Here is a 510,032-nt window from a genome sequence, read left to right as displayed (position 1 = left end):
TTAAAATGTAAATGTGTTTGCCCATCAAGAAGCATATGTTTCTAAAAGTTATGGGATGTGTTTGCCAATCTAGGGAATGCTAAGTGCCTACTTTTAGCTGTCTCATACAGTTAAAGTTTGGTTCTTTTTCACTCTGTTAAAGGGACAAGTTTTCTCCTTACCTGATTCTTTTTCACTCTGTTAAAGGGACAAGTTTTCTCCTTACCTGATCCCTCTAGAATTTGGCAGTTCTTAATGAGTGAGTCATAGTAATACATTCCTTCACACAAATTCAATAAATCCAGTCTTCACTTGTGGTCTTATTAACTAAGACTTTTACTGGAATGCCATGTCTAAGAGAGACATGCCTGGACTCTGGATGTCACCAGAAAGCCTTAAGGAACTGAGATTGACTTTCAAAGCCAATAAAAGCCTGATACCTTACTTGGTCACGTGGTTCATGGTAGTCTTTCCAGGTAAGGAACAAGAATTGCTTTCCTAAAAGATGGCAAGGAAGGAACCTCAAGACATTTTGGGGGACATCAAGGACTTGGGGAATTTACCCAAACCTACAGGTATTGTAGGCAAAGCCTGATGGCAACTGTGGCTTGACTTCCTTGCTCTGAGGGGCTGACTAGAACTCAGTCTAAAGATTCCTTGTGAATATTCCATCAAAGCAAATTTGAAAGAACCTGTGTGATCAATTTGACCAATTTCCATTCTTGTGTTTATGCAACTAATCAGGGAAAATTAAAACTGGACTTAATACAGTCTCTTTGAAAAATGAGGGTAATTTTAGGGAGAAAAATTGTGTTTCAGTGGAAATCACCGTGCCAAACTGTGGATATTGGACTCCAGTGCAGTTAACTGTCTTCAAAGTTTTGTTTTCTAACACTGTGTCTGTGTATGCCATACAGACCTCAGCACCTAATGACATCACCAGAGATGTTCAAACTACAAAGAAAACCTGTTAAGACTGTCAGTTCAGAGGATCTATCAATCAGATACTGCTGACTTTCATTCCAGCGAAAGCCTGGCACCTGAAAGCCTTCTTCACTGGTTTATGATTTGCTGTGTTCATGAACCTTTGTGTTTTGTGTTCTTCCTTCTGTTTTCATAGAATGTATACCTATGACCTTATTTACCTGGTTGCTTATTTACACAATATAGTCCTCACTGTAGAAGCCATCTGCATCACCATCTCCTGAAATAAGACTCAACAGTTTAGCTGAACTGACTTGTCAGGACTAGATGATTGAGTCAGTGAAGTATGAAATGGTATATCAGTTTCATATGAAATTGCTTTCCCTTTTCTCCCCAAACAGTAAAGGTCGAAAAGGCTCACAGTTCTTTATACAGGAATCTTAGAATATTCCTCTTAGTCTAATTTGAGTTATGCATGGTGGCAGAAGGGCTTCAAACAGGTGTGCCACATTCCTCCAGGGAAGCCACTCCTCCAATACTGTAAAGTTAGTCCTTCCCTTTAACACATAGGTTTTTACCTCTCACCAGACCTTTAGTTACTATAAGTTTCCTCATTTGAATTGTGCCTTTTAACTTTCTTGTCAAATTTGTCACGTCTAGAATACAACAAGAATGCCAGCTTGTCCAATGCATCATCCTTTGGACATCATCTGTGCCACCTTCCACGGACAGCAGACTGACCTGGACTTTGCAAAATCCCTCTTCCCTGCATGAAGACTCTCCTTCCCCTTTTTGCTCCTTTCTTCCTTGGACAGATAGGGAGAACCTCTGAGCTTTGGGATAGGCAGGACTATGCCCCTCTGACAGCACGAAGCAGTTCCAGAAGATGGAGACCTTCACCCATTTACCTTTGTAAGATTACAAAAGGCTCATGTTCTCTGAGGTGGGGTTGTTAACGTTTTAACTAGCTAGTTAATATTAATAGGAAGGAGCAAAGGGAAGGTCAGACATTGTAAGCCTGGTCATCTTGGCACCTTCACCAGGAAGCTGCAATTTCACACTCCCCAGGGAACCACCCGTCCATTCCCTGCAGATCACTGGAGGGAGGGGAAAGATAGGCACATCTGCATGAAGTCAGGGTGTCATAGGGAAGACGCTTACTGTCAATCAAGCCTGAGGAACAAAGATCACTGGCTAGGGGCTGGAGCCAATGCAAGCCTGCAAAATCCTGAAGAACTGCTGCTAGTTATAACCCCAAGACAAAGAGTTACTGCTCTCATTCCTCTTGTGTCCTCGCACGCGCTTGCTCTGTGACCCACACTAGCCCTAGAACGGCACCCTATGTGCAGTGGACTGCAGCTAGAAACACAAGCTAAGCTAGCCAGACGCTGGACTAGAACTGAATATGGAGCAAAGACTTGGGGCAGTGGCTTTGATCTTAGCCCTGCTGAAGACAAAATGGGACTTCTTCCATGGTGAAGTGAAGGGAGATAAGACCTTGAAAGGGAACTCCCTTAATGTTACATCATCAGTAAAGCTTTCCACAATACTTCATCCTCCTGCAGGGGGCTTCAGGAAATTCTTATTCCCGTGGCACCCCAAGAGCTCCACATCCACCAGTAGCAGGTAGGGACACTGAGAGCACCCCACCGATAACAGGACCTCTGACTTCTTTATCTAAAATAGCAACACTCAATTTTTTAGAATCTAGCTATACTTACAAAGTATAAGTCTCTTCACATGTGAGATTGCTTTTGAAATGCACAGTAGAATACAAAATAAAGCTAATCTGAGAACAGCTTTAAAAAACCTAGTTCTCCTTTTGTGGAAAAGACAGGGAGGTAAAGCTGCCGTTGAGTATGAGAAGCCCTTGGGTAAAGAAAGGTGGGTCGTGTTAAACATCAAGAAATATTACAAAGACATTTCTTTTCAAGCTGGGCTCCAAAAATATAGCAATAAAACGCAGTTCTCATTCTTTTTCAGTAAAAAGCTCATTTTCCCATTTTTAGGTAATGTGGTTAATTTTAACATAGTTGGATTGCCAAAAATACTATACCTGGTTAAGTTAAAAGTGTTCACTAAATAAGTTTAAATGGTATTGAACAGGAAAACAATCGATACAATATTACATATCAATTACGTACCATATCCTTTCCCTTTTTTGTTAACCAAACCAGTTTTTCTGGATTCGGACTGGCATGTGGAGAAGGGATACCAATTAGGAACCGGACTTTCATTGCTAGTTCTAGCACTTTCCAATTCAACCAGAAGTGGACCACAAAGGGCTGACCGGGGCTGAGGGGCTTCCAGGCTCCTCAGAGGGCAGGCCCCTGGCGCTCACCAAACAGACCGGCTCTCTCCCTGGATGCTGTGGCAGGACTCCATCTAGAAGAATCCAAAAACCCGGCCGCGGCAGGAGCGCGCGCCAACCTCCCAGCGCCCAAGAGCAGCTCTGGGGAACAACGAGTTCACGGGCCAGGGTCCGGAACGGTGCCTGATCTCTGGGGAAGTGGTACAAAGCCTTGGCAGCAAAGCCGCAGGTGTTCCAGAGCTTTGCCTTCCCGAGGCACGGCGCACGAGCCTGCGCATGCGCACTCCTTCCAGGTGCCACCACCCTGGAAAAGGGGTAGCGACTGGTTACTAGGAGACCGGACGCTCCGGTGGGATGCCTGGGCCTTGCGCGAGCGTGCGCCTGCGCGGCGCGGATGGACCAGGAAGAAGCCTTTTCTAGGCGTCTGCTGAGGCCGGCAGGTGGACGTACGCGTCGCTACGTGCCTGGGTGCGCGCGCAGGGCTTGTAGTCCCCGCGAGAGTGAGGGTCGAGCCAGGTATGTGTGCTCACAGGGACTGTGGGCTTGCGGGAAGGATGCGGAGCGAAGGCACCGGGAAGATGGAGGCTAAGCCTCCCCACAGGTACAGAGTGTGAGGGCGGGGCCGGCGGCTGCGCGGGGCGGGGCTAACCTTCCCGCTGGGTCCCGTCTTCTTCCATCTCCAACGGGGCGGGGCCAGGTCGATGTGGGGGTGGGAAGGGAGGGAAAAGGGCGGAGAATGGAGATGGGGTGGGACCTGGATCCGTAGCTGAGGCAGAGGGCTGGCAGTCGCAGGAATGAGCTCCGAGGAGGTCGCGGGCCTGACTAGCCCAGGGAGGGACCCAGAGCTCCAGGTAGAAGCAGCGGAGATGGGCCGGTTGGGGTAAAGCAGCTTCTGGGCCGTAAGGCCTCTGAGGAGGCAGCTGCAGGAGGGAGTGTGTGGCGGGGGTCGGGGCTGTGAGTGACCCCACGGTAGGTATTTGCTGCTCGAGCTGCTATGAGGGGCGGTAGCGGGCAGAGTTGTGGTCCTGGGATGCCCTCCAGGAGCAAACTTCGCCTCCATTGCTATTTCTTAGGAGCTTAGGTTGAGCCCAGTTCCTATGGTGACCGCTTCGCTTCCTGCCGCAGCTCCACCGTTCGGTTTAGAAACGCTCTGGACCGGGGCTGAGGAATTTGGAAGTCAGAGACCTGGGAGTTCAACCCGGCTCATCCTCCCTCCCAGCCTCTCGCTTCTAAGCCTGTGCAGACTCTGGGAGGTTAAGGGCCGAGGTTACATGGCATTCGCATTAAAGTCTCATAATTTCAATACCCAGGAAAGGCGGGGAAGCTGGCTTTTGTTTGAAAAACTAGTTGAGACAAATTGAACAACTGAGGCAGTCATAGACCTGATACCTAAATACGTATAGGAATACATATATTTTAAAAAAACAACTCAAGGATCGCGGCTTCAGGAAAAGTTTGCAAAGGTGTCCCGGAGTTTTCCTTCTTCCACTACATGCCCTTATATCTCAGGATATTCGGTGTTTTAAATTTCCTGTACTGACGTTTCAAGTACACTTTTTGTTTTCTTTTACCTGAAAGTAAATGAGTAGAATAACAGTCGTTTTTTAAGTAGAGGAAAACAGGTTAGTTATAAATATAAAAGGAAAGTGTCACACCATTCAAATCTGCCTCCAGGACAAAACTGGTTTTTTTGTTTGTATTTTAATTAATCAATGAACTAAATCAATCTCTTTTTTTTAATCCTCACCAGGTGATATATATATGTGTATATACATTTATATGTGTATATATTTATACATATATATATCAAATCCACACGAGGATATGTTTTATTGATTTCTAGAGAGAGAGCAAGGGAGAGAGGGAAACATAGATGTGGAGGGAGGAACATGATCAGGACCACCGGAATCTAACAGGCAACTTAGGTATGTGCACTGACTGGGAACCAGCCTAAAACGGAGGTCACCCCAACAAACTGAGCCACCTGGCCAGGGCTAAACCAGTCATAATTAGTGGGAAATAATTAGGAAGGTACACTAATGAAATATTAATTTTAAATAATAAACTTTGGGGTTATTTAATAGCAACTTTACATATATATTATTTAGTTTTCTGAAAAGAAAAAAAAAAGATCACTACTTTAGCCCAGCATATAATCAGTTGTAGAGATTTTCTGGGCTCTTTCTGTCTTCTTTTTCTGTAGCTTAGTACAGTTTTTTTTAGGATAATCTGTTTTTAAAGTACTCAAGATACAGAGGCAGTTAGAACAGGTGCTATTACTTACTCCCTTTTCCCATCAGACACCCTACTCCACAAGTAGCCACTATGGTAGCCACGCCCTTGCTTTTCCTTATAGTTCCTCCATCTTTGTTTGTGAACATGCACATTCTAATTTGACTTTTGAACTTTATATAAATGAAATTTTACTAAGTATTTCTTTGCATTTTGCTTCTTTACTCGCCATTGTTCTAAGGTTTATCCTTGTTGTTGCTTCTAGTTTGTTGTTTAGTGTCCTAATGTAAGAATATACCACAGTTTATCTCCTCTTTTCTTCTCTTGATGGACACTAAGGATTTTAGTTTTTGGTAAATGTGAACAACACTGTTGTGAAGTTGCTTATACATTACCCCATGATAATCCTTTTATTTTCCCAGGGTAATCTTTTGAAGTGAGCTAGTTAGTAAGGCAGTTCCATGTCTTAGTTATACTACTAATACCAATTTATATATTATTAAATATTTAAGTTCAGAAAAGGCTCTTGAAAACAACTATTTAACCCCTTGTGTTTCCAAGAGGTCTTAATAAGTGGTACCTCTCCTAAGGCCATTTATTTATTCACTTTTAAAACACAAGCTGTTTCTTTACAGTATAATCTGATTTGAAGAGAAGTGAGGGAGGGCTTTGGGTTTGAATGGAATCACTAGGAAAGGTTATTTCTTTTTCATAAGAAAGGTTATACATTGTGGCTTTACTATTCTGATTGAAGTGAATTCCCAAAACATTTATTCACTGATTTTATTATAAATACAAAATACCTATCTCAAAATTATTCATAAAATTTTGTCTGGTTCTCTGTATCTTTCTGTTAGTGAGGCTACTCTTCCTTCCTACTTCAAAATGTCTATCAGTCTAAACATTTGGGGACAGTTTTATAAAAAGAAAACAAGTTGACCTTTTGCGGAACTAGAATTCAGAATCCCATATAAAATATTCCAGTATTCTGTAAAAATATTCAGTGGACATTTGTTGAGGACATATTATATACCTGATACTTTGCTCAACACTGATGATACTTTTTAGCACAAGATCTTACCTCATCTTTCACTGAAAAGGCAAAGGTCTACCAGGCAGGAGCTTCTTCAGATTTCTACCCCTTATGTTAATCTTCGCCTGACCTTGCTTTTCTCTTTCTTGCCTCCTAGGACAATGCACAGCTTGTACCTGGATTTCCTCTTGTTAGCCCAGTGGCCTTTCTCCATTAGTTAGCATTAACCCATGTCTTAGAATCTTTATTGTGTTTACCCTGTAGGGCTTTTTAACCTGGAGCACAAGAACTTAGGGAGTTCTTGAACCCCTGAAATTGTAAAGTTTTGTATGTGTTTGCATTTAGGACGGACCCAGGGCTTTTGTTTAATTCTGAAAGCTTTCCTTGATGTAAAGAGAATTAAGAAACAAGTTTTTCTTCTTTTGTAACGACCCTTCAACAACCTTGGTTGTCTTCTAACTTTCACTCTACCTGTCTTCTCACAATCGTGCTTCCTAAAAGAAATGTACATTTTCTATTTCCTTTTCCTTACTACTAGTTCATTTATTAGGCCTCATCAAACTTACTTCAACCCCTTTTCTACCATTAAAACTGCTTTGCTCCAGTCATCAAAGTTGATTATATTGAAAATATTTTATTGAGTACCAGTTTTGTGCTGTGCACCTTTCTAGGCATTAGAAATATAGCAGTGACCCGATAGAGTCTAGATCTCTTGGAGCTTACCTTCCAGTAGGGGGAATAAACTAGTGAAGAAATAAATGATGTAATTTCAAATAGTGTAAGTGTAAATAACCTAGTAAGAGAGTGACTGAGAGAAAGGCTGCTTTAGGTAAGAGGTCAGGGAAGACCCTCTGACATTTCAGCCAAAGAGCTGAGTGGAGGGTCAGATGGAGCCAGCCATGGGCTGGGCCTTAAAATGGAATGATGTTGGTACAGTAGAGGAACAGGAGGATAACCAAGCTGGTGGGGGAACAAAGAAGAGAGTGCTGGGTCTTTAGGGAAGCAAAAGCAGGGGCCAAATTACATAGAACTTTAAAATGTATGGATTTTATTCTGATTGCAGTGGGAAACCATTGGAGTCTTTTTGAGCAGGATCTCATTGTTTTAAAGTGACTGTTTTGATTTCAGTTTGGAAAATAGTTGTAGGGAGCGACAGTAGAAGCAGAAAGACCAGTTAGGAAACTGTTGCAGTAACCCATGTGGGAGATGATGGTGACTTGAACCATGGAGGTGGTAATAAAAATGGAGACAAGTGGGTAGATCCGGAGTTAGAACCAGCAGGCCTTGTTGATGGATTTGATGGGGGTCAGGGAAAGAGGAAACAAAGAGGACTCCTCAGTTGTTTGACCTTGGGCACTGCCTGAATGATAGTGCCATTTGACATGGGAAAGACTGGGAAGGAACATAGAGGAGGTGGGGTTGAGAGCAGACTGCAGGTGGGAGAATTAGAGGTCTTTGCACGTGTTAAAGTTGCAGTGGCTGTGACATCCAATAAACAACATAATGTGTTATGTGCTCCAATAGGGTATGTTCATTGCTTTTTGGGGACATGGAAAATACATTCTGAGTCCTTTGGAGGGAAGTAGAACTCAGAAATACTCATTTGTAGTCCTTGTCTCTCTATCCCCTTAGCATCCATGTGCATTCATTCCTCTGATGTGCACTAATCCTGCTGTACTCTAATTTCTGATTTATTTGTTCTGGACTTCCCTAGATTCATTAAGGTTGAAATTATAGCTTTTTATTTGTTTTCCATCTTTCTATCCCCAGAATCTAATATTGGTTCATCATTATTCTAGCTATTTATAAATTTGAGAATTGAGTAAATGTGACCGTTACAGTCTGATAGTATGAACTGGAACTGTGGTAGGGATGAAAGAAATGTATTTGAGAGAGATTTAAGTGAAAAGACCAGTAGGACTTGATGGCCAATTAGATAAGTTGAGTCAGTGAGAGGAATTAGTAATAATAGTAATTGTTAATAGTAATGTATATAGCAGTTTTTTTAGCCAGGCACTTTTCTGAGTGCTTTATGTGTATGAATCCTCACAACAGCTCTTTGAAGCATGTACTGTTATCATTCCTATTTTATGGGTGAAACCTTGGCCACAGAAGTAACTTGCCTATAGTCATGCAGCTGAGAATCGGCAGAACTAGCATGGTGAACATGAGCAGTCTGACGCTAAGGAGGGTTCCCTTAACTGCTGTGTTGTGTTACTTCCCAGTTGAGAATGATTGTGATTCTAGCTTGGACGTTCATGGTAACAGTTTGCTGCTCACACAGTACTTTTACTTGCATTCTCTGGGATCTGTACAGGAGCACACGTTCCATTCCTAGTTCCACTTAGAGATCATGGGAATATGGAAGATATTCAGGTGGCAGGCTAGGCATGAGCATTTCAGATACATTGATTTCTCTCCCTCTTTACTGCCTCCAAAACTAGTGCAAGGAAAGTAGCAGCTCTAATATGATTGCTCACAATTGTCAGGTCATCTCTGGGCCGCTTCCTCCTCCTAATTCTAGATTATTCTCTGAGGTAATTTTATAGAATCCCTACTTGATTGAGTTTACCAAAGAGAAGAAGGAAAATTCAGTTTTATTTATTTTAGTGTATACTGCTTCTTTATCACCTCCACAAATTTTTATGACACCTTCCTATTATACAGACAACTCTGCCGTTTGGGGCAGTACAGAGAGCTCTAGGACATAGCTTGTTCTTAACATTTTAATGACTGTGTGTGGAAGATATATGTCCAGGAAAACCAAATAGCTACATAATCTGTTCTGTTACTAATATATACAAAAGTCTCAAAGAAGTAGTGATCACTATTCAATGGAGAAGATGGAGAGAACCTCCTAGAGAATATGTAATTCAAGCCGAACCTTAGAAGTGTCTTTAGTTAAATGGAGAAGAGGGTGAGGGGAAGGCTTATGTATAAAAGATAACATGTTTCTGAATGTATAAAGAATGGTTGGGCCCGGCCGGGCTTGGCTCAGCGGTTGAGCGTCAATCTAGGATCCAGGCAATCGAGGTTCGATTCCTGGTCAGGGCACATGCCCGGGTTGTGGGCTAGGCAGCCGATCAATGACTCTCTCATCTTTGGTGTTTCTATCTCTCTCTCATTCTCCTTTCCTCTCTCTGAAATCAATAAAGATATATTTTTTTAAAAAAAAAAAAAGAATGGGTGGAATAGTTTGTCTTTAATGGAGGGATACTTGGAAGGGTCAAGTAGGAGATACATTTGGAGACTGGGAAGGGGCCAGATTATGAAGAACTCTGAATGCTAGGCAGGTTTAGACTTTAATTTCCCTGAATTAATTTTGGCTGGGGCCCATTTAAAATAAGAAGATGAGGAATAAATAATAATTCAGTGCTCATTTCATGGGACTCTCTATGGGTCTAGTTTCTCTACTAGACAAATAAAGATCACTGAGCAGCTTTTAGGAAATGCAGTATTTCAGGCCTGTTGTGAATTAAAATCTGCATTTTCACAAGATTCCCAAGTGATTCATATATTCACTAAAAATTGAAAAATAGCATGGTGAGGAGTCATTTGATTCTCTTATTCTAAGTCAAATGTTTATATTGAGGAACATATTTTTCCACAGAAGCTGTGAAGGAGTAGTAGTTAGGATTTCAGCCCACCCCATAAGGGCCTAAATGATTCATCATTAGAAATACTCTGTGGGATCTAATGCTAAGTTCCAAGAGGGGCAGCAAGTAGTGGAATGAAGAGCAGAAACCCAGACTTGGGTCTTGTTTAGGGAAAGGGAAAAGAGATAAGTCTATCACACTGCTCAGTGCATGATCAGACAGGGTGTGACTCAGAGTCAGCGACTGGGGGATCCTGATCCTGTACTTTCCCGAGCACTAGATTTTGGAGAACAGCAGTGTTACCAGGAGAAACCTATGGTGCTTGTAGCAGTTCTCTCTTCTTAACATAAAGGCAGCCTGGAGTCAGGGAAAGAACCAATTATTTTCCTCAATTACACAATTTCTAAGAAGAATTGTCACATGAAAAAGCACAATATGGATTAGTATGTGTAGTATGTTAAAGTGAAATATCTTATTTTTGCACATGTACAAACGGGAAGAAATCCTAGAAAGAAATCCTGGAAATGGAATTCTTTGTACAGAAGCCATGTACATTTGTAATGTTGCTGGATTTAATTGTTCTCCATAAACATTGTGTCAGTTTACAGCGCCACAGTGATGTATAACAATCTATGTCATATATCCAACTATTTTATCTTTGCCATTGTGACAAAGATAAAAAGTGGTATCCACTGCTGCTTCACTCTGTATCCCTATAACTGAAGAGATTGAATATCTTTAAATCTATTTATAAGCCATGTATGTGAAATATCCATATTCTTTGCCAGTTTTTCTACTAGGGTATTTCTTTTCCTTTTTTATTTATAGAAATTATTTATATATTAGGGAAGTCAGCCCTTGGTGATATGGGTAGCAAAACTTTTTGGAAAACACAGGCCTAGAGGGAGACTACTTAATTATCTGCCACCCAATATTTCCTTACTACAGTGATTACCAAGGGGATAAGATGGGGCGTGTATTTTTTGAAAAGCATGTTCAATATTGTAGTTATATTTGGAAAACACAGAAAAAGTTTTATAATATAAAATGTTTAGAAATTAAAGCTTGGTGAAATCCTCTTTGCTGGTATAACAAGGTTAAAACCAACTGAAAATGTATCTAAGAAGGTTGTTAATTTCCAAAATTTATTGACTGTTGTGAAAAATCACAAAACTGTTTTAAATGGAATGTTCTGGTATTATTCCCATTCTTTCCACTAGGTTACCACCAAAGAAGATAATTTTGGTCTAGGGGCTCCAGTTTCTGAAGCTGGAAAATATCAGAATACTCTCCAGCTAGAACAAGAAGTGAGAACTCAAGATAAATTCATCTCTGCACTGAAATTACAGGTTACATTTAATTTACATACATATTTACTTCTCTCAATTAGTTTTGGCTGGGGCCTATTTTAAAATGAGATGAAGAATAAAATTAATTCAGTGCTGGTTTTATGGTTTTTATTTTATGGGTCTACAATAATTTCATTTTTATCTTAACCATTTTGATACACATAGATTCAGAGTCAGTGAGTGCAAACTAAGTGTTGTATTAGGTACTTTCAAGTACATAATCTTACTTCATCCCAACCTTGCGAAACTGTTGCTACTTCTGTTTTACAGACATGGAAACTGAAGTTCCAAGAGGTTAAAGAATTGTGATACTGGCCTAATGAGTGACAGAGCTAGGATTTCTCTGAACTCCCAAGTTAGCTAGGATTTGAACCCGTTCTCTGACCTCCAAGTTCAGTATTGCTTCTCTTCTGGTGCCTGATCTGTGGTGTAGCTATTAATAGAAATCGCCTCTTCTAGGAAGAAGTAGACTGATTTCCCCTATTCCCCCTACTAAGTACAGCTAAACCCCCCGAACATTATGTATAAAACAAATGGAACACTGAAAGGTGGGAAGAAAAAAAACTGACTAGGGACCCTATCATACAATGAGTGACACATTAGTGAGTTCCTAGATTTTCTTTTTGCTCCATATATTTCAGACAGGTACTGGAAAAACTTGCCCTCAGAAACAACAATGGGTGCAGACCAAATAAAAGGTCTCAGAAAAGCCATCTATCTCTAGCCAATGGACTAGGAAAGGACAGCCTAGCAAGGCAGACTACTTTTAGACAACAGAGTGGAAAAAACTATAGCCCTGTTCCTGCCAGCAAAGGCTAAGTAAAGAGCCTAGACTTCTACCCTTGCCAGGCTATAACAAGAAGCCCCATGTGCACCTCGTACTCTCTCCGTGATCCCCCACCAAGTTCTCCATCCTGACAAGGTGGTATCAGAGAGGATGGCTGAGTTGGGAACCAAGACTTTTCTGCCCACAAAGCAGTCAGTAAGGGAAGTTCCCAACCCCGTAGTGTGTGTGTAAACCACATGGGGAGCCTGTACATCTACCCCCACCTGGTAGTATGAGGTGCCCCCTTTCCTCCTTGCTGGAGTTGTCAGAGGAGACAGTGCAGAGTTAGGGCTTTTACCATGACCCAGCATTAACAAGTCCACTCACCTACAGAGGCTGTGGAGGACAGGAGAGAGCAGTAATGAGGCACCTTTGTTTTTCGTAGCTGTTGTGTTATCAGCAGTCCTAGTGAGGAGCTTGAACTTCCATCCCTGCCTAGCAGCAACAAGGAGCATCACCTTCTCCAGGTGTCCATGGAAGCCTTAGGTAGAAACTGGACTTCCATCCCACCTAGCAGGAAAAAGGCAGTGTCCCTCTTTTCTAGCTGGAGCAGTGTCACAGGAAACCCACTAAAACACCAGGTTTCAATAATAATAAAAAAAGACTCCTCAGCCCCCAAATCAGGAAGATCTAAATTTTAATGAGAAAAGACAAGATATACCAACACAGAGATGAATTAGATACTATAATTATCTGACAAGGATTTTAAATCAGCCATCTTAGAAGTGCTTCAGCAAGCAATTTTGTGAATTCCTGAGACATACAAAAGAAAATAGAGAACCTCAGCCAAAAAAAAAAAAAAAAAAGACATAAAGAGATACAAAGAAGAACCAAATGGAAATTTTGGAAGCAACCAAATTGTTCTTCAATAAGTAAATGGATAAATGAACTGTGGTGCATCTGAAGAATGGAATTGTAAAAGGAAATGAGTTATCCAGCCACAAAAAGACATAAAGGAACCTTGAAAGCATATTGCTAGGTGCAAAAAAAGCAATCTGAAAAGGTTATATACTCTCATTTCAGCTATATCACCTTCTGGAAAAGACAAAACATAGAGACCTTAGAAAGATCACTGCTTGCCAGTGATTTGGAAGGAGGGAGTGGTGAATGGAGCACAGGTGATATTTAGGGCAGTGAAACTTTTCTGTATGATACAATAATGATGGTTACAGGTCATTATACATTTGTCAGAACCCATAGAATCTACAGCCCAAAGAATGAACCCTAATGTAAACTATCGACTTTAGTTAATAATAATGTATCAGTGTTGGTTCATCAATTATAACAAATGTACTACACCATTACAAGATGTAAGAGGGTAAAATGAAGGGGTTTTGGGGGTGGCAAAACAAAAGGATGTCAGAAATCTCTCTAATTCCTGACCAATTTTTCTATAAACCTAAAACTGCTCTAAGAAATAAAGATTATTAAAAATGCACAGAAGGAAATGTTTCTAAATTTTGTATCAGATAAGGCATTAATATCCAGAATATAGAGAACTACTACAACTTAACAACAATCACAAACCCAGTTCAAAAATGGGTGAAGGACTTGAATAGACATTTCTCCAAAGAAGATACAGATGGCTAATAGGACATGAAAAGATCACCAACCATTAAAGTAATGGAAATTAAAACCCCAATGAGATATCACTTTACACCCATTAGGATGGATATTATAAAAAAAACCCAACAGAATATAACCAGTATTGGTGAGCATGTGGAGAAACTGGAGCCCAGTATGTTGCTAGTGGGAAAGTAAAAATGGTGCAGCCATGTTGAAAAAAGTTTAGCAGCTCCTCAAAAAGCTAAATACAGAATTACAGTATGTTCCCAGATATTCCACTCCTAAGTATATCCCCAAAATATTAAAAGCTGGCCCTCAAAGAGATATTCGTACACCAGTGTTCATAGCAGCATTATTTCCAATAGCAAAAAGTTAGAAACCCAGATGTTCATCAACACATGGATGGGTAAACTGTGGTATGTACATGCAATGGAATATTACTCAGCCTTAAAGAATAAAATTCTGATACAATGATACAACATGGATGAGCCTTGAAAACATTATGCTAAGTGAAATAAGGCATGCACAGAAGGACAAATATTGTATGTACCTAGAATAGGAAAATTCATAGGTTTTGTTTAATGGGTACAGAGTTTCTGTTTGGCATAATGGAAAAGTTCTGAAAATGGATATGGAAAGGTTGCACAACATTATGAGTATTTTTAATGCCACTGAATTGTACACAAAATAGTTATAATGGTAAATTTTATGGTATATTTTACCACAAAAATTGTTAAATAACAGTAGCTGAAGTGAAAAACTCAGTGTTCTCAAACAACAAAATACACAGGAGAGAGGAATGAATCAGTGAACGTGAGAACAGATAAATAGAAATTACCTAAAGAGAGAAAAAATAGATTGGAAAAAAATCAATGGAGGTTTAGAACAGGAGGAACTGTAACAAAAGATACAATATTTGGATAATTGTAGTCCCAGTTAAAGAGGAAGGAAAGAGTGAGGCTGAAAAAGTATTTGAAGGAATAATGGCTAAATATTCCCCAAATTTGGTAAAAGACAAGACATTAAAGGAGTCTCCCAAAGAAATCCATGCCTAGGCACTTTATATTTAAACTTGTGAAAACTAAAGACAAAAAAAATTCCTCAGATTAAAGATGGCAGCGGACTGAGTAGAAGGTCTACTGATGGTCTCCCAGGACTAAACTGGAATTACAACTAAAACCATCCTGAATAATAAACTGCAACTGAAGACTTGCTAGAGAGCACCCTTAAAACCAAAGACCTAAAGCAGAGACAGCATAGAGACTGGTAGGAAGTGCAGAGGCACAAGAGGGCTCAGCTGAGGGATGATATATCAGCTGTGGGGCTTTCCCACTGAGGACTCTGAGGTCTAAACCACAAGCTGGGCTTCCCAGCCAAGAGCACCAGAGCTGAGAAGGGTGCCCACATAACAACTGGCTGTGAAAAGCAGCAGGGATTCTGTCTGCCAGGGACAGAGACTAGAACTACAAGCACCCTCTTAAAGAGTCAAAGTACAAAGTTGTGTGTAGCCACTCACCTTGGGCTCCAGTAGAGGAAGGGCAGATTGGACTGGAGCTGGGTGAGGAGAATCTAGGGTTGTGGGCTCTGGAGGCAGATCAGAAGGCACCCGTCTGAATTCCTGTGCCAAGTCATTCCCCCATACTGCAGACTACCTCTTTCTCAGGCAGACATTTTGCAGCTTTTGCCTGGGAGGGGGGAGGAAGCAATTGCCCCACCCTGCTAGGAAACCTTTTGCCCTACCCAGAGGAGTTTCTACAGCCTTAGGCTCCTTAAGAGACTGATAACCAGCTACCCCACCCTGTGGAATTTCTACAGCCTGAGGCTCATTAAGAGAATCAGATTAATCAGCCTGCAGGCAGAGGCAGAGCTCAGAGTGCTCTGAGTCTTTGCCTGATCTGCTTCTGGACCTGGGCCTTGGAAAGCAGACTGTGGTGTGCACCTTGGTCCTGTCCAAACACACCCAGCCCCAGCAGAGGAGACCTCAAGCCGAGGGTTGTTGATAGCTTCAAACAGGATACTCAGGGCCAGTCACAAACTGCATCTGACAATTGGCCTGTACCAGAGACCCTCCAAAAAGTGAGAGTCCTAGCAGATCTAATACATAGCAAGAAACCCAGACAGTCAAAATGGGGAGACCAAAAAACATGCCCCAAATGAAAGAACAAGACAAGTCTCCAGAAAAAGAGCTAAATGAAATGGAGATAAGCAATCTCTCAGATATAGAATTCAGAATACTGATTGTAAAGATGCCCAACAGCATGAAAAAGGATATGGAAACTATGAAGAAAATTAAGAATGGCATAACAGAAATAAAGAATACATTGGAAGGAATAAAAAGCAGATTAGAGGAAGCTGAGGCTCAGATCAGCAAATTAGAAGACAGCAGAAAAAATCAGATTCAAAAAGAAAAAAACATTTAAAAACAGGATGACAATTTAAGGGAGCTGTGGGACAACATGAAACAATATTTGCATTATGGGTGTGCCAGAAGAGGTGGAAAGTAAGCAGGGATAGAGGCTTTGAAGAAATAATGGCAGAAAACTTCCCTAACCTGGTCAAGGAAAAAGTCACACAAGTTCAGGAGGCACAGAGAGTCCCAAGCAAGAATCCAAAGAGGCCCACACCCAGACACATCATAATGAAAATGCCAAAAATTCAAGACAAAGAATCTTAAAGGCAGCAAGAGAAAAGCAATTTCTTACCTACAAAGGAGCTCCCATAAGACTGTCAGCTGACTTCTCATCAGAAACTTTACAGGCCAGAAGGGAATGGCATGAAGTATTCAAGGTAATGCAAAGCAAGGATCTGAAACCAAGACTATGCTATCAGCAAGACTATCATTCAAGATAGATGGCAAAATAAAGAGCTTTCCAGGCAAAAAAAAAAGCTAAAGGAGTTTATCACCACCAAACCAGCATTGCAGGAAATGTTAAAGGGACTGCTGTAATAATAAGAAGAAACAGAGAGAGAAACATAGGCATAAAGAATTAAAATGGCAATAAATAAGGACCTATCAGTAATAACCTTAAATGTAAATGGATTAAATAAAAAGACATTGCATGGCTGAATGGATAAGAAAACATGACCCAAATATATGCTGTCTTCAAGAGACATACCTCAAAAGACTCACACAGGATGAGAGTGAAGGGATGGAAAAAAATTTTCAATGCAAATGGGAATGAAAAAAAAAGCTGGGGTAGCAATACTCATATTAGACAAAATAAACTTCAAAATGAAGACCATAATGAGAGACAATAAAGGTCACTATGTAATTCTAAAGGGATGGATCCAACAAGAGCATATAACCCTGATAAACATGTACACCCAATATAGGAGCACCTAAATTTACAAAAAAAATTCTAGAGGAATGAGTGGATAAAACTGCTACATTTACACCGTGGAATACTATGCAGCTGTAAAAAAGAAGGATCACTTATCCTTTGGGACAGCATGGAGGGACCTGGAGAGTATTATGCTAAGCGAAATAAGCCAGTCAGAGAAAGACAAGTACCACATGATCTCACTTATATGTGGAACATAATAAACAAAATAAACTGACGAAAAAAATAGATCCAGAGACATAGAAACATGGAATAGGCTGAGGTATCTCAGATGGAGGGTGGGGATGGGTTGGTGGGTGAGTGGGGAGAGATTAATCAAAGAACTTACATGTTTATAAGCATAACTCATGGACACAGACGTTGGTATGGGGAAGGCCTGAGAGTGGGGTGGATGTGGAGTGGAAGGGATCAATGGGGGAAAAAAGGGACATATGTAATACTTTCAACAATAAAGATAATTTTTTTAAAATCCTGAAATATACCAGAGAATTCATTACCTAGAGGGGAACATCAACTAAAATTACAGCAGTTCTGGAAAAATGGGGGTCAGAAGGAAGTGGCACATTTTTCAAGTGCTGGAGAAAAGAACAGTCAACCCAGGATGCTGTATGAAGGGAAAATCCAGACATTCTCAGATGAAGAAAACTAAAAGAATTGGTTGCCAGCAAAGGATAGCAAAAGGAATTCCTCTAACTAGGAAGAAAGTGATAAAAGAAGGAATCTTGAAAGAATAGAAAGAAAGGAAGAACATCATTTAGAGCATAAATATGAGTAAATGCAATAGATTTTCTTTTTTCCTTCTTGTTTTCTTGATGCATGTAGAGGATATGTTTAAGACAGTTATTAATAGAGGAGGAAAATGGTACATAACGGACAGTAAGGTTTCTGCCGTTCACTTGAACTGGTAAAATGTAGGCTGTGATAAGTTGTTAGTTTATAACGTAACATCTAGGGCAGGCATGGGGAACAGCCAGCCAGCCTGCTTTGTATGGCCGATGCAATCGTTTGGTCTGGCCCCGCCAAGGCAACCACAGGTGGCACTCGAGATTCAATAAATCGAGGAGCTTTTTTCATAGCTAATTCTTAAGGTAATATTTTGTATAACCTGTGAATGATGTTATGAATATCCAAATGGTCTTTGGCAGAAAAAAGTTTCCCCACCCCTAATCTAGACCAACCATTAAAATGCTATACAGCTTTGGCTGGTGTGGCTCAGTTGGTTGGGTATCATCCTGTGCATCAAAAGGTTGTTGGTTTGATTCCCCATCAGGGCTCATACCCCTCTTGTGGACTCCATCCCCAGTAGGGGGTGTGCAGAGGCAGTTGATCAATGTTCTGCTCTCACATCGATGTTTCTCTCTCTCTCTCCTCTCCCCCCCCTCTAAAAATCTTTTTTAAATGCCATACAAAAAGATATACTCAAAAATACCACAGGTAATTCAAAATGGAATTAAAATTTAAAAATGTTCAAGTAATCCACAGAAAGGCAAGAAAAACAAAACAGTGAACAAAAAAAGGTCACACTTGAGTTATAACAAAAGTAATTACATTAAATACATATAGTCTATACCCAATTAAAAGATGCAAACTGATAGAGTGGAGTAAAAATCATGACCTAACTTTATGCAGTCTACAAGAAATCCCCTTTCTGCATGTAGCCAAGTTGAAAGTTCGAAAGGCACACAGACCTGAAATGAAGTAAAACTGTCCCCGTTTGTAGATAACATGATCTTCTACTTAGAAAGTCTCATAAAATATACAATACAAAAACCAGAACTAATTAGTGACTTCAGCAAAAATACATATGTTCATGGATTGGAAGCCTCAACATAGGAAAGTTGTCAATTCTGCCCAAATCAAAATGCAACAGGTTTAATGCAACGTCCATCAAAATTCAGGCAAAAACTATTTGAAAAAGGATCAATAGTGCAGCGAAAGCCTGGGGGTGGGATGGATGCAGGGTGGAGGGGACCAAAGGGGGGGGGGAAGGGACATCTGTAATACTTTCAACAATAACGATAAATTTTAAAATTAAAATTTAAAAATTTAAAAAAGAATAGTCATTCTACTTGATTCCAAAACTTGATATGTAGCTGTACTGATAAAGACTATGGTATTGCTAGAGTATAGGCACATACATCAATAATACAGCATAGAGAATCCAGAAATAGCCTACACAAGTACAGCCAAATCATTTTTGATAGAGGTACAAATGCAGTTTGGTGAGGAAAGACAGTCTTTTCAACAAATGCTACTGGAGCAATTGGATATCTTTTAGGGGAAGAAAATAAGCCTAGTTCTAAACCTCATACCATATATCAAAATCAACTCAAAATGGATTATAGAGTTAAATGTAAAATATAAAAGTAAGTAGAGGTAACAGGAGAAAATATTCAGGACCTTGGACTTGGTGAAGAGTTCTTAGAAATGGCACCAAAAGCATCATTCATAAAAGAAAAAAAATAATTTCAATTTTATAAAATTTAAGTCTTTTGCTCTATGAAAGAGCATATTAATAAAATTAAAAGATGTTACAACTCATATTTAGAACACATGAAAAATTCATCAAAACTCAGCAGTAAGAAGCAAATAATCCAATTAGAGCATAAGCAAAGGACATGAAGAGATATTTCACAGAAGTATATATGGTTGACAAACACATAAAAAGATGTTTATCCATTGTAAACATCAGGGAAATGCAAATTAAGACCATGCTGAAATAATGTACACCTATAAGAACAGCTAAAATTAAAAATAGTGACAATACCAAATGCTGGTAAAGATGAGGAGAAACTGAATCATTCATACATTTCCAGTGGGAATGAGAAATGGTACAGCGACTCTGGAAAAATAATTTAGTTCTTATTAAAGTAAACATACATTTACCATATAATCCAGCATGGAAATATATGTCCATTCAAGAATCTGTATACAGTTGTTCATAGCAGCTTTATTTGTTATAGCCCAAAGCTAGAAATAACTAAAATTTCCCTTAATCTGTAAATGAGTAAGCAAACTGTGATAATACATATTATGAAATATTAATCAGCAATAAAAAGGAATGAACTGTTGATCCAAGTTGTCAACTTGGATAGACCTCAAGAGCATTGAGCTGAGGGAAAAAGCCAATATCAAAATATCACATAGTGTGATCTGTATCACATGATTTATCTATATAATGTTATCAAAATGACAAAATTATAGAGATTAGTGGTTGCTAAGAGTTAAGGATGGCCTACAATTAAGACCCTGCTCTTTTCCCCCTGGGAGCACAGTGTGCAGTGGCTGCAAACAGCAGCACCCTCAGTACTCTATGCAGCCTGTTGCTTGTATGGGTTGTCCCAAGGGACCTTGAGACAGCCCTTTCCAGTGGACACTCACGTCTGACCTCATGCTGTTCCCAACCTATATGGGTGCTTTTGGAAAGCTCCAGGGCACAGTGGCCAGGGTCCATGTTGGCCAAGTCATCATGTCCATCCGCACCAAGCTGCAGAACAAGGAGCATGTGAATGAGGCCCTACACAGGGCCAGGTTCAAGTTCCCTGGCCGCCAGAAGAGCCACATCTCCAAGAAGTGGGGCTTTTACTAAGTTTAATGCAGATGCATTTGAAGGTATGGGGGCTGAAAAGTGGCTCGTCCCAGATGACTGTGGGATCAAATACATCCATAATCATGGCCCCCTGGACAACTAGTGGCCCTTCACTCATGAGAGCCTCAGGCTGACCCCTCCTTACGCACACCCACTAATAAATCCTATTTCATGCCCCCCACAAAAAAAGACAGTTAAAGATGGGGAGAGAGAGGATGTAACTATAAAGGGCAATCTTTGTGGTGATGGAATTGTTCTGATCTTGTTGAGGTAGTAGTTAAAACACTATACACGAGATAAAATCATATAGAACAATACACTATATAGCAATGTGAAGTCTCTGGGTTTGCTATAGTCCTGTGATTAAGATGTAACCATTGAGGGAAATGGAGTCAAGGGCAATGAGACCTCTCTGTACTATGTTTGCAACGTCCTGTGACTCTTCTGTTATTTTAAAATAAAAGGGCTTTTTTGTTTGAGTTTTTTTGAAAAGCTGCTTTTTGGGTACCTCTTACCTGCCAGAAATTTTACTTGAACTTTAATACCTCTTTACATGCAACCCTGCGAGTTGTAGATACTCTCTTCACTTAACAAATGAGACTCAAGAGTCTTCTCTTTATTTTTTCTGAAGTCAATATGCACCTCTTAGGATCAAGAACATATGGTAAATTGCCTGAGTTAAGTCACTGGTAAAGGACTGCAGCCAGATTTACATCTACCTGCCTTAGTCCAAAGCCCACATCCTTTCTACTACTCTAAACTGCCTCTTCCAAAGTGTTTATACCTTGGAAATGTATGAGTGTAGAGCTTGGTGTCAGAGGTTAGGGGAGTATTCATGCATTTATTTATAATTTATTTTTTTATTTAACAATAACTTGTTATGTGCTAAATATATAATGATACAAAAATGAGTTATGTTGAAAAATTAGAGATACAATCCATTTAAAGTTGCTTGTAATTTAGTGGAAGGGACAGGAAAGTAAAAAATGATTATAATATATCTTATAAAATTCTAAGATAAAACTAAATTAAATGCTTTAGAAGCACTTAATCTTTCCTGGTGCAGTGAAAGGTCAGCAAGCATTTTTAGTGTGCTCTAGTTGCTCAGAAATGTGGCGCTCTAGAAGTCATGAACAAAGAAGAATAGACATAAGAACAGATAAATAGAAGTTTATCTGTTTGTTTACCCCACATCCTATAGTTTAAAAAATTCTGGTAATGAAAATAGCTTAGATAATAAGAATAGGGGAAAATAAACTTGGTGAAAGCATAGGATGAGAATAGCAGACAGTTACTGCACAGACTTCTGTAGCAGTGGACAAAAGTGGGCTGCAGATTGGCCTTAAAAGTCCTAGAGGCAAAGGCAAAAAGGAAATTTTACGTAAATAATTCACAGTCCATGGGGTAGGAACAAGCTTGGTATCTATCTAGAAGAACTACATGTTTTCCTGAAATATCCAAAGAACAAAAAGATTTCCTTGAGGATTCTCATAAAAAGGGGTTCAGTGACAGCATGTAACATTTTCAATAACTTCCCCAATTCAGGTTTTTAAATGACTTTAGTGAGACTGTGTTCTGCAGTGTGTCCGAACCTTAGGTCTGTGTTGGGGATGGTGGCTAGTTAGGCCAGACAGGTCAGAAGGGCTGGGATCACAAATGGCATTCTTTCATTTTATTCATTCTCAGTGAGACGAAACACCCCAGATTATAGGCGTTACCTCAAATTTTCATTTTCAATGAATTTTTAGCTGTATGTGGGAAAAGGCCAAAAGAGAGGAGAGTAGGAGGTATTGCTAAAATTTCAGGCCCATGTGATAAAGGACTCAGCTAAGAAAATACATGCATTTGCAGTTTCCCTTTTTTTATTTATTCTTCAAATTTTTCTTGTTTCCTGGATTTGATAATTTAAACTCTTTACCTCTAAATCTGACAAGTTAGTGTGTGCCTTACAAAATGCCAAAGGGAGAGTTGAATTAAAATAATGGCTTTTATGGTGCTTCTGGGTATGTATTGGGTACAATCAGTGTCATTGTAGTATAAATATAACTCATAGCCTTTAGGATATTTTTTATATAGTGACAAGTTATAGATAAAGTTTATGTTTTTAAAGAAAACTGTTGATTCTGATGGATTGGAAAGAACTATATAGTTATTTGAAAAGGGCAAGGTCAGGGCAAGAATACTGTTAGAACTAAGAAAACAATTAAATGAGGTATTTAGCAATTTTAGATGCTCCTTGAAGACTGAGACTTTTTTCTTTTGTCTTTTTACATATCCCAGAGGGTACTGAAACTGTGTCTTGACTATAATAGGTGCTCAATAAATGTTTGTTAAATACGCAATGAGAGTCAAATACTATGGGAAAGGATCTTTGTGCCACTATATCTCATAGCTATGTCCTTTATGGCACTTAACATATTGTATTTGTATTTTCTCAAGTAAACAATAAATCCTCTGAGGGCAGGTACCTCACCTGGCTTTGAATCTTTAGAATTTAACATAGTTCCTGACATATAATCATTGTTCAATGTGTCAAATATATATATTTTCCCCTTTAAAGGCATTTGGATACCTTTGTGATTGAAAAGCCCTTTTCTTGGTCCCTTGATAGTTTGATAGTGGGCTGGGAAGGAAAGCTCGACATTAGTCAGAAAATGCTTGATGATTTGGTATTTAGCTTAGTCAAGCAGTTATTGATGTGTTTGTTCAAAAGGGCTTTTCTAAAGAGCTAACATACTTTGATAACAATAAAAGGAACTTTAGTTATAGAATGCCTAATTGATGATACTGATTATTAAAATTAAATAATTTTAAGATTGTTGTTTCTTTCTGCAGATAGAAATATTTGGCAATTTTTCTAATAGTATGGTTAAAAATCAATAGTAATTAAATTCTTTTTTTATTAAACTGTAAATTGTCTTGAAAGATATAACTCTAAACCTTTAGATTTTTATTTGGTATAATTTTTCAGATAGGGAAACTATTCACATGGCACAAAATTCAGAAAGTCAAAAAGGACACATAGTTAAGTCTCCTTGCCATGGAAGCAAACCCACCTTTCTGATTCCAGCCACCTCATTGTTCCTGGAGGGAAGCTAAGGAAATATTTTAATGTGATTATTTTCTTTCTAATTGTAACAGATTGAAGACCTCAAACAGACAAATCATGCCTTGGAAGAATATGTTAGGAAACTCTTGAACAATAAGGAAGTGGTAAGCGGTCAAATAGACAGTTTAACCAGCCACAATGAGCATCTTTGTAAGGAACTGATTAAAATTGACCAACTAGCAGAGCAACTGGAAAAACAGAAAAATTTTGTGGTGGATACCGCCGACAAGGAACTTGAAGAAGCAAAGGTATTAGATTTACTCATGATAGGATTTTTTTTTAAATGATGTATAATTGACATATTAGTTTCAGGTGTGCAACATAATGATTTTATATACATATGTGTGTGTGTGTGTGTATATATATATAAAATAGTGTGTGAAATGACCACAATAATACTAGTTGACATCTGACTACTGATCAAAACTTTAATTCTACTTTAAACATCATGTAATTATTAAATGCAATGGAAAAAATGACATTCTTATTTATATCATTTGAAAGTTTTTTAGATTTGACATTATATTTAAATGTTCGTTCTATGGATAAAATTATATTGTATCTTACATTTTATTTCTTTTAAAAACTTTTGTTAAGAAAATTTCCCAAGTGAGATGTAGTAATGGTGAAAGCTTCAAGCAATGATAATGTTCTGTGCCAAACACTTCTCCTCCTCCCTAATTCTCCTCTCTGCACAGGTAACTGCCAGTAAGATACATGTACCCCATTCCTTTCTCCTGTCTGTATTCACACCCACAGTATACTTCACACTTTAGAAAAAGTTTTTTAACCAAAGTTTCTTTGTAGTCATAGTTGTCAATATTTTGATTGTTTTATTTTTTGAGGTTCCCTCCCCCCTTTTAAAATTTGAGTAGACTTTACTTTTTAGAGCAGTTTTAAATTCATAGCAAAACTAAGCAGAAGGTACAGAGATTTCCCATATACTCCCTGCCCCCACACCTGCATAGCCTTCCCCATCATCAACATCCCCCACCAGAGTGGTACAAAGCCGGGTGGGGCTTGGGGCCACCAGTCGCTGAATCCAATTCAATGGAGGCAGGGTTGAATCATCTAAGGCGTTTATTGAGAAGGCGGGCCAACCAAGAAGACAGGGAGCCTACAAGCTTCCAAAACCTGTCTTAAGGAGTGGCCTGAGGGATAGGGCTAATGAGGCAAACTGGGGCTGGGAATGCAATGCAGCTATGTGCAGTCCTGGCACCTGGGGGTATCTCCATAAGGTGAGATCTGCACTCCTTTGATCTGGGTGGCCTGGCGATGTCTTGATGATAAGGTGATATCTTAACCCATTGTTCACAGCTGCGCCACCTCCTTAATTGCTTCAGTCCAGGATCAAGGAGAGTGTAGGGTGCAAAGGCCTAGGAGAAAGAAGTCTAAGAAAAAAGAACTTAAATTCCTGCTTACATAAGTATATATGTTTACAAGTAATATAATTATATTTCAGATTAATTCAGGTGTTCAGTCTTTGGACATTATAAGTGCCCCTATCAAACCTATGTTGACACATGATTTTTACCCAGAGTCCATATTTTACATTAGGTTCACTCTTGGTGTTGCCCATTCTGTGGGTTTGGACAGATGTAAAATGACATTTATCCACAATTATACTATCAAAAAGAATAGTTTCACTGCCCTGAAAATTCTCTGTACTTTGCCTCATTTTGATTCTTGTTTAAGAAGGCCTTCTCACCTCAAGAACTACAAGAACATTTTCTACTTTTCTTTTAATACTTTTAAATAATTTTTTTTTAAAGTTAAAATCCTTTGGAATTTTTTTTGTTCTAGTATGAGGTAGGGTCGACTAGTCCTTTCTTTAGTCACTGATTTGAAGAGCCATTTTAGCAGCTACTGCGTGGACAACAGTTCTGGACTGTTTGGGTTCATTGATTCATTTGCTTTTTTCTGTGCCACTACCACATTATTTTAATTGCCGTAGCTTTTGACATTTTGATAACATCTTTCTTGATTGAGTTTTAGTACTCTGCCATGAAATTTAGAAACTGGGAATTTCAACACTATTATAAAATGAAGACAGTTTTGTTTCTCATTGCTGCCTGATAGTTTATAAGCAAATCACAGAGTAGATTTGAAAGCCAAAAAGCAACCTCTTGAATTTTTAAATATCATGTGAATGTGCTTACTTGACTTGATTTTGTTAGTCACCCAATTAGTAAACAGTGTCTGTGATGTAGTTTCCAAAGCTTATTGTTGTTACATGTTACTTCGTAAACACCCTTTTAATGTACTTTGGTAGCATAATATATGCTACTCTAGGTAGCCGATGATAAAGCAATTAAATGATTAGGCTGAGAACATGGGAGATATAGAAGGTATTATTTGTTACAGTAACTTGAAATATAAGAGCCCAGTTAATGAACTCTAGGATGGTGTTTGTTTACATGCAGTAACCTCAGTTATTTAGAAAGGATAATTAAGTGAAAAGTCTGAATAAAAAAGTATTTAAGTTGTAAGGACACAATCTTCTTAAATGCTGCCTTGAGGGGCTCTTAGGAGAGCTACTCAGTAGATAAGAATGATAGGCTTTTAATTTGTGAATTCTTTATCTTGTCATGGGTGCTCCTAAAGTATTTGAAGGTCATTGAAAAGCAGCTTGAATATTTTAAACATTTTTCAATAAACTCTTGTTTGCATTGCTGCTTTCTTTAGGAATAGTTATTCTTTATTCACATTTTAATGCTAAGTTGAGTTTAGACTAATTATACAAGCTATAAAATTAAAGAATACTGGATTCATGTTTTATTATATCTTCTCTGTTTTTTCTTAAAATTAAGAATTTACTGCAGTCTTTCTCAGACTCAGGAAAGTCTAGTTGGCCAAATCCCCCTGAAGAGTGCCCAGTACAGAAGTCACAGTTTGAAAGGTTGTCAGGATCTGTATTCTAGAGAGTGCGTGAGGACTGTGTCAGGGTGAATCCTCTACTGTCAAAGGGGGAGTTTCAGGAATGGAAAATATCTAAAATAAAAGACCTAGGATTTACCTAAAACTGAAAATATTAAATTCACAGGTGGTAACTCTGCCTGGCTCAAAAAATAGTGTTTCTAGAAAATAGATATCCACTGATAAGGTGAAACCTTTGGTATATCTGAGAATTGGAGAGCTATTCGGGGGAAAAGGTGAGTAGCAGCCTTAGAGTAGAGATAGCATTGCTGGTGCAGGGCAAACAGTGGAAAGTTAAAAAAAGAGCAGACAGAATGGAAATAGGTCCTGCAGGCTGATAGAAGGCCCTGACCTGAAGTCGCCGACCTCGGTAAGCGAAGCTCACAGGTAAATGGGGACTAGAAAGATGCATGTCCAGCATTGGGGTAGGGGCGCCGGTGCGTGTCCTGCTTGCGTCACTGGGTGTGCTGTTAGGTTTCCAGTTACCAGGACAGATTCCTCTCCGACTTGTGGGAGGAGGTTTGAAACGAGAATTTCTAACTTAAGAGCTGAGAAAGGGTGTTTGGGTTCTATACTCTTTGACGTTATGCTCTGGATATATGGAGGTAGAGTCTGAGTCTAAAGCTGCTGCTAGTTTACCTGGAATTAAGAAAGACAGTATTAAATTTATTAACTCAAAGGAGATTAATTACTTGTAGTCATTTTTTAAAGGTGAGCTTTTTAAAGAGTAACTTCTTCCATTTTATTTCATAAAAATGTTTTGAGTATTTAGTATTATATTATCTACTGCTGTGTAACAACTTACCTGAACCTTAATGGCCTTAAATGACAAACATTTATATCTTGCAGTTTCAACTGCTACTTAGCTGAGTAGCTCTGGTTCATAGTCATTGCTTGAGTGGTACTGGAAGATTTGCTTTTAAGATGATTTACTCAAATGCCTGTTGGCTATTGGCAGGAAGCCTCAGCTCCTTGCCTGGTGGACCTTTCCCTGGTGTTCTTCAATATATTCTTTATGGCAGCTGGCTTGTCTGCAAGCCAGTGATCCAAGAGAGACAGCAAGGAGGACTCTGTAATGCCTATTATGATCCAGCCTCACACGTTATACACCACCACATCCTTTCATTAGATGTGAGTCGCTAAGTGCAGCCCATACTTAAGAGGAGGGCAGTCAGGCTCCATCTTTGGTGGAAGAGGTGTCAGAATTTGTGGACATTTAAAAGCACAACTGTATGCCTCTTTTTGTCTTCTCATTTTGGGTCGTTTATCATTCATGTCTTAAAACAGTGTTTCCCAGATGATTGAACACAACCTTTTGAAAGATGAAGAAGCAGAATTGCAATTTCACCAGTACTAGTTTCTTGATAGAATTTATGTTTTTAATTCACATAGAGGCCATTATTAGACTGGCTCTCTGGTAGCTCCTGTCACTATTGTTACCTTTGTATGTGGTTCAGTCAATGAAAATATTTCAGAACCTACCATGTAGAAGGCAAAGGTAAAGCTTATTTAAGTTTTAACCCCCCTCCTAAACACACACGCGCGCGCGCACACCCACACACACACACTGCTTTATTTTTCTCTGTAGCCCTTTCCTACTACTTACCCCTCCCTCCCTCTGCTCCAGCCTCACTAGCCTCCTTACTATTCCTTGGAATTTAGCAAACATCTTTGGCCTTAGGACCTTTGCTATAAGCTGTATCTTCTGCCTGAAATGTTCTCCCAGATTTTTACCTGGTTGCCTCCCTCCCTCCTTTAAGTCTTTGCTCAAACGGCTCCTTTCATGGACTTCCCTGGTCACCCTATTTCAAATTCCAACCTCTTCCTCAAAACACCCCTAATATCCTTAACTCTGCTCTTTTTTTCTATTGTACTATATAACTTATTTGTTAGGTATTTTTTATTGTCTATCAGCTGGAATATCAGATCCCCAAAGGCAGGAATCTTGATGTATTTTGTCCACTTCTTTTGTATGTCAAGTGCCTACAACAGATGTGAGTGCTCATTATATATTTTTTGAATGACACAATCTCTATCTGGCATATATTTTGCCTAATATATTTCGTTTTTCTCTTTTGAACTAGAATGTCAGCTCCATAAAGACAGTTTTTTTGTCTGTTTTATTCACCCCTAGACCTAGCATTTAATACGATGTCAGGCACATAGTAAGTCCTCATTAAACAACTGTCAAATAAATGAACACACTAGGTTAGCATCTTTTCACCTGGGCCAGTTATAATTTGTTTTTCAGAGTGGAATCAGCATTATGTTTTTTTGTATGTAAAGTAATACATATCTATTATTAGAAATTTCAGCCTATAGAAAATAACATCTGCTGTAATCATACCTTGCTATAACTGACATAATCCATCTTCCTCAGTTTATATATTTTTAGTTTTCTTTCATCTGCACCTAGGATATGTGCATATAAATTTATTTTTTACAAGAATGTATTATACTAAATACAATTTTTGGCTTTGTGGAGTTTTTGTATTAATTTAATATGGACATCTTTACACACAATTCAATATATATCCATTTTTTTTAGTGTCTACATAGTAGTATAAATTGAAGCATTGAAGACTGTCTACCCAAATAACATATATAAGCTTACTCAAACTGTACATAAGTTATGTCTCATACCATAATACCCATCCCCTTAATATTTCATAAAAATATTGACTGCCAGAGAAATCTTAGAAAAGTACTTTGATCAAAAGAACAAATGAGGTGCAATAATTCCAGAATATATTTAAAATATAGTACATTTTAGTTTAGAATAATGAAGGAGAAGTTTATGAATTGAGAAATAAAATTATCAAACTAACTTGCCAACTGTTAGCAAAGAGCTTTTCAGCTTTGCATAAAAACATAGTCACTGGCCTCTAGGAACATACAATTTAGTCATACCCTAAATATATAACTATGGGTAACTATACTATGAGACTGGGTGTGTTTGATGTCATAAATATGATACAAAAAGTTTTTGTGGGTTGGATTGAACTAAACTGTTAAAAGAGTTCAGAGGGAAAGACAATCCCTTCTGACTATGGTGATTTGGGAAAGCTTTTAAAATCCTAATCATTCTTTTATTTCTTCCCTATTATCATCTTCAGGATTATAATTAGTATTAACATTTTTTCTAATTTGTGGGGAATCATTTGGTAAAATATAATCAATATCTTATACAAAACATTAGATAATTTAAAGAAACTGTTATATTTCATCCTAGGTTCTTTTACCATCAAAGGTAGGGAAATATAAAAAGGTAGAGTATCATTTCTTTTATAAAAAATTCACTGTCTGCATGTGTTTATTTTTAAGTGGCTTACTTTTTTGATTCTCTTTTTCCAGTTAAATCAGTTTTAGCATTTAAAATCCAAATAATTTTTTTCTGGCTTGATTTTCAGATTGAACTCGTTTGCCAGCAAAATAACATAATAGTATTGGAAGATACAATAAAAAGACTTAGATCTGTAAGTACATTTTTCTTAAATATTTGTGAAGGAATCATTTAAATTTTTGTTAGTATAGTAAAACAATGAAAAATTGTACCTATGTTTTGATTCTCATGATTTTGTGAAAAATAAAACATGTTTGTTTTCTACACTCAGCCCTCTCTGCTTGGTGCACAAGGGTACTCCCATGTGTAAGATCAATGTGGTTCTTGCTGTTTCATTGTTACTCCTTTCTCTCATGGAGGGGGAGAGAACTTTTGGTTAAAATTTATTTTTAAAACACCACAGTTATTATTTTTAAGGGTCCTGTTTGTGTTCAACTTTGTGTAGAAAATGATGGTGTAGTTTAGCTTGAAATAATGGCCTAATTTTTTTCTCCCTGGCAAGATAATTTTAGAGGCTGAAAAAACACAAAATACATCTCCTTCCAGACTTGATTCCTTTATCAAGACTTTAGAAGCAGACAGAGATCACTACAAGAGTGAAGCTCAAAACTTGAGAAAGATGATCAGAAGTAGATCCAAAAGTCCAAGACGCCCACCCCCATCTTCCCGGGTAGGTTTTGGAAAGTTATACATATTTTAAGTTTGTTGGTCAAACACTGACTTTTATTCTTTGATTTACCTCATCTGGAAATAATTCAGGTTGATTGACATGAATTGGTGTATCAGAGAGGTTGGGAGGCATACATAGGTCTATTTGATGGACAGTGGATCATTGAAATTGGTTCTTTATCCCAGCATTAGTAGTGGTTGGGAGCTAATCAGACAAATATGGAGCAATTTGGGATGAAGCTGTTTAAAAGAGAGGTGACTTTTAAACTTGTTTATCATTTCCGTTTACTATATCATCATGTTTGCTTAAGTACTTAGAGACTGTGTACTGCCATCATGTCGAAGAAGAACTTCACATTTCTTATATAATAATTGTAGGGTACAACCTGTGATGTAGACCTTTTGAGGACAACGCGAGACCGCGAAGAGCTTAAGTGCATGCTGGAAAAATATGAGCGACATTTGGCAGAAATTCAGGGTAATGTCAAGGTTCTTACATCGGAGAGAGACAAGACCTTTGTCCTTTATGAACAGGTAAACTTGGTTTTAAGGAAACAAAATATGTAAGTAGTAATAGTTAATTCTAGATACACAATTTGTTAGGTATGCTTAAACCTGCCAATCAAATTCATTTAACTACCAGTTAGGAATTACCTTTGTTCTTAAGATATTTTTAATGAAATATATTTCCAATACAGTATATGTGTACACACACATATCTTATCCCCATAGCCATGAAAGATCATATACATAGAAATAGTCTGATGTTTGGAATAAGATATGGAGAAAAATGTTAAATGGAAGGGTATGTTAAGTTCAAGGTAAAAAGATTTGAGTTTGGAGAGTACAAAATAGTAACATATCATTTTGATGTACTATCAGTCACTTTAGAAACTGCCTTATAATTTAATTTCAGAGAGTAACATCAGTTTGTAGTTTATCTCTATTTTTAGCTTAAAATTAATAGCTCTATTAACCAAATAGTTTCTTTAATCCACAAATATTAGACCCCATACATTACCAACATAATTTCTTTTAAAAATATCAAATTTTATTAAGAACGACAGCAAGTTTGTGCAGGATGATGGGCTAAGGTGGAGATACTAGTGGAGTTTTTTTTTTATTTTTTGTTTCAAAGTTTTTTAAAGTTCACTTCAGTGGATTTTATTTTAGTTTGAAGTCAAGCTTAATCATCTGTTTTTAAATAACTAAAGTGACTTTGGAGACCATGATTATAAGGCCTGTTTGCTTCATTTTATATGTGAGAAGGCAAAGCTAATGAGGTTAACTGATTTGCCCAAGAACATCAGGATTCAATCCAGATTTTCTGACTCCCATTTGGTTCTGCATTTTGCCATTTAATTAAGCTTCTTATAGGTGAATTTGCCCATGTGGAAATGGATCAATCTGGGCATATATCTTAGTATATAAAAGAATTGGTCAGTGTCTACTATATCATAGCGTGCAATCCTTTTGGTTAAATCTGTTTTCTTTCACACTCTATTCTCAGTCTTGTTAATTTCTTTTCCTTCTCAGCAGTGTTTTAATGAGATTTTATTGTACTTAAAAATTGAAACATTATGTTAGCTATTTAATGGATGATACATGACATTCTCTTCTATAATTAGTTTTATTGTTTTTAGTTTGAGCAGTTGAAATATCAGTTTAAATAGAAAGATGGGTAGTAAGGAACAGGCCATGGTACAGACGTTTAAAAGAGAGAGAGAGGCATAGGATGGTAAATGGGCACAACAGGTTTAAGTGACAGTTTTTCAAGATATGGGAGCCCTGTGCATGGTTGAAGTCAGGGGAGAAAGAGCCAGTGGACAGAGTGCTATTCAAAGTGAGAGGAAATAATTATAGTTGACTCGGGAATATTTTAGAAGACACTTCAGGAGATGAGGTCCAGGATTCTGGTGAAGGCTTAGCTCTGGAAATTGAGTTTTCATTTCCTTGAGACTTGGAGACTAGCTGAATAGATAGTGATTATAATAGAGAGGAAGGAAGGTATGGGACTTAGCCACAAAGTAAAATATGAAATCATCTGCAGGTATAGATTAGGTTTGGAACTGAGGATGGTTGAAGATTATGTAGAGAGTATGTCGGGTCGTCAGTAGGATTGGTGGGCCTTTCTAGGCCCAAGGTAACTAGTTCTTGACTATGGCTTATACATTTATGTGGAGAAAGACTAGAGCACTGTGATAATATCTATTAAACCAGTATTCTATCAGCATTGTGCTGAATTCATGTTTATATCACAAAATGAATGGAGTATGCCATATATACTTCTTAGTAAATAATGCCTCTTGCATTGACTGCCTCCACATTCAGTTTTTAAAAATTTGGCAAAGATATTATAAAACAAACTTCTGTTTGTTTACATCTCTTTGCATTTGGGGAGCATCATTTGCATTTATTTGTATAAAGTCCAAATTATACCATTATCCCACTCCCTGCCTGTTGATAATAGGTTTGGGTTTTAATTGGCTGGATATAAATAGCTATATTTATGTCTGTTCTAAAGCTTGTTCAACAGGAGTCTATCTGTGTATTTAAATAATAGGCGCAGGAAGAAATTGCCCGACTTCGACGAGAAATGATGAAAAGCTGTAAGTCTCCTAAATCAACAACAGCACATGCCATCCTCCGGAGGGTGGAGACTGAAAGAGATGTAGCCTTCACTGATTTACGAAGAATGACCACAGAACGAGATAGTCTGAGGGAAAGGCTAAAGGTTTGGAAGAATTGTATCTGTGTGAACATTTGTGAAACACAATGCAGTGACATTGAAAGCACTTTGTTTTGTTTCTGTTTTTTCACCAGATTGCCCAAGAGACAGCATTTAATGAGAAGGCTCACTTGGAACAAAGGATAGAGGAGCTGGAGTGTACAGTTCATAACGTAAAGAAAAGTCACTTTTGCACTTTGGGCTATAACCTGTCAATGGCTTTCCCTTTTCCTTTTCTTTTTATGTTCAGAGAAGTTCTATTATTTTTCTAAGATAGGGCTTCTAATCCTAAAGTACTTAAGGTGGTGTGTATATGGTGTAAATTGTCAACTCTTCATTGTTTATTCCCTTCTAAAAATGGGAGTAAAATCCTTTTTATGTTAGGTTGCAAAGTGTGCTCTTTTAAAAAAGAAAAACCATTAGGGATGCATTCTCAGGAAATTTAGCAAAACTTTCATCTCTATGTCATTAAAGAAAACATTGCCAGATACAGGGAAACTGAGGTAGTCTACCTAAAGAGTAGGTAGGGGAGAGAAAATTATGTTGAAATGAAAATTAATGAGAAAAATATATGTAAATGAACTTAATTGGGAAGCATCACCTATTTTACTAACCAAGGATTTGAGGTGCTTTATTTGAGATATTATGACTATATAAACAGAATTAAGGGAATGTGACTTTCTGTTACCATATTTAATTGAATATTTATAAGTTTATCTGCATTGTGTTTTTATAATGAGTAGAAAATTGCAGTAGATGGGGAAACAATTTTTTTCATAATTCCACTTTATAGCTATAATTTGTTAATGCTGAACAACAAATAAGAAATTTTTTTGCAAATAGGATATGTATGCTAAAGTCAAATTGAACCAGATGGAAAATGTAGATGGATATACTATTCTTGTCCCCTGTCCATGCAGCCTTCCACAGCGTTCAAGCCTAACCTGATCATCTCGTGGTATAAATCTTGTCCTATACAAGTTTTACAAAGGGAAGATGTCTCCTTAGGAAGATCACTAAGACTTTCTTAGTGATGGTAGTAACCTTGTCATTCTACTTGTATAGCTTGATGATGAACGTATGGAGCAAATGTCAAATATGACTCTGATGAAGGAAACCATAACCACTGTGGAAAAAGAAATGAAATCACTAGCAAGAAAAGCAATGGATACAGAAAGTGAACTTGGCAGACAAAAAGCAGAGAATAATTCTTTGAGGTAAACTAAATTGCCTTTGAACAACTAATAGTTTATTATAAATAACTCTGCTTTTTGTAGTGTATTTTATAACAGTAATTAAATTATTTGTTGACTTTAATTTTGGGGAGGGTTATTACCAAGCAGCTGTAGAAACCTCAGCACACATTAAGTGATTTCCCCAAGATCAATCACAGATTGGCAGTGCCACACTTCACCAGAACTCGAACTTTAGTCATCTCAATCTCACCTCTGGAGAAAGCCTCAGTGCTTAACTAGAATAGCTTTTACAAAGCCATTCTGGGTACAGCACGTTGGGCTTTGGTATTTGATTGTTAATTTAACTTTATAACTTAAATTATGTTGTGGAGTTGAACACACAAAGCACAGGCTTTACACAAAGCTTAGAAGAAGTGTGGTTTAGAATATAATAAAAAGGCATAGCAGAGAAACAGGAACATGTAATGGAACTTTTCAACTGGCCGCCGGCTGCTGTGCTTAGCCCTTCTTGCATGCTGGTGCTGTAGCAGAAGAAAGTCCAGGAAGGTGGCCTACAGGCACTAAGTGGAAGGGAATGAGCTTCTGATGACCCCCGTGTTCATGGTTTTGTTTCCCTTTTAGTTTCTGTTGATGTGGAAACTAGAGGTTCTGCAGATGCAGTGAGGTTGCTTTTCAGTGTGTCTGTGAGCGTCTGAAAAATAGTAGCTCACGTGTGTGTGAAACAAATTACTAAGTTATGGATAATACTTGGTTCACATATATGAGTTCCCGGAGTCTTCTCTGTGATCTTTCAAGGGTCTGTGGTGTGTACATTGGAGTCACTTGTCAGGGTAGATCATCACTCAAATTCTTCCCTTCATCTTTGTGTTAATTTCTGGCTTAAAAGGACATTGAGGTTTCAGGTAAAATAAAAATAATAATGAAATAAAACAACATCAACAAAGAAAGCCTTGGAAAATCAAGTGTAAAGAAAATCACCCATGATTCCATAACCCAGGGAAGACTATCATTGATGTAGATCTGTTTCTAACCAGAAGTATTTTTATCTGTGTGTATAAACTTTCTATGTAATTGACTTCATCCTATATTCAGTTATATATTTAAGCAGTTTCACTTAATTGTGTACCATGGATTTTCTCATGTTCTCAGAAGTTCTTTGAAAGCATTTTAGCAGTTTATTAAAATATTCTAACAGGTAGAATTGGAGACTTTTTTGGTGTACATTTGTTTTAATAGTATTATTGAAGTTTGGTCTATTTTGACATATGTATGTACCTGTATAACTGTCACCCCAATCAGGATAGTATCCCTAACCATTGCTCCCAAAAGTTTCCTCTTGCCCACTGTCCCCTGTCCCCTACCTTGCTAATCCCTAGGCAACCACTGATTTGCTGTCTGTCATAGATATTTGTTTGTATTTTTTTAATGTTATATAAATGAAATCATACAGTATATATTCTTTTGTCAGGCTACTTTCACTCACCATCATTATTCTGAGATTTATCCATGTCATCACATATAATCAAGAATTTATTTCTGTTTATCACTGAGTAGTATCCATTGTATGGATATAGGTCATAGACGTTTTGGTTGTTTGCTGTTTGGGGCTAAACAAATAAAACTTATGAATGTTCTTCTATGAGTCTTTGTATGGACATATGCTTTTCTTTCTCTTGGATAAATCCTGAAGAGTAGATAGAGTGACTGAGTCATGTGATGGATATATGTTTAACTTTTGAAGAAACCATTAAACCGTTTTCCAAAGTGGTTGTCCTATTTTATTTTACATTAACACCACCAGTGTATGAATGTTCTGGTTGTTCCATATCCTCACCAACACTTGGTGTGTGGTACCTTAATTTTAGCTATTTTAATAGGTATATTATGGTTTTAATTTGCTTTTCCCAACGACTAACGATTTCAAGCATATGTTCATGTGCTTATGAGGCATACATGTATCTTCCTTAGTGTCTGTTCAAATCTTTTGCACACCTCTATTGAATTGTTATATCATTATTAAGTTGTACATGTTTTTTCAGTGTTTTAGATATAAGTCCTTTGTCAGGTATATGTTTTGCAATTATTTTCTCCCTGTCTGTGGCTTGCCTTTTCATTTTCTTAACAGTGTCTTTTAAGGAGCATATGTTCTTCATTTTGTTAAATGAAATTTACTGATTTTCAGAAATTCATATCCTGCTTTTTATGGTCTTTTAACGAGATCATTAAGCCTAAAGTAACTGAGATTTTCTCATATGTTTTCTTCTATCAGTTTTATAGTTTTAACTCCTAAATTTAAATCTGTGATCCATTTCAAGTTACTCTTTGTATATAATACTAGACATAGATACTTTTTTGCATATGGATATCCAGTTGTTCCAGCACCACTTGTTGAAAAACTATCCTTTCTACACTGAATTGTTTTCTACCCTTGTAGAAAGTCAGTTGTCCATGTATGTGTAGGTTTGTTTCTTGGTTATGTATTTTGTTCAGTGGATCTATTTATATATCTTTTTAAAAAATATATGTATATATCTTTATTGATTTCAGAGAGAGGGAAGGAGAGGGAGAGAGAGAGAGATAGAAACATCAATGATGAGAGAGCCATTGATCGAGCCCACAACCCGGGCTGCCTGTTTGGGTTTGTTTCTATGTGTTAGGTAGATCTGCTTGGACTCCCAGTCTTTTTGAAGGGTCTCTGGTGCAGGCCAATGTTAGATGCTGTTTGTGACTGGCTCCCTGTGCTGGGGCTGGGTGCATTTGGAAAGGACCAGGATACACACCAACATCTGCTTTTCTAAGCCCTGGTTCCAGAAGATCAGGCAAAGACTCAAAGCATCGAGAGGTCTGCCTCTACCTGCAGGCTGATTGTTATTCTCTGTCTCTTAATGATCCTCAGACTGTAGACCACAGCAAGGTGTAATCTCCACAGGTTGGGGTGAGAGGTTTTCCAGTGGGTTGGGCAATTGCTTCCTACCACCCAGGCAAAAGCTGCCTGTATGGCATAGGTCTACCTGAGAAATATGTCCTCTGCGGTATAAGGGAACGACTCAGCACAGGAATCCAGATGGCCTCCCTCCAAGTTCTATCCTCAGAGCCAGCACCTCTGGATTTTCTTCACACAGCTCTAGTCCAATCTTCTCTCTCTCCACCAGAACCCAAGGTGAGTGGCTATACATGAAATTTTATGCATTGGCCCTTTAAGTGGGTACCCGCATTCCCAGCTCTCTCTCACCAGCAGACATAAACCCTGCTGCTTTTCACAGCTGAGGTACCCTCTAGAACTTCAGCTGCTACCTGTGGAAGCCCAGCCAGCCCTCACGTGCCTCCGCACTTCTGACCAGTCTCTATTCAATCTCCACTTTACAACCTTGGTTATAAGGGTTCGGTCCATCTTGTCATCAGCTGATTATTCAGGATGGTTTTTCTATATTTTAGTTGTAATTTCAGTTTGGTCCTGGGAGAGTGTCAGTGTTGCTTCCACTTAATCTGCCGCCATCTTGGAATCTTTTCCTGTTTCTTTATTTTTTAGGTCTTGATTTCTTTCATCAGTGTTTTGCAGTTCTCTGCACATAAACAGTGTACATTAATTTTGGAGAATTTTAAGCCATTACTTCAAATATTTCTTATGCTCTTGTTTTCTTTTTTCTCCTTCTGGTATTTTAGTTATACCCACAGTTCTTGTATATTTTGTTCTATATGTTTTTCACTCTTTTTTTTTTTCCCATTGTATTTCAGTTTGGGAAGTTTTTACTGACCTGTCTTCAAGCATGATGATTTATCCCTGATTGCATGCAGGCCACTTTTTATTTTTCTCACAGTATTTTTCCCCCAGCATTTTTGTTATTCTCTCAGAATTTCTGTCTCTCTGCTTACATTAAACACCTGTTACTGCATGTTGTCTACTTTTTCAATTAGTGCCCTTAACCGTTAATCATACTTATTTAAAGTTTTCTGTTGGATAATTCCCATTTTGTGCAATATCATAGTCTGATTCTGACCATGCGGGTTCTGTTTTTGCTTGATTTTTGGCATGTCTTGTAATTTTTTGTTGAGAGTGAGACATATTGTATAGGGTATTAGTTAATTCAGATAAATAGGCCTTTAATGTGAATATTTATGTTGCTCTGGTTATAGGAGTTGAGCTGTGTTCAATGTTTGTTATAGCTGTAGAGGCTTCAAATTTCTTGATTGTCCTGGTTTTTGTATCTCCTCTTGACCTTAGTTAGACTTCCTATGTACTCCTCCTCAGTGAGAGTCTGCAACCTGCAGCTCTTTCTGTTGTAATTCAGTGTGATTATTCTGGAATCCTATTAGTGTGCTGGTTAGGAGAGCAGGAGGGAACATGTTCCATAGTAATGCACTTAAATCTCAGTCTTTTAGTGCATCTGTATCTCTGGGCTATGATGTTTACCTGTGTTTTCCAGTGGTATAACTTTGATTTTTTTCTATCTACTATGTGAAACAGGAAGGGTAGAGGGGGTAAAGTGGAGGTAATGCCCTTTGCCAGCTAGGATAAGGCTCTAGTAAAGTCTTTTCATTTGAAGAGTAACCTTATTAGGGAGAATGCTCTAGGCATATTTTACAATAATTATTCTTTCCCTGTCAGAGGCACAAGGGAACCTTTCTCAGATCTTCACAATGAGAACTAAGTGGGGTTCCTGGAGGTAAACACACTGAAGCATGAGGTTCCCTCTAAGACTGTGGCCTCTAGGAGCTTCTCACTCTCATGTTAATGCACACTTGGCCTCCAGCAATGCATCAGGATTTTCATTTAAATGTTCTTAATCATTTATGATTTCAATGGCTTCTGCTCCAGATGAACATACTTCAGTTGTGACTTTCTGGATTGCCTTTCTTCTCATAGTTTAGGGTGCCAACGTACTCTGCACCTCACTATCTTGATGTTTTGACAAAAAGTCTTTGATTTTCAGTTTTGTCATCTTTTTTCTTGTAACAATGGGACTGGTGTCTTCTAAGGTTTACGTGTCAGGGCTAAAACCAAAAGCTTTACAATTACATTCCAACTACATTCAGTATAGTTAAAATACTGTTTTCCCTGTTCTCCATTTTGTCAGTTCAGAGAGAAGCATCAATTGATTGCCTCCTATATGGCAATCATATAGGCAATCATATAGAGATCTAACCTGCAACCTAAGTATGTGTCCTCACCAGAATCAAACCTGCAACCTTTTGGTGTACACGATGCTCCAGCCAACTGGGCCACCTGGTCAGGGAAAATTTTTCTTACTGTTGACTTATTATGCCATCCTGCAGGTAGTGATTTTCCCCCCAGATGCATGCTGGATGAGGGTTACTAGGTAGGATCTTGTAACGGTCCATTGTGGTGCACAGGATATTGGTCTCCACTGTCCAGGGCAGCTCCACCAAAAGCCAAATAAGCTTCTGTGGTAGCACCAATATGACTCCTGTTGCCTTGCCTCCATGACCCAGGGACAGTGTTATTGGCTCTGCTAATAGCTTCCTGGTCAGCCAGAGGGCTGCCTACTTAGCTCTCTGCTGCCACTGGAAAATTGGTTATATTTTATTTCTTTCAGTATTTCAATCTTCCCAATTTTATATCTATTATTTGGGAATATATATTTTCTAGATGTTAGCATAGCATTTTGTGTATTTTTTTACAATTTTATTAAGGTATAATTGATGTACAATATGTGACTTTCCTGCATATGTTTAAAAGGTACAATTAAATAAACTTTGACATATGTATACACCCATTAAATTATCCTCATAGTCAATATAATATATATACATATATATATATATATGTATATATATATATGTATGTATAAAATTTCCAAATGTTTCCTTTGTAATCCTCCCCTTATGTTGCCTCCCACATGCCACCCCAAACTCAGGCAGCCACTAACCACTGATCTGCTTTCTGTCATTTTTTAAAAATATTTTTTAATTGATTTTTTTTAGAGAGAGAGGAAGGGAAAGGAATGGAGAGAAAGAAACATCAATGATAGAGAAATATCATCTTTTGTGTGCCTCCTGCACGACCCCCACTGGGGATTGAGCCCAAAAACTTGACATGTGCCCTGAATGGGAATCAAACCATGATCTCTTGGTTCTTGGGTCGATGATCAATCCCTGAGCAACACTGGCTGGGCCTTTCTGTCATTTTTTATTATTTTGAGTTTTCTAGAATTTTATCTAAATGGAATTGTACACCATTTACTCTTCTGTTGATCCAATTTCATTGAGCATAATTGCGTTGAGATTGATTAATCCATGTTGTTGGGTGTACCAGCAGTTGATTCATTTTTTGAGTCATATTGCATTATATTGATACACCAAATGAACATTTGATTTGTTTTCAGTTTTGGGCTATAACAAATAGAGCTGCAAATGCAAGTCTGTGTGTATATATATGCTTTCATTTCTTCTGGGTAAATACCCAGGATTAGAACCCCTGAGTCATATGCTGGATCTATGTTTAACTTCTGAAGAAACTGTAAAACTGTTTTCCAAAATGGTTTTGCCATTTTACATTTCCACCAGCAGTGCATGAGAGTTCCAGTTTCTTTATATCCTTGCCAACACTTGGTATTGCCCTTATAATTTTAGTAATACTAGAATCAGAGTAGGTGTGTAGTATCATATTGTGGTTTTAATTTGATTTTACCTAATGATCAGTGACGTCGATCATGCGTTCATTTACTTGTTTGCCATCTATATATCTACTTTGCCATCTATATAGCAGTGTCTGTTCAAATATTGCCCATTTTTATTGGGTTGTTTATTTTTTTATCATTAACTTGTAAAAGCCCCTTATATGTTCTACAAATTCTTTGTCAGATATATGTTTTGAAAATATATTCTTCAAGTGTATGCTTTTGATGAACAAAAGTTTTTAATTTTTATGAGGTACAAAGTATTGAAATTATTTTATTTATAAAAATATTATGAAATTATTTTTATTCATGTTCTATTTAAGACCTCTTTGCCAAACCTAAGGTCTTTTTGCTGTTTGTTCTAACAGTTTTATAGTTTCAGCTTTTGCATTTAGGTCTATGATCCTTTTCTGAAGTCATTTACATGTAAGATATGAGATTAAAAGTAGAGTATTTTGTTTTTGTATATGGGTATCCATTGCTTCTTATTTGTTAAGATTATCCATTCATCCATTGAATTGCCTTCGCATCTTAGTGATAAATTAATTGACCATATACGTGTGAATCTGTTTCTGAACTCTATTCTGTTCCATCTGCTGGGGATCGAGCCCGCAACCCAGGCATGTGCCCTGACCGGGACTTGAACCACAATCTCCTGGATCATAGGTCATTGTTCAACCACTGAGCCAGGCTGGCTGGGCTATTTTTCCATCTTCATGCTGGTATAACTTTGTCTTGATAATTGAAGCTTTATAATAAGTCTTGAATTCAGGTACTGTAAATCCTCCAACTTTATTCCATTTTAAAGTTGTTTTGGCTGTCCTAGGTCTTTCACATTTTTATATAAATTTTAGAATCATCGTTATTAGAATCATTTATCTACAAAATGTTTATTGGGATTTTGATTAGAATTATGTTGAATCTATAGATCAGTTTTGGAAGAAATGTTGATGAACATATTGAGCCTTTTGATCCATCAGAAGAATATCTCTCCATTTATTTTGATCTTTAAAAATTTCTCTCAGCAGCGTTTTATAAGTTTGCAGTGTAAAAATATTGAATACACTTTGTTATATTTATACCTAACTATTTCATATTTTAATGCTATTATAAATGTTTTTTAATTTCAATTTCCTATTGCTTTTTGCTAGTATATAGAAGCAAAACTTACTGTTGTGTATAGCTCTTATATTTTTCAATCTTGCTAAACTCACATATTATTTAAGATAATTTTGTTGTAGACACAGTAGTATTTTCTATATAGATTATCATGTTGTCTGTGAATAAAGAGAATTTCACTTCTTCATTTCCAATCTAAATGTCTGTTGTTTCTTTTTCTTGCCTTATTGCAGTGGCTAGGATTTCTGGCATAATGTTGAATAGAAGGATGCAAACACTCATTCTTGATTTATTCTTGATCTTAGGAGGAAAGCATTCAACCTATCAATATTGTGATTTTATTTTCTAGATGCCTATTACCAGGTTGAAAACGTTCTCTTCTATTCCTAATTTGCTGAGATTTCTTATGAAGAGTGGATATTGGATTTTGACAAATGCCTGTTCTGAATCTATTGATCTGATGATATTTTTTTACGCTTTTTTTAGTTGTTTAAAATGGTGAATTACATTAATTTTAGATTATAAACCAACCTTGCATTCTTAAGTTAACTCTACATGGTTATTATGCATTATAATTTTTATATATTCTTGGATTAGATTTGCTAAAACTGGTTAAAACTTTTTACATGTGTGTTTATGATTTCTCCCCAGAGCATTATCATTTTAGCTTTTATGTTAGGTCTTTTATATATGGTGTGCTGTAGTGGTCAAGATTCACTTTTTCTCCACATGGAAATCTAGTTGAGTCAGTACCAGTTTCCTTTCCTTATTGCATTGCTTTGACATATTTGCTGAACATTAATTGACAATATATATATGTAACTATATAGTGTTCTAAAAAATGTATATACACACTTTGAATAATTATAAAGGCAGTGTTTATTAAAATACATTTCATTTTTAAATTTGAGCTATCAGCTGTTAAAGTGTGTATACATTTTTTGGGACACCCTGTTTGTATATATATTCTGCTATTTTACATCATGCATTTTTTATTTCAACTAATAGATTTCTCATACTTTTTATATATTTTTTCCTTGGTTCTTTTTTCATATTACTAATATCTTCCTCTTTTAATATGTTTACTAGTCTAATTTTATTTATTTATTTATTCTAATATATCTGCTACTGTTGGATTCTGTAATCAGTGTGTGGGGTCTTTTTGGCTTGAGTTTTTTTTTAAGTGGCTGGACCTTTCAAATAACTTATGATTTTGGCCCCGGAACACATTTTTTTTTATGGTATTACATTTTATCAGTTTAAATGTAAAAATAGTTCCTTCCTTTGAATCTTTCTACCCTCCCCCATTTATAATTGCCACAATAGATTCAGATTTGTTATTTGTTCTGCCCAGGACGTAAGTTCCCTTAATGTTGTATTCAGGTTTTTAGTTTTTGTTTTTAAATATGTTTTTATTGATTTGAGAAACAGAAAAGAAGGGAGAGAGAAAGAAATATCTATGTGAGAGACAAACTTCAATCGGTTGTCTCCCGCAAACACCCCATTCAGGGATCGAACCCACAACCGGTCATGTGCCCTGATCAGGAATCAAAAAGGGGGCCTTTCAGTGCACAAGACAACATTTAACCAACTGAGACACACCAGCCAGGGCTAGTGTTCAGCTTTTCATTGGTGTTTGTTTAGTCTAAGATATTGTATATTATGTTAGCTATTATTTTTTTGAATATTGCGTTTATTCTCTCCTTCTGGAATTTTGATTAGGTGAATATTGGACCTTCCCATTCTGTTTTTATGTCTCTTAACCTCTCTCTCTCTTGTTTTTCTGTGCTCTATTACAAATAATTTCTGCTGATCTGCTTTTTTTTCAACTTACTAATTTTCTCTTCTGCTGTGTCTGTTATGTTCTTAAACTTGTCTATTAATGTTTTTTAAAATTATTTCAATTATTTTAGTTTCATCTTCTGCAGTTCTCTTTGGTTCTTTTTTCTTCTTATTATGTATTTTATTACTTTATGTTTCAGTATTTAAACATAACTATTCTTAAGTTTCTATATGAAAATACTACAATGTGAAGGTCTTGGGGATCTAATTTAGTTTGACTCCCACTAACTTTGGGTTATTAAAGTGTTTTTAAAATTTGAATCCAAGCTAATTTTCAACATGCTTTTATCTGAGGTATAATTCTTTGCTGGATTGAGGGTATGTCCCTCCAGAGAAGTTTTGTGTTTATTTCTGCTAAGTGTTCTAGATTATATGACCATCCCAGAACCAGATTTTATTTCGATTTCTCAGCTTGAGATTAAGAATTGCCAAGGAAGACTTTTAGTTGTTGTTATTACCCTGAGCCTAGCTGTGGTTGGTTGACAAGCTGATTTTGTCTAGTCTGACCTTTTCACTTATGTTATGGTCCTCAGTGGCTTTATGTAGGGGACCTTAGTTCTAATACTTCTCTTTCAGGCATCTCTATGGCCTCATCTTTTGTTTCTGAGTTAAGACACAAGACCCTAGACAACTGAGACAGGCAAACCCCAACCACATCTAACATAACATCAGTTCAAAGTCTTACTGCTCTAATTTGGCTCCAGGAGACTTCCCTTACAAATTCTTACAAGTTTTGCTACACATTTAAAACGATGCTTCTTTATATTATAGGATGCTTCTTTATATTACAGGACTTTCAGATTATCTAGTTTCTATAATGTCATAAATTATATATTCGATTTATTTATTGACTGTGAACTCAGTGAGGGCAGGGCCAGTGCCCACCTAGTTCACTAGAGATTCCTCAACACCTACTGCCTGGTACATATTAGACACTTAATAAATGTGGAATGAATGAAATGCTGTTCATTACAGATTTATTTGTAATAAAGAAAAACTGAAGTTAACCTAAATGCCTAATAATAGGAGAATACTGAAGCAACTGTTTATATTTACTTAAAAGTGAATGGCTATTGCTCATATAATATTTTTCACTAAGAAAATGATGATTTTGAGGACTGTATTATAGACTGAAAATTATTAAAGATTAAGTGTAGGTGGAAAAAATCAATTCAATTTTAAATTTATAGTATGGTAACTTCAAAATATTCATAACGGTATGAAAAATATGGAAAACACTGGATAGTGCTCACTCAGATGCTACTAGTGGCTTATGTTGGAGTGAGGATCGAGGAACCCTTTTACCCTTTGTTCTTTAAACTTCCTATAACGTGGCTTTAGGAAAATACTAAAAAGAAAAATGTTTGTCAGTGTTCTTAAAAGTTTTTAGATTTAAATGCACTAAGAGATTGATAAAACATAAAAATTTCAGGATTAGTTTTATTAAAATGTTTACAGAATTTTATATGAAAATACAGAAAAAGATCTTTCTGATACTCAGCGACACCTTGCTAAGAAAAAATATGAGCTACAGCTTACTCAGGAGAAAATTATGTGCTTGGATGAAAAAATTGGTGAGTTATTTTTTACTGATATTACTTTTTCTTTAAGTCTGGTGGAAAAATGTTTTCTTCTCTCAGTTATAACATAGATAAACCTGGAGATAGGCCCTTAAGTTAAAAGTTTAAGATGCAATCATGGAAAAAAATGTTTTTCATTGATAGTAAACTTTTTAACTTAGCTTTAAAACCATAAGTATTTAGACATGGCTTCACATTTTTCAGCGAAGAAATAGCTAAACAAAGCAGCAACACCTCCTAATTTATAATGGTCACTTTTAAACTTAAAAGTTTTTGTGTAAAATTGTGGCTTGCTCTTGGCTTCATAATGAAATATAGTACACATGTATATTACTCTAGGTGGAAAGTGTACATATATTTGGCTATGTCTGTGATATTACCTAGGATTATAAAGAAAATTATTTTTATAAAGTTTCCTATTTATGTTTCTTGCCAGTGATCTCTATGAAAATATGGTCATAATTTAATCTTTTTTTAACTGTAAAGTCAAATTTTGATAAGGACTATAAAGGGCCATTTTAAAACAGAGGGAATATTTTTAACATTTGCTATAATGTAGTTCAAAACTGTCTGGCGTAAACAATTTGGTGGGTGGAGGTGCTTTTTATTGAGATGGAACATACTAAAAAAGACAAATATAAGAGGGGAATATTGAAGAACTCATTTTTGGATATTTTAAGTCTAAGCAAAAATGTAAGGTAAGCAGTTAAATAGATAAGTTTTTATCTCAGAAGGAAAACCTAAGCTAAAGATACACATTTGGGACACATCAGCATATAAATGACATTTTAAAACCATGAAATCGCCTGGAGAAAATACAGAGGCGAAGAGGGTCCAGGACTGAGTGTGCAGAAGCCAAGGAGGTAGGAAGAAACCCGTGAGTGAGTGTTACTGGGGAGGCAAGAGAGCAAAATGTTTTCAAAAGGAGCTGAGCTTCAGATGCACTCGGGAAGCTAAGTAAGATGAGTTTGAAGAAATGTGGATTGGCTTTGGAACTTTGGAGGTTTTGGTAACATGGACAAAGTCTGGATAGTGTTGCATGTGGACCAGGGAACAGGTGGAGGAAGGACTGGGCATGAGGAGGTAGAGACAGGAGACAATAGAAGAGTCTTAAGGAGCTTGGCTGCTAAGAGTAGCAGAAAAATGGGCTAAGTAGCTTAAATGGGATGTGAGGGAATTTTTTTCAAAGGAGCTCCTAGAGCTGTTTCAGAGCTTTCATGTCCTTACTTTATGCCAATGGGAATGAACTCAGATATCAGAACACCCAAAACGTGGTTTGCCTGAAAGACAGTCCTGCCTGGAAAAGGGAATTGATGTATTCCCAAGCACTATATAGATCATCGCCTTGGCAGATGACACTGCCTCTCAGTGCTGTGCTGGATGGCCGTTGGCAGGGATTAACCTAGGGGTCTAGTCTAGCAGAGCTTCCCTAGTAGAGCTGTAGACCAGTGGTTGTCAAACTTCGGTGTGTGTCAGAATTGGCTGGAGAGCCAATAAGACCACTGGAGCCAGGCTTCTTGGTGTAGAATATGGCCAAAGCTTTTGTATCTTTACCAGTTTGCTCAAGTGGCTCTCAAGCTGTGTTGTGCATTAGAATCACGTGGGCGGGATGCTTGCTACAACATAATTGCTCTGGCCACTCAGAATTTCTAACTCAGGAGGGCTGGGCTTCCCAGGTGATGCTGATGGTGCTGGTTGAGGAAGCACAGTTTGAAAACCACTATTGTGTACCTATCATTTAGGCCACAGCATCAATACTGACTTGCCAGTGTTTTCACAATCAAGTCAGGTGTCTTGGGATGATTATTTTCTGGGAATTTTTAGGGAAATTTTTGGAAGATCAAAATATTAGAAGACATTAGATTCTGAACGTGACAATTGAATATTTTATTAAGATCTGATAACATCTTATATACAACAGTAATTCTAATCTAGAGACAGGGGCAATTAAGGGGGAAATGATGGCTATAGTATTCCACCCAATTTACCCACCTACACTCTCCTCTCCAACAGGAATGTAAATGTACTTTGAGGACTTGTATATAGAACTTTTCTTTGCTATTCTTATTCAAATATGTTAATTCTCCTTTACATTTATGGGTCATTTAGAATTTCATGATTCATCTTAGTTTTTAATCACTAACCACAGAAGCCATGTTTTATTTGGGACACGTTACTTATTTTTAGTCATTGAATAAAATATAGGAGAATTTCCTTTGAAAAGTATTCCAGTCTGCTTGAGCTGGAAAAAAATTATCTTGATTAAAAAATGCCTTTGTGATTACATATTTAGATAATTTTACAAGGCAAAGTATTGCCCAGCGAGAAGAAATCAGCATTCTTGGTGCAACCCTCAACGATATGGCTAAAGAAAAGGAATGCCTGCAAGCATGCTTGGATAAAAAGTCGGAGAATATTGCATCCCTTGGAGAGAGTTTGGCAATGAAAGTATGTTCTGAAAACTGTGGTTTAAAAGAAAAGTTTGAGCTTGAATCTGAATAAAATAATAGGACTCTCTCAAATATTTTCTAGAGAGCTGAAACTTTAAAATCTAATTTTGAAATATATTAGTCTTAAGAAATATGTACTTTCTGTCATTAATTTGTGATTAACATGTATTGACAATAACTAATTGAAATATCAAATATTCAAATTAAAAAGGAAGCAGTGAGATTGATTTCTTTATAAAAGCTCACCAGAACTTATATCTTCAGGTAGCCACCTTGGGAGGCAATATGTTTGTTCCATTAAAACTGCCTTTGTAATTGTGTTTAGAACTAGATGCTCGTTTTTACGTCGTCTTTAGCCATTGAGACTAGACCATATGGAGCTGATAAATAAAGCTAGATGATCATCTCCATCCCTCAGTTTTTGTTGTTCGAATTACATAAAAGGCGTTGCCAAAAAGGCAGGGAAATATTCATACCCCTTTCTAGCTCATAAAGTGATTCTGAAGGCAGTTCTAAAACTGTTTTCCACAAATGCCTTAAGCAAAGGCATCCTCATTGGAATAAGGCCTTGCCCCTCACTAAGGGAACTAATTCATTCATTTATCTATTCACCCATAAAAGAAGCATTTCTTGGCCCATTCCAGGTGTATTCTGTTAGAAACTGAGGAGGAGTGGGCATGCCTTCCAAAGCCTGTAGTGTAAATGGGAGAAAGAAATAAAGGTGCTTTTGTGATAGAATGTGCTAAGTGCCATAATGACGTATGCACATTGTGCGGTAGGAGCTTTGCAGAAACACACTTGATTTAACCTGGGGGTTGGACTAGGTGTGGAAGAAGATCTAGAAAACTTTCCAGGAGGTGATGGTGCCTGGGCTGCCCTGAAAACTGACAGGAATTAGCGAGGAAAAGATTGGGAGGAAGGGTACAGTGAGAGAAAGGGTGACCAGACAGGCAGAACGCCTTTAGAGAAGGGAGTCGAGACAGGCAGAGCAACTCATAGGAGAGCCCAGTGGCTTTCATAAGAGAATGTCGTGGGATTTCTTGATAGTTTAGTACGTCCAGAGAATAGATTGCAAAGAGGCAAGCATGGGGTGGAGGAAGGGGGTAATAGATGAGATGGGAGAGGTAAGCAACAAATTATAAAAATCTAATAAATGTTGAGTTTAAACTGTCATCATCAGTATAGGGAATCAATGAAATAATGTAAACAAAATATTACAGTTAGATCTTTATTTTAAAAGAAACATTCTGGCACTTGTTAATCCACATAAAAGATGGGTTATAGGGAAATGAGAATGGTGACAAGGACATTAGTTAGGAGTAAAATGAGAAGAACTGTTTTAGGATAGTGGCAGTGTCTGTGGGGGAAACATCTATTCTGGGAGTAAGACTGACAAGATGTGCTTTCTGACCGAGGCGCCACGTGAATCGTTGTCAGGCATGAAGTAGGAAACACAGAACAGAACGGGCTCAGAGAGGAAGGTTACCAACAACTTTGGGACATGTGGTTGAAATACTCATAGGCTCTTGGGCTTTTAGGTTTGGAGAGAACTTTGAATTGAATTTAATAGATTTGGGAATCGTGAGCCTAACTGAAGCCATCAAAGTGCACGAGATGGTAAATTTTGGTTCAGTTGTTTCAAAGGCTGACTCATTGCTTTATAAGTTATACCTTAATATTTTTGAAAATTCTATGGCTTTTGGGGGTAGAGTTTTTTCCTCATACTTAAAAACTACTTTTTGGATAGTGAACCATGGTTTTCTGTAAAAACATTAGCACTTAGAAACAAATTATGCCGATCCTTCTGATTCTCGTTTCCCTCTGCTGTATCTGTACCTCACGTTTCTTCCCCTCTGCTCATCGTACCAACATATCTTTTCCTTCACAAGGCAATTGAGTTGCAAGTCCATTTGAAATCAGGAACTGCATGTAATGTAAGATCATGAACATGAACACGTCTGTCCTCTGAGGGGGGGAAAGCTTTTTAAAGCAGTGTTAGACATTGAAAGGAAATGTTTTCTACAGTGATATTCTAGAGCTCAATTTACAAGGACCTTATAGTGAAAAGCAGTAATTACACAGACTAATCTGGAGATTCCAGAAATTCCTATGGAAAAGTCTATACTCTAATGAATAAGGTGAAGTTTTTTTATTTTATTGGTAATTTAAAAAGATGCCCCACAACTTACTACCAGTTAAAGTTAAAAAACTCATTAGCAAGTGCACAGATTTTTGAGTAATAAAAGCCAGAATTATTTGTGTAATATTTTAGTTTGTTTCTTTTCTGTAAGTGGCTTTATGACCATCTTGTCCAGTTTGAATTTTTAACAATTAACTTGACTGCATGTCTCTGGCTGGACAAACATATTGAAATTGTACAGAAATATTAAATTGATAATGATGGCATAGCTTTCAACAGTTGGAAATGGTGGTATTAGGGCAATATGAAGAGGAAACGGGGCTGGTAGGATGTATTACTGGATTCTACCCAATAATTTTGTTGCCCTGGATATTTTACAATTTTCTGAGACTATCTTACTTTCAAGATGAATGTGTATTGATAAAAGAAAGTCCTTTTACGGTTTATAAACCATATTTAAGTTTAACCAAGTAATCACTTTCAGAAACACTAGAAGTCCAGTTAGTGTTTTTCAGAATTTCCTTAGAAGCATATTAAATTGTATTTCAAAAGCATGTGTAAATATTCCATTTTAAGCAGTGTTTTCTCTCTGGAGTGTTTCCTTTGTTGGCTTCTGCTTAGAGGGGTTGAACTGCTTTGCCAATGGGTATGTTCACCATATTCCAGTATCCATGACTGCCAGGTGTGGGACCTGTACCACGCTACTGGGAAGCAGAATGGGAAGCCAGAGCTAATTCTCCCCTGGTGAGGAGCCCCATGAACAAAGGAAGCCAACACATACACATGTGCGCAGGCACATGCACACACACAGCTAAGCTGTCTAATGAACAGGAGCAGAACTGGCTGGAAATACAGGTTTCCGTTTTCATCTTGTTTCCTTGCTTCCTAAGGGTTTCAAAATTCAAAGGGCAAAGTGAAATCTAGTTACTTAGGGAAAGAACATTTTTCCTACTTTTTCAGGGCTAATGTTAGCCTGAGTGTGAACAGCGCCTGTAATTAGTTCACCATCAAGGAGAATTTTCAAAGGAATTGTGGGAATAGTATTGACGCATGAAGATGATCACACCCGTTTCAGTCTTGACTGGCTCCCCTCATCTGCCTCTCTCCACACCCTTGAAAAGGGACAGTATCGGTAGTTTATTTTATTTATTTTTTGCCCTAGATCTAATGCTTACCTCCTCAAATATTTAACTCACACCTAAACTTCAGAGTATAAGTAGCTCCATTCTAGCAGCTTTTTGAAGAGGCTCTTGATGACTAATATAAATAATATCCCTGATCAAAGATATTGTTCTTAACAACTAAATTTAGTTTCACATGATTCACGTTCCTGGGTTTCAGAAGGTGGGGTGAGGAAGGGAATCAGCCCTGCCCCCCATGGAGATCACCCTAATGCAAACCAGTGGTTCGCCTCCTAGTACAGAGTGTGCCCGGGTTCCTGTGTTGCTGGGTGGCTGCCCAGAGCTTTAACACAGTGTTTCATATATTGATCTCATATCAGTCACCCAAGTGTAGTGTAGTCTTTGCTTTAATGAGCACAACCTATTGTTTTATGTAGTGCAAATATTCACATTGATATATTAGGCTTCAATTTTAAAGTGTAGGAAAGGTGAATAGAGCATAAATGTTGAAACCCAAATGGAAATCAAAAGGGGGAGGGAATTTCTTTTTGTTCATTCAGTTTTAGCAGAAATAAGTTTAAGATAATTTTTATGTCATGCTTATATTACTTTTCAAGGAAAAGACCATTTCAGGCATGAAGAACATCATTGCTGAGATGGAGCAGGCATCAAGGTAAACCATTCATCCCACAAGAATTTGAGTATTTACTAGGGGCAAAGTACTATGTTAGGCACAAGGATAGGAAGAAACGGGGCTTAGTGTTATGTACAGAGTTATAACTCTAATATTGGAAGGAGGCCTAAGTCTGAGAAGGGAAGTAAAAGAAGGGTTGGCGTTTGCCAGGGAAAGAGGAAAGGAAAGAGGAAAGGGGAGGGGGTGAGGGGAGGGGAAGAAGAGGGGAGGGAAGGGAAAGGAGGGGAAGGGGCATTTAAAGGAGAAAGGAAAGCAAAGAACCACAAGACCACAGATAATGTTCAGGAGCCTCTTGAATGACTAGTAGGTGAGTGTTGGAACCCGAAGGGTGAGAGATGTGGAGGGAGGAAAGGCTGGACCCAGAGGCCTGTGCTGTAGACAAATGAGTCCTGCTTTTACCCTTTGGGATATAAATCGTTAAGGAATTTTGAGGAGATTGTTGCGTTAGAAAGATTACCAGCGCTGAAGAATGGTGATAGACTGAGGCTGGGGAGTGGGGACCGTGGTGGGGGCTTGTGAGGAAGAAAAGCTAGGAAAATGCCAGGTTTAGGCTGGGGATGAATACTGGGCACGTAGAAAATATGGAAAAAGATGATTTTCCTTTGAATTGGAAGAGCCTTGAGCCCTTCTTGTAGATGCATCTCATAAGCAGTTAAATATAAGCGTCGGGAGTGTAAGGCAGAGGCCGAGGCTGAAGGTAATGATTTCAGAGTCATCTGGGGAGAGATGGGGCTGGGAGCCATGGATGTGAATAGTGTTTGTCTGAGTGAAGGCGCAGAGTAAGAATCAGGAGGCTAAGAGTTAAGCCCTCAGATTCCTTATGTTTGCAGAGGGCAGAGGGCAGAGGGCAGAGGGCAGAGGAAGAGGAACCTGCCTGCGAGGCAGTCAGGCAGCTAGAGGCGGGATGAAAGCTCTCCTAGTTGAATGTCAGGGCTTTGAAATGCTTGGCTGGTCGTTGGCCGTTAGGTACAGGTAGCAGCCCTCTCTCGCAGTGAGACGCGGGCCACGTGGAGAAGCGCCGATGCACTGTTTTCACAGGATTTGTTCCTATAAATTTAAATGTGTTTAAAACTCTTCAGATGCTTCCGTGCTGCCTGCCCCTCTTCTGTCCTGTGACAATTTGTTATTCTGTTTTGGTACAATGTCTCTTCTTATGTACTGTTTGATTTGTGCAATAGACAGTCTACCGAAGCGCTAATCATGTGTGAACAAGACATTTCCAGGATGCGTCGGCAGTTGGATGAAACAAATGATGAACTGGCTCAAATTGCCAGGGAAAGAGATATCTTGGCTCATGAGAATGACAGTCTCCAAGAACAGTTTTCCAAAGCCAAACAAGAGAACCAGGTACATTTGTTCTTAGTATCTTTTTCTCCAAGAAAATGTATATTTCTTCTGAGGCTCAGTTGTTCTTTCATTTTGAAGAAAAGCTCAGGCTTTGGAACCAGCCATTTTTTACCTTCATTACATAATATCCCTCATAATTTCTAAATGAAATTCTTAGACATAACATGTTATATATCAAGGAACAGGGGATATAATAGATTTGTATTCAACCTTAGAATACATTTGTACTCAACAAATGATGATAAAACCTTCAGAAATGTGAAGAAAATGGTCGATCTATTTGACGGACAACCATTCTAAGTATGAGTGTATGAACTATGTCACAGTTTTGGGTTGTCCTTAGCACTGTAATTCTTTTCAGGACAATTTCTTTTATAATTACTTCCTCTCTAAGCCAACATACTTTATCCACAGTTCTTATTTCCAACATCATTATTTTAATTTGACCATTAAAAAATTCTCTTTGGAAGCTTCCCTTTCCACTGAAAATTCTTCAGTCCAAATGATCTCACTTTACTGTCACTCTCAATGTTTAGTTTGCATCTTAAAACTCTGCGTTTTTAACTGTTAATTTTTTTTTTTTAAGAGAGACGTGACTTTTTTTTTTAACATATTTTTATTGATTTCACAGAGAGGAAGGGAGAGGGGGAGAGAGAGAGAGAAACATCAATGATGAGAGAGTCATTGATCAGCTGCCTCCTGCATGCCCCTGACTGGGGATCGAGCCCGCAACTCAGGCATGTGCCCTGACAGGGAATCAAACGGTGATCTCCTGGATCCTAGGTCGATGCTCAACTGCTGAGCCATGCCTGGTCAGGCTGTTAAATATTTTTAATTTATAAAAATAGATGTAAAGATGCAACATTTTGTAAATTATAAATATTGCCTGAGGTGTTAAAATACTGTGTTGAAAAGTTAATGAACAATGGGATCCTGGAACAGGAAAGGGACAGAACATAAAAATGAAAGAAATCTGGGCCCTGGCTGGTAGCTCAGTCGGCTAGAGCATCTTCCGATGCTCTACATCAATGTTGCAGTTTCGATCTCTGGTCAGGGCACATACAAGAATCAACCAGTGAGTGCATAAAGAAGTGGAACAACAAATTGGTGTTTCCTTCTCTCTCCCCTTCCTCTCTCTTTCTAAAAGTCAGAAAATAAAAAAATGAAAGGAATCTGAAAACAAATGGACTTTAGTTAATAATGTTTCAATATTGGTTCACTAATTGTGGTAAGTGTGCCATACTAATGTAAGATGTTAATAAAAGAGGAAACTGATTATAGATTATATGTGGACTTTCTGTCCTATTTTCACTACTTTTCTGTATATCTAAAACTATTTTAAAATAAAGTCTAGTTTTAAAAATTATTGAATAGCAATGAAAACAAAAGATATGAATTTATAATTTTGTGTACTCTGTACCTAGAGCAAATAGGATATAGGTAAACATAACCTATATTTATTAAAAACTAGTTAAAAACTCATTTTTACTACCCATAGTTAACTACTGTTAACATAGTTTTTACTAATTTTCAATGTATTTTTTTATTTTTTATTTTTACATGAACTTTTTATGTAGCTGAGATAAAACCACATACCCTTTTATATCATGGTTTTCTACATAAGAAGGCAGTAGAGTGGAGTGTTTAAGTCTCATGTGAGTTTGAATCGCCCTGCCTGGCAGTGTGATAATACCACCAAACTTCTTCAAATTGCTGTTCATCATCTGAGAAATGGAGAGTAAACCACAACATACCTAGCAAGCACTTACCAGAGAGTCCAGCATAATCACTTGATAAATATTTTGTAGGGACATTATAAGCATTTACCTGTTTTGTTAAAATTTTATAAACATTGCTTATAATCATAAGAAAATTGGTATCATAACAATTTTCATATGTTCAAGAGTAGTTTTTTCTTCCCTTTGGGTCATGGGCCCAAAGGTAGAAGATGGATTCCTTTGTGGACCACAGATTAAGAACGCATATCACAGAAGATGTGGAAAACAGAAACCTTAAAAGAATTTTACCCTCAGTACCACAATTTTTAACAAATTGAGATGAGATATTTTTAGTGTTTTACCCTAATTTTTTTTAACTAACTATAAATGGACATTTTCGCTTGTTTTTAAAAATTATTCCAAACATTTCTCATAGAGGTCTAATGTTCTGTGGGGTTATAACATTATGTAGATGCTATTATTTGCTGCATCCTTCACTTAATGTGAGTAAGTATTGTTACTATAACAAATAAATGCCTTAATGAACATTCCTTTTGATTACATTTTGTTCGACTTAATTTCAAGTTGAATCAAAGCTTATGAAGTTTTTTTAATTAGTATTTAAAAATGCCTCTTCATACATCACCAAATAGCGGGTCACAGATTTGCTTTTTGCAAATTTCTGTTTACTCCAATGATACATGGAAATGCCCATTTCTTTCCACAACAGAATAGCTTTAAATCTTTGATAATTTATGGACAAAATAGTATTTCATTGTCTTAATTAGCATTTATTTAATATCTAGTAAATTTTTAATTTTTAAAGTATTATCTGCTTCTGCTTCCTTTTTGTGAATCATCTTTTGGGTTCTTTGCCCGTTTACTGTTTGGACTCATATTTTCTCAATGTTTTTATATGAGCTTTGTATATTAGGTATATTAACTTTTTTCATAATAAGTATTTTAAAATTTGTTCATGGTGGTTTTGACACAGCAATTGTTTATTTTTTGTAGTAAAATCTAGCTATCTTTTTCTCATAGGCGCTGTCTAAACAATTGAATAATACTCATAATGAACTTAATGATATAAAACAGAAGGTCCAAGATACTAATTTGGAAGTTAACAAGCTGAAGAATATATTAAAGTCTGAAGTACGTATATATTTTTTTCCTCCTTGTTCATGATACCCGAGTTTTCACTAAAGTTGATCAGTTACACTCATGGGGAAAGCTGAATCAAGTCTTCCTTGAATGCGTAGCATGTTTCAGTGTTGACACTGATGGGTTAACTGTATATTTAGAACATCACCAATGTCCAGAAAGGTAACTCAAGAATATGCCCCATTTAGTTTGCTACTCAGCCCTTCCAGATATGTAGAATCCTCCTACCTGGGTAAAGGAGAAGGGGCCAGAATCCACCTGGGCTCATTCATATTTGAAAATGGTCAAGATTTCAAGTACAAACTTTGCCAAAGGAGGCTCCACGTGATTGTGTAGCAGGTCAGAATTGATCACTCCGGGGCCATGTATTTCTTAGGACCAGAAGGCAGATGGCTCTCCTCTGCACTTCTCTGTTAGTGACCATTTGACCAGGTGCATGGGTGAGACAGCAGATGACTGAAGTAAATTTGGGTGCACGTGTGACAGTCCTGGAATAAACAGAGACCTTGACCAAGGATGTTAGATCTGCCCATTTAGTAAATTATCTAAAATAGTGTAATTGGGTTGGTTAAAAAGTATAGTTGGATGATAGCAGGTATAGTGTCACCTACATACCACTGAAACCATTAATAAAAACTCCCCTTTCCCCAGAAAATCCTGTTTTCCTCATTTTATTTAACATATTATTTAATATCAGTCCACAAACATCTTGAGCATTTATTTGTGGTGTTCATTAGACTGTTTAGGACTTTGTGAGGTAGAGAGTTTAAGGACTCCTAAATTGCAATCCTTGCTTTCAGGCAATAAAGCAGCGGGTTTATGTTGACAAAGCAGGCATTTTCCTACACTTCTTGATTTTAAGATGCTAGCAAGGTAATATCATGAATAGACAAAAGCTCTGGAGTCAGATAAGTCTGATCCTTTCCTCCCTAATGACATGGACTTGGGTAGGCTATTCAGCCTCTCTGAGTCTCAGTGTCCCCTCTGTAATTAGTTAGAACACCCAAGTAAGTCAGATAGATATAGCACAGGGATCCATTTAAGTCTATTCTGGAATGGGGAAGAATATAACTAAGTGAATATCTGAGCAACATTGCGCATAGTGAACTTTGAATTAGTGGCAGACAGTTTCCCTTTTCTCCCTAGCCTGTCACGTTACCTGAAATGTCACCATTGAGGAATGGGGCTTTTAGATTCTGGAGTTGTGTTTTCAGACATCACACATCAAGCTTCTCTTAGCTTTTAGCATCCTAGCATGAGTTCTTTCATGAGATTTCATTTCACAGCATAGCTGGATGGATCCAGGCTCCCCTTCCCCCAGAGAGAACAAACCACAGGTAGTCCAGTAAGAACTGTCGGGTGCGTTCTCCAGTCACTCATTCATTCAGCAGGCAGTATGCTAGGTGCAGCGGTGCCAGACATGAAAAACTGAGAGGAAACAGAATGGCAGTCGAGACAGTGGGGACAACACAGGCAAAGGTGTTCAGGGGAAACAGTAGGTCACGTAGCTGGAGAGGTAAGAAGGACTTGTTTGAACCCCATTTTCAGGAAGTTTTTGTTGCAAAATAAGCACAGCAGTTATTTGAAGAATTGCCTTTTAGAAAGATTATTCTGGAGATGTTGGGAACAATAAATCAGAAGGGTGAGAAAATCAAAAGGAAAGAGAGCAATAGGAAGCTGTACTCAAAATTCAGTCAGGAAGGGCAAAGGATTCCAGCTGAGGCGGTGAGCTTTGTGGTGGTGGAGTGTTGTAATGAGCCCAGGGGACCACCAGAGGGAGGGGGGTCCAGGGGTGGAGGTAGCGCCAGAAAGGGCTAAAGACATCTTGAAAGAGAGCATTGGAGAAAACCAAGAAGCAGTTTCTCTTTCTTTAAGTTGTTGCCTATCTTGGGCCCCACACTGCTCTGGCTCCTTTGGACAGATACAAAAAAGGGTAAAATATGGCCTCTTGGTTGCCACAAGGAAGGGTCCCTAGATGGTTGGCGGGCAGGAGAGACGTTTTATGGCAATTCTTTTTTACCACTTGAACTTTGAACCTGTATTACCAATCATAAAACTAAATTTAATATAGAAATGGTTCCTGTCTTTGAGGAATCCAAGGTGTTACGGGGGAGACTGTACCCCACACCTGGTTACATAAAGCTGAGAATGACAGACAGTGAGTGCTACAGAAAGTTAAAGGGGAAAGACTGATGTAGGTAAAATTTAGTTCATGTGTATTGTACCATGTACCTCCCAAGTACATACTCTGTACATACTGTTACTTTTAGTACAATAATGGAAAACACACATCATCCCTCCTGGCACATGTAGAATATATGAATCTTGAAAGCCAAAACTGTAGTTTTGGTTTGTGAACTTGTTAACTAACACTCTGCAAAGATCTTTCACATTAGTCAAAGTACCATGAAGCCCCGGCGGTGTTGCTCAGTGGTTATAGTGGTGGCCCATGCACAGAAGAAGGGTCCAGGGTTTGATTCCAGGTCAAGGGCATGTTTCTGGGTTGCAGGTTCGTTCCCCAGCCCAGGTTGTTGTGAGTGTGGGAGGCAACCAATCGATGTGTCTCTTTTATATCAATGTTCTTCTCTCTCTCTCTCTCTCTCTCTCTCTCTCTCCTCTCCCTCTTTCCCCTCACCCCTCCCTTCCACTTTCTGAAAATCAATGGAACAATATCCTCAGGTGAGGATTAAAAAAATTTTTTAAGAAATACCATCAGGCCACAAGGTGGCGATATTAATCTAATTTCAACCAGACTTATGCTTAATTATACTTGTGAGAATTTATATCTGATTTGAAAGCCTTACAGGGTAAGACATTGTTTATTGCCTTTTGGTCATTTTGTTTAGTCCAATGTTTCTGATAGGGAAAAGCATTGTTTATTCACAGGTAGCAGAGAAAGAGAAGCAGTGCCTTTTTAATTAATTAAGAAAATTATAAATTATGTTTCAGAATGAGTTAGCCAAACCATACTACTAAAATATGTTTTTAAATATAGTTTGGAAATGATTGCTAAGTATAGTATATTACTTATAGAGCTGACTGTTTTCCTCTACAAATAAGACCCTACTTTAGTCAATCTAAATAAGACCCTACTTTAGTCAATCTGTCATGATGGACCTTTTAAGGGTTTAAACATGTGGTTCTATATTATATGCCCAATATATACCTGGATGTATATTTATGAATAGTGTTTATCGACATAGGTTTAATATGTTGCTTCTGAGCCATTTCAGGCAATTTATTAGAACAGTGAGCAAACGTGGATCATAGCACAGTCCATGATGGAGAAAACTAAGGCTGGGCTTCTGAATGAAAAGCAGGAATCACACAGGAAATGTGCCAAGACAAGAGAAGTATCAGAAGTTGATGCTTAAGACAGGCCAGCACTGAGAAGCTCTGTCACCAGTACAGCTCAGAAAAGAGGTCAGGGAGAAGGCAATAGGCAGACACACAGGGTCAGGCCAAGGCAGGAGGTCCAAAAACGGGCCAGCAACTAGTCAGGAAGCAGATACATGGGAAACTGAAGCAATGAAGGATTTTGTATGAACAAAAGTAAATATAAAAACATACTCACCTGGGTCCTGAAGATAAGAGTAAGCTACTTCACTTGACTAGATGGGTGAGTGTGACTCAGGAGCCAGGGCAGATCCTGGTCCCACCTCCTTTTGTTAGTTCCAGGACAAGCAATTTTCCAGGACAAGCAATTCCTCAAGGTTATGTTACTAATGATCCTTGTAGCAAGTCAATTCCCAGTGATCTGACAAATGTTTAATTATATGCTGAACATTTTACATCTTTTCAGCTACTACCTAAGATTTGCTTTTCAGGAATCTGAGAACCAGCAAATGATGGACCAACTCCAAAAAGCCAATGAGGATGCTGAGAACTGGGAAAATAAGGCCCGGCAAGCTGAAGCGGACAACAATACCCTCAAACTGGAACTTATCACCGCTGAGGCAGAGGGTAACAGACTGAAAGAAAAGGTAGATGCCCTCAGCAGAGAGGTAGAGCAGGTGAGTTTGGGAAAATGTGCTTGTAATAAACCTGCATCAGGTTTCAGAGTTTTGTTTGGCTTTCCATAAATTAAATATATAAGTAAAGACTTAAATTATTTAAATATACTGTGAATTGCAGCCTGATAACTGTTCTTATACCCACTCTGGTTCTTCTCTAATCTATTACCTGCCCTACAGCTAGAACAATCTTTAGCATTTTAAAAAATTAGGAACTATTTCAAACATACCAAAGAAAAGTGTAAAAAACTAATATAAAAGACATGCTTATACCCTCCCTCCCAGATTTAAGGATGCTAACGTTTTGCCATATCTGCTTCGTCTCTGTTTGAAGAAGCAAACATTACAATATCCGGCTCCTTGTCCTTTTCCCTTCTCCCTCCCAAGTGGCTGGTGTGTGTAAGGTTCCTGGTTGTTTAACTATTTTTCATATATTTAGACTTTTCTGTATCTCACCCTCAGATGATGCATAAAGCTGTTTTGTGTGCTTTAAGTTTTATTGGAAGTAATGTGTTAAGATCCTCCTTTATAATTGTGGGTTTGTCTGTTTTTCTCTGAATGATTTTCTCAGTTTTTGCCCTTTTTTTGAGACTATCATTAGTGTCATAACAGTCTAATACTTTATATATCTCTAATAAAAATGTTCTCTGTGTAAGGACTCACTTGAATAACACTTTTACTTAGTAATGTGTTTTATATATTAATATAGCTATCTAGTTTGTTTATTGTTTATGAAGTACTAGTATATTGAATTTTTAATCAATTGTATTGAAGTATAATTTACATGAAATAAAAAGCACTCATTCTAAGTGATTTGATGAGTTTTGACAAATGAACACACTTGCACAGTCGTCACTACAGTCAAGTTATAGGACATTCTCTCTCCTCCCTAATTCCCTCAAGCCCTTTTGCAATCAGTCCATGCCCACCCCTAGGCAAGTGTGGATTTGCTTTCGGTCCCTCTGGATTAGATCTGCCTTCCTAGAATTTTATATAAATGGAATCACACAGTCGGCACTCACTGTACTTGGCTTCTTTGGCTCAGCAGAATGACTGTGAAGTGCATGCATTGGTCCGTACTGTCACAATATTCCGAGTCTGGCTGTATCACAGTTTGTTTATTCGCCTGTTGACAGATGGTTAGTTTGTGTAGAGCAGCCGTAACAAAATACCACAGATTGAGGGACGTAAGCAATAGAGATTTACTTTCTCACAGTTCTAGAGGCTGGAAGTCCAAGATTCAAGGTGCCGCAGGTTTGGTTTCTTCCGAGGCCTTGCATCTTGGTCCGCAGCTGGATGCCTTACTTCTGTGTCCTCACACATTCCTGTGTGTGTGCATCCCCGCTGTCTCTCTCCCTCTTACAAGGACACAGTTATATTGGATTAGGACCCCCTCCTTATGACCTCACTTAACCCCAATTACCTATTTACAGGTCCTATCTCTAAATGCAGTCACATTTGGGGTTAGCCTTCAACATATGAATTTTGAGGGGACACAATTCAGTATATAACAGGTTCTTTCTATTTTGGGTGATTATGAATAAAATTGCTGTGAACATTGCATGTAAGTCTTTGTGTGCACAAAAGTTTTTATTTTTCTTGAATAAATAACTAATAGTGGAATTGCTGGATCATATGGCAATTGTTCTCAGCTTTGTAAGAAACGCACAAACTGTTTTCCACACTGGCCGTACCACTTTTGCATTGTATGAGAATTCCAGCTGCTCTGCGTCTTTCCCAGCACATGGTATTGTTAATAGATGTGTACAATTATCACATGTATGTTTAGTTCAAATTTCCTTCATGACTGATGAGGTTGAGCAGCCTTCCACATTCTGTGATTGTATATATAATCACTGGTACATCTTTTGTGAAGTACCCAAATCTATTGCCCATATTTTTATTACGGTTCTTGTTATTAAGTTGTAAGAATTATTTTGATTACTTTAGATGTTCCTTTGTGTATTTTTTTTTTTTTTACTTTTTAAATTTATCTTTATTGTTGAGAGTATTACAGGTATACCATTTTCCCCCGCAAATGACCCCCTCCACTTCGTTCCCACCCCCTCCCCAGGCCTTCACCCTGTTATTGACTGTGTCCATAGGTTATGCATATATGCATATAACTTCTTTGGTTAATCTCTTCCCACCCTCCACCCCCCTTCCCTCTTTCCTCTGAAATATGATCGTCTGTTGCATGTGTCAATGTCTCTGGATCTATTTAGTTCATCAGATTCTTTTGTTCATTAGCTTCTTCTTAAAGAAGACCCTTCAACATTTCCTGTAGTGCTGGTCTGGTGGTGATGAACTCCTTCAGCTTTTTCTTATCTGTGAAGCTCTTTATTTGACCTTCAATTCTAAATGATAGCTTTGCTGGGTAGAGCAATCTTGGTTGTAGTTCCATGTTTTTGATCACTTTGAATATTTCTTGCCACTCCCTTCTGGCCTGCAAGGTTTCTGTTGAGAAATCAGCTGACATTCGTATGGGTGCTCCCTTGTAGGTAACTAATTGCTTTTCTCTTGCTGCTTTTAAGATTCTCTCTTTGTCTTTAACCTTTGGCATTTTAATTATGATGTGTCTTGCTGTGGGCCTCTTTGGGTTCCTCTTCTTTGGGACCCTCTGTGCTTCCTGGACTTGAAAGTCGATTCCTTTCCCCATGTAGGGGAAGTTTTCTGTAATTATTTTTTCAAATAGGTTTTTAATTCCTTGGTTTCTTTCTGCCTCTTCTGGCACCCCAATAATATGAATGTTGGGCCTCTTGAAGTTGTCCCAGAGGCTCCTTATACTATTTTCATATTTCTGGATTCTTTTTTCTTTTTGCTCTTCTGGTTGGGTGTTTTTTGTTTCCTCATGTTCCAAATTGCTCATTTGATTCTCAGTGTCCTCTACTCTACTGTTGATTCCCTGTAAATTATTCTTCATTTCAGTTCCTGTAGCCTTCATTTCAAATTGGTACTTTATTATGTTATCGATTTTCTCAGTTATTTCCCTAACCATCTGCTTAAACATCCTTATAACCAAAATTCTGAACTCTCTATCTGTTAGCTTGCTTGGATCTATTTCATTTAGTTCCTCTTCTAGAGATTTCTTCTGTTCTTTCCTTTGTGACATGTTTCTTTGCCTATGCATTTTGGCTGCTTCCAGGTGTTTGTTTCTATGTGTTAGGTAGAGCTGCTATGTCTCCTGGAATTTGTAGAGTGGTTTTGTGTAGTAGGTGTTCTGTAGGGTCCAGTGGCTCAGCCTCCCCAGTCACCTGAGCTGGGCCTTCTAGGTGCTCCCCTGTGTGGGCTGTGTGCACTGTCCTGTTGTAGTTGAGCCTTGGTTGCTGTTGGTGTCCCTGGGAGGAACTGACCCCCAGGCCAATCAGCTGTGAGGACCAGCTGCAACTACAGTCAGAGAGCTGCTGTGCTGGAGACACCCCTATGGAGCAGGATTTACTTCAGTGGAGCTTTGGTTCACCAAGTGCTCCCCTTGAGTGTGTCACTCGTGGCTGTGGTAGGGTTGTAATCCAGCGTGGTCGAGTCTGAGCACCAGGTGCACTGTCTCTGGGGCCTCCCGGGAGGTGCAAAGTCAGCCTCTGCCAGTGCCTTGCCCATGTTGCCATGTTGCCAATGACATAAGTTTCTCTTCCTGCTTTATGGCCTCCCTCTCTGCCTAGGCATGAGCTATATCCAGCATGAGCTACACAGCAAACTGTAGATGGCTGCTCCTTGTGCTGGGCTTGGAGGTGTCCAGGAGAGGCCAAGCTATGAGCCAATGCAGGCTGCTGCTAGTGTCAGGCCTGGGGCCGCTTATCAAGCTGTATGGGGCCCGCTGCTGCTTGTTTGAGAGATTTTAGGAAAGTCCTAAGCATGAGGCTCAAGAGGCCACTTGCATAGAAAAGCCCCTGGAAATGGCCCGGATGAGCTGCAGGTGGGGAGGGGCACCCCGCCCCCCAGGATCACGGGGCGGGGCCAGAGGGGTGAGTCAGGTGCTGCCAATTCAAAGATGGCGCCTGCCTGCCGGCTGTGTGCGGGGAGGACTCGCCACAGGAGCCATGGCCTCTGCCAGCCCTTCTGCCTGGGAGGAAGCCGCCCCCCACCTCTCTCCCGGATCTCAGGCAGGTTAGTCCCTCCCCGAGTGTCCTGGGTCCTTTCAGGCTGCTGCCCGGCGCTGGGCTCAGAGGGAGCGTCTGAGGGAGTCTGTGCCGGGCCCTTTAGGAGGAGCTGCTGGGGCTCCCGCAGCCTCCGCGACCCTCAGCCACAGTCCCTGCTGGTTTCACAGCCTGGAGTTGTGGGGACGTGTCTTCCCTGCCTGGAGCCCTGGACTGGGCGCCTGCTGTGGGGCTGGGACCCCCTCCCTCCTCTGGGAAAACTCTGCCGCTGAGATTCCCTCCTGGGTTTTAACCTCGGCACTGGGTGTGGCCCGAGGCCGCATCTCTGTGATTCAGCCCAGATCCGCCCCTCCTACCGGTCTCGGTGCTTCTTCAGATCCCTGGTTGTGGGGCTTCTGTTCAGCCAGATCTCAGGAGGCTCTGAGTGCTGGTGGTTCTGTATTTTAGTTGTAATTTTGATGTGGTTGCGGAAGGAGGCGGATGCAGCTATTACCTATGCTGCCGTCTTGTTTTTCCTCTCCTTTGTGTATTTTTAAATATTTTCTTCCAGTCATTGGCTTGTCTTTTTATTTTCTTAATGAAGACTTTAAGCAGAAGTTTGAAATTTTTTATAAAGTCCAATTTATCAGTTATCTTTTATACTTTCCACTTCTTTGTCCTATCTAATAAATCTTTGCCTACAACAAGGTGCATAGATTTTCTTCTGTTTCTTCCATAAATATTATGCATTTTATATTTAGATCAACGATATGTTTTAAATTAATAGTTGTATGTGATATAAGATGGTCAAAGTTCATTTTTTAAAATTCATTTTTCAGTTACTCTTGACATGCAATATTATATTAGTTTCAGGTGTGCAACACAGTGATTAGACATTTATATACCTTATGAAGTGATCACCACATGTCTAGTAATCACCTGACATCATACATAGTTGTTATGCGATTATTGACTGTATTTTCTATATTTGACTATGCTGCACTTTACATCCCTGTGACTATTTTTATAACTGTCAGTTTGTACTTCTTAATCACTTCACTTTTTTCACCCATCTCCCGCAAAGCTCCTCTCATCTGGCAAACATTAATTTGTTCTCTGTATCTATAAGTTTGCTTCTGTTCTGTTTATTTTATTTTATTTTTTTAGATTTCACATATAAGTGAAATCATATGGTATTTGTCTTTCTCTGTCTGACTTATTTCATTTACCATAATACTCTCTAGGTTCATCCATGTTCCAAATGGCAAGATTCCATTTCTCTTTTATGTCTGAATAATATCCCATTGTATATATGTACCACATCTTTATTCATTCATCTATTGATGGACAGTTTGGCTGCTTCCATAACTTTGTTATTATAAATATTGCTGCAGTGAACATAGGAGTACACAAATCTTTTCAAATTAATGTTTTGGATTTCTTCAGATAAATACCCACAAGTGGGTTTTCTGGGTCATATGGTAGTTCTATTTTTAATTTTCTGAGGAACATCCACACTGTGGTTGCACCAATTTACAATCCCACCAATAGTGCACGAAGGTTCCCTTTTCTCCGAATCCTTGCCAATACTCGTTTGTTGACTTATTGGCCATAGTCATTCTGACAGGTGTGGTATAAATTTGCATTTTTATGATGATTGAGCATCTTTTCCTATGTCTATTGGCATCTGTATGACCTCTTCAGAGTAATGCCTATTTAGGCCCTCTGTCCATTTTTTAAATTGGGTTGTTTGTTTTTCTGTGTTAAGTTGTGTGAGTTCCTTGTCCAATGTGTCATTAGCTAATGTCTTCTCCCATTCATTGGGTTGTCTTTTCATTTTGTTGACGGTTTCCTTAGGTATGTTCACAGTTGCCCAGGGATGACAGGGCCTTTTTGACTCTCTTCCTGACCTCACTCAGCTGTTAAGCTCCACTAATTTCTGGCTGTTTGCTTTATTGTTTTCAACAATGCCCTCCAGCAGAAATTGCTTCACCAAGGGATTCAGTTCAATTTGGGTTCCTTTACAGGATCATTTTAGGGGTCAATATTTCAGTGTTTTTAAACCTGAGAACGTTCTTCTTAGCAGTCTCTTTCCCTGATATTCTTTAGTAAACTAGCTGACCTATGGTTAGCTTATATCTCTGAAGATTTTACCAGTCTCTTTTTAATTTATTTTTTACCCTACCCTCCAAGTCTTTTCACCATACCCTTCACTGATCTTGAGAATACCTTAGGCTTGAACTTTATCCCACAGTCTGTTGCCAATGACATAAGTTTCTCGTCCTGCTTTATGGCCTCCCTCTCTGCCTAGGCAAAATCTCTGAGCCAGGGCTCGAGCTGGTGTGGGGACAGTGGTGCACTTCTCTTTGAGTGGCATGCCTATTTTAGGATCTGGGTACTTGGTAGAGATGGTGGGTGTATGATTGTAATCTCTGTTTCCCTCTGCTGGTATGGAACCTTTTCTTTATGAACAACCTGTGTCAAGGAGAATCAGGGTCATTGTGTTCCCAGTGTACTACAAACAAAAGAGAACCTCTATGCCATGTGTAGATTCTGCGCAGAAGGAAGCCCCCATCTTCCAGCCACACTTGCCAGGAACTTAGCCTGTGATACAAGTAGCATGGGGTGGGATGAGAAATGCTGATAATCTGCCCCTCATGGGAAGATACTGTAGTTCTTGACTGGGTACTCAGGGGAGAGAGGGCACTGGAGTGGAGTTTTCATTGTGCTGATCTGGGAGTGGGGGGAGAGGGAACAGGCCATATTTCAGGTGCCACAGACTTTCACTATTCCTACCCAGTTTTAGTTGGTTTTGAAATATTTCTTCATTAACTGTATGTCCTTAGGACCATTTCCAGAGACTATTTAAAGACCATTTAAGGTTGCTTTTTTATAATTTTCACCACTTTCACTAGGGAGTGCTTCTGTGGAGCTCCTCACATTGCCATGCCAGAAGTACAAACTTTACCCTACACAATTATGTTATGTTTTCTTTTTTTTAAATGCCAAAATAATTTTCAAATTGCCCTTATGTTATTTTGTACTATTGTTTAATTTTCAGTATTTGGAGATTAAAAGATATCTTTCTAGGTAGTGATTTTCCAGATTTTTACATATATTGAGACTGTGTTGTGGCCCATAAGGTCATCTTGCTGGGTGTTTCATATGTACTTGAAAAGAATGTGCAGTCTTTTGCTGTTGAGTGAAATGTTCTATAGATGTCTCTTGGGTCAAGTTCATCAACAGTGTTTTTCAGTTCCTGTTTCTACTAATCTTATGTTCAGTTGTTCTGTCAGTTATTGAGAGAAGAGTGTTGAAAGCTCCAACTATATTTGGCATTCGTGCATTTTTCTTGTATTTATGTCATGTTATTTCATGTACTTGAAGCTGTGCTTTAGACACATATAGACTTAGGTTTTTCATTACTTCTTGATTAATTCATCTCTTCATGCGTTGTAATGTTTCCTATTCTGTAGCATATAGTTTGTGAGATATTAATATAACTGCTTCACCCTTCTTGTGATTATTATGTGTATGGAATATCTTTTTCCAAGCTTTTGTTTTTAATCTATACATCTTTATGTTTAAAATGGTATTCTGTTATGTTTTTTCAAATTTATCTTTATTGTTGCAAATACTACAGATGTCCCCCTTTTTCCCCCCATTGACCCCCTGCACCCTGCATCCACCCCACCCCCAGGCCTTCCCCATACCAATGTTTGGGTTGTGCATATGAGCTTATAAGTTCCTTCATTAATCTCTCTCCACCTTCTCGCCTACCCCTGCCTTCCCTCTGAGATCCCTTAGTCTGTTCCATGCTTCTATGTCCCTGGGTTTATTTTGTTAATCAATTTATTTTGTTCATTAGATTCCACATATAAGTGAGATCATGTGATACTTGTCTTTCTCTGACTGGCTTATTTCGCTTAGCATAATACTCTCCAGGTCCCTCCATGATGTCCCAAAGGGTAAGAGATCCTTTTTTTTCATAGCTGCATAGTATTCCATGGTGTAAATGCACCACAGTTTTTTTATCATTCATCTACTGATGGGCACTTGGGCTGTCTCCAGATCTTAGCTATTGTAAATTGCTCTGCTGTGAACAAAGGGGTGCATATATTCTTTCTGATTGGTGTTTTGGGATTCTTAGGATATATTCCTAGAAGTGGGATCACTGCCTCAAATGGCAGTTCCATAAATCCACCTGATCTAGTGTGTCATTTAGAGTCACTGTTTCCTTGTTGATTTTTTGTCTGGAAAATCTATTCAGTGAAGTCAGTGGGATATTAAAGACCCCCTAATATGACTGTATTGCTGTCTGTCTCTCCCTTAAAGACCTGCAGAATTTTTAAAAAATATATATTTAGGTGCTCCTATATTGGGTACATATATGTTATGTAGTGACCTTTCTTATCTCTTGTTATGGCTTTCATTTTGAAGTCTATTTTGTCAGATATGAGTATTACTACCCCAGCTTTTTTTTTTTTTTTTTCATTTGCATGGAAAATTGTTTTCCATGCCTTCACTCTCATCCGGTGTGAGTCTTTTGTTCTGAGGTGGGTCTCTTGCAGACAGCATATATCTGGGTCATGTTTTCTAATCCATTCAGCTATCCTATGTCTTTTGATTGGAACATTTAATCCATTTATATTTAAGGTTATTGATAGGAACTTATTTATTGCCTCTTTAATTCTTTGTGCCAATGCTTCTCTCTCTCTATTTCTTCTTATTACAGCAGTCCCTTTAACATTTCTTGCAATGCTGGTTTGGTGGTGATAAACTCCTTTAGCCTTGTGTGTGTGTGTGTGTGTGTGTGTGTGTGTGTGTGAAGCTCTTTATTTCACCATCTATTTTGAATGATAGCCTTGCTGGATAGAGTAGTCTTGGTTTCAGATCTTTGTTTTGCATTACCTTACATACTTCATGCGATTTCCTTCTGGCCTGTAGAGCTTATGATGAGAAATCAGCTGACAGCCTTATGGGAGCTCCTTTGTAGGTAACAAATTGCTTTTCTCTTGCTGCCTTTAAGATTCTCTCTTTGTCTTGAATTTTTGGCATTTTAGTTATGATGTGTCTGGGTGTGGGCCTCTTTGGGTTCTTCTTGCTTGGCATTCTCTGTGCCTCCTGAACTTGTGTGGCTTTTTCCTTGACCAGGTTAGGGAAATTTTCTGCCATTATTTCTTCAAACAAGTTCTCTATTCCTTGCTCCTTCTATTCTCCTTCTGGTACTCCCATGATGCAAATATTGTTACATATCATATTGTCCCACAGCTTCCTTAAACTGTCCTCCAGTTTTTAAATTATTTTTCCTTTTGGTTCTCTGATTGAGTGATTTTTTTCTACCCTGTCTTTTAATTTTCTGATCCACTCCTCAGCCTTCTCTAATCTGCTGTTTACCCCTTCCAATGTATTCTTTATTTCTGCTAAGTCATTCTTCATTTCTGACTGGTCATTTTTCATAGCTTCTATATCTTTTACCATGCTGTTGAGCATCCTTACAATCAATATTCTGAACTCTATGTCTGATAGATTGCTTATCTCCATTTCATTTATCTCTTCTGTAGAATTCTCTTGTTCTTTCATGTGGGTCTTTTTTTCCCCTCCCCATTTTGGCAGCCTGTTTGCATTTGTTTCTGTGTATTAGGTAGATCTACTAGGACTCCCAGTCTTTCTGGATGGTCTCTCATGCAGGCCAATGTCAGATGATGTTTGTGGATGGCCTTGAGTACCCCAAGACATTTTTTTTTTTTCTGAATAAAAGGGGGATTATTTTGAATGTTTGCAGTCGTATAACTTGAATTTCATATTACCATTTTTTTGTTAATCCTCACCTGAGGATATTTTTTTTTCATTGATTTTTAGAGAGTGGAATGGAAGGAAGGGTAGGGAAAGAGAGAGAGAGAAACATTGATGTGAGAGAGACACATCAATTGGTTGTCTCCTGCACATGCCCTGACTGGGGCTTGAATCGAATCTGACACAGAGGTACCTAGTCTTGCCTGGGAATTGAAACCATGACTCTTTGGTGCACAGATGTGTGGGCCATCACTCTAACCACTGAACCACACTGGCCAGGGCTCATAATACCATTTTTAAAACATGCTTTTATTTCTCAAAATGTGGATGTATTCTTAATTTGTACTTGCCCAGTCTTTTTCCCTCAGGTATTAGTAAGTGCTAGAGAGTTATCAGTCCTCATTTTACAATATTATGGTCAATATCAACATGCCTTTTCAGAATTGGAAAATGGGTATTGTGAGTGAAATAGTGGCTAATGTTTTATTTGTCACCTTGTTGTTAAAGACAGCAATAATATTTATATTATAGAATAATAGGAATTGTGGCAAATATAGAAAGAACTATTGACCAAACATGTATATATCTCAACCAGCTTTCAGAAAAGTTTAAATGGGAAACATTGGTTTTCAAATATGACCAGTTGACCACCTTACTCAAGGACTTTGTGTATAGAAATTTGAAACCTGAATTTATGTTTCAGAGTGTTTTGTACATATATTACTACCTATAGTATCTAAGGTTCCTTATAATGTAAATGTACTATCATTAAAAGATTTGCCCCATTTTGTGCTCCATCTCATAGTTTTTTTCCAATTTAAAAAAATAATAATTTTGTTTTTGCAGCACTTAAATGCAGAAAGGTCTTACAAGTCCCAGATTTGTACCTTACATAAATCTCTTGTGAAGTTGGAAGAGGAGCTTCAGAAGGTTCAGTTTGAAAAGGTGTCTGCCCTTGCAGACTTGTCTTCCACAAGAGAACTTTGTATTAAACTTGACTCAAGCAAAGAACTTCTTAATCAGCAGCTGGTTGCTAAAGATCAAGAAATTGAAATGGTACGTAACACACTTAAAAATGTTTATTTTCATGTTTCCATTATAAAAAATTACTACATTAGAAAAACAAGTTCTTTTTTAAAAAATATTACATCAAGCCCCATCTTTCATCTTTAGATTTTATTTTTTAAGTCTAAGAGATTAATTTGACAGCTGTATTCCAACAATTCAAGTAAGTAACAGAAATCTTCCTTTGAGTATTTAATTTATATTTACTTTTGGCCACATGAATTATAAAATACATTTACATACCAATCAGCAAAGAACCACAAGGTTGAGGTTTATCCAGCTAAATTATAACTTTAATGATGTTCTTTTAAGTTAAATTTATTTACTAATTGTGTTCTTTTAAACTGTAATTCAGTTTGTTATATCTACTATTTGCCTGGCATTGTGCTTGCTGCTGTGAATATAATGTTCAAAAGATACAGGCCCCTGCCCTCAGGGACCTTTCACTATTGACATATAAATAATTTGGGATGAATGTGTGAAATCATATGGTACTTATCTTTCTCTGACTGGCTTATTTCACTTAGCATAATGCTCTCAAGTCCATACCTGATGTTGCAAAGTGTAAGATTTCCTTCTGTTTTACAGCCAAGTAGTATTCCATTGTATAAATGTACTACAGCTTTTATATCCACTCATTTACTAATGGAACCTTGGGCTGCTTCTAAATCTTGGCTATTGTAAATAATGTTGCAATGAACATAGGTGAGCATATATTCTTTCAAATTGTTTTTCAGGTTTCTTTGGATAAATTCCCAGAAGTGAAATTGCTGGGTCATAATACAGTTCCATTTTTAATTTTTTGACATAACTACTTTCCACAGTGGCTGCACCAAACTGCATTCCACCCACAGTTCATGAGGGTTTTCTTTTCTCCACATCCCCATTTGTTGCTTCATTGATGATAGCCATTCTGACAGGTGTGAGGTGATTTCTCATTGTGGTTTTAATTTCCATTTCTCAGATGATTAGTAATGTTGAGCATTTTTTACATGTCTATTTGCCATGTGTACGTTCCCATTAGAGAACTGTCTATTCAGGTAGTTTGCCCATTTTTGAATTGGACTGTTTGTTTTTTTGGTGTTGAGTTTTATAAGTTCTTTATAAGTTTTGGATATTAATCCCTTATCAGATGTATTGGCAAATATGTTCTCCCATTCAGTGTTAATGGTTTCCTTTGCTGTGCAAAACATTTTCAGTTTTATGTAATCCCATTTGTTTATTATTATTTTTGTTTCCCTTGTACAAGGAGATATATCAGAAAAAATATTGCTATGAAAAATGTCAGAGATTTTACTGCTTCGGTTTTTTCTAACACTTTTATTGTTTTGAGTGTAACATTTAAGTCTTTAATCCATTTTGAGTTTATTCATGTGTATGGTACTCTAATTTTTTGCATGTATATGTCTGATACTTCCCACATTATTTATTGAATACACTATCTTTACTCTATTGAATATTAATTAACTACAAAGGTGTGGGTTTATTGCTGGCTTCTCTAGTCTGTTCCATTGATCTATATGTCTGTACTTATGCTCATACCATGCTCTTTTGATTACTATGACCTTGTAGTATAGTTTGATATCAGGTAGCATGATTCCTCTAACTTTGTTTTTCTTTCTCAAGATTGCTGCTGTTATTCAAGGTCTTTTGTGGTTCCATATACATTTTTGGAATATTTTTTCTAGTTCTGTGAAATATGTCATTGATACCTTGATAGGAATTGTGTTGAATCTATAGATTGCTTTGTGTAGTGTGGACATTTTAATGATATTAATTCTTTTCATCCATGAACATGGTATATGCTTCCACTTATTTGTATTTTCTTCCATTTCTTTCTTCAGTGCTTATAATTTTCTGAGTATAGGTCTTTTACCTCCTTGGATAAATTTATTCTTAGGCATTTTATTTTTTGTAGCAATTGTAAATGGGAATGTTTTCTTAGTTTTCCTTTCTGATAGTTCATTATTTGTGTGTAAAAATTCATCTGATTTCAGGGTATTTTGTATTCTGCTACTTTATTGAATTCATTTATCAGTTCTAGTGGTTTTTTGTTGTTGTTGGAATCTTTAGTGTTCTCTATGTACAGTATCATATCAACTGTAAAGAGTAACAATTTTCCTTTTTCCTTTTCAATTTGGATGCCTTTTATTTCTTTTTCTTGTCTGATTGCTGTGGCTAGGACTTCCAGCACTTTGTGAATAAAAGTGTTGAAAGTGGACACCCCTGTCTTGTTCCTGATCTTAAGGGAAACCCTTGTAGTTTTGCCCATTGAGTCTCATGTTTGCTGAGAATTTGTTATATATGCCCTTTATTATGTTGAAGTATGATCCCTGTATTTCCACTTTGCTGAGAGTTTTTGTCATAAATGGGTGCTGGATTTTATTGAATGCTTTTTCTACAATCTATTGATATGATCATGTGGCTTTTATCTTTCATTTGTTTATGTGCTGTATCACGCTTATTGATTTGCAGATATAGAACCAACCTGGCATCCCCAGGATAAACTCCACTTGATCATGGTGTCTGATCTTTTTAATGTATTGCTGCATCTGTTGTGCTAATATTTTGTTGAACATTTTAACATCTATATTCACCAGGGATGTTGGTCTATAATTTTCTTTCTTTGTAGTGTCCATATCTGGTTTTAGAATAAGATAATGCTGGCCTTGTAAAAAGAGCTTGGAAGTTTTCCTCCTCTTGAATTTTTTGGAATAGTTTGAGAAGGATGGGTATTAATTCTTCTTTGAATGTTTGATAAAATTTACCTGTGAAGTCATACAGTCCAGGACTTTTTTTTGTTGGCAGTTTCTTGTTTTTTTATTGTTACTGCTTCAATTTCACTAGCTATAACCTGTCTTTCCAGATTCTCTTATTCTTCCTGATTCCGTTTTGGAAAATTGTATGATTTTAGGTATTTATCCACTTTGTCCAGATTGTCCAAATTATTGGCATATCGTTTTTTGTAATATTTCTTACAATTTTTTTGCATTTCTTTGGTGTCAGTTGTTACTTCTCTTTCATTTCTGATTTTATTTATTTGAGTCCCCTTTTTTTCTGGATGAGTCTGGTTAAATGTTTGTTAATCTTGCTTATCTTTTTAAAGAACAAGTTCTTTCTTTCATTGAACTTTTGTATTGTTTTTCAGACACTATTTCATTTATTTCTGCTCTGATCATTATTAATTCCTTCCTTCCTCTGACTTTGAGCTTTGTTTGTTTGTTTTTTCAAGTTCCTTTAAGTGTAAATGTTAAATGTTTATTTGAGATTTTTTGTTTCTTAAGATAGGCCTGGAATGCTATAAATTTCCTACTTAGGTATGCTTTTGCTCTGTCCTCTAGATTTGGGTTGTGTTCTCATTTTTATTGTTGCAAGGTATCTTTTGATTTCTTCTTCATCTTTGTTAACCCATTCATTGTTTAGTAACATGGTATTTAGCCTCCATGTCTTTGTGTATTTTTCAAGTTTCTTTTGTGATTGATATCTAGTTTCATACCACTGTGGTCAGAGAAGATGCTTGCTATGATTTCAATCTTTTTAAATTTATTGAGATTTGTTTTGTGTCCTAACATGTGGTCTGTCCTAGAAAATGTTCCGTGTACACTTGAAAACAATGTGTATTCTGCTGCGTTGGGCTGGAATGCTCTGAGGTATCAACTAAATCCATCTGATCTAGTGTGTCATTTAAGGCCGGTTTCCTTGTTGATTTTTTTCTCTGGAAGATCTATTTAGTGATGTCAATGGGGTGTAAAATCCCCTACTATGACTGTATTAGTGTCAATAGCTCCCTTTATGTTCATCAAGATTTGCTTTACATATTTTGGTGCTCCAATGTTGGGTACATAAATGTTTATGAGGGTTATATCCTCTGTTGGATTACTCTCTTTATCATCATGTAGTGTTCTTCTTTGTCTCTTACTATAGCCTTTGTTTTAAAGTCTTTTCCTTCAAATATAAGTATTGCTATCCCAGCTTTTTTATCCTTGCCATTTGCATGGTGTATCTTTTTCCATCCCTTTACTTTTAGTTTCTGTGTATCTTTTGTTCAGAGCTCAGTCTCTTGTAGATATGACATATATGGATCATCTTTATCTTATCCATTCAGCTACCCTATGTCTTTTGATTGGAGCATTTAAGCCATTTACATTTTAAATGATTATTGATAGGTACCTATTTATTCCCATTTTATTTTTTAACTATGTTCCTCTGTTGTTGTTGTTCTTCTTCTCCTCCTCCTTCTCCTTCCTTCTCCCCCTCCTCCCCCTCCTCCCCCTCCTCCTCCTCCTCCTCCTCCTCCTCCTCCTCCTCCTCCTCCTCCTCCTCCTCCTCCTCCTTCTTCTTCTTCTTCTTCTTCTTCTTCTTCTTCTTCTTCTTCTTCTTCTTCTTCTTCTTCTTCTTCTCCTCTTCTTTCTCCTCCTTCCCCTTCCCCTTGTCTTTCCCCTTCTTCTTCTTAAAGTAGTATCAGAGGGAAGCGGACATATATGCATGACCCACAGACACAGACAATAGTGTGGTGAACATCTGGGGAGGGGATGCAAGTGGGGCAGAGGGGGTGAATGAGGGAAAAATGGGGACTTCTGTAATACTTTCAACAATAAAGAAAAATTTAAAGAATTTTAAAATTTAAAAAAATAGCAGTCCTACTAACATTTCTTATGTGTTTAGTGGTAACAACCTCCTCTAGATTTTTCTTGTCTAGGAAGCTCTTTATTTCTTTTTCAATGTTAAGTGATAGACTTGCTAGGTAATGTAGTCTTTGTTGTAGCTCCTTGCTTTTTATCACTTTGAATATTTGATGCCAATCCCTTCTGGCCTGAAATGTTTCTATTGAGATATCAGCTGACAGTCTTATGGGAGCTTCTGTGTAGGAAACAATTATAAATGTCTTTCTCTTGAAGTTTTTAAGATTCTTTGTCTTTCACCTTTGCCATTTTAATTATGATGTGTCCTAGTGTGAGTTTCTTTAGGTCCATCTTGTTTGGGACTCTCAATAAAGTAAAGAGGCATTGCACAGAATGGGAAAAAACATTTTCAAATCATATATCCTATAAGAGAATTGTACCCAGGATATGTATAAAAATTCTTATAACTTAATAATAATCCAACTGAAAGAAGGGCAAAAGACCTTGAGACAGTTCTCTATAGAAGATACATAAATGGCCAATAAGCACGTGAAAAGATGTTCAACATTATTAACAATCAGAGAAATGTAAATAATAATTATATCATTTCACAAGCACTAAGATGGCTACAATAAAAATTAAAAAACAAAACACAGACTGTGACAAGTGTTGGCAAAGATGTAGAGAATTGGAACCCTCATGCCTAGCTGATGAGAATGTAAGATAGTGAGGCCACTTTGGAGAACATTTTGCAGTTCTTCAAAATGTTAAAAATAGAATTACCATAAAGCCCAGAAATTCCACTCCTATCTATTGAAGAGGAATGAAAGCATAGGTCTACTAAAAAACGTGTACACAGATGGTCTTAGCAACATTATTTAAAGAGTGAATAGCTCAAATGTCCAGATATCTACTGAAGGGAATATTATTTGGCCTTAAAAATAATGAAGTACTCCTAGAAGTGGGATCACTGTTTTAAATAGTAGTTCCTTTGTTTTTTTGTTTCTTTGTTTTTGTTCGTCCTCAGCCGAGATATTTTTTCCACTGATTTTTAGAGAGAGTGGAAGGAAACGGGTAAGGGGAGAGAAAGAGAACCATCAATGTGAGAGAGACACACTGACTGGTTACCTTCCACATGTGCCAGACCAAGGCTGGGGATCAAACCTGCAATCCAAGTACCTCCCCTTGACCTGGAATCAAACCCCAAACCCTCCCATGCGCAGGCTGATGCTCCAAGCACTGAGCCAGGCCAGCAAGGGCCGGTAGTTCCAATTTTAATTTTTTTGAGTAAATTCCATACTGTTTTCCATAGTGGCTGCACCAGTCTGCGTTCCCACCAGCAGTGTACTAGGGTTCCCTTTTCTCTATAACCTCACCAGCACTTGTTATTTGTTGATTCTTAAGAAGCCTGAAACACCAATCAGAAAGAATATCACAGCAGCACTATTTACAATAGCTAAGATCTGGAAGCAGCCCAGGTGCCCATTAGTAGGCGAGTGGATAAAAAAGCCATGGGACATTTACACCATGGAATACTATGCAGCTGTAAAAAAGATCTATTATCCTTTGGGACAGCATGGATGGAGAGTATTATGCTGAGTGAAATAAGCCAGTCAGAGAAAGACAAATATTGCATGATCTCACTTATAAGTGGAATCTAACTGACGAACAAAATAGGTCCAGAGGCCTTGAAGCATGGAACATACTGACATATCTCTGAGGGGAGAGGGGAGACAGGAAGAGATTAACCAAAGAACTTATATACATGTATGTATAACCAATAGACACAGACAATAGTGTGGTGAAGGCCTGGAGTGGGGCAGGGGCTGGGAGTAAAGGAGTAAAGGGGGCAGGAAATTGGGAGACATCTGTAATACTGTCAAAAATTTTAAAGTTTTTAAAAATTAAAAAGTAATGAAGTACTGATGGCTGCTAAAACACGGATGACTCTTGAAAACATTAGGCTAAATGAAGGAAGCCAGTCACAATAGACCACACAGACATTGTTTGATGGAATTTACATGAAATGTCCAGAATAAGGCAGATCATAGAAACAGAAGGTAGGTTAGGGATTGCTTCAGGCTGGTGCTTGGCAGAGGGCAGAGGGCAGAGGCGGTGTGGGGAGACTGCTAATAGGTACTGAATTTTATTTTGGAATGATGAAAAATTCTAACACTAGATTGTGAGATTGTGGTATGATTGCACAACTCTTTTAATATACTAAAAATATTGAATTGTACCTTTTGAATGGGTGAGTTGTATGATATGTGAATTATATTCCAATACAGCTTTTACCAAAAAAGGGGATGCTCTGTTTTGTATTCCTGCCAGCAGAGTGTATGAAACTACCATTGCCCATTTTAATATTAACCAACACACACTAAGAAATCTTCCAATCTGTTAAACTGGAACAGTGGTTCAACCGAAAGAGATTTTTGCTCCCCAGTGGATATTCAGCAATGTCTGGGGACGTTTTTGATTGTCACTACTGGGGTTAGGGGGTGCTATTGGCCTTGAATGCGTAGAGGCCAGGGATGCTGCTAAGCATATTATAAGGCATAGGGCAGCTCCCTATGCCAAATAATTATCCAACCCAAAAGGTCAGTATAGTCAAGGTTAAGAGACCCTGGACTAGAAATAGCATCTTGTTTTAATTTCTAATTCTTTGATTATTCATAAGAGTAATTTTCTTCCACGTGTTTACTGATTAGTTATATTTTATAAATTTCCTGTTCACATTTTTTACCAATTTGTATGAGTTCCTTATATTGGTAAGATATTCACTCTCTATTTTATTTTCTGAGTTTACTTTCTTCCAGTTGTTTGTTTTCTTGTAAATTTTAAGTTTATATTGACTATCAATATGTTCTTGTATGGCCAGACATCATTTTTTAATTGTATCTAATCTAGAAAGTTCTTTCCCTAGCTGCCTACCCCTCCCCCAACAATTTCATCTTTATTAAATTCTTTTTTCTTAGCATTTTATCTTTTCACGTTTACCTTTATAAAATGCATATATAATTTATTATAATGTGTATTATGAGATAGTTTTAGAAATAATTTTTTTCTATATAGTAATATCTATTTTTCTACCTTTTGGAGAAACATTTGGCTTACATGGTGTATTCCAGGTTCAAGATAACCTTCAATAAATGAAGCTTTCCCAGGGTTTATGCAAGAGAGGGAACATGTAAAGTCTCCTTATCTTCCTTAACAATGGATTGCAGTGACATTCCATTAGGTAGTTAGGTGTTTGTAACTCACCTAACTCAGTGTGAAAGCAGTAGTCACAGTATGACCATGTCAGTCTTGCTGAAATACAAAATAAATATCAAAGCTGGAAATGGAAATGGTTTGCCATTTGGGATTCATAACTCATTACTTATTAATGAAATTTCTGATATGATCAAAGAGTTAGGCAAAGTGATACTGTGTGTGTGTGTGTATTTGGTAAGAAGGACAATATTTCTAATCAAGAAATTAAAAGGGGTTTTAGTTTATAACTTAATTCAGAAGTTTTGTGAGTATCGTACTCTATCAGTTAAGTGAATGAGTAGGAATAAGCATGGATATCTTCCTGTTGTACAGATGGAGAGTGAGTTTGAGTCTGCTCGTTCTGAAATAGAACTCCTCAGGAGTCAGATGACAAATGAGAGAATCTCCATGCAGAATCTAGAAGCTTTGCTGGTGGCCAATCGGGACAAAGAATATCAGTCTCAGATAGCACTTCAAGAAAAAGAATCTGAAATTCAGCTTCTTAAAGAACACCTATGTCTGGCAGAAAATAAAATGTGAGTTTCTTAGCAATATAATAACAAAGTTCTATTCCTTAAATTTCTGATACTTTATAGGTTAGTAGAATTTTAAAGCTGTAATTCATATAATTTAAGTGTCTATAATTGGTCATCAATTAAATTGACGACCAGAAATACTGTGATTACAATTTAGTATTTATTTCTATTATATTCAGCTAAATTGATCTAAATGTAAGTTTAACCATCTCTGTTGTTTGTTTCCAATATAGCTTTGGGTATAATAGGATGTCTAATCTAAAATATTACCTTTAGGAATATTATAACCAGAGTAGGAAGAAAAAAAATACACTTCTGAAACCAGAATTTTTCTATTTATGGACCACCTGGTATTGCTCCCTAATCTTTCCATTTGTCACACAGTATTTTCTCATGTACCTATAATTGTACATCCTAGGTACCTGGAAGAACTCCTGCATTCGCAGACTACTGGAAACTTCCCTTAGAGCACTGACTGTGGCTGCTTCTTTTAGAATCCCCAGCAGCGCATTCCATGACCCTGGCTTGGAGGGTGGGGAGAAATACCTGCCTGGATAGTGACTGTTCTATTGTTAAACTTGGTCGCTTCTCACAAAAACACATGGGGACCCCTAACTTCTGTTCTTACCTGTCTCATCTGTAACAGTTTTTCATCCAGCCTCTACTCTGCCCTCCTGTCTGAGCTTGGCACCTGGGGAAGGATGGGAATCATGATCTCAAGAATCAGCCACTCACAGGAGCCCCTGACTAAGCAAAGTCTGCAAAGCCAAAGCCAGTTCCTTCAGCAACTGTTTTCAGGTTATGGAGCTGTCACTGAGTCATTCTTTTTAGTCACTGCAGCTGGGCTGTTGTGATAACTTCAGCTGGTTTTGCAAGATCACTTTCTCAATCTGGCAGGTGGAAATCTGTCTTAGTGAAGTAAGGTGGGGGCCAAAACCCCCACCTTAAAGGCACCATTCTGTTTTAGACTGGCTGATAAGTACTATCCCTTAAACTCGTCAACAGGATCGACTTTTGTGTTCCTAGCCTCTAAGGTTAGGTTTCAGCAGTCTATAATGCGTCCTGGAAGCCAGCAAAGAGGGTAGAGTGTTCTGGACAATCAGCATTCACCTCATTACCTTCCCTGTGACAGTGTGCCTTGCTGCAGGGGTTCTGTGGCATGATTTAGCCCTAAACAAGGTCCTGTTAAATTGAAGAGAGTGTGCAGTATATCAAATTCAATTATGAGTATACATAAAGGACTTGGCTGATGTCATATGTAACAGACCATATTAATCCCGGTGCTAGTGAATTCCAGTTTTGATTATTTGGTTATACCATTATTAGTGGATAATACTTCAAAGTACTTGTATAAAAATAATTTGCAGTAGATACGGAATACAGGTAGATAATAGATCATATTACTCCATGTAAACCCAGGGAAACTGACATGGAGAAGGTATAACTAGTTGAATTTGGCTGGCACACCTTAAGCTTTTCAAGTAGGCTACATTGTACATTTACTACATCTAAAACTGGCATATACATCCATAAAGCTCACAATTTGGCTTGGCTCCAGAGGAGAAAACCTTGTCAACATGGTTTAGTGTACCCTAGGAGTCCTAGACTTTTTAAAGTTTTCAGCTGTCATTCTTACATTCTTTGACACAGGGCCATCCAGAGTAGAGATGTGGCCCAGTTCAGGAACGTCGTAACGCAACTGGAAGCTGATTTAGACATTACCAAAAGACAGCTAGGGACCGAGCGCTTTGAAAGGTAGGTTGGTCTCTCTGCAGCATTTAGCCTGGGAAGCGTTGTTTCTTAGGTAACAACAGGTTTGGGTTATTGCATGATGCCTAGGTTTTCGAGTTTGCATGGAACTTCAGTTTTACCACAGTATTAATAAGGCCACTGGATATAAAGTTTAAAACTTATATTTTAAACTTTTTGCTTTAGGGAGAGAGCTGTGCAAGAGCTTCGCCGCCAGAATTACTCAAGTAATACTTATCATTTGAGTTCTACAACAAAGCCAAATACAAAATGTCATTCACCAGAACGAGCTCACCATCGATCACCTGACCGAGGCCTGGATCGATCACTAGAAGAGTGAGTGGTTTAAGGATCCATTCTGTGGGGACCATATAGCAATATATAGAGTGACTATTTGAGGGTGGAAGGAGGCTCAATAACAGACTATCATTAATAATCCTATTTAAACATGATTAGTTATGTTCACATAAAATAAAGTATTTTGATAATTAGCTTTATATAAATATTCTAAAGTGAAAGATCTGTTTTATTTGTTTACATAAATTTTCTTTTTAAAATATGATTTTTATTTTATTTCTACATCAATTTTTATTAATTTTTTATTGATCTTGTTTTGAGAGAGAAACATCGATTTGTTGTTCCACTTATTGATGCATCATTGGTTGATTCTTGTATGTACACTGACCAGGGATCAAAATCACAACCTTGGTATATCAGGACAACACTCTAACCAACTGAGCATTATTAAAGTTAATAAATTAATTAGATTAATTTGTTAATTTTAATTAATGAAATATTGTTTAATTTTTATAGCACCAAAAAATACATATGCTCTAGAAAAGTAACATGCTAATTTTTAGAGGCAATATTTTATTTTTATTTACTTATTTTATTTTTTTAAATTTTTTATATATCTTTATTGATTTCAGAGAGAGGGCAGCAGAGGGAGAGAGAGATAGAAACACCAATGATGAGAGAGTCATTGGGGATCGAGCCCGCACCCCGGGCAAGTGCCCTGACTGGGAATCGAACCCCAATCGCCTGGATCCTAGGTCAACGCTCAACCGCTGAGCCATGCCCGGCTGGGCAAGAGGCAATATTTTAGATATATTTCTATATGTCACAAATTTTATAAAAATCTTTTTATTTGGAAATAATTTCAAACTTACAGGAAGTCACAAAAATAATAAAATAATACAGGGGACATCTGTGTACCTTTCACCCATACTCACTGTTAAAATTTTACCCCATTTGCATGTTACATGTTTGAGATAATACATGTGCTGTGTCATACACTCACACTCTTGCACATGCTCCCTTTTTTTTCTCTCTACACACATTTTTACAAAATAACCAATAATTCCAGTTCCAACCTGTCCTCACGGATTTCTCCCTTGCCTTCTTCCATTCTGTATTAGTGTGTCCTTCTACAGTGAGAACCCTGGCTCAACATCAACACATTGCAGTTACTCATTTGCTCAATCCCAGAATTCATCAAAAAATGTTTCAAAATTTCTCACTTATATCAATATAATAAGCAGGCCAACTTTTTAAAAAAAGTTCAGGATCTGTTTCCAACTCTTCCTTCTTGTCCCCATGTGCCTTAAGGCCCAAGTCTTGTGGGCATATAAATACTGTCTTCATAAATCACTTGGATTAGTTTTTTCTTTTTCTGTGGTTATATATGTACACACTTGAAATAACATTAAATTTATTAGTTTTCATTTACTTTCATTTTTTCTCTTTCTAGTTTGATTTAACTTAATTTTTGAGTATATAGATAATACTTTCAAAATCAAAACTCTGCAAAAGTAATACTCGAAGTGTCACTTTCTCCTATATGCTTTCTATCCCACCCCTCCACTGAGAAGGGCTTTTTTTGTGTTTTGGTTTCATTTTCAATTTCTAGTGTTAATTGCATTGTGATTAGAGAATATTGTTTATAATTTTTCTAATTTATAGAAACTACTGTGTTCTTTGTACTTTATTACATGATCAATTTTTGTGTTCATGTGTACTTAAGAAAATATATTGTTTTTTCTCAGGGTATAGTGTATATATACCCAAAAGACTTACATTTGAATTTTTATTTAGCTCTTTTATATTGTTGCTTAATTTTTATCCACTTGACCTGTTTTACTAAGAATGGTGTTTTAAAATCTATTATTAGTATATTTTTGTTGCTTGTGTCTCTTACAAAGGAGATAGGTGATTTCTGGTTTTATTTGTTGCATAGATATTCTGAACTATCATATCTTCATTGTGTAATGTGGTTCTTTTATGAGGTGTCCTTTTCTGACACATTTAGTTTTTTGGAGGGACAGGGGCTTGGCATCTACTTTGTCTGTTTTTAGAGTTACAACTCCTGTTTCCTTATTGCCTTCATTTGCTTGGTAAATCTTTGTCCAACTCTTTATTTTTAGCTTTTTACAATCAATGCATTTTAAGTATCTCTCATATATAATATAGTATGGATCTGAGTTTTGCATTATGGGCCATTTTGAAATTCTGTTTTAAAAAAATAGGTGAGTTAAGCTCCGTCATGTTATTGAGATAACTGTTAAAATTGGTCTCAACTCTGTCATGTCATCTTCTGATAATTGTGTTTAATAAGTGACATTTACTGTATTTCTCAATTTGTTCATTCTTCTTTGCTTTTGAACATTTCTTTTGAAATTCAGGAAAGAATGTGTTTTATTATAGTGGCTACCTTTTATTTTTCAAGTTTTATTATTTAATTTTTATCTTTGTTTTGTTTTGTTTTCATTGAATTTATTTGGTAACATTGGTTCACAAAACCCTACAGGTTTTAAGTGTACAACTCAATAAAACATCTGCACACTGCATCGTGCACCAGACGCCCCAAGCAAAGTCTTTTTCCATCCCCATTTTCTACCCTTTGCCCACCTCCACCTACCCTTCAGCCCCCTTTCCCTCTGACTGTCAGCACACTGTGGTCTGTGTCTTTGTGATATATATCTACATACATATATGTATATATATCTATATGTGTAGATATATAGATATATATATATTGTTTGCTTAATCCCTTTACCTTCTTTAATCCAGTCCCACAACAACAGTCCCCTCTGAAAGCTGTCAGTCTGTTTCCTGTGTCCATGCCCTTTCTATTTCATTCGTCAGTATATTTTGTTTATTAGATTCCACATATAAGTGAGATCATATGGCATTTGTCTTTCTCTCACTGGCTTATTTCACTTTCCAAAGTAATCTTGAGGTACACCCATGCTGTCGTAAAAAGTAAGATTTTCTTTTTTTTTTTTTTTTAACAGCTGCATAGTGTTCCATGGTGTAAATTTACTACAGCCTTTTTTATCCACTCATCTACTGATGGGCCCTTGGGCTGTTTTCAGATCTTGGCTATTGTAAATAACACTGCAGTGAACATAGGGGAGCATATATTCTTTAGTGTTTCAGGTTTATTAAGGTATATTCTCAAAAGTGGGATTGCTAGCTCAAAAGGCCATTCCAGTTTTAATTTTTTGAGGAAACTCCATACTGTTTTTCAGAGTGGCTACACTCATCTGCATTCCCACCAACTGTGCATGCAGGTTCCCTTTGTCACTATCCTCACCAACACAGGTTGTTTATTGATGTATTGAAGGTAGCAATTCTGGATGGTGTGAGGTGATTTAGCTTTAGTTTTAATTTGCATCTCTCTGATGATTAATAATGTTGAGCACTTTTTAATGTGTCTATTGGTCATCTCTATGTTGTCTTTAGAAAACTGTCTATTTAGGTTCTTTGCCCATTTTATAATTGGGTTGTTTGTCTTGGTGTTGAGTTGTATGAGTTCTTTATATATGTTGGAAATTAATCCCTAATCAGACATATCATTGGCAAATATATCCTCCCATAGAGATGGTTCCCTTTTCATTTTGTTGATGGTTGCTTTTGCTGTGCAGAAGCTATTTAATTTGATGTAATTTCATTTGTTTATTTTTTCTGTTGTTTCCCTTGCCCTAGGAGATATATCGGCAAAAATGTTGCTATGAGAGATGTCTGAGATTTTACTGCTTATGTTTTCTTCTAGGATTTTTATGGTTTCATGACTTATATTTAAGTCTTTTATCCATTTTGAGTTTATTTTTGTCTATGGTGTAAGTTGGTGGTCTAGTTTCATTTTTTGCATGTACCTGTCTAATTTTCCCAGCACCATTTATTGAAGAGACTGACTTTACTCCATTGTAAGCTCTTACCTCCATTGTCAAATATTAATTGACCATAGAGATGTGGGTTGATTTCTGGGCCTTCTGTTCTGATCTATTGATCTATATGCCTGTTCTTATGCCAGTACAAAGCTTTTTTTTTTATTATAATGGCATTGTAGTGTAGTTTAATATCAGGTATTGTGATATCTCCAACTTTGTTCTTCTTTCTCAAGATTGCTGAGGCTATTTGGGGTTTATTTTGTTACATATAAAGTTTTGGAATATTTGTTCTAGATTTATAAAATATGCCTTTGGTATTTTAATGGGAATTTAGTTGAATCTATAGATTGCTTTGTGTACTATGGACATTTTAATGATGTTGGTTTTTCCAGTCCATGAACATAGTATATGCTTCCACTTATTTGTATCTTCCTCAATTTTTTTCTTCCATGTCCTATAGTTTTCAAAGCACAGGTCTTTTATTTAGTTTGCTAAATTTATACGTATGTACATTATGTTTTTTGTTGCAATAGTAAATGGGATTATTTCTTAATTTCTCTTTCTGAGAATTCACTATTGATGTATAAGAATGCCACTGATTTCTGAATATTAATTTTGTATTTGCTACTTTGCCAAATTCATTTATTAGATCTAGTAACTTTTTGGTGAAGTCTTTAGGGTTATCTTTGTACAATACCATGTTATCTGTGGAAAATGACTGTTTTACTTCCTCCTTTTCTGTTTGAATGCCTTTTATTTCTGGTCTTATCTGATCCCTATGGCTAGAACTTACACTGAATATGAGTGGTGAAAGCAGAATCCCTGTCTTGTTCCTGATCTTAAGAAAAATGCTTTTAGTTTTTGCCCATTGAATATATATTGGCTGCAATTTTGTCATATATGGCCTTATTATGTTGAGGTATGATCCCTCTAATGCCACTTTGTGGAGAGCTTTTATCATAAATGGGTGCTGAATTTTGTCGAATGCTTTTTCTGCATCTATTAATATAATCATGTGATTTTTATCCTTCATTTTGTTTATGTGATGTATCACATTTATAGATTTGCAAATATTGTACCAACCTTCATCCTGGAATAAATCTCATAGTGTATTATCTCTTTAATGTATTGCTAGATCCAGTTTGCTAATATTTTGTTGAAGTTTTTAGCATCTATGTTCATCAGAGATATTGGCCTATACTTTTCTCTTTTTTGTAGTGTCTTTATTTGGCTTTAGAATTAGTGTAATGCTGGCCTTGTAAAAAGAGCTTGGAAGTCTTACCTTCTCTTGAATTTTTGGATAGTCTGAAGAACTATCCTTCTCTTCAATAGTTTGAAGAAAGATAGGTGTTAGTTCTCTGAATGTTTGGTAAAATTCACCTGTGAAGCTATCTAGTTCCAGACTTTTGTTTGTTGGGAATTTTTTTCATTACTACTCCAATTTTATTAATTGTAATCCGTCTATTCAGGTTTTCTAATTCTTCCTGATTTAGTTCTGGAAGATTGTATGTTCCTAGGAATTTATCCATTTCACCTAGGCTGTCCAATTTGTTGGCATATAGTTGTTAATAGTATTTGCCTATAACCCTTTGTAATTGTTGCTTTGCCTCTTTCATTTTTTATTTTATTTATTTGAGTCCTCTTTTTTTGTGTGTCACTCTGGTTAAAGGTCTGTCGATCTTGTTTATCTTTTCAAAGAAGCAGCTCTTGGTTTCATTTATCTTTTGTAAATTTTTTTAGTCTCAATGTCATTTATTTCCACTCTGATCTTTTTTATTTCCTTCCTTCAGCTTACTCTGGGCTTTGTTTGTTGTCCTTTTCCTAGTTCCTTTAGATGTAGTGTTAGATCATTTGTTAGAGATTTTTCTTGTTTCTTGATTTAAGCCTGGATGCTATGAACTTTCTTCTCAGGACTGCTTTCTCTGTGCCCCATAGATTTTGTGTTGTTTTGTGTTTATTTTCATTTGTTTCCGGGTAACATGTTATTTCTTCATTCGTCTCATGTTAACCCTTTGTTGTTTAATAACATCCTATTTAGTCTCCATGTGTTTGAATGTTTTTCAGTATTTTTATTGTAGTTGATTTCTAATTTCATACCACTGTGGTCAGAGAAGATGCTTGACATGATTTCAATCTTCTTGAATTTATTAAGACTTATTTTGTGTCCTAACATGTGGTCTATCTTTGAGAATGTTCCATGTGCACTTGAGAAGAATATATATTCTGCTGCTTTGGGATGAAATATTCTGTAAATATCAAGGTAGTTTTCAACTACCCTTTGTCTTTTGGTTGGAGCATTTAAGCCATTTATATTTAAAGTGATTATTAATAGCTTCAAATCTATTGTCATTTTATTCTCTGTATTCTTCTCCTCCTTCTTCCTCCTCTTCTTCCTCTCCTCTTTCCTCCTCCTCCTTCCTCCCTCCTCCTCCACCTTCTCCTCTCTTTCTCCTCTCCTTCTCCTCCTTCTTAAGAAGACCCTTTAACATTTCTTATAATATTGGTTTATTGGAAATCAACTCTTCTAGCTTTATCCTCAGTGAGTCACCAGGTAGGGGCGAGTGGTATTCACCAGACTAATACAGGTTCAAACTCATGCCAGTGCCAGGTCAGAGGGCACTCAGCAAAAGTTCACGCATATCAAGTCTAGCTATCACCTCCTGGGTTCCTGCAGACCTTTGTGGTGGGGTGGGGGCCTCCGAGAGTCATCAGGGTGAGGCCAGCAGAGTTTCTCAGGCTCAAACAGACCAAGATTTGGCCATTTGAAGGGAGAGCTCTCCACCAGTTCCATATGCAAGAGAAAAATGGACCAAATCCTAGAAACAACTCAGTCTTTCCCAGATTCAGTCCAGAGCTCCTTGGCAGGGAGGGACCACCAAAAGTGAGGATGGGGGGCTACCAGGAGCCTAGAGGTTGGATGTAGTGTATCTCCCATGAAGGGGAGGCACCAGTAAGGTTCATGGGAATGTGGGGGGAATGGTCCCACCTCAAATCCATACAACTCAGTAAAGGACACCCCTGAGGCTGCTTGGACCTCAGTACCCCAGCCCAGACAACTGAATCCTCAGCATGAGCTCTGCAAGCTGGGGCAACAGGAAGTCCAGAGGTTTGAGCTATTGCATCCCCCAGGCTGGTTCCATAAGGAGGGGAGTGCTCCACCCAAAAAAGATGCTGTCTGCACAGGGGTCCTGGTGGCTGGTGGCTGTCCCTTTAGTTCTCTCCCAAGAGCCACAAATCCCAGTCTCTCCTCACAGGACTCTAGTTGGCCCCACCCTCCCTCCACTGGAGCACAGGGTGAGTGGCTGTGAACAAGAGTTTGTGCATTAGCACTTTAAGAGGGTGCTGGTTCTCTAACAGACTCCTGCCTCTCCATACAGGACAGAATCCCTGCTGGTTTTCACAGCCAGATGTTATGTGGGCTCCTCTTCCCAGCTCATGTGCTCTGGGCTAGGGAGCCTGGTGTGGGCTTGAGACCCCATACTTTTCATGGGGAACCCCTTGCGGCTGAGATATCCCTCTGGAACCTTAGCTGCTCCTGTGGGAATGGGGCCAGCCCTTTCATGCCTCTGCCCTTCCTACCTATCTCGATGAGGCTTGCTCTGTAAATCTTTGTTTATAAGACTTCTGTTCAGCTATTCTTCAGTTGGTTATTCAGGTTGATTGTCCTATATTTAATTGTAATTCAAGTTCTGTCCTCAGAGGAGGTGAGTGTTAACTTCCACCTATTCGGCTACCATCTTGGATCTCCTTACTTAACTTTTGCTGTTAGTTTTAAATGGTATCCTTTGATGGCCACCTATTATCTAGAATACAGTAAGTGTACTTAATCTGCTTTCCTCCAACATTGGTCTGTTTCTTATCCCTACAGTTTTGCCTTTTCCAGGATGTCATACAAATGGAGTCATATGTAGCCTCTAGTGGCTGACTTTCAGTCAGCAGCATATTTTTGAGATTTTCCCAGGTTGTTGTATGCATCAGATGTTGCTACATATTCCTTTTAACCACTGAAAAGTATTCCATCATATGGATGTACCAGTTTTGTTTTATTTTCCTTTTTATTTGAAAAGAATCACCATGTTACTGGTAGATGCAAAAATAGAGTTCCTCATCTCTTTCCCCCAGTTTACCAATGACAACATTTTACAATCCAGGAAATAGACATTGGTACAATGCTAACATAGACCTTATTCAGTTTTCATGAGTTTTTGCATGCTCTCATTTGTGTGTGTGTGCAGCTTTTTTTACACACCACCCGTAATTCACCACCACAATCAAGACACTGAATTGGTCCGTCACCACCAAGGAACTCACTCCCTCATGATACCCCTTTATTGTCAAAGCACTCCCCCAGCAAACACTAATTTCTTCTCCATCTCTGTAATTCTGTCATTTTTAGAATGCTATATAAATGGAACCACAAACACTGTTACTTTTTGAGATTGATTTTTTTCACTTAGCACAATGTCCTTGAGATCCATTCAAGTTATATGTAATAATAGTCCATTCCTTTTTATTGCTGAACATAATTCCAAGATATTGATGTATCACAGTTTGTAAAAACTGAGCAAAAAATATATACATTGTATCTGTTTTTCTTCATAGAAGCTGGGAAAAAATCTTAAGTATTGCCGAAGTATTGTTAGAATATGTTTTTATACATGGTGAAATCATTGAATTAAAAATATTAATCTGCACATTTTTTTTCTCTCTCATAGGAATCTTTGCTATAGAGATTTCTGACTTGGGAAAAGATTCTTCACATCTTTGGGAAAGGTCAAAATGTCAAACTTATTTTTTTTCGTTATATGATTGCATTTATTTTTTTAATGCTTGACAATGTTAAATGTATATGTTAACTTTGTGCCTTTGAATCTCTGTTCTCATGTGCCATATTGCAGTGACCGGAGATGACTTATAAAAACAAAAGTGCATGTGGCTTTTTCTATCCATACAGTAATAGTGAGTGTAAAATCTGCTTACTTCACTATTGAACGCTGTCATGTTACCTATCCAGAGTAAATAAAGAAGCTTATAAAAAGGGGAAAGTGTTTTTTACAAAACTGATTTCCTTTCCTTTCTTGGTATCTCAAATAATTGGTTGGTTAAAATTTTTTGTGTGATTTATGCTTTCTTGGCTGGAGAAGTTGTCCCAAAATAGGCACAGTTTAGTGATACTGGTCTGGGTCCCATTATGCCATTTTGGAACCAACCTGACATAAATTCCAGGCCATAATCTGACTTCAAAGCAAGAGATAGTAGGAGTGTGTCATGATTTTTAAACCCATAGCATTGTACCACTGATTAACATACATTTTCTACAATTGTGTTTACCGCTACTGTTTTTAGAAAGGCAGGTGATGCTATGTCTGTCAAGAATGTAAGATTTTTAAAAATTTGTATTTTTAATAAGTTTTCTTTAAAACATTAAAGTACTGCAATCAACTTAATTGCTATTTTATTTTTTATTTCTTTGCCTGTGGCTACTGTTTGTTATATAGAGCAAGAAGTCCAGTGACATTTCCTTTTTCCCCTAAAATCTCCTATATCTCTTACCTTTTCTGTCCATTGGCTTTGACTTAAGAGCCTGAACACTACTGCATTTTACTGATATTAGCTATTTGTATTCTTGTCATTTTAATAAAAAAACAAGTCTATCATTAATAGTGTTCATAGGATGTAGACAGTTTCTCATTTTATACAGTTACTATTCAGTATGACTACAGTAATGTAGGATAGCGCCCTCATTTGGGTCTTGTTTAATCATTAGCACTCTGATATTTTACCATAAGGCCATGCTACATACTCACTTGAGTTTGATTTTTTAAAACCTTGAGCTTTATTCATCTAGTTCAAGACACTCGTTACAAAATGGTTTAAAAATTGAATAATTTTTAAAATATGATGTCTTTTTATAAACATTTTAGGCAATAATATACAAAAAGTTCATGCTAATATTAAATAATGTATTAATAAATGTGCAAAATTAACCTTTGGTAGGTGATGCAGTGACCTAAGCACTAGGTCATCACAACATTAATTCTAACCTACCCACCTCCTAGATGAGCTGACAAGGTGAGTGTCACCTGTCACATGCACTTCACATATGTTGTATGTGGAGGGCAGCATGTCAGGAGAGGGGCATGCAATGAATAAGAATGAAGAATGTAAGCAAATGTCTCCATACTGGATTAAAGGTATATTGTACTTGACTTGCTCCATTAATTACAGAATATTTCAAAGGAAAATTATTAGGTAAGTATAAAGGGGCCGACATTATCCAAAGATAAGGAAACCTCAGCTGTATTCTATGTTAAAACTCAAAGAAAATATTTTTTCTTATAGTAATATTTAAGAACATTCATAGTTTTAAATCAGACTCTAATCACTTGATGTAAATATATATATTAGCCTATTGATATGGTAGAGGTTACCTAATGCAATAAAATGCACACTACAAAAACTGTACCAAACATTTTTTTTCTTTGATGACAGAGAAATCTAAAAAGGAGCGCTCAGCTTTGAAATGTCACGTTTAATCCAAAACATCTACTCTTGCTGAAGTAAGGGTGTTTTAAAAAATTATTTTTAACCCTCTGAGTTAAATATCTCATAGGCATAAGTCTCAACACATCTAAACTAAATTCAACAATGTCTCCTCTTGCGTTCTCTGTCCTTGTTTCCCACATAGAGTGCCACCAGCCACTATGCCAGATGCCTGAACCCTTGGCCCAGATGCCATCTCAGGTCACTCCCTTCCCTTCTCACAGCATAATTTCGTCAACCTAAATGTCATTTCCTACTACATATGGAAGAAATTTAATACCTAAATAAGTGGAATGACATCCTATGTTCATGGATTGGAAGACAAATATTATAAAGATGGCAATATTCCCCCAAGCCATCTTCAATTCTTATTGAAATCCCAATGGAGTCTTTTTGTTGTTGTTGCAAAAATGGAAAAGCCAATCCTAACATTCATATGGAATTGCAATAGACCCAGGCTAGCTCAAACAATCATGAAACAGAAGAACAAAGTTGGAAGATCCATATTTTCCAATTTCAAAAACTTACTACTAAGCTGCAGTAATGAAAATAGTGTAGTACTAGCATAAGGATAAACAGGGACTAATGGAGCAGAATTGAGAGTCCATAAATAAACCCATGCTTCTATGGTCAATTGATTTCAACAAGGGTGCCCAGACCAATAGGAGAAAAGAACAGTGTCTCCTTTTTTAAAAATGTTTTTATTGATTTTTTTTATTTTTAGAGAAAGGGAGGAGGGGAGAGAGAAAAGCATCAATGAGAGAGAAACATTGATTGGCTGCCTCCCACACACCCCCTACTGGGGATCAAGCCAGCAACCCAGGCATGTGCCCTGACTGGGAATGGAACCAGCGACCTCTCGGTGCACAAAGGATGTCCAACTAACAAAGCCACACTGGCCAAGGCAAGAACAATCTGTTTAACAAGTGGTGCTGGAACAACTAGAAAACCACATGCAAAAGAATGATGCTGGATCCTTACCACACACCACATTAAAAAAAACACCTCAAAATGGAGTATATACCTAAATTTAAGTGCTAAAACTATAAAACTATCCAAAGAAAACATAGAGACAAATCTTCATGACCTTGGGTTTCACAATTGTTTCTTAAATATGACTTAAATGACAAGCAACAACAAAAATAGATAAGTTGGCCTTCATCAGAATTAAAAACCTGTGCATCAAAGGACACTACAAAGAAAGTGAAGGACAACCCAAATAATGGAAAAACTATTTGCAAATCAATATATCTGGTAATGGTGTAGCACCCAGAATATATAATTTTTACAACCCAACCATAAAAAACAAACAGAAATGGACAAAGAACTTGGATAGACATGCTTCAAAGAAGAGATACTAATGGTCAATAAGCACATGAAAATATACTGAATGTCATTAGTCATTAGGGCAATGGAGATCAAAGCTATAACATACCACCTCACACATAGTAAGATGGCTATAATGGGAAAGATGGCAGTAATAAGTATCAATGAAGATGTGGAGAAATCGGAGCCCTCATACGTTGCTGTTGGAAATATAAAATGGTTCAGCCACTATGGAAAACATTTTGGCTGTCCCTCAATAAGTTAAACATGGAGTTAGCATATGACCCAACAATTCAGCTTCTAGGTATATACCCAAAAGAACTGAAAAGGTGTTCAAACAATAACCTGTACATGAATGTCCATATTAGCTCTAATTGGAAACATCCCAGATGTCCAACAACTGATGAATGGATCAACAAAATATGTTACATCCCTACAATGGAATATTACTCAGCTCTAACTATGAATGAAGTACTGATACATGGTACAACATGGATGGCCCTTGAACACATTGTGCTAAGTGAAAGACTCCAGACACAAAACCCACATATTTTGTGATTCCATTCATGTGAAATCTTCAAATAGGCAAATCCATAGAGACAATGCAGATTAGTGGGTGCCAGGGGGCAATGGGGAGGGACTGCTTAGTGGGCACAGGGTTTCCCTTTAGGGTGATGAATAAGTCCTAGAACTAGATAGTGGTAATGGTGGTTCCACATTGTAAACATCCTGAATGCTACTGAACAGTACAATTTCAAATGGCTAAAATGGTAAATTTTATGAGTAATTTATGACAATTTAAGAAAAAAAAACACTTTCTTAAGGTTTCTTTTACTCCTAGTATTGGTCTGACTGGGTCAGGTTCTCCTGTAGAAGCATCTGGTATTTCTTCTTTGAAGGACTTATCACAGTTGTAATTGATTATTTGTGTGATTATTTGTGTGATTATTTGTCTAATATCTGTTTTTCCTTCTGTACTACAAAATCCATCAGGGCCAGGGATCATATCTGTCTTCACCATTGTATCTCCCGGGGTGTAGCACAAGGTGATACACACTAGGTATTCTATAAATATTTATGGAACAAAGAAAGGAATGAATTACTCCTGATTCCTGACAATTGTATCTCCTAATAATCCACTTTCCTCTATTCTCACTTTAATTCAGACCATAGTCACCTCTTAGTCTAGTATAATGTGACAGCCTCCTATTTGTTCTCTTTCCATCATATTTCTAATTCATTCTCCACACTGTAATCAAAGATGTCGTTTTAAAACACTAATATGCCCACACCTCTCTCTACACATGTACGCTGTGAGTGCCAAATTTACCATTGGACTGAAGTCCAAACTCTTCAGCATTGCCTTCACCTCTCTGATTTGGTTCTTTGTTTTTCTTTTTAATCTTTTCAGCTTCATCCCTCTCCCCTCCCCCTTTACAATTATGTATTATAGTTCCTCTGAATTGCTTTCAGTACCTGGAACAGTTTATACTCTTGCATTTCTTGACCTTTGTACATGCTCTTTGCTCCGCCTGGATCACTCATCTTCCCCTCTCCCAGTCTCCCTCTCAGCCTGGGTAGTTTTTGTTTGGCTTAACATTGAGTCATCAGCACCTCGCACAGTGCCTGGCACATAGTATGTGCTCAATAAATATTTATTTCTTGTCTAATTTCTATGTCTCCTTCTATTTGTTATAACTGCCCTTATCCTATGTGCTTCGTTGCATTCTTACTGTATGGTCTTGTTTGTGAGTCATATCTGCTAGACTGTGAGCTCCAAGAAAGCAAGAATAGTCTGATTATTTATCATGGTAGAGACCATGCTAGGCTCATGGTGGCTTCCAGCTGACATATATTCATTGAAAGAGTGTAGAGTTTAGGTGGTTATGACCATAGGCCCTAGAATCCCACTGCTTGACTTTACATCATGTCTGCTATACTTACTAGCTGTGTACGTGGGCAAGTTAGCACTTAAGCTTTCTGAACATTATTTTCCTCATCTGTTAAAGGTATATCTATAATGGTATCCATAATATATGATACTATTTAAAATAGTATCCTGTGGATTAACGGAGATAATATATCTATAGTACTTAGTCTCAGTACAATGCCAGATACACAGTAGTCAGTAGATGTTTTTCAATTATTTGTGGAACTGATACAGAAACCTATAGGTTTGAGACTCAAGAGAGAACACTTGGCTGGAGAAAAGGTTTTGGTAGTCCTCGGCGGGTACGGGTTAGGAGGTCACACATGGGAAACGAGAGGGAGGGAAAGCAGGTCAGGAGGGGAAAGATTAACCATGGTTTACCAGGTGGCTCAATTATAAATAGTGCTTCAGAGTTTTAATAATGTAAGCACTGAATATACATCTCAGCAAAATTACAAAATTGATTAACAAGAGGATGAAGGAATGGGAAAAAAGCAATGTGTCATAAAGGCCTGGGAAGGAAATACAGCTATTCTCTTCTTTCAGAGTGGGAAGTCAGTTGATAGTGCCTAAACTTGAAAAAATAAGACATAGTGACATAAATAAGTTATTTAGAGAAAGGGGTACCAAAGCAATCAGGTAAAATCAGGGGGGAAATGCACAGGTGCGACCGAGGCCAACTGGAAACACTTGTTTTAATCAACTATAGATCTATTTGAAACTTTTGTAATTTTGAGAAAAATTAAAACAAAATACATAACTATCAAGTTTCTGTCTTAGGAGAGAAAGTGAGAGACAGATCAAAATAGCTAGGAAGTTTATGCGCCTTCTCTACTCCCATCAGCCCTTCTCTGGCTTTCCATTAAAATCTTTACCTTTTAGGCCTTTATCACATAATCCCTTGTATCACACCTACTTGTGACATAATTTCATTTTCTAATAGAGTTGGAATGTTTTTGAGGTGAAGGAACATAGTTTTAGGCATTTTTATCTTTACACCCAGCCTTCTCCTACTCAAATCAGTGCTTTGTACATGACAGGTTGTCTTTAAATACATGTGCATGGGTGACAGTGAATTTAACTAGGTCCCCACTTTGTGTGTTTTTGCTGTTTTATCAGATAAAATACAGGGACCCGGTTTTTAAGTTTTTCCGTCTCTCGCCATGCCAAAAATGTAAGTAGGTGCTTAGGAAATGCTAGGATGATTCAGAGGTGCAATATCAGATCTCAGTTTTGAACAACATAACCAGGCACATCAGTACACCAGACTCATTCTCCAAAACAGCCTACAGCGTTCTAACGTCCTAGAGCTGTAAAGTGGAGCACTTATGCTTTTATACTCTATTTAATTATCCACGTTTATTTATTTATTTATTTTTTAAATATATCTTTATTGATTTCAGAGAGAAGAAAGGAGAGGGAGAGAGAGAGATAGAAACATCAGTGATGAGAGTCATTGATTGGCTGCCTCCTTCCCACCCTAACTGGGGATCAAGCCCACAACCCGGGCATGTGCCCTGACCGGGAATCGAACCCTGATCGCCTGGATCCTAGGTGGACGCTCAACCGCTGAGCCACGCCCGGCCGGGCTATCCGCGTTTACTTAATAAATGTCCTTTCCTTTATTTGTACACATGCTTTGTCACTGTCCCTCAAATAATTTCCTTTAAGTCAAATCTCTCCCTCCCTCCTTTCCTTTTAATGGATTTATTAAGATATAATACACATGGCATAAAATTCACCTATATAAAGAATATAAATTCAGTGGGTGTTAGTATACTCGCAGAGTTGTGCAACCATCACCCACCTAATTTTAGAACATTTTGTCACCCAAAATGAAGCAAGCACCTTGCCCGTTAGCAGTCACTCCCCCCCATTCTCCTCTGCCCTAGGAACCGCTAATCAGCTTTCCGCCTCTATGATTTGCCTACTCTGGGCATTGCACAGAAAAGCAACCGTACAATCTGTGGTCTTTTGTGACTGGCTTCTTTCATGTGGCATAAGGTTTTGAGGGCTCTGTATTTTACAGCAGGTACTGGTACTTCGTTTTTATTGCTAAATTATATGCCATTGTGTGGACATTACGTGTCCTTTTTACCTATCCATGAGTCGATAAGCATTTGGTTTGTTTCTACCTTTTGCTATTGATAATATGTTGAGCATTCATGCATGAGTCTTCATGTGGGCATGTTTTCTGTTCTCGTGGGTATGTACCTAGGATTATATAGTCATATTTATTTCCAGGGTTATATAGTCATATTTTCAGGAATCCCAGTCAGCATCCCAAGCAGCTGTCCTGTTTTACGTCAGCAATGCATGGGGCTTCCTATTTCTCCACATCCTCGACAACACTTGTTATCTTTTTTAAATACCAATCTCGTGAGTGTGAGGTGGTATTGTTTCAGTTTGCGTTTTCCTAGTGGCTGTTGATCTTGAATATCTTCTCATGTGCTTACTTGCCACTTGTATATCTTCTTTGAAGAACTCTCTATTGAGATCACTGCCCGTTATTTAATTGGGCTAATTTTTTTGTTGAGTTGTAAGTTTTCTTCATATATTCTGAATACTAGACCCTTGTCAGGTATACTGTTTGCACAATTTTCTCCCATTCTGTATGCTGTCTCTTTCCTTTCTTGGTGGCATCACTTACAGAAGAGAGTTTTTAATTGGCCAAGTCCAATTTGTGTACGGCTTCCTTTCATTACTTGTACTTTTGGTGTTGCATCTAAGAAATCATCGCCTAACTCAGGGTCCTACATATGGATTCCTAAGTTTCCTTCTAAGAGTTTTCTAGCTTTAGCTCTTAAGTTTAGGTCTGTGACCCAGTGTGAGTTATCTTTATGTACAATGTGGGGACAGAGTTCAGATTCATTCTTTTGCATGCGGATATCCAGTTGCCCGAGCACCATCTGTTGTAAAGACTTTTCCCCCATCAAGCTGCGTTGGCATCCTTGTTGAAAATAAATTGGCCATAAATGTGAGGGTTTACTTTGGACTCTCCATTCTGTTCTGTTGACCTATATGCCTCTCTCTATGCCAGTCCCACCCTGACTTGATTACTGTAACTTGGTAGTAAATTTTGAAAGCAGGAAATCTGAGTTTTCCAACTTTGTTCTTCTTTTTCAAGATTGTTTTATCTACTCTGAGCTGCTTGCATTTTTATATGAATTTTAGGATCAGCTTGTCAACATCCACAGTAAAAGGGGGCAGCTGGTTTTGATAGAAAGTACATTGAATCTATGGATTGATTTGGGGAGTGTTTCCATCTAAACTATATTAAGTCTTCTGACCTGTGAATATGTGCTATGGAGTACCTTTCTATTTATTTACACCTTCTTTTGTTTCTTTTGACAATATTTTGCAGTTTTCAGTGCACCTCTTTTGATAAAATTATCCAAAGTGTTTTATTCTTTTTGATACTATTGTACAATTATTTCCTTTTTTCTTTGTTGAGAGTATTACAGATGTCCCTTCTTTTTTCCCCCTTGCCCCCCACCACCTGGTTCCCGCCCCTCCCCCAGGCCTTCACCACCCTATTGTCTATGTCCATGGGCAACACATAGATGCATATAAGTTATTTGGTTCATCTCTTTCTGCCCCACCCCTTCCCTCTGAAATCTGTCAGTCTGTTCCATGTTTCCATGCCTCTGGTTCTATTTCATTCATCACTTTATTGTGTTCATTAGATTCCACATATAAGTGACATCATGTGATGTTTGTCTTTCTCTGCTTGGCTTATTTCACTTAGTGTAATACTCTCCAGGTCCCTCCTTGCTGTTTCAAAGAGTGCGAGATCCTTCTTTTTTTTATAGCTGTGTAGTATTCCCTGGTGTAAATGTGCCACAGCTTTTTATCCACTCATCTGCTGATGGGCACCTGGGTTGTTTCCAGATCTTAGCTATTGTAAATAATGCTGCTATGAACATAGGGGTGCATGTATTCTTTCTGATTGGTGTTTTGGGATCCTTAGGATATATTCCCAGAAGTGGGATCACCTCACACCTGTCAGAATGGCTGCCATCAATAAATCATCAAACAGTAAGTGCTGGGAGGATGTGGAGAAAAAGGAAACCCAGTGCACTGCTGGTGGGAACGCAGACTGGTGCAGCCACTATGGAAAACACTATGGCGTTTTCTCAAAAAATTAAAAATGGAACTGCTATCATACAATTATTTCTTAACTTCATTTTCAGATTATTCATTCCTATTATAATGAAACAAAATTGATATTTTAATAATAATTTTAAATTCTTCAATATCACTGAACTTTTGTTCTAATAGATTTTTAGTAGACTTCTTAGGATTTTCTGGATACAATATCATGTCCTCTGCAAATAGAGTTTTACTTCTTCCTTTCTAATATGGATGACTTATATTTATTTTTCTTTCCTATTTCCATGGTTTGAAGCTCCAGTGATACATTGACTAGAAGTGGTGAGAACAGACACAGTGACTTTGATATAATAGGTGTTCAATAAATATTTGTTGAAGAAACGCATGCAACCTATTTTTTACATTCATGGGGGTGAAAGTTTTGCCTCAGTACTTTCCTGTAACCCCAAGAGCTCGCTGAACCTGCCTTCCAGGCAGCGGGCCTCACGTGGCTTCTTCGCCCGCAGCGGGACTGGTGACATGAAGCGCATCCGTCGGTACAGCTGCTCTGCTGAGGGATTGACTCCCCTTGGTTACATTTACATTTTTGAAACATGGCTCACTTCTCTCCAGCTTCTAAAAATGGCTAACTAAATAAAACATAGCTTTACTAATTCTATGTAATGTCTTATATAATCATTTCTTCAGAAAAAAGTAAGACGGGGTCTTTGCAAAAAACTGACTTAGAGGCAGATCTGAAGATGGTCACAGGCGGAAACAATTCAAGAACTCAGACTTAGCGGCCCAGGGTTGGAAAGTTCAATGGTCAAGTTAATCCATGATGAAACAAGTCCCTTAGGTCATTTTTCAGGACTTCTATTTGGACTAGGACAATTAGTCCCGGGTTTTGTAGACAGTAATATGAGGACTTGATTGCCTCTATTAAAGGAAACCCATGTTGAATACTTTTTTAAAAAAACTCTTAATAACAACTACATAGACTGATGAAAACTTTTTATAATAGGAAATTAACAGTTCTGACCTTATATATAAACAAACATAAATGTATATTTTATATATCCTCATAAACCCAAAACTTTCGATTTCTTATTTCAAAAAATGTCCATGTGTTGACAAATTTCTGAATATTTATACATTTTAAAAAATTAAATTTATTGGGGTGACTGATTAATATGAACATACAGGTTTCAGGTGTGGGTTTCTATGTTACAAGATCTGTATGTTGCTCTGTGTGCCCAACTGTATTTGTGACCACAGCTTTCTATTTGCTCCAGAAAAAGATTTTTTTCTTCCCAATGTACCTTCATTGAATTATGGCTATTGCTATAACTAGTGGACGTTTGACAGCCCCCGTTGTAACATTTTTCAAATCCCTCTGCTTATCTACCAGCCTCTGTTATTTGTGAGGTGTGAATTGTTCAGTGACAAGGATTTTCAGTAAGTAGATCAAATATAAGTGACCAGGTTGTCCGCAATCCCCCACCTGGCATTGGGTCAGCCTTCGGAGGTTTTGAAATAAGCACCGCGGCTGCGGAAAGTGGGTAATTCATACATGAGGCTGTAGAATAGTGTCTCCCTTATAGCAATGAATGGCAGGTTTATACAGGTTAGCTCCTGATGAGGGAGAGTGAATAGAAATAGTCTGTTTGAGGAGTTGCCACACATCAGCAAAGCCAGACAGGGCAGACTGTTGTCCCCCTGGACGCCTGTGTGCCATTCTCTTCGGGTACTGTTGGCCCTTGTTTTGGAGCTCCCTGGAGTAAAGTAGAGCAGACATCTCTGGATTCCACAGTGGGAAGCAGGAGTTTTTCTTTTTTCTGGCCAACAATGTCTTTGTGCCCATGATCTCATAGGATCGCAGACCTGATATCTGATACGCCAGATATGCTGAGGAGGGCGAGAAAGAAGTCCCCTTCAGGGGTGCAGGAGGAACTCTGTGATCCCAATGTTCTATATTTGATTTTTAGAAAAACCTAATCATAATAAATAATAAAATCTTAGCAATACCTCATAGAATGCAGTTTTTGTTGTAAAGAATTATAACCGTACAAAGAAAGTGCACAATAGACACGTTTATTAAACTTAGTGAATTATCACAAACACCCATAAACCCACTACCTGGGTCAAGGCATGGAGCCCATAAAGTATCTCAGCAGTTCCCTTGGTGCCCCCATGTCAGTCCCTATCCCTCCCCCACTCCGCCCCCAAATGACCAGTGTCCTGATTCCTAAGACTTACAACTTAGTTTAGCCTATTGGGAGAGTTTTATAAAAGGAATCATAGTGGATGTATTCTTATTTCTTTCTCCCACTCAATATTTTGGTTTTGAAATGTATCCATGTTGCTAAAGGTGCCTATAATTTCATTCTGTACATTTTCATTGATGTGTATTATTTTATTGGACAAATATGACGCAACTTATTTATTCTTCCGGTAGCGGACGTTTGGGTTGTTTCCTGATTTGGGCTCTTAGGACGGATGCTACTGTGAACATGTGGGCCCTTGGAGCGCGTGATGTATCGTCTGGAGGTGGAATTACTGGGTGAAAGGGCATCGCATTCGCCTTAGTAAACCCACCAAACTGGTTCCCAAAGCAACTGCCCGATTCACAGCCCGTCAGCGTCTAGGGGAGTTCACCGTGCGCCCTCCGCAAGCTTGCGGTGTCCCTCTGCTTTGTGCCTTGAGGGTGGCTGTGGCCTGCATCTCCCTGATGACTGGCGTGGCCGAGCCCCGTCTCGGACGCCGATGTCCCAGCCGCTACACATATTTGTGAAGTTCTGGGTCAAGGATTTTACTTGACCTTCTGTTGGTTTTCCTGCCTTACTAATTTACAGTTCTTCGCGGATTCTGGACTCAGGCCCGACAACCTTGCGCCAAGGCTTGCTTTTCACTAATTTAATGATGTCCTTTCATAGACAGGCTTTCATTTTAATAATGTCCAATTTATCAATTCCTTTATGAATATGTATTTTTTCTGTCCTGAATAAGAACTTTTTTCCTACCTTAAGGTCATAATGGTGTCTCATCTCATCTTCTATAAACCTTTTTGTTTTTCTAGGTAACTTTAGAACTACAGTCCACATGGGTTTGATTTTTGTGTGTGGTCGAGGCAGGCACTGAGAATTTTTTAAATTCCATATAGATGCCCAGTTAACTCAGCACATTTATTGAAGACTGTCGTTTCCCCATTGGTAGGCATTACTACCTTGTCCTATCAGGTGTCCAAATATGTGTGGCTTTCTCTTGGGCTATTTCATGGTGTTGCTTTTCTATCTAACGAATAAATAAATACCTCATTGTTGTAGTTGCTGTAGCTTTACAATGAAGCCTCGCTACCCACTAGAGCAGGTCTTTTCATGCTATTGTAGTTCAAACATCTCATGGCTATTTTTGCTTTTGTTTTCCCATGGAACTTATATCATTTAGTGAAATTCCACATAAAACCTGTTATGACTTTTATGTATTGGATCAAATTTACAGATACATTTGGGAAGAATTGACATCTTTATAATATTGAGTCTTCCAGCCCACGAACAAATATTCTTTCATTTATTTGGTTTTTCTCAGTAATATTTCATAGTTTTCTGCATGAGGGTATTGATCCACGAATTTTAAAATATTTGTTACTAGGTATTAATTTTTTGATGCTGTCATAAATGGCTACGTATCATTTAAAATTTTTTAATTTTGTTTGTTGCTGACATAGAAAATTCATTTGAATTTTTAATTTTGACCTTGTACTATATTTAGCAACTTTGGTAAAAGTCACATATTCATTCTAATAACTTAGTGGTAAATTCTTTTGGACTTTTTACGTGTTCAGTTATATCCCCTGTGGCAAATAACATTTTTGTTCTGCCACAGCTCTTTTTTTTTGTTTTTTTAATATATCTTTATTGATTTCCGAGAGAGGAAAGGAGAGGGAGAGAGAGAGATAGAAACATCAATGATGAGAGAGTCTTTGATCGAGCCCACAACCCGGGCATGTGCCCTGACCGGGAATCGAACCCCAATCGCCTGGATCCTAGGTCGACGCTCAACCGCTGAGCCACGCCCGGCCAGGCAGCCACAGCTCTTATACTTTCCATTGCTTCTTGGCTCAGTGCACTGGCTAGGTCTGCCCGCATGAAGCTGGGCGACGACCATGGATATTTTTGTCATTATTACAGAGGGAAAGTGTTCAACATGTCATCACTAAGTAGGACACTTGCTATCGGTTCATGTTCTTTTTCTAAAAAATAGCATTTATCAGGTTAACAAAGTTAACTTCAATTCCTAATTTAATAGATTTAATCATGAAATGGATGTTTTTCTGCATCTATTTTGATGATCCTATTACTTTCTCTTTTATTATGTTGCTGTAGTTAATTTACGTTGATTGATTTTCAAGTGTCTACTTAACTTTGAACTCCTGGAATAAAGACAACTTGGTTTTTACATGTTAAGTTTTTATATATTGCTGCATTTGATTTACTAATATTTCATTTGATATTTTTGCTCATGAATGAAATTAAGTTGTGTAAATTTTCATTCTCATAATGACCTTATCAGGTTTCGGTTTTAAGGTAAAGCCAGCCTCAAAAAATGAATTAGAAACTGTCTGTTTTGTAGAAGAGTCCTTCTTAAGTCAGTTTTAGTATTTTGAATTTTTTTTAGGAATTTGTTCATCTAATTTAAATTGAAAATTTTAGACATGTATTCCCTGTGTTGCTAATTATGTCATACCTTATATTCATTCATATAGATCTATTAAAGGATATCTGCTACATTGATTTCTGTAAAATATGGTACAAATAACAAAAAATGTATTTTTTAAAAAGCCAAAGTTGTAACATTCACCACTCTTTTTACTTTTTTGAATGCATACTTTGAAACATAAAAGTTTACGATTTTGATGAATTCCAACTTATCTTCCTTTTTTGTCACTTGCGTCTCAGGTGTCACATAAAAGAAGTCAATGCCTAACTCAAGTTCACAAAGATCTCCTGAGATTTATAGTTTTAGCTCTAACATAAAATTTATGCCTGTGATCCCAATTTGGGAAGTATTGACATATTGACTATATTAAGTCGTCTGATCCATGATCATGGGGTATCTTTCCGTTTACTTAGATTTCCTTTAATTTCTTTCAACAATGTTCTGTACTTTTCAGTGTACAAGTCTTATGCTTCCTTTGATAAAATTTATTTCATGTATTTTATTATTTCTGATGTTATTATAAGGGGGATTGTTTTCTTATCACTTCAGATTCCTTATTGTTAGGGTATGGAAATGCAATTGAATTTTGTATATTGATCTTTATATCTCAACTTTTCCTAAACGTCTTTATTAGTTCCAATAATTTTTTTGTTTGTTTGTTTGTTTGTTTTTTATCGTCATTCAAGGATATTTTTTCCATTGCTTTTCAGAGAGAGTGGTAGGGTGAGAGAGAGAGAGAAACATCGACTGGTTGCCTCCTGCTCTTGCGCTGACCGACTGGGGCCAGGGATGGAGCCTGCAGCTGGGGCTTGTGCCCTTGGCCAGGGCTATTAATTCCAATAGCTTCTAAACGCATCCCTTAGGATTTTCTATCTACAGGATCATTTGCAAATAGAGATTTTTTTACTCTTCTTTTCAAATCTGTTGTCTTTATTTTCTTTTACTTGACAATTACTTGGGCTGGCACTTCCAGTACAATGTTGAATGGAAGTGGTGAGAGTAGATATTTTTCTGTTCCTGATCTTAGGGGGAAAGCATTTAGCCTTTCATCACTTGGTGTAATGTTAGCTGTAGGTTTGCAATAAATGCCCTTTATGAGGTTGAGGAACTTCCATTCCATTCCCAGTTTTCAGAGTGTTTTTATCATGAAAGGTGTTGGGTTTTGTGAAATGGACTTTTCCCCATCTATTAAAATGTTCATGTATTTGTCCTTTGTTTTATTAATATGATTTATTGCCTTGATTGACTTTCAGATGTTAAATCGGCCTTGCATTTCTGGATAAATCTCACTCATGGTGTATAATCCTTTTTATATGTGGCTAGATTAATTTTGTTAGTATTTCATTAATAATTTTTGCATTTTTATTTGTATCGATATTGGTTTTTAGTGTTCCTTTCTTTTGATGTCCTATTTTTGGTATCAAGATATTACTCACCTCATAGATAGAGCAGGGAAGTGTCTCTCCAGGAACTTTCCATTTCATTAGACGTTTAGTTTGTTGGCTTACAGTTATTCATAGTGTTCACTTATAATCCTTTTTATTTCCATAAGGTTGGTTGTGAAACCCCCTCTTTTTCCTTACTGATTTTAATTACTTGAATCTTCTATATTTTTTCCTGGTCAGTGTACCTAAAGATTCGTCAGTCGTGTTGGTATTTTCAAAGAATCAACTTTTGGTTTAGAGATTTCACCAAACTTGGCAATTTTGTAGCAATTATTCATTCAAATATATTTAAAAAAAAATTTTCTCTCTACTCTCCATCCAAGACTCTAATAACATGTGTGTTAGAACATTTGCTCTGGTCCTACAGGTCACTAAGCTTCTGTTCAATTTTCTTTTCTGCCTAATTTCCCTGAGTTTTATTTTGGATAAATTCTATAGGTATATCTTAAAATTCACCCATTTATTTATCCCACGATATTTAATCTGCCGTTAAGCCCACCTAGTGAATTTTTAATTTCAGATATTATATTTTCTGCTTCTAGAAGTTCCACGCCCATACCCACAACGAGCAAGGCACAGCTGAGACAGAAAGAAGACAAGGAGCAAAATGCTAAGTCAGTTCTCACCTGCCCAGAAGGAACGAAGCCAGCCTGTTAGTCTTCTGTCAGAACTATTGAATGTCTTCATTTGAAATCAAATATATTCTAAATGATTCCGTTTTCTCATTTTACTGGTAAAAAAGTTAAACTTCAGGAAGGTTTTGAAATTTGCCCGCAGGCAGCTGCTTCAGGGCCCCGCCACGCCCCGGACAAGGCTCCCTCCGCTCATTCCCGCCGCTCGGCTCCCAGACCTCGCTTCCTGTCCTGCACGCTTGTCCTGCGAAGGTGACATTTCCCCCCACTTTTCACTGGGGGGGAATCTTGGGAGATTTTTGAATATTTATTTCTCAGAACCCCAGAGTTCCTGCAGCTGATTGTCCACCAGCCCTAAGTTTATAAAAATTATAGGAAAAGAACTCGAAGCATGTCTTCTCTTGGCCCACTGGCGGCCAACCGCTGGTGATCAGCAGTGAGGTTTGAGAAGTCCCCTGCTCCTTGTCACTTCAACACCGAAGGGCGCACAGAGGGTCTCCTCTCGCAGGGCCTGGAACCGCCCTGGCAGTTGACCTTCCAGGAGTCTCACTTTGAGAAGGAGCAGCAAGGTTGGTGGCCAGCAGCGAGGCCTGCGGAGCCTGAAGGATTACAGCAATTCGTTTTGCTCCCAGGACTCTCCTTCTTAGTTTCCTACTTTGTGAGTTTGTCGTCTTAAAGTGTGTATTTGTAGATGTTAAAATGCGAAGAGAGCACGTGAGGAAGGAAGTCAAACCAAATATACCGAACAACTCATTTGACATAAATAATTCACTCTCAGGGATGGCTGGGAAGCGATAGGTTCTCCTCATGCAGCTGTTACATACAAGGCAGCTGTCTGCAAAAATGAGGATGGAAGAGGCAAGATACCAATTCAACTGCAGAGCAAAGCTTGGATTTCCAGCTTTTAAAGTACTTGCAAATGGCTGGTCATCAAACGCTTTTCCTGAATAGGCCACGGGGGAAAAGTCTGATTTGGTTTTTAGCTCATTAAACTGCTCTCTGGCCAGCAGTTCATGGAGAGACACCCCGTCGTGGGAGTACGACCAGTTGTTTTCCAGTCCGGTAATAGCATTTGAGCCCACTGGATGGAGAAGACAACCGGATTTGCTTGTTTGGGGTCTGCCTGTTAATCACAGAGGTTCCTAGATGAACCATTGGGTGAATGTCTGGTTTACAATCACCCCAAATAAGACGTGGTCTTCAGACACCTAGAGTTTGCCTGCAAGGTTATTAAAGAACTCTTTTAACAAGCCTCGCATCTCTTCTGCCAGTCCTTCATAGAGGGCTCATCTAGAGACACCTGCCCTCCTAAAGTTTCTGCTTTCCTCAGATTTGTCAAATGGACATTTGGCTTTTTGATGTTTAGAACCGGTTAAGGCGAAGCAGGTACAAACTGGACTGGCCTAGGCACAGCTGCGGAGGCTAGCGGGGTGCAGCACCCCCCCCCCCCCGACCGTGCCCTGTCTCCACCTGCCTTCAGGTTTGCTGTATTGCTGGTTGGTATATTACTGGTTTACCAGGGCTCCTGGAACAAAGTACCACAGACTGGGGACTTCAGCAGCAGAAATGGATTGTCTCACAGTTTTGGAGGCTGGAAGTCTGAGATCAAGGAGCTAGAGAGTGTGAGGGAGAAACTGTCCGTGCCCCTTGCTTAGCTTCCAGGCGTTCACTGACAGCTTGACATCCCTTGGATTGTAGAGGCATCACCCTGTTCTCTGCCTCTGTGTTCACATGGTGTGCTCCCTGTGTGTGTGTGCCTGTATCCAAATGTCCTCTTTTTACGGGGTCACCCAGAAATGCTGGACTGGGTCCACCCTCCTCCAGTATGGCCTCATCTTAATTACATCTGCGACGAGTCTTTTACAAGTAAGGTCATCTTCTCAGATATTGGGGGTGAGGTCTTCAACCTATGAATTTAGGCGGGGACATAATCACCCCTTAGCTGTTTGTTAGGGGAGGTTTAGGGGATAATTCATCCAGGGAAAGTGTAGTTTCATTACTAAGGTGTGACCTTTCTGGGGTCTCCACTGGATGAGCTGTGTGGTCCCCACGGACTCCCTCTGGCTGGCTGAAGCTTGCCTGTGCCGCGGTCTGTGTGAGCACCGGGCATTGCACGGCTTTCACCACCAGGCTGGGCCTTTCCCCGGCCTTACGGGGCTTCACCCTGCGCGTGTGCAAGCTGTAGGCACGAGAGCCTGGACTCCTGAGCTCCGTCCCCCATGGCTGCCTCCTCTCCAGCCTCTGCCCTGCAAATCCCAGCTCCCTCAGCCTCCCTGAAGGCTGATCGCCTTTTCCTTGACTCAGCAAGGCTGCCGCCTGCCTGGACTCTCTCTCTGCCCACGCAGTCTAGAAGTCACCTCGGGCAGGAGGCCCAGGTCATCAAGGATCACAGTCCTGTGCTGCCTGCATTTAAACGCCTGAGCGTAATTGTTTTCTATCTTTGTTCCAGTTTTCTAGTTGTTAAGTCTGGTCCTTCTTACACCATGGTACTAAGGGGCAGAAGTTCAGAATGAACTTTTTGAAACTGAGCTATAAAGTCATCTGTGCTGATGTAAAATGGACGACTTTTAAATGCCTTTGGGGCTCTGAGGACAGGGATGTTCTCCTTGCGCGTCACGGCTTAGCTAAAAGGAAGGCACCGCCATCCTCTGCGAGGCTCGCAAAGGTCACTGCGACATTCATCGCAGGTCTTCCAGCAGTGGCCCATGGGCACGAGGGAGCAGGAATGTGTTCGTTTAGTTAAGTCTGTCCTCAGGCCACAGATGGGAGACAAGGGGTGCATCCCTTGGCTTCGGGCAATCCAGAGCAGCTTGGGAGTCAACTTTGCCACGTGGGGCTCACTCACTCACTGGTCTTAATGTTATGCCCTGGAGTCTGAAGAGAAACATTTACATTTCTACTAAACATTGGAGTTCAGAAGCACCAAGTTACCTTAACCCAACGGTCAGAACTTCTCCAAATTCTTTACAATAACAACGACAAAAGATAAGTTCTATTTCAGGGCCTGTGTGTTAGGCCCCATGCTAAGTGCTTTGGGGTCAAACCAAGTTGGGTCTGAATTCTGGCTTCTCACTCACAAGCTGTGTGAACTTCGGCAAGTCCTCCCGAGTTTTCTAATTCCTGAAATGGAGATACTTTTTCATAGCTGTACTGCCAGTAGCAAGGAGGAGCATGTGTCTGCCACCAAACCTGCCATGCGACTGGCTCACGGACAGCAGATGAGGTTTGGTGTTGCAACGGGAGGTCACCAGAAACCTATACCCCGGCTGCTCCCACAATGCCGTCCTGTGCTTTTTACCAACAAACATGCTTTTTCTGAGACTTTTTCTTCATGGTTTTAAAAAATTACACCTATCCCTATTAAATGGTTACAGAGGCAGGGAAAGAGCAAGTCAATACGTGTCACCTGCAGTGTATTGTTTTACTAGCATGTTGGTTTATTAGCTGAGGTTTATATAATGGGTACATGTGAGAGGGTGGATGTGGGGGTATAAAAGGGGGCCTTGCCCGGAGAAGGCAGGCCTAGGGCATCAGCAGAACAGGTTTTGAGCTGCAATAGGACTCAGTGCACCAAAAACAAGCTTTGCCTACACCCCAGCTTCACACAGGGTCAGCAACCCCTATGCAACTTTGCACAGAGTCAAGTACAGTCAATAAAAACTTTCATGTACGCATGAACTAAATCGGACTCATGAATATTTAGAATGGGGGGCCACATAGAAATGGCAATAAAATGATTAATAGTTGTTTAGGGCGTGACTGTGTCTGCATTGCCATCCCATTTCTTTTAAGAAAGTCTCCAAATCTACCTAAGGCCTCCTAGGCACAGTCAATGGGTACAGCATTCCCACTTTCCTATTTTTCCATGGAAACAGAGAGGAAATTATTCCTCATTCTGCTTGCACTCCAAACTCTATTTTTAGTGTTAGCGTTTGCTATAGAAACATTCACTTAGTTCCGTCCCCTCAATGTCACTCCATTCTGCTGACAGACGTGGGAGAGCAGCTCCAGCAGTTTTCAGAAGAGAGTTCTGTGTCTTGGATACCAAACATATTTTTGTTCATAATTCAGTCAAAAATAAGGAACTTCCCCAAAATGACAATTGCAAAATCTTTCTGTGATTAAAAAAAAACCTGTTTCTTTTTTACATTTGTTTATTTATCTTTTATTTATAGTACCAAATGAGTATGACACTCTGTTCCTATCAAGGGAATAAAAATGCTGCTAATTTGTTCTACTAAGAATATAAATTGTTCCTCAAAATCTTGCTGGTGATCATCTGAGTCTCAGGAAGCCACAGAATCAGAGAGAGAGGTGGGCAGGTGCTATCGCCCACCCGCCTTCAGAGGCAGGGGCGAGGTGTAGCTCAGCCGCCAGCGTGTACCGATGGGCTAATGCCTCCCTGGTCCCCCATAAAATGAGGCTGGAGAGCGTGATCTCTCAGACCCTGGACAGATCTGAATTCCAGTCACGTAGCACATGGTGCTGGGGAGGCGAGACAAGCTCCAGGAGGCTGCGGCTAAGCGCAATCGGGAGCAGCCCTGGGTACTGAGAAGCGCAGAGTGTTCATTGGCGGAGATTGTCGCTCACTCAGAGCCTTGCATTTGCACTCCCACATTTGTTCTCCTTGCTTCTAAATTCGTCAGTGTAAAGACTTTTAAAAGATTAGCTGATTTAAAGCCACATTTGCAAAAGGAGCTATGTGGGCCAGCATGTAAATCAGATGCGCGCTCCTTTCATCTCTTTGCCCAAAGAAAAGTAGTGGTTTAGACTTATGCTTTATAAATGTAATTAAAGCTCTCAATCTCCTATTGAAAATATTATCCTATGTAAACACAAACGGACATTGTTGTGGGCACGCTTCCAAAAGAACCTTTCCTGCCCCCCCCCAACCCCTCCCCCCCCCCCCCCCCCCCCCCCCCCCCCCGCCATCCAGGAGCATGAAAGGGCAGAGTTTTGTGGAAAATAATGTTGCTTGCTAAAAACCAACAAATTATGATTTTTTTAGTTGGTATAACAAGAGAACACACTTTTTAAAAGAGGGAATAATTAAAGATAAATATTATAAAATGTGGGCAGGGTAAAACTGACAGCATTTTTTGAGTTGCCAGAAGACACTGTTATGGACATTGCTGAGAAAGATCTCCAAATTTCTGAAGGGGATTTAAGTGGCTGCCCAAGGGTCCAAAATTTCAGACTGTCAGTACTTGGCATTTGTCAAAAAAAAGAGAAAAAAAGCAGTGCCTAGAAGAGTCTTAGCTAACAGTCTGAATCCTATTAGAGCAGTTTGATTGATAACTCCTAAGCTATTCAGCTAGGACTGAGACGAGACAGGTCTAAAGGGCCCTACTACAGACTGTCAGTGGGTGGGGGTGGAGTAACCAGGTTTCCAGCAACAAGACCAGGGAATTCTAAAATAAATTCTGTATTAGTTTCCTATTGTTGCAGTAACAAACTTGGTGGCTTAAAAGAACACAAATTATTCCTTCACTTCTGGAGGTCAGAAGTCTGATATGTGCCTCATTGAGCTAAAATCAAGGTGTTGGCAGGACTGGGTTCCCTCTGGAGCCCGGAGGGGAGAATACACCTCCTTGCCTTTTTGAGCTTCTAGAGGCTTCCCCTTCTCTGGCTTGTGGCCCCTCTCTCCAGCTTCCAAGTCAGCAATACTGGGCTGAGTCCTCGCACTGCCAGCTCTCTGGTCTTCATCTGCCTCCCTCTTCTCTTCCTAAGCCCTTGTAATAACACTGGACCCACCAGGATAACGCGGGAAAACCCCCCTATTTTAAGGTCAGCTGCTTAGCAAACTTACTTCTATGCCTGATAACATTAATTTTCTCTGAAAAAAGAAACAAAACCATCTGTTCACAAAAGTATGATGGGGAACCAGAATATAAGGCGCGTGAGGGCTAGTTGCTGGAGGAAACGGGAGAAGCAGCTGCCCGGGGACAAAGGGAAGTACTGTCCACGTGTGTCATTCGGGCCACAGAACCTGAGAAGCCTCCATAGCCTCTGTCTCGTCCAGAGCCTTAGACCCGTTCACAGCCATGGGCTCGGGAACTCCTCTCCCGATCTCTCCTAAGGATACAGCTGCAAATGCAGACACATTATGTACACAGACATTTGTCTAAGAAACTCATGCAATACCTTCAAATCGGAAACAACACAAGAGAGAACTGGTAAAGTACATTATGATCTATCCACAGAGTGGACTATTAGCCAGTTACTAAAATTTACATTTATGGAGACCTGGTCATCACATGGGAAGATACTTATGTTATAATGTAGCTGAAAAAATCAGGACCCAAAATGTGTATTTGGCTTCATCTCAACTATGTGGAATACATTCGAGTTTGCAGGCTAACTCCAGTGCCTTCTCCTAAAAGTGAAAGGGAAAAAACAATAAAATGGCAACAGCGATTCCTCTAGGATCGGAATTATTGGTGATCTTTCCTTCTTTCTTATTTTATGTATTGTTCCATTAGTTTTTCAGAGACTGTCTAAAGGTATTAAGGCCCGAATGAAGCTGGAGACACTAAATCTTTGTGGTTTTAGTCTGCACGGGTCTGTGATTTTCCTTGGCAGCGTGGAAAGGCCTGGCTGTAGGAACAGAGGAGCTAGTGTAGGGTTGGGCCTTCAACCAGGAAGACATGGCAGGAAGACCAGGGGAGGTGCCAGTAAGACAGTAGTTGGGGCGATGACCATGAGGATCAGGGCTGGGGAGGGATGATTTGAGTGAGATAAGACAACAAAGAGCAGAACCTCCCTGGAAGGGGAAAGAGCAGAAATTTGGAAAACAGGGAGGAAGACCAGGGTGGGAAAGGGGCAAAGAGAGAGTGAGTACTGTGGATTAATACACCTGAGGGAGGTGGAGCAATGCAGGGTCAGAGATCATGGTGGAAGTTCACTACCTAATATTTTTTCAAGCAGCTGCTATGTACCAGCACTGTGCTGGGTGCTGGATATGCAACACTAATGCTCAAAACTGGTACAGCCTTGCCCTCTTGGAGTTGTCTTCTGCTGGGGGGAATTCAGAAACCAAAAATAAACCACTACAAAGGGTGAGATGTACTCAAAAGAAGAGAACAGGGGCAAGTGAGGAATACAGGCCAGGAAAAATGACCAAAGCAGTGACATTTAAGCTAAAACCTGAAGGATCGGAGGGAATTTGCCAGGTGAAGGGTGGGGTAAGGTAAGGGCAATGAGGAAGCACTCCAGGGGAGTGGGCTGCTCAGGAACAGGCCCCAAGGCAGGAAAGAGGTGGGGTGTTCAGGGGCTGGAAGAAGGCCGGTTTGGCTGGAGCGGAGTGAGCTGATGGATTGAAAGGAGGCCCAAAGAGATGGGCAGGGGACAGATCTGACCCTGCTAAGGGGCTTGGGCTTTATCCCAACTGCATGGATGACAGGGGAAGGTTTTGAAAGAGGGACATGACATGGTCATTCATGTTAGCGGGGGAGGAAGGAAGGAACACTGGCTGGAACCTGGATTCTGTGGGACAGCCAGCCTATGGGGAATTTCTCAGGAGTGGGCTTAGGGTAGCCTCTGAGAGTGAGGCAGCTCAAGTCCACCTCTGTCACCAAGGCTCACGTGGGCAATGGGCCTGTTGTCACGAGCAGGGTGACTTTTTTTCTTAAGTTGGTTCCTTGCTGGTCCTTGGCACAATCCTCTACCCATGTAGAGATGTCTGTGCCTATGGGGTCTGTATTTCCTGAGCCCAACAGAAGACCGCAGCGTGAGTGTCTCATGAAGGGGGACCAAGAGCAGAATCCCGGGGGTGAAGCACCGTCCTGAAGGACAGTTTCCCAGGAACCTGGTTAGGGAGCCTGGCGCCTTTGGCGAAACCCTCTTCACCCTATTAATGGCAGGCCTTTGACTCGATGAAACGAAGAGTCAGGAGGGTGGAGACCAGACTTCAACACCCTTGCTTTCTGATATCCCAAAGGATACCTCATCCTGAGTGCGGGAAGGGCAATGATTCTCATTTCTTTTCTAAAATAAAGGCTCGTTTCCGTTCGCAGAATTAAGTGCCGTTTTTAGAAAGGCAGCCTGTTCAGCGCTGGGAGTGCAGTTTATGGGTTCAAATCCTGGCTCTGCCACTTACTTCGGGCATGACTGTGGGCACACTACTTGCCCTTTTTTGTGCCTGAGTCCTCTCATCCACTACATGGCGATAAAGCAGGTCGCCCCCTCCAGGTAATTTCCCGTTCCTAACCTAGTCCCCACCACTTGCTATTTCGGATGCTGACACCAGGTTCTTTCTCAGCCTCAGCTAACCACGGAGAGTTCAGGGGCTTGTCCCCTCCAAGCCCCTGGGAATTTCAAAAGCCTCCCACAGCGCAGGCAGATACAGCCACCGGCTTTCCATAGTCCCCGAGACAAATGAAATTCTCAGATAGAAAGCTGATATATGGCCCGGCCGGGCGTGGCTCAGCGGTTGAGGGTGACCTGGGATCCAGGCGATCAGGGTTCGATTCCCGGTCAGGGCACATGCCCGGGTTGCGGGCTCGGGGGGTGTGCAGGGGGCAACCGATCAATGACTCTCTCATCATTGATGTTTCTCTCTCTCTCTCTCCTTTTCTCTCTCTGATATCAATGAAGATATATTTAAAAAAAAGAAAGCTGATGTATGGAGTCAATAAACATTTAGTTGTTACAACAAAAATAAATGTGATTTTGAAAAGCCAGGAGCAGAAGATGAAGGTGGGACAGGAGAGAAGGGTGTGCAGACTTGCCGAGGTGGTTGGGTCTCCTTGAGGATTCTTCTGTAAAGAGCACACACACTACCGTCACTGGTTCTGCCCAGAGTCCCCTGCCCATTGCCAATGCAGGTTAACTTGGGGGGCTGCAGACCGATTCACAATATACTTTTGTTCATTACACACCGAGAATTTAAAGCACCTAACTGTCAAAGGTGCTTTTAAGTGAATAGCTTGTGCCAAAGGGATTTTATATATATATATAAAATGTAAAAGGAAGCTTCTCTATGTGCGTGTTAAATGACATCTTCTTTTGCCTCTTCTCCCTGCCTCCGATTCCTCTACTTGGGATTTGGGCCCCGGTTTTGATTTTGATTCCGTGTACAGCCAGAGGAGGACCGAGCCCCTTTCCAGGGCTGCCGTGGCTCCGATGCTCCTCCGGGCCTCAGTGTCCCCGCGGACAGCTCATCAGACCCGACACCCCGGGTGTGGCGCAGATTCCGGGGTGGGGGGGACCCCACCGCCCAGAGCCGGCAGGTCAGACTTCGGGGAACAACGTGACCCGGGCATCCTCTCTTCCTGCAGGGCGTGAAGATTTCTCGCGTGTCAGCTTCTGCGGCCCTGGTTCCTGCGGACACAGTTCGCCTTCATCTGCCCTCCCTGCTCTTGGGGCGCCGGCGTCGGGGTGGGGGCGACCGAGGCCTCAGCGCGCGTCTCCCGTGGGTCGGCTGAGCGCGCCCCCGCCGGGCCAGGCGTCTCCAGGGGACCGTGTGCCCGTGCGCCCGGAGCGGCGCGGCGCAGGCCCTCGGCAGGCTTCCCTCCCACACTTGCGGTGTCACAACAATGAATCACCTCAAGACAGGGCGGCAGCTTCCTAATTAACCTGGAGACGCTCGGGCCCCACACGGTTATAAAAAGCCAACTTTTACTTTTATTCGAACGCGCACTGCCCTCGCTGGCGCCTGCTCCCTCCGGCCCGGCCCGCGGGCCGCCGGCTTTGCGAGGCGGATCCGGAGCCCCCGGCCCAGGCGACCCGCGAAGGCCCAGGTGACCGGGAACGGGGCGGCTGAGGCGGGGCGCGCGGGGCGCGGGGCCCTGGCCTCGCCCTCCAGACCCGTCGGCGTCTCAGGGGGACCCCGGCCCGGAGCCCGACAGCGCCGCCGCGCGGGCGGGTGGGGCAGGGCCCCGGGGCGCGGGGTAGGGGCCCCCTGCGGGCCTCCGCTCGCCCTGGGCCCACTCGGCCGACGCTCCCGGGAGCGGCGGGCGGGGGCGGTGCGCGGCGGCCGAGCGAGCGGAACGCGGCCGCCCCCGCGGAGCCGAGCGCGCCGAGCGAGCGGCGCCGGCTGGGAGCGCGCAGGGGCGCGAGCGCTGCCGCCCGCGGGGGACGTGCCCGCGCGGGTCCCGGGCTCCGGCCGTCGCGAGGCGGGCGGCCACCTGCTGCGTCGCGCCCCGGCCGCAGGGGGGGGCCGCCGGGAGCACCCGAGGGGAGCAGCCCCCCGCCGCCTGTGCAGGTACCGGGCGCCGGGACGTGGGCTGGCCGCGGCGCGCGGGGGCCGGAGCCGGAGCCGGCGGCGCGGGGGTGCGGGCGGGGGCGGCGCGGGCTGGAGCCACGTCCTGACGTGGGGCCGGTGCGGAGACGCCGCGGGCAGGGCCGCGCCGCCAGGTGCCCGTCGGCCGGCTGTGGGCGCCGTCCGCCCGCCGGCCGCGCGGGGCCGCCGCGGGGTGAGCCCCCTGCGCTCCCAAAGTTTCCCGTGGCTCACTTTGCTGGACTTGACTTGGCTCTGGAAGGAGAGCCTGGCAGGTAACGCGCTGAGAAAGTAAAAGGGGAGGGGAGCCGGTCTTGGCGGTGGAGACTGCTGCTAGCGCAGGAAAGATCTGTGCCTCCTGTCGCTGAAGGCCACTTTCGGGAGAAAACGTGGACAGATTTATTCACCGTCTTCCTAGCGCTTAAGTCATGGTTTATTTGTTAAACAAGTTTTAGGCTTTGAGTGCCAACCAGCGGTAAGGGGCTCTGGGTGTGATCTAAGAAATGCTTAAATTTTTAATCAACAAATATTTGTTGAACGGAGGCTTCCCAGCAGACAAGGCTTTACCGTGAGGCGAGCAAGTGTAACGAAGGAGTTACTCAGAGGAGCGAACGTGGGGCTTTTGAAATGCCAGGAGAAGGGAATGCCCGCGTTGGCATTGGGCTTGCGTGGGTACGGGCCGACAGCTGGCGTCGTGTCACTGCTGGACGCTTCGTTTTGAGCCAGGAAGCCCTTCAAGCGGGAGACAAGCAGCCGTGATCCTCTTAGAGCCCACCCCACACCTCCTCAAGCGGATGTCATAAAGTCCCCTTCTCCCCTATCCAAGCCCGGGAGCTTCCTTGTTTTACAGATGCCCTGGTGGACCACGAGCGGATTAGACCCCGGGTTCCCCTTGGAGCTCTGCCACCCCGCTCACACTTGAGATGGTCGGGCATCGTGGTCACGCCCATGAGCCCTTCAAGGTCCTAGAATTGTGAGGAGAAACATCTGGAGACAGTGCCGTGCAGGGACATCTGGGCTCCCTGCCTTTGGGGGCTGGAGGAGAAGGGTTGAGCGGGGCTGGCTTGGTGGCTCTGTCCCAGCGCTGTGCTCGGCCGTGCTGGAGCTTGAGATCAGTAAGTGATGCTGATCCTGTCTTTACTTTGTGTGAATTTTGGTGTTTGAAAACACTGCATTAAAACATCGATCTTCCTGTTCCGGTACTTCTTAGATTTTGTGCCTGGGGTGAGTGCCTTACTTGCCTCTCACCCTAGTTCTAGACTTGCCTGCAAGTCGAGTTTCTTAACCTCTCTAAGCATGTTTTCCTCACTCATAAAATAAAGACAGAGGACCCTCCATGGATGTTGCACAACTGATGCAGAGCATTTGGCTGCTGCGAGGGGCCAGGCATATGGGCCGTGCTAAAGGGCGGCTGTCCTAGGGTATTGAGCGTGGTCATCGTGAGCTTGTCGCTGAATCTTGCTGAGCCTCAGTTGGCCACTTGGCAGAATGGGAGTAATGATAGCCAGCTCGCAGGGATGCGATCAGGGATAAATGAGACTGCGTGTGAAAGTGCCTGGCCCTCCTGGTGGGTAGGCTTTCCGTGATGGTGTGGTGGGCCTGGATTTGCCTTGGCAAGCTTGCAGCCACCTGCTTTTCCTCTGGAGGTTAGCCTTGTGCCTTGTCATGCACGGACACTCATGAATTCTGCATGGGGACCCCCGAAGCATTTGAATCAGAGTAGAGATGTTTCTTGCCCAGGTTTATCATGGAAGGGGTAGAGCTTACCAGCTGTGAGTTGTGGTGTGCAACCTTTGTTATAAGAGAACTTGATTTTGGTACCCCAAACCAACCACACTGCCTCCTTTGATTATATTTGGTCGTAGCTCACAATTGTGATTTTTCCTGAACCTAATTCAAGTGATAATATCTCTGTCACTGTCTAGTTTAAAGCAGCTTAGTTCCTTGAGAGTCAACCTCTCAGTCTCTGCAGGTCACCTTAGCCTTAGGGTTTCTTCTTGCCACAGGTGGTCTCTGAGCACCGGGAGCAGGTTGTGGTCACATCAGGGCGTGGGGGAGAGTGTCCTCTTGATGGTTATCTGATATTCTGATGAGTTTCCCACCACCACTATTGAGCCTCCTCCTGTTTCCACTGAGTGTTTTCCAGCTGGTGTCACTGGGGTGAGCTGCAGCTGGGGACCTGCCTCCTGCATCCTGGCCCTGAGGTACTCACACTCTGGGTCTCTTCCAGGTCCCTACTGGGCACCTGCGCACCTGCCCAGGTTGTCGGAGCCATGCTGGGATGTCATTTATGCTGTACTGAGTGGTCTCCACTGTTCCCAGAAGGACACAGGACAAAAACTCCCCATGCTTTGCACGCGCCTCTCTGCCTCACAGAGGTTTCTCTTTCCTCACTTCCTCTCCTCTTCCAGGCCAGGAGCAACCCTCCAGGACACACACACACACACACACACACACCCGTTAGAAGAGTTTTTTTCTACCTGGGCGGGGGGGGGGGGGGCAGGAATCTTTCTCAGGCCGCATCTTCTGTCCTCTGTATATTGTGGCTTAGAGTAAAGCTCAGGGCTGAAACTTCCAAGCTTTGCTTGTAATATGTAAAGGGAATTTAAATATCTTTTCCTATTAACTCCCCATCCCTGGAGAAACCAGATGCAGCCTGGTGCAGGCAGGAATAAGCTGGGAAAATAGAGGAAGCTTCCTTCTTCCCCCCGTTCTCTGTCTCTCTGGGCTCCAACCTGGGTTATGTGCACTGGACTTACTACCTGAAAAAGACTGGAAAAGCTGGGGTGGGGGGAGCGGCTGGAGAAACCAGTCAGGGGCTGGGTGGAAGCAGGAGAAAGAGCAGCTGTGAAGGATTGGGGGGGGGGGGGAGAAATGCTTTCTGCTTGCACAGTACTGAGCCCAGCCCAGTAAGTCAATTTCCCGTGGGGTAATGTCTTCCAAACCATCAAGCCTGTTCGTGCTGTGGCGTCTTCATCATCAGAATGGTCTACTGGGTGCTTGGCATCTCCCCAAAGCAGTGGAGAAGTACAGAAAAGTCCCAGACATAATCGCTTCTTCAGGGAGCTTAGGAATTACTTGGAGAACATGATTAGCCTTTTTCGAAGCCTAAAGCTGATCACTCAAGCCCTGGGTTTTATTGACGGTGGAAGGTGAAGTGGTCAGGGAAGGGTTCTTGGAGGAGGAGGGACTTAAGTAACATTAAGTTTTGTCCCATGGACATGAGACGCAAGAGAACTTCCCATGAGAAGGAGCTCTTGAACCCCTGGAGACAGAAGGACCTGCCCAGGGTGGCCTTTCGGGACCCAGCTGTGGCCTGACTGCTTTCGTTGTCTAGGTGCCTGTAAACCCTGGTACAGTGAGTGTCACCTGTAGGTAGGACATCATTCTAAATTCCTGTCCTTTTTCCAGACTGAATGGAAATCAGATGAATTTTCATTTAACCCTATTATTCTTAAAATATATGCATCTGGAAAATCATTTCAAACTTTTCGGTCAGGTAATCAGTCCTTCAACACATTTGTGATTCTGAGGAATTACCTTAGAATTCTGTGTATTGCTTTAATGCGCTTTAACCCTTAATCCTGAGCTCAGTGGTTCACGTACCAGAAGATGTCACATGAGCGCTCAGCACACTGATAAGACACAATGAGACGGGTTTGGCCAGGCCACCGTGGACACCCCCTCACCAGAGTTGGCCACTAACTCTGTGCAGACACATGCACTGTTCCTGCATAGATTCCTGGTAGGCAGGGCTCTCAAATATTTTCTTATGATTAAGGTATCTGTGAAAAGAAATTACGAAAGATCACTTGGAAGGTGAGGAGTAGAAAGTTATTTGTTTGCTCCAGCCTCCTCCTGGCCCCGGTGTGTGGGACTGGTTTTTAAATATCTGAGGTTTGAGAACTTCCAGAAGACTTACCTCCCCTCTGAGGTCCATACACCAAGCTCCTGTGGTTTCTGCCCCCGGATTCTCACGTCTGTGGGAGGCAGCAGAAGCATTAGCTGTGGTGTGCACGTTTCCTAAGAAACTGCTCTCAGCATGGCCACCATAGTGTGGGATGGGAAAATGTCAGAGATATTTTGCTTTCTTAAAGCAGGTGGTCCAGCCGAGGGGGGCAGGTGGACAGTCCAGTGTCAGTTCTGCCCCTTAGAGGCCTTGTGACCTTGAACACCCCATGGAGTGGGGCTGGTGACACACACACACACCCCACTTGAGATACTGTATCAGCAGAGAAAGTGCTTCATAAATTATTTGTAGCTATTATTCTTGCATTGTCTTCTTAGAAGGTGAGAGAGCATTTATTATAATTCCCAATGAGGATGCCCTAGTAAAGCACCTAAAGCAGTCGAGGGTCCTTCTGCACAGGGATCTGAGGCATTTATGGAAAATGAGCGAGTCTGCTGTACAGGGTGCTCCCGAGCAGAGCTATTGGGAGGTATCAGGAGGGCGATGACCTCAGTGCAATTTATTTATATTAATTTATTTGTTATTTATTTATAAAATATTTGTATTGATTTTTAGAGAGAGAGAGAGGAAGGGACAGGGAGAGAGGGAAACACTGATGTGAGAGCGGAACATGGATCGGCTGCCTCCTGCATGCCCCCTACTGGGGATTGAGCCAGCAACCCAGGCATCGAGCCCACAATGCAACCTGGGCATGTGCCCTGCCGAGGAATTGAACCGGCAACCTTTCAGGGCCCGGGACGATGCCCAGCCAACTGAGTCACATCAGCTAGGGCCCTTTGGTGCAATTTAAAACACTCAGTGAGAAAAGGAAGGAGGTGGGGAGGAAACAGGTAGGAGAGGGTGCAGGCTGGTGGGAGACCCTCAGCACCTAGTCCCGGGGTCCACAGCATTCACATGCTCCATTTCACTCTGCGACATCAGTTTTTCTGGCTAATATGTGGTCTCAGGGACCAGAGTTAAAGTACTAGCAGTGGAGCCATGGACAGGAGATGTCAGGCCAGTGACACACACAGGTGTCCTACTGGCAAGTGTAGGGATAGTTCTGCCCTACTACATCTGTGGCTTGCTGGAGACTTGATGAGCAGCCATGGACGAGAGGACCTGAATGGGTGTCACCAGTGGGTAACTGAATTAAGACCTAAATTAGGTTCCTCAGAATACTTGGTCTCATGTGCATGACCATATGAATATTTAGTTCCATTTCAGATACCAGCTAGTGCCATCATGAACATTACTATGCCCAGCTGTCTGGGTATATGTGTCCTCATACACATTCGGTGTCCCTTCGTTCTTCCACAGCTTTCTGTCTCTAATACATACATGCTCTATTTCCTGAGTATTTATATTTAACATAGCTTACAAGAGTCATCATTCCCTTTGCTGTGTTTTCCTCAGAAGTGACTATTTCCAAACAAGGTTACAAAGGTACATTACAGAAGAACACTATATTAGTGTCATAAACCAGCTTCCAGCTTGGGGATATTTCTGTGTAGCCAGTGTCCCATTGACATGGGTGAGCTTACTGTGCTTGGGGACCTCTGGGACCGGGATAGGTCTGTACAGGCTTATGTGGCTTGTCCACACGCACTCCAGGTTCACAGATGGACCTGAAGTGTGCGTTCAGGGCTGGGTTCTCCTCAGCTCCTCAGGAAACAAATGACCCTAGGAGATTGGCCATTAGTCTCGCTAGATATGCTGCTGTGGGCTTTGCGCAAGGCAGTCTCAGCTCTCAACTCTTTTTGGTCTGGTTGCAGGTCTGTGGCCAGGCACAGTGTCTGCACCTGACAGTTGCAAGACAGGTGCTGTGGGTATGGAAGCCACACTTTGTCGTAGGGCAGAGAGGCTCAGACCTGGGTCTCTCTTTTTCTATTGAGTTTCTTGGGGTGACATTGGTTAACAGAACCATACAGGATTCAGTGGTATAACTCAACAAAACATCATCTGCACACTGCATCCTGTGCCCATCACCCCAAGCAAAGTCTCTTTCTGTCCCCTTTTATCCCCACTTTGCCCTTTTCCCGCTCCTGAACCCCTTTTCCCTCCGGCAATCACTGTATTGTTGTCTGTGTTTATGTGTTGTTTGTGTGTGTGTATATATATATTTTTTGCTTAATACCGTCACCTTTTTTTCACTCAGGCCCCAAACCTCCCTCCCCTGTGACAGCTCTCAGTCCGTTCTATGTATTTTTGCTTCTGTTTGTATTGTTTGTTCAGTTATTTTGTTCATTAGAGTATTCCACATATAAGTGAGATCACATGGTGTTTGTCTTTCCCTGACTGGCTCATTTCACTTAGCGTAATACTCTCCACAGACCTGGGACTCTTGAGTTTGCTGCCCTGCACCCGACAAGGGACATGCCGGGAGCCGCTCTGAGGCCCATCTCCACGCTGCACCTGCTACTCTCACCCGGGCTTAATTCCTAACTCCCAGTCCTGAGGGGCCATCTTGGTTCATTATCTGAATGATTCGTGTTTTCTCTCGCCCGCTCCTCCCAAAGAACTTCTCATGGGTCCTTCCTGCAAGGAGCCGGTGTGACTTAGAGGCTGCAGGGCGAGCCTCTGCAGTCCTCACGGGAGCAAGGAGGAGACAGAGCTGGTGGGTAAGACTCGCCCACTCGGCATCTGAACCACGCGGCCTCACCACTCCACCTGGTGATTCATCGTCTGTGAGCTGGGATCGTTTCCACAGGAATAGAATTGGTCACGTATTTTTGGATGGTTGTTGGGTGTCAGCTGCATGCTCCATCGGAAGTCAGATATTTAAATCATCACAGATTAGCATTTCCAGTATACTCTGTGGGTGAAATGGGCTCTTGACATACGAACGCATGCACTTTGGAGATCTGAGTCATCCATTTTCCAAGGCTTGGCCAGTGTCATCTTGTCTCCGTGGCTTTCATGAGCAAATATGGGTCTTGGAATTGAGTAGGCAGGGCTTATCTGGTACCACATTTAGAAGTGAAATTATTGGGTGTGTTTCATGGGCCCTGGGGCACCCAGGGGGATCTCTAGGTGGTGGAGGAACCACTGTGGAGCGGACTTGGCCAGGCCAGCACGCAGGGAGGACCAGAAAGATAGTGAACTTGGTGCAGAGCAGGCCTGCCTACCATCTGGGGCTTGGCTCATACTTGTGATTTGGCTCATTCTAGCCAGCCTGCTCTTTGGTTGGTTCCTTGTGTGGCTCAAGACCAGGTGCCACTGTAATAGATAGTCTCTACGTCCACACATTGGGGGTAGAACATGAGTAGGTGCCTTGGTAACATTTGGGGACATATCCTTCCAAATGTTTGTCTGTGCTATACCGAATATTCATATATGCATGTATGCACAAAAGTATATATTCAATTAAAAAGAAGTCATGTCTGCCCTAGCCAGTTTTGCTCAGTGGTTAGAGCATCGGCCCATAGACTGAAGGGTCCTGGGTTCAGTTCTGGCTAAGGGTAAGTACCTCGTTGCAGGCTCATGCAGGAGGCAACCAATCTATCTGTCTCTCTCACATCGACATTTCTCTCTCCCCTCTCTCTCTCTCCCACTCCCCCTTCTCCCCCTTCCACTGTCTCTGAGAAACAATGGGGGGAACAAAAGAGGTCGTGTCTTGCCCTGGCTGCGTGACTCAGTGGTTGGAGCATTGTCCTGTGCACCAGAAGGTTGCAGGTTCCATTCCAGGTCAGGGCACATATTTAGGTTTCGGGTTTGATCCCATCATGGTGCATATGGGAGATGGCTGATGGATGTTTCTCTTTCACATGGATCTCTTTCTCTCTCTCTCCCCCCAGACATGCACACACACACACAAAATCAGTAAAAACCTATCCTCGGGTGACAATTAACAAATAAGTTAAAAATTAAAAAAGAAAAGAGATCATGTCTAGATTGTTTCGTGGGCTGCCTTTCAAAATTGTAGTATATGTTGCGTCTCGTTTCCACATTATTAGATAACCTGCCGCAGCAGCAGTCCTTGTGGCTGGGGGGAGTTCCATCATGTGGGTTGGCCTCAGTTTACTCACCCCAGCCCTCTTTGGATGGACATTTAGGTAGGATATTTTCAACCTTTTACCATTTAGTAACAGCAGTTTTTCTTTCAGTTCTTCTAACCATATAAATGAGGTTCTGAATTTTGTCCGCACGTGGCATATAAACTTTGGATAACCCAGGCTGCCTGTGGCATAACCCCCCTCCATCTTGTGCTTTAAAATAATTAATAAAATGTGAGTCTCTGTGTGATTAGAAGTCTCTTTCCAGCCCAGAGAGCTGATGATGTCAGAGCCAATCACTATACTCGCCACCTGGTGAGCACTACCCATCATTTTAGCTATTTCACCTTCATCATCTCCTTTAATCCTTATAATCACCCTGTGCATTTTATCCGTAAGAAGGCTGATGGCCAGAGAAGTAAATTTGCCTGGCCAGGATCCCTCAGCTGGTGAGCAACAGAGCTGTGAACCCAGCCTTATCCCTGTTTCTCTCAGGAGATGATTTCCGCTTGAAAAAGCCTCTGTTTCTCTAAGTGTGCAACTCAGAGGCTTTGCTGGCACAGCGCTGTTGTTGGTTTACCCCTGTTCCTAGTTAGCTAGCGCCCCAGGGCCATCATGATTGTTTTATTTCTCACTGCCAGTATCCCCATTTGACAGAGGAGCAGACTGAGGCCTGGAGAGGTTATGGGACTTACCTAAGCCACCAGTACACAGTGAAGCAGAGGTATAAACCCAGTGTACTCTCCTTGTCACTTGCTTTTAACTGTTAACTACTCTTGAACTGTTAACTTTGAAATGCTGGGAAGTGTCCTCATAACTTGATGGGAGTGAACACTCTGAAACATTTTCCTCCGGGGTATCCACAGGGCCTGGGGGGCAGGAAGGGCTCCTTACGCCGGGTCAGCTCCCCCCAGAGCCCTCCTCCCTGACTTCCACCCAGGGAGTCTCTGCCGGGACCCTCCCCCCTCCCTCCTGCCTCTTCTGCAGGAAAGGAGGGAGGGAAAGGTCACAGGTGGCCGTGGCAGGGGGACGACACAAGCAGGGGCATGGTCTGACCTGGATCCACACCCTGGTGGCCCTGGCAGTTGGGTGACCTTGGTCACAGCCTTGGGTTCACTTTCCTCTTCTGCACATTGGGCTATTGAGATACCTGCCTCCCAGGAGCTAAGGTAATGATTTCAGTAGAAATGGCTGATATGCTGCAACTGGCGTATAAGCGTGAGTTCAGAACACTTCATTAGAATTAAGCCTTACTTACCTCTCCCTTATTTTTTTGTTCAGACTTTCCTAGTTAAAATAGAATAAGGCCTGTGACTGGGAGCTCTGGAGGCCTGGCCCTCCTGTTCTCCAGCCGTGTGGCCTCTTGGTGCCTCCGTTGCCCATCTGCGAAATGGGGATGGGACGTGCAGCCACCTAGGGTGTTGTTGTGAGTGAATGAAAGGACTTGTGCCTGAAAAGTGCTTGGCCCAGAGTAAGCACTCAGTCAGCCTTTCCTCGCCTTCTGAAGGAGTCAAGGTTAAATGGCTGCTGTCTGTGAGAATAAAAACCAAGTGGGACTTGGAGGAAGGTTTGGAACCGATGGGCTAAGCTTGTGTGTATCCCTGCCACTATTAGGTACTGAAGGAATACATGATCCCACTAATTCTTGGAATGACCTTTAAAGGTGAAATGATTATCACTGTTTGGAGGTGAGGAAACTGAAGCTCAGGGACCTGAAAGTGACTTGCCTGTCCCCATCCAAGGAGACTTAGCTGGGGCGAAGAGAGAGGTAGTTACTTAAAGTCCCTGAGGGGCTCGGATGGGGTCCAGAGCTACTGGCCTCCACCCAGAGTCTGCCATAGGGTCCTGACTTGGCATCGGATCGGTGGTTGGATGGCACAAGGGCTTGTGTGTCCTGAGTGTGATCCTAAGTGAACTGCTCACGTGTCAGCATGATAAACTGAAGGAGCAGATATTTCCCAAACATCATCTGTTCTTGTTTCTTCCCAATTCCCAAATAAACACGACTGTTGGAATATCACCACGGTACTACAGGGCTTTGCTCTTCTGACGGATGGACATACAGTCTTTTATACAAAGTGAAATGGAAGCTCCTCTCTGTCAGCCAAACTAAAATTCCATCTGAATTCACCTTAAAGAGCAATACCCAGGATGGCCTGGGTGTTTGGTTTCTTCAAGGCTGTCAGTTCTCCCCTAAAGCCGGAGTCCCTGGTCTTTCTGAGTATGAGGGTCCCTTGGTAACATCCAGCAATTTGGGAAACCTTTCACAAGAAAATAATTATATTTTCATGATCTATTACGGAGGAAAATATATATGTAAACAGGAAGACACTATGAATTTTGAGGCTCTTCTAGATGACGTTGTATTTTATTAATCACATCTACACATATTGAAAAATAATAACCTGTACATATTTGAGACGTATTGATTCCAATTTCAGATAATGATTGTGCATCAGAGATTCACATGTAAAAAACTAAGGATCTCTGTTTGCAGATTTACTATTTGTAGCCTTTCAGAAAAATGGGTATGCCCTTTTGCAGTTTGCTGTTTCCTCCACGGCACTTTGCCTGCAATTTAAGCAGGTTCTACCAGGGAGTGCCTGGGATTATAATGCTTCTGCAGTGTGAGGCTTCATCCCGTAAAGAGACCAAGTGTAGTTTTCTGCTCCCAGATGTTTTCTTTCTAGGACAGAAACACTTCAGCAACGAAACCTGTATGAATGAAGAGAATGTGGTCTAAAGGAGGTAACCAAACATGAAGACAAATTTAAAAGATGTAGCAGGGGCAGGAACACCAACATTCCAATGATTAATGACTACCTGGTTTTCTCTAATTCTGCATTTTTTCTAAGCTTTCAGGCATTACAAGCAACCCCAGGCATCTGCTTCCAAAGCATGTAAAGTGCCATAGCCCAGTGGCACTATAGCATTAGAAACACACAGGTCCTTTTAGCTGCTTGGGGACTGAGGCACACCGCACCCCTCTCTTCTCCCTGGACCCTTAGAGAGGCTCTGAGACTCTTGCAGGCATGTCCTTGCCGTAGTAGCCCAGTCTCGCAGGGCACCTTGGCTTCCTATGCACCTGTGAGAGGAAACTGGTGTTGAGTGATTTAAATATGAAATATGTGGCCACAAGAAAATCAGACAAAAGCCCTCAGACAGACCTATCAAATCATCCAGTAATTTCACTGCAAAAGTTCGCTTCCTTTCACTCTGTTCAGTTTTCCTCGGTGCACATTTATCGAGGTCCCTGTGGAACTCACAGCCTGAACAGGAGCTATAGATATGTCATCGTGAGTGCGGTGAGTGTGATGACAGATAAGGGCAGCAGGTTCCACTGGGGCAGGGTTGGGGGGCCTGGGTCACAGGGGTACTGGCCATACTTGAGCTGAGCCTTCCATGGGGAGTGTTCTGAGGATCCTGAGGGGCTCATGGCAGGGCCAATTGCCCACCGGCAAGTGAGGCACAGTGCCAAGGGTTCATAATAGTTTCAGGGATCCACAAAATTGTTTTAGTTTACTTTAAAATGAGAAGGGAGACATGAACTTCAGGTCAAAGAAACTGTTTTAATGTACAATGATATATTCATCTTTATACTGATACAATTGTAAAATATATATATATTTTTAATAGAGGGAGGGGCCCATGAAGGCAAAAGTGCCTAGAGCCTCAGAAAGGCATACTGTGGCCTTGGCTGGGAGTGTGACAGAGGGTCCTCCTAACCTGTGGAACTGCCTGAGCAGAGTCACAGAGGCAAATGACCCAGGGCAAGGGGGGACCACTCACTGGCTTGGCTTAGCAATGCTCGGGCACAGAGTAGGGCTAAAGGAAAAGCAGGGATCCTGAAAAGACTCCAGCTTGCACAGCGCCACTCAGTGAAGGCAAACGGCCTGTTTCTGCGGGCTCGGACCAGGCCCTGGGGTGCCTCGGGTTTATGCACCAATGAGAGGCAGACGCTTGGAAATTTTAGGATCTCCAGAGTCTTCGCTAAACCAGCGAAGGTTGGATTTCTCAAATATGGGTGTTGGTTTTTTGGTTTTTTTAATTTTGGCCCTAGTCCCAGCCTGGTCACTTGGGGATGAGACTTATACCTGTGAATGTGTTTCTGCTTCTCTGAGTTGGGACAATAATTCATCCAGGTTTGCTGAGGGGATTAGATTATACGTGTCAAGCGCCTTCCTAGCCCAGCGCCTGGCTTCCAGGCGCTGTCAAATGTTGGTTTCCTTGTCCTGTGCCTGTTCTCACTACCCCATTCAGGGAAGACCTAGAAGATGGAGGTGCGCTTGCCTGGGCCCTTCCTTGGCCTGGTGTCAGCACCTCTGTGGCTGCCCTGGCCTCACCTGCCAGGCTGACTCAGGAGGTTGGGTGGGACTCTATGCGTTTAACAAGCTTTGCAGGTGAACCTGCCCTGTGGCCGGGGTGACAGCCTTGGCCTTCACCTGAGCCTGCCTGGGCCGTGGGCAGTTTTGATTTCTAAAACTGGGGCTCTCACCTTCCTGTGGGAGGGAGGAGCCCAAGACCTTGTCTGGGGAGATTCCAAGAGGGCAGGGCTGGGCTGGCCTGCACCCATCAGCTCTGAAGACAACGAACAGTCGCTCCTTTGTCCTCAGCGCTGTGGGCCTCGCTGTCTTCCTGGAGTACTTCTCATGGCTCGGGCAGTGAGCAGGGACAAGCGGCCTGCACACCGTGGTGCACATTTCCAGTTCCCTTCATCCGGGCTGTCAAAGCGCATTGTTGCAGCCATGTGACAGACTGTGATTTGAGGCAGGGTGGCTTAGATGTGGGCTGGGCCTTCACAGAGTCACTGCCAGGGCACAGACGTGAGTAACTCTTATCATAAAGTGGACTAAGATAAGGGCCACTCCACAAAATGCAGACTCGGGATAAGAGTTTGGATTATGAAGGTAGCATTTGAATGGATCTAGAAGAGGGTGTGTCATTTCTACAGGCAGGAGGCACAGGGAGAGCATCTCCTTTGGAGGAGGGTCTGCCCTGCATAGGATAAGCCATGTCTGATGGGACAGGATGTGGACCGCATGGAGGGCTTTCAAGGGCAGAGGACTTTCAGAATAGTAGGCTACAGCTGACCTGGGGAGGGCCTGCGTCCTGGGGGAAAGTACTGGCATCTCTCAGTGGTCATGGCCCTGGGTACCTGCAGGGGCGACAACCCATAAAGGCTTTGGAACCAGCTGTACTCAGTTGGGGGAGGGTTGCAGGGACAGTGCCCACATGCAGACGTGTGCACAGTGCAGCCTCTCTGCCCATAGGAAATTCAGGAAGTGTGATGGGGAAGCTGCTCGTTTGTGGTAGAACCGACGCTGCAGCACCCAGGAAGGGTACTTGTAGGAAATGTGTAGAACCTGTGTGAGGAGTGCGGTAAAGTTGTGTCTTACACAAAAGGCCGTCAGATGTTTGGGCGTGTTGTCTTTGTGAATGATGGTATGAATGGAGAGATTTTACATGTTCCTGGAAGGGAGGAGTCAATATTTTAAATATTTAAGTCGTTCCCAGATTAATTTATGGATTTAATGCCATTGCCAGCCAGAATCTGGGTGGATAACCTACCAGCTATGAAAACATATTATGACTTTATTATAATATAAACATTTTGGTGTTGTGATGGGAGTAGAAAGCCTATCCAAGGAACTGACTAAAAAGCCTGAAAAACAGAAGTGACTAGATTTAGTTAATATTTAACCACTTGGGAAGTCATCAGGTTTCTCAGTCACAGCAAACCCCAAAATATGTTCCATGTGCATTGAAATTTAAAATGTAAGATGAAATCCTTAAATTCACTTTAGGTAGGTATTTGAGAAATTATGAGATGAGAAACACGATACCAGAAGCAGAAGCCACAAGGCCAAAAATGTTTTGTTAGTTCATCGGGGGAATAATATCTTTAGTGTGCCAAAAGAAACCCCAAACAAAATCAACGGTCAGGTGACCCACTAGGAAAAATGCCTGCAACCCTTACGACAAATTCCCTCTCGCCTAAACAACTCTGATAATCGATATGAAAAACTTGTATTATCAATGAGCTTCCCAGTGGGAGAGTGAGTGAAGGCTACGCGCATTAGGTCACCTAGGAGGAAGAGTGGCAGTGAGTGTCAGAAAGTCCATCTAACAGCGGTGAAATAGGTGCCCATTCAGAGAAGATACTGTTTTTTGCTGTCAGATGTTTGGGCGTGTTGCCTTTGTGAATGATGGTCCTCAGTGCAAGTGGGGGGTGGGCAGCAAGGGCACTCACATGCCTTCTGGAGGGGAAGACACAAGCTTTCTGCCAAGCAGCTTGGCACTGTGTCCCAAACCCTTAAAAGGACTCCTCTCTTTTTTCATGGTGCTTCCACTTTTAGGAATTTTTCCCAAGGAAACAATGAAATCTGCAGTCCAAAGATTTCTTTGCAAGGATGTTCATCACACTGTTATTTATAAAGGTGAAAACTTGGAAGCGGTTTGAACGTACAGTGATGGGGAGTGGTGAGTGCGTCACTCCCGGCTGGGATTGGAGCGAGGCCGTGGGAGCATTTGTGAAGGGGGCTGCGTCACAAGGGAACGTCAAGATCAAGGCTAAATGAGGAAGCAGGAAGGATGGTAGCCGGAGCTGGAGGCGGAGCGGGAGCCGAGAGAAAGGGCCGGGGCCAAAGTGAAGACGGAGACATGTTGGGAGAACAGGCTGGTCTTCATTTTTTTGGTGAATTTTGATTGATCAGCTAATATGTACGAGACTCTGTCATTTAGACTCGATTTAGAGAAGGAAAAGGTTTGGGTGGACAGAACCAAAGGAAGGGTGCTGACACCGGGCAGGCTTTCCCTCTGGGTGATAGACTCCCTGCTGCCTGTTCCAGGGTCCGCCCAGCCCCCCCAGACCTGCTTCACCCACGGGGACTCATCCCCTCTCCTGGCCACTGACCCCTTCCCTGAGAGCTGCTGTCCCCACCCTTTATTCTCCGTGTGTATGAAGGATTGGCATTCAAAACCAAACAAAAAACTCAGGATATACAACTTAAAAAAAAAAAGTTCATATAAAACTTTTTAAAAGAGGAGTTTCATTTATGTGTGCGTATAGGGAAAAGACTGGAAGGAAACAGAAAAATGTTATTTCTGGTTAGCTCTGATAGAATTATGGGAGATTTAATATTTTTCTGTATTTTTCATCTAATCAGCATGGATTACTTTTTTTAAAAACAGCTTTGTTGAGGTTTAATTGACATATAATCTGCGTACATTTAAAGTGAACAGTTAGATAAGTTTTGATATATGTATACTCCTGTAAAAACACCACCACAATCGAGATGCTGAACATATCTCACCCCCAGAAGTATCTCCTGCTCTGTATAATCTCTTCCCTGCATCCCTCCCCTCACCTGTCCCCTGCAAGACAACCACTGGTCCCCTCTCTGTCACTATTACTCAGTTTGCATTCCCTAGAATTTTATATAAACGGAATCCTGCAGTGCATATTCTGGCTGGCTGGCTTCTTTCAGCCTGTAATTATTTTTTGATTTGTCCATGTAGTTGTGTATATCAGTGCTTTATTTCTTCTTATTGCTGAGTAGTATTCCATTGTGTGGATATAGCACAGACTTTTTTTTACAATCCAATGAACTAATTAGGAATCTCCCCAGTTTTTTTAGTGTACCCTGAGATCAGATACTGTCGTGGGAGTTTGGGTGCCGCTGTTGGTCCCTCTCTGAAAGTTTGGGACTATTTTCCAGGCATGACAATGACATTGAGGGCAGCCGTCTGGCCAGCCCAGAGGGGCCATGTGCTATCATTCGCCAAACAGAAGGCTTGGCCACGCCCTTGGGTGCTTGAGCTGTGCTCAGAGTTTTGATCTTGGTTCCAGGAGGCTGAGTGCTGGCTAACGGACATTATGAAGAAATGCCCTTGTGCTTCACCTCAGTCTGAGAGTTGGAAAAAGCTTTGTGGAGGGAGCTTGACCTCTTGTCAAAGATTGGCATTCAGTGTGTGACTTACATGCATCACATGAGCCCTGGCAGCACTGCTGCCCATCGATGGCTGGCCTGCCTGCCCAGTCACAGGCCTAGCCAACAGCTCTCTCCCTGCCCAGCAGCCCCTCTGTGCAGAGCAGTCCTCCCCTTCACCTGCGCAGTGCAGCCCCCACCTCGTCACCCTGCAGCTCTTGTCTGTCACCTAGAGAAAGCTGAAGGCCTCCTCCCTCTTCTCGCAGGTGATTTTCACAGGATCTTCCCTGTCTCCCGGGTTGGCACACACCTAGGCAGTCCTCCAAGACCCCAGACCCCCAGGGCTCAGGATAGTCATATGCTCAAGGGTCCCTGGCCCTGAGGCCACAGCCACAGGCTTTGGCATGCCCCTGGCCCCTTATTGCCCCACTTATCTCTGGGGGTCTCAGGAAGTGCCTCGTGTGCTCAGGAGTCAGTCCACCATGATAGGCTGCTCTGGCCTCCTCCCAGGTACTCCTGGGCCCAAGGGAAGGACTTGGCCACCCATGGAAGAAAGGGGTGGCAGGGGGCAGCCCCTCTCCCGCACTTTGTACCCTCTTGACCCTGGGCCCCAGTGTCCTAAGGTCTGTCCTTTTCTGTCTTTTCTTATCGCTCCAAGTCGGGGTCAGATCCAGTCCCCAGGGCAGGCCGAGAAATGGACCCTCCTATGCTGCTGACCTCCCTCCCCTGTTATTGTTCTATCTGGAGCCCCCTAGGCTGACTCCACCAGAACCACCCACGTGGCAGAGACCCTGGGTGCCCGACTGTACTGCACCCTTTGTCCCTTGGGCACCTGCTACTGCCAGACCACCCACCGAGGAGCTGGGGACCTGTGCTGGGAGCAGTCCCAGGGCTGAGATTCATCCTGCCCTTTCTTCTCAGGGCTCTTAGTTTCCAGGGATGAGACTCAAAAATCAGACTCAGGAGGAAGGGAAGCTGTCGTTGTAGGGCCTACCAGGGAGGGGCACTGACCAACAGGCACCTGCCCCAGGGCCACACTGGCCTCCCCTGTGGTAACATACGGGGCAGCACCTTTGCAAACTCAGGAATCACCTCTCCCCAGTGGGCTGGGGAGTGGATGAACAGGGCTCCTCTCTCCCCAGCAGGGACTCCTATATTTAAAGTCTCTTTCGAAGAAGATGGGAACAAATAGTAGGTCCTTCTGGACCTTGTCCAGCCCGTGAGATCTCAGAGCTACGGTGACCATCTGCGACAGGTCCAGCGTCTATATCCAGGGCAACGGCAGGGGCGGAAGAGCAGAGGCTCATGTGGAAGCCCTGTGGACTCAGCCCAGGGATGTCTGCCCCGCTCCACATTAAGGTGCTTCCTGCTGGCCTTGCACTGGGAGCTTGATCCTGCCAGAGATCCAGGGAACCTGGGGATTTGGGGAGCCTGGGGATTTGGTCTGGTGTGAGGGAGGAACCCAGGAATCGAGCCCTGAAGGGTGGTGACTGTCTTTAGCATAGGGTAGGCAGGACCCTGCTGGGTTGCACAGGGGGCCCTTCTTTGTGACCAGGTGTGCCTTTTGTGCATGTCTATACCAGTGGCATCCACGTGCAGGTGGGTGCGATGCCCACATAGAGAGGGGATCCTTCCCCTGGAACCCCAGCTCTGTGATGCTGCCTGCTGGGGGGAGGTCCAGAGGCTGCCTGGAGTCAGTTTCCACGCTTCTGTTGAACTGGCTGGGTGGCTGGGTGCTGGGTGGCACTGGAGGAGTTGGGAGGAGGAGACTGGCTGCTGAAGGGGAAGGGCCCTTAGAGGAACTCCAGGAATGGTTGCTTGGGCGCCTCAGCTCAGCCTCTCCGCCCTCGCAGGCTTCCTGACTTGTCTCCTGGCTCCCGGCTGGGCTGGCCTGTGGCCCGCTCTCCAGCCCCTCATTGGTCCGTGTGTCGCGGGGAATGACAGGAAGGTATAAAAGCCTGCAGTAAGTGATTTCCGAGCCCGTTAACAGCACATGTTCATCCTTTTGTGGAGGAGGCCAGAGCTGAGGGTTGAGTAACTTCCCCCAGGTGGCACTGCTTCTAAACCTTGAGCCGCCCCCCCCCGCGGTCTGGCTCTAAGCCGAGCATTCCCCGCAGGATGCCCGTCCTCCGGGTCACTGCAGGATCACCTGTCACAGGCTTCTGCACAGCTTAGCTTATGTAATCCTCAGATTGGCCAGCAAGGTGGATTTGTTCTGATTGTTTAGTCTTGGTATTGTGAGGCTCAGAGCGTGGCAGGAACTCGCCCAACCACGTATGCGGGTTAGGGCCTCAGCTCCTGAAGGCCACTCTCCGTGGCTCCCTGGATCCCCAGTGCTGCCCTGTGGTGGGAGGCGTGTGTTCAGTTACGAAGGGGCCTGGTGGCAGGTCCTGCAAGTCTGACCTGTGTCCCTGTGTCCAGCCACTTCCGGCACTTGCCCTTCCCCCCACTGCCCACAGGTTCTGGCCTTGATCCTGTTCCAGAAACATCCCAAAGGCCAAGGCCCCAGACCTCAGCCCTGTGCCCTCACTGCCCACCTGGTCCCCCAGCACACTGCCCATGGGTCACTCTTTCCGCTTCCTCACCCCTTGGGCAGACGTGCTCTTCCTTGTCACTTCCTCTCCAGCACTTTACGCACCTCCACAGGTAGATGACAGCAGTGTCTGCCCCCTGCCCCCTGTCCCGGGCCCAGGCTGAGATTTCTGGAAGATGCAGAAGGATAACACATAGTAGGTGTTCAGGAAATGGTTAATGAATTTGATTGAATTGAGCTTTTAGATATAAATATTCTCCTTTCTTTTCTGATCTAATGCTTTTTACGTGTGAGAACTTTGGAAATAGGGTGAGAATTTTCCACATGCCAGAGTGGGTCTTAGTGGTAAAGAGTAATACAGATTTCATTTTTAACTCGAGATTTTAACTCCCTGATTGTGTGCTCTGAGTATATGCTTGGATGTCTCAAGAAATTCATGGAGTTTAAAATTTGGGCTCATCTACCAGTGCAATTTGGTTGAGGTGATGAGAGGCCTCAGATCTGCCTCCAGGCTTCACTGAGGCCCGAGGACCTCTGGCCCTGGACTCATCCACAGGGTGCCCGGTGGGTGCCTTGCAGCTTCCCCCCGGGCCCTGCTCCTGGGCTCCTCAGAAATGAGTCAGAACATGTGTAGCGTGGGCTTGTGCGGGTGGCAGGGAGCCCAGAATTAGCTCAGCTGTGTTTTCTGCAGCGGAGGGGGTGGCTGTGCCAGGTGGGGAGAGAGTGGGTGGGCTCTCAGGAGCCATCACAGGCCTCAGGGCTTGGGGGTGGGGGCTGCTTTGTGCCTGGCACACACCCGATTGTACATGAGCAGTGGGGTGAAGGAGCAGACATGTGCAAGCGGACCCCAGCACGCCTGAGACAAATGTGCGAGACAGATGGGTAAGGCCATGTCACCCCCCAGGAGCAGGTGACAGACAGGTGTGGGCACCACCATGCTCACCGTTCACATTCTGCAGCTCAGCGCTGTCACCTGCCACAGCACACCCAGGTGGGCGGAGCTGAGCCACCCCTAGGCTGATCTGCCACCTCCCCTCCTGGCATGCTCTCACTCTTCACAAACTGCCTTTTTGTACAAAGGCAGGGAGTGGTTAGCTTGGGTATTTTAATAAATTGCAAAATGCTTTGTCCTTCTTTGCCTCTCTTTCTGCTCTCCCCAACCTCTGGCACAGGTACACTGCCCAGGATGCCAACGGCTGTCACCAGAGAAAACAGGGCAGCACCACTCACCACTCCAGCTGCTCACAAGGGCAGAGCACAGGGCAGGCTCCTGCCTCCCAGAGGTGGGGAGGGCCTGCACTCCTGCCGCCACCATGAGTCAGCTAGGTGGGACAGTAAGACATTTCATCATATGTGTGTCAGCATTGTTCTAGATAAAACATTTTTCAAGGCTTTGGCATGTGGTGTGGGCATGTTCCCTCTGCGGTTTCCCTGTTGCCATGTGCAACACACGCAAGCAGAGGGTTGGTGCGCTTGGGGTTTCGGTGGGTTTAATCCTGTGCAGAGAGCACTGAGGAAGAAAACAGAGCATCGGAAGTTTTCCAAGTGGCCCAGCTTTGAGGCTCAGCAGGTAATTTCTGCCTTAGAGTGCGGGCCTGGCCTTGGTCACTAGCATTTGGGTTCAGGAGGCCACGGCAGGCTGGCTCCCAAGTGTAGCCGGCAGCTTCCATTCCAGCAGGTGCCTCCCTTCTTGCCCCGTTTAGAAGTGGCCGGCCTCATCCATGTCTCTCATAGGATCTCAGGAGAGCTGTGTCTGTATCGGACCACACGTGGACGGAGCACACGAAGGGGGAAATTCAAGAGAAACTTGCGTCAGCTTTGTCCCTGCAGTGCCTGACCCAGTGCTCTGCACACCGAGAACCAGGACCCTCCGTAAGTGCCTGTGTGCTCACACCCTTTTCATGCCCCTTGCTGGCTCCTGGGGTCAGGACCTGGGGCATTTGTGCAAAGGGTCTCACAGTCTGGAAAATCTTTCCCATTGATATAGCCATCTGTTCTTTTAAAAGCACAGTGTGCACCCTCCAGTCTTGTTTGGGCCCCACATTAACTGTGAGGTGGGCAGGACAAAAATTAATGTGCCCCTTTGAAGGACAAGGTACCTGAGGCCCAGAGAGCAGACAGGAGGTGACTACATTGCGACCAGAATCATGGGCATAGTGGGTCTCCCCACTTTGTTCAGGTGCCTGGCATCGTCCCATCAGGACATCCTTCCAGGTCCCCACCTGGAACGCTGGGCATAATGATCCCTTGGTGAGCCTCAGACTGGAGAATCTTAGAGCAGAAATAGATCCGGAGATTGGACAGCTTCTGGAGGGTGGGTGTGTGACACACTTGGCTCTGAGGCTGCTCCTTGTTTAGGTGGAAATGGTCAGCATTGTGAGCCAGAGCCGACTCTGGTTCGGGGGTGGGAGGGCGTCCTCGGAGCAGTGGTTTGAGAAACAACGAACTTGTCCGAATCCACTTTCAGCGAAGATGTTGCTGTCCACTGTTCTCAAAAGGCATGTGGGTGTCCTGCTTGAGAGCAGTGAGAAATGGCAGAATTCCCCCAAATGTGATATAGGAGAGAAGGGGCACAGTAAGAAAGCTGGTATCTAACTACTCGATGTCTTCTTCAGCTGGAGGGTTGAGAATATGCACAAAATGCAGCAGTTTCCTCCTTCGGGATTAGATTACCCCTTTCAAAAGCTGCCAGAGCCCTGCTAACCATTCCTTTTATTGTCATCGTCTCTCAGCCAAGTTGCTGGCCCTTTGCCACCTCCCCCCGTCCCCCCATGGGCTCTGGACCTGGGGACAGGCTCTGTGAGACTACAGGTGGCTCAGGAGCAGGATTCTTCTGGCCGAAAGGGAACCAGGGAAAAAGAGCAGCTGGCCAGGTGGCTTGGGGTGTGCCCAGATGGAGCATTCAGTGCCAGGCCCCTGTTCCCTGGGAGGGAGGCCTGGGCATCAGGTTTCAGTGGGCCTTGGCAGGTCAGCTGCAGGAATGCTAAGGGGGAGGAAATTCCATTTTGCATGTCCCGTGTTTGCCAGTGTCCTGCAGCCTGACAGCTCAGCTTGCATTCGCAGGTTTCATGAACCGAAGGCTGATGACGGTTGCTTGGGTCCAAATTACATGGAAACATTCTCAGCTTCCTGGGGGATCCTTCATCTAATAATCATGACTGCTTTCGCAGACACTTAATAGGGATTTTTCCATACTTGCCCACTTCTTCTTGAAAGTTACAGCAGTTACATTACACAGCTGTTATATGTAAATCAGAAGAAAATTGAACCAAATAAAATAATTTTACAAATAAATAGGTACCCCTTGAGCAGCACAGGAAATCTGATGCAAATATCATAAGGGAAATTTAAGAATTTGCTGCTACTATCTAGGGCTCTGGAAAAGATGAATTTCATGGTACTCTCAGAAACTGCCAATCTCCTGAATTTTTAGTGGAGAGTTATCACGGGAGTCTCTGAGGAGCACAGCTTCTGAAGTGCTGATTCACTGTGTGAAGCTTTAAATCAGGACATATTTATACAGCTTCTTAGCATTTGCATTAAGCTTTTAAATGTAGGGTTGGGGAAAACAAGTTTCAGGCAGTGGGCTTTTTCTATGTAGTCTTCCAAACCTTGAGGATAATTCTGGCTAGTTATACAGGGACTCAGTCCAGGCTGAGAGAAAGCAAGTGAGGTACAAATGAATTAAATTCCTGTACACTTGGAGTTTTCATGGAAATTGTGAGGCTAAGTCTACTTCTCAAGTGCAGACCATGGCCTTCTGTGGATTCTGAATGTAGTTGTAGGAGGAGGTCATTGGATCCGTAAGCCACCTTGGAAACCTGAGCTGCAGTCTGTTGTCCAGGGCAAGTGGCAGCTTGTACCAGGGAAGGGAGGGGCCGGCTCTTCAGGTATTTATCTTCCTGATAGACATTCATAGCGATAGGGTGAGTTTGAATTTGGGTTTTTATTTGGGCTGATAAAATCTTTCTGTTCACTTACAAGCTGTTAGGTTGACAAGCTAGCCACAGGCTGTGTGTGGGAGAAGCTGTGGAGTCATCTAGCTGGGTGGTCAGGAAGGACTGCTGGCCCTTCCCCCAGCCCAGACCCCTATGTGCAGTGCCAGAGGCAGGTGTTTGCTAGGAAAATAACTTTTGTTGGAGGGTTAACTTGGTCCTGCATTTGCAGGAAGGACAGTGTGTGATCCATTCTTGCCTCAAGCTGAGGATTTGGAATTGTCTAGAAGAGACCCTATACTTGAGGAGACGTCAGCGCTCTCTAGGTCACATATTTGGATTTCTTTTCTTCTGTGACTGGTTTCCCAGAGGAGATTGCCAGTCAGTCCACTAGCTATGGCTTTGAACAGGGGGCTGCCAGCTCCTGCTATAGCTGTAGCTGGGCCTCGCCAGGAAAACCATGGGAGGAGATCCTCTTACTCCAGCCTTCAAAACTTCATGTTTCTACCTGGTGTCAGAGATGAGAACTGGCCTCATGTTCCTATGGGTTTATCTGCAGGTACACATTTTATTCCTGTTTTCTTGCCAGATTTGCACAAGTGTTTAACAGGTCAGAGCATTAGCATTTTCTGCTTCAAGAAAAACATCGTCATTCTCTTTTATGTGGTCTTAAAGTATGTAGTTCATTTTGCAATCTCTTCCACACAGCAGCCAGTCATCTTTTGGAATGTAATCAGTCTTCTGATCCCAGCCGTGATGGGGTAATAAATTTTGGATTTATTCTGCTTTCCTAAACAATTATGCTATTGGACAGAATATATGAAACAACTATTTTCAAGAATGGAATAAAACTCAGGGCGGCTTTGTGATCCAAACTGAAGTATGTAAGGCAAGCTCTACATTCATCCTGGCTTTCCGTAGGGGTTGCCTTCAAAACCAAGGCAAAAGGAAGCAAACACCAACAGAGAACTGAGCAAAAGAAAAAGAGATCAGAATTTGATGGTGCCGAGGCAGCTGGAATTTGTGGGGCAGGGTACAGAATAGAAGGGTTCTGATCAGAGAAGGGACTTCAGAAATCAGTATTCCCCTAGAATCTTGCCTAAAACACAGGACAATACTCTTTGAGGCCTGGCAGAAAACAAAAACTAGGGGTTCAGGGTGGGGGGTGGCTAGTGAGCTGGACAGAGATTCTGGAGGTCACACAGCTCTGTGAGATTTAGTTTTAACCTGCCAGAGTGAAGAGACCTTGCTGAACACCTTGAGCATTTACCTGAGGCCACAGAAAGGCCACATCTTAGGAGTTCAGTTATATTAGTCAAGAGTAAGTACCCTGCTAAATCCACTATAACAAAAACCTAAAAACAAGCCTTGTTAGGATAAAGATGATATGCCAGTCAATTAACAGTCTGCCAGGATAAAACTCAACACTCTTTAAACAAAGTACTATGTGCAGTATCCAGCATACCATAAAAAAATCACTAAGCATGCAGGACAAGGTGACCAATAACAAAGAGAAAAAGATCAGTAGATACAAACCATACAAACATAGTAAACATATAGGAATTTCAGCAGAGAAATGGAAATTTAATAAGCAACCAAATGAAAATTCTAGAATTGAAAAATACAGTTATCTGAAATGAAAAATCTACTGACTGGCTCTAACAGTGGTTTGGCCACTGTGGAAGACAAATCAGTGAACTCAAAGACATCAATACAAATCATTCAAACTGATGCACAGAGTGGAAAAAAAAAAACTGGGGAAGAAAGGAACAGGACCTCAGTGACAAATAGTCTGAAATATGTGTAATTGAAGTTCTAGAAGAAGAGAGATTGGGGCAGAAAAATATTTGAGGAAATTTCCCCAATTTGATGAAAAGACACCTCAGTCTATAGATTCCAGAATTTCAATGAGCCCTAAGCATGGTAAGCCCAAAGAAAAGCATACCTAGGCACACCAGAATTAAATTACTGAAAACAAAAGATAAAAATAAAATATTAAAGCAGCCAGAGGAAAGAAGGTATATTACATATGGGGGAACAAAAATAAGAATACAGCTGATTTATAAAAAAAATGCATGCCATAAGACAATGGGACATCATTTTTAAAGTTCTGAAGAAAATATCTTTCAAAAATAATTATGAGATAGAGACATTTTCAGATTAATAAAAGTTGAGAGAAATTGTTTTCTATAGATCTACAATATGAGAATCATTAGAGGAAAGCCTATATCCTGAAGGTAAATGACACTGGATAGCATATAGATCCATATGAAGGAATGAAAAGTGCCAGAATTGGGAAATATGTGGTAAATATAAAAATTTATTTTCTCATTTTAAAATTTCTTTAAAAGACAATTGATAGCTTAAAAGAAAATAATAGCAATTTACTGTGGAGTTTCTAATATTACATAACAGTAAAATGTTTGACAAAGAACAAACATTCATCTGTAAATGAAAGAATACAGATGACCAATAGAGAAATATCAGTGAAAAAAAAAAAACGGTTCTTTAAAAAGATGAATAAAGTTGATAAAACCCTAGGAAGATTAATCAGGAAAAAAGAGAGGAAACCAAATTGCCAATATCAGGAATGAAAGAGGGCATATTACTGTACATTTTATAGACAAGGATAATATGGGTACTAAGAACTATTTCATGTCAAAAAGTTTAATACATTAGGTGAATTGAATAAATTCCTTGAAAGAGAAATTATCACAATTGACACAAAGAAATCTGAATAGCCCTAAATTTTATTTTTTAAAAATAAAGTTCACAATCAGAAACATTCCCACAAAGAAAACGCCAGGCCCAAATGGCTGCACTGGTGAATTTTAGGAGAAAATTTAAGGAAGAGATGGCACTAACCTTACACAAACTGTTTCATAGAAGAGGAGGAGGGGGGGAGGAGGGGAGAGGAAACGCTTCCCAAATAATTTTATGAGGCCAGCATAACCCTGATTTAAAAAAAGGAAATGAAGTTGCGGACCAATATTTCTCATGAACATAGCGATACTAAAAAACTGTGAAATACTAGCACATGGAATACAGCAATATATACAAAGTACCTCATGACCAAGTGGGGTTTATCCCAGGAATGCAAGGTTGGTTTAACATGTGGAACTCAATGAATGTAATGTGCCGCATTAACCAAATAAAAAGAAAGACTATATGATCTGTTGATCAGATGCAGGAAAAAGCATTCGACAAAGCTCACAGCCTATTTGTGATTAAAAACTCTCAGCAAGCTCAGACTGAAAGGAAAATTCCACAATCTGTTAAAGGACATCTCCCAGAAATACACAGCTAAAGTGATTCTAAACTGTGAAGCAGCGAATGTTCTCCCCCTTGGTAAGGAATAAGGCAAGAAAGGCTGCTGTCACTATCCTGTACAGCACAGTACTGGAAGTCCCAGTCAGTGCAGCAAGGCAGCCACAGCAATAAACAGACAGAAGGCATAAGGGTTGGAAAGGAGCAAGTGAAATTACCTTTATTTGCAGAAGGCATAATTTTGCAATAAATGCTAATAAGACTAATAAGGTGTACTTAGCAAGGTCAGGATATAGGGTCAACATGCAAAAATTAATCGTATTTCTATATACTAGCAAGAGTAATTGGAAAACAAAATTAAAAATATGTGCCAGCCCTCTGCTTGGAGCCCTGATGGCACCTTCACTCAAAATTCCGAGTCTTGCCCATGCGCTATGGGCGCTCTTGCTGTGTACACTCCTCCCCACAGCACCCAGCATGTCTCTGATCTCTCCGCAGTCTCCCTGGCTCCCTCTGCTGCGTTCACGGCTTGGCATTTGCTCTTCCCTGTCCCTGCACACTCTTTCCCCACATACCCCACTGCTCACTCCCTCACTCATTCAGGTGCATGCTCAACTGTCACCTCCTCATGGAAGGTCTTCCCTGATCACTTTGTATAACATAGCACCTCCCTCACCTCACTCTGGTTTCTAAAGCCCTCACCACCACCCGGCGTGTTGGATATCTGTGTATTTATTGGCTCTCTTCCCCGTTAGAACATGAGAACAAAGATGTTGTCTGTTGTGGTTGTTCAGGGCTGAATCTGCAGTGCCTCGCACAGACCCCAAGACTGAGCAGCAGTCGGTCATACTGTTTGTTTCATGAATGACAGAGCAGATTGTAGTGCCAATAGGGACGAGAGTTGAGGGTAAACACGCTGAAATGGAAGTACTTGGTGTAGAAGCCTCTTGGGTTTGCTTTAATCTTTTTTGAAAACCTATGTAATTTTACCAGGAGAAAATTTTCGTTGAAAAATTGTGATGTCTTGCCAAGTCCTGCAGCAGGACAGGGCGCATCTGTAGGGCACCTGTTGTTTGCATGGCTCTCCATCCTTTGCAGAGGGCTTTCCTGGACATTGCCACATTGGATCTCACTGGGCCCAGTGACACAGTAGATAGGACGGTGAGGCAGAGATTCAGTTACCTGCCTACAGCTCTGCAGGCAAGCCGAGGTCCTGAGTGCTGGATTTCAGTCCCATGCTTCTTTCCACTGCACCCGTGCTGGGAAATAGGCCTCATCGTGGAGATTTTGCACAGTCATTCATGGGCAAGACAGCCCCTCAGGTCGTATCTCATGAAGTTAAATGCTCTAGTGTCTCTGTTTTGTGCACCTGTGCCAGCGGATACAGGTGGAGCAAAAGAATTTTCCAGATTTTCAAGATCTGTTTGCAAGGAAGATCTGTGGGAAGGCATCAATCAGGATCGTGCTTTTGCTGGGTAAAGAGGCCCTGCTAGTTTCGGGTGGAGTGAGGGCCACACGAACTCAGGCCCTGAGGGGCTCCAGCCTAGGGACTGTGGAGGGGCCTGTGGATGTGGCCCAGCTCTTGTCACATATGCCACCCTGAGCTGTATGGGGATCAATGGGGAGAAATAAAGGTGACCTTTTTCTACTCTGAGTGAAATGCGTGTCAGTAAACACTCATGGGTTCATTGCCATAAGCTGGGTGTGCTGTGCTGTATCTCATTAGGTCACCAGAGTAGACAAGAAAAACACCGCCTCCGTCTTCTCAGATGAAGAAAACAGGCCAAGATGGTCATGTGAGTTTCCCAAGGTTATTCCCACCTGAGGAGGCACGCCTGGGACAAGCACCCAGGTCTTCAAACTCCGAGTCAAGTAGTGTTGGGGTGGGGCTTCAACCCTGAAGCCTTGTGCGTTGAACAAACCACTAAAGGGAGTGCCTGGGACAAAGAGCCTTGTACTGTGCTGATGAGGCTGTAATACTGCAAGGGGAGGGTCCAAGCATGTTTTCTAGGAAAGGGTGAATGAGGGTGGACCTAAAGCAAGGCCGTGGATGAAAGTGAGCTCCTGTGAGGGTGTGTGCAAAGAAGTGGGCACCTCGAGTCACACCCTTTGCATTCAGTGTCTGCTTTCTCTGTGGCCCCTCACCCATTACAGTGCTCTCTCTCTTCCTCTGGGGATCATTTTACCTGTCCTTACTCGGCTAGAGGTTCTCCGCCACCTGGAGCTCAAAGTATCGCTGACAGCTGCGATGACAGTGCCTCGGGCTCTCTTACACGAAGCCGAGGTTCTGTTTTGCAGATGTCATTCTGGGCATCTGAGATCAGACCAGGGAGCGTCACCTGGACTGAGGTCAAGAAAGTAGGACTCCGAGCGCAGCAACCTTGCTCATCACAGACCACACTTCTTTGTGTGTGTGTGTGTGTGTGTGTGTGTGTGTGTGTGTGTGTGTGTAGGGATAATGCTGGAAAAGTGGTTTTTTTCCTCATCGGAAATAAAATTACTGCTAAGATCAACTTGCAGAAGGGTTACAGGGTGAGGCAGGTTCAGGATGTGGAGCCCATTCTCAGAGTTTGGATTAATCAGAACACATGCTTTTCATCGTTGGTGTATTGTTGCTTTACATAAAAACATCTATTCCTTGATTCGAGTGTTGGCAGTAGTTCAGACCTCTCTCCGGTCCACGTGCCTGCTGAGACGTGGCTCTTTCCCACAAGTGGGATTATTCAGCAGTGAAGTGTGACATCCTCTCTTAGGCTTTGGCCCCTTTTATTTTTTTTTTCTAGATAGTTTTAAAAATCGGGGGGCAAACAAAATGGGTTTTAGAATCAGGGAATTCTCTTGGAGAGATGACCTATAGACCAGGATGAATCCCCTGGACAAAGAGGTGACTATTGGGCCAGGAATACTGACCTCATGGTTCGGGGGGTGACTTAGGGTCCCAGAATTCAGGGAGGCAGGCATGGTGGGCCCCTAGTTCCGGCCTTCTCCTGGGCATCTCCTGTCTAGTGCAGGACCCTTGGCCCTATAGACCTTTCCCTCCAGCTCCAGGGATGATCAGGCCCTGGTAATAACCAGGGTCCCCCCACCCCACAGCTCACTCAGAACAGCTTTGAAAGCCTGAAGCCTGGTTTGCAAATTTAGGACAGTGGACACATCTGCTCCATACATCAGATGCCTGTGCCTGCTTCTTGCACCCCCCACACTCAGGGAGCCCATATTCATCAGGTAGCTGGGCAAGGAGTCCTCAGTGAGAGGATTCCACTGTCTCAGGGAAGGACTTTTTCTGGCTGTGGGGCAGGGACTGTCACTTGCCTTCTCCCTGGGCCTGACCCTGGACCTTGCAGGCCAGAGCAGGTGTGAAGGCTTCTGGGAACCCCCTCACCATACCATAGAGCTGGCCACACTCTTGAGAGGTGAGCCCACTCCCGTGTCCATGACCACATCTGTCCTGGCTCCTTTCACCAATGATGTTGCTTTCTTTGTCCCATCTGAACTGACGTCTAAATCACATTTGCATGTGTTTCCAAGTCATATGTTAGATCTGGTGAGCCTCACATGGCCCACTCCCTCATTCCATTTGTGACTTTGTACGTCAGAGAACAGCCTTTTCTGACCATCTGAGTGTAGGGTCTCTCCTGCCTCCAAAGCCCCACTTTCTCACTTGGCGTCCAGCCATGTAATATTTTGCCTGATTTATTTCTCAGCTTCTTTCGTGTTCACATCTTACTGCTTGAACTAGCTCTCAAGTTCCTTGCGGGGATGAGCTGTATTTGATCCTGATTTGCACTGCTGGGTGCAGCATGTTCTCAGCAAACTGTCATTACTGCTCAGTGATGTCGTTACTGCTGGGTCATCACAGTCGCTGATGCATACCCAGGCAGGGCTTCCCTGATTTTGCCCATTCTGGCCCCAGATTCTGGACTCTGATAAAGAGGATTTACCCCTGACTCTAACCAGAGTCTCTAGACTGTGTCTTTAAGAAGAGATGGAGGATTGCTTGTGAACTGCAGGCCCTGTGGTCTAATGAAGTGACTTCCCATCATACACACAGAAGCATTCCAGATAAGATACCTGGTGATATGACCTCAACCTACGGACCCCTGCACAGAGGCACTGGTACTGGGTCACGACCCCCAGGCCACATGCACTGGCCACCTGGGATGTCCACTCTGCCTCCAGGGCTCTGAGCTCCAGACAGAAGGTGCCCTGGACTGTGCTGTTCCCCATTCCCTGGGAGCTGTATAGGTAGGATTGGGGTTTCCCTGACAGGCAGACCTTTAGTGGGAAGACAGCTTCTTCCTCTCCCATGTGGGGACTCAAACCAGAAACCGGTTTGTGCAGTGCTGCCGACTTTCCCGCTGCAGCCGAGATGTTACTGAACTCAAGGGATCCGCAGCTTGGGGAGCTCTAATCAAGAACCAGACATGGTTGTCGTTAAATAGTTTTATTTACTTGCAGCAAGTAAAGGAGATGGGATTTGGGATTTGTATCCAAAGCCCTGTCTCCCCAGAGGAGGCTTAGCTATGGTTCGTATACACTAGTTGGTTAATTACACATTGATTTTTTCTTTGCAGTTGACTAAACTTACCCTGAAGGGTTCCAGTCAAGCTCATCTGGTTACAGCTATATCTGCAAAATACTGTGCTACATTTTAACACTGAGCAAGAATAGCATTTAGTATGAACTGTCCAGACCTTGAGACCCTTGTCCTAACAGAGGCTCCAGGGTTTCATAATGTCAAAACAATCACTGTTTATTGAACCCTTCCTATGGCGAGGCCCTGTGACAACACATCTCCATTTATTTCTCTGCAGTCCTGCAAAGGTGTGGTCCCATTTCACAGATGAGAGCCACAGAGGCCCTGGGGGCTCATGGAACTCGCCCAAGTTCACACTGCTTCTAAGCTTCAGAGCCAAGATCTAAACTCAGGGCCTGCAAAGCCCTCTGTGTTTAAAGCCCACCACCTGCACTCCCCCCCCGCACCCCTTGACTTGAATCACTTCCTGTCCTGAGTGAGGAGAGGGGCATGGTCCTTCTTTCCATGGAACTTAATTCTGTCACCCTCAGACTGCCACCGTGATAGACGATACTCTGCCCTGTTAGCCACCACCAGAAGCAGACTCTGACCAGTTCTGATTTTTTTCCCGAGGTGATTTGCTCTGCCCAGCAAGGCTTTGGAAGGAGACTTGAATCTCTCCCTGGCGGGTCTTGGGCCCTTGCATCTAGGGTGACAATCAATGGGACAAGTGTGCATGGTTCCCGTGGGAGGCTGCCCTCCTCTCTAGTTTATTGAACAGGCCACCTTCCCCCACCCCCTGCACCCACCCCACACAGCAGACAGTCAGACCCTCCATCCCACCTCTGCTCTTTCTCTCTCCTGGCTACTCAGACCCCCTTGGAAAGTCAGGGGGAGACAGGCACTGGGAGAGTCATTGCTGAGCAGGTTTTGTGGCCTGGCTCTGGCTGCAGAGGAGACCAGGGCAACCCTCGCCCTAAACCTCCAGCCCACCCCTTGCATTCCTGTTGTGCCAAGATTTGCCCGCCACACACCCAGGAGTCTCACCCTCATCAAACTTGACCCGGCTTTCCAGCCTTTCCTCCCATCTCCTCCTCCGCCACATCGTCGTCTCTGGCCTGACCGGGCCAGTCCACCCGCTGACCACATCTTGCCTTCTTGCTGCCACCTCACATGCTCAGGTGCTTCGCCCACCTGCAGTGCCACCCAACCCCCATTTCTTCACCTGGACATACCCTACCTGTCCTTCAGAGCTTGGCTGTGGTCCCGGCTTCAGAATGTCCCCCAGGTGTTCCATTCCCAGCATGATCTTAGCCCCTGGCCCATCCGTTGGGCACCTGCTCATGGTCTGTCTTCAGGACATTTTTCCTCTCTCCTGTAGACTGGTCTAATTTACTGTCTCTCCCATGAAGCTACAAGGTTGTAGGAGAACTTTTGTATATTTTTCTCAATCTTGGGTGCTTATTCAGCATTAACTTTGGAAGGACTAATGCCTTGAGGTTAAGAGACCTTGTCTCACCCCATTGAGTTGCCCAGTGGCCAGCATCGTGCTGGGCCCTGGGCCACTTCTTGGACATCTGTGTGAGGAAGAGAGGCTGTGTGGAATTTTGCTCGGATTTGGGATCCGGGCTGAATGGACTGGCTCACATGGTGGTATGTAGATTTAATATTGTCTGCCACCCTTTTGCCAGGAGGACATGTCACCTCTGCGCATGTCCGTCTTTGGGTGACCAGACGGAAGATGTGTTTCTGGTGAATTGGCTTTGTGGGGGTCTAACAGCGATGAACTAGTGCAGGGTTCGTCAGGTCACCACGAAGCACTGGGCTGTGCCTCCTTCAGATTTCAGCCTCTGCCTTCCTCCTTCAGAGAGGAGCATCCTTTCTGGCAGAAACCAGTGCAGCTTCCTTCTGCTTAAGGAAAACAGTATGAAATAGCCTTTTGCCATCCCAGGCAGCAGAGCAGTCAGGCCTCATGCTCTTTGAGTACAGTGGTGGAATTTCTGTAGCATTTGACCTTTACAGTCCACATGATGGGACACAGGCCTCCGTTTCCTGCCAAGCTCTGGACAGTGCAGAAGCCTTAGGCAGGTGCTGCAGGTCTGGGCAGATGAGGCCCAGACCCAGGAGGTCAGCTCTCAGCTCCAGCAAGCCCATCTGAGCCAGGTGACTGGGCCCTGGGCCCAGAGCACGCTCACCATGGCCAGGTAAGAGGACTGTTGGTGTGCTGGATGGTCATTCTGGCCTGTCTCTTCTAATCTTCGTGACATTTACCATCTGAGCCTCTGATTGACACTCATTATGTGACATCGTGCTTTGGTGTTTCTGTCATGGATACATCTTCTCTCTCCCACTATCTTGGGAAGTAAGGATTTCGTTTTGAGATCAAGACCCCCCACATCGCCTACCAGGTTGATGTGCACATCGCCCTTTAAATGAGTATCAATTGTTGACTTTTTTTTTAATGAAAAAATAAGCAGTAAAACTCCACATTCTAGCCAAGTGACCGGTAGAGTTTCTTTTGGCTGATCCCATAGCCTTTGTATCTTGATCTTTACAGTAGCTAAACCCTGACACCATCAACAACTCTCAATGAGTTATTTGTGAATTTACTGTTTGGGAGTTATATGTGACAAACTGTAAATCTCGCATCAGTTTCCCCAGCTGCTCAGCAGGCTTTGAGGCTCCCTGACCCGTCTCATCAATGGGGAAAGCTTGGGGAGTACCGTGATTTAATGGACCTGACGGCACCAAGGGAAATAAGCGGTCTAAGGAAGCCTCCCCATGGGCTCCATAGTTTGGGGGTAGTCTGGAACCATGTCCCTGAAGGCAGGGAGGCAGCCTCCTGTCTCTGTTCCCAGCACTGTGCTGTGCAGCATCTGCTGAATTAATGATCAGAGGAGCCTGCCCGCCGGAGTGGCATGTAGCCCAGACTCTGTGGGAGCTGAGTACGTGACTGCTCTGCTTGTCTTCTCCTCTCTTATTCCTGTGAGAACAGGGAAAAACAGCCACCAGGGCTTAACTGTGCCTCCCAAGCCAGGTTTCTAAAGAATTAAAGGTTACTTTTTCTTTTTTCACTGGGTTACATGGAGCATCCCTACTTTAGGAGTTAAAAGTGACCCAAAAGTTATACTCAACAGCACCTTCTGGGCTGTTGTTTTGCTACTCTGTTTCGGTAGCAGTCACTGATCCTCCCACGAGATCCACATTGTGAACCCCGTGTGCTGCTCTCAGGGCGCCTGTGAAAGAGACGATTTCGCTGGCATCCATGAAGGAGAAAATGCAGGTGGTAAAATGCAGGAGAGAAAGCACATGTATGTTTGCAGTGCCGTCAGCGCTGTGTGTGAGCGTCAGAGGGTAACAGCAGCACACATGTGCACGCAGCAGATCGGATGACTCTCAGAAGCCTCATGCTCAGCCAAAGGAGCTAGTCGCAAAATGTTACACACTGTACGGTCCCATTTTTGTGACATTCTCAAAAAGAAAGGACTTTGGTGACGGAGAATAGATCAGTGGTTGCCAGGGGAGCGGGTTGGGTGGGGGGAGTGGAGCTATAAAGGAGCAGCAGGAGGTGTTTGGGAGGTGATGGAACTGTTCTGTATCCTGGCTGTGATATCAATACATGTGTCAGGACTCATGGGACTGTGCAGAAAAAGCAAGTCAGATTTACTGTATGATAATTTTAAAATAATACTGGAAGACTGAGCAGTGCCTGAATTGTGTAGTCAATTGTGTGCTGAGAGGTTTAGGAAGATCCCCAACCCTGGGCCCACTTCACTTTTGTGAATGTCATTTGGTTGACAGGATGCCCCCAAGACTGTGATCTGGTTTTCTCTGTTGCATAAAAGATCGCGAGGTTTGCCCCTCTGCTCTAGACTTGCCCCTTAGGATGTATGTCGGGTGCAGGTTTGGGTGAATTTTTTTGGGCCACTCTCAGGATTCCCTTTTGTAAGTGTTTATAGGATTTATATGTAGGTGTTTTTATGAATGTAGTACATGTTAATATAAAATTAATAAATTTAGAATAGTTATTCCTCCTTAGCTAAGTTATTCCTCTGAAATAGTTTTGTCCCGAGCTGTGAATACATCTTCGTTTCTCTCTATCAAAACCAAGTCTCTAGCTCAGGGAGTGACTCCACCACCTGCTCACTTGCCCAAATTTGAAACCTGGGGTCCATTCTTGTTATCTTTTCCCAGCCCAACTTTACGTACCATGTCATGTATGTTGCGCCTCTTAAAGAGTCCTCGAACTGGTCCATTCCTCTCCATCCCAGCCCCCCACCCTCCGGCACTTCCCCCAGTCAAGGAGAGCTTTCTGACACTCATATTTGATTGTATTCTCTGGCTGAAAATCTTCTCATGCTCTCACTGTCTTTAGAATAGAGTCCGGACACCTTAGCATGGCTCAGTGTTCTTGCATCTTTTAGCTTTCCTCTGCTTATTTATCTAGCTTAGTCTCCTTACTCACCCCATCCCGGCACTCACTCCTCACGGCCTCGGGCAGGTTCCGTTCACCCCTGCCTTGGCCTTTGCAGAACAATTTTCCCTGCACTTGGTGTCGTTCCCCTCCCCCTGCTCGCACACAGTGTCTGTGCAAGTTTTCTGTTCATCTGTCCGTCCTCAGCGTAGGTCTCACCTTCTCCTGGGCTGGGCATCCTTCCTTCCTAGCTGTGGAGTACCCTGTTCTTTGGCCCTGCCACACGTGTCCCAATTGCCCCCAGACCTTTGTGGGCAGGGTCCGCCCTGTGTAGTCACTGTTGTGTCCTAGGCACCTAGCACAGTGCCTAAAGTTAGAAGGTGCTGAGGGAAAATTTTATGATGAATGGAGAGTCACCCGAAAAATCTCAGAGCAACCAACAGGAATATAATGATCTCGAGGCGCCAGCCCCTGCCTTCTGAACTGCTTACAGCCTGGCCAGGGAAATGTTAGCTGTTGTAATACTGTGACGGACTGTGCCTGGGAGCTGAAGGCGTTGAGGGTGTTGGGGAAGGTCCCATAGAAACTCCTTTCCCCAAACCATTTCCCCGCATGTTTTCTCACATCATACAGGTTCTCCTCCCTTCTCACACTATAGACTCCTGAGGTGTGGCTGTGTTGCTGCTTCTGGCTCTGATTAGTGTGGAAACGTGGAAAGGCACCCGACTTGGCCTCTGCTCTTCCTCTCCTGCAGTGCCCTGCAGCCGAATCATGTACAGAGACGTGGGGGAGCGGGGCCTTCTCCCTTCTCCCTCTTCCCACTCCTCTTTCCTTCCTTACATCTAGAAAGCTGGCTTTCGACTTGGAAAACCCAGTGTCTTGAATCGGAGTTTGAGCACACATGCTGATTGGGCCCTGTGGCGGGTCTCAAAGCCATAGCTGTCTGTCTCGCCCCAGAGCTGCTGCTGGAAGTGGCTGTGTGCAGGGGGTTCTGCTCTGGAACTGGGTCTCCAGCTCATCTGCTTGGGCCCTAGACTCAGGTGATTGGAGGCAGCTAGGCTGGGTGAGCACCTTGCTCAAGCAGGTCCCTGGGGTCCCCCAGGCAGGGAATGCTGTGCCTCATTGCCTTGTGCACAGGCCTGGCTCAGCCATCCCTGAGGTTGTATCCAGTGCAGAGCTGAGCCAGCCTGCCTGTCTGGTCTTAGGGTTCCCTCAGGGAAGTTCTGCCTTGTACCTCACAGCCATCAAGGCTGCCAAGGGGAAGGGCCACAGAGAGCTGACCAGCTCTGCGTCATCACAGTTGTGTCAAGGTCAAGGGCACCTACCTGTTCTTGTTTGAAGCCTTGTCTGATTTCCTGATTACAAACAAACCTCCCGGAACTGGGACGTCTTACCATCTTGGCCTCGAGCACTGCCAGTGTGGCAGGGCCCTTGTTTTGTCCTAGCTTCCCACTGAGCAGCCAGTGTGGCACAGGGACAAGTCCCTGGCTTTTTTTCAAATGAGCGGTTTGGATGTGGTGACAACTGTGATGCTCTCTGGAAATTAGATTTAATAAAGTTATTGTTTTGGGAGTTAAAGAGTTTGGGATGGTGGACTACGCACATATACTCACTTGCCTCCTTCTCTGGGTCCCAATGAAATAAACAACTAGGTAAAAAAAGAAGTTAAGCCACAACACCCTCAGCAAACCAGAAATGCAGAGGAGTCCCGAGAAGGTAAGAACAGATGGGGTTGCCAAGGAAACCAGAGCAGAGGACGTTATAGCCTGAGACCCTAGAGAGAGTCTTTTGTGGGCTCCTTGGAGAAAGTCCAAGCTCCATGTGGTTAAACACAGGAATTAGAACTGTGTGTGCAGCACCTACACACCCCACCCCGCAGAAACCCCTCCCCGACACACTGCAGAGTGGAAGCAGCTCAGAGCAGGTCTTACCTCCAGGGGAAACCCTGAGAGCCTTCTTGAAGCCTGGGCAGGCTCGGTGGTGGTGCTGGGCCTGAGAATCATTACACAGCCTGAGGTAGTGACTTCAGACCTCTGAATAGAATTGGAGGCAAACAAAACAAGGAAAGCTGAGGCTGTCCAAGAGTCTAACACATCCCCTGCTTTCAGGATAAGGCTGTCTTGATTTTGGCTGGTGACAGAGTCCCAGGCTGCTGGCCTGTCTGCATGTCCCCTTACCCAGCCAGAGCCACGACCAGCCTCCCATTCAGAGGAGAGGCCAGGGGAAATACCTTCTAGCAAAACTTCGGAATTCTAAGGGTAAGGAAAATATTGTTAAAACTTCTGCCAGAAACAACAGAATCACACTGGCAGCAGACTTCTCATTAGTACGACTTGATGAGACAGCGGGGCCACGCCTGGGGAGAGGATCTCCACCCTGGAATGTGCTCCCGCTAAATTATTCATCAGGTGTGAGGACCAGTAAAGATATGTTCATGCCTGGAGGACCTCAGAATGTTGCCTTTACATGCTAAGTGGGGGGTGGGGAAGGGGGGATAAATCAGTCAAAGAGGCCCTCTAGATAAAGAAAAAACCCAAAAACAAGGATTGCATGGTGTACAAGAAACAGTGGCAGCTGAGGACTCTGAAGTGAAGAAAGCTGGAGAAACATGGAAATGCTTTAATGGACCCTGATTCCTGAAGGTTCTTGGGTCCACAGGATGTGTCTAAAATTTTAATACAAATCTGCAGGGAACATATTTGCTCACTTATCTGTATGTGCCTTTGAATATTTCTGTGAAATAAATTTCCAGAAGAAGAATTGCTATGTCATAGAATGAATACATTTAAGATTTTGATGGAAACTGCCAAATGGCTGTGTAAAAAGTGTGTATCCATTGTAACTCCTACGGCAGCATGTGGGAGTGCCCAGATCGAAGAGTATCTACCTTTGACATTTTCCAGCATTTCTTACATGTGGTTCATTAGGGGGGTTGACCATTTTTTATATGCTTACTGGCTAGTCCCTATCGGGTGAGTGAATTGTTTTTACATATCCTTTGCCCACCTGAATTATTTGCACTTTCCATAATGCTCTATATAAATCAAAGATGTATATTTCGTTCCGTATATATATGGATAAATTTTAGATATGGATATATATATATATATATATATATATATATATATATATATATAAAAAACACATTTCCTCCTAGCCTGACTCATGTCTTTTAACTTCATTGAAAGCTTTCACAGTGTAGAAAAGGCTTGGAAGATGAAATAGGAAGTCACCTACTTTTAGGATTAAAAAAAATCAGAGGACTTATGATTCACATACCACCTCTCAAATAATGCTCAACTTTACCAAACGAGAAAGAAGAGCCAGGAATTGCAGTTATAACTGTTACTAGATGACTTTTGTTTTGTTTTCCCCCATACTTTTTATATATTTGACATATAATTCTCATCTCTCAAAATGAGGTTGTGAACTATCACCACAATCTAATTTCAGAGTATTTCATCACCCCCAAAAGGACCTACATGTCATGAGTAGTCTTCTTTAAATGCTCGGTAGAACTGGGCAGTGAAGCCAACCCAGGCCTGAGCTCTTCTTAATTCCTAATTCAGTGTCCCTACTTGTAATAGGTCAGTCAAGTCATAATCTTTTCTTGAGTTGGTGTTGGTAGTTTGTGTCTTTCTAGGAACATGTTCATTTCATCTAGGTTACCTAGTTGGTGGCGGACAGTTGTTCATAGTGTCCCCTATAATCGTTCTCATTTCTGTAAGGTCATTAGTGATGGCCCCTGTTTCATTCTTCATTTTAGTCTTCTCTCTTTTTTCTTGGTCACTTTTGTTGATCTCTTCAAAGAACCAACTTTTGGGTTTTGTTGACTTATTGTTTCTCTGTTCTTGGCTTCATTAATTTTTTCTATAATCTTTATTTTTCTGCTTGCTCTCAATTTAGTTTGCTCTTTTTAAAATTTCTTATGGTGGAATGTTAGACTATTGATTTGAAATCTTTTAAAATATAGCTATCAATTTCCTTATAAACACTGCTGTAGCTGTATGATTTTAATATTTTTAAGTGCATTGAGACTTATTTTATGACCTAACAAATGGCCTTTCCTGGAGAATGTTTCACGTGCCCTTGAGAAGACTGTTTTCTATGGTTAGTGGGTGAGTGTTCTGTAGATGCCTGTTGGGTCTAGATGATTTATCATGTTATTCAAGCCTTCTCTTTCCTTGTTGATCTTATGTCTAGTTGAAATGGGGCAGTAAGACTTCAGCTGTTACTGCCTAATTGTCTACTTCTTCCTTCAGTTCTGTCACTATTGCTTCATATATTTGGGGCTCTGTTATTAGGTGAATATGTGTGTGTAATTGTTAAATCTTGGTTGATTGACCCTATTATCATTATATAACTTCTCACTTCATTTCTAGTCATTTTTGTCTTGAACTCTGTTTTGTCTGGTATTAGTACAGCCACTTCATCTCTATTTTGGTTACTGTTTGCATGGTACATATTTTTTCCATCCTTTCAAGCTATTTGTGTTTTTCAGTTTAAATTGTGTATCTTATAGATAGCATATAGTTGGAGCATTTTAAAAACCCATTCTGTCAGTCTCTGTCTTTTATTTGAAGTATAATTATTAATGTAATTATTAATATGGTAGGATTTACCCTTGGGAATTATAATTTTCATTTTAATTTATAACAGTCTAGTTCAGATTAATTCCAACTTAATTTCAGTAGGATATAAAAATTTTGCCTTTATATCACTCCATTCCCTCTCCCCTTTGCTATGATGTTATTATCACACAAATTGTATCTTTATATACTATGTGCTCATCAACACAGATTTGTAGTTATTGCTTTATGCAACTATTTTTAAATTAGATGGAAAAGAATTACAAAAAATAATATATTTATACTCTCTTGTATAATTACCTATGTAATTACCTTAAGTGGTACTCTTTTCATGTGGATTTTAGATACTATTTTCTATAGTATATCTTGTAGGGCATGTTGGTTAGTGACAATTTCTTTCAGCATTAGTTTATCTGGGAATGTCTTAATTTGTCTTATTTTTTCCCTAATTAAAAAAAATAAGGTGAAAATTATATACATAAAATTAACCGTTTTAAAGTCAACAATTCAGTGGCATTTAGTACTTTCACAGTGTTGTACAACCACCATTTCTGTCTAGGTCCAAAACATTATTTTCACCCCAGAAGGAAACTCTGTACCTGTTAAGCAGTGGTTTTCCATTCTTTCATTGTTAAAGGATAGTTTTGATGGATCTAGTGTCCTTAGTCACAGTCTTTTTTCTTTCATATTTGAACAGTTTATTCCACTACCTCTGGTCTCCATGGCTTCTGATGAGAAGTCAGCTGTTAATCTTATTAAGGATCCCTTGTAGATGATGTGTCGCTTCCCTCTTGCTGCTTTCAAGATTTTCTCTGTTTTTGATGGTTTGATTATGATGTGACTAGGTGTGAATCTCTGAATTTATCCTACTTGGAGTTTGTTGAACTTTTTTGATTTATAGGCTCATGTTTTCCTCAGTTGGAAAGTATTCAGCTGTTAGTTCTTCAAATATTCTTTCTGCACAATTCTCTCCTATCCTTTTGAGACTCCAAATATGGATATGTATGCTCAGTGGGTATCCCACAGGTATTTGAGGCTCTGCTCATGTTTCTTCACTATATTTCGTTTTATTTCTCAGACTGGTTAATCTCAATTGACCTGTCTTCAAGGTTATTGAATTTTTGTTGTCACTTCAGGTCTGCTACTGAGCCCCTCTAGTGATTTTTTAAAAATTAATTTCAGTTATTATACTGTGGAGGACGGTGGGGTTCAGGTCCAACCTCACCATCTCACTCCTCTTTCACCTACTTCCAGCACTGCATTTTCTATACTGAAGGCCTGCACTCAAGGTTGTGATCAGTCACTGGCTCTTTCTTTCATTGCCATGCCCTATCCCTTTGCCTTGAGCTCCACTCCTGGCTCTCTGAGCTGTGCAGACCTCTGCATCATTTGGCTGGTGCAGATAATTTTCTGGAGATCCAGGCTCCCTCAGACTCACTGCTTATTCTGCAGGAAGGGGCAGGTGCTCCCAGCAGGAACAGGCAGGGTTGCAGTGCACTTCCATTGCCTCCTTAGCACCAGGTTCTAACCCACAGGTCCCCTTGCGCCCTGTGCTGGCCACGTGAATCAGACACCTGTATGTTAGCTGCCTTTACTTCCCAGCACAGGCTGCCAAAGATCATCTCCTGTGGGTCACTGTTTCCAAATCTCAGTAAGTTAGGGACAGGTAAAGGATGAAGGGTGAGGCCTGAGAGTGAGACAGCCCAGGTGGAGCCAGGTGGCGGCACAAGGGGTGCTTAGGAAAGCCACCCTCAGATGTCTCAGGTGGCGTCATGCGCCCAGTGTGAGTAGAGAGGCAGAGGTGGCCGAGGGTAGGGCAATTCATAAGCTCAAAGGGACCACAACAAGGGTGGACTCAATGCCAGAGCAGTAAGCCAGAGCAGACCTTGCATGGAGGTGGTGTGGCAGTGTATCCAAGTGCTGCATTCTGAGAGAAGCCAAAAATAACAGTGAGCAATGACTCTCCTGTTAGCTCTCTCCTTCCTTTATACATTATGTCATCTCACTTGGTCCTTCACAGCAGCCTGTTCGACAGGTCCTGTAATAGCTGAGAAACCGAGGCCAGCTGGGAAGTGACAACCAGGACTCCAATGCAGACAGCAACTTGGAGCTCCTTCTATTCTGCTCAGGCCCAGGGTTAGCCACCTATTAGGATTTAGGTCAAATGTTACCACTTCTGGTCAGTTGCACAAGTTGTACTTCGTGTTAGTGTTGTACAGATGCATTCTTCCCAAGGTGGCACGGAACCAGTGGGAACAGGGTCCTACCCCCTCTCATCCAGTACGTTCTGTGAGCTGAGCTGCGGGTGCATGTCTCAGGCCACTGGTGTAGGAGCCTAAAAACAACTTGGTTTTTCTCTGACTCAGCTCCATTCCTGCTTGGACCTGCCAATGGTCACTGACACCCGTCTTCCTCTGAGCCCATGTGGTGTTACTTCCACCCCTCAACACCCAGTGGGTAGCATCTCAGCTCTGGGAGGGGCGCTGTGGCCCTGAGATGGGAGAAATGCTGCCAGCCCACAGTGCCATCTCTCAGAGCCATCGAGACTTCCATCTTCTCCCACCTCTGCACCACTCGCTCTGGGTTGAGTCCTCCCTTGTTGTGGTCCCTTTGGGTTTGTGAACTGACCCACCCTAGGCCACCCCTGAAGCACAGCCTCTCTGCTCACCCTGAGCCATCTGGCTTTCCGAAGCACCCCTCCCAGCTCTTTCTACACTACCTGGCTCCACCTGGGCTGTCTCACTCTCGGGCCTCTCCCTTCACCCTTTACCAGATTGTTTCCCTCCTCTCGGAAGAAGTGAGGCCATCAGTGCACACCAGGCATGTGCAGGGGGTGGTTCACAGCTTGGAGTTTGCTCCTTCTGCTGGTGGCTGAGCTCTTCCGTGGGGGGTGCTCTTCAAAGGAATCAGGCTTCTGCACGTGTGAATCTACAGTGAACACATTCTCCCCCCCATCCCTGCCTGACTGTTTGCCCTTTTCATCTGTATGTCGTGTCAGCTGTCGTGACCAAACTCCTTTGTTCTATAGATCTAAAAATAGAAACAAAGCATGTCCCGGCAGGTTCAAATGGTTTGATGTCACCGGTCCAGCCCCTGTTTGCTCAGTGAATTAGTTGGGGACCCTTTCCTTTGCTAACAATGCTCACAAAGACTTGTTTGGCTTTTAAAACACCAGAAAGACAGACTTTGTGGCTCAAGAAACTGGAGAGTCATGGATAGCGGACTTCAGGAACAGCTGGATCCAGGACTCTAAACAAGAGTCCCCAGGTGCATTCACTTTTTCCTCTTCATCTCATGGTCCTTCTGTCCTCTCTAGACTCACATCCTCTCAGACCTAACAGAAAAGAGATACTCTCAACAACTGCATACAGGCCTGAGATGAGTCACATGCCTGTCCCTAAAACAACCAGTCTTGGCAGGGGTGGGACCGCAGTGGCCATCTTAGGCCTGGGCCATGTCCGTAGCTCCTGTCTTGGCCACATTGTGTATAGAGACTCAGGCCTTGGCAGGTTCTGAGCTGGGTGAACACAGTTTCCATCTTGCTGGAAGAATAGCTCCCTCTGACCTCAGCGTTGCTGGGAATGGAGTTGCTGCCTCTGCCACCGATTTCAAACACTGCAGCCTAAGTGGCATTTAACCTCCAGGATGGGTTCCCATCCCTAGGAGGCGGCATCTCTCAGTTCTCCTTCCCTTGGCCTCCAGTGACTCAAAGGAAAACCTTTTGTTACATAGACTATAGCATTGGATGCTGTACTTTAGATCCCGCACTCCAGCTGAAGGCTCACCTGACGACACGAGAGCCACTCTCAGAGGTATTGACTTGCCTCCAAAACACTGGTTCTCTGCCCGGGAGGCATTCTGACATCACCTGGGGCACTTTAAAACCTATTAACACATGGGTCCCCACTGCCAGCAAATGGCTGAGGCATGGTCTGAGTATCAGGGGTTTTGAAAGCTCCCCAGGTGATTCTGACATGCAACCAGGGTCAAGAACTGCTGATCTAAAGCACGGTTCTCAAACTTGACTGTGCAAGCTTGTTCCGCTGCAGATGAGTCCACAGGTAGAGCCGAGGACCTGCACCTATGACCAGCTCCAAGGTGGTGCCGAGGCTCTGGCCCCCAGGCCGCACTTTGACCTGGACTCAGTCCATGAGGCCTCTGAACATCCCAGGGCAGGGGACCCAGCAGCCTGGGCCAGTGCTCATCTTGCCATCTCGGGCTCCATCCCACTGGGCGGCCTCGGGTAGAAAGCAGGGCCACAGCCTCCCAGGCAGCTGCCCACTCGGTTTCAGGCAGGTTCCCAGGCTGCCCCTTCTGACGTGGCCACAAAGCCAGTAGGATCCCTGAAGTGGCACTTGCAGCCACCCTGAGGGTGAGGCACAGGTCTTCCAGAGCTCTCTATTATACAGCGCGCTCAGTGAGTTTTCCTCTCCCGGGGCAGTCAGTGGGGCAGTCAGCGGGGCAGGCGGTGTCCTCCCTTGCACAAGGGTGGGTGTGTCAGACTGTGCCACAGTTGCTGAGAGAGAGGGGCTAGGGGGCTCTCCAGCACCTTTGTCTTCCCTCAGAGCCCAGTGTGACTGACTGTCAGGCACTTGACACTGCCATTCTGAGTGGCTTCTGACTGCAGCACCCTTACCCTTGGAGAAAAATTTGACTGGAAGGAGAGGGAACCTCCCAGCTGTGCGCCCAGCTGACTTTGCTGTCAGAGAACTGGAAATCCTGGTAGTACCTCAAGAGTAGGCACCCAGCAAACACACTCAGAGATAAGAGTTCCTCCCTGGTCCCCAGACTTCCAGATGCCAGGAGATTTCGGAGCTCCACCTGCACCCTACCCTGTGCTGACTGCCACCTGGTGACTGTGTCTCTGTAAACAACTCAGGAGTTGCCTGGCTTGGATGAAACAGTTGTAATAATCAGTACAGCTAACATTCAAAGAGTAAAATGCATGTGAAATATTTACAGCATTTCCTGGCAGGTGGTCAGCTGCCGTCAATGTCAGGCTCATGAGAAGGTAAAGCTGGAAAATCTTCAGTGTCCTCCTTTGTTCACAGCATCTGGCCTGGTCAACACAGCTTCCTCCCCTGGCCGCTTTCCTGCACGTTAGCCAACGAAGGAATTCGTGCGGCGCTCCCTTAGTGACTCCAGAACCGTGCCCAGTGCTGGGTCCACAAATGACCCCGGCCAGCAGGAGAAGTATGTGGGTTATATGTTGCACTGTGTTAATCACAGTGCATTTATTAAACACCTACTGCACACTGGGCACCCCAGGACACACAGAAATAATCACACTCATTGGTATTGCTCTCAGACTTCAGAGTGTAATGAGGAGGGCAGCTAAGACCCATGTGACAATGCAGAAGTCATTAGGTGTTAATGGTGTGGGGCATCTGTATGCAATGCCCACCCCCATGGAACTATTTAAGAAAATGGGGACTTTGCTGTGTTTTTTTTTTTTACATCTTTAAAATACAGAGAGGCTGGAATAATTTGGATTTTAGATGTCTTCACATAGACAACCAAATGCATGTTCGTATTACTCCATGTCCTCACACTCCAAATGTGATGTCTTCAAGTTACAAAATGGGAAGATATTTGTGTGAAACCCGGCCAGCCCCCGCATCTGAATCACGCAGGAGCACTTTGTGTGAGAATCTTACCAAACGGCTCAAATTGAATCAAGCAATGCAAAACATTTCTTTTTTTTTTCACTTTCTAAAGAAAGTTAATAAAGGAAAAGACCTCAGTAAACATGATTTGTTATCTAACGAGTATTGCCCTTGCATTTCTAAGCATGGGTGACAAGGCTCGCTCACTTAGAAAGTATTTACCAAGCACCTAGTACTTGTAGGTATTAGGGCTACGGAGATGAAAAGAACTCGCCTCTGCCTCCAGGAAGCTCAAAGTCCAGGAGAGAGATGTGTCAGAATAATGTGGCGGGTGGGCAGGGGCTCAGGGCGGGGGTGCAGGGTGCCCAGCAAGTGCGAAGACTTCTCGGGGCCAGGGTGCTGGCAGAGGTGGGTGTGTGTGGATGGGGTGAAAGGCAGGCATCCCCGCGGGAAGCAGGCGTGTGGGGTGAGGCTGCCTCTGGTGGGGCTGCCGGGAGGTGGGTTTCTGTGGTATTAGTGCCATTTAGTGCTTCATTTTTCTGGATCACAAACAAGCAGTACATTGAGAGCTAGAGTTTGAAAATATATTTTCAAAATGTGTTCTCAGCTCAAAGATAGTTTTTCACATGTTGACTAAAGTGTCTTCCCAGAAAAAAAAGTTTGTGCCAGTTCAGCAGACCTTTATTTTTCTAAAGTAATCTAATAGACTGTTAGACATCAGAGTCTAAACCACTCACATCAAAATGGAGATTGAGGCCCGCCCCCGGAGAAGGAAATGACTTGTCCCAAGTCCCTCAGCTGGTTAGTAGCTAGGTAGTGGTAGAGCCCAGGCTAAAGGCCAGTTCTATAGGTTTATTGCCATTTCCACGAATGATGTCAGCAGGCTTCTAGCCGAGTGCTGCTCCAAGCAAATGGCAGAACTGCCTGGAGTACAGTGTGGTGAGCAATTTGAGATTGATGCTATGGCTGATTATCGATGTCTGCTGGGGGCATGTGATGGGAACCTGGCCACAGTGTGCCATTCGGCCTTATCTTTCCTTGTGGTGATAAAAATGAAGCAGCAGAAACAGCAGTTAATGATGGTTTTAAAAATTAGACTTCTGATACATTCAGTTGAGTCAGCATCCATTTATGGGGTCTAATGCATGCTCTCAGTGCTGTTAACACAAAGCTGCGCCCCACACAGCCTGTAACGGGAGAATGTGGAAAGTAACCTAACAGTAGACTTGCGCTCTGCAGTGCATATGTACTGGTTGTCTAAATAAACTGTTTTTAAGAGAACTTAAAATGAAAACTAATACCATTTTAGTTACTGAACTAGCAAGGTGATGTCAGACCTGTAAAGGAATTAAAATAATACCTGTTTTTTTACTCAGTTAAAAAAAAAACAAGGCAAACAAGTACAAACAGAATTTGTTTTCAGTATTTCATAATTTCCTCATATTTTTACATCCAGCTCCAAACCTGAATATTCTCCTAAGTCAGGCACATCACTGGAGCACCTGGCTTTTGCTTTCAAGTACAGGAAGGCAGTGTGCGGGCTTGTGCTTCACAGGGTCAAGCTGGCTGACGGAGAAGCTGAGAAGTGACCAAAGCAGGCAGGCTACATTTGTGTAATGACAGATGGAGTTGTGCGTGCCCACGGAGGCAAATCCTGGGTAACTGCATCCTCTCTGTAACCAGGTCTCCAAAGTGCCAACCTACCAGGGGTGAATGTTTAATTGCGTTAGTTGCCTGGTTCCTGTCGTGTTTATTTTTTTCATAAATGCAGATACTTGATCTGTGTGACGCCTGTTTGTTTCTGTCCTCAATGCCACAGTCCAGTCTCCTGCAGCGTGTCATTTCCCAGTGATTCTCGATGCTCCATGTTGAATAATTTATATCTGTGTTAGGCTGCACCGTCCTGGAGGGCAGTTCTGCCCAGTGCCAGCCAGCTCAGAGAATGTTGGGATTGCAGCCCACTCTCCCAGACATGCTGTGTTCACTCGTGCTTTCTCCCTGTTCACTGAGACCCTCTCTTCTTTCTGTCCGAGGTTATAGGGACCATGTGTGTAGCAGTTGACACACATCGCTGTATCATCTGAGGAGCACAGTGTCTGAGATGGGAAAGCCAGTAGTGATTACATTGATGGGCTGCATGGTGGAATCAGGTCTTATGTGAGGAAGAGCAAAGAACTAGGAGTTTGAAGGCCAGGTGTCTAGTTGTGCCTTTGCCACTAACTAGCAGCTGAGTCTATCTGTGCCTCTGTCCACATCTGCTGAGTAAGGGACTGGACCACTCTCTCTCCTGTGACTTGTGCTGTAAGTGCACTGGGGACCATGCCCACTCCTGACAGTGAGATACATAACTTAGGCAGCTGTGCAGAGGGAAAAGCATTCTGGGGAACGAGGTTGCTAGTGTTCATGCCTATGTGATTTGATTGTGCAAACCATGTTTGCCCCGTAGTATGTGGGCCCCTGGTGGGATTGAGATGAAGAACAAAGCATCTAGCCAGTCCTGGGGAGCCAGAGTGGAGCTATTATGGGGAAGATACTTTGACATCCTCCCAGATGGGCTGAGGGCCAGTTGCCTTAATAAGCAGAGGGTATGAGTCAGTGACCCCCATTGTAAGCCGCACTAAAGAGTAGACAAGATGAGTCTTTGTAGAAAACACCAGCATCTCTACCACCTCTAAAGGTGGGGTGATGGCTATAACCAAGACTGCTCTACACAGTAAAGCTATCATTTAAAATTGAAGGAAAAATAGAGAGCTTCCTAGACAAGACAAAGCTAAAGGAGTTCATAAAGGACCTTCTAGAGAAGAAAAAGGAGGAGAAGAAGAAACAGAGGAACATAGTTAAAAAAGTAAAATGGCAATAAATATGTACCTATCAATAATCACTTTAAATGTAAATGGCTTAAATGCTACAACCAAAAGACAAAGGGTAACTACGTGTGGATATGAATGGATAAGAAAACAGGATCCATATATATGCTTTCTACAAGAGACCCACCTCAGGACAAAAGATACACACAGACTAAAAGTAAAGGGAAGGGAAAAGATATTTCATGCAAATGGAAAAAGGGAAAAAAGCTGGGGTAGCAATACTTACATCTGACAAAATAGACTTTAAAACAAAGGCTATAGTAAGAGACAAAGATGGACAATATAATGGTAAAGGGAACAATCCAACAAGAGGATATAACCCTTGTAAACATTTATGCACCCAGCATAGGAGCACCAAAATATGTAAAGTAAATCTTGATGGACATAAAGGGAGAGATTGACAGTAATACAGTCATAGTAGAGGACTTTCACACCCCATTGACATCAATAGATAGACCTTTCAGACAGAAAATAAATAAGGAAACAGCTACCATAAATGACACACTAGATCAGATGGATTTAATTGATATCTTTGGAGCTTTCCACCCCAAAGCAGCAGAATAAGCATTCTTTCCAAGTGCACATGGAACATTTTCTAGAATAGATGACGTTAGGACACAAAACAAGTCCCAATAAATTTAATAAGATTGAAATCATATCAAGCATCTTCTCTGACCATAATGATACAAAACTAGAAATCAATCACAGGAAAAAAATGGAAAAACACAAAAAGATATGGAGGCTAAATAACATATTACTAAACAATGAATGGGGTAGCAATGAAATCAGAGAAGAAATCAAAACATACCTTGAAACAAATGAAAAGGAGAACACAACAACCCAAAAACTATGGGACACAGCTGAAGCAGTCCTAAGAGGAAAATTCATAGCATTACAGGTCTATCTCAAGAAACAAGAAAAAATCTCTAATAAATCTAATTTTACACATAAAGTAACTTGGAAAAGAACAACAAAGTCCAAAGTGAGCAGAAGGAAGGAAATAATGAATATGAGAGCAGAAATAAATGAAACAGAGTTTAAAATAACAATACAAAAGATCAGTGAAACCAAAAGCTGGATCTTTGAAAAGATAAACAAGACTGACAAACATTTAACCAGACTTATCAAGAAAAAAAGAGAGAGGATCCAAGTAAATTAAATCGGAAATGAAACAGGAGAAGTAACAACTGACTCCACAGAAATACAAAGGATGGTAAGGAAATATTATGAACAACTATATGCCAACAAATTGGAAAATTTGGGCAAAATGGATAAATTCCTAGAAATAATCTTCCAAAACTGAATCAGGAAGAATCAGAAAATTTGAATGGACAGATTACAACTGATGTAATTGAAGCAGTAATTTTAAAAAACCAAAATCTCCCAGCAAATAGAAGTCGTGGACCAGAGGGCTTCACAGGTGAATTTTACCAAACATTCAAAGAACTAACACCTATTCTCAAACTATTCCAAAACATTCAAGAGGAGGGAAGACTCCCAAGCTCATTTTATGCGGCCAGCATTATCCTAATCCCCAAAACAGAAAAGGCACTATAGAGAAAGAAAATTATATGCCTATATCCCTGATGAACACAGATGCTAAAATCCTCAACAAAATTTTAGCAAACCAGATCGAGCAATATATGATCATACAGCACGATCAAGTGGAATTTATTCCGGGGATGCAAGGTTGGTACAATATTTGTAAATCAATAAACTGACACATCACATAAACAACATGAAGGATTAAAAACCACAGTCATATCAATAGATACAGAAAAAGCCATTTGATAAAATCCAGCACCCATTTATGACAAATCAGCCAAGTGGGACTAGAGGGAACATACCTCGACATAAAGGCCATATATAACAAACCCACAGACAACATCATACTCAATGGGCAAAAACTACAAGCATTTCACTTAAGATCGGGAACAAGACAGGGGTGTCCACTTTCACCACTGTTATTCAACATACTACTGGAAGTCCTTGCCATGGAGATCAGACAAAAAGAAGAAATAAAAGACATCCAAATTGGAAAGGAGGAAGTAAAAGTATAAAAATCCTGGAAGAAAACATTGGCAGTAAAATCTCAGACATTTCTCATAGCAGTACTTTTTCTTTTTTTTTTTTTTAAAGTATATCTTTATTGATTTCAGAGAAAGGAAAGGAGAGGGAGAGAGAGAGAGAAACATCAATGAGAGAGTCATTGATCAAGCCCGCAACCCTGGCATGTGCCCTGACCGGGAATGAAACCCCGATCGCCTGGATCCTAGGTCGACTCTCAACCGCTGAGCCACTCCCGGCCGGGCATCATAGCAATATTTTTTCTGATATATCTTCTTAGGCAAGGGAATCAAAAGACAAAATAAATAAATGGGACTACATCAAACTAAAGAGTTTTTGCACAGCAAAGGATACCATTAGCAAATGAAAAGACAACCCACTGAATGGGAGAATGTATTCGCCAATGTTACATCTGATAAGGGGTTAATATCTAAAATTTATAAAGAACTCATAAAACTCAACACCAAAACAAAAATCCAATTGAAAAATGGGTAAAGGACCTGAATAGACACTTCTCCGAAGAAGACATACAGATGCCAATAGACATATGAAAAGATGCTCAACATCACTAATCATCAGAGAAATGCAAATTAAAACCATAATGAGATATCGCCTCACACCTGTCAGAATGTCTACCATGAATAAATCAACAAACAAGTATTGGCGAGGGTGTGGAGAAAAGGAAGCCCTCGTGCACTGCTGGTGGGGATGCAGACTGGTACAGCCACTCTGCAGAACAGTATGGAGTTACCTCAAAAAATTAAAAGTAGAACTGCCTTATGACCCAGCAGTTCCACTTCTGTGAATTTATCCAAGGAAACCTGAAACACTAATTCAAAAGAATATATGCACATCTATGTTCATTGCTGCATTATTTACAATAGCCAAGATTTAGAAGCAGCCCAAGTCCCCATCAGTGGATGAGCGGATAAAAAGCTGTGGAGCATTTATACAATGGAATGCTACATGGCCATGAAAAAAAAAAAAAAAGGAAATCTTACCATCTGCGACAGCAAGGATGGATCTGGAGAGTATTATGCTAAGTGAAATAAGCCAGTCAGAGAGATAAGTACCATATGATTTCACATTTATGTGGAATCCAATGAACAAAATAAAGTAACCAACAAAATAGTAACAGACTCATAGATACAGAGAACAGACTGACAGCTGTCAGAGGGGAGGAGATTCGGGAGGGGACTGGATGAAAAATGTGAAGGGATTAAGCAAATAACTCCTAGACACAGACAAAAGTATGGTTTTATAGCATGATGCTCATCAAAGGAGAGTCCGTGGGCAACATCATTGGCATCACTCAAAAACTTGTTAGAAATGCAGGAACCCAGGCCCCACCACAGACCCTGGAGCAGTGTTGTTGTCTAGCAAATTCTTGAGGTGAGGGGTGTGCACATGCACTCCTAGAAGCCCTGCTGCAGCCAGCTTCCCCTTTGCAGTATGTGGGCATCCTCTGTGTCAGGATTTTTAGTGACTACATAACTTTCCCTTGCGTGGCTGTGTCCCAACACCATAGCCACTCTCCTGTTTGTCTCCTGTTCATGCGCCAAGTGTCCAGGTGCTGTTAGAGGGATCCTGGATGCTCTCCTGAGAACAAATTCCCAAAAATACGGTTACTGGGCCAGCAAGGGTTTTGAAAGCTTTGGGTACTTGCTGCCCTTTTGCCAGCCCTAAGAGGATGTAACTTGACCCGGTCACTCGAACTTTTGGCTTCTTAGGAGGCAGCTGCCCCTGAGGGGAGGAGTGCACACTTGGGTAAGGCACAGGCCCTGATTGAGTGTCAGATTTTCCACTTGCTGGCTCAGAGATCTTGGACTGGTTGCTTAACTGCTCTGATTCTGCTTTTCCCACCTGCAAAATCGAGCTGAAACATTTAATTCAGAGGTGGTGGTGAGTGTCAAAGGAGAGAATATAAACCCCTGGGACCTGAGACCTGCTTCATTCTCTTTCCTCGGTATAAAATGAGCATAGGGCGCTGAGAAGGTCCTGTTTCAAAGGGCTTTGATTTTCTTGCATAGAAGATTTTCTGTTGCAGTTTACAAGTTGTATTAGGATAGGAATGCGCCCAGATGATATTGGCCCTTTAGTTTGGTTCTCCCATGTCCCAAGGGCAAAGAAAGCATCAAAGAAAAGAAATTCCTGGTCATTTTTCTTAAAATTGAGCAGAAATGTGAGCAGTACTTGCTGTCTGTGAGAGCATGCTGGGAGGTGGCAGAGGGGCAGGGAGCAGGCAGGCATGCGTGATGAGCGGCTGGGCCAAGCCTGGAGCCGTCCTGCTGTCCCTGCTCCTCCTGCCTCCCCTGCTCCTTGGTGTGTACCTCTGTGCCCCGGGGCACTCAGCAGTGCAACCCTAAGATGCACTGCAGCACTTGCGGTGCTTGTGTCCACCTGAAGAGTGCTGTCTTGTTGGGTCATGGGGTCTCCAGTGCTGGGCACCATTCTGGATGCCAGGCTGGCTTGAACACTGCCCAGGCTCCTGCGGGGGCATGTCAAAGGCCTGGAGCAGGGCAGGCCATAGCAAGTGGCAGAGCAGGCTCCAAGCTCAGTGCAGCCAACTGAGGTGGCTTCCAGCAGGGGGCACTGCGGGTCTTGTTGGCTTTGGCGGGCTCAAGACTCTGGGGAAAGAGTGCTGCTGGCTGGTACCACTCCTTACACTCAGCTCTAAGGCCTTTCTCTGCCCCTTGCATCGTTTATTCTGCCATGTGGGCCCCTGAACTGTCCAACAAGAGATAGGGGAGGTCACCCACCAGAGACAAGGGAAGTCACCCCACCAAGGGGTGGCCCCTCTCCTGGGAGAAGGCTGAGGGGTTAGCAGCCTGCTCCTGTGTGCAGAGAGGCAGGCCTTGAGACTCATCAGCATCAACTATATTGGCTCTGCTTTGTTATTTAAATTACAAACCATTTGACTAGAACTTTGTCTAGATGCATTTTGGAAAACAGAAGAACAACTGGGCCTTTTGTAGAGCCATCCTCAGAATTCCCCCTTTTCGCCTGCCCGGTCCTCGGTTTCAATAATGCAGACTCACACCTGCCATCTAGAGCCCTCTGTCAGCCCTCGGGGCGAGGCCTGGAAGCTGCCCACAGTCCTGGTTCTCAGCCTTTAGACTTGGGCCCAACTCCTGTCAGGTCCCTGGAGCCTCTTCTTTTGAAGGCGCAGCTGCAGGTAATCAGAGAGGGTGTCACCAGAGAGAGGCTGGGAGCCTGGGCAAGCCAGGTGTTGGTTTCCATCCAGGAGGTAGGGTCTGTGCACCTGCCGGTGGTCTCAGGCAGGGAGTGCTGGAGACCCAGGCACTGCACAGGGAGGGGGTAAGCAGGTGCTAAAAAGAGCAGTTGGGAGGTCCCAGGAAAGCAGTTCACAGAACATGGAAGCCCCGAGGTAACATGATGGGCCTTTAACAACAAATAATAAGAAAGCTGGAGCTAAGGTGCAAATGTGCACGGCAGACACCTGTCCCCATAGCACTGTGCACTCTCCAGGTCACAGGTGCACACACCAGGGAGGGCAGGACAGACATGCATGTGTTCTTGGTCAGGGACTGAGAGGGCCCACAGGACCTGGCTATTTTGGCTCAGAATCTGGAACATTCTCAGCACTAATCTTCTTTCTTCCTGGGATCAGCCCAACTCAGATGGGGTTGCAGCCCACCTGACCATCTCCCTTTGCCAGCTTGGGGTAAAGGAAGTGCATGTGCTTCTTAGGCAGCTTTGCCCACATGCTGCACACCTGCTGGGGGCTCATGTGGATCCTGGCAGGCCCAGGGGAGCTGCTTGATGGGGAGATGGGGACCAGGGCCCCTGATCAGCACCCCCTCATGTCCCAAGCACCCTAAGCCACTTTGGGGAGGACAGGGAAGGCCCTCTCTTCTCCCTGCAGTAAGTTCCCTGAGATTGAAAGTGCCAGAGGCTTGCCCCACTTTCAGGAAGGTGGTGGGAGGATGAGAGGGGGCCATGCCACCCCCGCCACCCCCTGGGGCACAGAGGAGACTCAGCATCTATTGTCCTGTGTTCCACTATGTTTATGGCCTCCTTCCTTACAGTCATTATTTTATTTCCTTGAATTGTGTGAATTCTGGAATAAAATAATGATTTTCTTTGTTTTCTTTGTGACACATGCATATATTGAAGGGGGGGTGAGCAGAGTGGGGGTGGGGGTGGGAGGGGAGGAAATGAAGGGAAGGGAGAAGAGGGGAAGAGAATTGGGGAAGAGAGCATTTTACTCAGTATCTCATGCCTGTAGCTTGGGTCCACAGGCACAGTCTATATACTTGGGTGGAGGGGAGACAGCAGAGGTCAGAGTTAAAGGCCATTGGAATGATTTCTGTTGCTGAAGATCAGCACCAAAGGACTTGTTCTGAACTGACAGCCTGGGTTGTGGGAGAGGACCTGCCGAGCTCCTGCAGGAGAAGCCAGTGATCCTGCACAGAGCCATCTCTCCATGCTGCAGGGGACTTCATCCCTTGGAGGGGTTTGGCTCTCAGTGCATTTTGTTTCTGTGACGATAGTACAGAGGGAAGTAGAGCTATGGTGTGACTTAAATCCATTTGCTCAGTATAAACAGATTGCATGTCTCATACACCAGAAGGAAAATTCCCAGTGTGGCGGCCTCTGTTGATCCACGTGATTGTCACATCTGCACATCATTTGGCTCCTGGGTGGACGGTCTTGGGAAACTGATGTTGCATCTGCGGCAATACACGTCCTGGCAGTGTGGGGGATGCTTGAGGACGTGGGGCAGACATCCCCAGATGCCATCCTCACTTTCTTTTGTTACATAGGGACAGTAACCCAACAACTTAGGGATCCCTGTGCACACAGGCCTTTGTACTGTGGGAAGCCCTGTGCATGGACATCCTTCTCATTGATACTGTTTCATAAAAAATGTTTCTGGTAATTATTCAACCTCATTTTCTGATCCTGCCTATTTCTAATGGGTCAGAATAGAGTGGTGGTGTCATGTCATCTTATGAATAGGCTTGCAACATGACTTCCTACTAAAGAAACCTCAACTCTGCATCTGCCGTGCTGCAGAGCTGCCAATCATGTATGGAGCATCGCAGATAAACGAAGCCTTAAGAACTTTCTGTATGGTTTTGTTTTCAGTATACATGCATAAAAAAAAGGTGTTTATTACCTCACCAAACTGATGATGTTCACAATAAACCCACCCTAGTGGGCTTCCCTCTGCCCCACTCAGTTGTCCCCTGTGTCACGTGCATGTGCAGCCATCTGCACAGGGCACAGCTCTCATGCCGAGACTGAAAGTCTCCAAGTTAGATCACATTTTGGCATGACACCCCCAGCATTAGAATGAATTTATATTTTCCCAAGAATTATGCAAATACAATTTCTAAATTAAGATCACGAAGTTTGACGTTCTTATGCTTACCTATCTTGAAATGATGGTTTTGTAAGTCTCTCATAGATTTTTTTTTAATTTTAATAACCTGTAAATGTCTAAACTGATGCTTTTCAAATCTCGCATGAACACATTCACTCCTGGATGAATGAGAACAGGTTGCTCCTGAGCGAGCCGGCATGCATTACAGCCTGACACGTGCGTTTTATTGAGCAGTATCCATGTAAACTTAGGTTACCTGTTGGAACACAAGTCCTCATGTGCATGTGTGTGTGTTTATATGCTGCATCTGGCAGCTGTCTGCATTCCTGGCTCAGTAACTTACCAATGTGCCCATTCACAAAGAAGAAAATCAACTGTTTATCTCACATAAGGTACTATTATGTGCTTATAAGCCCTGCCATTTATCTTGCTGATGACTGAGTTTGTTTGAATGAGGCTCTGTTTCTTTGCAGGGAAACATCCGAGCGAGTCGGGCCCACTGACTTGCTCTCTCTGGCTGTCCTCACTGTCCCGTGGCCACAGGGTAGCGTAAGGACAAGAACAAGGCATCTGGTGCAGGGACCTCCCCTGCTTCCATACGCCTTTGCTCCCAAAGGCCATTGAACTTTAGCTCTGCGGGGTTATAGAGAGGTGACATCTATAGGAGAGCAATGGATAAGAGAAACTAAGGCTAGAGAAATGTGACATAGTTTAGCTAAGTATGGATTTGAGAGGAAGTCTGTCCTCAAGACAGTGGAGTGCTAGGTGGCCTTGGGAACTATGATTGGGTCGTTGTGCTGTGTCATTTTATTACAAGGTGATTCTTTTGTCTAGCAAGTGTTATAAGTGCCTTTGGTTCATTCGTTAGTTCATTCATTCATTCACTCAACAGTATTTATTGAGCACCTCTTGTGTGGCAGGACCGTGCTGGTCCATGTTCCCTGTCCTTAAGCACTTAGTTTTAAGTTTTATATACTTAGCAAGATAGGGAATGACTCACTCTCCAATAAATATTACAGGACTTTAGGAAATGTCCCAACTGACCACCCACTGGGTTCCTTTACTCTCCCTTCTTGCTCAGAGCCCTAGGACTCAGCATCTGAGTTCTCTGATTTCAGCCCTTTGCTTATGACGTTTCTTTGCTTTCTTTCCTCCCATATGTCCCTTTCTGTCCCTTTCTCTTCCCTGTCTTTTCTGAAAGGTAGACAGAGGTGCGCACACATCTAGGTTTCTGTGTCAAGGGGCAGGAGGTCCTCTGGCACCTTTGAAGAGAAGTGGTTGGCCATGGGGAGGTCCAGTCTTAACACACCCTGTTAGGGTCAGTTGTAGTAGTCAGGTCCTCTGCTCTCGAGGAAAATAATGCCTACCATGAGGCAATATGCGGGCACAACTTTTGAGCAGGGGACTCATTCTCACAGGAATTTTGCAAACATTATACATTCCATTTGCCTCAGTAATGGAGAAGTTATTTCTCTAAAAAAGGTACCGGCAGATCCTGGTGTGACTAACTATGGAACAATAGTTAAGTCACCATTTATTTTCTTCTTTTTTTCCTAAAAAGGAAAAATTGATTAAATGCATAGGGAATGTAAGCAGCCTTAAATCTAAAATGGGGAACTGGACCAAAATCATGCAAACACTGAGATGATTAAAACTGGTAAGTGCTGTGAACAAAAGGAGCAGGGGTTCTCACAGTGCATTGTGGGAGGGCATATCCATCTTCTTTGTGAAGTGGAATTGAAGCTGCTACCTAAAGGATGAAAGTGGAGCGTGAGGGCAGGGAAGAGTATGTTCAAGCGGAGGGAACAGCATCTGCACAGGCCCTGGCTAGAAGGCAGTGGAATGCTGTGGGGAAGGGAGAGCAGGGCCAAGGCACATGTTTATGCCAGTTGTGCACAGGGCCTCTGGCTGGAGCCCAGATGCCTACTTGCTCATCCATATTTATATTTACCTGCATGTATACTGCTCTCCATTCCTACCTGTGTCTCCAAAATTCCATCTGAGATCATACCCGCCCTCCTCTAGTGTGTGTGCTAGTGTGGGATTGCTGGAGACGCACTGTATCATGTCTTCTTTTCCAAAAATGTCTTTATTTCGCCTTTTTTCTTTTAACACGTTTTTTTCCAGTAGCTTATTGACGTTGACGTATAATTTCATACCTTAAAGTTCATCTGTTTCAAGTGTATAGTCAGTAAGTTTTACTATATTTACAGAGTTGTGCAACTATGAACGTAATCTAATTTTAGGACACATTCATCTACCCCGAAGAAACACTGTGGCCATTAGCAGCCACTGCCTATTCCACCTCCCTTCCCCTAGCAGCCCACTCCCCAACCCTAGGGAAAACACTGACCTACTTTCTGTCTCTTGGAGTTTGCCAATTCTGGCTATTTGCATATATGTTAATAATTACAGTTTCCTAATGGATTAGCAGCCACCTCTGGCAGGATAATAACCTTGCCATCACTGACCTGAAAGTTGGTGAGTGCAGAGACCCTGGAGAAGGTGACACAGGATAGATGCAGGACCCTGCCAGGACAGAAGACGGACAGAGGAGTATTGGCAAGGGAAGTGGAAGGACACCAGATGAAAAGATTTTTACTTCATCTTTCCTAACTAGGTCACGTCCTCAGGTTGGCCAGGGAAAGGTGAGCTAAAAGTGACTGTTGGTCTTTCCACAGCTCTCTGAGGTTAGATGAGCTTGTATTCAAAAACCATAGTCAGGATACTAATACTTATTGACTTGGTTATTATAGATTTAACAAGTATTTCTATCAGCAAGTGTATTTTAAATATTCTGCCCCACAAAGCTGCCTTCCTATGATGTCCTGGATCTGGCATATCCTGCTGTGATTTTTGACATGCGTATTTACTTCTCTGCGGCATCGCATCCTCATGTTTGGGGCGTTGGGGTTACACTCTAGGCCACCGCGGCCTCGGCCCTGCTCTCCTGGGTTGACTGTGCTCTGCAGCGTGTTTTGTTTTCTCTGCCATGGCCCCTCCTTCTACCTCTTATTTTGTGTTCTGGAGAATAGTTTTGCCCCAGGAGCTTAGTGACAGGCTTTTTGTAAAGACAGAAAGACAGGCTATTGGGCTGGATGCTAATATTCAGGTAGCCTTCAGGGACATAGGCGGGAGACGCAGACATTGTTCAGCCGGCAGCTGGGGAGTGGACATGCGTTTCTGGAGTGGGGCCAGTGTGTGAATTTAGAGGCAGATTATGTCTTCAGGGGGGTTGAAGAGAACAAAAGAGCAGTTGCCGAAGTTAGGATGCCAGGAATGGTCTGCAGTCCTAAAGGATATGAGTTTAGTTATTGTCCCATTTTCGGGAAGGTGACATCTCCCTTTCCCACCTGCCACCCACCCAAATACACACACCACCATGCACGCTCGAACACATGCATTAAACGGAGTCTGAATGGTTGTAGAGGTCAAAGAATAGTCATTAGGCTCATCACTTTTGAAGCTCAAGGACAAGTGTGTTACGTGGCAAACCTGTTTGTTCATTCATTCTGTAAATGTGTGCTAGGCACCTTTTATGGCCAGACACTGAGCCCCATGCACAGTCGGACAAGGTAGAGCCCTTGCCCCCAAAGAGCTCCCTCTAGGAAGAAGAGCTGGTCCTGAGACCCTGGAGGCTCTCTCAGTTACCTCGTTTTTAGAAACATTGAAAAGTGAGACTCCAGTGATTAAATGATAGTTTAAGTTAGGTGTCTGGAATGGATGCCAGGCTCTTCAGGTGATTTGGCACACAAACACTGGTATTTAGATTTGTTTTGATTTGCTTTTAAACAAACAAAAAACCCCTGCATTTGTGGATCTGTGATCATTTGCTATTAATCTTGAAAGTTACTTCATTTTAATTTTATCACACCTTCGGAATCGCAGGTACAGCCACACAGGTGGGTGACATCAGCATTCTCCAGGGCATGGGCACTCGACATCCAGCAGCCTTAGGCACTGGAAAACGCGGGTTGAAATGCCGTCACTCCTGTGCCCCAGTAAAGAAAATAGAGGTGTGTTTTTTTCAGTTCCCACATAACTGAAAAGGGTCACAGTAAGGATTATTTACTTCTTACAAGTCAGATATCACTAATATCCTAGAGGACTTCCTCAGTCTTAAATTGGGTTGCAAAACTAGATCCATTTCTAGAACCCACTCGATGACTTTACTGCTGTTCTTTCTTCTATTTGTACCTGTATCCATCATCTCCATCATCTGCAGAAGCTCCTGGAGTTCTGTCAGCTGTCTTGTGCTCAGTACTGTGCTTCAGGCACTGTCCTTGGTGCTGATATGAGAGCAATGGATGTGACAGGCATATAGCTCGCCCCACCAAGCACACAGTCAGAAGGGAGGGGGTGGTTAGCCAGACACCTCGCAAACAAGCCCTTGCTGGCAGCTTGGGTGAGCATTGTGAAGAAAGGTACAGGGGCCGAGGAAAAGCCCCACAGGGATGTGAGCCTGCCTGCAGGGGGGTGTGGAGTTAGCTGGTCCAAAGGGGTGAACACCAAGGCTTTCATGCATTAGCACATGCTCAAAGGTATAATCAGGTTGCGGATGTTTTTTGCATTGTGTAGATAAACATAGATTGAAACCTTCAAAATACCATATTAAAACCTATTCTTGTTCCTCACATGAATAAACTTTTGTAGAATTTTTCAATATGGGCTGCAGTTAATGATGGCATTCTGCCGTAGGCTTGGAAGAAGCCTGTGGTTACAGTGAGGGTCTGGGGAGAGGGAGTGGGACAGCCCCCACGGAGAGCCTCCTTTGGAGGAAGGTCTCTCCTGGGTTCTGTAGGCGTCAGATACACACTGATGAGTGCTGTGAACTACGCAGGGCGCTGCAGGCTCAGCACCCTTTCGAGTTAATTAGAACCCCTGAAGAGGCACCTCAGGTCCAGATTTAAAGACTACGTTTTTCTGTACCTGAACTTGAGCTGTCAGAACTACAGGGGTGGGAGGGTGGGGGCAGCAGCTAGTGGAGGGGGCGACGGGGCGGCCTGACTTGAACTTTGAGTTCCAGTGAGAAGGAAAGGGTTGCTGGGAGATAGTGGGCATTTGCCACATGGCTTTCTGATTGTGGTTTTTCTTCTGGCTTTTCCTTGAAGGTTATTGGGGTGGGGGAATGTGTGTTCAGGAGGGCAGGTTATTGGGCCCCACAGAGAAGACATCCACTGTAACAGCAGCAGAGAGTTTCCACCTGGAGTGTCCAAATGAAGGGGACGGGCCTCCATCTGCTCACTCCAGTCTTAGAGGACCCACTGCCCCTCTCCCCCGTGGCCTGGGATGTTTTCATTCATTACTTGGCTGCAGTTTCACTCGCTGCCGTTAGACTGCAGGGCCTGGGGGAGCTCAGGGCTCATCTGCAGATCCAGGCGTCTTGATCTTTGGCGGATCATGGTGGCTCTAAAGTGAGTCATTTGCATAGGACACTGTGTCTTCATGAAACAGACGGACACTCATCTGCTGCCAGGCATGACAGGTGCGTGTTCCCATCTGCACCTATGCAGATATGTGAGCACATGATGAGGAAAAAGCTGCGGAAGCCACCCACTGTCCTTGTCTGTGCTGTGTCTCCGTTTCAGGTAGGTTAAGGGTTATTTTCCCTATTTTGTTGTTGAGGAAACTGAGGCTCAACGATAGGCTGAGGATTCAACCTCAGTGCAGCCTGACTTCCAAGTCTTGGTCCCTTGCCTCTGCACCCAGTTGCACTCTTGCTAGTGTGAAGATGTTTGGAACATAAAACACAAGCAGGTTTTAAACCCTCCCAGGTTTGTCGTCCCTTCATCTACGGAGTGGCTTTGTCTCCGTGTATGAATCTTTAGCCCCTGGGCATCTGACTGTGCTCTCTGCATCCAGGCCCCAGCAGGACATGCCTACAGCAAGTTGAAGGCTGGGCCACCTCAAGGGCCTTCCATCCTCCCACCAACTCCTCAGCCCTCTGCGGGAGGAGGCTGTATCCCCACACCATCCAGCCCAGGAGGAGTAAGTGCCAGCTTCTGTTTCACTCCACACTCGGCGGGTGGGGCGCCCTTCACACCCACCCACAGGGCTATTACACACACGCTCACATATACCTCCACGTTCTCAGCACTTCCCAGCAAGGAGCATTGGATTAAAATGGCCAGAGGTGACTGGACATGTTGAAAGTAATGCCATGATGTCTCAGGAGTGTTAGGTGCCATATTAAGGCATCCGTAAACCCCTTCCCTCAGACCCAGATGCTCTGTCAGACCCAGTGTCTGGTCTCCTGGGACTGTCAGGCTTTGGGCCCTGGGCTCACCCTGGACAGGGTCTGCTAGACAGACAAAGCCATTTCAGTGGGAGATTTGTGTCCTTTGGATGTCCTAGCTTCCTTTAGGCCTCTCTGGGGACAGCTCAGGACTGTCCCTTCACTGGGTCACTACCTGCAAGTGGCAGGGACTACGTTGGTCTCATCCATCACTATATCCCAGGCCTTGAAGGTGCCTGCCCATGCTGAGTGTGCAGTCAACATAGTACCTATACCAACCTGTGTACAGCATGAGGGCATGCAGTCAACATAGTGCAGGTACCAGCCTGTGTACAGCATGAGGACATAGGGTAGTGTCTCTACTTCACTACTTTGGGCCAGTTAGTAAACCTACCTGCTATAATGTAAGGAATCAATTCCAAAATGGGAAAACTGAAAGTTCTTGGGGATTGAGATACTTCAGATGCTGTATACGTGCTGGGTAAGTCATTGCAGGTATGACTAACTTCAAGTTCAAGCAGCAGAAAGCTCTGGCACTCCTACTTCTCAGCTCAGAGGCAACTGTAAAGGGTGCTACTCAGGCTCATGGCTGGTGACTCTTAACCAGTCCTGACCATTTCACTCTCTTATTTGGTCCTTATAATTTTCTGCTTTCCCTTCTCTAGCCTCTTCCTTCAAATGTCCTGGTAGCTTCTCCCTTCCCCCATAATGTCACTGGGCAGCAGGATACTATGGATCAGGGATTTTTGATAGGATTGCCCTAACTCTGTAGATTGCTGTGAGCAGTATGGACATCATAACAATATTAAGTCTTTCAATCCATGAACATGGGATGTCTTTCTATTTCCTTGTGTCATTTTTATTTCTTTCAGCAGCATTTTATAGTTTTCATGGTTAAGTTTATTACTAAGTATTTTATTCTGTTTTGATGCCATTGTAAATGGAATTGTTAAGTACCTTTTCAGATTGTTCATTGTTAGTATATAGAAATACAACCCATTTTTGTATGTTCATTTTGTGTCCTGCAACTTGGCTGAATTCATTTTTTGTTCTAATAGTTTTTTGTCCAGAGTGGGGGGAATCTTTAGGATTTTCTATGTATAAAATCATGTCACCTGTGAACAGAGATCGTTTTGCTTCTTTCCTTTCATGTGGATGCCTTTCGTTCCCTTTTCTGGACTGACTGCTCTGACTGGGAGTTCCAGCACTCTGTTGAGTAACAGTGGTGAGAGTGAGCTCCCTTGTCGTGTTCCTCATCTTAGGGGAAAACCTTTTAGTTTTTCACTGTTGAGTATGATAATAACTGTGGGCTTTTAGTATATGGCCTTTATTATGTTGAGGTACTTTCCTTCTCTGCCTAGTTTTATCTTAGTGTTTTTATCATGAAAGGGTGTTGAATGTTGTCAGATGGTTTTCTGCATCAATTGAGGTGATTATGTGGGGTTTTCCCCCTTTATTCTGTTTACCAGACATTTTTATGAAGCCAAGTTGCATGAAAGTTGAGAAGTGAAGCTGATGAAGCTTTGTTCACTATTAAGGAAGTGGCTGGTGGGGAGATGGACGTTTTGACATAAATATTAAAGGGAACCTAAATATGAGACCCAGCCCTGGCACAGACCTGGGACTCCTTTCCCCTGTTTAATAGTTTCTTTGTTTTTCTCCTGTTGTTTCCCATTACGTGTTGTGCACAAGTGGTATATGTTAATCGGCTAATTAAACATTTGGGCCCCCTGTTTAAGTGTGAGGAGTCATAGTAACTGCCAATAAGAACTAGCTTTCCAAATAAATGGTGAGTTAGTATGCGTGGACCACTTAAAAGTCAGCGGTGGGAGGCAGGGCCCCAGTGAGCTCAGTGTTCTGCAGCAGGAGTACCGACCCGTGATCATTCATGTGATTGCCATGAAGAGTCAGAGACGTTTTATTTAGGAAGAAGTCAAGGACATGTGGATGACCTGATGATAATATCTGGGATGCTTTGCTTTGAAATAACCTAGTGGCAGTTGGAGGGGAAGAAGGCGTAAAGATGAAACTACAGCGACCATATGTTAAGTTCATTATATATTCTTTGTACTTTTGTATCTGTTTGAAATTTTTCTTAGTGAAAAGTTCAGAGAAGAAATCGGATATAAAGCAGGGATGGTGTGGCTTTCTATCAACTTACTATGTAGCCATCACAGTAACACTTAGGAAGAATTAGCAAGAAAATCCGAAAGTCAGCCTTCCTAATGTGGCGTGTTTGCAGATGCACACAAAAGTTTGCACAGAGAAAATATGGGAAGGAAATACGTGAGAGCATCCACTGTGGCTCTCCTTGGTTGGTAGGACTGTGGGTGGCTTTCATTCTCTGTATCCTCCAGACTTTCTCCAGTGAACAAGAGAAAAACATAATTTCTGAAAAACTTTTTTTCAGAGAAAGGAACCAAGCCTGCATTGCGTAAATTGGTAAAGGACATCTTTTTTATTTTTCAGTTTCAGTTTCCATTCAACACCACTCTGTACAGCAGAGTGTCCAGAAAATCACGTGCGCTACAAAGTGCCCCCCCCCCCCCACTGCCAGCTCTGGCCTGGCCCTTCCCCATCTGTCGCCGTATTACTGATTGTGTTCCCCATGCCATGCACCAGTCCCCATCCCTGCAACTGTTCTGCAACTAAATTGGTGAAGCATTTGTTCCCAGTTACCTGTTTTCTGTTAAATTGCTCTGGCCAGCGATTGGATAAATGCCTTTGTGGTTTCTAAGTTTGCGCTGTGGACATGGTTTGGGACTGTCCTGCCCCATATTCTGCCTGGAGTCTGTCTTTGCTGGAGTGTGGGCAGGCGAGGTCGCAGATAAAAAGCAGTCACCTCCGCCACCATCTTTCTCACTGTTAACTTCTGTTAAACATGTTCCTTTAACGGGAATCTCCTTCTGGTTTTAGTGAGCTGGACATGATTTCCACAAGGGTGATGGACTTGAAGCTGCGGGAGGCCGCAGAGGGCCTTGGAGAGGACAGCGCAGGTAAGGCACTTGCTTCCCCCGCTCTGGGAAGAGCCCTCATTGGGCTGTGGGGCAGGGAGGGGGGCTGACGGAACCAAAGGTAAGTCCCCTGCTGTGTGGATTTGTAGCTTGAGTTTGCATGAGTTGGGTAATTCAGAGACTCTCAAGCCTTGAACTTGGCTAGCAGTATTTCTACACTGAATGTGGCACCAGGTACCTTGCAAAAGGAAACAGTCTTCTCTAAAGGTAGGTGCCTTCTATCTAGACTTCCAGTTACTATATTAGTAATAATTAGTACTTTCTGTAGTGTGACAAACATGTGTCAGTGATAACCAGGCATGTAAGGCAATAGGGCACCATGAATGAGAACCCAAATTCAACATGTTATGGGTTGAATTTGTGCCTTCAAAATTCATATATTGAAGTCCTAACCCCCAACCCCTCAGAATGTGACCCTATTTGGAAATTGGGTCTTTGCAGATGTAGTTGGTCTAGATAAGGCCATACCGCAGTAGGGCGGCCCCTGATCTACTGTGACTAATGTCCTTATAGAAAGGGGAAATTGGAACATAAACACACACCCAGGGAGAACACCACATGAAGACGAAGTCAGAGACCAGGGTGATGGTATCTACGAGCCAAAGATCACCAAAGATTGCCAGGAAACCACCAACAGTCAGGGGAGAGATGTGGAACAGGTTTCTCCATCACAGCCCTTTGAAGGAACTAAGCATGCCAACGACACCTTGATTTCAGACTTGCAGCCTCCAGAGCTGAGAGAATAACAGTTCTGTTGTTTAAGCCCCCAGTTTGCGGTACTTCATTATGGCAACGGTGCTGAACTAATACACAGCAGCAAGAGGAGAAACAGACACACAGAGGCATCAAGTGTCAGAATTATCAAATGCGTGCTGTAAAGTAATCATATGTGCTATGTTTGGAGATAATAAATAAAAGTTTGAAACTATCTGGAAGTAACAGGGAGCTATAAAAAGTATTATAGCACCCAGCCAGTGGTATAAGGCATGAGAAAGAAATAAAAGGGAGCCAGATAGAAAGAAGAAGAAAAACTATCTCTAATTGCAGATGACATGATTATAGGAAAGATCAAAAAATTTCCTAGAATTCTCAAGCAAGTTTAGTAATTGGTTCTATGCAAGGTCAATATATATTAAAAAAAAAAAAAAAATCAGTTGTATTTTTATATACTAGCAATAAACAATTAAAAATTGCAGTTTTAAAAAGTACCATTTACAGTCATACCAATAAAAGGAATACTTAGGTATGTGTCTAACAAAATATACGTAGGATCTATGTACTGAAAAATATAAAATATAATTTGAAGAAATCAACAAAGACCTACAAACATGGAGAGATGTACTCTGTGTTATGGACTGAATGTTTGTGTCCCTCCAAAATTCATAGGTTAAAATCCTAACCCCCGAACTGTGGTGGTATTTGGAGGTGGGGACTTTGGGAGGTAATTAAGTCTGGAAGGTAAAGCCCTCATGAATGGAATTAGTGCTCTTGTAAGGCGAGGCCAGAGAGCTACTCACTCCCTTCCCCCAATGTGAGGACATAAGAAGTGGACAGTCTGCAACCCATAGGAGAACACTCAGCAGAACCCACTGTGCTGGTGCACTTGTTTTTATTAACATATCAGCCATTACAGTGAGCATAGTAGACTAATTGAATTAATTGTTCCACTTAGAAGTCAAAGATCATCAGATTGGATTTCTAAAACTAATTCTCTTAAACAGAAAAGTTGAAGGTAAAAGGATAGAAAAACATGTACTTTGCAAACAGGGCAAAAGGGAAGCTGGTGTTTTAATAGCAGTCAAAATAAAATTTAAGGCAAAAAGCATTACTAAAATTAAAGAGGGCATCTCACAGAAGGTTCAGTTCTGGAGCAAGATACTAATCCTGCCTTTCTATACACCAACATAAGGTCAAAGGTTAGAGAGTAAAAATTGACAGTTAAATAAAATAAATGAAATCTATAATCAAAGTGGTTTATTTTTAGTACACCTGTATCAGTAATTCATAGAACAAATGTATTAAAAGTTAAAGATATAGAGTATTTAGATAACACAATTAAAAAGGCCTTGTCCTATTCGACACACATAAAACATTGAACGTGCATTTCTTCTGCACAGGAAAGAAAAAGTCCAAATTCAAAACGTTTAAGAAGTTCTTCGGGAAGAAGAAGAGAAAGGAGTCGCCTTCCTCCACAGGAAGTAGCGCCTGGAAACCAAGTGAGAAGAGTGAGGTCATTGCCATCGAGGCGGGGCCAGTGGGCTATGACTCAGAGGATGAGTTGGAGTAAGTCGTTGTCCACATCCTGCTCTGTGTCACTGTCATGGTAACTTGCTGGATTTCCGAGCCTGCTTTCTTCCTATGTAATTCCATGGCTCACTCTCCCACAGAAGTTGTGCTTCCTGTCTTTTCATACCTGGAGAATGTTGGGGGGAAATCATTAGATACCTAATTAGTGCATGTGTTAAAACTCTACAATAACTGGGGCAGGAGGTAGGATATACCGTTTCATAAATAAGCAAACAAAGCTTTAGTGAAATTTGGGAGAACTTGCCCAGTATGCCACAGCTGAAAGTGGCAAGATTGGGACATGAGCTGATTTAATTTTACCTACAATTTTTTTGAGGACCTGGATGCTATACCAGGAAATGCAGCTCTTTAAGCTTGAACTTTGAGTAATCTAATAAGAAAATTTTGAGAGAAACAGAGACAAGAAAGAAGAGGAGGGGGAAGGCTTTTTGCTGTTCCTTCTGAGAAAAATCATCCAAAAGTTTGTTAGGAAGAACAGACTCAATAGGTAGGAAAATTTTGGGAAGACTTCTTGTTTTTGTAACTTGTGTTTCACCAAAATATACAATATATATGTTCTGTTATTCCTGCAGTTATATCTTTGAGTAAAAAGAAAAACAGGTTTGTTCCGTGCCAACTTTTATGTTTTCTTTTAAACAACATTAGCCCTTAATTTGAGGATAAAACTCTTTAGAGGCATAATGACCCTCGGGATCAGGAAACAGACCACGCTGAGGTGGGGTCACTGTCAGCATCCCCGTGATGACGGTGTCCTGCCCTCCTTCCTTCCTTCTCACCAGTCTCCTCGCCAGTGTTTAATGGAGTAGAAATTACACTGACCACTTGGTGGCACCAAATGACTGGAGAGGAAAGATGCAAGGTTTTGGGGATTTGTTTTTTCTGGTGGTGGCAGTGAGCACGTTGCCCACACTCAGCTTGTGGAGCATGGAGAGGACAGCTGAACGCAGGTGTTTTAGAGGGCATGCTCCAAAGTCTTGAGGGGAAGACTTTGTCACGATAATATTGCTAATTATTAAACATCTTCACCGGGCCAGCCCCGGGGAAACTGTAACCCTCACCCCACCCACGGCTCTTGACTAGAACACACAGTCCTGGCGTCGGGAAGACGGGCCTGGGAGTGGCCCTCCAGCCACGGAACAGGAGCATAGCAGGAAGGGCGAGCGGAGGTGAAATGACCTGTCCACGTGTCCATCTCCTCTATCACCGAGCCCATGGGAAGGTGGGGACTGTGCCCTCATCTAGCAAGGGCCTGGCCCTCACTTATTAGTAATAGTTTGCTGGCTTGATGCTAGGAAAAGGAGCTTGAGGGTGGCATGAGATGAGGCTCAGGAAGTGCAGGTGACAGTTGGAAAGAGCAGCGTGGAGGACAGGCAAGGTCTTTTTAAAGGCGCTCTCAGCCAGTGCAAGTGTGTGTCTCCTAGACCCTGCAGCAACTTCTCACCCATCACCGTGGCCAGAAGAATACCATCTGCCAAGACATTAATGCTGACAAAGCTGTGGGACCCTGTGGGCTTGAACCGTTAACACCCATTTATTGTGTGCAGTTTTGCCTCTTAAATCTCTTAATCTGTAACAACCCCTCCCCTTCTTTGTTTCATGTCATTGACCGACTGGAAGAGCAGGGTTAATTGCTCTGCAGAATATCCCACATTCTGGCTTTGCTTTCTCTTGGCATGACTGAACTCATTCCTATATTCTCTGAATTTCGTGTAAAGTGTTAGATGGATCTAGATATTTAATTAGATTGGGGTTCAAGATAGTACCGGAGACTTATTGTCACTTCACATCACAGGGCACATACTCTCTGGTTGTCCCACTTCTGGTGTCTCTGAGACTGAGCAGTGGGTTCAGGGGGTTCTCAGCGTGATCCCCCCACCATTCTTCACCTAATGGTTTTGACACCTGCTGATGGTCATTGCCTAGATTCATCATTTCGTTGCAAAATGGTGGTTTTTCTAATTGTGCCACTTACTCTGCATGAGCCTCCTGGAATTCTGTAAAGACCCTCCCTTCATCAGCTCCTTGGTGACCCTCAAATGCGGGCTGTACAGGAAGGGCAGGAAATGCTTAGATTAGATAATGGTCCTTTTATTGATCCACCCTCAACAAAGGGTGATGACCTCTCACCCTAGCAACTTCCAGCACTGACCAATTGAATTCTGTTTTTTCTTGATTATTAAGGCAGGGGCTTTTCTCTGATTTGCTTTAGCCCACGACAACCTTTATTCATCTTTATGTTCACATCATCCCACGTTATGTCGTTGGAAGTCACTTCAGTTAGCTCCTGGGTTCTTTTAACATGACCCCACTTGTCTCTGAAAGCTTCTTTGCTTTCCTGCACAAGGAGAAATCTCGGGTTATTTTGCGCATTTCCTGCCCTAGACCTGTAATCAGCCATTTCTTCACGGGGCCCTAGTTCCTTTCAGGGTGAAATGGCCTGAGGAGACCCCAGCTGGCTGCCAGGGTGATGATAGCTAGGTCATTCCTGTCACTGCTTCTAGACCTTTCCAGTACATATAACTAGGCAAGATGCTTTGTATCTTTATTGTTGAAAGTATTGCATATGTCCCCTTTCGTTTCCCCCATTGTCTCCCTCCACCCTGCTCCCGCCCCCTTCCCAGGCAGATGCTTTATTTTTTAAGAGAAAAAATAAATCATTAATTCACTGATATTTCCAGCTTAAATTTAATAAGATAAAATTTTTACTTTTTTGATTCTTTATTTGAATTGATTTTTCTCTTATACTGGATATCTTGCTAATGATATTAACAAAATTACTTATCTTCATCGAACAATGTACTTATAATAGTGCTCTTAGCCTCCTTTCCCACACAGAGGTTACATGTTGTGAAGTTTGCTCTGCACTGGATTTTTTAGAATCAGCGTTGTTACTACTCAGACTACCAAGTACAACTTGATATCTTTGTGGTTTTTGTTCTTAGAATTTGCCTATTACAGATGTAAAGGCAAAAGTCACTTGGAAGTGGAGTTAAAGTCACTTAAAATCACTCTTCTCTGTGTGGTTATGTCAACAACCTGATATAAAACTCGGCTTGTTTCGGGTTGTTTTCTCATTTTAGAGATTGTTCTATTTCCTTTTTTCTTTGATTTTGTCTTTTAACTGCATGAAAAGTTTACATAGTTTCAAAGGCAAAAGTGTAACCCTCGGTCCCTTGGCACCCAGTCTCCCATCTTGTTCTGTCCTTTCCCCCAAAGGAAATCATTCTTATCAACTTGTTATCCTTTTATGTTTAAAAATATAAGCAACTGCACATATAGGTTCATATACATTTATACCCCCTTGCCTGTACCGAGCTAACACACCGTAAGTGTTCTGTGCTCTGTTTTTTATGTATTCTTAAATAAAGCCTGGCACCGCCCACACGCAGCTCACAGAGACCCCCCTCCCCTGCTGGTCCGCTGCAGAGCCTCCACTAGATGGTGTTTCCCTCCTGAAGGACATTTGAGTTGCTTCGGTCTTTTGCTTCCATAAATGTTCCTGTGGTGAATGGCCTTGTGTTTCTGCCAGTGTACTTTGCGGAGGCCTTTTCATGCCGTCTCAGTTCCCAGTTCCACCCAGAGTGGAGGTGGTTGTAGTGATCGTGGTTTCCAAAGGGTGAGGCCACGGGCTGGCCACTGCAGGAAGGAAACCAGGTTGTGCCTGTGATCTCTGTGACAAGAGCTGCCGTTGGTGGGAGGGCCTGCCTGGTGCTTATACTTGGCCTGAGTCCCTCCCAGAAATCTAAGGACACACCCTTCTGAAGCCACGGGTTCCCCACTTGCAATCCACTGTTGCAGGCTAGAAAGAAGTTAGAGAGCACCTTAACCCACACAGTCAGGTCTGCAGGAGAGCAGAGCCACACCTAAGAGTCCCTAATGCCGCAGAGGACAGGATGCCCGCGCAGGGTAGCCTGGGGGGTTGTGGCGTACAAGATGGCCAGTGTCTGCCGGGGCAGCCTTTCCTTCCTTCATCGTTGGGTCTCAATCACCTCCTTCCACCTATTGTTCAGGCAGCCACTGCTGCTAGGAAAACCCGACAGCTAACTCACATCCTCCTAGAACATTTTGTGAATGCCCTGTGGGTTGAGTTCCAAGCTGGAGCCTTGAGCTGGGGAAAGGGCTGCACTGGTGATGACAGGAGGGGCTGCCATCTACTCCAGGACCTAGGCACACAGGTTGCGTTGCACAGATCACGTCAGGTAATGAAAAGCGAGCATGTCAGGCAGGCCCTGGACCTGCTGTGCAGACACAGCCCCCAGCCCACCCAGGGGCTGCACGTTGGCCCACAGGAATGAGCTCACCCTCAGACAACCCAGCCAGCCAGCCGAGGCCTCCTGTCTTGGACCTCACACCTCGTCAGACCCAAGTTTTTCTATTAATAAAAAGAATCCACACAGACTTCAGACCTGTTAGGAAAATTTCTATCTCTGCAATGCTCCTAGTAGTAGACTGTGGGATTTGACAGGGTGAGGATAGACCAAAGTCAGGAGCAGCCATGGGCTGGTTGTATGCAGGGCCCCTGACCCACATGCCCCGGCTGTTCATCCGGAGGACCCCAGCTGAGGGGGCAGCGAGCAGAGTTTCACGGGGTCTCTTTCATCCTAGGGAGTCGAGGGGCGCGCTGGGCAGCCGGGCCCTCTCACATGACAGCATTTTCATCCCTGAGTCGGGACAGGACCCTACGCGGCCTGTGCGGGTGTTTTCCCAAGAAAACGTGTGTGACCGAATTAAGGCTCTGCAGGTAAACTTTTCCGTGGCACCGTCCCTTGGTATGTATGTGGAATATAAATCGAGATGTTTTTAAATTGCTCCTGCTTGGTTTATTTGATCATATTGTAAAGTAAAATCACGTGCATGTCACAGCTTTCCCACACCAAGTTAGTTACGACTGGATCTCGACACGTCTGAGTTATAACTACTCATTTTCAAGGTGACAGCCAGAGCTGGTGGCAGACGTTCTTGTCTGTGGCTCAGTCCTCTGCACCTCGGCAATGGCATTGAAAATATCTCCCAAATGAATGAATTGGGGCAGGAGGGTTTGTTGATAAAGCCGCTGATGAAAACAAGAGCAAATGTTCTTTATTCCAATCCAGTTAAAAATACAGTGTAATGTGAAAATGGGGCCACCCCCTCCTCCAGGGCGCCCTCCTGCCAAGCGGGGAGATGATGCCGGCATGAGTTCTGAGGACGATGGACTGCCCAGAAGCCCCCCAGAGATGTCCCTGCTGCACGACCTGGGTCTCGGCACAACCATAAAGGCAAGTGCAGCCTGCACCCTATGTGTCCACCCTCACTCACCACAGAGGACAGCCAGGGCCTTGGGTGGCCCCCTGTGCAACCCCCCACAGCTGGTGGCCGGCTCAGTGCAGCAGGAGGCATTCCAGACCAGGCCCCTGGGGCCCACAGCCAGTGTTTATTTTCATTCTTTGAGCAGAAGTTCAGGTCTTGTTGGGAGACAGGGTTTGGGTGCATTCTTTATGAAGGTTAGAGGTCTGGTACAGGGAATGCCATACCTCGTTTTTCCTGCCTGAGCAGATGGCCAGACCAGAAGGAAACGCCTTTGTGCCTGTTCTCTTTGTCCGGACTGGCTGGAAGGAGGAGGGAGTGGTGGACATGATGACTCAATCTCGGCTGTCACATCTCAGTGGAGGACCTTGAGAACTTGTTAGGTCAGGGGCGGGAATGTGAGGCATGGTTCTGGTAAACAGGGCGGCAGGGGAGGTTTGAGAGGCAGGAGAGGTACGCATGACCCCCACAGGGTGGGGGAACTCATCCTGGGTGCCCCCTCCCCTCCGCTGAGAACCCGGGAAGAGGAGCTGAGCTCTTACTGATGTGTGAACAACAAAGCTCATGGTGCCGCCACTTTAGGCCCTACATGTGCTTGTACATGACATTTTCCCTCATAGACAGGCTTGCTGAGGGTTGGACAGAGTTGGAGTTACTCGTGTTATGCTGACAGGTGGAAAACAAGGTCCAGGGTCCATTTTTATAGCCACACCCCCGCCCAGTGCATCCTTGGGGCAGCCACTTCTGCCTGGTCAAGGGCATTCATGATGAGGTCTCGGGGGTTCATTATGAATGAGTCTTGCCAATTCTGTGCTGAAATCCAAAGGCCAGGGGATGACTATCTGCTCACTTTGTGTGTGCTTGTGGGTGCCCAGTGGATCACTGACACTAGGCCCAGGGAGGCTGCGGTGTGGTCGAGTGTGAACAAGCCCAGCACTCCCTTCAGAACTCTGCTCGAGGGCACACCTGTCCCTGCTGGCTCCACGCACAGGTCTGAGGACAGTGGGCTACCCACCGCCGCTCTCCCACCTTGTGGAGAAGGAAGAGAGGACAGGGGGGCGGTTTGCCCTGTTTCTTGGACTTCAAGCCAACCTTACACCCTGTAACACCTTAAAATACTGGAGAAGTTGACATGCTTGTGGCTGCTTACGTCATAATTACCACGTGACAAGCACATCGTTGCACCCTCAGGGGTGCAGCCTCAGTGTCCCCTGGCCTCAGGACCCTATGTGATTGTGTGTCTCAGGGCCACGTGGGGGACATGTCCCTTGTGAGCCGTTGCTGACCCTCTCGCCCCATTCCATCCCACGGCATTGCCCGATGCTCGTGTGCCATAGTTCCCTGTGTTTAGCGTGGAGAGACAGTACAAGACCCGGTTGTTTCCAGTCCGTTCACTAAGGAGTAAACCCAGCTCCAGATCCACCAAGCGCCATAATGTGCAGATTCTTCCACGGTTAGCTGAGTGGGAACCACTCGTGCTGGGCGGGGCTGACCTCGTCCCGCTCAACAACCCTCCCATGGTTGTCAGGGTCCTTCAAAAAACATTCTTGGATTTTATCAATTATTGGATTATACGAACAATCCACTAGCTTCATAGAAAACCAAAATCTGAGTCTTTAAGCCTTAAAAAAAAGAATCTTTATCATCGTGGTTTTGAAGACACAATGATCCTATTTTGTGCCCTGAAAGTTTTCCTGGGGCCCAGTGGCCAGCTGAGGGGAGCAGTGCGCACTTTAAGACGTGTTTATATAATACGTGGCATTTGATATAATGGGGCCTGAATCCCAAAGGATGGCATTGTGGGCTGTTTATTTTTTCCTGCTGTGATGCTTCACACAGGCTTGCATGCTGGACAGAGAAACTTAATGAAGATTACTGTGAAAAAGGTCTTTAGTATCAATATTTGATGCCACTGCCAAGGTGATATTTCTTGGCAGAATGAGTTTTTTGGGAAATACCCAGAGTCACTTTTTAAAGTTTCATTGGCATGTGAGCTGGCAACTGATGAAACTTAATTTGGTGATTTCAAGGTAAAATTCCATCTAACTAGTCATGTTCCAGGTTTCCTACCACTAAGTATGGGACACTGGATAGAGCGTGGCAAACTGGCAAGCCTGTTTGCTGCAGGAGAGGAGGGCGCGTCAGTGAAGGGGACACAGCTCTGGTGACAAAGGGGGAAATGCACCCAGTGCTGTGGAGCTGGAGCCCTGGGCAGGTTCCCTCACTTCTAGGAATCAGAGGGTTTGGGAGAGAATCAGAAGAGATCAGGTAGGGCAGTGCCAGCCTTTTCCTCATGAGCTCACACCAGCTGGCTTCTTGTCCCAGACCAGCCAGCCCCACCACGGCTGCCCCGAATCTGCTGGCCGCTCCTGGACTCACCACCCTCTGCCTTCTGCCCATGGCTGAGCCCCTCTTTTTGAGAACAAACATTTTAAAGCAACTGTCACCCATGGTCACCCCCAAAAAAGCCTCTGAACCCCAGGCCATTTCCTTAGAGCCCTGTGAGCCACATCCCCCAACAAAGGGCCACAGTTAGACTTTTAAATCATCCACTTCCAGAATCATCCAGAAGCACAGATTTCAGGGAAAACGGGTGACTGGGAACAAGCAGTGCCAGTGTGCATGCTCAGATGCTGCGGACCCACAGGTCAGCATTCCTGCCCCTTCGCCCCGTGGGCCCTACCCCACCTCTTGCAGGTGCTTCAGTGACCAAGAACGGGGTTCATGGTTCTCCCTGGCCCAAAGAGGTTGGTCTTTCCAGACCTAAGACCTCAAGCCACAGCGAGAGTTCAGCTGCCCAGCAGGGAGACTCACTGTGGCAGCCAGCACGGGGCGTGTGCGAGGACATAGGTTGTTGTCAGGGAAGGGAAGCTCCTGGCCAGGGCCCCCCAGCACAGGGGACAGAGTGGGGTGCACCAGGGCCATCTGCTCAGAAAGAGTAAATGTAGGGTGCCCTGGTGCAGGGAATGCCTGTCCTTTGGGCTTATAGAGGGATGACCAGAGGCCCTTTGTCATAAAAGAAATCATTCTCATTCCTACATGCACTGTATTACAAAGCAGCTCATCTTTCTATTTTCTGGAGTCCCAGACAATCAGCAAAACAAAAGAGCCGAAGTTTTACCAGGTGTTTATATACAGTGTTCCCCTGACAAGATGGGTAATGAAGGATTCTGTATGATTTTGAAATGCACCCTTTCTGCTGGTGACGGTTAAGGAGGACCACCTGGGGAAGCCATCGCCCATTCAACCTAAGGCGACTTCCTGAGCCATCGATTACAACAGGGGAAGGAAGCTGAAGCCACAGGTACAGAGAACATTGTGGCCAGGAGTCCTGTGGTTTGTTTGAAAAACATTTTTTTTGTGCTTTTATTCCTATAGGAAACCAAGTAGCTAAAACAAGAGAACTAAAATAGCGTATGTCCACTTATAGCCCCTTTCCCTCATTTTTATAATTGTCTTCTCCCAACTGACAGAAATAAACTTTATACTTGCCTGACAAAATGTAAGGGACCTTTCTGCGAACAGGGAAGAGGCAGTGCCCTTGCGGGGCGTCCCTGCGTCAGAGCCTGTCTGTCCTGCAGTGACCTCCTCCTGCGCCCCATCCCCTGGTTCAGAGGAGGCTGCTGGCCACCTACTCTGTGTGGGGCTCCAGGGCCCTGGAAAAGCAGCTGAGCGGGGTGTACACCTGCCCCTCGGAGCCTGCTGTCTGCCTGCCTCCCGAGAAGACTGTTTCCACAAGGCCTTACTAAGTCATCCTGAGATGCACAAAATTACGGTCTTAAGTTAAAATGGGAGTTTGACACCACCTCGCCTATTAGGATGGCTACTGTAAGAAAACAAACAAACAAAAACATATTTTGGCAAGAATGGAGAAATTGGAACCCCAGTGCGCTGGTATTCACAAGGTAAAACAGGGCGGCCACCGTGGAAAGCAGCATGGAGGGTCCTCAGAAAACTAAAATAGAACTAGTGTATGACCCAGCAGTTCTGTCTGTGGGTACCCAGCCACAGGAATTGAAAGCAAGCTCTCAACAAGATATTTGTACAGTCATGTTCGTAGCCCTGTTCGCAACAGCTGAAATGTGGAAGCAACACAAGTGTCCCTAACGGATGAATGGTTAAGCAGACGCAGCCTGTATGCACAAAGGAAGGAAACTGGCACCTACTGCAGTGAGGGTGAACCTCAAAGACACTGTGCTCACAAAACAGCAAGTAATGTAACATTCCGCTTACATGAGGCACTCCAAGTCAAATCGTAGAAACAGAAAGTAGAATTGTGGGTGCCAAGGGCTGGGGGAGAGGGAACCGGGGAAATGTTTGATGGGCACAGAGTTTCAGTTTTACAAGAGGAAAAGTTCTGGAGACGGATGGTGGCGATGGCTGCGCAGTAATATGAATTTAATCCCACTGTACTGCACACTTAAAAATGGTTGAGATGTTAAATTTTATATGTATTTTACTACAGTAAAAAAAATGGAAAATAGTCCCGGAGAAACCACATAAGCTCGACACTCATATTGAGCGCCACCCTGGAATAGAGTGTGAGTGGATGCAGGTGGCAAGGTTGTAACTCGAGCCAGCACCTCCCAGCTCCCCTCTGTACCTCGCTCGTGTCCTGGGCTGCATTTGCCATGCTGTTCAGTGGGCACCCCTCTCTTACTGCATGCTGACAAATGTCTTTGTAAGAGACCCACTTAGACCTCACTTGGTGGGGGGAGTTTGCCAAGTTCAGTGGGCAGGGAGCTTAGGGTGTTGCCATCGCTCTTGCATGTGACAGCCAGACTCCCTGGCAACGCTTTTGTCTTTGGCTGTCGGTCACTCCCTTCTGAGGTTTAAACTAGTGAAATATTATTACTTAACAGATGGTAACTTAAACCAGATTTCTCCAAGACGTTGCGTAAAGACACAGAAACCTTCTAGGATGAGCAGACCACAGCTCCAGTGGCAGACTGCTAAGCAACGGGCGTGGCACATCCTGTGCCCCTGCCTGGGAGTCACACTGTTGGGCCACCCTTCAGTTTCCGAAGGCAGGACCAAGCCTGGCTCTGCCCCTGGAGGAATCGAGCTGGTCTGTGTCATCAGAGAGATGCTCTCGCCTGAGCACCCGTGCCCACAGCTGTGGGAGGGTGATGGCCGTTGTCCTGCTGAGGGGCCAGGGGCACAGGTTCTCTGTGTGGCTGTGGAAGCGAGTGGCAGGTTTTCAGGCACTGGCCCTACACTTAACGCTCCCAGCCCTGTATCCTGGGGCCCTCCCTGTGGAGACTCAGTGTGAAACGTCCTCTCCTGGGAAGACAGGGCACAGTGAAAGGACAAGTCAAAGGGTTGCTGGCTGCACCCATTCATGTCGAGAATTAACATTGCCATCCGCTCCTTCTCTCGTGAAGGTCTCTCTGGTTTCTGCATCTCGGCCGCCCTCTCCAGACCAGCTCTCCTCCAGGCACACGAGCGATGCCCCCGTCTTCTCCAGGGCCTTGGACAGCAGTGTGGCGCCGGTGGCTGATTTCAGTTACCCCCCAGAATTCTCCTCCTGCCTGGACAACTCTGCAGCTAAGCACAAGCTCCTGGTTAAGCCCCGCAACCAGCGGTCAAGCAAAATGAGGCGTCTGTCTTCGGTAATTGGGCTTCTCTCCCACCCCCCCACCCTGCCTCTCTCCCCACAGGGTCAAGTGCCCCCTCTGAGCAATTTCTGTGGCCCCAATTGACCTGCTCCATGAGGTGGAATTGCTTGACGTTTCACCATGTTAGATATGTCTCTCCCCTGCGTGAACACTTTATTTGTTCGTTCATTCATTCATTCATTCATTCTGTAGCCCTTATCAAGAATCTGCCGTGTGCTGCTTCTCAGTGCCTTCCCTCTGCATTCATTGACATCCACACTCTGGGCCTGGCACGCCCAGGCCTGCCTGCCTCCCAGACTTCCTCTTGCTCTCTCAACACTGGCCTCCTTTCTACTGCTTGAGCTCTCCAAGCTGTTCTGACCTCAGGCTTTCTACCTGCTCTACCTCCTGCTTGGGACACGGTTCTCCTGGCAGCTCCTCCTCAGCCTCGGGGTCTCAGCTTAGAGCCCTCCCCCCAGAGGCTCACCTGAGCATCCTGTGGAAGCAGCCCCCCCTCCCACCACCGCGCTCACTTCCTTTATAGCACTGGCCACACGCAGACACGACCTTTGGAAATGTATGTGCTCACTTGTTTACCGCCAGTCTTCTCTGAGACCTTGTCCCAGCTGCACTCCCAGCCCCTGGAGCACAGCTAGCCACAGAGCTGACATCCAGCAAACACTTGTAGAATACATGAATGAATGAACAATGAATGAGTGACTGGCAGGAGAAGAAGCTGAGCCACTAGAATGGACACCACCCTTGGGTGAGGACCTGCTTAGTAGCAGAGGGATCGTGCCCGTGTGAGGACAGACCTCTCTCTGAGCATGCTGCCCCGGGCAGTTGTCAGCTCATAGTTGTGGGAGCCGAGAACTTGCTTGTGCAGTACTTTGGCCTCATGGTACCAGGGAGTTACCACATAGGATTGGTGCCTTCTCCCCTGCCTGGCAGTGCCTGCACTGCCTCACCCCTAGAGGAGCTGAGGAACCGGGTGCGGGCCAGCCTGGCTAAGCAGCCGACAGTGCTGAGAAAGATTCTCAAAGACCAACATTCTCTCCCTTCGTCCCTTGAGACAAGACGGGGGTGATGAAGGAGCCGGGTCAAGCTAGGTGCTTCAGCTGGAGACGGTGGCACAGGGCCGCTCAGGATATCAGGGACTCCCTGAGACAGTGTGTCCCTTTGGGCATATGGAATGTGCTTTTGAAACTCATGCTAGAAGGTTTGGCATGAATTTTTAAAGTTTGGCTTTTGAGGGGACTAATAATGGGGAAAGAAGTGAGCTATGGTTACCTCCAGGGCGCTGTGCCCTCAGCAAGCTGGGGACTAGAGGATGTGTACAAGTGCTCACATATCCAGGTCATTTACAGTTAGAGGCTCTGAGCTGTGGGGACTTGGCAGGGTCAGTAGCTCTGACCTGCCTGTCCTCGTGCTGAGTGGAGCCGCAGGGCAGGGAAGGAGCCAGCTCCCTCTGGCCCTCGAACGTGGGCTTTATTCCCACGGGGATGTCTGCTGCCCTGGCAGGGGCATGTGTAACCAGCCACAGCCCGGCCAGGACTCGGGGCAGAGGGAAGCCTGGCTCCCACTTGAGGGGGAAGTGCAGTGTCCCTTCTTCCTGCACCGGGGAAAGAAGAGCTGTACCTCTCTTTCTTAGCTCTTGAACTTGTCTTCGCTCTTAAACCACATTTTTTCAAATAACAAAAAGTCTTTCCTTGATTTAGAGTCATTTCCATTTCTTCTCCTTCTTTCCTTCCCTCCTCGGTGGGGGCTGCATGGACATGCCACGTGTTTGGAGGTGTTCATATTTTTCCGACTGGGCAGAGGTAGCTGGCCTGTGGTCACCAGTATCACTGTTTGGTCCTCGGGTGGAGGCTCCTGTTCTTCAGTGTCACCGCCCCCTTGGCCCTTTGGTGATGAGGCCTCTCTTCCCCACCACAAGAGCCTTCCTGATAATGCGGCACCCTGGGGACTAAGGTGCTTCCTGTGCTCCCATCTGCTCTGTGGGCGGGAAGAGCCACCACACTGCCCCTCTGCTGCCCCTTTGGGCTCCACTAGACAGGGGGGTCCAAGTTCCTCCTGCTTCTCTGACCCTCCACAATATCTGGGATCTCTTTCTCACCCACCCACCCCCACCCCAGGCTCAGGTCCCTGCAGAGCCTCCACTTTAGTCTCCTCCTCTGGCTGCCCAAGTGCCTTCCTCCATTTGGGCAGAACCGCAGTCCATGCCCAGCTGGGCATCCCCGGCTCTGTCATCAGTGAAGCAAACTGTCCCCCACGCATCTAGGCTTTGAGTCTATTGCTCCAGAAGAAAGCAGAGGGCTTTTCTTACCTTAAAAACCCAATCTGGCATAGTTATTAAAAAAACAAAACAAACAAACAAAAAAATCTTGGCTCTCAAGACTAATATTTATTTCAAGTTTGAAAACCACATTTAGGTGTGCAACTGGCTGAACCTGTCTGCCCCTTCGAAGCAGAGGTCAGGGAAGACTGGCGTGGGTGGTTAGCTCAGCATTTTACCAGCTGCATGGAACTGTGCCCTTTGGAGCTCCAGCACAGAAATGGCGCACCCATAAGTGTTGACATGAGCATCTCCCCACACCAGTCCTCATCCCAGCCCGGCAGTGCCAGGAGCAAGGAACATCACAAACTCTACCAGGAGCAGCATCGTGAGATGCCTAGGTCAAGGTTGCATGGCTGGCAGAGCCGCCAGCTACAGGCCTCAGGTCTCAGAGACTGGTGCCTCCCCTCACCCAGCACTGCTCACCAGCAGTGTCTTCTGCCTGGAGAGTATGTGGATGCTGCCCCAAGACTCGTGCTGGTGAGAGGAGGTAGTGAGTAGGCAGTCAGGATGGTCTCCATCCTGGTGCAGGCTGAGCAGTGGCTCCTCTACTTCTGCTTTCCAAGGAGGGCCCAGAGGAGGAGGTGAGGGGGAGCGGTGGAGATGGAGTGGGCATACGCATCCTTGCTGCTGTGCCCTGACCCCCTGCTCAGCATCCAAGCCCATCCTCTAGAATCCATGTTCCACACCCACCTTTGTCCTGCCCACCCCTCCACTGGAGCTTCCCCGGAGCTGCCGCTGGCTCAAGCTGGGATGGGCCCGTGTGGGGCCTGCTCCCCCTCTACAGGCTTAGTGTGGGCTCTGAGCATTTTATAACATGACCCTCATCCTAAAGAGATTTCAACATCAGAGATTTCTTGTAACAGCAAAAGGCCAGTAATGCCTTTGTACCTGTAGCTTTTGACATTTCTGTAGGTTTCCTCACGCATGTTCCTCTTTTCATACCCAGAGGGATAGGAGTGTGAGTCTTGGCAAGAGTTAGCTTTGGTTATTGTTCAAACATCCCAGTTATCCTGTGTTCTTTAGCAAGGAGACGCTGGCTGGAAAATGTTAAAAATAACATCAACAAACAACAGAAACCTGTCGCAAACACCCAAGTGTTGCCTAAGGGGGGAGGAGAGAGCTGTGCGTCTGCAGCGGCCTGGGGACTATCCGGGTCCAGTGTCATGAATTTTTTACAAAGATCAGTCTCAAAACCCTCAACCTTTGGGTCATTTTCACGTATGACTTTTGAATGATTCACAACTTCCCTGATCTCCTTTCCTTCCTAAAAGAGCAGGAATGGCTCTGTGTACAGTAAGGAGGGCCAAGTCTAAATTTCAGGGACCTTGCAGAAGAAAAATGCCCCAAGACAGGGTAAGGTTTCAGGAGAGAAGGGAAGAGGCAAGGCTTTCTGTCGGAGTGAAATGTGGGAGTCCTGGGGGTGCTTGTAGAGTACTCCGGAGGTGTGAGGGAGTCGCTCAGGTTCACAGTCTGGTACCTACAGTAATGGGGGCTCCGCTGGACCTGAGGAGGGAGCTGGAGAAACAAGAGCAGAGACTGTAGACTAAGTTTAGCTGAAAACTTTGGACTTTATCTTATAAGCTGTGGTTCACTATTGATCCTGTTTGACACAATATTATCGCATTTCAGGCAAACCAGTCTGCCCTCGCTATGAGGGTGCAAACCTGGGTGAGAGTGTTGAGGTGGGAGGCTGGCTCCGAGTTGGGGTTACAGAGCCCCAGCTTCCTCTGGGCTCATGAGCTCAGCCTCTACCAGGGTGTGGACCTGGCTGAGGCCGATCTCTAGGTGCGCAGGGGTAACAGTCCTTCCCACCCTGGGGTGAAGCGAGGCGTAAAGACATAACGCACGTAGAGTGCACAGGGTGGCAGACCTGCCTCCACCTGGCGCCTGTCCCCTTTCCATTGCTTCGCTCTGTGGAGCACCATCCTGTGACTGGGCCACAGAGCCTTAGGCAACGTTTATTTTGAGGGCATGGCTGCCATTGTTCTGCTGAAAGCTGAGTTTGTGAGGGAAGAATCCAAAATAGACCAGTGAGGGAGGGAGTAGGAAGAGATGGCTGGATGTGAATGTTCCCTCAGGTGCCAGCTTCTGAGATGGGGAGCCTGGAGCAAAGCAGGCGGGTCGCAGGCCCGATACTCGGTGCACTCATGCTGTCTGTTCTTGTCACCTCTCCTAGCGGGCACAGTCCGAATCCCTGAGCGACCTGACGTGCACCCTCGAGGAGGAGGAATCCCACGAGAAGCCATTACCCATGGTCAGCTCAGAGGAGAAGCCCAGTGCTGGACAGCAGGATGGGGTGCTGGACAGAGGCCCCGAGCCTGGGGAACCGGCCACCGTGCTGCCACCTGTGGGACCCCGTGCAAGACGGGCACGCCTGCAGCACTGCCCGGCGCTCAGTGCCAGTGCCGAGGAGGAGAGCTCCCCTGGGGACAATCCCTCAAGCCGTCCAGCCACCCCAGAGGTCGCAGAGTCCGTGTCAGGCCCAGCCCCCTGCTTGGAGTCCCCACATCTGCCGGAGGATTCCCCGCACCCCGAGCCTGACAGCAAAAATCAGAGGGAGGAGCCATCTCTTGAAAGCATGTGTCTGCCATCCGAGGACACAGCTGACGAGGCGGTTTGTACTTCTGGAGACACTGAGAGCTTGTTATCTCCCTGTGTCCCTGAGGAAGACACAACACCTCCTGGGGCCGGCCCTGCCATCCCCATTGAGATTCCCCCTGGTACAGATGGGCCAGACCCCAGTGTACAGAAGGAGGCAGAGCTGACACTGGCAGTGCCCAGTCCCCAGGGAGCAGAGACTCAGTGTTCTGAGGACCATGCCCCCAGCCCCCCAGCCCCCAAGAGCTGCTTGAAACACAAGGCCCCAGCGGCAATCCGGAGCCTCAGCGTGTCCCCCACCCCACCCACTTCAGAGTCACCTCCAGAGGAGCTCACTCCCTGTGCCCTGGACAAAGATGTCACCCCCATGGAGTCCCCCAGGGCTGAACAGGCTGAGTCCCCACACAGGGAGCCCAAAAGGGAGGCACCGGAGCAGAAAATCGGGAGAGGAGGTGGCAAGCCACGGGGCGTGAAGAAGTTCTCCGTGTCCTCAGGCCGGGCGTGGCCACACACAGCCCACAGAGAAAGGCTGGGGCGCCCTAGCCCCATGGGCCCCACTGCTGTCCCCTCCACTGTCCGGCTGCCCCTGTTGAGGAGCAGCCTGGCCTGGAAGAGCGAGGCCGCCCTCGATGACCTCCAGACGCCTCTGGAGCATCAGAACCAAAAACTGGACCCTCAGGAGCCACCTTCACCAGCTGAGTGTGGTTCTCAGGACTCAGGGAACAAGGTGGCCAGCCAGGCTGGGCTGGAGTGGAACCCCCAGGATGCGGCGACCACACCAGCCACAAGAGAGCCCTGCCCCACTACCCAGGAGCCTCTCCCGAGTGGGGACAGAGGCCCCTTCCCCGTCAAGCTCCGGTCCACGTCTCTCTCCTTCAAACACAGAGATGTGTCCTCACCAGAAGTGAAAGGAATCAAGAGGTACAGTGCTGAGGTCAGGCTAGAAAAAGGAGGACTGGCTCTGCTCTCAAAAGATGACAAGTGTCACATAGGGACGGCCCCCACTATTCGAGGGGCCAGGTCCCCCAACAGCCAGGGGAAGGGGAAGGCCCGGTCGTCGGAGCAGCCAGGCTCTAAGCCACCCCTGCCCAGGAAGCCGCTTCTGCAAGCCCTCACCCTCCCGTACCCACCGGCGTCCCTGGATGTCAGCCCCGGAGAGCTGGACAAGGCCGCGCCACCCCCGGGCCCCAGAAAGGAGAGCCGGGCGATGGAGAAAAGATTGCCCCACCGGGGAGCTGGTAAGAGCTCCGGCCCTGTGCGGCCTGGCCTGAGCATGCCTGGGAGGGCGGGACAGTGGGCAGGCCCATTAGTGGGAATAGCTTGCTGGACACCCACCAAGTACATAAACACTTGGGTAAAAACCTTGCTGCAGGAGAGCACTGCATTGTGGGAGAAAAAGTCAGAATTCCACCTGGGACCCCTCACATTTGATTGTTAGGAATGGTGCCCGGCCGGGCGTGGTTCAGCGGTTGAGCATCAACCTAGGATCCAGGAGATCGGGGTTCGATTCCCTGTCAGGGCACATGCCTGGGTTACAGGCTCGATCCCCAGTCAGGGGCGTGCAGGAGGCAGCCGATCAATGACTCTCTCATCATTGATATTTCTACCTCTCTCTCTCTCCCTCTCCTTTTCTCTTTCTGAAATCAACAAAGATACATTTTAAAAAGTTAGGAATGGAGACTAGAGAAGGGACAACAAATGCCAGGATTTTGTGTAAGTTCAGAGAAGTCAGGAACTGCCCACGCACGTTTTGCAGGGTATAATTCCCTAAGAGGAGGTGGGCCCCTCAGTGGACCACTCACGCCACTGCTTCTGTTTAACTCGAGAGCTCAGGGAGGACAGAATCTGGGGACACGTGCTCTGGTTGATAGAGGCTCTGCCAGGCCCTGCGTTCTTCTTGATTTTAAAGGACGCATCTAGTTCCTCTATCACTTAGTGTTCTGACCTTTACCCTCATGGAAGTGGTTTGTCTGTTTAATAAATAGGCTCATGGGGCCCGGGGTCATGCAGGAAGCACCCTATATATTGGAGTCACAGCCTTTGTCAAGTGTGAGCCCCTCAGAGGGTGGGCATTAGATCCCTGTCCCAAACGGGAGACGATGTTAAGATGGGGGCAGAATGCAAGAATCTCCTAAAGCAAGTGTCTTTCTAAAATGAGCAGAGATAAAGTCAGTGACTCCCCTGCCTGTGACATTTGTCACTTTTTATTCATAGTGTTTCAGGTGAAACGGACAGTCTGTTGGAAATGGGTCTCTGCCCTGGAGCAGGAGAGCTTGTCACTGGTGGTTTCTCTCCTTAATAGAAGTCACGGTGCCCAAAAACGAAGCTCCGCAAACGAGTCCTGCACACGTGTGACCAGGAGCTGGGGGAGAAATTTTAACGGCAAATTTTCTTTTTAAAAAAACTTTCAGAATATTTTAAGTGGCTCCACTAAGTCCAGGACTCCACTTAAGCACTGCATTGTGGGACAAAAGAAATAGAACCCAGTTCTAAGGGCCTTGCACCGGGAAAGCAGGAAGAGGGCACACACAAGGGGAAGAAATAAGCTCACGCAAAACAGCCCGAAGACAGGTTCAAAGAAGTTCTCGTCTTTTCTGTCTCCCTCTTCAGCGGTTAGTGAAATGCAGTGTGCAGAGTGCTGTCAGGTCCTAAGGTGACACCCAAGGATGCAGGCAGTTCCAGGGAGATGTGGCAGGAAAAGGCCCCCAAAGAGCACATGTGCCCCCCCGATCCTGGCCCCTGGCTCCACCATGATTTTTCGCTACTGCTGCTGCCGCCACTGTGTTAGGACAGTCGGTGAGGGAGCTTTGGGGGAGGTTCCGGCCGTAGCCAGGGACCCACTCTGCCCATTCCCAGTGAGGTCATTGAAGCTGTGGAGCAATTCAGACACCTTTGGTTGAAACGGAGGAAGAAGGGGGCTTGTCCTGAGCAGATAAAACCCTGACATCAGCACTGTCCACCTGCATGACCTGGAGTTGAGAATGCTTAAAGGCCTTATTTTTTTTCTTTGATTTATAAGATACAACATAGTAATTATTTATTAACAGCTTTGCTTAAGTAGCAGAAGAGAGTTGTCTTGACGACCTGTGTGTATTAACTCTCTGAGCCACAGAAGCAATCAGTTTGGGTGATTCCAGAGTGAAAGCACCTGGGTTACCGTCTGTCATGGGCAGTGATTTTCATTTCAGTGCAAAGAGAGGAAGGAAAGAATTGCCCACAACCTTTCGGTAACCAACCCTCCCACGGGGGTGGTATTTGAGGGACAAGTGCTAGGACAGGGTGTGGCTGCTGCCTGGTACCCCCAGGACCTTGGGGTGCGGGGCTGCCTCTTGCAGAGCAGAGCAGGAGCTCCGGGTCCATGCTGTGGGGCCCATCAGTGAGGCAGCCTCTGCACCGTCCCAGACACTGATTCTGCTTGTGGTTTAATTCATTATTATTACTTCTACTGCCATCCTCATCGCTCCCAAGTGATGGCAGCTGAAGTCAGTTCAATTTATATAAAACATACAGATCATGAAAGTTTTAATAACATGTTACTCAGTTTTCCAGAAAGTCCTAATTACCGCTGGTTATTATCCTGTAGTGGCAGGCACTTTACCCAGAGGCCTAATGGGTTGCCATCTTCCCAGCCCCCCCTTCTTGGGTATGAATCATAAAGTCAGGTATTGAGGTGTCCCAGAAGGGGGAACAGTTCTGCCTCAGGGACTGAAACTGCTTCATCCCCAGGGCTCCTGCTAACCCTCCCTCCTCTCCTCCACACTCAGTCTTCCTTCCTCAAGGGCATGGAGAAGCTCTTCAGCAAGGGAAGCCGGGAGAGTTCAGTTGTTGTTGCAATAAACAGAGGAGCCCAGCCCAGCTGGCGTGGCTCAGCAGTTGAGCAGCATCAACCTAGGATCCAGGAGATCGTGGTTCAATTCCTGGTCAGGGCACATGCCTGGGCTGCACGCTTGACCCCCAGTAGAGGCCATGCAGGAGGTGGCCAATCAGTGACTCTCTCATCATTGATGTTTCTCTCTCTCTCCCTCTCCCTTCCTCTCTCTAAAATCAGTAAAGACCTATTTTAAATAAATAAACAGAGGAGCCCAGCTTGCCCAGTAGGCTGTGCCTCACAGGAACACCTCGGGGAGGTCACAGGAAACCTAGTGCCATGTTTGTGCTCCTCTGCCACAGGACACCTGTCAGTGTGCTGACATGCCACAGCAGGTGAACGGCCCGGGATCACCAGACTCGTCCAGGCGTGCTGGACATTACTTTCCTCCTATTGGGACGTTACTTTCCTCCTGTTGGGCTAGTCACGCCAGAGCCTAAGTCACAGCTTCCTACGCACAAGATTACAATTAGAACAAAGCAGTTGGAGGTTCTCTTGTAGAAAATGGTAAAATACAGAAAGTCTATAGAAGAAAATCAGCACCTATAAGCCAGCCCTCTAGGTGTTATCTCTGTTGGACTTTCCATCTACCCTTTCTCTTGTGTGTATGTGTGCATGTGCATGTGCATAATTTATTTTCTATATAGTTGTGGTGACATGGTAGATATTTTGGACAGTAGCTGAACCGATTGCCACCCTCACCTGGGCCTCATTTGATAACCAGCCTCAGCCTCCCATCCAGCTCATCCATCCAGACCGGACTGGTGACACAGCGACACAATCAGGTTTCTGACCCTCTTTTTCTAGACTCTCGGACTCACTCATTCTTGCATTCATTCTTTCAACAGTATTTCACATGCTCCTGCCACATGCATAGCACTGCACTGGCCCAGAGGCAGCCAGGGAAAGCACAAGGACATGGCGCTCAAGGAGGAGGCGGGTAGCCCTGTGTCACAGGGGAGTGTAGGTAGATGTCCATCTTGTCTTTGGATGTCAGGGACATTTTCTGGAGGAAATAAACTCCAAAGAGACTGTCACTTAATGAGTTATTTCAGTGTATTCAGGTTCATTTGAGTAGAATGCAAGGGGGAAGGACGTTTTGGGTATCATCCTAAAAATACATCCATATGTCTTGAATTCGTAAAGAAAACCAACTTTGTTCACACTTACCCTTCTTTTTAGCCTTGTTCTTTCCTTCAGTCCCTTCCTGAGCGAGTGTGGTCAACACTGTGGCCTCCATTCCCCACCTCCTCAGTCCACGCATGTCTCCTCGGCTCCCCCGCACAGGACACGTGTGTCTGTTTCCCACATCAGCTTCCCACAGTTAAGGTCTGCAGTGGATTTACCCACGGCTTACACGAGCAGTACCTGGGTAGCTAATGACGGCAGCAGCTAACGTATATGTAGCACTTACTGAGTACCAAGTGTCATATCAAATGCTTATAGTTTACTTCCCAACAACAGTCCAGTTTCGTAAATGGGAGAGCTGAAGGACTTGCCCAAACGCACGTAGTGAGTGAGCCGTGGGAGGCTGGCTCCCTCTGCAGCCTGCCCTTCATCGCTGAGCTGTACCTCAGTGGCTCTCAGCTGGGGCGAGGGAGATGCTGCCAGCATCCAGTAGTAGAAGTTAAATATACTAGAGTGCGCAGGACAGCCCCCTCAAAGGAGAATTACACAGCCCAAAATCTCAATAGTGCCGAGGTTGACTGACTTGTTCCGCTCAGAGGTGGTGATAATGGGGACGGAATGGTGTAGAGGAAAGTTGTGGGGTTGTACCCCTTACTATGAGATGGTATGTGACGTGGTAGGTGAAGCCTGGAAATCAAAAAGCCTGTGTTTCCATCCCCCTTGGTTACGTGTTGGCCGTGTAACCCCGAACAGGTCCTGTACTTTATGGGACCTTGTTCCTGGCCCTGAAATGGGGATTGAAAATATCCTCATATTACAAAGAGAGTAGGAGGCTCATTGTGAACAGGACACTGCTCTGAAAATCAAGACTGAATAAATCTTGCTGTTAGCATTTCTTCGGTCGGGGGAAATTTCCCTGTCCATCCGGGAGCGGGGGAGGGACCCAGGTGTAACGAATGAAGGGAAACCCGTCTGTGGGTGAGGGCCTTGAACTCCTGACTTACTCTTCGATGGCAAGTCAGCTCCTGTAGGATTCCCGCTATTCCTGGAGACCCACCCAGAGTCCAAGGCAGGGTGTTTGTGTACATTTCAAATTGTAAGAAGGCACCATGTAATATAATAGTTTCGCTACTTCTCCTTCCTCTGCTGTAGCTCAAAATTATTTCAAATAACAGTGCCTTTCCATCCCCAGATGCTTATAAGGTCCAGGGTATCACCTGACAGGTAATGGAGACCAACAGTCTGTACTCAGAGGACTTTGGTCATTGCTGTCTGCTCAGAGGCTGTGTTTGTTGCAGACAGTAGTGGTTGAGCAAGTGCACTTTCAATCCGAGCTCCTCTGTCACCGCTCTGTGCCCTTGAGCCTGCCGAGCTCCCGGGTCTCCACTGTGAGATGTGGGGGTTGGGCTGGACAACCCTGGGATACCTGCCAAGCCTTGAGGAGCTGAGGGCTGGGCTCAGTACCTGTAGTCAAGCAACAGGTCAAAGCATCTGACCCTGGCGCACCCCAGTAATGTGACTGACCCCACACATCCACATCCAGACGTGACTCACTGTGATTTTTCTTTATAAATGCTTTTTTACAAATTCTGCCCACGAGCAACAGAGCCCTGAAACAGTTAAAGTTGGTGCTGTAACAGCAAACAGACAAAGGAGAGACCCCAGGTCCCCATTTGGGGAAAGACTCACATAATTCCCACAATGGAGGCCTGCACAAGGCCCCACCATGGGATAAGCACTGCCCACTGTCCCCTGGATGAATTGGACAAGCACTGTCTGCTCTTCCCTACAGACCCTTGTGAACACTGACTCTGGGTAAGTTCTGACTCCACGAGCCTCTTCACCAGGACAGGACCACTTATAAAACCATGACGTGCTGATAGTTATCCGTGTCCTTTGACTGAATGTACTCTGTATGGGTGAGCGAGTGAGATGCTTCATAGAGAGTGTCCATGATATGGGGAGGAGGGCACCGTCTGGGCTCTCACTAGCCCTCACCTATTACGACATAAACACTCTTTCAGGAACGTTTAAAGCAACAGTGGCGTTTTTTCCTGACAGTGGGTTTGAAGATTGTGAGAGGAGAAGTGTAGGTCAGGGAAGGCGGTTTAGGAGCCAGTGAGGAAGAGATCCCAGCGGTGCCTTCTGACTTTGGAGTAGGGAAAGGGGGTAGGGACACTTTGGCCCTGGTGGCCTCATGCTGGTGGCTGAGAAAAGCTCTGAGTCAATCACTCTCTTCCCCGAGAGCCCCATGTTGCATGAGGCTGTGCAATGAGTCTGTGTTTAGAGAAATGGCCTCTCTACCCCTGCTGATTTGGGGGCCTTATATGAGGGAGAAAATGGATCCAGGGGAAGCCTTCAGAGAATGGAGGGGAGGCAAAATGGGGGGGGGGCAGCAATAGGAAAGGCAAGTGGGCCCAGAACTCCAGGGTGCATTTGAGGGCCAGGGGAGTGAAGAGAATGTGAAGGGTCTGCCAGTGAGAGAGACAGAGGATGTCCTTAGTGTTCTCACATCCTCTGGCAGCAGCCTTACCTAAGCATAGTATTGAAACAGCTCCATGGTGCAAATTTGCCTCATTTCTCTATGTGGGCAGGGACCTAGACTCCTCCTGGTCACTGTCCATGCACCAAGTGAGTCCTGACTATCTTAGAGAAGTTTTGAAACTTTTTATTGAAGAATAATACGTGTGCAGCTCAATGGATGTTCACACACTGAACACACCAACCAAAAAATAAGGAGACCAGTACCCAGAGGCCCCTCCCACGCCCCTTTCTGGTGGGCTCTGGAACTCATTCCTGGACCATGGACCATGGACCCCTCTATTCGTGATCACTCTTGGAGGAGAGCATGTGTGTGGTGCATTAGAGGGATGTGCTCTATTAGAAAGGTCCTTCCTCTCTGTGGTCCCAGCGTCCGCCACGGGGCCTAGTGGGCACACACCAGGTACAGTCAGTTCTCATAGTTACGCTCTATAGCATTGTCGCAAACACTGAATTAGCAGATACTGAACCACTGCTCCCTGGGAAATGCAGAGTGAGGTTCCTGCGAGCCTCTGCTCACATTCCACCAGCTGATCAGTACATAACCTACTGCTCTGCACATGTCTGCAGGTGATCATGGCGAGTCACAAGTATCAATTTGGGGTTTTGCAATACACTTTAGCAAGTAGGAAATTCTCAAATATGGAATTCACAAACAATGAGAACCGACTGTTTGTTGAATTGGTAAAGGAAGGAATGGTGCTAAGTTTAGTCGAGGTGGAACTAGGGCACAGCCCCACCGCCTGTCATTACAGACAGGAGCTGGCTGTGTGACCAGCCTCCCTCCGTCTCAGAACGCGCGGCCTGGTGCTGAGATGAATGCTCGCCCGAGCGCTGTTCCGCGGTGGAGCGCACAGCCTGGCTCTGGACGGGACCCACGGGAACAGCGGGGGCTGCCAGCATGGATTGATCAGGAGCTGTCTTTGTAAGCTGAGACTGACAACAGATCAATAAATGCTTTTAAAAAAACAACCTCAACTTTCATACAGGAAGTCAGACGTACATGCTTGGTGTGGTAAGGCCCCCCCATTCCCACCCCAGTGATCCCCTTAGTGCCTGTGTACAAACTGCGTTGGCTCCATGTAGACCAGGGCCCTGGCAGAGGACCTGGAAGCCAGACAGAACCAGGAAGATGCTGTTACAGAAGCCAAGCCACTGTTCTGGCTGCAGCTGATTGCAACGAGTGTGGATGGTACACCCACTTTAGACCAGGAATCTTAGCAAACTCAGCCCTCTCCTTCCTCAGAGGCTATCTGGAGGGCTGGGGATGAGCTGTTACAGTGTGATTTTAAGATGACAGCATAAGAAAAATAGACTGGAAGGAGTGTGCCCAAGTGTTAACACAGCTCTGCTGGCCATCGGCTTAGGGGGACTTCGCCTCTACACATTTCTCTGCTCCCTAAGTTTGTACAGTGTGCATGAGCTCTTCAATAAATAAGGGAGATATTTCATGAAAGGAAAAAGTTCTTAAAAATTGCTGCTTCAAAACTGGCAGCATAGGGCACACGCTCACCCAGTGGCTGCCTCCGCTCGTGGTGAAACTGCCAGCACACTCCTGGTGCAGGAAAGAAAACAGCCACCTCTTCCAGGCTGAATGCAGTCGCCCTGTTGCCAAGAACGCAGTTCCCAGGAGCAAACTGGAAGGGACGAGAATAGGATTGTTGCAGGTGTGAGTGATGGGTCTTGAGCACAGTCCCAGCCGTGGTCTACCCTTGGGTCCCTAGCCTCGTCGGAGGGCCTCCTCTCACCGCAGTCCCCAGGAGCACTGCGTGTGCCCTGTTCCATAGAACTTTCTCCAGCAAGTTTTAAGTACTCTTTTGGGCTCAATGAGGGTGACCCAATTGCATGGCATAGGACATCGCTGAAGCTATATTCTGTGTCCTCGCTGTGAGTGACATGAGTGCCAGCACCCCACACTGAGCTGCATGGGGCTGGGGAGGCAGCCAGAGCCCCTGAGATGCTGGGGCTGCCTTGGCATTTCACAGCTGCCATTCTGCCTGTGGAGTAAAACCCGTATGGACATTTTCTCCCCACTTAACACTTTGTCTTGACCGAATTACTCAGAATATTCTGTTGACTGAGATAGTGAATTTCAACCTGTAGTCAAATCCTTCTGTCCAGTCTGCCTGTGGTGAGGCCCAGGTGCCCGGCCAGCACTCGCTGGGCACTGCTGAGAGGATGGCATGGCCCGACACCCTGGGCCAGGGGGAGCAGAGGACACAACCAGTGACTTCCCTGAGAGAGGAGAGATCAGGGAGGTGAATTAAGCCTTTTAAGGAAAGTCCAGGGAGACAGCATGAGGACTTTGTGAACCAGGGATTGATAATGAAGCATGAGAAGTGAGACTTTCTGTAGAACATGCAACACCCAACTTTCCTTTTTTGTGCCAGGGTCTCTGGACAAGAAATAAAATGTAAAATTATGTTGTAAATGGGCTATTAGAACAGAACTTGGTGTGTAGTTTGTGTCATGTGTTTGCTAAATAAGTTCTGATGACTGAAACCATGTGTCAGTGGGGTAGACAGTGAGCTAGCAGACATGTCTAGTGCCAACCACTGGGGCAGATGTCTCAGAGAGTTACAGAAGAATTAGGAGAGGGAGAGATTGTCCAGCGAGGGGGACCAGAGGAGGCTGCATGGAGGAGGTGGCACCTGGGCGGGGCCTTGGTGGACAAGAAGGGGTGATTCTGGAACAGGGCATGCAATCCGTTGTCACCTCTCTGGGCCATGACCACAGCCTCCAGATGTGCCCCTGGATTGACCCCTCGAGAAGGCCAGAGTGGTCCTTCTCAGTCGCCCCTCCTGCCCTGCACCTTTCCGGGCCACGCTGCAGACAGCTCTGCCTCTGCCCCCTCCTCCTGGGAGGCCTTCCCCGCCCCTCTTCTTGACCTAGAAGGTTTGCTGTCCTCCAGGTCCCAGCCCCTCAAATCCTCAAATCCTTCCCACTAGCTTAGGCCCTGTGCTGTGGGAAGGAGGGGGGGAGGAAAGAAGGGAAGTGGGAATGTTGGGCTGTGCCTAAGAATAGAAAATAGGGCTGGATTATACATTTGAAAGTAATCTGAGCACATCTCAGTGTTGAAATCAGGAGCAGAACAGAGACATTTGGGTGAAGGAGAGAAAGGCCGGGGATCGGGAACAGGAAGAATCTCCAGGTTCAGGAGCGAGCCTGGCAAGGACCTAGAGAGGGAGCTCCCAAGGAGGACAGGCTACCTAGAGCGATTATGTGGTCACATGGGAGCTGCAGGGGGCGAGCAAGCTGAGGATGGGGAAGGATCAGTATTTATGGTTCCGTGGTGGGCAGGTAGCAGTGTCCTCGGCTGGCTGGGTGTAGGGATTAGCTGGAGAGACGTAGGCGGAGGCCACAGCATGAGGGTGGAGGGGACTGGAGAGCTGGGGCTTCAGGGGGGTGGCTTGCCTCAGTGGAGACATTTCCTTTGAGCTGTAGGAGACCCAAGCACGATGCAAAGCAGCAGGAAGATGGCAGTGGCCAGGAAGAGCCTCGGGAGGCAGGAAGGGACAAGGGATGAGTAAGAGAAATGGAGCAGGGTACCCAGGGGACAGTGGGGTGAAGGCCTCAGGGAGCAGCCAGGAGAAGAGCAGGAGCCATCCCCAGCTGCCAGGCCAAGGAGAGGCCCTTCTCAACTGGTGGGAGACAGGTTCTTGGGCCAGTGGCTTCCGTCCCTCGTCCCTCCTTGGTGACCAGGCGGCTGAGAGAAAAAGGACTCCAGGTTGAGCTGTAGGCAAAAACAAAAAACAAACAGAGTAATATCCCATACACACCAGAACAAGGGATGGCATATTTTAAACCACAGAGAGCGATGATGCTGACTCTCTGGGACATCTGCTGTGACAGACACCCCCTCGCCTGGTGACCCAGGTGCTCAGTGTGGGGGGAGAGCCAGAGGGCCAGGGGCCGGCCGTGTGGACATGAAGTCGGTCTTTGTTCCGTGTGCTGGAGGCCGACATTCAGCGGGGCGGGCTGGGGCACCATTTGGATCTTGTGTACTTTTGAGAGAAAGTACTTTTGAATCTGTGAAAAGCCATTTATTTCATCCATACGTTTCCTTGAAAAAAATAATATTGCTTCTTTTTTCTGTTGGTGAAGGTAATAAATTCTCATGGTAGAAAATAAGAGAACACAGAGGGTTAAGAAGTAAGGGGCGGGCTGATGCACAGTCTCACTGCCCAAAGATGAGCACTGTGAACGTGGGGGAAAATCCAGGCAAACGTTATGGTTTTAAAGGCAATATTTCTCCTCTCTAGCATATTAAGGAAGACGCTGTGGCTATTTTGGGTGTCATTCTTTACAAATGGAAGGCCATGGCCACAGTTTTTAGAAGAAAAACGATATGTGTCTACAACTTCCAAACAAATCAGGAAGCACCTACTGGCCCATAGTGACAGGCGTATATTACAGAAATCTTATCTATGTACTTTTATGTCATTTTGGAAAATATCCCACAGGAGGAAGTTGGCTCTGTATAGGAGCAGTTACATTTAAGCTCTTGTGGCTCAGACTAGAGGAGCATAATCTCTTAAATGAGAACACAAAGTCCCCTAAAGAAAAGTAACAGTCTCCCCAGAGAGGCTCCCAGACATCTTTTCCCTCCCACCACCCCCTGCTCCCCTCGTCCCCACACAGTGTCCTCTGAGTGGGAGCAGCAAAAATGAGACTGACAAGGGAACAGGCCTGTTTTGACAACCTTGTGTCTCTACCCACAGAGAAGGGTCTGCCTCCCGCAGCAAAGGGGCCTGGAGCCGAGGGCCAGCCTGGGCTGCCCTGGATCACCATCACTCCACAGAAGCGGCAAGGGGCCCCTGAGCAGCCACCCAACCAGGAGGACAAGCCTGGGGCCCAGACCCTGAAGTCTGAAATCGGGAAGCCAGCCAAGGCCCCCGAGAGAATGCAGGTGGGTGCTGGAAGCAAACCCTTCCTGTCCCTATAGATGTGGGAAAGAGCAGCTGTGGGGGCTGGGGGCCAAGACCCCGCAAGGACCACGCATCCTGCAGGTCGTTACACAGCCCAAGGCCTGTGATGACGGCTGCTGTCCACCCCTGGCCTGTGCTGGGCTGTTAGGCAGAGAAGCAGGTGGATCACAGGCGGTAGAAACAGCTCCCTGCTCCCTGCCTCCTAGGCAACGCAGCATCTGGAGAAATGGAGCAGGGCTAAAATAACTTCTCCATTAGACTCAGCGACCATGTCAAAAGCTCCATCTCGACTCATTAGATGGTGATGGACCAGCCCTGCTTTTGCCACTGCACTGGGTGCCTGCCAGTTATGCCAGTGCAGATCAGGGCTCCTTACTCCCCACCCAGGGCTGCAGGGCTGAACCCCAGGGTTCCGTTTTGCAGTCTGGATTGGAAATAGCTTTTTCAAACCTGAACAACTGCTTAGAAGCAGGCTGAGAATCATGGCATTTGTGTTCCCCCTAAGAGCCACCATGGTGAATCCATAGTGTGTTTCGGCCATATGGGGAGGTGAGCCAGAGCCCACAGTAGGACCTGCTTCCCTCCATTTTAATCCAGATCTCAATCGTCCCCATGCCTGAACCCCTGCATGCAAACAGAGAATTTATAAAACAGATGCTAACCAGGGATCTGGTTTGGAACATCTGTGAGCATAGCAAGTGTCATAAAAACCTCAAGCTATTTCCAAACACTTTTCATTTTGACTTTCAAAAGGGATCCCTGCTGTCCAGTATCCAGGGCTGAGGCCAGGGGTGGGGACAGGGCAGAAACCAGGACGCCTGTGTACCCAGGAGAAGTCCACACTAGTCTGAGCTCCTGGTTCTGAAGGCTGGATGCCAGCGAGGGCACAAAGCAGAGCTCCCCAGAAAGCGCCAGCCGCACGTTTCCTGTTGACAGACCTCATGGCTTATTGCCTTGGGTTCTGCTTCTACCCACCTGAACCTGTACAGCATGTGTCTTTCTTTTGTCCTAATAGGAGCCCATGAAGCAAGCCGACTTTGTCCGCAGCAAGTCTTTCCTGATCACCCCGGCTAAGCCCTCTGTGGACCGAAAGCCGGGAGCAAAGTTCTGCCTCCAGGAGGGGCTGCAAAGAGGGATCTCTCTGTCCCACCAGAACTTGGGTAAGAAACCTACAAATAGCCCCAGACGTTCCCAAGTATGTTTCCGGGATGAGGTTCCACAGGTTTTGTTTTTTGGTTTGGTTTGGGTTTTTTCTGAATTACTTGACACACTGATTTGCTAAAATAGCTTTTATTGGTATATCATTTCCATGCCATAAAACTTACCTGTTTAAGGGTACAGTACATCGAGTAATAATTGACAAAGAGTCTGTATTTACTGAGTTATACGAACATCACAATCCAATTATAGGCCCTCACCCTGAAAAGCAACCTTGTGCCCATTTACAGTCGTTCACCATCCCCCACCCCTGCTCTAGGCAACCAGGAATCTGCTTTCGGTCTCTTTGTAGTTACCCTCCCTAGGCATTTCTTATCCATGGAATCATAAAACGTGCTCCTTTGTATCTGGCTTCTTTCACTGAGCACTCCTCTCTGTCATTCCATGTATCAGTATTTTTTAAGTTTCTTTTTAATTATGGTAAAGTACACGTAACAGAACTTACCATCTTAGCCGTTTTTAAGTGTGCAGTTCAGTAGAGTTAATATTGTACAACCAGCCCCCCCAGTTCTGCAGTTTTACTCTAGAACTTTCTCTCTCCTCACTTTATTTGAGCCTGCCTGTCAGTCTTTGTATCACATAAGTTATTCTGTGCCTAAATCTTCTTTACGTCTTTACACATTAAGGGCTTCATGTTTGAGACCACAGTTAAGACCTTGATACGTATTTTAAAGAAACGCAAGAGGCTTAAGTGAAAATTGAAACGCGTTGCTCGTGTTCCTGTTTGTTTTGTCTGCTTCCCAGCAGCTCAGTCTGCAGCAGTGACGGAGAAGGAACTGCATCAGCTGAAGAGAGCCAGTTACGCCAGTGCAGACCAGCCGTCCTGGATGGAACTTGCCAGAAAGAAATCTCAAGCCTGGAGTGACATGCCCCAAATTATAAAATAGCATGCTGCTAAAAACCTGTCCACCGCCTTGACGGATCCCTTAGTGAAAGCTGCTGCTACGGGCGGGCAGGGTGGAATTTAAAGAGTGGTCTTCATCATCAGGTTAGGGGCGGGCGAGCTTGGGGAAGAAGGAACCAGGCTACCCAGGAAGGCAGACACACGGCCACGGCCCGGGCCAGCAGCGCCCGAAAACAAGAGCGCCATTGAGGAGCCAGAGCAAGGCCCGGTGCCCGAAGGTATGAATGCGAGCCTTTCAGGGCTCCCTCCGTCACAGGGGCTCCGCGAGGAAGAGGGAAATGAAACGTGGGCGCAGAGCCGGGGCGTGGGGAGCGCGTGTCTGCCTCCACTGGGGATCGGCCCGTGTCTGTGGTCGCCGCCTTGCCTGTGGATCCTGTCTCCTCTCACGTTTACTACTGGGCGTGACATTTATGGTCAACAGCGATGCCACTTCCAAGGGCAGCTACAAAGCAGTCAGTCTTCCTGAAGACAGTCACTCCATGCAGGGGCGGCAAGGACGCGGCAGGGCGCATCGACTCACACACTGTTTCCAACAACAATTTTTAAACTTTTCCACTAGGCGTTCTGTGTCCTTAACCGTTGCACAATGCATTGCCTGTTCAATAAAAGGTCTCAAACGTGCTTCTGTCCCATGTGTGAATGTTATTTCTACTCACATTTAGGGGACGTCCTCCAGCCCTGAGTTAAATGCAAAGTACAGAGTTTCATTTAATGTATATCTCATTTAAAAATCTCGATTGGCTTGACTTTAGAGTTGGTTTTTTCTTCGACCTTTTTTCCTAATAAAATTTTAGTGTTTATTTTTGGGAATCAGAAGTTAATGTAGGTTGGGGTTGGTGTTTTTTTTTTCCCCCTCTTATCTATTTGGTATAACATAAAAAATACGAAAATTCCCAAAATGTTACAATTCTTTATCATCAAATTAATTCAGCCTGCATATTTCTATTAAAAACTAGGTTTTCAATGCATTGGCCAGGATGACCCATGAATGCAGAATGTGGAGAAGCCGGCAGAGAAAGAGCATATATTTTGGGATCTCAGAATCGTGTCCCAGTTATATAATACCTCTATTTTAAAAAACATTTCCAATTTGTTCTTTTGAACAAGCTGATCTCCATGGGAATATGTATATAGCTGGGAACATTTAGCCATCAGAATCAGTAAGACCTCATATATAGTATAATTTGATTTTATATACACTAAGTTCTGGTACTTTTATTGTATTTGCCATCTTCATGAATAATTCTTTTTCTAGCTGTTAGAACTACACAAATTTAATCAAGTCTACCTTTATTGAAGATGTCATGGGATAGTTTTTCCCCCCCAATTAAATTGATATATTAATTGCACTGTCTTAGTATCAATACTGAATGTCACAGTGAATGTGCTCTGAGCAAGAGCTCCATCCATCTAACCTTTCTCTAAAAGCTCAGACAAGAATAGATTTAACTAGAAAAAAATTCATGTTGGCTATTATTACCCCAAACCATCATTTCTCCCCAAGACTGCAAGGACTGTCTCCAGCTCAAGCAGGGCTGCCAACTTGAGGATAACAAGGCTTTCTCATCCACATTGAGGAGACGATACTCATCTCCTTCACAGGAGAGAAATCATCAAGAAGAAATACATGGAGCTAAGACGCATGCCCCTGCAATTTTAAGAAAAATGCACTCGGTGAGATGGGCCCTGGATTTGCATCAGTTTTAAGTGGAAGACTGAGGAAGAAAAAAATGGAAAGGCAGTAAGCTTTATATTGGATCTTAAGAGAAACAGGGAAATATAGGGTGCCCCCAAAAATGTTTACATACACTTTGAATCAAATCATAAAGGCAGTGTTTATTAGAATACATTTCATTTTCAAAATTGAGCTATTAGCTGTTAGAAAGTGTGTATGTCTTTTGGGGGGACACCCTGTATTTCTATGGCAGCTGCATTGGGTTTAAAATGTGCTGCAAATTCTTGGACAGTCCTCCCTTCAAAAAGTGGAACTTAATTTGCCTTCCCTGATTGTGAGACAGACTTAATGCTCACTTCCAACTCAGCATATAGCTGAGGTGACTATGTGTGATTTCTGAAGTGAGGAAAGACACTGCTGCCCTTTGTCTGCACTCTTCGGGACTGTCCTCTCTGAGAGGAGTCAGTCACCAGGTCTTGAGGATGCTATAGCCTCTATAGCCCAGGTGGAAAGAACTGAGACCTCCTGTAATGAGCTAAATTGTACCCCCAACACACACACACACACAAACACAAATTATATGTTGAAGTCCTAACTCTTAATATTTCCAAATGTGACTATATCTGGAGACAGGATCTTTAAAGAGGTACTTAAGTTAAACAAGATCATTACGGCGGACCCTAACCCAGTATGACTGGTGTTCTTATGAGAAAGAATTTGATACAGATACACACAGAGGGAAGACCATGTGACGACAGGAGAAGACAGCCATATGCCAGCCTAGGAGAGAGGCTTCAGAAGAAATCAGCTTCCAGCCTACAGAACTGTGAGATGATCCGTTTCTGTTGGTTAAGCCACAGTGTGTGGTACTTTGTTATGGCCGCAGGAGCACGCTGATACACCTCCTGCCAAGCACCAGCACCAGCACCAGCTTGCCAGCCATGGGAACGAGCCCCTTAGATCGGCTCCTCCAGCCCTAGCCAGGCCTTCAGGTAAGTGCATCCCAGGTGACATGCTGACTGTGAACTCATGAGAGACCCCAGGCCAGACAGGCCAGCCGGGCTGCTCCTAAATCCTGACGCGCTGAAATGGTTAGGTAACAAATGCTTGTTTTGTTTTAGCCCAGTAAGTTTTGGAGCAATTTGCTACTTAGCAACAGGTACCTAATACAGCAGGTTCATGTTCTTTTTCTGGTCCGAAAGTGAGAATGCCTTACTTGTTTTTACGTTAATATTTTACTTGGCGGATTCTGTAGAAACAAGATGGCGGCCCAGGTAGCAGCGGCACTCGCCGCCTCCCGCAACCACATCAAAGTTACAGCTAAAATACAGAACCACCGTCACTCAGAGCCTCCTGAGATCTGGCTGAACAGAAGCCCCACAACCAGGGACCTGAAGAAGCATTGAGACTGGTAGGAGGGGCGGAGATGTGGGCAGATTGGGGCAGAATTGAGAGACAGTCGCAGGCCCGCACCCGGTGCCGCGGGTTAAACCCGGGAGGGAATCTTGGTGGTGGAGGTTTCCCAGAGGAGTGAGGGGTCACAGCCTCACATAAGGCCCCCAGCCCAGGGCTCCAGGGCCAGGAAAAGATGTCCCTACAACTTCGGGCCATGACACTAGCGGGGACTGTCGCTGAGGGACGCGGAGGGTGCAGGAGCCCCAGGCTTTCCTCTCAAAGGGCCCGCGCAGGACTCAGACGCGCTCCCTCTGAGCCCAGCGCCGGGCAGCGGCTTGGAAGGACCTGGGACACTTGGGGAGGAACTAACCTGCCTGAAATTGGGGTGAGAGGTGGAGGGGCGGCTTCCTCCCAGGCAGAAGAGCTGGCGGAGGCCATTGCTCCTTTGGCCAGCCCTCCCCGCACACAGCCGGCAGGCAGGCGCCATATTTGAATCGCCAGCACCTGACTCTCACCTTTGGCCCCGCCCCGTGATTCCCAGAGGCCCCGCCCCTCCCACCTACAGGCTCATCCAGGCCTTTGCCAGTGGCTTTTCTATGCAAGTGGCCTCTCGAGCCTCATGCTTAGGACTTTACTAAAGTCTCTCAAACAAGCAGCAGCGGGCCCCATACCTCTCGATAAGTGGCCTCAGGCCTGGCACGAGCGGCAGCCTGCATTGGCTCATAGCTTGGCCTCTCCTGGACACCTCCAAGCCCAGCACAAGTAGCAGCCAACTACGGTTTGCTGTGTAGCTCATGCTGGGTGGCCCTGGGCAAGGCACTGGCAGAGGCTGACTTTGCACCTCCCGGGAGGCCCCAGAGACAGTGCACCTGGTGGTCAGACTTGACCACGCTGGATTACAGCCCTACCACATCCACAAGTGACACACTCAAGGGGCGCACTTGGTGAACCAAAGCGTCACTGAAGTAAATCCTGCTCCATAGGGGTGTCTCCAGCACAGCAGCTCTTTGGCTGTAGTTGCAGGTGGTCCTCAAAGCCAACTGGCATGGGGATCAATTCCTACACAAACAGCAACCAAGGCTCAACTACAACAGGACAGTGCACACAGCCCACACAAGGGAGCACCTAGAAGGCCCAGCTCAGGTGACTGGGGATACTGAGCCACTGGACCCTACAGACACCTACTACACAAAGCCGCTCTACAAATTCCAGGAGACATAGCAGCTCTACCTAATACATAGAAACAAACACTGGAAGCAGCCAAAATGTGGAGGCAAAGAAACATGTCACAAAGGAAAACAAAAGAAATCTCTAGAAGAGGAACTAAATGAAATAGATCCAAGCAAGCTAAAAGATACAGAGTTCAGAATTTTGTTTATAAGGATTTTTAAGCATACTATTAGGGAAATAACTGAGAAAATCAATAACATAATAAAGTACCAATTTGAAATGAAGCCTACACAAACTGAAATGAATAATTTACAGGGAATCAACAGTAGAGTACAGGACACTGAGAATCAAATCAGCAATTTGGAAAATGAGGAAACAAAAAACACTCAACCAGAAGAGCAAAAAGAAAAAAGAATCCAGAAATATGAAGCTAGTATGAGGAGCCTCTGGGACAACTTCAAGAGGCCCAACATTTGTATTATTGGGGTGCCAGGAGGGGAAGAAAGAGAGCAAGAAATTGAAAACCTATTTGAAAAAATAATTATAAAAAGCTTCCCCTACCTGGGGAAAAAATAGACTTACAAGTGCAGGAAGCACAGAGGGTTCCAATCAAGAGGAACCCAAAGAGGCCCACACCAAGACACATCATAATTAAAATGCCAAAGGTTAAAGACAAAGAGAGAATCTTAAAAGCAGCAAGAGAAAAGCAATTAGTTACCTACAAGGGAGCACCCATATGACTGTCAGCTGATTTCTCAACAGAAACCTTGCAAGCTAGAAGGGAGTGGCAAGAAATATTCAAAGTGATGAAAAAGATGGAACTACAACCGAGAGTGCTCTACCCAGCAAAGCTATCATTTAGAACTGAAGGTCAGATAAAGAGCTTCACAGATAAGAAAAAGCTAAAGGAGTTCATCTCCACCAGACCAGCACTACAGGAAATGTTGTAGGGTCTTCTTTAAGAAGAAGCTAATGAACAAAAGAATCTAACGAACTAAATAGATCCAGAGACATTGACACATGCAACAGACGATCATATATTTCAGAGGGAAGGGTGGTGGAGGGTGGGAAGAGATTAACCAAAGAAGTTATGTGCATATATGCATAACCCATGGACACAGTCAATAACGGGGTAAAGGCCTGGGGTGGGGGTGGGAGCGAAGTGGAGGGGGTCAGTTGGGGGGAAAAATGGGAACCAGTAATAATCTCAACAATAAAGATAAATAAATAAATAAATAAATAAATTTTTAAATATTTTACTTAGGGTTAAGAACATAACCATATGCACAGTATGAAAGAAATTTATTTAACACCTCCAAAACTACAATCTATCTTAGGTTGTGTGGCAGAGATAGCTAGGGGCGTCCACCAAAGACTTGTCATCACCTTGCATTGTGTGGAGTTGTTTCTAGAAGCAGATGTCCAACCAGAGACTACATCTCCAGCTGCACCCACTCCCACCCAATCCACACACCTGCCGATACGTGAGACCCTGTCACTGAGTTCTGACTGATGGACTGAGAATGGAAGTGATGGGCATCCCACATAACAAAGTTCTGACTTTCTAGAGAGAGTCCAGGAAGGCAGCCAAGGGGACAAGGAAGTGTCCTGTGGAAGAGATTTCATAAAAAGGAGATGTTCAGCTCTGAGAGGCCAAGGGGAGGCAGGTGTTGGGAGAAAGAGAAAATTGACTTGCTCTCTGTAAAACTCCACAGGGAACAAAACCAGGACCAGAAACGAAAGTTCCAGGGAAGGACAGAGACATGTTTTACCTATTAGAGTTTTCCAGCACGGGACAGGATGCTGGTCAGGAGTGAGCCCCCTGACACTCAAGGTGAGCGATCTGCAGAGAATGGGTGGCCATCCCTCTGGGATGCTGCACAGATCTTGGCCCTGGAAAGGAGTTTGGGCTGGGTGGCCCTCCCAGACCGAAGCTACTCTGGATCTACAAGGCAGGGCCTTTCACGTTCATTTTGTAATGTAATTACCTTACATAGCTCTTAATACTAATTATAACCGAGAAGTAACCATCCAGAAAATGATCCAAATGGGCTTTTATGCAGAATGTGGTTGTTCAGAGTGCTTTAAAAGCTTTTTATGACCAGGAGAAGGAAGCCAGGCAGAAGCAGCCAGTCAGCAGATGGGCCTTCCCAGCCCCCCCATCGGTGTACGTGATGGGGGAAGGGGACAGATCTGCTTCCCAGCCCCACCCCTGAATCTGCTGGTCGGTTCTACTGAATTCTCTCTCAGAGGGAAATACCTATGTATTCCCTGGTGGAATAAAATAATCTCTGATGAATAGGCTTATTAGGACCAAATAGCATAAATAACGCAGGCTGCACGTGTGCGTTTTGGGAACCCGCACAGGTGCTGGGGCAGCCGCTGACGTTCGCTCTGCATGCGCTGTCTAGCTTCCTTCCTGCCGTCTCCATAGGGAAATTATTGTTCGCGTGGGAGTGGAGGAGAGCTGTGTTTGTGATGCCCAGAAGATTATTAACGACAACAACAGTTGGGCTGGGTGTGGGGCGTGCTCCAGTTTGCTTGTTAGCCTCCATAAGAGTGCCAGAAGCTCTTGTAGAGAGGCCAGAGGCCCCAGACCTGCACCTCTGCTCTTACATTTGCAGAAAAACAGAAATTCCACATTTAGCCCACTCTCCAATAAAGAACAAGTTGCCCCTGAAAGGTTTTCCCCCTGGAATAAGAATTCTGGTGTTAAACGTGGGAAAATGCAAAATTGTTACCGAGACAGAGGAGGTGAGGGGCAGATCACTGGGGAGTCCTTTAGACTAAACGAACTCAATCTTTCAGAAGCCGAAGCCTTTGCGCTCAGGTGCTCCATCTCCCCTCCCACGGAGGGCGAGGAGGGAAGTGATCAGATGGCTTTCACCATTGCCCACCCCGCCACCGCATCTGTCACGTCCTCTAAGGATCACGTCCCCGGGGGCGCTGCCCAGCTCCACGTGGCCAGAGCAGGAGGCCCAGTTGGACGCCCACTCGCGCTGAGTGGAGGGCAGCCCTCCAGAGCCCAGGCCTCTAGCTACCCTGCCCTCTGGGGGCATTGCCCTCTGGTGCAGCTGAAATGCTTCAGGCACAGGAAACGTTTATAACGGATCTGGGGCTAGGCACGAAATTAATTGTGGCCAAGTTGGAGCCAGCTTTCCTGACAGTGACTGGAGCCAGACATGTCCTGGGTCACCTGGGGACCTTGGAAGTTCAAAAGCTCCTGCTCTTACAGGCTGTGGTCCTGTGCATCCGCTGGACACCCCTGCACTGCCATAGCAGGTTTCCCGAGCTCCCTTCTGCTGAGGATCTCCTCCCACTGGGTGCTGGGTTTCCAAGTGCTTACAGGCTGTGTTCCCTCAAATTCATGTTTTGAAATCCTAACCCCCAGCACCTCACACTGTGACGATATTTGGAGAGAGGGCCTTTAAAGGGGTGATTAAATTAAATGAGGTCTCTGGGGTGGGTCCTAATCTTATGACTGGTGTCCTAATAAGAGATTAGGGCCCAGACATACACAAGGGAAGACCACGTGGTGACAAAAGGAGAAGATGACCATCTATAAGCCAAGGAGAGCGGCCTCAGAAGAAACCAACTGTGCTGGTACCTTGATCTTGAGCGTCTATCCTTCAGAGTTAGGAGAAAATAGATTTCTGTTGTTTAAGCCCCCCAGTCTGTGCTGCTTTGTTATGACAGCCTGAGCAAACTAACGCACAAGTCTGGTGTGGTCCACCCTTAGGGTCGAGGCTCCCTCTCTGACTCTGGCCTGGGAGAGGTGGCCTCTTGGGCCCCACTAATGCTGAGCCCGTGTGGTGAGCCTCAGGAAAGGGCAGCTTATTTTCCTAAGCTAAAGCTTTGCTACTCCTGGCAGGTTATTGTTTATTAAGGAAAAGAGAACGACCCCCAGTTTTTAATGCACTCTCCCTACTTTCCAATGACTTCAGCCTCTGTACCCCTCACGAGTAGTCAGGACCTTCCTTTGGTTCAGTGTGAGGAAGGCTGCAGGCTCCATTTGCAAGATGCCCATCAGCCCTGGCAGCACCGTCTCCTACCGGTGCCTCTAGGCCCTCACCAGTCGTCAGCACAGAGGTGTACGTGGTACACAGTAGATGCTCAGTTAATATCTACTGAATGGATACATGCATAAGGTATTTAGCAGCATGGATGTTTCCACACAGGTCCAGTCTAAGAAAACATCATTTCCATCACATACACCGCACCCTCCCTCTTCCCTGCTTGTCCAAGTCTAGCTAAAAGGTTCTTTGTGGGAGCGGAAGGGCAGGGGCAGGTGGGAAGGAGGAAGGAGGAGAAAGAATCAGAAATACCTGCGGAGCCTTTTTTCAAATTACCCAACCCTGCTCTTCTCTGGTGAGTCTCAGACCAAAACTACGTGGCACCTGGAACGCAGCCTTGACATTGGCAGTCAGTGGCCAGAAACATGGTAAATGTCCTTGGTCGATGTTCCCTGTGCACTCGGGAAGTGCCACTGAGAGCAAGTGGGCTGACAGCGTCGTTCGAGCGTTTGTGTCCTTACAGTTCTGTGCCTTCTTGTTCCGTCACTTACTGAAAGAGGAATTTGAACTCTCCACTTCTGATGCTGGATTGTCGGTGTCTCCTTTCAGGCCTATTCGTTTTCGCCTTGTATACTTTGCAGCTCTTTTGTTAAGCACCAGCCTGTAAAATCATGTCTTCTTGGAGATTTGGCCCCGTATGGAATGTCTCTGAAGCTCATCCTCTGCCTTGCCGTGGAGTTTACTTGAAAGTTAATGCAGCTACTCCACCTTTCCCTTGGTTGACGTTTGCATGGTACACCTTTCTCCATCCTCTTCCCCTAGACCCACGTACGTCTTTATAGTCGAAGCGGGTTTACTGCAGCTAGCATATAGTGGAGGCATGCTTTTTGTTCAAATGAGGGTGATTGTGTTCCAGTAAAACTTTATTTACAAAAACAGGCGGCCAGCCTGAGGGCCATAATTTGCTGACTTCTGAGCTATAGAATAATATGGAAATGAGAAATCAAAGCCTCGCACTCCCAGAGTCAGTCCCACTCTCTGGAGTAACCACATTTAACAGCTTTCTATATTTTGGGGTACTTATGCCCATAATTCTACATAATATGCTTATTTGGTTTTATTAGTTTTCTACTTGGCATCGACTGAGTCCCCCCCCTGTGAAATATGAAAATACTGCCTGACTCACATTACCTCTTTTCCCCACTCCTCCCCAAGACTTGTCTTTTATAAACATCATATTTACAGTTTTTCTATGGTTTTCCTTTCTAACTTTGCTGGTTCCTTTTCCATTAACAGGACACCATTCCTCTAGATCCTCTCCACCATGATGTGAGGATCTTATTATTCCTGATCACCCTACACTTGTCCCTGTCCTTGCCCGACTACTGTCGGTTCCACTGTTGCTTTTCCAGTACCCACGTTATAATGTTTACGTTCCATTTTGTAAATGAACTAGGTCTTTGGTACTCTGCCGGAAGTTGATCCTAAAAATTGCAAACTAAGACATGGTATTTACAATGTTTTAATTATGTAAATATTAATCACTACAGAACCAAGTTGTTTAATTGGAGAAACAAATACAATCCTCTGGTGCTAAATGCATCTCTCCACAGAGAACGTCCTAAGCATCAAAGCCACATGGAATTTTTTTTCTTTGTATTCCAGCAAATACTCAAAATCATATTGCATTTTATTTTGCGGTCTTATCCTGAAAATCCTGTCATTAACCTTCAAGGATTCTTTTTCTCTGGTGCCTTTTCAGGTTAACCTGTTTGTATTTCATGGAAGCGGACCCTCACAGAGCTCTGAGACGCCCCTTTCTGGAATTCTCTCTCCTTCCCCTGGGAACCATCCTTAGGTTCCTTGTCTCATTTCTTCTCTTTGAAGCTGTTGGTTTTCCTCAAAGCTATCTTGTTGTCCATGTGTATTTATGGACAGAAGCCAGACTGGTTGGCTTGGGGAGTATGTTGTGGGTTCCTCTGCATCTGTGTAGCCCTTTTCTCCCAAAACCCCATTCCAGAATAGGAAGGCCAAGTCCGTGGATGGGAAGATCATCCGATAGGCTCAATTTTAGGGTGCATAGGCAGGAAACAGGTAGCTAGCTACTCCCTCCCATCCCCCAAAGCCCGCATAAGGAGGGCTTTCCTTTGGGATGGGGCACAACATCCACACTGGGGCCTAACCCCACCCCCACCATGCCATTTCATTAGAGGGCAGCCATCCTGGGTTAGCTGGGGTAAATCCCGAGCTGGCACTGTGAGGTAACTGCCCAGTGGGACACAGTTCTTCAGATACCTTTGCTGAACCAGCCTAATTTCAGACTCTCTTTCCACTGGTATGCTTTGTGCCTGCGAATTCTGAGCTTAGAGCTTGTGGGAAGCCGAGACGAGGCCTCTGTTTCCAGGCAGGTTTCTCTTTTGCATCTTCTGAGCTGCGGTTTACTTTGCTATGGAAACAGCGATGTCATCACGTCCACTTTCCACCTTCCAGAATTATCACTACCTGATCTGCTGCTGGTTTCCCCTTCTGTTCTCAGCTCTCTTGTGGTAATTACTGTATTTTATACTCTTACAGAGTATGGGCAGGAGGCAAGGACAGTGTGTGTGTCCTTCTCTCTTATCCTCCTGTGGTTTTTAAACCACCCACTGGCAGCCTCGAAAACACGAAGCTGTGGGGACATTTTCCCACCAGTTGAAATACACAAGGTAGATTTACCTTTGTCAAAAATCTAAACCGAATAATTCAGACAATACGGACCATTTTAGTTTCATATCAGACAACAATTGCTTATGTTTTTCCATTGTTTGAGTATAAGGAACAGTAATTTTATAAAAGATATTTACTAGTTGTAAAAGTCTCCAAAACAGAATTTAAACCTGAATTTACCCTTCTCCAAAGAGGTTATTGGCCCCAGTTCTTCATATTCTAGGGGTGTTTGAAAGAATATTATTAACCTATTAAGCAGAACTGTTTTCTCCTTCCTCCCTGTATATTGATATTACTGATCACTTTATCAGCCTGGAAAGCTAAAAGTGAGGCCAACAGCCTAAGCTGCACTAAGTAAGGAATGAGTTGCATCACGCCTGTGGGCGCTTGAGCTCACACACTGGCTCACAGGGTCCCAGGCTTGGTGTTCCCAGCAGAGGCTCCGGAGATGCTCATTAAGCCTCGGGTAGCATTTGGTGATTGGTGGGTATTTTCTGAACCAGGCCTGTCAGCTTGAAGGATCCTCCCTTGGGAGAAAAGTCCTTTTAGCACCTCAACCCCTGTAGAGTCCCTTGGACATGCTGAAGGGGTTAATCCCTTGAGCTTCTGAGATGGAAAAAGCTTGGTTCAAGGGGCTGAACATGGTACACAGAAATGTAAGATGTGAGTCATTGGTTCCAGGAACATAACGTTCTCAACGAAGAACCATCTAGAGCAGTCAGCACCAGTGAAAGCATCTTTAAATTAATTGGCTCCCTTCTAAATCCAAAGAATAAATTAAATAAGTGAATTGTCTGAGGCCCGTTGATTTGTAGTTCACATTTCTTCTGGAAAGCCTCGACTACAGATTTATTGCTGCATCTCTGAGCCACATGATTCAGTGCTGAGGCTTTTGGGGGCCTTTGATAACTGCCATGATGACCGAGACCTTGGGAGGTCACAAATGTGATTTCCACAATATTTACTTCTGTCCTCTGCGCAGGAAGCATAAACGTGTTGCCGAGAATGTTACTTAAAATAGGAAAGAAACAAAAGGCTTTTTTCTTTTTTTTTCTGTAATGCACCACTTAAATATCATCTGCGAACTGTAACCACTCAGCTTGTGCTTTTGTGACAGTGTTGGGCCTGTGGACTGAGAAGCAGCTCCTGGGGCTATTCAGGGACACCCCAGGCTGGACTTCTTTTTGAAAACGCCAGAGCATGTAGGGGCTCCTTCCTTTGCATTTTGCGATGGTGTAAAGTGGACACCGCCTAACCTTGTTTCAGACACTTTGAGAGGAAAACCACCATGACCAACTGTGATAGCAGATTTTATGTGTCAACTTGACTGGGCCACCTGACGCCTGGATAGCTGGATAAACGGTGTCTCTGGGTGTGCCTGAGGGTGCTTTGAGAAGGGCTTAGCATTTGAACCAGTAGACTAAGCGAAGCAGATGGCCTCCCCATGTGGGCATCGTCCAGTCTGTTAAAGGCCCACATAGCACCAGAAGGCAGAGGAGGGGCCGAGTTTGCTCGCCCTCTCTGCGGAGTCCCAGCTGGGCCCGGGGTCTTCTCCGGCCGGGTGCCAAACTCCTGGTTCGCAGGCCTTTGGACTCAGGCTGGAATCCACACCATCGCTCTCCAGTGCTCAAGCCTTCAAACATCACCAGCCTCCCTGGGTCTCCAGCTGGTACACAGCAGCCATTGGACGTTCAGCCTCATTACCCTGATCCAATATCTTGCAATAAATCTCTATAAAGTCTCCAGTGATTATATGGCTCTGGAGAACCCTGACAGTGAATTTCTAATGTCCTATTTCAAGGGCAGTAACTGTCTCAGCTGTCCTCACACATTTTGTTCTGGAATGACGCTGGGAAATGGTTGTCCAGACTGATAACTTACCTGCCATAATTTCCCCCTCTTCAGAAACAGGTTGGTGGGTAAGAAAGTGTGCTCACTGAGGGGTGGAGCCACCCGGGGTTCAGATGTGGGGGCGGGGCTGGGGGCAGGAGGAATCGGGGAGAAGTTTCTGTGACTTCCACTTTAGACCAGAGGCAGGAGCAAGGCTGCGCACCTCAGAACTGCCTCTGGTTCTCAGCCAACTCAGGACGTGCGCGAGCACCCGTGGCCGTGCAGGGCCTGCCTCTGGCCAGAAGGAGGGCTCCAGAGGAAGAGGGGATCAAGATTGTGCCCCCATCACTACGCACACACGGCTTTGTTCTCTGAGATCAGATCCAAGGCCTCTGTAGCAACCCCAATCCATAAATCAAGGTGGCCAGGGCCTTGTCGTGATGAGCTTCGGGAGGCCAACACCTTCATTAGACTGAAACCACAGCCCCACAGGGTTGCTCCAGGAGCCAGCCTCATGGCCAAGGAGCCTTCCCGCCTGCCTCCTCCAGCCACCTCCAGGACTGCCCGAGGCAGGTCTGGGCTGCGGCAGGAGGGCAGGCGGGGTTCCTGGTCCTCTCCCTGCTTCCCAAGGCCATTCTCATCCTGGGGTGCTCTGCAGACACCCTCACTCTGAGCGAGGGATCTAGTTCAATAATGAACAGTTATAGACATTTCTTATTTGGTTTGCATAGGTGATACCTGGCTCCTGGAAACTGACAAGTCCTGTCCTGTTGGCCACCTAACACAGCCCCAGATAGGAAATCTGAAATGAAGGGACATTCTTTCCTGTCCTCACTGTTACAGCTCCCCTGAGGGATCCTTGAATTACCCCAGGAAGCCTCATGTCAACTGCGATCCCAACAGGTGATCGTGACGTCTTGCCAGAGCAGTGGCACCCCAAAAGCTGAAACACTTGCGTAAGGAGTCAGATCAGCACCTTGCTGTACGTAACTGAGCTGTATATGGAGGTTCAGTGTAAAAATAATAATAAATTCAAGCTTGCACTCCAGAGAAAATGCATGTGGGAGCAGCGAGGGAGAGGCAGTGGCTGGTATTTACCCAGAGCAGGGCTGGGGAAGGTCTCACGGAGTGGTCAGGCTTTGAGTCTGGATTGAAATGTGGCCAGAAAAGGGGAGGCTGCCACTGAGAGGGCAAATAGGCACTTCTTCCTGGCACCCCTGGGAGCCTGGCATCCATGAAAGTCCTCCTTCTGCCCGGAGTCCCCATTTCCCTGAATCTGGGAGGGACTGGCTGGACTCCAACGACCAGCTGCTTCCAGCCCCAGCACCACCCGGATCCGCACCCTCTGGGGCTGGCTCTCAGGCCACAGAAATGTCATTCCACCCTCCCTCTTTTGACAAATATTGACTGAGCATCCACTATGAGCCAGTACCCGGATATGCGCTGGGGCATACACAGAGGAAGGAATGAGTCAGGCCCCAGGCAAGGACAGTGCGGGCCTCCTGTGCAGTAGCACATGGTAACAGCTTCTGTGAGCGACCGGGCAGGGGCAGGCCAAAGGGGTATCCCCATCCTGACCCAGGGAGGGCAGCGGAAGGAATGGATGCCACGCCTGTGGTGCCTGCACTGAGACCCAAGCCAGGAGGAGGAGGGAGCTGAGGGACGAGGGAGCACGGGGGGAGACAATATGCAGGACTTTAGAGTTTATTCTAGAATCAGGAAAAATCACTGGAAAGTTTTTGTTTTAATTTGAGACATTACTATCATCCACATGCTAACAATTCCCAGCTTCATGTCTCCATTCCAGACCTCAGCTCTGACTCCACCTGCCTGCCCAGCATCTCCAGAAGCCCAGTAGGCACCTTCCAGAAGCCCAGCGGCTCTTCCTGTCACAGTTCCCATGCTACTGTGACATAATAAGAAACATAGATTTGGTCTTTGTCCTGGTTCCTGGCACAAGAGCTCCTAAAACCCTGGTAATTTCTTGTGGGGGGTGAGAGGAGCATCTTCTCTTATTCACAATAAGCCTCTTCTCACTACACCTGAGTTCACCCTCCAGGTGACTTCCGGAGGATGGGAGCTGGCTGCCAGAGAATGAACCTCTAGTGAGGGATTGAAGCCTTCAGCCCCACCTCCGGGCATCCAGGAGACACTTCATTCTGGGGACCTTGTAGACATCCTGATTCTGTTTCAGTCGGTCCCGGGTGGGTCTGGAGGTTTCTGACTGCCTCCCAGTGTTGCTGAGGCCACTGATCCTGAGATTTCACTGATGGTAGTAAAATCCTAGAGGACCATTAGAGGCCAGTCCAGCCAGAATGTCTTGAGAGGGGGGAGATAGTTAAAGATGGGGCCGGAGAGGGTAAAGCATGCTCTATTGGGGCCTTGGGGTACAGTAAGAAGCCTGTATATTATTCTAAGTGCAATAGAAGCCCACTGAAGGGTGTTATGCAGACTAGGGGAGGAAGTGGCATGCAGGATCTAATTTTTGCTTCAAAATCATTCTAGCTGCTTGTTGGGTGGGCATAGTGACAGTGGGGAGACCCATTGGGAGGCTATATTGTACATGTGTCATCCAGAGATATGCATGTGACTGGACTGGTGTGGTGAGGGAGGAGACAGACGGAAGTAGACAGATTCCAGATGTATTTTGAAGGTGGTGTGGGCAGAGGCGTTGATCATGCTCTGTTGACCGCGATTGTTAGCTATAGTCATAAGAAATATTAAACATGTTCTGTTAACTGTGATTATTCTAATTAGAAAAAGCACTTTCTAACCTGGCTGGGAATTGTAGGCCTCAGAACAGAAGGGTTGACCTTGGAGTGTGGTCTGTTCTCCCATTGTCATGGAAAGACAACAAACTCGTTCCTGGAACAAAAGGGTTCTGGGGTGCCCCGCCCTTTTGCAACCCCCAGCCCGCATTTCCTGTAACCTGTAAACCATTACACCCATTCTCACTCTTTTTGCCCACCTCCCCATGTAATCTTTGTCCTTCTACCCAATATAAGGAACTGGCTTATGAGGAGGGGCAGTAGAACAGATTTTATGTGGACAAATCCTGGTGTTCTCCCATGTTGCCGCATTATTGGAATAAATGCTCACATATGATTCAACCTTGTCTCTGCTTAATTGGCTGAAGTAGCGACAGGCAACCAGGACCCGTTGTGTCCGGTTTCAAAGGTCGAACTAAAAGAGCTCCCTGATGAGTTGGATATGGGGAGTGAGGGAAAGGGAGGAATCAGGGACTCCTCTTGGGTTTTTTTCTTGAGCACGTGATGGCTATGTTGCCATTGACTGACTTGGGAGGAGGAGCTGTGGAGGGAGGGGATGAGCACCTTGAAGTAGAGAGGTCAAGGAGATAGATAGTTCTGTGAGTCTGGAGCTCGGCTTGACATATAAATTTGGAGTTGTTAGCACCAGACTGACCTTTTTTAAGGGTATGAGAATGGTAAAACCACCTAAGAAAGGGGTGTAGACAGAGAAGAGTAGAGGCTCTAGGACAAACCCTGAGGGACACCAGTATTTAGAGACTGGGTAGAAAGACTGAGCAACCAGACTCGAGAATGGGTTTGCTTGAGAGACGGGCATCCATCATCATCAGAGGTTCGAAATGGGGAATGCTGGGCAGTCCCAAGAACTAAACGCATTTGAATTTTACCTTTTTTATGTCTGGCATTCATGGAATCATTTTAAAAGGGAAAAGAAGGGCAGGAATGTGAGCGAGGGCCACATCTCTGTGGCTCTGAGGAGACTAACCCAGCCATGGGTGGATAAAGTCTAAACCTGTGAGTCACATAACAGACACAGCCCCTGAGCCTTCCTGTCCTGCTCGTATTCTTCATGCTGACCTGCTACTCTAATAATTTTGTCAGTGTGTCCCCAATGATCATTTTCTTATAATTTGTTTATTACTATTTCTTGATTTACATTATTACATTAGATTTTTACACGTGGGAGCCTATTGGGGACATCTTTGTTTATTAGTTTATAACTTAAAAATGAATATTTTATATACAGAGACATTTAAAACAGAGGCAGGAAAACTCTTAACCCAGTTTTATCTTAATGCTAAATTTTATTATCACTAATTCTCGAGCCTCCAAGCACTGTGCAAATAATCCTTGAGCAATGGTGTTTTCAATTATTAATAACTATTAAATTAGCATGGAGTTTGAGTCTCCCCTAAGTATGTTTCATAACGTGGGGCAGGGAAAGGGCCTCCATTCCCTCCTGGGTCTCCCGCTCAGACAGAGCTGAAGCTTGTCCAGGCGCCAGGGCTCCTGGGGTGGGCCAGTCGCCAAGCCCGCAGCTACTGCTCCTGCTCTGCGGGGCACCCCAGGCCTAGGAGGGCAGAACGAGCCCATATTCCAGGGAACTCCTGGCAAGGACATGTGACCCTGATGTTCTCCACAAGCCAGAGAAGGAAGCTGTGTTTGGACTTTGTTCCCCTCTTTATCTGTTATGTGCTGAATTATGTCCCCCCAAAATTTGCATGTTGAAATCCTAACCCTTTGTACCCCAGATTATGACTGTATTTGGAAACAGGCCTTTAGAGAGGTAATTAAGATAAGTGGGATCATTAGAGGGTGCCTAATCCAACATGACTGACGTCTTTATAAGAAGAGATTAGGAAACAGACTTCACAAATAGAAGGACGGCCATCTGCAAACCAAGGAGAGAGGCTTCAGAAGAGAGAAAACCTGCTGACACCTTGATCTTGGACTTCTAGCCTGCAGTATTGTGAGAAAGTGAGTTTCTGTTTACATGGCCCAGTTGTGGCAGCCCCAGCAAACTAACACACCGTCTGTGTCTATCCTTCTACCACGTTTGGTGTCCTCGTGAGAGTCCCACTGTCCAACTCTGCCCCCAAGGGGGTCCCCCCCAGCCTTGCCCTTATAGATCTCTGCTTCCTCCCTTTTAAAACATGATCTGGGAAGCTGTGCTTTGGTGAATCTTAAAGTATAAAAAGTTGTGAAAAGCTTAATATACTACCCTTATCATGGCAGTGGCCCAACCCAGGAAATGAGAAACCAAGTCAAGAGGTATACTCTTAACCTCATCAACTGTCTCTAAACAAACAGTAGATTGTGGGGAGCAGAGGAGCCCTTCCTTCTGTCCTGTCCCCACCCACCTACTTAAGGCCACACCTTGCACCTGCCTTGTTCCCAGGACATGTTTATAGTAGCCGTTCACAGCCCCAGGTGGACGCTGATCCTCTCTGGAAGCCCTTGGAATTTTGGCCCTACAATTAAGGAGTCAAACATTAACTGCTGCCAGGTCCCCCCCCTCAGGTCACCCCCAGCTGTTTTCCAAGCCTGGACCACCCCATCCTACTTAGAGAAACAGGAGTCTCCCCTTGCAATGGAGATGCCTCTGATGGAGGGTGGGAGAGAGGCTTAGGAGAATCACTCCCCCTACCTGGACTGGAATTGACTGGGGTACTTTCTTCACCTGAGTAATTACCATGATTTTTTTAATGAAATGTTACACATCTGTGGTTGGAAAGAGCACAGGAAATGAAATTCTGTCAGTTGCCTTGTGGGAATTTCTTCCTCTCACTAGGGCCACTGAACCCCAACAAAATAATGCCCAGTGGAGAAAACACATTTCAGGAAACCCACCCCTCCACCCAAAAGTGAAATAAATTCAATGCAGTTGCCATGAGCCTCTGGACAGCTTTGTCAAAGGGGCCCGTCCTGGAAGCAGGGAGGAGTGATGGGGATGGGTCCAGGTGGTTGAAGGAGCAGGAAGAAGGTACCAGCCATCTGCCTGGAATATTGGCTCTGGGGAGAGCAGGGACAGCCGGTTATTATCCTCTTAACACAGGGCGTCTGTGAGCAAGTGAACTTCCCTGATCCACGTGTACGGTTCTCAGCATTGAATTAGCCGAGTAGAGCAGAGGCCGCAGACCAAGGGCCACTGCTTTCCCCAGTGAGATCGGCCTGGGAGAGGAGATGAATGGCCTAACCAGAGAGTCCCGACCTCCTCCCGTGTACTCTGCACGCCAGCCTTTAAGGCCAACCTGCGCAGAACGAAAAGGCAGGCGAGGCCATGATGTTCAGAGTTCACCGGGCCTCTCTCACACCCCCGGGGCCTTTGAGATCCTCTCCCTTCTCTGGTCTCAAAACTATGTGAGAAAAAAATTGCTTATGTCTATATAAATATAGAGAGAGATCTATGTATAAATATATGTATCAGAGAAAGTTACAGCTGTTAAGAGCTCTTCTGACAAACCCCAAACCACAAATAACCTTCAGCAACAAAATGGTACTCTGAGTACGTATTCTCAGGTAGGAAGGTTTAGAAGAGCCTGATGAAGTGGTCTCGATGCCCCTCAAATCCCCCCAAAAGAGCCTACTGCCTGATTGAAGTGAGGGACCGCTCTCCCTTTAATTTGTCCGGCATCCCATACATTGTGCCTTTTGCAGCTCGGCTTTCTGTTACATACGGGGACTACTAGGACCCTCTGCTTTGTTCTCAGTGGGCAGCATTGACATGGAAGAGATACAGGCTCTGGGATCAAATTTATTTGTGTTTGTATCCCAGATCTGCAATTTAATAGGGATGACCTTGGACGAGTCAATTATTTCTGTGCCTCCATTTCCTTGTCTGTAAAATGGGATCATTATAATACCTCCCTTTTGGTGTTCTGAGAACATTTTCAATGTGTGTGGGGATGTGTGGAGGGTTCCCCCACACCAACAACAAACAATGCTCCTACACCAGCTGGGTTTCCTACACTTCAACTTAATTTTGTCACCATCTCTCCAGAGATGGCATCAGATCCTAGGTCGAGGGCTCAGTTCTAAAAGACTGCCGCCCACCCCCCACCACCTTCAGATGCCCGTCACAAGCCCAGGCTGTTGCTCTCTGTACTTACGACTAACTACAGACTGGAGGTTCCCTTGCCCCCTCTTTGGGTTCAATTTGCTAGAGCGGCTCACGGAACATTTACTTACTAGGTCACCTGTTTGTTATAAAGGTTATAACTCAGGGCAGCCAGAGGAAAGAAATGCATAGGACAAGGTATGGGGGAAAGGCACGGAGCTTCCACGGGTTCTGCAACCTCCACGGGCTCTGCAACCCAGGAGCTCTTCAAACTCTCTCCTTCTGGATTTTTAAGGAGGCTTCAATACAGTCCATAGGCATGACTGATTAAATCATTGGCTATTGGTGACTCATTCAACCTTCAGCCTCTCTCCCCTCGCTGAAGGTCAGGGGTTTGGGACCAAAAGTTCCAACTCTCTAATCACAGGTTTGGCTGTCCTGACAACCGGCCTCCTCCTTAGGTGGGGTCCAGAAGCTGCCTCATTAACATGAAAAAGACACTTTAGCATTATCGACACTTAAGAAATTCTGAGGGTTTCTGGGAGTTGGGAGCCAGGAACTGGCTGAAAACGAAGTTTATATTTCTTATAAATCACAGCACCACACTACCTCATAGGGTTATGAAGACTAAATGAGTTAGTACATGACCTTAGCACCTTGTGAGAGTGTTCAGTGGTATTGTCATGGTGATTAGCTGGGTGAACCCAGGTTTCCTCATCTACAGCATGGAGCTGTTATGAAAAGATTTACATGAGATATTGAGTGTCAAGCACCTGGCACACAGTAAATGCTCAACCAATGTTTATTCATTTTTTCTTTCTACTATTTTAGGGAAAGCCGAAAATTTAGTAACACTTTATCTGGCAGGAACATCCATTGATACCATTGTCTTTATTCATCTAAACACAATCAAAATGAATGCCATGCTCTGAGGACTCTGTGCTTTCCCCTTCCCAGGCACAAAGTTCTTTTGCACACTTACTGTGGGTCAGATACAAAGTGAGCCACAAGCTCTATCTCATTTAATCCTCATAACAACACTACGAGGTAAATATTATCATTCCTGTCTTACGGATGAGGAAATGAGCTTAGGGTAAAAAACTTGTCCAAGGTCACAGTGATGGTGTCTCAGCCTAGTCATTAAACCCAGGTCTGTGCCTGAATGAGATGCTCAGCCTCTCTGATTCTATCTTCAAGTCTGCTTTGTTCCCATGATCTTCAGGCTAATAGCTTCTGCTTAGTCTCACATACAAACATGCTAATCGTTAGAGGAATTCTGCTTGTGACTTGAGGTTTACAAAAATGGCCCCTTAGAAGGTACATCTCCAGAGGAGATAAGGGAAGTATATACAAATTTAAAAAATGATTGTTTATCAATGATTTGCAGGAACCAAACTCACATCAACTAGCACAATCTTCCTCGAACCCCTGCTTGTGCCCAGATATCTATCGGTGGTGATCAATCACCTCTTGCCCTTCCCATTTCCCCTTCCCTCGACATAAAAGAAGCCTGAACTTTGCACTTTGGTAAAATGGATCTGAGGATTAAGTCTCTTATCTTCTTGGTTGGCACCTTCTCGATCAATAAACCTTACTCCAGACTCTGACGTTTTGAATTTTAGCCTTTCCAAGCAGCAGGAACACAGCCTTTGGATCAGTAAGGACTTTCTGTCTCCTGAGCCTGACCTTGAACTTCTGTGGTTTCAAGAACCGGAGCTGATCTGAAGCAGCTAATGCTACAGAACCTGTCACAGGCAGGCATGAGGACAAGAAGGAAAGGATATAGCAGAGTAGCCTGGGGCAAAGAATCCAGAGGGGCCAAGAATCCTTCAGGGACGAATAGAAGCGATCAGCAGCGTCTCCCCAGGCCACTGTGTCGTCAGCCCTCCTCATAATTGTTCAGGTGTCGTCTCTTTCTCTTCTGTGAACATTGCCAGACTGTTGTTTTTAACACTCACCCAAGCATAGTTTTTTTCATCCCATTGCTTTTCACAGAGAGTGGAAGGGAGAGAGAGAGGGGAAAGGAGGGGGGGAGGGAGAGGGAGAGGGAGAGAAATATCGATATGAGAGAGACATATCGATTGGTTGCCCCAACCAGGGCTGGGGATCGGGCCTACAACCGAGGTACCTGCTCTTGGCTGCAGTCGAACCCGGACCCTTCAGCCCAAGGGCCGACGCTCTAACCACTGAGCCAGACCAGCCAGGGCACCAACTTGTTTTTTAAAAGATGGCTTTATTGAGATTTATTTCTCATACAACACAACTTACCCATTTAAAGTATACAATGCAATGGCTTTTAATATAGTCACAGAATTGTGAATCCACCACCACAATTATTAGAACAATGTCATTATCCCAAAAAGAAACCCCACACCCCCAGCCCTGGCTGGTTTGGCTCAGTGGTTAGAACGTCAGCCTCAGACCAAAGGATCGCTGGTTCGATTCTAGCCAAAGGCATGGATCTCGGTTGCAGGCTCAGTCCCTGGCCCCAGCCCAGGCGTGTGCGGGAGGCGACCGATCGATGTGTCTCTCTCACATTCATGTTTCTCTCTCCCTGTCTCTACTCCTCCCTTCCACTCTCTCCGAAAAGCAATGGAAAAAAATAACCTCGTGTAAGGATTAACAACAACAAAAAAGAAACCCACACCCCTTAGCTTACCCCATTCTCAGTCCTAGAAAGCCACCAGTCTACTTGCTGTCTTTATGGATTTTCCAGTTCTGGACATTTCATGTGAATGGAATGACACAGTACGTGGGCCTTTGGGACTGGCCTTTTTTCACTTAACTATCATGTTTTCAAGACCTGGTTTTAAAGTCAATAAAAAATGATTCAAGTTCAACGTACAGCACTTGGCACAGAGTAGAGGTGCTTAATACATGTTTATTGTATTAGCTCGTCACACATGATTGCGCCGAGTCATCAAGAAAAGGCTACATTATATTCATCACATTCTTTAAGGAAACAGAGAAGCGAATGATACCTTTTTGAAAATTTTCCATTGAAAGCAGATAAAAACATAAAATTAGAGCTTAAAGGCGTCTCGACTGCTGGGAACCCAGCTATCTAGAGGGACTTGCTCTTGGGGACTCCAGATGGAAGCTGTTTTATTGTTTTATGTGTTCACTCCGTTTTTTATCTGCTCGATTTGTTCTCTGTCGTTAAAGGTACCTGGTGCTATCAAACTTCATTCTATATGTCTGTACCTGCTGATTTCAAGGTCCCTGTCCCCTATCTTACCTGGTTGGTTAGTATGTGAGTAGGCCTAACCCCAGGCTGGGTCATCTCTTTAACTCATTTATTCATGCACCATCTTCTCTCGTTACTGATGAAAATGACAGATATACTCACCCAAGGCCAGCCTTTGAAAACATTCTCTGTGTGTTTGCTAATAGTGAGTGACATTTTGACCATATTTTTCTGGTTTGTGGAGTGGTGTATGTGGGACAAGTTTAAACCCTTGTCAAAGTTAAAATAGGTCATGTATGCCATATGTAAACAACAGCCTTTGACTTACCCAACTTAGAACCAGTAACGTGTTACCAGCCTGACAGGATTTGTTACTGCCAAAGCCATATTAAATAGTACTTTATATTTATTCCTGGGGAGGGTTAAGTAGTGAGGGATCCATAATTACGAGGGTTAGGTATTTCCCTTTGTGACAGTTTTGAGAATTATTTTCACCGGTTTCTTATAGTTCCTCATGTTGCTAAATCTCCTAAAGTTACTAAAATCAATGGTGATCGTTTAGGTTCTCTAAATCTCCAGAGCTTATGTTAGTGCATATGTCTAATTTAAATACATGTATATTAATTCTTTAAGTCCAGATTATCTTCTCCAAATTCCTAATTGTAATTGAATTTTCACATAACCTAGATGCTGGCCCAGACCAAACTGAGGTTGTGGAACTGCCTCCTGGGTTTTCCCCACACCTTCTGTGACATCCTCCTGACAGTTGCAGGAACTCGCAGGAACTGTGCTCATAGGTTGCTCTTGAGACCCCTTGTCTTTCTGCAAAGCTTGTGATTTGTTTCCAGCAGGCTGGGGCTGGGGCTGGGGCTGGGGTTGAGGCTGGGGCTGGGGCTGGGGCTGGGGCTGGGGCTGGGGCTGGGGCTGGGGTTGAGGCTGGGGCTGGGGCTGGGGCTGTAGCAGGATAGCTTGTCCAGCATCACAGACCCATCCCTTTCTGGTGCAGCTTTTCCTGGCCTCTCAATCCTATCCTGGCTCCTTCAACCCCATGCATTGTCACCCACCCCTGACCTTGGTTTACTGTTTCGTTAAACCTGCTCTGTTTGTAGCTGATTACAATTGGCAGGCAGGCAGAAACCTCACCCACCAAGGGTACAAGTCAAGTCTAGAGCAGGTCCACTGTGTCTGATATCCTGGGGCTGACGAGTGTTTCCCAGTCCTTGGTGCACTTCTCTGCTCCAGAAACCACCCAGCCCACTCCCAATTTTCTGTAGCCCAGCATTCTAAATACAAAAATTGGAAAATCACATAGAGTTTCATAGGAAAATAAATAGAACTACCTAAAATCCATCCGCTCTCAATGCATTACTTTTTCAAAATTGTAGTTGATCTTTTGGTTCTGAGGCCAGATGGTACAGAAATGATTCACAATGGTAGAAGCCATCATCGATTGTTATAATCTTTGAGAAGTGTGATTTAATATGTGTCAGGATCATTTCGAAACCCTTGGAATTACTCATTCCACTCCTAGGAATTTATTCTAAGGACATCAACAGATGTGCATCAAAATTTGTGTACAAGAATATCATGCGGCATATCTATATTGAGAAAACTTGGAAACAGTCTTCCTGCCCCAAAATAGGACTAAATAAAATATGGCACATCAAATATAGCAAAATGTTCTACAACCAGTCAGTTATGTTTTAGGACAATATTTTTAAAATAAGAGAAATTCCAAAACTTGAAGAATACTTTTTAAAAAATAAGAGTATGTAAGTGAAAAGTGAGGCATAACACTTTCTATAATATTATTGCAACTTTTTAAAGAGAAAGAAAAATGTTTGCAGGTAGGCATGCTTAGGACAAACCCCAAAACATTAATAGTTTTACCACTCAGTGATAGAGTGGCAATTTTAAAAGCATTTCTTTCTGTATTTTTCACATTTTTCTACAATGTATGTGCCATTTCCCTAATCAGAGAAATAATTACTGTTATTTACTAAAGAAATTAGTCCACAATAAAGCAAAAATATACAAAAACACTAAAGGCCTCTTGCCTGTCTTTTTTCCTCAGCTGTCTCACCCCATCCTTTCTTGCTGATGTAGAAAAAGGGGAGCCAGCAGTTATGATGTCTAGAACCTTTTTCCTTCTGATAGTTCTGGGAGGTACGTATTTTTCCCATTTTAAAGGTAAGGAAACAAATCGCAAAGGAAAGGGTCGGAAAACCGTGTGAACAGGTCCATGAGTTCTTTCACTTCTATGCTGTCCCTACTTGTGATTTTTTTGAGGTATAATTGATATACAATATTGTATTAGTTTCGGGTGTATAACATAATGATCCAATATTTGTATACGTTGCAAAATGATCACCACAATCAGTCCAGTTAGCATCCAGCACTATACATAGTTCCAATGTTTTTTCTCATGTTGAGAATTTTTAAGATCCATTTTCCTAGGTACTTTCAAATACACAATACAGCATTAGTACCTATAGTCACCATGCTGTACATTACATCCCCATGACTTACTTATTTTATAACTGGAGGTTTGTACCTTTGACCCCTTCGCCTACCTTGCCCACCCCTCATTCCCCACCTAGGCAACCACCACTCTCTTCTCTGTATCTATGAGCTCAGTTTTGTTTTGTGGGTTTTTAGATTCTACATATAAGTGAGATCATATGGCATTTGTCTTTCTCTGACATTTCATTTAGCACAGTGCCCTCAAGGTTTATCCATCTCGTCACAAATGGCAAGATTTCATTCTTTTTACGGCTGAATGCTATTCCATTGTTTTCTGTCTCACATCTTCTTTATCCATTTATTGGCTGACAAACAGTCACAGTTTCCACAGTTGGCTGTTACAAATAATGGTGCGATGAACATGGGGGAGCATATATCTTTTCGAGTTAGTGTTTTCATTTTCTTCCAATAAATACCCAGAACTAGAATTGCTGACTCATATGGTAGTTCTATATTAATTTTTTTGAGGAATCTCCATACTGTTTTCCATGGTGGCTGCACCAATTTACAGTCCCACCATCAGGGTTCTGCCTTTATCCTACATGCTCACCAACACTTGTTATATCTTATCTTTTTAAAGATAACAATAGCCACTCTGATCGGAGCGAGGTAGTACCTCATCGTGGTTTTGATTTGAATTTCTTTGATGATTAGTGGTATGGAGCACCTTGTCATGTACCTGTTGGCCATCTGTATGTCTTCTTTGGAAAAATGTCTATTCAGGTCCTCTGCCCATTTTTTAATTGGGTTATTTGCTTTGCTGTTGTTGGGTTGTATGAGCTCTTTTCATAGTTTGGATATTAACCCCTTACTGGATAAATGATTTGCAAATATCTTTTCCAGTTCTGTAGATTGCCTTTTATTTCATAGATGGTTTCCTTTCCCGTGCAGAAGCATTCTAGTTTGATGTAATCCCACTTGTTTATTTTTACTGTTGTTGCCTTTGCTTTGGGTGTCAATCCAAACAATCATCACCAAGACCTATGTCAAGGAACGTAACGCCTTTGTTTTCTTCTAGAAGTTTTACGGTTTCGGGCCTTACATTCAAGGCCTTTAATCCACTTGGAGTTAGTTTTTGTGTATGATATAAGATAGTGGTCCAGTTTTAGTCTTTTCTGGTGGTTGTCTTTTCAGTTTTCCCAACATTTATTGATGAGACTGTTTTTCCCCCATTGTATATTCTTGGCTCCTTCGCCCTGGATTAACTGACTGTATCTATGTTGCTCTATTTCTTGGTTCTCTGCTCTGTTCCATTGATCTTTGTGTCTGTTTTTATGCCAGTACCATACCGTTTTGCTTACTATATCCTTCTGATATACCTTGTGGTAAGGGAGTGTGATGCCTCCAGCTTTGTGCTTCTTTCTCGAGATTGCCTTGGGCATTAGGGGCCTTTTGTGGCTCTGTACCTACTTGTGATATCTTTAAGTTGCCTCTTACCCTGCTCCCAAGCTTTCTGATTTCATTAGAATAAGCTTGCCTTTGGTAAGAAAGATGTTCTACTTTCTATAAAATTCTCACTCTAGCTAACTTCCTTTAGCTGAGATTTTTACCTGCAGAGTGTCAGTTCGTTGAATAATTACATTAAAAAGACAGCCTAATGTGAAAGACATTTTCTCAATTGCTGGCGGTGGCCACCTCCACTCTAAATGGCATTTTGTATATAGTAAAAAACTGCTTAACATCTTCCTTTGCTACATTTCACCTTTTAAAAAAAGGTGACTCACTTTGCTTTTTTGTCCATTAAAATGTGTGTTTAAAAAAAATAAAAATAAAAAAGACAGCCTAGCCCTGGCCTGCATGGCTCAGTGGTTAGAGCGTAAGCCCGCAGGCTGCAGGGTCATGGGTTTGATTCCAGGTCAAGGGCATGTATCTGGGCTGCAGATTCCATCCCTGGCCCTGGTTGGGGTGCGAGAAGGAGGCAGCCAATCCATGTATCTCTCTCACATTGATTTTTCTCTCGCCCCCTCCGTCCCTTCCACTCTCTCTAAAAAAAATCAATGGAGAAAATATCCTTGGGTAAAGATTAACAAAAAGCAACAGCTAATTGTTCTCAATAAACTGAACAACTGAATGGTCAAACAAGCTGGATACAGCATTTTTGCACGTGTCTTATTATTTCTGTCCAGTAATAACTGTAAACAAATGTGCAACACATAAGTCTTAAAGAAGCGATAGTCTGTTGTGAGAAGGCTAAAGAAGTTGTCATCTCCCCAGTTCCTCATACAATATGCTTGTGGCTGGTGGCATTAGAATTCCGCCCCTACTGCGAAGGTGAAGGCCTGACAGGTTGCAGGAACCCCAGGCGGGGACTTGCCAGGCCTCGAATACTCCTACGTGTCACCCCAACGTCCATATGGTTGTGAAAACCATATTTACCAGTAATTACCCATGTTCCCTGGATTTGTGATACAACCTGTGATTGTATCACGTGTCATTTTGATATCTGTCTGCTCCTGCAGTTACCTGCCACCGTTAACAATGATCACTGTGTCCTACGAATCTGTTATCATAAGACCTTGGCGAATGAGCAGACACGCCTGAGCTGGGCAAAGCCCAACTGTCACCTTCACATTTTATAATAAGGAGATGGGAGACCAGAGAAGTTACGCTGCTCACCAAGGTCATGGGGCTTGGAAGTGCGTCAGCCTCTCAGAGCTGTGCCGCTGCCACAAGTGGTATTGAGCACTTGAACTCGGCTAATCCAAACTGTGAAGTGGTATAAACTCAACCTTGGACTTCGAAGGCAGTCTGAAAAAAAGAACGTGAAATATCTCTTTTGTAACATTTTATATAACTACACATTTAAATGATTATTTTGGATATACTGACTTAAACAAAATATGTTATGAAAACTCATCTCACCTTTTTCTTTTTACCTTTTTAGAATGTGGTTACTAGAAAATCTTAAATTACAAATGTGGTTCACAGCGTGTTTTTATTGGACAGTGTTGTCACGGAACCTGTTTCTTTATCTGCGAGACCAAGTTAACAAGGAGAACACATGAAAAGTGCCCAAGTCAGTAAGTGCTCTATAAGTGTTTGCGTTCCTCCCCCGCCACTTTTTATCACCAGAACACCCAAGTCTCCTGACTTTCATGTGTGTGAATGTCCAGAGACTTTAAAAGAACCGTTGTTCCTCTCTTTCTATCCAGATTCCTCTTTAGCAAGGGCATGTTGTTTTGTTTTGTTTTTTTTTAGTCATGTGTTATTTGAAATCTTATGATGTACAGTTTGTAAATAGCAAATCAGAAATTGGAAATTCGAGCCAGGATCCTGAAACTGCCTCGCCTAAAGAAAATGCACCCATTCATAAACTCGCCGCAGATACCAGTGAAAAGATAGACCGATGTGTAGGCAGGGAATGCATTCAAGGTAATTCGTTGCCATCGAAGCTCACTGAGCATAACTCTGGTTGTGATATGAATTATTCGTGCATCCCCCTCGTGGCACCCTGATGTTGAACGCTGATATCAGACAGGATCTGTACTCCCCTTTCTGACCCCATGCTGAGCAGCTGCATTCAGGGGCAACACCCCAGCTCTCCTCCAAGTGGGCCCAGAGACTGAGAGGTTGGCCACTACAACTAGGCCTCCTTGTCTACCTGCCAGAAGACGGATGAATTCATCCAGCAGAATTCCTGAGTGAAGACTTTGAGATAAGTTAAGGAATTGATTCATGCTGCTCCTCTTTCCACAAGAATCCTTGGTGGCTGTATAATACAAGTGACCTTTTGTTGAATTTACAAAATCTCCCTCTAATTTCATGTTTCAGATGTCCCAGTTGGGAATGACTATATGCTATACAGTCATCCTATATTCATATGCTCTAGGGCCCAAGCTGTTACAGTGATGAACAGTAAGGCAACAGGGAGTGGTGGGGACTCTTCCGAAGAGGGTGCCTGCCACACAGGCAGCCACTGGCAGAGCCAGGCAGGTTGTTGCCTTATGAGAATACACATCTGGATTTGTTGTATCCTCTGATTTTTCACAAGAAGCCAGATTCCCAGATTTTAATGTGAAAATCTGATTTTTAAATTTTGGGGCTGAATGAAGCCTTCCACTGGCCCAGTTCAACCAGGCTGCTTATAATCTCTGACCCGGTGTTCTGACCTACATAAATGGTAGGCTTTTGTGGGAAAGGACTGAAACTTCTGTGTTCTCTCTACCCCTTACCACTCCTTGTAGAGTGCATATCATTTATATCAGTTATGATTTTTTAAAATTTATCTTTGTTGTTGAAAGTATTACAGATATCCCCCACTTTTTTTCCCCATTGAATCCCTCCACCCTGCATCCACCCTCCCCCTAGGCCTTCACCACACTATTGTGTGTGTCCGTGGGTTATGCATATATGCATATAAGTTCTCTGATTAATCTCTCCCCACCCACTACCCTACCACCCCCTTCCCGCTGAGATCCATCAGTCTGTTCCATGCTTCTCTGTCTCTGGATCTATTTTGCTCCTCAGTCTGTTTTGTTTATTAGATTCCACATATGAGTGAGATTGTGTAAAACCTAATCAGGAAGAATCAGAAAACCTGAATAGGCCAATAACAGCAGATGAAATCTAAGCAGTAATAAAAAAAAAAACTCCCAGCAGACAAAAGCCCTGGTCTGGACAGCTTCACAGGGGAGCTTTCTAATCTTTAAGTTGTAGGGTTAGGGTTAGGTAGTTTACTAAAATTTTTCTAGCTTTTTGAGGTAGGCCTGCGTGCTATGAACTTCCATCTCAGGACTGCTTCCACTGTGTCCCATAGATTTTGGGTGGTTGTGTGTTCATTTTCATTTGTTTCCAGGAAGTTTTTTATTTCTATCTTCATCTTATTGGTAACTCATTCATTGTTTAATAATATGCTATTTAGCCTCCATGTGTTTGAATGTTTTTGAGTGTTTTTACTGTAGTTGATTTCTAATTTCATGCCCGTGTGATCTGAGATGCTTGATATGATTTCAATCTTCTTGAACTTGTAGAGACTGGTTTTGTGTCCTAACATGTAGTCTATCTTTGAAAATGACCCATATGAGTCCACATGTGCACTTGAGAGGAATGTATATTTTGCAGCTCTGGGGTGAAATGTTCTGTAAATATCAATTAAATCCATCTGATCTAGTGTGCCACTTAGAGCCACTGTTTCTGTGTTGACTTTTTGTCTGGAAGATCTATTCAGTGAAGTCAGTGGGGTGTTCAAGTCCATGACTATGACTGTATTGCTGTTGATCTCTCCCTTAAAGTCCTTAAGGCTATTATTGATAGGTCCTTATTTATTGCCATTTTAATTCTTTATGCCTGTGTTTCTCTCTCTATTTCTACTTCTAATTACAGCAGTCCCTTTAACATTCCCTGCAGTGCTTATTTGGTGTGGATAAACTCCTTTAGCCTTTTTTTTTTTTTTTTTTTTTACCTGGGAAGCTCTTTATTTCACCATCTATTTTGAATGACAGCCTTGCTGGATAGAGTAGTCTTGGTTTCAGATCCTTGTTTCGCATTACCTTTAATACTTCATGCCATTCCCTTCTGGCCTGTAGAGTTTCTGATGAGAAATCAGCTGACCAGCCTTATGGGAGCTCCTTTGTAGGTAACAGATTCCTTTTCTCTTGCTGCCTTTAATATTCTCTTTGTCTTGAATTTTTGGCATTTTAATTATGATGGGTCTGGGTGTGGGCCTCTTTGTATTCTTCTTGCTTGGGGCTCTCTGTGCCTCCTGAACTTGTGTGACTTTTTCCTTCACCAGGTTAGGAAATTTTTCTGCCATTATTTTTTCAAACAGGTTCTCTAACTCTTGCTTACTTTTGACCTCTTCTGGCACTCCTATCATACGAATATTGCTACATTCCATGTTGTCCCACAGTTCCCTTAAACTGTCCTCCTGTTTTTTAATTGTTTTTTCTTTTTGGGTCTCTGATTAAGTGATTTTTTTCAACCCTGTCTTCTAATTCACTGATCCGATCCTCAGCTTCCTCTAATCTGCTGATAATTCCTTCTAATGTATTCTTTATTTCTGCTGTGCCATTCTTCATTTCTAACTAGTCATTTTTCATAGTTTCCATATCTTTTTTCATGCTGTTGAGCATCCTTACAACCAGTGTTCTGAACTCTATATTTGATAGATTGCTTATCTCCATTCCACTTACCTCTTTTTCTGGAGACTTCTCTTGTTCTTTCATTTGGGGCTTGTTTTTTGTCTCCCCATTTTGGCTGCCTATTTGGGTTTGTTTCTGTGTATTAGGTAGGCCTGCTAGGACTCAGTCTTTTTGGATGCTTTCTGCTGCAGGCCAATGTCAGATGCTGTTTGTGACTGGCTTTGAGTACCCTGTGTGGAGCTATCAACAACCTTTGGCTTGAGGTCCCCTCTATTTGGGCTGGGTGTGTTTGGACAGGACCAAGATGCACACCAAAGTCTACTTTTCCAAGGTGGGGGTCCAGAAGGAGATCAGGCAAAGACTGAAGCACTCTGAAGTTTGCCTCTGCCAGCAGGCTGATTAATCTGATTCTCTTAATGAGCCTCAGGCTATGGAAAGTCCATGGGGTAGGGCTAGAGGTTTTCCAGCAGGGTGGAGCAATTGCTTCCCCCTTGGGCAAAAGCTGCTTGGAAGGTAAATGTCTGCCTCTGCAGTATGGGGGAGTGATCCGGCACAAGAATCCAGAGAGGTGCCCTCTGATCTCTATCTCCAGAGCTCACAAGCCTAGATTTTCCTCACACAGCTCCAGTCCACTCTGCCTTCCCTCTGCTAGATCCTAAGGTGAGTAGCTGCACATGAAACTTTGTGTGTTGGCTCTTTAAGTGGGTGCCTGCATTTCCAGCCATCTCTCCCTAGCAGACAGAAACTTGGCTGCTTTTCACACCCAGGTGTTATATGGGCACCTTCCTCAGTTCTGGTGAACTTGGCTGGGAAGCCCAGCTAGGGGTTTAGGCCCCAGAGTCCTCAGTGAAAACCCCCCACAGCTGAGATCTCCCTCTGGACCTTCAGCTGCTGTCTGTGGGAGCCCAGCCAGCCCTCTCATGCCTCTGCACTTCCTACCAATCTCTATGTGGTTTCTACTTTTTGTCCTTGGTGATGAGGGTGCTCTCCAGCTGGTCTTCAGTTGCTGTTGTTATTCAGGATGGTTTTTCTATATTTTAGTTGAAATTCCAATTTGGTCCTGGGAGTGTCCATGTAGCTTCCACTCCATCTGCTGCATTCTTCAATCCTCCTCAGTTATGATTTTCAAAGTTAGACACCAATTTACCACCTTAGTGGTCATCCCACATTCTTTTTCTTCTTCTTAGGTATTCCTTTTTGTGTCTTTCTTGTTTCTCTAAGTTCTCCATACAGCAAGAGAGAAGAGGAAGCTTGAACAGGAGTCAGTAATGGCTCTTTTCGGACCACACTCCCCTCTCATCTGGAAGATCACGTGAATAAAACCCCCTCTCTGTGTTTTAGCTCTGCATTGCCAGGGTGTTGCCAAGGTGGCAGAGGCTTAGGAGTGAAGAGGGGAGGAATTTCAAGAGGGTCCAGAAGGCCTCTCTTCTGATTTAAGGCAGTGCTAGAGTGGGTAAAGGCATGCTCAACCCATTTTCATATACCCTTCTCCCTGCCCTGCCCCAGCTCTCCATGGGCCCACTATCTTTGAAAACACTTTCCTTTTGTGGGGCTTGTTCTGTGATGGGGGCCCACTGCCTCCTGCTCTCCCCATTCAACCAGATGCTTTGTCTTCGATGACGTGACCTGAGGTTCTGAAGAAACCTGGGCTGTTTCTGCATAAGTAATCAAATCCTTAAGTAGAATTCGGTTAGGTAATTGGCTATTTGTAGTTTAACAGGAAGTATGCTTGGTGTTTGTTTCCGTAGCAAACAAAATTGCAAGTTGACTTCTGTCCATAGGAAGCAGATCCAGACCACTTATAGGAAGCAGATCCAGACCACTTCTTTAATTGATGCTTGGGGGCCAGAATTCTGAGACCAGCAATATAGCTATAAAAGATGTTAAAGCGCTTTTTAAGGAATTGAAAGAAGACAGCGGCATGTTCAGGAAATGAATGAGAAACAGTGAAGGAAGACTTGCTTCCTCTTGTGCAAAAACCCAGACGTGCAGCAAGAAGTCTACGTGTTTGTGCACTCATGGGCCTCACCGTGAGCAGAGCTAACATGGAGGGTGGCAGAGATCAGACTGTTCGGCCACAGTGCTTCTACTTTACTGGTAAAAGTACCGGAAGGACAACTTCCTGTAAAATTCTCTACCTTGGCAGATGAAACATTTGCTACAAGTGAAGTTTTACTGCTCTCAGAGAGATCCAGCATACACACAGAATTTGCTCTTTGAGTTCTGTCCACCCAGTCTTGGAGCTTGTGGGCTTCTTTCGCTTTCTGCTGCTAAGATGCCTACACAGACATTTCGAAGTTCTCTGTAGGGAACAGGGGAACAGCCTGACCCCCACTTTGAGGATATGGGGTATTTAGAAACTGTGTTTTATATATAAGGGCACACATTTTGCCTCCGTACTTTGTTTTGGGCAATATACTGACCTACATATATCTGCAAATATATCTACATCTGTCTATCGATTGGTTGATCTACCGATCTATTTCCATATATTTATATACACTCACATGAGATCGTTCAGTACACACTATTTGATAACTCTTAAAAACTGAACATAGCATGAGCATTTTCCCATGTCATTTTCTCCTACTATGTATAGTCTACTAAACTATCTTTAATAATTTAATGCATAATATTCCATATAGCCTACTTTTACCAATCCCCTGTCATTTATTGGGATAAACTCACAGAGTGGAATATGAGTTGAGGCTGTAAGTCTTCTGCAGTTCCGCGGCGCCGTCTTCCAGACGGTCTGTTCCAGTTTCTACTCCACCGGCAGGCTTGAGAGGGCCAAGCATTAATTCTGCCTTTAGGTTTTGTTTTGTGCTTTTTATGTTTTGTTTAAGAAATCTCCCCGAAGACGTGAAGTTATGCTCCTATGTTTGCTTCTAAATGCGTTATTGTTTCTCTGGCCCTGGTTAGGTCCGGCATCCACCAGTTCTGTGCAGCACCCGTGTGCCCCACGACCACAGCTCCCAGCCATCGCTCTAACTGGATGCACACCGGCGGGGCTGAGAGCAGGCTGTTCTCCAGTGAAAGAAGGTTGCATCTGTGCGCTATTGCAATTAGCTGCGAGCGACAAAAACTGGGGAAGCAGTGGCTTAAACAAAAGAGGGCAGTGATTCTCAACTTTTGCTATGCAGTAGGATCATCTGGAAGTTTTAAAAAATAGCATGCCGGCTGCCCACTATCAATTACACCAGAATCCTCTGAGGTGAGATCCGGGCAGCAATCATGTTTAAAGCTCCTCTGGTGCATTCAGTGTGCAGCCCTTGCTGGGAATAACTGCTCAGGGGTGTTACTGTTCTCTTACATGGCAAGAAATCTGAAGTTAGGCCGATCAAGGCTGGTGTGGCAGCTTCACAAAGCAATAGGGACTCAGGCCGCTCCTAGCCCTTCCGTCTATTATTCCTAGGGGTGGGGCCTTTGTCCTTATAGTCATAAAAGTAGTGCTAAAGCCCCAGCCATCAGGTCCACATTCCACACAACAGGAAGGAGGAAGAGCCAAGGGTGAAAAGCTCACTTCATAATTTGTGCGTAACTAGCAATGGCAAGAGCTTCATCACATTGTCACCCGTATTTGTAAGGGGGACTGGGAAATGTGTTAATTTGGTACGGCACTTTGCCATTTCCAGAAGAATGGAGAACTGAAATAGGATAGGCAATTACCTGTTTTTGCCACAAGGGTGCTTATGAAACAAAACCTAATAGTTGCCCATTAGAATTCCCTTCACGTCCCTTCCGTACGTAGAGGAAGACACGTCTATGCCATACAATCTAATTATAAATAAAACAAAAGCATGTTTCTAAAGAGATCAAGACATATAGTGAGCCTCATTTTTACATATGCCTTGTTGAAAAAGAGGTCTTCAGCTTAAAGAGACATATTTGTTTTCTCATTTTTACTGCACAGGCCCTTTATGATTTAAAATCATATTTTGCCAAGTAGCATGAGGAAAGAGAAGCAGGTGTTTTTAAGGAAAAATATGCATGAGGTAATGTTGGTGAGGCAGGAGCTCATGTTTGTGGCCAGCTTTGAGTGCCAGGCTAAGGAGTTTGGGACTCCTACGTTTCCATAGGTGGGGTGCTCCCCACCCCCACACCCCCAACCCTTCTCTCAGATCAGCTGACTTTTTATGCTGGTTGAAACCCAGTGTTTGGTTCTGTTTCTTCGTTTCAATCTCTCACGAAGCCCAGATATAGCCACTTCCTGTGCTTAAGATAAATTGTAACACCCTGGCCAGTATGGCTCAGTGGTTAGAGTGCTGGCCCACACACTGAAGGGTTGTGGGTTTGATTCCCCGTCAAGGGCACGTACCTGGGTTGTGGGTTCCATCCCCAGCCCCAGTGGGGGCACATGTGGGAGGCAACCAATCGATGTGTCTCTCTCACATCCATGTTTCTCTCTTCCTCCCCCCACCTCCCTCCCTTCCATTCTCTGTAAAAAGCAATGGGGGGAAAAACACCTTCTGGTGAGGATTTAAAAAAAAAAAAAAAAGATTGCCGAGGTTTCTGTAACACTTTGCCAAAAGGCTGAGGTCATGAGGGCTTGTCCTAATGAGGGGACAGGAGAAATGCAAGAAAATGCCTGTAGAGTTTATGGAAGGCAGACAGCTAGGAGTTGGCAGCCAAGTGCAGGGAGGGGGAGGGGCAGAGGGGTCCACCTGTCACTGGGAACAGGATACTCTCCTTGAGGGGGGAACATGGGGAGGGGAAGACATATATTGGAAAAAGACAATGAGTTCCGTTTCAGAAGGGAAAAAGAACGGGAACTGGACCCTAGCCTTCACCCAGAGGGAGCCACCCTGGGCTCCTTCTATGCTGGACAGTCTGCGGTGGTGGGACAGTCGGGTAATGATGCTGAGGGCCACCCTGATACTTGCTGAGAGGTCCCCTGGGGCAGACGTTCGAATGAAGGGTGTGCTGGTAGAAGGGTCAGAGCACTCTGGGACAAAGAGGACAGAGGGGCTGAGGCTGAGGACTGGCCTCAGGCCCTTTGCAGGTCAGTGCAGAGGAAGGCACCCACTCAAATCCTGGAGGGGCTCAGAGCAGGGAGGTGCTGGGCACACAGGAGGGGGAGTTTCAGAAAGGGCCCAGCGAGCTGAGTGTCGCCCGGGGGGGGGGGGGGGGGGGCAGGAAATGCAGACCTTAGTACTGTTGGACTTGGGAATTCCTGGGTGCTGGGAAAAACAGTTCATCTGGCCAGCATAAAGATAACACTGGAAGTCCCCTATTGTTACTGGCATTAGGGTTCTTGGGTTTCCCAAGGTAGAAATGGAGAGGAAACCCCGGAGAAATTTCCTGACAGATTTTACCTAGCTTATGCTTGAGCACAGAGAGGCAGCACCGAGGAAGGGAAGGCCCTCAGGGCTGGCTCAGGGGCTGGCTCTCTTATAGGCTGGGGACAAAGCCGGCTTGTGAGAAAAGGTGGACTTTTTGAAAAAAGCAGGCCTGTGGAATTTTCAGTTATAGTTGACATTCAATCTTATATTAGTTTCAGGTGCACAACATAGCGATTAGACATTTATATAACTTACAAAGTGATCCTCCCCCAATAAATCTAGTACCCATCTGACACCTTCCATAATTATTACAATATTATTGACTATATTCCCTTTGCTGTACTTTACACCCCCATGACTATTTGGTGAGTACGAATTTGTACTTTTTAATCCCTTCACATTTTTCACCCACACCCAACCCCACCCATCTGGCAACTATCAAAATGTTCTCTGTATCTATGAGTTCCCTTCTGTTTCATTTGATTGTTTATTTTGCTGTTTTAATTCCATATATAAGAAAAATCATATGGTATTTGTCTTTGTCTGGTTTATTTCACTTAGCATAATACCTTCTAAGTCCATTCATGTTGTCGCAAATGGCAAGAATTCTTTCTTTTTTTATGGCTGAATAATGCTGTATATTTTTTATGTAAAAAGTTAAATGTTTTTTGTATTTTCCTTAAGTCGTTCAATTTAATTATACAAATAAAATGGCCTCAAAACATAATCCACTTCCAAGGCAAATGTAAAAGGTGATTATTGGGTAGAAACAACTTCTCCCTCTCTTGCCTATGAGATTTAATACCACCCAAAAAACCTTGACCAGTTTGGGAAGAGACCGTTATTTTGCAAAATGTGTTTTTTGATTCTTGGCCTGTGAGTAGGGCCATTTAGGGAGCAGCCGTGTTTTGCACAGTAAGTTTTTTTGTGGAAAGTTATTTTTGCAAGAGACACTCCTTTAGTGTTCCCCCAGTACTGCATCCCTGCCGGAAGCAGGGTGGAATGTGTGAAGAGGTGGTGGTTACCGACTGCAGCCCACATGCTGAGAACTTCGTGCTGAATAGAAGTGGACAGATCCTAAAAGGACCAGCACCGACCCTGCACAGTTCATGTCACTGACACAGACATGTGTTTTGTTCTATGGGATCCAAGAGGCTTCTCCTGAGGTTCCTTTCATGCTTTCCTAGTGGATCAAGAGGAGATACCTGGAGCTACTTTTCCTTTGCATGTTTCTCCTTTAATTGTCACTCATGTATGGATCAATTAATTCATTTAAGACATTCCTTAATCACTTGTGTGCTAGACCTCATCAACACTTTCTTCTGGGTATGGACAGTGTAAGACCAGTGGGAGTAAGAGATGGGGTGGGGTGGGGGAGGGGGAGAAAGGAAATGAGTCATACTCAGTGGCAGAAAGGAATCTGCAAACTCAGGGTGACCTCTCAGGAAAAGGCCCGAGCTGGGCTGCAGCCTGTGTCCAGGTTATTTCCACTCCCCCTCCCCCTGAACTGGGTTGTAGGGTGCAGCCTCCCCCTGCTGCTTCCTTCCTCTCTCACAGAACCCAGTCTCCTCCACCTCCAGTTCCACCGGGTGCCATGGAAAGACAGGCAATTGAGTTGCACTCAAACTTGACCTCGGCCAAACCACTCTGCTGCTCGGTTCCTTTTTATGTAAAAGAAAGCATTTGCCCAGAGGGGATTTAGGATTCCTCTTCGTTCTAGGCTGACATGGGATGCTGGCAGCTTTTCAGCTCTCCTACGTAACTATTTCAAGTAAGGGATGTTGAACTTAGACGGTGTCCTCTAGAATGAGCCAGTCTATAAATCAGATGAAAGCTTTCTACAATTGTGTTTAGCTTCTGCAAAATTCCTAGGGCTCCTTTTATATCTATGCAGTGGTTAGAGGCCAGCATCATGATTAAGAGCACAGACTCCAGCAGGTTGCCCGAGCTGAATCCTCAGGCGCTTCCTAGCCGTGTGAATTTAGGCAAGTTATTTAACGTCTCAGTGTAAAACAGGCAGAATGAGGGGCTCGACCTTTTAGGACCAATGTGAAGATTAAATGAATTAATATGTACAAAGTTCACAGTATGATGGCTGGCAGAGCGTGAATGTTCTTGGAATGCCAGCTACTGACCAGCATTTCATTCTTATTTGCAATGATAGCAAAATAGCAGAGGCCCAGTGGACGGTTAGGAGTGCCAAGCTGGCAAATCTAAAAGCGAGTGCTCAGTAGGATGCAATCAGTTAGGGGGGGCGGTTGGGGTTCACCCACTAGATTCCCTTTGTCTTAATCTTCAAATGTTCGTGATCTTAAAAACAAAACCAGAAAGCCTGCGTTCACTCCACTCTGCGAAAGCACAGCCCGGGCTCCCCGTGTGCCCTGCCTTTCCACCACCCATCCTTGGCAAATGGCCACCTAGCCCTTCACCAACTCTGCTCCACTCTGGCCCCGTGAAGGCAGCCGGGGACCTAGTTGGTAAACCCCCACGGCCTCTACCCACCTCTCATCCCTCTGCATTGTGCTGGTGTCCCCTGGCCTTCCTCTCATTTCCCACTCCTGCCAAAGAGGAACATCTCCATGTCTCTTAACAACTCTGATTAAGCAGAGCCAAAATGAAGCGGCCTTCCCCCTGAAAGTTGTAATAATCTGGTTACTGTTTATAGGAAAGGAGCAAGGGAAGAGCAGATGACATAGGTGTGCCATTTAAACAGCTTCGCCCAAGTTAACACTCTCCGAGTCTGTTCCCTGAGGACCGATGGGGGAAGGGACTGGACAAAGGCAGTTTAGACACATGCCCAGTTGGGTCTGAGCAAGGTAGGAAGGTGCCTACCTGTCTGCCAGTCAGACCTAGGAACAAATTAGTGGCCAGAATGGGCATGGCCACTGCATGTGTGAGAAACCTGAATATTTAACTTCCGAACAAAGGAGCACGCCCTCCACTTCTCTCCTCTTGCCTGCTTGCCTGTGCTCCCGGGACTCCTGTTGCAGAGATGAGCTCCCCTGCACGGCCCACTCCGCACCTCAACTAATGGGCCTTAATTAGCTTGGATGCCGAACCACATCCCCTGCGACGTGGAGCAGAAGCTCTGGACCCTGGCCTCGTTTTTGGCTCGACTGGAACCCCAGCTGCACCGCTTTCAGAACTGGTTTAAGTGGCATGGGACTTTGGAGCCCGAGAAATGTAACTTCACGCAAATAAAGCCTTTTACCACATCTCATTCTCCCGCGGGGGCATCTGAAAATGCTTATTTCAGCGGCACCCCAAGAACTTTAACCCTGTTCCCACCAGCGACCGGGAAGTTTAATTCCCTGGTGGCACGCCCATCTCCATCGCTGTGACTGCTGTTTTGGTTGGCAGTGCTATCGGCCCCATCACTTGTCTCAGATCTCAATGCCACTTTTGCCCTCCTCTCACCTGCTCCCTCAGCAGCCCCAAATTGGAACAGATTAGCTCTGGCTCAGATGATCCACTCTCCTCGCCTTCCACCCATTGTGCAGCTGCTGACCTGGCATTCCCCAAAATGTCCAATGACTTCACATGGTCTACTAAATAAAGTCCAAACTCCTTGTCCTATCACCAAAGCCTCCCTAATACATCTAAAAAACTGACCCGAAACCCCAATCTCTCTGTGCAACCTCATTTCTCCTGTGCACTCCAGATAAACTGAAGGTCCGTGTTCAACTGTGAGTGTCACAGGGCACTTGGCGCCCAGAAAATGGTAAGCACTCAATAAATACTTGTTGAATAGGAAAGAAATGTGAATATCGTCAAATAGCAACTGTGATGTGTGCTAGAAGCTTTCTAAATAGTTGTTCTCCGCAGAGCTGAGATGATGGCTTTCCTTTCAGGCTTGTGAGATTAAGAAATTGGCACATGTGCTTTCACTGCGAGGCTGAAGCTTTCACCTGAAAGGAGAAATTATTTCAGGTTGCTGAGCAGAAGGTGCTTTTACAATTACAAAAACATTTGACAGATGCTAAAGTGTAACGCCCCTTAATAGGAGGGCAATGAAACGGTAAATTATAAGGACCATTTGATGATTAAAGGGAACTTTTTTTTTCACTCTTATCAGATTTTTCTAATAAAAACTCAATTCTCATTTAAGGTGAGTTCTTTTGGGCACTTTCCCAGTACAATTCCAATTTATTTTTCTATTAGCTGAAAGCAGTTCTTATATATATATTTTTTCATTACAAGCCCTGGTGCCAAATCCACATCCTGCTAGAAGTTTCAGAGTCCAACTCCCCCAAATTTCTGTCACCCTCTGTATTATTGCTAGATGGTAACATAAATGTGGCTGATGAGATGGGATTCAGGTGGGTAAGTTAGAAGGCCGATAACAAATGATATCACACAGGCAGTTCCAATGAATGCCAAAATGCAAGACGGTTTATCTGTGTGATCTCGCGTTTTGGGCTTGGGGAAAATGAATGGAGCAATAAAATTATAATCATTATTAGAAATAGACCATTTTTGCCTTCTATATAATGACTTTGGAATCTGCGTCAATAAGTCAGACATTTATCAAACCTTGGCCTGGCTGGATTGCTGGCTGCCCTGATGAGGTTAAGAAGCTTGACCTCTCTACTTCTTCAATTCATGCCCAATTGCCTTAAATTCAAGTTTCAAAATGAAAATAGGTATAATTCCCTACTTCTTTTTTTCAACGAATGGGTGGCAGGCATAACATAAAGCATGGATAATCTAAAAGGCGTGCCTATGTCTTTGATTCCAGAATGATTTAGGTTTTGCTTTTGAATCCGCACACGTGGTCTTGTAAGAGCTCACGGTCTGTCACAAAAACATTCAAGTCCTATTTATGAAGACCTGGCAGCCTTCCTCAAATCCCTGGCCCCTCTGCTCTGCCCTGCACACAGAGTCATTTGTTGGTAAGTTTTGAGAAGAGCAGGAATCCACGCTTAAGCCTGCCTGTCCCTGTCCTGCCAGCAGCAGGCACTCCTGTTGTCACCTAGCAGCTCAGCCCCAAGGGCAGCTCCAGCACCTGCCTCACTGGAGCCTCAACCCTTCAGTCTCTGCTTCTCCCTAACCTGCTGCTTCCCACCCTTTTCATGGACCCACTTCCCTCTACTCTCCACTTTTGGCTTCCTCTTTGCTCATGACTTCTGCCTGGTCCGCTCTGTGTTTCTGCTTCTGCCCTGACACTGAATGAGGCTACCTGTCTTTGTTTCAAAGAAGAGATTGTTTGCGCTCTGTTGGTCTCAGTCCAGGTTAAACCATCCCTATGGGGGATGGTAAGCCAGCTAGTCCATAAATGGCCAGCTGTCTTTGAGTCAAGCAGCTCATGGCTGTGAATTAGAACATTTGATTAACTATCTGTCCGTCTACCTATGACACGCTTGATTAATAATAGAAAAGAGATTATGCAAAACAATTTGTTTGGTATGCAAAAGCTTTAAGTAACGTGGAGTCCTTAGGAGGAAAACCAAGGGGAACCAAAGGTTGGTTCCTGGTAATGAAAGGATGGGGCAACTGCTCAGCTGGTGAAAGAGGCCAACATCTGAGCAAAGCCTGGCTGGCCGGCTGGCTGGAACATGACTCAAGGCTATGAATGAGGACGGATGGCCCAGAGGGAAGGGAAAGGGAACCCAGCTGGCACAAGACTTGAGCTCCTCTAAATGAGGCCTCTGTGTTTGTAACTCAACTGTGTTCAGGTTCTTTGTACCTCTGTTAAGATGGTTCTCTTGCCCTCCACCCCCAATCCTGGGAATGACCTGCCCATATCTCCCTTACGTCCAGGATTAGGTTTGAATTTTGCCTTCCATTCCCTTCCCATACAGAACCAGAGGCAGGTCACTCTCACAGTGTGTACCCTCAATAAGCATTTGTTAGGGACACAGGCAAATTGCTGTCCAAAACTTTTTGGAGAATTTTTTAAAATTAATTTTACAAGGCACTATGTGGGGATTGTCTTGGAATATTTTATTTTATTTAAAAAATTTTTTAAGGATATTTTTTCCATTGCTTTTCAGAGAGAGTGGAAGGGAAGGAAAGAGGGAGGGAGGGAGAGAGAGAAACATCGATTTGTTGTTCCACTGATTTATGCATTCACTTGATGATTCTCGAATGTGTCCGGACTGGGGACGATGCTGTAACCAACTGAGCTACCCGGCCAGGGCTGGAATATTTTATTGATATGTCCATACACCAAGATTTCATATTCAGGAGACATTCTGATTTCTTATGCTGTTTCTACTTTCCCAAACTCCTTATATAGAGGCTGACTTGAACAAGTCGATTGAATTGAGTGTTCAGAACTCTGGAAGATTCTTTCCATGAAGGGATACCTTACTTCTCACTACAGTTCATTTCTAAAGTGATATGGCATTTTCAGTTGCATCTGAGACATTAATATTACAACATTCATTTGCTGAAGAAAACTATCTTTCTCTATTCTCCTTTACCTTAAACCTTGTGATTTGGATCCCAGACCAATGTAGAATTTAAAGTAGGAAGCAAAACCAAAGCAATCAGCAAATATTTACTAAGTGCCTGTAGAAGAAGTATGTAGATGGGCCATATAATAGCAGCTCAGCTACATTTTATTTTGATATAATCATAATATCTTTTTTTTTCATTCAGGTAAAAATATTACAGCAACTCTCTAGTTAGTGTCAGTGACATGAGGACTCCTCTGCTCTTGAATATTTTTGTTATAACATTTTCTACTCAGAAATCTTCAGTGCTTTCCTTTCGCCAGAGCCTGGGGTCCAATCTCTCCTGCAGTTTTTTCATGATCTGCCATATTTCCCACGGTGCGTCTCTACACTCCCTGCCGCCCATGTGCTGTGTGGGTGTGATCCTTCTCTTGCAATGCTTATTTCCTTTTTCCCTACACCTGCCCAAATCCCACACCTGTTCTTCCAGAGCAAGTGTGTCTTCATTTATGAAGTCCCCCTTCATTCAGTCAATGAACACTTGCAGAGTAGCTCCCACTGATGAATAAGGGGTCCCTGCTCTCACGCAGCAGAACAGCCGAGTGAATGAGGCAGGTAAGTCCGCAGACAATTATATTGGTGCTGCCCAGCTTTTTCACTTATTAAAACACAGAGAAAATGATAATATTCATCATGGCCCCCAAGGCTGCTTGTAGCTGGAGGGTTCCAGCTGCCTCAGATCAGACCCAACCGCTCCAAGTCAGAGAGGCACTGCAGCATGCCCTTCCTCTAACCAACCCCAGCTTTGAAACTGGTGGTACAGTGTGATAAATCCCCTGGCAGAGGCAGAGTGTGGTGGGTGCCTCTCCCAGGTTTGGGGTAAGGGAAGGCTTCCCGGGAAAGTGGCATCAAGCTGAATCTTGAAGGATGCTAGCCAGCCAAAGGGGTGGCGGAGTGGGAATGGGGAGTCTCTTGCCTTTCATGGAAGGGAGGGAGTGTCCTGCAGGGCATGGCTCTGCTTGAGGGGCAGAGGCAAGAATGTAGCTCTATTGGCGAGCAGGCTGTTAGGTGGTCCTCCAAGCAGACAGTGAACTCCTTGAGGATTCAGACCACATTTTGTAATTTGTGTCTTCTAAACTGCTGATTACCTAAGGGCTCAATATAGCATCACAGAGAGAAAATCTCTATTTGCTATTGCAACGTTGGGATGGCTGCCACAAGACTGTGAACAGTCTCTCCTAAGAGCGATGTGCATGTTTTCTAGTTTGTGTAAGTTCCAATGGAGTGGAAAGATACGACAGGCTTACAATGCTCCATTTCCTCAAGTTTCCAGGACAAGCTTCTGGTTTCACTGTAAAGAATGCCTGACACGGTTTTTCTTCTGACCCTGGGTTGATGATTTACTCACCGTCTCTAGCCTCACGCCCTGCGGCCTTTCTATGGTCTGCTCTGTGATGCTGGTGCTGCCTGTGAGCTAGTTCCCGGGCCTCCTGCTGCTGGCTTTCGGTTGGCATCTGCAAATAGGGGGCACTGGCTGGAGAGCAGAAGGCAGAGGAAGCAGAGAAGCTTCCAGCTTCTGCCTCCAACAGCGTGGCAGTTGCTGGAGGTTGCTGGCAACAGCTGCAGGTACAGAGGGGCTGGGGTGACACTCCTGGCTCCAGCCACCCAAACTCAGGCAGCATCTTCTCAAGGGTCCAGAGCCAACAGCAATCGCCCTCCAACAGTGTGAATCAGCAGGTACAAGCTCAAGGTGTCCACCCAGGGCCTCTGACCCTTGGGTTCCCACCTTGCTTCCTCTTTGCTCTGCACCCCCTTCTGTTTTCATTTAGCCCTCTGACACTTTTGAAATCTCCTGTACAATATTCCCTCTGTACAAAATACCCACAGTAGCTTCTTTTTCTTTTCCTCCTCTCCCCTCCCCTCCCCTCCTCTCCCCTCCCCTCCCCTCTCCTCTCTCTCCTTTTTTCCCTTCTTCCCTTCTTCCCTCCTTCCTTCCTTCCCTCCTTCCTTCCTTCCTTCCTTCCTTCCTTCCTTCCTTCCTTCCTTCCTTCCTTCCTTCCTTCCTTCCTCCCTCCCTCCCTCCCTCCCTCCCTCCCTCCCCCTCTGTCCCCCTTCCCTCCCTCCCTCCCTCCCTCCCTCCCTCCCTCCCTCCCTCCCTCCCTCCCTCCCTTTCTTCTTCCCTCTCTTCTTCCCTTCCTTCCTTCCTCTTTCCTAACTGATGCAGACATCTGCTTGGAGGAGTATGTTCAGTTGCTATAAAGGGGGGTAAAGAAACACTGGGGCTATGAAAAAGGTGACATAGATTCTGTTGTCCAGATACCCATAACAACAAATGGCCTAATATTTGGCAGTCATGGTCCTGGGTGTTTTATATGAGCAACGGTTTTTATCCTGTTTAAAATGTACTGATGGAGGAGCACAATTGAACTGCTCGGATTGGTTTTATGCATGGACGGATTTCAGATGCAGGGCTGTTGACCCAGCATCTTCTACAAGTACCACATTCACAGAGGAAGAAAAAGAAAAGAAAAAACTCGCCAAAGCCCTGTAATTCTCGAGCACACACTTCTCTCCCAGTGTGCCTTCGGAGTATACATCAAATGGAACAAAATCAGCAAATCGGCTTTAATGGCGTGGGGCTAAGCCACTTGGAAGGGAAGAGTGACCCCTCCAAGCCTCCTGAGCAATCTCAGCAGAGCCTTTTCCTGCCACCAGGCATGGCTGACGGTTCTAACAATGCCAGGAAGGGAGTCTGTTCCTGGTAAAATGGTTAGATTCTCTTTTGTTGTGGTGTTTTCTTGAAAAATTTTAGTGATGTCTTATACACATATGTAAACACCACTGGCCACACACTTAAGTGTGATAAAGTCTTGTAAGTCCATAATTTCATAGCCACACAGCCTGGCTTTTGTCTGCATAACCAGATGGGCACATCTACCCCAGCAGCGTGCATGTGAGTGAATGGGAAAGGCACCTCTCAGTGGCTCTCTCACACAGAGAGGGCGAAGGCATGGGGAGGAAGTGCAAACATAAAAAATAAAAATAATGCAGCTCTCTGCTGTCCTTTATCTGAATGAACCTTACTTTCCACCTAGAGTTGAATATTAAATGCGGTGGTTGGTTCTACTTGAATTCTCTCATTAATTTCTTGGACTTCATGTGCCCAGTCTGACTAAACAACAGAAATAGTTTGAACACTATATTTGAAACACCCCGCAGCTAACAGAGTTCATAAAGAGTTACCGCCCATCCTGGTCCTAGTTCTGCTACGACTTCTAGGCTACAGCGATAGAGTACACTGTTCATGTAAAAGGAGAGGGTTCCCATAACCTCTAAATAAGCCATTCCAAGAAGCCAGGAAGAACCTCCTGATGCAATTCTTCTTGAAGCCTTTATGATTGAAAAAGGTCCACTTGAGCTAGTAGCCAAGAAACCAAAATCACAATATTTATAAACATTCATAGATGATGCAAGTTGGATTGTTAACACACAGAGGAGCTAGAAGTAGAACAGACCTAAAGACCTTGTGCTTGATTTCTTAGAAGCTGATTGCTGTAGGCATGGCCCCACCAACTACTCACCATCAAAAGCAATAAAAGGAAAAGATTAGCTTCCTGTGGGTACGCTGCTTTTAGCTCAGATGTCACCTCCAGGAAGCCTTCCCTGCCCCGAGAATCTGAATGACGGCCCCATCCTATCTTCTGTCCTAGGACCTTAGGCTCATGGCACTCTCTTGTGAGTTAATTCCTTACCTGCCTCTCTCATTCATCCGTGAACGTACCATGGGTAGGCACCAGCTACCTCTGCACATCACAGGCACTCAGAAAATGTTCGTGGAAAGGACAGTCACCGCAGAGCGTGGACAGAACATAGAATGAAGTTACCAGACAGAACTTCTTACCTAAGCACTTCCCCATTTCCACTGACTATGTGAGCAAGGCCTGGAGAAGGAAAAGTGAGAAACTGCATGAGTAGAGAAGAAACAAAAAGGGAATAATAGAAAAGGAGAATCCTCCTAGAAAAGAAAAAAAAAAAAAAAAAGCAGAAAAAAATAGATTAGACTCAGAGGGGTTTGGAATGATTTCCTTTAACGGTTTATTAAACAAATACCATAGACTTGGTTGGAAAATCCAGGATTGTGTAACCTGCAAAAGTAGGATGAATGATCAACCAATTCTAACTCATCCTTGGAGGCTTGTATTCCAGGCCATTTCAATTTCTAGACAACAAACTGAAACTCACACTTTCCTGAGCTAAAATGTGAATGGTTTGTGACAAGCGTAACTATGTCATCAGACTTATTCCAAAACCTGCCCTTCTCCTGCCAGATAGAGTAGCAACAAATTATCAAAAGCCCCCCAAAGGAAAGCAGTTGCATTTTTTCTGCCTTTTCTGTCTTCTGTGGGTTTCACCATCGTCAGCATCCAGAAGGAATTCCTGCTGTCTTCCTGAATAATCCTGCTGAGTCTATATTTGAAGCTTGTCTTTCCAGGCTTTCTTTCTCCTCTGACATATACCTCTGTTTATAGAATGTTTGTGAATACTTTCATTTCCTTCCCTCGCTGAAAGAAAAAAATGGAGATGGTGGAGAGAAACATATGTTTTAATATTCATCCACTCAACAAAAGTTTGTCAGTTGCAGAAGGTGGGAACAGAGAGGGAGTGTGGTGAATGGTGCAGGGGCTCTGAAATCAAACAGCCCTGGATTTGAATTCCAATTGGATCACTTACTAGCTGCCTAAATTACTATTTGTATTTGCCAAATTAATCCCTCAGGGCCTCAGTTTCTGCCTATGGGATCTTTTGGCCAATCCTGTGGACGCAGCTTGGTGGCTTTCTTCATCATTGTCAAATGGCAGTGCTTTCTTCATCTGCAAGGAGTTTGCTTGTCTGCCATTAAAGCATTGTATAACAAGGTCTAGGATTGTCCATTCCCAAGAGATATTTTAGGCAAGATATATCAAACAATGGATCAAAGGTTGTATCCTGGAATGGCCTCAGTCTTTGTTGCTTACATCTGCTCATGAAATCCATTGCCAGCTTGCCACTAGGAAATGTCTTTGTCGTAGAATACAGGAAATCTGGTTCTTAGGCTCTCAAAGCAGACAGGAAAGTTGTCATTCGATGTCATGGTTGTCATGCCTAAGTCATGTTCGTGGCGCTGAATAGTGGATAAACCTCTTTTTGTCTGCTCCCCTGAATCAGGAGGACAACAGAAGGGGAATCACGGATCTCTTCCTGAACCTTTAAAACAGATCAATAGTCATGGAGAGAAATCTCACCATGGAAGAGCTGAGAAACCCATGCATGTCAAAGATGGTCATTACTTACTTTTATCTTGAGACAAAAATAAAGGAATTTTGCTGGGGAAAAAAACATTCTGATTGAAAGTTGACTCTTACTAGAGTTTTGAATCTTTGAGTTACTATTTTCTAAAAAGAACCTATTTATTACTTTGGGAGCTTGGCAGGAGCAAGGATGTTTTCTTGATCTTGGGCTCTTAACTCCCTGTAAATATTAACTCGAAGGGTGGTTGTAAGGATTATTATAGTGGTTAAAATAATACGTCTCTGGTGTTTGCATCCAGACCTAAGATCCAGCGTTGTGACCTTGGGCAAACTCTCTGAGCTCCAGTTTCCTCATGAGAAATGGAAATTTAATGTGATGATGCCATTAAAATCTTAGCATCTTGCCTGGTATATGGTAAGTATCCAAAATATGACGTGCCCAGTGGTAGTTACTATTAACGCAAGTCATAGCACCTGTGGATACGAAGAAAAACAGGGCAGACCACTCCGGCTTCCTATAGATGATTATCTATTTGGTTCTGAAGTTAATCTCACACCCTGTGAAACGGGGACAGATTAAGGACATAGAACATGCAGAAAGGGACAGAACGGCGTGGTGTGGTGTAAAAGTCACAGGCCTTTGCATCCAAATGACCCGCAATTAAATTCTAGTTATATTTCTTGTTCCTAGTTGCTTAAGCCAGTCCTTCTCCCTGGGTACCGGTGTCCTCATCGGTAAACCGAGGATAACGATGCCTGTGGCTGGGGGTGTCGCGGCGGCCAGAGACGGTCGGCGAGGGCCTCCGAAGCTATTGTGGGATTAGGGCGGGGTTCGCCCCCGGGACCTGTCGCCCCCTGTCGCCCGGAACCCTACCCAGGCGGGGGCCGCGGGGGTGAGCGGGTCGCGCGCCGAGGCGGGGCCGAGGGCTTCCGGGGCCTTTCCTTGGCCGTCTGAGCTGCCTCTGCAGACGACAGGGAGGATTAAAGCCAGATGTGGCGGTGGGGCGGCGGGGAGACCCCAAGCGCTCGGAGTCTGCGACCGGGGAACAGGACGCCGCTCCACACCCCGCGGTGACATTCAATGAAGGGGGGGGGGGCGTGCAGATCTCACGAGAGTTATATAGGCTGCGAGACCGCGCCCCTAAATGACAGCCGGGTGGGCCACTGATGCGAGCGGCTCCGCCGCGTGGGGGCGCTCAGTGGACGGCGCGCAGCCCCGGCGGCCAATGGCTGGCGGGGTCGTGGGCGGGGCGGCCCGCGCTCCAGCGGCGGAGGCGGGGCCTCAGCGGGAGGCGGGGCGCCCGGCGGCAGCGGCGGCAGCGGTAGCAGCGTCGGGCCACAGCAGCCTGAGCAGCGGCCGCGGTAGGACCGGCAAGGGTGAGGGGCTCGCCGTGGCCTCGGGGCACGGGCGGCCTGGGGGTGGCGGCGCGGGGCGGCTGCGCGGAGAGGCGCGGGGCCGAGGGGCGGTGCCGGCTGCTGAGCTCTGAGGCGCGGGGTTGCGTGAAATCCACCTGCTGGTAACGGGGCCGCCCGTGCCGCGGCCGGGCCGAGAGCTCTCGCGCCGCGGGCTGCTGCGGGGCCGCTCGGGGCGCGGGCTGGGCCGTGGGGCGCGGGCCGGGCACCCTGGCCGTTTTGTCCGCCCGCCGCTGCCGCCGCCGTCGCCGCCGCGGCCCCTCGGTGCCGCGCGCTCTCCGGTGACCGGCGGGGGTCCCGGTGCGTTCCCGGCACTGCCCGGCGCAGCGGGATGGTTGACTTTGGGGCAAAGTGGAGGAAAGAGTGGTTTTGGGGGTGCGGAGAGGGAGTGTGAGTTGTCCTCGAACGGAACGGGGCTGCCCGAGGGCCCGCGGCCGGCGTTTCCACCGGGCGGCGGCGCAGGTGGGGTGGGGTGGGGGCGAGGCGGTCCCGGGCCCAGAGGCAGGGGCTGCTGTCGCCGTGGGGAGGAGGCGTGCGGCCGTGAGCGAATTTCCCACAAAGTGACGCCCTGGCGATGGTCCGGTGTCCTAGAGCAGCCCAGCCTCCTCCCCTCCCCCCCCACCCCCGCCTCAGCCCCCACTTGAGGATGTAGCTGCACATGGGACCCTTAGGCTGGGTCCCGGTGATTCCACCGAGTGTCCCAGGTGGTATCTGGAAGGCGTGTTTTAGGAGCAGTCCTACCACTTGCGCGCCCGCTTTTATTTCTCGAAGCGTGTGTTCTCTGGAGCCCGTTCATTGCTGGCAATCCGAATTGCGAAATATGAGGAGGCACGATGTATGTGTTTAATGCTTCCCATGTATTTTGCTGTTTGTGCTTTTGCTGTTCGACGAATTCTGGTACAATGACAACGTTATTCGTTTGAATTTAGAGCCTAAATTTAGAGTCAAGTAATACACGTTTTGTGGTTTATGCTTCCTTTTATGAATATTTTAAAAAATAGTTTTGCTAACGAGGTATTGTGGCATTGGTTTCTGTAGCGCACACGTGTAAATCCGAAAACGCACTGGATGATGAAAGTAAGTTGTATTAAATAAAAATATTAATCCTTTTACAAATGTAAAATAAGTGAATTTTAACTTAATTGCTGTGTATAAAGTTACAGAGTTTACATCTTGGATTTCATGATTGTGCCTTTCTTCAGGCACAGTCGTGTTCAGCAGAAGTGTTCTCAGCCATGGAACATACTGAATTTTTCAGAGAACACTTTAAAATAATTTATTGTCTAATAATGAAATACAGGACAGCAGCCCTTAAAGATCTGCTAGTAAGACAGATTTTTTCAGTCTGTGAATCTAGAGTTGAAAGTTCCCTTCATTTTTGTCAGGATGGAGGAGATGACAAGTAGTTTTAGCCACTCCTCTTTTGTTGCTAAAGATTCAAATGTGTAAGGTGATAGCCTCAGAATAAAACTTTTGCAGTTGTGGGCACTTTAAAATATAGGTCACTTTGTTATTTGAGGCAGTCAGTCAATCCAGAGGGCTCTTGGTTGTCCAGCCTATGAACTGCCTCTCCTGGTTTAAGATCATTCGTTTTCCTCTTGTCTGGAGTCTTCATTTGTATTGTGCAGTTAAACGTCATGAGCTTGGAAGCCCTAATTAAACATGTATGACTGCATTATTCCTGAGTAAAATGCTCTTGTAGTTCTGCAGAATTTCAGGTCTTATTTGTTAGTAGAATTCATTATAAATATCTTCTTTAAACCAGAGCTTAATAACTTCCTGGATCCAATATTTAATATTCCTTTTGTTTTTCAGTAGTATATCTGAAGTCTACTTCGCTGTTAGAATTCATTCACTTTTAATTGTCTCTACCCATTTATACAGAATTTTATTATATGGGCTTTATTTGCATTTAATAAAACTATTTTTAATTACCCTTTATTTTATGATTTTCTACTTCTCTACTTCCCCATAATTATTAATTGAATGTTTGCTCTAACCTATATATTTTTAGATCTTTTACTAGGACAAATCCTTCCTGAAGTTAGGTAGGGCTAAGTATATAGCAACCGAAAGTTATATACATTTTTATATTTTGCATACCAGGATTAAAATTACAAGTTACATAATTCACTGAATTATCACTTCTCTTTTTATAATAACTCATTATTGGGTGCTTATTGATATAAGACAAAAATATTAGGCACTTTATATAATTCAGTTGAAATTATAGAATTTTGCTATGAAGATTTTAAATTCTGAACTGTAGACATGGGCATACTTGATATTAACTTGTCTTACTATATAGAAGGTGAATAACTTTGAGTTTAGAAACACTGATAACTTGTAAGCGAGAATATCTTTGGGGTTCCTTATTTTCAGATAGTAAGAGTAAGCAAGGAAGTGGTAGGTGAGTGGGTGGGGGGAGTTCTTTGCTTCTAGAATATTATACCACAGTTAGAGCTGCTGGCCAAGGAGGATTAACAGGCATACCTGAAGAGGGGTGTGTGAGTGTGTGTGTGTGTGTGTGTGTGTGTGTGTGTGTGTGTGTTTAGAGGAGGGAATTTTTTTACAATTTTAAGTTTAAACTTTGAGATTTCTTACGAATTTTGCAGTTTATTTTGTAATAGACTGATGTTTGTTATAGAATATAAAAAATTTTAAATTCACACTTAAACTGTTGGGTAAAATTAACACCTTTCCAACATTCTTCATGCAACCTGAGACTTGGGAGTATCCCTGGCACCTCCCTTTCTGCCTCCCTGCAGGTGGCTGAGTTTGAGAGGCAAAGGGTCTGGTAGGTAAGAAAGAGCTTAGATTTTAGAGTCATACAAATTAGGGTTCTCTTTGGGTTCATTTTCTTGTGTGTAAAATAGGGTTTATTATGGCTGCCTCATAGGATTTTGTGAAGATTTAAAACATATGGACCCAGTACATAGGAAACATTCAATGAATTGTAGTGTCTATCGTTAATATTACTAATGCTATGCCCTAGTGATCTTTCTTCACTAGAAGAGATTTCTAGTAATGTTCAGTTTTACAAAGTAGCTGAGATGGTAGTTTCAGAATTGCCTATAAATGGCCACTTTAATCAGCCATATTCTTCTACTGAGGGAATTGTCCTTTGGGCTTGGTAGGCCTTTTTGGAGGTACATTAACTCATCCCCCTAGAGTGTAATTTAGTATATTGAGAAGTGCATCTTGTGGTCCCTTGAGGCCACCAGGAATCAATGCACATCTCAGAGTGCTTGACATGCCCCCAGTGAATGAGACCTCCTATGCATAGAGTGGATTGAACTAGTGGCTGGCTGTAGGTTTTTGTTTGGTTTCATTTTTAATACAGTTTAATATTTATTGAAAACCTGTTATGTGCTAGGTAACTATTCTCAGGTACTTCTAAGGACTTCATTTCATTCCGTTTTTTTCCAACAGTTTTATTAGATAGGTCATCATCTGGTTTTCCAGAGTTAAAGCAATGATAAATGATAGGCCCTCAATCACACAGGATCCTGGTTGGATGGCTGCATCTTTTAAACACCTAAACTTTACCAATTTACACCGTAGGAGTAGGTTAATCACTGGAAACACTACATTTATTCTCTGATGATGATAAATAGCAATAATAACTGTAACCTTTTTCTGATTTATGGTAACATGTGAAAGAGGAGCCAGGACAGGTTGTTTTCCCATTTTATGAATGAAAAGATAAGGCCTTGCCATGTAAGTAACGACGGAGCCAGGACCCAGAACCCAGGTTTTTTTGACCCTTGTTTGTTGTAGTGTGTCAGTTTTCTTAGTTTTTAAAAACATTATTATTGTGCTGTAGGAAAATGAGGAGAGTGAAGATTATGTTACTCAGGAACCATTGTATGATCATGATAGTTCTCAGCTTGGAATCTGGCTTATTATATGTGTAATGGGCCCCACAACTTCCCTCCTTAAATAAGTAATCATAACTTTCTTTTTACAGACAAAACCAAACCAGCGAGGAGAGAATATGTGTAGTTTGATGCTTTTTTCCCCTGAGGAAAAGGAGCCTATAATTCTAGTATATTAAATGAGTGGTTTAGATGTGGAAGTAATCTTCACAGGTACAAGATCAGCCCCTCCAAAAGTCCGTTTGTAATGGTGACTAAGTGAAGAAACCAATCTTTTGCATTACTGAACAAGTTTTTCTTCTGTTTTCCTCTCATAGGAAGAAAGCCTGAGACCTCAACCTATGAAGACGGTGAAGACAATTCTGAATAGCAGTAGTGACTGGTGTTGCTGTCAGGCTTGTTCTGCAGAGCATCTGAAATGAACCTCTCTTGTTGATTGATTGTTTTCATTGGCCCAGAGCCAGGAGTACTGGATTCAGTTGACTTCGTAAATGTATGAACCAGTGTGATGGTGAAATGAGATGAGGCTCCGAAATGGAACTGTAGCCACGGTTTTAGCATTTATCACTTCGTTCCTTACTTTATCTTGGTATACTACCTGGCAAAATGGGAAAGGTAAGGAAACTATCTCTAAAAATGTGCATCAGATATACTAGGCTTTATGCTTTGTTAATGGCGCATAAATGCTTAGATTAAATACTCCAACAGTCTGTATCTTGCATGCTATCTGCTGGTGGCCTGGCAGTTTCTTTCTGACATAAAAATGAAACAGCATTCTTGAACAGAGGAGACAAAGAATTTCTAATTTGAATGGGGTGTGTTTTGTTTTTGGTTTCTTATAATTGCACTTGGAGAAACAGATATTGATCAGTGGTTTATGTTATACATGACAGCCAAGTTGTATAATAAAGACTTTTGTTTTGGAACTTTATTTTTATTATTAAACATCATAAATGTTTAATAAGCATCCTTGTACTGAATGTTGTATAAAACACCTAAAATAACACAATCAGCAACTTCATGAAATTTACATGCTGATTATACTAATGATTTGGTGCTGTGTAGTTAGTGATTTAAACTGCATGTGTTGACAGATTGCTCCTTAGACAAAAGTATTTATGAAGTAGATGAGAAATTCTAATTAGAGAACTTAAAAAAATTTTAAAAATTGTGTTAGACTGTTGAACTGTGTTTTAAAGGAAGGTTATCTGTTCAGTGATTGGAACTATAGTCAGGGATAATGCATTTTTTTGGCTTTTTTTTAAAAGAGAAACTATTTGGAGTTTTTACCTGTTTTTCACCCATACTTTTTACCTGTCTCCTTTCCTTATAATAATCTAAGGAGGTTGCTGGCAAGAAGGATGGGGTGTTGGGATGAATGCATATTTGGTCTGTTAGAGTCTCGTTAGAGGAGTCATATCCTGGTTATTTGCCGATGCTATTGCTGGCAGCATTTTATTGACTTGTACAGAGATAACTGAAAAGATGGATTCATGACTTAATTTTTTTCTACTGTGTGTATAAATATGCATATTTAGATATTTATATATCTCTGAGTATATGTATATGTGTAAAATAAGCTAGTATAATTGAAAAACATATGCTCTGTGCTTGAGCAAGTATGGTATTCTTTTTCTCTTTTTTTCCCCTGTGAGTTGGGTTCTAATTTTGGGGAGAGCTCTTTAGGGGAAAATGAATGAGAAGCTTGAATACCTTTCTTCTTTGTGAACAAATTTGTGCATTTTAGCTTTTATTTTTTAATTGTACCAAAGGAAGAAGATTTATGTAGGGAGAACTTTGAATAGTTAACTTAATCAAGCTGTTGATTGTCCCTGATATGAACAAAAATGACGACTGGCCTTAAAAGTCTGTTATGAAATAAGGGAATTAACCATAAGAAGGGTATATGGATTTTTTTTTTTTTTTTAATCAGGAAACTTACCTATTCAGAGAATTATAGTAATAGAGAAACTTGACCTTTCTTCTCACTTTGTCTTAGTTAAGGGATTAAAAGTTTTGGAATCTCTGTTCCATTGATTTTGTTTCTTATATAAAGGCTTTTGTTTCTTATATTATAGGCTTTTTTTGTATTAAGCTGTCTTTAGACTCAAAATTAATTTTAAAAATACAAGATTTTTTCACCATATGGTTTAAATACACACACAAAAAGTCTCTTCTCTTTGATGATCACTCCTTGAACAATTCTGTAATTCTTCCATGCATACTCTTCTGCTCTGTATTGTTGCTTAGTGTTTTGTCCAGATTCATTCAGGTATCAACAGAGACCTGTTCTAGTTATATAAAATCCCTTGTGTTTTAATGCTATCGTTTATGTAATCACCGTAACTGCTGAGTATTTGTATTCTTTCTAGATTGTTCTGACAGACAACTTGGATTTTCCAGAGCAGGCCTGGAAATATACCCATTAACCATGTGCTCTGATTTTTATATTGAAAGCATAGTTTCCTTACTCGTTAATGTTGCTGGACTAATAGTTTTTATTTTTCATTCATTCATTGGTCTCTTTTATGTACCTGTCCTATGCCTAGCACTGTATTATGTGTTATGAATACGAGAAGGAATAAGAAACTTCACACCTTAGAGAAGCTAGGGGACTGGTAGAGGAAGATGCCTGTAAACAAATATGTTATCATTAGATTGATTGAGATAGAAGCAATAACAGTGCTGGGCTTGTACTGTTACATGCATATTACATGTTGTATATTCTCTCATTTAACCCTCATAACAACCCTGGGAAGTATTATTACCTCCTTTCTGTAGGTGAGAAAACCAACACAGAGTGGTTGAGAAGCTTGCCACAGTCATACATTAAGTGGTAGAGTGAAGCTTGAACTCAGGCCTGCTGATTCCAGAAATTATGCTCTTAGCTACCGTTCTGTTGACCAAAAGAGCAGAGATAGAGGCTATCCTAATTTTTGATACACGTCACAGAGGAAGAGTAAATGTGAAGGCGATTCCAGGTAGGGGAGGGACAGTGGGCATGTCACGTAGAGGGAGCTGCATGTGCAGCCACGCAGTTCTGAAAGGGTGCAGAGTATTTTGTGCTTTGGAATTGTGAGATGCTTATTGTGATTGGCACATAGGATTCCTAGACTGTCTCAAGGTTTAGGAGTATATCTAGTTTGTCATGGGTCTTCATTTACCGTTTGAAAGAGTACATGAGTTGGTCCATTGGATTGGTATAAATTTGGGAGGATGTTAGGAACCCAGCCAGGGAAGCTGGAGTTTTGACCAGGGTACGAGTTCCAGGGTATACAGGATTTCCATATAAAAATGAGCAGAATTCTAAGTATTTGGCATGGACAGGTTGAGAAAGTTAAAAACATGTGAAAGTGGGACAGGAGTAATTACATGTCTGTCTTGCTGGTGTGGTAGGGCCCCTAATGTACCTCCTCCTCTGGTCAGGCACAATCCACAAACTGGGCAAGACAGCAAACAGTTTAGATCCCTGTCCATGGGGACTGTAACATTCATGTATATGTTTCTGTGCGGACATACGCTTTCATTTTTCTTGGGTATTTTTACCTAGGAGTGAATTGCTTGGTCATATCATTAACTGCGTTTAATCATTTGAGGAGCTGCTGGATCATTATGCATTTCTTCCAGCAGGGCATGAGAGTTTCGACTAATTCTTTACATTGTTGACAATACTTGTTATCTGGCCTTTTGATTCTACTATCCCAGTGGTTGTGAAGTAGGATTTCATTGTGGTTTTGATTTACCTGATGACTAATGATGTCTAGCATCTTTTTATGTACTTATTAGCCATTTGTATAACTTCCTTGGAAGAATGTCTATTCAGATCCTGTGCCTGTTTTAAAAAATGGGTTGCCCTTTTATTAAGTTGTAAGAGTTCTTTATATATTCTAGATACAAGTTCCTTATCAGATACATGATTTGCAAATATTTTGTCCCCTTCAGTGGGTTTTCTTTTCACATTCTTGATGGTATACTATGATGCACAAGATATTTTAGTTTTGATGATGTCCAGCCTATTTTTTTGTTGTTGTTGCTTGTGCTTTTGGTGTCATATCTAAGAATCCATTGCCAAGTCCCAAGATCATGAAGATTCTCCTATGTTTTTTCTAAGGTTTTTATAGTTTTTGCTCTTATGTTTAAGTCTTTGATCCATTTTAAGTTAATTTTTGTATGTGGTGGGAAGTCAAAGTCTAGCTTCATTCTTTTGCACGTGGCTCTCCAGTTGTCCTAGTACCATTTGTTGAAAAGACTATTTTCCCCCTTGAATGGTCTTAGCATCTTGTTGAAAATCAGTTGATCATAGATTATGGATTTATTTTTTGACTCTTGATTCTGTTTCATTGATCTTCCTTGTGCTAATATCACACTTTTATTTTTTATTGAGGGTAAAATTGGTATATAACGTTATATAAGTTTAGGTGTACCTCATTATAATTTTATATTTGTATACACTCTAAAGTGATTACCACAGTAAGTCTAGTTACTATCCACCACCATACAATTGATCCCCTCCACCAGTTTTGCCCACTCTTCAAGCCCCTTTCCCTCTGGTAACAACCATCCTGTTCTTTGTATCTATCTATGAGTTTTTTTGTTCTGTTTGTCTTGTTTTTTAGATTCCACATATAAGTGAAATCATATGGTATTTGTCTTTTTCTGTCTGACTTATTTCACTTAGCACAATACCCTCAAGGTTCACTCATGTTGTCACAAATGTCAAGATTTCTTTCTTTTTATAGTTGTGTAGTATTCCATTTATATGTACCATATCTTCTTTATCGATTCATCATCAATGGACACATAGGTAGTTTTCATATTGGCTGTTTGTAAATACTGCTGCAGTGAACATTGAGGTACATACAGTAGACACCCTTACTGTGGGAGATATGTTCCAAGACCTGCAATGGATGCTAGAGACTGCGGATAGTACTAAATCCTATATATATAATGTTTTTTCTATGCATACATACCTATGATAAAGTTTAATGTATAAATTAGGCATATTAGGAGATTAACAACACAATAATAAAATAGAACAATTATAACAGTATACTCTATCAAAAGTTATGTGAATGTGGTCTCTCAAAGTACTGTATTCACCCTTCTTTTTCTTGTGATAATGTAAGATGATAAAATGCCTACATAATGAGATGAAGTGAGGTGAATGACACAGGCATTGTGATGTGGTGTTAGGCTACTTTTGACCTTCTCACAATGTATCAGAAGGAGGATCATTTACTTACAGTAAATGGTTGGGTGTCACTTATTTTAGGGAGTTCCTTGCTGAAGTCTGTATAGACTCAGTGCTTTCTGGTGCAACGCTTTGCCATCAATCAGAACATATTTTCTGTTCATGTCTTCCACCCACAAATTTAATGTCTTTTTCATCTTAACTAAGCTGTTATCACACACGGTGGCCATAACTTTTGCAGTTTGAGGTGCGACAGCAAAATTAGCATGAATTTCTTTTTCCTTCTCTACAATTTTACTGTAGCTCCTAGGAGCCTCCTCATATGATATCTTTTCTTTCCATATTAAATTGAGAACTGTAACCTTTTCACTTAAAGGAAGCACTTTAGGCTTCTGTTTGGCATATCTAAATTGCCAGCATTATTACTCTTGCACTTTGGTACCATTATGAAGTAAAATAAGATTCACTTGAACACAAGCACTGACATCTCAATAATCCATCAGATAACCAAGCCAGCTTCTAAGTGACTAATGGGCAGGTAGCATATACAGCATAGAGACGCTGGACGGGGTTTATGTCTTAGGAAGAACAGAGCAGGACGTTGTGAGGTTTCATCATGCTACTCAGAGCAGTGCACAATTTAAAACTTAAGAATTGTTTATTTCTGGAATTTTCCATTTAATATTGTTGCACTGCAGTTGACTGCAGTTAACTGAAACTGCAGAAAATGAAACCACTAATAAGGGGGGAACTACTGCATATCTTTATGAATTAGTATTTTTATATTCATTTGATAAATACCCAGAAGTGAAATTGTTGGATCATATGTTAATTCTATTTTTAATTTTTGGAGGAATCTCCATACTGTTTTCCATAGTAGCTGCACCAGTTTACATTCCCACCACAGTGTACTAGGATTCCCTTTTCTCCACATCTTCTCCAATACTTATTATTTCTTTTCTTTTTATTAATAGCCATTCTCACAGGCATGAGGTAGTATCTTATTGTGGTTTTCATTTGTAAGCCCCTGACAATTAATGATGTTGAACATCTTTTCATGTGCCTGTTGGCCATCTGTGTGCCTTCTTTGGAAAAAAGTCTGTTCAGATCCTCTGTCCGTTTTTAAAATTAGGTTGTTCGTTTTTGTTGTTGAGTTGTATGAGTTCTTTACATATTTTTGTTATTAAAGAGACTATTCTTTCCTCATCTTCTCTTTGTTAACTTTATGTCTAGTTGTTCTGTCCATTATTGAAAATGGTGTATTGAAGTCTCTAGCTATTAATATAGAATTGTCTATTTCTGTCTTCGTTTCTATCAGTTTTTGTTTCATCTGCTTTGGTGTTCTGTTATTGGGTCCATAATTGTTTATAATTTTTAAATCTTCCCTCTTTATCTCTAGTAACATTTTTTTGTTTTAATGTCTACTTTGTCTGATATTAGTATAGCCACTCCAGCTTTCCTATGGTTTTTACTTGTATATCTTTTTCCTTTTTGTTTTTTTTTTTTACTTAAACCTATTTGTGTCTTTGAATCTATAATGCATCTCTGTAAATAACATGTAGTTAGATTATGTTTTAAAAAATCTAGTCTGGTAATGTCTACCTTTTGATTGGGCTATTTAATCCACCTATGTTTAATATTACTGATATCTTTTGACTTGTATCTGCCATCTTACATGTTTTTCATATTTCACATGTCTTTTTAGTTCCTGTATTTCTCCTTTACTGTGTTTGCATTGCTTGAATATTTTCTTATGTACCTTTTTAATTTCATTAATGACTTTTCATTACTTTCTGAGTATATTTTAGTGGTTGTTTCAGGGTTTATCATACACATCTCAATTTATCAGAACCAGCTTCAGATTTATACTAGCTTGATTTCAGTAATATATAGAAATGTTATTCCTATAAAGCTATGTTCTTATATTCCCTTTCCCCGCCTTTTTTGCTGGTGGTATTGTTATACAGTAACATCCCTTAATGTTACAAACCTAACAATACATTGTTATAATTACTGTTTTACCATCTGTTATTATTTCTGTAGCACATTCCAGCTTTATTCTCACCTACCTCCTCCGTGTTGTCATTGGTAAAATGTACTACATTTCTATGCTATAGACTCAAAAATACATTATATACATATCATTTATATAATGTCTTTTTTAATCAGTTGAGGAAGGAGAAAAAGTATGCATTAATAGCATCTATTATAATCACATAATTACTAGTGCTCTTTGTGTGGATTTGGATCACTGTCTAGGATCACTTGCTTTTAGCCTGATGAACTTCCTTTAGTATTTCATGTAAGGTAGGCCTGCTAGCAGTGAGCTCTATTAAATTTTGTTTATCTTGGAATATTTATATTTTACCTTTGTTTTTGAAAAGTAGCTGTGCTGGATATAGGTTCTTGGTTGACAGGATTTTTTGTCTGTTTGTTTTTAGCACTTGTATTATCCACTGCCTTCTGGCTACCATAGCTTCTGATGAGAAGTTAGTTATTGATTTTATTGGGGTTCCTCTGTAAGTGATGCATCATTTTTCTCTTGTTGCTTTCAAGATTTTCTTGTGTTTCACCTTTATTATTTTTACCATGATGTGTCCTTGTGGGTCTCGCGTCCTAGATGTGTAGGTTATTGTTCTTCAGTAACTTTGGGAAGTGTTCCGTCATTGTTTATCTTAGAATATCTTTTTCACCGTTCTCTCTTTTCTTCTGGTACTCCCATTATATTTATGATGGTATACTTAATGGTATCCCAAATTTCTCTGAGGCTCTGTTCATTTTTCCTCATTCTTTTTTTCCTTTCTTCAGTTTACATAATCTTTATCTGTATTCTGATCTTGCTGGATTCTTCAAGAATCTTTCTGATTCTTTCTTTTCCTAGTTAAAATCTGTTGAGTCCCCCTACTAAATTTTTTATTGCTGTTACTATACTTTTCAACTCCAGAATTTCCACTTGGTTCTTTTCTTTAAAAATTTCTATTTCTTTATTGATATTCTTCATTTGATGCAACATTGCCATACCTTCCTTTACTTCTCTAGTGAAGCTTTTCTTTAGTTCTGTGAGCGTGGTTATAATTGCTATTATGAAATCATTACTTGTTAAATCCTGTCCTTCCTCTCCCTCACCCCACCATGCAAGGTTGTTGCTCCTCAAGCAGGCACACTTCGGGGGATAATCCTGTGATGGCCTTGTCCCTGGTAGGGACATGTCTCTGATTCTTTCAGTGACCACTGGACTAATTGCTGGCTGATTGTTCATTTGTTTACAACAGTACACTGGAGCATAAATTCTACAAACTAATCTAATCTAATCATGGTTCCTTTGAAGAAGTTGTTTCTGAGTTCAGTGTTTGTTATTTCTGACCCCAGGAAAGCTGTCACTTTCCCTGGTTTTCTCTTGTAGACTAGCCACCTGCAGTCTAGGCTATATTTTTATTGGCTCTCCAATTCACCTATTTCCTTTCTCTATAGCCTCCACTATTTTTCAGAGGGTTTTAGGTTTAAACTTCACCATGCTCTGTTGCAAATGAGGCTAGTTCCTTTGGGAAGAGATTAGGAGCTGTTTTATGGCCTGCTTTTCCCCAGGGAAAATTTCTGAGCCAGGGCTCTTGGAGGTAAGGGTGGAGACAATGACAGCTTTTTCTCTTAGTGGTACCCCCTACTCTAGGAGCTGAGCCCTGGATGCAGGGAGGAAGTTGGTAGCCTTCTTGGCTCTGCCTGACCTGGTGGAGAAGCACTGCCTCACTAGCTGGAGGAAGGGCTAGCCTTTGGTATCCTTACTTAGAGTACTGTACCCAAAGTAGAGCCTTCGGGCCTGAAAGTGCATGGAAAGACCAGATGCCGTATCCTATTAGCTATAACAATATAGACACTAAATAAAGCATTTTGTTTAAAACTATGGCTCCTATTTGTGTACAAAAATAGTGAACAAAATCTTTTAGATTTTTTAAAGTTTTTCTTTGTGGACTAAGCAAAGCTCATTTAAACAAGATATAAGGAAAATTAATAGTAAGTTTAGGATTTGGAGTATACTGTTTGGTTCTGGCTCACTGAGGTTGTGTAATAGTTCCATTGAGTGCCTTCTGTGTGTCAGGCACTATTAAGGATGGGTTTGGGTTACATTAGTGAATGTATCAGAGAAAAACCCTTCCTCTAGTAGGGTGGGGAGATAACTAAAAAACCATAAATAAGTCTATTACACAGTAAGCTGAAGAGTAATAAATGTATTTTTAAAACTATTTATTTTGAAATAATTTTAGATTTACAATAAATTTACAAAAGTAGTACACAAAATTCCCTTATGCCCCCTAATATGAACAACTTATATATCCACAGAGTACAATTTTCTAAAACAAAAAATTGACTTTTATACAACCATGTTAACTGATCTACAAACCTCATTTGAATTTTACCAGTTGTTCCACTAATGTCCTTCTATTCCAGGATCCAATCCAGGATCTCACATTGCATTTAGTTGTCATGTTTCCTAGTCTCCCCCACTGTGGGGAATTTTTTTAATTTGTCTTTTATGGTCCTTGGCACTTTCGAAGATATATGGCCAGTTATTTTGTAGAATATCCCTTAATTTGAGTATGTCTGATGATTTCTCATGATCAGATTGAGGTAATACATTTTTGGCAAGAGTACGAAGGAAATGAACTTGTGTCCTTCTTAGTGCATCATGTCAAGAGGTACATGATGCCAATGCGTCTCATCACGGGTTATGTTAGCTTGGATCACTTGGTTAAAGTAGTGTCTGTCTGGCTTCTGTGAAGTTACTGTTATTTCTTTTGCAATTTAATAAGCATTTTGTGGAGTCATACTTTAAAACTAAGCAGATATCCTTTTTCTCACCATACTTTTGCCCACAAATTTTAACTTCCATTGATTTTTGTCTGCATCAGTTATTACTGTGGTGTTTGCCGCATGTGATTTTCTATTTTTATCATTTCTTCTATACCTGTTAATTGGCACTCTGCTGAAAGGAAGAGGTGTCTCTTTGCCTTCATTTATTTATTTCTTTCTATGAGTACAAACTCATGGATATTTATTTTGTTCTATGGTTATAATCTTTTATTATCAATAATTATTTTGTTGTTTAAATTGTCTCACAGGGGGCCATTGGCAGCTGCTCCAAGTTGGCTTTTGTGCCTTCAACATGCCCCTATCAATTTTTTTCAAATTTATTGGGTGAAATTCACATAAAATTAACCATGTTAAAGGGAACAACTTAAAGGCAGCTGGCCTGGCCAGGCACGGCTCAGCAGTTGAGCATCGACCTAGGATCCAGGAGATCAGGGTTCGATTCCCGGTCAGGGCACATGCCCAGATTGCGGGCTAGGCAGCTGATCAGTGACTCATCATTGATGTTTCTCTCTCTCTCTCTCTCCCCCTTCCTTTCCTCTCTCTGAAATCAATAAAGATATGTGGGGTTTTTTTTTAAAAAAGGCAACTAGTACATTCATTGTGTTGTGCGACCACCATATTTATCTAGTTCCCATTTATTTTTTGAACAATTTTGAATTCTCTGGTGCCGTAAGATGCTCCAGGTTCATCTTGTATTTTTCGTGCCCCCTCCCTGGAAATAACCATTTTCCAAGGAACCTGTAGTTCCTTTGCAGGATGGAATGTTGGTGTGCTCATTCCTTCTGCGGTATCACCAATTCTGGTCCTTCTTAGTGGGCATTACATGACTTATATGTGTGTATACACGCACATCTGTATTTATTTCTGTATACATCTGTATATATATTTTATTTTATTTATTTTTTATTTATTTTTTTTCACTTTTTAAATTTATCTTTATTGTTGAGAGTATTATAAGTATACCATTTCCCCCCGCAACTGACCCCCCTCCACTTCACTCCCACCCCCTCCCCAGGCCTTCACCCTGTTATTGACTGTGTCCGTGGGTTATGCATATATGCATATAACTTCTTTGGTTAATCTCTTCCCACCCTCCACCCCCCTTCCCTCTTTCCTCTGAAATATGATCATCTGTTGCATGTGTCAATCTCTCTGGATCTATTTAGTTCATCAGATTCTTTTGTTCATTAGCTGCTTCTTAAAGAAGACCCTTCAACATTTCCTGTAGTGCTGGTCTGGTGGTGATGAACTCCTTTAGCTTTTTCTTATCTGAGAAGCTCTTTATCTGACCTTCAATTCTAAATGATAGCTTTGCTGGGTAGAGCAATCTTGGTTGTAGTTCCATGTTTTTGATCACTTTGAATATTTCTTGCCACTCCCTTCTGGCCTGCAAAGTTTCTGTTGAGAAATCAGCTGACAGTCGTATGGGTGCTCCCTTGTAGGTAACTAATTGCTTTTCTCTTGCTGCTTTTAAGATTCTCTCTTTCTCTCTAACTTTTGGCATTTTAATTATGATGTGTCTTGCTGTGGGCCTCTTTGGGTTCCTCTTCTTTGGGATCCTCTGTGCTTCCTGAACTCGAAAGTCAATTTCTTTCCCCATTTAGGGGAAGTTTTCTGTAATTATTTTTTCAAATAGGTTTTCAATTCCTTGGTCTCTTTCTGCTTCTTCTGGCACCCCAATAATACGAATGTTGGGCCTCTTGAAGTTGTCCCAGGGGCTCCTTATACTATTTTCATATTTCTGGATTCTTTTTTCTTTTTGCTCTTCTGGTGGACTGTTTTTTGTTTCCTCATTTTCCAAATTGCTGATTTGATTCTCAATGTCCTCTACTCTACTGTTGATTCCTTGTAAATTATTCTTCAGTTCCTGTAGCCTTCATTTCAAATTGGTACTTTATTATGTTATCGATTTTCTCAGTTATTTCCCTAACCATCTGCTTAAACATCCTTATAACCAAAATTCTGAACTCTCTGTCTATTAGCTTGCTTGGATCTGTTTCATTTAGTTCCTCTTCTAGAGATTTCTTCTGTTCTTTCCTTTGTGACATGTTTCTTTGCCTCCACATTTTGGCTGCTTCCAGGTGTTTGTTTCTATGTATTAGGTAGAGCTGTTATATCTCCTGGAATATGTGGCCTGGCTTTGTGTAGTAGGTGTCCTTTAGGGTCCAGTGGCTCAGCATCCCCAGTCACCTGAGCTGGGCCTTCTAGGTGTTCCCCTGTGTGGGCTGTGTGCACTGTCCTGTTGTAGCTGAGCCTTGGTTGCTGTTGGCGTCCCTAGGAGGAACTGACCCCCAGGCCAATCAGCTGTGAGGACCAGCTACAACTACAGCCAAAGAGCTGCTGTGCTGGAGACACCCCTGTGGAGCAGGATTTACTTCAGTGGAGCTTTGGTTCACCAAGTGCGCCCCTTGAGTGTGTCACTCGTGGCTGTGGTAGGGTTGTAATCCAGCGTGGTTGAGTCTGAGCACCAGGTGCACTGTCTCTGGGGCCTCCTGGGAGGTGCAAAGTCAGCCTCTACCAGTGCCTTGCCCAGGGACACCCAGCATGAACTACACAGCAAACCGTAGTTGGCTGCTACTTGTGCTGGGCTTTGCGTTGTCCAGGAGAGGCCAAGCTATGAGGCATTGCAGGTGCCGCTAGTGTCAGGCCTGGGGCCGCTTATCAAGCTGTATGGGGCCCGGTGCTGCTTGTTTGAGAGATTTTAGGAAAGTCCTAAGCATAAGGCTTGAGAGGCCACTTGCACAGAAAAGCCACTGGCAATGGCCTGGATGAGGTGCAGGTGGGGAGGGGCGGGGCATCCGGGAATCCCGGGGCGGGGCCAGAGGGGTGAGTCAGGTGCTGGCGATTCAAAGATGGCACCTGCCTGTGGGCTGTGTGTGGGGAGAACTCACCAAAGGAGCCATGGCCTCCGCCAGCCCTTCTGCCTGGGAGGAAGCCGCCCCTCCACCTCTCGCCCGGATTTCAGGCAGGTTAGTTCCTCCCTGAGTGTCCCAGGTCCTTTCAGGCTGCTGCCCGGCACTGGGCTCAGAGGGAGCGTCCGAGTGAGTCCGTGCGTCCGTGCGTAGGCCCTTAAGAGGAGCTGCTGGGGCTCCTGCAGCCTCCGCAACCCTCAGCCACAGTTCCCTCTGGTTTCACAGCCCAGAGTTGTGGGGCATCTCTTCCTGGCCTGGAGCCCTGGGTTGGGGGCCTGATGTGGGGCTGGGACCCCTCCCTCCTCCGGGAAACCCCCGCCGCCGAGATTCCCTTCCGGGTTTCAAGCACGGTACTGGATGTGGGCCCGCGGCCGCGTCTCTGCGATTCAGCCCCTATCCGCCGGCGTCTCCGCCCCTCCTACCAGTCTTGGTGCTTCTTCAGATCCCTGGTTGTGGGGCTTCTGTTCAGCCAGATTTCAGGAGGTTCTGGGTGATGGTGCTTCTGTATTTTAGTTGTAATTTTGATGTGGTTGCGGGAGGCAGCGGGTGCAGCTGTTACATACGCCGCCATCTTGTTTTTTTCTGTGTATATATATTTTAAAATGCACTAGGGGCTCATACTGATTACTCTGATTTTAATCCAGTACTATATATTATTCATTCTAGTATTCATTTTCTTATTTGTAACCCATCTCCAACAGTAAAAAACATGTATGTTAGTATCTCAATATAATTACTTATTTGCTCAGTCTCAGTATATACTTGCAGTAGTTTCAGAACTGCTAACCCATACCCAAGTGAAAAATAAATTTACTAAGGTACAGTATTTGTGCACAGTTCTTTTGTATTTAGTCTTATAATAATTGTATAGTCAAATGCTGTTTTCCAAAGTTGTTTAGCTTATTTGTGGTCTTAGTTCCCCATCAGTGTTGTTATGCTATATTCATTTATAATGCACTTGGGTCCATTTATTACTGTTTTTATTCTATTTTGAGTTTCACCCATGTCTGTTTAATTGCAGTCATTTACATTTTGGATCTGTGAAACATTATCTTGGTTCCGAGAATCAGACCGTAAAAAAAGGGTATCCTGAGAGAAATGTTTCTCCTCATTCCTTTTACCCGTTTCCACTCCTCCCCTCTTCCTACCCAGGTCCCACATACCCCTTCAGTCATTCAGTCTCATTATTTTCTGCTTCGTCCTTGTGTTTCATGTTGCACAGCTGCATGAACGTTTCCTGTATCTTCTTTTTTACATGTCTCCTGGAAATCACTCCATATCAGTTCATAGAGATCTTCCCCATTGTTTTTACAGTTGCATAATACTTCATTGTGTGGAAGTACCAAAATTTACCCAAACCACTGTCTTCTCTAGAAGCATTTAGGTTTTAATGCGTATACCTATTTATTCAAAATTTTTTTAAGGTGTGTTTTCTGCCAGGCATTGTGCTGGGCCTTGAGTAAAGGAAATCTAGTTTATAGAAAGTTCTTTTTTTTTTTAAGTTTTAAGTTTAATTTTAGCTTTAATTTTTTAAATCTAAAAAATTTAGATTCATGGGAAATCAAGAACTTAATTTTTTGGGAGAAAACACCTAAGTTGTAAACATGAAAGTCTGGGGATAGAATTGATTTGATTAACATTTGGATTTAAATACTTTATTCAGGAAAAGTAGATTCTGTCTCTTTTTTGCTAAAGTATATTTTGTTTGCCTATTAAACTTAATATTTAGGTTTCAGAACCCAAAGATAAAAGTTAGGTCAATTTTTTAGAAGCTCAGTTCTTATACCTTTTCAACAGGAAGTTAGATAGTAACTTAAAGAAATTCTAATCAGTGTGTATTTTTTAAAGTTAATTTTTCTGATTTAAAAAGTAGCAAATATTCATATACTAGGCTTTTTACTTTCTTCACAGTTGAGATGCTATGATCTGATTTTCTACCCAAGGGTACACGGAGTTGGCATGTGTATCTGTCTTCATTTCAGCAGTTTTTGATATTTATTGTCTTCAGAGCAATTTCTTTTCAAGTTAATGTTTTAATTGAAGTATAATATACATATAAAAAGTGCACAATCATAAGTGAATAGCTCTGCAAATTGTCCCAAAGGGGCATACCTGTGTAACACATGCTGGAAATAGAACATTTCAGCCTTGTATGTCCTTTGGTGTACATTGGTACATAGTTCTTTGGGCATCTTACCTAGAAGTTGTTGCTGGTGCTCCTCTGAAGGAACCAGATCTTGGAATTCATTTCTATATTGCGGTTTGCATCAGTCCTTCCTACCTGCCTTTTCCCAGCTTTTACTGAATGTGATATGTTTACCTGTTTCGCAGTAAGTGATGGGAAGGCAAGATGATTAAGACAAAATATGCCCTTCGAAGGAGGCTACTTTTAGGGGACACGGCCAGTACTCAGAATAAGCATTGTTATTCTTGCTTCCATGGAGGTGTGACCAAGTGCTATGGTAGCACCCAGGTAAAAGCAATTCATTCTGTTAAGAGGTTTTGGAAAAGCTTCTCACAAGGAGTAACTTTTGAGTTGGCCTGAAGGTAAATAGGAATTTGAGAGGAGGAGAAAGGTATTCACTGCAACAGTGCAGAAGGTGGATGTGGGGTTGAACCAAGGTGTATGCAGTTGACAGACTTGAATGACAGAAGCATTTGACCTGATGGACCAGAGGTCCAGATGCATAAAGGATGGAAGGGAAATGGGTAGAGACTGGTGGAATAAGAAGGGTCTAGGCCAGGTGGGTACTTGAAATATCGGGGAGAGCACTCTGTAAAGTTCGTGATTATCTAACCAATATGCTGTACATCTGAAACCAATAGAGAATATTGAATGTAAACTATAATTGAAAAATAAAAAAAAGAAAGGTCTAGGTACTGGAAGGGTCTCTTAGATCAGAAGCAGGTATGGTGAGAGCAAATATGATGGCAACAAAGGTGGTGAGAGACTGAAGGGCTGGAGGAGTTTATGATGAAGAGTATCATTGTCTTAGTACTTCATCCTAAATTTTACTGCCCATCTCTTTAGGCTCCGGTACATTTTTGGGGTAAGTTATATCATGGTACTTATGCATGTCGTGCACACATCTTTTTTCTCATAATTTGCTTCAAAGTACAACTGATCATTTTTAACTTCAAACACCTCAATCAGTAGACAAACAAGTACAAACATTGTGAAACTCACCACCATATTTATATTTAAATTTTCTAAACGATCAATACCACAGGCTTCATTCATTTCTTTTTTTCTGAACCTTCCTAAGATAATGATAATTCTTATTTTTATACCCTTCTGAGGTTTTTGTTTTGTTTTGTTTTTAAATATATCTTTATTGATTTCAGAGAGAGGAAAGGAGAGGGAGAGAGAGAGAAACATCAATGATGAGAGAGTCATTGATCGGCTGCCTAGCCCGCAACCTGGGCATGTGCCCTGACTGGGAATCGAACCCCAATCGCCTGGATCCCAGGTCGAAGCTCAACTGCTGAGCCACACCTGGTCAGGCTGGAATAGAATTCTTAATTGTCCTCTTGTCATTACCCTCACATGGTGGAGATAATACATACTTAAGCATGCCTTATTAGAATCTTCTGATTAGGTGGACACCTAGTGTTTTCTTCCTCTAAAATAAGAGACTTAGTCTAAGAACTTGATCATTTTAGGACAGATCATTAAATATTCTTGTTTTTATCCAGTTTTTTTGTGTGACTATTGTTCTGATCATTTTTTCCCAATGGTCTTATTACACTTCTTTACTTTGTTTCACAACTCTTGGGCTTGCACAGAATCGCTCCCCTCTCCCCATTTCTTGGTGTACACAGGTAGGTATAAATTTTTATCTATACTTTTTATTAGAGGAAACAAATACTCAAGTATATTGACAGTCTTCTATTTATTTAAATTAACAAAAAAATTAGCCGTATTCTGTTTTTACCTCTGTTTTGTATTTCAATCTTTTTTGAATATTTTAGTTTTCTCCTTTTCAGTACTGTTTACAAAATAAAGTTATATCCAATAAATATAATTGTCTTTTTTTCTCCCAATGTTTACATTGTCACAGCTTGTCTCCTGGAAGCCCTTTTAGGATCTTTTTTTTATCTCTTTAGAACTCTCCCTGACATCTTTGAAAGCATCCTTGCTTTCTTATCCTATTTCCATACTTTCAGACACATCTTGAGTTTTATCTCCTATCAGAAGATGTGGAACTAGCTATGCCTTAACAGTCCTAGTTCCTTTCAGTAGGAACTATATTAGAGACCAAAATTCGGGGTGCCTATGAGACGTAGTGATGGATAAAAGTGCTGCTGTTTTCTTAGGATATGGTCATTTCCAATTTAACTGATCATACTACTGTTCCCTACTTTCCTTTCTGTATGAGGAGTCTTTGATCACTAAGACTTTGTTCTATGTTGATGAACTCCAGCTATCTAAAGAGAGTTCTAATGGGATTCGAGTTTTTTAGGGAAACTGAGCAGCCTGAGACTTTTTATTTAAAGGAATATGAAAAAAGAGTTTATCTCTTTCTTCATACTGTAGCAAACAGCCAGTTGTTACTTGAATTTACCTCTTTGTTAGTCCTGGCAAGCTTCTGTGTAGAGAAACTTTTCTGTTGGCACCTTTATTGCTATTTCAAAGTATCAAAAAATTTATTTTTAAATTTCTTCATAAATCCTATGTAAGAGTTATCGACAAAGCAGGTAAAATTTCTAAGAAATATATTCCTAAACTGGATGTATAGTGGCTTGCTGCCATGATAGATTTTTGCCTGGTACCATATTGTTCTTTGCCAGTGGAGGTTAAGCTCAGAAACTTGACCTTCAAGACTTGTGATGTAAAGTTTCTTTTCTTAAAAAATATGATTTTATTGATTTCAGAGAGAAGAAGGAAGAGGGAGGGAGAGAGAGAAACATCAGTGATGACAGAGTCATTGATCGGCTGCCTCCTACCCTGGGGATCAAGCCCGAAACCTGGGCATGTGCCCTGACCAGGAATTGAATCCTGACCTCCTGGTTCATGGGGTGACACTCAACCACTGAGCCACGCTGGCCAGGCATGATGTAAAGTTTCTTATTTTTGTTGCCCCTCGTAATTTGCATTTATCTCAAACTCTCTCTTTTGTAACTCTGCAACATTCCCCTTAAATCTTTATTATGTTATCGATTTTCTCAGTTATTTCCCTAATAGTCTGCTTAAACATCTTTATAAACAAAATTCTGAACTCTCTGTCTATTAGCTTGCTTGGATCTGTTTCATTTAGTTCCTCTTCTAGAGATTTCTTCTGTTCTTTCCTTTGTGACATGTTTCTTTGCCTCCACATTTTGGCTGCTTCCAGGTGTTTGTTTCTATGTATTAGGTAGAGCTACTATGTCTCCTGGAATATGTGGCGTGGCTTTGTGTAGTAGGTGTCCTTTAGGGTCCAGTGGCTCAGCATCCCCAGTCACCTGAGCTGGGCCTTCTAGATGTTCCCCTGTGTGGGCTGTGTGCACTGTCCTGTTGTAGCTGAGCCTTGGTTGCTGTTGGTATCACTGGGAGGAACTGACCCGCAGGCCAATCAGCTGTGAGGACCAGCTGCAACTACAGCCAAAGAGCTGCTGTGCTGTGGATCAAGATTTACTTCAGTCGAGCTTTGGTGTTCACCAAGTGCGCCCCTTGAGTGTGTCACTCGTGGCTGTGGTAGGGTTGTAATCCAGCGTGGTTGAGTCTGAGCACCAGGTGCACTGTCCCTGGGGCCTCCTGGGAGGTGCAAAGTCAGCCTCTACCAGTGCCTTGCCCAGGGACACCCAGCATGAGCTACACAGCAAACCGTAGTTGGCTGCTACTTGTGCTGGGCTTTGCGTTGTCCAGGAGAGGCCAAGCTATGAGCCAATGCAGGCTGCCACTAGTGCCAGGCCTTGGGCCGCTTATCAAGCTGTATGGGGCCCGGTGCTGCTCATTTGAGAGATTTAGGAAAGTCCTAAGCATAAGGCTCGAGAGGCCACTTGCACAGAAAAGCCACTGGAAATGGCTTGGATGAGCTTGCAGGTGGGGAAGGGCGGGGCCTCCAGGAATCACTGGGCGGGGCCAGAGGTGTGAGTCAGGTGCTGGGGATTCAAATATGGTGCCTGCCTGCCTGCCTGCCTGCTGGCTGTGTGGGGAGGACTTGCCAAAGGAGCAGTGGCCTCTGCCAGCTCTTCTGCCTGGGAGGAAGCCGCCCCTCCACCTCTCACCCCAATTTCAGGCAGGTTAGTTCCTCCCCAAGTGTCCCAGGTCCTTTCAAGCCGCTGCCTGGCGCTGGGGTTCAGAGGGAGCGCGTCTGAGTCCATTCGCGGGCCCTTTGAGAGGAAAGCCTGGGGCTACCTCACCCTTTCGTCCCTCAGCCACAGTCCCCGCTGGTTTCACAGGCTGGAGTTGTGGGGACGTCTCTTCCACCTCTGGAGCCCTGGGCTGGGGGCCTGGTGGGGGGCTGGGCCCCTTCACTCCTCGGGGAAACCTCCACCAGGGAGATGTCCCTCCCAGGTTTAAACCGCGGCACCGGGTGTGGGCCCGCAGTTGCGTCTCCAGGATTCAGCCCCAGTCTGCCCAGGTCTCCGCCCCTCCTACAGTTCTCGGTGCTTCTTCAGTTCCCTGGTTGTGGGGCTTCTATTCAGCCAGATATCAGGAGGCTCTGAGTGATGGTGGTTCCGTATTTTAGCTGTAATTTTGATGTGGTTGCGGGAGGTGGTGGGTGCAGCTGTTCCCTACGTGCCACCTTGTTTTTCTCCTTTGCTTTTTAAGTAGTTGTTTATTTAAAATACTTATAGCCCGGCTGATGTTGCGGGACTGCGCCCACAACCTGAGCACGTGCGCTGACTGGGAATGGAACCACTATCTCCTGGATCCTAGGTTGATGCTCAACCGCTGAGCCATGCCTGGTTGGGCAATTCACTGTTATTTTTAACAAGTTTTAGCAAATAGGCCATATGTTGTGGAAAAATATGGTAGCGATTTTGCTAACATAAATAAATGTGACATATCTACAACTATGGTCTACATATTTAAATCCAAGAGCCACTCCTCTTGACGAATGATTAGCACATGATCACACCACATCACGCACGATAATTGGTTCTGTTGTCTCCTGGCAGGACTTTCTGCAGCAGTTTTAACAGGTGATAAAGTATGTATTCAGAAAATCTACTTTATTATATAAGGGACTTTCAGCTTTGGCGGACAATTTGCCCTGATTAGTCTGTTACATCAAGGTGTTACTGCATTACCACACGTGCAGACTCTTATGACCACCACTACCACTAACAAGATAGAGAACAATTTAATCACCACAAAGATCTCCCTTGAGCTACCTCTTTATAGTCAATCACACCTGCTCCTTCATCTCCCACTATCCCTGGCCCTGGCAACCAGTAATCTGTTACCATCACTGTAAGTTTGTTATTTTGGAATTATATAAATGGAATAATATATGACTTGTTGAAATGGACATTTTTCACTGAATGTAATTGAGGTCCATCCAAGATGTTGGGTGTTTCAGCAGTTCTTTTTTATTGCTGAGAAAGATTCCATGGATGTCAGCCTTGGAATTGGAATAATGTGTTTTAATTTATCAATCTCTCTTTTAATTGGTATTTTTAGACTATTTACATTTAATGTGATTAGGAATGATATAGGTTTAATAAAGTCTGTCATTTTATTTTTGTTCACTGTTTATTTCCTCTCTTCCTTTTTGTTTTTTTCCTGCCTTCTTGTGGATTACTTGAACATTTTTAAAATTCTGTTATTACTTACTTGTAGTTTTTTGACTGTATCCCTTTGTATAGATATTTCACTAATTGCTCTAGGTATTGTAATATGCATATATAACTTGTCACAGTCTGCTGTTCTTGACATTTATTGGTTTGAGTGAAATGTAGAAACTTTATCCCTTTTAAAGTCCCTTTACCCTCCCCAGTTTATAATTGTTTTAAATACTTCCTCTACATGGAAAAGCACATCAGACAATGTTACACTTTTTGCTTCAGTCATCAAGCACAATTTGTAAAACTCAAAAAGAGAAGGAACGTCTGTTGTGTTTACTCATACTTTTGCTCCTTCAATTTTTCCTTCCTGGTGTTCCAAGATTCCTCCTTTTATTATGTCCTTTCTATTTCAAGAACTTCCTTTAGCTACTCTTTTAGGGTGTGTTTGCTGATGATAAAGTCCAGTATTTTTCCTTTGAGAATATCCTGATTCCCCTTTCATTTCTTAAGGATAATTTTGCCAGGTATGGAAATTAGAGTTGATAGTTCTTTTTTTTTTTTCAGTACAGTCATGCACCACAGAATGACATTGCAGTCAATGACAGACCTCATATACCATGGTGGTCCCATAGGATTATGGTGGAGCTGAAAAATTCTTATTGCTCATTGACGTTGTAGCCATTGTGACATCGTAGCACAACATATTACTTGTGTTTGTGGTGATGCTGGAGTAAACAATCCTGTGCTGCCAGTCATATAAAAGTACTATCTAGGTTGTGTAAGTGTACTCTGTAATGTTCAAACAACCATGAAATCGCCTAATGACACGTTTCTCAGAAAGTATTTCATAATTCTGTCATTAATTGAGTTGAAAAATGTGGTGTCACTTCCTTTTGGCTGCCAGTTTCTTTCTTTTCTTTTTTTAAATATATCTTTATTGATTTCAGAGAGAGGGAAGGAGAGGGAGAGAGAGAGAAATATCAATGATGAGAGAATCATTGATCGAGCCCACAACTGGGCATGTGCCCTGACCAGGAATCGAACCCTGATCGCCTGGATCCTAGGTCGACGCTCAACCGCTGAGCCATGCCCGGCTGGGCAGCTGCCAGTTTCTGATGAGAAACTGCAGCCATTCAGATTGTTTTTTTTCCCCAGTATGTAAAATATCATCTCTCTCTAGCTGCTTTCAAGATATTTTGTCTCTAGTTTTTTTTAAGTTCATTTATAGTGTTTCTTGAGATGAATTTCTTTGGCTTTATCCTGTTTGGTGTCTCCTTAGATTCTCGAATCTTTATTGAAGATTTATGTATTTTGCCAAATTTAGGAAAATCTTGTCACTGTTTCTCCTAATACTTTTTCCACCTCTGCCTCTTTTTATTTTTTTCTGGGACTCTAATGATAGGAATGTTAGATCTTATATCTTTTGTTAAAGTCCCAAAAGTCTCTGAGGCTCTGTTAATTTTTTTCCCACTCTGTTTTCTCTCTGTGGTTCAGACTGGGTAATTTCAGTTGTTTTCTCAAAATTTACTGATATTTTCTTCCATCCTCTCATTAAGGTTTTTGTTTCAATTATATTTTCTGTTCTAAAATTTTTGTTTGTTTCTATAATTTATATCTTCTATTTTTCAGGTTTTCTATTATTTTACTTGTTTGATTTGCCCATCGGAGTATTTTTATGATGGCTGCTTTAAAATCCTTATTAGATAATTCCATCTATATCACTTTGCTGCTGGTATATATTGATTGTCTTTTTCAAGTTGGAGATTTTCCTGGTTCTTAGTATGATGAATGATTTTCAGTTGTGTCCAGGGCATTTTGGGTATTATGTTATGAGCCTCTGGGTCTTACTTAAGTTGTCTGCTTTAGCTGGCTTTTTATCACACCATTCTGGGATGGGAAGAGGGAGTTCCACCTCCTTACTACCAGGTGAGGATAGAAGTCTAGGCTCCTCATGTGGCCTCCATTGATACCCAGCTGGGAAGGGCTCCTCATTACTTCTGCACAGGGGTGGGAGAGCAGTTCTCCATTAGGCCTCTGCTGACACCTCTCTGGCTAGCAATAGGTAGGTACTCCATTATTGCTTTCCATGTGGCCTCCACTGATACCATACCGGGGGAGCTCATTACTGTTGTGTTGTAGTGAAAATGCTGGCACCTCACTCATGCTTCTCTGCCTCTGATACCACCCCAGTGTGTGGTGTATGTGTTTGTGTGTGTGTGCCTGCCTGCCCTTGTTATAGTTGAGAGGCAGTGGGAATCTCCCTACTTGGCTTTTGCCAATGGGATGGGGATGGGGCTATGTTTTTCCCCATGGTGTTTGGTTGGTATAGAGCAGTTAATTGTACAAAAGTTTTCTGTCTTGCTAGGTTGCCCCACCCTAGTCTTCTGTCCATAGAGAGCAGACTTTTCTTGGGCCATTTTTGTGTACTCCTGTTGATGTTTCCAGGATGCTGGCTTCTCTCCAGTACTCAGTCTGGGCTATATGATGCAAAAAGAAAATGTAGGGAATTCACTGTTGTGTTGCTCCTTGAGTCCTAAGGTCACTTCTATCTGCCTTCTTCCCTTCACCTTTCAGAGCTTTCTGTAAGTTTGTTTTATGTGTAATGTCCAGAGTTTTTGTTGTATGTAGTGGAAAGAATAGGGAGAAGTGTGTCTACTTCATCTTAAGCCTATAACTTGAAGTCCTTATCTTGCACTTGAGAAAATTCATTTAGGATATTGTCATCTGAAGACTCGTAGTCTGATATTGCATTTTTCTGATCCATCTCACCAACATTATTAGATTGAGAGTAATAGTACCTGTACCTCTGTATTCATTTTCTGATTCATCTGATAACCCTAAACCACCTTCTGAATCCAGGTCTTTTATTTTTGATTTAAGAGATTTGTAAGTGGGAAATTGCTTTTCATTTCATTTAGGCTTTCTTTCTAAGAATGATGAGAGTGAAATAAAGTGTTTTTCAAAGGCAGTGACTTCCTGAAAAGTAAGGCTTGTTAACTTTTGTAGTCTATCACTGAGGGAGTTTCTCATTCATATTTAAAAAAATTTATTTTTGTGAAATAGTTCAATATAGCACTAAAGGACAGAGGGATGGACCAGATGACTAATCAGCATTCTTTCCAGAGTCAGAAATTTATTGTTCAGTAAAATTAAAATTAAAAAGTTTAAAAGTAGGTTTAATTTTCAGTTATTTCAATTTCAACATAAAAAGCCAGTTTTAATATTAGCTCAGAGAATTCAATAGTATCTTCCATATCTTGCTAATAAGGTATTGTTTAAAAAATGAAGTTTTCTGTTTTGTTTTTATGTATTACACACTGGGTGTTATTAGTGCTTTTGTGTTTGTGTTCATTTTTCATCTATACTATATACATTTTAAAAATTAAATTGAGTCCAAACTGTTTAAATATTTGAACCATATGAAACTGCCATTTTTGTAAAAAATGATCAAATATCAGTAATTTCATATGGTTCAGCCTAATAAATATTTGAAAGCCAGAAGGTACTGTTTTCGTTGAAAAACGGACTTGATTATTTGATTTGAAGGAATTAAAGTGGTTTCTTTGGAAATTTTGTATGTTTCAGAATCTTAGGTTCACAGAACATGATTTGTACTTTCATTGTTTAATCTGGATATATTACAGTTAAAAAAAGGTAGATTCTGTCTACAATAGAAACAAAGAAAACTAAGCATTTCTTAGATATTCATGTAAGATTTCCCTCACAGTTTCCTGCAGTGTCCCCACATAGAAACTGATTGAAGTGATTCAAAGAAAAACAAAAACAAGAATTTGCTACTAATGTTGAAAATAGGAAACCGTCAGTCACATACCACTAATTTGAAGGAGTTTGTGGCCTATTATGTTAAAGGTTGAACTAAACTCTGGGAGCTGATAACACCACTCTTCTCAAGAGAACCTTGTAGTACTATGGGAAATATAGCTGGAGAAAATTCTAGGAAAAGTCACTAATAACCCTGTGTTTGGAGTGGATGACGGAGGATAGACTGCAAGGGAGGGCTATGGAAGATCATATATAATTTCTTTCTGCTTAGAAGAGCAAACAGCATTCTGTGGTCTTCTATCCTAGCAGGACTAACTGAAGGCTTTACCACACATACTCTTTTTCACTGACTTGGCTGCCTAGATGGAGTAGGGACTTGCTCTGATATCCTTTTAATAAAGGAGGGTGGGTTAGAAGCAAAGGACAGATGTAAGAGAGATGGGAAATGACCCATTGGGAGCCCTTTCATAGCTGTGGGCTTTGGATGAAGAGCAGCAAATAACATGTGGGCCTGAAAGAAAATACTTGTGACTTTATCCAGCAATCCATGTGCCGGGAATCTTTTCAAAAGCATAGCTAGTTCATCTCAAAGTGGGAGCATTTTGGAATTAGGGGTGGGAGTATTTCTCTATTGGTGCTGGTTACTCTCTGCATAGTGAAGCTGGCCTCTGAGAAGGTGGTTTCAAAAAGTACCAAGAAAAAAATGTAGGGATAGAGACTGCCTTCAGATCCATTTCTTCCCTATAAAAGACTGAACCTCTATGCCATCAGTCTTGCTACTTTTTAAAAATTGTTTTAACTTTATTGTTGATACTATTAAAAATAGACGTCCCCATTACCCTCACCCCTTTTCCCATTTCCACCAAGCCCCAGCCCCACCTTCTCTCTGGCCGTCACCACACTGTTGTCTTTGTCTGTGGGTTATGTTCTTTGACTAATCTCTTCACCTTCTTTGATCCAGTTCCCACACCCCCCTCTCCTCTGACAGCTATTAATCTGTTCCATTATCCATGCCTCTGGTTCTGTTTTGTTCCTCAGTTTATTTTTTTCATTACATTCCACATATAAGTGAGATCGTATGGTATTTGTCTCTCTCTGACTGGCTTATTTCACTTAGCATAATAATCTCCAAGTCCACACATGCTGTTGCAAGTGGTAAGAGTTCATTCTTTTTTATGGCCGCATAGCATTCATTGTGTAAATGATGCTGCTATGAACATAGGGGTGCATATATTCTTTCTGATTGGTGTCTTGGGATTCGTAGGATATATTTCCAGAAGTGGGATTACTGAGTCAAAAGACAGTTACATTTTTAATTTTTTGAGGAAACTCCGTAATTTTTTCCACAGTGACTGCTCCAGTGTGCATTCCTACCAACAGTGCACTAGGGTTTTCTTTTTGCCACATCCTCACCAGCACTTGTTGTTTGTTGATTTATTGTTGGTAGCCATTCTGACAGGTGTGAAGTGATATCTCATTGTGGTTTTAAGTTGCATCTCTCTGATGACTAGTGATGTTGAGCATTTTTTCATATGTCTATTGGCTATCTGTATGTCCTTTTTGGAGAAGTGTCTATTCAGGTCCTTTGCCCATTTTTTAATTGGATTGTTTGTCTTCCTGGTGTTGAGTTGTGTAAGTTCTTTATATATTTTGGAAATTAACTCCTTATCCAATATATCACTGGCAAATATGTTCTCCCATAAAGTGGGTTCCTTTTTCACTTTGTCGTTGGTTTCTTTTACTGTGCAGAAGCTTTTTAATTTGATGTAGTCCCATTTGTTTCCCTTGTCCTAGGAGGTATATCGACAAAAATAGTACTCCGAGAGATGTCTGAGATTTTACTGGCTATACTTTCTTCTAGGATTTTTATGGTTTCATGTCTTACATTTAAGTCTTTTATCCATTTTGAGTTTATTCTTGTGTATTGTGTAAGTTGGTGGTCTAGTTTCATTTTTAGCGTGTACCTGTCCATTTTCCCCAACACCATTTATTGAAGAGACTGTCTTTACTCCATTATGTGCTCTTGCCTCCTTTGTCAAATATTAATTGGACACAAAGATGTGGGTTGATTTCTGGACTGTGTGTTCTGTTCCATTGATCTATGTGCCCATTCTAATGCCAGTACCATGCTGTTTTGATTGCAGTGACCTGGTAGCATAGTTTGATATCTGGTGTTGTGATACCTCCAACTTTGTTCTTCTTTCTCAAGATTGTTGAGGCTCTTTGGGGTCTTTTGGTTCCATGTAAATTTTTGGAATATTTATTCTGGATCTGTGAACTATGCTATTGTTATTTTAATAGGAATTGTGTTGAATCTGTAGATTGCTTTGGGTAGTATGGACATTTTAATGATGTTAATTCTTTCAATCCATGAACATGGTATATACTTTTACTTATTTGTATCTTCCTCAAGTTCTTTCTTTAATGTTTTATAGTTTTCCAGGTATAGGTCTTTTACTTCCTTGGTTAAATTTATTCCTAGGTACCTTATTTTTTTCGTTGCAGTAGAAAAATGGTCTTGTTTCCTTAGTTTCTCTTTCTGATAGTTCATTATTGGTGTATAAAAATGCCACTGATTTCTGAATGTTGATTTTGTATCCTGCTTCTTTGCCAAATTCATTTTTAGATCTAGTAGTTTTTTGGTGGAGTTTTTAAGGTTTTCTGTGTACATTATTGTGTCATCTACGAATAATGACAGTTCTACTTCCTCCTTTCCAATTTGGATGCCTTTTATTTCTTATTCTTGTCTGATCGCTATGGCTAAGATTTCCAGTACTATGTTGAGTAAGAGTGGTGAAAGTGAACATCCCTGTCTTATTCCTTATCTTAAGGGAAACACTTTTTGTTTTTCCCCCCATTGAGTATGATGTTGGCTGTAGGTTTTTCATGTATGGCCTTTATTATGTTGAGGTATGATCCCTCTATTCCCACTTTGCTGAGAGTTTTTATCATAAATGGGTGCTGGATTTTATCCATTGCTTTTTCTGCATCTATTGATACGATCATGTGATTTTAAAATTTCATTTTATGTGATGTATCACATTTATTGACTTGTGAATATTGTACTAACCTTGCATCCCAGGAGTAAATCCCACTTGATCATGGTGTATGATCTTTTTAATGTATTGCTGGATCCAATTTGCTAATATTTTGTTGAGGATTTTAGCATCTATGGTCATCAGAATATTGGCCTATAATTTTCTTTCTTTGGTAGTGTATCTCATTTTGGAATTAGGATAATGCTGGCTGTGTAAAAAGAAAGTCCTTTTGAATTTTTTTGAATAGTTTGAGGAGGATAGGTGTTAGTTCTTCTTTGAATGTTTGGTATAATCTGCTTTGAAGCAGTTCTGTCTACGACTTTTCGTTAGCTGGAAGTTTTTGTGTGTTTTTTATTACTGCTTCAATTTCATTAGCTGTAATCAATTTGTTCAGGTTTTCTGATTCTTCCTGATTGAGTTTTGGAAGGTTGTACGTTTCTAAGTATTTTTCCATTTCACCTAGGTTGTCCAATTTTTTTGCATATAGTTGTTCATAGTATTTTCTTATAATTCTTTATATTTCTGTGATGTCAGTTGTTGCTTCTCTTTTATTTCTGATTTTATTTATTTTGGTCCTGCCCCTTTTTTTCTTCTTGAGTCTGGTTAAAGGTTTATCAGTCTTGTTTTATCTTTTCAAATATACAGCTCTTGGTTTCATTGACCTTTTGTATTGTTTGTTTGTTTTGTTTTTTTTAGTTTCTATGTTACTTATTTATACTCTGATCTGTATTTCCTTCGTTTTACTTACTCTGGGCTTTGTTTGTTGTTCTGTTTCTAGTTCTTTCAATTGTAGGGTTAGATTGTTTGAGATTTTTCCTGAAGTAGGCCAGTAGTGCTATGAACTTCCCTCGCAGGACCGCTTTCTCTGTGTTCCATAGAGTCTGGGTTGTTGTATGTTCATTTTCATTTGTTTCCAGGTATTTTTTTTATTTCTTCCTTGATCTCATTTGTCACTCATTTATTTAATAACATGCTGTTTAGCCTCCATGTGTTTCAATGTTTTTGAGGGTTTTTTAAATTTTAGTTGCTTTCTAGTTTCATGTCATTGTGATCCGAGAAGATGATTGGTATGATTTCAGTCTTCTTGAATTTGACAAGACTTATTTTGTGTTCTAACATGTGGTCCATATTTGAGAATATTCCACGTGCACTTGAGAAGAATATATATTCTGGCACTATGGGATGAAATGTTCTGTAAATATCAATTAAATCCGTCTGATCTAGTGTGTCATTTAAGGCCTCTCTTTTTTTGTTGATATTTTTTATTGGGAAAATCTATCCAGTGATAACAGTGGAGTGTTAAAATCCCCTACTATGACTGTATTGCTGTCAGTTGCTCCCTTAAAGTTCACCAAGATTTTCTTTATATGTTTAGGTTCTCCTGTATTGGGCACATACATGTTTACAGGGTTATATCCTCTTGTTGTATTGATCCCTTTAGTATTATGTAATGATATTTGTCTCTTGTTACGGCTTTTGTTTTGAAGTCTTTTTTGTCTGATATAAGTATTGCTACCCCAGGTTTTTTTTTCATTTCCATTTGCATGGAATATTTTTTTCTATCACCTCTCTTTCAGCCTGTGTAAGTCTTTTGTTCTGAGATGGACTCTTGTTGACAGCATATATATGGGTCATGTTTTCTTATTCATTCAGCTACCCTGTGTCTCTTGATTGGAGCATTTAATCCATTTACATTTGAGGTTATTATTGATAGGTACTGTTTATTGCCTTTTTTTTCTTTGTACCTATGTTCCTCTCTCTCTCTGTTTCTTCTTCTTAAAGCAGTCCCTTTAACATTTCTTGCAATGCTGGTTTGGTGGTAATGAACTCCTGTAGCCTTTATTTGTCTGGGAAGCTCTTTATTTTGCTTTTGATTTTAAATGATAGCTTTGCTGGATAGCATAGTCTTGGTTTCAGATCCTTGCTTTTCATTACTTTGAATACTTCATCTCAATCCCTTCTGCCTGAGGTGTTCTGTTCATGTTGAGAATCAGCTGACAGATTTTTGGTCCTCCCTTGTATGTAACTAACTGTATCTTACTGTCTTTAAGATTCTCTCTTTGTCTTTAACCATGGCCATTTTAATTATGCCGTGTCTTGGTTTGCGTTTCTTTGTGTTCATCTTGATTGTGCTTCCTAAACTTATATGACTTTTTCCTTCACCAGGTTAGGGAATTATTCTCTCACTATTTCTTCAAATGGGTTCTCTATCCCTTTCTTCTTCTACTTCAACCCATATGATGTGAATGTTGTTATGTTTTAGTTGTACCTAAGTGCCCGTAAACTATCCTCATTCTTTTTCATTCATTTTTCTTTTTGCGTCTCTGATTGGGTGTTATCTCTGCCTGGTCTTCCAAGTTGCTGATTCAATCCTCTGCTTCATCCAACCTATTTTTTGGGGGGTATAAAAGTACTTTTTTTGAAGGAGTGGTACAAATGAAATAAATAAATGGATGATTTGGTACAAGTTATAGAAAAGGTAAAGGTAACTCCAACATGCATGTACTGCTTTGGTGACCAAGGAAGTCACCCCGTGGCTTTGGGAAGCCAGTCTAAGGCTTAACTGTCATCAGTCTCTCCCTGGTTGTGCCTGTCAAAGAGATGTGCCATGGCAGTTTCAGCAGCCTCTACCCTGCACAAGTTGATTATGTGGTAACCCAATTCTTTGATGGATTTGCCTGCTCATTTAGGTAGTGAGTCACAATGAAGCCTCACAAATGAGGGTCATTTTTGTCAGTGGCCAGTTTGTGCAAGTCTAGTAGTGTCTGATTCACACTTTTTTCTAAGTGTAATGTACACTCCATTGCATTCAGCCTATTCTCCCAGTTGTCATGATCTGGTTTCTTGATATTCTGAGGGAAGATTTGTCCACCTCATTGGTTCTGCAGCTTCAATCAGTTTCTCGGCATGTTCTCTGTCTTCATGAGATCGGTGATGAAAATGCAGTCAAAGTAGTAGTAAGACATGGACAGGTAAACGTAGAAAGTGTAGAGCTCCAGGTTGATCTGGTGGTTGATGGTGGCCTCTGAATCCTGATGGTAGTTTTGGCACACCTATAAGGTGGACACAGTTGTCACTGTCACGGTGGGCAGTTAAAGGGAGGCAGCTGTATGGTGCTGTAGCAGTGGTGGGGGCCTTGCAGCTGTCCAAGGGCATTGTGGGGAGGTGGCAGAAGGCTGGGTCTCGGTGGCTGGCTGGGATGGGACAAGCGCCAGGTTCCATCTAAGCATGTTGAAGCTGGAAGCCACGGCTACTCTCTGTGAAGAATGTCATCCAACCTATTTTTCATTCCTTCCAGTGTATTCTTAATGTCAGATATGGTATTCTTCATTTCTGACTGGTTCTTTTTCATGGTTTCTATGTCTTTTTTCATGTTGTTATAGTTCTCAGTAAGTTTCTTGAGCATCCTTATTTTCTTTGATCTCTATATCTGATAAATTGCTTGCCTCCATTTCACTTAGCTCTTTTTCTGGAGACTCCTCCTGTTCTTTCATTTGGGGCCTGTTATTTTTGTCTCACAGTTTTGGCTGTCTCTTTGTGTTTGTTTCTATGTATTAGATAAAACTGTTGTAACTCCCAGTTTTAGTAGCGTAGCCTTATGTAGAAGGTGTTCTGTGGGACCAAGTGGTGTAGTCTCCTTGGCCTCCTGAGCTAGGAAGGTCTGTTGTGTGGGTTATGTGTGCCCTCCTGTTGTAATTGGGTCTAGATTGCTGTTGGCTTGTTTGTGGGTGGGATCAACCCTCAGGCTGGCCGACTGTGAGGCTCAACCACGACCACGGCATGCAAGCTGCTGTGCAGGTTCAGTTTTGAGGTGTCTCGCTGGGCTCAGTGGCACAATCTTCCAGATCACCTGAGCTCCGTGCTCCCAGGGTGTTTCTTGTGGGTTATGTGCATCCCCTCTTGTAGTTGAGGCTTCAGTGCTCTTGGCCCTTTCATGGATGCCAGGGATGCCCTCTAAGGTGGGTTTATTCCCAGCAGTAACTGATACCTGCGGGAACCCCTTTTTGGGTGTGTTGCTGTGTAGCCAGTTGGGTTGAGGTCTGGTGTAGTCTGAAGCTCACCACTGGTTGTGTTAGTTCTGGGTCCACTTTTTGTGGAGTTCAGGTACAGGTTGCTGTCAACATTTTGAGTGTAACCAACCTTGGACTACCTGTATGTAGTAACCATGCTCTTCACTATTTGTGTCTATACCTACTGGACCTGAGTGTGAGTCGTAGGGGGCAATCTGTGTAAAAGGGTTGGCTTCTTCCAGCTTAGAGCTGGGGGCAGATCTATAAAAGGACCAAGGCTCCCTGAGGTTGGCCTTCACTGGTCAGCTACTCCACCTCCCCTTGAGACTGCCTGGTCTCCCTCCAGAGCCTTCTGAAGAGAGCCCAACTAGCTGAGATAGGGCTAGTAGGACCTCTGTACTTGGAGATCATGCAGTCAGACATTCAGTGAGTGCAAAGTAGCCCTTGCTTGAAAGCCAAACCCCTCAGTCTCTGCCAGCCTTCCCCTCTGCAGGACCAAGCTCAGCTGCACTGGGCTTAGGGGAATAGATCAAAAGAGTTTCCCATTGAGGATGATGCCAGCCTAGCCCTCAGGATGGGGCTAAGCACTTCATCCTGGTCCCAGACAATAGCCTCTGAGGGTCTTATAGTTTTAATGTCCCTGCTTTGAGTGCTCTTTCTTCCCCCCATAGCACTTCACCCAGCAGGAGTATCTGGGACTTGGCAGGGCTGATCTAAACAATCTCCCTTAGGGAGGAGTGCCCACAACCTGTAGAAGAGGGGCAGGCACTTCTTCCCCTTCCTGGGTAGTGCAGGCTGAACTCACAGGGGGGCTTGGATTTGCCTTCTCCGCAGTATAGCCACACAGCCCAGCACTGTCCCATCTGGCTCTCAGACAGAAGCCTCCCCAGGAGACACAGTCTAAAAATTTCAGCTCTATATGGCTACCTGGTCTCCCACACCATGGAACCAAGCAGGATGGGGCCGAAGGGCATCCCTGTGTGACACTGTGATTTCTCCGCACAGCTGGTCTCAGCAGGGCAGGTCTGAAAGCCTCAGCTCCACTCGGGCTCCAAACCCAGCAGGTTGGGACCAAAAGACCAGCTCCCCCCACACCATCAAACTCAGCAGGATGGGCTGAAGGACAGTCCTGCACATGTGCCCCTGGAACACAGCCTGTGGTGCAGGCGAGCCTGGGGTGCCAGCTTGTGTGCTCAATGTTGGGGAGACCAGCTCTTTCTCCAGGCCACACAGTTTAGTCACTGCCTAGGTCTCTACCAAAAACCTCCCCAGTAGAAGGCCCCTTAACGTCACTGCTGTGTTTAACCAGCAGACCCCTCCACAGGACATGAGTATGGCCCTGTGGCCTCTCCAGCATTTGGTGTCTGGAGTGAACTCCCCAGGCTGATATTATAAAAGTGCTTAAAGCATTTTAAGAGTGCTTATTTAACTTGAAGAGTGCTCTTTCCCTAAGAGGGTGTGGTCCGAGTCTCCCAGGCTGACTGAATCCCCACTTATTGCCATCACCAGATGCTCCCTGGTCTCCTCTTCTTGTTACTCTGGGTTGGGGATCCCTACGTGGGGTTGAGACCCTACACTATGTGTGGAAGGGGTACTGCAGCTGCAGTATCTCTCTAGTTTCTCAGCCTCTGCACCTGCATGAGGGAGCTATCCCTTTCTGCATCTCTACCCTTCTTACCAGTCTCTATGTGGCTTCTTTTGTACTCCTTGGTTATAATATTTCAGATCTGCCAGCCTTCAGTTGGTTTTTCAGGTTGATTGCTCTGTAATTTAACTGTAAATCCAGTTTGGGGCTGAGAGCAAGTGGGCACAGCTTCTAGCTACTTTGCAGCCGTCTTGGAATCTATTTTAAAAGTGTCAAATGAAGAAATGAAGAGTTATTAACAAGGATTGTACAAATAACTTTTCTATACATTTCTCCTCTTTTGAACATTTTGCATCTGTCTTTCTATCTACCTATAGATTTTTCTTTTCTGGACTATTTGAAAGTAAATTACAGAAATCATGCCTTTTTACCCCCAAATAATTTAATGTTTATTTCCTGAGAACAAGGAATTTTCTTACATTATTATAGTACAGTAAGTCCTCACCTTAATGTTGTTGACTTTAAACAGTTTTACTATAGGCTTATTGATGTAAACAAGAGTTAAGGTCCTACAGCATATGTCTGTATATCAGTTAGCCTGTGGTAAAATTGCTTTCCTTATATATGTCATTTTGCTTAAAGTTGCAGTTTCCAAGAACCTATTGATGACATTAAGAGAGGACTTACTGTACAAGTGTCAAATTTTGGAATTTTAACATTGGGGCAATGTTAGCTACTCTATAATCTATATTCTATTATTATTTCCAGTAATGTTCTTTATAGCATTTAAGTTTTTCTGGTCTAGGATCCAACCCAGAATTGTGCTTTGTATTTAGTTGTCATGTTTCCTTCAGTCTCTTAATTTCAGGCAATTCCTAAATATTTGACTTTGATGACCTTGACATTTAAGTACAAGGTTTTTGTTTTGTACATTGGCTCTCAATTACTTCAGGAGGCACCTGATGTCTGTTCCATTGTTGCTGAGATGAACTTTGATCACTTGATTAAGATGATTATCTGCCAGATTTCTCCTTGGTAAATTAATAAGTACTTTGTAGGAGGATACTTTGAGATTATATATATATTTTGTTCCTCATCAAACTTTTACCTGCTTGTTTTAGCATCCATTTTTGGTTCTTGCCTGAGTCAGTTATTGCTACGATAGTTGCAAAATGGTTATTTTCTGACATTCATCATTCCTGTGTTTATTAGTTGGCATACTACTGTAAGAAACATATTTCCCTCATCTGAAATTTTTTATTTATTATTGATGTGGACTCATGGATTCTTATTTTATTCAATAGGTTATAATTTATTGTCATCAATATTTGTTTTGCTACTTAAATTATCCCAAATTTGGTCATTCGGAACGCCTCAGGTACCTTCCTGTGCCCTTTTGATAAGTCCTGTCTTTTTATAAAATAACATTTTCTTAACACAGAACGCTTCAGGTTCATCTTAAAGTTTCTTTTCCAAAGAGTTCCAATTTTTTTTAGGGCGGATGATGTTTAGAAACTACTCTGTCAGCACTGTTGTAAGTGTTAAGGAGACAATTTTATCTTGCTCATGTAAAGAGGTAAGAGCTCACAGTACACTCATGCTAATTTTGACACAGTCTGCTTGGCGGAATTGGCCTTTGTCCATACTATCTGGATATGGCAGTCAATACTGTTTTAATTTCTATAGCCTTTTGGTATGTTCTGATCTTAGAGCAAGTTTTACTTATTTCTAGATTTATTTATTTTTTGGCCCTTTAAAAACATTCTTCTAGATTGATTTTAAAATAACATGTTAAAAGTCAAGTTTGAAAAAAAATTTTGTTATTTTTAAAGGTATTGAATTAAATTTATTGTTTAGCTTAGGGTAGAATTTATCTTTTTTCTGTTACAGGCTTCAGTAAAGGGCTTGTAGTTTTCATCACATAAATCTCATATGTCTCTTGTTATAATTGTTACAGTTTTGTTATACAGTTGATCCTTGAACAACATGGGTTTGAACAGCCCAGGTCCACTTACATGCAGATTTTTTCAATAAATACAGTAATATATTTTCTCTTCCTTTTGATTTTTAAATAACATTTTCTTTTCTCCAGCTTACTTTATTGTAAGAATACAGTATATAATACATAGTGTACAAAATATGTGCTAATTGACTGTTTATGTAAGGCTTCTGGTCCAACAGTAAGCTATTAGTGTAGTCAGCCCTCTATATCTGTGGATTCCCAACTGTGGATCAAAAATACTGTTTTCAATCTGCAGTTGGTTGTATCTGCAGGTGCAAAACCCATGGATACAAAGGGCCAACTGTAGTTAAGGTTTTGGGGAGTCAAAAGGTATACATGGAGTTTCCACTCTGTGTGGGGTCAGCACCCCTAACCCTGATTGTGTTCAAAGTAATCACTAATTGCTTATAGTTTTGTGTTTGTAAATAGTATCTTTTAATGATTCTTTTATGATGAATTTACACATATGGAAAAGTGCCTAAACCATGAATATATACTACTGAATTTTATTTAACCACTACCCAGCTCAATTAATAGAACTTTTCTGGTACCCTGAAACTCCCTGTTGGCCCTTGCCTAATCACAACCCCCCTTCTCCTTCCTTCACTCCTAAAGCCAGCAAATTAAGGGGAATACAGCTGCTTACATGACTTTCATTATTCAGTGTAGGGAAGCATGACAGTTAAGCAGGAAAGTCTTTATTTTCCTGCCACAGAATTCTGAAGAAATATTTACTGTGTGGGCCTTTATGTGACGAACAAGAACAGTATACTTGACTCTTTTTAAGACTAGCTTTATGAAATATGCAGATTCATTTTTCATAAGTTTGTTTCTTATTGAGTCTATGATAGAATAAAGTAGAGATTATAATTAAATTTTTAGAAATGTCTTTCTAAGGCATGTTTAATTTAGGTGTCAAAATAGTAGCCTTGAATTATCTAGCTTGATACAGAAGTTGAAAATCATTGTTCCCGTTTCTCTTAGTTTAATGAGGTTGTGAAAATTGCTGATACCACTGCCATAGCCTCAACCACCTTTCAGCACTGGTGATCAAGATAAAGGAATGTTTTTTCTTCTAGCATCGTTTAGATTTTGGTGTCTGATTCTGTCCTTGGACATCTTCTTACTGTGCACTTTGTCTTTGAGCTGTCTCCAACTGTTGTTTCAGTTCCTATGTTTATCCCCATAAAAATCTACATGTATTTCCCAGACCTGGTTTTCCTGACCTGTGATTCTCTCAATTTAAAATGAATGGCTTTTAAATAGGGCCATCTTACCTTTACCTGATTAAATTTTTAGGGATCAAGAATTCGAAGTCTGGCCTATGGAAATCTTTGCAGAATAGGAAGTACAGAGGAAACATTTATCCCATGGAAATGAATAATTATGCTATAAAAGAGGTTATATTCATTATGTTATTAGATATATTATCAATGTCAGTGCCTCATATCTCTTTTTTCTTTATGCATCTTTGAGAAATGTATTATTCTTAAAGTGTTAATTTTAAAAACATTCTTTTTAAAATTTATCTTTATTGTTGAAACTATTACAGGTATCCCATTTTTCCCCCCCATTGACCCCCTCCACCTCAGTACCACCCTCTCCCCAGGTCTCCACCCCATTATTGTCTATGTCCATGGGTTATGCATATATGCATATAACTTCTTTGGTTAGTCTCTTCCCACCCTCCATCCCCCTCCCCCTTCCCCCTTCCCCCTTCCCTCTGAGATATGACAGTCTCTTGCATGCTTCAGTGTCTCTGGTTCTATTTAGCTTGTGAGATTCCTATGTTCATTAGTTTCTTCTTAAAGAAGACCCTTCAACATTTGTAGTACTGGTTTGGTGGTGATGAACTCCTTTAGCTTTTTCTTATCTGAGAAGCTCTTTACCTGACCTTCAGTTCTAAATGATGGCTTTGCTGGGTAGAGTAATCTTAGCCGTAGGTTCTTGCTTTTCATCACTTTGAGTATTTCTTGCCACTCCCTTTGGCCCGCAAAGTTTCTGTTGAGAAATCCGGTGACAGTCTTATGGGAGCTCCCTTGTAGGTAACTAATTGCTTTTGTCTTGCTGCTTTTAAGATTCTCTCTTTGTCTTTAACCTTTGGCATTTTAATTATGATGTGTCTTACTGTGGGACTCTTTGGGTTCCTCTCGTTTGGGACTCTCTGTGCTTCCTGGACTTGTAAGTCTATTTCTTTCACCAGGTAGGGGAAGTTTTCTGTTATTTTTTTTCCAAATAGGTTATCAATTTCTTGCTCTTTCTTCTCCTGGCATCCCCATAATGCGAATGTTGGGTTACTTGAAGTTGTCCCAGAGACTCTTTAAACTATCTTTATATTTCCGGATTATTTTTTCTTTTTGCTCTTCTGGTTGGGTGTTTTTTGCTTCCTCATATAAGAAATTGCTGATTTGATTCCCGGCATCCTCTACTCTACTGTTGATTCCATGTAAATTATTCTTCATTTCAGATCATGTAGCCTTCATTTCTGATTGGTACTTTATTATGTCATTGATGACCTCACTAGTTTCCTTAGTAGTCTTACTAAGATCTTTGAGCATCCTTATAACCATTATTCTTTTTTCTTTTTAATATATCTTTGTTGATTTCAGAGAGAGGAAGGGAGAGGGAGAGAGAGAGAAAGAAACATCAATGATGAGAGAGTAGTCATTGTTGATCGGCTGCCTCCTGCACTCCCCTGACTGGGGATCCAGCCCACAACCTGGGTATGTGCCCTGACTAGGAATCAAACCACGATCTCTGGATCCTAGGTCAATGCTCAACCACTGAGCCCCTCCCCGCCGTGCTATAACCATTATTCTGACTCTGAATCTAGTAGCTTGCTTGGTTTTATTTCATTTAGATCCTTTTCTGGAGATTTCTTGGGTTCTTTCCTTTGTGACATGTTTCTTTGCCTCCACATTTTGGCTACTTCCTGGTGTTTGTTTCCATGTATTAGGAAGATCTGCTTTGTCTCCTGGAATTTGTAGAGTGGCTTTGTGTAGTAGGTGTCCTGTAGGGTCCATTGGTTCAGCCTCCCCAGTCACCTAATCTGGACCTTCTAGATGCTCCCCTGTGTGGGCTGTGTGCATTGTCCTGTTGTAGTTGAGCCTTGGTTGCTGTTTGTGTATGGGAGGAATTGACCCCCATGCCAGTCGGCTGTGAGGACCAGCTGTAACTACAGCCAAAGAGCTGCTATGCTGGAGACACCCTTATGGAGCAGGATTTACTTCAGTGGTGGTTTGGTGTTCACTGAGTCCACCCCTTGAGTGTGTCACTCATGGATGTGGTAGGGTTGTAATTTAGCGTGGTTGAGTCTGACCACCAGGTGCACTGTCTCTGGGGCCTCCCAAGAGGTGCAAAGTCAGCCTCTTCCTGTGCCTTGCCCAGGGCCACCCAGCATGAGCTACACAGCAAACTTAGATGGCTGCTACTTGGGCCTGTCTTGGCTGGACAGGAGAGGCCAAGCTATGAACCAGTGCAAGCTGCCACTAGTTCCAGGCCTGGGGCCACTTATCCAGATGTATGGGGCTCACCGAGGCCTGCTGCTGCTTGTTTGAGAGATTTTAGGAAAGTCCTAAGCATAAGGCTAGAGAGGTCACTTGCATAGAAAAACCACTAGAAATGGCTTGGACGAGCTTGCAAGTAGGGAGCGGTGGGGTCTCTGGGAATCACCAGGGTGGGGCCAAAAGTGTGAGTCAGGTTGATGGAATTTCAGAGAAGCACCTGCCTGTTGGCTCTGTGCAGGGAAAGCTCACCAAAGGAGCAATGGCCTCTGCATGCTCCTCTGTCTGGCAGAAAGCTGCCCCTCCAGCTCTCACCCTGATTTCAGGCAAGTTAGTTCCTCCTTGAATGTCCCAGGTTCCCTTCAAGCTACTATCCAGCACTGGAGCTCAGAGGGAGCACGTCTGAGTGAGTCCATGGGCCCTTTAAGAAGAGCTGCCAGAGACTCCTGCAGCCTCCGAGTCCCTCAGCCACAATCCCTGCTAGTTTTCACAGCTCAAAGTTGTGGGGCTTCTCTTCTTGGCCCTGGAACCCTGGGCTGGGAGCCTGGTGTGGGGCTGGGACCCCTCACTCCTCTGGGAAACCACCACCACTGAGATATCCCTCCCAGTTTTAAACCTCAGCGCCTGGGTGTGGTCCTGCAGATTCAGCCCCGATTCTCGGCTCTGTCCCTCCTACCAGTCTTGATGCTTTTTCACTTCCCTGGTTGTAGGACTTCTGTTCAGCTAGATTTCAGGAAGCTCTGAGCGATGGTGGTTCTGTATTTTAGTTGTAATTTTGATGTGGTTGTGGGAGGCGGTGGGTACCGCAACTACCTATGGCGCCAGCTTGTCCATCCTCCAATTTTAAAAACTTTTGTCTTTTTTTCCCTATCTTTTAATTTCCGAAGTACTATGGAGAAAGTACTCATTCTCACAGATATTAAGAGCATACTTAGTGGTGCCTTGTTATCTAACTTATCAAGAATCCTTTTTATTTTTAGTTCTGTATCAGTTCTCTTTTATGTTGTTTTATTATTATTATTTTAGAAATACACTAATAATTTTTGTTTGCTTCTAGAAAAACTGATTGCTTATCAACGAGAATTTCTTGCTTTGAAAGAACGTCTTCGAATAGCTGAACGTAGAATCTCTCAGCGCTCTTCTGAATTAAGTGCCGTTGTACAGCAGTTCAGGCGTGTAGGAGCAGAAACAAATGGAAAAGACACATTGACTAACTTTTCAGGTACCAATTATTTTTCTTGTTTTATAAAAATTATATTTTCAGAGGCTTATGGAAAATATTTTATTTGAATTTTGTATAGATTAGCTTATCTGCCAACATTTGTTACCCTTTTCAGAGAAAAAAAAAATCTCCACAGAAAACTTTGTATTATGGTAAACTATAGAGCAGTTTTTATTAATTGATTTTCAGAGAGTAATAATGGATTAAATTCCAGTTGTGTAAATTTCATTGACAATAATGTTTTTATGTTTTAAAAATGATATTCAAAATGAGGTCAAAATTCAACTTTGCATTTATATGTGTTTATGTTGTGACTTTTGTTGACTTCAAATGGACTCTGGAGAATCTTTGAGCTCTTTGAAGCAATTAATGCTCTTAGATCTGACATAAGAAAAGAATATAAAGTTTTAGAGATACTTGACTTTTTTTCTCTCTGAGAACTTCTGGTCAGAATAAGATAAGTGCCAGTCATCTCTCTGTTTCTGTGACGTTGTTTTTCTAATATTAAATCGATATGTGTATAATCAGTTGCCTTCAAATTTACATACTATTTAAAGATTAATATGCTTTTTACTTAGCATCGTTTGTTGTAATCCTTTACCATTAATTCCTCTTGTCTTGAGATTTATTAACTTACCTTATTTTTATTTTTATTCTATTCTTTTAATATATCTTTATTGATTTCAGAGAGAGGAAAGGAGAGGAAGAGAGAGAGAGAGAGATAGAAACATCAGTGATGAGAGAGCCATTGATTGGCTGCCTCCTACACGCCCCGACTGGGGATCGAGCCGGCAACCCAAGCATGTGCCCTGACTGGAAATCACACCCTGGATCACCTGGATCCTAGGTTGACGCTCAACCCCTGAGCCACGCCTGGCTGGGCCTTACCTTATTTTTAAAGTTTTATGCTTATCATTTCCCCTCCTGATTATGAAATTGTATTATGGCACAGTAACATTTAAAATTATGGAATGGTAACGCAGCCAGAGTGGCTCAGTTGATTGAGCATTGTTTTGTGCACTGAAATGTTGCTAGTTTGATTCTTGCTGGTTCGATTCAGGGCACATACCTGGGTTGTGTGGGTTTAGGCCCTGGTCGGGGCATATATGGAAGGCAGTCAGTCAGTGTTTCTCACATCGATATCTCTCTCTCTCTCTCTCTCCCCCACCTTCTCTCTCTCTCTCTCTCTCTCTCTCCTCCCCCCCCCTTCCTCTCTCTAAGCATGTCCTCAAGTGAGGATTAATAATAATAAAATTATGGAATGGTATAAATAATAAAAAGAAATTATCCATAAACCTTTACCAAGTGATTTCTGTTAACATCCTTTTGTTTTTGTCTAGTCTCTTTTTCATGAGTATTTTTCTTCAAAATTGTGATTGTGGGTTATAGCCTGATTTTTACCCTTGAAATTATGTTGTTAGCATTTACCGTGTCTTTGAATGTTCTTCAAAAATACCATTTCTAATGGCTGTATAACTTGTCAACTAGTCATATACTGTAATATATTAAACATTTTAAAATAATTAGGCAAATAGAATTTTCTGAGTGGTTTTTCTACCCCAGTTTATAGCTCTGTGATGAACATCTTTGCATATAAATCAATCACATTTCTGGTAGCCCTTAAATTATTTTCATTAGGTTATGACTTTCTTAAAAACAGGATTTATGTTTTGACAACTTTTGATTTCTAAACAACACGGCACAGTAGCTGCATCAAAATAGATAATCACTAAATATTCATTGAATGCATAAAAGTTAAATTCCTAAAAGGGAAGTTATTGAATAATAGGACGGACATATGTTAGGGTTTTTGATGTTGTCCTGAATAGCTGAAACATTTACCACATTATCACCAAAATTTAATATCATTATTTAATTTGCTTGCAAAAGTGTCCCTTTCATTTTAAATGGGGATTTTATTCACCAGAGTATCAAATTAGGAAAGAATGTTCTTTAGTTCTAGTTTTCATAAATTTTACTACTGTATTTGTAAAAGCTGCAACTTCTATAAGTAAGGTGTCTTGTGTGATAATTATACTTCTGTGTTTCAGATAATACCCTAAAGCTATTAAAGGAGTTAACAAGCAAAAAATCTCTTCAAGTGCCAAATATTTATTATCATTTGCCTCATTTATTGCAAAATGAAGGAAGCCTTCAACCTGCTGTGCATATTGGTAATGGAAGAACAGGAGGTATGTTTATTTTGTTTCTTTTTGTGGTTGTACTGCTGGTCTTAATTTGTGTCTTGGAGTATTACATTGACTGTTAGCAGTCTGGTAGGTCAAAGAATAAAAGTTATTTTTCTGTGCACAGTAACTTAGGACTTATTCTAAAGTTCATATTGAAAGAAGTTGGACGTTTTTTCCATAGACCAAATTAATAGAGCTGAAAAGGATCATGAGAAATCTAGTTCAAGCCCCATCTCTAGGGAGAAAAATGTTTAAACTTTTGTCATTTTTAATTTTAAATATTAAAATTAATCCACATCCAGACCCTCCCACATTTGCAGAGGCAGGCTGCAATTTTCCAGAGGTGGTAACTCTTAAAATAGCATGTTCAGACTATGATTTAAGAAATATTTTTTAGAAGGTACTGGATTACAAAAACTAACAAGATGTATAGCATTCTCAAAAGTATTTTTTTAGAACACTGATCATTAGTTATTTCTTTTAATAATCACTGTTTAGGTAAGATGCCTTAGCCATTTAGTGCATTCGTTGCTTTAGACTTCATTAATCTTATTAAAAGAATACCAAATACCAAAGGAAAGTACAAGTGTCTTTAAAGTCATTTAAAACTTTAGAATTACTAACAGATTATTTTATAGCAGTGTTTTTATTCTATGAATGTGACATTCTCTCTCTTCCTTTTGAAGGTTACTGTTCTATCCCATTGGTTTATAACTTTATCCATCTTAAATACAATGACATATTGGTCAACCGGCTTTCCAGTAGTTAACATTCTTATTAAGATGACACTGTTTTTGAGAGAGAGAAAAAGCAGACAGCTCGGAAAAAAAAGAAGAAAACCCTCACATTTACTAAAAAAATAATCTTTCCTCCCAAACCCTTAAGGCAATGGTTCTTAACACTTTTAGAGTCACAGAACCCTTTGGATAGCCTAGGAAAAGTGTCCAACTTCTACTTTAAAAATGTACCTAGGAAAAGTAATTTTGTATGTAATTTCTGGAATTTTGTGGAACCTTAAAATCTATTTAGGGGCTTTCTATTGAGAACTTCTGTTTTTTAGATCAAAGAAAAACTGCTTCTTGCTAAAAATTCTGTTCTTCAGTGGTCATACTGATTAAGGAACAATACTCAGACCACCTAAGCTAAGCCTTTCTAAGGCTGAAGAGGGAGCATTGTGCTCCAGGCAGCCACTTCCCCTCCAGAAAGGGGCTAGAATTCTCACATCCAGAATGAAAAACTGTCATCCCATCCCACCCCCCCACATCCAGATCTTCCCACAACATTTGCAGAGACAGGTTGCAGTACATAGCCATGGCAATGACAGTGGGTAAAAGGGCATCTTGTACAGCTAGGGTTTGCAAATAGTTAAGAAAATTGACATCATGAATGACTTAATATTCAATAAAATGATTTTGTAGGGTAATTATAATATAATTTAAAAATAAATATACTTTTAATTTTTATTTATTAATTTTAGGGGGGGGAGAGAGAGAAAGAGAGACATCGATTTATTGTTTCACTTATTTATGCATTCATTGGTTGCCTCTTGTGTGTGCCCTGCCTGGGAATCGAACCCACAACCTTGGCCTGTTGGGACAATACTCTAAACAACTGAACTCCCCAGCTAGGGCCAAAAATAATATATTTTTAGAGGGAAGAGAGAGGTCAACTCATAACTGATTATTATAAAAGGATCAGCTAGAAATCTTTGTGTTTTTATTTAATGATTATTTTTAAAATTTTCACATAAATGAATTGATAAGCAGAGTAGACACAGCTGAGGGTCAAATTAGTGATCAGAAAGATTGAGCTGTGTAGTTCTTCTAGACTCCAGCATAAAAGGCACAATGAACTGGGGCAGACAAAAGTTTGAACATCCATCAAATAGGAATTTCAGGAGAGAACAAAGAGAGTGAAGAGAGGAAATAATCAAATATATTATAGAAGAAAATTTCTTTGAATTGAAGAAACACACAGGTTTTCAGATGAAGGGCCTGTTCAGTGCTGAGCAAGATGGCTGAGAAAAGACCCTCTACACATCACCTGCCAAAATGGCATTACTGGTTGGTAGAGGACAGCAGACCATTCTTTAAGTAGTTGCTGAAATAAAAAATTCATGAGCACCTGCTACGTGCCAGGCACTTAGCCAGGTACTTTGGTATACAAAATTAGACGAGATTCCTAGTCTTTTGGAGCTTCAATTCAAAGGAGAGTACATTAACCAAATAATCAATTATATAAATAATTGCATAGTTACAACTTTAATTGGTGACATAAATGATGCTTTGAGAATGTACATAAAGGGCATTTGATTTAAGTAAGGAAAATGGGAAAGTTTAAAAAACACATTTGACCTGAGATCAGTAGAATATGTAGTTTTCTACTAAAGATGGGTGTATTTGCTTCATATTTCTACTATAACAAATTACCACAAGCCCAGTGACTTAATAGAAGTCTGTGACCTTATAGTTTTGGGGGGTTAGAAGTCCTAAAATCAGTGTGTTAACAGAGTCATGTCCCTAGGGTCTGGAAGCTTTAGGGAGGAGTCCATTTCCTTGCCTTTTCCAGCTTCTAGAGATCACCTACATTTATTAGTTTGTGCCCCTCCATCTTCAAAGCATAACATCTTCAGCTCTCTCTCTGACTGTCTCCCTTGCTTTCATTGTCACTTTACCTCTCATTTTGATTCTCCTGCCTTCCTCTCATAAGGACCCCTGAGTACATTAGACTCACCTGGGTAATCCAGGATAATCTTCCCATCTGAAGACCCTTAATCATATCCACAAAGTCCCTTTTGCCATTAAGGTAATATATTCATAAATTCCAGGAGTTGTGGTATGGGCATCTTGGGGAAGGGGGCAGTATTCTACCACATGGGAGAAAAGAATATTCCAGAAAATGAGAAAAGTGGCACAAAAGCCCTTGATGGAAGGGAGCATGGAATGCTCTAGAAAATGGAAGAAGACCATTGTAGATGAAGTATAGAGTGATAAGAAAGCACGGGACAAGATGAGACTAGAAATGTATTGAGCCCAGACCATGCAGGGCCTTGTAGACCATTTATAGCGTTTGGGATTTTATCCTAAGAGCAGAAAGAAGCCACTGAAGGGTTTTAAGCAGGACTTGCTTAGGATGACTTTATAAGATTTAAATTTTACAAAGCTCACATTTGATGCAATGAGAAGAATGAATGAAGATGTGGGAAGAAGAGTAGATGTGAAAGAACCCAATAAGAGACGGTTCTAGGGATCCACTTGAGAGAAGATGAGCTTGGGCTAGGCGGTAGTGATAGTAGTAGAGGTGGAAAGTTGAAGATCTGCGAGTTGTTTGGAATGTATGGGGATGTAAATAGCAGGACATAGTGATGGACGGTTTTGTGGGCTAAGGTAGAGGTAGTAGTCAGGGATAGGTCCTAGGCTTCTGGATCGTGTAACTGGATGGATGGTATTATTCACTGAGATAAAGGACAGTAGAAAATGTTCAGTAATATTGGTTTGCAAGATAAGACCATAAATTATATTTGGATATGTTAAGTTAGGAGGCGATTTGGAGTTGTCAGTGGAGTATAGGCAACTGGATATTTAGATCTGGGACTCAAAGGAGAGAACTGAGTTAGATTTAATTTTATGAGTCATCACTTGCAAACAACTGGTTTTTGAAGATAGGGGGATGGATGAGATCACCTGGAACCTAGAACTGAGCCTTAAATGGTTCTCCAACAGTTAATTTTCAGGAAAAAGAAAGATGAAGCCAACAAAGACAGAAGTTGCAACTAGACAGTAGAGATAAAACTATTGCCATGGAATACAAGGGAAAAAATGGGGAATAAATGACTAAAATCAAACCATAGAAGCATGATAGGCTAAAAATATTTGACTAGCAGTGAATATTGAAAAAGGAAAACAATTTAGTTATAACTGAAGCTAGACTAGTAATTGAAGATTCAGAATGCCAAATTAAGATTATTCCTAAATTTTTCTTGATCATAATGGAAATAAATACTAGAATTTGTAAACTTCCCAGGAAAATTGAGGAAAATGGAAGTAACATTAGTTGATATCTTTTTCAAATTATAAACCCCATGAGGCAGCGGCCTTACCTATCTTAAGATTATATTTTAGATTGTCTAATACATAATTGATGTATTATAGATGCATAATTAATACTTGAATAGGCAATATTGGATGATTAATTCCTGGAACAAAGTACTTAGCTCCATTCCTATTGGCTCCTTGGTCCACCTGGCTCCTCTTTGAAAGGGTGAAATGTCTGTATTGCTCACAGTGCTGACATAATTATTTTGAACTCTTACCCTTTAGAGTACATACATTTCTAGATTGCACGCCATAGAAGAGCATTTTATCAAACAGGACCAGGACGGGCTGGGTTATGCTTTGGTAACAGCAACCCCCAAATCTCATTGGTTTAAGTAATACATGATTATTTATTTATTTATTTTTGCTCAAAGTACTTGTCCATCAGCCTTGTGCATCATCAACCACGTAGAGATTCAGGCAGACAGAACAGTTGCCCTCTTGAATGTCATTGGCTGCTCTGCTGAGGAAGAAAGACAGCTTTGAAGGATTTCACACTGCAGTTCCAGGGCCTCAGCCCATGATTTTCCCATGGGGATGACTCACTGTCCCTTACTAATCACAGCCCCTCACTGTTCTCCCAGCCCTAAGGGGGCCAGGAAGTACAATCTTACCTTGTGACCAGAAGGCAGGAAAAACTGTCTATTTTGGTGATAATTTTGTGAAATATCATAAGCATGAATACTCTAATTCTGTAAGTTTACCTGAAATTAGTATTTTCATTTTTAGTGTTTTTAGAATCCTTGAGTGCCTTGTTTAAACTAAAGCATTTAAATTCCAGCTCCAAAACAGTGCATTTGGGGAAAACGGCTTCTCTAAACATGCCATCTAAAGTTAAAACAGAAACAAAACAACCCAAGACCGTGGTAGGGAATAGAGTTTGCATTATAACTTTATACAGTTCGTTTGCATACTCTGGGTCGGCATGTATTTTGCTTTTTCCATACACAGAGTCTTTCAGCTCCCTCTGAGTTAACATTTCTTAGGAATGCTTTGTATCATAGACTCTATACTTTTAGTCTATGTTCTAAATATTTAAAATATTTTTAATTTAAATTCTGAAGTAGGTTAAAGTATAAGGAAATTTGCTTCCAGGGTAACTCACCCTGTCTTTAGGCATCCCAGAGCAACAGTGTGTTCTCAATAAAAGACCCCCTTACACCATCCTTCAATTCTCTCCCAGTCTTAAGCCCCATTGGAGAGGGTCTCCAAAATATGTCCTAGCCCTGGCCTGGTGGCTCAGTTGGTTGGAACATCATCCCATACACAAAGGTTGTGGGTTCAATTCCCAGTCAGGGCACATACCTAGGTTGTAGGCTCGATCCCTATTTGGGACGTGTGTGGGAGGCAACTGATCGATGTTTCTCACATCAATGTTTCTCTCTCTCTCTCCCTCTCCTCTCTCTAAAAATCAATAAACATATCCTAAAGTGAGGATAAATCCATCCACTCATCTCCATCTTTAAATACCCTAATTCAAACCACCATCATTTCCTTTAATTACTGCAGTTAACTTCCTGATTTCCCCCAAAATGTTTTTACTCTTAACACTTTCGTATCTGTTCTCCACAAAATTTGATAAACTTTTAAAATTAATGAATTGGATAAGGTCACTCACCTACTTACAGCTTTATAATGGCTTTCTCTAACTCAGAATTAAAACTAAATTTACAGTTTCATGTGAAATGATCTGCATCTAGGCTCATTCTGCTTTAGAAACATTCTGTTTTTGGCTGTTTCTTAACTATGTTAAAGTCATTGTCTCTTCAGGGCCTTGCTGTTTCTTCTTCAGGAATGTTCTTCCTCTGCTCTTTCTCATCATTAATTACCAGCTCAGTTGATACCAGAGAGGCCTTCGATGGCCTTCAGTATCTATAAGGGTACCCCCCCTTTCTAATATTGCCACATTTTAATTTGTATAGCACACATGATCCTCTAAGATTGTATTATTTTATCTTCTCCTCTCTTCTGGAATGTAAGTTCCAGGAGGGCTGGGACCTTACCTGTGCTGTTCACTATTACATCCCTATGCCTTACATTTAATAGGTGCTCAGTAAATATGTTTGGAAAAAATATAGTAAATCTCTTTTTGAGCCCTTATAAACTCTTTGTCCCAAAACGGAAGAGAGGAATGTGAAACTTCAGGGAAGTCCCTTAAATTATTTGGATCTTATCATTCTTACTGCAGAATCATGGTGGTAGACTCGTAGATCCATGACCTTTAACCTTCCTTTTAGCTTTAGAATTCTATGAATTCTAAGTATTTTGTAGTATCTCTAATAAATTGTTAAAACCTAATTATTTTTAATACTTGTTAAGTATTTCTCTACTGATATATAACATGCAGGATACTAAGGCTCCTTAAAAGATGATATTTTTTAAAACTGGGAAATACAGTCCTACTATAACACAGTATATGCATTCCTAAAAATTACTGCACTATGCAGAACTGTGCAATAAACTGAGAAAATGGGATTAGGATTACAGCACTCAACAATTTTGCCAGTTACACATTAAAAAAGATAAGAACCTAATAAAAGTGGTAGCACAACTTTACATACGTTATGTGATTAATAAATAGAAAGTTACTACAATAAATATGGTACTCTACCTTGGAAAAGATCTGAGGTTTGTGTGTTAAAATAGCCTTCAGAAGGACTGCAGCTTGGAAGCTTTTGAGAAGTGGCGCAAGGCAGATTCTCTGAAATCTGACAGAAAGTTGTAACACCACATGTGGATAGCTGTGGTTCATAGCATGCAGTAAGCTGATGTAGTGGGTAGTGTGTGCATTTTGTGTATTTCTGCATTGCTCTGTTCAGTTTTCTGAACTCAGTTCCAGTAGTTGCAGTTTTCTGTGTTTGTCCAGAGGAGAAATTGCACAGAAGCAAATGTAAAATCCATGTTATGCTGAAATGGTTCCCTAATATATTTTAATATCACATAGGGACAAATTTGCATTTCAAAACAAACATGATAGTAGAACTAAAATTTCAGACTTAAAAAAAGTTACATGAATAGTGCAGTTTCCATATAGCTCACCCAGTTCCTCTAAACGTTTATATCTTATGTAACCATAGTACCATGATCAAAACCAAAACATAAACATTGATATTATACTGTTAATTAACCTTCCATCTTATTCAGATTTTGCCATTTTTTTTATTAGTATTTTTCTGTTTCAGGATGCAGTTCAGAATCCCATATTTTGCCCAATTATCATGTCTCCTTAGTCTTCCTGTCAGGGACAGTTCCTCGTTCTTCCTTATCTTTCCTGACCTTGGCACTTCAGAGGGTACTGACCTGTCAGTTACTGTGTGGTGTATCCCCCTAATTTGGGTTTGTCTTGTGCTTCTTCATGCTTAGATTGAGGTCATTCATTATGGGCAAAGAAACCACAGAAGGGGTGTCATGTCCTTCTCAGTGCATCATATACATGAGATTTGGGACATTAATTTTTAAGGTGTGTGTAGTGTTTCTAAGGTTTAGTTGTATAATTTGTTGTTTATACTGTACAGTCATTCATTTTTAATGTGAGGTTTAATATCCTTCATTTTTATCAGTTCTTTGACATTATTTGACATTATTATAGCCAATAATCCCTGTGGCTTATTACAGTATTATGAGTATGCCTTTATATCCTTTGGTTATTTTTCTTTCTGAAATGTACATTTTGATCCCTCAGTTATTTTTATCAATTCAAGAGTGTATAAAACTTCTGAAGTAGTGGTGTTTTTCTATATTGTCTCTGTAAAATCTTTTTATATAATTATTATTTTGTTTTCAGTTTCAGTAGTAATGGGAATTCCCACTGTGAAGAGAGAAGTTAAATCTTACCTCACAGAAACTCTTCATTCCCTTATTGATAATCTGTATCCCGAAGAGAAGTTGGACTGTGTAATAGTAGTCTTCATAGGAGAGGTAATTATTTAATTGGGGTTTTTTTACCACATGTAATCTATAACAGTTGAAACTATAATTGAATATTTGAATATACTTTTATGAGCATTTTTTTTAATGTGATGAGGAACAGTTAGGTAATATATTCTATCAGATAATTAAATTTAAGTCTAACTTGTTATGTTTATCTTAACTTCTCTCCTGCAGCTACAACCCAGGAATAGCCATCTGTTTGCAGTAGGATAATATTACTATATAGACACATAGACCTTTAAGAACAGAGTCCCTGTCTCTAGCTCTAGGACCTAAATTTGGAGATTTGTGCTGATGGGCTTCGCGAGTGTTTTAAACCCCAGAAAGGTTTGGCCTAGCCTTGGGCTTTATCATCGTGTTATTCTCTCCACCCCTTATCTGTGCCTCAAGATGCAGGCAGCACCATTACTGAAAAGGTCAAAATATCATGAGAATGAGGAGTTTTATATATATTGTATTTTAGCTTTCTCAAAAGATCTAGGGAAAGAATAAATCTTGAGCAAGTTTTTCATAAATAATGAGGAAAAGGCACCCTGGAGTAATTATTTTCTGAATTATTATATAGAATTTCAGAATGTGAAAGGATTTAGAACATAACTGGTTCTGGCCCACTGATCCCCAACTTTTCAGTGTTTCCCTTATCTTTCTAATGAAAATGTCTTTAATGTTTTTCTTAATATAAGAGTAAACACATGCTTACTGTTCAAAACAAATACAGAAATGTGTAATGAAATATTACCTGTTGTTCCTCCGTACAGATATAATTACAGATATTCTGAAATATATCTTAAGGAAGTTTTCCTATGGCTTGTATACATATATATAAATGGATTTGTTCTATATGTATTTTAATATCAGAGACATTTTATCATGTTAAAAAGAATAAATATCACAGCATTTTTTCTGGCTACAGAATATTCCATTGTATGGTTTTAATTAACATCATTCATTTAATTTCTGATTGCTAGACATTTAGACTGTTTCTAAGTTTTTGCTGTTCTTTTCCACATGGCATTCAGCATTACTGTACATAAATTTTTCTGTCCTTTGTATAGTTACTGAGGTGGGATCAGTTCCTAAATGTGGCATTGCCTTGGTCAGAGTCCACATACATTAAAATGTTCATACGTGGCCAGAATGGTCAATAGAAGTTAAGCCAGTTTACCCCTCTTCCAATACTCTGTGAGGAAGCTTGTTTCCCCATCCCCATGCTCTACTAGATAGTATTGGTCTTTAAAGTTTTTTGTCAACTTGATGGGTAAAAAATAATATATTGCTTCTGTTTAATTTGGATTTCTTTACTGAGTAGGGTTAAGTGTTAATTGATAGGTTTTTCTTGTACTATTTGTATTTATAATTATTTTTATAACCTTTGCTCTTTTTTATTTGTAAGAAATTTTCATATATGAGAGGAATGAATTCTTTGAAATATTTTATCCAGTTTGTCTTTTGCATGAACTTCATTTATGATTTTTTTTGCCTTTTACATTTTAAGTAATTAAATTTGCTGATTGCATATTGTATACCAGTAAAAATTGGTACAACCTCCTTGGAAAGCAGTTTGGCAATAGCTATTAAAATTTAAAGTATACTTTGTCATCCAACTTTCTGCTTCTAAAAATTGATTCATTAGTAACATTTGCAAGTGTGTAAATCTGTTCAAGCACATACATACATGCATATAGCTCTTGCATGTGTATTAATAAAATAAATAGAGAAAATGGTCGTGTGGAATATCCTGCAAACTGTTAGTAACAGGTATCTTGAGAGTTGGGGTTATGGGAAGATCCCCCTTTCTACTGCATACAGTTTTAGAAAATTAGAATTTTTTTTTTTTTTAACAATGAACATATTTGATTTTTAGTAAGGAAAAAAGTCTTATTACTATAAAAGAATAAAACTATCCTTATATACCCGAAAAATAGTGTTCAGTATATAGACAGATTAGTGTACATAAAGATTCAAGACCCTCTAGCCATAGCCATCTGATACTAAAATGTAATAACACTGGATTTGGAGACAGACGACCTGTGTTCAGGGCCTGGATTCTGCCACTTACTGCCACTTGAGCAGGTTATTTTTCTGTCTTCAGCCTCAGTTTCTTCATCGCTAAAATGAGAATAATGTTACTGAGCCTTTTGAGCTCAGTGTTGGTACAGGGAGGCACAAGGATATCACAGATGGAGAGGTGGTGTAAATTCAAGTGTTGGCAGTATTCTGATTTCTGAAGACAACTCCTCTTGCAGTATTTGTATATGTATCTACATAGAATTTTAATGTTTGAAAGAAAATCTGTACTGAATAGAAGACTTTACAGAATTGATTGAATTGCCTTTAGGCAGTTTAAAATTCCTAATACATTTGGGTTCTACCTTGATTAGTAGTTTTAACTTAAGTGTGGGGTAGCCTGGAGCTCATTAACACTAGTTAACAAGTGATATTATGTGACCTTCACCTTGGTCTACATGTGGGATGTTTCCTGGATCTAAACAGATCTCTAGCCTCTCTCTGAACCCGTATTTCCAACTGCCTACTTAGTTTGAATTGTTTTTATGGGAACCTCTTAATCTGTCTATAATAAATATAATCTGGTTTCCTCAAACTGCTTCCCTTCCAGGTTTTCCATCTGTTTATTAAAGGTTCTTTATATCATAGTATTAATAGTTCTGTACTCTGGCCATTCTGTTCCCAGTTCATTATGTAGACGTTGTGCACTTTCAGTTCTGGTTATGTTATTTCTTAGCCTGAAACGTTATCTCTTTCTTTCTCTTTCTTATTCATTCTTCAGGTGCCTGCTTATCCCTTTTATAAAACTTTCCCAGTTGAAGTGAATCTAGAATAAATAGGCAAAGTAAATTTATCTTTTGCAAACATTTTCAGTTTTTGCAAAGGACTGAATTATCTCTGGTCCACTTTAACATATGAGAAGATTAAGCCTGAGAAGGAACTGGTGAGGAACCCACAGACAACAAAGGGCACCGTGACCTTGCCATCCCTGCCTGACTTCCTATCCTTTGCATTCTTTTTTCTTGAAGGGAAGGACCATAAAGTTCCCCTCTGGGAGTAGAAGAGAGACAGAAAAGTAATTATTAGCTGCAGTTTTGTTCTGGTGATTTCTCTCTCAGGAATTCATTGGGCATATCTGAAAAGACATTTATAGAGCATGCAAGGGTCTGGACAGTTGACTATCGATGCATTATTTGAAAGTTCACAGATTCTATTCTGGAATCGCAGAAGGAGTTAAGACTACTGAATTCCAGTTTTTCTGAAGGATCCATGAGATGACCCAAGGGTTCATGATTGTATCATTTTTGTGTCTACTTTTACATAGAACTTAATTATAATTTTTGTATTCTAATTCTTTGTTGTCTGTATGCCTCCTTATTTTTTTGTTATGTATTTATGCTATTATTCCATATATTTCTTATAATGCTATATTATTATTTATATTTTTATCATTCATGATCATTTCTGACAAAACATTTTCCTACATTGTACATGCACATGTTATATTAGTTTTTGTTTTCTGATTCATTAATATCTGCTTTTGACATTGATTTTTGCTGCTTTTGTTAGTTCCATGTTATACTTTACAAACATCTTGTCCCAAATACTAAATTGATTTATTTCCATTATTTATTTTTGTTAATATAAGAATTAATAAGAATTTTCTTCTGAACGCTGTGTTAGCTGTATTCCATAGGTTCTGTTTCCTAGATTTGTATCTGATTTTCATTGGTAAATGCTTTATAATGTCAATGCTATGTTTCTGGGTGAACTCTGATTAAGTGGTTTAGTCTTCTCTAGTTAGACAGTTCAGTGTGCTTTCAGGCAGCGTTAGTTACCTGAATGCTTTGGAACTATTTTACACCCCTAAAGCACCTGAGGAATATAGCAACCTCAGAAATCAGTAGTAGCCCTCTATAGTTATGTTATCTTAAGCTCTCATAATTATCTGTTAGTCTTTGTTTTAAGGAAAGGCAAAAGTACATATCTTATTCTGAGTATTCATTCACTCATTGAACAAGTATTTATTGAAGTACTAGAATGAGAAAGATACTGGAGGAGAGTAAAATCTCTTAAAAATCCATTAGACAACAGATTGTATCTGGCATTACACAGTAATAATTTTCTATACCTTCGTCAATTTTTAACAAATTTTTTTTGTATTTATCATGCACATGGCTTAAGAGTCCAATTATTCTACAAAGTTCATTGTAGTATTAAACAGCATTCTCCTGTCTTTATTTTTCTGTCCCCACTTCCTTTTCTTTTTCTTTCCTCATTTCCTCCCCTCTAAGAACTGTTGGCCTTTTTAGTTCTAGCTGCCTGTTTGTCAAATTAAGTGGCTTCCTGCTGTGTTATTCAGTTGATATTATTCTTTGATCTTTAAAAAACACTAGTTTTAGTTTCATTGACTTTATCATTTCTCTATTTTCTATTTAACTGATTTTCACTCTGTTTTTTCTTTCTTCCACTTACTTTAACTTTGGCTAACTCTTTTTCTAGTTTTTTAAGGCGAATGCTTAGATTATTGGTTGGAGATTTCTTTCTAATACTTAAAGGCAATTTAAAGCTATAAATTTCCCTCTAAGTACCACTTTACCTGCATCTCATAAATTTTGATATGTGGGGGTTTTTAACTTTATTTTTATTGTTGACACTATTATAGATGTCCCCATCCCCCTCCCCCGCCTTTGCCCACCTCCACCCAGCCCCCACCCCCTCTTCCTTCTGGCCTTCACCACACTGTTGTCTGTGGGTTATGTGTATCTGTTATTTGGCTAATCCCTTCACTTTCTTTCATCTAGTACCCTCTCCCTCCTCCCCTGTGACAGCTATTGATATGTCATTTTAAAATTTTTATTCAGATCAAAATACTTTCTAACTTGTAATCACTTCTTTCCCCCATAGTTTATTTAGAAATATGTTGTTTCATTTTTAACTATTTGTGGATATCCCAAATTCCTTTCTGTTGTCTGATTTTTAATTTGACTCCATTGTAGTCAGAGAGAGACTTTGTATGATTTCAGACCTTTTAAATTTATCAGTATAGTAGTTCCCACCTACACACAGGGGATATTATTCCAAGACCTCCAGTAGATATAACTGTGGATAATACTGAACCGTTTATAATACTGTGTTTTTATTATACAGGTATACCTTTTCACTTCAAGGAAGCACTTTATAGCTTCTCTTTGGTATATCTGAATTGCCAGCATCACTACAGTGTGCTTTGGGGCCATTATTAAATAAAATAAGGGTTGCTTGAACAGAAACACAGTTGATACTGTTAATCTGAATCAGAAACAATTAATCAGATAACCAAAATGGCTACTAAGTAGCTAACAGACAGGTAGCATGTACAGTGTGGATATGCTGGACAAAGGGATGATTTGTATCCTGGGTGGGATGGAGCAGGACAGGGCTACTCAGAATGGCATGTAATTTAAAACTTACGAATTGTTTACTTTTGGAGTTTTCCATTTAATATTTTCTGACCATTGACTGTGGTAATTGAAACCGAGGAAAGTGAAATGTGGATGGGAGACGGGGGCTACTGTACTTGTTTATGGACTAGCATATGGAACCTATGAACAAAGTTCCATGTATGCTTAAAGCTTGTTTATGGACTTGCATATAGAACTTAACCTGGACAAGGCTTCATGTGTGCTTAAAAAGAATGGATTCTGCTGTTGTTGAGAGGAGTGTTTTATAGATGTTTGTTAGATCAAGATGGTTGATAGTATTGATAGAGATGACGCTATTGTATAGACTTGTTGATTTTCTGTCTAGTTGTTAGCTGTTTCTTTCTTGATGTTAAATTACAGACTACCGTGTTGGTGTACCAGTCGTATTTTGGCTTATAATTTTTCAGCAGCTAAATTTTAAGATGTTTACTTATGCATTGGTTATAGATCATACAAATTCAATAGGGAAGAAATTGGGGAGATATATATATATCTTCAGTATCCTATAAAATTTGCTTATAATTCAACAAATATTTACTGAAGCAATAATAAGTGCCAGGCATATCATTGAGTAAAACAATGCCTCTACCCAATTAACCTACATTCTAGAGAAGGACAGACGAAAAAACTAATGTATGATACAGCGATTTTCAACCGGTGAGCCACAAGAATTTTTAAAACATGCATACTGCCTGGTCTGGCGTTGCTCAGCGGTTGAGCATCAACCTAGGATTCAGGAGATCGGGGTTTGATTCCCGGTCAGGGCACATGCCCGGGTTGCGAGCTGCAGCTGATCAATGACTGTTTCATCATCGATGTTTCTATTTTTCTCCCCCTCTCCTTTCCTCTCTCTGAAATCAGTAAAAATATATTTTAAAAAAACACCCCCAAAAACATGCAGTATCTGACTGCTTAGTCAGGGGGACTGACCTCTTTTCCTTTAGATTGTCAAAAAAAATGAAAACAGCCCACACAAATAATAGCCATCCGGTGAGAATGAATCAAAATTATACCTATTTTTTTTCCTGTCAGATCAGCAAAAAATATATTTTTTTGTTGTGCCATGAAATTTTAGTAATTAGTTCATGTGCCATGAAATGAAAAGGTTGAAAATCGCTGGTATAGTATGTTAGAAGATAGTGGATAGTGAGTGCTGTGGAGAATATGCCAGAGTAAACAGGAAAGGAAGGGAGCACAGGGCTGCCAGGGGATGATTCCTTAGAGAGCTCAGGACATTTGGACAAAGACCTGAAGCATGCAAGAGTTGAACAACCTAAGCAGAGGAATAAGGTTAGAGTATTGCCAAGGCCCTAAGGTTAGAGTATTGCTTTGACACATTTTGTGAAACAGTGAAGAGAGGCTTGTGTGGCTGGGGCAGAAAAGGTGAGGGGGTTCTGTAGTAGGAGGCAGTCAGAGAAGGAGTGGGGTGGGCCAGGTGTCATAGGACACTACAGGCCATTGTAAGACCTTTGCTTTTACTCTGAATCAGGTGGCTGGCAAAGTTTTTTTGTACAAGGCCACATGGCAAATATTTTAGGCTTTGAAAGCTATGCGGTCTTTGTTGAAGCTAATTTACCCTGCTGTTGTAGCCCTCAGAACAACCATAGATATGTAAATGATGGGTGGGGCTGTGTTCAAATAAAGTTTTACTTTATGAAAACAGAAAACAGGCACGGGGTGTGTTTTGTCGACTGCTGCTGTAATTAAGATGTAAAGCCATTTTAGGGTTTCGAATAGAGAAGACACTTCACTTTTTTCTTAAAGTTAAAACATTATTTTGAAATAATTTTAGATTTACAGAGAAGTTACAAAAATAATACAGAATATTCTCTTCACTCAGCTTGCTCTAATGCTAACAACTTACATAGCCATAATAAAGTCCTCAAAACCAGGAACTTAACCTTGGTATAATACAAGTAGCTACCCTATAGACTTTGTTCAGATTCCATGTTTTTCCAACTCAGTTCACTTTTCCATTTCAACATTCAATCCAAAATATCACCTTGCGTTTAGTTGTTCGGACTCCTTAATTTTTTTTCTGTCCATGGCAGTTCCTCTGATTTATCTTGTCTTTCATGAACGCATCTAATGCTTTAGCCACTTTAAATCAGTACTAGTAACTTATTTAGTAGACCGTCCTCAATTTGGATTTGTCTGATATTTTCTCATGATGAAATTGTAGATATGCATTTTTAGCAAGAATAACATGACTTGTCTTTTAAAAGGATCATGCTCGTTGCTTTGAAAAGGGCAGAAGCAAGGAGACTACTAAGAAAACTATTGCAGTAATCCAGCAGGCTTGCACTAGGGTAATCATGGAGGTGGTGAGCGTGCTACACAGAAAATGATGGTGCCTTTGAATCTTCGTTGTATTGGGCCACACATGCACAGGATGAAATCCCACAAGTCTGGGAAAAGAATGATCAGGGAGCTGTAAGCTGCGCAGTCCCCCTTGCTCACAGGCTGAGGTCTGATTATGCAGAATGGCGCATCCTTGGTAATTACATGGGGCATTCAGTGGGGATTCCAGAGGGGTCAGCACCTTAGTACTAGGGCTGACCTGTCCTTGAAGTGGTGATTCAGGCCTACCTGGCAAAGCTGGAAAAGAGCTCTATAAGGGATCAGCTGATCCACAAATAACTGCCAGCTAGAATAAAACTCAGCACTTTTTAAAAGAAGGAAACAATATCAGTACATTTAACAATGTAGCATTTATAACGTCCAGTATCATATAAAAATTGTTAGAATGCCAAGGAGAAAAAAAAAGTGACCTATAACTAGAATAAAATCTAGCCAATAGAAACTAATCTAGAAATGGCAGAGTCATACAGCTGGCAGATAAGGACAATAAAACAGCTGTTAAACATTTTCAAGTAATTAAAAGAAACACAATGAATGGAATAGAAGATTTATAAAAGAATCAAACAGAACGTAAAACAATGAAAATTAGAATATCTGAAATTAAAAGTTCACTGCAAGGTCTTAATAACAGATGAAACACACCAGAGGAAAAGGTCAGTAACTTAAAGAATAACAATAGAATCTATCCAGACTAAAATATGTAGAGAAAAAGACTGAAAAATTGTTGCTGCGGGAGAAACCCATTTTTTTGGTGAATTGTCTTAAATTTAATCAACACTACAAAGAGTTCCTTCTACATACAATCTCATAACACCCAGGTGTTCGGGCACCTGTAAAAGGGGGGAACTCCAACCTCTGTCCCTTGTACAGGTGGGCAACCTGGGGCCCACTCACAGTGCTCGCTTGCCTGGCCTCCTGCTACATCACAGGCTGTGCACTTTTGACCAGTGGGCTTCTGAGACCTAAACAAGTCCTTTCATGATCTTCGTTTAAGATTTCAAATGCAATTTGTTTTAATACTTGATAGAATGGGTAGACAGTAAATGATTGAGAATAGAGAAGGTTTGAATAACTGTTCACCTAATGGTTCAAAGTTATAAGAGGTTATTTAGAAGGTAACCATCAAAGGTGATAGATACCATATTTATTTTTATGGCCTCTTCCCTGAGACCACCTTATGAGTTGTTTGGCTAATTCTGCCTGTCTCACCAGGATGCATCCAGTATAGCAGTGCCATCTAAGCTGCTTTGCTCAGCATCCCACTGATCGTGTGTTCCCAATTTGTACATATGTAGCATATTTATGAATTATATATGTGTACTATTAACAGCATATTATGCCCCTTTAAACATATCAAAAATAGAAAATTTTACAGTCTGATATATTCCAGTAGATTATCTTGCACATACCCTGTCTCTGGGCAGAAGCAAAGCCCTAATTAACATATTAGGTAACCTACAGTATTCTTTTTAGTGTTTTCTATTTTTGTAGATTTGAATAGAAGTATCAGACTTAGGATTCCTAGTCAACTGGGTTGTAGGTCTGGTCCTCGCCCCCAGTCGGGGCGCATGTGGGAGGCAACCTATCCATGTGTCTTTGTCACATCAACGTTTCTGTCCTCCCTCCCCCTTCCATTCTCTTTAAAATCAGTGGAAAAAATATCCTCACTCCTTGGGTGAGGGTTAAAAAAAAAATAGGTCATCTGTTTTTCTCTATTGTGCATACTGTTTTAATAGCACTCAATAAATACTCAATTATACATATTTATATATTGGTGTGTTTTTTTCACGGACTGCCTCTTTTACTAGGTTTAAATTCCACAAAGCAGAGATCTTGTCTATTTAATTACTAATCTACACTTGGAGCTTGACAGTATATACAGGGTGTCCCCAAAAATGTATACTCACTTTAACAGCTGACAGCTCAGTAGATGTTTCTTACTTTTTAGATTTAACCTATTGGAATTAGTGCAGCCAAAGTGTATGCTTTAGGGATACCCTGTATGTGTGAATATATATATCTCAGCTTATGGTGTGGGCACCAAGTAGATATTTGTGGAGTGAAATGACTAGAAAGAAGATAGTAAGTTTACATATAAAGGATATTTTTTAAAACCAATTTTTACCTTCAAGTTATTTAAAACTTAGGTCTCTTAATTCTGTGTTCTCTCTTGATCTGGAGCTTAATATTTTTTTTCTCCTTTGCATCTGGGTAACTATTCAACAGCAGCCTCAATTCTCTGACATTTTCAACATTTATTTTTCTTTCATAGAAGCTTGCCTACAACTTTGTTTTATTCTTTGGACCATTAGAAATATCTATAGTTTATTTTTAAAGGTATCTTTTTACTCAGATTTAGATTTCACACATCTTTGCAGTATTACAGAACACAACAGTTATAGCATATTCAGAAGTGATGTTATTTCACATATTGATTGATTTTAATGGTAAGTTTACCTGAAATCAGTTGACTTTGTTGCAGTTTTTTGACTTCTATGATCTTTTAGAAAGATGTATTTCTTTTCAAATGAGACTTTATAAATCATTGATTTAAAATAACAATGATTAGAATTTATTATTATCGTTTAATTTATACACTGCTGGTAAAATTGACTCTTAAGCCAAGTATATATATTGATGATGAATTGTTATGTGTATGTGAGTATATATTGGTGAATTGTCAGTATTAGTGGCTTATTTGAACCTGCTTTTATGCTTCTTAATCTTTTCCTTATATATCCTTGAGAAGGTGCATGGCCTGGTAATCACACAGTTTCTGTGCACAATCTGAAATACTTTTTTAAAAAATTTAACCTTATCCCATCTCTTTTTTTGTGTGATTCACGTAAGATACAATTCACCTATTTAAAGTCAGAATTGTGCAGCCTTTATCTCAAGTCAATTTTGGAACATTTTCATCACCCCCAAAATGCACCCCTTAGCCAGCACCCCTTAATACCACTCCACCCCCTACAACCACTAATCTACTTTCTGTGTCTATAGATTTTTCTATTCTAGACATTTTATGTAAGTGCAATCATATATGTATGTGGTCCTTTGTGACTGGCTTCTTTCACTTAACATGATGTTTTCAAGGTTCATGCATGTTATAGTATTATCAGTAATATCTCCTAGTTTTAATCTAAAAATACTTAACCATGAATACTTTATTCTGCAGGAAAAATGCTCTTCTTTTGCTATGTATGGCCACTTTCCTTCCTACCTACCCCAAACATATCGGTTACATACCCCTAGAATATACATATTCTAGTTTTAGTCTCAGACTTTCTCAGAATTGGATAATACTACCTTTTAAAAAGTCTCCAGATGCCTTAAAAATGTCTTAGGAAAAAGTGCTCTCTTTACATAAATCAAGCAAGCCCCAAGATCTCAGAGACTGCCTTTTTTACTGCCAACATTTGAGAGTGAGGGAGAGACAAGTAGAAGTGCTACTGAGAAACACAGGTTGGCCTGGCTGTGTGTTCTGGGCCAGTTACATGTTTAGCTTCCTTCCGAGGATTCCCAGAACAGTTCCCTCAGCTAATATCAGAAAGGACTGATTCTGTTGTATGAAAGTGACACCAATTACAGTCGTTCAGGTTAGTCTTCTGCTATTTATGTCAGTTAGCATGCAACATAGGATTACACGTAGTATTAGGTATGGAGCGCTTGAATTTCATAAATTTTATTACACGTGACGCAATAAGTGTACATTCACATAAGTTTGTTCTTCTCGGCCCCCTCTTGGAGAGCCTCCTGGAAATAGGGAGCTAGCCCTATTCATATTTCTGTTTCCTTGGATAGGCAAATTACTTGCTTATCCAATTGAGCAAATGCTTATCAAATTGAGTTTCAGATTGTTGCTGAACTTCTTAAAGTTTGTATAAACCAGGCTTGATCATGTTCTCCAAAACTAGTACCTGATGAGTTAGTAAGATACTCACTGGTTAAACATATGAGTGATAATTGATTGAAAAAAAGATCACTACTGTTTGTGTTTATGTAGGGGAAGGAAGTACAGAGGGTTGTGGGCTATATTCTAGTTGTATCTCACTCCTAAGTCTTTAAATTTAACAATAAAAGTAGGAATTACTTTCAGTTAACAGAAATTAAAGTTAAAATATTCTTCCATAAAACCTCTTATAAAACATTTTATAATCCAAAAGTTTTGTAATTTCCAGGGTTAAGCATTATCTTTCTTTTTCCTCAAGTTTTAAGTGTTTTGGTAGTCTGTATAACATAGATCAGACTTGATGTGTCATTTATTTCTTTTAACAATTGAGCATTTTAATGTAAGCTGTCATTGAATTTAAAATTGATAGGGTATTGGATCTGTGCTTGTATATAATTTGAAAGTACACAGGTCTGATAAGTATTTATTTTTAACTGTGGTTAAAGTTCTCTTGGGTTCTCATTTTCAACTTGATAATATAGAATAATAACTAATCTTTTTATTACATTTTATCACTTACTGTCATAATCTCTGAGATATTTCCTCCCACTTTTTTCTTTTTAAAATTTAGTAGGAAACTGAGGCTCAGAGAAGTGGCTTACTTTAAATTATACAGTCCAGTAACTACAGAGGCAAGTCTTGAAGCCAAGTTTTATGATTCCGAGTGGGCAAATCTTTCCCTATAGCATGCTACAGCTGTTACTCATTCATTACTAATAGTGTGTATGTTTCTGAAGAAGTAAAAGTAGTTTCTGTGCTCGGTTTTTTCTATTGAACTGAACATTGACAATTGAAAATAAAAACATAGTTATCTGCTTTATTGTGTTAGGAAGTACACAGTGATGTGTAGTGGTACAGTAAAGTAGAATACAGAAATGCAAATCTCATAAGTTATCTGAAAATTTAATGTAATGTTTTCAATGAATGTTTTACTCATTTATTTAATTTTGAGTTTAGTATTAAAAGTTAAATAAAAATATAAAAACAATGAATGTAGGTACAATTTTTTTTTTCTTTCCCAGACAGATATTGATTATGTACACGGTGTTATAGCCAACCTGGAGAAAGAGTAAGTTCTTATTAATTATGGAAGTGAAAATAATCATCACTATTATCTCTTTGCTTTTTGCTAAAAGATAATGCCTTCTCTTAGAGTTCATTTCTCTGGAGTTCAGTGTTCATTGGCCCACCTATAATTGGTTCTTTGGAATTGTCATAAAGTAGGTACATATCTATCCAGTTATCTGATGTGATAAATTGGTGTATTTCAATATAGAAAAGACTTGAATGTTATATGTATGTAACATTATCAGATAACAGTTTTTAATCTGGAGAACAGTGAATTTAGAGAGTGTCATATGAGGTTACTTAAATTTTTCACCCTCTGTTTATCAGGCAAAAATTTTTCTGCTGTTAGGGCAGATAGTCATTTAGCAATTTCAAACCTCAGTGCTAAACTATGTCTAAATCTGATCTGTTTTGCAAAGATCGCGTAACAGGTTACTGTGAGCAAGGCACATCGCAGGTTACAGATGGAAAGTTTAGTAAATTTCAGGTATCATTAATTTTTAAAATATTGCCTGGGTAGTCTTAATAGTAATATTAAAAAATCAGTCTTGATATGGTTTCTTCATTGAATTATATCTGGTTTTGCCCTCTAAAGATCTATCTTCTACTTGAAAAAACAAAAGAGAAGCAACAATTATTTGCCAACTCTAGATTTAAAATAATGTGACTCTTATCTTTGTCTATCAAAATGCTAAAACCAGAGATTTAAAATATGTATAATTCAGGATTAAACTGTGCATTTATTAGATTTTTTCATAAGAGCTTAGTTTCTTGGCTGCCTTCATATAAGTACAACTTAGTATAAACTCCTTAATATAGGGTAATAATTATCAGTCCCCTTCCCTTGGGCCACATGGGCAGGTCTGTGGGGCACATGCAGTGATTCTGTCAATTCCTTTCTTCATCAGTGCATAGGAAAACCATGCCCAGAAGAAAAAAAAAGTGCAAATTAAGAACATTTATGCAAAGACAGGTAATTACACAAGCATTTTGTGGAAATTTGCAAAAATGAAATAAAGGAGAATGCAAATGAGAAGGAAATTGCAATTAAGAAAGACTGGTTTAAAAACCTTTAGAACAGAGTTTCTCAACCATGACACTGTTAACATTTTTGGGCTAGATAATTCTTTGTTGTGAGGACTTTCCTCTGCACAGTAGGATGTTTAACAGCATCCCTGATGTCCACCCACTAGGTGGCAGTACTGTCCATAGCGATGATGACCAAATGTTTCTGGACGTTGCTCCGTGTACCTTCGAGGGGCAGGAGTGCTCTCAGTTGAGAAACACTAGTTTAGAAAGACATAGAGTGTATAATGTACAACTAAACCTTCCTGAAAATTGAAGACTTTTTGCATAAATATATACGTATATACACACACATATACACACATTTTCATTACTTTGTTTTTCTTCACTTCCTATTTTCTGTGACACCATGATTTGATTTGTTATAATTCTTATACTTTTTAGGAAAGTAATACCTGCATTTGGCCTAGAATTTCCATGCTGCTCTTAGGATAGTGGCATTTTATACTTTTTTTAAGCTTTTTTTTTTTTTAAATGTTATGGAAAAAAATCTGTATTTTCTGGCAAATCAGTGATGAGCTACTTCATTTGAACACACTGTGACCAGAAAAGTATACCTCACTGATGTGTTTTATGTTAACAAAGTACATTGAGCATTAAGATAAATAAAATCCCACAGAGCTTAAATAACTCAACTAACCTTTCTCATGATAGGTTTTCTAAAGAAATCAGTTCTGGTTTGGTGGAAATAATATCACCTCCTGAAAGCTATTATCCTGACTTGACAAACTTAAAGGAGACATTTGGAGACTCTAAAGAAAGAGTAAGGTGAGCCTGTGTTTTTAGACCCCCTGCCCTTGTGAATATATTATATGATAAATGTACTTATTTATCAAAGCTTTACACATTTTAGGATTGAGCCAATTAGTGAGAGCTCATGAATTTTGGGGTATTTTATTGGAAATTCTATGGAGTTTCTGATGAGAGGTTGAATGTGGTAAACTTTATAATGTTTATAACTGCTGCTCTGATACTATGACTTTTCTTAAGACTATATTATGTATTTTTTTAAAAAGTATATTATCTGTAACTCAGAAGTTAGTCCAGATAGAACGCTCATGTGTGTATGCAGCATAAATGAGAACTGACTCAAAAGTGATAAAAACAGCCCAGCCGGGTGTGGCTCAGCTGAGCATCAACCTAGGATCCCGGCACATGCCCGGGTTGCGGGCTCACTCCCCAGTCGGGGGCCTGCAGGAGGCAGTCGATCAGTGACAACTCTCTCATCATTGATGTTTCTCTCTCCCATTCTCCCTTCCTGTCTATGAAAACAATACTGTTCTGCAAAATTATATTGTAATAGTGTAATTAGTTAATTGGATTTCTCTCTAAATCTCTAAAATTGAAGGACTTAGCTTTCATTGTATTATCAAAAACAAAGTAATCTAAGAGATACATTGGTATTAGTTTTGGATTTTCTGTAACTAGAGAAAAGGAAAAAATGGTATTTTGGGGAAGAGATTTATTGTACTTCTTGAGTTGTTAATTTGTCCCAAAGACAGATATGTCCACATAATTGGTTAATTGCTTCTCAATAAATATAATTTTATTTTTCATAAAGTTAGGGTTGAAGTTGGTAAAAAATTCTATGTAGTCTCATTAAATTCAGAACAGCCCATTAGCTGTATTATGGAGAAGTTTGCTTAGTATGATTCAAAGCTTTTATTTTACTTTTTTTTTTTTTCCACTTGGCTTTTAGAACCGCTTCTCTTATTTAAAATTAGTCAGTTTTTATAGGCTACCAGGATTCACTGAAAGGACTTAATATTGTAAATTTTCATAGGATGCTTTGTTTTTTTTTAAGCATTCAATACCTATTTATTAATTTCTACCTGTTTGAAGCACAGCCCTAGGCACCAGAGCAATGATCTCCAAAGTATAATTTTTGAAGCACTAGTTCCTAGAGACATTAAGGTATTACTGAAAAAAGGGCCTGTGGTCAAAGAAGTTTGGAAAATACTGGATTACTTTTTTTTCCCCAACAAATCTATTTACTGCTGGATGTTTCAGTGCCTCTTATACTTATTAATATATCTTCCAAGGGGGAATATGTGCGCTTCCTAAACTTTATTGACAGTAGACTTCCTTTTTCCTCAGACATCTTGAGAATTATTGTTTTGGGGAATACATTTTAATAATGACTTCATTAGAGAAAAGTGAATTTTCTTTCACTCTCTCCTAAGTGCATATATTGTTATATGTGTGTGTATCTCTATGTCTATGTCTGTATAGATTTATATTGTGTCTACGTCATGTATATGTAATATATACATATTATGTCTAATATATGTACATATTGTAGAATATTATATGTCATAAAATATATTATAAAATGTAATACATTTAATCCTATTTTGCCTAACTTGAGTCTGATTCATAACTTATTTTTGAAAATTTTTATTTCAGATGGAGAACAAAGCAAAACCTAGATTATTGTTTTCTGATGATGTATGCTCAGGACAAGGGCATATTTTATATTCAGGTAAGTGTGAGTTTTTCTTTAATGTTTTTCACACTTCTAAGAAAAAGTAATATCAAGGGTATATTTTCATTAACACAGGATGTATTGAAAGCGTAAACCCTCTGAAATCTATAAGATCATAACAATCTGTCGGAGAGCACAAGTGTCCTAGTCATTGAGAATGTGGGCTCTGCAGTTCCGTTCTCTGTATCACCAGCACTAGCTCTCCACTTAGGGCTTTGAAAGGTGCCTCATCTCCTCCTTCCTTTTCTCCCATCCCTTCATCTTCTCTCCCACCCTCACTTCTCCGCTGTTAAAAAGAACTAAGGTTTAATTATGGAAAATTTTAAAGAAGGATTTCCTTATATTTTTTTAGTGGTCTTTTTAGTATAGTTTTTTTTTACGCTACAGTATATTTACATTTAGATAATAAAACTGACATTTTAGTTTTATTAGCATGGCTAAAAGAATAAATCTATAGTGATCCGGGTTTTAAGTTAGCCAGGTAGAGATCTCAGTAATCTAGGAAGCTCTTATTTCTTTCAAATTTCATTTTGCTAAGTGACTTAAGCTTAAATTTCCTAATTGGAATTTCATTAATTTCACCCAAGGTCTTTATCCCTTGTTTGAAATGCAGATACTAAGCCTATCAGTTTTCTTTTCTTCATTTTTTTATTTTTTCAGTATAAAAAGTTTATTAGATCCTTACCTAGGAGGATGTTTTGATGAAAGTGTCAAGAAGAGATTGTGAGTCCCTGAATCAGATAGAAATGGTGGACAGCTACTGGGAGCTGGGGGAGGTAGGAAGGTACTTTGGGAGGGGAGGAAAGAAAGAAGCAGCTTGGCATCACTGGGCAGGTGGACTTTCTGAGGTCAGATTTTGTCTCCCTTGACATTTTACCTTGGGCCAGCTGCTTTCAGATGGGCCTGAACCCTTCCTTGGTTCACAGGAAGGGAGATGTAAATGATGGCAGGGTCAAAATTTAACATTATATACAACAGTCTACAACAGTTGGGTGTATAAAAACCAATATCCTAAATTTAGAGGGTACATTTCCTTTCAGTACCTTAGAGAAGTCTGATTATAATTTCAAAATGTTTTATTTTAACATATCCCAAATATTACTGTAGCTGAACCTTGCTGTTTATTCTAGGGCCACTATATCAATATTTACATTATGGTCAAGATCTTTATAGAGAATTTAAAGGTATAGTTACTATGCTTTTAAAATTTGCTTTCCAAGGAGAAAATTAATGGAACCTTAATGCTTTTTCGTGGAGTAGAGGGAAAGTACATATTTAGGAAACTAAGGAAAGGATGGAGTTTAGAAAGAGGATGGTAAGGGAAACTCCCCTTAAGCAGGGTCAGTATGTAACGGCAGGGGTCAGTATTATAACAGCAGCAGCTATGAATTAGCATTTATTGCATGCTGACCATATGTCAGGCACTGTTCTTTACAATTTATGTTTTACACATATTCATTCATTTACTATAACCCTTTTTTACAGAGCAGGATCATCCTGTACATACTGTTTTATAGCCTATTTTGCTGTTATTTAACGTATCTTAGATACCTTTGAATACCACTGATGCATTCCCAGGGTTTAGTGCAATGTCTGGAACATAATAAAAGCTTACTAAATATTTGGTGAGTCAGTATCATATTTTTCCAATTATTACTACTGTTACTTCACAGATAGGAAGAAGAAATCTTACAAGACTTAAATACATGAAAACTCTAAATGCTAAAATAAGTGAAAATGACTTAGCAGGTAACTAGAAATGATAATGTGAAATTAAGGAAAGGAAAAGTTTTCTTAGGGTGTTAAAGTTATCTCATGACTTTAAAATTATATGAAAGAAGATCCTGGGGAGGAAGTCTTTGCTTACATTCATGATTGCTGATCTCGGTCAACTCCCTGTTGAACTGACAGAAATTCCAAGCATAGTTAACATGGTGTTGACAGATCATATGGGGTTACCTGGCACTCTGTGAACTGTAACAGCTTCTTAAGGATTTTGAAGATGTCTTTTAAAACATGCAAAAGGAACTTTTAGGAATCTACCCTACAGAAATGAAAAGTATGTAAGTAGAAGCATGTTAGTTCAGCATTGTTTGCACAAACAAAAAATGAGAAACAAGCTAGATATTTACTTGTGATCAGGGTGAGTTGAATGAATTATTATACATCTGTAACATGGAATGTTACACATATATTAAAAAGAATGGTTTAAATATGTATTTATTAACCTGGAAAGATACTCATGATATATGAAGATAAAAAAGTTTCATAAGACCCCCTTTTTAATAAAAACGTAGAGGTGGATGGGAACCTGGAGGAAGTATTTATGGGTTTATATGTCCATACAGAAGGTGTTGATTGGATGCACGTCCAACTTTTAACATTGGTCACCTCAACTAGCAGGGTGGAAGGCAGAGAAGGGAAGCTACTAGCTTTTTCTTTGACTCTATCTTTAACTTGGTATGCATTTTATGTAAAAAGCAAAAAAAGGCAAAAAAAAAAAAGGGCTACAAAAGTTATTTTCCTTTGAAAAGAAGAAAAGTAGTGTGAAATCACGTTGGGCATTATAAAACGACCAAAAAGGAGTGATTCATGGGGTGGTATTGTTATTTCACACGGTAAGGGAGGGCTTTAGTTGATTTGCTATGTGCATATACCTTTTATTTTCATTTTCTTTTAATAAAGTTTAGTTTTGTATTTCCACAATTTCTGACCACTGTTTACTTGATTTTCATGATAAAGTATGCTTGATTTTTTTTTCCATAATAAAGAAGGCCTATCAAAATCTTTCTTCCCTTTCTGATTTATTAATGTAATTGTTTAACTCTCTTTAGCTTGAAGATGATATTATTGCCAAACAGAATTACTTTAACACTATGAAAAATTTTGCCCTTCAACTTGCTTCTGAGGAATGGATGATACTAGAGTTTTCCCAGCTGGGCTTCATTGGTAAGAAAAGTGTCGACTTACCTACTTTTCAGAAATAACTGTGAGTCTTGGGATATTGGACTATTTTTCTTTTTTAAAGTTGTCTTTGTTCTCTGGAAATGGATTGATTTTGAGGAAATTCAGCTTAGGCAAATGATGAAAGTTAACTCAAAGTAGTATTTAGAGATTTCTAAGATTGTAGTATTTATTCTCGAGCTCTACAAGGCAGCCTCATTGGCTCCATGTGTCCACATGTAAGGCCAGCCATGGTCCTGGAGAGCATGTCTGACTTCTCTGAAGCCTCTTTTATAACCCACTGCTTTTGCAAGATTGTTTTTTATTAAAAAAAATAATGGCAAACTAATAGTTTTGTAATATGAATTCCTGGTGTTTGATGTAGTACATGAAGTTCCTGTTCAGTGATTAATTAGTATTCATTTGTTTCTTTTATTGACTAGTCAGAGTGCTCATTTTAAAAGTTTTTTTCACTAATATTCCTAAATTATCCAACTAAAGAGAATATGTTGAAAGTTGAAGAATTAAAGAAAATGTACAGGTTTTAAAAACACTCAGAGGATAGCGTTTTGCTTCCTGTAGTGCTATAAAGCTTAAAATATTGGAGGCTGGGCCTTTGATCTTGTTGATCATTTATCTCAAACTTAATTTAAGAATCAAAAACATCTTGTGAAGGTTTAAGTGAAGACAGAAGTAGGAGTCCTAGTTTTTTGCATTTATTATTATTTTTTTTTTACCTATACCTGTTAAGTTCCTTTTTTTAATGGGAAGAATCTTAAGACATGAAGGAAAAATCTCTGACTTGCTTCTTGAATCCTTTGAGCCAGGAGTTGTAGGATAGACTTTGTAATAGAGAAAATCAGGAATTCAATTCTTCCATTTATACCCAGATGACAGCTCAGTGTTTAGCTAATCAAGTTTGTTGTTTTTGATAAGACAAGCGGGGACATTATTGATAATGATTTATAATTGAAAGCACAAACTTTAGTTTATTTGTTGTGTAGGTTTCACTTAAGCCATATTGATGTTTGGTTTATTACAGTTACTGACTGGAATATCTTTTCAGGCAAAATGTTTCAAGCACCAGACCTCACTCTGATTGTGGAATTCATATTTATGTTCTATAAGGAGAAGCCCATTGATTGGCTCTTGGACCATATCCTATGGGTGAAAGTCTGCAACCCTGAAAAAGATGCAGTACGTTAATTTCTTATGAGGATGGAAGAAGTTTCTTTTCTGTATTTCATGAAAGTGATTTTTAAGAAGCTAGATTTTGTAAATAACAGTTAAATAGGTATTTCCACTTAACATTTCAAGTGCTTGCCTTCTTTCTTGAACTGACAAAAGTTTCTGTAGTGGAGGGACTTTTAAATAGCAGTAGGAAAATCCAGTAAATCAGCAAAGCCCACCTTTCTTTAAGTTGCTACGGTGTCTTTAGGCTCTGCTCTGTCATTGCTGTGGCTACAAGTGTTGAGCATATCTGTCCTGTGTGGGCGGCTGTTTCAGTTTTCTTCATATTCTCTGTCAACTTTCTTTTTTCAAACACTTTGGGGACAATATCAAACCCCTACACCCTAGAAATAAGGAATAAAGTAGAAGTGATATTTTTTACCAAAATAATGGCAAGTGACAAAAGTACCTTTTAGTTTATTGCTTGGAAAAGCCAGCGTTCACACTGATATGCTGGCCTTTGGGGTGGTGGCAAGTGAAGGATGACTTCTGCTTTGATTATTCAAATATCAGGTTACATCCTTAGAAATCTTATTGCACAAGTCAATTAGATGGTTTCCTTGTCCAATTTGAATCGTACCTCTGGAAAAAACAAATTTTTATTTATTTGGTGTAAACATAAATAAAATATGAATGTAAACATTTTTAAAAATGAACAAGTAAATTTTGACAGTAATAACATGAAAATATTTATTAAGAGCGTCTGTCATTATATGGTTGGCCTAGTATTCATTCTGACTGCATGACCTTATATCCCCTAGAATAGTTTTATCATCTTTCCTTCCAGTTCACTTTCAGGACATTATCTTCTGGTGTGTGTAAGCTATCATTGCATTCATTCCCTTTGTTGTTGTTCTTGCTGTTGTTTTTAAATAACCAGTTTCTTAGAGAAAATCATGGAATATAGTGAAATAGCAGAATAACTACTTTCCAACAATGATTGGACATGTAAATTGATTCAAACACTCATTTTTATGATGTAAGGCCTTACCTGTGTTTTCTTTGTGGTTTACAGGAATTTTTATTATAGGGCACAAAAAAGTTAATGTCATCTTTACACTCCAAAAATAGACTAGCAATTTAATTGGTCCTCGGCAGTTCAATCTAATATATGGTTAGGTTCTAAAATGAGGCCTTGAGGTTAAAATCTCTGATAGAAAAAATTAAAACCACAAAAGCCCTTTAAATCACCAGTACTTTTAACACACAACCCTTTGGCTGGTTCTATTTTGTCACTCTTAGGCCACACTTTTCTGTGGCCCGTAATTCTTCAGTTTGCTTCCAGTAGGCGTCAAAGAAGCTGTCACCACACACTTGCAACTGGAGCAATCTCTTTGACAGTGGTCTAGGAAACCCTTCAAAGCATTCACACATTCTTCCAGAGATTTAGCAGTCGGCTCCGCCCCTTCAGCCCACAGGTGTGCGTTGCCTGTTGCGTGGTTGGCTCAGTCTCAGGCCCTGTTTGTTCTTCTCCCCTCCTGTTGCTCTTCCTCTCCTTCCACTTGAGTAGTTGAATTTGCGTGAATAAAATATACTGCTTTACTTCTGTTCTAGTGCTAGTAATAATGCTGACCTCTTGTTTAAATTCGATAAGCTAGTCGATGTAGAAAGATTGGTGATTGTTAAAATATATTTGGTCTTATAATTCCGGCCTCTTATTCATAATGTGATTTATGATGGAATTTTTTGTGTGTATAACAGATGTGAGGAGACAGTGGGTCCCCCAAAATATCAGGCCTTTTAATACCCAGTAAATTATTGAAGGTTTTTTAAAGTGGAACTATTTTATAAATATGTCTTTTTCAGTATGTTTTTGGCCTAAAACTTATAAAAAGTCATTGAAAATGAAGGGTTTATCAAAGCATGACCAGCCAGCCATGGCTGTTTTGAAGTACCAAACTAACACCCATTGAGAGCCCTGCTGGCATCAGGTGTCTCACACTCTGATCAAGTTTGAGGACAGGTTGCAATCTGAAGCCTGAGCCGAGAGGCACTTTGAGTTGAAAAGTAGGGTCCCTTAACTGTGCTGAGATAGATTTGTCGGTGGCCCTTTTCATTTTGTTTACTTGCTTATAGTCGAGTTATTGCCTTACATTTTCAAATTGTTTTCATGCAACAAAATGTGCCTTTAATTATTTGCAAATTCTTTATTATATTATCCTTTTGTATATTTTGTCTATTTGACCCAAATCTCTAGCTTATAGTTTGTGCATTTTAATATTAAAAGTCAAGTCTTTATTGACATGTTGTGAGAAATGGTTAAAATTAAATCCTAACCCTTCCCTTAGATGTGCTTATTTTAAATTTCTGCATCTTGTCTGTTTATCAAATAGGTAGTAATCCTATAATGCCTCAATGAGGACCCTTAAAAAATGTGATTTGTAATTATGAGATGAAGTTGGATTTTCTCTTCAATATTAACCTAAAGGACTTGTCATTTTTCAGATGAGGACAAGATTTCACTTTATAATGTGACACTAACATGATTTTCCCCTAATATTTAGAAACATTGTGATAGACAGAAAGCAAACCTACGAATTCGCTTCCGACCTTCCCTCTTTCAGCATGTTGGTCTGCACTCTTCGCTGACGGGGAAAATTCAGAAGCTTACGGTTGGTAATTTCACTTGATTTTCCCCGTGAACATACAATTTGTTACCTAGTGCATTGTCATTGTTCTTCCTCTTAAGTATAAATAAACTAAAGGTTGTTTTAATTGCATATATCTCTCTCCTCCTAGGATAAAGATTACATGAAACCATTACTTCTTAAAATCCATGTGAACCCACCTGCAGAAGTATCTACTTCTTTGAAGGTCTACCAAGGACATACACTGGAGAAAACATATATGGGGGAGGATTTCTTCTGGGCTATAACCCCGATAGCTGGAGACTACATCTTGTTTAAATTTGATAAGCCAGTCAATGTAGAAAGGTTGGTGATTACTGAAATATATTTGGTCTTACAGTTCAAACCTCTTTCATAATGTGATTTATAATGAAAGTTTTTTGTGTATAACAGATGTGAGGAGACAGTGGGTCCCAAATGTTGGGTTCTAAAATACATTTCCTACAACTCAGTAATAAAATGGGTTTGTTGTTTTCAGATATAATAGCAGCATTTAGCACATTTGATAAATTCTCTTGGTACTTCTGAACATATATTTAGGGTAGTTTTTTCATACTTTTATGTAGAACTGTGCCACAAAATCTCAAATTCATTTTCACATTCTTAACCCTAGACTATCCCCTAAGATTTAAGTGAGAGATGGTTGACTACCCAGCAGAGTGGTTGAAGTGACAAGTTTAACAGATTGCACCTATTTCTAGTCAATGCTAGATTCCTTTTAGCACCTCAGGGAGGAATTCATGACCCTTTTACGTTTTCCAGTGTTTATGTCCATTGTACAAAGTGTAGGACGCCTTCTCCCTGTTTGTCATTTGGTTGTCATGAGTCCCTCAAACTTTACTCAGTTCTGGCTGTGTTTCCCAGACTCTCTGTAGCATACTTACGTGTGATCCCCAGAGAAGAGAATATAATTCTCTAGCCTCTGGCTTATTTTGTTATGTGTTCTCATGAAGGGCCATTTGGTTTTTATAATATGCCAAAAGTCATTTGGGATCATTCTATTTAAGGTGGACAAAAACAATGCATAGTTATAATGTAATGTTACTAATTTTCTTTTGTTACTCTAAACTGATTCTGAGGAGGAATGTAAATGTAAAAATGTTTTAAACAATGGAAATATCACTGGAAAAACATAAAAATACTTTTCAGTAATATTTTGTACTTACATGAGTGTGTAGTATTTGTCGTTATTTAATGCTCATTTTATACTATTTCATGATAATCTGCACTTTGCAGTATTGTTTACCACACTTAGAGTCATCCCAGAATTAGAAACAACAATTTTCTTTCACCTCCTTGATAAACAAGAATAGCCTCAAGTCATGTCTATTGGTTTATTTTTAGCAAATGAAAATAATTCCACTGAAGATCTGCCTACTCATATATTGGAGATCAAATTTCTTAGCAACAAACACGTTTACAATAAACCTCTGTAAAGTAGTATTTACATGCCCCTACTGGGGCTCTTTTCTAGTAGAAACTCATATGAATTTTCTCTTTGGACAGAAAAAAGCAATCACTTTTTGATTTTCACGATAACTTACATGCTAAGAAGGAAAAAAATAGAAGTTGCGTTTGTCAGTGCAGACATGAAGTGTTAGGAGAAATGTTTCCTGGCTATTGAGCATGATGTGTGTTCATTATACTAAAGCTGAAAAGTATGAAGGGTAAGGAAAGAGTCGTCACAGCCCCGAGGACACCCTGGTGACCATATTGGCACTTTTTCCCCTTGATAATTCTTTCCACTTTCTACTTTGAGATCATGGTGTATATGTAATTTTATATCTTATATTTTCCGTTATGCTCTGTCATACACAATTCATAAACGTTTCAGTGGCCGCACAGCATCCCATTGCACGGCTCTGTCACCCTTCACTTCCGATGTTAAGCTCTGGGTGAAACTGAGTTTTCCACTATAGACAACTGCTTAGTGACCACCCCTGACTCAATCTAGCTAAACTCCAGATTATATCCATATATATATATATATATATATATATATATATATTTTTTTTAAACTGATATTTAGAGAGAGAGGAAGGGAGAAGGAAGGAGAGAAACATCTACGTGATGTTTCATCCATCGGCTGCCTCCTGCACACCCCTACCAGGGATCGAGCCTGCAACCTGGGCAGGTGCCCTGACCAGGAATAAAACCTGCAACCCTTCAGTGTCACACGGGCCACAGCTGGGCTTTATTTTCTTAAAATGGCTTCCCTGCCCATATTTTTGCACTTATAGCTGAGATATTGAATGGCCCATGGTTATATGAAGCAGCATTCGATGGCAAAGATGTCTTAAAAAGAAGTGTCTCAGTGAAAATGTTGGAAGTAATTTTTGGTGTAGCTTAGAAAGAACTTCTTGTTAGGGTCCCCTGACCCGTGTAACTTTTGAAAATCAAGTCCTTATTATAGGTGATTTCTGCCCACAAATATCATACTGTAACTATGTCAGAACCATATTGTAACTATTACTTGCTGAATGTCCTTAATATGCATAGTACTTTTTGTCAGTTCTCATAAACTTCTCGATATAGTCATGTGCGGGTGGGAATATCTGCATTGTATAGATAAAACTCAGTCTCAAAGCTAATGCAACTTGCTAAGGTGAAAATTCTAGTAAATGAGACCCCCAGGACTGGGATGCACGTCTTTTTACTACTAAGCAGAAACTTTTAACCATTTCATTGAACTAAACTTAAGTTTAGGTCTAGATTTAGATACATTTTGTATGCCATATCTGGTATCCACCCTCCTCCACATACTTACCCACATATACTAGTTTTCAGAGTATCAGAATATAGGAACATTATACTCATACCCAGGAGTGTTTTAGATTTACCACAGTATATCATGCAATCAATCATTTTTCAAATATTTATTAACACTGACAAATGGAATCATTCAGATATTTGGAATTGGTTAATTTATTTTTACTCTACTAATACAGAAATAATTTATATTGGATAAAACTAGCTCAGTTGGTTAGAGCGTCATCCCAGTGTGCCAGGGGTGCAGGTTCAGTCTCTTATTAGGGCACATCCAGGAATTAACCAGTGATGCATCAGTAAGTGGAGCAGCAAATCGATGGCGCTCTTTCTCTCTCTCAAAAACCACCAAAAAAACTAGTCTTTGAACTTGCCACAACTTGTGGCTGTCCTAGTGAAATTTTTTGATAAAAGACACAGTATTTTAATTACTATTCCCATCAAGAGGTTGATATATTTAAAGCATTATAAACAGCAACATAAAACTGTCATCATTTTTTAATCTTTTAAGTACATAATCATGTTAAGCAGCAACTGCATCCCTTCTGACTGAAGGAATTAACATATCACCTCAGGGCTTCACCCTTCAGTTTTTAAGTTCCCCACAACTATTCAGAGCATAATGTGCAGTTACGACAAGTTCTGGTGGTGTCAGCGTGTGTGGAAAGCTTCCTTTGCGGGCAGACCACCTTCCTGAGTCTTTGTAAAGTCTTGTCTGACTTGTATTTGTATTTTTATGCTTGTATTTTCAGTTATTTGTTCCATAGTGGCAACCAAGAACATCCAGGAGATATTCTGCTAAACACATATGTGGACGTTTTGCCTTTTAAGGTATGACTGTTTTCCCCTTAATCTTTCTTAAGAACTAACACCAGTAGGCTTGGTTTGAGGCTATTCTTGTTTATGAAGTAAAAGAAAGTTCTCATTATTGTGGGAGGGACGTCAGTGGTGAGTAATACTATTTTTTTTTTTTAAATATGAAACAGTATATTGTCCCGTTTGCCTTATTTATAGAATGAGCCTTTATTTTGCTTCCCATTGGAAAGTACTTGGAAGTTTGTACCAGGAAAATACCATGCGATTTTATTGCCTGTTGATTACTACAGAAAGTTAATGTACTAGTCTCTAAGGAATTCTTAGATTTCTTTCAAGTTCTTGTGTATATTTTCAATAGAAAATAGTTTTCTCTTAAATTGATTTGAATTTTAAATTATATGAAATTTAAATTTTCCAGTCACCAAAATATTATATACAGAATCAGATGATGGTGAGAAACAAGAACCATGATATTGATACGCCTTTTAAAATTCAAGACTGAAATGGCATTTTCTGTTTTTAGAGATAAGCTGTGCCACAAATTCTACTTTTATATTTATTAAGGTATGGTAATAACTTAGCTTTGTTTTAAATAGAAGAAATTATTTATAAAATAATGTTTTTGTTCTGTTTTAGAGTGAAGGTTTGGAAATAAGCAAAGAAACCAAAGACAAACGATTAGAAGATGGTTATTTCAGAATAGGTAATACCAACTTTAAACTTGTAAAAAAAAAAAAAAGGCCTTTATTTTGAACTTGCTCCTAAAATAATTTTTAAATCCTCACCTGAGGATATGTTTGTTAATTTTTTTTAGAGAGAAGAAGGGAGGGACAGAAGCATGGATGTGAGAGAGAAATATCTATTGGTTGCCTCCCATATGTGCCCCAAATGGGGGATCCAGTCTGCAACCTAGGTATGTGCCCTGACCAGGAATCAATCCCGCAACCTTTTGGTGCACAGGACAAAGCTCCAACCAACTGAGCCACCCAGCCAGGGCTTCTAAAGTAATTTTAAATGCTTTCAAGTATTCAACAGCTTTAGGATTACAGTTACCAGTGCACTCCAGGTATAATTTGTTCTTGCATTTTATTGTCTTGACCCAACTAGGATTTCAAAGGTTCATTCACTGGTTCTCTTTTTTTCTCCACCTGCCATTTAATTGTTGCTGTTCACTGACAGATGATCTGCCTTCTGCAGTCTCCCTGCAGGACCGTAGCTACTCTCCTGGTCTCAGCAGCATCCATATGCCAGAATCCATGCCTTTCTCTCTAACCCCCATCTTGGGCTTCAGATCTCTATTGATACCCACTGACATAGTCACCTACTCTGAGCATCTGTAATACGGACTTTTTTTATTGGTCACCACACTTTCTGTTGTCACAATTCATCTGGTAGCCTGAGCCTAACCTTGGGAGATACCCTGAATACCACCCCCTTTTACTGCCTGTTAGCATAAATATGTCCATCTGCGATGGTGCTCTAGGCTCTGGGCCTTTGTGTGGGAGCCAGAGAAGGACCACATCTGCCTGTGTCCTTTTGTCAGCTTTTCACAGAGCCACTTTTTAAATGTTGACATAATTATGTTAACCTGGGTAAAACCTCCATGATCAGATTCCTTCATCCCACCTACTTTCTCAACTTGCTACCTTCCTCTTATTATCTTTTTCTCTAGTCCCAAGACTATTGTTCCTCTCATGTCCCATGCTCTTATGTGCAGCTATGTCTCTGGCTATTTATTTTTATTGTTGACATTATTACAGATCTCCCCCATTTCCCCCCCCTTTACCCACCCCCACCCCCCCCTTCTCCTGCACCTCCGGCCTTCCTTTACCACACTGTTGTCTGTGTCCATTGGCTATGCATATATGTTCTTTGGCTAATCTGGCTATTTTTTTCCCCCTGAAATGATCAGTTGATATTTCTTCTCCTAGTGAATGCTTTCTCGTCCTCTATTAACCAGTTTAGTTGCCCCTCTTTTTTGTTCTTCTTATTTACCACACTGTGTGTACCTGTAGTGTGTGATCGTGGCTCAGTTCTGTGTGCTCACCGTGGAAAGGAAGGGGTGTTGTCTCTCCTCCCATAGGGCCTGTCACTTGATAGATATCACCTCAGTGAATGACTGTGTTTTCTTTTACTTAAATTAATGCTTTTCTTAGTGGTAGGCAAAAGAGAGTACTGGTGAATTAGTTTTTTGGGTACACAGGACAGACACAGCCTTGTAACTCTCTCTAGAGCAGTTTTACATATGGTGAATGTCATTCAGTTTTTACTACAAGGCTTGTGCACTAACCCTAATTCTTATGTAGTTTGGGTGTATACAGGAGTTTATTTTCATAATTGGGTTACATCTTAGCCCACCTCTAGAAAAATTCATAAAATTAGAGTATATGAGACATTTATTAATCGTATTACCTGTCAATAATTTAATTTCTGAGAATGTTGTAATCTAGATTAGAGAGTAGCATAGGAAGTAGATCTATATTAAGTATCTCTGCAGTAATCTGAGATAAAGACCATCTCAGACATCAACTCATATGTATTTAGAACCAGAAGAGAACTGATGAATTGTCAAACCTAGGACACGTGTCACAAAAGCGTGCATCAGAAACATAGAGCAGTGATTTTTTTCAGCTGAACATAGAAATCTCTGCCCACTTAAGAGGTAAGTGTGTGAGGGGCCTTACGGACTTTCTCCCTAGTGGAACAACCACAGCTGGTGAAAATTATTTTTTTTAAATACAGCAAACGGAAAAACATTTACTCATGAATACTTGAATCTCAGTAAGAACATTAGGAGTCCAAGGCATGTGAACCCTCACTGGCTCCATTACCCACAATGTCCAGGCCAGTGAGATAGAAGCAATGCAGCGAGGCCACTGGCTCCTGGCCCGCCAACTCCCACTCCAGGGCTGTGGTATCTCACAGGAAGGACAGGTGCCAGCCTCTGTCCTCCCCAGCTCCATGTTGCAGAAGCTCTGTTCCAGACCAGAGCAGCTAAGAATTCGAGGCTCCTTTTCTTCACCAAACCTCCATTCGTAGGGCAGAAGCTCTTCCCAGGCACAGCAGGGCGAGAAGACCTGGCCGTGATCACCCTCACCCCAGATCACTTGCCCCAGCATGGGGAGAGGGAAGCCGAGAAAATGAAGGGCTGCTGCCGCCCAGTGCCCTGCTCATAAAGCAGCGCTGTCACTCCAGGGGAAGTAGGCTGCTGTCCCTGCCAAAGATCCTCAGCAGTGATACAGAGATTTTCTCCAGGGGAGAGGAGGCCATAGAACAGAGAGCCCTGTAGCTCTCCCAAAGGGGACTGACTGATTTGAGACAGAGCTTGGTGAAGTTCAAGTGTGAGGGCATTGTGAAATACAATTGGGATTTTGGTGGTAAGCAATTAAGAGGAAACCGGTAGCTACCTTCAAGCTAAACTGTAGCCTGTCCAGAAGTTTGACAGAGAGAACCAGGCAAAGAGCGAGCTAATAAGCGCCTTCTTGGGTGGGAAGAAGCCACCCACAAGAGACTGGCCCACAAGGGACCTGGGTTTTAGTGGATCAGACTGTGCAGCAACTTACGCCTGAAGGCGTGTCAGAAAAAACAGACAGCTGGCAATCAATAGAGAACTGATGGCTGAAGGTGGCATAACAGCTTAAGGACAGGGTTGTGAAAGAAATACTAGACATGAGTAAGTTAAAGGAGGCAGCAGAGCCTTTCACAGAAGCATTGAAAGGAATGGACCACTGCCAGCATGGAGGGGGTCGGAAAGGACATGACCTTGAAAGTCCCTCATAATGCCAGCATTTTAGGATTCTAGTCACTAGTACTTTCCTCTTTCATTTTCCCCTTCTTTCCTGTCTTTTAACACTTACTGGACTATTGGGTTAAGGACAGAAGTTAAATTTGTTGTTTGGAAAAATAATACATGCACATGGTACCAATTACAAATGTAATTGGTGAACTTAAGTCTCATTCCCTCCTCTTGCCCCGCCTACCCAGTGTTTCCTAGAGGCAGTTGCTCTAATGATTTGTGTCCATATGTGAGTGTCTTCTTTCAAAACACATAACCATGCACAAATATTTATATACTGCACAACCTTATACTGCATCTTTTTTCACTGAATAAAATACATTTTGTGCATATGGAAGATGGACACCTTTTGAAAATTGTAAATATTTCAGATGTACAAAAAGATGCAAATATAATAAATATCTGTCCAGCCTAAGATTTGCCAGGTCTGTTGTTCTACCCTAACACCTTCTTTCCCTCACCCAGGGTAGCTGCATTCCTAAACTGTGTGGCTACCATTTCCCTGTGCACTTTACTATGTATCTATAACATATCCCCAAACAATGCACAGGGTTATTTTTCTTGTTTTTAAATTTGATACAAGTTACATCATCCTGTAGTCTATAATTTTTCTCTCTCTCCACGGGAGACTGACCCGTGTGATGCGTGTATCTATGGCTCGCTCATTTTCACTGCTGTATAGATTCTCCTGTTTGGCATAAGGTTTGTTTCCATCTTTTTGTGATTATAAACGGCTGATGTGAACACTTACGCACGTGTATGAGAGTTTCTCTGCAGTGCATACTTAGGCTTGGCAGGCAGTCTTCAACTGCGTAATCTCCATTCTTCCCTCCCTTCTTTTAATTGGCTGCCTCGCATTCCTTCATGTTAGTGTGTGAATTTATTCAGCCAGTCTCCAGTGATGACTGCCTAGGTTGTTTGCAAGTTCTGCACATGTGAGAATGTATCTGCTGGATAAAATTGCTGGGCAAAAGTGTTTTAATGAGGCCAGTTATATCAATGAGGCCAGTTTTTCTAATTAAATGAACTCATCAGGTGACAGTATCAGTATCACATTCATTAAAATGTTTTAAGTTTCACAGTATTTTTCAGCCCTGAATTCCTGCCTAACTCAACAGAAAGTAATACTTTCTTGTGCTCCCTATCCCATTCCAGCCCCAAGGACATACTTTTATGAAATAAATTTATTAGTTTTTGAGTAAAAACATTACTTTGCAAGTATAAGTTTAATATTTCTTATACAAATGAGTACAAGCTTTGTCTCATATGATTTTCCAGTTTGATTGTATCTTATCTTAGTAGGAGCCTAGTCAATATATTGTAAGACTCTAAAATGGACTGTAAAATACACTACCACAGGGCCAGCAAACTAAACCCAGGGGTCAGATCTGGCCCACTGCCTGTTTTTGAATGGACCGTGAGCTAAGAATGTTTTTAAAATTCTTTTTCATTGTTTATTTTCATTTTTAAAAGGTTGAAAAATTAAAAAGAATATTGTTGACAACTAAAACTTACAAAAAATTCAACTTCCCATGTCCATAAATAGTGTTGGAACAGCCGTGCTCACTGTGTTTGTTACGTGTGGCCTGTACACCTTTATGCTACAGCAGCAGAGGCGAGGGGCTGCAGCAGAGGCCAGGCGGTGCTCGGTGGCTCGGATTGTTGCCTGGCGCACTGCGAGTAGCAATGGTGCGTTTCTCATTGGACAGTGTTTCGAGTTCCGCACTTATCACTGTCCTGTGACATTAAAAAACATACCAGCACTTATGCACCATGTCAGAACAGAAGTAGACTTTGATTGCTTTTAACACAGTGGGGACAGTGTCAACAGTCAGAACACAAAGCAGAGTATTTGAGCAGTTTTCCTTGGCGCCTGATGAGTTGGCATTTGCCGATACTGCTCAGTTATTTGGAGTCAGTGCCACATTTGAAGTGACTGAAGACTTGGTCTTTGAACAGTTTGGAACAACTACAGATGAGTGTTTTCAAAGAAGTCAAGAAAACACAAAATCAGTACAGCCTGCAGTGGAATCCGCTAAGATGTGTTGCAGCGAATGGTGGTAGCGATGTGTGTGAGGAAGACGGCTTAGCTGGATAAAGTTACAAAGCTTGTGAAAGTGTAAGGCTTCTAAAGCCTGTGGTCATTTACTTTATTACTCATCAGCAGGTACTTTACAGAAAATATTTCAATCTGTCATAATTTTATTAAACCAGTAGTGTCTGCAGCGAACTTGATTCCCTCTCGTGGACTTCGCTATCATCAGTTCTCTGATTTTTGTGAGAAATAGGAACTGAGCATCCTGACCTGTTCTGGGGCTTAGCAGTGATACTTTTTTGTTTTAGCTCAGAAACAAGATTTTTCTAAGAGAGAACTGCCTCAACCACTGTTATCTCTTTGAAAATTAATTTTTGCTACAGACTTGATATTTTTTAAAGAATTCAGCCTAAAATTACAGACAAAACAGTATTTATATGCAAAACTTACATTGCAGTCAAGTCACTGATGACAGCATTATTTGAAGTATAAGTAATATCAAACTGAGGAGCTTCTATGAATCACTTTCATGGAAAGGAATGACACACTGGAAGGCAAATATGAAAGAAGAATCTAATAGAATTCCAAAAATACCTTCCATGTGATGAACATGCTCCATTAAAATCATGTGCTTGTGGATTGATTTATTCAGCTAAGCCGTCTGTCCTAAATTTGGCAGTGTCGAGGCTGTATGAAAGGAAATATGCAGGGTGAAATATATAAAATTTCACTGATCCACATTAACATAAGACCATTGCAGTCGATTTTTGATAAGGAGCACTGACTTTGAATTCCAGTTAGTTAGAAATGTTATCCTTGCTAAAGAATTACATTCTCCTTAGTATACCTGTATTGGGAGGAAAATTGTACTCAGTTGTTGTTACTGTATTTTGAATTTCTATATATACACATACGTACATATACACCTACCTGGTATCCTCAGTTTTCCTCTTAGACAAAATTCTCTCTTTATAGAAAGTTTGCTAATCTCTGGCTTAGAGAAAAGTGGTTCAGAAAAAAATTTTTCCTGTCACATTTTCAATAGCATTTTTTGGTTTTATTTTAAAAAGAATATTATTCCTTACCTCTCAGAAAGAAAAATTGGGTACAGATTACCTTTTATAGAAGTTCTTGGCTCTCATCCTCATGGGAGAGCTTTTTCAGCTTGTCATTTATAATGGAGTTTTATATTGTAATTTCTAGAGAAGGTATCACTTCTTAATTCCTACTAGATGTGACCTTGGAAAGAAGACACAGATTGAGCCCCTGCTCAAGGCCAGCATTGTATGTACGTCTAATTAAAGCACTGAAACTTGCTGTTACTGACTTAACCCTCAGAGTGGCTAGAGGGAGGGATGGCCGTCTGTTTTGGTAAGGGTATGAGTAAGTCACATTTTGCTAAAAACCAGTGTGAAAACACTGTTAATGCAAGAACAAATACATTTTTATTTTGTTTTTAACTTACAATAAGAAAATATAGCTCTGCCTCTTCAAATGGATTGCTTCTATTTTTAAAGCATGCACTACCTCATGAAAAATTAAGTTGAATAAAAATAGGGAGAAGGAAAAAAACTCGCCTGTGCCCTGCACGAAGACTTCCACTAGAAATCTTTCGGTCTCCTCCTTCCCTGCCTTACGTCAGTGACCTCTGCCGTGTGCTGGCGCCAGCCTACCCCGTAAGTGGTGATCTTTGTTTTGAAGGAAAATTTGAGAACGGCGTTGCGGAAGGAATGGTGGATCCCAGCCTGAACCCCGTTGCAGCCCTTCGACTTTCAGTTATTCAGAATTCTGCTGTTTGGGCCATTCTTAATGAGGTAAGACCATCTATTACATCCGTGAAACAGCTTAGAGTCCCTGTGTTTTACATTCTGAGTACCTGTTTAAGTCCTTTTGGAAATGAAAAACTGATTGCCTCATCATGCTCTTCACAATTTTGTATTTCAGATTCATATTAAAAAAGTCACCAAGTGATCAGCTAAGAGACCAACATATTTTTTGCTGTATATTTGTTGATTAAAGATAGTGAAGCATGTACTTTTTTTTTTACTTGAACACTACCTCTTGTGAAATCTACTGTAGATGATTGTCATTTCCGCTCGGAAAGTGAACCTCCCATGGATAATACATTCATTCCAACCTAAGCTGTCCTCCAGTTTTAACTTGACTCAGACATTTTATAGTTACGACAGCCTGTTAATATGACTTGTACTATTTAGGTATTATACTAATACATAAGAGTTGTACATATTGTTACATTCCTTAAATTTGAGAAAAATTAATGTTAAATACATTTTATGAAGGGGGTACTTTTGAAATTCATTTATTTTACTATTATAGACCCTCTTTTATAGATTATCAGGGATTATATATAAATATATAAAAAATGTTATGGAGTTAATTTATTAGAAACACTTTAAGAAGTACATATTTTTGTGCAGTAAATTTTTGAATCGATCCTTTTTTTGAAAACCAGTTACCTTGCTTTTTTAAGTTCTTTCTATATTTTCCTTTGGAAATGCAAACATTACAAGTTAATGCCATTTTTCAAATGCACTGCCATTTCAGAGTGATTCTAGATTGAACTCCTAACTGTAGTACTTTTTTACAATAGCTCCCACCTTATCTGCGGCTTTGCTTTCTGTGGTTTCAGTTACCCATAGTCAACTGTGGTCCAAAAAATTAAATGAAAATTTCCATAAATAAACAACTCATAAGTTTTAAATTGTGTGCCAATCTGAGTAGTGTGATGAAAGCTCGTGCCGTCTGGCCAGCCTGGGACATGAGTCATCCCTTTGCCAGTGTATCCGAATCACTTCATCTCATCACACAGGCATCGTGTCATCTCCCGTCAGGAGGGCCAGCACAGTGCAATAAGGTATTTTGAGATAGAGACCATTCATATAATTTTCATTACAGTATATGGTTATAATTGTTCTTTTATTATTAGTTGTTAAGCTCTTACTGTGCCTAATTTTTAAATTTTATCACAGGTATGTATGTACAGGAAAAAACAACATAGAGGGTTTGGTACTAGCTGTGGTTTCAGGCATCTACTGGGGGTCTTGGAACATATCCCCCTGTGGACAAGGGGGGACTACTGTAATCACTGATTTCGAATAAAATATTATTAAAGGTATTTCTCATTCCTTAAAGCCAAGATTTTAAAACCAGTATCCTTTTTGAGGCTTATTTTACTATACTGTGTATGGTGTAAAGCCACAAAAAAAATCAGCCTGATAAATTGTAATGTGCGGGTGATGCACTGAGCCTGGGTTACCGTAGATTCTGCTCATTACAGCTCCTCCGATATGTAAATGACAGACTCTCTTTGGATCTTTGTCTTTATTCTGCGAGTGAGATGCGTTATCTCTTTTCATGTCGATCCTTATATATTTGCACTCATTTTATGAGTTTTGACAGAATGTTTTCTAGATAATGCTATTGTGTGTCATAAATAGTTTAATATTAAAGAAAAACAAAATTGTAATACTGGTTTTTGGTGAAAGGTATTGCAGCAGTTGTATGTTTTTCCAAAATGATTTATTCTATTGTATTAGAATTTATAAGTAAATTCATATCCAAAAGATTATTCTTAAACATACTACAACGCAAATATTATCAGTGATCTTGACAATTTTCTGAATTATCAGCATCAGTCCCCAGCCAGTCTGGCATGCCTCAGGTGGGCTGCCGGTGGGTGACAGGTGGTGGTGATTGATCCCAGCTTTCAGTGTCCCTGGCTGAGGCTTGGGTGGCTGGGGTTGCGCTGGCTGCTGTGAGCCTGGAGGAGCTTGCCTGGTTCCGTGGTGTGCTGGGCAGATGGCTTCCCAACAGCATTGTTTTCTGTGCAGTTAAGAAGTGACAAGGGCTGGGAAGCACTCATCGAATTTCCATTACTCCACATTAGAATCATTTTTAGTTACTTTTCTTGATTAAAATGTCACATGTTGCTGATGATTTTTATGTCAAACTCCAGTTAAAATTTTTTTATTGGGGTTTTTACGTTTACTTTTTCATTTAAAAAATTTTACTATTGATTTTTTTCTCAAATTTTCTTGGCCCAGTGCCTACAGGCAGATTTGAAAATAACTTTTCATTATAAAATTTGGCACTTGCTGAACACACTTGATTACTGCTATCACAACTAAGTATCAGGAGGTAAAAACCTACAGGTAGGTTTAGAAGTCCCCTCGTTTCCCTGTTTCTTAAGCAGCCAACTCTGATTACAGGAGAAAAACGGTCCTCTGAAAATCCAAAGGTGACAGTTATTGCAGCCCCGTGCCATCGGTTGGGGCGTCTCGGGCTTTAGACTGCACCTTTTCCTGTTTTCCTGCTCACTCTCCTCCCAGGATTAGCTCATCCCTCCTGTTCCTTAGAATACTTTTAGCCAAATCTTGTCCACCTTTCAAGGCCTCTCTTGTGCACCCTCCCCGTGAATCTGTTACCAGTGCCCAGTAGTGCCTACAGTAGTGCCTGGCACATGGCAGGTGCCCTGCAGTGTCTGGATGAGGGACCAGCTGTTTCAGCCCACACTCTTCTCAACTCCCTTCACCTACCGTCCTTGTCACACACCTACACACACACTTAGCTCTCGAGTTTTCGATTGTTTATGGGGAGTGTGTATATGTGTGCACGTGTTCTCTGACCAAACTTCAAGCCCCTGAGGGCAAGCCTATAACTCACACTTCTTACCTGTGCTCCGCTGCAGCAGGTGCTCAGATAGTCTCCTTTTTAGTTGCTCTCTCCTTCCCCTGAGCTCTACACTAGACAGAAGCAGCCATGCTTTCCTCAAGCGGGAAGTGATAGTGGTCCTAAGAGCTGAGTTAATGAGTGAGGTCTTGGGACAGGTCAGAGGTGAAGAGTCCTGGAACTGAAAGTAAATTATTGATCTTGAGAGGCCATTGAACCACTTTTTCCAAAATAGTTGGAGAAAGCATCAAATGGCAAGACTACTTATATAGATAAATAAGGCATGGTTTAGCATTTGGTGTGGGTTTCACATAAACTAGTCAAGAGCTGTACTCTCCTAAATAGTGACCACTACACACATGGTGACTCTTTAAATTAATAAAACATCCACCTTCTCCCTTTTGCTAGCTAGTGAAGTGCTCACTAGCTGCACGTGGCTGGTGGCCACTGCATCGGACAGCAAGGATGCAGAATGTTTCCTTCATGGCACAAAGCTCTTTTGGCGAGCAGTGTGTCGAGCTTGCTAAGATGAACATTTTAGAAACCAGAATAATGAATTTTGATTATTAGGTTAAAAGTAGACATGCAGAATATATCATAGTGCAAATGATGAATATTTTGAGTGAGAAGGGGCCAAGGACCTATTTCTAGGATTCTAAGAGCCAGGATTTCTGTGTTGTTTGTCCTAAGACTCTGTTCTTTACAGCATGCCCTGTACCACTCCAGACAAAAAGAGCAGTGATGTGAGGTAGCGAGATTGAAAAGCTTTGGCAAAGTGAGTGCAATGGGTTATTTAGCACACACACGTCCATTATATAGAAGCATGTGTATATTAACTCAGCCATTGGAGATGTCTTTGAGCAAAGGTATGGCTTTTCAAGTCAGTGGTTGTGCCACTAAAGAATCAGGTGTTATTAATCATGTGAGCCCTTCAAGCAGAGTTTCCTCAGGCTGGTAGCAGAAGTTAGAGATTCACAGCAGGAGGAGGCATCACTTGCTGGTTTAAGATGGAGGCCACATAACAAGAAATGCAGGTGGCCTTAAGCCTAGACGTCAGCTGGCAGCCGAGGGAAAGGCACCTGCACAGCCACAGGAACTGAACACAGCCAACAACCTGAACGAGTGGGCAAGTGGATTCTCCTGCAGCAGATGAGAGCCCGGCCTGCCGACACCTTGATTCCAGCCCGAGACCCTGAGCAGAGCACTCGGGCCTGCCGGGACCCCTGTGATACAAAGTGAGTTCCTAAATTTGTGATGTGTTGTGTAGCAATGAAAGATGAAGGCAGCATTTAAAAGGTGAGGAGGGAAAGTCTTCATACAGGTTCCCTCTAGTATGGTGATATTTCTGGACAAATGCATGAGTCGTCTTACTAGCAAATCCTATACCTGGGCCTCATCTGGGGTTTCTGTGCCAGAGATCTATCTTCATTGGGAGTTTGTTGACAAAAACTGACAGCATCTTAGTGTTTCTAAAGGAACTGCTAGTAGGATCCAAACATATATAAGGAATCTCTCCTGGCAGAAGTATTAACTTTATGCCCATTTAGTCCGCTCTGAGCCTGTCCGTGTGTTTAAGGATGATGAACAGTATTTTAAATAAGATATTAAATTACGAGGAAAAACTCTCTGCCTTTATGTAGATCATATAATCTACTTTGTACTGAAGTATTTTTTTCAAACCAAAATTTATCGTCTAAGCACCTATCAGATCCTGTATGTGCCAACCACATTTTTGTACTTTGTGATTATCCAAAATACCTCTGCTTCCAAGCCATTAATTGCTAATGAAGTTTTAAATTTTGGTTTGTCCAGTCACTTTTGTGCTTGTTTTTACTATAATGCCATACATAGCGTTGATGTAAGTGAAATATAGCTGAAGGAAAAAATGAGAGGCTAACACTGTCAGAGTTCAGCAGTTGGGGTCATAAACACCTTAGTGTTTTAAGGGAACTTCTATATCCCATCTCTCTCTTTTATAGAAAAGGAAACTTTTCTAAGCTATGTATAAGTATTATAGTGTAAAATTTAGTTTGTTGTAAATTTTGATTATTAATCTTAACAGACATATGCCACGATAACTAGTATGCTTTATTTCTTTAATGCATGTGGACATTCAGTACTGCTAAGACTATTACCACAGTATTGTATTTTTTGAAAAGAGGGTTTGTTACTATGTCCATATCATCAATACCTATATATAAACTCTTCTCGGTGAAACTCCCCCGACGTGTGGACACTAACTAGATCACCTTCAAAGGAGCAGACCACAAGCTGGCACTCGCTCCACAGTGCATTTGCGTTGAGAATTGTAAGACATTGTTCAAGAAAGTAAACTGAGTGTGTTGAATGGCCTATACTTTGTGCTATTCCAGTGTTGTAATGTTGTAGCAAAAACATTGAGTTGTGTGCTAAAATTAGGACTGTCTGTCATGGGGAGTCCCCTCAGGCATTAGGGAAGCTACTTTATTTGTCACGTGCTGCCAGCTGTTCCATGGTTTAGTAATTAGTAACTGCCCTGGAGTCAAAGGTTCGGTATGCTAGTGTGATTAGCATCTCATGATTTATTGGGAATGCTCAGTGTTTGCCAAAATTGGACGAAAACATCTTTTGAATACATTTTCTGAGCCTTAAAAATGGCTGATACCGCCAGTACTGTAGATGCACCACCAGCAGATGTGATACTGTTCATTTAAGTACAGACAGTAATGTTTTCTAGGAGATTTAGAAATAAGCTGATTAAACATAATAATCACATTTCATTTATGGAATGAGAAACTGAAGTGTTTCTCACTGGGAACACTTGGGAAAGGTGGTGTTCGCATCTGGGATGCTTCTGGAAGTACCCCTTGGAGAAGCTGCCTGAGGCGTCGCTTCCCCGGGTCGTACTAATTTTTTTTCTCCTCAATGTATTGTACAGATTTCCTTGCAATGTCTTCAATGGTTGGAGGGGTAATATCTGTAGTAATGTTTTAGGTGCCTGTTAGATTTTCAAAGGAAGATTATTTTCAAATTTGCTGCTATAACCTAATAGCTGGTCCTGTTGACTGTGCCTTGCATCCCTGTTTGTCTGTGCTACAGCTGTTCATGTGTGTTTGAAATAAAGAAGTTTAAAAGCCATGCTGAATTCAAGATTCCTTCTAATAAAAATAGGTAAGACTTCATGAAAAGCAAGTTCTTTATTTTATTTTTTTAACACTGATACAGTTATACACGAACTATTTTCAGTTAGAAAACAGCAGTGGATCTTCTATGTGGGTTTTAGAAAATCCTTAAAGAAAAAAGCTTTGATGTTAAGACAGTGGTTATCAGTGTGATGCAGATACTCATATATGTGCACTACAGAGCTCCCAAATTAAGAGGAGCCACCATGGGCCTCTTCACTCTTTGATTTATCGTTTTCATTCTCACCCAAGGAGTAAGGATATTCTTTTTCCATTGATTTGAGAGATTGGAAGGGACCGGGGCAAGGGGACAGAACATTGATTGGTTGCCTCCCACATGCGCCTTAACCACTGAGCCACGCCGGCCTGGGCTGGTTTGGCTTTTTGTAGAGAAAATGCTGTTAAAGATATTTAGGGCCTGAAGGTTACACTGAGATGATATGCCCTCTGCAAATGTTTAAAGTACAGCCCCTTAGGAAATGGAGGCTGAGTAAGTGCCTTGTCAGTAAGTGGGGGGAGGGGGAGCATATGATGATTACCATGTTCTCCAAAAAGAAGCTCTTTCAAAAAGAATTCATGTTAAAAAGTTTTACCTAATTTCCTCATCCCTTCAGTATTTTGTATATCATCCTTGTGCATGCAAATATTAGAATGAATAAAATGCATGCTTTAGTTTAAAAAATATTTATTATAGAAATGTACATTTAGTTTTAAGGAATGTATTTGACAATAGTGTTAACATATATTTCCTCAAATTCACAAACTTTATTTACACCTTTAAGATATCTACAATAAGAGTTTACTTACAAGTTTCATAAGAAATCACTTCCCCAATACTGTTGAAACAGCTAAGATGTCTCACTTTTTTTTTCATTTCACTCTGTACTTGTAGAAGGAACACAGTGTGTGGGTGAAGTTCCATCCTAGTGCTAGTGACAGCCCGTAGATCAGAACGAGAGGTGCAAATGGATAGAGGAGGATTACTGTATTTTTCAAAAATGGCAATGCTGGAAAATAAAACCAAATTCATTTTTTAGAGGAGGAAACATGACTAACAAATGAACATTCTGAAAGACAGCTCTTCACTACATGTGGGGCCAAAGAGGAACGCGCATTTTCAATCAGTGAGATGATGCTATGCAGCCAAAACCATGCTAATCTTGCTATTCTGGGTTGCTTCCTTCCTCACGGCCGTGAAGAAACCTAGGAGAGGGGTTAGTTCAGCACAAAGGCTGAGAGAGAAGCAAATCCAGGACTAGGACAGGTTGAGAACAAGGGACAAACACCGTAAATATTATGAACTGGTGGTGAGTTTAAACTGTGACAGCTTCAGAAACCCTAAGTCCATCTTAAAGTACCAACAGAGATGGATGACGTTATAGGAAAAAAACCACTTCCAGCTCTTTGATTTTCCAATGTAGATATCGTTACAGCTCCACTGAGGGCGAGATCTCAGCTGGTATCCCAAGCTTTAGGAAAGAGCTGAAACTCAAACAGAATCTGTCCCCAATATCAATAGCCATGTCTGTTTCTTGCTCATTCCTACCCCGTGTGTGCTGAACTACAGGGAGTTACCAGGAGAGGGATCAAAAACCCACTCAGAGAAAGCACAATGCTGCAGCATGCTAATCACAGTATGACATGCCACACAGCTCCCCTGAACTGGAGAAGGGACTTCCAATACCCCACACAAGGTATTAGAATTTGAGGGGATTAAGTCTCTGGCAAAGCAGCCATGGGGGTGGGACCAGTTCTGGGCAAGTTTGCATTTACAGTAAGGTTCTAATCATCCAGAGTGACAAGAAAGGGTTAAAAATGTACATAAGAATAAATTATAAGAGAAATCTCTAGGGTTAATTTAGCTCTATTTAATGGAGATTACTTCTTAAAGAATAACGTAAATATGTTTCTCATTAAGGAAAATGAACTGACAGCAGGATTTAACAATAAATTTGCAAAATATCATCAGGTCAGTAGAAGCTGGGCCTAATCTGGGATCATCTACAGACCATATAGTGATTATATAAAAATGGAAAATGAGGCAAAGGTTCAAAAATAAATAAATAAAAATATTGATTTCAGAGAGAGGAAGGGAGAGGGGGAGAGAAACATCAATGATGAGTCATTGATTGGCTGCCTCCTGCACACCCCCTACTGGGGATTGAGCCCAAAACCTGGGCATGTGCCCTGACCAGGAATCGACCTTCTGTATCATAGGTCAATGCTCAACCACTGAGCCATGCTGGCCGGGCGAGGCAAAGGTTTTAAACACTGAAGTTCATATGCCTATGTGCCCATTCATCTGACCAACCCTTTCCTCTCTCTAACCTACCACTGGGGACTCAAACCCGAAAGCCTGGAGAAAGAGGAACCCGGTCACGGGTTCTTGGGGTAACATGGAGATAATATGGTTTACGTGGTTCCTTGAAATGATTAAATTTGTTACCAGCTATGCCACTTTTGAGATGTGTGACCAGACCATGTTACTTAATGCCTTTGTGCTCGTTTCCTCATTTGAAAAATGGGGTAAGTAAACCTGTATTATATAATTAGGAAGATAAACTGAAAAAATATCAAACACTTGGGACAGTGCCTACAAGGGCTCAATAAAAGTAAGCTAACTATATTACTGCTACAACTTTCCCCTTTTATGTTTTCAGTCAACCAAAAAAATTAATTACTTACCACTGTATCCCAGGAAGGTTATATAGATGTAATAACCAATAGCAATCAACCACAAGGTATTTCCAACCAAATATCCAATAAATGTGTCTGTCAGGATGACATCTGCCACAAAGAGACAACAATTCAGAGTGTTACTCTCTTTTCATTGCATACAATGAAGACCTTTTGAAAATATTTTGAGAACTGCTACTTACGGTTGATGAACAAAAGCTGGATGAAATGCAGAATGACTAGGAGAGGGTAAAACGCGTTCAAATGCACGTCGAAGGCATAGCCCCACTCCACATCATAGTCCCTGCTCTGCCGCTTCACTAAGTACTTGTTAGAGATAAACCTGAAGAGCAAAATTAGAATTTCTTTCACAATACAATAAAAATTCTAACAGTGTTTACTGACTGCCTTCTATGTACCAAGTGTTATTTCATATAGTGGGAATACAGCAATAAACAAAACACAAATCCCTGCCTTCACTCTAGCTGGTTGATCAGTGGTTAGAGCCGTCAGTCCATGGACTGAGGGCTTGGGGTTCGATTCTGGCCAACGGCATGTACCTCACTTGTAGGCTCGATCCCCGGCCCAGGTCGGGCGGCATGTGGGAGACAACCAATCTATGTGTCGTGTGTCTCTCACGTTGATGTTCCTCTCTCTCCCCCCGCCACCACTCTCTTCCTTCCACTCTTTCTGAAAAAGCAATGGAAAAAATACCCTCAGGTGGGGATTAAAAAAAAAAAATCCCTGCCTTCAATCTAGAGGGAGTAGACTGACAATAGAATATAAATATGTCAGATGGTATTATAGAAAAAAACAGGAAAAAACCAGTAGCCCTGGCTGGGTGGCTCAATTGGTTGGAGCATTATCCCCTACACCAGAAGGTTGCAGGGTTTGATTCCTGATCAGATTACATACCCAGGTTGCAGATTCGATCCCCAGTCGGGGTGTGTACAGTAGGCAACTGACATTTCTCTCTCTCCCTCAAAATCAATGAAAACATGTCCTTGGCAGGGAAAGAAAGAAAAAGTGAAGAAGGATAGAGAATACAGAGTTGAAATGCAATGTTAGCTATGATGGTCATGAGAAAGTAACATCTGGGTGAAGACCCAAGGGCAGTGACAGGAATCACCCGGGACAGAGCATTCCAGGCAGTAGGGAGGCCAATGCAGAGGTGGAGGAGATGGTGGAATACAGAAGGGGTGGCTGGCAGGACACCTGGCATGTCTGAGGAGTGGGTGAGGAGACCAGTGTGCCAGGAATAAATGAGCAGAGTAGCAGAAAATGAAATCAGAAAAGAAACAGGGAGCCGGATCTTACAGAGTCTGTGGCCATTTTAAGACCTCTGTATTTTACTCTTGGTGAAATAAGAGATCACAGATTTCCCAGAAGGGACTTACTGTTTTGGCCAGGTTCCTCTGGCTGCCCTGAGAATAGACTACAGGGACAAGAGGGGAAGTTGAGAGGCTACTGCGAGAGGGATGAACAGTGCCAGCAGCAGAGGTGGGCCATGTGGGATAATACTCCAGTTACATGGCAGCACCAATAGGATTTGAAGTACCGGATGTGGAGTATGAGGGGAAAAGCCAACGATGACTTATTTCTGCCTTAAACATGTGGAAGATCGAGCTGCCATTGACTGAGGTAGGAATGGCTGCTGAGAGAATGGTTCGGGGGCAGGAAGGAGAGTGCAGGAGTTTGGACTTGGACCTGTTATGCGGAAGATGCCTATTAGAATGGACTAAGAAATACATAAAGCCCAAAGCTTAGGGAAGAGGGTCAAACAAGATATAAACTCATCAGTGTGACACTGTATTTAAAGCCAAGGGCCGGAATGAGGTCACCTACAGAATGTAGACTGAGACCAGGTCCAAGGCCAGAGAACCAGGAGGAACTAGTAAGAAAAGAGTGGCCAGTGATGTATCTAGCCATAGGAACAGCCACCGTTCCACAGTATGGCACACTAGTTAAATTATGAATGAATGAAAAGTAAAATATCGGTTTCTGGTACAAGATGGGGCATAGTAACACCTTAAACTCACCTCCACGAACACATCGAATTTACACCCACAGAGCAATTCCCCCTGAGGAAGAACTGAGGGCTGACCGAACAGCTTCTGCACAACAAATGAGAGAGAGACCACACAAACAGGAGAGAGAGACATGGTACTGATACTGAGGGAACCTCACCCCCAACAACAACCTGCAGTAGGGAGGGTTTTCCTGAAGGGCCCACATGCAGACACCTGCCCTGGGACATGGTGAAAAAGCTGATTTAAAAGGCACACTATCTGCCAAAAAGGAGGGGAACTGTGGGAACTCTCTCCAGTGTCAGAGACACCACAGAGCACCAACTGGTGCCCTCCCCCTCGATCACATGGGCAGGACCATGATCCAAACACTCTAGCAAGGCAGCCAACGCTGTCAGTCCCACACCATCTCCTTGGCTTGTCCCTAGGTCTCCCAGCGGCCTTCCCCAACTACAGCGTTTCCAGCTGGCCTGCAAAGGTGACTCCAGCACAGTTTGTCCCTGTAACTTCCCAAGGCTCTCACATGCTCTAACTACAGCTCCCACTCCGTTATATATGGCTTGTCCCTGGGACTTCCACAGACCACGCCAGCTACAGCCCCAACCGGCCTGCCAAGGTACTCCTAGCGAGGACTGCCCCTGGGTCTCCCTGAGGCAAGCACCCACTACAACTAAAGCTCCAGGCCCCGGTGCGGCTTGCCCCTGGGACTCTCCACAGCCCTAGACCGTCTAACTACAGCTCCAGCCAGCCAGCCAGCCAGCCAGCCAACATGGCCCCAGGGAGGCTGGACCCCAGGACCCCTGTGGCCTGAGCTGGCTCCAACTGTATGTAGCCCCAGCTCATCTGCCAAGGCAGCCCCAAATAGCTTGCCCCTGGGACTCCCTGTAGACTGTACCCGCTCCAACTCCAACCAGTTGGCCAAGACAACCCTGGTGCAGATTGACCCTGAGTCTCCCTACAGCACACGCACGCTCCAACTCCAGCTGCCCCGCCAAAGACACCAACCATGCAGTTTACAAAGGGGAAGCTCCTACACAAGGCTACTCCTGCAACACTGGGAGAGGTTGCTGTTTTGCCTAATTCATAGAAACAAACACCGAGAAAGAACCAAAATGAGACCAAAAAATATGTTTTAAACAAAAGATCAAGATAAGACCCCAGAAAAACAGGAAAAAGCAGTCTACTAGATAAAGACATCAAACACTGATAAGGATGCCCCCAAAACTTGGAAGAATAGATGAACTCAGAACAGCAGCAAAAAGAAAATATAAAATAAAACCAATCAGAATTGAACAATAACTGAAATGAAAAATACACTAGAGGGAACCAAGAGCAGATTAGTTGATGCAGAAGAACAAGTCTTTGAGCTGGAAGACAAAGTGGAATCACCCAATTGCACTAGCAAATAGAAAAAAATAAAACAGAGAAAGAGAACTCTGGTCAAGGTGGCAAAGTAGGTCAACTCTGAGCTTGACTCCTCTCAAGATCACACCAAAATTACAACTAAATTATAGAACCACTGAGAACCTCTTGAAGTCTAGCTGAACATACTGTTATAATCAAAGATACAGAGAAGCAGCCACATCAAGACTGTAGGAGGGGTGGATACTTGGACATGGCAGGTCCTGCACCCATGGTGTGGATTTACGAAATGGGAGGGATATGTTGGCTACGGAGGTCCACCCAGAGGGACGAGGTGTCACAGCCCCACACGGGACTTCCCATATCTGGCTGTGCAAACCAGCTGGGATAGTGTCCAAAGACAAGGGGCTGCTAGAGACAAAGGCGCTGCTCTTAAAGGGAACACACATAGACTCGCTCACAAACTTACTCTTTAAGCTAGTACAGTGGCCACAACGCGAACAGTGCCAGACACATACTAGGAAGAGATGAATGAACTAACTTGAGGGTGAGGGCTGGGGGGGCAGGGGTCAGGACAACTCTCACTAAGGACGGATGTGCTGGCAGACACCATTGTTCCTTGGTTATCTCTCTTCCCACCCATCCAGCCCTGTGTATGTGGGCACCAAATCTGTGCTCTCCATAAAACTAATATTTTCCCTCTGCCCTGATCATCCTAAGACCCCACCCAAGTTGCTCACAGGGCCCTTGCCTCTTCAGACAGCTCCTCCACATAAGCAGCCTGCCCTGGCTTGCACTGCAGACTTTCCTCACAATCTGCAAACCTCACACAAGTGGTGGCTGTCCTAGGCTTGCCCTGCAGACTTTCCCAAAGTTCCGCAAACCCTGTATAAGCAGCAGCCGGGTCCTCAGCATGCATTGTAGCTCTTCACAAGCGGCCCCAAGCCTAGTACCAACAGAAACCAATCTCGACTTGCATTCTAATTCCCATCAGATGGCCCCAAGCCTGGCATAGGTGGAAACCAGACTTAGCCTGTAATGTAGTTCCAACTAAGAGGCCATAAGCCAAGCACAAGTGGCAGCTGATCTCAGCTTGCATCAGTAGGGCACAGTAAAGTGTCCCAATCATGGCACAAAAGGCAGGCAGCCTCGGTTTGCAGTACAGCCTCTCCCAGACACCTCCAAGCCCAGTACAAGCAACCGCAGATCACTTTACAGTTTTTACCAAGAGGCATCAAGCCTAGCATAAGTGGTGGCTCACCTTGGCCTGCACCAGAGTCCCTCTCAAGAGGCTCCAGCCTCAACAAACCTAGTGGATGGCTTTATGCCACACCAGAGCACCACCCAATCAGTTCCACAAATGGTGTACCCAAAGGGCAGCTTCAGCTGGCACCACAGCCATGCTAAAGCAACAACCGATCTGTGGGGGTCAGCAATTAGTCTGCTGTAGTTACATCCAGCCCTCACAGCCAGTCAGCCAGAGAGTAAACACCACCAAATGACTTGCCTGCAGCAATCAAGGCACAACTACAACAGGAGGGCACACACAACCCACACAGGGAAAACCCCTGGAGCAACTGGCTCAGGTGACCAGAAAGACTGTCACTGTGCCCCACAGGGCACTTTGGGCATAAGGCTACTCTGTCAAGACCAGGACACACAGCATATCTACCTAAAACATAGTTACAAACACAGAGGTCAGCCAAATGAGGAGACAAACAAACCTGTCCCAAATAAAAGAGCAGGCAAAACTCCAGAAGAACTAAACAAAATGATGTCAATTTACCAGATGCAGAGTTCAAAACACTGCATATAACAGTATGCAATGAACTTGAAAGAACAGATGAACTCAGGAAAAACTTCAAAAAGATACAAAAACATAAGGAGATGGAAAACAGAAACAAGAGCTAATCAGAACTGAAGAATACAATAACTGCAGGGAAGAACAGACTAGAAGGAATCAACATCAGGTTAGATGAAGCAGAGGATCGAATCAGTGATGTGGAAGACAAGGTAGTAAAAAAACACCCAATCAGAATAGCAAAAAAGAAAAAAGAATTTTAAAAAATGATAGTTTAAGGGCTCTCTGGGACAACATCAAGCCTACCAATATTTGCACCATAAGGGTTCCAGAAGAAGACAGAAAAATATGGACTGGAAACCTATTTGAAGAAATAATAATGGAAAACTTCCCTAACCTGGCAAAGGAAATATACATACAAGTCCAGGAAGTGCAGTGTGTCCCCAACAAGATAAACCCAAAGAGGACCACACCAAGACACATCATAATTAAAATGCTACAGGTTAAAAAAGAAAATCTTAAATATATCAGAGAAAAGCAGTCAGTTATATATAAGGGCACCCTTCACCATAAGACTGTCAGCTAATATCTTAACACAAACTCTGCAGGCCAAAAGGGATTGGCACAAAATATTTCAAGTGATGAAAGACCAAAACCTACAACAAGATTACTACTCTTAATCAGCAGGATATCATTTAGAATTGAAGAAGAAATAAAGTGTCCCAGACAAGAAAGACTGAATGAGTTCCTCACAATACCAGACTTACAAGAAACGTTAAAGGGGCCTTCTTTAACTAGAAAAGATAAAGTATGAATAAAAAATATATAGGAAAGAAAAAAAATCTCACTGAAAAAGGCCAACACTTAGCAAAAACTGGATCAACCAAGCTAGTACAAAGGTTAAAAGACAAAAGTAGAAATTACAATAATAAATTAAGGGATATACACAAACAAAATGAGGGGAGGGGGGCGACTAAAAATTGTGTTCTAAATTAAGTGACCACCAACTTGAAACAGACTCGTATAAACAGTCCTTCTATTGGTATATAGAAGCACATGGTGAAAAACAAACCAAAAAATCTACAAGAGATGTGCACAAAATCAGATGTGCACAAAATAAGGAGAAAGGATTCCAAACACAACACTACAGAAAATCATCAACATACAAGAGAAGAGCAAGAAAGTATGAAAGGAACAGAGAAAAACTAAAAACAACCAGAAAACTGATAAAATGGCAATAATGGCATACCTATCAAATTATTTTCAATGTAAACAAACTAAATGCTCCAATCAAAAGACATAGGGTGGCTGAATGGATTAAGAAAATTAGACCTGTGCATATGCTTGCCTACAAGAGACCCACTCCAGATCAACACACATGCACGCACTGAAACTAAAAAGGGTGACAAAGGTATTTTATGCAAATGGAAACAAGCAAAAAGAGTTGCGATAGCAATATCTATATCAGACAAAACAAAGTTTAAAACAAAAGCTGTAACAAGAGACCAGAAATAATGAAATGGAGACAAGCAACTTATCAAACATAGAGTTCAAAATAATGGTTATAAAAATGCTCAAGGAACTTAGAATTACATGAAACTTAGTGGGAACTATGACAGCATGAAAAAGGAAATAGAAAACCACGAACAAGAACCAGTTGTAAATGAACAATACTGTATCTAACATCAAGATTACACTGAAAGGAATTAAAAGTAGACTGGATAAAGCAGAGGACTGAATTAGTGACTGGGAAGACAAGGTAGAAATAAACACCCAATGAGGGCATAAAATAAAAGAATTAAAAAGCAGATGGATAGCTTAAGGGAACTTTGGACAACATGAAATGTAACAACATTCACACCACACAGGTACTAAAAGGAAAAGAATGGGAGCAAGGAACAGGGAACCTGTTTGAAGAAATAATGACAGAAAACGTCTCTGACTTGGTGAAGAAAAAAGCCAAGTTCAGGAGTCACAGAGAGTACCAATTAAGATGAACCCAAAGAGATCCACACCGAGGCACATCATAATTAAAATGGCAAATGCCAAAAACAAAGAAAGAACCTTAAAGGCAGCAAGAAAGACAAAAAGTTACCCACGAGGGAGTTCCCATTAGACTGTCAACTGATTCTCAATAGTAACATTTCAGGCCAGAAGGGAGTGACATGAAGTATTCAAAGTAATAAAAAGCAAGGGCCTGAATCCAAGATTACTCTATTCGGCAAGGCTATCATTTAAAACTGAAGTTGAAAAAAGAGCTTCCAAGACAAAAAAGGCTAAAGGAGTTTATCACCACCAAACCAGCAATGAAAGAAATGCTGCAGGTAATGGTGTAAGAATAATAATAGAAACACAGCCATAAAGAATAAAAATGGCAATAAATAAGTACCTAACAATAACAACTTTAAATGTAAATAGCTTAAATGCTCAAATCAAAAGACATAGGGTAGCTGAATGGATAAGAAAACATGACCCATATATATGCTGTATACAAAAGACCTACCTCAGAACAAAAAACTCACACCGGATGAGAGTGAAGGTACAGAAAAAAATGGTAACGAAAAAAAAAGCTGGAATAGCAATACTCATATCTGACAAAATATACTTCAAAATGACGGCCACAACAAGAGACAAAGAAGGTCACTACATAATACTAAAGGGATCAATACAAGAGGATATAACCCTGGTAAACATGTATGTACCCAATATAGGAGCACCCAAGTATATTAAAAAAAAAAAATTTCTTAAGAACTTTGAGGGAGAAATTTACAGCAATACAACCATAGCAGGGGACTTTAACACCCCACTGACTTCACTGGATAGATCTTCCAGACAAAAAAAATCAACAAGGAAACAGTGATCCTAAATGACACACTAGATACGATGGAATTAACTGACATTTACAGAACATTCCACCCCAATGCTACAGAACATACATTCTTCTCAAGTGCACATGGGGGGACATTCTCAAAGATAGACCACATGTTAGGACATACAACAAATCTATAGTAGTTCAAGAAGATTTGAAATTACATCAAGCATCTTTTTGGATCACAATGGCATGGAATTAGAAATCAACTACAATAAAAGCACTCAAAAAACATTCAAACACATGGAGGCTAAATAGCATGTTATTAAACAATGAATGGGTTACCAATGAGATAAAGGAAGAAATCAAAAACTTCATGGGAAGAAATGAAAATAAATACACAACAACCCAAAATCTATGGGACACGGCAAAAACAGTCCTGACAGGGAAGTTCATTGCACTATAGGCCTCCTCAAAAAACAAGAAAAATTTCTAATAGACTATCTAATCCAACAACTTAAAGAATTACACAGAGAACAACAAGAAAAGCCTAGAGAAAGCAGAAGGAAATAAAGATCAGAACAGAAATAAATGACATTGAGACTAAAAAAAAACAATACAAAAGATCAATGAAATGAAGAGCTGGTTCTTTGAAAAGATAAACAAGATTGATGCAAATTAAAACTACAATGAGGTTATCACCTCACACCTGTCAGAACAGCTGCCATCAATAAGCCAACAAGTGCTGGTGAGGATGTGGACAAAAGGGAACCCTAGTGCACTGCTGGTGGGAATGCAGACTGGTGCAACTTGTGGAAAACAGTATGGAGGTTCCTCAAAAAATTAAAAATGGAACTGCCACTTGACCTAGCGATCTCACTTCCCAGGAATATATCCCATTCCCCCTCCAGCCAGCCCCTACCACACCCCAGGCATTCACCACACTACTGTCTGTGTCATAGGATATGCATATAAGTATGTAAATTGTTTGGTTAATCTCTTCCCATCCCTGCCCCCTTCCTTCCCCTCTGACATTTGTCAGTCTGTTCTGTGCCTCCATGCCTCTGGACCTATTTTATTGGTCAGTTTATTCTGTTCATTAGATTCCACAAATAAATTAGATCATGTAATATTTTTCTTTCTCTGACAGTCTAATTTCACTTAGCATAATAATCTCCAGGTCCATCTATGCTGTCTCAAAGGGTAAGAGATCCTTCTTTTTTACAGCTTCATGGTATTGCACTGTGTAAATGTACCATGGCTTTATTATCCACTCATCTACTGACGGGTATCTGGGTTTTAAATTTTAACTATCATAAATAATGCTGCTATGAACATGGTGAATGCCTGGGGTGTGGTAGGGGCTAGGTGGAGAGGAGTAAAGGAAGAGCAGGAATGGGAGACATGTATCAATAAAAATATATATATATTTTAAAGTTTAGGAGAATGAAGGTTATATCCAAAGGAAGTAGAAAGAAAAAAAGGAAAAGCCTGTGTGAAAATGACACTGAGCCCTAGCTGGTTTGGCTCAGTGGTCAGCCTGCAGACTGACCCCTGGGTTTGATTCTGGCCAAAGGCACACACCTCAGTTGCAAGCTCAATCTCCAGCCCTGGTTGGGATGTGAGTGGGAGGCAACCAACTGATGTGTCTCTCTCACATCGATGTTTTTTTCTCTTTCTCCCTTCCACTCTCTCTGAAATACAATGTAAAAAATATCCTCGGGTGAGGAGGGAGGGAAGGGAAAGAAAGAAGAAAGAAAGAGAGAAAAAGAGAGGGAGAAAGAGAGAGAGAGAGAGAAAGAAAGAAAGAGAAAGGAAGAAAGGAAGGAAGAAAGGAAGGCAGAAAGGAAGAGAGAGAGAGAGAGAGAGAAAGAAAGAGAGAAAGAGAGAGAGAGAGAGAGAGAGAAAGAAAGAAAGAAAGAAAGAAAGAAAGAAAGAAAGAAAGAAAGAAAGAAAGAAAGAAAAGAAAGAAAGAAGGAAAGAAAGAGAAAGAAAGAGAGAGAGAGAGAGAGGAAGGAAGGAAGGAAGGAAGGAAGGAAGGAAGGAAGGAAGGAAGGAAGGAAGGAAGGAAGGAAGGAAGGAAGGGAAAGAGAGAGGAAGGAAGGAAGGGAGGGAGGGAGGGAGGAAGGGAGGAAGAGGGGGGGACAAAATTAATGATATTGAAAGGAATAAAAACAAGACAAAAAGAAAAAAAAAATTAGTGGCCTTAAAAGACACTTTAGACCAGATGGACTTAATTGATATTTTTAGCACATTTCACCCAAAAGCAGCAGAATATACATTATTTCAAGTGTACACTGAACATTTTCCACAACAGACCACATGTTGGGCCACAAAATAAATCTCAATAAATTTAAGAAGACTGAAATCATATCAGGCATCTTTTCTGATCACAATAAACTAGAAATCAATTGCAAGAAGAAAACTGGAAACACACACAAACCCATGGAGGCTAAATAACATGGCACTAAACAATAAATGGGTTAACAAGATCAAGGAAGAAATCAAAAGAAACCTTGAGACAAAAAAAAATGAAAAAACAAAAAAATGTCCCAAATCTATGGGACACAGCAAAAGCAGCTCCAAAAGGGAAATTCATAGCAATAAAGGCCTACTTCAAGAAACAAGAAAAATCTCAAACAAGCTACCCTTATACCAAAAGGAACTAAGAAAAGTAAGTAAGGAAATAATAAAGATCTGAGAGGAAATAAATGAAATAGAGTGTAAAAGAAAAAAAGAAAAGAAATGCCCTGTCAGGGCACATGCATAGGTTGCAAGTTTGATCCCCAGTACAGGGAGGGCATGCAGGAAGCAGCCAATCAATGTTTCTCTCTCATTAATGGTTCTTTCTCTCTCTCCCTCTCCCTTTCTTCAAAAAAAGAGTCAATAAAAACATATTTAAAAAAAGAAAAAGATAAATATAACAGAAAAACCTTCAGCCAGAGTCATCAAGAATAAAAGAGGAAAATTGGAAAGCCACATGCAAAAGAATGCAACTGGACTTCAGTTTGTCCCCATGAACAAAAACTAACTCAAAATGGATCTAAGATTTAAATATAAGATCTAAAACAATAAATTACATAGAAAAAAAACATAGGTACTAAACTGATGGACTTGGTCTTGGAGAAGATTTTATGAATTTGATCCCAAAGGCAAAAATAAATGAAAGGGCACAACCCAAGGACACGGATAATGATGGGGAGAGGGACTGGGGAGGGGGATGGGACGGGGTGGAACAGGTCATTGGGGGAGAAAAAGGGACATCTATAATATTCTAAACAAAAATAAAATTTAAAAATATAAAATAAATGAATGAATGAATGAATGGAACTGTATCACACTAAAAAGTTTCTGCACAACAAAAGAAACGGCCAACAAAAACAAAAAGGCAACCAACTGAATGGGAGAAGACATTTGCAAACAACAGCTCTGACAAGGAGTTAGTATCCAAAATATATAAACAACTCAACACCAAACAAGTGAGCAATCCAATTAAAAAATGGACAAGGACCTGAACAGACATTTTTCTCAATAAGACATAAAAACAGCCAATAGACATATAAAAAGATGCTCAACTTCATTAGCTATTAGGAAAATGCAAATCAAAACTAAAATGAGATATCAACTCACGCCTGTTAGAATGGGTATTATCAACAAGACAAGTAATGACAAGTGTTGGAAAGGTTGTGGAGAAAAAGGAACCCTCATTCAATGGGGTAGTGGGAATGTAGACTAGTACCGTCACTATGGAAAGCAGTCTGGCAGTTCCTCAAAAAATTAAGAATAGAGTTACCATATGACCCAGAAATTCCTCTTCTGGGTATCCGAAAAATTTGAAAACATTTATTTGCAAAGATATATGCACCCCTATGTTCGTTAGGCATTACTGATGGTGGCCAAGACATGGAAACAACTAAAGTGTCATACACAGATGAATGGATAAAGAAGATGTGTTACATATATATAATGGAACACTACTCAGCCAAAAGAAAGTATGAAATACTGCCACTGGCAACAACATGGATGGATCTTGAGAATATGCTAAGTGAAATAAGTCAGTCAGAAAAAGAACCATATGAGTTCACATATATGTGGGATATAAAAACTGAAATTAACAACTGAACAAATAAGAAAAATAAACAAAAACTCATATACACAGACAACAGTATGGTGGTTACCAGAGCGGAAGCGGGGTGGAGGGATAGTAAAAGGTAAAGCGGCCCAAACATGTGATGACAGAAGATAATTTGACTTTGGATGGTGGGCATACAATACAATGCAATATACAGATCATGTATCACGTATCACAGAAATATACACTTGAAAATTATTAATCTTACTGAGCAATGCCACCCCAATAAATTTAATTAACAGAAAAAAGGAAAAGAGAGGATCCAAATAAAATAAAAAGTGAAAGATAAGTGACACCCAACACCACAAAAATACAAAGGATTATAAGGAAATAGTACAAACAATTATATGCCAACAAACTGGACAACCTGGAAGAAATGGATAAATTCTTAGAAACACACAATCTTCAAACGCTGAGTCAAGAAGAACCAGAAAATGTGAACAGAGCAACTAACGGAATTGAATCAGTAATCAAAAAACTCCCAATAAACAAAAGCACTAGACCAGATGGCTTCACAGGTGAATTTTACCAAACATTCAAAGAATTAATACCCATCCTTCTCAAACTATTCCAAGAAATTGGAGAGGAAAGAAGGCTCCCAAGCTCATTTTATAAAGCCAGCATTGTCTTGATACCCAAACCAGACAAAGACATTACAAAAAAAAAATTATACACAGATACAAAAATCCTGAATAAAATATTAGCAAACTGAATTCAGCAATACATTAAAAAGATTATACACCATGATCAATGGGGATTTATTCCCAAGATGGAAGGCTGGTTCAATATCCACAAATCATTTAACATGATATACCACATAAACAAAATAAAGGATAAAAATCACATGATCATATCAATAAATTCAGAAAAATAATTTGGCAAAATCCAGGACTTGTTTATGATAAAAACTCTTAGCAAAGTGGGAACAGAGGGAACATACCTCAACATACTAAAGGCCATATATGGCTAACCCATGGACACCATCATACTTGATAGGCAAAAACTAAAAGCGTTTCCCTCTTAAGTCCGCTTTCACCACTCATATTCAACATGGTACTAGAAGTCCCAGCCACAACAATCAAACAAAAAGAATAAATAAAAGACATCCAAATTGGCAAGGAAGAAGCAAAACTCATTATTTGCAGATGATGTATCTTCATCAGGTACTCAGTGTCACCCTATACTCTCAGACCTAGTGTACTGCCCACATTTCTATTTCTTTGAAGTTGGTACTAGAAATCATCAATCCCCCAAACACCTCCTTATGCTGGTTCCTGTGGTGCCTCTGGGATGACCACAATCATATGTCATCATTTCTTATTTTTAGCTCCTTACACCATTCACAAGACAACGTAGGTTCTCAAAAACATGAGTCCTTTTTTTTTAATCCTCACCCGAGGATATCCTTTCCATTGCTTTTCAGAGAGAGTGGGAGGGAGGAAGAGAGAAACATCGATGTGAGAGCCACACTGATTGGTTGCCTCCCACACGCACCCCAACTGGGGCCAGGGATCCAGCCTGCAACCAAGGTACATGCCCTTGGCTGGAATCGAACCCAGGACCCTCTAGTCTGCAGGCTGACACTCTAACCACTGAGCTAAACCAGCTAGGACCATACTGAGTCCTTTTCAATTTAACTTACACTATCATACAGAGTCATACCAGAGGTACTAAACTCCAGGATGACTTGGTTTCTGAGGCCCTCCAGAGTCAGTGCATTCATGCAGAATGCTTGCTACAAACTAAACTATTCCTCTGAAAGCCGTATTTATTGAAGTTTTTCCATATACCATGTTTTTCATGGATATTTTGACAATAAATAAGTGATGTACATTAGCAGTATTACTTTTAAGCCAGATTTTAGAATTTTAGATTAACAATTTATTGACTAGCATATACAAAACCTGTACTGTACTAGAAAGAAGTTATAAAGGAAAATAAAAGGTTGGTATCTTCACAGATTATATAGTCTCAGAATTTTGTTAAAAATATTAATAGCTACCGTTTATTGAGCACTTACTATATGCCAGGTGCTTTTCCTACCACAAGCTTCTCAAATACCTTGCAAAATAGATAATTCCATTTTACAAAAGAGAAGTCTGGGACTAAGAGTTATACAGTAAATGACTGAACTGGCATTTGAACCCAAGTGTCTCTGTGACTAAAATGCTCCATAGTGTTTTCTCTGATATACACTGACTACCAGGCCTACTCAACCACAGGCCATCTAAGCTCACCCACCACATCCATTCTCATCATTCAGCATGCCAACCACATAGGAGCCCTGTATTGGTTAGAATAATGAAAAACCAAACACCAGATTTACACTCAGTACACTGTTGTTTGAAACTAAACCTAGACAAAGTCAGACTGAGAACCCTTTTAATAAAACCTCTATGTATGTGTCTTTCTCCTTCACCAGGAAGGAACCAGAAGTTTAATGAAAAAAATTATTTTCAAGTGTGCTACATTTAATACGAAAAACTCAGAGTAAGATTCCATGACATAACCTTCTAGATCTCATACATTTAGTGGTGACCAACTGACAAATGAAGCAGAAAAATGAGCCAGCATACAGACAACTTAAGCAGAATTGGCTAACTGTATGATATTTTTGCAAAATCAGGGATTTTGTCAGTAGGATACAATCATTTCATTTCCCTTATTTGCTGCATGCACTTTGACAATACAGACCATACTTTAGAGTATTTTCTTACATGGGGTAGACCCAAGAGGGCAAGTTACACCAATCCTGTCAGTCAAAATGGATGCTCTCAGTTCACCTATCTTGTTTCAATTTCCATCAACTACTGTATCTGTGAAGTAAGTCCCAAAGGAGGCCCTACAGCAGTATGTGAAGAACCAAAGGTATGGTACTTACCACATCAGAGTTGAGATGAGAAGACCAACGCCCACACAATCTATGAATACAACCCAAAGGAGAAGCTTTATCATCTTAAAAAATCCCATGTCCAGCACAAAGCCAAATCCTACAGTGGACACTGAAAGAAAGATTTACAAGATTTGTTCAGGCACTTTGCAAGGTTCTGGGGATATTGGGGACAGTCTCTCCCTCCAGATCCCCTCAGTCCAATGGGGGAGAGACATGTAAACAACGCTCCCAAGATCTATTCTATGTGATTAAGAAATGCACACTAACTTGGAACACAGAAGGGCCACTGAGATATCTCAAGATTACCAAGGAGGCCCCTGTCTGTCTGTGGTTCACTAGGGTGGCCCAGCTTTTCAATTAAAGGTAAAAATCTGCACACTTCAACACCCTAAAGGCTTTTGCTATATACTACTGGAGAACTTGAAAGTAGTTTTTCTCAAGTTCCTATCAGTACTTTTAGAACTCTCCCTCTGGATTTCCCTGATTATGAAAAGCAATTTCCAATCTTTACATTCCTTTTCACAGCAAGTTTGCATTTGGGTATCGATGTATTTATCACAGTAATTACAAGACATGGGGTGACTCTGTCCCTCTGCTTTTTAATGTTCCAAGGTAACAGTTTACTCTGGCAACTGCTCGGGCTGTTTAGAACCAGGAAGAATACAGCCTTCTTTCCTGTGAGATTTGTGAGGCTTCAGAAAAGAGGAACAGCTTTAAATATCCCCAAATTCTGACCCACAACAGTTTATAACAAGAGTCCCCAAATGACAAATCCGATCAAACAATTTGTTTTTCAACTACTGCAGATCAACTAACACTTACCACACAGCCAGATACTTAATAGGACCAAAAAAGCTGGGTCATCTCTAGCCCACTGATCCTTTGTCTGCTTTCGATAATGAAAGTTTCTATAAACCCTCTGCGGGGAAGTGAACAGGTAGAGCATCTGCCAGGCAGCAAACTCAAAGTCCATTTGCCGAAAACGAAAAAGCCTTCTCAGGTATTTGTAGCGCTTTGCTCCCGCCGTGTGTCTTGCTGCATCCCTGGAATTCAACGCTCCATTCCCCTGCAGTGGGGAACTCACTGAAGTACTTGGTAACATCTTCCTATGGGGGGGAAAAAGTCTTTTACTAGTAATATAAAGAAAGTGTTGGCTACCAGAACTCCTTTCCATATAGGAAGGAGGTCACCTGACATTTCCGCCCCATTCCTTGAGAAAAGTCAGTGGTGACAGTGGTCAAGGGCAGCACCACACCATTAACACCTATACAGGGACCATACCTCAATCCTCAGACAGTCCTGACAAAGAGAGACAAAGACAGACTGATTGACTCAAATTTGAATAAGAGAGAGAGAGAGAGACTCAAATTCAAATTCCGCCTCTCAATCCCGTGCTCTTAAACACCAAGCCTTTAAGAAGTAAACGACCTAATCACACCGGTGGTCCATCAAAGCATTCCCAGCAGGCAACTCGCTCACTAGAAGGTGATATAAAAATAAAGCAAAACTAAAATTCAGTGTTTTGCTCCATGAATAGGTCAGCAGGGGAAACGACACCGTGGGAGACCGGTCGAACCACTCCGAAACCAGGTGAGCGCAGTCACCGCCCGGCCCCCACGCCCCGGCGGCGGGGTCTCCAGCCGCAGGCCGCGCCCCGCCAGGCTCAGCCGCGCCCGCCACCCCGGACGCAGGGTAGGAGCGCTTTGCAGGGTAAGTACATCCGAAACACTGCCTGGGGTAGTCTCAAAGTAAACATTACTCGCAGTTTCTCCGATATTCAACTCTAGCTGAGGGTCCCAGGTGTTATCCCGCCACCCCACCCCCACCACGCCCCTCTGGCCCAGCAGCGGGCCCACTGTCTCACTCCAGGGCCGAGGGCCGTCGGAGGATAAGGCAGCGGGCGAGCCAGAGCCGCGGCGGACGCAGCGCCCCTCAGGACTCACCGGGAGCCCCGCGGCGGCCTCCACCGGCTGCACACGAGCCAGCCACCTCGGCCAGGCAGCCGAGCTTACAGCCGCCGGACCAATTTCCCTTCCCGAAACGTAGACAGCTCCTACTTCCGCCGCGCGCGGCCTCTCGGGACTCGTAGCCCCGGCGAGCTCGCCGGAAGTCGCCGCTGCCGGCTTCCGGTTCCCTGTGTAGGGGGCGTGGCTCCCACGCAGCCAGGTGGCGGCGGTTGCGGACGGGAGCGGTGCTGGCTGAGGCGCGGGCCTAGGCGCGCGGGACGGGCGGCCATGCCTCGGTACTACGAGGACAAGCCGGAGGGCGGCGCGTGCGCGGGCGTGAAGGAGGACCTGGGCGCGTGTCTGCTGCAGTCGGACTGTGTGCTCCAGGTAGCGCGGCCGGCGGGGCGCGTCGGCGGCGGCGGCCGCTTAGGGCGGCGGTCAGCACACGTGACTCAGTTGTTGGTGCTGGGTACAGATTACAGCTCCGATTTAGTAAACTTGGACGTATCCGCTGTCGGAGCCTCGGTTCCCTCCGCTTTTATTGGCGATAACGATACCGCCCCATTGGGTTTTTGTGAAGATTAAACCGTATCGGTTACAGAAACATTTGTTGAATGCTGCCACTGTGCTAGGTTTTGGGTGCCTTTTCCAGTGACAGAGGGTAATCCGTTGTGTGCAATTGGAGATAGAATTTCAGAAAGTTGCCATTATTTCAAAGAAAAGATAACTGTGCCAAAATGGACATAACCATAAAGCTGTATCAGTGTTTCTACTGATAAATGATTTATATTTGGTTCACTAATTTTAGCAGTCAGCCAGACTGGCTTCCCTGTGTCTATAAAACTTCTGAGTTATGAATTTGAGGTTATCTAGTCCAGCTTTCTTGTACAGGTGAGGAAACTGAGGTCCCCTGTCCTCAGGCCCCCTGTCCAGGGCTGTTTCCAGTCGGCTGCTTCATTGGTGCAAATATATATTCTGCCAGCTCCTAGTAAATGCCTGTTCAGTGGCAGGCATGGTGCCAGGCACTGGGGACACAAAAGAGGAATCCGTCATTACCTACACAAGCTTGTTCTGAAAGGAAGAACAGACATGTAAGGGGCTAAATTCCTGCGATAAAGGCTGTGTAAGCATTTAGTAAGCTGTTATTTAATGAGTAGATTTAGAAGCAAAATGCTTTGGGAGCCCAGTGGAGAGCACCTTATTTTACTAGAGAATCTGGAAATTTGTCACAGAGGTGGTGACATTTGATCTGAGTCTTAAAGGTTGAGTAGTAGTTTGCTAAGTAAAGGAGTGCGGACTGTAGTGGTTACGGGGAGAACTTGGAAGAACAGCCTGTGTAGTCGGGGAGGTGAGGGAGGCCAGGAGAAGCTCCGGCCTGCTGTGCCTGAAGGATGGGGACGGTGACAGAAGGCTTGAGAGGAAGCTTGCAGTGTGTGAAGGCCCGTGTGTGTCAGTGAGGAACTTGGATTTTATCCTGACCTTCAGCTTCAAGGCCAAGGATATGAGCAATCAGGGGGAATAAAGTACATAGAGTAGGACTGAGGAAGGAAACTCAGGAAGTGGAGGGATACACTGGTGGCAAGGAGAAAACTGAGTTGGTTTTTTTTGCAATGATTGAATCGTTTATTTAGCAAGCATTTGAGTGCCAAGCTCTAATTCAGGGGACATACAGATGAATGGGACACATTCTCTCCTCTGTAGAAACTGCATCTCTGGGAAGTTAGAAAGCAGATAATGACCAGGACATGTGGCACAAACTTTGTATTTCCCCTGTTGATATTGGCCTTATTGCTGCTGAATTTGGTCACTGAGAACCTGATGTTTATAAACAGCCCCTTAAAGGGAAGCACATGTACAGTTTGTGGTAAATTCACCTTGAATGGTCACTTCAGCTGGAGTGTAAAAAGGCAGTACTGAGGCAAATCCAGGACAATAGTCTACCTTCTGGTGGTTTGGGGAAGTGGTTGCAGTGGTGGCATTGAGATGTCAAAATCTGTTTGAGGGGAAGTCTCTGGTGATGCAGAGCAGGTGAAATTTGGGTTAATTTTTCCTGGTGCATGAACGCACCAGATGTTTCTATTTAAGTAGTACTCCATCTTACCTTATTAATATCTATCTGAAGTGTTTTGTACTAACACTAAAAATGTTCTGATTTTAGAGCATCTTAATTCTGGCTGTTTGAGCTTTTAAAGTACCACTGACCAGTCATTTTTATCCTCACAATAGCTCGACTCATTCTACATTAGAACTCACCTTGAGTAGGAAGATACCACGATCTTCCTTTATACTGTCGAGCACTGCATAAGGCTGATGTTTATAAGCACTATATGTTCTACTTTTACTAATGTAATAGTAAAATAATGTAAAGTTTTTATTTTTTTTTCTCATGAATTGCAAATCAGTTTGATGTCATTAAACCTCATGTAGTTCTAAAAATTCAAGTTCAGTCTACTTTTTCCAGATGCTGTTTCATATATTTATATTCCCGGGAAACTGAACCCCTTTAGCTCCTTTCCGTTACCCTCTGGCAGGCACTTCCCCACTTTGTGATGTGCTCACGCTGCTGGTTAGCCTTTGCGTGTGTATACCTTCTTTTCTTCCTGGTATTAAAGGCCCTGTGTAGGCAGGAATACTTAGCATTCATTTTTTAACTTCCGACGAAACTGATCTAGGGCTGTTCTGATTTTTTTTCTTTACTAAATTAGTTCTTGTGAGGGCTCAGTTACTAGACAAAATAGGGTAGGGCGTTCAAAAAAGAAATTTTGCTGCAATTAAATTTTAATCTTGCCTTTTTGAATTGTGAAATATACCTTCTGTAGATGCATCCATGTGTCCAATATACTTCAGTGCCTTTGTGTTAAGTTAAATTTACAGATTTGTTTAAAATATTTTAAGATAACTCAGCCAGGCATGGCTCAGCAGTTGAGCGTCGACCTAGGATCCAGGCGATCGGGGTTGGATTCCCGGTCAGGGCACATGCCCGGGTTGCGGGCTCGATCAGTGACTCTCTTATCATTGATGTTTCTCTCTCTCTCTCTCCCTCTCCTCTCTCTGAAATCAATAAAGATATATTTTTTAAAAATAATAATAAAACAAATAAAAATAAAATATTTTAAGATAATGTAGCGGTAGGATTTTTATTCCATGTTTACCTTAAAAGAAAAATACTACTTACCTAGTTTTGCAGTTGTTACTATGTCAAGTCAGATTTTTAATAGTTATAGCTTGAAAAAAGGTCTTATTTATTGAGTCAGAAGCAAGCATTTCTCCTGTGAACATGCTTGTAACAGCATCCTGCCTTGAAGACAAAAAGAGAATGAATGTTTAATCCCGTTTTCTTCGCCGCCTCCTTTTGAGCTTTCACTGGCTTAATGATGAGTTAATTTCACATCAGGTTTAGGCAGATGTTCTCTCACAAATATGCATCAATTCTGCTCATACCTTCCTTTCCTCTTCAGTTTTCACTCAGTTGAGCTTCTCAGAACAGAGAATTTGACTGTGGAGGGCAGGAGGTGGGAAAATTGCTTGCATCAAAGAGATGTAAGTGGAGACTGCAAAGCCACTTGATACTACCTTCCAGAACAAGCACTCCCATTCACCACATGCCTGATCTCACATGCATGTGTATGTGCGCGCTCTCTGTGGTACACGCTACCTTCTGTCTTTCGTTCTTGAGTGTAAATGTTTTAAGTACACTGAAGAAACCATTACTGCTGTCACCTTTACTTTTTCCCTTTCTTACTGATAAGCTGGAGATACAGTTTCTAAAATTTTTATATAGACACGTTAAAGAAAATTATCCTTCTGTCCTTTACTGCTTGAAGCACCAACAACCAAAATGAATTATGAACTATTTCTTACATAATTCACCGTTTTCTTCTTTTGCTTTAAAAAAAAAAAAAAAATTTCAGAAGGGCTGTTATTTTGTAGCTTGTGAGAAAATTTCCCAGTATTTATATTGTTTTATTTGTCATAGGAAGGAAAATCCCCTCGGCAATGTCTGAAGGAAGGAAACTGCAAGGCTTTGAAATACTCATTTTTTGAATGTAAAAGATCAATGGTAAGAAAAGATTTTTAAAAGCTTACGCTAAAAATGACCTGTGTGGAGTTAAATATGGGAGTGACTTATCTTAGTAGGTTGCAGTGACACTATTCAGAACTCCCGTGAGTTAATGTTAGGTAGTATTCCTGTTGTTCTGCCACTATGCTAACCACAGCTGCTGACCTTCATGAGTTTCTGAAGGTGTGAAAATGGAAGTCTTGGCAAATATAGTATCAAATAGTGATTCACTGTTAGTCCTCCAAGAAAGGACTAATGTCACACTTAACTAATGCAACTTCAGTCATACATGCTTGGCAAAAACCTGAAACAATTTAAATTGTGCTGTAATTTTATTTAATATTTCAATGAGTATAGAACTCAGAACAAAGGTTAGATGGGAAGTTTGATTTATCTTTCTCTCATAGTACACAGCATCCTGATTATGATGCCCATGTTTAAATGTTATTATTTTAAAATGTGGCTCTTAGCCTCCTGTAGTGACCAGGTGAAGAAATGGTTGTCTGTCCCACATTGGCTATGTTGGACTCATTAATAGGGTCTGGCAGTAAAATAATTCGTTCCTATAGAATTTCTAGGGAGTGATACTGACAACCTGTGCAAATCTGCCTTCCATACTGACTTGTATCCTCCCCCTTAAAAAGGCTGTACTGTGAGGCTTAATCCTGTCATCCTATGAGAAGGTAATTTAAGGATTTTTAATCCCCAAATGGTTATGAGTTACCATTTTTCAGGGTTCTTTCTTCCTTTTTCTGTTGCTATTTAAAGATTTCAAATACATTTGAATATGAACCCAAACAAAACTTAATTGGAAAGTTGTTTGCTAGAACAACATATATTTCATGTAGTTCAGAGGAAAAGATAAATGTCATTTGTATTCTACTTGAGAAGAAAATCCTGTTACCTTAAATGGAACGTCTTTTTAATACCTTCCATCTTTAATATTTTGAGTTCTTTGTGGGGTTTAATGGTTGGTCTGACAATTGCCTTTTAAAAAAAAAATTTATTATTTGTTTTCTGTTTCTCCTTCAATCTTTAGGTTTAATTTGTTCTTTTTCTAACAGTGTAAGATGAGCACTTAACTCACTTATTTTTCAGCCTTTTTTGCATATGTGCATGTGTATTAAACGTCCAGAATAGACAAATCTATAGAAACAGAAAGTAGATTAATGGTTGCTAGTGCTGGTGACAGGGGGAAGAGGGATTAGGAAAGAATGGGGAGTGATTGTGATGATGGTGAGTATGCTAAAAACTTTTGAATTGTACATTTAAAATGAATCCATTGTATTGTTGACCAGAAGTGGCACCAGATGTTAGACCAGTGGAGTCAAACCAGACCTGGGTTCAGCAACCTCTGGTACTTGAGTTCTGGCTAAGAAAGAATTCAGAGGCAAGACTCAAACTATAAGAGAAAGTTTATTTAGAAAGTCAAAGTCACAGAGGTAGAAGAAGTGAGCCACAGAAGGAATGGGCTCAGAAAAGGAGTTACAGAGGCAACAGAAGGGCCCTTGGAGCTTAGGAGAAAGAGAGAGGCAAGGAAAATGCCTAGGGGGAGGGGGTGGGGAGAGGCACAGGCAGCTCCATAGAAAGAGCCTCGACAATTGCCTTTTTGATTGTGCTGGAAACTGGTTTACTTCTCTCCTGTAGTGACACCCCTTAGCAAAGTTGTATTTAATTATGTTGTACAAAATATGATTTTATTTTACATTTATTTTCAGTTGGATGCCAGATCACGATTCAGAGGAAGAAAAGGATATTGATGAGTATTCTGTTGAAACCAAGATGAATACAGCAGCAGATTTCTTCTGGTCATTAAAACACAGAAACCAAAATAGAAGTTTGGTCAGACCATGGAACCCTGGAGAGAATGGATGAGTTCTGTTTTTGAATATGTATAAAGTAAATGATTTTCTTGTTCTAAGTTATTTTTAGAAGAAAAATTTAATTGACCAGTTGTGAGCAGGGAGCATAATAAATGTGTTTTAAGAATTGTTCTAAAGCACAAAGATTGTTATTTTCAAACATGACTCCTCAACTAAATGACACATTTTGTACATCCTTGGTGAATATTCTGAAGGCCACTGATGGGACTGTTAAAATCGGTAACATGGAGCCTGGGGAGAAAATGTCTATCAGGAAAGTTTAGGATAAAACTGTCTTTTATTCAATTCGTCCTATTTGTTCTAAAATAAATTGTGTTTGATTTCTTGGAGAAGAAATGCTTCATTTGTATTGATTCATTGAGTTAACAGCCTCACAACTTTAATATCATACATCATGGTGGATACAAAGCCCCCAATTCTGTAGCCGGAGCTCTTTGCTTTTCTTGCTGGACTGTTTTTGTTTCCCGACTTCATTTTCAGTCTGGCCCTCTCTACATAATGGGAAGGAGGCTAGTGTCAGCCAAAAGCACACATGATCCAAAAAGAAGAGAGATAACCTCCATTTTTCATGGCCACTAGTCAAATTCTACAAAAGGACTATTGTCTTCCCTGGATCACCTGCCCTTGAATTAGACCAGACCCTGTGGAAAAAGGAATAGGGCCGTGATCTCAGCCAGACCTGGGTCTCATAATTCCCATGAAAATCACACTGGGTGAGTGATGGGCCTCATCCCAAAAGGAAAGGAGGATTCTGCACAAACTGAAAAGAGATGTGTTCACTATGGAAAGCAAGAGTGGAAACATGAAATGCTTGAAAAAGTTTACAACCACAGTGATTTTATTCTGATCGCTTAATACAGTACAGAGCTGTACTATATAATAAAGTTTTCAACTTTATTTTCAGTTTTGAAGATTGAAGAACCACAGCTTCTTCATAACATCCACGGTTCATCAAAGTTAAAGCAGTCAAGGTATTCTGTAGCTTGTTTCTTTCTTAAATGTTCACCTAAAGTTGTGAGAATTCCACACCAGCACTAGTCCTTGTTGCAGAATCCCGGAGGTCTACTGCGTGTACTACTAGTCACTGAGAAAGGGAAAATGATGGATTTTTCCAATAATTCTTGTATAACTATTTTAAGTGCTACACCTTTTATTAAAAGGAACTTTGATAAAATTATGTAACAGCTCTATTGAGAGCTTCGTTTGGAGAAATTCACATGCTATAAAATGTATGGCTTGGTTGGGTGTCATCCCGTGCACCAAAAGGTTGAAAGGTTGCTGGTTCAATTCCTGGTCAGGGCACATACCCAGGGTTGTTGGCTTGATCCCCGGTAGGGGGCATGCAGGAGGCAGCTGATATGTGTTCACACATCGATATTTCTCTCCCTCTTAAAAAAAATGAACTGAAAAAATTTACCCTTGAAGTGTATATAATTCAGTTTTTTATTTTTTTTTTACTTTTTAGTCACAGAGCTGTGCAACCATTACCACTAACTCCAGAACATTTTCATCTCCCCAAAGAGAAACCCCATACCCATGGGCAGTCACTCCCCTTCCCCACTTTTCCCCTAGCTCCAATAACCACTGATACACACTGTGTCTATAGATTTGCCCATATGGAATTATTTGTGGCCTTTTGTGACTGGCTTCTTTCACTTCAGTGTTTTCAAGGCTCATCCATATGTAGCATCTGTGTGTACTTCTTTTCACTGCAGAATAATATTCCATAGTATAGATATACCACATTTAACTTAGCCATTCATGAGTTGATGGACTTTGGGTTTGAACTTTTGGGCTATTATGACTAAGATTATGAACATTCATGAACAGGTTTCATTTATTCAGGGTATATAGCAGGCCCTAGAATAATGTGTTTGTTCCATATTGTTTTATTATAGCAGTGATGAGATGCTGTAGAAACTTAACTCTTGTTTATATCAGTTAGCTTATGGTAAAACTGGTTTCATTGTATGTCATTTCGCTTAAAGTCCAGAACCAGTCAATGATGTTACGTGAGGACTCACTGTATACCTAAGGGTGGTATTACTGGGTGATGTAACTCTTAATATTTTGGTGAACTGTCAAACTTCTCCATAGTGGCTACACCAGCAAAGTATAAGGATCTCCACATCACCAATAGTTGTTATTTTTCACCTGTTTGATTATAAACATTCTATTAGGTTTGAAGTAGTATCTAGCTGAGATTTTGATTGGCATTTCCCTAATGGTTAATGATGTTGAGCATGTTTTCATGTGCTTATTGGCCACTTGTATATCTTTGAAGAAATGTTCATTTTTCAATTAAGTTCTCTTTTTATTATTGAGTTTTAAGAGTTCTTTATATATTGTATGTACAAGTTCCTTAAAAACAAATGAATGGTAAATGTTTTTTCCCTATTTGTGGTTTTTTTCTTCACTTTCTGGAAGCTTTGTTTTGAAGCACAATTTTTAATTTTGATGAATTTCAATTTATCTGTTTTTCTCTCGGTGTATCTAAGAAAACCACTGCCTAGTCCAAGCTTATGGAAATTTATTCCTATGTTTTCATCTATGAGTTCTATAGTTTTAGCTTATGTATAGCTCTATAATCCATTTAAAAAATAATTTCTGATACTTGTATTATTAACTATGTATTTGTGGTAAAATATAATGTAAAATTTATCATCTTAACCATTTTTAAGTATATAGTTGAGTAGTGTTAAGTACATTCACCTTGTTATGCAACCAATCTGCAGAATTTTTTTCATCTTACAGAACTGAAACCTTATACCCATTAAACAACTCCCCATCACCCTGTCCCTTACCCCCTGGCAGCCACCATCTATCTACTGATGGTGGGCATCCTTTCATGTTTTTGTTGGTTATTTTTAAATCTTTGGAGAAATTTCTATTCAAGCTTTTTGCCCTTTTTAAAATAGGGTTGTTTGCTCTTTTGTTGTTGAATTCTAGGAGTTCTTTGTTCTAGATATTAACCCTTTACCAGATATGTGATTTGCATATATTTTCTCCCATTTCTTTTCACTGTTGTGTTCTTTGAAACAGTTTTAAATTTCGATGTAGTGCAGTTTATCTGTTTTTACTTTTGTTGACTGTGCCTTTGGTGTCATATCCGAGAGATCATTGCCCAATCCAGTGAAGCTCCTCCCTTACATTTTATTCTAGTTGTATAATTTTAGTTCTTGTGTTTAGGACTTTGATCAAGTTTTGAGTTGATTTTTGTATACATATGGTGTAAGGTAAGGTCTAATTTCATCCTTTTGCATGTGATACCCAGTCTTCCCACCATCATTTGTTGAAAAGACTGTCCTTTCCTCTTTAAATTGTCTTAGCACCTCTGTCAAAGATCGTATGTCTGTATATGCCTGGGTTTATTTCTGGGTTATCTCTTCTGTTTTGTTGGTCTATATGTCTGTCTGTCTTTATGCTATTGCCACACTGTTTTGAATAAGTTTTGTAATAAGTTTTGAAATCAGGAGTGTAACACCTCCAACTTGTTATTTTTCAAGATTGTTTTTGCTATTCAGAGTCCCTTGAGATTCCATATGAATTTTAGGATGGATTTTTCTATTTCTGCAGAAAACACCACTGGCATTTGATAGGGATTACATTGAATCTGTAGATCACTTTGGAGAGTATTGGCATCTTTACAATATGAAGTCTTCTAATCCATTTACATGAGAGGTCTTCCCATCTATTGGTGTTTTCTTTAATTTCTTTTAGCAACATTTTGTCATTTTTAGTACACAAGATGTTGGGTTCCTTGGCTAGGTTTATTCCTAAGTGTATCACTTTTTTATGTGATTGCAAATGGAATTGTTTTAATTTTCTTTTTAGGTTGTTTGGATGATGGGTTAACTTTTTATAATTTTATTGGGAAATAGTGGTACCTCGGTTTTCAAACTTCTCCATGGACGAACATTTCAGTTTACAAACACCGTAAGTAAATGCTTTGGTTTTCAAACACGCCTCGGAAGTTGAACATGCCACACGGCTTCCGCTGAGTGCAAGATCCTAAGGCCTAACTGTTGGCTGTAGATCCCTTCGTTTTTGAACGTTTCAGAACTCAAACGGTCTTGGAGAACAGATTACATTAGAAAACCGAGGCACCACTGTATAGTAGATGTACAGAAAAATACACAGGATGTTTATATAATGTTAACTAATAACTATAAATCTCCATGTTACTACCATCCAGGTAGAAAGAACACTGAATGAACCCCTGTAATGCCTGACTTTCCTCAGAGGTCCTTCTGCTCAACCCTGAGAGAAAACCACTGTTCTGGTGTTTGCCACACTCTGCTCTTAAGTTTTCCTTCTTCCTTGAGCTTGTTGCATTTGGCTCCTTGTGATGTGTTAGAATACAGCAGTCCCCCCTCATCCATGGGGGGTAACGTTCCAAGACCCCTGATGGGTGCCTTAAACCATGGACAGTACTGAATCCTGTATATACTATGTTTTTTTCTATACATACCTACCTGTGATAAAGTTTAATTTATAAATTAGGCAGGGTAAGAGATGAACAGTAACTAAACGGAGGATTATAACAATATACTGTAATAAAAGTTTATGTGCATGTGGTGTCCCTCAGAATATCTTACTGTACTGGACTTACCCTTCTTGTAGTGACATGTTGATCGTGGATAACCGAAACCATGGAAAATGAAACCTTGGATAAGGGGGCTACTACTGTAACCGGTTATAGCACTACACCAGAGAAAAGCAACACGGTCTAGTGCTCAAACGGGAAAATATTTTTCTAAAAGGGCCACTCATCTGTGGACAGAAATCGCCAGAGGAGGGTGTGCCTACAGTGGCCTTGAAGGAGAAATGAGAAGGCTGAGGGGTGGTGGTCCATCTCAGAGGGAACATGGGCATGTTAGAAGGCCGGGTGTGTGGATGGAATGATGGGTGGGTTGAAGAGATTCAGATCTTACTGGCTGCTGGGATGGGCTGGGGAAGGGAGAAGATGACCCCAAGGTGGAAGGTGGGGTCGTTTATCAGGAAGACTCGGCCAGCTTGGAGGAGGGGATGCAGGAGTTTGGCGTTGGCGTGCTGTGTGGGAGACACTCCTGTAAAATGCCGAGGGTGTGGGTGGATGTGTAGATGGGTCTGACCTAGAGAGTCTCGGGTAGTCGTAGAAATTTGGGAGTCATAAGCAAATACTTGGTAATTTTTTCCATGGGAATAGATAAGGCTCTTCAGGAAACGCATGGAAATGAGAAGAAAGTTAAGGACAGAAGCTTGGGGAATACATGATGTTCGTGGTGGGTGGAGGGTGACTGGCCAGTCAGAGTGAGGAAGGATGGTAAGAGGTAGGGCCACCGGGAGAGTGGGGCCACAGGGCCCAGGGAGGGCGAGTGCGAGGAGCAGGAAGCGGTGAGTGCCGTTTCTACATCCGTCTCGCTGATGAAGATGTCTTCCTCACTGTGGAAACAAGCAAGGTTCCTGTCCTCCCTAAATGGTGCAACAAAGAGTGACAGCACCATAACATCCATATTTGTGTGCAGACCTGCCTGCACCTCCCAAAAAGGCCCACCAGGAGCCTGGTGCAGGAAGGAATCATGGCAGAGACTGCTGAGGCACAAAGGAATCAAGGGGGAATTTGCAGCGTCACTACCCTCATCCTACACTCTCAGGATTCTGTGTCACAGCTTGGGTAGTGATAGGTGTAATGAAAATATGACAAAGTTATTACCCAGTTGCCAGATCTTAGCACAGGATACAGAACGGGTGTTCTACCCAGGGGGGCACAGGCTAGTGCAGCCCCTCACCGAGGCATGGCACCATGCCCCTTCATGGACAGGGATGGGTGCTCCGACTGTCCCCTTCAGTGGTGAAGCCAGGACTTGTTTTTAAAACATGCAACAGAAAGGAAAAGACAAGTATATTTGACTACATACAAATTTAAAACTTCTCTATACCCTTACCATAAACAAAACCAAAAGAACTGACAAATAGGTTTTCAAACACAGCGACATATGACAGCTTAAAATGCAGTATTGTATATTATAAACAACCCATAAAAAACACCACCACTCCAATGAGGTCACAAAAGTAGAAATACAAAAGTATAAAAGATGTTCTGTTTTCACAGTAATCAAATACACGGAACTTTGGACAAGGTGCCATTTTTAACATCGGTAAGAATAAAGGGAAAAGGCACGTGCTACAGGCGGGAAGCCTAACTTTCTGGGAGTGATACAGGCAAACCTCGTTTTACTGGGCTTTGCAGATGCTGCGTTTTTACAAATCAAAGGAAGACCCTCCACCAGCAAAAAGATTATGACTTGCTGAAGGCCCATATGATGGTCAGCATTTTTTAGCAATAAAGTAATTTTAAATTAAGGTAGGTACATTGGTTTTTTTTAGACATAATGGTATTGCACATTTAATGGACTACAATATAGTGTAAACATTTATGTGCACTGGGAAACCATAAAATTTGTGTGACTCACTTTATTGTGATAGTCTCTCTATTGTGGTGATCTGGAGCCCAAACCGCACTCTCTCCTAGGTATACCTGGATGAAACATTCAACAATCTAAGAACATTCACGCTAGCCTTTAATTGTACATTTCTACTGTCAGAAATTGATCCAAGGGAAGTCACTGGGCACATGTGCCTAGAAAAAGATGCAAGATGTAGTCCCGGTTATAACAAACCATTAATGAAACATTTTAGCAAGTTATACAGCAGATGACCAGGTCACCTCCAGAGAAGATGTCACCCATATTAATGGATGTGGGCCAGTAACAACATCTAACACTATGAACTTGATGCCGCGGCACCTCACGACTGCCTTGTGAAGAAGGAGCTGTTGTGCCCATACTTTCCACACGAGGAAGCGGAGCCTCACAGAGGGCCAGCAACTTGCTCGGAGTCACCAGCCAAGGAGTGACAGAACAGGATTGGGACCTAAGTTTGTCTGGAGTGGACGTCCATGCTCTTAATGCCACCTCCCGACACCCCTTCACTTGAAGTTAAGTGAAAATGGTCATAAAGCAAGTGTCTCACAGTCCCATGTTTGCAAACTCCAAAGCACTCAATGCAACACCCATTAATAATCGCCAGGTGGATGCTGGCCAGAGAACCAGTCCTAAGGCAACAGAATGAATCAGGCGAGACCCGCTGCAATGTTCTTGTCAGTTTATTATTCATCATCTAAAGACTAGCACATTTACAGCATACATGGCTTTGAATGAGCTAAGAATTTATAAAACAGCAACTACATGTTTATATATAGTAATACTGGCCAAAACAAATAAATAAAAGTTCTTTAGTGCACTAAGCTTGGCAAGTACAACTGTATAGGGACAAAACTGTCTTATACAATATTTGTATGTTTTAAAGGAAACCAAAGGCAACTGTGCTGCAAGTGCTCTGACAACCCACAGCACATCCCAGGTTTTCAGTGTTTCAACGTTTTGCGTTCAGTGGGGGGTCACAGAAGGAATACTGGATGGAACCTCTGTTTTAGGGTAACCTGCAAGGCTGCCTTGCTTGTGCAACTGGAAACTCAAAGGTCCTTCCCATCCCAGGAGCTGCTGGCCACACACTGCTCGCGACAACGTGCCTTGCTCAGCAAGCAGGGTAAGCGTGTGATGCCAGGGAGGCTGGTCACACGGGAGCCTGGCAGCAGTGCTCAGATGGGATGCTCGAACCTGAATTTTTTCTACATGATTAGCCAAGTCTTAAGAGTTTTGTGGTGGTGCGTAATATGAAGCTAAATTTGGGAAAATAATTCACAAAAAGGTGTCACATGCAAAACTGCTAACAGTTGACTCAACATTTGCTAGTTTCCCTTTTGATAAATGCAGGTATGTAATGCTCTTAAAGACAAAAAAAACCTCTGAAAACAATATGGATGGCATTTCATTTAAAAAGACAAGGGGATATTTTAAAAGGTAGTGATGTTAAAATGAAAAAAGATGGAAATATAAAAGATACTAGAAAAATGACAAAGTAGATGAAATGGTGGAGAGGTAAACGGCTAAACCAGCCATACTGGGAACTCTGAACAGGGGTCGGCACAAGAGACCCTGGCCCAGCTGCTGCCACCTCTGCAGTGGGCTTGGTGGACGTGGCTTCTCTGCCGCCACCCTCCAGTGAACCCAGCTTCGACAGAGACGTGAGCTGCAACGGCCCCTCACTGACGTGTCCTTCACACCAGTTCCCACTCACCGGTGGAAACGTTCCTTCCATCGGGCCTGAGGAGGCAGCAGCCTCTGTCTGCACACTGACTTCTGAGTGGGAAGAGATCTGGAAGGCCATCGGGTTCCACCCTTACTGCTGCTCACCCCTCTGTGTCCCTGCCATGGGTGGTCTCGCCTGTGCCTCAGCTTCCCAGGCCCAAGTTTGTTACACGTTTCCAAGTGGCATTTCTAAAGGAGCCCAAAGAATACAACCCAGAACCTTAGACACGGGAATTTCCTAAGGGTGCACCAATCATGAGGATCAACATCATGAACGTGCCACAAAGATTTCTTTTACAGCTTTTTAAATAACATATAAACAAAATCATCATAATAAACAATTGATAAAACATATAAGCTAAGGAAAAAACTCTGCTATGTGCAGATAAGACTCATCATCTTATAATAGATGACCAGACATCATTTTCTATGAAATCCCTAAGTTTTATGGCCCATTAATCCCTTTCAAAATCTCATTTTAGGAGCTAATTTCAACTTTCTCAATAGTCACCTTACATAACAGAATGAGAAGAGGGTAGTAACAATTATTGCAAACTTAAAAGATACTTTCATCAGACATTCAAACATGATTGTACTGCCTTTTAGAAGACAATTGGGAAACCCACAAAAGGATGTCTGCTCTGAAAGGATTTAGGCTTCCACCATCTACACACATAAATCCCCACTGCTGAGAGGTGCTGGAGCCCCGGAACTCAACACCCAGAGGAGACGGGACGTGCACCCTGGGCAGGGTGGGACCAGACACGGAGATTAAGAGAACAGGAAGCGGCTGGCTTCTCACTCTCAAGCACACACCCTGCTCTAGAACCCAAAAGGGACAGAAGTGGCCCCATTGTGAGAGTGCCTTTGCAGGTGTTATCTTCTAATAGTCTGTCTTGGGCTATTTCTCAACCTTCGATTTGGGCTCCACCTGTGCTACCACAGGGTAAATTCATTAGAACCACCCACTTTCATTGCGGGAGCCAGAGCTAGCTTCTTCCCCAAAACTTGAATTAACAATTGACACTTATTGGTCTGTCCAGGATCCAACTGTTTTCTACTTACTGTTTTACATTCATGTTTTTAAAAAGTAGATTGTAACCTGATGCTCAATTTTCAGTTACTCAGTAGAAAAATAAGTGAGCAGCTGCCTAAGTGGGCATTTTTAAAGTCTTAGCATTTCAGCCCCACGTAGGGTGATTCCTACAGGTGACTACTGATGACACCTAACTGTGTGGTTCTGGCTGCAGGTGGTTTTAATGGGCAGTTGTGACTATCCACACTATTGAGCCAAACATTACGTCCTACTGATTCCAACGGAATAAAAAACATGCTCCATAGACTCTTTAGTAAATATTTTTAAAAACACAAAAGTAAAAACCAATCCTTCAGGTCTTCTTGAAGAATTCATATATGACACTAGAGGGTACCCACGTTTGTTACATAACAGCTAATTAGAGGACACCATGTGTTCAAGTTTCAACCTTGCCGTAAGTCCCTTCGGGAGGCCTGTAATGCTTGGGGAAAGCCTTCAGCTGCAGGGAATTAAATGCATATTTGCGACTTCCAACATTCTTCATTGTATTTTCTCTTCGACAACCCTCACTGGGAAAAAACAAGCACAAGAAATGACAGCAGTAAAAAAGGAAAAAAAGAAAAGACTTAAACTAAGATGAAATGAACTGATTATTTTTATAGCATTCAAAAAAAAAAAGGTTAATTTAAATGGGTGCCAAACTATTTGCAACAATACACACGTAAGATGGTTTCTGAACAAGGCAGTTAAGAAGCACAGCGATGGGCACGGGTGTGGGACTGCGGGTTTGGCACTGGCGAAAGCAGCACTGTATCTAAGTTGGAAGCAAACCTGTTTTCAAGTTAATGGTTTCACGTGTTTCACGTCTAGGCATTTCAGGGTACTATCCTAGCTAGTGGTTTAAAGATTCTGTTACAGAGCAAATTAAATGAAAAAAGAAGTAGTGCGACTCTTACCGAAGCCTTTAAAAAGCTGCATCTTTCTATGTCAGCAGCAGCTGTTAATCACCTCAGGTTCAATGCTGATTTTCCTGTAGCAAAGCCACGTGGCTGAGACGGCTGCTCTAACAGGCTGTCTCCTAAGGGGGTGGCGCAAAGCAAGCGATCCAGAGGGCCCTGGTGATGGCGGCATGGTGGGTCTGCATGGCCATCAGGGCTGGAGTGTGGTGAAGGAGGGACCATGCCGAGGTCCCCTGGTGGCAGCCAGCCACCTTCTCCAGGTGGGCTGCCCTCATTGTGGTCACCTTAGGATCCTGCTAATTTCAACTTTCTCAACAGTCACTTTACATAACAATGAGAAGAGGGTAGTAACAATTATTGCAAACTTAAAAGTGTCCCTGAGCAACCGAGAGCCCACAGGTGCCTTTCCACAGAGAACTGCTACCCACATAATCCCGGCTGCAGTTGGGGGGCTGTCATGGCAGCCCCGTGTGCAAAGCAAAGGCAGAGCAGGAGGGCGAAGGGCAGGCTGGCCTCATGTTCCCAAACAAAAGCATCAGGGGAGTTCTCTGGAGAGTTTATCAAATCAACAGGTGAAAGCGATTCTGAATATAAATGACTTTCTATAGCACAGTCTAACTGTATTTTTATATTTTCTAAGACTAGCAATTAAATCAACTAGTTATCAAATTTAGTACAAAACCCCCCTTATGAGATGTAAAACTTGCAGTTACCAAGAAACAGTGATTTTAAAAAATGTATTCCCAATCATATCGTGCATTTTAAAAAACGTATCAGTGGAAAGTACTTGAGCCTTTTAAAGTGAAAATGACATTCTCATTTTCAAGAACATGTAAAATATTTTGGGTAAAACAGTAACTTTATAAAAGAGAAGCATGGGTATTTCAGAAAAGTATTCATCTGCTTGTTATTAAGTAATTTAGCAACTCAAATATGCTCCCTCATCACCAGAGCCTCAGGCCCTCAGCGAGATGTGTCACCTGAGCTGAACACCTAGGCCATGTGAGCAGGGGCCCAGAGTAAATGATGGTCATGTTTGTCTACACCCAACAATTAGATAAAAATTTCATTCCACTTAAAGCAGGAGCTCTGGGCTCTATGCACATGTTGTCCCATTTGATCTTTGGGAACTCGCATTATCTCAACTCCAGACGGAGCTGCTCCGTTTACACAGGAATGGACATACTTCTGAAGCACCTATCAATGCCAAACTGCTCTGAGGAGCAAAGAATAACTTTGAAATTCTGCCATTATCTTTTATTTACAGGTTAAAGAAGCTAATTACTGGTTTAACTGGCTGAATGCATTATACATTATATGATAAATTTCTTTTGGAGAACAGCCATCAGAACGGAAACCCAGACAGCTCATTGCAGGGATCGCTCTGGTTTCCCCTTCTGATGGGCTCTTCCACTTCAGAACCCATCTGGGCGCATCAGTGTCTTAGGGACCCTGACATCGGTGACCAGGCATCAGCCCTGGCATCACCTGAGAAGCAGCTGAAACCCAGCACCAAATCTCAGGGGCTCCCCTTTCCTGAATCATTTTCTGTTTCATCCTGCCTACTTCTCACTGAAGCAGGAAAGGTTCTGAATATATATTTAGCCTGATTTAATGAGTAAAAGGCCTTAGTAAGATTAAAACTCAGCACAAAGGGTGGGCACGCCGAGTCTTTTCTCAGCTTTTGTACAACAAACCAACAACCCACAGCCTAGGCTGACGGTGTCCTCCCTCGTGCTGGCCCTCACCACTGTGGTTAGAATGTGCTGGCTTTTGACCCAGCCCCTGAAGAGAAAAACAAAGAACCCTACCCTCTGTCTCTCAACCTAGGGGGAAGGCCTGGCTGCCTCCCAGCAGCCCAGGAGCAGGCTGTGGTGTTCATGAGCCCTCCTCCGCCTACCCCCACCCCCAGCCCCGGGGCATGTCTGGCTGGCATGGCTTCCTGCTGTGTGGTGGGTCCTGAGGGAACCTCTGAAGAGAGGCACAGAAGTACCCACAGGCCCAGGGAAGAGGAGGGCGAGCTGTCTGCAGTCAGAGGGTCAGCAGGAGGTGAGCGCCAGAAGGGGGTCTGGTCTCCCTGAAGGGTGAGGGGTGTTGGGAACTCTTTTCCTAGAGCAGTGCTTGGGGAGCTGGGGGTGGGAACTGGGCCTGTCTGTGGACTCTACTTTCCCTCCTTCCCCTAAAGCAGAGGTGGGGAACCTTTTTTCTGCCGAGGGCCATTTGGATATTTATAACATCATTCGTGGGCTGTACAAAATTATCAAGTTAAAAATTAGCTAGGAAAAAAGCTCCTAGATTTATTGAATTTCGAGTCCCAACCTGTGGTTGCCTTGGCAGGGCCAGACCAAACGATTTCTCCCACCATATATGGCCCTGGGGCCAGACATTCCCCATCCCTGCGTGAAAGTAAACAAAAGAGTCCTGTGCACCGCAATTTGAAAGAGCAAGTGTCAACATACTTCCCAAAGAATCACAGACTAGACAGGTCCTCCCCTAGTAGCCAGTGTCATGTTCTACAGCTCACTACCACTGCATTCGGAGAGACTTCCTACTGAAGGATGTCAGAGCTGCACCGCAGAACAGCTACCTCATTTATTCTAGAAAAGACAGTGTAGCCTGGCTGGCGTGGCTCAGCGGTTGAACGTCGACTTATGATCCAGTCAATCGCTGTTCGATTCCTGGTCAGGGCACATGCCTGGGTTGCCGGCTCAGTCCCCAGCAGGGGGTGTGCAGGAAGCAGCAGACCAACCACTCTCTCATCATTGATGTTTCTCTCTCTCTCCCTCTCCGTTCCTCTCTCTGAAATCAATAACATCATTAAAAAAAAAAAAAGTAACCACAGTGCACAGGGAAGACTGGACTAACCCACTGGTGTGGCTCCTGCTGCCACAGGGCTCCAGGACGTCTAGGAAAAAGGTGGGGGCCGGGTGTGGGAGGACTGTCTTCCATTGTAGAATTGAAAGTCTGAATCTGGCACTCATCACTGACTGCTAACTGCTTCTGCGATTCCTAGAACCCAGACTCAGACCTGATGCCCAACCAGAGAAACCCCGGAGTAAGTTCTGGAAGTCTTGGGGAGGGAAGGGAGATGCCAGATTCTGTGGAGGATGGGGTTTGTGTCCACACGTGGGTGTCAAGTTTCTGTAAAAGTCATCTCCTCTAAATTCACCCGTTTTTCTAGACTGGTAAAAAAAAAAAAAGAAAAAATCATAGAAGATAGTGTACAGGGAGCCAGCTGGTGGTCAAAACCAGATCACAACACAATCTGAACTGGAAGAGAGCGAAGCTGCTGGCTATTTCTTATGCAGGGTCTGTGGAATTTACCCCTAGTCTATTCTGCTACCATCACAGGTATACAACTATGCTTTTGCCAAATGCTGATGTTAAATCTTCCCATTCTATGGACAGTGCCTTGTTAAAATTAAGAGTGATAACAGCAGAAACCAAAGTAACTCTCTCTCACAGCTCCCTCTGGCACAACTGCCCCAAAGGCAAGTCTCATTTTTGGTCATTTTCTTTGACTTTTCTTTTTGCATTACTAACTACATTTCATTTGTAGAGAGAAAAGATGTCTGGATTTTAGTCCAAATTTAAAGACTGCTAAAATGAAAGATGCTATTTCAAGAAAGATAAATGTATATAACTTTAACAGCTTTTCATTACTCTATGCATTAATTCCTGCAATCGGTTAATGATCCCTAAAGATGTAGAAGAGAAAATCTAAAGTCACATGCAACATGTTACTTTATGGGCCTCACTTGGTACAACATACTACTGTATCCACAGCTTTGTATCATCTCAAATGGGAAATAAACATGAGCAAGGAAATGCTATAATTCTGCAAACTGTTTGCTACTGTGATTTAAGGGACTGCGCTTTGAAATGAAAGCAGAAAGTCCACGTCCTATGCAATAGGCTTATACAGAGGAGCCGGTTATAAAGCATCTATCATTTTCTCTTCAAAAGGAAAGGAAAGGTTAGCAGCACATTTAAAGAATAGTATCAAATATACAAATTCTTTTCAGACAGAATTCCTTTCTCTTGGAAACAGGGTACGTGAGATATACAGGTAATAAATAGCTTTACATCAGAAAATAAGAGATTTGGTACAAGTGATTCCAGGCCAGCTAGGCAATGCAGTCACAGGGTGCCGTGAGAACACGTCACAGCGCTGAAAACTACAGTTTAAACAAGTCCTCTTGGTGAAATAATTCGGCAGATATTTACAGTTCAAAACAACAAAATGTCACACTGTAAGGCATGAAATCTCTCAGCAGACCACACTTTGACATTCTCTCTGTCCAGTTAGGTGCATGGTGGTGGCACATACTCTGGCACTTTTGCTTTCTTGTGACTTATTAATTTTTCATAATATTCATTTGCAACGCAATTTGGTAACCAGGTATGCTATGCTCAGAAAGAGCCACACAATCAGTAAATTGGGGCTCAGAGCTAACAGCGGGATGGAACAGAGGAGGCTGGGGTCTAGTCTTAGGTCTCGGATGGGCACCAGGCCGCTCAAGTTCTTCTGGGTGACTACCTCCCGTGTTCCAATGCTGTGAAAAGGAAAAGGTTTGGGAGAAAGGAAAAGAAAAAGGAAAAGAAAATAAAGAAAAAAGGGAGACACATGCAATGGATTTTATCAAAATGATGGGAAAAAGAGAACCAAAAGATAAGATAAAATAAAATAAAAATGGGATGAAGCCACAACAGAAGAGGGTGTGGAAAGAAAACCAAAACGAAACCAGCACAGTTACAAGAAAAAGGAGAGAGAGAGAAGTGAAAATAAGAAAAAGTACTGTAGTCTACGAAAAACACACACGCAGGCTTGACTGAATGGTTTTCCATGTTCGCGCTGGGCTGCCCCACGCACGCCATGCGGCCTGCCATGCGCTCACATGCTGCGAAGACACGGACCTCAAACAGCAAGCTGAACATGAAGAACCATTGGGGGTTTGACCTTCTCACAGGCGCCTGAGCAGGGCTGGGGCAGCTGCCTCTAGATGAACTGTTCAAACAAAACTATTTGCCTGAGGTGTCGACCAAAGGCGGAGCCCTTGCCAGACTGCCCGTGGCAGGCAGGAGCTACTGGTGGCTCCAGCTTCTCAAGTTACTGTCCCCAAGAATGGCATCCAGCCAAGATCTCCTGGAAATTTTGGGTTTTCCGCCTTTGGGTGCTCAGGAGAAATGTCCTACAGTGAGATAGCAGCCAGAACCACGGGACTCTGGAACCACAGGTTCTACGCATGGCCACCAAGGTAGCAAGACTGACACAGAGTTGAGGTGCTAGACACAGTCGACGGCCTGTGAGGACCCACTGGGAGAAGGGCAGGCCAGAGGTCCTCCTGGGCTTTCCCAAGGAAAGAGGGAAGCCTTGGACCAGCCCTGCTGGGACGTGCCGCTCCGACAGGGACACTCCCAGCCAGAGAAGTCCAGGAATCACTGTGGCTACTTAGGAGGCCCACTCTGAGGGTTTCAGCTGCAGGACTGGACGCAGAGGGGACCACCAGTGGACCTGGAATCAGCCCAGACAGCGTGGTAAAGCCACGTGTACCCATCTCTTCCCAACTGTGTCCCACTGGCAGTTTGAAATAAGCCCCAGGAGGACTATTTATGCCACAGAAATTGGCAAACACACTACACATCAGGGATTTTTTTTTTTTGAGCTGCTGTTCACTGCCACTGCACACCCTGCGCCTCAGCTCTGCCCCACACCACCCACTTCCCTCTGCCCCGCACCCTGGCTGCATGCTGTCCTCTCCCAGCTGGTCAGATACAAGTAAGGAAGCAAGAGGACCCAAATGTGCTCCTTCATTCAAGGGTGTGGCCTCCTTGGGGCCTCAGTAGGCCCACAAGGCCCAGCTACCACTGTAGCCAGAAATACTGGCTCGTGACCCAGTCCCCTCAGGCCTGCAGTCTAGGAGCACACACGTCTTCCCCACTCGGGATAATGCGGAAAATACAGAGGTCAGGTGTTAACAGTGTCACCTTAAGGCAAATGCATGTGGCCAAAGCCCGAGGTGCCACAAGGTCAGGTGGACAATGCAGTAGTCAGTAGGGTGCTGGTGCTAAGGATGCTGGGGACAGGAAGAGGCAAAATGGGGTGAAATTTTTTGTTTTTAATAACTTCTTAAATCATTATTATGGTAACGCGTGTTCACTATAGAGATGTTAGAAAATTCAGAAAAACATAAATAAGAAACTGTAAGAAGACAAACATCACTGGAGATGGGTGGGGTTTTAGAGAGGCAGGGGAGGCCAAGGGAATGGTGCCTGTTCCCATGGGAGGGCCCTCCCTGCTCAGGACCGGGGGTCCTCACCTGCAAGGTAAGGAAGCAAGGCCGAATGCAGTCAGAAGCACTCAGAACGGTGACAGGAATGGTAACACTCATGGGAGGGAGTGGGACCAGTGTGGCAGCACTCTGTCAACTTGGCTTAAAGCCTTACAAAGGTGTACACCTTTTAACCTAAAAAATCAGAGGAGGAAATGTGGCTAGCAGAACACAGGAGGATACTCACAGCACCATTTAAAGTGCTCAAACCCGCCCTGGCCAGTGTGGCTCAGTCATTACAGTGTTGGCCCTTGCAAAGAAGGGTCACCGGTTCAGTTTCTGGTCAAGGGCATGTATGTGGGTTGTGGGTTCAATCCCAGGTCCCGATCTGGGCGCATGCAGGAGGCAATCAACCCATGTGTCTCTCTCACATCGATGTTTCTCTCTCTCTCTCTCTCCCCCTCCCTCCCTTCCACTCTCTCTCAAAATCAATGGAAAATATCCTCAGGTGAGGATTAACAGAAAATAAAGTGCTCAAAACCACACACAGCTTAAATAGTCCATGACCTGACCAACTGGATAAATTATGCTTTGCTAAAAATGATAAGGTCTGTATTTACTAACCTGAAAAATGCTCGCAAGATAGTTAAATGAAAAAAGCAGGCTAAACAACAGGTAGAACTGCACATGTAATTGCGTTTGTGTGTGTTTTGTTTTCTGTATTACTCAGGGGCTGGTTAACTAATGTGGTATGTATGCAGGTATGAAAGAGCATGTACCAAATGTCAGCATGTTACTTGTTAATAGGTGAATGCAAAAATTTTTTTGTGGGATGTGTGTGTGTACAACCTATATTTTCTAATTTTCCCATAAGGAATATCAATTACTTACGTGACAGAAAGTAAAAAGTGCTTTGTGTGTCGTAAGCTGTAATCTGTGCCCCTACTGGCCGGCAGGTGGGGCAGTCTGTCTCTCTAGAGAGCCACTTTCTCCCTGGTCTCCGGAGACCTTTGCAGATGCAGTCAGAATGAATTCCTGTTTTCACTGAATGTGTTCCAGAAGCCAAGACCAGACAGAGGTCTACATATCAACTATACACCTGGCTCAGGGCCTGGTCTACTGAACGGTGTGTGTTCTGTGCCACTGAGTTGGCTCCAACTCCTGGCGACCCCATGGATGAGTGATATCCAGTGTCCTGTCCTCAGCAGCCCTCCTCAGCTCCTGTGGACTCAGCCTATGGCTTCTTTTATGGAGTAAATCTATCCCATACTGGGTCTTCCTCTTTTCCTGCTGCGTTCTATTTTCCTACCATTACTGTTCTTCCAAGGAACCCTGTCTTCTCATGATGTGTCTGAAGTAGAACAGCTTCAATTTTGTCATTTTTGCCCCAGTAGTATTTCAGGCTTCGTTTACTCTCCTGAATGGACCTGATCCTAATACTAGCTCTGACAACCACAGGGACACCCCCTCCACTCCTCTTGTTTCTTTGCTGGCTGAGGTCTGCATGTCACCAGAGTGGCCCTCCCACCACCTGTAAGGCAACCGGGCACAGATGTGGCTGGAAGCCCAGGCCCTGCCTCTCTGAAGGCACCAGGACATGAGCCTGAAGGACATGAGCTCCACAAGGCCAGGCCCTCCATCAAAGGGCAGAGTCTCTGAGCCTCCACTGCTTCCTGAGGCTAAGGGCAGGGAGGATGGTGAACTTTCTGAAGGTGTGTTCTGAGATAACAGAGAGGTTTAAATGAACTTGGACAGACAAAACAGGGACAGAACAATTTTTACAAAACACTACATATCAAGAGGCAGGGGCTCAGGCATGGTGTTTGTGCACCACTGTGAGAAGGTCAAACAGTAGAACCTACAGAAAGGATAAGAGAATTGAACGCTTTAAAGAGCTTGGTGAGAGGACAGGTGACAGACATTCGGCAGGAGTGACTTGGAAACGAGACTGACAGCATTGGTGACTACAGCGAAGGAGACGGGAAACCAGATTTCTTATCCTTTCTTTTAGTATGTGCGGTGAGGTGCTCCCCGGCAGCGCTGGAAACAAGGCATCGGTCAGCAGCAGACAGATTTAGTCCCAGGTTTCACTCGGCAGACACGCCTGCTACCTCAGAATCACACCACCATTAGGGCTAGGCTGCCACGGCCCATGGATGGGCGGGCGGGTGGCTGCCGTCACCACAGAACACTCATCTGACACTCTGCTCATGAAAGCAAATTGTGTCGACTGTCAGAGAAGAAGCAGAGCAGACCAGTGCCACCTGCAGACACGCTTTTGCCACTCAGGTTTGAAAGGAGACTTACATGTGATGTAAAGGGCAGGTGCATGCTGAGACAGCTCTGGCCCAGCTCACCCGCAGCAAGGCAGGTGGCAGGGGGGTGCCATGTGCCAAAAGGCTCGCACAGATGCTCCCTGACCCCTGAGCTTGCCCGTCTACCTGTTTCAGTGCAGTCCTGCTCTAGACTGCTGGCTCTTTACTTCCCCTTGACGTAAAACAGAACGCTGTCTCAATTTGACAGTGCCCATAGTTTGACTTCGTAGACACGAGTGAATTTTCCAAAGTCAAACCAGAGAGTGACGCTGGAGTCAAGGGGCCTTGTGCCGGGGAGCCCGGGAGGCGGCAGCGGGCGGGGCGGGCGCGCGGCGGGTAGCGACTCACCTGCGCATGCACTCCAGGGCCTGGGTGAAGACCTGCGGGGCCATGCCGTGCTCATGCTGCAGGATCAGGCACTGCTCCAGCGTCACCGACATGGCCGTGCGGTCCTTGGCGCTCTTGCAACTGGTGAACCGGACCCCGTTAAGGCGGCGGCAGATCTGCCAACAGAAAAACAGGCTGCGCTTAGGGGGTGACTCCGCAGAATGAGATGCCCCACATGGGACAGAGGCTCCAGAGGGCCCAGCAGGGAAATGGCAACAGCTCCACCCCAGGCCCAGCCATTCCTCTGCACCTGCTCCCCAACTCCATGCCTGTCAAGTCACTGCCACAGGGCTGCCCCTTCCCTGCCGCGTCTCCTGGGCCTGCTCCCTCAGGATGCTCCTTCTCAGTCCAGCTCCCTCCCTTTGGAGGTGTCATCTCTGTTCACTGACCCTTCCTGCTATCCTCTTCAAATCTCTGACAACACTATCTTGTCACATTTAGCCCTTTGGTAGTGGCCCCTCAGAGGATGGCGGGAGGAGCAGCAAAGACCACCTCAAGGAGGTCAGAGCAGCTCAGATGATGCCCAACCCTGGTCAGGTCCTTAGGCCTTTATGGTCTCTCTTCTCCTCTCCCATACAGATGGGAACAGTTCAGAAGACCATTTCCTTCAGCCACCTGCTGACCACCAGGCCTGCAGGCCATTCACCATCCTCCACCTCACTTGGGGCCCACGTGCAGGACTAGGCAACAGTGTGCTGCTCCCTCACACGAGGGGTTCCCATGTGGGAACACTTGGGGCACCCCAGAAAGGAACACTCGGGGCACTCCTCATCCCATGGTAAGGATGTTTTGGGTCACTTCCTCTGCATCACTAGGTTCAATCCTCGCTACACAAGGGCCTGTGGACTTGGACCAGATACCACATCGTGAAAACAACCTGGTATTGAAAAAGAAATCACCCATGCCGGGCAATGCTGGGCTCCAGTGACCCGATGACTCCAGAAAGATCTCAGAGCCACTGTAGAGCTGCCCTGAGGGTGGCACCATACCTGCTTCTCATGCCAGCACAGCCAGAGCCCACGGCCACCACTGGGAGGCCACCAGGTAGAGAGCAGTGTGGTCTGATCACTGTGTCCAAGAAAAGACAACACAGAAAAGGCCCAAACAAGTTCAGCCAAGACCACCAGGAGAACAGGCTTCTCTTGAGAATAAAAATTGTTTTAAAAGAAAGAAAAAGATTCTAAGTAGACCCTAAGCTAGGTGAAGAATAATTTCATTCAGATGGGTAACCGTGGACATGCTCACTAAATTCACAAGCAGCAAAGTTCAAGACCCAGGCACGTGGCACAACTGAAACTACAATACTCACAACCTGATGCCCAGCAGGAAGGCAGGGTCCAAATGCGCACCTCTGCCCAAGAGGGCACAGTCTGCAGTGCTAGGCTCGCCTCCAGGGGCCACCAGCCAGGTCGGGGGCTCTGGCTGGTCCCACCATCTGAGAAGTGAGGTATTGGACCTAATAACATTCCAATTGTTTAGCCAGGGCCCCCCTGCTCATACACACAAATGAAAATAAAGAAGACCCAGAAATGGAGGCAGCTCTGGTCAGAGAATGGGAGGGACGGGACCCGAGGTTGGCACTGCTGCCCCTATCTGTCCCCACAGATCCCAAGTGGACAACATGAAAACTGGCAGGTGTTAGGGTCTCTGAGACCCTTCCAACTATGAGTCTGTGCTTCTGTACCCTGGGGCCTCTGGTGGGAACAAACACATGGGCTGGATGGCCTGCTTTTTGGACCTGGTGATGGGATAGTCAAGCACCGCTATAGGTGATAGCTTTTCTATCATGTACCAAGAGGAAAACAGAACCACAGTTCCAAGCAAGGTATACAGAGGTCTCTGCACCCACGTGGCCTGAGCAGCTGTGTGGGACAGCCCCCCAGCTGCTCCCGGGGCTCTCCACCTAGCGCAGTAGCCTGGCTGTCAGGGGGCAGTGCAGGGCCAACCTCTCCTCCCAGGGCAGAGGGTGTGTGTCCATCCTGCCTCTGTGCTCAGACCAGGCAGGGAGCTGCGGTGCCATCTGGGGCCACTTGTGCCTGAGTTTGTGAGTCCCAGTGACCAATAGGCCCCAGTGCTGCCAGGGAGAAGAGTTAGACCAGCTGTCAAGGGAGAGTGAATGACTGGCTATCAAACTGTTTCGACGCCAGGCTCAGAGCGGGGCCTGGACTCCACAGGACACTCCATGAGAACATATCTGAAGTGCTAAGTGCTCAAGGGAAAGAGAAGATCTGAGCTGCAGGGTACAAAAAACACTGTTTAAAGACGGGAAAGGTCACCACGGTCTCCTTTTGGACCTGTTAGAAGACGCAGGAGGCAGTGAGTTCAGCCGGTATCGACTGTGCAGGCTTCTGAGGGTGACAACTACAATCTGCCTGGTTAGTAAGTGCTCGGGACAGATTCTGGGTCAAGCTTATTGGAATTCAGGCAGCCCAAAAGTAATGACCTCACAGGCAACTCTCAGGATCTGCCAGAGTCTGGGACACGCTCAGTGTCTCGTCGCTGCCCCTGGCCCAGCTGCTGTCATCATTGCCACCTCTGGAAGCGGGAGAACGGACGCCCGCTCCTCACTAACGCACCTCAGCGGCCTGCCAGAGGATGTCCACGTTCTTGCTCTTCCTGGCGTGGACGTTCTGGCCCAGGAACCGCAGCAGCTCTGGCAGGCAAGTCTGGCTCCGGGAGCGAGGCAAGCCTAGAAGAGAGGAGGAGTAGTTGGGAGCTGGTGCCGTGCCGGGAGCTCAGCCCAGTGAGCTGCCAAGGCTCAGAAATGGACAAATGAAGAGTTTCTGGATGAAGCCGGAAGTTTAGTGTGATTTAAGCAAGAAAGCAGAGTGTGTTTAGGGTCTGGACCTGGCTCTCGTGGGTGAGAACTTAATGACTCGCTTCAGCCCCTACAGCTCCTCCAAGGGTCTGGAGCACGGACACAGAACCGCCAAGGACAGGAGGGAGGGAGGGGGGAGGCAGGGCGACCCACCTAGTTTTCACAACCTCCCCCAGGGGTGGAGGACTCTTTGGGCAGTGATGTCAACCAGTGAGTGGGCTTGGCCATTACTGGGGGATGTGGGACGGGCAGCCTACAGCAGTGGACTTGCAGTGACCCAGGCAGGGTCGCCCTCTCCAACAGCTCCCTCTGCCACCATGGTCTCACCAGGTGCCTCTGGGACCCCTCAAACTGAAGACCAATCAGCTCACCAGCTCGCCTGATAAACTTGGGATATCCAGACACAGGGATCATCAGGGAAAAAGAGGAGTCTCAGGTCATGGCTAAGGAAAACAGCCATGGTGCCTAAATCCCCAAGTTAAAACCAAACACGCGGAATTCTGGGATCGAGCTGCACATATAGTATCCACCACAAACCTCACCCTGGTGGACACGGGATCCTATGCTAATTATTCCACACTCCTGATGTGTGCCCAGCACCGTGCGGTCAGAGGACAGGGCAGAAACAGAAAAACAAAAACGGGCTGAGTCTGTGATGGAGGCTGTGGGTGCCCGAGGAGGAAGCTAGAGACCCATCAGGAGAATTTGGCCTGCTGGACACCATCTTACTTCCCCAGATCAACTGCAGTGTCTTTCTGGCCTCCCCTGCTGCCTCGTTAGTGAACACCTGCCCACTGATGAACAGAGCAGACGGGGTTCACACCGGGGGCAGGGGGGTGTTCTATCTGCTCAGCCTCAACAGACCAGCAATTCTGCAGCGGCTAAAGGCTATAAGGCTGCCACTCCCCCCAGCCTCCTGGGTCGTGGTCGAGAGCTGGTGGCCCCACCCTGGGGAGACTCATGCCCAGGTTGTTGCTCCTATAGCCACACCCCTCTCTGGCCTCATCACCAGGCCATGTTAACATCTCCTGGGCCCCTGCATCACTGGAAACTGACCACACCCCTAAATGTTAAGCACAGAACTCCTCCTTTCTGACAGGATGCTTGCCAGTGACTGACAGTATGTGCCCTGTGTGATGTGGGTGGAAAGAGGACAGGTCAGAACCGGGACACCTGAGGTCTACAGCCTGAGGGCAGGTCTCGGTGGGGTAAGGACAGCAGAACCAGTGCAGGTGAAAAGACCGCATGGGGGCAGGGAGCCAGGCAGGAGGCAGCACCGGAAGGCCGGTCAGCAGCTGGGTTGGCAGGAAGCACACCCAAAGTGACACAAGACAATGAGTGGAACCTACCACAAGTGAAGAAATACTTACAATCCTCAGGCAAAACTTCCTTAAACTGCTCGAAGTAGGAATTTAACCGCACCAAACTCTCCATGTTGATAACTTCTTGTAAAGACGTGTCGCCAAACCTTCGGAGATCACAGGAGACGCTGTTAGTGGCTAATCCCACTCTCTTCTAGCACAACCATATGCATTAAAGCTAACAACGCCGACTCACAAACATTTACTGTGCATAGCAAATTCTGAGCCACTTTCCTGCTCCCAAGCAGAAGGCTATCTCCACTGTGTTGGTGACCAGTTTAAACACATTTCATTAGCAGAAGCCACATACAACTGGTTACAGATGTGCCTAAGAGGTTATGAGAACTCCACCCATACCAGTCCCTCCCCTCTGGAGCACACTCAGACACCTCTCATAGCACTGGGTGGGAGTCCTGTGTCCTCCCATCCCACAGGACCTTAAAAAAGGGGACAGCAGTGGGGTGACGGCTGGGGCGTGAGGACACAGTCCTGCACTCTGCCAAATGACTGCACTGATGAGCTGTCCCTCCTAGACCATGTGAAGACTCTGGCTCTTTTCACCATGCAGTTCACCCTGCCCACCTTGTAGGCAGCGAAGATGTGCCAGAAGCGCAGGGACAGGTGCCACCAGGCTGGTGCAAAGCGGCCACAAAAACACACAGGCTCCGAACTCTAAGCCTGGAGACCAGTCCCACTCCACCCTTCCCTGCTGACGGATCTCCCTGCACAACAGCCTCTTTGTGGCCCCAGGTCCTTGCTCAGAGGGCAGGACTCCCTCCTGTGGGTCCACCATGGCCTGTCCACCCTGAGGACCATGATGGATTTTCCTCTAGGCACCTGCTGCCTTGGGGGGTCACCTTGGGACATGGTAGCTAGGCTTTTTTACGAGCTGAGGGGAGAGTGTCCCAGGAGCAAGGCAAAAATCCTGGACTCACCCCACCATCATATCCTCCTCCACCAGCCCCTGCGTTCTCTGTGATGTGTCCCTGCTCTCACAGAGTCATCAGCAACAGCAGCTGCCACACGCAGGGGACAGTTCTCCTCCCTGGGACACTGTCCTGCTGGGCCCAACACTCCTACTCTCCCTGCAGTGGGCTCCTCCACCTGCCCACACCTTAGAGGGCTCTGAGCCTACCTCTCCACGCCCTGAGCATGGCCCTGCTCCTGGCTCCTGAGCTCAGTGCCCCACCCCCCTGCTGGAGAAGCTTGGCTGTCGTTCTCCTGCCGTCTGTCTCTCACACCTGCCCAACTGGAGACCCAGCCTCCCTCTCATTGCTGAAATGGCTCTCCGTCCACAGGACCTGCCAGCCTCCGGCTCCACTCTTTCCAATAATCTTCTCAGAACATCGTTCAGGACACAGCCAATCTACTTAGAAAGTAAGCCTGACCATGTCCTTTCCCTAACATCGTTCAGGACACAGCCAATCTACTTAGAAAGTAAGCCTGACCATGTCCTGCCCCGCTAACATTCTTCCATATCTCCCACCAGTCACACATTTGCCAAGTGGGGTGACCCCACACCTAGGGGTCAACGGATCTTGACCACCGGGTTTAAAAGCCCATCAACCTGGAGACCAAATACCCTTAACAGAGTTAAGAGGCCTTTTTATTCTAAAGCACACGTATCATGTGAATGTCACTGGGAGCAGAAAAGACTTTCATGTACTGTGAAAGGTCATGGCAGGTTGCACATACTCAATCCCCTCCTCCTCTGCAACATACACATACAGGTGCGCACACACACCTGCACACATGGCTCCTCCCTACCACTAGGCAGGTACCCTAAGGGAGTTTACAAGGCATAAGCCCTTAGAACCAAGGTGTGGCTCTCAACCTGGCATATAGGCCTCTCTAACCTCGCCTGTCCTGCCTGGGACCTGGGCCTCTGGCCCCCAGGCAGTTTCTCCCTGCCTGCCTTTCCTCAGGCTTCTTGGCCTGGGACACCAGGTCTCTCCTTTACCTCATCTGACCAACTCCTACTTACTCTTCAAAACCCCCTTCAGTGATCACCCCCTTCGGGAAAGCCCTCATAGGTCCTCTCAGACAGCGTTGGGGCCTCTACTCGCTGCATTTATTTTCATCTTTCACCCACATCTCTTTCCTACCAGCCCAAGTCTTGAGGACACAGGCCACATCTGGTTTCGTCTTTGTGTCCCAGCAACAAAGACAGGGCCAGGTATATAGCTACACTTAAGGACTGTTGGCCAAAGGAAGGAAGGGGTGACAGTCCATCCAGCACTTGGAGCCTGCCCCAGCCACCCCACCCCCAGGAGGGCTGAGCACGCACCTCTCAGCCAGCGTCTGCTGCTCGTTGATGCCCACGTTGAAGAGGACGGGCTGCACCCGAAGCAGCATGCCACTCTGGATCTCCCGGGGCAGGGTGTCAAAAAGGGGGCCTGGCAGAGGGATCCGCACGTTAAACCCATCCCTAGGAAATGGGAGAGGAGGGGTTAGGCTTGTGACAAGGGAGACACGAGGGGAGACGTAGGAGAAGAGGCAAGCCAAGCTCTCTTCAGTGTGGAGTGTGGACTGGCCACCTGGCTCGGAGACTTTCAAACTGCTGGTGTGAACCTTTAGAGGATGACCTTAATGAAGAGGGCTACAATAAGCACCTTTTTAAAAAAATATGTTTTTAATGATTTTAGAGAGGGAAGAGCGAGGGCGAGAGAGAGAGAAACATTGATGTAAGACAGAAACATCGATCAGTTGCCTCTTGCACATGCCCCTCTTGGGGATCAAACCTGCAACCTGAGTATGTGCCCTGACGGGGAATCGAACCAGTGACTTTTTGGTGCACAGGATGACACTCAACCAACTGAGCCACACTGGCTAAGGCTGTGATAAGCACTTTTAATTGAATGAAACAATAAAACAAAAATTAAGAGTGCACGGCAGGAACTTCCAGTCAAGATGGCAGCGTAAAAGCAGTACTCGCCTCCTCCCACAACCACATCATAATTACAACTAAACTACAGAACCACCACCATTCAGAACCACCTGGAATCTGGCTGAATGGAAGTCCTACAACTAGGGATTTAAAGAAGAACAGCTTTCTCCCAGAGAGAAGTTCTGGCAGAAGCCACTGTTCCTTTGCTGAGCCCTCCCCCCACAGAGCTGGCAGGTGGGCATCATCTCCAAGTCTCCACCAACCTGGTTAAGGCTATTAGCCCTGCTCTGGAGATTTCGAGATATCACCCCACCCAACTTGCATGCCCATCCAAGCTGTTTCCAGTGGCTTTTCCATGCAAATGGCCTGTCTTGTCTCATGCTTCCGACTTTCCTAAAATATCTCAAACAAGCAGCAGCTGTCCTCAGATTGCCCTGTACCTCTTGCTAAGTAGCCCCAGGCCTGGCACTAGCAGCAGCCTGCTTTGGTTCACAGCTTGGACTCTCCTAGGCACCTTCAAGTCCAGCACAAGTAGCAACCATCTACAGATTGCTGTGTAGCTTATGCTGGGTGACCCCAGGCAGGGCCCACCTCCTGGGAGGCCCAGAGCCAGTGCACCAGGTGGACAGCTTCAGACCACACCAGATGACAACCCTACCACCTCCACGAGAGACTCACTCAAAGGATAGACTGGGCGGGCACCAAAGACCCACTGAAGCAAGCCCTGCTCCATAGGGTTGAATCCTGTACAGCAGCTCCTCTGCTGTAGTCACAGCCAATCCTCACAACCAACTGGCCTGGGGGTCAATTTCTCCCAGTGATGCCAACAGCAATCAAGGTTCAACTACAACAGGACAGTGCACACAGCTCACACCTGGAGTGCCCAGCTCAGAAGACTGCAGAGGAAGTGCCACCAGGCCCTACAGGACACCTACTAAACAAGGCTACTCTACCAATTCCAGGAAGCATAGCAGCTCTACTTAATACATAGAAACAAACACAGGGAAGCATTAGAAGCAGATGGCCTTGGTTTACAGGTTGGCCTCTCCTGGGTACCTCCAAGCCCAGCACAAGTAGCAGATACCTACAGATCATTCTGTGGCCCCACGCATAACACAGGCAGCAGCTGACCTTGGCCTGTACCTCCCAGAAGGCCCGAGAAACAACAGGCCCAGTGGATTGCTTCCAACCACATCAAAGCACCATCAATAAACCATCTCCCCAAGCAATACACTCAACGGGTACTCAGCAGGCACCAGAGCCCTGCTGAAGTAAGTGCTTCTCTATGGGGTGAGACCTGCACAGCTGATTTTTCAAGGTGGGTGGAGGTGGGTAGTCAGTGGTCACAGCCAGTCCTTGAAGCTGATCGGGTGGAAGTAAATCTCTCCCACTGATGTGCCAACAGCAATCAAGACTCAACTACAAGAGAAGGGTGTACAGCTCACATGGGAGGGGGGCATACTTCAAGTGCCCAGCTTGACTGATCCAGGAGGCTCTGTCCCACTAGACCCTACTGGACACCTACTACATTTGGCCACTCTACCAAGCCTGGTAGACTTAGTAACTCCACCTAATACATAGAAACAAGCACAGGAAGCAGCCAAAATGAGGAGAGAAAGACACATGGCCCAAATGAAAGAACAGAACAGAACTCCAGAAAAACAACTAAACAAAACAGAGACAAGCAATCTACTAGAGGCAGAGTTCAAAACCCTGGTCATAAGGATGCTCAATGAACTTTGTGAGAACCTCAACAGCATAAAAAAGAACCAGTCAGAAATGAATGATACACTAACTGAAATGAAGAATAATTTACAGGGAATTAACAGTGCAGTAAATGAAGTCAAGAATCACATCAGTGATTTGGAATATAAAGAAGCAAAAAACACCCAATCAGAACAGCAAAAAAGAAAACAGAATCCAAAAAAATGAGGATAATGTAAGGAGCCTCTGGGACAACTCTGAATGTACCAACATCTGCAAGATGGGGGTGCTGGAAGAAGAGAGAGAGCAAGAAATTGAAAACTTGTTTGAAAAAATAATGACAGAAAATGTTCCTAATCTGGTAAAGGAAATAGACATAGAAGTCCAAGAAACACAGAGAGTCCCAAACAAGGTGAACCCAAAGAGGCCCACACCAAGACACATCATAATTAAAATGCCTAAGTTTAAAGACAAAGAGAGAATCTTAAAAGCAGCAAGAGGAAAGCAGTTAGTTACCTACAAGGGCGCTCCCATAATAATGCCAGCTGATTTCTCAACAGAAACTTTGCAGGACAGAAGGAAGTGACAAGAAATATTCAAAATGATCAAAAGCAAGAACCTACAACCAAGATTACTCTACCCAGCAAAGCTATCATTTAGAATCAAAGAACAGATAAAGAGCTTCCCAGACAAGGAAAAACTAAAGTTCATCACCACCAAACCAGTATTATAAAGGTTCTTCTTTAAGATAAAACAAAATTTTAAAAATATGAATAATAAAATGACAATAATAGCTATCAACAACTGAATATAAAAAACAAAATAAATGAACAAGCAGAAGAGAAACAGACTCATAGATGCAGGGAACATTTTGATAGTTGCCAGATGGGAGGGGGTTGGAGGGATGGGTGAAAAAGGTGAAGGGATTAAAAAATACAAATTAGTAGTTACAGTATAGTCACGGGGATGTAAAGTACAGCATAAGAAATATAGTCAATAATATTCTAATAACTATGTATGGTGTCAGATGGTGCGAGATTTATTGGAATGATCATTTAATAAGTTATGTAATGTCTAATCACTGGGGTGGACACCTGAAACTAATAAAACAATGTACGTTAATTGTAATCGAAAAAGTTTCTTAAGTGATTTTTTTAAAAAGGAGTGTATGGAAGATAATAAACATAAATTAAGACACTGCAAGTTCTGAGAATTTAAAAAATACTTCTACCGATTTCCTGTGATGACAGGCAGCATGTCAGTTGATGCGTTGGAAGTGGCCTGAGTGACTTTGAAGGTCACGTTCCTCAAGTCCATGATTCCAAGGCTCATGTCCTCCAGCATGGCCAGCTCCTCACCTGGACACAAAAGAGGGAAGGAGGGCTGTGAGACGGAGAGGCCCTGCTATTCTCCCCATGGACTCAGCCTGGTCATAGGGTGGGGCACAAAGGGAGGCAATACAATCAGGTATGGCTGTGATGAGAGTGGGTGAGAGTGGGTGAGATTGTGGGCAAGGACCTTTCCAAGCTTCTTCACTATAAATGCTGCTTCGCTTCTCCCAAATAAATGCTGCTATGAAACCAATAAATACTTTTAAAAAATAATTCATTTTTACCTTCTCAGAGAAAATTTTAAAAAATGGAGGTAGAGAGCAAAGAACCTTTTTAGAGGGCATTTTGGAAATATCTATGAAATCTTAAAATATTCCTACTCTTTAAAAAAAAAAATTATTTCTAATGATTTTTAGAGAGAGAGGGAAAGATCAATGTGAGAGTGAAACATCAATCAACTGCCTCCTGCATGTCCCCTACCAGAGGTGAAGCCTGCAACCCAGGCATTTTATGCACCGGATGATGCCCTACCAGCTGAGCCACACTGGCCAGGGCTATTCCTACTCTTTTTGACACTGAAACTTTCCTTCTAATAATGGGCCCACAAGTGAAGTGCACAGACTTATGTGCAGAGATACGTATCAACACTGTTTTCACAGGAGGAGTTCAGAAACGGCCCGAACATCCTACAGGAAGTTGGTGCTTAAATAATCATCATCCATCCTCAACTAGGAAGATCTTGCAGATGTATAACAACCACAAATCAAGCTGGGGTTGGGGTAACTATACAGGACTCTGATCTGGCTCTGTTACATAGTTCAGTGATGTTGAATTTATTTAAATTGGCATGTGTCACTTGTATAATAAGAAAAATATGTAGCGAGAAAGCATGGGATCACCTGTGTGCACACTCCCATGAACCCCTGGATCCCAGAGGCGCAGGGTGCGGGAGCCCTGAGGATCTCACCATAGGTGCTCAGCAGGCTCTCAAACTGGGCGAGCAGCCCGATGGTGTAGAGCTGTCGCAGGAAGCCGTCGTCATGCAGGCAGTTTCTCAGCTTGATGATGAAGCCACAGATGAGAGCGGTGAGCTGTGGGGACAGACATCTCTTCACCCAATGGCAGTCCCCTGGGCCTGAGCTCCTCTGCTTCCTCGCTCTCACCGAGCTTCAGCAGCACCCCTCTGCTTTGGTGTCTGGGGCCCCAGGGATGGTGTGCCATGCTCCAGTCTCACTACTCTGTTGCTCCCAAAGGTAAGTTTGGTTTTGGCTCAGCCTCTGACCTGTCCTGCCTGCAGTTATTCCTGGGCTAGAACCTCCTGGAAGCCAAGAATTAATTCCCCACAGTGAAGGGTCTATACACCCAGAGATCCATACCAGCTCTGGCTGGAACTTGAGGTGGCCACAACAAGGAACAGAAGTGAGAGGAGACATGGGCACTCTGTGCATCTCCACCATGGGAGATTTTCCATGGGAGAAACAGGCCTCCCAGGGACGCGTGAGGACAGGCAGAGAATCAGCCCAACCCTGTACAACTGTTCCCTTTGCTCAACTGATGATTTGCATCAATGAAACTTGTGACATTCATTTAAGCTCCTCCCTTCTGAGGATAATAGAAATCACTGGAATAGTGTGCACAGGCTACAGAACTAAGCACCTGCTGCTTTATAAACAGAAAAACAGATCACACTGACAGCCATGTCTCCATCACTAAAATTCTTTATAGGTAAAAAAAAAAAAAAAAAAAAAAAGGCCTGAGTCACTGGCAATGACACCACGTCCTCAGGGCAGGAGGAGCAAGGGTGTGCATTCCCTCAGTGTCCATTCTGCAGGGAGAAACTAGTGTGGAATCAGACCTGCTCCTCAGTGCAGACAACTGGGTGGGTTCCTCCCTGTGTCAAATTCTAGATCTCCACGTTAAGGAAACGGAAAAGCAGGGGGCAGGACACTCTGCCATCTGTGATTTTTCCGAAGTGCAGAGGGAGGAAAAGGCTTCCTGGGCCTGTTTTCCTATGAGGGAGATGCCGGGGGCTTACAGTTTGGCAGAAGACCACGTCGCGGCGGTGCTGCAGGCTCAGGTAGGTGGCGATGGTGGGCGCGCTGTCCTGCATAAGCAGGAAGACCATCGCCTTCTTGGCCTTGTCGCTCATCATGGACACACAGTCTGTGAGTGTGGTGAGCAGGGGGTAAAGGGCTTCACTCCATTCACCTGGGCACGGGGGAAGGCGGCGTTTGAGAGGGAAGAGTGAAGAGTGAGGATCTGAAACCGAACGAGGCGCTCGGCCCCACCAGCGCTGCCCTCCCCCTCACACCCCTCTGCACCTTTTCACTGCCTTGCCCACGCTCTGGCCCCAAATGGGGCCGAGATCTTCCCAGATATGATCTGGTGACTAACCCTCCAGCCTGAAGCTTTCCCATAAACTGCAATGTCAGTCCTCCTCGGGGACCCTGACACATGCCGGTCTCCCGAACCTATGGGGCTCGACACGTAAATCTCAAGACTATTCTTTTTGAGAAAAACAGCAAGAGAAAACCCTGCAAGTCATAACTAAGGGAGAAAATTATTCTCTGCCAAGGCCAAGCCCCTTCAACAGCACCACAAGTCCTCCACCCGGGGATAAGAGCACCCAGAAAAGTGACCTGTGACCTTGCTTCTTGACTCGGGTATTAAGGCAGGCTTGTCATTCTAGAGCAAAGGACAACCCATCCTGGTCTAGCCTTTGTGCAGCTATGCTAAATTCTCCCTCTGCACATCTGGAAGAGACTGTCCCACACGGCTTCCTGTGTTCTCAGCTCTCAAAATGTCCCTTCCTTCTGCACTCACTCATTTCCCTATCCCGACCTTCCCGCCCAGTTGCCATCTACTTTGAGTTAGGATTTTTTTAGGAATATAAGGAAGCTTTGACCCTGTGCCAAAACAACTTTTTAAAAATAGAACCTCAGGGGAGAAAAACAGCGTGAAAGGTATTATTGGCTTTGGTTCTTTTTTCCTTTCTTATTTAGAAGACATTTAAAAGGGAGAAGACATTGCCCTCATCAGTTATATTTTTAGCAGGTCACCAAACCCAGGAATAGGCATTCGATCACCAGCACTGGGTGTGCCCACCACACCAAATGCAGCAGGGGCGGTGGGGTGAAGCCTGGGCAGTGTATGCTGCTGAGGGTGAGGGTGTCAGCCACAGGGTGCCTACAAATGCCACCACACTCTGGGAAGGCCTGGGGCCATGTGAGCAGTGCACCTGCAGAATGTAAGCTCCATCTCAGACAAACAGCAAGAAGGAAGACCTGGCTCTGCTCTCTCAGACTGTGTGTTTAGCACTACTTCGAAAAACAAATTAGAGAAATGCCTAAAATCTGTAGAAGGACTCCCCTATAATTAGTGCTTGGTGAACGTGGATTTTTGAAGTATATGTAGCTATTCAAAATTTGGCAATGACCTCACTATATATGCAGGCCCAGTGTATGTGAACAGATTTTATATGTGTAATGGAAAAAAGCTGGCTTAAATTTAGAAAGTCTACAGCAGGAAGGTCTTAGTCAATAAATCATGGTGACAAAGAACACTTTAGTGGAAAATGTGTGTCCCGGGCCCGCTGCCACTGAGCAGGGTGGGCTGTGGGCAGGCCCCTGGGACCTCTCAGCCATGTAGGCCCTTTGTATAATGAGAGTGTCCTATACTAAATAATATCCAGGTCTCTTTCCTCCTCTAAAAGTCCCAGAGACCACGTTTTTGTTTCTTTGAAGAACTCTGTTGAATACAAGTCAATTATATTCAGCAACTATTGAAAAAAGCCAATGGCAACCAAGTTTTAGTGGCCAAATAGTTTGGGAGAAGGTGGGCATCATAAAGACTATTCACAAAGAAGTGCTCTTAGAGCAAATGTTGCCCATTTTACTTTCTTTCCCACTTAACATGCATATACATATGCAATTAACATGCCAATTATGCTCATTTTAACCTGAAAATGCTCAAAATGTATCAGTGATCCTATCTAGGAAAACCCTCCCCACATAGCAGTTTTTGACTTTGCCTACTTCTTCAAAAAGATCCACAGACGAATGACTCAGTTTTGCTCCCTTATTTAAAAAAACACCCGACAAAACTGGAGTATAGAAAGCATGGTTGGAAAGCCCATGTCCTGGAGGAGGGGATGCGGACCAGAATGAGGGCCCATCCTGAGCCCCCAAGGCCTGCGCACTCGCACTGCCCGCTGAGCACTTCACTTACAGCCATCTCCTCACTCAATCCACAGCCGGGGTCATGGACACAGGTGAGGAGACAAGGCTCAGCAGGGCTGAGGAAGACACACGGGAGGACCTGCCACCTGCACACGCATCTGACTTACTCTAAATGGACATTGGGAGCCTCAGAGTAGGGGCTGGGGTTATACGTTTTGGATCACTGTGAGGAGAAGCTAAAATTTAAAACTTCCAAGCAAAGTGAATTTCAGGGACAGTAAGGAGATGTCTACCCAGGACCTGTAGTTAAGTCAAGGTATCTGGGATGTGAGGGTTGGAGAAGGGTTATAGGCTCTGCTTCCTTCATCAAGAAAGTCTTGCTATGAAAGAAAACAGCAGCGACCAACAGGTGCCCTCGTGATGCAGCCGACTCACTCCAGGGGCAGCTCCTTACCTAGTTGCTAACCTGTAACATTCGCTGACTGGTAGCCAACCCATGGACCATACTTTTGCATTTTTCCCCCCATTAACAGGGGAAGGAGGGAGGGAGGGAGACTGAGAGAGAAAGAGAGAAAGAGAGTGTGTGTGTGTGAATCCAGACTCAATAAGGTTCTGCAGGAAAAGCCAAAGGGATTCCTGGACGGGGACCATTTTAGTCCATTTGACATCAATTTTGGACAAGCCCCCAGTGCTCAGGAAAGGACACAGCTGACACGAGCCGGGAGAATCCCACAAGTCAGGCGCAGTCTGTATGCTGCCTGCCCAGGAACCCACTAGTCATCCCATTAAGTTCTGTAAACTTCAGGACAGTGTGTAGAGAAGAACCCTGAGCTGCTAAGGGACAGGCTCATGATGCTGCCACCCCTCTCCTGGTCCTGACTGCTGGGTGTGGTCCCGAACTTCACCACCTCAGGCTCCGGGGGAAAATCAGCTCAGCATGAAGGCACAGACTGGCCATGGAGGTGAGGCAGGAGCGACAGCGGAGACAAGGAACTAAATAACTACCTGTGTATCTACCACGGCCTCGGTGGCCCTGAGGGTCCAGGGGACTGGGGTGGGAGACCCCACACTGACGTTTTTGGGAAAAAGAAACTGTAAAGGGGCTGAACGCAAACAGGGGGTATGATAAACACAGTCAGATCAGCCCACTGATGAGTAAGGTTGATGGGGTGCTGGGGGTGCAGCCAGCAGTTGCCCAGTGAGCTGAGCTGGAACCATGGTACTGTGTGAGCTGAGAGGAAGTCTGGTAAATCCCACCATTGCTGGTTTGCTGCCCTTTGGATATAGAGCAGGTATCCTGCAAGCTCCTATTTATATGCAGTCAGGAATGTGTGACCATCAGACGATCATGCAGCTGTTTAGAGTGTAGGAAAATGACACATTATTCAGGGTCTCATGCTCACTCTGGGGACAGGTCACATCCAGGAAACTCAGTAGGAACTAGAGCAGGGTCAGCACTTTTCCTGTCAAGAGCTGGACAGTATTTTAGGCTCTGAAGACCACAGGGTCTCCCCTGCAACTGGACTCTGACGCTGCCCTGGGAAAGCAGCCAGAGGCCGTATGTGAGCATGTGGGCACCACTGGTTTCCAGGAAAACATTTACAAGAGCAGGTTGCCTGGCAGGACTTGGCTCAGAGCTGCAGTTTGCCGACCCCAGAACAGGAGCTGTAAACGCATTTGCATGATCTCTACATGCAAATGCAGCAGAAGCCCCATCTCCAGTGCTCACTCCAGCAGAAGCCCTCAGCAGTCATGCCTGGCATCTAAAGCTGCATCCAGACTCAGAAAAAAGGGTGCTGTGTGATCACGAAGGTCACAACACTGGGGCGGCTACCTGTTCTCCAACCACTCCCCATGTGACGCTCCTAAGTTCAGGTGAAATCAAAGGTTTCCTTTACAAATGTGTGCCCTTCTCTCTTAGTCAGGCCACCTGCTTCAGGAAGCCCAATGCACTCACGGGCATTCATCATCTAAGAAGGCTTTGAGGAGGGGAGGAGGGAAGATGCATGTGGTGGCCTGCTTCAGGCCACAGTCCCCAGCCCAACTGATCCCTCACCAAGCCTCAGAAAAGTTGCTACATGCCTCACAATGAACACCTCCTAAAACAATTTTGTAACTCTGGGAACAGAAGGCACTCTGCTAACACAGCTATAAGCGCTAGCTGAGTATTAGAGAGACATCTGCAGACACCTCGAGCAGAAACCACGTACCTGGGCTGGATTCTTCAGGAGGGGGGCTGCAATCTGCACAGAAACGGAGGGCAACATGGATGATTAGGGAGCAGCACACAGTTCAAGCACCAACAACTCAACACCTGCAGCAACTGCTTCCACACTTGCCGCGAGGTGGCTAACCTGAACAGAGAAGAGTAGGGCGGCCTGCCTCTTCCCCAACAAGTAAACGCACGTGCTCCACCTGCTCCCAGGCAGCGAGCCCCTTGGTGGTAAACACAGCCTGATTCACAGGCATAAACATTCATGTTGCTAAGACGTCAACATAGAATGCTCTTCAGGGTGAGCACGCTTATGTACTACAATGTGATGACGTGCCCACGTCTGTGACATTGTATGTGATGGAGCTCATGTTGATTCACAACATCTGGAAGCAAACTTGCAATCAGAGAGACTGACCAGTCAGTTAGCAGAGGTCCCACCGCAGAGCCACTGCCCTGCTGACTGGCGAAACCTGGGCTGCAGACTGCCCGTTGAGATCCAGAGGCAGGATCCAGGGATGAAGCCCATACACCAGAAATATCTATGCCACGCTTTAAAATGTACACCAAGTATAAAACTCTATGATTAGGGGGTGTCTGGAATTTGAATGACCTTCCAGGTCCCTCAAAGAATACCAATTTTAATTCGGTTTCACCCATACTTGAGTCACACTAGGAAGTACTCATTTCAATTTCACATTTCCCTTAAAAACTCTAAGTTTCCTGTTAACTGGGTGTGCCACCTAAAAGAAAACAAGTTTGAAAAGGGATCATTTGGAATAAAAGCTTATTTTATTTTTCTGTCTAAACTTTTTAGCTCAAAGAATGCCTTCAAGATACTGAAATAGGTAGTTTCAGATCTCCAAGAATAGCCAGGACTGGCTATATGGAGACTTTCACAACCTGTGAAACTGTCCAAAAGTGGGTGGTGAGGGATCCTTCCCTTCTCCTCATTTTTGGTGATGATTTTTTTTCTCCTGGCAAAGGGGATAGAAATAGAGCAAAATCACAGGCCTCTGTGAGCTACAGACTTCAACCTCGTTGATAGAGCCCACCTACTTAACATAGAGTGATCCTGGTGTGGAGATGCAGAACAGCAACTTTTAAACATCTGTCTGACTGATGAGAATGACCCCAGGCCCTGATTTCTGCCTTCTCGGAGACCCAGGGCCTGAATGAAGAGGAAGGCCTGCGAGTCTGTTTTATGACCTTGTGTCGTAATCCAGACAGCTGGATCAGGACCACTCCTGAGAAGGCATCGGGGTTAAACCTGGCTGGGTAAAATCTCTCAATCAAAGAGGAGAGGGAGTGGTTCCCTGGGGTACTCCTGGACCAGTTGCTTGTTTCTTAGGTCAAGGAGTTCCTTGAGATTTCATGACCATACTTTAGCACATAATCTCAGGGCACACAAATGTGGGTGCAACCCACAGACCTCAGCTTAAGGACAACCTGGTCCTGGTTTGAATGATTCTTCAGGGATGAGGAGAGCAGGAGGTGTGTACACTGAAGGTAATGGAAGCCACAAATCCTGGGGCAGCACTTGTGGGAAAAATGGGAAGAGAGGGAGAGGCCTATGGGGCCTCCAGTGGGTCCCGAGGAGCCTTGGCCTGAGTGCTCCCCACCTGCCAGGCAAGGCTCTGACCAGCTCTGCAGGACAGTGAGCTAAGAGGCATGCAGCTCCTTGGTAAAAGAAAACAAGGACCCAGGATGGGCAGAGAATTGGAACAAAAAGTAACGATGCCTTTCAAAGAGGCAGGGAGCTGTCTGTATGTAATAAATATGCAGGTGTGAACACAACCTGCTCATTAGGCCAAATGCCTGCCCCAGCAATGCCAAATGGTCTCAAAAGTCATGCCAGGGCCCAGTCCTGGCCCCAAGGACAAGAGGCTGAGTAAAATACATGGTTCACAGCCTGGTTCCTTCTGATCCTCCTGCTCCTGCTGAGGTCTGAACAGCATCCTGGTGATGCACTAGGTTCTGGGTTAAGGGTCATGGGCAGTTAACTCAGTGGCATAGGTCCACGCATTTCTGTGAGTACTGGGCAGCAGTCACACTCTCTCAGTGTATGCTTCATATCCCATCATCACACACAATTACAAGTCAAACTCTAAATATTACAAGTCATAAACAAATGCTCATTTAAATAACTTTAAAACTGCATTTAAATTTGTCTGTATTTGAACAACACAGGATGTGTCTAGAAAAAAATTACGGCATTTAAGTTATGGCGATAACAGTCTATCTGATTAAATAAAGTATCTCCTGCATTTTACAAAATCCAATAAATTACGTTTATATCTGCAGAAAAATTTTAAAGTACAAGCAAGACAATATTAAAGAGAAATGAGCAATGAACTTTTAGGAAATTGTGAAAGAAACACAATTTACATTAAAAAATGGGAACACAAAGAGAGACGGAGATGCTCCATGAGCAGAACTATAATCCCTCCCAGATGGAAGAGTGAAGGACATGAACACTGGTGAACAGGCTCCAGTGAAGCAGTGCCCTGGAGACAGACTGCAGGTAGAAGAAGGTGAGGGCACCTTACAACAGAGGAAGACTCATCAAGAGGCTCTAAATAAAGGAGAATGATTCTGCCTCCAATGAAAGTTGCCCAATTCAGAAATTAAAAGTCCTCACTGTAGGAAGCCTAACCCGGGCACATCTGGGCCTTACTTCCTATGGCTAAATAGCCTCAAAGGAGAGCAAAGAGGAAACAGAAGCTCGGTCTGCGGCCTGGTCCTGGCTGCTGGGCCCAAACTGTCTCTAGCTCTTACAGGAAAAGGTGGGAGGCCCTGAGCTACAGGGACAAGAAGCCGTATCTCCAGCCTTAAGGCTATAAGCGAGGCTGAGCGTCTGGTTATGCTCTGTGTCCCCACAGACAGAAGACTCTTCCTGGAGTGTTGCTTGTTGCCAATGTCCTACCATCCACTCAGAGCCCCATCCTGGAGGTGGTAACAACAGAGGAAGTTAATTCAGCTCCCAGAGGCACAGGAACAGATGCAACCACCAGACTGAATTACCAACACATCCCAAGGCAACGTGCCTCCGCTGGGTGAGCGCACCCAACCACTGACAGCCGGCCTGTGCTAACAGCTCTCCTCCAGCTGTGTCTCTGCACCATCGATCTGTCCTTGACTCTACCAGTTCCTAGTGCAATAAACAGCCCCATAGGAAAGGCATATGAGTTAGGCCTCCTTCAGGTTCTCAGACTGGCTTATAAACCAGAAGTGCCAGGAGCCCAACCCTGACTGCTGTGGCAGTGTGACCCCAGAGGGCCCTGAGAGCCTGCCTTAGCGAGACACACAGATGCACACATGGGCTCTGTGGGCGTGAAGCCTACAAGCGCCTCTGCCCTCACTGCCCGCTGCTCCATGCACTGCAGTGCCCCACTCTGCCCGACAGCCCTTCCTGCAGTCTGCATGGGAGAAGAAGACACGGAGTCAGACACAGACAGATGTGGCACAAGGCAGAGGAAGAGTGATAGGAAGCGTGGATGCATACGCACGTGTGGTCAGGTGAGGATGGCATGCAGCAGAGGGCACGATGGTGGGGTGTGATGAGGAAGGGGCATCACAGAAGGGGTCCTCCGGTCTGATCCAGTAGGCGTGGCCATTCAGGTTACCTTTCTTGCTGGTGCCACTGCCCGAGCAGGGGAAGACATCCTCACAGCCCTCATGCAGGCGCTCCTTCTGGAGCAGCTTGTCTACCCGCTGGATGATGCACTCCAGGCTCTTGTCAACGTTCAGCCACACTTTCTCCTTCCAAAGCAAAAGAGCTCATTTGGGTCAGCTCTCCGATGGGAAAGACAGAACAGAACACAAACCAAACCATCCCCCACTGGGAGGCCAGACAGGGCTTCCCAGTACCTCTCAGTGCTAACAGAAGGGCCACAGAACCTAGTGAGCCAGTGTGACCCCTCCTTGCTCCACTGCAGATCTCCTGCATCATACCAGAGGAGACTGAGGTATCTTTTGGACTGAAGAAGATAGAAAATGCTGATCACTTCAGATGGGGTGGTGGGGAGGAGGCAAGGGAGGGCCAAGGGGAATAGGATGCCCAATCAGGGCTGGAGCAGAGATTGCCTAGTAACTCACAACTGTGCTTCTAAACAGCCCTAACACATGACAAAACCAGTGCTATGCTATGACCCCTCCCTCAGGAGACACAGATCTGCTCTGAGGCACTGTGAGGACTCTGTGAGGACAATGCGATACGGTGTCAGGGAGAGAAAACTACCCCTTACAGCAAGGCCAGAGAACAGCCAGCCCACAGCAGCTCTGCTCCTCAGATGGACACAGGTGGTAAACTACTGTCTCCTTCCCTAAATCACATGGCCCAGCAGCCATCTGGAAGGAGACTCAGAGCTTGTCTGCAAACGCCCCTCTGAGAGAGAGGCTAGTGAGAAGTGCGTTTCCAGCCCAAGTTCAGCAGTATGGCGAGGGCAATGAGCAGCAGACTCACCCACTCCTCCTCATGCCAGTCCACCTGCAAAGATGACCGGCTGTTCCTGCCCGTCCATCTGGCCATGAGGGTGTCTTGGTCATTCCTGAGCATCACCTGCTCCTCCTCAGTCGAGGTGGGGGAGGCCTTGGAGGCAATGTAGTCGGGCCGTGCCGCATTCAGCCCGTGGATGGAGTTGGCCAGCAGCTTACAGTCGCAGACGGTGACCAACTGCCGGGTCTGCAGGCGCACACACACCCGACCACTGAGTCGCAGGCCAGGGACTGTCAAGCCTGTCCTCTCTGAGAGCGCAGGACTGCCTGAGTCCAGCACTCCTCCACCCCCTCCACAGTGCAAACCTTGAGGGCTGCCACCCACAGGATGCCGAGCCTAAAGACTGCCTTGGGACCCACTGTCGGAATCTTAGCCAGGATTTCCCACCAGGAGAGAGGAGGACATGAGAGACTAGGAGGAGGCTGAGAAACCTGACAGCCTTTGACCCCTGCCTGCCTCTGAGCATGATATGCCTCAAGGAAGGGCCTAGAGAGCCCAGAGCCCCAGCCTTCAAAGAGGTCAGGCTGTCCCCTCTGATTCTAGGGGTCAGCCTTACTCTGGCTCAGTCACTGAAGCTGTATCTTTCTGGATCTGACACCTGGAGCCTGGGGCCTGGGCAGAAGGTTTCTGGCCCAGTCGCCCTGGCTCGGGGGACTCTGTATGCATCAGGGGCTCTGCGCTCATCATGTTACTCTGACAGCTTTCTTTTTCCAATGGACCTGACCGCCAGCTCCCAATCTTTTTGTGGGTGACATGTGGGAAGGATGTACTGTGTGCTGTTCAGGAATAGCACCTCCCCCAGCACAGCAGTTGACTGGGAAGTGTGATCAGAGTCTGTGTGTGCATGCGAGCGATAGAGGTAAGTAATATGAAAAAGCATCACCCACCAAAAGGATATGATGTACCCACATCCCAGGGTAGACATATATTTATATATTTTAAATCAGGATTAAATTGCTGTTAATTAAAGGCTGACTTACTGATCACATATAAGCCAATAAAATAAACTGTTCTTATATTGTGTCTGTATAATAACCCACTCTCTTTTTAACTCCAAGGACAATTGAATGGTGGGGGAAATGTGCTGAGGTTACTAAGAAAGCATGGAACTGTCCCAGCCTTAACGACGACATCCCCAGACTTGCTGGGAGACACCCCTGCATGAAATAGCAGCTGGTAGCACAACCCTTGGCTCTGTCCTTGGCCTGGCCCATCCAGGCCTGTGACCATGGGCAGATCACCAAACCCCCTGGGCCTTGAGGGAACTGGATCTGAGGCTAGATCTTCAAGATCATCCCAATGTCACCTTCTGTGTAAATGGCTTTGAGCACACTATGACACACACCCAAGGGAGGCCCTCCCACATGCAGCAGGGCTGCTCCTCCTACCTTGTCTGCCAAGATGGCGAGTGTCCTTTCGAGGCCAGTGGCAGACCTGTCCTTGGCTGCCCTCGAGAGCCGCTCTGCATAGTAACTCACTTGGGTTTTCAGGGTATTGATCTGGGCAATGATCTCCTTGGCTCTGATGACGTCCTGTGGTATGTAGATAATGGACTGGCAGCTGGATGAAGTACTAGAGAGGATAAGAGAAGATCCTAAGGGGTTCTCGGATAGATGAGGCTGGCAGCACCCTCCCCACTCAGCCCACAACTGACACAAAATAAAGCACTGTTACTCAGGGACATTTTCCTGGGCTGGGGAGCTGTTGATGCAGAAAAGTAAATCTCAGGAGATCCTTTCTGTCTATATGGTAGAAGCTTGAAATATTAACATACATTAATCTTCTATCTATATTTGTCTGTATCTGTATTTGTACCATGTGCATGGTCCTTGTGTGCAGATATTAAATCCAGAAATTACCCAAATGCTCATAGTCTTCCACCTAAAAACCTCACCTGTCCAATTCTAAGCAGGACTTAAGTGGAGACACAGTGTCTGCTGATGGCAGAGGGGTCAGTTTATCACAGTAAAGTGAGACTTCCGTGGGTACTGGACTTTGCCAAAAGGATCCTACGTTTTTTCATTTGGCCAACTGGGACTTGAAACCTCTTGTGCATACATCCACAGTTCTGCTCCCTCCAGTGTCTGACCCCAGCAAATCCTCAGAAAACAGGGCTTTCTTCCCTCCCCCTGCTCCAGGACTTCCCTACTTTGAAAAACAACATTCCACCAGATGAGGAGGCAGAGAATGTGCCAAGCCAGAGACCAGGCCTAGATGCCTCAAATCCTCTCTTGCCAAACCTGGGAGCTTTTGGAAACCTGCTTCTTCCTCCTTCCCCGCCTCCCCTGCCACCAAGCAGCGTGCATATCTTGGGATCTGAGGTCAAAGCTACAGCCCAGCCATTGCCCAGCACAAATAAATACCAGCCTCTGGAGAACCAGCTCAACATCCCCAGCTGTGTGGGGCCTGGCTGGCTTGGTCGGTCCTTCTAGAGGAAGATGGAGGTCTCTCAGCTAAGATCCAAAATTAACCCAATACTACAAATTGATTTTTCAGACCATGTGTAGAAGCCGAAGAAAGCAGGGAGGGGAAGGATCAGAGGCCAATGAAGAGGTCTCCCCACAATTTGAAGTTGTGGGTTCTGACTGGGGTGGGTGTCCCATTCTTTGTGGAATGAGGGGCCCTGGCTGGTTCCCTCAGAGCTGCTCTTTGAGTTTGGGGGAAGAGAGAGATGGTGGAGAGCTACACCCTCCATCACTTTCTCTGGAGATGCGGGTGATTTGGGCAGTTCTGGGAACCTTCCCGATGAGCTCTTTTTAGAGTAACCCAAAGGCAAGTCACCATGAAACTGCCCTGCCCCTTCCCTGGACGAAATATGGGTTGAACATGCAAAAAGCAAAACCCAAAGCACCCCAGGAGGAAGCCACACCACAAGCCCACACACCACAACGAAGTGATGGATCTGCCAGAAGCCCATGCAGCAGACTGAGCTCCAGCCTGCGTGGTCTGACCAGAGCCATCCCACAGCTCAAGGTGCACACAAAAACCTTCCAATCTGCAATCACTCTTCCAAATGAATAGCTGCCACTTTACACAATTCAGTCTTAAAAACACAATCTCAAAATAGAATTAAAAAACACTTATTCCTCCCAGGCCCTCATATTTAGAGCACACATGTAATGTGTGCTGCATGCAGATATTCACATATGTACCTGACTATATACACTTCAACACACACATACCCTCCCCTGCGCCTAGGAAAAGCACCATGCCCATTCACCCTGTCCTTACAGGCCACGCCCTAATAATAGTAAGCTGGGCCTTCTGCAAAGAGCTGCTGTTCAGGGTGATCATGTGCACGTGTGCCCAGCTGCCTAGTCCTAAATTCAGGAAAGCTGGAGAGGCCTCAGCCTGGGAGGAGTGTCCCTCAGGACTTCCTGCTGCCAGATGTCCAGCAGACCCTGATGTCTCAGACAGGGCCCAGCCACAGCCCAAGCCTCACCAGCTCCAAGAGAGCAGCAATTGCAAAGGGTTGCGGTGCCTCTGGGGCCTGTCACCCAAAGAAGAGTCACTGAAAAGCCCCTGTTCTGGCTGGGGCAAGCATTCTGGGCATGACTGGGGTCCTGTGGCAGCAGGGGGAACCCCAGGCGGCAGACACAATGGTTTCTGGCTGCCATCTAACTCTTTGGAAGAAAAAGTCACTTGTTAATGTAATTCTTGGTAAAACTGACACTAGTAACAGTGTTTTAAAAATATGCATAAACTATTAAGTATCATGAAAATGTAAGCTGGCTTCATTCCCCCAAGAGGTGATAGGGCTAAGCCCCAAGATTCTTATAATAGAGCCGGAGAGATTCCCAGCTGCACCAGTGGGTGGACGTGAAATCCCAGCACCAGACGTGCCAGCTTGGGCTAGAGTCCTCCTGGTAGAATCAGCACCAGGCCTGCTCTCGGAGTGAGCACAGCAACAAAGGGCGGTGGGATTTTAAAAACAATGCAGTAGACTGGACTGGCTATTCATTATCCAAGAAGGTTGCAGTTGGAAGGGAACTGTGTACCAGGCCTTAACTCAGAGCCCACACTGGCACCAGGGGTGAAGCACCTCTCGGGGGAGGGGACAGCACTGGGGGAAGGGACAGCACAGGCTTTCTCTGCATGAGAGCAAGACCCAGACAGACACTCTCCACAGACAGAAAACTCACCAACACTCCTCAAAACTGCTAAAGAAAAGAACCAAAATGAAGTATTAGCATTTGTTAGCAAACACCAAATGTAAAACAAAAAATTTAAAAGCCAGGTTATCTTTTGTCAAAACCCTTGACTTTATTAGTTGAAGGACATCTAACTTATGAGCCCATGTGCTCATTCATGAAGCCACGTCGGACCCGTGTTCGCACCCAGGGAAACGTCCACTGGTAGGCACGGTGCACCTGCATTTAAAGGAAAGTTCCAACGAGGAAAACCTTTCCTACCAGCATTAGTAGGACATTAAATAAAAAATCATATTACATATTTGAAAAACACCACAAAGGCATTTTGGGGATAAGAAGTCCTGAAGTTAACACTGAAAGCGATCAGAAATCAGCATGCTGACCTTCCTGGGACAAGGACAGCGGGGGCACCCCTCCTCACTGGGGTTTCCCTCCAGGGCCCTGTGCCACCCTCAAATCGCATGCGCACACTCCACACAGCCACATGCAATGTGTGTCAGACAGGACCTCTGCTGGCTGTGCAGAGCTGTCATGAGGACAGGAGCCTCGGACTGTCACAATGTCCAGAGAGACTCTAGAGTCAGTGAATCTGCAGGCGGGCCCAGTCCCCTGGCTCATCTGGGCTGAGGAACCCTTGGTGGGGATGAATCAGGTGGAGCAGGCTGTCTGGGGGCCTTCCAGAGGATGTTCCTCACCCTAGGCTGAAACTCCCCTTCCTAACCAGGCCTTCCCCTGTTCCTCCGTCTCCCATCTCCAGGAGTTCCTTGGCTCAGGGCAACCTGTGCACATCTGAACGATGACTTCTTACAGTTCTCTCTTCCGCCCACCTGCTCCGGCCTCCAGCCTCAGCAATATGGTCAGTGACACTCCTAGCTGCATCCCTGACCCCCTCAGCCCACTGACTGACCACTGCACCTGACCTTTCAACCATCCCTGGTCCAGTCCAAGGTCAGTTTTCTCCAGCCATGTCCTGACTCCCGGCCACGGCAGCACAGGGCCAGGCAAGGGCCTCATGGCTCCAGCACCTGCTAATGCTCTCCACCTGACCACCCTGTGGGATTCTCTTGACATTACATTCCCTGGGCCTTTGCTTTACCCTCCCACAAACCATTTCATTCCCAGTTACAAGCGTAACCCTCTAACTCCACATTCCACATAGGTTATTCCACCAAACCTCCACCTTGCTGCTTCCCACCTTGAAAACCTGTCTGCAACGTCAGCTTCTTCTCACGTCCCTGGACTCATTGCCTGGCTGTGACTCTTGCCGCCTTCTCCAGAACCTACTCCATCCATGTTCTCCTCTATCTACCTCACTTGCTTCCATCTTTCCTTTCAGCCTAAACATTCTCACATCATAACCATCCTCCCCAAACCTGAGACCTTCATGCTCTATTTCATGGTTCAAGGATCTCACAGCACCATCTACACTTACCACCCCCACTTCTTACACTCACATCCCTTGATCTATTTAAATCTTGACAGATGACACTCTGGAAGATCACCTCCCACGTGTCCAACACACTAGCTGGGACTCACAGGTCTCTCCCCATTACCCAGTTCCACAGGACCCTATGTGCTTGTTCCCAAACACGGCACTGCTCGCTCCAGGCCTAGATCTGTCAGCCCCACACCCCTGCTCACCAGCACACAGCCCCACACTGAGGCCAGCTCTCCCCTCACTCCTCTCCCTAACGCATCCAGGCACCAAGCATGGGCCCACCTCATTGTGCGCTCTGCACCGCCCTTCCCCACCTGCAGCCTGACAGATTCCTGCTCAGCACAGCAGACCCATGCAGCCCCTCGAGCCTTTTTACAACTGGGAATGTTTCTCCACGGCATCCATTAGGAAAGGAAAGGTCTCTCCCAGGCTGCACACTTTGGGACGTCCAATAGACTGAGCAGGGACTCTCAAAGGCAGCAGAGCCAGCAGTCCACAGGGCAGCTGCCACAAGCACCGCTTTCAAGGTGATTCAGTTTGCAGGGTTCCAGACTACTGACCAGATGGCCTCCTCCCCACCTAGCTCAGTCGCACACATACAGAGCAGCACAGGGTCCCTAAGGCAGCCTCTCACCACGCAAAAGCAGAATGAATGGCTGGATGCTTTTGTGGTCATATCCTGATTTTTTTTTAACCTAGGAAGCATGAGACAGCTGTGCAAGGCCCATGAATACCTCCAAGAACTTACTGTTTCTTGGTCTCTTCAAATTTGTGCAGCTTTTTGCGGAGGCCTCCTGACTTAAAACCTTGGCAGTGTGCAGCTGGCGCCCCAATGGTGACGATGTCGTAGCTCTGATCTGAATGACAGAAAGCTCTCCTCCGTTACTCTGGGCTTGGGCCTGTGGACGAGCCAGCTACAGGGATATGCACACAGCTCTGGGGCCTGACCCTCCACCCAGGTCCAACCAGCCTGCAGTTTCCTTAGTCCCAAAGCCTGGGCTGTCCAAGGGCCCTTATACACCCCAGGGTAGAGCCACACAGGGCTGGAGGCAACACGCAGCATCTCTCCTTCAGAAGGATGACTGAAAGGCAGCTTTCTGCCATGGAAATGCAAAGTAGCTGGACAGAGGAAAAGTGAGAGGAACGGGTTTGTGTTCTTTAATGAAAACCTTACAAAGGTCCTGTGATGTGTTTTGTATCCGAGCTGCGAAGCAGGACACACAGGTAAGGCTGGGGCAGGTGGGGGGGGCAGCACAGGGGACCGAGGGCCCGGGGAGAACAGAAGTGAAATGGGAGTCCACAAGAGGGGCAGAAAAAGTTACCTGATCCTCCATCGTCTTGAACTCTCATCCTTTGTATGTGCAAATTTGTGGGAACAAATTCCAATTTTTTATCTGCTTTCAAACTGCTTGCTTTAAACGAGGGACCTAAGAAACGGAACATTCAAAAACAAAGAGCATCAACATGTACCCTGCGCTCATTAATGGCAAGTAGAAAAGGGGTATTTGGGGGATGCTGCTCAAAAAGCAGGTAGGCATGTGTTGGTTGCGGCCCAGGCAATTCTGAGCTGCCTATGAGCACATTTCACTTCCAGAGAGTGGGTGGGTGGAACACTGGAGGGCGGGCAGCTTGAATGGTTCTGGGTGCTCAGGTAGGGAATGCAGCCAGGGAGGCAGCTTCAGAAGGCGATGGTGACGATGCCTGCCCACCTACGACTCAGCTCTTAACAGACAGGCCTGACACAAGGAGGAGATTCTGGGCAACACGATGTCAGCAGCTATAAAAAGCAATGGGCCCATGCCAGGAGCTGCTTGCTTCAACTCTAGAGACCGCCATCATCCGAGACCTAAGAAATTGGTTTGACTAGAGCAACACGCCTCAGTTCTGAAAAGTGATGAAAACATCTGCTCATTACTTGGGTCTATCAGGATGAACAGATGCTGGACAGCATTAATTCTGGGCCCCTGGAACACACACTTAAACAGGTTCCCTCATGTACGCTGTGGTCGAGGAGGCTGGGTATCTGCAGTCTTATTTCTATAGTCAGAGCCTGTAACTAATGAGGAACTCCATGCCTAGAAAATAAAAGGATTACAAACTATGCTGACAAGCAGAGGGTAGAAGAAATAAACGCTGTGCCAGTGAAAAAAGGAATACGTATTCTGCCAGTACACAAACACACCATGAACCATCTGTTCTGCATTTCGTCACAAGAGGTTGTTCCCTGGGTACTTACAGGGTGGTCTGGGCATCGGCAGCCCAGAAGCTGCTGGAACTGCAGAATCTGCTATCAACAGACTGGGGATGTGAACACACTGACATTTGAGAAGCTCTGCTCTAGAAAACTCCAGGCTGCATGGGTGTCACACTTTCCCAGGTAACAGGCACCCAGCATGGGTAGGTACCTGAGTTCCTTCAAGCAAATGCTGCCATTTCTCTTAGAAATACACTGAGATCTACTCTGCATTCAAAGCAAACCCAGGCACCAGCATCACTATCAGTCCCATATTTGGCTTCTCCTCAGCAGAGTTCATGGACATGTTCATACGTTCTGTGCCAAAAGGACATTAAGTGTGTGATTTTCTTTCAACCCTGAAATTTCATTATGAAGACAGGAAGGAGGGAAGAATCTAAAGATAGAGAATAAATGAAAAGCCAAAAAGAAAATCATTCAATGTGGAATAAAAAGGGAGTAAGTTAAGAACCGCCTTTCTAACCCTTCCCTGAGTGTGTTCTGAAAACCAAATGGCATCTTTCAAGGGGAGGGGTCCGGGCTTCATCCTGCCTTTGGAGCCTTCGAACAGAGAGTTCCACTCAGTCTACACGCTCGATGCAAATGCGCCGACTACTTCAAATGGGAAATGTAGAGCACTGCTTGTCTGAGGCAAACAGCCTACGTCCCTTGGGCATTTCACTGATATTAAACCAAGAAGAAGTAACAGGAGCCGACAGCCTGTGATTTGGTCTCTTGCTCCTAAATCTCACCCCACAGTGGTTGTTTTGGCAGATGACACCTTGGAAGGAATTTTCAATGCAATTCAGAGGTTTAATTAAGATCTGAAATTAAGATCTGAAAAATCTCAACTTTAAAGAATTCACACCTCCATGAGAATCTATTTTTAAAAATCATTAGAATGTCTCTCAGTGAGACTCTCTGAGTGCCCTTGGGTTCCAGATCCCAGGTGGGGAAAAGGAGAGCGTGTGTGCCTGATGTAGAAGAGACCTGGCGCCCACCTTTGTACTGATGCAGGTCGGTCAGGTTCTCCTGGTACGTGAGGATGATGGTCTGGTACTGAGTGACAATCTGGCGCCGGAGGCTCTCCCAGCAAGGAGACAGCTCCCCCAGCTCCTCCAGTTCACACACTCTGCAAACAAGACACACAGGTCAGGACTTGTAGCGGGCTCACTTTCCTGGAGAGGCCCAGGGGTCCGTACCATCCAGAGCAAGGTGTACATGAAGCATTTTAATGCCAGGAAAGGCCCACCTAGCAGGAGTCTAAGGCTGAGCAGCAGGGAGTGACAGACCCTCCAGGAGGAAGGGCTGCACAGGAGGCAGACCCCCGACCCCAGAGCAAATGCACAGAGAAGCTTTTTACAGAAATTTAGTCAAATGTTTGAAGCAAACTAAGTGGAGGAGTAGAGAGCAGTGGCTCCGCCCTGGCCTTGACAACTGGCTCCTATCAGAAACCACACAGGTGAAGGCTTCAGCTGCAGCCCACTGGGTCTGAGCAGAACAGAATATGTAACCCTCCCAGACACAAGGGTCTGGAGGCCTGTAAGTAACTGCTATGACTTGTTATCTCCAGAAAAAGAACAAAACATAAGATGGATTTTTTTTTTAAAAAAGGACAACCATTTTAGAAACCTAAGGAGTGGAAAAGTATAAAAGACCTAAAATCCTCATTTTATAGGAAATCAGAAGCTAATCCCTGAAATTGATTAAAAGTATCCTACACATATATTTAGAAATACAGCAGTCAACACTAAAACGGATCAAAGTGGTTGTTTCTGGGATAAAAAGTTGAGGGCCCTGAGGCTTAAGTTGTTAACAGCCTTTGGCACTATTTGGCTTTTTATGCTATGCACGTTTTCCTTTGAGGGAAAAAAGAGGCTAATATTACAAAAGTTTTCAGGAATCTACTAAATTGTCTGATGTTAAAAAAACTGTAGTTACTAAATTAGCAAAATTAACGTAGCCCTGGCTGGTGTGGCTGTTTGTTGGAGCGTCGCCCCATACATCAAAAGGTCGTGGATTCAATCCCCCATCGGGGCGCATCCAGGAGGCAACCAATCGATGTTTCTCTCTCTCCCTTCCTCTCTCTCTCAAATCAATAAAAACATATCCTTGGGTAAGGATTTTTTAAAAATTACCATAAAAGGGCACTAGTGCAGGCAGGCTGTGGGGATTTTGGGGAGAGCAATGTCCTCACTTACTGAGGCCCACTGGCCTTGGCCTCAGCTCAGTTCACGTGCATGAGGCCCAGCTGCCTGCCACTGTGGCCCCCTCTGGATGTCTCTGCCTGTGTTTCATGTGGCTCTTGTTTATACTTCCGGCCTCAGTTTAATGTCATTATCTCTCAGAAGTCTGCTTGGACCACCTCCTCCTCACAGCCCCCTTTCACTTTCTGCTGACACATCTGGGGCTGTGTGTGTGGCCCCAGTTCTGTTAGTGACTGCCTCCCAGGGGGTCTAGCTCACCAAGAAGCCTCACACTGAGCACAGTGCCCAACACATGGCTGGCGTGGAAAACAACACAAACCTCAAAAGCAAAATGCCTAGGTGAACAAAGTCTTTAAAATTAGAGTGCATATAAGTACATATATATACCTAGTGCAAACAGTGGGAAATTATGCCCTAACTAGAAATGATACGAAAAATGAAGATACGTGGTAGCTATATGTACACAGACAGAAATATGGAAAAGCTGAAAGGAAAATTTTTTAAATTAAAATACATATAAAATATGTATGAATAGAGAGAAAGCAGCTCTTTTCATTTCTTGCCATTTTTAAGTTTGAATTTTTCAAGATAAAAGTTTAAAATGAAACAGCTTTATTAAAGCAGTAGGATTCTGGCTACATTGTTTTCTTTCATGCTTCTGTTATACTGTGTCTGTGATTAACATCATTTCATGACACAGAGCAGGAATGACAGTAAAAGGCGGATGGGAGATGCAACTTACAGTACCTGAACCACCCCCCAGGCTTGTCCCTGCCTTGGGACCAATGATATCCATCCTGGGCTGGAAGGATGCTCCCATGGGTCCTACTCACCCTCTAGAGCCCTTATCACAGTGACCCTGCGCAAGGAAACTGCTGACCTAGGCAGCCATAACCAAAGAATTACCAGCTATTTTTAACTTTCTGAGGTCAAATGCACAGTGAAAGTAGAGGGAAAGTAGCAGGTGCTGAGTGCTGGGCACACATATGGTGCTCCAGGCACATTATCTTGTGAAGTCTTCTCACAGAAACCCCAGGATGCAGAGGAGCAAATGGAAGCTTTGGAAGCCCAGGCCACAGAACAGGCAAGGGGCGGAGGCTGGGTTTTTCATCTGGCCTGCCTGGGTCCAGTGCTCTGTCCACCACACACATCTAAGAGCTTTCCAGAAGACACAAGATGCGGGCAGGATGGGTGGTTCCTGCTCCACTTGGCCTCACCTGGCCGCATCTTCTTCCAGCAGCAGCTTCACGAACTGCCGGGGCACGTGCAGGGAGAGCACGCTCTCTGCCATCTGCTCCAGGATCCGCAGGTGGTTGCCATCGGTGGTGGGGAACCGGTACATGCGGCAGATGGCACCACCGAAAACTGAGGGGTGGTGGAGAGACAGAGGCTGTGTGAGCAGGCTGCAGACCTGTGCCAGGTCCCCCTTCCCAGGCCCAAAATGGTGCTGACACTCTCCATCTTCTTACTGTTCATCTCAAGGGAATTAAACATTTAAACCAAAAACCCACCAGGTGACTGAGCCTGAATGCTCTTCCCTGAGACAGGTAATACTCTTGTCCCAGGATGTATAATTGATTCCCAAGCACAAGGGCTGTGGCAGGCAGGCTGGCAGTCACTAAACCCAACGCAAGACAAGAAAGAGCGAGGCGAAGAAGGAAGCCCTCCCTTGGAGTATTACCAATTCCTTATACGTTGGCAAAAAGAGTGCAGCAGAGAAGGGACAATGGGGGTGCAGGGCCATGACGATGACAGCGGGTGGGCTGGAAAGGGTGACCACGGGCCCAAGGAGACACTGCCGAGAGAGGCAAGAGCACCGACGGAGGAAGCTGTTTACCCGATTTCAGCAATGTGTCTTTGCGCAGCGAAGCATATTTGGATCGGATTCCCAGTGCTTCGGTCAAACTCTCATCCACGGGCAGGACCATCTAGTGACACATACAGAAAAGCACAAGAAACCATGAGGCTCAGATGAGTCCAGAGCACTCAAAAGAGGTGGTGGCTGCCAGACATCATAAATCAGCTCTTAAGATGAATGCCACCATCAGCCCTACAATAAATATGTCACGTAGGCCACACACAGATTAACTTTCCACCTGGCATACTGAGTGTGTCCCACGCACAACTTCCCAGAAATGTGTGTCTTCTGACTATGTCACTTCACCTTGTATTTCAGTGTTTTGATGTGTAAACTTTAAGGGAGGGGAAAATGACACCCAGAAATATTTCCATAGCTGATGTTCTGGGCTTATCTGAGGTAAAATGAGCTATCTCTGTATTTTAAAGCAATGATACTTACCAGCTCTTGGGCTCTTAAATCAGAATTCTAGTCTGAGAGCTTAGAGTATATATGAACATGAGGGAGTGTGAACGGTAAGGAAAGGGTGGGAGAGGAAGAGGATGGGGAGATGGACCCTAGTGGGGGTGTGAGAGGCTGCAGAGGGTGTGCAGACTTGAAATGTGTGTGCATGAGGCAACAGTGGGCACCTAAGTGTCTGGGAGAGAAAGGTACTAACAAAATGTCAGAGACAATCTGGGTATCATTCAGCACCCCACCAGCCACCCCTCCCTCCTGACTGCAGCCCCTTGGCCAGGCTCCCCCACCACTCCCCACTCCGAGAGGCGACCAGAACAGCCCCACAGAGGCAGGCTCCAGGGCAGCAGAGCCTGAGGGGACCCCCTTCTCTCCACTTTAGAAGCGCCTGGGGGACTGGTAGGTCCTGAGGCGGTGGCATCAGCAGCAGGCCCTGCCTGTCCCTTCCCTGGCTGTGGAGGCAAAGCCCATCTGGACAGGTGCCCACTCCTTCCAATGGAGGGGCAGGAGGAGTCAGCTCACCCTCCCATTGACGGTGTCCAGGGACCGGGTCACTGGAGGCCGTTGGTCTGACTTCTCCTCCATCTGCCACCCGATAACCGTGATGTTACCCACGCGGTCACTCTCTGCAGACCTGCAACAAGCAACGCACTTTGGGAAGTGGTGTCATGACTGTGATCCATTTTCTGCGAAAAGCTCAGCCACCTGAGTCACCGGGGGTTGGGGGCGTGCCATGATTTGGTTGGCTGGTCAGTCAGGCAGCAATCACTGAGTGCCCAGACTCCAGGGAAGCAGACAGGACACCAGGGGACGTGGAGGAGTGGACAAAGCTCCACAGGGAAGTGTGAGCATGCTCGGTGATGCCGAGGGGAGGAGCCAATGCTTGCTCCCCTGGGCTGACCCCTGCCCCAGACAGTGATGGGGACGCATCTCAAAATCAGGTCTGGAGAGAATCTTCTGGCACTGAAACCCCTTCCTGCTCCTTCCGACCTGTCTTCAAGCTCTGATTTGCCTCAAGGCCTAGGCCTGGACCCCAAGTCAGCTGAAGTCACCCACGGTATCTGAAAGCCTCTGAATCCTGATACGATGCAGGTGATGCCACTCCAACCAGTCAGCTTTATCCCTAAGATTGCTCAAAGGGGTGCGGCTGCCTGGGCACATCTGACTCGTCCAGCGACGCCCAGGCTTTTATGTAAGACGTTTGACTTAGCCAGCAATCATCTTCATGTGGTCACTGCTACTGCCCATTGCCTTTGTGACTCTTTCTCAGTGTCCTCACGCCCGGAAGTCCTTTCCCTACACTATCCCAACAGTCACCTTCAGCTTCGGTAAAAAAGGGTTATGCTCACTTCTCAGATGTAACTCTAATCCACCAGGATTACTCTGCATATCACTTACCTGGATATTCTTCTCTGAGAGCCCTTCCCCCACCCAACCCCCTTCGTTTGCCCCGACTCTTCCTCTGTCCCCAGTCAGATGCTCCACACACACCAAGGTCATCTGCAGGGCTCTCACCCTGTCCAATGCCTGCAACACCCATAACCACAGCTACAGAATAGTGCACCATCTAGCAGAGAATTAATCCTCTTTGTCAAAACTTTCTTTATTTTGGACTATTTTCTTAATTTTCACATTATTTTGAAATCAAGAACACCAAGTCAGGGTTTGGGTGAGAGTTGCCCCTAAAATGAATTTGGGAAGAGTTGCCATCTTGACATCTTTCATCATTCTTCCAGGGACACAGTGGGGGATCCCCCCCCACAGGTATTTACTGAGCCCTAAGCACTGTTCTACATGCTTAGGATACAGCAATGAAGTAAAACAGACAGAAACCCCTGCCCTCTGGGAGCTGACACTCTTGGAGAGGAGGCAGACACTACAAACATATCTGATTTATTAGATATGTGTCTAGGTTTTCCTTCAGGTCTGAGTCTAACTATGCTCATGTTTCCTACGGATGCCACACACAACCATCCCCAATAGGCCTCTGATAGGCTGAGGTCTGCTTTTGCTTCAGTGGACAACCACTCCCTGCTAAGACCAGCCTCTGGGAGGGGGTAGGAAAGGGGGCCCTTCCCCATCAGTCTCTGGACCTTGTAACGCCATTTCCTTTCAAAAGAACACAATTAAATACCAACCTTAGTGTTAAATGCAACCGATGATGCCTGTCCTGCAGCAGATCCTTGACAATAAATGTTCCAGAGCCCAATAAATACATCTGAAGAAGACGGAGAGACAGCGTGAGTCCGATGCTCTGCCTCTGCTTCAATGTCTAGGCCCAGGAGTCTGGCTGGCTGGTGCCCACAACACCTCTCACCCTCACTGCAGGAGCCCAACAGAGATGCTCGGGAAGAAATTCCCAAAGACAAATTCAATTGGATGTCAATTTGTGAGCCAGTAACGAAGCCAACTGCATGTTCATCTCTCACTGAAATGAACTAGAGAGCTTTAAAAAGGGAAGAAAAACCCTGAACCACAAGCTACTTAACTGTTCCCTGAGATCTGTCTTTGACGTCATACACGGAAAGCTTGATTTGCGTCATCTGATTGATGAGGGAGTCTTGGAAGAAGGCAATACTGCTTAAGAATATAGGATTGTTGGTTCCCTAGAATGGAAAAAAAAATCCTCAGAACACAGGGTTGACTTTTCAAGTAACTGCTCTTGAAATACAGCAACATTTTCAGAATGAGAAACTAACATTCTTACCACCTTGGATCAACACAAATGCTCATGGCAGCATAAATGAATGCAGTCAACCAAAAAACTGCTTTTCAAGGATGAAGGAGTCCTGCAGACCCTTCCTGATCCAGACACAAGCTGTGCCCAGGGCTTGTCCTAAGGGCTTCCCCTCATTAGGAGGCTTCAATAATATGGAAATAGGCTGAATGTCCACATGTCATTCAACCCGAGGTGAACTATGCAGTTGGATCTACTACTTTGGGCTGTTCCTGCAAGATGTGTCAAGGCCGATAAAAGAGGAAATGAATGGCTTAGTTGTTATTTCTAGACTCCTGTGGTTTGGAAAAATTAAGGACTGACCTATTTAAGGCTATCCCTTTTTTGAGGCTAGCTGTTAGTTTCTACATCACAGATGGCTATTTCCTGGAAGCTTAGCCTCGCCCCCCAAAAACATATTCTTTTTCCCAGGCGGTGTAATTACCTCAGCCAACTGGTAACAGTTCCTGTCTATATCTGTGGTTGGGTCTGTGCTCTGGCTGTGTGCCCTCTGCAGCTCCAGACCCAGTCTCTCAATGTCTGCTGGCAGCTGCCCGCCTCCTCCCTCCAGCCACCAGCCTCCCTCCATCTGCCCTTGGTTAACCATCTCTGACTCTCCTTCCAAGGAGGCTACAAACTTGGTGCCTCCTTCTCCATTGTTCTCAACCACCTAGTGACAATAAATTCTTCCACAAATCCTCCCCTGCCCTGGCCAGTGTGGCTCAGTGGTTAGAGCGTAGGCCCCAGCACAGAAGGGTGGCAGGTTTGATTTTGATTCCTGGTCAAGGGCACATGCCTGGGTTGCAGGTTCAATCTCCGGCCCAGTGGAGGCCCATGCAGGAGGCAACCAATTGATGTGTCTCTCTCACATGGATGTTTCTTTCTCTCTCACTCTCCCTCCCTAACTCCCTTCCACTCGCTCTAAAAATCAAAGGAAAAAACCCTGGGGTGAAGATTAACAAAATAAAAAATCCTCTCTCACAGGCACCCCTTCTTGCCCCTCTTTGCCAGTGCCAGTCAGGTGCCACGTCACACTCCCTCAAACACCTCTGGCCAGCTGTAAACTCCCAGCCTGACGTTCAAGGCTTCCCCCTTGCTTTCCACCTGTGCCTTCTGCACACACTAAAAAGGCTAAAGTTATCCTTCAAGCCACATGAGGCTCCCCATCGCCAGTACAGAACTCTGCAATGTTCTGCCACATGTGGTCCCTAAACTGGCAGCATGGGCATGACTTGGGAGCTGGGGAGAAACAGTCTTGGGCTAGAGCCAACCTATCAAGTCAGAATTTCACTAAGCAGCCGCAGGAAGCCACCTCTGGTCCTCAGAACTGGCTGAGAACCCATCCTCCCGGTGCTATCCTCACCCTTAACACTCCCCACACTCTGCTGGGTATAGAAGCAGACATGTTCACCCAGCCAGGCATGGCTCAGCGGCTGAGCATCGGCCTAGGATCCAGGAGATTGCGGTTCGATTCCCAGTCAGGGCACATGCCCGGGCTGCAGGCTAGGCAGCCGATCAATGACTCTCTCATCATTGATGTTTCTATCTCTCTCCCTCTCCCTTCCTCTCTCTGAAATCAATAAAGATATATTTTTTAAAAAAAATAAAGCAGACATGTTCATTTCTGCCCCCCCCCCCCCCCCCCCAAACACACACAGGATAGTCAACCTCAGGGGCAGGGACTGGGCCTCAACGGCCTCTGCAATGCCCAACACTGTGCTGTGTTGTGGGCAGTGCTCAACAAAGGCTTAGAAAACAGAATTGTTGACTTGAACTTGGAAATAAGTTTGTAAGAGAATGGAAGGGCCTGGCTTCCAAAATGTAGGAGGAGGAGGAAGTGCAGTGGAGCCTGCTGGAGACTGGTGGGCCGGATAATTCACCAGGAGCGCACATTCCAGTGGGATCCTGCACAATCCCACACCAGCAACTCCTACGCTTAGCTTCACAGCTACGCAGGAGCTCATTACCGAAACAGCTGCTGCAAAATTCCCAAGGTGAATGCATATTATTCATTTTAATGTAAAAAGTAAATATATAGCACACAACTCAAAAGGACATAAAAATAAAAACCAATAAAAATAGGGGTATGTGTAATAAGAGGGCTGGTTAAGAGTTACTCCCCAAAATTGATTAATGAGCACAATTTACAAAAGTAGCAGCCAACTGGAAGTGACAATGAAGAATTGAGTCTTCCTCTTAAAAGGCAATCAGGCTTACAGCATCACTGTTCAAAAATAACCAGCCAGTAGCTGATCAATAATTGTAAAGGGGTGGCAAATAAAAATGACACCCAAAACTGTGATAAAAAATATCAAGTGCTATAAACACATGGAAAGTAGCAATAATTCACATAGATATTATCACAGCTACAGGTGCTCAGGTTGGTGAGCAGCCCTCCCGCTGGGGTGAGAATCACGGTGAGCCTGTCGCAGAGCCCCCGGGTGCCAGCAGCACCCACCTCGATGATCTCCGTCTGCGCGTGCTTCGTCCAGAATGCCTGAGGAGGGGTGGTCACACTCACTGCTACAAAACTATTTGGTTTCCGATCTAGCGATGGCGTATGCAGCTCACTACAAGCTACGGAATCAAGATGGGAAAAACAAAAGAATCCTTTAAAATCAGGCTCTAGTTATTTCTCTATTCCACACACACCCAAAGAGCAAAAAAAGTAAATGGCACTCAAAGGGATTAGACAATTACACTGTCAGCTGTCACAGGGAGCTGACTTTTTAAAATTGGAAATAATTTCTTCTCACTCCTCCCCTCCCACCCGCACCCCAAGGCAGCACTGCCCTAACTGCAGGGGAGGCCGAGTCCAAGGGACCTTTCTATGTCCAGGAAATGGGGCACAGAGCGAACAATCTCATATGGTGTCTGACCCTTGTGAACATCCTACCAACCAAGCTAAGCAGCCACAGAGTCAATGAAATCACGACACAGCTCCTTGTGCCTGTGTCCATGACTGCCGTGCTAGCCCTGAGCTTGCACTGCCCCATGGTCTGTGTGGGTGTTCACTGGAAGCAAATTTAAATTTTATGGCAAAATAAACAAAACTTTTTAAAAAAGGAAGTCACTGCTTATTTATTCTTCTTGTAAGACTCATATCAAATGCAAGATTACAAAAAAATGTTACTTTTCAGAACAGGAACTGTTCCAGTTAGAAAATCTATTGTACTAAGCACTTTGAAATAGATGCTAAGACTCAGAAAATTCCACCGTAGAAGTGACCTACAGGAAAATGGTCCTATTTCATTGACTCTAACATGCATCTGTTGTAAAATGCACTGTGAAAGCAAAAATGACCCACTGCCATTAGACTAGGATATGCTATTGACTGTAAGATACTTTCTTATTATAGAGATATTAAAATATGAAAATATATACATCCTGGAACCGATTAAATATATGGTAAATCAAAAGTTCGACACCAGTAGAAACTAGTTTTGGTGGAGCAATAAACACTCTCCAGAGTGCTGTCAATTTTGCTTAATTTCCAGAGTTCTGAAACAATGGACTTTGACCATTTTTGCTGATGTTCTCATTGCCTTTATGGAGGAAAAAATTTTTAGAAGTCCTTACTCTGTCATTCCTGCCCCCATCATTCTCATTTGATTTTTAAAATGTTCACTGGTGATTTAAAAGTAGAAATTGATTTTTACTTCTGAAAATTAATTTTTGTTCTCTGATTATCCCCTTTGTAATATCTTCTCGTATATCTTCAATTTTCATTATTTATTGGATATAATAAAATACAAAGAACTTGGCTTTTCAGAGTTTTAACAATCATATACACCCATGTAACCATCAACAGAGCAAGGTAGAAAACTTTTCCCATCAGACTAGAAAGTTTCCCTGTCCTTCCAGTCAAGTCCCCACCTCTGCAACCACTTCTGACTTCCATCACTTTTGTCTATTCTTGAACTGCATATAAATGGAATGTTTTAAGATTCATCTATATTTTTATATGTATTGATAATTCGTTCTTTCTTCTAAATTGATGAGTTATATGCCATTGTATAAATGTACCAAATTTTTTTAAATCCATTCCACTGTTAATGGGAATCTGGGCTGATTCATTTTGAACCATGATAAATGCAGGTGCCATAAACATTCTTGTTCATGTCTTTCTGTGAGCTTACATTTTCCTTTCTCTTGCATAAGCAGCTACGGGTGACATTTCTAGGTTATAGCAGAGAACAGGTCTCATTTCACAAGCTAACAGTTTCCTAATGTGGCCGCCCGCACCACTTACAACACAGTGGGCTACATGCATGATTTCAGCTGATCTGCATCCTGCCAGCATTGAGTGAGGTCAGTACTTCTCTCAGTTGTTCTAACAGATGTGTTTTAATTTGCACATCTGTGATGTGAAGCATCTTTTCACCATATGCTTATTGTCTATTTTTACAACTTCTTTTTGTCAAGAGTCTAATCAAGACTTTTGCTTATTTTTAAGTTGGGTCGTTGACTTTTTAACTGTTGATGCGTAAGCATTTTATTTTAGATCTGTTCTTTATCAGGTATATATGTTGTTAATATCTTTTCCTAATCTGTGGTTTATCTACTCCTTCTTAGATTTTTAGAATATTTTATTTTATATTTTTAATTTTAGGGCATGGTAGGCAGAAGAATGTCCCTCTCTGAAAAAAAGTATTCATGTCCTAGTCCCTGGAACCTGTGAATATATAACATCACCGACTAAGGACTATGCAGATGTGACTGAGGTCACGAAACCCTGACATGGGGAGGCTATTCTGGATTATCTGAGTGGTCTTAACTAATCACATGAACTCTTAAAAGCAGGAGAAGAAGGTGGAGTCAGAAAGGCGTGACCCTGGCCCAGCTGGCATGGCTCAGCAGTTGAGCATCAACCTAGGATCCAGGAGATTGCAGTTCGATTCCCCGTCAGGGCACATGCCCAGTTACAGGCTCGGTCCCCAGTGGGGAGCATGCAGGACACAGCCGATAAATGACTCTCTCATCACTGATGTTCCTACCTCTCTCCCTCTCCCTTCCTCTCTCTAAAGTCAATAAAGACATTAAAAAAACAAACAAAACGAAAGAGGTGACTCTGGAAAAAGAGGTGCATGATTCCAGCTGATCTGCACCCTGCCAACACTGGGTAAGGTCAGTGAAAGGCACACGACCTGCCACTGCTGGCTCTGAAGACAGATAAAGGGGTCCACAAGCCAAGGAAGGTGAATGGCCTTTGTAAGCTGAGAACCATCCTCAACTGGTAGCTGGCAAAGAAATGAGACCTCAGCCCTAAAACAATAAGGAACTAAACTTCACCAACAATGGAACAAGCAAGGAAATAGATTCTTGCTCAGAGCCCCCGAAAGGAATGCAGCCCTGCTGATACCGTGACTCTGGTGTTGTAAGACTCTAAGCAGAGACTCCACTGAGCCCACTGGATTTTTGACCTAAGGGAACATAATGATAATAAATTTGTGCTGTTTTAAAGTGCTAGATTTGTGGTCATTTGCTGTGGCAGCAAGAGCAAGCTAGAGAATAGGTGCTTTTGCGATCTGTCCAAGAAATCTTTGACTACCCTGAGACTGTTAGTTACTTCCTTTGTTTACTTCTAGAACCTTCAAGGTTTTACTTTCTAAAATTCTCTTCTATTTCTTCTACATTTACCCCAGCAGGAATCAGGGCCCTGACTGTCCCGCTCTCTCCTTCTCCTTCATGCTGCGCCCTAAGGGAGCCGTGGTCTGGTCCCAGCTGCCCTTCATCAGGTGTGGGTTCTTCACATCCACGCAAGGTGGAACAGTTGGGTCTGTCAAGCACAAGCGATGGCAGACAGACTGAGGAATAACAGGTGGCCAACAGTGGGAACATGAACATCATCAATTTAAGGGCCAATAGGCCAAATGCCACCTTCAGAACACACCTTCTTACGAGTGACCTCCTCTCCTGGCCTCCTCTCCTGGCCTCCTCCCCGACCCAGCCAACCTAAATCTCACGCAGTGTTTCATTCCTGGCTCAAAGGTCCTTAGCTTCCACGGGTCTTTCTCTCAGCAGCCCCCAGTCACATCTCTGTTTACTGCTTATATCATCCTTAGCCTATTTCCATAGAAACCATTAATTTCTGACATGCATGCCTTGTCTCGCCAACCAAATCACCTGCAATCCCAGCTGAGTAAATGCTGTTGCGGTAAACTGGTAGGACGTATTTCAAGTACATATCATTTGACTCAGCGATTCTACACCCAAGAATTTATCAAGGAAATAACCAGCAAAATATATGGAAGGTCTGTGTACAAGTATGTCCACTGTGGTGGTGTTTATAATGGCAAACTGGGAAGAATCTGATGTCACCAACAGGAGACTGGCTAAAATGAGTGTGGCAGAGCAGTCCACAGGTTCTCTTGAGGGACTCAATGCTATGAGGCAGCTCCATGTTTATTAGAACGAAAGGTGCCAGTGATGTTTTGCTACATGAGAAGAAAAGCCACGTTAAGAACACTAGGGTGACATTCTGTAAATAATTCCACCACCTCCACAACCAAAATCATTATAGCGCGGTGTGGGTGTAAAAATACCTGGAAGGACACACACCAAAATGCCAACTGTCAGTCTTTCTCAGGGATTTCTTTTCCTACATTTTCTGTAATAAATGTTTTAAAATAAGCATTTTTGTTGTTGTTAATATTCACCCAAGGATTTTTTTTCCATTGATTTTTTGAGAGAGAGAGGGAGAGAGGGACAGAGGGAGGAAGGGAGGGAGGGAGGGAGGGAGGGAGGAATATCAATGTGAGAGAGACACATCGATTGGTTGCCTCCCGCACGTGCTTCAACTGGGGTCGGGGATCAAACCTGCAACCCAGGTAGGTGTCCTGACCAGGACCATGACCATTAGGTCCATGGGCACATGAGCCAAACTGGCCGGGGTAGCACTTTTTAATTTAAAATTTTTTTATTTTAAGACAAAATATTTGATCATTCAATCATCTGGCTCCTCACCTTTTTTTCTTAATTATGATAAAATTCATTTCACATAAAATTCACCCTCACTTTATAAGGCTGTTCTTCCTCTGTGTGTCTCTACTACTTCTTGATTTGTCACATGCAGAAACATCCTGATTTTATTCTAGGGGTGAGGGTTTTTAACTCAATTATATCAACTCTCATCCTCTGTGCTCAATCAGTCTGGCTCATTTTTGATTAAATCCCTATTCTGCATTATTAAAGTTGAGTATTACTCATTATGAGCCAGTGGGATTTCTTTCACTTCTCTCCTGTGTTGGACCCTACCTGTTTCCTGGACCCCATGTCTTCCTTCTTCTCAATTCACTCCCTCTTCTGGGTGAAGCACACCCTCCACTAACTTCCAGTGAGAGGATGTGAGGAAGTAAGCTTATTTGAGACTGTAGCTGAGACAAGTTTCCTCCTACCCTCACATTTGACTGAGTCTGGTTGAGTACAGCATTCTCAGCTGGAAACAGTTTCCCAACCACATTCCGGGTGCTGCCCCACTGCCTTCTAGTTTCCAATGAGCCAGAGAGTCTCCAGCTAGCTTCATCCCTGATCCTTGGATATGACCTTTATTCCCCCTCTCTGGAAGTTTAGAGGCTCTTCACTTTATTACCCGTGCTCTGAAATTTCACCATGATGTGCCTCATGGTGGGTGTTTTTTCAATATGCTGGGCCTGGTAGGTGTTTTTAACCCAGACACACATTTTTCAGCCCTGAGAGACCCCTGGTGTTATTTCTTGGTAACTTCCTCCCTCACATTCTTTACTAAGTGTTGGACCTCCCGAATCTGCTCTCTAATTTTCCATTTCAATTTCTCTCCCATTTTCTATTTTGCTTTTAAATTTTTACTTTCTGAGATAATTCCTTGAATATATTCCAATCTTTACTGAATTTTCAAATATTTTCTGTCCTATTTTAAATTTCTTAAATTAGCCTTGTTTTTCAACTGTTCTTTTTCTTTAGAGTATCCTGTTCTTGTTCGATGTATACACCATCTTCTCTTGAGGCTATAAATTATAATCTATATATAATACATACATAAATATAATTTTATATATAAAATATATATTAACTGTATTTATGTAAATATATAATTTATACACAAGCCGCATGTCCATCAGCAGGAAAATAAACTATGGTTCGTTCACACGACAGCCACTCAGCAAGGCAGGAATGAGCTACTGATCTGCAGAACCTCATGTCCAGTATGAGTCTCAGGAGCACTATGCAAAGTGAAAGAAGCGGTACCCAGAAGGCTGTGTGCCATATGATTCCATTCATGTGAAACTCACAAGGCCTAATTGCAGTGACAGAAAACAGGTCGATGGCTGCCTGGGAGTGAGGGTGAGGACACGGGAACCCTTCGGGGTGATGGAAAGGCTCTGTATCCTGACAGCAGTGGTAATTATATGCATGTATATGCTTATCAAAACTCACTGATACTACATTTAAAATGGGTATATTTTACCTATAAGTTATACCTCAGTGTTGATTTAAAACAAAGTGAAAGATTAGTTAGACCTTTGTGGAAGGCCCCCAACATGAAAGAAAAAATAGAACTTGGAAGAGACAATGATGGAAGTACAAGAAAACATCAAAGAAATTACACGTCAAAGAAATTATATACTGTACGGAGTCTGTTTCTGTTTCTTATCCTTCCTGATGTTTGGGATGATTTAGGATAAGGGGTGGAAATGCGCTCACACTCTGTTGTGAAACCTGGGCTGGCGTTACAATTTGTAAAGAGCAATGAAGCTCTAGGTTGGTGGGCAGGTGTGTGTCTCCTGCAACCCCCCACCCCCGTACACAACACAGTACTCACTACCACTGCAGACCCAGACATCAGGCAGCACTGGCGAAACTTTGCACTGGTTTAAGGCCATTTAACCAGATGTGGGGACATTTTCAGAGTTTAAAATTTAATAATACTTATGTTTTTATGGATTTACCAATTTGTCAAAGTCCTTCTGTATTGTTTTGTTTTAACCACCATGAGCTTCTCTCTCACATGGTAACACCCCATACAACCCATGAGGAAACCCGTGCAGCAAGGTCAAGGGCAGGCTCAAGGCCAAGCAGTTTGCAGCACAGTCCGGATGAGATTCCAGGAACACCTGACTCGCCAGGAGGTGCTTCTTTTGTCACATTACCTCTTGGACACCACTGCCAGGCCACCGGCCAATGCTGACCACCACCCAGGGGATGAGAAAAGGGGAGGGGACCACCAGAGAGTAGTGCCTCCAGAGACGAAGAGTCCCAGATGACCACACCTTACTCTCCTACCTCCTGGGTGAGCCACCGGCCTGCCACATTTCCCTGATCCCAGAGCTGGCAGTCGACTAGTTTTACCCATTCTCTCTCGGTCGCTCCCTGAGAGGGAGGGTACACAGGTGTCATCACCTCCGTTCAGAGAGTAGGGAATGAGGGCTAAAAAACTAAACTCAACCACACAGTCCCCAGACCGGCCCCCCCCACCCCGCCGTGGGAAGTCCACACCAGCCTCCGGTTTCATCTCAGAAACACTTCAGCGGCAGTGGCAGCGGCAGCAAATTCTCTAAGACAAACTAGGGCTAGAGACTGTGTTCTTGTTTTTGATAAACATATATTTTTAAACCAAAACAATTAAAAAGACACCCACCTAAGCTGAATTCTAAAATGGGTTCATCTGGATCTTGTAGATTTCCTAAATAAAAAAGACATGCCAGAAAAAAGTCACCCTTAAGCAACAGTTCCCTTTTAGAATTTATGCAAAAAAACCCCAACACACTTGTAATCATTTCACAGTATTTGTAAATCAAACCGTCATGCTGCATACCTTAAACTTACACAGTGATATGTATCAATTATTTCTCAATAAAACTGAGGGGGGGACAGGACTCCAACATTCTACTTTATTTTTCCATGCAAAATTGTTATGCAAGATGATTTCTTCATTCTATAAATATTTTGTTTTGAGATTCCTAAGAAGTCTCAGACCCCAAAACCAAACCCCTTCCTTTCCAGGTCTGCATATCCACAACAGGCAGGGCTTTTACTGTGGCCTGGACACTGGCCAGACAGGTCCGGTGGACACTCCTACATTATCTCCTGGCCAACCAGCCTTGAATGAATCCACCCAAACTGGAAACCTGAGAGCAGGCTGGTTCCCAGGGAGAGTGCCGGCTCTCCCTCTCTATTCTTACTCAACCAGAGGATGCCATACTAGGGCACCCTCCAGCCTGGGGCAGTCACAGGGGGCTTATACTGGCTGTTGAGCAGGTGCCCCAGGAGGCACACTTGGCCCTCCCAGAACTACCACTATGTGGGACCCACCAGGAGCCAGCCCCCGTGAGGCTCACCTGCCAGAGAGAGGCCAAGCATGTCAGCTGCCACATCAATGGTGGAAGCCCGCTGCATTGCACGGGCCCTGGCGCTATGGCGAGGGCTGTGCTCTCTTGCTGTCATGATGTCATTGGCGATGATGTGCTTCCTGCTCCTGGATCAGACCACGCCTGATTCCCTGGGAAGAGCTGTCACCCAGCCCTAGAACCCTAAGGTGGCAGTAGTCCTGAGAAACAGGAATGAACACTGGTAAGAAGCACAGAGATAGTGGTAGAAAGACACTGAGATCGTGGAGAGAATGTGACCTAACACGAGCAGGTGCAGCAAGACCAGGGTCGTGGCAGGTAGGGGCCGGGGTGAAGGAGAGTCTGATGGTCTAAGTCTATTTAATCACCACTACCTCTGTACTTCCCAGTACCTGCTCACACACACACCAACACAGCATGCCTGTGGGACCCATACAGAAATCGTGTTCTGACAAAGATATGCCACCTTAAATGATGGTTTACATATAATCATAAAATACGGCTTTTGAGATTTTACTTCCTTTATTATGCTTTTCCATTGGCGAGTCTCATAGAATTTCATAAAATTTAAAGCCAATTCACTATAACCTCTGTTAGAAGGATACAGATTCATGAAGGGGTTTGCCACCCTGGCCACCAAAGCATGGTGGGACATGCGACAGACAAAAGCATGTGTCCTCCAACCTTGCTCTCTTTCTTCCCAGAGCTACAGGCACTTCATGTGGGTCTCGGTCTTGGGCTTTCCTTCCCACGAAACATACAGGTGATCCTCTATGCCTGACTAATGCAGACAGTGCTGTGCCGTGGAGGTGAACATCTCTGTGAAAACGGCCACTGTGGGCTGGACCAGAGAGCACAGAGCTCATTTTGCTCTAAGTGGGATGAGCGGCAAGAAGTGAGCCCATTTTTCTAACCCTAGACACAATAATCCCTGCTGCATCTAGAAGGAGCCACCCTTTAGAAGTTAAGATAATTAAACTGAGCAAAGCTTCCAATTTCCAGAGGTGTCAACACCTCTGTACCTGAAGGGCCCATGTTCCTGCTCTTGAGTGAGTTCACCCAGCAACTTACTGGACATGTTTGTTCTGGATCAGTAGAGACACGTGGCATTTCTTCATAGAAGCACGTCGAAATCCATCATCTAAAAATAGAAAATTATAAACTTAGGCTAGTCAACAAATACAGAGTTCTTATGAACACATAACACATACGCTTTAATTCCAATACCTAGAAGTATGGGGAAGCTGTAAGCTACTTCACGTTCCTTTGAGCTCTACACACCAACCTAACCTTTTCGCTCAAAAATAAAGGTTTTGCTCAAAGCATGAGAAATAGAAAGTATACACTCCTATGACCCTCCAGGGGTGAGCCGGGGGAACCTGGGCCAGCCCTAAAGTGCGATGTGAGCAGTGGGGTGGTTTAGGGAAAATAAGGAGGTAAGAATCTGAGCCCCGGTCTTCCCGCTTACAAGTCTCAGGTCTGGGATAAGCTGCTGGACCCCTCTGAGGCTCTGCCTCTTGGTGTCTAAGATGAGGCTAGTTGTACCCACCTCACAGGGCTGTTGTGAGAAACAAACGTGTCACAGCGGGAGATGGCTCTGCAAACTCCACTGGGCTCCCCAAACTCCGCTGGCATCCCACCGTTGCTACAGCCTGGCCCACGGGCACCCTGCTGTGGAGCAGGACACCCGACTCTGATTCAGTCCCAGCACTGCTGGGAAGCTGTTGGGGTGAACCTCAGGGTCCCACACATGAGCCCTCTGAAAATGTCGGGGCCTGGGTTGTAGACCACAGGAAGAGCAGTGCTCTCAGCTCTGGGGCAAACTCAGTCCCTTGAGGTTGTGTTCCTATCCCTCCCACTGCAACACCTTTAGCCTGGGTACCTCAGCAGAAAGGGCCATGGTCTGGCTGGGGAGTTACACTAGAAATCACCAGGGAAAGGCTCATCAGTTTGCCGAAATTAAAAAGCATACAAGTCTCCCTGGCCAGCGTGGCTCAGTGGTTGGAGCACTGCCCCACGTACAGAAGGGTCTTGGGTTAGATTTACTGGTCAAAGGCACATATGATGAAAATGGCAAAGTACGGGGAAGCTGAAAGCTATTTCATGTTCCTTTGAGCTCCTAGATACTTGCAGTACTAGTATCTGTTAATTTGTAATGTACAAATTAATTTTAAAAACTCACTAAAATCCAAGTAGCAAAAGATAAGAATTCTTAAAAGAGTAATACATGTGGGTAAACATTTTGAAAAGTGACCAAACTCATAATAATTAAAGCAATGCTTACCACACCTATATTCCCCTAAATTAGTCCTCTAAAAGCAGTGTGTTCCTCTATCCAGAATATTCTTGGTTGGAGGACCTAGGGGAAATTCCATAGGACTCCTGTTTTACTGATAACATTTTAGAGTGCCACAAGCATTTTGCAAAGCAATCTGATATTATTTATCAAAATTTGTCCACAACAAAATTCTTGCCAATAATCCAAAGATGCTTATTGCAGCATTACTTGTAATGACAAACACTGAAACCAATCACTGCACTTGAGTCCATTCTGCAACATCTCTAAGACACCGGCGATCATAATAAAGCCAATAATCACACAAAAGGTACTTCCACCTCATCAGTCACCAGGAAAAGGCACATAACAGCCATGAGATATCACTGCACACCCACTAGAATCGCTAAAATGAAAAGACAGACAATACCAAGTGGCGGCAAGGATGTGGAGTAATGGAACTGGATATACTGCTGGAGCAGCCACTCTGGAAAACACAGTATCTACTCACACTGAACACACAACTACCCCAGGATTGGGAATTGCTAAGAGAAATGTATACTTATATTCCCCCTAAAAGGTGTGAAGAACATTTAGAGCAGTAACATTCATAACAATCAAAAAATAGAAACAACTCAAATGTCCAGCAACAGCAGAATGGACAAAACAACACAGTGACTCCTAGAAACGAAGTCAGGGGGAGAGCCAGACACACAGGGTGCATCTAGGCAACTGCACTTTCACAAGGTTCAGGCACAGCCCAAAGAGCTCACTCTGAGGGGTGAGTACTGGTGCATGAGGTAGGAGTTAGGGGGCATGTAAGGAGGCTGGGGGGCCAGGGGCTTTGCCTCCCACTTTGGGTTCCGTGAGTGAATTTACTGTGTGAAATTCACTGAGAGGCATACCAACAATTTTTATACCTCAATAAAAAGTTTAATTCTTGTAATGGCTGCAATAAAGACAACACAGTATGAAAAAATGTTTATGTCAGTCCTGCATCATGTGGGGTTTTCATGGACTATTCCACCTGTGTTCTGGTTATAGCCCTTCCTTAAAAAGATGTGACAGAGGCAAAGAGCCAGCAGTGGGCCACAGCAAGACAGTGGCCATCTGGGGGCATGACCACGGGGAACTGCTCCCTTTCTTACCTGTCATCCCCTTGCATCACTGAAAACTGCAATGCCATGCTGGCCAGAGGCTGAGGGGCACCCTGGAGGTGAATCAGCCAGAGGAAGGAGTTCTTTCTTGAACCTCCCTCCAGCTACTGAAGTTGCAGCCACCTCCCCCTTCAGCTGAGACAGCAGAGACATGTCACCTATCACAGGGCTACATCTATCCCCTGACATCTCAAAAGCCCAAGGGAGGCTCCCATCCCCCATCCCTCCTCCCCTTGCAGGGTCCCTGCCCACTCCACCCACCTGCCCCTTCCCCTAGGAGGGAGGTTACTATTATAGGCATTATGAGATTCTGGGGATAGAAATGCTTAAAGGGGAACATCTACAGACTAATTTTACACTTGATACGTCCATAGATCATAGAAGCTTTTAGGTCAAAAAGACCTCAAAAGCTACTTCGTGGTTACTTGGGGGCATTTAATTAGAATCTGCAATTTAAGTCATCAAGACCCAGAACAAAACGCTAATTTGTACAGCTGAACTCGATTACCTTATTAGTCTCATTAATTTAAGGTAATTCACCAAGGACTCCTATATTCCCATGGTCCCCATTTTTTTCCTCATTTCAAGGTTGAAGCTCATTAGAAGCAAAACTACACTAAAAATAAAAAGGAGAGAGGGTGTGGGAGCTGTTTGGAGGACAGGGTGGGGTAGGGAGGTGAGAAGAAAGCAGGAGCATTCAACAAAGGAGCTACCTCCACCTCCTCACTCTGAGACACATGGTCCCTTCTGACAGGACACTGGCCATCGAATCAACAGCCCGAGTGAGGCAGGCGATGAGGGCGGAGGGCCATAGGCAAGGCAGAGAAAGAGGCTCTGATTCACACGCCTTCATGGGACCAGCGAGGTGGCCATGGCTTTCAGGAGCTTCATGGGACCACGAGGTGGCGATGGCTGCCAGGGGCTTCTCCAGAAGCCAGTCTTGCCCTCCTCCAGAGACCAAGAAACCAAAGGCTAGAAAGGGACTCTGGAGGACACTCTGGCTCAGTAACCTCCTAGGGAGGGCTAACCACAGAGCCCCATCTTTAACCATCTTATACACTGGGGTTCTCTGAGAATAATCTTAAAAAGGAGATGCAGAGACGAGGTCACAGAAGTCCAGACTGGGCAACTGACTTTCTCAGGGTCAGACGGAGGTGCAGGATGAACTATGAGAAACAACCCAAAGCCAAAAGCCCACATACAACTGGGGCCGTCCTCCCTGCCCTTCGTAGCCCAGCCACCTTCTGGCTGTTGCTGGGAGCCAAGGGGCTAACGGCAAGCCTTCACTGGGCCTCGCTCTCCTAACAGGCAGCAGGAGAAAGTCAGATGAGAAAGGCTGCGTGAGTCAGCGTGTGACTCAGCAGCCCTGAGGAGGAGGCCACCTCAGCAGTCAGAAAGAGGAAGAGCTTTCTCTCAAAACCCCGAAATCCAGGACAGCCACAATCACTGCGATGAGGCACCCCACGGCTCACTGGCACTCAAACCTGAGAGACGGCCACTGCCCACCTCCCACCCAAGCCTGTCCTGCACACAGCCCCAAGACCCACAGCCTGTCCTCCCAGAGGTGCCCTGGCACGCCGTGGTCTGTCCCTCCAGGATGACCCGCTGGGACCCTGTGTCTTATGAATGCCAGGCTTAACTCCCTGTTTCTGCCACATCTCCTGGTGCAAAGACCAGGTTTTTAGACAAACACTTTCTAGTAAACAAACTCTCAACACCTGCGGCGACTGTATTTGCAGCAACTATATTTGCTCATCTGCGTCTGGCTTTTTGCTGCCTTCCAGACACCCAACAGGTAACATGACAGCCCCTTCCCTCCAGGGCTGGAAAAAGACTACAGGGAGGCCCGCTTTCTCCTCTCCTTCTGAGCTGGGAACCAGCTCCCTCCTACCTCCTGCTCCCTGTGCCTGCAACGGGCTGAGGGGGAAGAGCAAAGCCCCAGCTCGCCACCTAACACAGGAGTTCATGCCACCTAACACCACCTAACATGGCCCGGTGTTGCCAGGATTTAAATGCAGGAAACTCATGGGCCTTAGGAAGTCAAGCCCAGGGAAACAAAAAATGTGCAGTAGTTGGTACATATTCTCACTGGCAGGACAAACTACCCTCCCAGGGTCCCACTGGGCCTGCGCTTGGCAGAACAGTCACTCCTGCTTCCCACTTCCCCAAGCCCTGTTCTCTGCCAGTGACCCTGAACAGGCAGCAGTGGCAGTAAGTTCACCACCCAATTTATTAACTAATCAGTCTCACTCTTTTCATGAATATGGCAGCTGATATAATGCCTTAACCCAGATTAAACTGCACATCTGGGACTCTAAGAGGAGAGGTAGTCACCTTGAGTGGGCCATGGATGTCCCTCAAAAAAACAGGCAGGCCAAGTGCCCCTGGGTAGGACAAACCCGAGTGTTCAAGCTTCCCCCCAGACCCTGTTTCCCCATCTCAGTCACTGGCAACTCCCATCCTTCCACTTGCTCCAGCCAAGAAACAAAATCGATGCTGACTGCTGGCCTCCTCTTCCTCTCACACCCCACACCCAAGCCATTCTGTTGGCTCTATCTTCCCAGAGAACCAGACTTCAACCCACCTCTGCACCCCAGCCCCATTGTCCTGGCTTCTCCAGTCCCTCTGCAGGCCCCTAGTCTGCCTCCACGCAGCGCTGGCTCCCGCCCTGTCCTCCCTGCTGCTGACATCTCCCCAGTTGGCAACGCCCTGCAAGGACAACAGAAGGCAGCTCCCTCACCTCTGTATTTCCTTCTTAAAACCAGAAGTCTTCAGGACAGTTGGTCAAAACTGCAGCTGCCAGGATTTAAATGCCCCTGGTGGCCCCTGGTGGTCCACCTACGAACCATGAGCCTTTTGAGGATTTTGTACAGGAACCAGTTTGAAAATAGGTCACCCAAAAAAAGTGTTGAAAAGTGTTCCTGCTGAGCAACATGAGCCAGACCCCGGGTCTAGGTGATAGCATCGGGGAGACCAGAGATGTGTTAATAGCAAGCGTGTTGTCGGGGAGGTGCCAGCAGCTGCTACAGCGGGTGGGTATCCTTGGGCTGCCTCAGCCAGAACAGGCCCTCCCAAACCTTGGCCACTTTTGTTAAACACCCACACTTTCTCATGCTGTTTCTTCTCCATAAACTGGCAATCTCCTCAATAAACAGTGAAGGTCTCTCACAGCCCAGGCCCTTACAGATATAAAGATGAACAGGGAGGCTTGGGCAGGAAATGCATCACAAGAAACATAACCAAAACAGGAGTGATGGACAAGCTGAGGGTCACACTGGTGCTGCTCCAGCCTCTTCTGGAACCTTCCCTGTGAGAAGGGTTGGGCTGTGGCTGTCCTGCTGCCACACAGGGGCAGCCAGGGCTAGCACCAGTGATTCTGGAGGCTGACCCTTGGGGTGAATCGACCCAGTGTTCCTGTGTATTGCTCCTCTCACTCTCATGTACCAGGCTTCATTTGTTGCTCAATTACCACACAAGTTCCCAGAACACCACAAACCAATATAATGGAGTTACTGCACAGGCCCTACGGTCCCTGTGAAAGCTGCCTGTTTAGTGCTGGAGACAATGGACATCAGTGTCAATGCTGCCCTGCTCTCTCCAGGACATGACAAGGCTCACATCTCACTCCATTGTCAATAGGCCAATCGGGGCCCTCACATAATTAACTGGAAGTTTGCCTGGATGTTGGCCAGAAAGGCCTCTCAATAGTGTCACAGAAATGTCCTAATAGGACTGAAGAAGCCATCCAGTGTTATCAATGAAGACATGCTGTCCCAGAGGACCGAGAGCAGAGATGAAGACAACAGTGCCCGTGATCTGTGAGTGGGTTATCCCCGAGTGGGGCTCCACAAAGCCCTCAGCATGAAGGAAGGAGCTGCAGACCCAGAAGCCCCGCCCCCAGGGCACACAGTCAAAGCTCGGGGCCAGGAGCTGCAGCCAGAAGAGAACTCTGACTCCTGAGACTGCTCTTTCTCTTCCCCTTTCTTTTTCCACCCAAACCCTGGGCTGTAAGTCCTGGCCTGGTGCCTGCTTCTACCTCCCCCATCAGAGCTGGCCATGTGGAAGCCGATGGCAACAGGGCGATGCCACCCTCTCTGCTTCTCTCCTTCCTCTGCACTGGGTGGGGTCTATTCTTTCAGCCAAGGGAATGGTAAGTGTGGGTGTGGCCACAGCTGCTCAAGGCTCGGAGTACCCTCCTGGGGGCAGTGGCCCACACCCCAGCTACAGCAACTCCTCTGCCTTGTCCTGATGGTGTAGTGATGAGGCTGTCACGCTGAGGGCGAGTTCTGGGTACTCCTGCTCTCCTGACTGAAACATTGTGCCCGGCAGCCCGACACCTGTGCTGCAGAGTGGAGAGCCCCAACTCTGATGAGTTTCAGCAGTGAGGCATCTGGCATAAAGGTCCGGCTGACTTCCAGAACCTGAGCAGGAATATGGCTCGTAGACCCCAATGTTAGCAGCACAGACGGCCTTCCAGGTGGACACAAGGCAACTGACAGCCCAACTTGAAACTCTCTAGCTCTGCCACGGAGCAGGACGGATACGCGGATTGTCTCCAAGTCCTCAGTCCAGCTCTTCCTGGGAAAGGTAACGCAAGCCTAGCTTGAGCCAGGTGCCCCTGGCTGGAGGCTGGGGTCACAGGACAGCAGGGGTGCTCCCATGAGCTGAGTGTGGTGGGGGAGAGCTCCCACAAAGGGGCAAGGGGAGGATGAAAATAATCATCTCAACTCACCACAGCTTTTAGCAGCAAAATGGAAACCCTACAGCAAGTTCCTTAAACTTGAAGAGGAAAGTTAAAGATCTCCCAGTGTTAACTAAACATTTTTTATATTGTTTAAAATAGATAACATAAAGATAAAATGAGTATAAACTTTCTTCTTGGAGCTCTTAAACTACTATAAACTAAGAGATTTATAATTTAACAACGAACAGAACCCCAGCACCAATGGACTCACACTTACCTTAATTTAAGGTGAAGGATGGGGCTGTTGTACGGAGACCATCACAAAACATAACCCCAGGACTCCAGAAGGCCATGCCCGCCACACCTTCCACTCCACCCCCCGCCTGGCCTGAGGCCAGAAATGCCCACAATGGCCACTTTGGTACGAAGAGCAGCTACCTGGTCAAAATAACAGCGGCCAGCAGCCACCATCCCCCAGAAAAGTGAATTGTCTAGTGGGGCAGAGGAGCAGGGACAAGGCGCCATCCTTGGAATATGAACAGCAGTGTAAGGACCCTGGGTGGTGGGCCTTCCACATGTGGTTTTGCACTATTGCCTGAAATCAAGAAAGTTATAAAGGAAAAATGCAGAGGACGACTTTATGGCTTGCTGCGTGAAAATAAGACTGGAAAGCCCACTTACTTCCTAGAGTCCCAATGGTGGGGCGCCCATCCGTACACGTTAGCCCTATTAAAGGTTCCCCTGCTCTTTTTGTTTGAGTACTATGGTTTTTTGGTCATTTCCTTCTCTTTACTGTTCCCAACAGGTTTTATTCATTCACTTAGAATATCCTGGTTTAGTAAGTGCGTAATGTATCATGGTGCTTTGGGAAAGCGTCACCAGGTTACCCTGGTTCCCACGGGTGACACACAATCGACAATTCAAGAATAAAACATGGCTGCGTACTTGGTTGGTTGGAGCATCGTCCTGTGCACCAAAAGGCTGCGGGTTCAATTCCTGGTCAGGGCACATACCTAGGTTGCAGGTTCGGTTCCCAGCCGGGGTGTGTACAAGATGCAACAGATTGATGTTTCTCTCTCCCTTCCCCCCCTTTTCTCTCTCTAAAAACAAAGAGAATAAAAAACAAAGAATAAAGCATGCAGCCTCCCTCTCCTCACAAACACTCTCAAGTCCTCTTTCAGGCTGTGGAGGGAAAGGGAGCAGCTCACAGTGGGGGCAGTGGCTGGATACGCCGACAGGGCAGGCCCACGTGGGGAAACCAGGCCCTGATCACGGGTGGCCCACTGGGGAGACACTATCGTCCCAAAGACGAGCCTGGTGTTTCACAAACCTGATGGCAAAGTGTGCTCCTGGAAAGGAGGCTGGGCATCAGCACCGGATCCCAGACCCAGCTCGTAGGGCTCCTCCCACAAGACGGCCTCAGGCTACTTAAAAATTCTGGCACATGTGCACTGACACCACACGTGAGTTTCCAAACCAGCAACACCCTTAGCAGCCCCCTGCTCTGCTGAACCCTCCCCCCACCATGGTCACTCCAGCACCTGGGCTGGCCTGATGAGGTGGCTCACTCGAACACATCATTTCCTTCTAGACTGCCATTAACAGAGCAGGGCTGACAGGAATTTGCATGACTGGGGTTGGGCAGATCTAGTTTATTTTTATAATCACTAGGGAAGCTTGTTTTCTAATTCAAAGTGTCAAAGTTGGCTTCATGGGAGAATATAAAATTTTCTGAGTAGCAATAAAATCCCATAAAAGGCTATAAATGCAAAGCCACAACCACAGATCAATGAAATGCTGGGAAGACAAAGTTATTTCTGGAACAAGGCAGTAAGCCAGGGGACCAGGGAGGACCTGCCCAAGGCCTCCACATGGGCGGCACCCAACAGTCTCATTTTAGTCCCCGCACCAACAAACCAAAACTGGGGAGAGAAGTCTTGGTCTCTGCATACCTTGGAAACACAAAACGATCACACATTTTGCAAGCCTCACTATACATAAATCTCTGGCGAAGTGGCACAATACCTACAAAAACGGAATCTTGCTTTAATCAATCACTGTGGGGTGGGCATGTAGAGAAGATGCTGAAAGACCTTCAGTGCCCCAAATGCTCATGTAAAGACAAAACACACACAGTCTGATTTTGATATGAGACCTCTCCCATGGGAGCCTGGCCACAGCTCTTATTGCAAAGCTAACAGTGACAGGAACGATGAAAACCCAAGAAAAGTAATTTTAAAAAGACTGCCACCAGCAGTGCCTCTGAGGCCCATGCCCATTTCTTCAGGCAGCACCCAGGTGGCCCACCAGTGCTGTGGGTGAGTGAGCTCCACCAGGCAGGGAGAGGTGCCCGCTGACATCAGTGTCCTATGCTAGGCAGCAATGTCTGCCATAGCTCCTCTCCCCAAAAAGGCCAGCAGGGGAGGGACCAGGGGGCAAAGGACAGAGAGCAGTGCTGGGGCATTTCTGTCCTCAGCTGACAAGCCTGGCCGATGACCTGCAACATGTTGCCTCTCACAGGAGTGTTCATGGAACCCGCCACCAGGAACCAGACTTGTTCATCCATTTGTTCAACAGTGCCTAACCAGGTGCATAGAGAGGCCACCCAGATGAATCCGAAGTGGTCTCTGCCCGCAAGGACCCAACAGTGTAGCAATGGAGTGAGACATTCAGATAAGACAAAATGAAATGAACACCCCAGGCTGGGAGGGGTTGAGGAAGAAACTTTAAATCCGGCCAGACATGATTCTGACGCAGTTTAGACAGAATTGACTTCAAAAGGTATAGGCATGACAACTAACCCAGGGAACAGGGAAGCCCAGCATTCTAAGGGACAGAGAAAATGGGCTGAAGGGCCAGGCCAGGGTCGATATTGGGGAGCCAATACCAGACCGTGGAGTATGCTAGTAACACTCTGGAATCTTAATCATTCAAATAAATCTGAAAAGTCTTGATACTCTCCTGAACTCTCATACTGAGCTTTGGAAAATAAACCTCTTACTGCATGGTACAAACCCACTCAGGCCTGGTAAAACTGGGCCAAGTTGTGGCCATGAAGCGGACAGGCCACATCTATAACCAACTCACAGGGACAACGTTCTCATCCTGCCAGGACTGCAGGGGGCTCCAAAGGTCATCGGCACAACTAAACCTCAAATCAGGACAAGTTCACTATCTCTGAAGGAAGTACTATCCGATTCTGCAAATAAAAACACACACACCCAGGTTAGAGACCAGTGGCAAGAAGCTGCTGCGGGCCCTGCAGTCACCATCTGTGGTGCATGCATGGCGCATCGGTGGGCCTGGCCAAGGCGTGGCAGCTCTCCCAGAAGCAGGGCATCACTCTACACACCAATATCGTGGCCGAGTTCTTCTCATTTGGCATCAACAGCATTTTATATCAGGGTAGCATTTACCCATCATAAACCTTCACTTGAGTGGAGAAATATGGACTCCCCTTGCTTGTAACTACTGATCCTGAGCTCATGAAACACCTAAACAATGTGGTGGAACATCTAAAGGACTGGTTATATGAGTGCTCAGTTCAGAAACGTGTGGTAGTCATCCTGAATATTGAAAGAGGGGAGGTCCTTGAGGGATGGCAATTTTATATTGAGTGTGACAAGACTGCCAAAGATGACAGTACACCCAGAGAAAAGTCTCAGAAAGCTACCCAAGGTGAAATCTGCTTGATCAGACAGATCATAGCTACAGATATTTCTGTCACTGTTGGAAGTTTCTTGTTTATTTGACCTACTGATCTATACAAAGGTTTGGCTGTACCTGAAAAGTGGGAAGAGTTGGGACCACAGTTCATTACCAATTCTGAGCAAGTCTGTCTGAGTTCCTTTACAACAATCCACAAAGCAAGCAGCATGGTAGCCTACAAAATCCTGTCCATGACGAGATGACACAAGAACAATGGAATTCTCAAGTGTGTTTCTTGAAACCAAGTCAACTACAGTTCATGTTTTATTTCATTGATTAATTTTTAGATGGGAAAAACAACACTGTAGTTTACTGAACTGTGCATAATTGTTCCATTTTTTTGGTACCTGTTTAACTTTCCATAGGATTGACATAATTTTTGCACACTCCTCAAAAGGGAACCAGCAAATTACATCAGCACTGTAATTAAAGTCAATTCCTTTGAAGGTGTAACTATAGATGGAAAAACTTTTGCTATAAAGCTAAATGTCTTCCTAAATCAGACGTTTTGGTCAGGTAGCTTGACTCAGAATATAGGTAAATATGAAACACAAAGTAAGTCTGAGTATTCAGAATCTTTGTTTAGTCCTAAAGTAACTAATAATCCACAATAACAAAATGTTGCTATAAAGTCCTTTTGCCATTTATTTCATTTATATAGGTTCCTAATTTTTTTTAAATCTCCAATTCTTTGATTTTAATGTATGTAACTTACACCTACCAACCTATCGCTATTTCTACTGTCTAAATTCCAGTGATACAGAACTCTTAAAAATGTCTTTTTGTGTTTTATAAAAACCAAGCTTTAAATGACAATGTTAAATAAAATTAAATGTGTATGTTTTCCAAACAAAACAAAACCCAAAATCAACCACCACAAAAGGAACTAAGACCACTTGGTAAGCACGTGGAAATGTCAGGTCCATTAGCAAACACCTACACCAGGGCCATCACAGATGACTCACCCTAAGTGTGCAGTACAGACACTGCTCAAGAAAGTTGCCAGAACTGGCTTCCCTTTCTTTCACTGTCACCTTGTTACAGAGAGATTCCTAAGCTGGCTGTGCTTCTCTTAGAAGAAGAATGCTAACAATCGGATATCCAAGTAATAAGAAGAAAAATGTCAAGAGGTACTTTTGTCATTATTTCTTTTCTCCAAAATTCGCAGCTGAGTTCTGAAATGTAGAGATGACACTGAGAACAAAGAACCCATGAAATAGCTCTCTGTCACATATCATTATGTTAAAATTACTAGCACCATGAGCAGGGACAGCAAAAACTAATTAAAATCTTTTCTGTGCTTTCATGTGTTTTTTTTAACATTCTTGGAAATTGGGTAATAAAGAGATGAGGGAAAATGTGTCTTAAAAATTCACTTTTTAGAACTGCTCCCATCCCCCAATAGAAGAAATTGGTAGAAACACTAAAAACTGGGAGCTAGCATGCAGCAAGCCACCCGAGGCCCTGCCTCCTTCAGGGCAGGCCTGGACCCTGATGGAAGGCCAGGGTAGTAGGCCTCCACCAGATGGAATACTGCCCCCATCAGCCCCACACAGGCCCCACCAAACACCCCAGGACTACCATCCAGCACGAACACCAGGGTCCAGTGAGGACTGGTTTCTGGACAGGGCGAGATGGAAACCCACCAGGCAGGTGTGAACACACATCTCTGCAAAATACTGTGCAGGAAGGAAGCAGGCACTAATGGATGAAGACAACTGAAGTCCTGATCAGTTAGAGACCCTGCACTGGGCCAGAGCTCATAACAGCAATGCAGCTGAAAGCTCCCACAGCATCGTGCGAGAAGCAGTGCCTGGTGTACCAGCCCATCCATCAACCACGGATGAGAGGCACAGAAATGTCACAGGAACAACAGATGTCAAGTTGGAGCCCTTGAGCTCTTGGTCTGGTTGGGATTTTAATTCGGCTCTCAGATCTCGAGCAAATTACAAACACTGGGCACTTCAATGTCCCCCTGCCAATGTGGCCCTTAGTCCCGATCTGCTGTCCTACACTGATGGCGTGCCCAAAAGCTGTGAACTGTGTTTCTTCTGTTCTGTCATTTGCTCCTCACAACAAAGCCTGCCCAGACCACAGAAAAACCACTAGGCCCTGTCTCAGTGACAACATCAAGGTTCAGAGAAGGGGGAGTCTTGCCCCCAATCATTCTGTGGACAACCAGCAAGACTGGGACCGACAGCAGAACTCTGACTTCCACTCTGGCCATCTCATAAGCTTAGCACGGATGCTGCAGTACTTCTTGAATGGTAGGCACTTGGGGGTCATGACTTCTGCCATAACCCTGTACTGCTGTTCACAGATTTTTCTTTAAATAAAATTTAACTTAAATTTACTACACGTAATATTTTGAAGTAATTAATATTTAAGTATTTACATAAACAAATTTAACTATTCAGACACAAGGCCTACCTCCACCTCCCCAGTGGCAGACATGCCCCCTTTGGGAGACATGGCCTGCAGCAGCAGCCACGGAGCTCAGCACCCCATCTCCACCCAACCACCAACCAGCTGTCTGACTGTGGGAAGGCTTGACTTGAGCACATGTTCACTGCCACTAAGTTGGGAAGATATTCCATCTTAGAGGTCTGCTGCACATCTCAATTAAGAAAGTGTGTGTGTGTGCAGGCTCTGCAGACCCCAAGTTACTCAGTTAAACTTAAGTGACACTAGGCCTTCTAAGGGTCACATGAGATACAAAGGCAAAAACGCTTTGAAAAGATACAAGTGGGAATTTAAATCTTTAAATGACACATTCTTTCTAGAAATTATATAGCCTAAAGTTGTGAGCAGGAGGAAGTCTTCCCTAGGAATTAGATCTGGAACTGCCAATGACATCTCCTGTGGTTCCATGGGGCCCAGGGGAGACATGCTAACAATCTGCTGGATGTCAGGCCCGAGGCCACAATGAGCCCCAGGCTAAAGTGGGTCATCTGACACACTCGCCCTCCACCTGCTCACTGAGGGGTAGCCCATCTAGCAGAGACACCACTGCTCCAAAAAGTCTTCCCCTTTGTCCTTCAAAGGTTACAATGACACCATCAAAGGATGTTCTGTGTGGGGACCTGAGGTATATGGGAACTCCATATTTTCTGCACAATTTTGCTATAAATCTAAAACTGCTCTGAAAAGTAAAATTTATTCATTTTAAAAAAAGACTTCCAGACACTAATTCCAAGGGGGGTTTTAGCTGCCCTGCCCTATAGGATCTAGGAAAAAAGAGGGAAAGATAAGTCCTAAGAAAGTCTACCAACCCATCAGTAGTTAAGCCTTCTAAGGCATAAATTCTAGAGTTCTGCATTCATCAGATTTCTTGGAGCAACACTCTGAAGAGTCTTGAAATTCATCCTGTAGATCTTTAAAAGGCTGCATGAGAGTATTAAACCATATACCCGACCAAGGAAAGGTTTGCAAAGAGAAACTGCAAAGCAATTCTGAAAATGCCATGTGATCACTTACCACCACTGTTTTAGGGGAAAACATAGGCACAGGATCAAAATCCAGTGCAAATCCAGCATGTCTGAGCTAACTGCTGCCATGTGAGCCTGTTCTAATGGGTCACTGCACACCAGCCAAACCCAAAGCCCTGCCCACAGGGTGACATAGCCACTCAGATGGCTCTGTCACCAGGCTGGTCACTGAACAGATCTGAAGGAGGACAAAGAGAACACAGTCTCCAAAACAACCTTTTTGTGTGTCATTATCTTGCATGCTTGCACTTGTATAATTCTGGAGTCATGCTAGTGGATATCAAGAAAAAACATGGAGATTCCACATCAGACATGTATGAGTCTGCTCCTGCTGCCAAAACAAAATACCACAGACTCAGGTGCTTAAACAACAGAAATCTATTTTCTCACAGTTCTGGAGACTGAAGTCCAAGATCAAGGTGCTAGCCAGGCTGGGTTTCTCCTGAGGCCAATCTCCTTGGCGGGCAATGGCCTTTTCTCTAGGCATCTTCCCTGGTGTCTCTTTTTATAAAGGCACCAGTCCTATTAGATTAGGGCCCCACCCTTATGATCTCATGTAAGTTTAATTACTCCTTTAGAGATGCTGTCTCCAAATACACTCATATCGGGGGTTAAGGCTTCAAGGGGTGGGGAAGTTCACAATTTAGTCCATAACATGCTTTATAGAATACAGCTGGCATTTCTAAACTAATGCACCGCACAAGTCCAACATCCAAGTGGGTGGGTGCTGCCAGTGGGAGATTAAGAAAGAACAAGAGGTGGTTCCCCTGGCTGGTGTGGTTCAGTTGGCTGGAGCGTCGTCCTGTACATTGAAAGGTTGTGAGTTCGAGTCTGGTCAGGGCACATACCTAGGTTGCAGGTTCGATCCCCAGTCCCAGTGTATGCGGGGAGGCAACCAATTAATGTCTAGAGCTCTATCTATCAATATCTATCTATCTATCTATCTATCTATCTATCTATCTATCTATCTATCTATCTATCTATCTATCTATCTATCTATCATCTATCTCCCTCCCTCTCTCCCTCCTACCCCCGCTCTCTAAAATCAATAAGCATGTCCTCGAGTGATGATTAAAAAAAAGAAAAAGAGGTGGTAAAGCAGCCCCCCTTGTGCCTGCACTTGTGCTTGCAGTGGGTGCAGTGCCCTCCCACTGAGGCAGACAGCCTTGATTGCCCTCTCTCCCCTCCCACAGTGGGCCTGCTGGGGAAAGGGGGAAGGAAGAGCCCGTGGTCAAGCACTTCCCAGTCATTATCTCCAAGGCAACCTTGTAACAGTGGGCACCCAGTGTCAGGCATGGAAAAGGGACCAGCTCAAGGTCATAATGCAGACAGTAGCAGAGCCAGGATACCCCCACCCCCAGACTGTTAGCTCCCTGCCCCCGGCTTCTCCCTCACTCCAGTGCCACTCTCTATATCTTTACAACCTCCACATCAGACCTGTACATGCTACGAATACAACATTTAAAATACACCTTTGACAGGGGAAGGGATTAGCCAAAGAACATATATGCATAACCGATAGACACAGACAACAATGTGGTGATGGCCAGAGGGAAAGGTGGATGTGGGCAAAAGAGGGGAAATGGGGACATCTGTAATAGTGTCAACAATAAAAATAAAGTAAAAAAAAATACACTCTTGACAAAAAGACCCAAATGTGTAATAAACCTGAGACAGCTGAGGGCTCTATCCAGAGATAGCTGATGAGATTTCTTTTCATGTAACAGTCATATTTTAATATTCAGTTTACGCCCTTACAATAAAAACCATTTGCAGGTGGCAAGGACATAGACTTCCCTATCTCTTTTGTTCCCCTTCCTCATTTATTGCTTTCCTTTGTGTTAAGGGCATTATTTTCTGTTGTAACCTTTCATTCCTTTACACACGCAATTCCAATGATAGTGATATATGGAAAACCACTCCTATACAGTTCTCATCCCTCTTCCTCCTTTTGTTCAATTATTTCTACACATATTACATCTACATATACTAACTCGAAGAATGTGATTATCACTAGACATAACTTCATGTTTTTAAAGAAGCTGAGGGGAAGAAAGGGAAGTGTGTGTGTATTTAGAGTTTGTTATATTAACCTTATTACCATTTCTGGTTCTCTCCATTATTTCCTGTGGATTCAAGTTACCTAATGCAGTGTAATTTCCTTACTCCAATACAGCTTTTCTCTCATTTGTCTCCTTCATGCTACTGTCAAATACACTACTTTTCTAAATGCTACAGGCCCAACAATATAATTATATACAGGCATACCAAAGATAACGCACGTTCGGTTCAACCACCACAATAAAGCAAGTATCACAATAAAGCAAGTCACATGAACTTTCTGGTTTCCCAGTGCATATAAAAAGTTATGCTTGCACTAGACTGTGGTCTATTAAGTGTGCAATAGCATTATGTCTAAAAAAGAAACTACAAAGTAAATATCTTAAGTAAAAATACTTTATTTCTTAAAAATACTATCAACTGAACCCTCAGCAAGTCATAATCTTTTTGCTGGTGCAGGCTCTTGCCTCCACATCAATGAAAACGCAGTACCTGTGAATCACAATAAAATGAGGTGTGCCGGTACATATGTTATTTTGCAAAACTGCTTTTTGAATCACTTAAGAAATGGGGAGGAATGTACACTTACACTTTCTTTTAAAATAACATAATTACCTTTATTGGCACTGTCTTCTCATATGGATTTGAATTACCACCTGTGGGCGTTTGCTTTCAACCTAAAGAACTTCCTTTACATTTCTGGTAACACAGGTCTGCTATAACAACAAAGCCTGTTTTGTCTTTTTCTTTTTAATTTGCGAATGTCTTTATTTTGCCTGCATTTTGGGGATACGGTTTTGCTGGATATGAGATCTTTGGTTGGTGGTGTTTTTCTTTCAGGACTCGACTATGCTATCCCACTGCCTTCTGGTTCCCACTATTCCTAATGAGAAGTAACCTATTAATCTTACTGGGATTCCCTGGCACAATCTCAGTCAATTTTCTTCTGCTGCTTTCAAGCTTTTCTCTTTGTCTTTCAACATTTTTTACTATGATGGGCCTGGGTATGGACTTCTTTGTGGTTATACTATTTGGAGTTTACTGTATTTCTTGGATGTATAGATTGTTTTTTCATCAAATTTGGGAAGTTTTCAGCCATAATTTCTTGGGGTAACCAGGCATGGGAGAGAGGGGAGTTGCCAGCACATTCTTGGAAGTCACACACTGTTGCCCACTCCCCAAGGGCAGGAGATGGCATTCCCAGATCCAAACTGAGAAGGGGGCTGGGAATGTGAGACACCAGACAACCAACCATCTTCACCTGATGGGCAGGGGATGGGGAGGGGTGGCACGGGTAGGGTAGCTCCAATGCTGGTTCTGCCATGCAGGAGCTAAAAACTGTACTGGACCCTCTCGAGCCCCAGACTAGGGATCTACGAAATGAAATGGGGATCCTCACTAGCCTTTGAAGCCCACAGTCAGTACTTAGCTAACTGCTGACATTCTGGTCAGGGGCCCTCACTGGGCTGTTTCCCCTGTGGATGCTTCCGGATATCATGCTGATGTCCAAGGGCTATGCTTCCTGTAGGCACCCTTTCCAGAGCCAGGCCCTACCTGGACCTCCGTTGGGACCAGTGTGTTCTTACCTTCATGAACACACCAAACAGGTTATCTCCTCAATGCCCCCTGGTATCACAGGGATCAGATCCCCACCCTCACACCCCTCTGAGATAAGATGGGAATGAATGATACGGGGCACGATGTATTGGCCCCCCTGGGGGGCCATATCAATAGGGCCTGCTCCTTTAAACAGTAGGAGAGATATTCCAGTTGGAAAATCTCTGGCAGCTGCTTCTGGCCAGTTAACTATCACTTGGGTGGCAATTTTAAAAAGCAAACCACAGTAGGAGAAAATTGTTCTAAAATAGATGACACTCTTCCCTGACTTTAACACCTAGTATTCTGAACAAGAGAGCCATAACACAGAGCAGTCCAGTCCCTGACTTACATGCCCTGTCAGTCACATCCCTGGGCTCCCTTCCTGCCTACAGTACAGGGAAGAAGATGCGCACAACTCAGCACGTGACTGCACACAAGGTGCTTCTGTAGGTGCACGGGGGCTGCTGGTTTTGTATCAAATGCACTTGGTTTGCTGCTCCTTTCCCACTGTTATCTATGTTATAACAGCTTCATTTCTTCACCTGCCACCAGGGGGCTTGGAAACCAAATCACTCAAGACAGCATGAATGTGTGTGCATACACGCTTAAAAGAGAACACCCACTGGATGAGGGCCTTAGGGGATCAAAGGCCCTCAGTTTACCTTCTGCATTGATCACATGACCCCTTGCCTTTTGGGAACTTTCAGGGAGGCAGCTGCTAAAAACAAGGACCTTATCCCAAACTTTGAAAAAAATCCGCCATATGACTACGTTACTACCCATAATGTGAAAGTCCTCTGGCAGTGCACGCTCACTTCCCACTCCCTTTTGGAAATACAACTCAGTTTTGATTAACTGGATCTCAGTGCAATTAGATACAGGTAGAACTTACTGTTCCTACTATTGTCTGCCTGACCCAGTTTGGGTTTTAATTTTTTTTCTCCATCTCCATAAAGAAATGCAACATCATTTTCTTTTTCCCCACTATAATTTTTTTAAATTAAGAAGTCAGCATTACAATGTTTCTTTTCTGTGGAAATTGTTTTATTTTGTTCTAAACAGAAAGAGTCCCTGTTTTATAAAATAATGATTTTGGAAAGCAAACAAACCAAACACTTTATGACCTGTGTGACACCCAAAGGACTGAATACTTCTCCTGTGTTGTTCAGCTAGGTGCAGGCACGACCTCTGCACCCCTCACCTAGCTGTCACACTGGCCCACCTCATCCACTAGCAGGCCCTAGTGTCACAGGTCAGTGGCGATTCTAGGGCAAGGATATGTGGAGAAGAGTCCTGGTTTCAGATAGAACAAGAGGAAGGAAAGCATCTCCTTGAAGGCGAAAAGGGGCGAAGGCAAAACCAGACCCCAGATACCTGCAGAGGTACCTCACATTTACCCAGTGAGGTGTCAAACACCCTTCCCCAAACCTCAGCCTACCCCTCGTGTTTAATGGTGACACCACAGGTGCAGGGGCTCTGGGTACCTCTGCGAGGCCCAACTGAGAACCACCATGGGACAGACACAGTGCCCCCGACATGGGCACCTTTCTGCTCACATGGGTGCCATTCTCCAAAGCCAGATACTGTTTCTGAAACCACCTTCCCCTCTCTTTTTAGAGCTTCCTGTGTGATAAGGAGCAAGGTCAGAAAAGAAACTAGCAGAAAACCCAGCCCTTCAAAAGGCCACACTCAACTCTCTGAGCATGTAAACTCTTGCTCCTTGTTCCCTCTTGCTCCACCTCAGGTCCTTCCCACCTCGGCAAATAGCATCACTCTCTTCCAGGTGGGTCAAACCAAAAACACGGAGTCTTCCTTGCTTCCTCCATCAGTCCCCCTCTCCCCCACATACAACCCATCAAACTAGTCCTGGTGACACATCCAGAATCGAAGCACTTCTCACCATCACCACAGCTCCCACCTAGGTCTCAGGCACCACACCTTCTGAGATCACAAGAACTTCTGGATAAACTCCATCACCCTGGGCCTTCCTAGGTTGTCCATGTCACTCCATATGCATGTGGATCCTACAAAGGTGTTAATTCCATACAGAAGAAACAGAAAAGGCAGTCGGAATCTGGTGGTTGCATAGGGGAAGGATGTAAAAGTCCTACATGAGATGCCATGTCATCCAAGGACAAAAACTCAGACCAAACAGTTAAAAATGCCCCCACACCATCTCCCTCCCAGAAACAAGTTATGTACCCATAACTTGGGGGGGGGGGGGGGCACGTTCCTGTGCATCCTCTCAGCCTCAAGAAATGAGGAGTAGAGTTTGCTCTGCCAAGAAGAAAACTTTATGGATAAATTTGCCTGAGAATGAGATTGTCAAAGGAATTGGGCATCTTGGGGTTCCAGCAGTGTTCCAGAATCCCTAAGACCCTAAACCTCTTGGAACCAGTGGTGTCAACAGATGGTGTGTAAATGAAAGCTCGAAGTTGGTGCTTCGGTGTCCCAGTGGCCACCACAGTCATTCAGCATGACAAAGGCATCTCTCTTTGCCAACCATGAGGACAAGCACAGGGACAAGGCCAGGCCTCCATGCTCCTGTACCTTCCTAATTTTATCCACTAGGCCATCCAGGAGATGATGCCTAACTCCCTTGACCCTGAGGACTCTCTTGAGGCCCAATGCAGCATTTCCAAGTCAGCCTGCCACCAGCCCTGGACTCCTGGCTGAGAGCCAAAGATCACATCACTGACACACACACACAGATGCACATGCGTGCTCTCACTTAAAGGCAAGGGTCTAGAGTCTTTAGGTTGGGATGCAAGACTTCCATTAGTCCCCTGCACTTGTAGCTTTCACATTACCATTCCCACAACACTCCCATCCCACCCAGTGTGCAGGAGCCAGCACCACCCAACCCCTCTCCCTGAACCCCAGCCTCCAGCAACCCTTTCCTCTAAGGATATCCGGCTGTGCTTCCTGTCTACATGGCTCACCATGTGTCTAAAACTTCTCTTCCATCAGGTTCTTTTCTCAGGTTAGACTTTGCTGCTTTTGACCAAGAGCCACTACAGGAATCGGGGAGGAGGTATCATTCATTCAAGACCTATTCACTGCATCTTCACCACCAGCCAGTAAGTGTGTGTGACAGCAGAGTTGGAGAGCCCATGCGTAACAACATTACCAGGAGAGAGCAAGTTCAGACACAGAAGGAGGTGCCCATCAGGTTTACAACCATAAAACTGTCTGTAGAGCCCAGGAAGGGCACAGAACTGATCAACGGAGAGATTTTCAGTTATTTCTTGCTAATACTGCTGCTTACAGTTTTGCTTTTGTTGCTAAGTTGAATACATAGAAACTGAAATTACAGTAACTTTAACCACTTGGCGCTCAGATCTCGGTCTCTAATACTATTCTCCAACAAAACGGAGTAGGATTCTCTGGGGTAATGGCTGACACTAGGGCTGGGGCAGGAAATGTACTCCTCAAAATTGCCAAGGTCACTAAAAACAAGGAAAGTCTAAGAAACTCTCACAACCAAGAGGATGCTGAGGGAATAAAATAAATGAATCTAAGGTGGTACCCTGGATAGTATCCTGGGACAGAAAAAGGACATTAGATTTAAAAACAAAATAAAACAAAAACTTCAGGAAACCTAAGTAAAGTGTGGACCTTAGTTACCGATGCAGCACATGTGCCAGGATAATGTGAGATGTTAACAATGTGGGAGGTGGGAGGTGGGGGTGGAGGTGAGGGGTACACTGTGGCACCCTATACTGTCTTTATAACTTCCCTGTAAATCTAAAACTATTCTAAAATTTAAAAGTTTATTTAAAAGTAATCTTAGCTCGGAATCAACTAGCCTTTTCTTTATTTCTTTTTTAAGAACAAGAATGAAGACCTATACTTTACCTCCCCAGAGAGCATTACTTAGCTACCTCTGACCTCCATAGGAGCTGATCAGTGTACCCTCGCTCCTGGGTAGCCTGGTGTTGGCTTCAGTCTCCCACTTGTCTACCTCCTGCTGCTGGCTGAGGTCACAGTCGCAAGGGCTCCAGGTGAAGGCCAGCGGACTCCTCCCAGGACAGCTCCCTCCCAGCAGAGGCCATCAGGGGCAGAGCAATCAGATATCCCAGAAGTGGCTGCCTTGCCCGCCATGCACTCGGCCTTCTAAGAATTGACCTCTATTCCTGGACTCCTCCGATGCAGGAATCTAGCCCCGTGACCTACAAGCTCAGTAATCTGGGCCTGCTTTGCCCACCCCAAACTGCAGGGCCTTTGGGCAACTCCAGGGAGCTCCGGCCTTTTCTAATTTGTGTCTCACTTTTTCTGGCTCACCCGCCAATCAATGGTTTCCATACCTTCTTAGCCCAGCAAGACAAACCCTGCTGCAGGAAGGGAAACACAGGCTGATACCAGAGGTGGGAAAGAATGAAGGGTGTCCTCTTCCAGAACAGGACCAAGAGCAGGAAAGGGGAGAGGGCTGGCCTGGATAACGAGGAGAATTTTCAAACTCCCCAGACTCTCAGGACCCAGAAAGGCTCACAGACCCTCTGCTGCTTCACAAAGCGACACAGGGTTCCATCTGCTTCTTAGTCCATCTTGGAAGATGCCTGCCATGCATGTGCATTTCCATAAAACTTGGCCTCATTTATTAGTGAGACTCCAGGAAAAACACAAGTCAGTAAACACAATCACGGTACCCCTGAAGATACCCAGGGAAAGAAAGGGAAGGCTAGAAATGGGAGTCTTCCATGTGGGGCGGAATGGGGAAAGAAACCTTCACGGCGCTCCCTGGAGAGCAGCCTTGGTCGGGTAGTGGCAAGTCTCCCACTAAGGCTGTGATGCAAACGTTTTAAAGAGTCCTGTTTCTAATTTAACTTTCTCATCAGGCGGCCTTCCTCCCTGATTTTAATAAGCAGTAACTCTTTCAGTAAAACTTAAATAATTTTTAGAAAGAAGAGAATTATTCAATTTAGGTGGGTCACAAATAGCACATTTTAGTTCTTTAGACAAGGTGTTTCCAGCAGATTTCTATTTTCTCAGTTACAGATTTACCTCAAGAGAAGAGTGTTCTAATATAACGCATCTCTGGATTAGCCATTCAAAGGGTGATGAATGAAAAAGTTCCCAAAAGTCTTATTGAAAACTCTCAATACTTTCAAATTAGTAAGATGCCTGCACTCTGAAATCAACAAAATAAAGGAACCTGTCACCAGAAGTGCTCAGCAGTGGCCCTGGGCAACAACTGGCCCTGCATGTAGGGGACAGCCAGATACTCATTTGGTACCTGGAAGCCAAGTCACCCAGCACCCACTCCTGGGCCTTCCAAGACTCTGACCCTACAGTCAGCCAAGGACAGTAAGCACAAAACCCTTACAAAGAAAATTTATTACCCCAGTTCCTGTACAGCAAGCTCGGAAACTAAAGGGGGGCCCCCTCATAATCACACCTTAACCAAAGTCCGTTGTTATTTGTGTATTTTCCATAGATAAGACCAGCAGGAACAAAGTGTAGCATCCTGCGTCTTCACTTAAATGTCAGATTATAAACAGACTTCACGCTGTTACCAAGCTGCACAAGTACCGTATTTAAAGACTGCATCAAATCTCCACGCACACGTACTTTTCAACTCTAACCTAAAGTATGTCTTCAAAGAAGACAACAGCCACGGGCTGGCAAAGCACCAAGGACCCTGGGTAGTTGTGGCCATACTGGGGATGGTCTCTGTTAAGCAGGAAGGCTGGAGCTCTGTGTGTAACGAGGGCATTCCCCTTTAGGCCCAGCCAGCCGTCCACAAAGCAGATGTGCAGCAGCTGGACTTTACTCGGCCACTGTGTGTGCATGTTGGGGGGTTACCTTTGCTACAAAGGGCCACAGCGAGATTAGAAGACAGAAGTCCCTGCTCTCTGGCATGGTCTCAGACAGGGATGCTCACTGCAGCATTATCTATGCCATTACATATTTTACACCATACATTGCAAGACTTAATGGCAGCCTAAATGCCTGTCAGGGATACGGTAAATTATGATCCAACCACATGGTGAAATACTATATAGACATCTGAAACAGAAATCACTGAGTTTATAAGAATGTGACAAGTGAAAAGGTAAATCCTAAGATCCACCAATATAAATACACAGAAGCTCACACACAAAATGGAAGAGATAGAAAAAAATATATTAAAATGTTAAGCCCTGGCCAGTTTTGCTCAGTGGTTAAAGCCTCGGCCCTCGGACTGAAGAGTCCCAGGTTCAATTCTGGCCAAGGGCATATACCTCAGTTGCAGCCTCGATCCCCATGCACAGGCAACCAATCAATGTCTCTCTCACATCAATGTTTCTCTCTCTCTCTCCTTTGCACTCTCTCTGAAAAGCAATGGAAAAAATATCCTCAGGTGAGGATTAAAAAAAAATAGAAAGTTAACACAGGGAGCAGCATGATTTTTTTAATCTACGGGACCACGTTTTTCTAAACCCTTTACAGTAAGTATGCAAGATTTTAATAACTGGAAAAAAACATATGCACATTAGGTTGAGCACCTCCACCCCTTTCCCAGCCCACTTGCAAAGCCCTTCCCACGTCACCCCTGGGGCCACTTCCTCTCACACCCTCCAGACTGCAGGAACAGCTCTCCTTCCAGAGGTGCCTCCAACACCTCACCCCTCCCCAACCCATCCCAGTACCCTGAGAACATCTCCTCCATCACCCTGGTCATGAGAAAACTGCCACCTACACTGGTTCTTTAGGGCAGTGACTGGGACTTGGTCATTCCTGTACCTCAGCACCAATGGACCTGAAGCTCTAGCAGAAGTGACAGACAAGGAGAAGTGGGGGAGCCTAGGGCAGGCTGCACAGCAGGAGGGGCAGTGGGAACTCAGAAGGCTGGGGTCCAGGGGTGGGCAACAGGGGAGGGGGGGTGTCAAGAATAACCATGGAGAAGAAGCTAAAGGCATGGGCTTAGTGACACTAGGTGCCCCTGCAGACAAAAGTTGTCAGAGGTGACAGGATTTCAGAAGTGGGTACTGAGTCCTCTCTAAAGACTGGGTAACCTGGGGTGACAGGGGGCAGTGACAGAAGGTAGAGAGGATGGCCCAGCCACGGGTCAAGAAGGAATGGGCTCCAGAACCCACCTCTGAAAAGAGATATAAGCTGTGCAGAGAAAGGACCCCATTCCTAGGAGAACCAGCCACAGTTTCAGTTAACAGCAGGAGGCAAGGGGCGCCTGCAAAGGAGGGGATGGGGGTGGGGACCAAGTGCTTCTTTATGCACAAGGAAAGGCTCCAGACAGAGTGGAAAGGCAGAGAAGACTACACAGGACTAAATACAAGCACAGTCCCTCTGCTGGGCACAGCCCATCCATTCACCAGACCTAGGGTGGCAGCAGAGCGTGTCCCTGTCCCACTGTCCATGGGGCAGGGTGGCTGACAGGAAAGTGGGACAGGCCCAGGAAGAGGGGAGACAGAGAGCTGGCCAGGGCTATCTTTAGGGCAGAACTCATGACAAGGTGTTTGAAGCAGAGTGCAGGGATGCTCAGTGGTAGAGAACCTGCCTGAATGAAGCCAACTCTGGAGGAAAGGTGGACAGGGGCCAGCCTGTGCTCTGCACTATAACCAGGACAGCTCCGGCCACCTAGCAGGTCAGGCAGAAGGAAGAGAGAGGGAGGGAGCATAACCCACTAGGACTTAGCCCTTGGGCTGGCCCCACCCTGAACCAGACCATTCTCTTACCACCAGAGGCAGCTGGGCAGCCACGAGCCCATTTTCAAGAACAGCTCCTCTTACCATAAGCACCACATGACTGAAACTGAGAATTATAAGAAGTACTTACTTCCCATCCCCCAGCACAAAAACCTATGACAACTGGGTCATGAAATACAAAGAATTAAGTGGGTGGAAATAATATAACATAAATTCAGGGTGAAGGTAACCTTAGGGAGAGGTGAGGGTTTACTCAGTTTCAATTGTATTGGAAATTAAAGTTTCTTAAGCAGAATAGGCATTCGCTGTATTATTATTTATTTATATGGTTTTTCATATAAAGTATCAACTAATATATTTTATTATAATAAAGTACTTTTAAAAATCACTATCTGTATTATAGTTTCACTTCTCTTTCTTTTCAAAAATAGCAATGTAGTATTACTGGAGAATTGCACAGGTGGGATTTCTCCGATGCTACCATGGGAGTGGGTTCTTACAATACCTTGAGAAAAAGAATTTTCTAAGACTTGCACAGGAGAATAAGTGGTTTTTATTTGTGTGGAATTATGTCCCTCAGTTTGCAAAGTTCCATTTCCCTTAAACTAATCCTTGTACAGCTGGGCTTCAGTAGAGCTAGAAGCAGAGCCAGTGTCCAAAATTTCCGTTCCATGGTGGAATTGAGTCCGGCACAGCATCAGGCTAATTTTAGTCCATCAGTCCATTGTGTGTGGGGTCCACATAGCTGTGGGCCATGTGCAGTCAGGCACGAGCAGCACAAGTAAGAGAGGGGGACTCCTTTGTTGAGGAGCTTATGTATCTCAGATTCCTCGCCCTTGCAGTGGCCACACCTATTCTGGCCAATGACACACTCCCAGGTGTGACTGACAGGCACTTTCCAACGTTACCCAGACCTTACTGGGCATGCATCTACAGTCTAGTCCCATCCCCCATTGATCAGGGAACAGACCCGGAGAATGTTAAACTGCAGCTTCCTGGAACAAATGGCATGCCTTTATTACGTGGCCTTCTCCTTTCCTGTTAATTAATAATCAGGTTATTACAACAGTATCAGTAGATACAACAATAAAATGTTTAGGCTTAGATAAGAAGCAATGCATTTCTTTAAATAGAAGTTATGCACCTATCATTCTGGATCACACCTCTGATATCACCACACCTGCCCACTGTCAGAGCTGCCTTGCTGGTTGCTAGCATCATCCCCTGTGCCAGGCTTACTAGAGAGACAACCCCATTCAGACAGGAGTGACAAGTGGAGGGGGCACCTCACAGCTGACCACAGCTTGCCGCTTTCTACCTTCCAGGACAGCCAGTTACAACTGTCTAGAGATAATCACCTTTCATTTTTAATGCCCCACCAGCCTGCCGTCCTTGTGGGGCCCTCACACCCCTGACCAGGAGAGACTGACACTTGACATCCATCAGGCCCTCCGGTGACTTGCACTAATAAGCTAAACCACACCTGACCACAATGGTCATCAGTAGAAATATAACCTGCAGTCTCCTTAGGGTGTGACTTTACCCAGACCTCAAAAGTCTTAGTCCCCAAAGGTGATAACATGGGAGCTACAGGAGTAGAGGCAAGGCAGGAAGAGGCCAGAACACAGGAAACATTTTAGAGCAAGGGGAGCCCAGCAGGGTCTCTGACATCCGTCACCTGCTGTGCCCCATTCCTTCACACTGCTCTGCTTACTTAAACTTTATAAGTTTCTAGAGTGCACAGTGTTGAGCTGTTAAGCCGCTCCAAGATGACAGACTCATAACAAAGGGAAAAGGAAGGCGAAAGGCTGCGGCTGAAACTTTTCACCAAGGAAAGGAAGCCCACCCAGAGGGGGTGGAGTGGGGTAACCCTAAGCACCAGCTATGACACTCAAGTCCAGCCCAAGATCACACTGACAGCATGCAGTGGCTCATCCTGTCCTCCCAGGATTCCGCAAAGCACACAGAAGGGCACAGCCACCTGCCTAGAATGATCCCCACGCACAAACCTACTTGCTTACACAGATCCTGTGGAAATATAATAAAGCTCCCCACAAGCCTGCTCAATGAAGTAAGATCATTTAGAAGAGGAACTATGGTATTAGTTACATGGGGACTTGTGTAACTGAATCCTCATACTAAAACCACTTCGGACAGGTAAACACCTGCTGACCATAAGCCAAATGTAGCCGCGTAAAGATACCAGCACCTTGCCAGGGGCCACTGGCGACCAGACTGAAGGAATGGGAACTCGAGGGTTCCAGTTGCCAAGGGTGGGGGGGATACATTTCAAACATGCCAAGTGACCAAGCTGGTACTGGTTCATGAAATACTCCAAGGCTTTAGGGAAGGACATGCAGTTTCTCTCATTCTAGGGCAGTGATTTTCAACTTTTTCATCTCATGGCACACAAACTAATTACTAAACTTCTGTGGCCCACCAAAAAATATATATTTTGCCCATCTGACCCAAAAAATAGGTATAATTTTGATTCATTCAAACCACACAGCTATTGTTGTATTGGCTGTTGTCATTTTTTATTTGACAATCTCAGGGAAAAGAGGTCAGAACCCCAGACTAGTCAAGTACTGCATGCTTTAAAAACTCTTGCGGCACGTAGTCGGAAATCACTGCACTAGGGTATTTTCAGAGGAAAAGTGTCTTCAACCCCCTCGAAGGTGATACCACAGATGCTCTCTGAGAGGACCTCTTGGCCCCTCTGTGGGGCAAGGGCTGACACTGAGAGAATAACACCCAGTGACCTGGGGATGGAAGCACCCAACGCAGGAAAATTTCACAGGTGCTCTGGTTAAATTCTGTCTTGTTAGGACCCCCACACCTAAAGGGTTTGGGAGTTGAAAGGTAAATAGCAGGTTAACTAGCAACATACCTATGTGACCCAAAGTCAATTCTCAACACTGCTTTCCTTTCTCTGGGCTCAGTTTCTTTATTTGCACATTGAAGATGTGCCCCTGCTGCAAAAGGGTAGCTGCCTGGGCTCCCGAAACAGCGGGGGGGGGGGACGACTGACTGGCACAAGGACGGGGCACACACCACAACACTCCTCATTCTCGTGGCAGGAAGGGTCTGCGGCATGGGGTGGCCATGCCTGCCTACTCACCATCCACAGGCTGGAGGAGGGAAGACAGACACAGGGCTCCAGGGCAACAGGCTGGCTGAAGAGTCAGTGCCTGGGCCACTCAGAGGGCAGCGATGGAGCACATTCTGTCTGGCAGGACCACTGGCCAGGAGTGAAGGAGCAAGTGTGCAAGTGCATAGGAGCAGGCTGGCTGCCTCAGTCATTTACTGTCCAGCACACAGCCCAGGAAGGGCCACGTGAGAGAACAGAGCCCAGGAGAGGAACCCAGATTTGGGCCCTTCTCGCCACAACAGGCAGTACAGAGAAAACTATCAGCAAGAACGTTTCTAACAGGTAAACTTACAACAGTCCTTCCTACAGCAAAAACTACACTGAACCACAGGACAGGACGCTGGATAAATCTGGTCTCTATGTTTCGGCAGCCTGAGGCTGTCTTAGGACTTAAACACAGTGTGCTCGAGTCAGGGAAAGGAAAGGAAACACCCGCAAATTAAAAAGGACACCCTATTTTAGCTTTAAACACACAGGCAGCAATGTCCAAAATAGCACATCCTATGTTAGGGAGATCACAGGCGGCTCCTAAATGGGCTACAAAATAGACCCCAAGTTTAGAATATCGGGACTTTGTAATAAGAGGCTGCAGGGACACAGACAGCAGTTAACCACCTCCTCCTCCAGCGGGGCCCAAGCCTCCAAGGCAGGGCAGCCCTCAGCCTCTCCTCCCTCCCCCAAATGTGGTCTCCAGGCAGGACCTGCATTCCTGGAAGCAATGGCACAGGGTGGGGGGTGGGAGGTAGAAGGAGAAAGCCCCCTGCTCACCAGACTCTTAAACTGTGGGCTAAAGAACAATCACTAAGAGAAAAACTGACTATCATGGTCTTATTCTTGCACAAATGGAGGAGAATTCCCCCAAGACCAAGTTATTCCCTGGGGAAACAGGGCAGAGAGAGGTGAGAGCCAGCCAAATGCGGGAGGTCTGCTGAAATGGAGGGTGTGGTTAATCCTCTCGTTAGGCTGTGGTCTGGGAATACCGTGTCACTTGCTAAGAACTGGGACACTGCTGGGACGACGCTTCCCCAGTCCAGGCAGGACAAGTAGGATGAGCCACCACACCTGCTCAGGACAAAGGCCCAAGGTGCTGCATCCATTCCAATTAAATTATCATGTGCATCCATTCCAATTAAATTAGTTAAAAAGTTTTGAGATTAAAAAAATTTCCTGTGGCAAATCTAATTTTAATAAGGAGAGAAATGTGGGCAAAATCTCACTGCAAAAAAGGCTCAAGGCCACAAAGTTACTTGGAGTTAATTTTAGTAAGATTCTGCCCTCAAATATTGACTACCTGTGAGCAGGTTAAACAGTTGTGGATTGGTAAGTAACAAGATAGTACATTTGTGGAAACAAACAAAAGCCACTGTAACTGCACTCCACACTGTTATTTGGAAATATTGGCAACCAAGGGGGACACACAGGACCCCCACTGAGGCCTATCTTTCCCCACCATGGGAAGCACCCTCCTCCTCAGCCCCCACCCAGGTAAGGAAAGCAGGAAAGAGAGAGAGCTTGGAGCTCCACTCCTGCCCACGCAGCCCCATCTGCCACAGCCAAGGACAGGCCATTATTACTATTTCTGGTCATGTAATGTAATATTGACACTTAAAGTATAAAAACAACATATCTGCAAAAGTTCAATGTGCTGCTAAATTTTACATATAATTTTAGCCAGATTCAACTCATTTTGTAGAACATTTGACTCCTTTTGTGTTGCCCATGGTTTTGCTTCATCCAAGGTCTGGCCTCTGTCTCCTACCCTCACCTCATCCTTGTTAAGTTTAGGTAGCTGGGGGAGAGAGATGGCTTCCAAACCTGAACCACAGCCTATGGGGTTGCAGAAGGCCCTCTAGAACCTAGAAATCTGACGGCAAATTCCCTGGATTCCATCCCCCTTGTGGCTTGCTCAGCACAGACAGGACCTCCCAGCCACCCACCTTCCCCAAGGTCACTGCGTACCACCCCAGGCTGCTTCTGTCCATGCCTTTGCTCAGGCCACCCCTCTGCCTGGAATGCCCTTCCTGTCCTTGGGCTTGGGTGGGATGATTCCTACTCATGCTTCACGGCCAATTTAAACGGCAATCCCTCTGGGAAGCTTCTCCCACGCAGAATATATACCCTCTGCTCTTTACGACACAGACCTTTCTACAGTCATAAGAAGTACACGCTAAATCCTTGCTTGCCCTGAGCTCCTTAAGGGAGGGAGGGAGTCACCTTCGCCTGCACCCTGCAGTGCTGAGCATGAAGCAGACTCAATGGAGGAGCCCAAACAAGCTTTAATAGAACAAATAAATGATAGAAGAACAGAATTTTGCATCACCAGTGCCCCAGATGGGTTTGGTACATCAGAAAAGTTATTTGGAAATGCTTTTTAACGACGAAATAAAATTTTTAAGTCATGACTGATTATAAAATACTGGAGGCAGAGGGCAGAGAGAGGCTGCACACTGTTGGGGTGATGGCAGCCTGCCTGGGAGATGGTGACTGGCTGACTCTGGTGCACAGCCTCCCGCAGCTTCACGGTAGACAAGGGCAAGGCCTAGGTCAGAGCCTGGTTGAGTCCTGCCTGTTGCTCATCAGCAGGCCTCCTCTCCACCTGGCCCTCAACGTGACTTGCGTGGAGTAAAAGGTCAGAGGGTGCCAGTCAGAACTCATCTCACCCCAGAGCTCTTCCGAGCACAGAGCACTGGCATCTCTAAGGCATTCACTCCCACGTTACAGAGAACACAACACAACAAAACAAAACAAGCCTCCAGCTGCCAGTACTCTGGAGGATATCTGCTCACATAGGAGTCCTGCTGCAGATGTGACCAAGCACTGGAAGCCTGGGAGGCAGCCCTCACTGCTGCATCACAGACCCCAACATCTAGAGGGCAGCAGGCTGATCTTGAGGCTGAAAAGGTGCTAGAAGATATTATTAACACAAAAAGGAAAATACTGGGAGCCTGAAATAAAAACCACAAGTGATCTCCTAACCCTGTGTATATGGCTTCCAAACAGGCCTGGTTTAACTCCTGCATACTTCAGAAGGAAGAAGATGAGAAACAGGCATGTGTGTGTACCTGACAGACAGACAGACAGGCTTGAGAGGAGGATGCACGAAGTGCTGGGCCTGCTGCCTGCCACCAGAGAGGAACTGGAAGACAAGCCCTGACTTTTCTGATTTTTGTAATCTTGGACACCACAGGTAAGTTACACACTTCACAAGTGTAGAACTATGTAAGACAGCAATTTTCAACTGGTGTGCGTGCAACCAGAATTTTTAAAACACAATACCTGACTACTTAGGGGCACTAACCTCTTTTCCCTTAGATTGTCCAATAAAAAATTGACAACACCCAACACAACAACAGTTGTCTGCTTTGAATGAATCAAAATTATACCTATTTTTTGTCAGATCAGCAAAAAATATAGTTTTGTGTGTGCGGCAGAATTTTAATAATTTGTTTATGTGCCATGAGATGAAAAAGGTTGAAAATCACTGACATAAGATATGTATTAGCCTCAAGACAAGTTCTGGAAATATCCCACTGTGAATAAATTGTATATTTCCCAAGCATATGTATTAACTCTCAAAGATACTTTCATTCAACTCCCTGGTGAAGCGGAAAGTCAAGGTAACTTAAGGTCCAGATGGGCTTTTTAATGCTGTGTGACCTTGGGCAGGCATTTAACAAAATGGTCATTCCACATGAACTCCACGTCCCACTGTCCCCAGGGTGGCTGGGTTGGACAGAAGGGCAGGTAGAAAGCACTTGACCTACTGTGCACATGGGGCTGGCGCACAAACCTGAAACAGACAGAGGAAAGATGTAGGAGTGGATGGATGGAGGCAGGTAGGATGGTCAGTGGGACAGGAGTGAGGGTGGGCCAGCCTGCAGGTGCAAGGTGTCACCAGTACCCACCTATGCTCCAAGGCAGCACTGCCCAGTCCAGGTGAGACCACTGCCCACACCGCACGGTTCCTAATGCAGCCATCACAGCTGTGCCGAGTGCATGGAGAGGCACAAGTCAACAATCAGCTGTCACCTTCTCTCCAAACTGCATCTTCAATGCCCTCCCTTCATCCGCTCTGTGGCTCACAGAAGAACAGCTCAGTGTAGTGGGAAGGAGCACCTCGAGGTGACAGGGAGGCCAGGCACCTGGGCTCGAGAACCAGCCCTGGCTCTGGCTAAGGGGCCAGTCTCTGGGCAAGTCACTCGGCCTTTCTGGCCCCTGGTTCCCCCTCCTGAGTACCTCAGACCCCCAATCATTGCCCTTTTCTGCAGATGTCTGCAGGAGTTACACATCCCAAGGCCCACCATGGACCATGAGGGAGGGTTGGGCCAGGGCTGGGCGTGGGATCCAGAAGTCTACTGTGGTCTCTCCTTCGTGAAGTCTCCATCCACAGGGCAAGGTGACATGAGAAAAGGCTACACAAGGGAGGGGAGACGTAGGCAGAAGCAGCTGGAGAAGGGGGACAGACGTCTGTAGCCTTTGTAAGGCTAGCTTGGTTCCTTGGACACTTGTCACAGTACTTATCTCCTCCACTGGGCTGTGGGCTCCTAAAGGAGTCTCACTCCACTCCCATCATCCCCACAGCACCCAGGGGTGCTTGGGGCAGAGCCTGGCGCACAGGGCAGCAGTGAGCACCTGCCAGAGGATCAAGGCCCTGGGTCCTGCCATCTGTATATGCTCACGCCATTGACCCTTGCACTCTGGCCATGCTTTGAGGGGGCTGTCAGGAGGCGTTAGGTTCCTGCCCAGCTGTGTGCCTTGTGTCCTCCTCCCCTCACCAGGGACCCACCTGTGGCTCGTACTTGCCACCTCCAAGGCCCCCAGCACTCCCACAGTGTGGACGGTGCTGCTGGCCCAAGAGGGGCAGAAGCAGGCCTGGCTAAAAGAAAAGAAAATCACACAGGAGATCAAAAAAGAGGCCTTGCTGAAGCGGACCACAGTCCCGTCAGTACCTTGGTGCCCACACACTCCCACGGGGCACGGAAAGAGGGACAAGCACATGTGGTCCTCAGATGCAAGCTCAGCACCAACACCACAGTCAGCGGGACCTCCAGTGCTTTCAAAGTCCTCCAGGACAGTTCCTGCCCGCCCTTCCGGCTGTCTGCTGGCACGGGGTGGGTCCTAGACCTATAACCTGATCTTCCGGTGCTGTGACTTTTTTTGGTTGGTTTGTTTTGGTTAATCCTCACCCAAGGGTATTTTTTCCATTGCTTTTCAAAGAAAGTAGAAGGGAAGGAAGGGGGACAGAGAGAGAGAGAGAAACATCAATGTGAGAAAGACACATCAACTGGTTGCCTCCTGCACACACATGGTGGGGGGTTGAGGGGAGCAAACCTGCAACTGAGGTGTGTGCCCTTGATCAGGAATAAAACCTGCACCCTTTGGTGCGCAGCTGACGGACACTCCAACCAGTGAGCCACACCAGCCAGGGCAAGGTGCTGTAACTTTAAACACACCAGGGGCTCCTGAACCCTTCTGGAGGCCCGAAGGTTGGGGGGCCACTAACAAGGTCTACAACATCTTGGAGAGCTTCGACATTTACAGGATGTTTAAAGAAAAAAAAAAAAAAAAGCTTGCAGACCACTGGGCTAAGCATTCCAAATCTGCACCATCCACTCAGCAAACGCACACTGAGCTCGGTCCCTGGGCCCCGAGAGTTCAGCCTGAGGCTTTAGCCCCTGAGAAGCAGCACCTTGCCCTCATTCACAAGAATTCAGCTTCTCAGAGAGCCTGACCCATGTGGTGAGGTACAATGGAAGTCTCAAATGTCAGTGAGAAATACATACACTCTTTCCCGTTGTATATTTTAATTCTCCATGGCTTGGCGAGACTGTCAAGTTTAAAGGAAAGCTTTCTAAATCAGTTTTCTCCACGCCCCCCATCATGCATTCTCCTCTCCCACGTAGGATTACTGGAGATGATGAAGTGGCATTTCCCCAAGACCAAGGTCGGGACATAGTTCATGTCAGCCATGCACAGTGGAGCCACAGACACGTGCACACATGTGAACTCAACACACACACACACATGATGCCCATGGCTAAAACTGTTTTAGTGTGACCTCAAATCAAAAGTTTACCCAAATCATGCTGGTTTCTGAGACTGCAGATCGAGTGGGTTGTAGCAAAAATGAAGCCCATGTTGAAACCCATTCAAAGATGGCCAGCGAAGGTTTCTCAAAGAGTCCTCCAGGTCGCCTGCAAGATTGGCAATCTGCCCGACCGGAGGTAACACCCAGGAAGGAACCACCCAGTGGGATGCCACGTTGCCCCTTCCTGCTCCCTGGTGGCTGGCCATGAAGGAAGAAACCCCACAACCCTCCCTGCAAGGGGCAGCGGCTAAACTCTGGGCTCCAGGTCTGGCCATGCCTCCCGATGCAGGGAAAGAAAAGGGCCGCCCACTTGGGGACAGAAGGCAGCCTCAGTTCCAGCAGAGCTCAGAACCAGTGGCAGGTGGGCCTCGCCCCTCCACTCTGTGCAGTGGAAGCTGAGAGCCAGGCAGGGCTCCAGTCAGTAGGCATCCAGAGGCTGGGGGCCATGAGGTCCAGAAGCACCTTGGGTCCAGGGTCAGGAGGTCAGGTCAGGAGGTACCCAGGGCTGGGGAAAGTCTTTGCAGAACTCAGATAAGCTAACACCTCAGCCTCAGCCTGCATGGTACCCCTTTATATGTCTAAGAGGAACATGATTTAATAAATGGTGATATTACAAAGGCTTTGTGGCTATAAATCCTAAGCTCTTAATGAAAACTAGGTCACCTTTGTTATCAAAAAGGAGGGCTTCCCAAAGCTGTGCCCTCACCCTCCTCCATCACCGTGGGAACACTTAGCTGTAGGGCGCACCAGTCTGTAATGCTGACCCATGGAGGCCACCCACAGGATGCCCGCCACACCCTGTTGAAGAGGATCTGGAAACAGATGCCAGGCTGCCAGGCCTCAGATGGGTCCCATCCTGGGCCAACACCCAATGTTGCAGGGCACAGAAGACTGTAGGCAAAGCTGGTAGGGGTAGCAGGATAGGCCTCATTGAGAAGGTGACATCTGAGCAAAGCCCCAAAGGAGCTGAGAGAGCAAGTAAGCCATGTGGCCGTCTGAGGGGAGAGGTGCCTGAGCTGCACTGGGGAGAGCAGATGAGGCGGGAGTGCCAGGTGGGGCCTTGCGACACTGTTTACACAAGGGAGGACTTCAGGAGGGCTCTGAGCAGAGGAATGACCTGAGCAGGTGTCGCTTAGAAAAAGACTGACCGGGGAAAGGGCGCTGCGACACTGCAGTCCCAGAGGCAGAGGTGAGCATGAGGAAAGGGGAAGTGCGTGCTCTGGAGACAGAGCCAGCAGGATTTCCTGCTAGGCAACACGGAAGCAGAGGGCTGCCCAGGACAGCTCCGGGGTCTTGCTGAACACCTAACACAGAAGACACGTGGCCACCACTGAGGAAGGAGGCGCAGTGAGGGCACGGGTTCAGTCTGAGATGCCAGCGGTCGGAAAGGCAGCGGATGGCAGGGCCGGAGGCCAGGGCAGAGGCTGGAACTGGAGCTGTATTGTCAGGGGCTTCGGCCCATGGATGGGAAGTAAAGCACCAGAGCGGGCACCTCCCCCGAAGAAGAGAGGAGAAAAGAGGTCCCAGGATTAGGCCTGGCAACACTGGGAGAGGAGAAACCAGCAGGAGGTCGAATGATAGGCAGGCACTGGAGGGAGGTGTAGGGAGCTAAGGGGAGAGGCTGGAGGACCAGGGGGTGATGAAACAATGCCAACAGGCCACCTGAGGCGCAGCTGGGGCTGGCCCCTGGGAGGGGAGGCTGGCCTCGGAGGCCCAGCTGGCGCGAGACACTGGCCAGAGGGCCTAAGAAGCGCTCTCCCGGTTGACTGTTTTCTCAGTAAACTGGAAGCAAGGCCAGCGGCAATGAGAGGGTAGGGCGAGGTGAACACAAGAGGTGTTAGAGGTGTGAAGAGAAAGTATGAAATACTAGTATAGGACAGGGATCGGCAAATTACAGCCCAAGGGTCCAAACCTGCCCGCCGTTTGGTTCTGTAGGATGAAGTGTCACTGGAGCTCAGCCACGTCCACTCGTTCTCCGGCTGCCTCTGACGCTTTGTGTTACAACAGCAGGGCTGAGCAGGGCTGTGGCAGGGCCTGGGTGGCCTCAACGCCGGAAGTATGAACTGTCTGGCCCTTTACAGAAATACCTGGCCAACCCCCGGTCTAGGATAATAGAGAAACACCTTCAGTGGTCAAAGTTAGAGAGACCGTCAGGTTGTATGTCTTCTCCAGCCACATGCCACTGTGACAAGTGGCTGTGGCCAGGGCTGTGGTTCCACAAAGTAAAACCGCAAATGGCCACCTGGCCCCTTCCTATCAGTGACAAACCAGCTGCTCTGGCCACGGAGGCTTCCTAGCCCAGCAGAGTCCACTGCACCCCGTGCACCCCGTCATTCTGTCTTGCATCTCTGAGAAGAAGCGAACTGAGTCAGGCTCAGCGTTTCCGAAGCTTGCTCAATGCAGCTCAGTGGGGATTCAGAACAGGCTGGTCCAGTTCAGAAGCCCAAGTTCTGAACCTCTAGGACCCAGCACTCTCCACCCCAGCTGCACCTTAGAATCACCTCCTGGGAAAGGTGACAAATACTCATGCTGCCCCACCCCCACATTATTTTAGTGGCCTTGAATGGAGCAGAGGGGTTTTCAAAGCCCCCAGGAGACTCTCACATGCAGCAGGATAAACAAGGTGCACCACCCGCTCTGCTTCCCTCTCTGCCCCAACAATTCCTTTCCCAAGGCACCCACGTTTGTCCTGCCAATTTGTTCTGTCCCTGCCATCTCATCAAGGGCCTCAAGAAGCTTCCATCAAGCTGCCCAGGCTGGGAGTTCCCGGTGATGGAGGTGGCAACCTGAGGTCTCCCCAGCATTCAATGTCCAGCCATGAGCTCTGTACTGTTCTCAGATGAACTCAGGGTCCCTCGTGAACCTAACAGGTAATATACTTTGACCGTTCACTGTCCAGAGTGTGTTGCTCCTCCTTTACAAGCCAATATCCCCCTGGTTTCAGGATCAAGACCATCAAGAAAGAGGTACCACAGGTCTCAGAGCCCCAAATGTGGCCCACCAGCTTCACACCACGCTACTCCCCTTCCTTCTTGTATTACCTCTCCCTGAATTTTATTTTCTTTACTAAGACATCAAAATTGGGGTGCCTAAGGCTCTCACTTCCTTACTGTAAAAGCTCAGACTTTCACCATCATTAGCGTTATCACATGTTAAATTAGTTTGGAATCTCACTGCAGTGGAAGTAATCAAAGCACTATCACTGACATGTAATTTAAAACTCAGTACAATGTACTGGAATCTCACAAAGGTGCCTTCCAAAGCCCCTTTATAAGTTATCTGGAACCTAGAGAAAACTTTTCATGTGAAATTACCACTAAACAGCACTTAAATTTTCAAGCTAATAGGCAAATGGCTACTTAACACACTTGTTCTTTTACTCATTTAAAAAAAAAAAGTTATTATAATTCCAGAAAACCAAGTGTGTGTTTCCATGTGCATCTATTCACCAGAAAATCAAGTGTGAGAGTGTAAAAGCAGCTTTATGTCTCGCACACAAAGTCAGTCCACGGCCGCCCAGCAGGGACTTCCTGCTCACTCCCCAGGGAGGAGGACACTGATGCTGCGGGGTCTTCACCAGACCTGCTGCCCCCACCTGAGGGGTGTCCCTAACACTGCTGACAGGTTCTCAGTCTTAACTGAAAACCAGGAAAGGAGAAAGGAGGGAAGGAGGTGGAGGCCACATTAACAGCAGACAGAGCAGGGGAAGGAGGGCTTGTGCGGCACAGGCACCCGAGGGGGAAAGGAAGGCAGTCCCCGCCCCGCCCCACGCTAAGACACTCGGAGTCCAGACACCTGGGGCAGTCACTCCAGGATTTCAGAACATCCAAAATGTGAAACAAGTATTACAAAGAGAGAGAGAGAACTGTGGGTCCTTATCAAAAAACACAGGCAGGCATCATCACCTGTTGGCATCTGTCACTCCTGTGAATCTGGTGGCTAGTCTAACTGGCTGTGTTCATGTCTGGATAAGTGCGTACTGGGAGCTGTGCACAGAGTTGACCCACTGACCTGACAGACACCCACCGAATGCCTGCTCACGCTGGGCAGTAGCACAAGCAAACAGAGCCAGCCCTTCCTGCCCTGGGCGTGAAAGATTCTGCCCCTAATCAGCTGGGTGACTTAAGTTCTCTGCACCCCATTCTCTCACCTGTGAAATGGGAGGACGGCCACATGTCATTCAGGGTGTTCAGAGAACTAAAGGAAGCAGTGTGCCCCCCAGGCAGGGCACAGTAACAGTTCCCAGAGCCTCCGCAAGTGCTGGCAGCTCCTCCTCCTCCTACTTGAAGAAGGGGCAGAAGCCAGGGCCACATGGGGAGGAGAAACCACAGGCCTGGACAAGAGTGCAGGTTCAGTGAGAAGAGGTAGGAAGCAGGCTCCGCTCAATGGGAAGGAGATAACTGGGCTCAGTCAGCTCCTCCAGGGACCTGAAAGCCAGCCACTGGGACCTCAGGGACCTACGACCAGCCACTGGGGTGGGTGAGAGACAAGAGAATGAGCTGAAGATAAGGAACAGATTGAGGAGCATGGAGTACCATGAGTTTTCATCAGGTTGTGTCTAACATAAATATGGAGCACATGCGTGTGCAGATTCCTATTCTGAGACACCTTCTTCGAGCCTGCAGTTGCGGAAGGACTCTACCTGTCTGTCCCGACTCCCACTCCCAGGGCAGGAAGGGCTGGTTCTGTTTGCTTGTGCATTGCATTGCCCAGCGTGAGCAGGCATTTGGTGGGTGTCTGTTAGGTCAGTGGGTCAACTCTGTGCACAGCTCCCAGTGCGCACTTATCTAGGTGTGAACACAGCCATCCTGTACACCACCGGGCCCTACTCATGTGCCTTCTCCTTGGCTGGGACGTGGAACTCCCACTGAATAGAGACACTCCACACCGACCCCTGCTGGGCTACCATGCTGGGCCATTTCACCCAAGTGATACTGTCTAACTTTCACCAGGGCCCACAGGCTGTCCCACCATCTGTGTGCAGAGGAGAATGAAGCTGCCCAAAGCACCTGATCAGTGAAATGCTTTCACTCAGTCAAAGAACGTGTGACAAGCAAGATGCAGCCTGGGTGCCTGACCCCAAAGCTCTGATTTTTCAAACCAATGTAACAAGAAAGGAAAATGACTGGCTTATCTGTTCACCAAGTACACATCCAGCAACATCCCAAAACAGCTATCACCTCAGAGTCTAGAGGGGAGGGAACCATGGTCACCCAACAGCTGCTCAGCCTCAGCTTCCTCACCATGTCCACTCTATGTCCTCAGAAGGCTGCTGTGATATGTCCATGTTCTAACTCCTAGGACCTGTGAGTGCTATTTACATGGCATAGACACTGCAGATGTGACGAAGCTGGGGATTTGAGGGAGGGGGTTTACGCCAGATTATATGGGTGGGCCCTAAACCCAACCCTAAGTGTTTATGAGAAGGAGGCTGAGGGAGATTTCAGAGAAGGCCACGTGACTGAAGCAGCAAGGAGGGACCAGGAGCCAAAGAATGCAGCGACCACCAGATGCTGGACCAGGCAAGGTCGGATTCTCCTCTAAAGCGACCAGAGGGAGCATGGCCCTGCTATGCCTTTACTTTGGCCTTGTGATACTGACTTTGGACTTCTAGCCTCCAGAACTGAGAGAGGATAAATCTGTGCTATTTCAAACCACCAAGTCTGTAAGCATTTGTTACAGCAGCCGTGGGACACAGACACCGGGGATCAAATGGAAGTGCATGTGAAGGGATCAGCACAGTGCCTGGCACATGCATGATTCAAGAAACCTGTCAGTGAAGGACAGTTCCTGCCACCCTCCCTGGACCACCAGCAGTCCTCAGCTGTGCGAGGAGCTGCAGCTCAGGCTGTCCTTCTCCTGCTTACATTTTTTTTTTTTTTAATTTATCTTTATTGTTGAAAGTATTACAGGTGTCCCATTCCCCCCCCCCAATCCTGCTTACATTTTAAAGCTCCTCATACATACTGTCTCTCCCAGAAGGGGAGGGGGGGGTCCCAAAGACTCTTAGCTCCTCCTATAGAAATCCTATTTTGCCACTGACATTTGTCTTAAACACAGAGTACGATTAGGTCAGGTATTTCGCAGGGACTTGGCTGATATTGCAAGGAGCTGACCCTCTTGACTGCTGTCCAACACAATGAACAGTGAGTAGACAAAGTGAGAGCACTTCTCTCAGCCACAGGCCCTGCAGCTGCCAAAGGAGGAGCTGGGCTGGGCTCCCAACATGGGATCTGAGGCCTCTAATCAACCAGGGCAAGGGCCACCGAGTCAGCGAAAGATGGGCAGTTAACATCCAGCCTCTGCCCCAGCTTTTCCTTTCTTCAGCTGCTCCATACACCCCCACTCTTGGTTTTCCTTGAGGGTTGAGTCCTAGTGTCGAAATGCACAATGTGCAGCAATTCCACTTCCGGTGCTACTGGTAGCCTCCCTCGTGCAGACCCTGCAGCCTCAGCTTCCTCTGGGCTCTGCTCCACGAGGCCTGGGATCCTAATGGCTTGTGCCCTCCCCCTGTCCCCACTCAGTTGCAGAGCTGGAGCTGTGCCGCCCTGAGGGCCCCACCACCCTGACTCTTGCCTGCACCAAACCAGGAGCCCTCAGCCACAAAGCGCTCAGGGTGGAGCCTCAAAACCTCTAGTATTTTAGAGAAAAGATGAACGAAAAGCAGCAGCCTCTTTGCTTCCTGGAAGTGGCCATGTGCATGCCCTCTGAGCTGTCCTCTCTGCACCCGTTATTCTGCAACCTTCTCCAAGGGCTGGGACCACAAAGTGGAGGCCTGTGCTCTGAGCTAGTTGACAGCCACCACCAGGGCAGGAAAAGGGCAGTGGTGTGTGTGGAGTAAGCCACAGATCCCAAAGAGCAGCCCCCTCCATGATCCGCAGCCAGTGGAACTGCACACAGCCCCTCACTCCCCACAGAGGCCTCTTGGCTCAGACCTGTCCAGCTAAATCCCACAGAAGGGCCTGTCGGCAATCTCCAGACACACACCTGGTTCCTCCCGAAGGTGGGTTATCACCCAGCACTGCTCTTGGTGCACCTGGCTGGACCAGCAGGGCAACATTCACCTCCCTGTGCCTGAAATCTCCCACAGGAGCAAATGCCCATGGGCAGGCTGCTCCACCGCCCACGCCTGCCAGTGGGGTCTCGCAGATGCCCTCTGCCTTCACAGGTTGCTGTGAGCAGTAACCACACACCCAGTGCACCTGTGACAAACTGGCAGAATTGTCGTGCAAATTTAGAAGCTGACGATGACCACCCAGCATCACTGCAAGATATATTCACAATGCCCCTGTAAAGGCTGCTCCTCTCCCTCCCAGGTGCAGAGCAGGCTGGTGGGAGCAGCTGACAAGCTGAGAGGGCAGGTCCAGAACCAGCCTCAGCCAGACACCATCTCAGCTAGAAGTCTCCTCGATTCTGCAAGCACTGTGCCCTCCTGTCCTGGCTGACACAGTTGTCCCTCCAGAACTATCAGCAGTACCTGCAGCCCAGCCCCAGTGGGCCAGGCAGAAGTAAGCCCGTGGGAGCCACTGTTCTAAAGCTAGGGTTAGAGACAGCCCCACTCAGGATGGCATGTGTCTGTTTAAAGGTCTTTGTGTAACTAGGTCACATTTTAAAGAAGCACAGCTAACAAATAATAGATTAACTGCCCTCTACTCCCCAAAGAAGTTACAGACCAGATGAAAACTGAAATGGGAAGGAACCTCCAAATGTCACGTAACCCCAGGTTCTCCTTCCAGCCAAACGATACTTAACCCAGACCTCACAAAAAAGGGACTCTCTTTCAAAGAGTCCGTACATCAGTGTCAAGAGCAGGCTACAAAGAGCCCACCAGGCATCAAGAAATTTGATTAAAGAACCAATAGTACACAGCCTGCACAATGAAGGGTGACAGGTTCGATTCCCAGTCAAGGGCACGAACCTGGGTTGCAAGGTCCTCCCCAGCCATGGTCAGGGTGCGTGTGGGAGGCAACCAATCGATGTGTCTCTCTCACATCCATGTTTCTGTTTCTCTTTCTCTCTTCCCCCACTTCCTTCCCCCACTCCCTCTCTAAAAACCAATGGAAAAAATATCCTCAGGTAAGTATTAACAAAAAAAAAAAAAAAGGAACCAACAGTATAACCTGTAAGGGGGATGTTGTGCAGCTGGGCAAAAAAAAACACACAAAGAATTCTCTGTTCCAATGTGCCGAGTACCAAGACAGAGTACGGGAGAGAATGAGAGGGGTGAAGCAGATGTGGAGCATGAGGTCATGGGTGTGAGAAGTGTCTGTGTGTACGTGTACACATTCGCTGCACAGACATAGAATATATCGGGAAGAATACGCAAGAAGTACATGGCACTGCTGTCTCCAGAGACGGGATCTGGGTGGTGAGGGGATGGGGTAGGAGGCAGACTTTACCATATACCCTGCTGTACCTTGTAATTTTTAGACTTGAAAATGTATGACTATTGTAAAACACAGAATGTTATTAAATTTGTACAATAAAGCTAAATAAGACAAGTTTGAGGACTCCCACCAAGTGACATTCATGCATAGCCACCAATGAGGGGGTGGGGATTTAAAGAGGCCCTTCTCCAGGGCAGGGCTACCCAGTAGGTGAGGGAGTCGTGGGGAGAGCTGCACCTGTTGCTAGCAATACCTCCATCAGCTCACCCCCGCCAGCATCCCTTGCTTTCTGCCCTCCACCTCCCTCTTCTCCAACCTGGCTCCTCCTGCCACGTTCCCCTCCATCTGTACCACTATATAAAACTTAGGCTCCAAGTCCCAAGGTCCCGGATATCAGAGATGGAGTGTACTTTAGGGGATCACAAACCAGGCCCTGTCCCCATAATCTCTCACTCTCTGCTCTCCTCCTGCCACCAGCTGACAGGCCTGCCTGGCTGTCTGCACTGCACCCACTGCAGAGACCACGAGGGCACAAGAGGAGCGTGACTGGAGGTGGAGCCCACTCAGCTGTTTCACTGCGGGGAGGCCCCTGAGACACTCTTATCCATTTCTAGGAACCCATATTTCTGGGGGCTCTTCACACCCCAACACTTCCTCTTTCTCAGTCCACCTGGTTTTCACAGGTGGTTTAGAATATTCTTCCCGGTGCTGGTTTCATTCCTGTCGCTTCACAGATGGCTTCCCTGTCACCACTGCAGGCTCTGGCAATGCCCTGTCGGTGGCATTTCAGCCACCCTGCAGCAGGACCTGCAGACCAACTGGAGCAGGGATAAAGAGGCCAATCTTCGCCCACAAAGCTGGGTAGAGAGCAGGTATGGTAGAACTCTGACAATCTAAGAAAGGGTATCCTCAAACCTTATTAAGACAACTATGGAGTTGCTGCTGTCATTTAAAATACGAATAACAATGCAGGCAAAACAGAATATAAAGACTTACACAGGCCCAGCCGGGTGTGGCCCAGCAGTTGAGCATCGACCTAGGATCCAGGAGATCGAGGTTCAATTCCCGGTCAGGGCACATGCCTGGGATGTGGGCTCGATCCCCAGTTGGGGGCGTGCAGGAGGCAGCAGATCAATGACTTTCTCATCATTGATGTTTCTCTTTCTCTCCTTCTCCCTTCCTCTCTCTGAAATCAATAAAGCTGTATTTAAAAAAAAAAAAAAGAAGATTTACACAGGAGGCAACCAATTGATGTGTCTCTCTCACATTGATGCCCCCCCCCCTTTCTCTCTTTCTCCCTTCCACCCTCTCTGAAAAGCAATGGAAAAAATATCCTCAGGTGAGGATTTAAAAAAAAAGTCTTATAAAGTCTTATGAAGTCTGACACAGCTCCAGTATGGGATGAACAAAGCCCCAAAAGTTGAAGACAGTCTGCAGATGGCCTGCCGGGCCTGGGGCTAGAACAGAAATGTGCCACCCCAGCCCTCCCCACGCTTTGCTCATGAAAGCTCCCTCCCATCCCTAGCTTGTCATCACATCCTCTGACACAACTCACCCCACATGAAGTAGCTCTGTGGTGCCCTGACTCTCCTGGGCACTGCACCTTCCCAGCTTCTCCTCATCTTCAGTGCCCCTGAGACCACACTCAGGACCCAGTGCAGATGCAAACAGAACTCGTCTTCAGGTTGATTAAATTGAGAAAGAAAAACTCCAAGATAACGGAGTGCTAGGGTGTGGAACCTTCTTCCCAGGGGAGCAGCAGCAGTCCCCAGACTCTAGCAGCTGGATGAGAGGACCAGTGCGTGGGGACACAAATGGCACTGCACAATGAGGACACAACAGGGGCTGGGGAACTACTGACAGGTTTGTTTCACCCTGAGAACTCTCTGGGTTGGCAGCTGTGCCATGGACTCTGGCCCCACCACCCTCTCCTAAGTTAGACTAAACCCCAACCTGTGGGTTATCTCCCAGAAGTGGGTTATCTTCCCGAGAGACCCAGGCTTTCCTTATACTTCTGACAATGACAGAGCAGCTCTGTTGCTCATTCACTCGACAAACATCGACTCTTCACCTGTCCTGTGCCAGGCACTGTGGGGCACTCTGAAGATATGAAGAACACTGAGCTACTGTCCCTGCTCCGAGGACACTTAAGACTTCTGAATGGTCCATTATGTTCACTGAGCACGTCCCCAGAGAATAATCTTTACATTGTAGAAGCCACTGTGGGACACGTCCCCCACAAAATGAGGCAAGGCAGAATTTAACACTAGTGACTTCTACAGACCCTTGACTTACTGTCAGGAGCTGCACACCAAGACAGAGGCTAAGGCACCCCGCACGCCAGCCCTTCAGGGTTCCCAGAGAAGGTTACTTTACTTTGATGCTGTGTGTCACTTTTGCCACCAGCATTCACCCCCTTCCTAATAATAGTTCCGTGTTCCACTTGGGGAAACTGTGCTGCCCACCCTCTCTCAGGTCACTGAACTTGGGAGTGGGGGCACAGTGGTGAGGAGACTCGGGCAGGCTGTGTGTAGAGTTGTCCAGCATCAGGGCGAGCACCTGGCCCAGGTGCACTCAGTGAGTGAACACCTTCCCCTGGGACAGTCCAGACCTCCACCTTGTCTCAGTGAACATCATTCCCCAAATGAACTCTACCTGAGTGCCGCCTGATCCCAATCTAGGACCATACTTCTGTGTTCCACGGGTGCTCCAGACACTCTTCAGTGTCTCGGGGCCTGTGGTGGTCGCCCCTTGGAACACAGGCATTTCCTAAGAGCCTACCAGGTCCCTAGCAAAAGCTACCAGACCAGTGGTCACATAGTGTGCTGACAGCCACCTAATCAGCCACGCCTTCAAGAGCCCCCACCTTCTCTACACTTCTGTCCCTGCCATGCTCCACTGACTGGGCCTCCCTGTCAGGTGACACGTGGATATCAGAAGCATTCATAATGCAACATGCCACAATGCAACATGGAGCATCCCAACGGTCTATTTCCCCTGAAAAACATGTGCAGCATCTGGGTCACTGGGGCCAGACACTGCCCACGGCACCTTGGGAATGAAAAGGCAAGTCCCAATTAACACCTGAAGCAGCATGCCCATGGGGTGGAGGGATTTCTATGAAGTTCTGTGGCCACCTCCCTTAAGTAAAATATTTCACTCTCTAAGATGAAAAAAAATGATGTTTTGACTGAGAAAGCACTGGACAGCAGAACAGTATAGAAGATCACCACCAGCTCAGGCAGCAATGACTCTTGCTGGGAAACAGAAAGATGCTGCTTTCATTCAGCGCCTGCAGCAGCCCCTCACAGGGTAGAGAAGGTGAGAAAGGGCCCCTTGATAATCCTTGCCTTTTTAAAATATGAAGTAAAAATTCTTAAAGGCTAGGAAAAATTATTAGATTAGCAAATGTTCATCATTAGTTTTAGAAACACAATCAGAAATTTTCTTATCTCAGAAGCATGAATTAGGGAGCGTTTCTCTGTGAAGATTCACACATGCACATCCACACTAACTCCCAGGAGTCCCGTTGGCCAGGAAGCACAGAATGGCTACTCCAGGGAACTCAGCCTCGAGGCCACTGCCTGGTTAGGGGGGAGAGAGCGGGAGCGGGAGCGGGAGCGGGAGCGGGAGCGGGAGAGGGAGAGGGAGAGGGAGAGGGAGAGGGAGAGGGAGAGGGAGAGGGAGAGGGAGAGGGAGAGGGAGAGGGAGGGAGAGAGGGAGGGAGGGAGGGAGAGGGGAGGGAGGGAGGAGGGAGGGAGGGAGGAGGGAGGGAGAGAGAGAGAGAGCGCGCATGCACATGTGCAAGTGACAGGTGTTAAATGCACACACAAATGGCATGTGCGAGCACATGGGTGGTGTGAGCACACGATATGTGAGTGGTGTGTGTGCATGTGCACGTGCACATGCACTGGATTGGGTGGAGGGAGGAGACAGGAGCAGTTTTACCCAGAGGTGCAGCAGCTGAATGCGTATGCCCAGTGGTTGGCAAGCACAAAGAGGGCCCTCAACTTCTCCCATCGATGCCTGTTCCTGGGTCTGACATCCGACCATCACGAGGCTTTACTCTGAGGTCAGGAATCGCCAGCACATATGGAAGGGAGAAACCCCAACATGTTTCCCCATTTCCCTACAGGTTTCCCCAACATTGGGCAACCATCTTCCAAACAAGCGCAAAAACTCATCTTCCAAGAAAGATGACTACTTACAGGAAAGACACAGAAACCACCTCCAATGTCTATTCTTCCCTTCCTCCTTAGTAATAGGCCCAGGACCCTGGCTCTTAGCATGGGGCTATCTGCTGCCCTTGCAGCTATGTGTGGCCAGGGGATTCAGTTCCTGTTGACAAGATTTAAGGACATCTGATGAACAGTTCTCAGGAAGTGTGTCTTCCTTCAGCCTGCTGTCTGGAATGCCCATAAGCTGGCTATACTTCTGGCCACCATCCTGGCCAGGAGGCCCTGGGCTTCACCCTGGAGAAGGTGGAGCATAAGCTCTGCATGCCCACCTCCAGACCTCAGGACTAGAAAGAGAAATAAATGCCTATCTTGACTAAGCCTCCTTTCCCCGTTTTTTCTGTTATACACAGCCAAATGTTGGTCCTAACAATTTTACCATTCCCCACTTATATCCAATGAGGAAGAATGTCACCATCCTGGAATGCTCACAGCCGGGGATAAGGAAGGATACTATTTTAGATTTCCATTTATTAACAGTCCCATTTTTCCCAGAAAGACCTTTAAATAAAGCATTCTCAAACTGACCCAGGGCTCCAGGCTTGGGTGAGTACATTCTCACAAGACCTTATAAACACAGTAAGATTCATTTTGTTGTAGTTATTTTATAAAACAGTTTCTCCCTAATATACTCAACATTTTAATCCTAAAAAAGCTAACCAATCCTATTTCTAGGCCTGCCTGAGTAGCAAGCTCAAAAAGTGTTAATACACCAAATTCCTGTTTACTGCCCCAAACACCAAATAGCTTGGCTTGTGTACTCAGTACAGACGATCTAGGTTATGAGGTAAAAATAGCCCATTTTCATTCATTACAGTTAGTCTAGTAAGTTAGGTTCACAGTTTGAGCCACAAGCTGCTAGCTGCCATGACAAGCACGGGTACAACCCTGTGGGCGTGTGACACTGGTCAAATCCTGTGATGCCCAGTTCCAAGGAGTGACAGTGACTGCCGCCCTGCAATTTGATCATCTCTGACCTAATCATGTTTGAAATGGGGCCATCCGGCTAGTTTTGAACTCTCTGCTGCTAAGGGGCTAAAGCTGTGGTGACTGCTGTACTGAGGCCAGACCTGCACTTGACAGGTGGTCCGATGCCGAGAGCATCAGGGCTGGGCACACGGGGGACACAGTCAGTAGTCAAGTCCCCAGTGCCAAGAGCAGTGCCTCCCCAGGTTAGAAATTGATGGCAATTAACTTTAAAACCTGAATGCTTCTTAACAACCAAGTCGGTGTAAGAGCGACACAGCAGTCACTGAAGTGGCCTGTCTCGGAGCCAGTCAAGCACCCTTACTGCGTCGCATGCCATCTGCCGCTCTTCTCCCTTCCACCAACAAGGCCAATACCTAGCTTGGGAAAGATATTTGACTAATTAAAGAATGATTGAATAATTAAGTTGACTCAAAATGCAAAGATCTTCCTCCCTCCAGTTAAGTCACTCTAGCTGTCTACCATGCGGTTCACAGGCACGTACACCGATCATCACAGAGCATGTGTGTGAGGCAATCGCTGGCAGCACGTGACTATTAGAAAAACTGTTTCCACTGCCAGGTAAGACAGGGTCCCGTCCTCATGGGCTCTGTGAAAGCTTTCAGCAATACATTCAGGGCTCTCCTTGAAGGGACAGCACTCCGTAGAGTTGTATCCATTTGAGGCCTTTGTTCTTTAAATCAGGTTATGCTTTTACTGATAACTTTAAATCCAGGTACCTTCTATATAAAAGGTCGGGAATGGCTAAATAAGAAATATAATAAGTTAAAAACAGAGTTAAAAAAGGTCCAAGACAGGTAAGTGGAGAAGTCAGGGAACAATGTCAAGCAGCCAGAGAGTCCACGCCCAAACCAGATGACAACTGTGCGTAAATTACCAGGGAGAAGTATCAGAAGTAAGTCTCCATCCATCCATGGGGAAATGTCTGGGCTTCAATACAAAACCTGTAGTAGTACTGGAGGACTGTCTGCAAAGGGTCTCAGATGGATGGGGACATGGTGCAGGGTGGAGGAGCCAGGGAAAGACACAGGTGCTCTGCCTGAACCAGAAGAGTCTGGTTTCATGATGCACAGGCAGCTTCGATCTCCAGGGACAGATCCAGGGCCCCCCAGGGTCCCTGACACCAAGTGTCTCTAATGGAGAAGCTATGGCTAAATCACTGCAGAGGGGAGTGAAAGTGAAAGACTACAGAGACAGCAGCTTGGTTCCCAAGGCCACAAACTAAGCAGTACTTCCCTAAATCGACACTGTGTGTGTGTGTGTGTCCCCCCAAGGCCATTACACCAAGCACATGACCCTTCACCCAGCAGTCCTCAGCAGGATCACAACTCCATTCCAGTGTCTGACTAGGAGCCAAGGGAGGGAAGGATAAGGTGAGGTTCAGGAGTGACCACTGTCACCACAAGTTGGGGGCAAAATCTAAGTGCGCCCTTTTCTGCCACCTGAGGTGGGCACTGTCTACCAGCAGAGTGTTTTCCTAAGGCCAATCCATTCACCCACCTCTCTCTCCTCTCTCAAACCAGAGGAACAATGTTTGAAAGATTCTGGGGTAGCCTGACATTTCTTGGCACACAGTCCCATCTTAATTCCATTTTACTGTCCATCTGATTATCACCCAAATTTGGTTTAACATTTGTATAGGCATAACATAGTCAAAACAATGCATAAGAAATGTGAAAATACTCAACATTCCACCACACACAATCACAAGTTTTTATGTGCTTAAAAAACAAGTGTCAGTAGAAGACTCAGCTGGGTCACTGACCACCTGACTAAGAGTTTAGGAGCCACGCCTCCCACTTCCCCCTTCCTACTCTGCCCACATCCTAGTCCTCTGACCTTTGCTGGCAGTCCCCTGCACCTTAGAGCCTCCTGCTTCTGCAACATTTCCCCTCAGAGGTGCCCTGGGCAGGAGTCAGAGAAGGGATGTACCCTCGCCTTCTGAATACATTTTTAACAGTAGGGGCACTCCAAGGAAAAGCAGAGTTGTCAGGACTATAAAGTTGAGAAGGGAGACTCAGAGTCTCCTGCAAGATAGAAACTTCCTGCCTGCACTGGCTCAGAGCCTTGCAGGTAGAGAGCTCTCCTGTTTATATTATTTAATCTGCACACCCCACTGTGAGCCGGGCACTTTCCCATTTCACAGATGAGAAAGTTGATTCAGGTTCATGTCCAGTACTTTTTCTTCCCACAATCCAATCTGCCTCACTCAAAAAACAGAGACACCCCCAAAGACATGGCTGCATATGCTTTGTAATACAAAGCAGACCAACACCAGCATTAAAGGATGCACATCACTGTCCCAAAGGCAGCCAAGGCGACCTGGGGCTCTCCGGTCGCTGTTAAACTACAAAGGACTGCAAGGGGATCACACACAGCAGTGGCTTCAACAGGAAGGATGTCTACTTTCCCTCCCTCCCCAACCCTTCTATAAGTAAAGGTATGCTGAACCTACTCTGATAGGAGTCAGGGACCCAGAGTTAAATTTTATTTAATTTATTTATTTTATATATCTTTATTGATTTCAGAGAGAGGGGGAGAGAGATAGAAACATCAATGATGAGAGAGTCACTGATCGGCTGCCTCCTGCCCGCCCCCCGATTAAGGATGGAGCCTGCAACCTGGGCATGTGCCCTGATCAGGAATCTAACCTGATCTTCTGGATCATAGATCGATGCTCAGCCGCTGAGCCACGCCCAGAGTTAAATTTTAAACCTCTGGCAAATCAACATGCTCCCTGCCATTGCCTCCCCACCTCTCAGAGTGGCCCTGCTAAGGACCCCCAACATCACCAGAAGGATCTGGCCAAGGCAATCGAACACCACAGAGAATAAACCAGAGCATGAACAGAAGTTCAGACCTTTCTTCCGGTTGTTCTGTGGGCTCCAGCTCCACTCCCACCGGCCCATACTGCTAAAGGCCCTCTTGTTTTAGCTCAGTAGTTCTCCACCTATGGTGAGTCACAGGCCCTCCCCCCAGGGAAAGACCACCTGAGTATACCTGTGCAGTGCAGCCCCCTCCTCCTTGTGCTCAACACTTGGGTTGGACACATTTTTATCAAAACACCCAGTAAGAAATATTCACATTGTCGCAATACCCAAACATCCACCACATGCAAATAACGTTTTATCAAAATAAGCTTACCCTTCCTACAAAAAATATACTTGGATATTTCCTACTGTATTTCAAAAAAAAATTAAGTACTGGTTGCAACCTCAAGTGGATTTATTTCTGGACCCCCTCCAGCCATCACCTCCTGGGGGCTGGTCCTTCCTCAGGAATTAGCACTGATGAGGTACAGTGAGAGCCTCCCTAACCACCATGTTCATGGATTCCGATGAACCTTGGAAAGCCTTGGAAAGTCAAAAAAATCTACAAATACCTCAGCTCGCCAGTTCCAGGAAAAATCTGTAACAGTGGCTATTTTGATCTCACAAACTACATGGTGGAGGTGGCTATTTTACTTCACCCAAACACAGAGTTGGAGCTATACTTGCAGAAGGGGACAATGAAGCAGGTCACTCTGGACAAAGCCAGACAGGGAGCTACACAATGTCACTGGAAGTATCCCTTAGGTTGCCTCTAGGCCAACTCCTTAAACACTTCTCAGCACCTACTAAAAGTACTGCTCTGGCTTTTTTTCCTAATTGAGCAAGGAGTAGCAGATGATGCAAACTCTCCCCTCTGAACACACTGGGGGAGCGGCGTCAGGAAGTGGGCCATTAGGGCCAGCCCAGCTCTAGGGGCCAGCCCAACAGACTCCTTTCCTGCTGGGTCAGAGGCAGGCTGTCACCGATGATGCCGCCGCCTTTACCAGGTCCGCAGGGAGGATGCGGGTCTCGCTCAGAGCAGCAGAGGCTGCAGGCATGGCAGCTGGAAAACAGCTGGGCCTATAAACAGGAACAGGGCGGGTGTGCGGCAGGTGCAAGGAGAGCAAAGCTGCCCACAGGCTCCTAAAACACTTCCCATGACCCTCAGCTCACACTATGGCTGACCACCCAACACTCACTCTCCTTCTTCCTGTTCTGGGAACTAGCCTCTGGATTGAGGAAAAGCCAATCCCACCTCTAGCTGAGGAGTGGTTCTGGTCTTGATTAGACTAGGAGAGCAATTCTCAAACCTGACGTTGCATCAGAATCACCTGGAGGGCTTGTTAAACGGTGGTCATTGCTGGGCCCCATCCCAGAGTTCCTCATTCAGGAGGGGGCGATGTTGCAACTGCTGGCCTAAGGACCACACGTGCAGGACGCTACTCTCACAGCCTCAGGTTCTTGGTCCGGGGGGAACACATGACCCTCACTGCTCCACAGCCAAAGGGAAGACTGGTAGACCTATGACTGGGGACCAGCTGGTGTGTCTCTCTCCCTGCTCCTGACAGGAAGGAGCCCAGAATCACACAGTCCCTCTGACCCAAAGGACCATCTCATAATCATGAGGAGGCAGTGATGGCTGGAAAGAGGGGAGAGGAGAATCCAGGTCCTTGAGGAAACTGCTGATACAGTAAGGCTCCAGTGCCGAGATAATAAATGTCCTTATTGTTTACTTGGCAGCCAAAAGCACCCAGTGACACACCCCATAATCCAGGGAGACCCTTGGACTGGGCATCCCTGTTTCCTCCCAGCACCCTTTCCCCAGATACCCCACCTACCTAACTGTAGTTCCTTCACACGTCCAGAAGTGGCATACTTGGGTCATTCTTGAAAAATATGAACTAACAACTTATAGAATACGCCATGTGAAACGCAAGCAACACAGGAGAGGGAAGGAAAGGAGTTCCACATCCCAAAGTGAATTCCTTTCATCACACAGCTCCTGCAGCAGCAGCTGATAGCAGCTCTTGGGGGCTATGGTGGAGGTGTGGGGGCAGGGGGCAGGAAGAGAGGCAGGGCCTTCAGAGGCCTCAGGATCCTACCTAGTTACATGCAACAGGCAGGGCGGGCAGGAACTCCAGGTGAGGAGCATTGCCAGGTGTGTGTGGGCCAGGGCTGAGAGGGGATGCCAGGAATGGAGGACACGGTCCTCCTCCAGTGGCCCCTCCCCCATTGGAGACCAGACAACACCCCTTTGTCTTCCTTACCCTATTCCAGAAATAGACACCTCATCTTTATCACCATAGCATGACCCTCCCCCACAAATGCTTCCTGTTTCTGAGGCCTTCGCCAGGTGAACCTCACTGAACAGACTACACTGAAAGACCTGCAGTCTCACCTGACCCAGGTTAGGAACCCTGGGCAAACACCAGGGGCCAGGTGGGCTGGCAGACATGGGACAAGGCAAGGTGTGTACAGAGACGAGATGCAGCATCCCAAGCTCTCATTTCCCACAACTCAGCCAGGTTATGGCAAAAGGGATGGTTAAGAGATCAAACCCACAAAGAAAAGGCTGTTCTAAGTCCAAGCTCCACGCTGCCTGCACCTGCTCTATGTGTGAATTCACCCTAGCAGGGGTCGTTCCTCAGTACGCAGCAGACACCAGGTGTCACTCCAAGCACCTGACCTTTATTAATTCATTTACCTCCTAACAAGCCTCTGGAGTTGCTACCACCATCAGCCTAGCTTTGCAGATGAGAAAACCACGGTGCAGAAAGATTAAGCTACTTGCCCAAAGTCACATAACTAGTTGGAGGCTCATAGGGAGCTCACTTTACTTACAAACCAAAATACTGAAAACAGCCCTAGCCTGTTTGGTTCAGTGGTTAGAGAGTCGGCCCACGGACTGTAGGGTCCTGGGTTTGTATTCTAGCCAAGGGCACGTACCTAGATTGCAGGCTCCATCCCTGGCCCACATGTGCAGGAGGCAACCAATCGATGTGTCTCTCTCACATGGATGTTTCCCTCTCTCTCTTTCTCTCCTCCCCTTCTAACTCTCTCTGAAAAGCAATGGAAAAAAATATCCTCAGGTGAGGGTAAAAAAAAAACGACTGAATATAGAAATTCTTAATATTGAGGACCCCAGGTGTTAATTTTCATCCCTGCACTGACATATGAAATACAGCGTTTATTTTAAAGCCCTATGAAGGCAGCTATGTGATTTAATGTAAATGGTACTAAATCCAGACAGACCTCAGTTTAAATGCCAGTTCAGCCCCTTGCAACTGCCCTCAGGTGGGTGCCTTAACCACTCCTCACCTGGGCTTCCTCCCCAAGACCCCAACTCCCCCCCACAGGCTCTCCTTAAAGGAGGCACAAGAAGACCACGGGGACTGGTGTGCAGGTGGCGCTCAGATCACGTGAGTTTCCTTCTGCTTTAGGGTGAAAATGCATCCCACTTAAAGGAGACATCTAAGGCTGCTGAAAAGTCTGAAGTTACAACAACTTCTACAATACAAAAAGATGAAGAAAACAGCCTAATAAGACAAAATGGGCAACGCTATGCATAGCTAATTCACAGAAGCTAAAATATAAACTAGCAAGAAAAGGTTTTCAATATTTCTAGTAAGGTGGGAAATGTAACTAAAACAATGTCTTCTTTACCCATTAAATATGCAAAAATTAGCAAGATTTATACTCTTCAGAGTTGCCTGAGTTAAAGGGAAAAAGGCAATTTCACACAATGGAAGAAGTACAAACTGAGAAAGCCTCTTGAAAGTGGGGGGCAATTTGGCAAAATTATCCATTTAAAATTATTCTTTGGCCCAGAAATTCTACCTCTAGGGATCTAGAAGACTGAGGTATTTGTAAGTGTTAACAGTGACATAGTTCATAGATTCCCCACTATTTTTATAGCAGACAATTGAGAAAACCTCAATGTCCTTCAAGAAAGAATAGTTAAGTTATGGTACACCCATACTCTGGAATACAGACAGGAAAAAAGGCACATTTTCATGACAGTACATAAAGGCCTCCAGACACAGCATTCAATTTAAAAAACAAATCCGAGAAAATTTTGCACAATGTGTCAACGTTTGTTTACGATTAGAGCATCTGTCCACTGCAAAGGCCTAGAAGCAGTGACCCACCCACCCACCCTCAGTAGCAATGAGCACACCTCACACCCAGATCTTGGTTTCTAAATACCACTAAAAGGAACCAGAACTCTGGAGAAATGGCTGATTCCAGGGCTGGAAAGCACAGACTGAGTCTTGAAGATTTTGTGCCAGAAAGCAAAGCAGTCCACAAAGAATGATCAGGACACGTAAAAAGGACAGAGGAGTCAGGATGCTGGGGCCCCTACAGGCCAGGTCTGGGACAATTGAAGCAATAAGATGAATCATGAGAGCAATGGACTATATAATCTACATATAATCTCTTGCATAAAGATGGAATTCATGGCTGCAGAGATGTAAATCAAAGAATAAGAGGGAAAGGAAAGTTCTTCCTTTCAGCACAATCCCAACTCAAGAGATGCAGAAAACACTACAGGACTGGGAAACCCCACCTGTCAACCACCGCCATACCTGATTCAGGTGAGACTCATCAGTGGATTCCACAACTAGTGGTGAAAGTGTGAGGAGTAACACGCACAGCCTCAAGTTGTCTTATTTTGAGGTACCAATTAATTACAAAGATGAAAATGGTAGCTTTTCTGTGAGGGATCTTGGTGTCTTCATCAAGGGATCAACGTTAACATGACCAGTGAAAGAGACTAAGGACAGCATACGGGACATGCTAAGAGAGCTGCTGGAAAAAAAAAAATTAAAGAGAGCAAGGTATGCACATGTATGAAATAGAGGTAAATTCCTGGGGTTAGGTTCACAATAGCATTTTTCTTAAAAGCACAGAGACAAAACGAGCTGGGGCTGCCCTTGGGTTAATTCTGGCCTCCCCACACTAAGCTCTCCTCACATACCTTCTGCTCCAGGACACTGGGAAAAAAGCTGTTTTAAATGATCTCTCAAGAACAGCTCATCACGCAAGTTCCACAACAGGAGCAAAGACATAATCAAGCCTCTTCACTGCAGATTTGTGCTAATTTTCCCTCCGTGCCAGCCAACCATCCTGACACCACAAGCGGCTGATGATACTACCGGGACTTGCCTGGGGTATGTACGTATGTAATCTACAAAGGAGGTTTTTGTAAGAAACCAAGATGATACAAAATCTCCCCCCTACTCTGCCAGGTTGGGTTCTTGAGACACTCAGCCATCGGGTGCGGGTCAGAGGTCAGCTGGTCTCACACACCTTTCCATTCTGTTCACAGAGCAGCTGGCTGGGGAGAATGTTCCCAGGTAGGCAGCTGGCTAAAGGGACTTTCAGGGTCATCATACATCCTGCCTCTCTGGTGCCTCACGGTTTACAACATGCTCTCAGGTACATTATTTTATTTCATCCTTTCCTTAACGTGACTTTTTTTGAAACCCTAATGTTTAGTTTAACAGCCTTATGACAAAATACCCAGTTTTCAAAATAATGGGGATAAACTATGTCCACCCTTGACTTCCAGTCTAGTTGGGAGGCAGGACTTGTTCCTGAGCAGATAAACACCCTGAGACGGCATAAGCCAAATAAAAAATAGTTAAGCAGCTACTAGAATGAGTACAACTAATTCTGTCACTGAGCTCAGTAGGAATCCCGCCCTCCTTTGTCTTTGTATCTGTCCAGCATCTATTCACTTAAGCCCTATCTGTTGGACAACCCATCCTGGTAACTCTGGCTTGTAGCTCCAGAGGTGTGTTTACAAGGCAGGGCAGGGAACGAGGCGTTTCAGGACTCTGTTCACATGCAAAGCCACCCCAGGGACTGGACATAGTCTTCCGATACCCATCCTCTAAGAGAAGAACCACACCTTCCCATGTGGACACCATCATTGATCTTTCTTCAAAGAAACCAGTAAGTTGAGTCTTTTAGGAGTAAACATTTCTGCAAAGAACCCCCCCGAAAGAAAGGCCCTAGCCTAGACCCAAAGACAAAATTCCTCTTAAAGAAAGTCCGTTTTCAACCAAAGAAAAATTAGGTTTAACTCTTTACCAATGCCAAGAGCATGTAGATTCCAAAACACTTCAGAACAAGAGTCAGCAAGTGGCAGATGCAGGATTCACACCCAGCCGGCCTGTGGGTCCCCACCCCACTGGCTTGCCCACAGTCCACACAATCCACTGTGCATGGAGATGAAGCAGAAACAATTTCACTGCAATATTCAAACTACCACCCCACCCCCTCGCCTGGGTTTAGACGCCCTAAGAGACAGGTGACAAATCAAACACTCTTAAGGAGCCTCCCAACACAAAACATTCAGAAGCAAAGCAAAAAACAAGATGGGCTTTGCCGCTGTCCGTACTTATTTCCTACCCAAAGGAGCACTTTCATGATCTGTCATTATAGACGAACTTGGGAGGGAGGAACGCACCATTATGTAATGTCAGAGGGCAGGCCACACGGGAAAGTGAACGCTGCGCCCACAAAGACATAAATTTACCTTTGACATTTTGAGTGTTTCAGTCTTCTATGGCCTACACATTCATGACTGGCTTTTCAAGAGACGGTCACAGCTCCCTGCAAATGCCTCGGGTCTCGATTCACTGACTAGCAAAGCCAGAAAGAAACAATATATAAAAAGCAAAGATGCCAGAAATGCTGTCGGGGGTTAGGGGCCGGCAGCGAAGCACAGAGTTGCGACGATGGACAGATTTCCCACGTTTATTTATACCAGATATGTTTACACCCTCAACACGGCGAGGCCTTCAGCGTCTGGAGGCACCAGAAACGCCCTGGAGACGCACCGGGCAGGCGCCGACCGGGCGGGACGCCGACCCCGCGCCCCGCTCCCCTCCGCCAGCGACGCCGGGTCTGCATCCGCCCGTGCGCGCAGCGCCGGCCGGGTCTCAGGAGCCGAGACCGCGACTGCACCGCGAGGCTGCACATTTCCATGACAACCGCGGCGCCCTCAGCGCCAGGAGCCCGGAGTCGGGATGCGCGCCGCGCCCGCCCGGGGGCTCCCGGGTCCCGGGTCCCTCGCGTCGCAGCGCCCCCGGCCCACCTACCTGGCCCGCCCGGCCCGCGGCCTGCTGCCCCGCCGTCGCCGGGCCGCCGGGTCGCGCGCGCAGGCCCCGCAGCTGCAGCGCCGCCGCTGAGTCGCCAAGTTGCGGGCTCCGGCCGGGTTCCAGGCGCTGGTCCTCCCGCTCTCGCGGCCAAACCGCCGCAGCCAGCGCCCCAACCGGCCGCCGCTGCTCTGGAGGCGGAGGCCGCGCAGCCCCGCCCCGGCCCGCCCCGGCCCGCCCCTCGCCGCGCATGCGTCCCGCCCGGCCCGCCCCCGACGCCGGCTTCTGACTCCTGCGCCCTGGTTCCCGCGAGAGCGCGCTCGGCTGGGGCCGCATCGCCCGCGGGGCTCTCGGGCGCCCGCGCCTCCTCGGGGCAGAGCCGGGACCCGGGACACGCTCCGCTGGGTGCGCGCGGCAGGAGCGCGCCGCCCGCCGTGCCGGTGCCCTCGGTCCCTGGGAGAAGTCAGGCAACGCAGCGTTTAACGCAGAAACACGCAAAATCAACATCTTTCTGCCGAAACGCAGATGAGCACAGAGAAGAGACACTTAGACTACCCTTCCAGACCTGTGCTGGTACATTGTGCAAATAGGCATTTATAGATTCTCACCAAATATTAGTTCTCTACACTTCTCCCCCAAAGCTCTATTTTTTTTTTATAGGAAAAGAAAATAAATAGAATTGTGGAAGAAATGTTTTACTTTACTATAACTTTATAGCTTAATGTTGCTGCTTGAGCAAGAATAAATACTGAGCTGCATATAAACATTTTACCTTGAAATCTTTAGATTTTATCAGAAAAAAATATTTCTTAAAAACTCTTAAATGAGAATTACTTTAATTATATAAACAAAAACACCTCTCACCATTCACATCCCTCAGGTGTGAAAGCAAGCATTTATAACTTGCCTTTAAAAGGAAAGAGATTAACCTATGAGAAATAAAAATTAAACATTTCTCTAATCTTATATAGGATTATATCTGAGACACTCCCTGTCACCAAAAACCAAATGCAGAGAATAGTCTGGAATAAAAATAAGCAAATATAAAACTACTTTAAAAGTTTATTTTCTTTTCTGACTTTTTACTTCACTTCTCCTCTGCAAAGTAGTTTATTAACCAAACAGTTACTTTTTATTACTTCTTCAGATATGTGGAAAGAAATGTCGTCAGAACTTTAGTCCTGGTGTAAAATTAAAGTCAGAAAATCAAACAATCTTGTAGAAAGGCAAAACTATTTTTATATTTTATTTTCTAAAATAAGGGTGACCAAAATACCTGGGACAGCCCCAGTTGTCACCTTTTACCCAGACAAACTCTCAAAAATGTTCTTTAAAAAGTTCAGACAATCGATTTTATGGCCATGCCGGCTTTAATCAAGCTGAGTTTTTAAATCATTAGCTTTAAAAAAAGAAACAAACTTAAATTCACAAACATTTAAAAATAAGCATCAGTTCAATTTCAACAATTCATTCATTTAACAGTAAAAACACTGAATGAAGATCAGGCTTCCAATAACATTTGTCACTCTACTGCTGTGTAATTTGGTATAATCTTAAAATATTAATCATGTTTTTAGTATGACAAGGAACAAGGCTCCCATTGTAGAGTAAACATAATGGAGGGAAAAGGAAGCCAACTTTGTTAGTAAATATGGTGC

The 510,032-nt window shown here is 43.7% G+C and overlaps 6 protein-coding genes, 1 non-coding gene and 1 pseudogene across 12 annotated transcripts; 6 read left to right on the top strand and 2 right to left on the bottom strand.

Annotated features, from left to right (window-relative positions):
- Positions 1-11,297: 11,297 nt before the first annotated feature.
- Positions 11,298-91,198, top strand: TSGA10 (testis specific 10). Its single transcript, XM_087823715.1, has 19 exons — positions 11,298-11,424; positions 23,888-24,103; positions 30,182-30,247; positions 30,617-30,784; positions 31,162-31,317; positions 33,347-33,517; positions 33,607-33,684; positions 34,577-34,728; positions 45,765-45,880; positions 48,180-48,334; positions 52,215-52,270; positions 53,470-53,638; positions 56,398-56,508; positions 60,345-60,530; positions 71,246-71,455; positions 79,675-79,877; positions 81,528-81,632; positions 81,813-81,962; positions 90,514-91,198. Exons 4-19 carry the CDS (start codon positions 30,734-30,736, stop codon positions 90,536-90,538), a joined length of 2,094 nt encoding a protein of 697 aa, XP_087679841.1. The 5' UTR covers positions 11,298-11,424; positions 23,888-24,103; positions 30,182-30,247; positions 30,617-30,733; the 3' UTR covers positions 90,539-91,198.
- Positions 20,393-20,519, top strand: LOC148091703 (small nucleolar RNA SNORA70). The gene has a single exon (XR_015715616.1). It is a non-coding gene; the product is annotated as a small nucleolar RNA SNORA70 (small nucleolar RNA).
- Positions 91,199-180,878: 89,680 nt separating the features above from the next.
- CRACDL (CRACD like) lies at positions 180,879-213,665 on the top strand. 2 transcript variants are annotated; one of them, XM_087823883.1, is made up of 9 exons: positions 180,879-180,951; positions 183,087-183,252; positions 187,882-188,017; positions 188,370-188,534; positions 193,947-194,174; positions 198,674-200,333; positions 211,354-211,541; positions 212,576-212,720; positions 213,523-213,665. In XM_087823883.1, the coding sequence occupies exons 1-9, from the start codon at positions 180,882-180,884 to the stop codon at positions 213,663-213,665; spliced, it is 2,901 nt and encodes a 966-aa protein (XP_087680009.1). In that variant the 5' UTR covers positions 180,879-180,881. The 2 variants fall into 2 exon arrangements, with proteins under 2 accessions (XP_087680009.1, XP_087680008.1); XM_087823882.1 differs by having other exon boundaries at positions 180,882-180,951; positions 188,370-188,538; positions 193,984-194,174; positions 213,526-213,665.
- Positions 213,666-263,358: 49,693 nt separating this feature from the next.
- On the top strand, positions 263,359-352,741 carry MGAT4A (alpha-1,3-mannosyl-glycoprotein 4-beta-N-acetylglucosaminyltransferase A). Of its 2 annotated transcripts, none has more exons than XM_087823711.1 (16): positions 263,359-263,431; positions 267,663-267,960; positions 307,006-307,170; positions 309,222-309,362; positions 317,238-317,371; positions 330,190-330,236; positions 331,976-332,089; positions 333,728-333,803; positions 336,641-336,755; positions 337,816-337,946; positions 340,484-340,591; positions 340,719-340,912; positions 344,125-344,203; positions 344,825-344,891; positions 351,721-351,833; positions 351,964-352,741. In XM_087823711.1, exons 2-16 carry the CDS (start codon positions 267,867-267,869, stop codon positions 351,988-351,990), a joined length of 1,605 nt encoding a protein of 534 aa, XP_087679837.1. In that variant the 5' UTR covers positions 263,359-263,431; positions 267,663-267,866; the 3' UTR covers positions 351,991-352,741. The 2 variants fall into 2 exon arrangements, with proteins under 2 accessions (XP_087679837.1, XP_087679838.1); XM_087823712.1 differs by having other exon boundaries at positions 263,369-263,416.
- A 5,796-nt stretch (positions 352,742-358,537) lies between these two features.
- Positions 358,538-377,612, bottom strand: UNC50 (unc-50 inner nuclear membrane RNA binding protein). 2 transcript variants are annotated; one of them, XM_087823714.1, is made up of 6 exons: positions 377,513-377,612; positions 376,392-376,675; positions 375,558-375,597; positions 360,749-360,888; positions 360,555-360,656; positions 358,538-358,876 (listed from the first exon to the last, which is right to left on the bottom strand). In XM_087823714.1, the coding sequence occupies exons 2-6, from the start codon at positions 376,669-376,671 to the stop codon at positions 358,740-358,742; spliced, it is 699 nt and encodes a 232-aa protein (XP_087679840.1). In that variant the 5' UTR covers positions 376,672-376,675; positions 377,513-377,612; the 3' UTR covers positions 358,538-358,739. The 2 variants fall into 2 exon arrangements, with proteins under 2 accessions (XP_087679840.1, XP_087679839.1); XM_087823713.1 differs by having other exon boundaries at positions 375,558-375,678; positions 377,513-377,530.
- Positions 377,613-377,784: 172 nt separating this feature from the next.
- Positions 377,785-388,031, top strand: COA5 (cytochrome c oxidase assembly factor 5). Its single transcript, XM_016204901.2, has 3 exons — positions 377,785-377,902; positions 381,492-381,575; positions 383,294-388,031. The coding sequence occupies exons 1-3, from the start codon at positions 377,804-377,806 to the stop codon at positions 383,333-383,335; spliced, it is 225 nt and encodes a 74-aa protein (XP_016060387.1). The 5' UTR covers positions 377,785-377,803; the 3' UTR covers positions 383,336-388,031.
- Positions 388,032-390,589: 2,558 nt separating this feature from the next.
- On the bottom strand, positions 390,590-508,396 carry INPP4A (inositol polyphosphate-4-phosphatase type I A). Of its 3 annotated transcripts, XM_087823707.1 has the most exons (25): positions 508,378-508,396; positions 450,064-450,133; positions 448,984-449,192; positions 448,284-448,328; positions 441,126-441,244; positions 438,441-438,557; positions 438,090-438,169; positions 436,474-436,585; positions 435,475-435,565; positions 434,855-435,002; positions 432,432-432,562; positions 430,520-430,624; positions 429,946-430,054; positions 424,997-425,180; positions 423,576-423,794; positions 422,620-422,872; positions 419,109-419,141; positions 414,756-414,928; positions 413,688-413,811; positions 412,621-412,747; positions 409,086-409,226; positions 406,808-406,905; positions 405,196-405,308; positions 402,581-402,735; positions 390,590-393,255 (listed from the first exon to the last, which is right to left on the bottom strand). In XM_087823707.1, exons 3-25 carry the CDS (start codon positions 449,087-449,089, stop codon positions 393,123-393,125), a joined length of 2,916 nt encoding a protein of 971 aa, XP_087679833.1. In that variant the 5' UTR covers positions 449,090-449,192; positions 450,064-450,133; positions 508,378-508,396; the 3' UTR covers positions 390,590-393,122. The 3 variants fall into 3 exon arrangements, with proteins under 3 accessions (XP_087679833.1, XP_087679836.1, XP_087679834.1); XM_087823710.1 differs by lacking the exon at positions 508,378-508,396 and having other exon boundaries at positions 422,737-422,872; positions 450,064-450,392; XM_087823708.1 differs by lacking the exons at positions 419,109-419,141; positions 508,378-508,396 and having other exon boundaries at positions 450,064-450,395.
- Positions 460,390-461,019, top strand: LOC107540979 (mitotic spindle assembly checkpoint protein MAD2A pseudogene; annotated as a pseudogene).
- Positions 508,397-510,032: the final 1,636 nt, after the last annotated feature.

The sequence above is a fragment of the Miniopterus natalensis genome, chromosome 13 (assembly GCF_054644295.1).
Source record: "Miniopterus natalensis isolate mMinNat1 chromosome 13, mMinNat1.hap1, whole genome shotgun sequence".
Taxonomy (NCBI): Eukaryota; Metazoa; Chordata; class Mammalia; order Chiroptera; family Miniopteridae; genus Miniopterus; species Miniopterus natalensis.
Note: the sequence above shows the minus strand (reverse complement) of the source record. Positions and strands in the feature narration are given on the sequence as shown.

What these genes read in the sequence shown, in the direction of transcription:
- TSGA10 (XM_087823715.1), top strand. Translation starts at nt 30,734, where the DNA reads ATGATCAGAAGTAGATCCAAAAGTCCAAGACGCCCACCCCCATCTTCC. An exon ending in TGGAGTGTACAGTTCATAAC is followed by an intron (nt 33,685 to 34,576) that starts GTAAAGAAAAGT and finishes CTACTTGTATAG; the next exon opens with CTTGATGATGAACGTATGGA. An exon ending in GAGATGGAGCAGGCATCAAG is followed by an intron (nt 52,271 to 53,469) that starts GTAAACCATTCA and finishes TTTGTGCAATAG; the next exon opens with ACAGTCTACCGAAGCGCTAA.
- CRACDL (XM_087823883.1), top strand. Translation starts at nt 180,882, where the DNA reads ATGATTTCCACAAGGGTGATGGACTTGAAGCTGCGGGAGGCCGCAGAG. An exon ending in ACCGAATTAAGGCTCTGCAG is followed by an intron (nt 188,018 to 188,369) that starts GTAAACTTTTCC and finishes ATTCCAATCCAG; the next exon opens with TTAAAAATACAGTGTAATGT. An exon ending in AGGCCCCCGAGAGAATGCAG is followed by an intron (nt 211,542 to 212,575) that starts GTGGGTGCTGGA and finishes TTGTCCTAATAG; the next exon opens with GAGCCCATGAAGCAAGCCGA.
- MGAT4A (XM_087823711.1), top strand. Translation starts at nt 267,867, where the DNA reads ATGAGGCTCCGAAATGGAACTGTAGCCACGGTTTTAGCATTTATCACT. An exon ending in TGGTAATGGAAGAACAGGAG is followed by an intron (nt 309,363 to 317,237) that starts GTATGTTTATTT and finishes TTTTGTTTTCAG; the next exon opens with TTTCAGTAGTAATGGGAATT. An exon ending in TTTGGGCCATTCTTAATGAG is followed by an intron (nt 351,834 to 351,963) that starts GTAAGACCATCT and finishes TTTGTATTTCAG; the next exon opens with ATTCATATTAAAAAAGTCAC.
- UNC50 (XM_087823713.1), bottom strand. Translation starts at nt 376,671, where the DNA reads ATGTTACCAAGTACTTCAGTGAGTTCCCCACTGCAGGGGAATGGAGCG. An exon ending in ATTAAGTATCTGGCTGTGTG is followed by an intron (nt 375,679 to 376,391) that starts GTAAGTGTTAGT and finishes TCTTTCTTTCAG; the next exon opens with TGTCCACTGTAGGATTTGGC. An exon ending in AACCTTCCTGGGATACAGTG is followed by an intron (nt 358,877 to 360,554) that starts GTAAGTAATTAA and finishes TTTATTTTCCAG; the next exon opens with CATTGCCATTTTTGAAAAAT.
- COA5 (XM_016204901.2), top strand. Translation starts at nt 377,804, where the DNA reads ATGCCTCGGTACTACGAGGACAAGCCGGAGGGCGGCGCGTGCGCGGGC. An exon ending in AGTCGGACTGTGTGCTCCAG is followed by an intron (nt 377,903 to 381,491) that starts GTAGCGCGGCCG and finishes TATTTGTCATAG; the next exon opens with GAAGGAAAATCCCCTCGGCA. An exon ending in TTGAATGTAAAAGATCAATG is followed by an intron (nt 381,576 to 383,293) that starts GTAAGAAAAGAT and finishes ATTTATTTTCAG; the next exon opens with TTGGATGCCAGATCACGATT.
- INPP4A (XM_087823707.1), bottom strand. Translation starts at nt 449,089, where the DNA reads ATGACAGCAAGAGAGCACAGCCCTCGCCATAGCGCCAGGGCCCGTGCA. An exon ending in TGGACACCGTCAATGGGAGG is followed by an intron (nt 435,566 to 436,473) that starts GTGAGCTGACTC and finishes ATGTGTCACTAG; the next exon opens with ATGGTCCTGCCCGTGGATGA. An exon ending in GGAAGTTTTGCCTGAGGATT is followed by an intron (nt 405,309 to 406,807) that starts GTAAGTATTTCT and finishes CCTCTCTTCTAG; the next exon opens with GCTTGCCTCGCTCCCGGAGC.